The sequence below is a fragment of the Mytilus galloprovincialis genome, chromosome 1 (assembly GCF_965363235.1).
Source record: "Mytilus galloprovincialis chromosome 1, xbMytGall1.hap1.1, whole genome shotgun sequence".
Taxonomy (NCBI): Eukaryota; Metazoa; Mollusca; class Bivalvia; order Mytilida; family Mytilidae; genus Mytilus; species Mytilus galloprovincialis.
The window spans coordinates 48,399,651-48,915,156 of NC_134838.1; the positions used below are offsets into that span (position 1 = coordinate 48,399,651).

At 31.7% G+C, this 515,506-nt stretch overlaps 10 protein-coding genes and 2 long non-coding RNA genes across 29 annotated transcripts; 6 read left to right on the forward strand and 6 right to left on the reverse strand.

Annotated features, from left to right (window-relative positions):
* Positions 1 to 405: 405 nt before the first annotated feature.
* Positions 406 to 16,308, reverse strand: LOC143076684 (uncharacterized). The gene is made up of 7 exons (XM_076252527.1): positions 16,144 to 16,308; positions 9,619 to 10,537; positions 4,761 to 5,129; positions 4,036 to 4,445; positions 2,849 to 2,948; positions 2,120 to 2,205; positions 406 to 1,097 (listed from the first exon to the last, which is right to left on the reverse strand). Exons 2-7 carry the CDS (start codon positions 10,532 to 10,534, stop codon positions 1,050 to 1,052), a joined length of 1,929 nt encoding a protein of 642 aa, XP_076108642.1. The 5' UTR covers positions 10,535 to 10,537; positions 16,144 to 16,308; the 3' UTR covers positions 406 to 1,049.
* Positions 16,309 to 23,888: 7,580 nt separating this feature from the next.
* Positions 23,889 to 36,838, forward strand: LOC143076693 (uncharacterized). Its single transcript, XM_076252537.1, has 5 exons — positions 23,889 to 24,385; positions 33,967 to 34,093; positions 35,230 to 35,329; positions 35,626 to 35,781; positions 36,588 to 36,838. The coding sequence occupies exons 1-5, from the start codon at positions 24,273 to 24,275 to the stop codon at positions 36,605 to 36,607; spliced, it is 516 nt and encodes a 171-aa protein (XP_076108652.1). The 5' UTR covers positions 23,889 to 24,272; the 3' UTR covers positions 36,608 to 36,838.
* Positions 36,839 to 41,227: 4,389 nt separating this feature from the next.
* On the forward strand, positions 41,228 to 49,312 carry LOC143079882 (uncharacterized). The gene is made up of 5 exons (XM_076255540.1): positions 41,228 to 41,628; positions 43,416 to 43,539; positions 43,819 to 43,870; positions 45,756 to 45,881; positions 46,646 to 49,312. Exons 1-5 carry the CDS (start codon positions 41,510 to 41,512, stop codon positions 46,663 to 46,665), a joined length of 441 nt encoding a protein of 146 aa, XP_076111655.1. The 5' UTR covers positions 41,228 to 41,509; the 3' UTR covers positions 46,666 to 49,312.
* Positions 49,313 to 55,444: 6,132 nt separating this feature from the next.
* Positions 55,445 to 64,052, forward strand: LOC143076703 (uncharacterized). The gene is made up of 4 exons (XM_076252547.1): positions 55,445 to 55,758; positions 57,776 to 57,899; positions 58,516 to 58,627; positions 59,747 to 64,052. The coding sequence occupies exons 1-4, from the start codon at positions 55,646 to 55,648 to the stop codon at positions 59,782 to 59,784; spliced, it is 387 nt and encodes a 128-aa protein (XP_076108662.1). The 5' UTR covers positions 55,445 to 55,645; the 3' UTR covers positions 59,785 to 64,052.
* Positions 64,053 to 75,229: 11,177 nt separating this feature from the next.
* On the reverse strand, positions 75,230 to 124,357 carry LOC143076714 (phospholipid-transporting ATPase ABCA3-like). Of its 2 annotated transcripts, none has more exons than XM_076252567.1 (19): positions 124,268 to 124,357; positions 103,532 to 103,889; positions 102,865 to 103,104; positions 100,641 to 100,903; positions 93,047 to 93,281; positions 92,481 to 92,660; positions 91,765 to 91,946; positions 91,319 to 91,453; positions 90,472 to 90,601; positions 90,087 to 90,241; positions 89,016 to 89,171; positions 87,980 to 88,190; positions 87,354 to 87,603; positions 86,159 to 86,427; positions 84,274 to 85,278; positions 83,154 to 83,351; positions 81,218 to 81,929; positions 78,972 to 79,142; positions 75,230 to 78,737 (listed from the first exon to the last, which is right to left on the reverse strand). In XM_076252567.1, exons 2-19 carry the CDS (start codon positions 103,842 to 103,844, stop codon positions 78,284 to 78,286), a joined length of 5,259 nt encoding a protein of 1,752 aa, XP_076108682.1. In that variant the 5' UTR covers positions 103,845 to 103,889; positions 124,268 to 124,357; the 3' UTR covers positions 75,230 to 78,283. The 2 variants fall into 2 exon arrangements, with proteins under 2 accessions (XP_076108682.1, XP_076108672.1); XM_076252557.1 differs by lacking the exon at positions 124,268 to 124,357 and adding an exon at positions 104,632 to 104,787.
* Positions 124,358 to 126,170: 1,813 nt separating this feature from the next.
* Positions 126,171 to 419,225, forward strand: LOC143076721 (protein MON2 homolog). Of its 9 annotated transcripts, XR_012978768.1 has the most exons (39): positions 126,171 to 126,577; positions 127,097 to 127,160; positions 127,687 to 127,814; positions 128,664 to 128,795; positions 129,266 to 129,398; positions 130,692 to 130,792; positions 131,942 to 132,067; positions 132,471 to 132,665; positions 133,209 to 133,333; positions 133,967 to 134,094; positions 135,254 to 135,407; positions 136,049 to 136,221; positions 138,011 to 138,095; positions 145,372 to 145,556; positions 152,796 to 152,929; positions 155,886 to 155,990; positions 156,865 to 157,022; positions 158,375 to 158,462; positions 159,778 to 159,801; positions 176,059 to 176,076; positions 176,989 to 177,090; positions 368,974 to 369,084; positions 371,463 to 371,638; positions 372,461 to 372,623; positions 377,803 to 378,063; positions 378,770 to 378,968; positions 382,141 to 382,736; positions 383,092 to 383,106; positions 385,461 to 385,604; positions 386,105 to 386,233; positions 407,232 to 407,349; positions 409,242 to 409,308; positions 410,401 to 410,461; positions 410,799 to 410,925; positions 411,936 to 411,962; positions 415,132 to 415,336; positions 415,995 to 416,077; positions 416,372 to 417,543; positions 417,587 to 419,225. XR_012978768.1 is itself a non-coding variant. In XM_076252581.1 (38 exons), the coding sequence occupies exons 1-38, from the start codon at positions 126,464 to 126,466 to the stop codon at positions 416,533 to 416,535; spliced, it is 5,118 nt and encodes a 1,705-aa protein (XP_076108696.1). In that variant the 5' UTR covers positions 126,171 to 126,463; the 3' UTR covers positions 416,536 to 419,225. The 9 variants fall into 9 exon arrangements, 8 of the variants coding, with proteins under 8 accessions (XP_076108696.1, XP_076108727.1, XP_076108703.1 ...); XM_076252581.1 differs by having other exon boundaries at positions 416,372 to 419,225; XM_076252612.1 differs by lacking the exon at positions 411,936 to 411,962 and having other exon boundaries at positions 416,372 to 419,225.
* LOC143076815 (uncharacterized) lies at positions 217,544 to 368,964 on the forward strand. The gene is made up of 17 exons (XR_012978795.1): positions 217,544 to 217,675; positions 219,052 to 219,179; positions 221,428 to 221,510; positions 238,139 to 238,232; positions 241,202 to 241,303; positions 260,288 to 260,366; positions 274,715 to 274,845; positions 276,924 to 277,014; positions 308,172 to 308,243; positions 325,507 to 325,576; positions 342,707 to 342,821; positions 346,846 to 346,898; positions 351,673 to 351,736; positions 361,178 to 361,291; positions 362,770 to 362,847; positions 367,817 to 367,937; positions 368,606 to 368,964. It is a non-coding gene; the product is annotated as an uncharacterized LOC143076815 (long non-coding RNA).
* Positions 220,626 to 233,413, reverse strand: LOC143076770 (G-protein coupled receptor dmsr-1-like). Of its 3 annotated transcripts, none has more exons than XM_076252652.1 (2): positions 233,297 to 233,413; positions 220,626 to 228,070 (listed from the first exon to the last, which is right to left on the reverse strand). In XM_076252652.1, the coding sequence occupies exon 2, from the start codon at positions 227,744 to 227,746 to the stop codon at positions 226,649 to 226,651; it is 1,098 nt and encodes a 365-aa protein (XP_076108767.1). In that variant the 5' UTR covers positions 227,747 to 228,070; positions 233,297 to 233,413; the 3' UTR covers positions 220,626 to 226,648. The 3 variants fall into 3 exon arrangements, with proteins under 3 accessions (XP_076108767.1, XP_076108760.1, XP_076108775.1); XM_076252645.1 differs by lacking the exon at positions 233,297 to 233,413 and adding an exon at positions 231,001 to 231,059; XM_076252660.1 differs by lacking the exon at positions 233,297 to 233,413 and adding an exon at positions 231,001 to 231,059 and having other exon boundaries at positions 227,746 to 228,070.
* LOC143076793 (uncharacterized) lies at positions 390,939 to 402,628 on the reverse strand. Of its 3 annotated transcripts, none has more exons than XM_076252682.1 (2): positions 402,470 to 402,628; positions 390,939 to 393,073 (listed from the first exon to the last, which is right to left on the reverse strand). In XM_076252682.1, the coding sequence occupies exon 2, from the start codon at positions 392,913 to 392,915 to the stop codon at positions 392,124 to 392,126; it is 792 nt and encodes a 263-aa protein (XP_076108797.1). In that variant the 5' UTR covers positions 392,916 to 393,073; positions 402,470 to 402,628; the 3' UTR covers positions 390,939 to 392,123. The 3 variants fall into 3 exon arrangements, with proteins under 3 accessions (XP_076108797.1, XP_076108789.1, XP_076108782.1); XM_076252674.1 differs by lacking the exon at positions 402,470 to 402,628 and adding an exon at positions 396,967 to 397,082; XM_076252667.1 differs by lacking the exon at positions 402,470 to 402,628 and adding an exon at positions 395,612 to 395,765.
* Positions 419,226 to 425,492: 6,267 nt separating the features above from the next.
* Positions 425,493 to 432,556, reverse strand: LOC143076820 (uncharacterized). Its single transcript, XR_012978796.1, has 3 exons — positions 432,171 to 432,556; positions 431,632 to 431,784; positions 425,493 to 426,792 (listed from the first exon to the last, which is right to left on the reverse strand). It is a non-coding gene; the product is annotated as an uncharacterized LOC143076820 (long non-coding RNA).
* Positions 432,557 to 457,800: 25,244 nt separating this feature from the next.
* Positions 457,801 to 473,139, reverse strand: LOC143076821 (ras-like GTP-binding protein RHO). 5 transcript variants are annotated; one of them, XM_076252719.1, is made up of 3 exons: positions 472,989 to 473,139; positions 471,051 to 471,223; positions 457,801 to 458,775 (listed from the first exon to the last, which is right to left on the reverse strand). In XM_076252719.1, the coding sequence occupies exons 1-3, from the start codon at positions 473,029 to 473,031 to the stop codon at positions 458,353 to 458,355; spliced, it is 639 nt and encodes a 212-aa protein (XP_076108834.1). In that variant the 5' UTR covers positions 473,032 to 473,139; the 3' UTR covers positions 457,801 to 458,352. The 5 variants fall into 5 exon arrangements, with proteins under 5 accessions (XP_076108834.1, XP_076108848.1, XP_076108826.1 ...); XM_076252733.1 differs by lacking the exon at positions 472,989 to 473,139 and adding an exon at positions 472,545 to 472,680; XM_076252711.1 differs by lacking the exon at positions 457,801 to 458,775 and adding an exon at positions 468,493 to 469,360 and having other exon boundaries at positions 472,989 to 473,134.
* A 16,842-nt stretch (positions 473,140 to 489,981) lies between these two features.
* Positions 489,982 to 513,428, forward strand: LOC143076851 (mitochondrial-processing peptidase subunit beta-like). The gene is made up of 14 exons (XM_076252748.1): positions 489,982 to 490,076; positions 497,604 to 497,747; positions 500,079 to 500,165; positions 500,614 to 500,743; positions 504,314 to 504,405; positions 504,927 to 505,033; positions 505,628 to 505,707; positions 507,885 to 507,997; positions 508,846 to 509,084; positions 509,570 to 509,635; positions 510,308 to 510,427; positions 511,181 to 511,238; positions 512,046 to 512,121; positions 513,224 to 513,428. The coding sequence occupies exons 1-14, from the start codon at positions 490,011 to 490,013 to the stop codon at positions 513,286 to 513,288; spliced, it is 1,443 nt and encodes a 480-aa protein (XP_076108863.1). The 5' UTR covers positions 489,982 to 490,010; the 3' UTR covers positions 513,289 to 513,428.
* The last annotated feature ends 2,078 nt before the right edge of the window (positions 513,429 to 515,506 follow it).

Sequence of the window (515,506 nt, forward strand, 5' to 3'; positions counted from 1 at the left end):
TTCACCATTTACTTTACTAAAATGTCTGTACCAAGTCAGGAATATAACAGTTGTTATCAATTCGTTTGATGTGTTTTGAGCTTTTTGATTTTGCCATTTGATTCTGGATTTCTCTGTTTTGAAATTTCCTTTGAATTTCGGTATTTTTGTTATTTTACTTTTTCCAACACAGACATCTACCATTTCTCTTCTTAAGATGAGGGTTTATAGTAATTATATACGGGCTAGCTCTTATAACTTCAAAAAAGAACACCAAAACTTTAGGAACGCTATCAATGGAATGCAGTTTCTCTTTTTTTCATACGGGTTCATACCGATAAATGACATTCTCTTAAATGTCTATGTGCTGTTCCATTCGGATGAAGATCTCTTAAATTGTAAAGTTGCATCACAACAACACAGGTAGACAATAGTGAAGTAAAATGATTTATTGGATTTCGCTTTATATTATATTACACAGTCAAAGAAACATATAGATGTGAATCGTACAACCCGTGAAATTCATAAAATGACAAATAAATGCCAACAACAGTTTTAACACATATTTTGTTAATGTTCCAAATAGCAAGTATACATTTGTATATAACGGTATGTGCTTACGCATTACAACTCCACACAGACATTGATTTCCATACACATAATTTCGTGAACTGTTTTTGAGTGTATGGGCTAAACTGAATCTTTGTGATGATAGTAAAAGAAAGGATAGTCGAGTTGATTTCGGAAATTTGGGTGAATTTGTAGTGATGTTTTATTAAGAAATTATGTGATCCAAGCTAAGTGTCTGTAATAGGAAAGAAGATGGGATATGGGGTTACCATCCATGTCACAATATCAGTTCATTCACAGCAAAATCACAAAAGACAAAGATACAAAATTATAAGATGGAAACATATGTGCGTGTGAAAATGTAAACTCTAATCTGTTGACATATTGTTGTCATTTTTGCGTATTTTGATGTGAAATGGAGTTTTAACAAACACCAATTCTGTTTCGAACTATAGAACTGTTTCAACAAATATGATATTTGGTAGTCAGTATAAGTTTTCTCATGATGCTGTATCTGGCTCATATTTACACTGTTTCACAATCTGTAGCTGAAAAAAAAATGAAATGTTAAAAAGTTGCAATATAGATTCCACCACAAAACGGTAATAAAATTTAACCACACAAGAAAGTTATCTTTTCAAATGGCTTGCCACCCACAAGATAAATCAATTAATGTTAACTCGTCGATAGAAATAACGTAAACTTCCTTAACTCGAGACGTGTAATTGAACAAAATAATTTCATGTTCGTGTGTTGGTCTTTTTACTACCATTCCTATTTGTATTTGCTTAATGAATATTTAAACAAATCAGTGCTACTTAAGGTGGTATGGGAGTCTAAAATAAAAATGATAGAATTTGTTCATACTTTGCCAAAACGTTGTATCTATTGATACATGTTGAAAAATATAATAAAAATGATAGGTCACCGCGCATTTTCTCAAGCTACAGGACGGGACAAAATGACACATTTTGTATGGATTATACAGGAAAAAACATCATTTTGTGATTAGAAACTAAACAAAATGATAGAATTGTTAAATACTTCAGGAAAAGACAGCTTTCAGACACTGCTTTGAGAATATCAAATGAAAAGATAGGGTCACCGTACGTTTTTTCCGGCTAAAATACAAAATAGGAAAATTCCATACAGAATCCTTCAGAAAATGCACTTTTTTAGAGTTACCTCCCCTTAAAATGCCAATTTTTAAAAATAATAAAAACAACCAAAAATAATTAATATTTGCAAAAATATCAATATTTAGAAGTTATATTCTTATAAATTGGTACTTTTAAATAAAAATTTACATTAAACATCTGCATTCCTGCATCAAATTTTGCTAACTTGATGGAAAATCTGGACCTTTGATTCTCTGTTTTTTACAATCCAAGATGGAGGAAGACACCCATACCACCTTAAATAACTTTTGTTTTACTAATGAGATAAACGGAATCAACATTAACACAATAGAAAGCACAGATTAATAAAATCTTTTCAACCAAATACACACTAACAAAGTAGTAATTCGTTGTTAAATAATGTTAATAATGGGAAAATACAAATAACTTACTTCATCAAGATATCCATCGAAATGTTCTTGTGGATTTGTAGGTGACCCTGCCACCGTTAACGGACAATCCGTCGATTTAACTCGTCCTGGAATAAACAAGTTCAATATAAGAATCAAACTTACAACAAAGAACTCTGATGAAATGGAAAAACAAAGTAATATCATCACTGACAATTTCTATTTATCTGAGATTCATTTGGTCCAACTTCATATTAACCCCCTGTCCGGCCCGTTAAAAACAATCAACATAATAATAAATGAAAGACCCATCTCTTCAACAAACCACAACACAATTCACTTGAATGCAATATTCTTTGGACGCACTAATTAATAAAGTGTTATCTTTATGGTGTCAGTCCAACAATTCAAAATCCCTTTATATTCAAAAAAGTTTTTAAATATTCACTGCCTTCTAAATATTTTTTTTAGTCCTCAATTCAATTTTATGAAAACCTTATATATCCGGAATTATACATGTATCAACTTTCTACATCATGCTAATTTTTAGCCAATTTCAAAAGTCTTAAAGTAACCCGATTTGTATCATGTAATTTTTTTACATTTCCGCTTGAAAATAATTAAAAAACAAAATAAGGTTACAAAACTGTCCGTGAATGGGTTTGAATATTATTGTAGGATCCCTTTTGGTCATATTTCTCCTAAAGTTTACATCAAGGTTTGTAAATTGAAGGAAACTGACAACTTCATGACGGTTTATGATGGACTAACCTGACATTCCGTTTGTCGAATAAGCATTTTTACCATTTACTTTCAAACTCAGCACCCTGTCTTGTAAATATAAAACACATTGGTACCATCCATTTGCGTCCTAAAAGTAAAGCAACAACAACAACAAAAAATGGTTTATAATGTCTGATAAATTGAGATGTGTTACTTTAAGAATATTCACTGAACTCAAAGATTTAGTTGTTCCTTTTTGTATTTTCCCCCAATATGCCTCATTACCCATTTGCATGAGAATCTATAACGTGAAAATGACAGCTTTGGCTGCTTTATCATAACTCTGATTTAAATAAACATGTAGGCTTTATAGTATTTGGTTTCCTTACGTTTAAGGTTTCGAGAATACCCTATAGTCTTTATTAGAAACCATATATCTTATGCACCGACACTGACATCATATGTGTTTGTTCTTTTATAAACAGAAGTGTTTTATCGCAATGGATACATCATGGAACTGTTTCGCGCTTGAATGTGTAAACACTATTTCGTTTGTCTACAAAAAGGGCGTAGAGGTACAGGAGATACAAATCAAAACAGTATACATGTGTTTATATTTCGTCTGTTCTACAACAAAAACAATTTATGTAAAGAAGTGCAAAAGATACCAATCGAAACACTATCCATGTGTTACACATAGGGCAAGATCATCTTATTTAAGAGAGGGGTAGAAAAAAGGTAAATTTTAAACGAAAAATATATTTATGTTACTTGGCGAAAAAAATAATGAAGTGGCTAAAAATATATTGTTTTGGCGAAAGAGGTGGCGAAAAAAATTATTAACCCAGGGGAAACCCTGCATGTGTATATATTTTGTCTGTTCTACAATGTACACCTTGAAGGTGTAGAGGTGCAGGAGATATCAATGAAGACAATATCCATGTGTTTATATTTCATGTGTTCTTCAATGTACACAATGAAGTTTAGAGGTGCAGAATATACACAACACAATATCTATGTGTATATATTTTGCTTACATGGTCTTATCATGAAAATGTAATAAACGAAGGAAAGAACAACTGGGATTTTCATATGTGTTACCCCTATTGTTTTTTTTTTACAATTAAGTTTAATAATGATTCAGAGTGTCAAATTATGCACCTGCCGGTCTCGAAAGGCTTCCATTTTGTTTGCAGTTTTGTTTTGTTACTAACCAGTTAATAAAAAAGGTATACCTTAGCAACGTCCATTAACTCAACAACTGTTTTTCCACTCGTTGAAAACTGTACTTCAAACGTTTCATTAAAAGGATAGAAAGAAACTTCTAATGATGGCTGAATAACTTTACGCTGCCAACGCCTTTTACATCCATTTGACAAGATAATCATCTTTTGACGTCTGCGCACTTGATCTGGATGAACTTTAAAACTGAATTTGAAGTACACAGTAGATTGTAAATCATTTCCATTAAAAATTCCTAGTTTAAACGGAGCACGACGAATTTCTACTGATTTTCCAATAGCTCCTTTTTCGTCCACAACTCTGATTCTCTGACGACCAAATAGTGGAGTAAGATCGCGACCGTCTGCATCTCTTAATCCCTCATCTAAGGTCATATTCACCAGATTTACGCATTTTGTCATTACTGAAATAAATCATACGTTGTAGATAACACGGAATTCAGAAATTGTCAACAGGAATATATTTGAAAAAAAAATATGTAAGCAAAAATGATAAAGTATCAATTGAACAGATTTAAAAAAAGATAATTAAAAAAACGTCCATAAATACGTTTCCAACTTTGACAATAACCCGCATAAAAATTAAAGCATGTTTTTTTGTTAAAAAGTTATGCAGGAATGCCAACTAGACATTATAAAAGAAAAACAAATCTTACTGTTTAAAATAAGCGAAGCGCAAAAAATAGCTGATTATAAAAAAAAATAGTGGAGGTACTAACATTTAGGTAAGACGGCTCCTCTGAAAACAGGCACTTTATGAGATTGTGGTTTATTTGGGTTCCACACACAGGTGCAGTTGTCATCATTCCACACTTGGCTATCAGTATAAGTGCTACAAGTCTCTTCTTGCCATTGTCCATTTACCAAGCGTTGATACATTTGTGGATTCGTATGTGCTTTCAGACCTTGACTACAGCATTTGCATGATTCTATAAGTTCAGGTTCTGCCCATCCACATCTGCACTGATCTTGTCGCCATACTAATGGTACTGGGCAACTCTGATATATATTTTCAAAAATATTTTCATTAAAAGCTGTTTCAAATTTTGTCTTATCCAACGGATGCGCTTGGAATCGAGAGCTACAGGCTGTAAAAAAATAAAAAATACATAACTCCTAAAATATAACAGGTTTAATGAACAGTGTATCAAAAATTATAAGAGTTTAATTTAAGAAACAGTAATATACCGCTGTTCAAAAGTCATAAATCGATTTCAAAGAGAAAACACATCTGGATTATGAACTTAAACATAGGAAACCTCATCAACTATAAGAGGAAAACAACGGAACAACAGAAACACCGAAACTGCAAAAAAAAAAAAAAAAACCAAACAAAAAACAAAAAACAAACAAACACCAACGCACATAGAAACTGTCATAATTCTGACTTGGTAGAGGACAATTAAGAAAAAATGGTGGGTTGACACAATTTAAAAACAAGTAGTAAGTAATTATTTTATTACAGTGTCACAATCTAACATTATACATAATATATTATACATCAGATAAAATCAGCATAAAATGTACCGGTATTAGATTCCTGCCTTAAAAGACATATGAGACACTTTTACATCATGCTCATTAACAAATTAAATCCATACACAATTTAAAACATTTTTCAAAATCAAAATAAATATTTAAAAATACAGAACAATTATTTCTTAGATCAACACCTTTTAATTTAAAAGAAGAAGAAAAAAAGAAAGAAGAATTGATTTAAAGAATATGCTAATAAAAAATAAGATGTGGTACATTTGCCAATGAGACAAATGTCCATCTGAGACAAACTGTCTTTAAAGTTAGAAACTTTAGGATACTGTACGAACTTCAACAGTGAGCAAAAAGCAATGCATCGCACCCGACATAGCAGAACGTAAAACAACTCAAATATGAAAACTCACGGCCTGATTCATGTACAAAGCATTAAACGAAATACAGATACGACAAATAGAAACAAAAGTTAAACATCGATAAACAGGCTCCCTAACTAAAGTATAGGCTAAAGAAAAGTGTTGCGGGGTTAACATATTTGTGGTCACCTTACTCTCCACCAGAACAGGTTTAGTAGCGTTACAGCCAAACGTAAGAACAAATTATAAAATCAGTCGAAATAAGATAGGCTCGTTAGATCGTTACATAGCACAGAAACAAGTCACAAAAAGATTAAACAAACATAACTGATCCGACAGTACTTGCAGTAACTGAAATTAGTTCAAAACCAATAAGAACTAACAATTAAAGCATGTATCAAATTATGAATAAGTCTTTATCAAATAGATGTAGTGTCAGGACGTCATAAACAGTCTTGACAACATGACCTTGTGCAATGCCTAAATATAAGTGTCGACAGGAAGTAGAACCACAAGTGTTAATACTAATAACAGTTTAGTAATACATATAGTTAGTTATGTTAATGTATTGATCAATGTTAGTACCGATAAAACAATATTCAACTATCTAATAAACTCATCATAGATACCAGGATTAAAATTTTATATATACGCCAGACGCGCGTTTCGTCTACAAAAGACTCACCAGTGACGCTCGAATCAAAAAATGTTAAAAAGGCCAAATCAAGTACGAAGTTGAAGAACATTGAGGACCAAAAATTCCTAAAAGTTTTGCCAAATACAGTGTTGAATTGATAAATGGTGCACCAACAAGGTTATGTTATGCACGTATCGCCTATGTGAGTAACTCTCAATTTATCACAACGATATGTTCACATGTAAACAAAAAGCCATCTATAGCTTAGGATGAAATAGGAATACATTAATTGCAAAAAGTATTTGTAAAACTATCAATCTTACATTGTTGAATAATTTGATAGCTTCATTCAAACTTTGACTATATTTCTAATGTGGTTAAATACGTATATTAAAAAGATGTTGAAATGAAATGTGTGCGTTTCTCGTTTTTTTTATTGAACAACGTGTTCCCGAAAAAAAGAAACAATTTGCCATCAAATTTTGATAACAAAATTTGTAAAGAGGGATCTAATTCTACTACGAAACAAATTGAAAGATACTGAGTACTTTTCGACACGTAGCGGGTTTCGTTTTCGTAGATTGATAACCACATTACTTTGACGTGTTAATATTGAAGAGTAAAAACAAGGAGACAACAGTAGTATACCATGTTAAAAACGTGAATTGTGTTTAAAACAAATAAACATAAAAAACTGAAGATATCTCAAACTCCAAACGGAGCGAGTGCGTGTGTGTCGAAGAAGTGAATGTTTTCTTCTATGTACTAAGAATTCATCACGCGTCAAATGTCACCTAAATCCGAAAGTCATAATACGTTAACGATCACAATAGGTAAATTTACAGATCAGAAGAATATTCTTGTATTTTAAGACATAATATCGGGGAAACATACATGTCTTCCATGAATTGAGACAAAGATGCGTTGTATCGGTCAACCAATTTGTGATGATAACCCTACAAAAAACTTTTTTGTTTTGTCGATATCAGTATTCCATAACTCATGAACCAAGTAGAGGAGTTTTGTGCTTGGGTTAAAAGTTTGTTATCTCAATTTGTTCACCAGATTTATTTGAGCTTTTTTAAAGCACTACTTGGCCTTTAGGCCAACATCCATACCTCAAGACAAACAATTTTGTGTTTATCTAATTTTATTTAGTTCTTTTCGTTACTGGAAGTATCTTTGTTTTGTATTTAAATATATTCAACTTCATTTGGTCTTTGTTCCGTTTCACATGTTCAATTTTTTATTACTTTAAGGAGGCCCCTCATGGGGGGGGGGGGGGGGGTCCTAGTAATCACATAATCACAATTTTTTTGCCAATATAATCACATAATCATTAAATATTTGCTTATCTTTAGTAATCAAATAATCATAAACTAAAAATACAGTCCTAGGTAATCAAATAATCATGAAATATTTGGCTTAATAATCAAATAATCATTAAAAAAACGGCCAAATAATCACATAATCAAAAACCCCATGAGGGCCCTCTTTAAGCACATTAAATACAAATAAATTTTATAACATAATATGACATAATACATCAGAGAAGCAAATACATTTCAACAATTGTCCACTAACAGTTCAGTCCTATGATTACGTGCATTAAATGTGTTGTGAGACTTCACCGATTTTGACTATTTAAATCCAAACATATGTCACACATTTTAAATGAATGAAAATATATGCTCCATACATGTACTTGATAAAACAAAATCATCGTGATTTTGAAAGACACATTAGTCTTTGTAGTTTTAATCTTTGAAATGCTAAAAGATCAATCTACATGATTGATGAAAAAGAATTGCATATTCTACAATGATTAAAAACAGAAAAGTCTTGGGACATTTAACACCTGTTTCATTTGTCAGTTTGATTTTTTTTTATGTCTTTGGTAAAACGTTTCAAGAAGAAAACAACGCAATAAAAACCACGAAAATTGATAAATTGTAATTTACAAATACTTCATGATTTGCGGAAAAGGTTTGATCTTTAACATATTTTCTCCGTTAAATGTAACAAATCAGCTGTTAGTCCTGTTCGCTCTTTTAGAAAATTCTTTAATTGTGGGATAAAAATCAAAGCATAGTCCTGCAATAACTGTTATCATACATAAACGATCGAAGAAATTTTTGTTGCAGCCCACCAAAAAATGGAAAAGTCCCTTTTGCCCCACTTGCACAAAATCGACGACATCAACATTAAAACTCGGTGCTTCTCTGATCAACATGTGGTATTGAGGAGTGATTAAACAATAGGATTTTAAATATGCCTGAAATGGCGTGAAACATATTTTCACTGCCTCTCATCTGTTGATATAAAATACTTATACCATTTATAGGAATACTACATATCAGGGTTCTTGCTTATTATTGATATAGACAGGTTTAAATTTTGCAAATGGTTTGAAAAATAACCCTTTACACGTTAACAAAGGTTAAAAGTCTTGGTTTAAGATGAAGGTATGGCAAGGCATTTTCTTGGCGCATGGAATTTGAAAATTAACAGTAATAAATCTACCAAAACACAATCGCTAACATGTTTTAAAAAAGACAGAAGCATGTCGATATCAGTATTTATAATTTTGAATTTGCGGGAAAATTGGCTTTAAGGGCGTCTTAACTGTAAAAGAAAACCGGCCATCATGGCATCATTTTGTGATTTTTTTTTGCTCTAATATTGAACATGTTTTAGAAAGACTTACATAAAAAGATATGTTTTATATAAAAATTTTGATTTGGGAAAACTAACTTTTTGGGAGGAACATTGGCTTATATCTTAATATAATAATACCAAAACGATGTGTACAAATTTGAATCAAATATGTCAATAACACCTAGCCATCTCTGAAGTCATATTCTGTACGAGATTTATTCCCAACTTGAATAATAATTCCGAACATGAAATAATGTACAGACACCTATCTTGTGTCGTGTTGAAGACAGTATGTTAACCTCCTTTAATTCATATTATTCAATTCTAAGCACAACAGAACTTATTATATAATCCCTATGAATGGTTTTTACTGAATCATATTACTTTGAAGTATTCGAATGAAGAGGTATTAAGAATAAGAGTAAAACTTACGTAGCCCATCCCATGTTGTAGCCGTCTCCATTGTATCAGTAGCTGTTGCTTGTGTGGTTGTAGATGTTGTAAGAACATTTCTTCGGACATTTGATGTTCTTTCATTTTTCACATTATCTTCTTTTTGTTCAATTGGTTTTGATGTCCCACTTTCCTGATCATTGCTGTTGATATTCGTTTTAGGAAAAGTCATTCTTGAATCTTTTGTAGAAGGACTTGGTGTTTTGTCAACTAAATTTTGTTTTCTTTCCATATCTTTTGTAGTTTTGTTCTCAGGGGATACAGTATTCTTCTTTGCAGATACATCTGTCTTTGATTCTTTCAAATTTGCTGTTTTAACATTTTGAGTTTTCTGTTCTGGCTTCAAAGTATTTACACTGTTCTCTTTTTGCGTGGGTTTAGCATCATTGCTTTTTTCATCTGCTTTTATTATTGTTTTAACAATGTTTGTTGAAACTGTCTGATCTGCATTATCCTTTGTTGTAGAATGTTTTGATTTTGAAGAATCTATTGCGTTGGTGACTTTCGTGTCACTAACTGTCTTGGTTTGTTTATTTATTTCTTTGGTTTTGCTATTTACATCGTTTTGCTGCCCTTGCTTTAACTCAGATTGGGTTTCTAATTTAGAAGTGTTACTAGACGTAATTGTTTTGGGGTTTTCGCTTTTGATATCTATTTTGTTTTGTCCTGTCGTCGTAGACGTGTTTTGAGTTGTCTTTGTTTCTACGGATTTTATACTATTAGTCTTTATCATCTGTTTGTTATCTGTCTTTAGTTTATTTTCTGGCTTCTTGGTTGTGTTTTTCGTTGTGGTATTTGCCTTAGTCGTTGGTGGTGTCGTTGGTGCCGAATAAGCTTCATTGATAACAATTGCTACTAGAAAAAATACTGAAAGATATGTCCGCTGTAATTTCATAATCTGAAAAAGGAAATTGTATTTTAATAAGTCCCATTTTATCATTAATCTAGTTATTCAAAGATAGTTTTATAATCACAACACATGATAATTAACAAAAATTAACAATCCTGCAACAGTTTTAGGAAATCATATAAAGTACAACAAAACTTAATAAAATCACATTAAGAAACTTACTGAACAATTAAAGAAAAAGTTGAAAATTTCTTCAATATTTCAAATAAATTTTAAAGCATTTTGCTTTAAAAAGATCTGACAAACACATCTAATATATTGTCGTTTTGTCTACATTAGACTCATGAGGTCCAAGGACACAGTTATCGTCATTTGGTTTTCGTTGTCTACGAATATAGTCTCTAGTGTGAACAGTGTATAACTTGAATTTTGTTTGGATACACATTCCCAATTCATTTCTTGATAATTAATGCATGAAATCTTAAGTTAGGGGTGAAATTACATGTTAAAAAAAAATTGGGTACTGAATCTGTATTCTAAGTAGTGATTTGGTCCAGTTAAAAAAGTCAAAAATTAGTACGTCTGAAGCTGTCGAACTGAATTTTAGACCACTTTCACACAGAATTGTCAATATTTTGAGTACTGGTAGAAGTTTCTATAATTTTGATAGTATTTGTCCCAATAGTAGTACACTACACAAAAAAATCTTTTTGCGATAGAGCAGGTGCGATTTTTTAAAATTTGAATTTATTGTCTAAATGAAATGCACTGCAAAATAACTGTGTTCTCGGGTCATGAATGGCGCTCAAATTAAAATAGCAGAAATTTTAATTGCGCATATGGTGCAGTGAGAATAATAAAGTTAACTTTATTTCTGACACTTTGAATGTTTAATTTAGTTTGGTGTCCAAATATTTGGCCTCAAACATTACTGAATACACCCTTACTGTCAAAATGCACACCTTGTTCAGTAAAATTGATACCGTAGATGTTATAAAACGTGTTTTTGACAGTAAATTTACATTATTCACATTATCAAAGATATTTTATGTAAGCACATGATGGTTGACTAATGTGCTGATGTGTTCGACGAAAGTCTCTCAACAGAGACATTGACCTAGAAACAATGCCTAAATTTATTGAGCCAAACGGCCATTTGCTTACATACAACGTATTAGTGGCGTGTATGTCAATATAGAAATCCAATCAATGCCATAATTGATGTGCAACTAAAACCAAATATTCCAAAAAGTGGTGTCAAATGATTGCAAATAGAAAAACTAAAAAAACTAGTCAGACAATGAGATTTTTATAAGATTATTATGAAACAACTGAGTAGATGTGAGGGGGAGCATTAGGAAAATCTAAATAAAGGCAACAATAGTATACCGGTGTTCAAAGTCATGAATCGATTGAGAGAAAACAAATCCAGAAAACCAAGTGAAACACATCAACTATTAAAGTAAAACAAAGGAACAACAGGAACACCGAAGTGCAACAATAACAAACGCCAACAAACAGAAACGAATTATTTGACAACTGCCATAAGTCTGACTTGGTACAGAACATTTTACAAAAAAAAATGGTATGTCGAACCTGGTATGCCAAACCTACCGCTTAAAACAATGTTTAAAATATCGTTAAAACACTACGTGACAAAAATACAGTACAAACACAAGCAAGAAATCCATAACAGAGAATCGCACAAGCAAATAATATAATAGTCGACACAACATGCAAATCAGAGAACAATAACGAACATTATCCATCAACGACAAATATAACATGATATAAAAAAAAAAACAGTGACGCGCTAACGTAACTAACATGCAATTCCGCACTTTATACAATTATTTTCACAATATTCGTCCAAACAATATTCATGACAATAATAGTATGGAAAGGCAATTTTAAAATTATTTTGACTACAAACGATATGACATAACAGAGTATCTAAGGGAAACCATAACAGAAACATCCAAAGTAAGTTATTATTAGCATATAATTAATTATATAAGAAATGCACCAATGTTAACCCCAAAATAATAAGACCATAAACAAGTAAATTATGAATACTCAACATACAAAAAGTGATATCAGATTATTTCACACAATGAAAACATGAAATATCTGTCACGTTTTTACAAAAATATTTGTATGATTTATGCATATGGCATCAAAATTCATAACTGAATGAGATTAATAGAGAAATCCGAAAAATAAAACAATGGTAGAAATTATCAGATGAGAAAAATATCTCTGGACGACAGATACATGAATGTACGACAACTCTACAAGTTTTACTGAATTATGAAATCTTTTGTTTAAAGAAATATAAATCAATCAAATATATAAAAATGAACAGAAAATATATAGAGTAAAAATTAAGTTACATCTATTGATAATGTTTATTAAGGAGTTTCCTTATATTTATTGCCTCAGATGTCTGCCTAAAATTATAAACATAAGAACATCTACGTCATTTAATGAATAGGATGACGATAACCACTGCGACGTTGAAAAAATATATACTACGTGTAACCATTAATAACACACCATTGCAACACACAATCACTATGGACCACGATTATATACGAAAAAAAGCTGTTACGAATACATTTTGAGTACAACATAATGAATAGAAAATTGAAACTTGAAACTTGAAAGTTCTGATATTCCTCTTCAAATTAAAAGAACAACTTTAGAAATATATCAACTAAAATTTGTATTTTTTGCTTTAGATTGATTTCAGGAGAAAACAGTAAATATTTATTTCGCCGAACAGAGTAAATGGAAAAAAAAAACTTGTGAATTTTGTATGTGTATGGTGCCTTAAGAAAATACAAACAAACTTTTAATTCTTTGTTTTTCTGTATACAAAGATTGAAAAGAAAGTACACGGTATATCAATTAACGAAACAAAATCACTACACGCTAAAAAAAAATACAAAAGTAAAGTTAACTGGAATTGTAAATTTTGTGATTCTGTTTCCTTTATGCAATACATACTCAAATTGATAAATAATGACATTGACCTAATATGTATTTCCTTACATACATACGTACAATAAGGAAATAATTACATAAACATATACTTACGCTTACAAAGATGGTCACCAAATGTGTCAATTCTGTCAATCAGTTTTATAATTATCGTACAGTGTATGTAGGTGTAGTGACAAATGTTATATACGGACAAAAACTGCAAGAACATGAATTTCTGACAGGTTGTTAAGAGGGTTACTTTTGTCATATTATAGGACCATTATTTCATCTTCCTGTGTCATTTAAGACTTCAATATCCTAAAAAAATCAATTTATTGACTCACTGTCTATTCTATTTTGTTGATTGATACCAATATGTCAACCCTGTAGACCACTTTACCACCAAAACTGACGCCAAATGTTAAAAATTACAATGTTAAGACTAAGTACGTATCCTTGGTTTAAAATATAGATGGACACATGTTAATCAGTATTTTACTTTCAAACTACAAACAGGTATTTGCACCTTACTAACCTTCATACGCAATTTAGTTAAAAAAAATATAATTTCATCTATAACCACACAACGGCATGCACCGAAAAATTTATGTAGGGTCAATCATCAAATGCCCTAAACTTCATTCGTTTCTGTCTTACAATGATATATTAATCTAAATAGTCTAACATTTGATAAATTAAACAAAAACCAAAATACAAATCTCGTAAGTACAGAATAAGAAATTATGTATTCATGTTTTAGTAATTACGACGTCATAACGGATCGTTTAGGTGATGAAAATCAGTAAATTTACTATTTAGAATTAATACTTTAGAACAAAATAGACCTTTAAGAAGTGAAAAAGAAATCTGGTCAATATGTCGAAAAAAGTATTACATTTCTTTTAAGACACCTGAGTGCTCACTTTTGCAAAAAAAAAAACCAAACACATAGATATTGTTTTCGATGCTATTTAATTTTGTTTTTATGGCACCCTCAACGGAGTTGGGGTGACATCTTGTTATTGTTCGTTTCTTTTTTTCTTATTATTTTTATTTTTATTCTTCCACACTTTTTTGTCCAAGCTTTTTCTCAGAATTACATGGACCAAACTTGGTGGAACTATGCTATAATGTTGACCACCATGAGAAGTTGTGCACCTGACTTTGGAATGTGCAAGATGGCTGCCGTTACCATGGAAACGGAACAAATGTGAAAAAATCTTGTTTTTTGTTTTAGTGAATTATTTGGACATGCTTACACTTAGAATCATTATTTTTTAATACAATGTAGATGCCCAGCATATACTACTTTTGGATGATTTTGGCAATCATTGGAACTACTATGTTGCCACGGAAACTACAACAAAAATTTCAAAAATATGAAAATGCCTCAAACTTAATGAAACTTCACAGTAATGATGAGCAACATTGGTAGATATGGAATTTGGCGTTGAAATTTCCAAAATGTCTATTGTTACCATGGAAACAATGCAAAAAGGTCAAAAATTTCCAAAAAAAAATGTAAATGCTGCAAACTGGATGAAACTTTACAGGAATAGTAACTAGCATAAGCAGAGTTGCATTTTGGAGTTGGAATTTTCAAAATGGCCGCCGTAACCATGGGAACAGCAAAAATATCAAAAATTTCAAAATTCTCCAAACTTAATGAAACTTTACAAAATTGACAATTGGCATGTGTAGATGCACTCTATGATTTTGGAATTTTAAAATGGCTGCCGCTCGCTTGGCAATGGGGGAAGGGTGCCATCCGCTATTGCTTGCAATGGCAAATCTAGTTATAATTGATTTTGTTTTGTAGCTGATTCGATTTATGCACAACTGATGAGTCCTTTACAGTACGAAGAGAACATATGGCGTACTCAATTATTAACCTTGCATCTTTCATGTGTTTTTAAGTCCGGTTTATTTTTCAAAATGGAAGCACGTTAGAATGCGTATCAGCTTGGATATGACATAATTTTGTCCAAAAGAGAATGTGTAAAATTATTATTATAGATTTCAACATGTTTATGCTATCACAGTGACATCACATATGATGTTTCTGCACTACAGTGTCTGGATTGTATTAACCTATTGATTTATAATTACAATTCACATTATTTGAAAGGTTTTTACCTTCTTTGCAACATTTAGGGGCCACAAAATGGCTCTTATCATACCTCATCTTTAGAAAAATATCACTTTGGGGTATTTAAATTAGTATGTAGTTTTCAACATCCTGAACTTTCAACAGAGATTAAGTGTATAACCATTGTTCATTGCCATTTTCATACCTGAAAAAACTATATGTAGTGAACTTTTGATTGTTGATTGCCATGTATCTTTGTAGCTGATACTTATACGCCAATTATCTTTGATGTTGTTTTTTTTTTAAATATCATATCTCCTATGAATTATATCCACATTTTCTGAATTTGTTTAGTGTCCCATATACATATCTTTAAAATCGCTGTTCGATACTCTGACAATTGCTTTGGTATCGAAATAATGGAGGTTTGGAGACACTATCCTATTTGTTAGGTATAAAGGTATACAACAATGATATCATTTGTTCCGTTTGTATTACAATAACAGAAGTTTTTTTTGTACTTGTCTTTCATTATATTTCTCTTTTCCCTTCAGAATTCTAATGAAATAAATTTACTTACTTCAAGGTTAAAAATATTCCGTATTCTCCAAAATAGTAATGTTTTACAAACAAAAGACAATCTACAATGGAATCACTATTCCTGCATTACGGTAAATGGGTGTTACTCATTAGTACGTTGTTAAGAGGTGTGATATTTTTGTCACGAACATTAAATGCTATATAAATGACAAAGACGATCCATCACACGACCGGAGTATTCCCTGGCATGTAATAGATACAAAAATACCTTAAGAAGACAAAATACGAGTCATGTTTTAATTAGATACTACCTTTTTATGTAATTTAATATTACATTTGACAGATAACATATGATAAATTATCACAGAGATAAAAATAAAATAAATAAATAAATAAATAAAAATATAAATGAATGAATTAATTAATGAGAATATCAGAAGTACAACACGATAAACTGCATCTATTTTAGAAATGAAAATCTGATTAGAATATAAATATAATAGCCTCTTTAAAATGATAATTTTCTATTTTGTAAAAACAATATCCAGCATTTTCGAATTAAGTATGCAGCGATATAATAATTCGTTATATTCCTAAAACATAATTCACTTTACGGAACAACTTTTGAATTCTATGTGTAAATAAAATGAAAATAACTTCAACCAATACTACCATGTATATAATCTTAACAAGTAAACAAAGTAACAACCGGATTACTCATATTCTCCTAAGACCTAATGTGATCCGAAATTACTCCTCAAATTGATGATGTAAACTAACAGATGATATCAAGTACAGGGTTATTCAATACGAGGTACATGTTTCATTTCTTGTCGGTTGATTTATAGAAATAGAAATTTGAAGTGGTTTTTTTTAGGAGGGGGGTTCCATGGAATTTTAACAGTGAAAACCTTTCCAGAAGATCAACATGAAAACCGTTTATTTTCTGATATAACTCAGATGATTCCAGTGCTTTTTGTCACTGATAAATTCAATAAATTAAATACTGACAATCCTCTCCTCCATAGAAATATGTTGAAAATATATCAAAACACTGAAAACTAATAGAATATAGATTGCTGACCAAATGTCAAAATCAAATGATCAAACACATCAAATGAACGGAAAATAACTGTTTAACTCCTGACTATGTTCGGGCATTTTCTCATGTAGCAAATGGTGGGTTAAACCTGGCTTTATATCTAGCCAAATCTCTCACTTGTATGTAAGAGGGGCAGAAGATATCAAACTCATATATAGAAAATAAAGTGACAACGACATGGCTAAAAAAGAAAAAGACAAACAGACTTATAATAGATAACAAAACACAACATAGAAAACTAAAGACTAAGCAACACGAACCCGACCAAAAACTTGAGGTGATCTCAGGTGCTCCGGAAGGGTAAACAGATTCTGTTCCACATGTGACACCCGTCGTGTTGATCGTGTTATTACAAACCCGGTTTATAGTCTTATACGGTCAGACAATTGCATGAAGTTACATTATAATTATAACAATGTGTGAACAAAACAAACAGACAAGTATATAAAGTCAATATTGCAGGTGTAATCTTTGGATAAGTAAAATTATAGCATCAATTTAAGGGTTTCTCTCGCTGGGGAAATTTTGTGATGATGAAGACTAGAAAAAGTACTTGATAACTAGCTATAAAACCTGGTTCAACGTTCATTTTTTCGGTAAATACACCTAAATGTAAATGCATCAAGTAATTCATAGGACAGTTCTTTTCCACTCATTCCGTTTGTTGATAAGTCTAAAGTGCAATTTTGTCAGTTTTTTTATAAACTTTTTAAATATACCTTGAAGTTTGGAGGTTTTGAAATGCTTTCCTAATGTATTAGAAAGAGTAAATATTATAGGCGAAGTTTGACCTCTGAAACTACTGAGACGGGGAGTTAGTGTTATGGTGCTGTCTAAAACAGATGTTCAGAATGTTTCATCATAATCAGGTTGAAATACCTTTCATCATGTTATTATTGAGCTAATATTTCAGCTATTACAAAGTACTAGTATCGTTTGTGAATAATTGTAAACATGCATACACTTTATTCATTTATGAAAATTAAATTTTGAATTCATGGTAAACAACTCATCAAGGCACCGGTCAAATATTGATTGAAGGAACGCCAGTACATTGTTATTAATAAAGGTTCTTAAATTTTAATTAAATTAATTTACACCATTACTAACACAATTAAATATTAATATTTTTGTAATTGTTATAGAATACATCAAATAACACCATTTAAAACTACAATCGCAATTTTATAATAATTTTTTCGAAATTTTCATTTGACGTCACTTTATGTGGCGTTGATACATTCGTGTGACGCACAGTACATTATTTATTTTGCTGTATTTATGTATTGTCGTAAATAAATTTTAGGTATTCGTTGTTATTCAGTGGTTTATATGTCGATATGTACTATTGTATTAATTATTTATGTATTTCTCTTGTCCAGAGTGTTCTTGAATTTATTTGTACTGTATTCCTGCCACGTAAATGTTGTCATTTTAACAGTTTTTTTTTTACATTTTCATATAAGCAGGAGGTTTAGCTAGAAACAAAACCAGGTTCAACCCACCAATATTTCTTAAAATGTCCTGTACCAAGTCTGGAATATGTCAGTTGTTATTAAATAGTTCGTTTCTATGGTTGTTGCATTGGTGCTTGTTTTTGTTGCACCTCAGTGATTCTGTTCTGCCGTTGTTTTCTTCTTATAGTTGATGTGTTTCCTTTCCCTCCGTTGTAGTTTGTAACCGGGATTTGAGTTTTTTCAATCGATTTGTGTCTTTTAAACAGCGGTATACTCCTATTGTCTTTATTTACAGTAACTTAACTTCATTTGTTGTATTATGAGGTTGTGTTTTATTGGTCTGTGTATTATTTGACTAACGTTGATATTGAAAAAAAATACAAGCTATTGAAAACATTTTCTCTATTTTATTCTGATTCTTCTGAATAGTCTTGAAACATAAACGTTATATATTGAAACAGTTACTATAAATTGAGAAGAAATAATTTGCCTGACCGCTTAACGCATGGCCGCAATGCAATAGTTGTCAATCTGATGTCTTTCTGCTTCCGGTAATATAATTGTTACCTTTATAAGACAATAGAGACTGTTTGGTTTGGTTTGTTTCAATTCAATATAGTATTCTTATTTATCATCTTTCTTCAAGCTACTGATGTCTACTCCACCTAAAAATTAAAAGATGTAAAGATTTTTTTAATACAGTTTGAGCAATTTAGTTTTTTTATCAATTTCCTATTGCTTCATTTTTATAATAATAATCTTTATTCTCATTTTTAGAGTCATTCTTAATATTCAAGACAACAACAAAACAATAAAACTATCAAATCTATTAAATTCATAGACTTTAAATTAATGCTGTACTTTAAAGAGAGGTGTGTATCTTCATTAACGGCACACCTTAATGTTATGATAATATAATAACAGTTGGTTAAGTACCTTTACTGTTTTACATTTTTTTACCTATGAGTCACTTATCTATAGGATTTTTTTCTTCTTCATTTTTAAATGGTTATCCAGTAAAAAGCGACATAAAACATAAAGGTCAGAATCAAAGTGTCCACCAATAATTGGAATGACAAAGGATCAGTTACATATGTGTATACATTAATAATGACAGTTATTGGTGGAAGACAATAATTATATGTTAATTCAATATCAATATCATTGTGAAAACAATTTACCATTGTTGGCCAAATACATGAGGTGATTTTGTAAAAAGAAAAAAAAGAAACAAATCAGCATCTTTTAATATATCAAATACATTGTAGTAACAATTTAATAAACAACAGAACATTCCAGATAGCTAGGTACTTAGCTTTGTTGCCAGATTATTATTATATATATATTCTTTATTCTAAAAGCAATACAGTTTATAGGTTCAAGTACAATAAATATTCCATTAAATGTAGTAAGCAACGGATATTACAATAAATTAATTCATCAATATACAATTCATACAATTGAAAACAAATGTAGGAGCATGATATTAATAAGCATAATTTAAAAATGTTAATTAAAGTATGAGATACAATTCAATGATTACATAAGTATTTCCCCAAATCATTAAGTTCTTTCATATTACAAACAGAATGAGATAACAATTGTATAAGTTTAAATACTGATGGTATCCATTAATAAGGTTTAATATACTTCATACGAATATCTTTGTATCCAATACATTCCAAAATATGCATCTTCACCAGAATTACAGTTGCACACATTACATATTCTATCGTTTCTGTTTATATTTAGAAACCTTCCAGTTTCAATGTTCAAGTTATGTGCATGTATACGGTACTTGCTTATTAATGGTTTATATCTAAAATTAACAGGTCTTCTAAGATAAAATTGCAAACCATGACTGTCATATACGTATTTGTAAAACTGACATTTAGAAGACTCCTCAAAAAATGATATTGCTTCAAATAGTAACCTATCAGTAACACGCTGTTTGAAAGCAGCTATAAAACATTTACATTTAAAACATTTTGTGTCAACCAGACAAATTTAAACATTGTCATGCTCCCGAATATTTTGTAACTATTTGCCTTCAGCCAATGGGAATCATACATTTGTGTCAACCAAAAATAATTCATGCCCGATACGGTCAGCATTCACCATATCACTGATGCAATGGTCGTTTATTGTACGATTAAATTCGTTTTAAATGCAAGAATATCACTGACTTACATTGACGTATAAGTTTTTGAGCGCTCTTCTATTTTGAGTTTTTTTTTATTATTATTATGCAATACAATTACTTTAATTTCCTCGTTGTGATCTTTCCAATTGTATGTGGCAGCCCTGTATATGGAGTATACGTGTGTCAATTCAATGTCTAAGGCGTGAATTTACTTAAACGAGATCCTTAATTTTTGCTTACAAGAAAGCTTTTAGAACCAAAGTTCAGGTCATACTTTCGAACGTTTTAAAGACGTCATTGATATGTTCCATGTGTTCAATTTTACACAATTCAATAAACATTTCTTCTTTCGTGTCATCATCAGATAGTTTTATAATGCGTAATACTACTGGTACTACCACCGGAACAGATACTATTTACTCTTCAAGAACACTTGTTGTCTTTTGATCGTCGTCACTTTTTAATACGAACTTTAATGTTGAATACGCAGTACATAAACTATCATTCTGCTGTACAATACTGTAAGTTATTTATGACTCATTATATTACTGAAGCTTTGTTGAACATATCCTGGTCTGTTAAATAAAGGCAACAGTAGTATACCGCTGTTCAAAACTCATAAATCCATGGACAAAAAAACAAAATCGGGGTAACAAACTAAAGCTGAGGGAAACGCATTAAATATAAGAGGAGAACAACGATACAACATTAAAACGTAACACACACAGAAACGGACTACGCATTAAACAAAATCCTATGAGAATAACAAATATAACATCAAAACCAAATACATGAATTTGGGATAGATAAGTACCGTGACACGTCTGTTAAACTTTGTTATATGTTTCCGATCTGTGGGTTTAAACAAATCGTTTTCAACAGACAACAGAAGCTTGTTTTTTTTCTTAAAATAAAATTGAGAATGGAAATGGGGAATGTGCCAAAGAGACAACAACCCGACCATAGAAAAAACCAACAGCAGAAGGTCACCAACAGGTCTTCAATGTAGCGAGAAATTCCCGCACCCGGAGGAGTCCTTCAGCTGGCCCCTAAACAAATATATACTAGTTCAGTGATAATGAACGCCATACTAATTTCCAAATTGTACACAAGAAACTAAAATTAAAATAATACAAGACTAACAAAGGCCAGAGGCTCCTGACTTGGGACAGGCGCAAAAATGCGGCGGGGTTAAACATGTTTGTGAGATCTCAACCCTCTCCCTATACCTCTAGCCAATGTAGAAAAGAAAATTAGAATTTAATTAATCATTGCAAACAGAAATCCTCGCATATATTTGCTTACTACCACAGATGGTGGACTATGATTAGAATAATATATTTCGTCTGTAAATATCCAGTTCATAAAATTATATAATTTGAAAAAAAAACTAATAACTATTTTCAAATCCTTCGGCCAAAATCAGTAGGTCACTGAAATAACAAATAATATTCATTTTAAACTTTCCCCTGCAAAAATATGAAATTATAAGAAACTACCAAGGCATAGTTGACCTCAACCGGTTTTGACTATTCTTTTTTTTGGTTTTGTATGGTCAGGTGGCTCGTCAAGTTTTCATATATCACTTCATATGAAAGTACGAAAATGGTTGCTCTTTGTTCTAAGCATTGCTGATGCAGTCAATGATATATTTTTTTGTTTAGTGTTTAACACTGATGTGGAATATTTAAATGCTGAAAGATACAGATGAAGATACAGTTAATACAGGTTTAAACAGAAGTTCTGGAAATTAGAATATATCGGCATAATCCCATGATATAGCAGGGAGGAAAATACATTACAATACTTGTTAACGAAAGTTTGGTTTTTGATTGTTTCGTTTGTTAGATTTTCAGTGAAGGAATGTGTATTTTTTTTTATCTTATCTTTTTTTCTTATTCTCTTTTTTTTTTGCCAAATACAGCTAAGGTAATCTATGCCTGAGGTAGAAAAGCATTAGTTTTTTTAAAAATTCTAAATTTTGTAAACAGTTAATTTATAAATATAACCATATCAATGATAATTCAGTGCTGACTACTGGGCTGGTGATACCCTCGGGGAAATTAATCTCCACTAGCAGTGGTATCGACCCAGTGTTTGTAAATAAACTCATCATAGATACCAGGGATACATTTTGTATATACAAAGACAATAAAAGGTCATTACCAAAATTTATGCAGATTATGTTTTTGCCTAAAGATTTTAGAACCAAATAATGCCAGTGCTAAGTATAAGGCAAAAGTCCTAGTCATCATATTCCCGTCATTCAAAAAAAAAATCAAATATCGCAAAAAGAGTTCCACAAATTATAAATATTTTATCTTAGTATGTTCTTTGACTAATGCTGTCCTGACAATATCAATTTCAAATTCTAGATTTTTTTTAATTTCAACTAACTACATTCTTAATGGATTATCTTTTTTTATATAGCGTTTGTATAAACTTCGCCGTGCCGACAAAAAATTCATTGTTTTAAGTATAATGGATTTTGAGATTATATATTGATGCTTATTTAGTAAAATATATACTAAACTAGCAGCCAACGTACAATAATCTTTTCCCCCTTTTTATGCAGCTTGTTACAAGATGTGGTCAATATAAATCTCAAACGATTAGTAAACAATAAGAATGGAAACCAATTTTCTCGCTCAATTTATTTTATTATTATTGTCATTACATTTTTAAGCATTCACTTTACAATAAAAATTCACTCTTCTATGTTCCTTTTTCTTCAAGATAATTACATTTACAGTAATTGTGGAATACCTGTCAAAAGTGTACTTGGATTGTTTCCGAGATGACGAACTACAGATAATACAATATTGCACAAATCTAAAAATAAAAGCAAGGTTATATCATAAATAAAATCATGCAATCGATACATGTTAATATAATAAAGAATGTTAAATCATTTAAAACAAAATGGTTTATTCCTTCCTCAATGAATACATATTTTAGTCGTATTCTGTTTCACCTGTCTGTGTTTAAATTACTAGGACCTAAATATAACTTTCTCATTCTCGGAACGTTTCGTTTTTCGTATATACATGTATTTATAGGCATTTTTTTTTTAGCATTTTGTCATTCAAGGTTAATACTCTCAACGAACATTTAGCTACACAAGTTAACGAAAAAGGAGACTATTAATCCTCGTTTTTAAAAATTGTAACTATTTTCAGTGGTAGCAAATCACATCACAAGTAAAAAACGATCATATGACAATCATACGGTGAATCGTCATTTACAACCGAACAACCGAAGTGGATTTGAACATTCGATTGTAACAAATTTCAATCTGAAATAATTTACAAATGGAAGTTAATCTTGGCAAAAATCAAACCGAAATGTGTTCTTATAGTAAATGTGTCAGTTCAGACATTGGATTAGACAAGTACTTTTGTTTTTTTATGCATTTTGAATACATTTGGTTTAATATTTTTTGGCATTTTTAATCAAATAAAACAATAATGGATGAATTGACTCCATTTTATGGAAAATGCAACAAGGAGAGGTTGCCTATGGTGACACTGTTCATCGTTATTGTCGATGCCGTACTGCTGGTAACACTAGGTTTAAAGAGGTTGGTAATTATGTTAAAAAAAAAGTACGAATTTTGGTATTTTTTAAAATTTATTATTTTATTTGTATTTCTGTCTTTCTTCCTTTCATTCTACTTATCACTTAATTCATTAATTAGCTGATCATTTATTTATGACTATTATATTGAATACTTTGATCAGAATTTATGTATAGTTTATTTGCGCGTTCATTTTTGATACGAGAAACAAGAAAAACGTCATCTATAACTTGTATTTGGCAGTTGTGTTACACCAATTGAATTTTGCATTATTTAATTTGATTCTTTAAAAAAAGCTGCATGTGAAAAGTACTCATTGATATAAACCAAAATTAAAAAAGCAATGACAGAAATAATTTCAAACAAGAAACTAAACTGAAAACTAATTATATATGAATGACTAATTTAGATAAAATATTTGTGACCCTAAGTCCACTCATTTGGAAGACCTTATTGTTATTTTTTGGTTTATGTAAATGAAAATCAGAATAAGTCAGGTAAACATTTTACCACGAGTTTCAGAATTCTTCATATGTGTCTGTAAACCTCCATCGTTATGGAGAAATGTTGCGTCATATTTATTGTTTATCAAAAGTTTCAGGACTATCCTCTCATACGACCATCTGAACAAATCATGACATGTCCTAGTCCTAAGACAGCAAGGACATGCCATTTGCTTTGATCATGATGCTAGACTGTTGCATTTTCTTATTTTATTTTTTTTGATGATAGAGGGCGCATTGTATTAGTAAGTACTACCAACATAGGACAAACAGTTTCTTTATACATGTACTTCGATACAATAAACTTTAGTAAAGATTGAAAGTTGTTTTGGATTCCTTCTGGTTTGAAAAAAAAAATCGAGAAACATTAACCCTACCTCTTTGAATTACAATGTTAAATATCATTTTTTTTCTTTTGAATGTGGTAGTTTTGTTGTCAACGTATATTTGTTCCGCCTAACAGAAGTTTCAATGGAAACTTTGTTATAAACATTGTCATAATATCTATTCCTGTTGGAACAAATATTCTATACCATTTATTCCGTTAGGAACATATACTGTAATATTTATTCCTGTGGAAATAATATTCCAGAATATATTTTCCTTTTGGAACTTATATTATGAAGGAACTTCTATTCCGCGACAGTATTGCCGTAAGAAAATAAACATCAAGACGGGTTTTGTTTTCTATTGAATTCATACTTTTTCACTTTAATTATTCAACAATATTTTCTATTGTTCATATGTTATAAATGAAGAAGTAAGTGAAAAATAAATAGTGTTTACATTTAAGAGGCAATTACATGATTTTTTTTATTGATCTAAAACAATGCTCATTAACGAAGAACGTTTTCTAAAATAAAAGTCTCAAAATATGTTGATACGTCGAGACAGTAAAAGACACCATAGCAATGTTAAACCCGCTCCTTGAGACGAAATTCAAAAGTATTTGTAAATAATATTTCTTATATGAATTTCTATCAATAAAGTAAAGGAAATTTCTATTTCATTCATTTTCGATAAAGTTCCATTATCTCGATCTTTCTTTATACTTTTGACTTAATCTTTTCTAAATATAAGTTGACGTATAACAGAATTCACATTAAATTCTCAGAAAGTTTTAAATGATAAATTTAATAAGCTGTCAATTATTTGCTCTACATATTTTATGAGCAGATCAGATGGTTTTAAAAAAACATGGTATATCGATAATGTCTGCGTCCAGTCTTATAATTTCTTGCTATACATCCGGAGACCACCTTTTAATATTTTTCCTAAACATTGTTATCTACAAAAAGGTTAGATAACAAAAATATCTAACTAAAAGCATGACAAGAAGCAGATTATTTGAGAAAAGTACATGTTTAAAAACATTCTGCATTCCGAAACGACTAACAGTGTAGTACATATACAATTTTTTTTCTCGATCTTTGAATATACTGATAGAAAAACCAAAGTCAGGAGCCCGTAACTCAGTGGTTGTCATTTGTTGATGTGGTACATATTTGCTTCTCGTTCATTTTTTTGTACATAAATTAGGCCGTTAGTTTTCTCGTTTGAATTGTTTTACATTTGTCATTTTGAGGCATTTTAAATCTGATTATGCGGTTTTGGTTTTCCTCATTATTGAAGGCCGTGCGGTGACCTATAGTTGTAAAGTTCTGTGTCATTTGGTCTCTTGTGGAGAGTTGTCTCATTGGCAATCATCACACATCTTCTTTTTTTATATCACCAGCTTGACAGGAAGGGCAAAAATAACATAACAAACAGACAACACACAGAGTACTTGCAGTTACTGAAAGCTAGTTCGAAGCCATATTCTAAGTATAAAGTTCGGAATAATATGGATCAAACAAATGTCATATCGCATAATGTCATTTTTGTTTGCCTTTCTTTGTTTTTTTATAACTTTTTGGCTCAAACAGTTCTACGAATATCTTGCCTATCTTGAAATTTAGTTAGTCATTTGAATGGTTTGATTATAATTATGATACTTGAAAAGAATCGAAATTATTAAAGATATTTCCTCGAAATTTTATACGTAACTTAATAATAAAAATAAATTTGCATTTGTATGCTAATTTCTTTTAAACAATCTATACGATCCCAATTTGAAATGAAAGATAGCGACCATAATTATCGCCTCATTGGTCCAATAATATTTGAAGAATGACTTTTGAAGGATACCAAAAAACTATTACTGACAAATATATTCATGGCATTTAGAAAAAAAGAAAGCAAATGGGAGGTTGACGATAAGCTCTGCTTTAAAAAAATATCAGGGTCGGTGATGAAGCGGAATCAACCACAAAGTCATGATTGTGGATACAACAAAAACCCCACCAAAACACCAATAAATACTCTGTTCAGTAAGAATCGGTCAATTTGAGCCTCATTACAACATTGTTGAAGATCATTGAGATACGGCAAAATATCACTTGAAAATTGAACAATCAAATGAGCAGGGCCGTTTGACCTTATTCATTTTCAGAAAAATATTAGGAATGATGTTTTATTATTTTACACGATAGCGCTATAAAATCTACACACTTTGGTCTATGCATGATTTTGTGTATTAGTTGTTATAGGCTTTGAGCTTACTGTCAGTAACTGCGGGCACTCTCTGTGAGATATGTACTGAGTGACTTTTTTGCTGTGGGGATGTATAAATACCTTCCACGGCTGGTCTCTGTTTTTGTTTTTAAAAAAATCTGCTTTGTAAGGATCTGAATTATGCCCTTTGCAATTAAATTTTTATCGTGTGTTCTTATGTTTAACTGTGACATAGTTAGATATCCGGCCCCAAAATCGATACCACACAATTGCATGGTTGTCATTTTAAGATTCATTTCCTCATACTAAGGCAATGGTCTTCTTTAAATATTAAGTTAACATCTTTAAATATTAAGTAAACATCATAATTCTTATCAATGTGACAAAACAGCAAGATTTTCGGTTTATATGTTCCCAAAATTCCTTCCGCAAAGATTAACAAGCACTTCAAGATACTGATATCGGTTAACGGAAAGTTTGTGACTTAAATAGATCAATGTAAACAATAATACTTTAAAATTTTACCTAGTAGATTATACTTACATGAAAAATGTGAGATATTAGACTTGGTGGCAGATTTTCTGAAATCGTTTTATTATCAAACATTGGTTCGTCATACATAATATTACATGTGATGATGGCAATTTGCCATTCAATGACAATATTACTTTTAAATCAATATTTTTGGCAATATTTCGTCAGCTGTTGTAGGTTTCGTCAGTTGTCGTATAGAATCGTTCTCCATTGAAATGATTTGTCCATGGAATAGTACTTCAATGCTCTATATGAAAGAAGAGAGGATAATAGTTCATTACTCGAAAGGGGAGTTATATAACGTCGAAGTTTACTTTTTGTCTCATAAACTCACTTCGCATAAAATATAGGGTCAGTGCAAAGTTGTTATTCTTAACATGAACAGATTTAATTCCCAAGATCGAAAAGAGGTAGCCTAAGGGTTCTGCTCCCGGAGAAGACCCTATCACATAATGTGCAGCTCTTGGAATAATTTGATGTTGACTTCAGAATTTTGACAGTTTCAATTAAAATGAAAATTGATAAGTTTTCTTTTTTTACTTTTCTGCATATTTTCAAAGATAAAACAAAATTATTGCTAAAAACAATTATTGAGTTAAGTACATCCTGGTTTGTTTTAGACGGACATATTTTTCACATGATTGTGAATTAACTTTCATTATGGTAACAAACAGTGGAAAAAGTTAGAACGAAATGTGTAGTCCTCGAAATGGCGCGGATTCAAAATTTGGACAATAATTCACTTGGATTTTTTGGTTTAATATTTTTTTTTTTTTTTTAAAATGAATTCGAATTCATGGAGGTATTAACGTCATATCATGGAAGCTACAAGGAAAATCTTCTTTTGGCAACTTTGATCATCCTCATAGTAGATGTAGTTCTTATTGTTGCTCATGAAGTTAAGAGGTTTCAAGATTCAACGCTCAGACACATAAATTAGTAACATGAGGTCAAAGTATAATACATAAACAATTGAATGACGAAATGAGCATGCAGTACTATCTAAACAAATAGAAATACAATTGTAGATATTTTAGAATAAATAAGCAATTTTCTTAATAAAAAATGACAATCGTTTGTAGACTTCCATATTACATATGGACAATAATCCTTCCATTTTAATATATTGCGGATTAATAGTATAATATTTAGGTAAGTATTTGTTTCTATAATAAACAATAGAATCATGTTGACATACAAATAAAACATGAAATTCATCACCAATAAATTTATTACATAAAGTACATATTCTCTCTGGTCTAGGTATATTTTGCCAACGGCCTGTCTCGATTGGAATACGTAAGTTCGATGTCCTTAATTTAGTTATTCACCCCCTATTCTGTTCAGATAGTCTGATTAGATATTTTTCTAGTCCGAAGTCCTTTTTAAATGTCCCATAAAATTGTCCCCGGGATGAATTTTCTATATCGCCAAACCATGAGGTAATAAACTGATCACTCAATATACGATCGAGATAATTTTTATCACAAAAGCCAATTTGGTTCATGAAAATATATCCTAGACCAGTGTTGTTAAATATTGATTCGACAGAAAACATAATGACCATGATTCTTCAATGATAACATCAGCCTGTACAAAGAACTTCTGAGTTTACTACTATTGTTTACAACTTTACACCAATACGAAATCATTCTACATTTAACTCGAATGTGTAAAGGAAATCTTCCCAATTCTCCATACACCATAAAATTGGGTGTAGTATTTCGAACTTTTAAAATTCTTTTGCAAAATTTCAAATGCATCTGTTCAATAATTTTCAAATTCTCAAAACCCCAAACTTCAGAACCATATAAAAGAATGGGTTCTATCATGGAATCAAATAATTTCAGTTGCAAATCTATAGAAATGTTTTCGTTTTTTACGATTCTATGTATAAATGCATCTATTTATGTGCTTGATCAATAAGTTCCTTTTTGGTATCTGAAAAAGTACCGTTATATTTAAAGATAACTCCTGAATAAGAAAAAATTTTGACAATCTCAAGTTCTTTGTCTTGTAATAAAAATTTAAATTTCTTTTTACTTTTTCTCTTTCTAAAAATCATCACCTTTGTTTTATTTAAATTGACTTCTAGTTTCCACTTTTCACAATATGATTGAAAAATATTTAATGATCTCTGCATACCTTCTTCTGTTTCAGATAAAATTACAGTATCATCTGCATATAATATAACAAGTAATTCAAAAAATATGTGCAATTAACTTTGAAACTTCTCTTTAACAGTTTCTAGTGGAATCCCATCTAGTTTTTAAAGTAGTCTTCTAGGTCATTAAGAAAAATTGAAAACAAAAACGGCGATAAATTCTCCCCCTGTCTTACACCTGCTAAACAGGGGAAAAAATCTGACTGACATCCATTATATTTTACACATGATTTAATTCCTTGGTACATATTAAAAACAACTTTAAAGCACTTCCCTTTAATATTACTCAATTGAAGTTTTTCCCATAAACCAGATCTTGATACAGTATCGAATGCTTTCCGAAAGTCTACAAAAGTACAAAAAAGTTTTTTTCCAAATGAGAAATACAGCTCTATGAGTGCATGAAGCACAAACATATTGTCTACAGTTGAATACCCCTTTCTAAAACCAGCCTGATTTTCATGTATAAGTGAAATTTCATTTGCAAAAAAATTCTATCGAGTATTGATTATGGAAATAAATAATTTCCCTATACAACTAATTAATGTTATAGCTCTATAGTTATCTGGATCCTGTGAACAACCCTTATTTTTAAAAACTGGTATAATTATTCCTGCTGTCCAAGTTTCAGGAATAATACCTGTATCCAATATCACATTAAATAGTTTAGTGTAAATACAAATAAAAAATGGTGGAGAGTTTTTCAAAAACTCATTCAGTATCTTGTCAGTACCAGAGGCTTTACCATGTTTCAAGTTCTTAACGGCATCCACAACCTCTTGTTCTGTAATGACTCCATTTAAAATTTCATTATAAATGGGGTCACTACACAACGCATTGATGTCGATGCCGTCAAGATCTTCTTCGTCATTTGCATTCATGTTTTTAAAATATTCATGAAATGCTTCAATACTGATAGAGGGGTTGTCTTTTTTGTAGCCAGGTAAGTATAGATCGGATATTAGAAGTGAAATTAATCACGGTTTTTGGTACTAGATTTGGTCGTATATCAACTTAATGGTTTATCTAATTACACGAGATTGCCAACAGTGGTTCTCCTAAAGAACACAAAAATTACAGTAAATATGGATGACAAGAACACATGACCAGTATTTCAAAAAAGATTTGTTTAAAAGAAAAATGACGGTTAATATTGGCAATGGTCTAGATTTCATATATTTCAAAAAATAAAATTTCGGTTAAAATGAAAACAAAACAGGCAGAACAAAAATGAAATCATTAGGGGATACAAATTTGCTATTTTGAGCTCATCTAAAATAATGCGGAGATATATCTTGTGTACACATGATGTAAATAACTCTGTCTCCTGAAGAGATCAAATGTTAGCCATTGTCGAAGAGTTGATTATACTGCTAATAGCCTATGTTTTTAAAAGGAAAAGCGTTAAGTTGAGAAAAAAACCAATGACGTCGGACCTTTTGCTGCATTTGTTTTTAATCGAAGAATGTCACAAGAAAGCCAATATCAAAATAATTTAAACAAGACTTGCTTTCATCGTAATTTAGGTTTTGGTTTTCAACGTTTTCTTCTATTTTTTTCGGCTATTACTCAAACATTTCCGACCGCCTCGGTGTTACGGTGAATTCGTACTCCCCTTAAGTGCGGGAAATCGCGAGTTAGATTTCTGGTGGGGTAAAACAAAAGAAAAAACAAACAAAAAGTGACATTAGGGAATGAGATCGGCTCGGGGTTAAAATAATGTGTCTGGGTGTGGTGGCATGTCTTTCTGCGAAATGTAACTTGGCAAATATCACTTATTTACGGCCCAGCGTGTAATGTAGGGATACATTCATATCGCAAATTATAAAAATAACGTTAACATAATTAATCCGTTGGATGGGTACTGATTGATACTTTCGTCAGAAAGACATGATCTATTTATTAGCTGTTATCGGTTTTGAACTAGCTTTCAAGAGTTCTTATTTATGTGCTTTGTGCTTTGTCTTTATGTTAGTTTTTTTGTTGGTATTTAACCCCGCCACATTCTTTATGTGCCTATCAAAAGTCAGGAATCAGTAATTTAGTGGCTGTCGTGGTTCATATCTATTTAGTTTGCTCGTTTGAATTGTTTCCCATTTTCATGTCGGAACATTTTAAAGCAGTTTGAAGATCATACGGTGACCTATCATTGCTGTCATCATCATTTGAAGACTGGCGGATAATTATCTAATCGGCAATCATACCACATCTCCTTATTTTTATACAGAAGGAACTTATCAAAAACTGGTCAAAATATTTCTAAATTTGGTAAAAAAAAATATTTGAATCATTGTAGCTGGATGCTCGTTAATTCGAAGTTTTAAATTAAATACACAGGCACTTGTCTCAGAAAAGAAAATTCATATATACCTTATTATATAACACGTGTATGAAAGCTTGATTGGGTCTATAGGAATTTTTTTTCTGAGACAAGTGCCTGTGTTTAAATACCTAAAATTTCTAAACGTTATCGTGTTCATTTTATAATACGAGTTGCTTGTACTTGTATTCTTAAATTATAGTTTTCCAAGTTTAAAGCTCTCGTCTTTCTTGTTTAATTTGATTTTAACTGCTTATCTTTAATCGTATTCAAACAATTTTACTTTAGTCAAATGAGGAAAGAAAAAAACTTTCTCAAAGCATTTTTAACGAAAAAAAAAACACAAAAAAACAAATTCAATCTGCAATCTTCGGAAGATTTCGCTACCCTACAAATTGACAGATCTGCCAAGGTGTGTTGAATGAACAGAAATGCGCAAAAAAGAGAAAAAAAAAAGAAAAAATGTTTTTGTGAATAGATAGTTACGTCATGAACACATGATTGTGTATGTTTTCCCCATATTTATTTGTTCCTTGATACGACATATCAGCCACAAGCACTTGTCTATCCCTGCATACCTTAATATAACATTAAGGTATATCGGATATTTTGTTTCAGAGACAAACAAGCGCCTGTGATTTCAACTGACATTGCTGCATGTTAGTCAAGCGATTGAACATTTTGTTTTGCGTTTGCTGATTTATTGGCTAACTAAAGATTATGTAAGCTGTTTGTTATTATTAATCATTTTTGGGAAAGATAATACTGCACTAAATTAACAATGTAATATCTGATACTACAATGTGTTCAATTTTGTAATGCGTCCGTTTATCTATTGACTAAGACTATTCAAGCATTTTTTTAATTGATCATTTTCGGAAATAGATACACTGTAACAGCAATAGAGATTTGATAATCTGATGAAACATTTGTTTAAAAAAATCCATTGTTCAAATTGTTCAAATGTGAATGGAATTAAAAATCAAAATAATTCTTTGAAAGAAGACAGAGATCTGAACAAAGGTTGTATCAATCAGTATTTCGCATCTTCAGAATTTGGCGCTCCTTGATATATAAAAATCTAAAAATGCCAAAAACAGGACTTAATTTTGATGGTATTTAGTAGATAAAATAATACAAGTACACATTTTGTTTAGGGGCCAGCTGAAGTCCGCCTCCGGGTGCGAGATTTTCTTGCTGTGTTGAATACCCATTGGTGGCCTTCGGCTGCTTTCTGCCCTTTAATTGGGTTGTTGTCTCTTTTGACACATTCCCAATTTCTATTCTCAATTTTATTGTATGATTTTAGCTAACGTATTGCAACATTTACATATGAGATATATGTGTATATTATATTATTGTATTTTCACTTCACTTGTCATTCCTTTGTCTCAGTTTCTTTTCTTTTGTTAATACTTTAGACATCTATCAATGTTTTGTTGAAAGATTTAAAGACCACTATCATGCAAACATATATACACAATCAATATCCTTTATTTTTTATTTACAGTGATGGCTGGTCGAAAGTTACCGAGGGAGACATCATAGTTATCGTGGTGGTTTTAGTGTTTACCGTGTGTATTCTGATAGCAGATATTACCTACGTGGTGGCAAGAGTTCTGTTTTCACAGAAAATGGTACATGATCAGTTTATATTTATAATAACCAAGGCTAATCAATCGTACAAAGTTTCATTCACTACGGAACTCCAATATTGACTCTGCAATTGTTCGCTTAAAACAACAATTTTTAAACGAAAATCCATTACCTTGTTTAGATATTTTCTCAATGAGATACAGTCTAACTCAACAAGTTTATTAATTTGTTCAACAATGATTGGTTGGTTATTTGGTTGATTGTTGCTTATTTACTGTCCAGTGGCAAATATTTCATTCAATTTTTAACTTAAAGAACTAAAACAATAGTTAAGTTCTGCAAAATGGGCCCAGCGGGATGGGGTACTGGAAACAAGGCTTTGTTGGATAGGAACAGAAATGTCGCCCTGCAACAGGGGACATATGGAACTTTGAAGTAGTGTTTGTTTTTAAGTTTGTTGTGTTGCATTTTATATCTGGTGTCTGTACCTTTGATAATTTCTTTTACTTTTAAATCATGCACGCATCGATCTGTCACTGAAATAGACTATTATCTGATTGTACATGTTAAACACGTGCTCAATATCCATGCTTTTTTGTTGATTGTTTACTACAAGGTGACAAGCGGTAAACTTCGGCTTCAACCACGACAAGTAACGAGAAGCCATATGTTCACACCATAACAAACAGAGAGAAAAGTCACTCGTTTCATATGACTTTAAGAAGGATATAATATTTTACAGAACACCTGATATAATTCTAGATTGTGATGGGAATTTGTTTTTCCAAAGATTTAATTGTTAGTATTTGTATTTTCTTGTTTGTCCAGAAACATTTTCTTTTTCTTTTTTAATTTTTCTCATTTGTGCATTGTCGCCTTTTTTCTATATTTTATATACCCGTCTATCCATAGTAGGTTTATTATCTTTCGTGTGTTATTTACTGATTGGGTTCATATTTAAGTTGAAAATTCAACGATGAAATTCATGCAATAACTTATTCCATGTACTAGTAATCCGACATCCCTTTCGTAACTTTTTCTATTAAGAAACCAATAAAGAGTTATTTACACATTGATAAAAATACTTAAAACTTAAAACTGATTTTTAAAACTATTTCATGTAATGACTGCACACTTAATTTCAAAGTATAATCTAATTCTAATCCTTTTGTTATAGGGTGCATACATTGAAAAATCAGAATTGACAGAAGATTTTGAGTGCGTTATATGTTTGGATGATACCAATGATCATATAGGAAAGTTGAAATGTGGTCATAGTAAGTATTTACCGTTGCAAGTTTTTAAGCAGGTGTATGCATATAAGTATTAAGGTAGAGGATAAGCAAGAAGCCAAAATACTGAACACCAATTACAAAATACCTTTTACTAATTAATGAGTTATAATGCTGTTGATATGAATGTCTATATTATGACGAATGGAAACAGAAAACAAAACTTGTTTTTTAACCATATACATGTATATATAGCAGATGAGAAAATCCTGTGTACAATAGATAGATAACTTGACATAATAATCTACCATTATACTATCCAGTCTTCTTTCTGATTACAGCTTTCCATCATGAGTGTATATATGACTTTATTACAAGAGAAGCATTGAATGATGCTGTACCCAGCTGTCCTCTATGTCGCAGAACAATGGAACGGTTTGGTGATTGGATTTGGATCCTTAATTGGAAACCTTGGAGAAATCAAAGCGACATGAAAGGTAAAGATAAACGTTTTGAAGGAAAAAAAATTAAAAGTTAAAATTTGATAATAAACTGAAATATTGGTATGGTTGTTTTAGACAGTTTACTGTTGACTAGAAATAAAACAGACTCAATAGAAAATAACAAAAGTAATTATTCAAAGAAAAGGAAAAAACAACACCATTGCCCTAACGAAAAAAAAGACGAACAACAGTCTATTCAATCACTTCACAAAAATTTAAAGACTGTTCCAACTTGGACCAATGCAGAAAATCAGGTGTTATCTTGTGTGCTCTAGAAGGGTATGTAGATCCTGCACTACTAGTGACACTCGTCGTTTTGCTCATGGCTAGCAAAATGTGATCTTACTTTCATTGCTTTAACATAACATTTTGATTTTGGTCCAGTATATTGTTATACCTATCTGAATTAAGATATTTTTGAATGTGTCCATTAGCTTATATATTTTAGTTATCTGTTTGTACATTTTTGGTTTATTATTCGTTAAATAATTATTAAAACTAAATAGTAGCTAGACTGTTAAAAAAATGGATATTAATGATACTTCGTAACCGACATTAAAAAGTGAAAAATAATTAGAAGAAAAACTTCATGAACATTGTCGCTTTTAAACAACAGTAATATTAACCACTTATGTCTTTCCCCCATCGCTTATTTACCTTGGGATAACTTTTTTTTATCTTTCTCACAGCATTTTGAAATATTTAGAATTAATTTATTTAAGATTGTATATACATTATTTACATTCTAAAGAAGGAATGCCATGTCTGTTTTATATAATTATAATATTTGTTCTTTTCAGGGCTAGTAAGCACTGTCTGAAGAAGACTAAACGACGAGTTCTTTAATTTCAATTTTGAATAGACTGCAGTTGAAGATGTATTCATAAACAATTAGCATGATAACATATGTGTTGCTTTATTATTTTCTTATTTCTTTGTTCAATTTATTTTCATTCATATTTTTGAAATGTCAATACATCATTATAATCTCCTTTATTAACCTTGAGCAATGTTGCTTATAGCTTTAATATATAAGGTATGAACATTTTCATTTACATCAGTTATGTGTTATGGAATAATGTAATATCTCTAAAAAAAAGTTTGATTGAAAAAAGATTGAAGACTAACTAAGAAATTATCTTCATGGAACTAGAAAACAGAAAACTGGTTGGTTAAAAGCTTTACTCTAAGTCTTGCAGCCTTGATATATGATGTGCTTTGTCGTAGATAGAAGTTACCTTATTTTTGCAGATCAAATACATAGCCTTAGCTATAGCTTTCCGTTATAAACAAGCAAATACAAACACATTTTCAATACATGTTAAGTGGATTCTTTAGCGTGTTTTGTGTAAATTACAACAAATAGAAAACAAAATAATAGCACATTGTTCATCACAGTATAGTGACGTAGTTTGCATCATCTTATAAAATTAGGGCTTATTCGGCCCTTTTCCAGCGTACCAAAAGCATTTTTTTCATCAAAAGCTTTTACCTGTTTGCGGCTTTAAGATGCAGTTTGAATGAATGAATAACTAATTTATTTAAGGAATGACTGTATTATTTTTTTCTGTCTATGAAGGAATAACATAAAAAAAATGTGGTGCACACTAAATAACGCGCGTAGCCCATCACTTGGCGTCCGGCGTCCGGCGTCCAGCGTCCGTCGTCTGTCGTCCGTCGTCGTTAACTTTTACAAAAATCTTCTCCTCTGAAACTACCTAGCCAAATCAAACTTGGCCACAATCATCTTTGGGGTATCTAGTTTAAAAAATGTGTCCGATGACCCGGCCAACCAACCAAGATGGCCGCCATGGCTAAAAATAGAACATAGGGGTAAAATGCAGTTTTTGGCTTATAACTCAAAAACCAAAGCATTTAGAGCAAATCTGACATGGGGTAAATGGTTTATCAGATCAAGATCTATCTGCCCTGAAATTTTCAGATGAATCGAACAACCCGTTGTTGGGTTGCTGCTCCTGAATTGGTAATTTTAAGGAAATTTTGCTGTTTTTAGTTATTATCTTGAATATTATTATAGATATAGATAAACTGTAAACAGCAATATTGTTCAGCAAAGTAAGATTTACAAATAAGTCAACGTGACCGAAATGGTCAATTGACCCCTAAGGAGTTATTGTCTTTTATTGTTCATTATAGATAGAGATAATTGTTAGAAGCAAGACTGTTTAGTAAAGTAAGATGTACAAACATCACCATCACCAAAACACAATTTTCTCATGAATCCATATGCTTCCTTTGTTTAATATTCACAAAGACCAAGGTGAGCGACACAGGCTCTTTAGAGTTTATGTTATTTCGAATAGACTGACAAAATATTACTGTTATTTCTTATAATTTGATTCTAAATTTCATTTTAAACCGGCGTAAAACGTTGATGGCGACATGTTTATGACAAAATTGTGTCTTTGATATGATAAAATATACAGAAGTAGATTCATTGTAAATGAGATTTCCGTCATTCATAGCATGCAGCGTTCTTCACCTAGATACTGTGGATTTATTATTATTCGTTGGATACCAATTTTAGTGGGTTTCGTTGATACAGGTGAACCACGAATCAAAATGTTCAACGAATTACATTTTATAAATAGGCTTTGTATACAGAGCTAGCCAAACCATGAAATCAAATATCCACGAATATGCAATTTTTCAGCAATCCATGCAAATTGATACCATAAATGAATCCATAGTAATGATTTTACCAATAACGAATATAAACATTTTCACGTTTTTGTCGCTTTTTTATTTTAACTGTCAAATCAACCATGACGTTTATTTGTCGATATATTTTTTTCAATAGTGTGACGTCAGTGCTGCTGATAACATATATTCGATTCACTATCAGCAATAATGAAGGTGCTGGTACCTAATTTTGTTCAAAAAATCCCCACAGCAATCCTTATGAAAATTTGTTCCCAATATTCCCTGGTGTTTTCAACCAATTGTCAGTTATGACATTGTATAGGTCTAATGATTGACAAATTGCTGCCAGCACTACATTATGTACATTTGTGTATATGTAAAATGAAATAATGAAAAGTGTTCGTAACTGAACAACATAAACATTGTCAATGTGTTGTAATAAAATAACCTCATATTTGAAATCTAGACTTGTTTTGGGATATAATTATACTTATTGAGTAAAAGATGAGTCCGACAATAAAACATGCTACATCAATGCAATGAACAAGGGATCAGAATGTTCGAGTTTCTGATTGACGACATAGTTGCTTGATTTGGAGGTAGAATTTTCCAGCAAGTTGCCGGCATTCCTATGGAAAAGTGTGCAATTCTCCTGGACAACCTTTTCTTATTTCCCTATGAGTCGGTGTTCCTTCTAAACACAAGAACATGAAAGAAGTAATTCTTTTTAATTTCACATATAGGTATATTGATGACGCTCTTTCCATATACTATTCAAGGTTTTTTTACAGCTTACTTCGCATATTTTCTAGACATTAACAGCGAATTTAAGAACAACGGTCAACTTAGTATCAGAATCTCTGATGAACGAGACGATCCAAATTTGAAATTACATATTTTCATCACCTTAGCAACATTATAGTAACTTTTCCCGTGTATGGAGTATACTTTTCTCAACTCATATTCATTATTCTAGAGCTTACAGCTGCTACTCAGACTTTGTAAACGTCATCAGTTGAGTTAAAAAATAATGAGCCAGGGTTTTGTAAAAGATCGTCTCGTCTTTTTTCACAAACAATTAATCGGAAAATAAGATCGACACCAGCTAGATAAATATTCAGTGTCCACTTCACAATAATATGAGATGATCTTGAGTAATGGAAAATCGATAATAACAAACAAGTAAACTTCGATGATTAGTTTCATTTGATAAAATAATGAACAGTGACGAATAAAAACTGATCATATAAATAGTTCTCTGTGATGCAGTTAATCGATGACAGTTAATAGATGTCATGATGGCACCCGTAAAGCTTTCAAACTATCTATGAAACTAAAATATTACACCACTCTCCAAGATTATGAAGAGGGTTGAACGCTCTTAAACACATACAAATTATGCACTGCATATGTTGAACCCAAGAACAGTTTTTAACTAAGTGATGCTAATTAGCTGAGTGGCACCACATAAATAATCAAATGGAGCATATTAAAACGACAAAAAAAAAAACGGAGATTGTCAAACCAGTTGCAGCATAAATTTTACCAAATGAATGAAAGATTAGAACATCATTATCGGGCGAAAATGTTTCCAAAATTTCATTAAAATTTCTAATGTGTTTGGAAAATTCAATCATGTCATTTAAACATGGACATAGATATAAAAATGATATACCGATGTTCAAATACATGTCTGATAAGTTTATGCAAAAAGCAGACAAAATATATATATATAACTTTATTTGGAGTTACTCAAGATTGGTCGACAGAGTAGAAAGTGAAATCACAAATATACTGAACTCCGAAGAAAATTAAAAAATGGTTAAACCAAGAGCTCAAACACATCAAACGAATGAACAACAACTGTCATACTTTAATTTACCTTTTTCTTGTGAAATACATATGTTTTGTTAAATAATGAAAAAGTCAAATTATTTTTTTGTTTAATAGAAACTATATAAAGCTAGGCTCACACTGCCGATCAGATCAACTCGATCAAGCCCGATCAAGACAAATTACTTGATCGGGAGACTGGTCTGACTCAATCGACAAGGGTGTTCGGGATAGTCTACCCTATTCGTCATCGATCTGACCATCTACCCGAGAGTTTTTGACATGTCAAAAATAATCGAGTAAGGACCGAGAAGAAAGTCACTCGAGAAGAGATCGAGAATTCGACGAGTAGCGGTAGAATTGATCGGGAAAGGATCGTGTAGAGATCGAGATTGGTCGGAATACAACAAAATGTTCGATCAGTACTCGATCATTTCGACCTTTGCTGGACTAATGTCTGATTATTTCAGAGTGGTCAAATCTTGCCGCAAAGGGATCGGGTATTGATCGAGTTGGTCTGGGGTAAAATAAATATAGAAGTCGCAGTGATCTGGAAGCGATCGGACATTGGTCAGTTAATCTGGAAATGATCAGACATTAGTCGAGCAAAGGTCGAAATGATCGAGTACTGATCGAAATTTTTTTTGTATTCCGACCAATCTCGATCTCTAAACGTTCCTTTTCCGATCAATTCGACCGCTACTCAACGAATTCTCTATAGATTGTTGCGTTTCTTATATTACCAGTGTTAATCAAATCGTTAGAGTTTTCAACGAAGTATTTGGATTTAACCTTTATATTACACAGATCTATAAATAAATTGGATTTTACAAAAAGTTATTTTTGTTTTATTATCAAATTGTATACATGTATTTTAAATTTCAATGTTTCCGACTAAACTTCTTATTCAAAAACTTACCATGCATATATAATGATTCTTTTCAAAGAAGAAATGACTGCAACAATTGTATAAGAATAATGAATATAGGAATTTAGTTTACTTCGATGTAACAGTGTTACATGATATACAGTATTTTAAATATATACAAAAATAATAGCTTAAAAAATTATAGATGGAAACAAACAATTTACACAGTTTAAATAAAATGAACGGTGACAAAAAGTGTATTTTTCAAGGACATTTCATTGCGAATATTTTTGTGTTTTTTGTAAATTTTAATTTTGTTAATTGTTTTATGTTCTGTCATTTTTGAAAATTACAATTATGGAAGTAATACCAACGTTGTATGGCAATTGCAAGTTTGTTAACTTGCCACTTATTGTCGCGACTGCATTTACATTGGTGATGGATGTAATTCTACTGTCAAAACTCTTACTCAAAAGGTAAGAAGATTTACATTTATGCTGTTCTCTATACTGTTGCAAAAAACGAGATGGACCCATGGAACATTGAATTGATGCCGATAGATTTTGCCGTAGCAAAAAATAGAAATTTTATCCCATAATATTTTTAAGACTTACATGATTTTTTTTATTATTATTAAATAAAGCAAAAAAGAAACCCAAAACAAACTAGAATTGATCATTTAGACACAGATATAAAATGCAGAAATCTCCAACTCGGATGTTTAGACATTGGACCCAGTTTATTCGTTTGAGGGTACAATAAAGGTAACAGTAGTATACCGCTGTTCAAAATTCGTAAATCTATGGACAAAAAACAAAATCGGGGTAACAAACTAAAACGGAGGGAAACGCATTAAATATAAGAGGAGAACAACGACACAACATTAAAATGTAACACACACAGCAACGGACTAAGCATTAGACAAAATCCGATGAGAATAACCAATATAACATCAAAACCCTATACATGAATTTGGAATAGAAAAGTACCGTGACACGTCTTATAGTAATGTGAATTCAAACTCAAATATAAGAGAAAACAAACGACACAACGGAAACACAACGTAAAAATGTTACACACACAGAAACGAACTATGATATAACAATGGCCATTTTCCTGACTTGGTACAGGACATTTTTAAAGAAAAAAAAAGGTGGGTTGAACCTGGTTTTGTGGCATGCCAAACCTCGCACTTTAATGGCACTGTTAAATATAACATTAAAATGACAACATAATAATACATGGCTACAATACAAATAAATAGAAGAACGTATTAGGCAAAGAAACACATGAATAATAGATAACAAAAGGCATCAGGTTTAAAATTCAATACGTCCACAACACGCCTCGTCCACACAAGACTTACCAGTGACGCCCAGATATAAAAGTTCGAAAGTAAAAAAAAAAGTACAAAGTTGAACAGCTATGAGGATCAAAAGTGTTTTAATGAGATACATATAGGCAAATATATACTTAGTATGCTAAACACATAAACAATTATTTTATTCTAAATATGAATTATGTAATGTATTATATATTGATTTTAAGTAAACACAACCCAACGTTCCAGGTATTTTAAAATGAAAGTAAAACCTTCGAATTGAATATTAACCATGAATTTTGATCACATAGAAAACGTAGCAAATTCTCATTTAAATGCAAGTTTAAAGCTTTGATTATTAGATTATGGAAAATCATATGATGTATATATGAAGTTATGTATAACTAGATTACATGCAAAAATGTCTTATGGTGCCAATAGAAGATAAAAGACTACAGCATGTCACGATCGACCTTATTAACTCTTATGATTGAAGGAATGTAGAATCGAAAGAAGGGTTTGAATAATAGAAATGGCAATGTGCCTTAATTTTTTGCTTAGATAATTCAGTGGTACAAAAAGGTTTTACACGATCACCAATCGTATAACAGTTAAATATAGGTACATGCTCATGGGGAATGGGTGCTGCGTGATCTTTGAAAACAAAATAGTGATATGTAAATAACAGAAGCATTCTAAATGTATTTTTTTGCATTACACTAAAAGATTTGTCAAACGTTTTAAATACGACAGTCGCATAAAAGTCTTAAAAAAGTTTTATATTTTTATTTTGTTCTTATATAAGAGAAACTCTTTTTGAATTAAAGGGCTGTTTTCTCTAACTTGAAAATTCTTTTACATGAATTTTTAATTGCCTTTGTACTTTAGGGTGATTCCTGAACAATTTCCAAGTCTTTTATTCGTATGTTATTACAATTTTAGAGAAGGATCAGACATAACAGACGGAGATATTATCGCTATAGTTGTGATGCTGACATTTACAGCAGGTATCCTGATTTTGGACGCGTATTTCATTTTTGAAAAGGGACAGCATTCAAGAAAATTCGTACGTTGATCAGTGTTTTGAAAACATAAATTTGAAAATAATAATTATTTGATATAATAATATCATCAACAAATTACAATCGATAAAGACTTAGAAAAATACTAGTAACAACTTTCATATCAAAAACTTTTCTTATTTTTCTGCTTGTCCAGTACGTTATACTCTCTTTTATTTTTTTTAGTGATATACAAATGCAGGTTTTATTTTTCTTTCATTGTCCTTTTTATTCATTATTTTTTAATAACTATGTTTATAAAAGTACAAATTTATTTTTTGTAGAATGCAAAGCATGAATATACAGTCAACAAAGAAGACGTTGTTTTGGTTAAAAGTATGGACAACAAATAAATAATGTGCCTTAAACTGAACACTAACTTATATATCAATAATAAAATTAACGGTACTAATTTTCTTGCACCAGATGCGCATTTCGACAATACATGTCTCTTCAGTGATGCTCGTGGCCTAAATATTTGAAATCCAAAGCTTATATAAAAGATGAAGAGCTATAATCCCAAAGGTCCAAAAAGTATAGTCAAATTCGTGAAAGAAATCAGAGCTTTGCATGAGGGAGATACATTCCTTAATTTATAATAATTTCTATCATTTAGTAACAGCAAATTTTAATAACACAAAAAAATCCGTATTTTCATGCCAGTACCGAAGTACAGCTGGCTACTGGGCTGGTGATACCCTCGGGGACTAATAGTCCACCAGCAGAGGAATCGACCCAGTGGTAGTAATAAAATTAACGGTACTAATTTTCTTGCACCAGATGCGCATTTCGACAATACATGTCTCTTCAGTGATGCTCGTGGCCTAAATATTTAAAATCCAATAACATGTATCTTGCTCACGTATTCTGCAAAAAAGAAGATTTAGATACATTTCAAAGTAAAATGATATGATATAAATACAGTTGCACTCTTTAGACATTAAAATGTAAAGAGTGAATAAAACTATAAGAAAATGCCAATGAGACGGAAATCCTTCCACACCCAATATACAATAAAATAGAGTAAAATAATATAGTAAAAACAGATAAAAAGGTTAATGTCAGTATTAGTCTTTAACAATATAATAGTGTCCATCCAATTTGTCGAGCTTTTAATTGCCTTATATAGTCTCTATATAAGTTGTGACTCCTTTTTTCGTCTTCTGTGATATGACATATGACAAAGATAGGAGAAACGAAACAAACAATACAAATACAATAAGAACAAAAAACTGACACGATCACAACCAAAACATTAACAATCAAGATTTAGCCTCGTGTCTTTGTGAAAGAAAATTTACAGGAAAGTACCCCGACTAATTATAAGTTTCTCTGACATCCTTCGCATATCCACAGATGGTTGTAAAATATGTTTTGTACTACATTGGTAACTTTAATCTATCATTGTATTGTAATTATAAAATGTTTTCTTTATGTAATGTTTTTCTTGTGACTTTTTTTGATTTTTTTTTGTTGCTGTTATTCCTAACATTCCTTTTTTACATGTGGAGCAGGATCTACGTACCCTTCTGGAGCATGTGATATTACCCCAAGTTTTTGGTGGGGTTCGTGTTGCTTAATTTACTATGTTGCGTCATGTGTACTATTATTTATCTGCTTGCTTTCTTTTTGTAAGCCATGGCGTTGTCAGTTTATTTCGATCTATGAGATTGACTGTCCCTCTGGTATTTTTTGCCTCTCTTTCAGCTTTTTATTGGATGAATTATTTCATTGAAAATTCTAAAGTCTTCTAGAACGAGTTTTAAACAAACATTTGAACTATATTTGAACACGGTATAATTTAAGGTTTAATTCCATAACAGTGTATATCTATATCATCGTTTTACTAAGCCAGGAATCTGTCGGTCTCTGTCGAGTGGATTATTCCTAAATTGAGACAGTAATGACAAAAAAACGACGGTCAGGTTAGGGAGCTAATTGTGCTCTCACAAACATGTTTTACCATATTTATTCTTCATAGCCAGCGACACAGTCTCTAAATTGCTAGGATTCAAGAAAGGAATTTATGATTTTACAGAACTCACCGTCAAATATATGCCACAACACATAAGTTCCGAAAGAAAAATACATTTAAAACATAACACACACATATGAAATTAGAACTAGTGTTCCAGGTTGTCTCGATTTGAACAGATTTTGGTGTTTTTTTTGTCTAGTGTGTTGCAAATGTTATCATTACACTAAAATTTACTCTTTGCAGTTTTTGACAAAAGTATATGTGAATACACAAAAGGCATAGAACCTAAGGCTCTTGTTTCAACGTGTATGGAAACTAAACAGTGGACTGATTGGAAGCTTATTGTTTCTCCTAATAATCAGGACACAGGTATAATGACTTTCATTATTTATTTTGTTTGTAAGCCAAAATGCAATATTTGTAATGTTATGTTGCAAACTCAAATGTAGAAATCTGATAAAAGTTATACATGTACATAAACAGAATAGCATGCAAAATTAGTATTACTAAATTCATTCATTTCAAATACGGTCAGAACTAGTCTAAAATCAAATAATAATATGTATTTCAACACTTTAATAAAATTATATTAAGTACAACCTTTTAAAAACTATGTTAAAATAATTCTTAAGTACATGTACTTCATATCTATTAATGATTATATATAGATCAATTAAGGAATAACTTTAGATGTGATGTAATGTAAACAAATATCCAGATCAAAACGGAGAAAGAAATCCAACAAATATTGTAACAATTTGCGCAACAATTTTATTGTAAATACAAACACAGTTCAGACAACCAAAATAGGCAACACGAGGCACATCAATATATTTCTCAAATAGCTTGACATGATATAATGTATGAATAGCAAAATAGAGAAGACTAACAGCATAATAAATTTCTATAAGCAAAGAAAGGGTCAAAGTAACGTTCTTTTATCAGAGGAGTTATCTCAAGAATTATAGAAATTGCATTACACCTTTTGTGACCTATTAAGGATACCCATGTTTATGAGGGATTTATTGATCTTTATTACCAAAGTTTGGTTGAAATTTGTTTACATGTAACACACTCTCTTACATTGTTCTATGTTGACTAAAATGTCATTTATAATTCAATTTCTATTTTAGGGCCGACAAACCAGTTTTAACGTGGGATATACGATGGAGGAACTAAATGTCAATTTATTTTTTATATTACCTTTGAATTACATGTTGAATTTTAATGTGAACATTGTGGCGTTGTCAGTTTATTTCGATGTTTTCTTTTAGTTTTACTGTCCTGCTGTTATATTTCGTCCTTCTTTTAATGTGAAATCATATTGTGCATATTTTCAGTGTTCCACTAAGATGTCATATGTAGAGACTATTGAAACAATTAGAACTGTTATCAGTTTATTATCACATACAACCTTTTACCAAAGTCAAATATGTGAGATGATAGCTATCCTCTCTCATATAGAGGAGTATACACTTCTATGCATCATGAAAGATAATTTGTAATAATCGAATAGTAAGATGTTAGTTGGTAGAAGACAAAAATGAGATTCCGTAAGCCATGGGTAGAAACACCGTTGTCCCATGTATAATAGAAGTACGTAAGAAATTAGGGAAGTCAATCCATTTTGAGTTCATTTACTTTAAACAGGAATATAGCACTATAGTAAAGATAGATTTAAGGTGTGGCACACACATGTTGCATTGGGATTTACAGATATATAGTGTTCTGCAATTAAGTATATCTATAATGGTTTTCTGTGTTCTGTTGAAGTAAATGAGCTCCAACCTGACTGATTCTTAATCAATTGGGGGTTAAACAAGATACTGATGTTTCTTATCACAAATTTTATCTAATCTTGAAAGATATAAACATTTTACTGTGGGAAAATATACGGGGCATATTTTGTTAATAGTATATAATATTTAATAATGCTGGAGTTTCTTATTGAAAACATATTTGTTGAATATAGAGGTAGATTTTTTTAGCAAATTGTCAGTATTCCTATGGGAACGAACTGTGCGCCTCTCCTTGGCGATATCTTCTTATTTTCCAAGAGTCAGCGTTGAAAAAAACAGGAAGATCAAAATAGCTTGATCATTAAATTTCACATTCAAATATATTGATGACATTGTGTCTATAACCAATTCAAACTTTTCTGGTTGGGTTCCATTTATATATCCTTCAGAACTTGAAATTAAAGAAACAACAGACACGGGATCCTTCGCCTTATTTTTAGACTTATACCTCGAATTTAGAATACGCGGTTATAAATAATTGCCAATTTTCTACATATGAAAATGCCTATAACAAGTCAGGAATATGATATTTGTTATCCATTCGTTTGATATGTTTGATCTTTTTAATTATGCATTTGATAAGGGACTTTCCGTTTTAATTTTCCTCGTAGTTTATAGTGCTTCTTAGTTGCATGTCTTATTAAATGCACTAAAAACTTGGTTCTTCCAAGAATTATATGATGACAAGAGTAATGTTGTTCATTTCAGACTACCTTCGGAAGAATGTTCATGGTGTGTGTTGAGTGTGGCGATCATATCTTAATATTGAAATTTCTCCTATTTAGTTCTGGTACTTACTGAATATTTAGACTACAATATTACAACCATGGTCGTTGCTCTGGCCGCAAAAGGGTTCTAATTCTAGGGATAGCTATATACAAATTTATAGGCTGTTTCACATGCGATGTATTTAATCAAATGTACATGTACAATCCGTTAGTAAGATTTATAATTGGGTACAGGTATTCTATAAGGGTTACGAAAACATATTTTAATTCTGTTCATATTTTCATGCAGTTTTTTTCTAGGCGCTGACACGTATACTCCTATTTCTGCGGTTGAGGGAGATATTGGTTTGAATCCGATATTTTATACACAATGACATGTACAATTGGTATATACTTGTGTAGAATGTGCAAATTGAATAACTACATACATAATCGTTAAAAAGTAACGTTTTTAAATGCATTGAAACTTTGTGTCTGAAACATAATTGTGTTAAAAATTTGATTTTTGAGGTTCAAAACTTTTTTTAAGCTTGATTTCAATAATTATTGTGCCATTGACTCAGTTTGTGATAAGAGTGTTGACGTTTATGAGGATTTGTAAAAAATGTAATATTTTCAGGAAGGAAAACTAGCGTCAAAAAAATTCTTCCAAGACTTATAGAGAAGGGAGTAAGCTACGTACCTATTCCTTGTTTGACCCAAAACAAGACTTATTGCGTTTGTAACATTGTGATGCTGTTTTGTCAAGGCAGTACTTTCTAAAAATATAGATGAGACGTGGCAGTGTTTCGATTGGAAACTGTTCTGTGTGAAAATCTTTTTAAAAAAAAACTGGGTGTGTTTTTGTTGCAATGCTACTGTTAGATTGTCCACTTTATCGCGATGTAAGAACAGCCTCGTTTGACGAGGTTTGAAATTTTAAACCAGATATAATGAATTTTGAAAATCGTCAAACATTTGTATTGCTATTTTCTGATATCAATGTACAAAAATTTTGTGGTAAAAGCTTCTTATTAAAAAAGAGTTTGTATATTGTAAAGAGATCTATAGTTTTATTATGGTGAAATAATGCTTCCTCATGTATCTTGTGTATCTTTTAACATCTTTTGTACATCTATAATGAGAATATTTTGCATTTTATAGTAAATAAATGTTTTGTGAATAATGTATTTAGCTTTGTACAAAGGGTTAGACGCTAAAGAGGCATTAGCTAAGAGGTATATTAACCATATTAAATTGTGATTTAGTTTGGTGAATCGTTAATCAAAGTGAAGTAGTGAAATAAAAATTCGTTTTTAGCAACCAGTTTGGTTCAATTTTTATCAAAATAAGCTAAGTATCGTCAATGATGAATTATTCACTTGCAAGTGAATAATTCGACCTCATTAAATCTGTATTCAACGTTGAGTCGTTTGTGTTTTCTCTTATGTTTGAGATATTGAGATCAGACGTGGCACGGTACTTGTCTATCCCAAATTCATGTATTTGGTTTTCTTGTTATATTTGTTATTCTCGTGGTGTTTTGTCTGATGCTTGGTCCGTTTCTGTGTGTGTTACGTTTCGGTGTTATGTCGTTGTTCTCCTCTTATATTTAATGCGTTTCCCTCGGTTTTAGTTTGTTACCCCGATTTTGTTTTTTGTCCCTGGATTTATGAGTTTTGAACAGCGGTATACTACTGTTGCCTTTATTTACGCATAAATAAGGCGTGTTTCGTTATCAAAACGAAGAGAAAGTAAAAAAAAGAATAAACGATTTAACTGACTCATTCGATCCGCATGTTCTCATTTTTAAATAGGTAAAGACGATAATTAACCTAAAATTTGAAATTAACAAACCTAGAAAAATCCCATTGCAAGAGTTTGCCATCTATGTAGTTCTAACTTATGTTTATATCTGGCTATACGACCGTGGATAGTCTGCGTAGGTCACCTTTGTAGTTAATTAGATAGCGTCTAGATTAAAATACTAACGAAATGCTGATACAATTATCGAGACCGTGCATTGTAAATTGATAATGTGAGACTTGTGTGTTTAAGTATTTTATAAATCAAATATGAGAATTTTGACAAACCGGTGAACCTAAAGGAAATACTGAATTGAATTACAATAAGATACAACAATTCAACTTTAACTTATGGACACACGTATTATCAACATATTCATTGAGGAGTGGTTACTAAACCAAAATCAGATTATGATAGGGTTCACCATCTGATATCGACAACAAAATTTCAAATAAGCATATATTTTTTTATACAAATGGAGATAGCAATATTTGATATCAAAGTGAATGGTCTGTCTCTCTTTACATCTATAATACTTATAGGTTGCATTTTGTTAATACAGCTGTTTTATAAACCACGCCTCTTTTATATGATATTCATAGATAGTTTGTTTTGTTTATGTACTGGTTTCCAGATATGATCTCTATGTATCATCTCATAGAGATATAACTTTTGAATTTTACGACTATAAATAAACATTAACAGCTGTGTTGAATTTTGAGGTAGATAACGGCAACAGTAGTATACTGCTGTTCGAAATTCATAAATCGGTTGAGAAAAACCAATCCGGGTTTCAAACTAAAACTGATGGAAACACTTTATATATAAGAGGAGAACTACGACACAACAGAAACACAACATTAAAATGTAACACACACAGAAACGAACTATAATATAAAAATGGCCATTTTCCCGATTTGGTACAGGACATTTTAAGAACAAAATGGTAGACCAGATGTTATGGTAGAGATAGTCCAGAATTCAAGTATAAGTTTAAAGTCTTAGAAGTCCGGGGCATATTAAATGTTGAAATTATGCCACACAACCCTATATTTTGACTTGTCTATAAAAAAATTAGCAGTACAGATAAGCTTCCCGTTCTATGATATAATTTTGTTTCAAAACTTTTTATCAAAAGTGGTCGAGTTTGAGTCGTAAAAGGAGGTCCTATTGGAGATGACATTGTCTATATTTACATTAATGCAACCTCCGACTGGGTTATAACAGTTTATTCATCTAGTTTTAGTTCAAAGACAAATATTTTTGTAGTGTTGTATCTCATCTATTTTTCGTGTTTTTTCGCTGTAGAATTGTTGGTCTTAAATCTTAGTAGTACTATTTGATACTAATCCAGTTTTGCGGGGATATGGAAAGTTTCTCAAAAGTGGCATCGTCTGCGTTTACAAATTCGAATTTTCTATTGTGGTTACTTTGGAATGTTTCTACAACCTGGATTGTGTGAAATATTTGTCCAATACCCACATACTCTCGTCATTAATGGCAATGAACGTAGAATACTGTTTGAAATATAGTAAAGTTTAATATCGTATTATAATTATAGTATATTTTGACACTCATGACTCTTACACACATCAATTGAAATTTAAATTGCGTTTATATTTAATTTGTTTAAATTACCAATGGTATCTTCATGCAAACCTATATATTTAACCCTTTTCATATATAATGTATGAATTGTTGATTTTCAGATATCGCAACTTAAAATTTTCTAGGTATTTGGAATGAGTTAAACACTTCAAATTAATATTTACCAGGTATTTAGGTCAAACAAGGAACAATGCAAACATTCATTTAGATAATGCTAATTTAATTATTTAATTGATTCCGAAAATATCTATGATGCAAACATGCAGATCTATAAATAAAATAGGTGCAACAACGCAATATGGTACAAACATTTTAACAATATAAATGAAGAATACTAAGTGCAGATCTTATCATTTCGTAAGCAATCTTAACATAAATGTAGAAACGAAAGAAGGGCTTGAACGTCAGAAAAGGCAATGCACCTGTAAAATGTTACAAGTAATCTTGGACAATACAGAGGTGTCGTAACCCTCAAACATTGTTTTATATTTCTAATCTACGCTTAAAAAGGGGTGGAAGGTACAATGGAGACATTCAAAACTCGTGAATCCACTTAATAATGAACGTGCAATGGAAAAATACACCACGAAAAACAATGAAACATTTGACAGGTATAAATATTATGCTTATTACATACTATATTACTTCCGTCGTCCTGGTACATTTACGCCTAACATTTTGCATTAAAAAAAAAGGAAGTTTTGAATGACATTAGATTTTTCAAGAATATTGAAAAGTGAAGATAACATTTACGGTTCAGATTGATAATATTTCTATTCTTAAGCGATTTATAGACTTTAATGAAACAAGTGTATTTGTTAGTTATTCAGAAAACTTCGTAACCTTGAAATTGCTGACCTTGAGATTTTTCAATTTGATTTAAAATGTTAAATTTAAAAAAAAATAATACTGAGTGGTGATCAGTTATGAATTGACATTAAAAAAGGAAAACAAAATGCTGCATAGTGGAATATATTTTATTGCACTTTGTGAGTTTGTTTTGAAAAATGCTCCTATCTGCATAATCTTTTACAAATTGTGGGCAATATTTCAAAGATGCTCAATTGTTCAACTCTTCTGATTTTCATTTCTTTAAAATGAATATTGTGAAGACTTTTTAGTATATACGTGTAAAATCTTTGTAATTCAAAAATATAAAGTATTTCTGTACTTGTGGTTTGCCAAGATACATACCTTAAGTTTCACTGAAAACTTTTCAAGCGCAGAAATATAAGATAGCCATGCTGTATGGTTAATAGTGTTACAAGAATTCTGTAATTGTGGAAATTGTTGACGAAATATATTGACTTTACAGCTTTTACATTAATGCTAGCAAGACAAATCTTTGTTTGGCTTGCTTGCTTTGTTTGTATCAACGTTTGCTCAAGCATGGTTATTAAGATAGGCGGGGCTTCAGCTTGTATACATCATAACTAAATTTTATTGGACGTTATGTTGGAGGTTAAGGACACTAAATTTTAAAACATCACATGACACATATTCTCACATGTTTCCTTACCTGTAAATATACAATACAGACAGGATTCTACTTCGTCGAAATTATCTGTTCATTTTCACAATCGTAGAAACGGAAGACAATTTTTTTTTCTTCAGAGATCCAACTTAAAGATTGTCGTCAAGCACTTTTACTAAAATAGCTATTCGAACACACCTACTCTGATTTTGTGATCCATTTGGTAGGTATTTCACTTGACCCCTATATTTCATCTTTTAGTACTGTATTTTTTTGTATTTTATAAAGTCAACCTGTAGCTTTGCTATATAAAATGATAGAGTCTGAAGCGAGATGATGTATCAAATACTCTTGTTTTGCACATTTTCAAGACAAAATATTCATCTCAAACACACCCTAACATAAGAAAATGTGCACTCGATTTTCTCTTTTCAATACAATTGTTTCCCATTTTTTAGAATATTTTCTGGAGTTGCATAATCAAAGGACAGACATGGAAATAACTGACTGAACTAATAGATTAATATGTTATAAAAACAATATTAAGTCAATTAATGTTGAAGGCCAGTTTCTCAGCCTCATACAAGAAAAAAGTTTATATTTTTCTTTCATTGACAAATTATTGTATTTTTACAGGTGAGAAAACATGTGAGAATATTTGTCATGTGATGTTTTAAAATCAAGTGTCCTTAACCTCAGACATAACGTCCATAAAATCTAAGTATGATGTATACAAGCTGGAGCCCCGCCTATCTTAATTACCATGCTTGAGTAAACACTGATACAAACAAAGCAAGCAAGCCAAACAAAGATTTGTCTTGCTAGCATTAATTTAAAAGCTGTAATTAATTGATTAATTTCAATGTTTCAAATCTAGACTGGTTTTTATTTAGCCTTAACCTTCACCAATAAAAGTGCAAAGTGAATTTATACAATACACCGTAGTCCCCTTTTATAGACCAATCAAGGTCTACTGAATTTGAATTAAATACAGATAAGTACATACATAAATACTTGGATGATTTATGATCTACTTTTCCTAATTTTTTCCAGTTTTAATATTTCTATTCCGTCGACTTTAGGTCTTTAATTTTTCCAATTAAGGTTAATGAAATAGTAAAAAGGCGTCTTGCACACATCAAATATATGATCATTATTTCTTTTAAGTCTTAAATGATTGTTTTTTGTATATATAACTATAACATGTAATGTACAGTATTAAGATAAAATTTACAATATAATAGTCTATCTCTATAATCTAACCAAAAATTTGGATCAAAATGGACCACAGTTTAGACCTGCTAAAAAATGTCTGCTGAAGAACAATAACGTATAGAGGAGAGTATGAAAACGGGGAACGTGTCAAAGAGACAAAAAATGGACCAAGAGCAGAAAACAACATGAGGCCAACATTTTTTTTTATGATATCCCAACCCTCCCCTTTACTACTACCCAATGTGGGATAAATAAACACACACCAATACGCACAGTAAAACACAGTTTAAAAGAAATCCCAATCCGATTTTAGAATAGGTAACAGAAAAAACTTGTAAATGATCAACATAAGTTTACAAAAGACTGACAGTAGTTACTGACATGCCAGCTTCAGACCTCATTTAAACTTATAGTAAGATTATGACTTCATAAAATAATACTCTTCTTTATACAGTATCAAATGCTTTCTCTAACTCTATGAATGCATAGAATATTCTTTGTGCTGTACAGTTAGGAATTATGTAAACAAGTTCAAAGTTAAAACATTGTCTTTAATTATTTTGGTCTTTGTACACTTCTTATATTTGATTCAATCAAGTCAATGACCCGACTATTCAGGATGAGACATTTGATAAATAAAAATTATGTAAAAGAATAATGATATCTGTGATTTACTTCTTACGTCATATCTTGTTCAATTTATAAGGTATGGGCAATGTTAATTTGGGGTTGTAATATTATATAAACAAATCCTTCTATTTACTTCCGTTATGTTTCATTTTCGAAAATTCTTTGAATTCTTTTTCAAAAGAAATTCAAAGTATTATTGCATCATACTTCATTGCTTACCCTTACAACATTTCATTATAAAGGTAATTTTAAAGATTTGTAATGAAATAAACTGTAAAATTAAACTGCGGCACAAAAATAAAATGATGCAATCAGTGCATGTGAATATGTATGAGATTCTGTGCACAATTATTTTGTTTTATTTTCATATCTTCCTCTAGGTATTAATACATTGCATGAAGTGTTTTATTCCTTATAATAACTGACTATTCGTAGTTGATTACTCGGACTTAAAAATAACTTTGCTTCTCGGAACATTTCATTTTCTTATACAAGAGTATATGTTAAGGCAAATTTGTCGCAATTTACAGTTTATGATTTATACTCATACCGGCTGTTTATAACAATAAATATTATCGAAAACGTTAAAGGTGTCGTGTTATAATACATTGTGTTTCAATTTTTACATTTTTCATTAATAATTATATTTATTTATGTTATAAGAAACAAGTATATGACATACGGTATCATCACTTGATCTTAACATTCGATTGCATAAGACATTAACCTAAATTAATTTACAAATGGAAGTACATCTTTGTGGAATACAGACCGAAATGTTCAATGACTGTTCAAGTTCAGATAGTCGATCCCAAAATGGATTCTTTTTGTTAATGCAATTTCAGTTTATATGGTTTAACGCATTTTTGTTTTTTTGGCAAAAACAAAACTAAAATGGAGGAATTACATTTGACTCTATTCAATAAAGAATGCAACAAGGAAAAGCTTGCATCGCTGACGTTGTTCATCCTTATTGTAGATGCAGTCAGTGTATTGACGTTTAGCTGGTAAGTAAGTAATTTAAGGCGTCACGGTAGTATTTCCTTGCCCATAAGGGATAATGATAGCCTTTTTAGAATTTTCACCACTTTCTAACACTGCAAAAAAATCTACAATTACAGTTAACTGAAGTACTTTCATTTCACTATTCAGAAATGAATATGAATGTGTATCATGATCATTTTTTTTTGCTATTTTTAAAAATCTGAGGCCACTAGTGCTTTTAGTACTTTTATCATGCAGTGAATACACAATTCAAAAAAAATCTCAAAAATTCATTATCATCTGTTTGTAAAATTATTTCATATTTTTCTACACCTGATTCATCCCTCAATTTTGGAAAGTGTGTTCAGTTGATACTGTATTTTTTGTCCAATCACACTCTTCAGATACATTGACTTAGGTAGGGTACAGAAAAGAGCAACCTAAATTTTGGAATGCAAATGCTACCGTGCCACCTACAGATTAGACAGAATATGTTAATTTTAGACAAAAGTATCATTTGTTTGTTTATTTGAAAAATTCTGCCTAAATTTGACATTTTGGTAAGATATTGGATTTGGTTTGATTTTTTTCTCACTTCCATATTAAACCTTTTTTGTGCCAATAAAAGTCTTACGTCAGTATTATTTTATTTGATATCAATTAGTACGTTTTTCTTATCTTTTTTCAATATTGTGATACACAGATGCCGTGAGGACTATGTTTATTCTCGAAATAATGATAAAACAAAAAATGAACAAGGCCTTATAATGTCTTGAATGTTATTTTCTGTCAAATAAAGTTTGTGGTTATTTTTTGTTTGTATAAATTATTGCTTAACTAAGCCAATAAAATCATGTAAAACAAGTAAATGAATTTATATGTATTTATGGAATGTTATTTTAGATACCTAGGCTAGTTGAAATATCTAAGCAATATGTTTTTGAAAAAACCTTTATCTGGAGATGATACTTAAATTTTGTATTTTCATTCTTTATCTGTTTGAATAAAACTTAAGGGACGATGGCGTAACCGATCTAAACAAATGCAACTAAGCCAAGATACACGAGGATATAACTAACTTTATTAGCACTGACATGCAGATAGATCAGTTTGGTACATTTCATTCTATATGAGTGATATAAGGTTTAACCGTAAACAAATACAAGAGGGCATAAAAGATCATTTCAAACAAAAAACCCAATGAGCATGATCGGGAACATCTCGCTAAAAAATACCAATAAGGAAGTGTATAAAGAATTATAATGAACATATAATGGGGAGGTATTTAAGGTTTAATACCACCATTGATTTTCCCCTATTAGTCTTTGTTGAATTTGCACTTTTCAAAAAATGGTTCAGAATTTATCTTTGTTTCAAAATAAAGAAATACTTGTCATGAGTAAAGTTTTATTCTGTTTAGTACTACAGAAAAAAATTCACATAACATTTCATTGCATATAAGAAAATCATCATCACCGATTTCGAATCAACTTTCTCCCCTTATTTAACCTGTGTACAAGTTTTAGTAACCATGTAACCTCAAGTTTACCAAAAATTCTATAGAAACCCCAAATAAAAAATAATGGTGCTTTGAAATACCCAAGACATATGTTTATTAAACAGAAATTTTTACTGCAATACAATGTAGAATTAATTACCTACAACTGTCAAATTCAAGGGAATATTTTTTGTCGAACTATTTTTGTATACAATCGGATGTGATGTACCATGATTTGGTGGTATTAAACCTTAAAGAAGTAGAATAAATACTTAGTTATAACCACTTAGTGTGCATACAGAAATTTGCCTCTCAACTTTACTATTAACACCAAAAGGAAAAAACGCTAACATGTCTGACTGCATACTAATTTTGTAGTAAAGTCCCAGTCGAGATTATCGGTTTAATCAAAATATCGTGTTAAATTTTAGTGAGTAAGCAATTTAACAGAGCTGTATTTTATGAAAGGGAAAGACATTTTGGATATTTAGAATATTAGTATAGTACTGTCTGAGTATCTAACTATCTTTATCTAATTACAGTGATGACAGGTCCAGAGTTACATATGGGGACATAATAAGTATAGTCGTGATCATATTGTTAAACGTGTGTGTCTTGGTAGTAGACATTTACGTAGTAGTGGAAGCTCTACTTTCACGGAAATTGGTACGTCAATTTATTTTTTTAACTTTCAAAGTTCATAAATACTGTATGTATACACATTTGTTTATTTGTTTGTTGAATGAAATTTGGCATTGCCTAACATTAACTTTTAAGAAAATCACTAAAACTTTTAACTTTCTGAACCTAAAAAGCAAACATTTCATTAAGTTATTTTTACATAGTGAAGTTTATTTCCTAGATTTCTGTAATTTGTTAACTAGATAACGTACAGTCGATATATTGGGACATAAAATATAACAATTCGTCTAAGGTTATGATTACTGGTATAACTTTTGTAATCTTAATATTCATGGTCTCATTTAAACATCATGTTCGACGATATAACGTATCATTTGAATGTTCTTCAACCTTTACAAATCTTTATTTTTTTTTTACAAAATCAATGTAATGAACTTTAAAAAACAAGTGTCAAATGCCAAATGCCATAACAGATTGTATGTTTATTTGACTGACTTTGCCTATTCAGAAAGACAAATTCCGTGTCTTTTCTTACTAGGAAATCAACGGCTTACGTATGTTAAGCGGGGAGTTTTGTTGCTTTCTGTTTCTCATATTTGTTTTTGTATCATCATAAATCAGGACATCTGTTTATTTCTAGGACGATGTTTTATTATGTTCTATGTGTAGCACGACAGTCAAACGATTTGACGATTGGAAATGGAACCAAAAGTGGAGACATTTTATTCTCAGAGATCATCGTGACATGAAAGGTAAATTTAAAATTATTATTTGAACCAGTTTTATAATAATCATTAACCTTGTATCTTTGATTTTATTTTTTACAATGTCAAAATTTGATTCTTTGTAATTTGAATTTACTAGACGAGTAAACCGAGGTGAATTATGATAACTCCCAATATATACTCGAATAGAATTAGACCAAAGGCTTACATGGCAACCAATTGTTAAACGTTTTGAATAATCCTTTTTATTAGTTTTATTGATTAGAAGACACAACATTAAGGGAAAATCTTTAAAGATTTGTTGATTCAAGTTTTGAACCCAATTTCTCCAGCTTCTTTTTTATATAGTGGTACATAATTTCACTATTAAAACTGTTTTATCGTGAAAAGAAAACATATTTAGTTTTACCAAAATATAACTATTCGAGTATCCGTATCGTCGGTCGTGACTGTCGACAACACGTGCAGAAATGAAGCAGACGTTCTACATATCATAAATTTTATTCGATCTAGAATGTTTACGTGAATCATGAAACGTCACACAGTTTTTTTCGTTGCAATACGTGAAATTCGTTACGTTTCCGTGTTGCGTTCGCGCCGTATTAACATAATAATGACATCATGTTTACTTATATCTTATGCCGCCATTTTATATATTGACAGTTTAAAAACCATATTTCGACTTTAGTTTCTATAACTGATAACATGAAAAACTAGGCTAACTTCGTTGCTTTGTGTATGCAATGCAATATTATGCATTGTTAATTTCATATTTCTTTTGCTTTTATGCTTCTTTTGCAGTAAATCAATCATTAATCAAAATTATCAATTAGATAGAGAGTGCCAAATTTAAAGTTCAATATTAACAATATTTTTTGGAGAAAATAAAATACTATTGAAACTACATGGTCCATTATGATTTGCAACAGTATCTATTCCAATCTCATTAAAATCCGATGTTCTGATACGCTGCCCTCCACTAGTGAAATTGTATCTATTCAAAATACAATTTTGTTCAACGATCATAAGATTCTCTCATAAAATTGTAAACATTTGATATTTGACTTTTTTATTGTTTTTTTATCTATATTATTCTTTACCTCGAACACTTCTGCATTTGATTAATGTTTTAATGTTCTTTTATAGGGATGATCGGCATTGCTGGATATGAACAATCTGTTTAAAAAAAAGGATAAGCGGCAGATGAAGATTTATCTTAAAACAATCAGAATAATACAAAGTATTTGAATTATCAGATACTTATATTTTGTTTTTCATTATCAATGTTTATAATGACTTATACGAAATATCATCAGATTATATCATCATCTATGAGGTAATTATAACAAAAATCATCGAAACACATAAAATATGATTTAAAATGAATATTTGTACTTTTAGCAGCTAGATTGATATCATTGAATTTAAAAGAAAAACCGTTAATACTGAATCTAATTATGGCTATTTAAAGGGACAATTTTGAAACTGAGAAGGTATAAACGTGTCAACTGACAATACAGTATTGATAAATAAGTTTTTTTTATCAAAGGAGTAGGTCCGGTAAGGGCCGATTTTGGCCTTAAATTTCAGGTTCATCTGAGGAAAGATTTTTGACACTTAACTGTCAACTTCAATCGATTCAATCGGTTTATGTGAAAGATTTGAACTGATTTTACATTTAAAGACGCTCAAATTTAATTTTAGGTATGAAATAGTTATCAAAAGTACCAGGATTATAAAAAAAACAGGATTATGAAAAACCTATCAAACATGCCATTATATGTCAATTTATAGATGGTTTTTGTCAAAAATGAAAGTGCCCGCATCCGTGTTCATTGTCAACCTCCATATGTTATGTATTATCATCAAAAACAACTTCAAAATACATTGAAATATCAAGAACAAAAAAAAACGTCTAAAAATTAACAGAAATGTAAAAAATTGAAGATTTCAGTAATTTAGTATGACTAAATGATACTAATACCCGATACATGTGCATTGTATTGTCAAAAACATCCATATTTATGTAACGGAAGTACCATACTCTCCAATAAATAGCTAAAAGCTTACATTTAACAATTTTGTAAAATTGCTATACTTTGAGGGGCCAAAAAGTGGTCTTACTAGGCCTACTTCTTTGAAAGTAAAAAGATGCATTTTACTTATGTAGACATTATAGTACTTTAAGCTGAATCCTTAATTATTTGTTAAATTACAATTAATATTTCTGTGTTTTCCCCTTGCTTATTCATTAATGAAATAACTTTACAAGGTATTGAATAAAAGATAAATTTCCTTAAGGGGGTGCAGTGTTTATGTATTTACCCACAAACGATAACAGAAATGTTAGTTCAAGTTCATAACTATATATTCCAAATATATATTTAGTATACATTCCGATTTCCCTGAATTATTCTCATTCATTCTTGATTATTAAAGATACCAAGGCTTATAATTTGTCACCAAATTTCTGTAACCGATTTTTACAATTATTGTATGCGCCTTAGATTTATATAATCTATAAATGTTTTGTAAACTGTTTGTGATTGAGGAGTTAAATTCAGAACAACAAGGCGATATGTTCATTTAATCTATTTGTAACTTTTCTTAAACAGAATATTCCGCTCGTCGTACATATTGATTACATCACTTTTTGTTGTAATATATACTGTCTCTGACGGAGTTCAGTATTTTTGTGATTTTACTTACGACATTTGTTAACCTTGCAAATCGTAAAACTGCCCAAAAAAAACCCAACATTTGTAGCAGATTTCAAACTGACTAATCCTGTAAATACTGATGTTTTTGAAAAGAAAAACCTTCAAAATAAGTGATTGTAATGATTTTTTATCATGACTATTGTTAAAAGAAATATACCATGTTTCCTATCATTTTACATGTAAAATATTCATACAATAATATTGTGTTTAGTTAATTATGAAGACATCGTGCACAACTCGAAAGTGTGTCTTGCTATATGTCTTCGACCGACGCTCTACGCTACTACGCTCATATGAGTGTATTGTATGAGAACATCATATACATAGTTAATTCAGCCATAATTACTAACATCTTTTTTTGTTGGTTTTAATACATAGATTTGTTTGTACGGCAATGCCAATCTCATATATACTGATGCGCGGTCAATTACAATAAAGTATTGATGGTCAGTACATTAAAAGTGTATTCGGTACATGAGTTGCACAGTAGAGTTGCAATCACATCTTTAAGTTGATCAAATGATCTAGTACCATAAAGCATTGTTAAGTCTAAAGAACAGATGTCCATATCACGATCTTGTGAGATACTTTATATTGGGGTAGTAGCTTGAAGTATAGATGAGAATGAAGTAACAAATTGGATTGGAAATTATAATTGTGAACCTTTACAAATATTATATCTATTGTTATATGATTAAAACAGACTTCGTTACTATTATATAGACAGTAGTGAGCCTACGGAGAAACTTTACATTAGCTAGTTCCTTATGTAGACAGGCATCATGGATTACGATTCCGAATACATAGATCCCGAAATTATGAATAGGTAAAAAAACGTACAGAAGAAAGACACGTTATATTTGATGGAAGTACCCGAATTTAAAAAGCTGAACGAAAATTTAAGTACGCAAAATTGGGAAAATGGTGCCGAGTTATAGCGTGTGCAGAAAGCAGAAACAATTTGCATTTCCACTATAGTGAAATTATAGGATAGCTGAAATGGAAAATTTAGGCGTGAAAATAAATTAGGACAACTTTGTATACGCCATAATGTAAATGACTTGAATGTAAATATTTGTGAAGCTTTGATTGTGTTTGTAATTATTTTTTTCTCCATCTTTTCTGGAGACGCATTTGCCAAACATGATGATGAATGTTAACGTTCCTACAAGAGAGTATAATATTCAAACTTTGAAGAACATTGGAGAAGACTCTCGTTAACATTATCAATGAATTAAAACCAGCGATGTTGTAAACGATTAGCAGTAAACATGTATATTTAAACTGTTATCTAGGTGACAATAAAATTGAGAAAGGAAATGGGAAATGTGTCAAAGCGACAACAACCCGACCATAGAGCAGACAACAGTCGAAGGCCATCAATGGGTCTTCAATGTAGCGAGAAACTCCCGTACCCGTAGGCGTCCTTCAGCTGGTAGATATGTATCAATCAGTTTGGATTCCCGAACCGCGCAATCTGAAACCACCAACCACTCATCTTGAGTCGTTTGGATGAAATGAAGATGACATCCCTGTTGTTAATTTCGCACAGTCAAGTGGCACAGGAAGATGAAACCGATGACGTCATGAGGACATGATTTTTATTTTTGTAAATTACTTTTAAAGCTTTTTAATTATTTTTTTTTTATTTCGTTTTTATATTGTATATCATTTTGTGTTAATTTAGTTTGATTTTGTGTATAACATTTGTTTGATTAAACTAGTTTTAATCTCTTTTCATTATGAGAGTGGGTGTGTTGTGTGTAGTTACGAACAAGGGTTTCTTAAGAGTTTAAAGTTGAAAGGATAATTGTTAATTTAGATTTTAAGAGAATCTTTTTACAAAAGAGGGACGAAAGATACCAGAGGGACAGTCAAACTCATGAATCAAAAATAAACTGACAACGCCATAGCTAAAAATTAAAAGGACAGACAGACAAACAACAGTACACACGACACAACATAGAAAACTAAAGAATAAACAACACGAACCCCACCAAAAACTAGGGGTGATCTCAGGTAATCCTTAAGAGTAAGCAGATCCTCCACATGCGGCACCCGTCGTGTTTCTTAAAAGATAACAAGTCCGATAAGTAGTCTAATTCGGTCACATTTATGAAAGGGAAGGGGATGGTAGTTACAACGTAAGGAACATATCCGATATCATTTGTGAAACGGTTATTCCATGACGGTCAACCAACTCGTGATGGCGTCCGTAAAATTTACGAAGAGATGATTTCACCATTTGGAACTCTTGATTTAATAGCTTCCTTGTGAGCAACAAATTGCCTCTACCATATTATTTTATGAAGTAAATGGGGATCAGATTTTTTTTAAATTCGAGTGAAAGCGAATTTTGTTGAGCGGGCAGTGATATGGCGTGATCAATTACATCAAAGAGTTGATGGTCAGTATATAATCAGTTTAAAGATATTTCTTCTTGATTAATGTGACAGTTTATACGGTACGTGCGTTGCAGAGTAGAGTTGCAATAACATCTATAAGTTGATCAAAATACTCTAAGACCATAAAGCAATGTTTAGTCTAAATTAAGAACAGATGTTTATAGCAAGATCTTGTGAGACACTTTATATTGGAGTAGTAGCTTGAAGTTCCAAGTTGTATTATAGATAATATTGAAGTAACAAGTTAGATTGGAAATTATAATTGTGAACCTTTACATATATTATAAATACATATACTGTTATATGATTAAACATGTGAACATTAAACAGACTTCGTTACTAATATATAGACAGTAGTGAGCTTACGGAGAAACTTTTCATTGTAACTAGTTCCTTATGTTAACGGGTAACATGGATAACGATACCGGACACATAGATCCAAAATTATGAGAAGTCACAAACGTTAAAGAAAGATCTGTTACAATACAAAGAAAATCTTATGGGACTCTTATAAAATACATACGTTGCGAGACCGGATGCGTCGAAAGTGTACTTGTCTATGTTATGCATATATCACCTTCAATGCGAATCCAGACTCAGTATAAATGTAACAGTTCGAATTTGATACGACTATCATACAAGTTAGTGGTTCAGCTAGCTATAAATACAAGTTCAATCAAACATTTTCTTCATAAGTAATTGCCTGTACCAAGTCAGGAATATGACAGTTGTTATCCATTCGTTTGATGTGTTTGAGCTTTTGATTTTGCCATTTGATTAAAGATTTGCCATTTTGAATTTTCATCAGAGTTCAGTATATTGGTGGTTTTACTTTTTCCGTAATGAATTTAAAAGCTATCGCAAAAAAGACTAGGGCAAGTAAATCGTTTAACGTGACTTTTATTTTATTTATTTGTGCGTTTTTCCATTTTAGCGAAATTTTGTAAGATTGTTATTAGGCGGGAGGTTTGGCTAGACAGAAAACAAGGTCAAACCAACCATTAATTAATCGTTTTTGCAAGGTTGATAATTTATATCAATCACCATATTGGACAACGGAGGCCGTTTTATTTGAGAGCATTTGATATAACCCTTGTTTCTATTCACTAGTATTTAATTGATTTGTCTACGTTTTTCTTTATTTTTGCCTACTTGTCCTTTCGTGTTAATAAATAGGAAGAGTGTGTTCTCCGATTTGATGTTGGAATCTTATCATACCGTTTGAAATATGTGTTCAATAACACTACACTATCTTATTACAAAATATACTTAAAATATACAATACATTTGGAATATAGATTCGTCATATAATAAACATTTAAATATGATTTCAATCACAATGACATTCTACAGATCTCTGAACTTCAAAAACTATGCACACGGAAAACTATCTTTAGATTTCCTTTTTTTATGTGTTTTGTGGTACACTTTTACAATAAACATTTTAACAGTAATCTAAAAAACTATTCATTTTCAGTAAACCCTACGCTCAAATTTCCAAGTACTAGTATCTAAAATGAAAGTACAATCGTTAAATTTGATACATCATACAGAATGTAGGTCAACATACTAAACATAGCAGTAGTTTAAGGAAATAGTTAGTACTGTTATATGCAAAAAGTTTTGTTTTTATTATATGTACACTCTTTTGGATATTTTTATCTATCTGTTATTTGATTGACAAACGTTCAAATATTTTATGCAGATATGACATTTTGTCATTTGATTTTGCCATTTGATCAGTGACTTTACGATTGAATTTTCCTCAGAGCTAGTATTTTTGTGATTTTACTTTTTAAATAGTGTACAAAAGAAGCAAATTTGTTTGAACTAAGTTAATTTTAAGTTACTTAAAAGTCTTTATAAAGGGCTTTAAAACTGAAAAATGTTACGGTGTATACATGCATAAATATAAAAATCAGTTATTTTTCTAATGATGTACTAATTTGCAGTTAATACAACTCCCAAGGCCCCAGGTATTTGAAGTGAAAGTGAAATATTTAAATAAGATTCTTTACATTCAATATATATCCCGCAGAAAATTAATAATACACTCTTTAATTACAAAGTTATTACTTTTATTTAGTTATTTATGGAAGTTGTCATACCGATAACGAACTTGCTTTAAAAGCCGAACCAACGATTTCAGTGATATAACAAATCGAGGGGGTATAAATGTGACAAAGCAAATCATTTATCTGCAAATGAAATTAAGTTTTTTACGTATATTTGTAGCGTTTATATGAGCAATAGGTTGCTGAAATAAAGATGATTCATTAGTATTTATAATTAGTAGGCACATGCTTTTTTTTCCAGCAAAACACAACACATTGATATTTTTCTTATTTTTAATAAAAAGCTCTAGGCCCATAACGGAATGTTCAGCAAATTTAATCATATCTTTCCACCAATTTTGCCAATCCTGCTTCTATTCTGACTAGGAAAAATATTATACAGTCTCAGTTGAGTTGTGTTTATAAGATACCATGGAGTAACAATAGTAAAAAAAAGTCTGGTTTAAAAAGTAAAATCACAAAAATACTGAACTCGGAGTCACTAAAGTCAACTAAATGGACATTAGAGAAATGTCTAAAACTCATAGCGAAACAAAAATACATACCTAACTATAGAGCTCAGTTTTAACGTGTAATTAAATCAATGGAAAAAAATAACTCTCCTTAAATTTCCAAATCAGAAAGAAGATAAACGATGACAATAAACTCAAATAATAGAAAACGTTCAGTCAACTAGTCTCAGAGAATTGCGTTTCATTGTGTTGCATTAGTAAACAAGAGTGAAGTTTTTTGTCAACTTTGTCGCTCATGATTATATTTAGAATAGTTATCAAAGGTACTAGGAATATAATTTAATACGCCAGACGCGCGATTCGTCTACATCAGACTTATCAGTGACGCTCAGATCAAAAGATTTATTAAGCCAAACAAGTACAAAATTGAAGAACATTAAGGACCTAAAATTCCAAAAAAGTTGTGCCAAATACGGCTAGGGTAAATGTATTTCTTGGATAAAAAAAAATTCAGGTTGATAAACAGGAAATGTATTAAAATGACCATATAATTGATATTCATGTCAGCAACGAAGTGCTGACTACTGGGCTGGTGATACCATCGGGGACGAAACGTTCACCAACAGTGGCATCGACCCAGCGGTGTAAATAGTTATCAATGGTACCAGGATTATAATTTAATACGCAAGAAAAGTCTTTTAAATAAATGTATTATGTAAGTATCACATAAACTTTTTTGACTATAGATGTAAAAATTGAAAACAACACGTTTAATAATTTCTTGCGTCCGAAACGCTTTTCTAGATATACCTTCATCAGGAACGCTCAAATCCAGAATATTTTAAGAAAGTTATTAATATTTTGAAAACGTTGACCACAGTGTGAATGTTCTGTTAACTGGCAGAAAAAGATCATTTATAAGTAAAATATCGAACAAGATTTTTTATGATGATCATTGACAAGCTTCTGTTCAAGTTGAGTACAAATCCAGGATAGTTTAAGAAAGTTTTATTTTAAAAACTTTAAACACAGAGTGAATGCAATGTTTCCTGGCAGAAAAACTAAGTCCATTTATAAGTAAAATACGGGAAAACAGGATTATTTTTTTTACAAAATTTACATCTGGATACTATCTTATGATTATAAACAAGCTTCTGTCCAAGTTTGGTAGAAATACAGGATAGTTTAAGAAAGTTATAAAAATTTGAAAAACGTTAACCACAGAGAGAATATTTGTGGACGCCGCAGACGACGAAGGAATGTAGGATCGCTATATCTCGCTTTTTCGACAAAAGTCGAAGGCTCGACAAAAATGGTATCAATATAAGAATACCCTAACAGACAGATATGTATACACATTGCAAGCATTTCATACATCAAATATTACTTAAAATATCTGAGATGTGGAATTAGACAGGGACTTCAAACTATACGACTAATTTATGAGATGTAGCAAAAGTATGAGACCTTGCATGAATTCCATAAACTAAGTTTAGTTATCATATTACTTAGGGGTCATCCATAATTGTCAACCATTTTCCAAAGTGTACAAAACGTACACTTTTTCAGACCCCCCACCCTCCCTCAAAAAGTGTACATCAACCATTTTCAGATTTCAAGAGAAGAATCAATCATTCTTAATAAAAACAAGATCCTGTTTATCGTATTTTAGTTTAATATAAAAATTTGCATTGAAAATATTAATCTAAAACATATCTGACTGTTTTATTTGATGACATCTATCTGTGATGCTTGTGTTTTGTCAGAATAAAGAGTACAAAGTATAGTGTTTCCCCTTTCACACAGTGGGAATGGTAACTCCAATGAAAAAGGGCACCTAGAGCATGCAAAATATTAACAAAAGTGCACATAAATTTTGTTAAGAATCAAAGAAAGGAAAATGCATGGTTATATTGCATTTGTAAAGTATGCACTGACAGTTGTTGATGGAATCAGAGCTCAAGACAACAATCAATAAAAGTGTATTAATGTTTTAAAACATTTTAAGTTTTTAAATTTCCCGCCTGTATTTCTATTTAAAAGGTCCCTGTAAATATGCCATTCATGGCACTATTATGGTTTATGTATATATACTGTAACGTGTACATATATTGGATATTAAGGTTAGACTTCATATGGAGGTGTTCCTAATTAAAGGAGGCTTATACTAAGAAAAATAAGTTTACTTCCGGTTTACTGGTTTACTATTTTGGAATACATTACAAGGAAATTAATCAAAGGACCAGTTTAAAATCTTTTCACAAAATGGCGTCTTGTCAAAATCAAAACATTCAAAGAATTTAGTGTTTCCATCGATTTTGTTTATTAAACAGAGTGAAACAATAACGATCTATAATAAATCAGGTGAAATTGACAATCGGGGGTACTGAGAAATAAACTTTTTGTTTAAATAATTTTACTAGTTCACATTTTTGAAAGATAAAGTATTCATATGACTTGATCTTTTAATCATTCAATACGGATTGAGGAGAATTATGATATCGAAATAAATATCATCAAGTGAAAATAATAAAGAAGAAACAAGAAGAGAAACACACCCAAGCCAATTCTTGATTTTATACATCGACTTTCCCTACGGAAACGAAATAAATTCCGCAAATATAAAAAAAAAAGCGTACGGTAAAAATGTTGATTTTTTAACCCCCTCCTTCCAAGTGTACGTTTTGTACACTTTGGAAAATGGTTGACAATTATGGATGACCCCTTACGATAATTGAGAGAATCACGTGACAATATATCCATCTTTTAAAGCCCTCTCTGAACCATGAATGGGTTGAGGAACATTTGACATAAAAGAAAGGAAATTTTAAAATAAAAGTCATTTGTATAGAAGGTATGCATTGTATAAATGTCAGCGTATTTTATCTTCGCAAATATGAAGATTTAAACACATAGTAAGGATTTGTATAGAAGCATATACAAATAAATGCCGTTGGCGCCTCAAGATAAACAGCCAATCATTTCTGCAACAAAATGTCAAACCAAAATGATGATAAACTATGCAAACTAAAGGCTTTATTGTGCATTTGAGATGAAAATCGCACTAAAAGTAAAATCACAAAAATACTAAACTCCAAGAAAAATTCAAAACGGAAAGTCCACAATCAAAAGCTCAAACACATCAAACGAAAAGACAACAACTGTCATATTCCTAACTTGGTACAGGCATTTTCTTATGTAAAACACCATTCCTTCGCTTTTTGTGTTTTTGTTTTCTACTGTCAATATACTGATTTAGTGTCATGAACGGATAACCCTCATCCTTTTTTTTTATTTAACTAAAAAATGACGACAAAAATGCTAATAGTATGAACGCTTGCTATTTTATGGTCTAGGAGAAGAAGATTCACAATGTGCAATTATGTTAATGAAGTTAAATTACTAGATCCAAGTGTCATTGCTCCTTTAAAAATTGTCAAAAACAAAATGACGGTACAGGAAGATCATTTGCTCTTAATAACAAACGATCTTACCAAGTGTGAAAGCTCATTTTTAAATTGTCACATTGAGATTTGTTACCAGTGTGTCAATATGTGACAATAGTTTAAAAAAAAGTAATAGTCGGTTTATCCTTATGGCATATCTGCTTTGGCAAGCTCCTTTTGACAGATAATTATACAATTGTTCTTATTTCGTGACCAGCATCCCTTTGCCTTAAATATGTCTTTTTTGACATCACCGACTTATTCCGTACGAATTGATGTGAGCAATGAAACGGGGGGGGGGGGGGGGGGCACATGTGAAGTAGGTTCTTATTACCTTTCCAGATTACCTGTAATCACCCCCGGTTTTTGATGGGTTTCTTGTTGGTATGACTCAGTCTTTATTTTTCTTTACTGTGTTTTGCGTACTGTTGTCTCTCCCTTGTTTTTTTTTGTTTTTAATTTATGGCGTTTTCAGTTTGTCATCGACTTACATGTATGATTTTAAATATCACTTTGATATCTTTCGCTTTTCTTTTTTCAGTTTGCCAGCAGACATTATTTTAATAAACTAAAAAAGGTTCAGAAGAGTATAAATCGATAGTTTGGTATGAAGGGCTCATGGAAAAAAGTAAAATCACAATAATACTGAACTCAGAGAGAAATCCAATCGGAAAGTCCATAATCACATGGCAAAATCAAATTACAAAACATCAAAAACGAATGGACAAGAACTGTCATATTCCTGACTTGGTACAGGCATTTTCAAATGTAGAAAATGGTGGATTAAACGTGTTTTTATAGCGCTTACCCTCTCACTTTGATGACAGTCTCGTCAAATTCCGTTACATTTACAATAATGCGTGAACTAAACAGACATAATCAATAAAATAGTCAAAATATGGGTACAGCAGTCATCATCGTGTAACAATTTTAAAAGGAACAATTTATCAGAACACACAAACATCTATCTACAAACACATTCATTGATTCGCGTGTCTGACGTCAGAAAATTTTATACGTCACATATATTTTTCGTTCAATGTATACATGGTATATACAAATAATTTTAAAATTTCACATGGGCAATGTTAGCATACAGGTTTAAAAATTCAAAAGTATGTAAGAATTAATTTCAGAAATAGACCGATATTTAAAATAGTCCAAAAGTTATATAGAATTTATAAGAATCCACAAATAGTTCATTCCACTACGCGATTGGATAATTTTGACGTTTGTGGTTCAACGTATTTTCTAATTCATAATAGAAATATATAAAAGTTACATATAATAGTACAATATCATACTGACGGGATCTTTTAAAGTACAGAGTCACGTTATAAGAAACAAAGAAACACTAAAAGTCGTAAATACAAAAAACACCAGCAAAAAATGAAAGATAATACAAACACATTGACGGGATGTTTAAGTACCGAGCCACGTTAAATGGATATCACATAAAACAATCCAACAGTAAAAGTAATATTAATAATAGAACAAAGACAAATGAAAGAACAATATAACACGTTGTTAAGATGATAAACAACATCAGTACGCAGAATCTATACACCAAGACTATCATGTATTATTTGTGAAATTGATACGGAATATTTATCAACAAGGTCTTGGTACTTTCCGATGAACTTTTTTAGAAAAAGGACGAGACGTTCTTTGACATACCCCTGGTTCATCAACTTTCTACTCAGACACTGATGACGTTTTACAAAGTCTGAGTAAGAGCTGCAAGCTCTTGAATATCGAATAAGTTGGGAAATATATATCCCATATGCAGGTGAAGTTGGTATATTGCTACTAAGGTGGGGGAAATTTATAATTTCAAAATTAAAATCGTCTCGTTTGTCATAGATTCTGGTACTGAGATGACTGTGTGAGTCAAATTCGAGATATGTCTAAAAATGAGACGAAGGAAGCCGTGTCTGTTGTTTCTTTAATTATTCCTGGGGGATATATTAATAGAACCCAATCAGAAAAGTTCCGATTGTTTATGGAAAGAACATCATCAATATATCTGAAAGGGAAATTAAATAATCTGGCTTCTTTGATCCTATTGTTTTTGACAAGTGTCTGAAGGAACTCCCATTCATATGAAAATAAGAAGAGGCGCACAGTTTGTTCCCACCACAAAAAAAGCCATCACGTTTCATGTAATCACCAGAATTACCTCAAATGGCGCATCAATAAATGCAGTTGTATAACAGTTCCTCAAACTGCAAAGAAATATGTGACTTGTAAGCTCTTTAACTTTTTATGCTTTGAGCGTCACCGAAGAGTCGTTTGTAGATGAAACGCGTAGTCTGGCGCAAATACAAAATTTCAATCTTGGTATCTATGACGAGTTTATTCTACAAGGTAACAATTATATTTTTAGATATATTCAGTAAGATTAAATTCATATAATCAATTGCTATTAAGCACTGAAGGGGAAATATATTTGCCTTCATTTTGAAGCGTCCACTAAATATTAAGCATTGCATTTTATTAAGAATTTGAATGTAATACTATAATTTGTTATAAAATGATTCTGGTTAAGGTAGATGGGGTGTCTAAATTATAATCCATAGAATCTTTTAATAATTTGCCAAAATGTAGTTCATATCCTGCTTGTTTAAAAACATTAATAAAAAGAATGGGTCACCGGACTTATTTTCACACTGCAGGTTGTGCAAAATTGTAAAGATTTTGTATAGGTTATGCATGGAAAACTCATTTTCCCGCCATAAAAAGCAAACCACACCATAGAATTTTGAGATAAAATTTGAGAAGATAGCTCCAATATTATGCTTTCAGATAAGAAAAAGAAAAAATAGGGTCACCGGACTCGTTTTCTTGCTACGTGTAAAAATGGGTAAATTCCTAACACATTCCATTGTAAAAGTAACACTATCTGAATTATCTGCCCTTGCATTTGAGTTGCCTCCCCTTATTTGACAAAGTTGGGAAAAAATGAATCAAACAGAAGAATTCTAATTTTTGTAAAATACAATCATAAATATGATCAAACATGGCATTTTCTATATTATAATGAAAATTTTTACACATGAATTACCTACTACTATAAAAATTTGCACATTTCATCAAAGATCTAGACCTTGTTTTCTAGTATTTCAAAATCCAAAATGGAGGAAGACACCCTATCTACCTTAAAATGTCATGTACCAAAGTCAGGAATATTACAGTTGTTATCTAAAAGAGGGACGAAATATACCAAAGGGACAGTCAAACTCATAAATCTAAAACAAACTGACAACGCAATGGCTAAAAATGAAAAAGACAAACAAACAACAGCACACACGACACAACATAGTTGTTATCTAATAGTTCGTTTCCATGTATATTGCATTTGTGTTTGTTTTGTTTCCCTTTAGTGTTTCTGTTGTTTCGTTGCGTAATTCTCTTAATATAAAAAAGAAGATGTGGTATGATTGCCAATGAGACAACTATCTACAAAAGACCAAAATGACACCGTACGGCCTTCAACAATGAGCAAAGCCCATACCGCATAGTCAGCTATAAAAGGCCCCGATAAGACAATGTAAAACAATTCAAACGAGAAAACTAACGGCCTTATTTATGTAAAAACAAGAGTGCACACGCTGAAATGTCTCGCCTTCTTTACTAACCATTGATATTATGTTGATAGTCCTAAGTATAAAGCTTTATTAAAAACTGTCACATAAACTTAACATTAACCATGTTAACCAAGATAACTAAACAAAGACCAATGAACCATGAAAATGAGGTCAAGGTCAGATGAACCATGCCAGGCAGACATGTACAGCTAACAATGCTTCCATACAACAAATATAGTTGACCTATTACTTATAGTTTAAGAAAAATAGACCAAAACACTAAAACTTAACACTGAGCAATGAACCGTGAAAATGAGGTCGAGGTCAAATAAAACCTGCGCGACTGACATATAGATCATAAAATATTTCCATACACCAAATATAGTTGACCTATGGCATATAGTATTAGATAAAAAGACCAAAACTCACAAACTTAACTTTGACCACTCAACCATGAAAATGAGGTCAAGGTCAGATGACATCTGCCCGTGAGACATGTACACCTTACAATCATTCCATACAACAAATATAGTAGATCTATTGCATAAAGTATGAGAAAAACAGACCAAAACACAAAAACTTAACTATAACCACTGAACCATGAAAATGAGGTCAAGGTCAGATGACACCTGTCAGTTGGACATGTACACCTTACAGTCCTTCCATACACCAAATATACTAGAACTATTGCTTATAGTATCTGAGATATGGACTTGACCACCAAAACTTAACCTTGTTCACTGATCCATGAAACGAGGTCGATGTCAAGTGAAAACTGTCTGACGGGCATGAGGACCTTGCAAGGTACGCACATACCAAATATAATTATCCTATTACTTATAATAAGAGAGAATTCAACATTACAAAAAATCTGAACTTTTTTTTCAAGTGGTCACTGAACCATGAAAATGAGGTCAAGGACATTTGACATGTGACTGTCGGAAACTTCGTAACATGAGGCATCTATATACAAAGTATGAAGCATCCAGGTCTTCCACCTTCTAAAATATAAAGCTTTTAAAAAATTAGCTAACGCCGCCGCCGCCGTAGCCGCCGCCGGATCACTATCCCTATGTCGAGCTTTCTGCAACAAAAGTTGCAGGCTCCACAAAAATGTACGAAAAACAAATATGTAACACATAAGCAAACGACAACCACTGAATAACAGGCATCTGACTTGGGACAGGAACATACATAAATAATGTGGCAGGGTTAAACATGTTAGCGGGATCCCAACCCTCCCCCTAACCTGGGACAGTGGTATAACAGTACAACATAAGAACAAACCATAAAAATCAGTTGATGTGTTTCCCGCTGTTGTAGTTTGTTACCCGGATTTGTTTTCGTTCAATCGATTTATGTCTTTTGAACAGGGTAAACTACTGTTGCCTCTTTTTACCAATATCATTTTATTTCATTTGTCTTGCAATGTTTTTTTTTTAATGTTTTTACACATCATTTTGTACCATGAACAAACTTTTTGAAACGTTGATGGATAGAATGAATTGGTCTAGTTGTGTTGAGAACTTGATGAAATATCTTGATATCAATATTTAGGTAATTAAAAGTAAAAAAATTATTAAACGTCAATAATTACAGGAAAATTGAAACATAATGTTACTTGTATTTAGAATTAAGAACGTTTTAATAAACGTCTTTTACTGCTTCAAAATATTGCCTATCTGCCTTTAATTAGACCTCATCACTTCAAATTTTATGTTAATCAACTTTACCAGAAGCACTCAATGAAGAAAATTTGAAAAAACAAGCATGTTTTATGTAAAACTCGAAACAGTTAAAAGCTGTATGACAAAAACGAACATAAAAGGGTGTTAAATGACATTCAACTAAATCTACTGAAGGTCAAGTTGTACATTAGGGGGCTAATTGTAACGTAACATTAAAAAGCATTTAAAAACCAAAAAAGTTGATGAAAATACAGAATACTGGTATCACAACTTTTATTAAAACAATCATATCATTACAATACACAAAACATAACAATACAGATCTAAGAGAACATGAATTAGCAAAGTGTTACTGAGTGTTCATTTACTGTTGTTAGCACAGATTGTTATAGTAATATTAAAAATATCAAACCATAAAATTTAGCCACTGACATATTACAATATAAAGCAAATATCTTAAAATAAGATATATTGGAACTAACAAAAAAGGTAAAACTGTTATGCAAAAATTGAAAAACTTTTTAGTTTTTAAATTACATTCCAAAAAAAGACATACGTTTAAGTTCAAGTTTGTAAATAACTTTTTGTTTATCATTTATCTAATAAACAAATTAATATAAAAAAAGAGTAAGAGCACTTACTTGATGCTTATCATACATTATTTCATGTATACTTAATTGATTGTCACGTAGCATAAGGTTATTGATGATGTAGTTAATGATAATTGAGGTAAAGTAAAGGGTAAACATAATATAGTATCAAATAAAATAAATCATAAAATAGGCTGACAGGGTTTGTTTGCCAAACGTTTTATTCTAATATAACTTGTCTCATATGGACTTCCTAAAAAGAAAGTTACATTATTTTTAATCTTTTTTTCTTTTCGAAAAAATGAATTATTACTTTTTGTATAAATCATATCGATTTTGACATTGTTTTCATCTAAAAACAATTACTATATAAACAAATCAACTCTTTTACCATCATTTTTAAATCATGAAACCATGAAATTTCAGTCGTTGTATACTGTACTTCATTTGTATCAAAGTTTTTGATTTATAATTTAAAGCTTATTTGATGAAAACGTATACTGCATCAACCTGGTCATCTTTGCTAGCTAAGGGTTACTATCTACTCCCGTTCTCTTTACCCTTGGCAGATTAAGCCTACATTTGTGATAACAATGTTGCGCCATCAATCGGCAGATTAAAGTCAGGCCCATTCCGAATATATTATTCTTGACCAATGATAGCACTTGAACTCTTCAATTTGGAGGTAAAAACACGGTTGCGTCTAGATTCTAAACTCTTGGTTAAGCCGGAAATGAAAATTTATGTCAATACTTATGCATTTGTGCATGAAACATACACAAGAACTTCTATTAGTTGATTAAAAACAGTCAAGTTGTCACTAAATATAGTCGTATGTTTTGGGATGTAAAGACTTGTTGCACAATAAACACGTGGCAATTGTTTACAAACACTTTCTACATATACATGTGATCATGTTTTATGCCCTTTTTGATTGGATGCAGCGAGTTTCGAATGCAAACAATAAAAATCCGTACCTTGTGTCTCTGAAATTTTACCTCAATCCGCAAAGGGTGAAGAGAACGGGAGTGGATCGTAACCCTTGACTAGCGAAGATGCAACCTGGTGTGTTGAATAGAATTGTACAAAAAGTAAAAAAAGTACATATAAAAGAAAATATGTAAATATTCACAAAATAATTGAAACTAAGATTGAAAAATCAATTTATTATGCGTTCTTTTATGAGATTCATGAATTAGATAAAAATAAATACAAGTGGCAATCATTCTAAATAAATAGATACATTTGACTTGTACTTTTCTATTATATATGCAAGTACAAAGCTTACCTTTGATGTACAACAAAAGTGCTGTTAAACATTTGAGTGTACATAGGGTGTAGTTTATTTTTGTGACATGAAGTCAAATTCAAACGAATGCACGTATACATGAATCCCTTTGAAACTAACCATTTCACTCCGAACAAATTATTTTCTTAAATGTTAATTTGTAACCTGTAAAATCGGAACAACGTCTTCGTCAAATGTGTTTCCTATTTTTGTAAAAAAAACCATGCACATATGATTACTATATATTAAAGTTTGATAATCAGTAATTTTAATCTTCTTATAATAATTTGCTAGTAAGAGTGCGTTTTCTTGGTATTTTTTAAATTAAGTTATCATTTCATTGATTATGACATCATCTTATGTGACCTATCACCAATTTTACTTGAGCAATACATGAGGCAAGATCTGCTTTCCCTTTGGAGCAACTGAAGTTACCCCCCTCATTTAGGTGAGGTTCGTGCTGCTCATTCTTTGGTTTTCAGTTAAACTAAGTGTGTGTTGTCTGCTATTTGTCTTTTCATCGTATTATTGTTGGGGTCATTATATTGTCTTTTTTACTTCGATTGGCATCACATACTGTATTTTTCTTGTAAATAAAATTTACAGTGAATAACAACATGTAACAGTTATAACACGAAAAAATAAATAATGACATGTCATTTCATATAAATGGAAAAATATACATTATCACAGTCTACTTGGGGCGAATTTATGTAAATCATCGGACACTATCGATCTAGAAAATAAGCTTTTGAGCATATCTGATTCCTTACAAACTGTTAACTTTTTTCATTGGTGATTTTTAACATATTTTAATAAAAAAAACAATTGAAATCAATAAAGTTAAATATTAATGTTTTGTTTTCTTTCCGTCAAATAAGAAGAGAACACAGCGCATCACACCATCTCAAGTTGTTTAAGAAGAATATTTGAGGAGGTTGGCATCACATAGGAAACACAATATAAATTCATGGAATAGCACTAATCACATAAACACTTTACAAATTTACTTCGGAACTGAGTTAAGTTTATGTCAATTCAACAGGATATCTAAATGAGAGGTATGTTTAGTTATGACTATCTAAATTTGAACAGTAAATTATTTCTTAACTCGTCAAACCAAGTACAATTTAATCTCTTTACATTCTATATGGGGGGATGAGAAATCACACCCCTGACCTAATAAAAAGGTGTTGTATTGTACCAAACTTCCTAATAATTTGAATAAACTGTTGATATGGATATATGCCTTGGCGGCTATATATATAGTTCAAAAAGCATAATTCAAACGTTGAAAAAAATATTTTACTTAAACATGTAAACTATGCAAAACGTACAATATCTTTAAATATAGGCGTTCATAAAATAAATACGATCCGAAATCTAAATATGTAAGAAAGCCATTGATTTTAAACATACTGAAAAACAATTTCTATAAACAACAACAACATGCTGAGCTACTGTTACCACTTGAACAACAACCTTTCTTTTTCTCTTCTTTTGGTGGTATCTGATTCTGTGTAAATGTCAAAAACACCTGTTCAAGTGTCGTCTGATGAACAGCATAGTCTTCAATATTATAGTCTTTCTTTGCACGTTCCATAGCACTAAATACCGCAGCCAATGGAATATCTGCATCCGGAATTTGGAAATGACAGTAGCCATGGTGATGATCAAATATTTCACTGTTAGGAAACGTTGTTTTAACGAACTGTTTCAGTGGTTGTGTAGAAGCATGGAATCCATTTTCTTCCATTCTCATTTGACAAATAAGTGTGTAGCCATGACCAAACTTATTTTTTAAATGTTGTGGACTTCCGTAACAAACAAATTTTCCATTTACCATGATGACTACTTTAGTACATAAGGCATCACACTCTTCCATGCTTAAAAATAAATTGGAAATACTTTTAACTATTTACATAAAAGAACTGAAATAAATCCAATATCATGTTAACAGATATAACATACATCAAAATATGTTATATGTAAATAAATAATGGTAGTACATGACAAAAACAGAAAGCCTGATATATAACCCACAATAGAAAATAAAACGTAAAATATATTAAACCTTATAAGTTAAAATGGTGAATGCATAGGAAGGACTCAACACATACCTGTGAGACGTAAGAATTAAGGTTCTCCCACTGGCTCTAACTTGTGAAAGAACATTCCATAGTTGTCGTCTGGCACCAGGATCCATTCCAGACGTTGGTTCGTCGAGTAGAATAAAAGGAGGGTCCCCAATTAAGGCCATAGCTGTACTTAATTTCCTCTTATTACCACCACTGTCACAAAGAAAAAAATTTGTTATTGAACATACGCAGCACATCTGTTTGTGTAAATAGTTGAAATCGTGTCACAAAAAAATAAAATTGAACCGTAAAAATAAGGTAATTTTTCAGGATAACCAATTTTATTTGCTTATTGAAAATTAAGCAGAATAAAATAATTTAAGACAGCAGAGAAGATAATTCTGTTTTAATTGGTTATTACTAACCGACTTAAATAAAAGAGTGAGCTATTAGTACTATAAATGTATGATGTCTCTAGTCTGGTCAAAGGGTCAGAGTGTCCTACTTAGTTAAACGCTAAATTGTTGACATTAGATAACATGTTTTCACGTGCAGAGAAATTTCCCTTATGACCAATGCATGATTGGATATCATCTTTCTTATTGGTCAATTATCTTGCTGGTCAGCACGAGTTCACGTGTGAGTGCATTGTGGTCACTTCCTTTTATCATCAGCATTTGATGTGTTAACTTGTGATTCTTATCAAACAATTTGTTTAAAATTCCCACCCACATACCGCCCTTAATGTTATCTTTTGAAGTAGATATGTATATACAACATGTATGTTTATTTATGGGGCAGATTTTTCTCCCCACCTTTGCTATTCTTTGTCATTTATTCAATTGACATGATATTAGTTGATGTAATTTCGTATTAATTATGTATTATTATTTCATATTAAATATGAACTTTTATGTCAAATGTTTTATTTGCAAAATGTATTTTTTGCATTTTATGATTTTGATCAAATGACCTTTTTTCGTCAGTTTAGTTTTTATATCATATAGCAAATCAAGCTCAGACTCTGACTTGTGTATACATAGTATATTTATGGTATCTAGCTGTCTGTCTTAAAAACATTTTACTTAGGCTATACTCAATCGAGAAAGAGTATACTATATAAGGTATGTATTAGCCAAAAGAAATTGTTGGTGTCTTTGCCAAATTTACTATCAACTACAAAACTTTTTTGTTTGAATCTTTGTTTGATTTATTAGTATGCTTGTTTGAATTTTTTAGTCAGTTTTGTTATATGTCTATAATGTAGGTTTACACAGTTCTGGCTGCTGGATCCCAATTATTGTCATATAAACTTATAAACAACTGTCACACAAGTGGGGATGTAGCTACCTACAAAACAAACCAGGTTTAACCCACCGGAAAATGTAAGTACCGAGTCAGGATTATGGTGTTTGTTTTCCATTTGTTACGTTGGTTGATAAAGTCCGAATATAAAAAAGAAGATGTGGTATGATTGCCAATGAGACAACTATCCACAAAGTTTGCTTATGTCAGTCTTTTTGGACTTAATGTACATCTTGTACTCACTCAATTACCTTTTTTTTAAAAGTATTTGAGAAACTAAAATAAACACAAAATAACATATTTATCACTCAACATGAAATAAGGTCAAGGTGAGGTGAATCTTACTTTCCTTATCTGACATACACATATATCTTTCAGTAATTATATATACCAATTATAGTAGATACATTACTCAAAATAAATGGTTAGGTCAAGAGATTCAACTTTTATAGTTTCTATGCAGTCGTTCAATCGTTGCAATCAGGTCAAGGACAACTTGACAACTGACAAATGCTAGACGGAAACCTAAATCCTTAAGCATCTGTATGGAAAATATGGATTATTTCACTCTTCGTCCGTCAGAAGTATTTAGTTTTATATATAAAGCTCTGAAGCAACAACATAATATTACTTTGGCTTTACAGGTTAGTTTTAGATATTGAAAAAGCACATTTTTGTGACTTACCGATAATTGTAAAAATTAATTCATATATAAAATAATTTGAAAACTCAAAGTTAGAAATATGTGTTGTCTCTATTGTTTAGAATTTTAATCAATAAATGGATATCTGAAGTACGTCTTCTGAGAAAGTGTAACAATTAATTTAATTAATTTCCAAAGAAAACAACGGAAAAGGCCAAAACTTAATTTACCTGAAAATAATCGAATTTTGTACATATTTTGCAATGTATTTGGTTTTCCTAATCTGAATTAATTTGGTGAAGCAGTTTTCGTATTATTGTTAATATACTAATACACTTACCTGTAAGTTCCACACTCCCGATCTGCATACTTTGTCAACATCATCACGTCCATTATATCATTAACCACACCTTTGATTTGGTTCTCTTGAACTCCACGCAGCCGAGCATACATATACAAAGTTTCCCTTCCAGTCATCTGATCAATAAGGGCATCAAACTGAGGACAGTAACCAAGATTTTGTTGAACTTGTCTCATATGTTGTTTTATATCATATTTATTCATAAAGGCATTACCCTTCGTAAGCGGAACATCCCCGGTCAACATTTTGAATGTTGAGGTTTTTCCGGCACCATTTTGTCCCAACAGTCCAAAACATTCGTTAGGTGCAATTCCAAAACTGATACCATCGACTGCATGAAACCTACCATAATATTTTGTAAGGTTCTTAACAATAACAGAATCTGTTTCCATTAAATGAGTGACAGAATTAGAATTTATTCTATGTTTTTCCTCGGCGACATCATTATCTTCTTGTTTTCCTTCAATTGAGGCTTCATCCGATGGTAAATCTGAGACCGATGTACTATTTCCATTGTTGACTTTGTATTTGCATTTACTGAATACATCATTTTCAATCATAAACAGAATAGCAAAGTAAACAACTCCTTGTGCAACTAGGAACAATATGTAAAGACCAACTCCTGGATATGTAGTGTCGAGATAGTTAGAAGAGTTTGGGAAGCATATATCACCGCCATTCGGATCACAGCCTGTAGGAAGGGCAATAAGAAACGAGTTATTGAAATCGCTATAAGTTATACAAAACAGATTATTTATTTGTATAAAAACATTCAACTCTTTATTTTGGATCGCAATTATTATCGGTTACGGCTCATTGCCAAATTTTGTCAATAAAAAAAACCAAACTGTCATACATGTATGAGGGTTTAAGTTAGCTATAAAACCAGGTCTAATAAACAATTGCTTCGGCAAATCCCTGTACCAAGTTAGGAACATGACAGTTGCTTTCAAATTTATTCTGATGTAGTCAGGTCAGGTTTCATGCACTTTCTCCTTTTCAACTTACCTTGAAGTTCGGTATTTCTGTTTATATTATTTATATTAAAATGACATTGTTGAGAATTGCTTCAAAACATTTTTTGCAAATGTTATTCTTCTTTGATTTGTCTAAATGGACGTGTTCTGCATTCCTAAAACTAAGGAGCTGCTGACTTTCACAATTTTTGTGACATTTCTTAATAGATCATATATATATTTTTTTTTTACAAGGTTAGTTTTTCAGAAACAAGAATCTACAACATAATTAATCATAACCGAATATTTTTTTGGTTGCTGCAACAGCACATCGAGTAGAAGCCCATGTGTTCGGGTTTTTTTTCTTTTAGCGACAATATTACATAGTTTCTTGGAATAAAGGTATTCGTTGAGACAAGAAAACGAAGAAAACATTTACGATGAGTAATGAACATTAGTAATGGTCAAGACCAGGTGACATATGTAAATCAGTTATAGTTGCAATAAGTGTATTTTACAAATTAATTTGACCTAGAACTCGAACTTTCAAAAATAAGGTCGTGATCAGCTGAATCCTTTCATATGTTTATTTATACATTTGACATATTGACCATTTATTTGAACCAAACAAATCAATTGGAATTTTTTTGCAATGGCCATAATAAACTCATCATAGGTGCTAGGATTAAAATAATATGCACCATGTGTGCATTTCGTCTACACAAAAGGTTAAATAGGCCAAATGAAGTCCAAGTTGGGGAACCCCAAATTCCAAGTTATTATCCTCTATCAAGACCATACTTATAGTAATTTTAGTCAATAAAGTGCTGACTAGTAGGCTGGTGATAATGTAGACAAGTAGACTTACCATATGCCAGGAGATATTTATTTATACATAATAAATTTTGTTCACTTTCCGTTCCCCTGATTATAAATATATATAACAGATCTAGACTTACTTGACTGGCAGGATGCTGGATATCCACTTTCAGTACATGCTTTGGTATACCCCCAGTTGACATACATGCTCATTAATGAAGTTCCCATGCAGTAGTTAGGAAACAATATGGCGAATGCAAGGTCTAAGGCACTACCAATATTGTATGTATTGAATCCGGGTATTTTGAGGACAAATACTGCAATCAGTGTAGCAAGACCTGCAATAGTTTTGATGTTTTATTAAAAAGTACATAATCAAAAAGGAAAACAAGTGTCCATGTCTTTTCATTAACGGTTAGACTTTCTGATTTTGCGTGATAATAGTTTACATAATGATTTTGTGTACTTATAATTGTTCACTTGCAAGTTAATCTACATATGATGTGATATTTTTTCTTTTGAATTCATGATGGGCTGTGTCGTTTACTTAAGACTACCAAGCAAAAACAAATCTTTTGTTTAAAAAACGTTAAGGTGAGCTTAATCTACTAGTATGGGATAAATAAAAACTGTCCACTGTGAAATTGGTAGACTATATTACAGAACAGCCAATAAATGTAAGCTGAAATCTGATACAATAATTAACAATCTGATCATAGACATAAAAAAATTATATGCATTTTATACTATTAAACTCGTAAATATATTAGTTCAATGCGTTTTGTTAAAATATACTTTTTCAGCTCTTTAGTCTTTTGAAAAATGATGTTTGTGCTGTATTTAGACCCCTCTACCACGAATTTCGTTTCAGATGCACACGTATAAAAACTGCGGTTTTTATCCAATGCAATAATAGGTTTGAATGTTGTTTTCAATTTAGACTTGTTTATATTTTTTCGATTGGGCTTGTATTATATTTCTCCTCCGGTTTATATACTAGTAATTCGTTCATCATATTTCGACTCTTTAAAATTCAAGAGTCTATCCTAAATTAAGGTAAATTATATGGCCTTCCGAATACCGTTTCGATCCCTAACATCACTGAAGAGGAAATCCGGATATGGTGTACTAGTTTTTCAGCTCAAATTTCTGGTTTTCCATCTTTGCGGTTTTTATCCAAAGCAATCATAGGTTTAAACGTTGTTTTCAATTTAGACTTGTGTATATATATTTTTTTTTCTTTTTAAAAGCTTTGCTTACCAATAATGATATTCAGCATAGTCATAGCAACCATTCCAGATGGAGCTGATGAGAAAAAAAAGCTGAAAGTATACGTAAATGGAAGGAAACTCCAGGCATATAATAAAAATATAAGGAAAACAATCCCTAGGCGACCGTTATCCACAAAAGCCTCTGTTTGAAATGCTGCAAAAACAATCAATATCAGCAGAACTGGAATAAGATAATTGATCAAATCCCATAGAAAATTTGATGCCCAGAAAGCAAAAGAGCTAACTCCGCTAACTTTCTGGATATGCTTTGCTCCAGATGATCGTTCTTTGATTAGGAAAATGATAAAAGTGGCTGTCAAAAACGCCATTCCGAACATAATCTGAAAAGCAAGTGAAAAGGCTGTTCCAATATATGTAAAGAAGTTAGCCCGTTCATTCTCGTCTACTGTAAGTTTAAAAGGCGAGTTTGTTGTTTTGATAGAATATGTATCACTGTTCATAGCGTATTTGAAAATTGCATCCATCATATATGCTAAAGAAATTGCAGGTGCGTGGAAAGGCTCGCCATTAAAATATGCTATCCAACTGTTACTTGTTGCAAGGTAAGCGCCTATCATATATTTTGTGTTGAATGTTGATAATCCCACGCTACCCGCTTTATCCATTAGGTATGTACTGATATTGGATGGAGCGCCGGCATCTAAAGCGGTATTACCGCTGCTAGTAATGGCATTTCTATATTGATTGGCAATGCCGGCTTCAGCAGCTGCAGGTAAGGTGCCATCATCCCAAATAGCTGTTAAACCAGAACCAAAAGAAGATAACTCCAAAGCTAAAGCAGGATCCGCGGTATTACCCGGTGACGATTCCACGACGAGCAATCCAAAGATAGTGAAAAGAACCGGCATTATCAGTTGCACTAAGGTTACCACACGGTTTCTCCATGTTTGAATCATTTTCTTTACAAACATTCCATAAAACTGCTGCATTGTCAAGGAAAATCCACCATTCTTCTTGATATTCTCATTAAATGCTGCAAAAAATAATTAAGGAAACATTATGATGTAATTTGACGTAAATATATTCTTTGATATTTAACTATATGAAGTTCTGAATGACGTATCATTAATAATTGATCGATCAAGTCAAATTACTAAAATTTAACGTTTCTATAAATTGTCTTTACCAAGTCAGAAATGTGACAGTTGTTGTCCTTTCGTTTGATGTGTTTGAGCTTTTGATTATGCCATTTGATTGAATTGATTGAATTTTCCTCGGAGTTCAGTAATTTGGTGATTTTACTTTTTTATATGAAGTATTTTCATTACTAGTAAATAATATTATCTGCTTAATTCAATTAAGTAATGACAGTGAATAGAAAATTTAGTAAAATACTTAATAAATACATTATCAAAATCAACAGGTCTAAGTGGCATATATATATATATATATATATATATATATAAAAACATCACTGATTCTATCACTGCGATAATATAATACCGATTACATAATACCGTTATGACAATACAATGAAAATATTTCTTTGAATTTGATTGATTTTATGCCATTTAGAGAATGTGGTGCTGCGAAGGGTTTAATTTTGGCAACTCCTATTGGACAGCATATGTGTAGCTCATCTATATGAACCATTCTATAAATTAAACATACCGACATTTTGCACTAAATATTATTTTAACAACTATTCGAGTAGTTCAAAAACACAAAAAATAGATTATATGACAAAACTATTCTTTAGAAAAAAATCACTGTATGCCTTACGAAGTAGTATTTGATTGGTATTGCTTTGTCTTTTTTGGTGTCTAACTAATGGTCTCCCTTATCAACTTCTAATTATCTCATGGTTTCATTACTTGAATAATTTCATCAAGATATTCATATTCTATACGTACCATTATACGTTCCATTTTGCGTTACATTGTTGGATTTAGTCTGTCCATTTATATTGGGTAATGGTGGCGTTTCATTAAAACTTGATCGTTTCTCTGTTGAATCGCCATTCATTTTACTTGCGAGTGGTGGAACATTCTTTGTATCAACAATTGCACTAATATCACTCATTGGTCTTTTCTCGTCATGCGCAAAAGCTTGATTTTGATAAAGAACATTTGCTTCACCGTTTTGATCCTTTTCGTCGTCATCAGTAGCAGATGCACCAACCCTTTAAAAGAATGAAGAAGCAGTGGTTTTAGAAAAATTGTATTGACTTGATAATTTGTGTTGCTAAACGCTTATTTCAGCACTAATGCCGATTATATTGATGCCAGTTTTTTATTGGGGAGGAAGTCGGAATGCCCCGAGAATTCAGCACACATTCAGCAGGAAAACTAATAATCCTACAATTGGAGTTCAATGAACAAGTCATTTACGGGGTTAGAACTGACAACGGCAGAGTTGACTATAGATGAACTAATTAGACCACTTGGCCACCAAGGGCCGAAAAGAAATTTGAAGTTGTGAAAGAGTTACGGGACTTCGACTTATTTTGTTCTCTTGTAACATAAAGACACCCTGTGACCTAACTCCTCTGAGACCTGGCTTAATTCATAGTAAAAGAGATTGTCTGTTGCAGTAACGATATGTCTTGGGACATTTGTATGAATTGATTCTAAATTAGAGAAATCTTTCCATTAGAAGAAAATTCATAATTCAAACATTGTTCTTTTTCTTTTTAGCCCGCATTTGGATTTATAATGTAAATTTTATATACAAGTTAAGCAAAATCCGTTCAAAGGTTGTTTTAATTCTTATTAAATCAATATACTTGACAAAGGCAACTTTTACATGTTTTATCATCATAGATCATATATCACTGACTCTTATAAACCACATCAGATTTACCTCCACCTGGACTTCACATGACATTGATTGGTTCAGGAAGTGTATATATATATTGAAAAGCTCACCCTTTCAACACCCTGTTTCGATTTTTCTAAAACATTTTCTGGGATTTCTGTTTTCGTTTTTATCTTTTTTCATTATGTTCGGTTTCGTTTACCTAGTACTATTCAAACACTTGAAAATAAACTTTACGTTACTTAGTCCAGTAGTTTTGTCGATGTCCTTAAGAGTTACTTTCACACTTACTTAAGAAAGACTTCTTCCATAGTAGTAGCAGTAGTTCCAAAACTTGTTAACCCAAGTTGACTTTTCTTTGCCTCAACATCCTTAAACAGGTCCTCAAATTTGCTCGACTCATCAAATGGAAGCAAGTATGATAGTTCTGCACTAATATTACTTTCTAGCGTTGCAGTACGTATGTGAGATTGGATAAGTTGTGTGACTGTACTAACGTTACAAGACTGATTCTTTACCATCACAAGGTGGTATCCTGCACCTATAAATACAAACAAAAAATGCATATAATAAGGCATGATATTTCGTTAGCAGCTTAAGCGTTTGCGACATTGTCTGATCTGAAAGAAACTTACTTCCTTTTTTTCTGATTCTTTTAAATACGAGTTGGGTTTGTTTGTGATAACAACTCATGCATTCTTGTTAATCTAAAATCGACAAACACAAATATCACATGAAAAAAGCCTTTTATAGAATATTGAAATTAATGCATAGCATTCTATTGAAATAGAACGATAAATAAATATGATGTGTTTGTAAATAAAACAAACCCACTGAATTATCATTTCTGTATATGAAATTCTGCAGTACAAATGCTGCTGTAAAATCTGTTCAAAACGGCTGCTACTTTAACGTACCATATTTCTTCTTGAGAAAATGTGAAGTTCCACAGCACTTCACTACACCATCAGCCATTATAGCGATCCTATCTCCAAGAAGATCAGCTTCGTCCATAAAATGTGTTGTGAGAACCAGTGTTCTATCTTTTCTAAACTTCTGTAGGACATCCCACGTTTGTCTTCTAGCTGCTGGATCCATACCAGATGTAGGTTCATCAAGCATTACAAACTAGCAATATACACATTACTATTTTATAGCGCAGCAGATACATTTAGTAACTTGCAGTTCACATTAACGTATCTTTTTACACCAAAGGAAATAATAATATCTAATAGTTTTTTATTTAATATAAAGCAGTGAATCTGGATAATCCCATTAAGCAAATGAAGGATATTATAGGCTAGCACAAAATCAAGTTCAACCCACTATTTTTCTTAAAATGTCCTGTACCAAGTCAGGAATGTGACAGTTTTTTTTATAATAGTTCGTTATGTATGTTGCATTATTTTTTGTTTTTTGCTGCACTGTGTTCTGTTATTTCATTGTTTTCCTTTTATAGTTGAAGTGTTTCCTCGGTCTAAGTCTGAACCCTGGATTTGTTTTCTCCAATCGATTTATGACTTTTGAACAGCGGTATTCTAGTACTGTTGCCTGTAAAGCCAAAGCCGGTTTTGTTTTCTCTACATAAATTTATTACTTTTGAACAGCGGTAAACTACTGTTGCCTTTATTTAAACACAAATAATCGAAAGAGTTAATATAACTTACTGTGTGTTATGTTTATTGTTCCAAATAAAGTTTGTCTTTTTACAAATTATATATCCGATTTTTCTTTAAAATTTGATGGTCTAACTTCAATAATAATTTAACGATCAAGCATTATGAGGGTATTGCATATTAATTTACAACACAATGTCCCGCATTGGGAATTTGATTTTCCACGTATATGGTAAAGCAATCAATTGTGGGGAAGGGAGTTTGCAATAGTTTCAATGTAATTGCTATGTATTTCTAACCCATGCTTGTAAAGTGGTTGTTTAGACAAGGTTCCTACCTTTGAGCCTGCTATCAATGCGATTCCAACTGATAACTTTCGTTTCTGGCCACCAGATAATGTCATTGAATATCTGTTTAACTTCTGTTCCAGACCAATTATTTTTACCATTTCGTCCACTTCCTTTGAAATTTGGTTACTTGGACAGCCCTTCATCTGTAATTATCAAAATATATGTATTGATATAAACAGAGAGGTTCAACTACTGAGGTAAAAATGTTAATGACATATATGACCTTATGCTGTCAAGGTGTATGGTAGGACTCCATTTAAAATACATGCAATTCCCTGTTTCTCTTTATCTTGTTTTGTATATTCAAAATGTATCACGAGATACGAACGTCAGTAAAATTGTAAAATCACAAGAATACTCATAGGAAAATTCAGACAGGAAATTGTCCCTAATCAAATGGCAAAATCTACTGTTGCCCCTAACTTAAACGGTTTTACAAAACTATCTAATGGTCATGTGTTTATGATATATTTCAAAAAGCATAGCACGAGAGGGTAAAATATAAAAATATTCATAAAATACAAAATCACGATATCAACAATCTATTGAACTCGACCACTTATCTTACATTGTTCATTTTCAAAACAATTTTACATATTTTAAATTTCTAATAATGAATGTTATCTTAAAACCATAATTACTTGTGTTATTTTAAGTAACTAGTTATTTTATAAAGCAAAAACGCAGAATAGATTTGGATACACATATTTGCTTTTTGATCAAAGCGGAATGGTTTTTTGATACACGTGTTTGCTTCTAGTATCTGTAAATCGAATGTAACCTTGAAAACTAAACGTTTGTCTAATGAACATGAAAATGAGAGCATGGTCAGATGAACCATTCCAGACTACAGGTACACCTTACAATCATTTCATATTCACGATACACTGTTTACAGTATCTGGAAAATGCCATTACAACCTGAATTTAATCAAGGTGAGATGAACCCTGTCGGACGAACATGTACTCTTTCTTTTAAATATATATAGTCTTTCCATAAACTAAATAAAGATGACATAGTAAAGACAAAAACGCAAAAAAACGTCATGCATAGGTTACCTTTGAGTAAAAAATCAAATGCTCCTTAACTGTGAGCGTATCAAAGAGTATGTTGTGCTGTGGACATAGACCCAGGCTACGTCTAACATTCGTCATGTCCTTTCTTATATCATAGGAATTTATTTTAGCTGTTCCTCTTGTTGGTGGTATAAAGCCTGAAAGAAGAGAAAAAATCTTGTTACTTTCACATGAATGAAAGTAATAGCTTGTGGAACTGGTAGAATGCAAACGGAAAAGGCATTATGCTTTCAATTAACTCAGCTTTTATTTAGATAACCAGAATATAGTAATTTAATTTAGATCAAACATTCTGATACAGTACAATTTGTGGAGAGCTTAAATCTCAGATTTCCAAAAGGTAAACCTTATTCAATAGTTCACTCACCAGTTAACATAGACATAGTTGTTGTTTTTCCTGCACCATTATGACCTAGAAGTACTGTTATCTGACCTTCAAACACATTGAGAGTGGTATTTTCAACAGCAACCTTTTTTTTCTTCCCCTTTCCATAGACCTGAAAATGTTTCGTTGGAATTTTCATAAATTTCATAAATCAATAGAAAAAAAATAACGATCGATATATAAACACACACAGAAAGGACATTTCAAAGGAAAAATTAGGGACTTTGAAGCGAGTAATTTGTACACAGTTTATTATCAGGAATGTAATTTTCTGTCGATATCTAAGTAAAATATCAAAGCACACGGTTATGTTCAACTTAATGAACAAATGTAAGAGAAAAAACCCTTGAGGGGCCAATGAAAAATTATAAGTCAAATTAGACAGACAATACCATACCTAAATTTAAAAAGAAACTCAACAGTTAATAATACATTATGCAGTATACTAAAGATTGAACAATACGAACAGGTAACTATTCAGCTGCTGGTTTGGGTAACAATTTCCTGCTCAAATACAGTCATCCGTTGAGTCTATAATGTCAAGTAAAATTCCAATGTGTTCAGTAGTATTCATTGATTCCTTTCACGACAAATTGGACAATAAATGTTGGGACTAACTCATAAAAGAAAATACCCATGGGTGTCTGGTATGTTCAATAAATGTAGAATGATATCTATAACAACCAAAACGGTCTAATGTCAACTTTGCTTGAGGCCAGTTACATACAGCAATGTAATATTTTATTTGTAAATTAAGGATTCTGGATATCAAACTCCCCTATAAAATGATACGTTTTCCATTGATATCGAGCATTGTGTGTCAACATACCTTCCGGAGATTTTCGATACTGATTCCTACTTTTAAACCACTTGGTTCTCTTTCAAATAAATCTGGATTAGCTGTATGTGATGTTCGAAGATCGTCGAAATCTTCTGCATGCTCCTGACCACACCAGTAAGTTTTCTAAATTGACAATAACAAGATACAGTAAGAAAAAAATATCTCCAGAAGCTCACTCAAACAAAATGTCTTATTATCTAAAACAATATTTCCGTTTTTAAATTGTCCGTAATTTTAATTGACCTCCTAAACTTATTCATAATAAGCATTGCTTGCATTTCAGCTAAATTCATAATAAAACATATTTTTTCTCAGATTTGGTCATTTTTTGTCATCATGAAAACATGCTTAATTTTGTGAATACGTATCAATTCATTAAATAACATGAATTATGAGAGACTATTACATTGTTGGTATTTGATGAGACTACTGACCGTGAATGGGAAATAAAGCGGCTGTGGCACTCCAAAATCTCCTGGGCAAATGGCATCAACGTACCAAGCAATCAGCATATATACTAATGTGTCAAGAAGTAAAATAAGTATAACTGCCAGCATGGAAAAGTCCTGATCCACAGTAGGAGGATTAGCAAAGTTAGTCCACTGTAAACCCTCACCTGAAATTAGTAGGTATAAACTGGATAACTAAAAATATACTAGAATCCGTGTCTAATAGGTACTGTGCTGCGCTACTTTAAAAAATTCTTATAAAGAAATTCGTAGTTTTTGAGGTGTGTTATAGAAAAAATTCCGAATACGAACATTAACGCAAGTGTACTTAAATAGCCAACCCAAACTAAACTCCTAGACGTTACTACGATACAGTAAATGGAAACATGACCTGCGCCTCCAACTAATTAAGGTTTCCACACTGGTAACAGGGGAGGAAGTAATATTCATTATTAGTTGCCCAACAGACAAATTTGTGCAAAAACGCACGTGGACGCTATTTTTGTATACTTTAGTCCTCCCCTGAACCAAACACCCATAACGGTACTCCATTACACGGCACGTAGATAACTCTAATCGGTTTATCAAATTCTTAAATATAAATATCAAATAATTAAGTTTTGAAACTGATGGTATCAACAGTTTGAACAGATTATTTGGCCCCTGCCAAAAAAAGTTATTATCATAATAAAACAATGTACCTGTTCCTTCATACTGGGCAATTAATTTGACTCCTATTGCCATTCCAACATTGTTAAGGCCACATGCTAGTCCCTTTTGCATACTGGTCATACTGGCAAACGTTTCGTCCTGGTTCAGGAAAAAGTACGGGAAATATACCAAAAAGAATATAATTCCGGCGGCTGGTGCTGCAACGCTTGCTGAATTAATTAGATAAATTGATTGTTACTGTATCAGTATTGAAAGAATTTATATATATATATTTCAAAATTTTAAACTTTGATCGTCGTTATCCAACCTTTTGATTTATTTTTTAATATTTTCAGATAACATGTAAATCATTAAGTATACTTTTAAATGGTATGAACTACACGAAAAAAATATATAGGTTAGATATAAACTCCTTGTTTCAATTTACAGTAAATATATCTTTATAGATATCATATATAGGTTTCGAATTCTGAACATTAAAAAATCGGACTAATGTCTCCGTCATTCTGGTCTCTGGTGGAGAGTTTATCTCATTGGCAATTATACCACATCTTTTGTATTATATGACAGAAAAAATACATTTTTATAGCATTACCTCTCTGGAAAAATGTGCTGACCATGAAAGAAAATCCTATCAGCGATAACCCGTAACTCAAGAAAAACACAAATACTATAGACGGCTGGGAATTTGTAAACACTGCAACACCTTTCAGTTTAATGGAGAAAAAGATCGTGAAGAAGATGCAGGCAAGGACCATGTATATCAATGAAAATATAAACCATGATAACCAGTACATCGACACGTGCATTCCCATCAATTTCATAGATTCCTGAAAAAAATAAGAATCATAAACGATAATATTAGTTATATCCAACCTCCCTTGAATGGTATAAAACAATATGGGCAAGATTAGCTCCTTTGAGGTTGTAGACAGAATAAAATTTTAATCATAGAATTTATGGAATCAATAATGGTTTTGTTAGTAACAATTCACTTAAATATGGTATGGCCTCGCAAATCAATTGCTTATAAATGAACAGTGAGCCTTTCAATAATTGACCTGTTGTGTCGATAATCTTTGTTCTCATCAACATTATGAATGCATTTATACTATTACCAGCTATTTTCATATATATTTTAATATTAGTGTCATTACACATTCAGAACAACGTGTTAATGTTTTACAAGGGAGACTCACAAGCTTGTTTTGGCATTTACCAGCACATTACAATTGATAGCTCTAAACATTCTATATTAACGTCTTGTCGATACTTTTTAACAACAATGTAAATAATGATTAAATTTTGTGGCCGTTGCTGCTTTATGTGTCATGAAATTTATTTGGAAAGTTACAATTATATCTTTATAGTCTACCAAATTATAATCAACTATGAATTATTTTTTTTTAAATTAGGGAAAAACAATAATAAAGAAAAATCCGGACCTTTTACAAATACAATGTAGGGAATAGTAACACCTGCATTCACAGGATATAAACAGCATTTTGAATATATATTTCTTGACAAAAATAACAACTTAATCTAACGAGAAAGAAAATGCAATGGTGCAATTTTATGCATTTAAGAGTAAGTGCTCAAATTGGTCGTCTTGGAGTCGTAATAATGTGTCAGGGTATAGGATAACCATATCTTCTTATGGACTATAATGATCTTGTGAACTAACACATAAGAACCCGGATTAGCGTGTAAGCAGTACTTGTACAAATCAGGGGTCATATTCAAATCACATTACCATATTCTTAATTTTGCCACTGGGCGTTTTAAAAACATTCATTCACAATTCAGCACACTTTATTCAGTAAATTTACAATGAATCAACTTTGAAGCTTACTTGAAATTGTATCCTTATCGAGCGTACGAGACATTCACGGCTAGTCAAGGAAGTTAAACACCCCGGCCCAATAGTAGTAGTATTTTTTGTAGCTAAAGTACAGTCGTTTTGAATATGCATTTACAAAAACTAATTAAGGTTTCCTTGTGGGTCTTTTGTAATACAAAATTTTGAAATCGCATTTCAAAACTTCTGAACCAACCATCCGCTTTGAGTATGGCTTATAGATTTTTTTTAATTGAGGTTTGGTTCAGTATAACAACAACAGCAAGATCCAACACTAAATAAAGAGGTTTTCTGAAACCGGGTAATTGTGTTTCCATTGGGGAAGTATTATTTACCATCCCCGAAATGAAACTATTTAGAGATGTTTACTAGGTCACTAACAAGCGCTTTATAAAACTACATGTGTAACTATGGTCCGATTAAAGACCAAATGGATCATATGACTTGGTACACACTTTACTAATGTAAACTTAATGAAAATTATCCCATAAATTTTGATATTATAAATAGTACACGTGATAATAAAACAAATATTATATTTGCCGACTGCCAAACATGAACTCGAGGACACCGGATCCATTTCGAATAAATACAAAATATTAATATGAGTAATATAACCATCAAAATAAATAACTGTAGAAGAAGTCGTAAACATTATATAAAAAAAAATGTAAGTGGCTATCAATAAAATATTTCTGTTAATATTATCTTTAAATTGTAAGAAGCTTCTGTCCAAGTTTGGTAAAAATCCAGGATAGTTTATGAATTTAATAAATGTTTAAAAACTTTTAACTTCAGACTAAATGTAATGTTAACTGGAAGAAAACTAAATGTCCTTCTAGATGCTAGCTTTTGATCATTTACAAGCTTCTGTCCAAGTTTGGTACAAATTCAAAATAGTATAAGAAAGTTATTAAAATTTAAAAAAAAGTTTAACCACAGAGTGAATATTTGTGGACGCCGCCGACGACGGAATGTAGGATCGCTTAGTCTCGCATTTCGACTAAAGTCGAAGGCTCGACAAAAATCAACTTCTAAAACAAGCCCGCCGATCTGGAAACCCAACGATATAATCTCGGATCAAACTTGATTCTAACACAGCCACTAAAACTAGATTTAAAATGTAATGAAAAAAGTTTGGAGATCTGTCTTTAAAATCCAATGGCCCGTCTATGGAGTAATGCTTTGATCGAAATACTGTGAGAAAATCTGATAAAGGATGTAACCATGTATACTCTGTATCGGTACAGTAAGCAAAGAAAACATAGGTCATACATGATGTGTAAAATTTTAAATACAAAAGAAAAAAAAACAATAAAGAAAACTCTGGATATAACATAAAAGACTCAAAAGAAACGACATGTTTCAAATTCCCCGCTCTTTATTTGAATCCAAGTATACATGTAATGATGAAATGTACAAATGTAGTATTTTTTTCTTCATACGGCGAAACGTGTACAATTACAATTATTTACACAAAATTATGAATCGAAGTTACAACAGTCTGAATAATGATTGGATCTTTTCGCCAATACTATATCAATGAAAAAAGAAGAATACATAGTCAATAACAGAAAATACATAGCCTGAAAGCTTGTAGATATACATCCAGGTATGTGTAATCCTTCGATTGTAGCGTTTTCTATAACCTGCAGATATACAGTTCAGTGTACTATAATCGCATGTCTTCAGGGGGAGTGTAATCTTGTGGACATCTTCACAATACAAGTACACAATAAAGCATCGAACATTCACAGCTTCAGATACTGCTCTTATGTTTAAAACTTGAATATTTCTTTTCAAACATTTGTATACGATACAATTATACAAAATGAAAATAAAATAGGAGATACGGAATGATTGTCAACGACGACTAACGATGTAAACAACTGCATGTCATCGTACGGTAAAATGTTTAAACTAAACTTTCTACACCAATCTATTTGTAAACTAGTGGTCCGGCTGAATTTCTCAAATCTATACCTCACCCTGTCACTGGCACGGCAGATGCAATAGGTTACACATATCAGAATTCGCTGAACACGATTGCAAAAGCCATTGTTACTATGACAAACGGAACACATAAGCCAAGACTATTGTTAAAAAAATCGTAATTGTGGAGAAACCACAGATTATATTTTAACTGTCGTTCTAATAGTAGGTTACATAGGGGTGTCTACAGCAATTTCTTTTAACAGTCTTTAAAGCTGAGGACATGGACTCTTAACTTGAATATATTCAATTTGTTTCTTGTTCGTGTTTTATCTTTGATATTTTCACATGTCTATATGTATGCCTGTATGTGTTTTTCTTTGTTGTGATGTTATACTATTGTTTCAGAAAAAGGGAGAAGATTTGGTACCATTAAAGCGTTTAATCCCGCTGCAAATGTTTGCACCTGTTCTAAATCAGGAATCTGATGTACAGTAGTTTGTTTACGTAATTTATACGTGTTTCTCGTTTTATATATATTAGACCGTTGGTTTTCCCGTTTGAATGGTTTTACACTAGTAATGTTGGGGCCCTTTATAGCTTGTTGTTCGGTGTGAGCCAAGGCTCCGTGTTGAAGGCCGTACATTGACCTATAATGGTTTACTTTTATAAATTGTTATTTGGATGGAGAGTTGTCTCGTTGGAACTCACACCACATCAAACTATATCTATATGACAATAATGATTTGTTCAGTTTAGGAGAAAGTTCTCAATTTCTCTTGTTCAAAGAAATTATTTAAACGGAAGTAAATTCCATTCAAATGGGGATAAGGAGAGACATAAAACATGGTTAAACCCACCGTTTTCATTTATAGAATGTAACAAGAGTGCACACGCTGAAATGTCTCGCCTTTTTTACTAATCATTGATATTATGTTTTATATATAGCTACAAGGGTAAAGACATAAATACGAAATCTATAAAAGATTCAATAACTGATATTATGTTGATAGTCTTAAATATAAAGCTTTATTACAACTGTCACATAAACTCGACATTAACCAAGAAAACTAAACATCAATCAATGAACCATGAAAATGAGGTCGTCAGATGAACCATGCCAGGCAGACATGTACAGCTACCAATTCTTCCATACAACAAATATAGTTGACCTATTGCTTATAAATTAAGAAAAACAGACCAAAACACAAAAACTTAACACTTATCAATGAACCATAAAAATGAGGTCAAGGTCAAATAAATCCTGCGCGACTGACATTTAGATCATAAAATATTTTCATACACCAAATATAGTTGACCTATTGCATACAGTATTAGAAAAAAAGACCAAAACTCAAAAACTTAACTTTGACCACTGATCGCCCGGAGTCTAGACATAGTTGTCAATGAATTTAACTGAGGATATAAAAGCTCGGCAAAAAATTTCACCTTTCCTAGAGGACACTATATTTAGATTAAGATTAAGACAGCCGCTGAAAAGATTTCCAACTTTGGTAGACAGGGACAAGATTAACCGGGAAGTTCAAACAAGTCTTTTTAACTTGATATCTACAGTTAATATCAACTTGCTACTTAAAGTTTTGAACAAAATTTAAAGGTTTCTTTCAATTTTCTGCATTGAAATCCCGTCTTAATTAACCAATGACATTACGCAAGAATATATCAAAATATTGATGACGTAGCTGTATAGAATACAGCTACCGATATTAGAGTGTGCGACAACATTTCCAGTTTCGTAATAATCAAATTATGTATTTTGAACTGCCCGTTATATATACCATGAAATTGTTAGTATCTGCACTAGAATGCATTGGAATGTCTTTATATTGTTTACAGCTAATTTCCTAATGCATGTAGAACAAAACTTTGGTTGGCTTGCTTGCTTTGTTTGTATAACTGTTTATTCAAGCTTTGTAAATAAGATTGACATCTTTAAACAATTTATATAGGCACAGTTTTACCTGTATATATCATATTTGAATTTAATTGGGTGTTATTCTAATGATTGTACAATATACAAACAAAGCAAGCAAGCTAACCAAAGTTTTGTTCTACATGCATTAGGAAATTAGCTGTAAAAGGTTGCCAATCTACATTTTGACTTGTATATATTCCATGAAATACACGTATTTAGTAACTGCACAAAAAATGCACTGGAATGTCCTTACATTGTTTTAAAGATTGTCATTCTACATTTTGACTTGTATAGATTTAAATCATTGGCATATGACTAACCTATCCCACAAACAGGTTATATATATAAAATCAATCAATATCGTGTTTGATCTTATGTACAACCATATTTGTTTAATGAATGTTCATTTTACTAACTTCATTAGTTTTTAGAATCCAGACTTATTAATATTAATTGTTCAGACAAGTATTCAACATATCAATATAGTTTTCTGTCTTCTCTCTCGATATTTACATTAATGACTAAAAAGGGGAATTTATAAAAAGGCGAACATTGACTTAAGAATTCACCTTTCATTAAACTAGAAATCCTATACATGAAATAAAAGAATAGCAAGTTATCCACTGCCTCCATTAAATTTCCTATCGGAGCTTCTAAAGTAAAATGTGACGTATTATATTATACATTTGTGTATTGTTATAGACAGTCTTTTGTCCTCTAGATAACTGCGGTCTTTGTTAGATTGCTGTCTCACTTAGGTTTACCCCACATCTCTTCGTATAGTATTCATAAAAATTCTTGACGTTGATGAATGGGCGAATTGGTGTTGAACTACTGCGAGTTATATCAAAATGAAATGCTGTAGAAGAGTTAAACGATGTTGGTCAATTTTTTATTATAAAAAATAATTTAATATGTTCTGATTTTAACAACATTGGTACAGACAGATAACAGTCACATTATTTTTTTTTTCGCTGGTAAACCTCGCAGTCCAACGCGAGCGAAAAAAGGTGAAAATTTAAATACGGTTCTTTGGTTAAGAAAAGAAGATGATGCAAGTAAACAGATAATGAAACAAATAAATCTATTATCTATTAAGATTATATGGGAAATGACTGAAGCACGACTGGAGCAGGTTCCCTCTTAGCGGCAGTCAGTGGGCTCCATCTTATGAAATTTCTGGATCCGCCACTGACATCGTACGTTGAAATGTCAATATTGGCCAATACTCAACGCTTCTGGTGGGCGCAAGAAAAAGAGAACTGAATTTTAAGAGATAACACTAAAAGAAATATATATAAAGCTCGAATATAGGAATTATAGATGATAAACAGAATAGAATAAAGAAAATCGGTAGGGTACACATTTGCTCTTCGTTCATCTGGTCTGAGCCAATCCAGCTTCCGCTGCGGTACCAGGGAAATAATCCCCGTCGGCGCAGCTCCAATCCATCATTTAACCTATTGGCGTATACCATGTTATTACTATATTATCCAGTCAGCGCGAAACGGGGAATTTTGGAAGTCTAACATTTTACTGTGTTATGAAATTGTAGTTAATGATAAAAAAAATCCCCCTCACCGAGTCCAGTCATATATGTTGCCTGATCATATGTTGATAATGCACACTCAGTGTAATTATAAAATAATGACCGGGTCAATGACACTTCCACCAAATTAAAACTACTATAGCGCCCACAAAACCAAAAAAGATAAAAGACTTTAATGCATGTATTTCAACCTTAATGGTCCTTGCCAAATTGTCAGGGGTTATAGTAAACAAACTTTAAGAATAAAATAACAGCATCTAAATTGAAGTTAGACAGAATAGCCACTACCTTTAAATATTGTTCAAACAGTCCATTTTAACATACATTGTAATATTTGCCTTAACTTTAAATAAATATTTAAAGACTATGGTATTGATCGTCTTGTTCCACTTTTTGACTTGCCACTACGTAATACAAATGGGGGTTTAAACAGATGAAGGAAGTGCAATATTAATGGGTTGTTAAAATTGTCTGATTATAAACTAACTTAGCTAGGATTTGACAATTTACTTCTGAAATTGTAATAATAAGGTCGTGAGTTATACTGTTACAGCCGATAGCAAAATTTAAAACATATTCTAGGCTAGTATTAAAGCAAAGAGGTAAATAAAAAATTTCGAAATCAAAGACAAATTCAACAAATGAACGACCATAAAAAGTCTTAAAATCTGACCAAATCAAACGCTATCAATCAAAGGAAAATGTAAAAAAAAAAACAGCGACCATATTCCTGATTTGGTACAGGCATTTCCCCCAAGAAAATGGGCTTTAAACCTTCCACGTGTGTGACAGTTGTTTATTTATTGACTATACTTGAACATGAACTCCTTAGTTCCAACAAAAAGGATACAATTTTACAAAATAAAATGACAGGACATGCCGGTGTTTGTGTATTTACACCACTGAAGACTCACCTTTAGTTTCATTTCTTTTTCGTAAACCAGATTCTTCGCCAACATAATAACATAGAGTATAAATCCAAGAACAAAAAACAAGGGCAAGGTCGTCTGCACAGTTGTCAGCATGTTATCTTCTATATACGGCTTGAAAGCCATTTTTCGGAGGTAAACTTCATTTGTTGTTCCAAGAAGAGGGTCATTTGTCCATGAAAAGCCATGTTCCATGATATTTTTGTTAACCAAATACTGGATGTATAGAAATCCTGTTTTTCCATACTCTGTGAATAAATCAAATTAGGATGCTGTAATATCCCGTTTTATAATTGACGTACTATACGAGGAGTACTTTCAGAACTATGAAGAAAATATTTAGGTAGGTTATTGGACAAATTAGAGCCGTGTTGAGCGCTTTTTTTTTTTTTTAAGAAAATGGGATGTTATGTCTTTTCCTTATATTAATTGGATATGGCAAACTCATTATTAGCGTAATGGTATTTCAAAATATATTTCAAAAAGAGCTAACAAAAAGTTGATACTTAGTGGTTTCCAATTAACAACGAATTCATTAAATTTCATCCAATTTTAAAAATATATCTCCAAACACCAGTGTGACCAAGAAATAAACTGACCAAACAAATGAGAAAGCCAGAGGAATGCTTTTTTTTTTTATGTATGAAAAACTATTTTTACAACTAATATTTGAAAGTACAAAGTATGTATGTTGCTCAAAACAGGTAAGGCCACTGAATACATAGGCTTGCATATTTCTGTAATTTGTATTAAGTGTTGCAGCCTTATTGGCGTTAGTCTCATCTGTTCTTTTAGTCAGATACCGAGTTTGGGCCCCATGCAATGTTCACGAAAGACGCATGTGACAAATGACCAAGAGTCGGTTTCACACAAAAACTTACGACTAATATTGATCTTAAATATACTTAATTGTTCATGACTTACGATCAATCTTAGTCGAAAGTTTTTGGTGAACCGACTCCAGACTGTTATCATATAATTTTTAACAGGCCATAACTGTGACGAAAAGCCTTTGATATGCAAAAAAAGTCAACAACGATCAACATTTATTAGCAAACAGACTATGATAAGTATACAAGAGTGCACACGCTGAAATGTCTCGCCTTCTTTACTAATCATTGATACTATCTTGATAGTCCTAAATATAAAGCTTTATTACAATTGTCAAAAAAAAACTTAACATTAACCAAGAAAACTAAACATTGACCAATGAACCATGAGAATGAGGTCATGGTCAGATGAACCATGCCAGGCAGACATGTACAGCTAACAATTCTTCCATACAACAAATATAGTTGACCTATTGCTTATAGTTTAAAAAAAAAAACAGACAAAAACACAAAAACTTAAAACTGAACAATGAACCGTGAAAATAAGGTCAAGGTCAAATAAAACCTGCGTGACTGACATAAAGATCATAAAATACTTCCATACACCAAATATAGTTGACCTATTGCATACAGTATTAGAAAAAAAGACCAAAACTCAAAAACTTAACTTTGACCACAGAACCATGAAAATGAGGTCAAGGTCAGATGTCACCTGCCAGCTAGACATGTACACCTTACAATCATTCCATACACCAAATATAGTAGACCTATTGCATACAGTATAAGAAAAACAGACCAAAACACAAAAACTTTACTATGACCACTGAACTATGAAAATGAGGTCAAGGTCAGATGACACCTGCTAGTTTGACATGTACAACTTACAGTCCTTCCATACACCGAATATACTATACCATTTGCTCATAGTATCTGAGATATCATGGACTTAACCACCTAAACTTAACCTTGTTCACTGATCCATGAACTGAGGTCGAGGTCAAGTGAATACGGGCACGAGGACCTTGCAAGGTACACACATACCAAATATAGTTATCCTATTACTTATAATAAGAGAGAATTTAACATTACAAAAAATCTTGACCTTTTTTTTTCAAGTAGTGACTGAACCATGAAGATGAGGCCAAGGACGTTGGACATGTGACTGACAGAAACTTCGTAACACGAGGCATCTAATACAAAGTATGAAGCATCCAGGTCTTCCACCTTCTAAAATATAAAGCTTTTAAGAAGTTAGCCGGATCACTATCCCTATGTCCAGCTTTCTGCAACAAAAGTTGCAGGCTCGATAATAAACCAATGTATATTTGTAGAAGAATTATCAAAGGTGGATAATGAAATTTCTAACATAAAATACATACCCGGTTCTCCCCCAGTCTTGTCGTTGTTTCTCGGAGCTGTTGTCAATACGAACGGGAATGTGCGGTCAGTTCTCCATCTTGTATCTCCATCAAGAAGCGACACCCTAAGAGAATACTTCACATCGTTTGGTAGAGGATTAGTGTAGGTTACTGATTCATCAAACACTACAGCAGCTAATACTTTACTTGGGTTATTGGTATGATAGGTTTCTATATCACTGTTAGACGCATATGGAGTAACTGGAAAACAAGAGTGAAATTAAAACTTGTAGAGGCACAACAAGTGCACACAACGTTGTGAAAACTGTGGTTTGTTAATAATATGTAGTATACCAGTTAAACACTTTATTTGTGGTTTTGTTAAACAAAATTCAATGTACTCTCTTGGAATATACGTAATAGAAAGCATATATGCAAAGACAACGGGTGCTTGATAACAATAATTTTTAAAACCCTCCCCAATAGTTAATTGTGTTAATATATGACTTTAGAGAGTTTTTTAAAGAGTGTTTGCCTTTTCTTGATTAATTTATGGTTTTGGTTCGTACTGCTTCTTATAATGACCGTAAATTATTTGCAACTTTGTAGAATATTAAACATGTTTAATGTGGGCGTAGTATATGGAAAACTGTATACATAAAATTCTGATTGCTTAATAAAAGTATACCTGCAGTTAAAAATCCTGGAAATTCTGCATCCATGTCTGTCTTGACTTCATTCATTATTGTCTGAATTATGGCATCGTTTGGAGCGTACAGAATCTCTTTCTTCGACAAGTTTGATAATGAATCCGAAGGCTTGAATGCATCCCAGATTTTCCCGTTCGGGAAATCGTTTGTCGTTATAAGATTTCGAATAACCAACAGTAACAGCCCAAAAGCTACTGGCATTAAAATTTCAAAAACAGTAACACACACTTTACGTTTTTGAAGTATCCAGTTCTTGTGTAAGAGTAATCCAAATTGTTGCAATCGTGCCATCTTGTTTTCTTGCTCTTTGATAGTTCCAGCACACACTTTATACACCTGAAAATTGTGTCAACAATCGATCAATAATTTTTACCTGTCAGTATTATTGATCAGTTGTATCATTTCAAATTTATCAGAAATTATTTATCCAGCATACTGTATCATCATCAATGGTAAACCCCCTTAAGGATACAATCCACATTTAATATTTTATAACAATATGATGTCAGATTAAAATTCAAACCTAATTTAAATAGAATTATAGGAAAACACAATATCAATTAAACTATTTGAAGCAGTATAGCAGTATGCAAACTTTATTGAAATGCTAATCGACCGTTTCATGTATTAAATTTTATCCACTTGACAAATTTATGAATTTATTATGAATTGACGCAGTTTTCAATGTCAAATAATTGGATACAGATTACGTTTTTATATGTTCTATAAATGAGATCTTTAGATATCATGTTTCACAGAAGAAACACAAATACCTGTAGTCACGTTGTACCTTTAATGAGTTCATATGCACTGCCAAATGTAATATTATGAAACAATTTCTTTTGTAACTATATGCGCACCAAATCTGTCACAGTACAGATTCTTTGGTGAAAACAGTTTAATTTATTGAACTAAAGCATTCGCCATTGAAATAAATAACCTACATTATACACACGGCTTGAACATTTATTAATGAGTAAAAAAAACTGACAGATCATCTTGCTAGCTGAAGTGATACCGGTATTACTTCCAGTGAGACTTCCAGTATATCCTGCTCTCTGTTTGATACATGACTTACCTGCTTATCAAAAGCTATATGAAACCTGTTATTTACAGTTTGTATATAAATCCAGACACACTATATTTTACATTTCACATTCAATAAGTAAGCTATTTAACTAGTTATTAGCCATGTTGTTGGTTTGTGGCCTGAATTGATCTCACTGGTATTTAAGGAACTATTCTTGGTGTTTCCTCAACCGTACATTTTTATGGGTTAAACATGTGATCATGACTTTTTGAATTATAAAAGAAATTTAAAGTTTAAAATATAGCACGGCGTTATAAGGATAAGTTTAGTGAGGACTTGCATCATCGACATTTCTGACTTCACTTACCTTGCGTATTAATATTTTTTATCCACGATCCGGTTTAATATTTGTTTATTTTTATGTGTAAAAAATCAATGATAAAAGTAATCGATAATATCAGTTAGTTTCACTTGAGTACATCGATGTTATTTGTTTTGAGGGTGTGGTGTCCAAGCTGTAGTTTGCCTGAAGTAGAAATGATCAGTGGCGTAGCTAGGTCATTTTTACGTGTACGCCCAAACCTTGGCGAAGAATTATGAGGGTTCTTAGCGGGTCCATTTCATAGCACCTTCTGGTAGTAGGTTCGAAAGTGGGGATATCTAGAATGAGATACTATTGCTATCAATAGCAACATTCTTAAAAAACTCTAAAACTTTTTTTATGTTTAATTCGTTCATTGTGTTAATTTAGAATCTAATGGTCATTGGTTTTAGAGAAAATGTCCAAAGCAGTTTCTTTAAAATGTGTTCATTCTCAATTTTAACAGAAATGTTAAAATGCACTATTAGTTCTGTGAAACCTTGGTTCACACCTGGGATTACTTTCCGCCAAAGCCGAATCCGTATGGAACGCCACAGCTGTCTTATGTGGTTCTCTGATATTACTTTATGTTGTTTTATCATTACTTAATAATAGTTTGTCTTTATTTGATATGGTTTTAACATTACGTAATGATATTTTAATATAACTCAATATGGAATAGTCATTACTTAATGATATTTCGATATTACACTATATGGTTTCGTATTGACTTGATATAGTTTTGTCATTACTCAATATGGTTTTGTCATTACTCGATGTGGTTTCACCATTATTTAATATGGTTGTGTCATTAGTCAATGTGGTTTTAACATTACTTGATGTGTATTTGACTTGACGTAATGTAATTGTTTCATTACATGATGTGATTTTGTTATTTCGTAATGATGATTTGTCTATTCTTTATATGGTTTTAACATTACGTAATGATGTTTCAAAATTTGACCATTTTACACTACTTGATGTGCTTGTTTCATTATTTGATGTGGTATTGTCATTCTTCGATGTGATCCTGTCATTCTTTGATGTGGTTATCGCATTACTTGATGAGGTAAAACCACGTGACCAATTCGGAAAAACCTGTTCTATTTTTAGATAGATTTCTATGTTGTATGACTTTGCCTTTAATGCATTAGGCCATCCATCTAATTAGTATTCAAACTAAAGTTCGGGTTATTGTTTAAGTTAAACTTTGAGTGAGTTTTCGAATGAAAGTCATACTTATAATTAAAGTTCTAGTTAGAATTGATTTTCGAATTGGACTTCGAGTTTGAGTCACATTTAAAGGCAGAGTTCTAGTTACAACTTTGAATTTGAGTCACTTCTTGAGGTAGAGTTTGAGTTGGATTCGAATTTAAGTCTCATTTAGAAATTATTAAGATTTCGAGTTGAAATTCGAACTATTTTATATGTCTTTTTGAGTTCGTAATTAAATTTTCTATCGCGGAACAAGGGCTTTTTCTTGGGCTTCCGAAAAGAGGGCTCCGGGATATATGCGTACTAAATAAACAATGTTGCAGTATACAAAACGCAACATAGGAGTTGAAATAAAGTTAGATGTGGTGTGATTGCCAATGAGACAACTATCCACCAGAGTTTAAATGCAGTGGATATAAGAAATCATATATCGGCAACCGTACAGCCTTCCAAAATCCGTATAGTCAGCTACAAAAAGGCCACCATGCACTATGTGAAAAAAATTCAAACGAAAAAACTAACGGTCTATTTTACAAAAAAACAAATATGACACATATGTATACAACGACAAAAATTGAACTTCATGCTCCTGACTTGGGTCAGGTACATAAAGAAAGTGTACGTGGCGGAGTTTTACATGTATGTGAGAGAACATCGAACTGTAACAGTAGTGTACACGGGGGGGGGGGGGGGGGTCTCAACATGGGATTTTGGGTACAGGTGTGCAGCTGGGATTTTAAAAACACCCCCCATTCATATATTGAATAATTGTGAAATCCCTACCTATACATATATTTCACAGCGAAATCATAACCCATTCATATATTTATCACCCATTGATATATCACAATCGGTCAAGTACTACCTATTGATATATTTCCTCGGTAAAATTGCACCCCATTGATATATTTGACGGATCAAAAAAGGGACCCATTCCAGCGGCACATATGTATATACCTTTATATAGGAAGAGACCCCCCGTGGTAGTGTAACAGCACAACACGAGAAAAAAATGTAAACTAGACAAATCGATGCCCCGCACTCCACTCATTGAACCGCTTGTACCCCAAAAAGGACAAAGCTCATTATTTTTCTCCCATAAGAGGAAAAATAATGAAAAGAAAAAACCCTGACCACATGCACACCATCAATACATGTACAAACAGCTAGCAGAGTGATAAATTCCAAGCATTCAATTTGTAGGAGGAGTTATCTGGAAACGCCCTACTTATGCAAGAAAATTTCCCAAAAATAACAAAGTTCAACTTTCTCCCGAAGAGCACATATTAATAAAAATTAAACCCTGACCACATACAGCACACCTTCAACATATATGTACAAACAGACAGTACGGAGAAAACTTCCTAGGATTCAAACTGTTGGAGGAGTTATGCGGAATAACTACATGTATATACCCATAATGGGACGGAAAGACGGACGGACAAATGTTAAACACTATGCCCCCAACTTGCAGTTGCTGTAAAGTTGCAGTGGCTTAAAAAACATTTCAATTGGCTGGCTCAATAGATCGGTATGACTGGGTAATTTAAATCCATCGGGGGTGATCTCGGGTTCCCTAGAAAGGTAAGGAGATTATGCTCAACGTGTGGCATCCGTCGTGTTATTTGCGAAATTACAAACCGAGTGATGTGGTCTTATTTGGAAGTTCACATTCGAGTAAAAGATGAAGGAACATGTTCGCCGTCACATGTGAAACAGATATTCCAAAAAGTTTATTTTTCAATTAGTGCGAGGTAGATCAGAGAATTCAATTGATTAAAAGTAAAAAGATTGATATTCGTATATATGTTCAAATGATCATTATTTTTTTTTTAGAGACTTTTTATTTTATAGTATTGATGCTTTGTCGCTTAGTCCGAGCCCCCCTCCTCCGATTTTACCGTGACTTAAGTGTGAGTTGATTTTTTTTTAACGAAAACGTATTAGTCTTTTGATTTGTGTCGAGCCTGCGACATAAACGTAGCGGCAGTGAGACACAACAACGTCATCGAAAGTGGCGTCATTTCGGGACCTTTTATAGCTTACTATGGGGTATGGGTTTTGCTCATTGTTGAAAACCATACAGTTTTGTTGTAGTAAAATAAAAACGAATTAATTGTTTTGACCTGATAAATTTATTACCTCCATGAAGTGTTTTAAAACTTGTATAGGAGATATTCTTCAATATCTAGAAAAAGCATCTACAGAAAAACATTTTTTTTATATTTTTTGACCGATGAATGTACAGTTCATCAACATTACGCTTTTACACTGAAAGCAGCAATATCAGGCGAGACACAGCGTTCCGTGGACCTTTTTTTACAAATTTATTATAATACTGCTTCTATTTGAAAACTTATAGATCAAATAACAGGACCAAGTGGTTTGGGGATATCCCAATTATGTCCGAAATACTGTAAAATTTTTAGGATTTTATTTTTTTTATTATTGTCTGCCGTTCCCTTTTTTCATACCAAATAACTCTGAACAACCACTCGAACTTTAATTTGATTTTTAACTTTGGCGATACCCATCCAAAGCACATTAAACAAACGACATATTGAAATCCTGTTAAAAAATATTTTTTTTTTTCACATTGTGCATGGTGGCCTTTTGTAGCTGACTATACGGAGTGTTGAAGGCTGTACGGTTGCCTATATATGATTTCTCACATCCACTGCATTTAAGTAAAACTCTGGTGGATAGTTTTCTCATTGGCAATCACACCACATCTAACTTTATTTGAACTCCTATGTTGCGTTTTGTATACTGCAACATTGTTTATTTAGTACGCATATCCCGGAGCCCTCTTTTCGGAAGCCTGAGCAAAAGCCCTTGTCCCCGGCGATAGAAAATTTAATTACGAACTCAAAAAGACATATAAAATAGCTCGAATTTCAGCTCGAAATCTTAATTAATAAAAATTAGATTTAAATTCGAATCCTACTCAAACTCTACCTCAAGAAGTAACTCAAATTCAAAGTTGCAACTAGAACTCTGCCTTTAAATGTGACTCGAACTCGAAGTCCAACTCGAAACTCAATGCTAACTAGAACTTTAATTATAAGTATGTATTGACTTGAATTCGAAAACTAACTAAAAGTTTAACTCAAACAGTAACCCGAACTTTAATTTGAACACTAATTAGATGGATGGCCAAACGCATTCAAGGCGCATACAATATGGAAATCTATCTAAAAATAGAACAGGTTTTTCCGAATTGGTCACGTGGTTTTACCTCATCAAGTAATGGGATAACCACATCAAAGAATGACAGGACCACATCAAAGAATGACAAGACCACATCAAATAATGAAACAAACACATCAAGTAGTGTAAAATGGTCAAATTTTGAAACATCATTACGTAATGTTAAAACCATATAAAGAATAGACAAATCATCATTACGAAATAACAAAACCACATCATGTAATGAAACAACTACATTGCGTTAAGTCATATACACATCAAGTAATGGTAAAACCACATTGACTTATGACACAACCATATTAAATAATGGTGAAACCACATCGAGTAATGACAAAACCATATTGAGTAATGACAAAACTATATCAAGTCAATACGAAATCATATCGTGTAATATCGAAATATCATTAAGTAATGACTATTCATATTGAGTTATATTAAAACATCATTACGTAATGCTAAAACCATATCAAATAAAGACAAACTATTATTAAGTAATGATAAAACAACATAAAGTAATATCAGAGTTCCACATAAGACAGCTGTGGCGTTCCATAAATCCGACCTCTCTCAGTCCTTTATAGGAATAAAAAAAATCTTTCGATATTTTTTCTTGAACTGGTCAAGTTTCAAGACAATCTATGAAGGTTTATAAATTGATCATGTAAGAAAAATCCAGACGGTCTGTTAATTGCGAAATGATAAGCCAGTCTGTTAATATAATACTGAAACTTGAAATGAAAAATAACACTTTCAAAATTTTGCTTTAGACAATAATCTTTAAAAAGCTTCTGTCCAAAATTTCTTACTGTTTTTTTACCCCATACTGAACTTTAGTATCATTGACGAAGCCGACGTTTAGAATCGTTATGTCTCGCTTTTGCGACACGAAGGTCAAACGCTCGAAAAATAATGCAAACCACATATCGAATTTCAGCAGATAATGAATTGCTTTAAAGAAAAGAAAAGTGATTAGAATTCACATATTTCAGACTTTGACAGAAATTGAACAAAATTTAATATATAATTTGATACCATTTGATTGAAATGGGGAATTTTCATTAATTTCAGTCAAAACTATTAAAAAATACAAGCCATTGAAGAAAGAATTGCATTGTGGATATGCTTTTTCCAGTTCTGTTTATATTCTTTATATTAAAATATCTTTTTATCAAATTTCAAGTGTACGCCCGGGCGTTTTGACGTAAACGTAGCTACGCGCCTGATGATTCAACACACTTTCAAAGTAACTTTGTTTAAATTTCTATCATTGTCACACACCGTAAAGTAACTTTCTTTTCATAAAACTTTGAAAGATGAAGAGTTAATCAACCACAGTTAACTTTTGATCTTTCCCTTTTGCCTTGAGCGAGGGAGAGGGGTCATTTTCGGCTTCATATATAATAAAGCTATATCCAATGTTACTGATGATATTGGTATCAAAAGTTGAATGTAAGGATATATTGGGAGATGATCTGAACACGACGAGCAATGCTTGTATGTGCAATTGGTCTGTTATACTGTCCAAAGTGTCTGGTACTAGACACTTCTTCTCCGTGTATTAGTAATAAGAAACGATCCTATGAAGAGGAGACGATGTAATTTAGCCAGTGAAGAAGAAAAAGATGTTTAAAAGTCAATAAGGTCGCAAATATTTATAAGGTGCATAACAGTAAAGGGATTGGTGTGGCCTCTTTTATCAGTTCTATTCAATTCAATTCAATATTTTATCTACGTCTAACCTCTAGATAATATATACGCAATTCTGTATATAAAATTTGTCTACAGTACTACCTATTATAAAACATATTAATAAGCACATCATTTGCAGCATAATTTCTATTTGAAATAAGACAAAAGGCTATGGCACAGCTTCAAATCATATCAATATCGGTGAATAAAAACACTAATTTGTGTTTATCCTCATCATAAATCCAATATAATTCCGGTAATATTATACAACTTATGTATGTCTACTACTCTACAATTAAGTAATGCTATATTCTATATAAGCAGCCTTAATGTATAATTTTCCTTAATGTCGTTGGCTTCTTGTTTTATTGATTAATATCCTTCTTTTTTCCTATCGCTAAAATTTCACGCAGGTTCTGAAATTCCAGAAGAACTATTATTGATATTGTAAAATGAAATTGCTCGAAAGTAAACATGCAACGAGAAGTTTAAGACATGTCGTACCAAGCAGTGATATTTGTTGTCTGCAATAGTTTTAAATGATAAATTAATGTGTATACAGCGTGATTTATATTAACACAAAGCCATCGAGTGTTTATACTGCACAAATAAAAAAGATTTATTAATCAAGTAAAATCACAAATCTGCATTCATCCTCCAATTGAAAAATAAGTTTCAAGCTCTTACAGATAATCCTGACATGATCCCAACAGAAACAACAGAAGTCAACTCAAAATGGGAACAAATAAGACAAATTTACGAAACAACTAGCAAAGAATGTTTGGGTTTTAAACAGGGTAAAAAGATGAAGAAATGGATAACACCAGGTACATGGAAGGTTATAGAAGAAAGACATCACATGAATAAGAAGATTCTAGACACAAACTCTGAACGGTTACAAGAAAGACACAAAGCAAGCTACAGAGTACTAGACAAAAATGTTAAGCGAATGGCTAGAGCAGACAAAAGAGCTTACATGGAAGACCTTGCTAAACAAGCAGAAGAAGCAGCAGAAAAGGGCGAACAGGGAAAAATCTACAAGATCACAAGAGAAATCTGTGGTAAATTTCGTAACACTAATGATGTCCATATAAAAGACAAAAATGGAAGGCTATTGACAACAGAAGACGAGCAAAAAGCCAGATGGGCAGAACACTTTAAGGAAGTACTTAACAGGCCACCGCTAGATGACGAAGCGATAGTAATTGAGGCAGTTCAAGACTTGGAAATTAATATCAACCTTCCAGACAAACAAGAAATAAAAGTAATAAAATCTTTAAAAAATGGAAAATCACCAGGTCATGACAACCTGAATGCAGAACTTTTCAAAGTCGACCCAGAACTCGCAGCTGAAATTCTTCAATCATTATTTACATCAATATGGGAAGGAAAAATAATACCAGACGATTGGGCCAAAGGCATAATAATAAAGCTAGCCAAGAAAGGAGCTCTAAGCGACTGCAACAATTGGCGAGGTATTACTCTCCTGTCAATTCCAAGTAAAATCATGGCCAAAATTATTATCCAAAGAATAATAGATGCAATTGATAAACAACTAAGAGAGGAGCAAGCAGGATTCCGTAAAGGTAGAGGGTGCATCGATCAAATTTTTGCTTTACGCAACATCATCGAACAATGTACAGAATGGCAAAGGCAGCTTTACATCAACTTTGTGGATTTCCAGAAGGCTTTTGACAGTATCAACAGAAAGACCTTGTGGCGAATACTAAGAGCATATGGAATTCCAAAAGATATAATTGAACTTATCAAAAGTTTTTACAACAATGTCACTTGCAGTGTAGGGCATAGCAACATTTGATTTGAGGTAAAAACAGGAGTTAGGCAAGGATGTGTGATGTCTGCTCTTCTTTTCAATGTTGTCATTGACTGGGTGATGAGAAAAACAACAGAAGATGCTCCAAGAGGAATAAGATGGAACCTTTCAGCAACATTAGAAGATCTTGATTTTGCTGATGATCTTGCTGTTTTATCTCATACCCACCACCATTTACAAGAGAAGACAAACCGCCTTAATACATTTGCCAGTCAAGTTGGACTTAAAATCAGCCAAACCAAAACAGAAGTCATGACCCTAAACATCAATAACCCAGCTCCTATCCTAGTAGATGGAAAAGATCTTCCCATCACAGAAACATTTACATACCTAGGAAGTACAATAAGAAACGATGGTGGTGCAGGAAATGACATTATGAACAGATTAAACAAAGCCAGAAATATTTTCAGATCATTAAACAATGTATGGAAATCATCACAGTACAGTAAGAAGACCAAACTTGAACTGTACAGGAGTTGTGTTTTATCTACTCTGCTATACGGATCTGAATGCTGGAGGATGACAGAATTAGATCTAAACAAACTGTCAATTTTCCATACCAAAAGCTTAAGAAGAATCCTACGTATTTTCTGGCCAAATAAAATATCTAATGAAGACCTTTTAAAACAGTGTCATCAAGATAGCATGGGTACAATATTAATGAGAAGGCGTTGGAAATGGATTGGGCATGTCATCAGAAGAGATAGAAATTCCATCACTAGAACAGCTCTACATTGGACTCCAGAAGGAAGGCGTAAGCAAGGTAGACCAAAGAACACGTACTGTAGAAGGAGAACTGAAGACCATGAATAATACATGGGGAACAGTAGAAAAGATGGCCAAAGACAGACAGAAATGGAGAACCTTTGTTGCTGCCCTACATGCCGATGGCATACCGGGCAGTAAGTAAGTAAGTAAGTAAAATCACAATCGTATAAGTTATAGTTATAATAACTTAACAAATTAGAAGATACACTTTCATCGTCATGTAATCTTATCAGATAGCAACACATATACCCCCTGTATAACAACCATACTTATTCACCAAAAAGAAACGTAGAAAAATGTTTTTTTCGTCATTTTGCCTTCTATCAATGTCAACTTCTTTTCTTGAACAGTTTTTTTTTATTCTTTAACTTCGTTATATCTAGTTTGCTTTGCAACTGTTTTGACTCGAGTGCCAATTAGTCTTATTAAGACAAAAACGCCCCGGTCATTCGCCGTACCAAATTATAATATAAAAAAGAAGATATAGTATGATTGCCAATGAGCAACTCTTCACAAAAGACCAAAATGACACAGCAATTAACAATTATAGGTCACTTTACAGCTTTGACATTGAGCATAGCCCATACCGCACAGTCAGCTTTTAAAGGCCTAATTTATGTACAAAAACAGTGTCTTCTTTAGTATAGTACATTTGTCGCTAATGATTTATCAAAAAACAATTACTAATATTCATCAAGGAGATGGTTGCTTCCACTTTTTCATATGGATACAACTTTTCTGTATATAAACCCTCATTTTGCAGGTTTTGAATTCTTGACAGAAAGATTTTAAGTCATAGAAATATCAAATTAAAAAAAATGATGCATAGGTTTTTTTTTTACAACTAAATGGCTAGTTTTTATTATAAAACTTCTGTACATATACTTTTTTCTCAAGAAAATCTATAATTTGTCCAAATTTGGAAGAAATATACTTTCTTTAATTGCTTGCTTCCAGTAAACAATTCGCCGATATGTTTTCCGTATGCAATAAACTCAGGGTGACCTTTCTCGTAACATCCGGTTATCGCAATACGCATGGATCTGTTAGGCCGAGTTCACTTGAAACTCTCAAGTTAACTTTACTTACTCGGGTTTCAACAATACGATTTTACTTGAATAACTCGAGTTAACCCCTCGTACTCTAGTTCCAACCCTTGCCGAGCCAGGGTTACTCGAGAAACTCTTGAATGACGTCAAACCAATGATAATATTTTATTTAATATGCTTGGTCAGGGCTGAGACTACTATAACACACTCACTGTCTCAGGTCAGGGCCTTACCCTAGAGTTACTTAGAGTTGTTCCGAATATCAACTCTAGTGCGTTCACGTGATAATCTATTAACTCTGAAGTCGAGTGTAGAGTTTCAAGTGAACTCGGCCTTATTGAAATAATCTATAATCTTTTGTACATGTTATACACGTGCTCAATATACATGCTTCTTTGTTGAATGTTACCTCAAGTTAAGGTGAAAATCGGTAAACAACGGCTTCAAAGCACTACAATTAATTAGCTGCCATATTTTCACATCATAACAGACCGAAAGATTTATTTTTTGACGATTATACGATATGGATACACAAAAAATTATAAAATCATACTAAGTTTAATATGATATATATGTTACAGGCAATTTCTAAATTTAGGCATTTTGTAAAATGACTGCATTTTCAGGTAATTTATAAAATGCCTAAACTTGCCAGGCATTATACAAAATGACTAAAAATACCGAGTCATTTTGTAAAATGACTGAAATTTTGGAGCAAAATTCAAATAATTGCCTGTTAAGTTTCAGGCAATTTGCAGAAGAAAGATATCATTGACAAATGTGGACAAAAACACAATGTATTACAAAGAAAATAACTAATGGTTCCGTATAATTAATTTATTTTCCAAAAACCAACTGGGAAGGTTTGAATGTCATATGATATGTTCTTTTAAATGAAACTACGTACGTACTCACTTTGTAATTCAGATACCAGTAGTGAGTTTATGACTTTTTTGTCAAAATATCAGAAAGATAACTTTTTCTGTCGATAGAACAAAATTTATCATAGAATTTTTATAAATTCTAGATTCAAAACAGTAAAGCGAAACATATGTAGACAAAGATGTTTTTAATTGACTGATTGCTGTTTGTTTGCTTCAGTCTCAAAAGTAAAATCCCAAAAATACTGAACTCCGAGGAAAACGGAAAGTCCCTAATCAAATGGCAAAAACAAAAGATAAAACACATCAAACGAATGGACAACAACTGTCATTATCCTGACTTGGTAAAGGCATTTTTCAAATGTAGAAAATGGTGGATTGAACCGGCATGACAGTGCTTTGACAGGATAAGCTGCTGTCATCGGCAGATCTGCTTCAGTCCGTGAAAAGCTATAAAGATACACGTTAAACTATAGTGCCTAACAAGATTTTGTGAGGTAGACGAAATTGACTTTAAAACGATCGTATTGACTTTTGATGTGCAGAAATAGGCAGATCGGACATATTTTGACTTTAGTTACTTACTTCTTAAGTTTGGGATTAATTGTAATCAACATATTAAAATGAGACTGAAAAATGCTTTTTTTTATTATGATAAATAATAATTTTAACTGCCGTAGTCGTGCGTAAAATGTATTTCGGTATTTCTCTTACGAAAATGACTTGTTTAATGGAACAAAACGTATTATTTGTAAACTTTCTTTTTACTCTTCACAATAGGTTTTTAAAAAATAACCTTTCAACTGTATATTCCGAAAATTTTGTGAAAATTGAATAAGTGGCAATTCTTACCTTTCATACCTTAACTTTCATTGATAAAACATAATATTGACTCGTCCAGTGTCCAGTTTGAAGGTCATTTTAGTTACCGTACACATTCATGCACGTTCTAATTAATCAATAGTCATGTATGAAAAGCATAAACAAGTTTGAAGGTAAACTAATAACAACTTAATCCAATCAAATTGCCTACGATTCAATAACAATGACCAGTCCACATCATAAAAATGTATAGGGGTAAACTGGGTAGGGAGAAAATGTCAGATATATTAAGTTCATTATTTTGCAATAACGAGTAAAAATTTGTTAACCAAGAGATTTGTTATAATTTCATAAACATGTCGTTATGTATTGGTATAGATTTTGGATTTTTCATTAGCGTATTTAAGGCTGTAGAAAGTTTGGCCTTCAAAAGTCAACATAATCATTGACTTTATAAAGAAAATTCGCCTTTTTAAAACATTGAATGTTTCACAAATAATACGCAACAACAAAGAAAAATCATTTCTTAAAACACTGCAAAAAAAATAATTCTGATTGATGCAGTGGTATTGTCATAAATTGCACTGGAGTGAACAGTGGTACAGCAAACGTCGAATTCCCTCACACAATGTTATCACACACTATAATCATGATATTATGTACTTTGATTTTTAGAACCTGTGAAAAAGTAGATATTCATGCGTGACGTGTGTGCTAATTGCGAACCACAATAATGTCGAAAGTTTAGTGTGTGTCAGTAAATGTGATGAAACAGCAAAATGTATCCTGATTCAGGTTTCAACTTTGGTTGAAGTGCTAAAACCAAACAATGTTTTTAAAAATAATCAGGACAAATATTGTGTAACAGTTCTGTCATCCAAACATTTTGAGAAATGATATATAATTGTAGAGTTTTTTGGAATAATTTAGTAAAACTTATTTTTGATTATTTAAACTCTTCTATTTTAATTCAATAATTATCAAAAATAAAACTGATCCTGTGTTCAAAGGTTACAATTGTTTTTTTGTTTTTTTTTTTTTTTAACTTTCATTCTTTAAAACAATTTCAGGCATTTTGTTAAATGCCTTTCAATTTTTCTAGGCATTTTGTAAAGTGCCTAGAAAAATTAGTCATTATGTATAATAACTGAATCTTGCAGGCATTTTACAAAATGCCTTAATTTAGAAAATGCCTGTAACATATATATGGATTGGTTCAAGAATTGGATAAACATTATTTTTCACCAGTCATTCGTTTCATACGACTAAAATTCTATGTCTAGGTTTACATAAAGCGTTTAAAAGATTTTGTGTAAGATAAAAATCGAAACAAAAATAGAGGAACTGTTGTTTCGAGTATCATATTGCATATAATCTACATAAACTCTCGAACCGAAAATGGACAAAGAAAATTCAGGCTTTTAATGACAAAAACTCTGCTTTTGGTGTTTATTTTTAAGTGTTTCTTTCTTAGCAATATGATAGTCCTAAAATTGCAGTTACAATTAATATTTTGTTTTGAAATTTCAATGAATGAAAAGGTGTAAGGTTTATGATAAATTAAGTTATAAGTGTGTCATCCGAATTAAAGGTTACTAGTATACGCTATCTATCATTACTCAATACAAAATTAGGTACCATACAATAGATCGGTACATGATCTCCTTGAATGACTGAAAACCGAGCAATAACTTGTATTTTTATAAATATTTTATAAGCGCTATCACCTTTATATAAGCTGAAGGTATGTTAATCAGAACGAACAAGCAAATTATTGAAGGCCGTACGGTGACCTATTTTTGTTAATTTATGTGGTCTCTTGTGGAAAGTTGTCTCATTGCCATGGCAATCATACCACATCTTCTTTTTTATAAACTATGTTGCAACATGTTAGTTGTTATAAATATCCAATATAAGCTAATTATTAGCAAAAACGGCAGTCAATGAATGAGAAAACTGTTATACCAATCTTAGCAAAATTCACGCATGCAATGTTACTTTTATTTCGAGTAAAAACCCATAGATCTACCAAACACAACCCAAGATGCAATGATTAACAGAACTGACAATTAAAAAATCACGTCCAATGGTCATAAAGATATCAAAAGTATGTCAGCTAAATGCTGACTCTGTATCTGCAAAGATAACTGACAACGGAGGGAAACAAATATATTTTTTTTATGAAAACGAAAAGTTCAATTAAGACAAACGTAGACCATCTGGAAAGGAATAAACGTGCTATCTTCTCATCATATATCTATAAATAAATACGTTTGTTTAGACTTATATACCGCTGGCGACCACGTTGGTTCATTAGCGGCACTACCCACGTTTTGTGTATTGGTAGTAAAAAAACACTTAGTTTTTATGATATCTGTAGTTTCAGAACAAAAGACTCAAAAATTGGGAAAGCCTTACAGACGGACGAAGACAACATACCGATTACAATGACGTACAGTCGGATAAAAGATGTCAAGTGATTGCAATTGTTCGCACTGACATTTACGGCCGGGTGGCCAGGGCTTCAACATCTTTTCCGTCAAAATCGTTTCATCCTTTTACCTAGCGGTAATGCTGATAAAATCAATATTTATCTTATTCATTATTGATAACATATGTTTTACAGGTATATTTAGTATCAGTGTTTTAAATCATTCTACATTTTGACTCGACTGAATGTTGTGAAATCAATATGACATAACGTTGCATTTGTTCATGACTAATCCCCTCGCTTATATCGTGGTAGCGTGGGCTATCCCAAACCAATGGATTGATAATTAGTATCAGCTGCTTCTCCGCTTAGACCGCGGCATTTAGTAAGTAGTAAGATCAAAGATTGGTCAACTCGGAGTCAGAATAATATGCCCGGCTAAGGTGACAGGCGTTTTGTGAACTAGCACGTTGATCTGGCTTAAATAGAATGTCGGTCTAGAACAAGGCTGTTAATAAGGCTGTGTTCGTATACACACATTTAATTGTTTTGGTCATGACATGTAGTTAATTTATCTGTATAAAAAAGAAATAAATATATCGAGTTAATGAGAACATGGGGATATTGGTTGGACTCCGGTTATAGTAAAACAATGGAAATCTGTGCTAAATCAGTGGAATAGACTTCAAAATTTTGATAGTGGACGGTTGAATAAAAGGGTCTTTGTATGGGCTGACAATCAAGCCTTTTCAAACTCCAAAAACTGGAATTTTAAAATAAGAGACAATTTTAAAACGTGTGGAATTTTAGAGCGTTATAATATTTATGATGAAAACCTACAATTTTGCGAAATAAAAGACACTATTTGTCATTCTGTTTTAAATGAACATATTTCCAAATGGCATAACAGAATTGCTGCGGTAAGGGAAAACGGACAAAACAAGCTATGAATCTACAGACAGTTTTAAAACACTTTTGAGACTGAGTCATACCTTAAAGTGAACATGCCAACATCGTACAGAAGTGCTTACGCCAAGTTTAGGTGTGGAGTAGCGCCAATCCGCGTCGAGACCGGGAGATACGAGAATCTAAGATTGCTAGAACGAACTTGCTTTTGCTGTCCTGACTCCATTGAAAACGAAGAACATGTACTTTTATTTTGCCCACTGTATGATGATATTAGGGACAGTTGTTTTAATACTTTAAATATTGATGGTTTTGATAATTTTTCTAGTCAAGATAAGCTACCTGTGATTCTAAAGTGGTGTAAACAATATACGTTTGTGTGCCAAAACCTGCAGAGACATTTTAGATAGGAGACGTAGATTTTTATACATGTAGATAGTTTTGTGCTTGTTTTTTTGTTGTTTTTTTTTTTTAATATATATATATATATATACAACTCGTCTAAACATCAACCCAACAATGTTAGATCTGTAAATTTGCTTTCGCAAATTTTTGGTTCTTCCCTCGCCGGGATTCGAACCCATGCTACTGTGATATCGTGACACCAAATCGCCTGCACTGCAGCCGTCCCGCTAGACCACACGACCACCTGGGCTCTAAAAAAAGAGCTTTCGGTGGGCATGTGTTACCTTTCCACGTCAGTTTTAATCTAGCGGCGTACTACAGTACATGATATATAAGGCATGAAGATGTGACTATATATATATATATATATATATATATATATATATATATATACATTGTTGGGTTGATGTTTAGACGAGTTGTATATATATATATATATATATATATATATATATATATATATATATATATATATATATATATATATATATATATATATATATATATATATATATATATATATATATATATATATTAATGTTTTATGCGATGTGAAATTTGTTTCTAATGTGTAAATAATCGTCTCTCATAATTCTATATGAATGGCTTTTACGTATGTGCAATTTGTTTTAATCAATGTATTATGTATTGCTTTGTACAAGGTGAGACGTTAATAACATATTGTATTGTATGCTTAAACTAGAGCCTCTAAAGAGCCTGTGTCGCTCACCTTGGTCTATGTGAATATTAAACAAAGGAAGCAGATGGATTCATGACAAAATTGTGTTTTGGTTATGGTGATGTGTTTGTACATCTTACTTTACTAAACAGTCTTGCTGCTTACAATTATCTCTATCTATAATGAACTTGGCCCAGTAGTTTCAGTGGAAAATGTTAATAAAAAATTACAAATTTTATGAAAATTGTTAAAAATTGACTATCATGAAAGGACAATAACTCCTTAGGGGGTCAATTGACCATTTCGGTCATGTTGACTTATTTGTAAATATTACTTTGCTGAACATTATTGCTGTTTACAGTTTATCTCTATCTATAATAATGTTCAAGATAATAACCAAAAACAGCAAAATTTCCTTAAAATTACCGATTCAGGGGCAGTAACCCAACAACCGGTTGTCCGATTCATCTGAAAATTTCAGGGCAGATAGATCTTGACCTGATAAACAATTTTATCCCTGTCAGACTTGCTTTAAATGCTTTGGTTTTTGAGTTATAAGCCAAAAACTGCATTTTACCCCTATGTTCTATTTTTATCCGTGGCGGCCATCTTGATTTGATGGCCTGGTCACCGGACACATTTTTTAAACTAGATACCCCAAAGATGATTTTGGCCAAATTTGGTCCAGTAGTTTCAGAGGAGAAGATTTTTGTAAAAGTTAACTAAGATTTACGAAAAATGGTTAAAAATTTTACTATAAAGGGCAATAACTCCTAAAGGGGTCAACTGACCATTTGGTCATGTTGACTTATTTGTAAATCTTACTTTGCTGAACACTATTACTGTTTACAGTTTATCTCTATCTATAATAATATTCAAGATAATAACCAAAAACAGCAAAATTTCCTTAAAATTACCAATTCAGGGGCAGCAACCCAACAACGGGTTGTCCGATTCATCTGAAAATTTCAGGGCAGATAGATTTTGACCTGATAAACAATTTTACCCCCATGTCAGATTTGCTCTAAAGGCTTTGGTTTTTGAGTTATAAGCCAAAAACTGTATTTTACCCCTATGTTCTATTTTTAGCCATGGCGGCCATCTTGGTTGGTTGGACGGGTCGACGGACACATTTTTTAAACTAGATACCCCAATGATGATTGTGGCCAAGTTTGGTTTAATTTGGCCCAGTAGTTTCAGAGAAGAAGATTTTTGTAAAAGTTAACGACGACGGACGACGGACGACGGACGCAAAGTGATGGGAAAAGCTCACTTGGCCCTTTTGGCCAGGTGAGCTAAAAAGCGTTAAATATGTTTCCCGGGTAAGGGTGAGTAAAATAAAAGAAATGTATTGTTATCATAGAGTAAACTACTTTAACATAGCCTGAAATAGCTATTAAATCTTTCGTCTCAATCAAAAAAAAAAAAAAAAAAATAAAGGAAGGCTATGATTGGACATTTTCGGCTAGTCTTTTTTGCCAGGTCTTGTTTGATTGCCAATGAGACAACTGTCCATCAGAGTTCAAATGAAGTGGACATAAGCAATTTGTTTTGTACACTAACATAGTTATATTGTGCAGTGTCACTGAACTGAAATGTACATTTTCAGTAATAACACGATTGAACATCTAACAAGAATATCTAAAAATATGGTATGACAATATACAATTCAATCTTATGATATCAGAAATATTACTAAAAGTAACACCCCGAAAACGTGTTTAGTTCTGCATGTTGACTTTCCTTAATCATCGCTTTTAAAGTTACTTTCACGGTCCACTTTCTTGACTCATCAGTAATACTAATGTCCTCATCAGTAATACTAATGTATGTATGAATGTGTCGCTTAAGAGATAAAGCAAGAATCGGACGTAACTGCATTCCGCCTATCCAAAGATCAAACTGTCTTGTTCGTTAACTCCTCTTTCAGATTCTGAATAAAATCGTTCGTTCATAATTTTGTTTTACAAAGTGTTACCTTTTGTAAGGATACAAAATTTTGGATCGAAAATATTGAAATTCAAAACAAGCCTATGGTATTCACTAATTTTCCTTAGTTACTTTTTAGGTTAAAGAATGTTCGTTATTTATCGTAACTTTTCTACTTTGTATAAGAATGATAAGCAATAATTTGCAGATGAGCAATACGGTTTGTATTTTAATAGATAATAATACAAAAGAGATACAATTTACTTAAAATGGTGTCACTGCAGTAAATGTCATATAGCATACTCTGCCAAAAAAAAACCAAAAAAAAAAAAAAACCGCATAATATGTTTTCTCCTAAATCTTAGTCTGTGGACTCCAAATAGATCTTTTACAGCAATCTGTTCGTATTATGAGCTAACATTAACTCTAACTTGAAGATGAACAAAGATTTGATAAAGTCAAGTACATACAATAAATTGTAAACAAATGCTGTTTGAAAAAACTGAACAACAAAAGAACAGCTTTTTTAGAATTATGGTGATTGTCACTGATAAAAGGATGCCTCGGGTTATGAAAACAACAGTATAACTTTTCCAGCGGTAACTATTGACGCAATATAACATTCCTTATCGCTTGTTATAAAACTTTGAAAAAAAATTCACTGAATACTAATGAAAATATTTTTTTAAGAACATAGATAAAAGTATGAAAGAATGTTTTTTCGTGTGAAATATGTCTATCAGTAACAAATTATGAACACCGAAAAGTGTTTACGCGTGATCTGCAATATATGTAACAACAAACCAGATTATACTGCATGATAACAAATGATTATATCATTATAATATAATATTTATTAGTTACGGCGAGGTTTACTTCCCTGTCGTGTATTCATCATCCATGCACACAGGAACTTGTCTCAGAAAAAAAATATATCTATGACCTCAAGCTAACTTTCAGGTATAGAGATATGATTTTTTTTAGACCATCCACCAGATCTGGCGGTCATCCAATGTTCAGTTTTTCTCACGGTACTTTGATAATGCTGAAGTTGTAACGATTTGTTGTTTTTTAGTTATTATTCATTACAATATTTGATATATGGAATCGTTATAAAGTCTATTCCTGTACATTATCGTTGAGTCGTAAGAATGATAGATATAGTATTAACTCTACCCTTTTCTCATTAAAAAAAATCCCTTACGAACAATAAAGATACGAATACAAACAAAACAAACAGGAAAAAACACAGCAAAAACCATTCGAAAACATACATATCTTTTCTATTAGTCATTACTAAAATGACATTTATTGGAGGTGCCTCGGTGGCGAGTGGTTTGGGTTGTTCAACTATGGAATCATTAGCAAGTGTATACTGAGGTTGTGAGTTCGAGTCCCCGTATGTGGCAGGCACGCTGTTTGACCGCTATGCCACTTACATTCACTATACGTAGTATAGAAATATCCTGTTTAATTTTGTTTTACGGTAACCATATTAATCATACCTTTTCAATTTCTGGCTAAGCTTAACAACTACCTTTATATGCCTCTTGCTTGGAAAACCATGTACTTCCTTTCATCAATTATTCAATGTACATATGTATTATTAAGATTGATTTTTAACAGGATGTTAAGTGTTTATGTACTAAAGCATTGAACTTATCATATATAAGTTGTCTACTATAAATAAATATATCCGTGACTTGTGTAAATATACATTTTGTAAATGAAAAATTTCACAAATGATTACGTTTTCTGTTATGGTAACTATAGTTACGCAGAAATCGTTTTCACTTTTGTTAACAAAAACAAAAAAATATTTTTGAATTTACTCTTAGCTCACCTTTTGTTTCACAAATTTGGGATCATGTGTCACGTTTATTTTCAAAGTTGATTGATTGATTGTTGGTTGCTTAACGTCCAGTGGCAAATATGTCATGCATATTCAGGACGAGAACAAGTTAACAATAAATACAATAGGTAGGTCTAGTCAGAATAGAGGCCAATTGGGATGATGGTCGGGGAAATTTGACTGCCACTGAAAAATGAGGGTATATTGGATAGGGACAGAAATTTTGCCTTGCAATAGGCTCACCTACGGGCCCTCAGAGAGTTGTTGCAAGGGTTCTTATCGTGCAAAGAGCGTGGCACCCTCTTTACACGAGACATCGGATTTAATGTCCCCATTCTGACTGGATGTGACTGCGAACTTAATACATCCCGCACAGCCAAACGGACGCCCCACTTCGGCAAGCGTTTTACTGCCGGTCAGTTGAAAAACCTTGAATAAACAAGTATTGTAAGAATAAGTAGAGTCTAGATGTGGTAGGATTGCCGATGAATGTACTACCCAACATTGACCAAAAGACGGGTATGTACTTGGAACAATGAGAACACCCCATTCCGTAGTGTAAGCTATTAAACGCCACGACAACACAAAATGTAAAACAACTTTTAAACGAGAAAACCAACAAACTGGTTAATGATAAAATAATTAGCGGAACACAAATATAATAACAGGCCGTTCTGACCTAGGACATACATAGAATAGAATATTTTTAGAATACATACATAATACATTATGTATGCGTTATTAAACATATTTGCGATAGCTCATGCATTTCCACAATTGCCGCAAAACATCATTTGGAAAGGGTTTGACTTATCAGATTGACACGATATAGTATCATGTATTTTCCTCACACAACAAAATTTATGAAAAGAACTGCATTTCTCAATATCCATTTCTGGTCAAATTAAAGTGTACGGAAAACGGTTATAGGAAGTAAAAAAAATAGTTTTTTAAGGTTAGATAAAATTATTACTATTTTTCTCTTTATTCTTTCTTGTTGGGTTGTTTAAGAAAATCATAATATTCCTCAATATCTCAAGTATTGCGAATAAGAAAATAATCTAGAACAAAAATCGACAGGTGAAAATAACATTTAGGACCTTAACTGGAAATTTGGACGGTTGAAAACTATGAATGAAAGAATTATTAAATCAAAATTTAGAAATTATTATTTAACTACTTTCTTAAAGTTTTAATATTTCCAAGGATTTGTATTGTTCGACTATACAAATCCTTGTAATTTCAGTACATTTCTTATTTTTTAAGTTCAAAAATATTTATCATCATGATATCTCATAAATTCGTATATTAATCTAAATTATAAACAATAAAAAAAAAAAGTAAAAAAAAACAGTAAACAGCCCAATCAACAAATTATAGGTCGATTTTGTTCACTTTATTTCTTTATTTAAATATTGGTTGGCCGAGTTTGTTATAGGCCGAGGCCACCTTATCAAGCAGCTTATTAAACTACGTGGCGATTGTACATAGGGTCGATATTGTAAGCATTTAAGTTGTCTCCCTTCATTGTGACACACAACATCCGATAAATGAGTAAAAAATGTTGGAAATCCTGTCCTCCTGCTGTTATTAAACATTGTAGACATTGTCATGAAAAAATCCTTAGTGAATTAAAACATAAGACCAATTTGTAATAATCTGATATGACATAAGAAACGATATATTTGTCTTAGAGGTCGTAACGAGTAAAATTTCCGTAATATACATGTACAACTCCAGTGTGTTTATGTATCATGTCCTAAAATAACCTATTTGTTATCCATTTAGTTTTGTGTGCAGATAGAAACTTTATTTTTTCATTTCTTATAACAACCTTTAAGACTTCGTCATGGCTTCCCCAATAAAAGACCAAACAGTTGCCAAGAAGCTGGTAGAGAACTTGCAGACTGATTTGAGAGGACTCTCTGCAGAGGCTAAGAAGAAACATCCAAATATCAAAGAGGTACACATATACCGGCTAATAACTATTGTGAGAATAGCATCCCTTCCAATTCCTACTAAATGCAATCTCTATTTGATTTCATTGGTCAGAGCAAGAGACATGTATAGTACAAAATGTACCTAAGATTGACCACAATTTATTACAACAGTGTTCTAGCTAGAAACTGAGGACAGAGAGACCGACATATTGATAATTTACAGACCATGCTGATATTTTTTTTACAATTAGAGGAAATATCATAACAACCTAAGAGCTAAGGTTTCGACAGCTATACTTATAGTAGTGATATTGAGTTTTCTTTATTTTAAAGTAATGAATATTTTCACAAATTAGTAATGGCTTTTTTAGAAAACACACTTCAAGAGTTGAATTACAACAAATGTATAAAATTCCATTTATTAATCCCTTCCTTACCCAATGCATCTCACAGTTCCCTTTTTTTAAAGATAATTTTTCTATAGGGAAATCATCAAAAACAATAATATGAGACTTGTACATGTATTTGCTTTTCTATTCCAGATTTCAGAAAAAATACAGTTGAAATTGAGGACAATAACTGTAAAAAATGAAGGAATCATAGCAGGTAAAAAATAGGATTTTTAAACATGTATTTCAAAGTGAAATTATTGGTAAAAGCTACATGCTTACTTCCGAGCTCAATTATGTATGTATGTACTGGTTTACTTGGGGAGAAATATCTCTAAAAGAAAACTTTTGACCAAAAAGTGGTTGACTGTTTTGTGCAGGATTTTTGCAAATGTAAGTAATACCAAGATCTACTTTGTTCTAAACCTACAACTTGTACTATAGCTTTTTCTGTTCTAAATGAATTACGAATCTTGGAATCATCTTCCCAGTTTGACTTGACTGATTTTGTACATTCCAATAGTCAAATGGATCTTGCCAAGTAAGGGATGGTGTCTGTACAGACAGCATGAAATTTTGAATGTTAGTTTTGTTTGATGGATTCAATTTGTTGAAAAAATTATTTGCAGAACATACAACACCTATGTATATTAATGATATATGTTTCTGTTTTGTTTCTTCTCAAATAAATAGATGTATGCTTTCGTGGTTTTATTTCAAATAATTATTCTTCGTTTTAACAGGTCTGATACCAGCTAGTGCAGAAATAGTTCAACCCTTTGTAATGGGATGTGATACAAAAAATTCCAAAATAATGCAGATTTGTTTAGGAGGTGTTCAGAGGTTAATCTCACATGAAGCAGTGTCAATGGTAAGTTCTTAGACACTTTACAGATGTGTTTTTATAGGCCTGTTTACCGGACATATTATGGTATACTGTTGTCTGTCGTTAACATGTCAAACATTAAAAAACTCGTAAACTTTTTAACCAACTTGCATGAAACTGTAGAATTATTTATATCTATTGACATGAGCTCCCTTTAGTTTTTTCATAAATTTTTGATTTTACGTTTCTGAGTTATGGGGATTTATTCATATAAAAGGGGTATTTTCCAGTTTTTGACAAATAACTCAAAAATGCTTTCAGCAAATATCATGAAACTTTGGTGAAATGATTACATCTATTGACATAGGCTCCCTTTCAAATTTTATAGATTTTAGATTTTGCTGTTTTGAGACAATACCTTGGCAGCTCTTCGAGCAGTTTTCATTAAACTTAGTTGCCTGGTTTTTATCTATTAAGATAATTTCCCTTTCATTTTTCATAAATTTCTGATATGACATTGAGAAGTTATTATTTATAGTAGATTTTTGTCAAGGTTAAAAATTAAGATAAGAAGATAGACAAGTTATACATTTATCTGAAAAGTTCTTAGGGGATGTTAATGATTTAACAGTACTTACACAGCCCAAAATGTTAGGGTAGTTCTGTCAGATGAATGAAAAGTATTTAGTTTAAACCTAATTTTCAAAGTTAATTTCATAGAACCAGGAATTAAAGCTGGAAAACATTTGATTTTTCAAAATATAAGTTTTCTACTGACAGTATTTGTTTCTTTACTATTCATAAAATGTTTAATAATCATAGAAAATGTGTATTGACACCAAACATAAATCTCCCTGTAGATGTTAACAATTATTTTCCTATATTATATTTCAGACTGCAGCAGATAGTATTATTAGTATGTTATGGAACCTAATGGAATCTGGACAAGAAGAGTTGAAAGTTTTACAGACAGCCATTATATTAATTACAACTAATTCTGTTGTACAGCATGAATCATTAGCTAAGGTATTGTATAATAAAGTCAAATAAAAATTTCTTTGTGTTTGCTGAAGGCTTGTTATGAAACGTCAGTTTTATTTGGTAGTTTCATTGGTTTTTTTTAAGTGTACTTTATACCTAGGATGCCCGACTAAACTGAGAAAAATTAAATTGAAATTAGTATTGATTGTTAAAATTGGTATTTGGGAAGGTTAATAGTGACACATCAAAAGTGTTTTATAAAACCAAGAAGGGAAGCTTGAACAACACAAATGTTATCAATGAAATTAATAAATAAAGTGTTGATGCATACACTAAATATTGTTTTTGTGTCTTGTCATCTGATTGTAATAATTATTGTTTCTAAAATTACACACAAATGTCAGGAGATTTGGAAACATTGGTTGAATGGCAAGCAGTTAATTTATTACTAAAATCCTGGTTTTCAATCAAAAATAATGTTGATAACAGGTTATTGTTATTTTCTGTTTTTTCAGGCACTTGTATTATGTTTTCGCCTCCACTTCGCAAAAGACTCCACAACAATCAACACAGCTGCTGCCACCATTAAACAGTTAGTCAGTATTGTATTTGAAAGAGTGTTATCAGAAGATAGAGTCAAATCTCAAGGTATGTTATAATTGCTAGTTTTAAAAATCTGTGTAGTGCTACACAAATGTTGTCCAATGCTTTTACAGGGGTAACCTTAGAAATAAGATGATGTGGTATGAGTGACAATGAGTTATTTTTCTTCATCCAAGTCATAATTTGTAAAAAGTAAATCATAATAGGTGAAAGTACGGCCTTCAAGAGAGGGAGGGAGGGATGGGATATTTGTTATATTGTTTTATCATGACAAGTTTCAGATCAAGTTTAAATTTTGTTCCGGTCTGATGATTTTGAGTAGAGTTATGGTCCTCTGACTTGGAAAATTCCCTTAAATAATCAGTTTTCCACACTTTTTTTCGTAATGCTTGAGGATATTGATTTGATATTGGGTGAATTGTTTTATTAAGACAAGTTACAGATCAATATTGAATTTCTTTCTGGTCTGATGATTTTGTGCAGGGTTATGATCCTTCGACTTACAAAACTCACTCAGATAATCAGTTTATAACACTTTATTTTATCATGCTTAAAGATATTGACTTGATATTTGTTATATAGTTTACATGGGGACAAGTTATAGATCAAGTTGGAATTTGTTCCAATTCAAAGAATTTTAAATTGGTAGGGGACTATGTATTGCCAGGCAATACTCACAAAATGCTTATTCCCTTTTCCTGTCCCCCCTTCTTAGGTTCCCTTATCCATGTCTAACCCTTTCCTCTCCAAGTGCTATTATTGTAACTTTTAGAAATCTGTGTCTAGGAAAAATTGAGAAGAAGGAATTTTGAAATTATTAAATCTTGCATTTTAATTTTTAACTAGCCCATGTGAAGTGATAATCTTGCTTATAGAATAGTGAGTATTGAGAACGCCAACAGGATAAGATGGCATCTATTTTGTATAATAAATTCCTACAGTTTTCAACCAAGAGCCTTCAAACATCAATTGTTCATGTATACATATACTTAATACACTTAAGATGTGAAACTCACCATGTGTATGCATTAGGATAATTTTTGCAGATTTTCCTAATGTTAAACATGTTAAAGCAAGATAATTTTCATTGATTTCAATAATTTTTGATGATAATATGTGTTTTATCTAATATCACCTGTGATATTTTATTTTCACTAGTTTTGCTATTTGTATTTATAATCAGTAGATAATACTGTATGACCCACATCTTTTTTAATAACGTTCTACAAATTAGGAACTGATTAAAGATAAATTATTGTTAATTGTTAAAGATTTTCAATATTACAGGCCTTCATTACATTCTGAACGTACAATAATTATTCACTGATTTATTTGCAGCACCACTAGAACAGATGAAACTTGAAGAACTAAAGATTGGAAGTAAAACACCACCACATTCTTTGCAGCCTTGTGGTGGAGATGCCTACTTATTGTTTCAGGTAAATTTGTCCAAGAAACTCCATCACATTCCTAACAGCCTTGTGTGGTGATTCTTGAATATGGTGTCAGATAGGTATATATATGATATATAAACTCCACTACATTCTTTACAGTGTTACTTAAGGGCATACAATACAGTTACAGGGGAGGTAATGACATTGCTAACGTAAAATGTTATTTTCGTGACGTCAAAATGTTACATATCGGGAAAATATGCATTTTTCAACTGGTTTTTATCATTCAAACTGATTTAATTTGAAAACGAGTGCATGGACCCCTATTTTTTAAAATGACATTTTGTTTCATTATGCAGGGAGATTATGTGGACCAAATTTTATAAAACTGTAAATAGTGCAATTTTTTTAATTTTAATAAATAAACAGCAAAAATTGACGTTTTTTTCTCAATTCATTACCATTTGATATATATCAGTTATTTCTGAATAAAAAAAGCATAAATTTTTAGGATACTTATAAAATACAGAAATTTCAAATTATTTAACAAAAAACAATTTGTGTTTATCTTTTAAAATAAAAAAGTTATGACTTTCTTTCCAAAGAAAAAATACAACCACAAATCCTAATTTTGAGCAAATATACAAAATTTCGACCTCATTTAACTCAAAAAGTAGCACATGAAGGTATATTTTTTATTACATATTTGATTAAATCAGGCAAAAAATAACCTATATGGAAATTTTTTATTAAACTGTAAATACGGGATCAAAACTGTATTGTATGCCCTTAATGCATCAGTTATGTATAGCATCAACATATTCCTTAAAACCTTGTTATGGGGATTCTTACATATTGTGTATAATAGGTAAAGCAAATAAACACAACCATATTCCTTCGTCCTTGTGATGATACATACTTGTTTATGTTAGCAACTGAAATCTAAAAGAATCATTCTTCATTATTAAGACATTATGAATTATAAAAATAAGATGGTGTATGATTGCCAATGAGACAACTCGCCACCTGAGACTTAATGATAGGTCATTATGTGGCCTTCAACAATGAGTAAAACCCGTAGAAAGCTGTAAAAGGCCCACAATGAAGAATGTAGAACACTTCAAACAAGAAAACTAATGACCAGATTTATGTACAAATATAAAAATTTATGAGAATATGTAATTGTTTGTACAGGACCTCTGTCAATTAGTGAATGCAGACCAGCCTTTTTGGTTAGTTGGGATGACAGAAATGACCAGAACATTTGGCCTTGAACTCTTAGAAGCAGTTCTCACAGCATTTCCTGAAATATTTCACACAGTGAGTACTTATGTTTATTGAGAAGTTCATTGATTGGTCAAACATTATAAGGGTAGAACTACTTTTCATGTATATAAAACAGAAATTCTAGGTTATATAGAAGTCTTCACTGAGTACAAATGATCATTGAAAATTTTTGATAAATTTCTCAAGATGAAAACGAGAGATAAGTTCAGGTTACGAAATTTAACCTCATATTGAAGAGAATATATTTGTTGTGTAAAGATATACTAATTTGAGAGGTAATTTATATTATAATTATATATTATTTTTTCAATTGAGTACAACAAAGCAAGAAGAAGAGAGGTCAAATAGCTTTTTAATTATTTATTCAATGTAGCACTAACCTACAACATTATCCATGTTTGATTTTTAACTATATATTTTATGTACTGTTTTTCAGCATTCAGAATTCAGTTTTTTGCTCAAAGAAAGAGTATGTCCACTGGTTATAAAGCTGTTCTCACCAAGTTTGAAATACAGACAGGGGTTACCTCCCCCTCCATCACCAGCACCAGTTGAGAAGCCATTTTACCCTATAGTGATGAGGTTACTTAGAATTGTCTCATCATTGATCAAGAAATACTACTCATTATTGGTTTGTATACAATTTTTCCTTTTTCATGCCCCATGGGCATTTTGTTTTCTGGTCTGTGCATCCGTTTTCCGACTTCGTTCATCTGTTCGTTCGTTCATCCGTCCCACTTCAGGTTAAATTTTTTATTCGAGGTAGTTTTTGATGAAGTTGAAGTCCAATCAACTTGAAACTTAGTAAACATGTTCCCTATGATATGATCTTTGTAATTTTAATGCCAAATTAAAGATTTAATTCCATTTTCACGGTCCACTGATCATAGAAAATGATAGTGCCGATGGGGCATCCATGTACTTAGAACACATTCTTGTTTGTCACTATCATTACTTATATCTGTTTTTTTTTTTTATGACTATTTTGTGTATCTTTATAAAAGCCTTATACTAAAAAATAATCTTTTCTCACCTTTTAATTGTCCCAGACACTGCAGTGAGAAGACAATTTCTCAGGTTAGTGTAAAACTATCCTTCTGAATCTAATTCAAGTTAACAAAGTATGACTTTGCAGTATGTTAAGTATATGAACCAATGTTTTTTGCCATTTCAGACAACAGAATGTGAAATATTCTTATCGCTGTTAGTGAAATTTTTAGACCCTGAAAAACCTAGTTGGCAGAGATGTTTAGCACTGGAAGTCTTACACAAACTTAGTATACAACCAGAGTTGATAAGGTATGATAATAATATGGTTTTATTGTACATTTTGGATATCTTCAATATTACCATTGACAGGCCAAAAAGTTTGTCTGTAATGTGATCCACTTTAAAAAAAAAAATAATTACTGTATTTGCAACCTTCTAATGACCAATTGGTGGCTGCAATTCTTCAATTACAGTACTGTTTTTCCTTAAATATTCCATGACATCACACAAGATTGTTATCATATAGTCATATTAGGTGGTTTGGCTGTTATGAAATGTAAAAATATGCATATCAATGGTAAATGTGTGATAAAAAAAACACATTTTAAAATAGTATGCTATAAAGGACCCAAGAAAGGTGTTATAGAAGTTCAAAGAATTGCATTCTTAATGCACTCATTAAATCAAGAGAGATAAAAAAAAAATACATTTGCAGAATTTTTTAAGTTGGTTCAAGAAAAGATATAAATGCTTTTATTTTCTTTTATTAATGAAAAAGCTACCCTGGTAGTTATCAATTAAAATGAAAGCTTTAATATTTTGAAATTTAATTAGATTTAGTATAATATGTCAGTTTTTGGTTAACCTAAACATAAAGTACTTTTTATAGCTGTTATTAATTAAAGACTGTGATTAAATTTTTGTTTTTGTTTCATTTTCAAGATGCTTTTGTCAGAGTTATGATATGAAACAACATTCCACAAAAATATTTCGTGATATGGTAAATGGTTTAGGATCATATATACAGTCACAGTTTATGACAACATCTACTGGTCAGGGATCTCAGAGTGGTAAGTACAATATAGTATATAGAATGTTAAAGTTCAGAGAGGCAAGAACAATAGCATTGCATCTTTAAAGTTGAATTTTAGTAATAATAGCAATAAATCTCAAAAGCAAAAACCAATACTGGGACCTACTGTCCAATGGTAGTCTCCATATGATATATGGTAGTATGGATAAACATCTGAGAAAAGGTATATTTTCTTATGACTACCTTTTAGATCACAGAATGTCAACGGCTTAATATAGAACAGTTTATCATAGTATGTGTTGATTTTAATTTTTTTTTATGTGATAGACAGTATATCAGAATATTATGACAAAGAACACTCATCCACAAATTACATTAAAATGTCCACCATACCAGGTAGTCAAATTACAGAAAACAAAAAAATCTGTATTTGGTGAACTATGTAGAACCACATCAGTTAATCATATTATTTTTATGCCCCACCTACGATAGTAGAGTGGCAATATGTTTTCTGGTCTGTGGGTCTGTTGGTTCGTCCATCCATTGGTTCGTTTGTTAGTTCGTCCGTCCGTTCGTTCGTTCGTCCCACTTCAGGTTAAAGTTTTTGGTCGAGGTTGTTTTTGATGAAGTTGAAGTCTAATCCACTTGAAACTTAGTACACATGTTCCCTATGATATGATCTTTCTAATTTTAATGCCAAACTAGAGTTTTTACCCCAATTTCACGGTCCACTGAACATAGAAAATGATAGTGTGAGTGGGGCATCCGTGTACTAGGGACACATTCTTCTTTTAGTTTTTTTTTTTTACAGAACTTAAGGTGGTACTCAACACCTTCACTAAAATTAATTTGGCTTGTTTAAGTTTCATAAAATTTTAACAAAGTATTTACTTTGACCCTTTGATAAAAAGATAAAAATTTAAAAAAATTTGAACCAACCATTTTATCAGAAAAAATACACTGGTTATATAGGAGTTTGACAAACACTAATTTTGATCATTGAGAAGCTTAATATTCCCTTAAAAACACAACATGATTAAAACGTGTAGCTGATTTTTACAGAGTAATCTCCCTGTAGTGTTAGGTACCACCTTAAATTACAAGATTGGTATAAAACCAGATAACAAAAGTTTTATAAACAAGATAAACTTTCTTTTGAAAGAATGCTTTTAATTCTAAGATTTAAAAATTTTTAGGAAACAAAGCTCCAGATATACAAGGTACACCTCCAGCTTTGGTAGGAGGGATGCCGGTAGGGGGAGGTGTTACTCCCCAAGCAGCTTTTATGTACAGAGGAGTGTGGATTCCTCTTGCAATAACTGTACCTCAGGGTCAGACTAAATCTATGTTGTAAGTTTTATTTTGATATTACTAAATAATCTTTACACCTTCAGCTAAATTAAAAAAAGTTTCTGCATTGAAACAAGATTTTTGAAATATTTCAATGGACATGTACCAGGGAGTATATAACAATGATAATAATTCTTAAATAGAAGTTTTTGAATGATTTCTGATCAGCCATATGAAGCTTGTATTAAGAGGATAAGCTACTTCAGAGATAAATTGGATTTTGACATACGAAATTTCATGAACAGCAATAAACATCATGACATTTAAAAAAAAAAGCAGCATCCCTGTTTATGATAGTCTTCACAATTCTAGAACAGAAGGTTTGTCCTAAGAAATTAAATATTTAAAGAGAAATTGGTAAATCTGAGTAAAGGTTGATGAGACTCAACCCATGATAAGAATGTTGTCTTTCTTTCCCTTTAGATGGTGCAAATTGTGATGCAAAAATCAACTTTTCATGAGACTTGTAAAAGTAATTTCATTATTTTTACAGAAGCATATCTATAAAAGTTTATGGAGTTAAAGTGCTATAACATAACTGTTATTTTATCCAAAGTCAATAACAAATATCTAGTTATGTAGTAGGGTTATGTTTCATTTCAAAGATCTGATTAGTTATATGAAGTTGTATTTTATTTTAGATTAGAGTTATTAGACAGAGTTGACCCACCAGCTGTACAGGATGGATATGGTATGTCACTAGCCTTCTACAGTCTGTTGGAACTTAACAGGAGTGTACAGTTCATCATAGAGGGAGAAACTAAAGATGTTACACCAGGAAAGAACAAACCGAAAGCCAAGAAACAAATCACTGGTTTGTTATTTATATTGAAAAATTGATATTGTTTAATGTCAAATAAGAAGAGTTAGCATAAATCAGTAACATTTATATTGACGGGACTTGACACTATATAATTACAGCCAATTTTTTCTTCAGATCATAGTTAATGAAGACACAATATGGAACAACATAAGTAAAATACATACTTGCTTTTATCTTAAAAAATTTCTGATAATATGAATAAAATGTCATGTACAAACTAAGATATAAGTGATACCAGTGTATCTAACTTATAATCTGTGACTTTAATTTTTTCTTTATAGCATTTATTTCAAAACAGAAGGGTACAGAAAGCAAGTGGGGAAATAAAAAATAGTGCCAATGGGATTCCAAATTTCACAAACCATTACAAACACTTCACATCAAATGAATCACACTTATTTTGGTAATTTTATATAACAAAATATATCTACTTTACAAAATACTTGCATTTGTTGAATGTTTGGAATTATGTGGTCTTTGTTAGTTTTTCAGTCAGATGTTTCCAAAATCCATAAATTTCTTGAAAAATCTCATCAAGTATGAGATTTTATTACTTTTTTTTACTGAAAAGCCTATCAGATTCTTTTCCCATTAGATATTTTGTTCTCAGCATGAATTGACTACACTACCCTCATGGTACTAAAGGGATAAACAGGTGACCATGCAGGATTACTAAGCTTTATTAATAGATGTTGATGTTAAGAATAGAAATAGTGTAAAACTGTCAGAGCAAATACAATAAGATGATTTAAGCTTGATTCCTACTAGTTGTAACCAACCATCATTTAATTGGCCTGATCAGTTTTATTTTTCAACAAATTAACAATTTATCTGATTTGAAATTAATATTGCTAGAAATGGACAGCTTGGTTCAGGAAGATATACTTCAATAATTTAATTTTCGATGTAACATGTCTTCTGATTGGCTGATGTCGTTTTGTTGGCTGATGTCGTTATGCCCATAGATATAATTTTGTCATGTGACCATGACGTCATCAACGTTTTTTCATGATTGACTCCGGTTTAAAATGGAATTAAGAATTAAATTATAAGAAATGACTGTAATATTTTTTCTGTCTATGAAAACATAACATAATAAAAAATGTGGTGCACACTTTATATAACCCGCTATGCGCGTTATTCAGTGTGCACCACATTTTTATGCCCCACCTACGATAGTAGAGGGGCATTATGTTTTCTGGTCTGTGCGTCTGTTCGTCTGTCCGTTCGTCCGTCCGTCCATTCGTTCGTTCGTCCGTCCGTCCGTTCGTTCATCCCTCTGTCCCGCTTCAGGTTAAAGTTTTTGGTCAAGGTAGTTTTTGATGAAGCTGAAGTCCAATCAACTTGAAACTTAGTACACATGTTCCTTATGATATGATCTTTCTAATTGTAAAGCCAAATTAAACTTTTGACCCCAATTTCACGGTCCACTGAAAATAGAAAATGAAAGTGCGAGTTTCAGGTTAAAGTTTTTGGTCAAGGTAGTTTTTGATGAAGCTGAAGTCCAATCAACTTGAAACTTAGTACACATGTTCCCTATGATATGATCTTTCTAATTTTAATGCCTAATTATATTTTTTACCAATTTTCACGGTCCATTGAACATTGAAAATGATAGTGCGAGTGGGGCATCGGTGTACTTTGGACACATTCTTGTTTATGTTATGTTTTCATAGACAGAAAAAATATAACAGTCATTCCTTAATCAGATTTTATTTAGCTTGTTAAAGAGAATATGCCTAGAATTTTAATTAATTCAATATCACAATAATTATTTTAGATGAAGAAAGAAAACTACAAGAAGAATTGATTAATTCCTCTTGGTGTGGGATGTTAGCTGCCTTTTCCTTACTATTGGATGCTAGGTAATTGTATAAAACTAAGAAATATACTTATAATCCAGAACATTTGAAAATATATGTTTATTAATAAATGATAGTATTGACTATTGCACCCTAAAAGTATTTTTTTCAAATCTTTGAATATGGAGAAATGCAACTGTCAACGAGTATTCTATCCTTTTTTACGTCATGGACAGATAAGTTTATATTCAAAGTATAATATTTGGTTCATAATGGCAATGCTGTTAATTATTTAGAAGATAATACTTTGGATTAACTAATTTTTATCTGAATTGAAAATGTATTCCTTCACAATGAAGTATAAAATAAAATTTAGAGTGAAACACATTTTTAACATGACTGACAAGGTTTCACAGTTATTGATCATTTACTACAGATGATTTTTACGACAGTTTTGACTCCAAATAACACAGTTTTGGTGTAAAAACTTCTATATGATAGCTGTTACATTTAAATTGTCTCTTTTAAAACAGCTTTGTTATGGAAATGTAAGATTTTATAAATTAAAGTGGTTTTATTTCTGTAGAAGTTTAGATATTGTCTTTTGGTGAGATTTGAGGGTTAACTGTATATAGGAAACACTATTATTTATCCCACATAGAATAAGTTAGATATATTCATCATCCTGAACCTTAATTTACATTATCCATTTCATAAACTAGAAAAACTTTTGTTATCAATGAAAATAAGATAACTGAAGAATGCATGCGTTTATACTACTGTGGATTCATTGATTTCTTGGGTATAAATTTTGGTGGATTGAGGAAAACTTGTATCTTTGTGGATATTTGATTTTTATGGATTTGCCTATCTCTGCATACAAAGCCTTAATAATTTGCAATTCGATGAACATTTGAATTTGTGATTCTTCTGTATCCACAACCCCAGCAAAATTGGTATCCAAGGACTAATAATGAATCCACTGTATGTTGTTTGATCAATCAATTCATACATTGTATTTGTTTTTTGGCTCACATAGTTCAAAAGGCTCAATCCATCAATTGAGAGTACAAACATTTATTGCATTGAGGTGAACATTTTTTTCATTCTTTCTATGTGGTCCAAGTACACAGTTATTTTTCCCTATCTGCCTATTATAACATAATTATGAATAAAAAAATCCCACCTGCACTTTTCCAACAACATTTGGTGTACATGAAGTTTGGCATTAACCACAAATATATCAAAAAATTAGAAAACTTCATCGGCTCATTTTCTCTTGGCGACACAAAATACAAGGACACCAGTATGGGTTGAACGAGAGAGCTTCTGAAAAGAAAAAATTACACCTATGTTTACCTAACCAAATCACTCATGTCTGCTCAAAATATCTCAAAAAGAAATTTTACAGAAATTATCTTAGATGACTTTACATTCACGAGGCTTGTATAGGGTATATTGGGATACGGGATATTTGCCATTTTAATTTTAGGGATGCGGGATATTTGTCCTAAAAGTAAATGGGATATGGGATATTGATGCATTTATAAGGATATTGAATTTTTAACATGAAAAAAAAATAAGTTGAATTTAAAAGTTAAGTACAGAAATATTTACTTCTCACTTGATAAAATTGCCCCCAAAAGTTTAATATTAAAGGTCATTTTAGTGCTTTGTTGATTTTAATTGAGTTTAATGATCGTTTTATTTACAAGTCATCCTAACCCAAGCAAAAAGTGTTGATCTATTTTCGATATTTATATGCTCATGTGTACTGATAATTTTAAAAGTATTTGTTTTGCTTTCCATACTTCGTTCCTTATTGTTAATTTTCCTTTTTTGGATGGTGATGTTCCTTTGGCACTATCTTACAGTGTTTGTATATCACAACACCTAGGCTATGCCCGTGTCTGTTGTAACGTTTTAGATTTTAATGAACGAAATCTATGTATTACTGGTAAATAATATTAAGTCAGGGATTTAGTTACCACAAATCACTTAAAATCTTTACTAAATTCTAGATTTGGTTTTGAAGTTTGGTTCTACCTGTAAAAACATTTTATTTCAAACGGGATAGCACATCCTCATTTTTACGGAGATGTTGTTTACCGTGCCATTGGTGATGTTGGATGTGTAATGATTGATAATGTAGTCTCGGATGCATTACTTTTTATTAGTTGTAATTGGCTTTGAACTAGCTGTCAGTAACTGCAAGTACTCTCAGATCTGTACTTAGTGTCTTTTTGTTGATGGAATGTACAAGTACTCGGTCACGTTCACTCTCTGTTTTTGTTAGATGTATTTCTATTTGTATCCATCTGATGAGTTAAGCCTTTTTCAACTGATTTGTATAGTTCGTTCTTATGTTGCACCACTGTCCCAGGTTAAGGGGAGGGTTTGGATCCCGCTAACATGTTTAGCCTCGCCACATTCTGTATGTATGTGCCTGTCCAAAGTCAGTAGTCTTTAATTCAGTGGTTGTCGTTTGTTGCTGTGTTACATATTTGTTTTTGTTCATTTTTTTTTTATACATAAATTAGGCCGTTAGTTTTCTCGTTTGAATTGTTCTACATTTGTCATTTCAGGTCTTTTTATAGCCAACTATGAGGTATGGGCTTTGCTCATTGTTGAAGGTCGTACGGTGACCTATAGTTGTTAATTTCTGTGTCACGTGGTCTCTTGTAAAGAGTTGTCTCATTGGCAATCATACCAAATCTTTTTTTATATTATATGCTCATATGCATTGATAATTTTCTTGAAATAATCATAGATTTTTGTTAGATGTATCCATCTGATGAGTTAAGCCTTATTGTTGTCAATGTTTTCATTTGTTTTGATGCTTTATATGATTACAGAATATTTTATAGTGTTTTACCTCTTATTTTTTACGTGGCGTGGCGAGGATCTTCAGAGGTCTCCACGTTTTACAGATTGTTCTGATGTGCAACGGCTGTTTTGCCAGACAAGCTGGGCCGAGGGACGTCAGAGCACGTCCTATATCAAAAAGTAGATATTTCGCTGTATAGACTATGTTAATAACGAATAATTACTAAACAATCAATGTAAATTGATATATTTTCTTTCTATTACTGGTGTTGTGAGAAAGGAAATTAAAAAAAAGCAACAAAAATATTGGGATCTATGTAATTCATAGATCACAAATCACAGACTCAAATGTTATTTCTTTTCAAAACAAGGGCTGTGCAAATTTTGCCTGCTGTAAAAATATTGCAACAGTTAAGTGTAATGTAGGTACATTAGCAGAAAGCTTTCTTGTGTTAAATTTTGAGTTATTGAACTTGCATGCTAAATATCCACTTTTTGATATGGACGTGCTCTGACGTCCCACAGTCTCAGCTTGTCTGGCAAAACAGCCGTTGGATGTCAGAGCAATCTTGGACAAGAGACAGGGTTGCGTCCTTCTGTTCTTTCCAACATAGGTTAACGTGTAGGATGAAGTTTCTTATCAATGAAAGAAGAATGCTATCAAAATTATATTTTACAGTCATATGCATCACGGTTTGAACAATAAAAAAAAAAAGTCTGAAATTAGACCCCTTACACTAAATTTATCGTTTAACATCACATAAAAGAGATTGTTATACTAGGCTCTAAGATGGAACACTTCTTCTTTTGGACACATACATTGTATATTCTTATTTAACACTAGAAATATGCACTAAATTTCCTTTAACACAGTTTGTTTTTCCAGAGTCAAAATTGTTGACGTTGTGATGATGAGGAAAAAAATGGGCTTGGGAATGAATTTATAATGATTTTTTGGGATATTTCAAAATAGTTTTAGGGATATGGGATATTTGTAAAAAATAATTATTGGGATATTAGGGGTAAACATTATAGGGATACGGGATATTGGGATAAAAACTTAATGAGATATGGGATATTGATACCCCCCCTAAACAAGCCTCATTCACATAAAAATAGAAAAAGGGGAAAAAATTTAAAGGAAAGGCGGGAAAAAATATACTGAAATTAAAGGGAACTATATCTGTGGACAAACGAAAAATTGAGGAAAGATAACTGTGTACTCGGACCATGTACACATCAAGAAATTTATTCACATAATATATACGTGTTGTACACGGAATCAAGAAAATTGTTCACAAATATATATGTGATGTACTCATATATTCAAGTAACAAAATGATGATACTTGTCAAGGGAATTGCATAAGTTGTGCATGGTAAATGGATTCTATCTTTTCTGAAAATAACAATGATCATGATGATGTCACTGTGAAGGTTATATTGAAAATTTGAAGTTATCTTCCTTTGTCTATAACTGTAACTGAACCAATTATACCATTGTGGCTCTGATTCAAAATATTGCCTTTAAATGCTTTCAATACAATGTAATGTTTAATTTTTAGTTCCCTATGGTAAATAGATGAAAGTTTGTTGCTGTTAATTATATGTTTTATTTGTTTATTGTTATGTACAGTTCATTCTTGTTTCTGTTGTTACGCAGAGCCCTTTAAAGATTACTGTTTGGTACCAGTATGGGTTTTACTCATTGTTGAAGGCAGTTTTTTTTTCATGGTCAATCAGACCACATCTTATTTTTACTTTTACCCTCCTTCAGTCCTTTTAAGCACTTTATTAGTCATTTTGTGTAAAGTCATATATTACATAACAACCAAAGATTGAGAATTATCTTCAAAGTGTTCCTCTATAGTGTTAAAAGAAACCATTTGTACAACTGATAATCAGATACTGCCAACATTACTATTACCTGAAACTTAGAATAGTACAAGTAATTTACGATACTCTTTTATGATATAATAACTTTAACTAAGTAGGCATTAGGAAAATCTTCAACTAAAAAAAAACTCCAATAGCAAAAAAAATAAAAAGTGCAATTTTAAGATTGATACCTTGATGCAGTGTTCATCTGGTATATATTCCTTAACTTAAACTGACACAAAAAACAGTAGGTTAGGCTCTTCACACAATTGATCAAATATTTTACTGAACTTGTTCTGGAATAGAAAATACCAAAAAAGCATTGCATTTCATATCCCTTAATATAATCCACGCAACAAATTTTAACAGAAGTGCCTGTAAACCTATATTCAAGCATATATGGAAGGCCTTAACTTCATTGCATGAAGATATTATGGATTTTCTACCTATAACTGAAGGACTATAATTCATATGATTAATGTAATATAATTAATATGAAACAGTTATACTTGTGTGTTGATAATGTTCTTAACTAGTTCTTTAGATTTATTTAACATCCTTATGTAATTATGGTTTAGTTGAAGTGATACCATAAATCCCTAATGTTTTGGTAGGAAATAAGAAAAGGAATGAAATATTTTATAATGGAGGGTGTAAAAAAATATTTTATTCTTTTTATGACCCATTTGTGGGCATTATGTTTTTATGGTCTGCATCTGTCCGTCCATTAGTTCGTCTGTTGTCTGTCCGTTCATCCGTCTGTCCCACTTCAGGTGAAAGTTTTTGGTTGAGGTAGTTTTTGATGAACTTGAAATCCAATCAACTTGAAACTTTGTACACCTGTTCCCTATGATATGAACTGTAGTTGATTAAGTTAGAAAAAAATTTAAATTTATGTTTAAATAGTTGCATTTTGTATATATTGATTTATTATTGATGAAGTATTTAATGATGTTTGCTTCTTACCTTTTTAACTTTTCAATAAGTAAACCTTCTAACATTCTCCTAGGCACTGTATTATAAATTTTGTCATACAACTCCTATTTTCTCAATATTTTCAAACTTGCATTTTAAATACACTTTTTTTAGCTCACCTGGCCCAAAGGGCCAAGTGAGCTTTTCCCATCACTTTGCGTCCGTCGTCCGTCGTCGTTGTTAACTTTTACAAAAATCTTCTCCTCTGAAACTACTGGGCCAAATTAAACCAAACTTGGCCACAATCATCATTGGGGTATCTAGTTTAAAAAATGTGTCCGGTGACCCGGCCAACCAACCAAGATGGCCGCCATGGCTAAAAATAGAACATAGGGGTAAAATGCAGTTTTTGGCTTATAACTCAAAAACCAAAGCATTTAGAGCAAATCTGACAGGGGGTACAATTGTTAATCAGGTCAAGATCTATCTGCTCTCAAACTTTCAGATGAATCTGACAACCCGTTGTTGGGTTGCTGCCCCTGAATTGGTAATTTTAGGGAATTTTTGCTGTTATTGGTTTTAATCTTGAATATTATTATATATAGATTTAAACTGTAATCAGCAATAATGTTCAGCAAAGTAAGATTTACAAATAAGTCAACATGACCAAAATGGTCAGTTGACCACTTTAGGAGTTATTGCCCTTTATAGTCAATTTTTAACCATTTTTCGAAAATCTTAGTAATCTTTTACAAAAATCTTCTCCTCTGAAACTACTGGGCCAAATTAATCCAAACTTGGCCACAATCATCTTTGGGGTATCTAGTTTAAAAAATATGTCCGGTGACCCGGCCAACCAACCAAGATGGCCGCCATGGCTAAAAATAGAACATAGGGGTAAAATGCAGTTTTTGGCTTATAACTCAAAAACCAAAGCATTTAGAGCAAATCTGACAGGGATAAAATTGTTTATCAGGTCAAAATCTATCTGCCCTGAAATTTTCAGATGAATCGGACAACCAGTTGTTGGGTTGCTGCCCCTAATTTGGTAATTTTAAGGAAATTTTACTGTTTTGGGTTATTATCTTGAATATTATTATAGATAGAGATAAACTTTGAACAGCAATAATGTACAGCAAAATAAGATTAACAAATAAGTCAGCATGACTGAAATGGTCATTTGACCTCCTAAGGAGTTATTGTCCTTTATAGTCAATTTTTAACAATTTTTATAAAATTTGTAAATTTTTACTAACATTTTCCACTGAAACTACTGGGCCAAGTTCATTATAGATAGAGATAACTGTAAGCAGCAAGAATGTTCAGTAAAGTAAGACGTACAAACGCATCACCATCACCAAAACACAATTTGTCATGAATCCATCTACTTCCTTTGTTTAATATTCACATAGACCAAGGTGAGCGACACAGGCTCTTTAGAACCTCTAGTTAATGCATTTCTATGTTCTTATTATTTTTCACACAAGTTTGGTGTAAAAAAACATATCATACATAAAAAATAATTCCATTAATGAAATAGTTGTTAATATGAATTTCAGAAGGGAAAATCCATACAGTTTGATTCTACAGTTTGATTTAATGTACAGAAGTTTTTGATTACTATTGACAAGAAGGAAACAAAACTTTAAGGTTCAAGAAAACTTTAAACTACTGAGTATAAACAATGGTATAATTTAGAAAACATATTCTTATAATTTCAGTACTGATGAAAGTGCAACAGAAGCTGTACTGAAGGCTATGAAGACATATGCTAATTTATGTGGACAGCTCGAAATGACAACACCTAGAGATGCTTTTATCACTGCCTTATGTAAAGCCTCATTACCTCCTCATTATACACTGACAGTACTTAACTCACAGAGTATAGCTCAGTCTTCTCAAAAAGGTTGGTACACAATCATATGTCAAGTCTTACTACCTCCAAATTATACACTGACAGTACTAAACTCACAGAGTATAGCTCAGTTTTCTCAGAAAGGTTGGTACACATCATATGTAAAGTCTCCCTTCCTCCCCATTATACTCTGACTGTACTAAACTCACAGAGTATAGCTCAGTTTTCTCAGAAAGGTTGGTACACATCATATGTAAAGTCTCCCTACCTCCTCATTATACACTGACAGTACTAAACTCACAGAGTATAGCTCAGTCTTCTCAGAAAGGTTGGTACACAATCATATGTAAAGCCTCACTACCTCCTCATTATACACCTACAGTACTAAACTCACAGAGTATAGCTCAGTCTTCTCAAAAAGGTTAGTACACAATCATATGTAAAGCCTCAATACCTCCTCATTATACACCTACAGTACTAAACTCAAAGAGTATAGCTCAGTCTTCTTAGAAAGGTTGGTACACATCATATGTAAAGCCTCACTACCTCCTCAATATACACCTACAGTACTAAACTCACAGAGTATAGCTCAGTTTTCTCAGAAAGGTTGGTACACAATCATATGTAAAGTCTCCATACCTCCTCATTATACACTGACAGTACTAAACTCATAGAGTATAGCTCAGTCTTCTCAGAAAGGTTGGTACACAATCATATGTAAAGCCTCACTACCTCCTCATTATACACCTACAGTACTAAACTCAGAGTATAGCTCAGTCTTCTCAGAAAGGTTGGTACACATATGTAAAGCCTCACTACCTCCTCATTATACACCTACAGTACTAAACTCACAGAGTATAGCTCAGTTTTCTCAGAAAGGTTGGTACACAATCATATGTAAAGCCTCACTACCTCCTCATTAGACTCTGACTGTACTAAACTCACAGAGTATAGCTCAGTCTTCTCAGAAAGGTTGGTACACAATCATATGTAAAGCCTCACTCCCTCCTCATTATACACTTACAGTACTAAACTCACAGAGTATAGCTCAGTCTTCACAGAAAGGTTGGTACACAATCATATGTAAAGCCTCACTTCCTCCTCATTATACACTGACAGTACTATACTCACAGAGTATAGCTCAGTCTTCTCAGAAAGGTTGGTACACAATCATATGTAAAGCCTCACTACCTCCTCATTATACACCTACAGTACTAAACTCACAGAGTATAGCTCAGTTTTTTCAGAAAGGTTGGTACACAATCATATGTAAAGTCTCCCTACCTCTTCATTATACACTGACAGTATTAAACTCACAGAGTATAGCTCAGTCTTCTCAGAAAGGTTGGTACACAATCATATGTAAAGCCTCACTACCTCCTCATTATACTCTGACTGTACTAAACTCACAGAGCATAGCTCAGTCTTCTCAGAAAGGTTGGTACACAATCATATGTAAAGCCTCACTCCCTCCTCATTATACACTTACAGTACTAAACTCGCAGAGTATAGCTCAGTCTTCACAGAAAGGTTGGTACACAATCATATGTAAAGCCTCACTACCTCCTCATTATACACCTACAGTACTAAACTCACAGAGTATAGCTCGGTCTTCTCACAAAGGTTGGTACACAATCATATGTAAAGCCTCACTTCCTCCTCATTATACACTGACCATACTAAACTCACAGAGTATAGCTCAGTCTTCTCAGAAAGGTTGGTACACAATCATATGTAAAGCCTCACTACCTCCTCATTATACACCTACAGTACTAAACTCACAGAGTATAGCTCAGTCTTCTCAGAAAGGTTGGTACACATCATATGTAAAGCCTCACTCCCTCCTCATTATACACTTACAGTACTAAACTTACAGAGTATAGCTCAGTCTTCTCAGAAAGGTTGGTACACAATCATATGTAAAGCCTCACTACCTCGTCATTATACACTTACAGTACTAAACTCACAGAGTATAGCTCAGTCTTCACAGAAAGGTTGGTACACAATCATATGTAAAGCCTCACTACCTCCTCATTATACACCTACAGTACTAAACTCACAGAGTATAGCTCAGTCTTCTCAGAAAGGTTGGTACACAATCATATGTAAAGCCTCACTACCTCTTCATTATACACTGACAGTACTAAACTCACAGAGTATAGCTCAGTCTTCTCAGAAAGGTTGGTACACAATCAAATGTAAAGCCTCACTACCTCCTCATTATACACCTACAGTACTAAACTCACAGAGTATAGCTCAGTTTTCTCAGAAAGGTTGGTACACATATGTAAAGCCTCACTACCTCCTCATTATACACCTACAGTACTAAACTCACAGAGTATAGCTCAGTTTTCTCAGAAAGGTTGGTACACAATCATATGTAAAGCCTCACTACCTCCTCATTAGACTCTGACTGTACTAAACTCACAGAGTATAGCTCAGTCTTCTCAGAAAGGTTGGTACACAATCATATGTAAAGCCTCACTCCCTCCTCATTATACACTTACAGTACTAAACTCACAGAGTATAGCTCAGTCTTCACAGAAAGGTTGGTACACAATCATATGTAAAGCCTCACTTCCTCCTCATTATACACTGACAGTACTATACTCACAGAGTATAGCTCAGTCTTCTCAGAAAGGTTGGTACACAATCATATGTAAAGCCTCACTACCTCCTCATTATACACCTACAGTACTAAACTCACAGAGTATAGCTCAGTTTTTTCAGAAAGGTTGGTACACAATCATATGTAAAGTCTCCCTACCTCTTCATTATACACTGACAGTATTAAACTCACAGAGTATAGCTCAGTCTTCTCAGAAAGGTTGGTACACAATCATATGTAAAGCCTCACTACCTCCTCATTATACTCTGACTGTACTAAACTCACAGAGCATAGCTCAGTCTTCTCAGAAAGGTTGGTACACAATCATATGTAAAGCCTCACTACCTCCTCATTATACTCTGATTGTACTAAACTCACAGAGTATAGCTCAGTCTTCTCAGAAAGGTTGGTACACAATCATATGTAAAGCCTCACTCCCTCCTCATTATACACTTACAGTACTAAACTCGCAGAGTATAGCTCAGTCTTCACAGAAAGGTTGGTACACAATCATATGTAAAGCCTCACTACCTCCTCATTATACACCTACAGTACTAAACTCACAGAGTATAGCTCGGTCTTCTCACAAAGGTTGGTACACAATCATATGTAAAGCCTCACTTCCTCCTCATTATACACTGACCGTACTAAACTCACAGAGTATAGCTCAGTCTTCTCAGAAAGGTTGGTACACAATCATATGTAAAGCCTCACTACCTCCTCATTATACACCTACAGTACTAAACTCACAGAGTATAGCTCAGTCTTCTCAGAAAGGTTGGTACACATCATATGTAAAGCCTCACTCCCTCCTCATTATACACTTACAGTACTAAACTTACAGAGTATAGCTCAGTCTTCTCAGAAAGGTTGGTACACAATCATATGTAAAGCCTCACTACCTCGTCATTATACACTTACAGTACTAAACTCACAGAGTATAGCTCAGTCTTCACAGAAAGGTTGGTACACAATCATATGTAAAGCCTCACTACCTCCTCATTATACACCTACAGTACTAAACTCACAGAGTATAGCTCAGTCTTCTCAGAAAGGTTGGTACACAATCATATGTAAAGCCTCACTACCTCTTCATTATACACTGACAGTACTAAACTCACAGAGTATAGCTCAGTCTTCTCAGAAAGGTTGGTACACAATCAAATGTAAAGCCTCACTACCTCCTCATTATACACTGACAGTACTAAACTCACAGAGTATAGCTCAGTTTTCTCAGAAAGGTTGGTACACAATCATATGTAAAGTCTCCCTACCTCCTCATTATACACTGACAGTACTAAACTCACAGAGTATAGCTCAGTCTTCTCAGAAAGGTTGGTACACAATCATATGTAAAGCCTCACTACCTCCTCATTATACACTTACAGTACTAAACTCACAGAATATAGCTCAGTCTTCTCAGAAAGGTTGGTACACATCATATGTAAAGCCTCACTCCCTCCTCATTATACACTTACAGTACTAAACTCACAGAGTATAGCTCAGTCTTCTCAGAAAGGTTGGAACACATCATATGTAAAGCCTTACTACCTCCTCATTATACACTTACAGTACTAAACTCACAGAGTATAGCTCAGTCTTCTCAGAAAGGTTGGTACACACTCATATGTAAAGTCTCCCTACCTCCTCATTATACTCTGACTGTACTAAACTCACAGAGTATAGCTCAGTCTTCTCAGAAAGGTTGGTACACATCATATGTAAAGCCTAACTACCTCCTCATTATACACCTACAGTACTAAACTCACAGAGTATAGCTCAGTCTTCTCAGAAAGGTTGGTACACATCATATGTAAAGCCTAACTACCTCCTCATTATACACTGACAGTACTAAACTCACAGAGTATAGCTCAGTCTTCTCAGAAAGGTTGGTATACATTATATGTAAAGTCTCCCTACCTCCTCATTATACACTGACAGTACTAAACTCACAGAGTATAGCTCAGTTTTCTCAGAAAGGTTGGTACACAATCATATGTAAAGCCTCACTACCTCCTCATTATACACTTACAGTACTAAACTCACAGAGTATAGCTCAGTTTTCTCAGAAAGGTTGGTACACAATCATATGTAAAGTCTCCCTACCTCCTCATTATACTCTGACTGTACTAAACTCACAGAGTATAGCTCAGTCTTCTCAGAAAGGTTGGTACACATCATATGTAAAGCCTAACTACCTCCTCATTATACACCTACAGTACTAACCTCACAGAGTATAGCTCAGTCTTCTCAGAAAGGTTGGTACACAATCATATGTAAAGCCTAACTACCTCCTCATTATACACTGACAGTACTTAACTCACAGAGTATAGCTCAGTCTTCTCAGAAAGGTTGGTACACATTATATGTAAAGTCTCCCTACCTCCTCATTATACACTGACAGTACTAAACTCACAGAGTATAGCTCAGATTCTCAGAAAGGTTGGTACACATCATATGTAAAGCCTAACTACCTCCTCATTATACACCTACAGTACTAAACTCACAGAGTATAGCTCAGTTTTCTCAGAAAGGTTGGTACACAATCATATGTAAAGCCTCACTACCTCCTCATTATACACTTACAGTACTAAACTCACAGAGTATAGCTCAGTCTTCTCAGAAAGGTTGGTACACAATCATATGTAAAGTCTACCTACCTCCTCATTATACTCTGACTGTACTAAACTCACAGAGTATAGCTCAGTCTTCTCAGAAAGTTTGGTATACATCATATGTAAAGCCTAACTACCTCCTCATTATACACCTTCAGTACTAAACTCACAGAGTATAGCTCAGTCTTCTCAGAAAGGTTGGTACACATCATATGTAAAGCCTAATTACCTCCTCATTATACACTGACAGTACTAAACTCACAGAGTATAGCTCAGTCTTCTCAGAAAGGTTAGTACACATTATATGTAAAGTCTCCCTACCTCCTCATTATACACTGACAGTACTAAACTCACAGAGTATAGCTCAGATTCTCAGAAAGGTTGGTACACAATCATATGTAAAGCCTAACTACCTCCTCATTATACACCTACAGTACTAAACTCACAGAGTATAGCTCAGTTTTCTCAGAAAGGTTGGTACACAATCATATGTAAAGCCTCACTCCCTCCTCATTATACACTTACAGTACTAAACTCACAGAGTATAGCTCAGTTTTCTCAGAAAGGTTGGTACACAATCATATGTAAAGCCTCACTACCTCCTCATTATACACTTACAGTACTAAACTCACAGAGTATAGCTCAGTTTTCTCAGAAAGGTCGGTACACAATCATATGTAAAGTCTCCCTACCTCCCAATTATACTCTGACTGGACTAAGCTCCAAGAGCAGGGTTTCCGTTGGCGGTCGCCATTTTCGCAATTTGCGAAAATAATAATTGTGGCGATTAAAATTCGTCATTGGCGAAAGAATTTGTCGAAAGAAATATATAAAACGATTTATTTTCAACCATCTTGTTTGTTTACTTTTTTTCGGATTTCTCGGTCTTTACCTGGTCAGACAATACTCGGAATTCACCTTGAACTCGTTAAGATTTTGACAGAAAATCAATAATCAGCTGATTGCATTTTATGCCTATCGTCATCAAAGGACTAAATTGTAATGAGAAAATGATATGGTTGAATGACTTTGCGACGCACGTGTTTGAAGCAAAATTTTGACGACTCTTCTCCTTCTTTTAATGATAGTCCAGAAAAGAAAACTTGCCTATGAAGGATAATGTTCAAAAGCAAGAAAGGTCTCTAATTTAAAACTTTATCATTTAACTTTGATATCGATAATTGATTGGAGTGGGTACTTTCAAGTCGTTTCAGTGACACACATGTTTCAAGCATAGTTGTACTTACACATGTATTGGCGATGGTATAGAAAAGAAAACTGTCTTTATAAAGAAATTTATTCAAAAGGTTGGGAACAACCCCTCAAATAAAAATAACCCTTCAATGTTATGACTACACCTTACATGAGGGATCAATGTCAAGTGATAAAAAAACTTTTGTTTTATTGTAAAAAAACACTTCTTAGTACAAAAGGACACATGTTATTATTTTTTTTAAAAACTTTCCCAAAGAACTGTGACATTTTCATGTAACCAAGATTATATTCCAGGATTTATATCTTCTTTAATTTCAAAAATAAGTGGTCCCCTTCTTTTAAAGTTGTTCAAAATATAATCAATTTTCCCTATACAGTTCTTTTTTTTTATAAGGTAAATGTTTAGTATTTTTATTTATTACAATACAGACCGTAAGAATAGTTTTAGAAAGTAATCTTAGAAAGCAATGGGGCAAAGTAATCTTATTTAGGTTTGAGGGAGGGGAATTCAAAAGAAAAATATTTTTGTGTCATATGGCGAAAAAAATAATAAAGTGGCGAAAAATATATTGTTTTGGCGAAAGAGGTGGCGAAAAAAATAATTGACCCAGGGGAAACCCTGTCCAAGAGTATATATATAGTTTAGTCCTTTCAGTTAGGCAGATATGCACTGTCCTGCATAAAGCTTAACCATTTTAAAATGACAGTACTCTCAGTATAGTTTTGTCTTTTATGACATATTGATTTGCACTGACTCAACGTGTTGTGTCTACTGCCGCTTACTCATAGATGCTTGTACTCACTGAATGAAATCTTAGAAAATATATTATCAATGTTGATATTGTTTTGTAGGTCACATGAGATTTGCTAGTCAAGATTTACAGACGCAAGGATCAGAGGCTATAGAGAGGAGTCAGGTTGTAGCTGTTGGCTCTCCACTACCTACTGCATCCCTGCCCGTTGGTGCACATCAAGGACCAGTCATGGTAATGTTTAATACAGATAGATTCTCATTAAAAATTCTTACTGTTAAATTAAATTTAACAAAAACAATACAAGTTTTCCTGGCCCTTAGAACTATGTGAGCTATTGACATCACTATAACTGTTCACATTTTCCACCTCTATTATTTACTGATATTTTTTTTACCAATCATTGAAGAAACTTGACACAGTTGCAGAATTCTACCTTATGATGTGATTCAAGATACATAATTCTGGTCGAACATGTGAAAGGGGAGATAATCAAATTTTACTTACTTCAAAGTTGCAATTCATTTAGTTTAAGGTAGCACAATACAAAGATTTTTTTACTTCCAATCACTAACCTTTGAAATGCTGTAACTTTCTTATGGATGCATAGAAAATAATAAGAGGTATATATAGATAGATAAAAGATTAATCTTTTAAATGAATGCAATATTTTTATTATGCAATCATTATGTAATCAATTATTATGTAATTAGTGGCAAAATCTTGGTAAGTTCACTTGAATGAATTTAGCTCTATCATCTCTTTAACTATACAGAAAATTTTAACGAAATCTTAATCAACACATCATGGGATTCAAAAGGGTGTCTCAGATTGTCTCTATGGTATTCCATTCCCTCATAAATCTCTAATTAGTGTAAACATCCTAACCACATAAAAGAACATAATGTTTAATTAGGTGTAAAATTTGTTCTATATACATTCTATCTGAAATCTGAGACACCCTTTTGTAGATAATGGCCATAGGAACATCATATAATAAAATCAACCCTCTAGGGATACCTATGCAGAAGCTAATTTCATTTGAAAGTGGAAATTTGGTGAAAAATATTTTAGACACAGTTAACGTTATAATTGGTTACATAATTGTTGCATAATACTAACATTGCATTAATTTGAAAGAGTGATATGTTAGCTATCCAAAACTACCACTTTTATAAATTTTCAAGCATTATTAAGAAAGTTACAGCATTTTAAAACTTAAGAGTTGGAGTTATAAAATCTTTGTATTGTGCTACCTTAAGTCTATAGATTTTAAAAATAATTTGCCAAAATAATTTATGTGATGCTGTTTTAATAATTGAAATGAAAAGTTTGGGTCAGGGATTTTTTCAAGCTACGGATTGTGCAAATTTGTCAGATTTAGTCCAGATTATACATGGAAAACCCTATATTGATTGATATTGAGAAAACCAAATCTTAGCATTTTAAGAGAAAGCATGAGACGGTTGCTACAATTAACTGCTTTCAGAAAATAAAAAGATAATTTGGGTCACAGTGTTTTTGATACAAAACAAAATGGGTAAATTCTCAACAAATTCCTTTTTTTAGCTCACCTGGCTCGAAGGGCCAAGTGAACTTTTCTCGTCACTTGGCGTCCGTCGTCTTGGTCTGTCATCGTCATAAACTTTTTACATTTTGAACTTTTTCTAGAGAACCACTCAATGGAAAGAAACCAAACATGGCATGATTGTTCCTTATGAGATGCTGACCAAGTGTTGTTACTTTGTAGCCGATCCATCATCAAAGATGGACGCCAGTGGGGGACTTAGTCTAACATGGGACCCTATGGGAAATACATACAAATTTCTTCTTTTAGAGAACAACTGAATGGATTGAAACCAAACATAGCATGAATGCTCCTTATGAGATGCTGACCAAGTGTTGTTTCTTTGTAGTCGATCAATCATCCAAGATGGCCGCCAGGGGGGACTTAGTTTAACATGGGACCCTATGGGAAATACATACAAATGTCTTCTGTTAGAGAACCACTGAATGGATTGTAACCAAACATAGCATGAATGCTCCTTATGAGATTCTGACCAAGTGTTGTTACTTTGTAGCCGATCCATCATCTAAGATGGCCGCCAGGGTGGACTTAGTTTAAGATGGGACCCTATAGGAAATACATACAAATGTCTTCTTTTAGAGAACCACGGAATAGAATGAAACCAAACATAGCATGAATGTTCCTTATGATATGCTGACCAAGTGTTGTTACTTTGTCGCTGATCCATCATCAAAGATGACCGCAAGCGGGTGGACTCTGTTAAACACAGTACCCTATTGGAAATACATACACATGTCTTCTTTTAGAAAAGCACTAAATGGAATGAAATCAAACATGGCATGAATGTTCCTTATGAGGTGCTGACCAAGTGTTGTTACTTTGTACCCGATCCATTATCCAAGATGGCCGCCAGACGGGGGCTTAGTTTAACATGGTACCCTATAGGAAATACATACAAATGTCTTCTTTAAGAGAACTGCTGAATGAAATGAAAGCTAACATAACAATATTAAACCAAATTTGGCCTATAACATCATTATAAGTATCTGTTACAATTTTTTACATTTTTTAATATTTTTTCAAAATCCCAAATAGAATCAGGTGAGCGACACAGGCTCTTGAGAGCCTTTAGTTATAGTTACATTTGCTGAATTGTCTCCCCTTATATTGTAAAGTTGAAAATATTGAATCAAGCAAAAGATATTCTGTAGTTGTAAAAAAAAGTTAAAAATATGATAAAATACAGAATTTTCTTCGATTAGATGAAATGTATTACTGATTAATTACATTCATCTCTCAACAATTGGCCCATATCATTTATAAAGATCTAGACCAATTGTTTCTGGCTATTTTGAAATCAAAGATGGCGGAAGACACCTTATTAATTTTTGATAAACATATTTTATTTACCTTTCATTAACACAAATTGGATAAGACACATGTCAAACCGACTTACGTAGTCTTATTAACATTGCAATATGTTTTATGTCTCATAAGCATTGCTCCTCCTTGATGGCTTATCAAAAATGAATATACCAGAAAAGGAACATAAATGAACTTAACCTCAATCCACATGATAGAGGGGAGATAATCAAAATTGCAGAGCAGATCAGTTATGGATAAGGTGGATTCATTTCATCAAAGCTTATTATTTTTTAACAGTTAACAGCTAAAAATATCCAGTGTATGAGGTCACTGCTATCAGTGGCACACTGCCATGGTGGCATACTAGGTACAGCGTGGCATTTAGTACTCACCACACTACAGGTATGTTAAAAACAGCAAATGTAAAATATTAGAGCAGTAATATGAACATTCTATTGTTGTATTTTGTAAGAGCATTGGCGATGTCATTATTTATCTAAATATGACTTAACTTTCATAGAACTCAGCCATGGTTATTATTAACGTTTAACCATATAAAGAAAAATAAAAAGAAAGTATCACAGTTTATTGAAATGTCATTAAATCTAATTCTTCATGATTTGTAATTGTTGCCATCATCTCTTCAATCTTACAATTGGATTACCTTGTTTTTTGTTCTTTTTCACAAGAAGTTTGAATGTATGTGTCCTGATTTCATTTTCCTGATGGTAAAATAGATTCTAAAATGGAATTCTAAATCTTTTTTTGTATGCTCATATAGAAGAAGATGCCAAGTACAACATATTCACAATGATTTATTTCTCTTTTTTGTTGTTGTACTAACGAAAGTCATGTAAAAAAATTAGAAATTGTAAAGTTAATGCCAATTGCCAATGTGTATAATTCTGATATTCTGTCAAATGATTTTTAACACCATTATGGCACTCTTTTCTAGTTTGATCAGAGTTACTTTTTATGAAATGGTTTTAGCAATACATGTAAATTTTAATTGCTTGATTACCATATATATATATATATGCATTTTCTAGATAAATTTAAAGAGTAATTTAGATAATAATTGCTTTACAAAAACATAGCACCCTACTCTCAGCAGTAAGGAGACATAGTTAAATATAGGAAGACAAACTTTCGTTATTCTCTTAGTTTGTTGAACCCTTAGACTCTTGCAGAACAGGTTTTGTGTATTAAAAAGGCATCCATTAACATTTTTATTAAGACAAATGCTAGTTTCATTGATTATTTTTCTCTTTTTAAGCATTTAGTATGGATATTAGGATTGAAACCATCTTCTGGTGGGACCCTGAAATCAAGTCAGAACACGACAGAAAGTAGCAATGCAGTGATAACAACTGCTGTCATGGCTGACCTTCCTGTACTGTCGGCCATGTTGTCTAGACTCTTTGAAAGCTCACAGTAAGTTATGAATGTTATGTTATGTTAAAATAATTTTCTCAATACTTGGTATAAAAAAGGACATTAGTAGGCTTTGATGAGACTGCAATCTGACGTGAAAACAATTGTGTAGAGGTGTCCCAAGATCTGCTGCTGACAACACATATTTGCCTCTCTTTGGTCTGACTGCTTTGAAAGAAAATTTAAAAAATGTCATGATTGAAAATATTGTATCAAATTGCAAATACTTTGACTTTTAGTTGTGAAACTCACAGTCGAAGTGATAAGATATTTCTTGAATATCACTGTTTGAGAAAAAAATGCTTGCTTTGCATTGCATTTCAGATAACTGAATTTTGCTTTTTTCTTTGAAAACTTATTTATATTTTTTATGCAAATTCCATCAAATCAAAGAAGAGATACATCATACATATTTTTTTTACACAATTAGCCAATGTATCTAGGTGTCATCAAAACAGTAACTTGGAGGTTCCTTTTGATTATTATACAATATAGATTCATGTTTTTCTTACTCTGAAAGCATGCAAAGAAAGTTTGGTGCAAGCTTTTATCACGTAAATTGATTTATATGATAGAATTTATAAACTATAATGGGTTTTGTTCTGGTCTGAAATCCCCCCAAATACCATTTTGAAACAGAAATCCTTTAAAAAAGGGCCCTATGACTAGTGTAAAACCATTCAAACAGGAGAACCAACAGGCTAATCTATATAAAAAACAAGGAAGCGAAAAACACTTATGAACCCCATCAACAAACAATCACTTCTGATCATTAGGTTTTTAACCAGATTTTTGTGACAAAAATTGGTTTTTGATTTGAGGATGTAGGGCGGGTGGTCGGTCCTTGGGCAGGGTGGGTGGCCGGGCAGGCGGGCGGCAGCCAAATGTTGTCCGTGCATTTACTCATGAACCATTCAACCAAAGCTTTTCAAATTTTAATATGTTGTTACTGATGACAAAATTGAGGTCAAGTTTAATAATGGCGATTTTCACTTTTTCTGTTCAGGAGTTATGGTTCTTGAAAGATGGAAAAATTGTGTTTCCAGTGATGTTGTTGCATTTACTCATGAACCACTCAACCAAAGCTTTTCAAATTTTAATATGTTGTTACTGATGACAAAATGGAGGTCAAATTTGATATTGATGATTTTCACTTTCACCGTTCATCAGTCCTTGTGATATTGGAAAATGCCAGGACTAAAAAAAATGTTTATAAATCCGGTTTGCTGTTGCTCTGACAGCCTCTTGTTAGTAGTTACCAACCTTCACCCTTACTTGAAACAATAGTGTAACATCACAACATAGAAAGCCTATTTAAAAAATGATGTATTTGGGGACTGTTGTATTTGTAGATACTTAGATGATGTAGCACTCCACCACCTGATAGATGCTCTGTGTAAATTGTCAGCGGAGTCCATGGAGTTGGCCTTCTCTAACAGAGTAAGTATTCATGTTATTACTTAGTGTTGTGTTGTAATGGTCATGGTGTTAAAACATTAGTGTTTTCTTAAAATAGATTTTCAATAGTTATTTTGTGTTATAGTTAGATTTAACATTAAATTGTATACTTAAAATAGTGATGAAAATGTATTATTTTCCCAGAAGAACTTGCTATGGGCTGGGATTTTATTTTTTAGTATATCCTCTTATATTACAGTGATTTATTTACAGCTGAGTACATGAATTGTTTTGATTACTTTCAGTTTGTTTAAAGGTATTGGATTTTTTTGTTATAAGAAAAGTTAATGTTGTTTATTGACTTAGTCTTCATTTATTAACCAATCACCATATGTGAGATTGGTAACGAGAAATAGGAAGTTATTTAGGTGCTTCATTTTCTAAACTACAGCTTCAAAAAGTTAAATATTAAGGAAATCTTTAAAAAATGAAACATAAAGGTTTATAATGATCTTCACATGAAAATCAGGATGAGTACAAATATTGTATTTGTATTGCCAAATGGAAGCTAAGGTACAAAAAAAGCCATGACAAGAGGGCTGCCCAGTATACTATATCCCTAATACTGACATCTTAAAAAATTTTTGAAAATGATTATGTTCCACAAAAAATTGATAAAACTAACAATTTCAGTTATCTTGTTTCAAAAAATAGAAATATGCCAGGACCAACGAATGCATGTATGAATAATATATTCCAATAGAAAGAGGGAATAAGTGTTTTTACTATTTAATTTCAGCCATTTGTCATGTAAAGAATTCAATCCCTGTAAGAAATTAAATTGTATTTTAGAATTACAAAAAACATAAATATGTTGGTGTTAATGGGGTAAAAGAGTAATAATTAAAGCGTGCATTTTCTCGTTAATTAACTTGTACCATAAATATTGATTAACCTTATGACAATTATTCCTTCTGACACTGACAGTGGTAAGGTCTAATTGGCGTTTATTGTAATTGTATATGTCAGAAGTTATGATCTCACAAAATATCTTACCGCTATCTGTCATAACATCATCGGGAAGAAATTACAAAGAAATGTTATTTAAAAGTCCACTTATTTTACAGTACAAATAGTTAAATATATAGTTGAATTTTTTTTTGCAGAAATTATGTGATTTGGTTATAATAAACCAAAAATAAGTAATTGATGTAAATTTAAATTTGAATTATGAAGAATTTTGGTTTATTGGTTAGTCTCTTGTTTATTTCTTTTCTAAATTGGTTTGATTGAGTAAAAATTCTCAAGTTTTTCATGTATTTTTAAATTATAATACTTTTTATCTTTTTCTGTTCAGGGATTTTACTTTGCCTGGGATATAGTAGGTTTAATGCTAATAAGATAAACATTCCTCAAAACAATTTTATAAAAGGAATACAGATAAAAAATATGTTATTTAGTGCCCTTATGGGTATTGATCTGCTGTTCAGCATAGACATTTTTTTCAAAGATTTTTAGATGTTTGGCTTTGATGTTTGAATGTAATTTTTCTTAAATCTTCTTTATACCCTTTTTATAAATGGAAATTGTAACAATTGTTTGAGGAATATATCTTTCTTTACATGTGCATATTCTATTAAGTGTAATTGGTTGTAAAATTTCACAATTTTATTTGTTTTGAAAGAATTTTACTATTCTATTACATGTGTATTTGCAATTAAACATTGTTGTGAAACTGCCTTTTTCTCATGTCTTTTTTCAGTTAATCTTTTTTTATATCTTAATTGATATTTTCTTAAATAATTTACTATGGCTTAACTTTGATTACTGGACAAAAATTTCAAATCAGGCATTTCAGTCTTAAATTGTTGATAGATAACAAATGACTTTAGCTCAGTCAATAGCTTGCCTCCTTCTGTTATCTGAAATTCACCAAGTTAAGCCATATCATTATATTTTCCAGCTTCACCCAATATTATATTAATTACAACCAAATTGCACTATTGTAGCTGTGAATGTGAATTCTATTTATAATCTAAATATACTGTGAAACTATTGTTGGATTTATCTTCGCTTAATGAGTTTAATTTGAACCATTTGAAAATTAGCTTCAGAGCTTGTTAAAATAGCTAAAATAGATGCGGCAGAGAAACATCCTCCTGTTTGAAAGACAATTCAAAATTTGTTTATCATTATTTTACGTATGATGTCGTTGATGTTTACTTTGACAATGGCACATGTGCCTTAGTTTATGACAATAATTTTGTATCTCAAGTAGCATGATGTGAAAAATTATCACAAAAAAAAAAAAGGAAAGGAAAAATACAAAAATTAGCAATATAATTGGGAGTTATTGTGACGTATTTAAGGAATGTATAAATAAAATTTATTTTATTGGATGACAAAATAAGTATCAACCAATCAGTGCTTTCAAATTGTGCTCTTTGGTCTAAGAACCTATAACTAATTTCATCACAGACTGGTATAATGAACCCATCTGTCTAATGGAGGGGCTAATTTAAATAAGTAAAATAAAAATGACTTATATTGTTGAAAACAGGGTCAACATGTGCTAGCATTACTACAAGAAGCTACAGTTGTAAATTAGATATTGTCTCTAAATCAGAAGCAACACTCAATAAGTTTCATGAATTCTTGTCATAAAATTTAAAATGAATCAGTAGTAAGAAGAAAATAAGTAATTAGAATTTAGAGATCATCTGATGAAAAGTAGGTCAATCATTGGTCTTTTATCTTCTTTAAACCAAGCCATTTAAGAATGAGTTATGCAGACTTATATTAACTCCAACTTTAGCTGAAAGATGAATGCACTGTGCTGTGTTTAAGAGTAGGACTGAAAAATTAACACGAGTGATATAAACTCCAGATATGTAAAAAGATGTCTGAATTTGTTAATTTCTGAACCATGCAAAAAAAAATATATCTCATAAGTAATAATAATTTCACAGTACTTATACATTGTATATATATGCTATGCTAGTTGAAACTCATTTTGTCTTAGTGTTGTCCCACACAAATATAGACAAACAGAGTTATATATTATTTCAGGTACAGAAAACCTATGTTTATAATTGTATCGCTGAAACTGGTTACATAGAGAATTAGTATGGCTTTGCTCTAATTGTATTCTATAATTATTCAGAGATCTGGTGACAGTGAATGTTAAATTGGTTTAGGGATTTTTAAAGGAAAATCAATATGTTAATATATGAATTTGAAGAAAGACATGTTATTTTACATGATAGCAAAATATACAGAACACATTTTTAGCTCACCTGGCCCAAAGGACCAAGTGAGCTTTTCTCATCACTTGGTGTCCGTCGTCATTAACTTTTACAAAAATCTTCTCCTCTGAAACTGCTGGGCCAAATTGAACCAAACTTGGCCACAATCATTATTGGGGTATGTAGTTTAAAAAATGTGTCCAGTGACCGGCCAACCAACCAAGATGGCTGCAACATAGGGATAAAATGCAGTTTTTGGCTTATATCTCAAAAACCAAAGCATTTAGAGCTAATCTGACACGGGGTAAAATTGTTTATCAGGTCAAAATCTATCTGCCCTGAAATTTTTAGATCAATAGGACAACCCATTGTGATGTTGCTACCCCTGAATTGGTAATTTTAAGGAAAGTTTGCCGTTTTTGGTTATTATTTTGAATATTATTATAAATAGAGATAAACTGTAAACAGCAATAATGTACAGCAAAGTAAGACCTAAAAATATCGGTAAGTCAACATGACCAAAATGGTCAATTGACCCCCTAAGGAGTAATTGCCCTTTATAGTCAATTTTTAACAATTTTCATAAAATTTGTAAATTTTTACTAACATTTTCCACTGTTACTACTGGGCCAAGTTCATTATAGATAGAGATAATTGTAAGCAGCAAGAATGTTCAGTAAAGTAAGATCTACAAACACATCACCATCACCAAAACACAATTTTGTCATGAATCCATCTGTGTCCTTTGTTTAATATTCACAAAGACCAAGGTGAGTGACACAGGCTCTTTAGAGCCTCTAGTTAGAGATATGTATTATATTTATAAGAAAGGGATTGTTGTTTTTTTCAGCCATATTATCACTTTAAATTCAGAGCCAGTCACCTATGGCTGTCTACTGCCCAAATAAATTTTTTGTCTCTGGGTTAACAGTTTGAAAGTTATAAATCCAAGACCTTTAGGTACTATACAGTCAGGAATAATTGTACAATTTAAAACAGTTGGCACAGGAAATATTGATGTCATTAGAATATCTATGTATAGCAGTTGAACTAGTGTGAATTGCTTTGCTTAAATGTCTCACAGAATGACTATTTTCAAGGACAACTGGGTTAGTACGTTAGGAGAAAGCAGTTTTATAGAACAGATACATTAATACAGTTGTTATTGATGGTACAGTTTTAGACTAATATAAATTAATTTACCAACCTTCAGAATGATTTCTTTAAATTGCTGACAATTTAATGATAAAAGTGCACTGTTTAACTTTTATACACTTTTGTTAGATACTCTTTAAAACAAAGCAATCCTTAAAATGCATTATTTTTTAATGGAAATTGATAATACACATGTTCTAAAGTTTTACAATTTATTCCAATAATGTGTCCCATAACTCAGTCAAAATTAACTTAATGTTTGATATTGCGTTAAAATTTAAAGTTACATAATACTTTCAAAAACAAGTCTTTTTCATTTCTAAAATGTCAAATTTTAAAAGCTATCTAGTTATTGGTTTTAAATCTAAATTTCTGGTAATGCATCTATTTGTATGAGAACATGATAATATTCTATCTTATAAATTTGTTCATGGTACTTAAAGTGTAAAAGGTTGTAGTTTTCACATTGATGTGAATGACAATGAACATTATCTAATGAAAATAAACTCATCATAGATACCAGGACTAAATTTTGTATATACGTCAGACGCGTATATAAAAAAAAAATTGTATTTCATTTGAAAAGATATAATAAAATTAATATTTTCAGTTTGTCTGAACTTATGGCTAAAAAATAATAGATGTAAGAAGATGTTCCACATTGTATTGTGACAAACTCTCCTATCTTGTGAAATCTGGTACCCATTTTAAATCACTAGTGCAAACATTTTGATAAATGGTAAACAACGGGAAAAAACTAATCTATTTATTTTGTTTATATATTGCATCAATACATTCTAACTATTAATATGAAATAAAAAAAAAAAGATTTTGTAAGTTTCAAACAACTAAGATCACAAACAACATTGCACATTTTAATTAAGTAGGGCTTCTACTCTTCATTTGAAATGGGCTAAATCATTTGCATTCATATGGCTTAGAATGTACAAAATCAACATTCAATTCTTAATTAAAGTCTAGAATACTAAAATATTTCTTGACATTTAATTTAACAAAACATTGAAAACTGAATTGTTAGCAGATATTTTGGTTATAATAAGTATAAAGAGTTCGTAAATAAACAAATAAAATTTGAATTGTAGAATATTGACCCATTCTTAATTACATCTCCTAATTTTTGTTATATAATCAGGAAGCCATCATATGGTATTCTTGTGTGACAGTTCCAACAGGATTGCCCATTTTAAGTAGAACCACTTTATTAACTAAAGTTCTATGTTTGTATATGTTGTTTATAACCGAGAAGAATGAGGTATGAAAACAACATTACGATTTCATTACTAAAGTAATTATTGGCGAGGAAATGGAATCGTACAAGTGGTTGAACAAGTTGACACATCAGACGGAGTGCTATTGTCTGTAACACTTGAAATCTTATGTTGTAGTGTTGTAGATATATAGAACTATTCGACTGTGCACAAGAACTTTCCCTGTGTAGATAAATTCTGTCTGTTTTATAGAATCAGGACACGATGATCTTGCTTCTGCAACATTTACAAGTCACTGTCATTAAATGGACATAGTTGCATTTACAAAAATAGTAATTATAAATATATTATCGGTTGCATTTACAAAAATAGTAATTATAAATATATTATCGGTTGCATTTACAAAAATAGTAATTATAAATATATTATCGGTTGCATTTACAAAAATAGTAATTATAAATATATTATCGGTTGCATTTACAAAAATAGTAATTATAAATATATTATCGGTTGCATTTACAAAAATAGTAATTATAAATATATTATCGATAGGTATCAAACTTAGACTGATGTTAAATTTTCCTCAAGGTTCTATTTTTCACAAGATACTAATGTGCTGTCTGTCACATTTGAAATAATTTAATTAAAATACTGTGATGTGGAAAATTTTGTGTAGGGGTAATTCGGAGCTTATTATACAAGTTTGAATGCGAAATGATAAACTGTCCTACATGTAAGAATACAAGTCAAATTAGCAAATAGTATGAAACAAAACTATGCCTTAATTATATTTCACTCTATAACACTCAAACTCTTCAAAATAGCTTTGTTGCAACTGAAAATGTACATGAAATTACCAAAGTCCTTAGCAACTAAACCTTTTTCAATTTTAGGTCCTGTATGGTTAGTTGTTTTGGTTCTAATACATTCTTTACTTTTAAATAATTGGTTTTGAGATTCTTCATGACAGTAAATCAAAAATGCACACTGGATGTATGCAATTTTCTTTACTAAGTTCTGTTTTTTTGTCAATTTAACATTAAGAATGTGCATTATGTCATTTGGACAATTCTTGATGTTGACATTGTACACAGTTTTGGGTTTAAGTAATTTTTTATTGCAAACTTGGTTTAGACACCAAGTAGACAAATTAATGATGCTAACCTGACCACAGAGTGTTTTCATTTACACTGTCATAAAATATCTGTTTTGTATGGTTGGATCTGTTGGTATTAAAGACTAAGTAGAGAAACCATGGGAAGAATAAAGGGACAGACTGATTCAAAATCAATTACACTCAATTCAAGCAAACAGTGTGAAGGAAAATATTTCTGACAAGTAGAACATAATTGTAGTTACATCTGACATAGTTGATGTGTAAGGTTTTTAACAATTCATGGTGGAGGCCTTGAGGTAGAGATCATCAAGTTGTCTGGACAAGGCTATAACAGCTTCCTTGCTCTCTTGGGGCAGTTTAGACAATTGAAGGAAGAGAATTGAGTTGTATAGCCACCCTGAATTATTTCTTTGTTCCTGATGTTTGCTATTAGATTGATTAGACTTTTTTGTCATGAAATTAGAAAGCCATAGCTGGACATTTCCCTGCCAATTAAGTGACCAAGGATAGACAAGATTTTCACATTTAACCTCAAGCAAAAAGTTCATCTAACATTATGTAAAGTGACCAATTAAGGGTTAAGTTAAGTCTATTGTCGAGTCTGCAAGCTCGACATAGGGATAGTGATCCGGCGGCGGCGGCGTTAGCTCACTTCTTAAAAGCTTTATATTTTAGAAGGTGGAAGACCTGGATGCTTCATACTTTGTATATAGATGCTTCATGGTACGAAGTTTCCGTCAGTCACATGTCCAATGTCCTTGACCTCATTTTCATGGTTCAGTGACCACTTGAAAAAAAAGTTCAAATTTTTTGTAATGTTGAATTCTCTCTTATTATAAGTAATAGGATAACTATATTTGATATGTGCGTACCTTGCAAGGTCCTCATGTCTGTCAGACAGTTTTCACTTGACCTTGACCTCATTTCATGGATCAGTGAACAAGGTTAAGTTTTGGTGGTCAAGTCCATATTTAAGATACTATAAGCAGTAGGGCTAGTATATTCGGTGTATGGAAGGACTGTAAGGTGTACATGTCCAACTGGCAGATGTCATCTGACCTTGACCTCATTTTCATGGTTCAGTGGTTATAGTTAAATTTTTGTGTTTTGGTCTGTTTTTCTCATACTATATGCAATAGGTCTACTATATTTGTTGTATGGAATGATTGTAAGGTGTACATGTCTAGCGGATAGATGTCATGTGATCTTGACCTCATTTTCATGGTTCAGTGGTCAAAGTTAAGTTTTTGAGTTTTGGTCTTTTTATCTAATACTATATGCCATAGGTCAACTATATTTGGTATATGGAAATATTTTACGTCAGTCATGCAGGTTTAATTTGACCGTGACCTCATTTTCACGGTTCATTGCACAGTGTTAAGTTTTTGCGTTTTGGTCTATTTTTCTTAAACTATAAGTAATGGGTCAACTATATAATATGTTGTATAGAAGCATTGTTGGCTGTACATATCTGCCTGGCATGGTTCATCTGACCTTGACCTCATTTTCAAGGTTCATTGGTCTTTGTTTAGTTATCTTGGTTAATGTTAAGTTTATGTGACAGTTGTAATTAAGCTTAGCTTTATACTTAGGACTATCAACATAATATCAATGATTAGTTTAGAAGGCGAGACATTTCAGCGTGTGCACTCTTGTTTAGGAGAAAAGTCTATCTCATAAATCTAGAATGTTTGAATGCTCATTTTACATTTAAAAATGTCTTCCTACAATTTTCAAATATATTTTTTTAATGTTTTTTTATGTAATACAATGTATATAAATGACTTTTTTTTCCATTCATATTTGATAAGCTCATCTAATATCTGAATTTTTGAGTATATATAAGATAGGATTTCCTTGCCATAACTAGGATGTTTGTCTTCATAAATTTTGGATTAATAAGGTTTTAAGACAACCGCAGCATACTTCCGTATCCATTCTGATTAAACTCTTCCAACTTGTACCGCTTGAAGGTGTAGGCTCATTTGATTTATTTATATATATACTTATGTATATAAAATAGGTTTAATGTGAGAAACCTTTTGTTACAAATGGAAGTTGGTCAGGAAAAAAGACCAGATAGTTTGATAGATATCAGGAAACACAGAATTAATTGGCAAAAACTGTTCTATCAATTTCCTGTGAAATTTTCAAATTTTTACTGATATACATTTTATATACCAGTGGGAAGCAATTTGTTCGGTTTTTGTTTTCATTTTTATCTCATAGAATTAATAAGATTGCCTTTTAGTATACAAACTCAACAAACTTATGATGTCATTTTGAATTATATAACAAAATAATATTGATATGTCTGCATCAGAGTGCATCCAATGAGGTACAACATCATGTATCTTTTATAGTGAGATACTGAAGTGACTCATATAATATGAGGCCTGTAATATTAACCTTAAAGAAGAATTAAGGAACCAATAAGGACCTAGTAGACTTCACTGATTTTTTTATGATGTAAGATTTTTGTGAATATTTGTATGAAACTTAGGATAACAAGCTTGAACAGTAGGGTGATCGGCGATAATGTAATAGTTACTATTTTTAAATGTCAGTGAAAGGCTTATTTAAACTTTGTAAGTGTAAACTGATGTAAGTTTAGAAAGTTATTGCATGCCCTTTCTTTGAGATGACATATTTTAAGCTTTTCATGCGACAGCAAAAATTGCAGTTGTATTTGGTACGTATCACGTTGTCGTCATCATCGTAGTCGTCGTTGTTGGAAGACAGATGGTTTCCGGACAATAACTTTAGATTAAGTAAATAGAAATCCTTGAAATTTAAACACAAGGTTTATAACCACAAAAGGAAGGTCAGGACTGATTTTGGGGACTATGATCATAACAGATAAAGAATAAGGGACAAAAAAAGGGGCCCAAATAAGCATTTTTGTAGTTTCCAGACAATAACTTGTGTTTAAGTGTACGAATCTCTCTGAAATTATACCACAAGTTTCTATACTACAAAAGCAATGTTAGGATTGACTTTGGGGGTTATGGCTCGAACCATCTAGGAATTGGGGGCAAAAAAGGGGAAAAACAAGGGTTTGCTGGTTTAAATGGACAATTTTAAAGGAGTGTAAGGGAGGTAATCCAAACTCATTTAAAGTACAATAATGTGTATATTGGATTACCTTCCTTACACTGCTTGTAAATATTGTATGAAAGAAATTATGTATTGTCTTGAGGTGATTAGCTGTCAATTCATTTTTAAAAGTTACTATTAATTAATATTAAATTTAGCCTTGATATTTATGTCATCCTGTATCAAGTGCGAATATAGTGTCCTTTTTTGCCCCAACTGTTCAGGGTGGGACCTCTGCTGTAGTATCCAGCTACGCTCAGCTAAGCAATTATTATCTTTGCTTTCGAAGAATGTCCTTCATCTTTCAGTTTCAAACTGAGTATAATTTTAGTAATAATCATGACTCAAGATCCTACTAAAAATTTATTTCAGTCCTTGATTCTCTTAAAAACAGATATGGGTATATCAAATTCTGCTAGTAGATAATGTTATTAAGTTCTGATTTGTAATAGATTTAAAGCCGTTGAAATGAACATTCAGGACTGCAATTTACCAAAAAAACTGACAACTGAAATTGATCATAAGTATACTAAATTGTTCATGACTTAAACAATCAATTTTAGTCATAAGAAATGCAGGTCTGGATTAAATGTACCTAATATTAAATGTTTAATACACATGTTTATACACGACTGTTAGGAAATTCTACCTTTGTGAGATTTTTTTTATAGATAAGACTGTCATGCAATTCTGTTTATAGTGTTTTTCTGGGTATGTAAAGATCAACTTTAATATAATTCTCAACATTTTATACCAACTCTAATTTTATGTTGGATAATAAAGGTAGGATATTTTATTAGGTGAACTTTATATATTTCTATATTCTGATTTTTTTTCTGAAAGTTTATTTTGGTTGACGATTAAATTCTCCTGAAAATGGAAACAGAGATTCTCTAGACAATGCGTAATATAATATGTGTTGTGTAAGGAAAGTATTTCTATTTCTTCCCTCCTACATGCATTGGAAATTCTGTCTGTAAAGTAGTTTATATACTCAGCTTCTATATTTCAGTACATTGAATGTTCAGCTTAAACCTGTATGAAAGTGTGATTCTCACTAGTAAATTGACCAAATATCAACTCAAAAAACTTGACCAATTCTAGTCAGTACACAAGTAAATTGACCAAATGTCTACTCAGAATACTTGACCAATTTCTAGTCAGTACACAAGTTAATTGACCAAATGTCTACTCAAAACACTAGTAAATTGACGCATATCTAATAAAAACACAAGTAAATTGACGCATATCTAATAAAAACACAAGTAAATTGACCAAATGTCTATTCAGAAAACAGACCTGCAAGGTCGCAACTCAAGTAAATTGACTAATATTTCATCAGAACACTAGTGAATAAACCAAATGTTTACTAAGAAACACAATAGATTGACCAAAACTCTACTCAAAACACTACCAGTATTTGAATTTATCTAATCAGAAAACTTGTCAATTGACCAAATCTCTTCTCAGAACACTGGAAAATTTACCAAATCTCTTCTCAAAACACTGCAAAATTTACCAAATCTCTTCTCAGAACACTGCAAAATTTACCAAATCTCTTCTCAAAACACTGCAAAATTTACCAAATCTCTTCTCAGAACGTTGCAAAATTTACCAAATCTCTTCTCAGAACACTGGAAAATTTCCCAAATCTCTTCTCAAAACACTGGAAAATATACCAAATCTCTTCTCAAAACACTGGAAAATTTACCAAATCTCTTCTCAGAACACTGCAAAATTTAACAAATCTCTTCTCAGAACACTGGAAAATTTCCCAAATCTCTTCTCAAAACACTGGAAAATATACCAAATCTCTTCTCAGAACACTGCAAAATTTAACAAATCTCTTCTCAGAACACTGGAAAATTTAACAATTCTCTTCTCAGAACGCTGCAAAATTTACCAATTCTCTACTCAGAACAATACTCAATAGTAAATTTAATAAATCTCTACTCAGAATAATACTCAATAGTAAATTTACGGAATCTCGACTCAAAATAATACTCAATTGTAAATTTACCAAATCTCTACTCAGAATAATACTCCATAGTAAATTTATCAAATCTCCACTCGGAACAATATTCAATAGTAAATTTACCAAATCTCTACTCAGAACAATATTCAATAGTAAATTTACCAAATCTCTACTCGGAACAATATTCAATAGTAAATTTAACAAATTTCACTTAGTACATAGGAGATCTTTACACTGTTTGAAGTAATTAATTGGAACTCAATGCTATCCAAAGAATCCTAATTGTATTCAAATATATGTTCACTTTTCCTCTTGTTAGATCCTCCTCGGTTTGTATCATGATAACAAGTAATTATGTAGTTGTTAAGGTACATGCTGTTACCATAATTATAGATTATCGTTGATCATCTCAACAAGATTGATTTTCTTGCTTGAGCCAGTACGACTAAAGCGAGAAAAGCAATTGAGTTGAGATGACCAATGATAATCTGTTTATGGCTATTTTACCTATGACGACGTTGTCAATTTCATTACCTGGTTGAACACCATATACCTCCTTAGCTTCTAGCGATAATTTTCCATCTCAAGCGAGTAGCATGCTATGAAAAGTTATCACAAAAAAAGATCAGAGGAAAAATGCACAAAATAGCGATGATTTTTACTCTACCTTTTTTAATTTAATTTTTAGGTTTCAATCTGTGTTTCATGCCATATTAAGCAATGTAAAAATCATTTAGAATGTGCGATATGTGATATCAGATATCTTAAAGAACATCATGTAAAAACCATGCCATTTTTTATCTACTGTCTAAATTCAGTTTGCCAAATTTAGGTAAGTCCAATGATTTGGAAGAACAAAGTCAGTGTACCATTCATTCCAATGACAGATTGATATTTGGTGTATGTAGTTGTTTGTCCCAAGTGTTGTTATCTGGTTAAAAAGAAAAATGACTTTGTCCTTAAAAGGTTAAATAGAAAGAACTAAAATTCAATTTGCTCCGGAAAGAATTACATTAGGTGTATATTTCATTGACTATTAGCAATCTTATTGGCATAAAGAAATTACTTTTATTTGAAAATTGATTCTTCATAACCCAATGAAGCACAAGTTCAAGAGAATAAAGACAGAGCTTGTTTCCAAGACGATACTTCTGATGCTGAAACAACAGTGGTATTTTCTTTCAAATTCCTTTAAATCTTTCAAAATGTACAGCCAGTATCATATATTTCCAGTATTTAATTGGCCAGTCAGCCGCCGCCTTAATAAAACATTTTTACATGTTGTGGAAGGCATATGTATAATTGTATACTGTTATCTCTTTTTCCATCCTCATGATTATTCAAGATTGTTCCAATAAATCTTTTCTTTATTTTTACATGTAGACAGGGGCCTTTTTAATTTTGATGATTTATAGATTTTTAGTTCAGATTTTAAAAGTAGGAATATACTTCCAGCATATAAAATTCAACATTTGGTATTTAACAATAGACATGCATTTATACAATATGTAGGAGCATTATGCCTTAATCACCCTGAGCCTAGACAATATTTGAATAAATTGAACATTTTCATGTCATCCTCCTGAATATGCATGGTTTATTTGCTGCTTGAATTTAAGTAGACACCAATCATTAAATCAAATGTTCGGGTTAGCTGCAATATGATAAACTGTACAGCAAGAGTCATGATCTTGTGTGATGATCAGAAAAAACTGATATCCTTACTTCAACTGCAATATCAATGCAGAAAAACAGTGTTAAGTTTATAAATTGATGCTCTTCTCCAAAAATATCAGACACAAGATCTAGATCTGAACTAAAAACAGTGTAGTTATCAGTGGAGGATCCAGCACTTTTCATAAAAGGGGGGGTGGGGGTGGTGGTGGTTGCCCGCTGTCTGACCTAAGGAGGGGGCCCTCCAGTCATGGTTCCCTATATAATCAACCAAATTTTCCTCATGAAAGGGGGGGGCCCTGGTCCCAAGTGATCCCCCTGGTTCTGCCTATGGTTATAACCTAAGACTGTCCTTTATCAGCAGGTATATTATGTAAATTATCTTAAAAATTTATTAGCTTTACAGATATTTTTATCATAATTAAAACATTCCAGCATTCAAACTGCAGATTTTTCCATCTCGAAATATATGATTTTGTCTTAAGAAAAACTTTTGTTTCAATCAAATAAAATTATAATTTGTATTCTGTAAGGTAGGCAGCATATTTTAAGAGTATAATTTATTTAATGATTAATCACTCTCATTTTAAAGAGTTCAGAAAAGAGATGTTAGTAGTGTGTTTCATTAAGGATTGGTTTGTCTTCAAATTATTTGAGAATTCAACTTCTCCAAATTAGCTGTTATTTAATTGTGCTGTATTGAGCATATGAAATAAGCCATCTGAGGTTCTTAGTATGGAGTGGTACATGTTCCAACTTATAATTCTCTATGCTTGGTTAAATTCGTTTTACTGAATAATTGTTAATAAAATTAATGGTTTCTATTTGGAGAAATAAATAAGAGGATTATAACTTATTTAATTGAGTTTCTGTGTACTCTGGGGCCTGATTGTGTATCTTCACATTTATGTAACTGGTAATTACTGTTTAGCAATACAATTGAGAATAAAACTGAAAAAAGAGCAGTGTTACTTGTTGATGCATTCCCTTTCTCTATTGTTTAATATTTGTTTAATAAATTTTTTTTTCACCGATTTCATGTCAATTGAAACAATTTACTTAGTAGTTGTTCAAGGTTTCTTATGGTTTTGAATGAATTGCCCCATTTAGAGTTTATGTGACTCTATCAGGTTTTGTCTTACTGAGTGCAGTTAAGAGAGTGGCTTCTAAATTGGATGTTGAATTGGAAGGAACTGGATATTAATATATTATTAATAGACCAATCCAAAATTTTTGCGGTCGTATATTGGTATGAAGTTGTCGTCGTCATCATCGCCCAAAGACATTTGGGTTTCGCACTTTAACTTAAGTATAAGTAAATAGAAATCTATGAAATTTTAACACAAGCTAGGTTTATGACCACAAAAGGAAGGTTGGGATCATTTTGGGAGTTTTGGTACCAACAGTTTAGGAATTATGTGCCAAAAAAGGGCCCAAGTAAGCATTTTTCTTGGTTTTTGCACGATAACTTTAGTATAAGTTAATAGAAATCTATGAAATATAAACACAACGTTAATGACCACAAAAAGAAGGTTGGGATTGATTTTGGGAGTTTTGGTCCCAACAGTTTTGGAATTAGGGGCCAAAAAGGTCCAAAATTAAACTATGTTTGATTTCATCAAAAATTGAATTATTGGGGTTCTTTGATATGCTAAATCTAACCATGTATATGGATTCTTAATTTTTGGTCCCGTTTTCAAATTGGTCTACATTAAGGTTCAAGGGTCCAAAATTAAACTAAGTTTGATTTTAACAAAAATTGAATTCTTGGGTTCTTTGATATGCTGAATCTAAACATGTACTTAGATTTTTGATTATGGACCCAGTTTTCAAGTTGGTCCAAATTGGGGTCCAAAATTAAACTTTGTTTGATTTCATCAAAAATTGAATAATTGGGGTTCTTTGATATGCCAAATTTAACTGTGTATGTAGATTCTTAATTTTTGGTCCCGTTTTCAAATTGGAACTTTAAAGTCCAAAGGGTCCAAAATTAAACTTGAAGTTTGATTTTAACAAAAAATGAATTCTTGGGCTTTTTTGATATGCTGAATCTAAACATGTACTTAGATTTTTGATTATGGACCCAGTTTTCAAGTTGGTTCAAATAAGGATCCAAAATTAAACTATGTTTATACAAGCACCTCTTTGATTATTGTTTGCTTGAACATATACATGGTATCTAAAAATCCCCTTTTAAACCCCTTATTTGAAAATGTTTATGTTTTGCAACAGTTATTCTACAAAATAGTCACTCAGTTACAAATGTTGCTTCAATATTTATCCAAGAATTTATCATTTGTTTAACAGACTTGAAACACTCAACATAATATAGTATCACATATATATTTTTGTATTAAAATGGAAATGTCAGTATAATATTTTTTTACCATTTTTTTTTTTATGAATAATTTAATTATGGATGTACTATACTATGTCTTTTGATTGGCTTAAAGTTTTTTGTCTATCAGCTTTTTGAATATTTTGTACAGGTTTAAGTTTGTGATAAGACAAGTAACAATAGTGTTTTCAAAAATTGGTTAATAGATGCCAATTTGTCCTAGTTATTTTTGTGCTGGTAAATTTGATAAAATTTTGATAAAAAAAGAATAAATTTACTAACTATGATATATTAGAAGATGTTTGTTTTCAACATAACATCTTACAAAAATTGGATATTTTAACTGATTTTACAAGCACAATTAAGAATAACTAAAACACATTATATATATATATGTTATGATGGTATGATACTAAACCCCTAACGGGAAGGATTGTGCCTGAGGTTCATATGATGAAATCATAATCTTTCAGTCAGTTTAATTGAAGTCTGGAGCTGGCATGTCAGTTAACTGCTAGTAGTCTGTTGTTATTTATGTATTATTGTCATTTTGTTTATTTTCTTTGGTTACATCTTCTGACATCAGACTCGGACTTCTCTTGAACTGAATTTTAATGTGCGTATTGTTATGCGTTTACTTTTCTACATTGGTTAGAGGTATAGGGGGAGGGTTGAGATCTCACAAACATGTTTAACCCCGCCGCATTTTTGCGCCTGTCCCAAGTCAGGAGCCTCTGGCCTTTGTTAGTCTTGTATTATTTTAATTTTAGTTTCTTGTGTACAATTTGGAAATTAGTATGGCGTTCATTATCACTGGACTAGTATATATTTGTTTAGGGGCCAGCTGAAGGACGCCTCCGGGTGCGGGAATTTCTCGCTACATTGAAGACCTGTTGGTGACCCTCTGCTGTTGTTTTTTATTTGGTTGGGTTGTTGTCTCTTTGACACATTCCCCATTTCCATTCTCAATTTTAATTTTACATTGACAATATTTATGGAATCTATTAACCAATTGATAGAACTTAATCCTTTAATAATTTTTATGCCTATGCTCTTTGGAAATTGATTTGCCACATATTTAAGTTGCCCTTTGTAAACTAAGAAATTACTACTGACATGAAATTTTAGTTCACACATAATTATTTTGTTGTCTTCTAGATTATAAAAAGCCCACAACTTTATTTTTATATGTATAATAGAAAAGGCTGTTCTTAACTAGAATGATTTCACAATTTTCAACAGACTAATACTTCATTTTAAAGTTTGTAAAAAAGAGAGGAAATGGTACCAATTTATTACACAAAATGACAAAGTCTGTTAGACATGTACATGATAAAAAAAAGAGCATAGGAACACCTTTTCACTACTGTTCTTTATCTGAAGATCACAATGAGGTTTTCAATAGGGATCCAAAACTCTCCCTTAATTGCAATTTGAAGATGTCCCTTAGCATCAGTTTGAGTTGAAATCTCAAAATAGATTTCAGGATTGAAAATTTGTATGCCAAATACCCTTTTAGTCTACAACAAACTTATCAGTGAGTTATGATAGAAACAATGAAGTTAAAAAGGCCGAAGAAAGAAAAAAGTTGAAGAACACTCAGGACCCAAATTATATTTATGATTATGATAAAGCTCTAATTTTATATTTGTGGGTTTCAAGGCTTTTTATAGCTGACTATGAGTATGGGCAGTAAAAAAGATAAAAAAAAAAAAAAAAAGTCAAACAAAGTACGAAATTGAAGAGCACTGAAGACCAAAAATATTTTTTTAATATGTTTTGATTAAAGTTTCACTGATTTTTTTCAAGGGACTGGCTGCTGATGAGGCATGTATAGTGTTAAATTTTTTTCAACATTTTTCAGTGTTGGTAATTCAAAGTTTCATGTTAAGGTTTGACTAATTGAGAAAATTTAGGTTTTTGTTGTAGTTGTTTTATTTAGATTAACCTTTAGCATTATTTAGCTTTGTTTAGCAAGGTTAGAATCATGGTTTCCAAAAGTGGAAAGTTTGACATGTCAGCTGATTTTATTTATACATGTATATATATATCTTTTTATGAAATTCAGACTCTTGAGTACAAAATTTGTGCTCGGAAAAAAACAAATTCAGTATTTTGATTGACTAATTTCTGTCTGAATAATATATTGGTACTTGCTATATGTATGACCCCAATGCCAGGATAATTCAAACATTAAATCAAAGATTGATTTTCAGAGAAAATATAACTTCTTTCTTCTGAAAATTTGATACCTGTTAACCAAAACCCTTCCAATGGATAAATTTAGACATTGAGCTTGCAACTCCCTCAGTCAAAAGCTTCTTCTTATGCACCATATTTATAAAATACTATTTTCATCTCCACTGTTTTAATTTTATTTATCAGAGTGCAGTTTTCATTCACTAACACCTAAAAAGAAGTTGGTGAGAATTTTTTCTTCTAAATGATAAATGTTCAAAATATATTTTTAACTTTTGTTTGTAAATAAGCAGCAATTTATTTAAGATGAAATATTAAGATTTGTGAGTTCTAATGTATGCTATTTTATTATAAAAAAATTTCTTATACCGGTAATATCATTTTAATTTTTATTTTTAGGGCCATGAATGCATGGTTGACATTTCAGAACATGGACTACAAAAATATTTACAAAATTAAACTTTCATATGCTTTGATAGAATAGATATATTTAAATAAGGATGAATTAAGTGGACTGACTTTTTTATTTCTTTTTTGCAGGAACCATCATTATTTGCAGTAGCCAAGCTGTTAGAAACTGGTTTAGTAAATCTGACTCGTGTTGAAGTGCTCTGGAGACCAGTAACAGCCCACCTTTTGGAGGTATGTGCTTATAAAAGTTTTAAGATTTGTAATCAACTTGTGTGAAATGTTTCAGATTGTATGAATGTTCACATGATTAAAAGAGTGTCATTTTCATTTAGAAATCAACAGAAATTTGCCAAATATTTTTCCTCTTAATGCAAAAAAACAAAAACGCAAAAAAAATGTATTATAAATTTTTAACAAAAATTTAGAATTACAGTGTGATGCATAGCTGTTTTTGAACATTCATACATTTTTGAAATGCATGCAAGTAAAGAGAAGAAATGCCTGTTTCTTTAATTAATTTGAAAAAATGTACACCGTAAAAATTGGAATGGGTATAAGCTTGGAGAAGATTGGAAGTTTGGTGAAGATTAGATTTATCAAATGAAGACCAGTCAAGAACAGACTTGAGGTAGACATCACTGTTGGTTTGGCAGAAATGGCTGCACTGTAACAACTAAGTGGAATGTAGAGAATGGAAGGAGTCTGCAGACTTGAAGTTAAATTTTGAAAGGTAAAATTAACAAAATAGATATACAAATATTGATGTAGGCTGACAAAATTAATCATTGAAACCTGTGTTATTGCGAAAAAGTAATGAAATATTAAAACCATAAAATAATAATTTTAAAAACAGGTTTTGATTAAAAAAAATCTTAGCCCAAAATTGAGTTATCAATGTTTTAAGCTAAATATGTAATGTATTCTTCACCATAGGAAATAATGAATATTCATTGAAGGCTCTTAGATGTTAGCAACTATAGGTCATTGAACAATGAAAAAAAACATACTGCATAATATAACAACCTGTTAAAGGCAGACATAACAGAATCTAAAACAATTCAAATGGGAAAACCAAATATGATATTCTGCAACAAACAACCACCAATGAACTACAGGCTCCTGGTTATGAACAGGCACATACATAATTATATATAAAATATATTTAATATTATGAAAACTTAGTAATTGATTTTTTTTTATTACTTATTTTATTTTGAATATTTTATTTTTTTCAGCTAAGAAAATCAGATTTAATAGTCCATAGAAAAAGAAGTGAAAAAGAGAAAATACATGCAAGAGGCCAGCCTTTATACATGTGTGTACAGGTAAATAGAAAATGTTGTCTTATTAAAACAGATAATATGTCCCTTTTCCAAATTTTCTTAAGTGCCTAGATCTTCCCACTGGTTTGAAGACCCATTGGCTAGTGACTGTTTTATTCTCTTTGATTGGGTTGTTGTTTTTTTGTCACATCCCCATTTCTGTTTTCAATTTTAAAAACTGTTAATTGAAACAAAATATGTGCATATTCAGAGTTATGAAATTGAGTACAAAGTTGTAAATCTTAATAAAAAATATAATAATTGCAGCAATATATGATTTTATCAGATAAAGGTGAAATCTTTATAAATAAGATATTTTAAGTCATAAGGAATTATATTAAAATCATAATAATGAATGAATTGACAACTACATGCATTTTTTAAAAGGAAAGAAATTAAAATCATTAGATATAGAAATTAAGAAATTCAGTTAATCTAGTAAAAGTGCACCTGTCCTACAACTGGATCAGTAATAGGAACAGGTGTTAGTTTAGAGCATGCTGAAATGTACATCTTGTGACCAAAATAGAATGGCTGTTGTCATGAGTATGTACAAAGCATGCATGAAGTTTTACTTTGAGTTTAGAGTCAGGTGGTCTTGAAATGAGGTCATCCAATAATATTACTCCACTTGCATGATTGACAGGTGCCACAGTACAGTTTGAATGAAAAGGGAAGGAACCGAAACTAACATTGCATAGCAGAAGAAGACAGTCAAGGAGAAACAAGAACTGTAAAATGGTCTATGGTTCTTATAGAAAATGGGGACTGTGAGTAAATAATAATTACCATAAAACATGTATTACACAAAACAACAAAAGCACATGTATTACACAAAACAACAAAAGTACATGTATCCCATAAAACAAGAGAAGTACATGTGTCCCATAAAACAAGAGAAGTACATGTATCACATAAAACAAGAGAAGTACATGTATCACATAAAACAAGAGAAGTACATGTATCACATAAAACACTAAAAGCACATGTATCATTCAGTTTTTGTTAAGTTGTGGATAATGTGAACTTTGTAGTCATGAGTAAACACATAACATCAAGCTTTAACTTTTTTAGTTTTTAAGTTCAATTTTAATTTTGTTGGTATAAATAGATTCCTGTTTAGGTCATCTGACCCATCTGACCCATAGAACAAGTGTTGGCATTTGCAATGACTTGCCATATGTCTGTTGTCCATTGTCTTTTTGCTGTAAACTTTATTGAAAAAAGTGCCAATTTAGAACTGAAATTCACCTGTTTTATTCAATGGGAGTCTTTATCTAAAATTTGTGTCAGTAACTCTGTTATCAAACTTTTAATTATTGTTACCGGTATGTATGAAATTGCCTATAACTTAAAGCATGATTGATAAAGAAAATTTAAGTGGGAAGGCAGTGAGGAAAATGCTCAATCTTTAGACCTACCCAGTCTCCGATTTTTTACAACCAAAATTGTCATATAGGATTTGTTTTGTCCTTGAATGAAGATTTTGACAAATTTAAGCATCTGATGAAGGTAAAACCCATTGGTGGACTTTTGTTATTGTCTGCTCTTTGGTCGGGTTGCTGTCTCTTTGACACATTCCCCATTTCCGTTATCAATTTTATTAAATACAGAAAAGTGCTTTGGATAGAAGAATTTTTTAAAGTGATTATTTCATTTGCTTTTTATCTTGAAACTATGACAGAAAGGTAAATACAATAGAAAGTTTTCTAACATCCTCATACCACTGAAACAATAAATGAACTCCTACTTGGATTATTTTTAACAATTCAATTGGTATACCTTTCAGTGATATTGTTTGCTTTAAATTAGTGGAGAATAAAGGCTTTTTCCCCTGGAGGAAAATCCCAATTTGAAAAAAAAATGGCTTAAAATTATTCCCAAAAAGACAACTTTTTTCACAAACAGTGCAGTCTCAGTAGTAATTGTGCATGAATACAAACCCAAAAATACTTATTTATACATTTTTCATGCCTAAAATGACTATATGTGTACATTTGAGGGTATTTTTTTCTATCATCACTGACAAAGTTGGTCTTATTTAAAGCAGGATTTGACTCTTGAAAATTTGTCTGTAAATTGAAGTTTCAGTCAAATTCATGATTTATTTTAAATTTCCCAATTTGATGAAAATGATGCATATTTTCCCAATAAAAAAGGGTAGAGGTAGTTTTGAAAAAAGCCAACAATATCACTGCCTTTGATCTTGAAAGTTATTATTGATAGGGAGACACTATAAAAAACAAGAAATGAACAAGATTTACAAAAAAGCAAGTATGACTGAAATTATCAATTAACCTTGATAACTCATTGCCCTTAAAGAAGATTTTTGAGTTTAAGTGTTTTAATGTCCCTGTCATAGCAGAGAGTGCATAAAGTTTTATCCTTGTCTACCTGAAAGTCTGAACACCCATACATCTTAAAATCTGTACATCCCAAAAATGTGTTTCCATTCTTTAAATTTTGCTTGCCTTAACCAAATATTGGAAACTTATACACAATGCTTATTGCCTCATAACACAACTCAAGCTTGAACTTTGGTGAAGTCATTTTTACTTTTCTAGAGTTATTCCCTTTACAAATGGAAAAATTGCTTAATTTGTCATTTCCATTCTCTAACTTAAGTTTGCCTCAACCTAATTTATGATTCTGAAACATATTGCTTATTACCACAAAACACTGAACAAGTTTGAATTTTGGTTGTGTCACACTTTATGATCCTTGAGTTATGCCCCTTTACTAATAGAAAATTGCTGAATTTTCTGTTTCCCTTCTCCAACTAAAGTTTGCCTCTACCAAATGTTATGAAACTTTAACACAATGCTTGTTACTACAAGACTCAGATCAAGTATGAATTTGGGTAGAGTCACTTGTACTGTTCTTGAGAAATGTCCCTTTATAATGTAATATGCAAGTTTGGGAATCATGGGACATAGATGAGACATATTTCCCATTTATTTTATATTATCTTAAGAAATTAAATAAAAGACAGAAACTATAAACTGCACTAATGATAAATACAATACAACATTTCCAAAATCTCTTACTTAAACCATCAGTTGGTTGATCTGTCATTGGAGTTACTACTCTTAGAATGATCAATTCTATGCTTTTTACTTTTGATATAATAATAAATCATATAGACAAAGGTAATTAAGTTCATCAATAGGCAAAAGTTTTTCTCTCATTTATCATTCCAACACTAATCAAAAGACAACAGTGCACATGGCTATTGTTTGATAATTATTTTCTCAAGTATCTTAATAAAAAGCAGCTATTATAATTTAATTTTTCCAATTGGTAATTAAGATTTTATGTAGATGTAATGTAATTTATTGGAAATACAATGATAATTGGTGCTCAGGAAATCAATTCCACTGGAAATGATACAGCAGACAAAGACAAAAATATCCATTTTATGACAAGGTTGATCATTGTGATGCTGATTTATTAAATGAGTTTTAATATTTATGGAAATTAAAAAATAAAAACTTGATACATAGGATTTTTTTGCAACCTTTCATCTGACATAATATTTTGCCTGAAGAATGTGAAGTGGCAATAAACAAGTTCATCTAGTTAAAAGTATCTTAATTATACTATTGCAATTAATAAAAGGCCTTGTTTATTTCACAGTTAAATACTTATGGGTATAATCAGTCATACAGTATAAATAAAATATAATCTAACAATCATACTTAATTAAAAAGATGATATTGATTAAACTAGTTCCAATTATTGAGCTTAAGGTTTCTTTCAGTAACGAAAGTAGACCTCCACCAAAGATGTTGACCTCTTTATTGTTTAGTCACAGTCAAGAAGACATTCTATATGAAATTGTCTTGCAGGTTTATCAGTTCATACCACAATTACATCAGATAGGAATTCAATAACTTGTCATGTAAAATTGTGCAAAATATTTTAAAGCCACCCAAGACGAAAAAACAGTTAAACACTAACTCAAATACTACATAAGATATTGCAATCCTTCTGGGATATATGGCCACATATAATAAGAAAAAGATCAATGTTGACCTTGAGGTCATTACATCCAAGGTCATGGTTAAAGTAACTGAAAAAGGACTGAAATTTTTGCTGAAAAGTTATAACTGAATGCTAAAACTAAACGTTACACCTCAGATTGTAACCTTACATTGATGTATTGTTATCTGCTGTAAAAGGAACAAGTGGTATTAACCTTTTTGGTGAACCATATTAAAAAGGAGGAATTATAGTATTACTGTACAAGTCCAACATGTCACGTTAATTTGATATGGGGTTTCTAATTCTAATAGCCAGGTTATCGGTTGATTTTTGTGAAAGGTTCTATCAACTGCCAAAGTACAATCCTTATTTAGGAGCAACAAGGCCATGTGGAGCCTCATGTTAATCAAAATTGTTATATTGTTTTTATAGCATAAAATGAATGGTTATAAACAAGAAATGCATATAAAGTAATAATTAAAGTGTCAAGACATTTTAAGATTATGCACTATTAAAGAAACCAATAACTTTATCAAACTCATTTCAGTGCACTTTAAGCAAATATCAATGAGGTCACCATGAAATCGATGAAATAGACAGTATAATTATAGGATGGAAATGTACAAAGTATTCTAATTTTAAACATTATTTGATAACTGGGAGTTACTTTCTATAATTTTTGTTTTTAAATTATTAAAGGTGCAATTGTTTTTGATACTTAGCTCCAAAGGGAGTTCTTTTTAGTATGCAAGGCTATTCTCTAATCATGTATAATGTAAATAGAATAATATTTGACTTAATTTCAAGAAATGCAGTCACCCAGAAATACAAGACTATCTTTAAAATAAACATTTGTTTGAATGGCCATGAAATACTTGACATATTTTTGCTTGACATTGCTTGTATGCTATACTGTATATATTATACAAGCCAGGTTGTAAATTCTGGTAGACAGCTTTCTAGAAAATTGGTTGAATTGCCCTAGCATTAATTAATTGACATTCACTTCCTTATCCCTGAATAACTTTTATTAAGAAGGATAGTCTCACTTTTGCATTCCCATAGTGCTTAACTTAACCTTATTATCATAGATTTGTTTATCATATCTAACAACTTTGGCCTTTCTGTTTAGTGGCAATTCTACCGTCCCTCAGGAAAATCTAATAATACGGGAAAAATAGATGTGTTATAAAATGTTGGCTGCCTGACTACATATAAACAGCATTTTCAATTCATCTATGGCATCATATATATTCATTAAGTATGAGGGAATAGCTTATTCTAAAATTGATCATTTTTGAAACCGAATTAGCGAAAATCAACTGATAATTACTGCAATAGGATTATTCTCCCACATATAGCAAAGGGGAAATTTCCAATTTCCTGATGAAGAAGTTCTGTCTACAATTCTTGTATTTTGATATTCATTCATTCAGTCATATTTGTCAGCTTGACTATTGCATTGCAGAAAATGGCTGTAATTTTTAACTTTCTCTGTAAACCAAATATTGGGTGTTAGAATTTTTGATAGAAATACAAGATACAATATATTTATCTGTCACACTGCAATTCTTTTCACTAATAGAGTAATGCTTTGAAAAGGTTTCTCAGGTTTCCAACGAGAAACAATCTGAAAATATGAATTGGATAGCTGCCCTACTATCTATATAGTGAAAGCATATAGATTTACCCTTGCTATCAAAAGCATTTCTGTATGACCTCATTTTAAGAGGTAGTGAATAATTCAATCACCTAGACTAAATCTCCATATGAGAGCTATAACCATGATTCGGCATTGTGGTCTATTGTTGTTAACTTTTCTTTCTAAAACTGCTGGTCTGAATGCTACCAAAATTTATTTGAATACTATTTAGGGCATCTTGTAAGTTATATCTATGGATTTTATCGCTCAACAAACATGGTGGATATTGCTTAAAAAAGAAAAGGGATGCCAGCATATGATTTTGATTTACATTTTGAAAATTATAAGAGATGAAAAAAAAAAAATGACCACAATAAAAAGATCAGAATACCAGTATCTGAGATACTCCTTTAAATCAGAAAATTTATGTTTATTATGCCCAGCGTAGGACAGTAGGACCAATATTTGTGAGTACTTTTAAAAAATTTGAATATATTAATATGTTGAATCAACTTGAATGATCATTAGAATTTTCATAACTTTCTTAGACATAACTTGGGTATGTTACCACTATATATGCATGTGCAGATCAGTCATATTGAAATCTGTGTAAATCCTAAAGTCAAAGTAGGGGTAGTATAGAATTATAGTGTAAGTTTAAACTCTTACAAGTTCTGCATACAAATGTTGAAATATGCCACACAGCCCTATATTTTGACATTTGAAATGCATATGAACTTTCCATTCTAGGATATAATTTTTTTCAAAACTTCATAGTAAAAGTGGTACAGTTTTAGCTGTATAAGAAGATCTTATGGGAAATTGAATTGTTATTATTTACAAAAATGCAACCTGAATGCATTTTAACTTTTTAATGCCTAATCCTTTTTCCCTGTCGAATATCTAAGAAATTGTGGGAACTTAATTTTAGCAGAAACACAGGTATAACAGTTTGTGGCTTTGTAGGAATGTGACAAGATGAAGTAAACAAAGGTTAAAAAAAACTGCAATAAAAAAAGATGTTAACCATAATAATAAAAATATCTGTCTGAAGCCAGCTTTTATGTCTTTTTTGTTTCTGTTAAGGGTAAAAAAGTGAAGAAAATGATAAAATTAACAGATAACTGTTTTTTCTTTGAAGGTTAAATTTTACACTTAATATCCATCTCTTTATGACTGGATTTCATTGACATTTTCGTGAGAGGACCAAATTAGCATTTGTCATTAAATACTTCAGAATAAAAGAAGGATTTCAATCTGTGCTAATTGGATATTTGGATTCACTGATAAATTTAGTGTTGAAGATTTTCTTTTTTTTTTGTTTTGTATTGCCTTTGAATTTCCTTGCATGGAATATAAATTGAAGTCAACATATGTTTTTGGCTTCAAAATAAAACTTAATTGCATGATATAAGCTAATAAACTATGCGTTTAATGGTTTTATTTGGGTGCATAAAATGTAATTTCTATCCACTTATGACTTGATAATGTACCACTTGAATTGATTGCTTAAAATTTAATTTATAGATAATATTTGCATCAAAATGATATTAAGTTTATTCTGTATAATTTTCAATCACAAATTGTAGTATAAAACTATATTTTGCAAATAATCAATTTTTGTTATAGTTGACTATTATAGAATTAAAGGAAAAGTTCATATACTAAGAAATATGTTAAGATTGATTTTAAGGTTTTTGTCCAGCTTTTTTGTTAGAAAAGGATTTGATTTTGATTTTTTATGTTTTAATGCCACTTTTAAGCACCACATTTAGGCTATTTCGTGGCAGCCAGTTTTTATTGGTGGAGGAAGCCGGAGTGCATGGAGAAAACCACAACCATCTATAAGAAAACTGACAATCCTAGTAAATTAAGATTGGAGTCGAGTGCACCCGCATGAGCAGGGTTCGAACTCAGTATCTCAGTGTTGGCTGGCTAGTGATTACAGTAGTAACTACTTAGACCACCTGGCCACGAGGCCCCTGTTAGAAAAGGACTTGAATGGATCAGGTATTCCTGTATCAGTTTGTTGTGTTGAAATGTTTTGTGACTCAGCTTTCAATGAGATGAATGGTGTTTGTCCAGGCCTCCAGACATTGTCTTTAGAAACAATAATCCAACCTTAACCAAACATATAGGCTAATAATATGCAATATCTTTTTGAAAATCATAAAACCAATGTTTACTTTACTTTGTCTAGTTTGATGAATGATTTTCCATAGGAAGACAACATTTCTGACAAGGTCACTAGGACAAAAGTCAAGTAACTGGCAACTTTTAATAGACTGAAATTGAATATCTTGAGTGCTACATTCAATTTTTTGTGAAATTTATGGGGATTTATAATGCCCTTTAGGGAGAAGCCTTATATTTAATCTAAAGTCACTAGGATAAAGTTCAAATTTCATAAGAGTGATGATGAGACTGTGGTGTGGGGAAATATTTTCCTTCCTTAATTTTGAATGATATCTTATGAATCATACTTCCATTCATTTATTCCATTCTATACTAATCAGTAATTGATAAATAGCTGCTTGTGTTACTTGGAAATATATATATGGTCACTGTCAAGATCAAAATTATTTGTTTACATTTTACCTGCACAAGATGGTACTCAAAATAAATCTTGTGCGATTCCAAATTGGATGATACAGGTTTGATATTAATTTTGATTCAAAGCTTATCCATTTAGGTAGGGGAAAATCCAGAAATTAAATTCATATTTAACTAGGTGTAGAATATCTGTTCAATGTGTTAACAAAGGAGCCAGAAATAATTTGACTTTCTGGTCAACATTTTCTGATTGACCATCAACGTCACTATTTTGGACTGACATTTCCAGTCACAGAAAAACTGCTACCAACATAATATTTCTAGCTTATTTTAATTTTTCTAAGAAATCTAATATGTTATTTCTTATGCAGCAAAAATCCTGTATCTGATTGGTTAATTATCTTGGTGTAAATAACACCCCACCCTTGTTCACCCTAGGAGAAATGCAATTTTGCAAAAAAAAAAAAAAAAAAAAAAAATGAATTATAAAAAAATTAAGAGAAAAAAAAAGAAAATAAGAAAAAAAAAAAATGCAAAAGAAAAATAAATTAAATAGAGAACAGAAAATAAAAAAAACAATTTTAATTTTTTTCCCCTCAAAAATTAAACTATTATGATAATTGCCACAGCTACTAAAATAAGAGATTACTGAAAATATGTAAGAGATTTCAAAATATTTTAATGATTTTTGTATAAATTACTACAAGATGGTCATCTCCTCCTTTTTCTAATATGGTAAGGATATATATTTTAGAGATGTTATATTCATTATTGCAATAAGTTAAGAGTAAAAACTATTAAAATTTCGTCTAGTGAAACAACTGAGCAAGTTTTGGCCTAACAATTGTCACAAATGTTCTTAAAGAAAGATCTTGTGGTTTTATAGGATTGAAATGCAAATACACAACATCACTTTTTTAATTGAAAACCCTTATCCTATTGGATCAAATACAGATAATTGCTTTTGGTTCCAATGGGGTCAATTTTGGGGTCATCGTCAGGAAAGTCTGAAGATAAAGCATCAGTGTTGGCTTGTCTCATTGTGATTACAATTTTCATGTACTTCACTTTCTTGAGTGGCAATAGGATATACCGATTCTGTATCAGAATTAAAAATATCTTCTTGTCAAAGATAATAACAGATGTATCAGCTAAATCATACTAAATTGTGCAAAACATATCATTGTATCGGAAAATTATCACAGTTTCTATATGCATTTTATGTGTGAATTGCATTTAGATATTTCTTTTTACTACAATCAAAGATATAAGACTATAAAACCACAGTAAATCATTCAGGTATTACTTCTGTTATACTTGAAAGAAGAGTTATATTAATGAAAATACTCTTCTTTAAATATAACTGCAAATGAATTTTGTATTTAATTGCTTATGTTCTTGTATTCTTTCTATTATATTTAACTATTTGGACCTGTATTAGAATCTGCAAGTGAGATAATATCTGAAATAATTATAATCAGTAGATATCTTGCAATAATTCATATATTTGTCTGTAAAAATAAATTTCTTTATTTTTTATCAACCAGAATTATTATTGATCCATTAGAGAAGTTATTGCTCTTTAAAAAAATGCCAATTTGTCAGAATCTTTATAGGTTTTATTACCCTAAAAAGAAGATTTGTTTTTATTTATTTCACTGATTTTGCTATTTATTTATGTTTTATTAATTTTAGTAGTTAGTAATAAACTGTATGCAATAGAAATATCAAAATTGCAAAGTTTTACAGGGTCTTGAAAGCCTCTTGTTTTTGGGATACGATTGCTTTTAAGCAATCACTAGACCTATATCATTGACTCAGGGCCATGCCCTCATATCAACTGAACATCAAGGAACATCTCAGATTCTTGAGATTGTCTAAATTTAAATGGTATAAAAATCAAAAGGATTGAATTTAAACAACTGTCCTATAATGTTTTTCTCATAATCTTCATGTTTCGATATTACCCTTGACTTGTATGCATGTTTTTACAACACGGAAAATCAGAATTAAGCAGTATTTATATTTAGTGTTTTTATAAATTTAGAAACACGTCAGAGGGAATTCCCTAGTTTTGATAACATGCGAGAGTTCTCTGAATTCCGATCGATAAATCTATTTCTGTCAAATAAGAAATGAAGTGGAGTTTTCTTATATGTCACCGTTATGAAACTGATATTTGATATTGTACTCCCAGAATAAAATGGAAGTCGTTTAATTCACATTTAATATACGTCCTTGCTACAAATCACAAGTCTAGGGTTTGTTTAGGTAATTATGCGCATGCATATAGTTTTCTTGACTTGAAGGGGTATCAGATTGAATGGTTGCTCTGGATTCCCCATCCATTGATAAATTTGAAACTCACGAGATCCTTTCTACGTAGGTCTGCTATTGAGGAGTTATTGTTGTTGCATAATTTTAAATCATATGCATCATTTAAATTAAAATAAATGTAGTCCACAATGTAAAGGTGTAACTAGAACACCCCTTCAGCCAAAATGGAGTCTTCCATATTATCGCTTCGAGTTGTCTCCCTTCTGTAAGTAACTGTCAAACAACGATACGACAAGATAAATTTACTTGTATTGTCGATAGACGTCGTAATATATTAAAACCGATCGCAATTTAAACAGAGGGATAAGTAGGGAAAGGAGTCATGCCCACTGCCCAAAGGAAATTAAATATTTAAAGAGTTAGGAATGAGGTTCCACCTAGAATTCATGTAGGAAAATAGGTGATAAGGTACGAAGTGAAATACCTTCTCTCACTCTCAGAGACTGCTGTAGAAAGTAAACTTGGAATTGATAGTACAAAAATAAAACACAATAAATACATTGTTCATCATACACTTGTATCGAGGATTGGCTATTTTTAAAGTTGAATAACTATTAAATTTACGTAAATTACATTTTACGAGCATTTTACACGTGCAGTTGAATTATTTTTGAAAATAATACTAATGCATGTATCAATGAAAACAATGGCAATTGTATCCCTCAGAGCAATCTGATCCCTCAGAGCAATCTGCTTTTTGATTACTACAGAGGGTAAATTATTTATAAACAGCAAAATTGTCAGTACAACTTAAAAACATGATGAAAACGATGAATTGCATAATATCTTGAAAAGTATAACAAAAAACAAAACAGGAATTTGTAACCAGCAAAAATGATCAGCTATATATGCAGTATGCCATTTATAACAATCAGTTGACTCTTTCTTAACAGTATTAGCCTTAGGGATGTACACCTGAGGAGCCAAAATTTATAGAATTAAACTTTTTTTCTAAACCTGATTTTTGGGGTAAATGACAGAAAAAAAATAATTGGTGAAGAAGAAATCATATGGCGGTGCACCTCTTTTTTTGCTACGGCACTTTGAAAGTACCCAATTTTGATGATTTTCCCTATTTTCATCAATATTGACTTGTTTTTGGGCTATTATCAAGAAAAAACCCACAGTTCCACAATTAAACTTTTTTTCATACTTTCAATAAAGATGTATGCCCCACCTATGATAGTAGAGGGGCATTATGTTTTGTGGTCTGTACGTCCGTTCGTCTGTCCGTCTGTCCTACCGTTCGTTTGTTCGTTCGTCTGTTTGTTCGTCTGTGCGTCCGTTCGTCTGGATTAAGGTTAAAATTTTTGGTCAAGGTAGTTTTTGATGAAGTTAAAGTCCAATCAACTTTAAACTTAGTACACATGTTCCCCATGATATGATCTTTCTACTTTTAGTGCCAAATTAAAGTTTTGACCTTCACAGTCCACTGAACATAGAAAATGATAGTGCAAAGTTCAGCTTAAAGTTTTTGGTCAAGTTAGTTTTTGATGAAGTTGAAGTCCAATCAACTTGAAACTAAGTACACATGTTCCATATGATATGATCTTTCTAATTTATATGCCAAATTAAAATTTTGACCCCGATTTCACGGTCCAGTGAACATGGAAAATGATAGTGCGAGTGGGGCATCCGTGTACTATGGACACATTCTTGTTGTGTCAAAGGAGTAGGTTCAGTAAGACTCCTTTTTGGCCCCAAAATATAGCAGTTTTAGAAAATTATGAAAATGTAATCTTTAAGCTATATTTTGGAAAGTAAAATGCTTCCGCTACATGAATATGAGCTGTTTTTGACAATACTATGCACAAATATCGCGTTCTAGCATCATTAAGTCATGCTAAATTACTGAAATCTTCAAAATTTTAGCATTTTTGTTAATTTTTAGACGGTTTCCGTCTAAAATGAAAGTGGCCGCATTCGTGTTCATTCATAATATTGAAATGTAAGTTGTATTTGATGATAATACAAAACATATATAAAGGTTGAGGATGAACAAGGATGCGGACACTTTCATTTTTGACAAAAACCATCTGAAAAGTGAAGTTTTTGGGGATATTTGATAGATTTTTCATATTTAAGCTTGAATCAGAGCGTTTTTAATGACTAAATCAGTTAAAATCTGTTACATAAACTAATCGAATTAATTGAAATAGACACTTAAGTGTTTAAAAAGTGTCCAAAAACTTTCGTTAGATGAACCTGAAAATTGAGGCCAAAATCGGCCCTTACCGGACCTACTCCTTTACCATGCTGTCAATTTTGTCAATTTTTGATTTTTTTCTGTTTTAAGAACAAAACGCATATTTTTTCAACTTCTTTGTTATAAATGATTGAAAAAATACATATCTAAGGAATTTGAAAAGAAGAAAGGGATGTGGGTTTTACATGTTTCTGGTAAAATCATTTTTTTTATTCCCTCACCCATTTTCTCAAAATTTACGCTAAAAAGACTGACTTGATTGGATATAAAATTTGAAAAATTGATTACTCAAAAACTACTCATTGGAACTACACAATTTTTTCACTGTTAAATTTGCTAATAACATTTTTTAGATTCGTTGATATTTTCCACTTGTATCACATATTTAGGAACGAGATTTCAACAAGACTGAAACGTCAGAAGAATACATCCTTAAGCAACAGCTTTGTACCAATTATGGCATTTTTGCTTATCTTGAAAACTATAAGAGATGACAGAAACTGCAAAAATCTTGCTTGATTGATTGTTGTTTGCTTTAATATCTAACGGCATTCATATGCAAAAGTTATAGTAATACCTGATCTATAAAATCAAGTTATGCTTGAAACCATTAATTGATTCCTATAGAAGTTTTTGTCTTAATAATGATTATTATTGGTTAGACTTTTTAGTTATCTGTCTTTATCTTAAACTTTTTTTTGTTATATAAAACAGTAAGAATAAACAGAAAAAGTGATCACAAAAAATTTCTTCATGACAGCATGATTTTGGGATTGAAATTTTGGATCTTAATTATTTTATTCTTATCCAAACTATAAATTTGTTGATAAATTTGTTCATAAATGGCAGCATATTTAGGTTATTGACACACAAAGAATTTGTGGGATTATATTGCAAGAAAACTGATTGTCTTGTCTGTCATCAATCTGTCTTGAGGATGTCTGAAAAACAAAGAATCCCTAGTATTAAGTTCTCAGTTTCATATTCTCACAAAATAAATGACCTGCCATTTTGATTTGGTTCCCCTAATCTGTCTTTGTCCAACATAAGCCTTCTTTGAATGAAGGGATAGAGTAATGAATTACCTGATTATTGTTCCTTTCCTTCATTAGTAATAACCTATATTTGATTTCATGCTTGGTTTACCACCTAATAATTTTTGTCTTTCTTATTGTTGTGGCCAGAAAATAAGATTTGTTGTAAATGTATCTTGAATATCAAGTGTTTGGGAATGTATCTTTTTATTTATATTTTTAGCTCACCTGGTCTGAAGGGCCAAGTGAACTTTTCTCATCAATTGTCGTCTGTCATCAACTTTTTACATTTTGAACATCTTCTAGAGAACCACTGAATGGAATGGTACCAAACATGGCATGAATGTTCCTTATAAAGTGCTGACCAAGTGTTGTTACTTTGTAACCGATCCATCATCCAAGATGGTGCCAGCAGAGGACTTAGTTTAATATAGGACCCTATGGGAATTAATACATACAAATGTTTTCTTTTAGAGAACCACTGAATGGAATGAAACAAAACATAGCTATAATGTTCCTTATAAGTGCTGACCAAGTGTTGTTACTTTGAAGCCAATCCATCATCCAAGATGGCCACCAGGGGGAACTTAGTTTAACATAGGACCCTATGGGGAAAACATACAAATTTATTCTTTTAGAGAACCACTGAATGAAATGAAACCAAACATAGCATGAATGTTCCTTATGAGGTGCTGATCAAGTGTTGTTACTTTGTAGCCGATTTCATCAACTTTTTACATTTTGAACTTCTTCTAGAGAACCACTGAATGGAATGGTACCAAACATGGCATGAATGTTCCTTATAAAGTGCTGACCAAGTGTTGTTACTTTGTAGCCGATCCATCATCCAAGATGGTGCCAGCGGAGGACTTAGTTTAATATAGGACCCTATGGGAATTAATACATACAAATGTTTTCTTTTAGAGAACCACTGAATGGAATGATACAAAACATAGCTATAATGTTCCTTATAAGTGCTGACCAAGTGTTGTTAGTTTGAAGCCAATCCATCATCCAAGATGGCCACCAGGGGGAACTTAGTTTAACATAGGACCCTATGGGGAAAACATACAAATTTATTCTTTTAGAGAACCACTGAATGGAATGAAACCAAACATAGCATGAATGTTCCTTATGAGGTGCTGATCAAGTGTTGTTACTTTGTAGCCGATTCCATCATCCAAGATGGCCGCCAGCAGGGGACTTGGTTTAACATAGGACCCTATGTGAAATTCATACAAATGTCTTCTTTTAGAGAACCACTGAATCAAATGAAACCAAACATTGCATGAATGTTCCTTATGAGGTGCTGACCAAGTGCTTTTAATTTGTAGCCTGATTTATCATCCAAGATGGCAGGCAGCAGGAACTACGTTTAACATAGGACCCTATGTGAAATACATACAAATGTCTTCTTTTAGAGAACCACTGCATGGAATGAGACTAAACATGTCATTAATGTTCCTTATGAGGTGCTGATGAAGTGTTGTTCCTTTGTTGCTGATTTACTGTTTAAGATGGCAACCAGGATTTATTATTAAATTCAGGGGCCAATATTAAACCAAATTTGATCTCATTCGTTATTTAAGTATCTGTTATGATATTTATCTTTTTTTTTTTCATGATTTCAAAAACCCAAGTAGAGTCAGGTGAGCGACACAGGCTCTTGAGATCCTCTAGTTTTGTTTTGTTGGCCATCTAAGCTATCATTTTAAATCTATCGTTCTGCTGCCATTTAACATAATCATTTAATTCAGACAAATTTAAGCAAAGATTATTGGAATTTTTATTATTTGTAATTAAACTCAGATTGATAGGTCATCTACGTCCAGAAAAGTTGTTTAAAGGTATCAGGCTTACCATTTTGCTTGCCAAATAGATACATGCTTAGTGTACATAAGATTGATCAATAGTACTAAAATTGAAAAAGTTGGAAGTCCATGAAAATGATTTAAACAGCATTGAAAAGCAAAAATTAAACATATTGTGCAAAATCTGGCTAAAGAAAAAGATATTTCATTTTAGCACGAAAAAGCTGACTACTAGTTGTTGATAACTTCTGACCTTGACTTTGACTTTGACTTCAATATGAAATTTTATTAAATTTTGAACTGGGCATTACTTGAAAAGCCATATGATACCACAAATTCTAATGCCTGTAGTTTAGAGATTTGAGCTTTGTAAATAAGATTTTTATCTGCAATCAATAGAAAGGCGAGGCTTCAGCTATACTGTTAAAACATTATTGGATAAAAAGTATAATGCAGCAATGTATACAAGCTTAAGCCCGTTCTATCTATTGCTTGCTGATATCAATCTTTAAATAACTACAATGCTTGAGCATACATTTATATAAACAAAGCATGCAAGCCAAACCTGTAAACTACAAGCATTGGGGAAATTACTTCAACAAAAAAAATATGATTATTTTTTTTATATACTTGAATGGCTATATTAAACATACATGTAGTACATGTACATATTGACTTTTTTGTAAAAGAAAATGTTTTTTTTTCCAAATCTTTAAGCAAATAGCTTTTCCGTATGCAGTGACAACTGGAAAAACTTAAGTTGAAAGCATGAACAATATAAAAAAAATTAAAAATAAACATGGCTCTATTATCTCCCTTATGTTTCACATGCTTGATAGAACAAATCCATAACATAAAAGTGACAAAAAATATTTCATTCAATATTTCATGGTAGAAAATTTTGGCTACTGATTAACTCAAAAGCAATGCACATTTGATTTTTTTTTTTTTTTTTTATATTTTCTAAGGATTTTTCAGTTTGTTTATCAAACTCTGTGATAACAGTTGTTAAATGAATTGGTGTATTAAGTTTTTACTTTCAGAATCATTTAACACTATCTTACTTTCATTTTTGTTTACCATTTCTTTCATCAAGCTTTTTTCTTGCACTAGTGTTGTGCAAATTCAGAAGTTCTAATGAGGTCTTATGAAATATAGCTGCATACGTAAAAAGCTGTTGGTGAATTAGAGTATGAGAGGACTGTAATTCAAAAGCTATATATTTCTGAAGATTTTGATAGGATCAATATTAGTTTGCTTGTAAAAGAAAATCCATGCAGCTTCTATGCAATATGGGTTTTACTCTTTGTTGAAGACCTATAGTTGTTAATTTCTGTACCATTCAGTATCTTGTTGAGAGTTGTCCCTTGGGCAATCATACCACATCTTATTTCTATTTATACTGGTACACATATTTTTTATTTTTAAAAAGCCATACCAGTTTATAAAACATATTCAACTTTTCTAAAATTTAAAGCATCATGACTAAGGATAGATTATATTCACAATCATGCCACTTTTCCTTATTTTTATATAAGTTATTCAGTGCAATAAACAATTGGTTTCTAGACCCTTACCTTTGTTATGGCTGTATTATCATTTTTTTCAAAACAAATTAGAAGAAGAAACCATAGAAATACAGATTTAAAAAGATTTTTAAGCTAACAAAGAGTTATGTCCTTTCAGATATTCAAAACAAATGACCACAGACTGCTTGAAACCTTTATGGTCATCCATGTCTTCTTTCTATGTGATTTATGTGACACACAATTTCTCAGCAAATCTATGCAATCAATTCTAATTTCCATTCATTTCTGTATAGGCATTATCTCAAACAAAGGAGATTGTTTATAAGGGGATTAATTGACATAGTTTGACCAAAACTTGGAAACTTGAATAATATGATATCAGTTATTGGAAACATTCTGAACCTGCTTAAAATAGGCATTTACTCAATATAAATATTAGACTATTCATGTTGACAAAATTTGACTGTAATGTCATTGAATTGACAACATAGTACTTCTTGTAAATGTTCTGACATCTTATCTTGCTGTACTCTTTATATGGCCATTTGTGTGGAGGACATATTATGGTATACTGTTTGTTGTCCATCGTTTGGTCCCAAAAATGATTTCTGTTCTCTAACTTTAGTTTGCCTCAACCAAATGTTAGGAAACTTATGCACAACGCTAATTACTACAAAACACAGATTATGTTTGAATTTTGATGGGGACACATTTACTGTTAAAGAGTTATGCCCCTTTACAAATTGAACAATTGCTGATTGTTTTTTTTTTCAGTTCTCTTACTTTAAAGTTTGCCTCAACTAAATATTATGAAACTTATAAACAATGCCTATTGCCACAAGACTCAGATCTGGGAGGCATCACTTTTACAGTTCTTGGGGTATGTCCCTTTATAATGTTAGATGCAAGCAGGGGCTTCATCTATGTAGGTTTCTTGTCTCGCCTTGACGGAGTCAAAAAGCGAGACATAGGTTTGCTGTTTCCGGTGACAGCGACGGCGTCAACAATGTATTAGTTTGTGATTATGTCTAGTTTATGGTGAACCATAAGTGGTAGGTCAATCATATTTGGTATGCAGTTGTATAAGCATTGACAGATCTCATTTCCATGGAGATTATTTGGTCTCGCTCCCTCAGTCATGGTCTATTGACTTTGAAACTTTTGCTTATTTTACATGTATTAGTTTGTGATTAGGTCCGTTCAAGGGGAACCATTAGTGGTAGGCCAATGTTAATTGGTATTCAGTTGTATAAGCATTGGCACATCTTATTTCCATGGAGAATATTTGGCCTTGCCCCTCAGTCACAGTCTAATGACTTTGAAACTAATCTTAGTTTACATGTACTAGTTTGTGTGATAAGATCAGTTTAAGATGAACTGCTAATGTTGAATCAATGATATTTGATATTTGATATGCAAATTTATTTACATTTGCAAGTATTGTTTCCATGGAGATTATATAGCCCCACCCCCTCTTCTTGCTTCATTGACTTTAAAACTTTTTCATAGTTTACAAGTTAATTTTTGGATTTAGGTTTGGGAACGACTTATAATAAGTCAATGGTATTTGGTACTTTTCATAGTTTACAAGTTAATTTTTATATTTAGGTTTGGGAACGACTTATAATAAGTCAATGGTATTTGGTATGCAGCTGTATTAGCATTAGCACATCTTATTTATATGGAGATTGTTTAGCCATCAGGTTCATTGACTTTGAATATTTGCATAACTTGTGTAAGATGTTAAAGTATTGCTATTTGATTTCAACATTTGCATAATCAAAATGACAAAAAGGCGAGACATATTTCTGTGATAACAGGTTATGGAATCTAATACCTCTTCTTTTTTTTTTTTTTTAGAAATGTGCAATATATGAAAAATGTTATATAATTTTAGTTTTAGTTAAACACCATAAGAAGATAATATTGGCATATAGACTTAATCTAAAATGCACAGAAGTAAGCCAAAGAAAATCTTTTACTTACCAAAAGCTGACTAAATTTAAATGATCATGTGCCATATTTGTCCTTTTATCCAACAAATCATTTGATGATATATATATACATGAAAACATATTTGGCAGGAAACTATTCTTACCAGAAACTTTAAATTTGCTTGGAGGTTGTCTGGGAATTATGTAAGTTTTTGATTACAAGCAGTTCAGGTTAGTATAGTCATCTCTGACCAGGGTCAAGATTGAATAAAATGAATATCATGAAAACTCTTTTGGTGAAAGGGACATTTATGACTAGACAAGCTTAAGTCACAGTCAGTTCAGCTCCCTGTTTTTTGTTCTATTGTTTCATGTTCTGATATTTTTTTGTAATAAGTTGGGTTGTTTTTAGAAAATAATTGTTCTTACAACAAAATTGATTTGCCATCATGTGAAATTGTAATTGCAGATCTATATAGTTAAGATGGACTTTACACAGGTCACAAACCTCTCAGCACTTGAAGACATTATTTCATACTTCTGTCATAAAAATGTGTTATTTCATCTATAAAATTGTCATCCAATTGCATCACTTGTCACAAGAAAGGATATTGTTATTTGATAAAATGCTTATCAGGAATCCATGTGGAATTAAAAAAACTAAAATTGCATTTGTTATTTTCAAAAAGTTCAAGGAGATGTCAAAAGGAGGCCATGATGACAAGCTGTTTAGAAATTAAGATTTACTTTATAAACAGCAAAATATTCTTGAAAACCACCCTGTTTATAACTTTTTATGCATCATTTTTAGTTAGATATTTTTTCACTAGGATGATATGTTCTAGATCAACCATAGGTACCTTACAATACTTTTTTTTCCCTAAAGATCCATAGTTATTCTGTTAGAACCCATAAGAATTCATTAACAAGCCTTAGTGTTTCATGGGTGAAAGAAGTGTATACCCCAATGTCTAACATTGTATGATGATTCAGAGGTGTCTGTAAAATACATCAGCATGCCATGAATTAGAGTTTTAGTTTAGCATTTGGATTGGCATCTTCAAAGAAGTTATAAAATCTGAATTCAGAGAACAATACAAATTGAAAGCAATTGGTAGAGGAGTATGATGTAAAATAAAACTGATCACTCTATGCAGACTTTCCTTGAACAATCTGGAATAGAATACAAATTAAAAAACTACCCACCTTCGTAAAAATTTAAATTATACATATAAATTATATTTTGTTCCTTTTTTTCCTATTTTTCCTGAACTTTTCTGGCTACGTACATAAACAGAGAATTGAAGTGTTCCAGTGAAGTGTACAGCCAGTAGAAAAAATAAATTGCTTGTTGGCACTCAAGGAATAAAATCACATAGAAACATTGCAATCAAGTTTCTCACAAAACTAAAGACTTTTGTTCGTCTTATAAGAGGGGAGCGATAACATTATATGGTAATTCTGTTTTTATTTTGATTTGTTTTCATTATCACAATTTGTTTGATCTTTTTAATTATATTTTTCCTATTGATGTTATTTTAGATTTATTTATTAATTTTGATATAATTTTATATTGAGCTGATTTTGGTCTTGCTTGAGTCTACATCATGTTCATAAGGGATTACTATTAGGTGGCACTGCCACAGTTGCTGTGGCAGCAGGGTAAACTATTTGTAAAAAAAAAATCATAACTACAAAAGTATAAGTCCTGAAAATGCTTCATTACCTTGTAAGCAGATGTTTTATCTTATGTTATGTTATGTCTGTCATATGTCCATTGACCTTTACCTTATTTCTTTTTTTTAAGGTCCTTACTGGTCATATAGCTCTTCAACTGTTTCAGTTCTTATACATCCTTGGCTTTCATATATTTGGTTTTGAGCGTTCCTCATGAAGGTAAATCCAGTAAAGGGCTAATTATATTTAGTGTATGGTATGATTGTATGGTGTGTGTGTCTATTTAGAAGGGTTCATCTAACCTTGAATTCATTCACATAGACCATTGATAATGTTAAATTCATGTTATACTTGTAGTTAAAAACCTTACAAATTTGCAATCATAAATTCAATCGGCAGTAAAACAGGTGAGAAATTTTAGAGTGCACACTCTTGTTTGTTATATGTGTAGAATGTTGATATCATGTTCGAGTTCATTTTACACTAAATTATAGTTCTTCTGTCATTCTTAAGACAGGGAAATTTGAGTTGGTCTATCACCTTTACCTTATCTCATCCTAAAAGATGAGTTAGAGAAATTTCCATATCCTCTTCAAGCTTAAAGAGAAATCTGTTCTGTAACTTAAATTACTCTGCCATTTTGTACTTAGATTGGTCCGAATCACCATAGAATGTCTCAAAATATATTTAATAACTTCACTCAGAGCAACCAATCTGACCATCATAAGACACTAATTTAGATGTAATCTCTCTTGTTATTTGACCGTTAAGGATCAAACATTGTAAAGTCTAGTAAACTATAGACAATAGTACTGTACCAAAATAGCTTAAATGAAAAATTTGTAAGATTTTAATTTGCATATCTTTCAGTTACATTTTTGATAGTTGTGTCCTGATTTGTTGCCATATAATGGTTCTTATCATCTTTTTCTCATTAACTGCTGTCTACAGTTGTGTAAAGAATCATAAATGTCAAAATACCAATTAAAAGAATCCATATTTGTTCCTGTAAATTATTATTGCAACAACTTTGTACTGATTAAATGCAGCAATTGTCAGGAAGAAAGAAAACAGCAAGCTGAAAATTGTCTATCTTAATTATCATACCCTCATCACTTTTAGAAATCAATTAGCATACAAATGTTCTGATATATTTTATTTTGACTGGAAACTAATGGAATAAGTGTGAACTATTTTGACTCTTGTCTCTTATGCCATAGGCGGATCCAGGAGGAAGGCCCTGGGGGCCCTGGCCCCCCCTTTTGTGGGAAAAATTTGGTTGATTATATAGGGAATCATTGAAGCATGACTGGGGCGGCCCCCTCTTAGGTCTGACAGCGCCCCCCCCCCCCCCACCTGAGGAAAAGTTCTGGATCTGCCACTGTATGCATCTAATGTGGCATAATGCAAGATGTAGTGAAACTGATCTCTCAGGTAGCAGTGTTAACTGCAAAAGGTATTTGTATACAGCTTTATATTTCAGTACATGTATTCCATATCTTATATATCTATACTATTAAACGAGAAGACCTCATTTTGTGTGTCGCTTCTCTTCCTTCCACGATAAATTAATCGTCATGCCTCTGTGTTCTATAGGTAACATGCATAGTCGCATTTGTCATCCATTCTTATGATTATTCATATTGAATTATTTTGTGAGAAAAACGACAAAAAAGAAGTCCGGATATTGATTCCGTCATCAGACTGACTTTTAGTCATAGATAAGACTTCCGGTTTAAAACATGCACAAGTACAACCAATCGTATGATAGATAACAAAAATGAAAAATAAATAAGCTAATCAGAGCTTTCTCCATATCATGGTGTTCAGATCGCAAGAACCACAACTATTATACCTCCTTAGAGTGGACCATTATTTTTGCGTTTTAATATCTACATGTAAACTACGATTATACTACTTTAATATATAGAGACTCTGTATTTTGTCTACTGTTTTCTTTGAAGTGTTTACGAATTAAGGTATCATACCAGTTGCATTTAAAATAAGTAAAACATGTGGAAACAATAATGTGTCCATAGTACACGGATGCCACATCGGCACTATATTAACTTAGTTTCGAGTTGATTGGACGTCAACTTCATCAAAAACTACCTCAACCAAAAACTTTAAGCTAAAGCAGGACAGACGGACGAACGAACGAACGCACGGATGCACAGACTAGAAAACATAATGCCAATTAATGGGACATGCAAATCTATTGTTGAAAGTGAAAGTAGGGATTTGGCAAAAATGAAAGTAGGGTAGAGATTAGAGGGGGCAGGACCTTTTTCTGGACGTCGGGATTGGGTGTTTTTAAGCTCGGCATTTGGGGATTGGTCCTAACGGGATCCTGATCATCCTGTATTATATTTTTAGATTTCAGGATTTCGGGATTTGAATTTCTTTAAATTCTGCATCTTGGGATGTCATGTCATTAGCCGGGATTCCGGGATCCTTCCGACCACCCCTCAAATTAGCCTTAGTCGGTCTTCGTCATTTATACAAGATTCATATCCTACCATTTGCATGTCAATAAGGCTCTTAAAAGAAAAAGCACTGATGGATTGTCCTAGAAGCATATTTTATTATTTATAAGCAGTTACATTTATTTCATGTTTGAAGCGGTGCAAATTTTTTAATATAATTTGACATTTACAAAAAGATGTATTGTAGCAAAGGAGAAGAATAATTGTGATCTGAGGCCAGAAACAGGAAAATAATTGAATTAAACAGAAAAGAAACGCATATCGGACTTTTGAAAAAGGGAGTTGGATGATTTTTTTTTTTTTTTTTTAAATATTATGTATGGAGAATTTCATAAAAGGTATCAAAAGTTTTGATACCTTTTATGAAATTCTCCATACATAATATTTAAAAAAAAAAAAAAAAAATCATCCAACACAGTTCACAAGCTGTTTATGCCCGCGATTTCGCGGGTGTGTTCTAGTATATATATATACAGATACCCTATGGTCTGAATATTCCTTCCGACATCTGTCACTAGTCTTTGACATAATTATCATGGTTGTATGACAGCTTAACAAACTATATACATATTAGGTATATGTTATAATTTGGTAAATGTTATAATGCACCCTCTTCTAGCTTTATGTTTGCATTCATCTATAGATTATCCATCTGTTTGTACATCTGTATTTTTTCACTTGTCCGTTCTACAACAATGTTTTTCATTTACAATTTTTCATATACAGTACTACTTATAAACAGAAATTAAAACTTCATAATCCATCAGCAGCTTGTCAGTGATGTGTTAAGGGGTGTGCACTTTTCATAGCTGTCACACACCTACTTCCAGATTTCCAATTTAATTTTTAGCATGTTAAAAGTAATTAAATATATTTTGTCACATCTTTTTTCAAAAAGAACAGTACAGAACAGAATTACTTTATATTTGATCAACACCTTTATGACGATGAATTATAATGTGTAAGCAGTTTTCTGATCTGTCATTAATCTACTTCCTGGTTTCACATACTTGGAATTGTTAGTGGTGGTATGCATAGCTAAACAACATTATTATATTTAAGCCCTCGACATACCGGAGGGGGCATTCTTTTTTACCCTTGTCCATCTGTAGGTTTGTCCGTCCCTCTATCTTTAGTTTGCCTCAACTGAATGTTATGAAATTTAATTTGTACAGGATGTTTATTACTACAAAACACAGATCTAGTAAAAATTTGGGTAGCATCACTTTCAGGGTTCTTGAGTTATGTCCTTTTTAACTTTATATGCAAGCAGGGCTCTTGAGTTATGTCCTTTTATAACGTTACTAGAACACACCCGTATATCGCGGGTCCGTGACTGATTAAAGTATATAACTATGCGCAAGCCTTATTTTAGTATTAGTATTGTCATCTGATAAAGTCATGCTGATTATAAGATACACAGTTTTCTCTGCTTTCAAATTTTTCTGTTTGAACCCGTCGAACTGGAACTTTTCAATTATTGATAATATTAATTATTTGGAAAACAAAAGGTCCTGGAATGGAGTATTTTTTAATCAACAGCATTGTCCTATATTAGTTATAAATATTGAATTCTTTGATTCGCTGTATTATGTCATGTCCGCTAACAAATTGAAAACTGTACCTATACGCCTTATTTTAGTCCAGATTTTTAGTATTCGTATTGTTATCTTAGAAAGTCTAACTGATTAAAATACTACAATAGGTAACAATTTGACAATTAAGTAGTGTCAACCCTGTGATTATGACCCGTGTAATACTATATAGCATATTAATCCTGAATACACCGTTTGGTGGTGCGCCTGTCAGATGCGGAACGTACAGATAAGGTAATCGGTAACAGGTGAATATACTATTGGTATCGGTATCGGACTCGACCTGGAACTTCTTAATTATTGGCAATATTAATTACGTGGAAAACAAAAGGGTCTGGAGTGGTGTAATTTTTAGCTCACCTGGCCTAAAAGGCCATGTGAGCTTTTCTCATCACTTGGCGTCCGTCGTCGTTAACAATTTTTCAAACATCTTCTCCTCTGAAACTACTGAATGGATTTGAATGAAACTTAAAATGATTGTTCCTTAGATTATCCTGCACAAAGTGTGTGCTTCGATTTTTGATCCGTCAAAAAACATGGCCGCCGTTACTTAAAATAGAACATAGGGGTCAAATGCAGTTTTTGGCTTATATCTCAAAAACGGAAGCATTTAGAGCAAATCTGACATGGGGTAAAAATGTTCATTAGGTCAAGATCTATCAGCCCAGAAATTTTCAGATGAATCAAACAAACCATTGTTGGGTTGCTGCCACTTAATTGGTAATTTTAAGGAAATTTTGCAGTTTTTGGTCATTATCTTGAATATTATTATAGATGAAGATAAACTGTAAACAGCAAAAATGATCAGCAAAGTAAGATCTACAAATAGGTTAATATGACCAAAATTGTCAATTGACCCCTTAAGGGGTAAATGTCCTTTAATGACAATTTTTCACAATTTGTTCATCATATTTGCTAACTTTAAAAAATCTTCTCCTCTGAAACTACTGAATGGATTTGGATGAAACTTAGCATGATAGTTCCTTAGATTATCCTGCACAAAGTGTGTGCTTCGATTTTTGATCCGTCAGAAAACATGGCCGCCCTTACTTTAAATAGAACATAGGGTCAAAAGCAGTTTTTGGCTTATATCTCAAAAACGAAAGCATTTAGAGCAAATCTGACATGGGGTAAAAATGTTCATTAGGTCAAGATCTATCAGCCCTGAAATTTTCAGACGAATCAAACAAACCATTGTTGGGTTGCTGCCACTTAATTGGTAATTTTAAGGAAATTTTGCAGTTTTTGGTCATTATCTTGAATATTATTATAGATGAAGATAAACTGTAAGCAGCAAAAATGATCAGCAAAGTAAGATCTACAAATAGGTTAATATGACCAAAATTGTCAATTGACCCCTTAAGGGGTAAATGTCCTTTAATGACAATTTTTCACAATTTGTTCATCATATTTGCTAACTTTAAAAAATCTTCTCCTCTGAAACTACTGAATGGATTTGGATGAAACTTAGCATGATAGTTCCTTAGATTATCCTGCACAAAGTGTGTGCTTCGATTTTTGATCCGTCAAAAAACATGGCCGCCCTTACTTTAAATAGAACATAGGGTCAAAAGCAGTTTTTGGCTTATATCTCAAAAACGAAAGCATTTAGAGCAAATCTGACATGGGGTAAAAATGTTCATTAGGTCAAGATCTATCAGCCCTGAAATTTTCAGACGAATCAAACAAACCATTGTTGGGTTGCTGCCACTTAATTGGTAATTTTAAGGAAATTTTGCAGTTTTTGGTCATTATCTTGAATATCATTATAGATAAAGATAAACTGTAAACAGCAAAAATGATCAGCAAAGTAAGATCTACAAATAGGTTAATATGACCAAAATTGTCAATTGACCCCTTAAGGGGTAAATGTCCTTTAATGACAATTTTTCACAATTTGTTCATCATATTTGCTAACTTTAAAAAATCTTCTCCTCTGAAACTATTGAATGGATTTGGATGAAACTTAGCATGATAGTTCCTTAGATTATCCTGCACAAAGTGTGTGCTTCGATTTTTGATCCGTCAAAAAACATGGCCGCCCTTACTTTAAATAGAACATAGGGGTCAAATGCAGTTTTTGGCTTATATCTCAAAAACAAAAGCATTTAGAGCAAATCTGACATGGGGTAAAAATGTTCATTAGGTCAAGATCTATCAGCCCTGAAATTTTCAGACGAATCAAACAAACCATTGTTGGGTTGCTGCCACTTAATTGGTAATTTTAAGGAAATTTTGCAGTTTTTGGTCATTATCTTGAATATCATTATAGATAAAGATAAACTGTAAACAGCAAAAATGATCAGCAAAGTAAGATCTACAAATAAGTTAAATATGACCAAAATTGTCAATTGACCCCTTAACCCTTTAACCCCCAATCCCGCCTGTAGGCGTGATGGCGACAACCATTCTTTGATGGCCCGTATGACCCTCCATACTTTTTTTGAACTGCCCCAGCTGAACTGTCATGATAGCAGGGACTTCAACCAAGTAGTTCATGGTCCATCAACTCTTCTCAGATGTCTGTTCATGAAAATATGGCACTTTGAAAGCCGCTTAAGAGTTCAAAATCGGAAAAACATGAAAAGTAGCCAAAACCCGTGGGGGTGGGCATCTTTTGATGGCCACTACGTAACTGGAAGTGACTGTTGGCAAAAACTATTATCATATATGCATGCATAGGTGGTATAGGAACACGACGAGGTATACTATGGCCAATAGGAATCTAGTCTGTAAAATATAGGTCACCGTTTTGTCAAAAATCCATAAAAACGGACATTTAGGCAGACCTGACTTGACAATAATAATTCCCAAGCAAGACACTGAAGTCCAATATACTCCCAGCTAGCATGAATGGACTACTGTAACTATAGGGTAATACTTGAATGACAAAAAAACACAGTCGTGTCAGTGTTCACCTCTCAAGGTCGTTTTGAAATCGGAAAATAGACGGAAAATCACCATTTTTCACTGGGGGTGGGTTCAAACCCACGAGAAAATATTGCACCTCCCACCCCACCCCCCACCCATGCCATCCGCCCCCAAATCCCAATAAGTAGTTTAATAGATGAGCATCAGTTACAGCATCAGGAGTTTGCTCATTTGCATATAATTTGCATATGTTTGCAAATTTTCGAAAATGCCTGATTTTCCAAAAATGTCTTGGGGGCGAATGAGTTAAGGGGTTATTGTCCTTTAATGACAATTTTTTCACAATTTGTTCATCATATTTGCTAACTTTAAAAAATCTTCTCCTCTAAAACTACTCAACCAAATTCAACCAAACTTCAACTGAATGATCAGTAGGGTGTATAAAATAAAGTTTGTGTTTTATTTTCTATTTTGTCTAAAAACATGGCCGTCATGGCTAAAAATAGAACACAGGGTAAAATGCAGTTTTTGGCTTATATCTAAAAAACTCCAGCATTTAGAGCAAATAAGACTGAAGTTAAAATATTTATTAGGTCAAGGTCTACCTGTCCTGAAATTTTCAATTTGCAATTTGCAAAAAAAATAATTTGTTGTGCTACTTCCAAAAAATAGAAAATATTCTGACCAGAAAAAAAACCATGTCCCCCTACAAGTTAAATGGTAGGTCAAAGTATGGCCTCCAAGGTCAGATGACACCTACCAGTTGGGCATGTACAAGTCAGGAGCCTGTAATTCAGTGGTTGTCGTTTGTTGCTGTGTTATTTATTTGTTTTTCGTTCATTTATTTGTATCTTAATTCGGCTGTTAGTTTTGTCGATTGAATTGTTTTACATTTGTCATTTCGGGGCCTTTTATAGCTGACTATGCGGTATTGGCTTTGCTCATTGTTGAAGGCTGATTGGTGACCTATAGTTGTTAATTTCTGTGTCATTTGGTCTCTTGTTTAGAGTTGGTCTCATTGGCAATTACACCAAATCTTCTTTTTTTGTATAAAGTTTGTTACATAAGGCATTTATAAACCAAGTATGCAGCATCCAGGTCTACTACCTTCTGAAATATACAGCTTTTAAGTCAAGAGCTAACACTGTCGCTGTCATCTCCAGATCACTACCCTTAAGTCTTGTTTTCTGTGACAGAAGTTGCAGGCAAGACAAAAATTGCTCTTATTGTGGCTGTCATTTTTAATGAAATCCAAGTGAACAACGTTAAATTTTCGTGGTCAAGTCCATATCTCAGATACTATAAGCAATAAGTCTAGTAGATTTGGTGTATAGAAGAACTGTAAAGTGTACATGTCCAACTGGCAGGTGTCATCTCACCTTGACCTCATTTTCATGGTTCAGTGGTTATAGTTAAGTTTTTGTGTTTTGGTCTGTTTTTCTTATACTATATGCAATAGGTCTACTAAAATTGGTGTATAGAATGATTGTAAGGTGTACAGGTCTAGCTGACAGGTGTCATCTAACCTTGACCTCATTTTCATAATTCAGTGGTCAAAGTTAACTTTTTTAGTTTTGGTCTATTTTTTTAATACTTTATGCATTAGGTCAACTATATTTGGTGTATGAAAATATTTTATGATCTATATGTCGGTTACGCAGGTTTTATTTGAACTTGACCTCATTTTCACAGTCCATTGCTAAGTTTTAAGTGTTTGTGTTTTGGTCTCATTTTCTTTATTTATAAACAGTAAGTCATATATATTTGTAATATTGAAGAATTGTTAGCTGTACATGTTTGCCTGGCATGGTTCAATATGTTCAATAAGGCATTGTTTACCAGGTGAGCGATTCAGGCTCTTGAGAGCCTCTTGTTAATCTACACCTTTGTACTATATTAGTTATATATAAAGTTGAATTTTTTTATTCGTCGTTTTTACGTGATGACGGCTGACAAATTGGACCTCGTAATTTTAGTACTATAGATATGCAAGCAGGGCATGTACATCATCTGTGTCTCATTGGCACATTCTCCACTTTAAAATTCTTCTTGAAATGTTTTGAAACTTGAAATTTACTTTTCTAAACGTAAGAAATACTCAGCAGCTGAAGAAATTTTGTTTCTTGAATTTTACTGTTAAACATGATAAATAGACTTAGGTTTTGTCAATCTTTATCAACATTAAAATTTTACACTGACAGCAGGAATTGCAGGCAAAATTCAGGATTCCATGTAACTCTTTGTGAAGTTTTTTATGTAAAGCTATGGCAATGTTTTTCCCTAAAAAATTCTCCATTTATATGTCTCCAACGCTAAGTAACTGGGTTTTAGAGTGTCAACTTAACTCAACCATGTCCAACCATCAATCTTTCTGGCACTGACAATTGTCGAGTATTTTGTTATGTTGGCAATTTTAGCTAATTTATAGAACATTATATATATTGTAAATAAAATAATGATGATTCTGTAATGATTTAATCTGTTCTGGTGGACTAATTTTTAGTTGAATTCACTGAGCCCAGTGGAATTTCTTTTGTAATGCCTTTTGATCAGAGCTGAGATTTGGAACCTAGGAGTATATTATGAAGATTCATTAATAGTTATCCCACAAGGACACGGTGTGTTGTATAAGATCACCCCGATGGCCGGAGCAGGATAACTAATTTACATCCCAGATGTTTTAGATTAGACAAATAAAACATTTACAATTCATAAAATCTAGTTTAAAACGCCACACAACCATTACAATATACTTTTTATACATGTATTTCTATATGATGTATACCCTTTATGACCCCCAAACAGGATGAGTCGATATCAAACAATGTCAACTCGCCCCACTTGCCAATCGGCCCACACTATATTGCCACTTTAAAAAAAAATCGCCCCACTCTTGGATACGGACTTGCCCCACTTTTGAAAATGACAGATATTGCATTTTGTTCTTGTTTACTGACTTTTCGAGGAATTATGGACCTATTTGTAAGAAGGCTGCAGGCAGGGGTATTTGTGTTGTACCCACACCTCTAGTTATATATTTTTATGCCCCACCTACAATAGTAGAGGGGCATTATGTTTTCTGGTCTGTGCTTCTGTCCGTTCGTCTGTGCGTCCGTTCGTCCCACTTCAGGTTAAAGTTTTTGGTCAAGGTAGTTTTTGATGAAGCTGAAGTCCAATCCACTTGAAACTTAGTACACATGTTTCCCATGATATGATCTTTATAATTTTTATGCCAAATTATAGTTTTGACCCCAATTTCATGGTCCACTGAACATAGAAAATGAAAGTGCAAAGTTCAGGTTAAAGTTTTTGGTCAAGGTAGTTTTTGATGAAGTTAAAGTCACATCTACTTGAAACTTAGTACACATGTTCCCTATGATATGATCTTTCTAATTTTAATTCCAAACTAAAGTTTTGACCCCAATTTCATGGTCCACTGAACATAGCAAATTATAGTGTGAGTGGGGCATCCATGTACTATGGACACATTTTTGTTTTAATTTTTTTTTGCCGAAATAATTTATATTGTTTAAGTTGTACAAAATTGTGCTTTCTTGTTGACCAGCAGTTTCAAACAAAAAAAAACAATGTAAGCATTAAATAGACCTGATGTTATTAAATTATATCATATACCTTTGATTGATCATGCAGACTTATGAAGGAAAACATATTCAAGTTACAATAAATTAAACGATTGTCGCCTGACCGCATTTGACAATTCCCAGTAGTTTGCAATGAAACATTCAATCACTATTTGTTAAATTGATTATTTTGACAGGGCATGAAGCTTGGTTCTTTTGGTGTGAATAATGTATTTTTTGCATGCAAACATTTATATTGTCAGTAATGACTGTTGCTGTATTTTTCTTTGATGACACTAATTTTGTCATAAGCTCGATTTTGCATGTCAGAAACTACCCATGTCTACCATGTACAAAGAACAAACACTCAGTAATTATTCTTAAATGTATTTTTGTCAAAATTATAACAGATACTATTGATTATCAATATACCATTAATATCAAAAAAACTTTATTACAAACATCATTGTGGATCAAAACATGTTGACTAAAGTATATTATTTCCCCACAAGGTTTTCAATCTGTTTGTTTGTTTATCAGATGTCAAAATTGGTTGAAGAACTCAGGCAATTCAGAACTTCAATAGGCATTTCATGTTGCCCTATATAAATCCCAAATGAATATTAATGATGTTTGCTTGATATAGGGTTTCATTATGATTGTTAGCAGTTGGAAAGGTGGGGGAAGATTAATCCAGGGGAGCAATAAAAAACGAGTTGAATAAAATTTGTAATGTCCAATGGAAACAACCTATAAATGGAAGAGGATAAATTAGAATTCTTTAATTAAGACAAAGTATAGGGTCAATTATACTTGGTAATGTATTTATCAAGTCAGAATTTATTAAATTGGTTTAAGTTGCACTGTTGGCATACAAGATGTTAAAGTCGGTACGTATAGTTGCATACAGGTTGATTATGATGTGACCTTGGTTTCATCGAAACCTATACAATTCACATTTTGGGAAGTTTACCTTGAAGCACAAAATAAGCATCAGAAAATGTTCAGTTAGATTTTAGAAGATTTTGCAAGAAAACAATATAGTCAGGTATGATTTTTGTTCTGAAAATGACATATCAAACCTCAAGCGCATGTATGATTGAAATATAATCTGAATGACCATAGTGTCAATAGCACTAACTTTGGCTTCAGAACATAAGTCAGGTGACTAGACTCTTGGAGCCTCTTGTTTCTTTTCTGATTTTTTTTAACAAAAATATTGACAATCCGATTTGGAAAATAAGTATTAGTGTTGTGATTAAATATTAAAGCTGGTTTTTAACCAAACTAATTGTGGTTTGGTGAATTCATTGAACAGTCAAATGATTTAATGTAATCTTTTAGTTTAAGTGGAAACAAATGACCTGTAACTTAAACATTGCCTTGTGCAATACTTCACCTTTTTAATGATGCAAGAAATTATTCTGAGAAGAAAGAAGATAATTATTCTTACAGTAGTTCTTGTATATATAAAATATCTGTTTGATTGTGTGTTCATTAAAGCATTAAAATTTTAACAGTTTGTCATTAGTTTTGATTGTTTTTTAATGATAGACATTGTGTTTTTATGCATCTGGTTAATGCTGATTATTGAAAGAGTATAAAACAGTAAATTTCAGCAGGCAGCCTGCAACCAAACGAACTTTGAGATATCTCCTAAATTTATGAAAAAATATTTTCAGGAGCTCTTTCTGCATCTTTAACAAGTACACTGGCTAAAAACTGCAACACACAAACAGGGTTTAGATGTGTGCAGTGAGTCACTCACCATTCCAGAGTAATGCCCCTTTATAACTTGGAAAGTTGCAAATTTTTTTTTTCTACACTCCCAACAAGTTTTCTTCATCCAAATTTTATTTTTCTCATACACAATGCTTATAACTGCAACACACAGACAGAATTAAAATTTGGGAAGTATGTCATTAAGGGTTCAAGAGGTATGCCCTTTTCAACTTGAAAAATTGCAAAACTTAAATGTGATCATTTGTGTCCTCAGATATGATCTTCTTTTATTCTATCTTGCCATATTTACACAAAAAAAAAGACCATTTTGTTTTCAAAACCATAGATGTTCTTAGTTTATCACCTACAGAATGTTATGAACATACACCTAATATATAGAGTTAAAGGTTCAGGCTTTGCTGATATTATCGATTGTATTGCAACAAGCCAACAACGTTTGTAACATTCATTTTGATTGGATAATGTCACTTTTTTACATGGCATCAATTGACGTACGTGCAAGCGCGGACGCCATATGACAGATTTTAATTACATAATTTAACATTGTTTTCTGTCAGTTTCATTAGAATGGAGATAACAATATTGTTTTTTAAGGTCTGACGGCATCAATTGGGGATTTGATGGTCACAAATACCTGTTAACTGTCTCCTCTAACACGTCGCAAGTAAACTTAGTTTGCGACCATCAAATCCCCAATTGATGCCGTCGGAGCTTAAAATACAATACAGTTATCTCTTAAATGTCCCTCTGGTATCTTTAGCCCCTCTTTTCGGAAGAGCAGGGATTGTTTTTGTGTTGCTACTGTACCACAGTCACAAAAATTCCATCTAAAACAAACCACTGAGTTAAAACTATATGATTATATGTTATTAGCAAGAAGTTAAAACTATATGATTATGTTATTATTACTCTACTTTCCGCTATATAGATGACGTTCTTTCACTAAACAATTCAAAATTTGGTGACTATGTGGAACGCATCTATCCCATCGAATTGGAGATAAAGGATACTACAGATACAGTTAAGTCAGCTTCATATCTTGACTTACATCTAGAAATTGACAATGAGGGTCGGTTGAAGACAAAACTTTACGACAAAAGGGATGATTTCAGCTTTCCAATTGTGAACTTTCCATTTCTAAGTAGCAACATTCCAGCAGCACCTGCATACGGGGTATATATCTCTCAATTGATACGATATTCCCGTGCTTGCATTTCCTATCATGATTTTCTTGATAGAGGGTTACTGCTCACAAGGAAGCTATTAAATCAAGAGTTCCAAATGGTGAAGTTGAAATCATCCCTTCGTAAATTTTACGGACGCCATCACGAGTTGGTTGACCGTTATGGAATAACCATTTCACAAATGATATCGGATATGTTCCTCACGTCGTAACTACAATCCCCTTCCCTTTCATGAATTTGACCTACCGAATTAGACTATTTACCGGATTTGTAATCACATAAGCAACACGACGGGTGCCGCATGTGGAGCAGGATCTGCTTACCCTTCCGGAGCACCTGAGATCACCCCTAGTTTTTGGTGGGGTTCGTGTTGTTTATTCTTTAGTTTTCTATGTTGTGTCATGTGTAGTATTGTTTTTCTGTTTGTCTTTTTCATTTTTAGCCATGGCGTTGTCAGTTTGTTTTAGATTTATGAGTTTGACTGTCCCTTTGGTATCTTTCGTCCCTCTTTTATTAGCAAGATGCTATATTTGTCAAATCACAGTAATTTAAATGACCAAGTCACTCAGCAACGACACTGATTGCAGCTATTTCACTTTATTTTATAAGACTTCATTTAGAATTGTGAGAAATACAACCATAATGAATCTTGATCAAAAGTCACTTGTTTGTATTATAGGGTTGGTCATAGTCTCATGATGTTTAAAAAAAGCTATTCGATGATTGTAGTTTATAGTGGTCTTGTCCATTGAGTATTAATAGTTTATTAAACCTCAACAAGAAATATTCTGTAAAGTTAAAGTTTATTAAAAGACGACTGTCATGATTTGGTCAAATATAACATTGGAGAGGCCCTCTTTTAAAATAGAATATATATGACATTATAAATAATTACAGCACAAATATTTATTGAAGTAATAGGATTGTCCAAGTTTTGTATTGCTGTCTAAAAGGAAGAGATTTTGTCTATTTCCTCGGAGGAAACTCTTCAACTTATAAAATTAACAACAATTTGAATTGGTTTTAATTGAGTCTTATTTTAGACACATTTATTTATAGTGGATTGGGAAACAAGTTATAGTTGAGTCTTGTTAGTAATTTGTGATGCTTCAGTAATGAAACAAGATTTTGAAGATTGTGTAGTTGTTGTCTCCCTTTAAATGATATATGAAGACTATTTTTACTTCGCCATTCTTTACTTGAGAATCAGCACATTACATATCAGATATAACATTTATATTAATGAATTTAGTCCTGAATTATTCAGAATAGCCATGCATATTGCACAAACTTTCTATTTTTGTTAATTTTGATGCATTTCATACTGTCTGACTTTTTGTTTGTTTTTGGAAAAATATATAATTTTGAACGTCAGTAACCACAATTCTTAGATTTACAAGTTAAATGCCTTCCAGCTATTTTTACATGGTACAGTTGCATATCATCATCAATATTACCTTTCATAATATAATTGATCAATTAGTTGCATTTGAAAAGATATCGTTGGAAATTATTTGATATTCCAATGATAAATGGTATGAAATGACATCTTTCTGCTGTATTTTGCCTTTAGAAAATTTTAAGAAGTTTGGATTAAATTGCTTCCTTTATATGGAAAAACTTCAGTAATTGATTTATATTATTATATATATTTAAGAATGACAGGTCCAAACCAAATTCTATATTGAATTTAAGACTTGTGTAGTGTATAATCTACTAAATGTACATTACATAACTTGTCAGTTTGGACTCAGCAATTTATTCTCAGGCTTTGGACAGTAAAAAAATTGAATATCAATAATATGAGTGTCAGGTTCTCAGTAAGAATACATGTTTCTTATTGTTTGTTCCTCATAATGTCTATAGTAAAGTACATTCATTTGGACTCTTGTTGATAATTGTCTCATTGGCAATCGTTACCGCATCTCTTTATTTTATATTATATGAGATGAATAAAATACGAAAATGTCATCAGTGTAAGGAAGTGTTTATGCCCAGCCTATGCAAGTTTAGGGCATTATATTTTCTAGTTTGTACCTGTATCTGTGTGTTCATATAAGCATCCCTCCGTTGATAACCAAAAAAATTCTATTGTTCTTTACCTTTGGTTTGATTTCATGTGACTCTCAAAATGACCTGGATGCTTCATACTTTGTATATGGATGTCTCATATTATGAAGTTTCCTTCAGTCACAAGTCCAATGTCCTTGACCTTATTTTCATGGTTCAGTGACTACTTTAAAAAAAAGTTAAGATTTTTTGTATTGTTAAATTCTTTCTTATTATAAGCAATAGGATAACTCATCATGCCTCAGACAGTTTTCACTTGACCTCGACCTCATTTCATGGATCAGTGAACAAGGTTAAGTTTTGGTGGTCAAGTCCATATCTCAGATACTATAAGCAATAAGTCTAGTATATTCCGTGTATGCAAGGACTGTAAGGTGTACATGTCCAACTGGCAGGTGTCATCTGACCTCATTTTCATGGTTCATAATGGTCAAAGTTAAGTTTTTGAGTTTTGGTCTTTTTTTCTAATACTATATGCAATAGGTCTTCTATATTTGGTGTCTGGAATGATTGTAAGGTGTACATGTCTAGCTGGGAGGTGTCATCTGACCTTGACCTCATTTTCATGGTTCAGTGGTCAAAGTTAAGTTTTTGTCGAGCCTGCAACTTTTGTTGCAGAAAGCTCGACATAGGGTAGTGATCCGGCGGCGGCGGCGGCGGTGTTAGCTCACTTCTTAAAAGCTTTATATTTCAGAAGGTGGAAGACCTGGATGCTTCATACTTTGTATATAGATGCTTCATGTTACGAAGTTTCCGTCAGTCACATGTCCAATGTCCTTGACCTCATTTTCATGGTTCAGTGACCACTTGAAAAAAAAGTTCAATTTTTTTGTAATGTTGAATTCTCTCTTATTATAAGTAATAGGATAACTATATTTGGTATGTGCGTACCTTGCAAGGTCCTCATGTCTGTCAGACAGTTTTCACTTGACCTCGACATCATTTCATGGATCAGTGATCAAGGTTAAGTTTTGGTGGTCAAGTCCATATCTCAGATACTATAAGCAATAGGGCTAGTATATTTGGTGTATGGAAGGACTGTAAGGTGTACATGTCCAACTGGCAGGTGTCATCTGACCTTGACCTCATTTTCATGGTTCAGTGGTTATAGTTAAATTTTGTGTTTTGGTCTGTTTTTCTCATACTATATGCAATAGGTCTACTATATTTGTTGTATGGAATGATGGTAAGGTGTACATGTCTAGCGGGCAGATGTCATGTGACCTTGACCTCATTTTCATGGTTCAGTGGTCAAAGTTAAGTTTTTGAGTTTTGGTCTTTTTATCTAATATTGTATGCCATAGGTCAACTATATTTGGTGTATGGAAATATTTTATGATCTTTATGTCAGTCGCGCAGGTTTTATTTGACGGTGACCTCATTTTCACGGTTCATTGCACAGTGTTAAGTTTTTGTGTTTTGGTCTATTTTTCTTAAACTATAAGTAATGGGTCAACTATATATGTTGTATGGAAGCATTGTTAGCTGTGCATGTTGCCTGGCATGGTTCATCTGACCTTGACCTCATTTTCAAGGTTCATTGGTCTTTGTTTAGTTATCTTGGTTAATGTTAAGTTTATGAGACAGTTGTAATAAAACTAAGCTTTATACTTAGAACTATCAATATAATATCAATGATTAGTATAGAAGGCGAGACATTTCAGCGTGTGCACTCTTGTTGAGTTTTGGTCTTTTTTTCTAATACTATATGCAATAGGTCAACTATATTTGGTGTATGGAAATATTTTATGATCTATATGTCAGTCACTCAAGTTTTATTTGACCTTGACCTCATTTTCATGTTTCATTGCTTAGTGTTAAGCTTTTGTGTTTTGGTCTTTTTTTTCTTAAAGTATAAGCAATAGATCAACTGTATTTGTTGTATGGAAGAATTTTTAGCTGTACATGCCTGCCTGGCATGGTTCATCTGACCTTGACCTCCTTTTCATGGTTCATTGGTCAATGTTTAGTTTTCTCGGTAAATGTTAAGTTTATGTGACAATTGTAATAAAGGTTTGTATTTAGGACTATCAACATGATATCAATGATTAGTAAAGAAGGCGAGACATTTCAGCGTGTGAACTCTTGTTTATTTGTTATAATGATTTGTATATCAGACAGTTTGAATTGTTTTATATTTTTTTAAAGTTTGATGTGCAGTATGGGTTTTACTCAAGGATTAAAGGCTGTACAGTGACCCATAATTGCTAACTTCTACGTCATTTGGTTTCTGGTGGAGATTTGTATTATAGTCAATCATACCACATCTTCATATTTTCATAAGGCTTGTGCTGTATACAGTTTCTCTCTATATTTGATTAAAATGCTCAAGATTTTGTATAAATTTGTCATTTTATTGTTTCTACCAAGAAATCATTGCTATTTAACATGTAAATAGGAAATGCTTTTTGCACAAACTACATCTTGTATTCTTTTATTTTATTGAAGAACATAAATTCATGTCTGCAAATTGGAGACAAAATGAAATAGATTGATGTTAAGACCAATTAGCAGGCCTCTGTCTCCTTTATCTGTTTCAAGGGTACTTGATTTAGTTGTTTTGTTTTACAGTTGCATTTTATTGAACATACACATTCCTGGTATTTCCCTTGTACAGGGTCAAAAGTGGAAAGAAAATTGAATCTTTTGGATTTTCAATATTTAAGAGAATAGTTTAATATTTTTAAAGATAAATGTATTCATGAGCTAGTTAAATGTAAAATAATAAGAAAATTAATACACTAAAATGAAATTGTGAATTTATTTACATGTAAGATTGAAATCTTGTAATCTGGTATACTGTGAATTCATTATTATTTGTTGGACACCAATTTTCATGGATTTTGTGGGTACTGGTGAACCAAGAATTTACATACTCATCTAATTATAAATTTTCTATAGGCTTTGTATGCAGAGATTGGCAAAACCACAGAATCAAATATCAAGAAAAGTGCAACTTTCCTTCATCCATGAAATTTGATACCCACAAAATAAATGAATCCACAGTATCTAGTACATCTGTATATGGTATAGTTGTTTCATTTAAATGTCAATGTCTAATTTTCTAAGTAAAAAATGGTTGTATTGTGTTAAGGTAAAACAACACATGCTTTGTACAGTATGCTCAATATTCAGGATTACATGTTATAATTCCAGGTCAGAATTGTATTGAAGAAAAAAGAGCCAGATGACTTATTCCTTGGAAAGATACAATTGTATGTACAGATTTCTGGATCAATTTAGATTTTGGTTTTACAGTAAGCTTTCTTATGCATTTTAAATTGTTATATATATTTGTCTATGATCTTATTATATATGGTTAATAAAGACAACAGTAGTATACTGCTGTTGAAAAGTCATTAATCTATTGAAAGAAAACAAATCCAGGTTAAAAACTAAAACCAAGGGAAATACATCAACTATCATACAAAAACAAAGGAACAACAGAAACACTATAGTACAACAACAAAAACAACCCCACCAACATACATAGAAATAGACTACTTGATAACAACTGCCATATTCCTGACTTGATTTTAAGGACAACCTCTGCATGTTTTATTCTATGTTGATGGATTGCTGCTATACACCCTATCCTTTTATTCATACTCTTAAATGAAGTATCATATGTAAGCATAAGTCCTGTCACAAGTCGCTTTCAATTGCATGATTATAATACTCAGCAATACAAATCATTCAGATTTATGAGTCTCAAAGCCAAATAGAATTGCTTCAACTCATCTTCAAATAGACATTTCTTCCACATGTATGCTGGCTTATCGAAAATAATGCTCATTTGATTGTCTTCAAGGAACTTATTAATTTGGAATTCATCATAATTTCAAGATAAGCTAATATGTTCTGATTTGAATTAATTTCATTGACATTATTATCACACCTCTCCAGACTTTATTGACAATTAAGTGCCACTGTTATTAAATGACTGATTTGTATGATCCTCAATCAGTACAATCTTCTATCATATTTTCAGTTTGACTTTTTTCATTTGTTTTTTTAAGTGTTTGTTTGACAGTGTTTAACAGCACTATACACAATTGGATGGCTGTTATTTTTGTTTTTTTTAAGGAATCCAAAGGGAAATGTTTCTGTTAGTTATGCTTTTGTCTTTGATAAAGGGCATACTGTGGATTCATTATTATTCCTTTGATAGCGATTTTTGTAAATTTCCTGGGTACAGGTGAACCACAAAAATAAATGTTCACGAAATGACAAATTTTCTATAGGTAATTTTCTGTATGCAAGCTTTCGCAATGAAATTAAATATACAAGAATATTGAAGTTTTTCTTCATTCATGAAATTTGGTTAACACGAAAATCTATAACTCCACAATATAGTAAAATGTAGTAAATATTATTGTGTTCCTTTTTATACCCGTGCATACTGAACTCCACAATATAGTAAAATGTAGTAAATATTATTGTGTTCCTTTTTATACCCGTGCATACTGTACTGCATATACAACTTTTAGGTATATAGAGATCCTTAAGTCTGTTTGTTGTTGTTTTCATCCATCCACCTTTCATTCCCAACTCCTTTTAAAATTTGTGAGTAGATTTTAATGAAATGTTCAGCATATCATTAATATTTAATGGCATTGTGTATTTCTTTTAGCCTCAATAAAGTGCCAGGTGTAGTTGAAACTATGGTGTGCTGTTTCTAGTGATGCAGCTACAGCCATAAAGGAGGTATCAACAACTATTGCAGCTTGATATTTGTGAGGTTAAGAGGAATTGCTATTTGTAAGTCTATGATGTTTGGCATGCAGTTCTATTGATATTGGCACATCTTATTTCAATGGAGATTATTTGACCCCACCCCTCAGTCATGAGCAATTGATTCTAAAACTCTCTTATATAGATATTAGAAGATATGGTATGAGTGCCAATGAGGCAACTCTCCAAAAAAGTCACAATTTATAAAAGTAAACCATTATAGGTCAAAGTACAGTCTTCAACACAGAGCCTTGGCTCACATTGAACAGCTAGCTATAAAGGGCAACTATATATGGTGTTTGAAAATATTTTATGGTGTACATGTCAGTCTGGCATGTTTTATATGACCTTGACCTCAATTTAATGGTTCATAGCTCCATATTATTTATTTTTTATGCCCCACCTACGATAGTTGAGGGGCAGTATGTTTTCTGGTCTGTGTGTCTGTTTGTCCTATTTCAGGTTAAATTTTTTGGTCAAGGTAGTTTTTGATGAAGTTGAAGTTCAATCAACTTCAAACTTAATAAATATGTTCCCTATGATATGATGTTTCAAATTTTCAATTTTTTATGCCAAATTAAATTTTTGATCCCAATTTCACGGTCCAGTGAACACAGAAAATGATAGTGCAAGTTTCAGGTTAAAGTTTTTGGTCAAGGTAGTTTTTGATGAAGTTGAAGTCCAATCAACTTGAAACTTATTACACATGTTCCCTATGATATGATCTTTCTGAATTCAAATGCCAAATAAGATTTTTAGCCCAATTTTATGGTCCACTGAACATAAAAAATGATAGTGTGAGTGGGGCATCTGTGTACTGTGGACACATTCTTGTTTGTGTCTGTTTTTCTATTTCTTTAAGCAATAGGTCAACTATGTTTGGTGTATGGAATGTTAAAAAAGTGTATATATCTGTCTAACAATTATCATCTAACTGTGACCTCATTTTTATGGTTCATTAGTTAATCTTAATTTTCCTGGTTAAGTTTGTTTCTTAGATATTCTATACAATAGGTCAACTTCATTTAAAGCATGTAATGATTGTAATGTGTACATAGGTATAAGAAGATGTGGTATGTCTGGCAGGGTTCATCTTACCTTGACTTTGAAGATGTCTCTTTGGAAGGGTTCATCTGACCTTGACCTGTATTTTCATGGTTTATTTATAAATGATTTTTCTGGGTTAAGTTTTTAGATACTATGTGCAATAGAAGTTAACTAAATTTTAAGCATATTTTGCGTATGTAATGACTTTAAGGTGTGCATGTATTTCCAGTTTTGTCTACCTGACCTTGACCTCATGTTAAGTTTATGTGCTAGTTGTAGTTTTACATTTAGGACTATGAAAGTAAACTCAAATGTTTGTATTAAAAGAAGGCAAAACATTTCAGTGTGTGCACTCTTATTACAAGGTTGGCTTAGTATCTTTTACCTTCAAAATGATCTGCATTCTAAAATAAAGCTAACACGAAATTCACTGAAATGAGTTTATTTGAAAACACTTTATAACGTAACAATGTACAGATTAAATTGTGATATACATGGTATTCACTAAAGCTTCAGAATGGATATCTTTTACATGTATATACAGTGTTATGTTGCTGAAATACGTACTAATTCTGTTTCCATTCAACAATGTACCTTATTTATTTAATTGAATATGTGTGATACATTTTACTTATTCTGTTCAATATTTAAGAATAGAATATAAAATTTTAATTACCATTAAAAGTGAATCATAGTTTCAAGTTGAAAAATAGGGTTTATCTATTACAGAAAATATCTCAAATAATTCTTGTAATTGATGGTTTCAGGTAGAAATATTGCACTTAAAATACAAATATCTTATGATGTCAAATTTATTTTTGTGTGCTCAGCCATATAATTTTAACATGCATTATAAATGACAATTTTCCACCTGAAACTCAATATATGAGAAATGTTTCAACTTATCCAATTCAGCTTGAAATTTGATGTTTGTTTTTAAGGTTAAGAGAGTTTATCAAATGTTTCACATATGTAGAATTGCTTTTTTACTAGGAAAATATGAACAGTATTTATATTTATGCATTAGTTCAAGAGTAAATCTGCATTCAAAAAAGATTATCCTTCAGATGGAACTCGCTTTTCTACATATGTATTTCAAATCACATATTAATCTTAAAGTACATTTGTAAAAATTAAAATATTAGATATTGTGTATTCTTATAATTGTTTTCTTCATAGAAAACCGTTTTTCTCTTATTACTTTTACCCATTTTCTTTTCTTTGCCAGATGTACTATAGCCTGCCAGATTATTGAATTAAAAGAAAAGCTTTTGCGGAGATCTGGTTGTCGTAAGACAGAAATTGATCAAGGTATTTTTATTTAGCTAATTTTGATACACTAATGTGACATTGAATGGCTGCTGTCAAATAGTAACAATTTTGGTTGCTCTGGTTGTCAAGAGTGTAAAAATTTCCAGCCATCGTTGGTCATTTAATTTAATATTGGATTTTCCCAGCTGTATTGTTAGTGATATTTTATTGCATGTTAGCTAAAAGGAAACCTTTGTATGGTTAACAGTATCCTGTAGTATAAACGGTTTGTTCTAAGATAATTTACAATTTACATCTATTTCCACTAATGTGAAGTTTACAAATTACCAAAGAATGTAATTAATAAAAAGATATCAATTTCAAAATATTGCAATATGCCCTGTCTTCTTGCCTTGAAAAAATAACTAAAAGAAAATCTCAAGTCATGGCTAATTCAGACCTAACCCGAATAATTCAGTCGTTATATTCCGCTGATCTACGAAGGCTACATTAACGCCTGAACGTCTTCCTCGATCAAGATCGTCAACCGGAATTTTCACACCGCTTTGCAATATGGGAATTTTGATTTAAATTGGCAGCTAAAGAAGGAGGAGTTCCGGATGTTAATTGATGTTAAATGATGTAAACTGATGTTAACTGATGTTAATTAATTATTATCGGATTTGTGTTAATTGAACACACGTGTTTGGTAAGACAATTACAAGAGAGTTGCGCAGACTCATTATCCTGATTGCCGCTGATTGGCTCTCTCTCACAGAGAGCAGGCGACGCGGCCAATGATCACAAGGAGTTCAAGCCCTGGTGTGGGAGAAAATCGGACACGGAAAGGGCTTGAATTATTCGAGTTAATTCAGACCATGCTGTGCATGATTAGATTAAAGTGAAATGATACAAGTCTCAATTTAATCAGATAATTATACAAGTATCATGAACTGATTCCACTAGTGAAACATGGTTGTTACTTTGAAAACCTTAAGAATGGTCACATACTAATAATCAGTCATAGGATACTATCAGTTGACTATAGACTAAGGTATGATCTAACAGCTCCATATTTTTGTATTTTTTACTCATTATTACATTGATAATGTTAGTTCCCACTGAAAGAATGGTTTATTGTAGTAGAAAAGTTGATTATATGTAAATGTCACCTGGAAGTACAAAATATCTGATACAGAAAAGTATATACATCTTTGACACTTAAACAATAAGGTTCTTTGATGGTTGTTCTCAGTTTAAGTATTCTTTGTTTTGAGTCATCATGTAACTATGAATTAGTTAGGATATATTCGTGTTAGAAAACTATCTACAGGAAAATATGTAAATAGAAGCAAGCCAAAAACTAAAAGTGAGAACATCACCGGTATATATATTTACATTAAAAACCAAAAAGTGATTTAAACACAAATTTTATGAAATATGATTTACTTTACAGTCGATTGCATTGAGAGTGTAGATAAAGGTATTATCTTCAGTTGCTAGCTGAACTGTGAAGTCAACAATAGGTTAGGAATACTACCCTCTTTTTCGAAGTAGGGGGTAGTATTCCTTACCTAGTAATGACTTCGCATTTCAGCCAGCAAGCAAGCTAACCAAAGATATTACCTTTACACGCTCAATGCAATCAGCTGTAAAGATCTCTTTTAGTTGGGCAATATATTTAACCTTGTTGAATAAAATTGTATAACATTATGCTTGTTGTCATCATCTATTCCTGTTTCCCTTTAAAAAAGAAAATGTTGGTAATTTAGGAAAAAGGAAGTGATTTAATGTTCACTTTTGACTTCTATAGATTAATGATGCTGACTGTGTCATCTTATTGAAACATGGATGTCACTTAGTCTGTCATATTGGACACACTTTTCTGTAGGCGTAAAAATGATCAGAAAAATATTCATAATTGGCTTTGAGAAGGAAACATTTCTTTAGTGGAGTATTTTACTTACTTCCTTACAAAGAATTTCTGTCTTGGAAATGTAAATTCTTTTTTAAATTCTTACCATTGATATATTAGACCCTAGTATCAGCTGTATCAAAAGTTGTTTTAAATTTGTAGTTTTATTGTTCAAATATTCAACCGTGTCCAATGTATAATAATTTTTATGATGATTTGAAAAGAAAGGAGTAATTGGTCTGAAAGGAGTATGGCCCTCTTTCTTAGGGAAAATTTCAAATTCGGATTTATTGACCAAATATCATAATAAATTATAGCGAATACAGTGACTAGATAGGAAATAAGCCATTTTGTTGAAAATTTTACGTTTCTGCGTTTCATTATTACGTCACAAGTTGTACTAATATTGATTTTTCACGAAAAAATCAATGAAAATGGGTAAATTTCCATAGATTATTGGACAGGAAACTTAGAGCGATTACGTCGACAACAAAGATGTTTTGTAATAATGTTTGTGAAGACATTTCACATGTCTTATTTGAATATTATGTTTGTTGACGCCTGCACTCCATGTTCCTGGTCCTTAAGGAGGCTCGCGGGTAGAAGATTTTCAGAAAAAAATTCAACATTTATTTTTTATTACAAATTTTATCAATTACCTTTAGTAGTTGGTACTTTATCATATGGTATAAAAATCATTCCAAGAAATCAATTTGTGTTGGCCCTAGGTGACTTTTAAAATGTAGATATCAGTGAAAAAGCTCCAAATTATCTCCCTTTGGTGAAAAAAATGCCATTTTTTGGCATTAAAATTGAAACATCTTTTTTAACTTATCGGTGACCTATATTTTTTATTGTTGTTTTCGAATAAGCTATACATCAACTAAATAATTGTAAAATTTAAGCGACTTTTGTAATTTTGTTCTTTTTTTAATTTCGTTATTATCACTTTTTCTCCTACTAGTTCAACAGAAAAAAAGGACATTAACAAAAATGTATGCTTCTTTCGAAGGCAGATTGTGAGCGTAAATGAACGGTGACCCCATTTTTTTATTTCTTTTTTCTACTAAGTATAAGATAAAGTTCATTTATAGAAAAATATAGCTAAATCCTATATTAAATAAAAAAATGTGATTTAGACCCGCAAACCCCCTTAATTTGATTGAAATCCAGCTGATTTTGTCAAATTTCACCAAAATCCCTAATCAACTTTTTTGGGATGTAAATAACAACGTGTTAGAACTAAACTTTGACAAAAAACATTTCTGTTTAACTTTCTCACATGTCTTTTAGGCAACTTAAAACATTTATTTTCTTGTAACTTTGAACTTTATAATTGAGACCAAATATGGCCTTTACCGAACTTACTCCTTTGAAATTTTTACATAAAAAAAGTCCTGTTTTAAAATAATGCCTGCATAGAAATTCCCATTATATTATCACTAGTGGTAAAATTTCAATTTTGAAAGAGAGATACTGGGGTTGGGATGGATAGGGGCAAAAAATGTGTACTAGTTTTATGTTTGTAAAATAAATGAAGTGATGTTGTCAGGTGAATATAAACCTTTGAACTTTGCTGAAAAATAGAAGATTCTGGTTGATATTCATACTTTTAAAAGTCAGGGCATAAGACATAACTAGATAATTTACTACAGTGCTTGTCTATATGAACAACACTCTGGTAAATATGTACATGGATCTTGCATGCAATATTTTCCTCCTAAAAATATTCCATATTAATGTTCCATTTTTTTTAATTCTTGATATGAATGAATGTGTATAATATTTGCAAAACTTTACTATTCACATAGACGTACCTAGCAAATCATTTAAAAAAAGTCATATAATTTATAAGACCAAATAGGGACCTTAAGGCACCTCCTACTCATTTGAGAATTGTCTGGATTGAACAAACAGTCATTCTTACAAGTAAAGATACAGACTAGCCAACTACTAAAATAGACATTTTCTCAAGGTACACATTACCAGTAAATCGTACTCTACATTTAAACATAACAAACAAAGCTACTCCCAAGTTATATAGTCTCAACAATTAGTATTGTCATAGTGGAGGTCATCATATAAAGTTTTGCCAAACATACAAAAAATAAGATGTTTCATCATTTAGGTATTTGTCTTCTATTATTTACATAGAAATAAAGATACATTGTAATACTGGACTCCTGTAGTGAAATTTACTAGCTAATCTTTCAATTTGATTGATTATCATGATGGCAGATATGAGCCCTGTGAACAAAAACAATGATCAAAATGATAATTTGAGAACACTCCAGTATAATATAATTGTTATTCTTGCTTCACAGGGGTTATGGGCTCATATTTCCTGTTAGTGTACTATATCCCTTTTGTATGATGGCTTAGGGGATATATAAACTCTTGCCAGGGAATATTGGCTAATATTTCTTGCAAAGATCCCCTAAAAGTATAGTATTCCATAATACTGTTCAGATGTGGACTGAATACTGCAATATTTCTTTTAAATTGTAAATGAAAGCATGGATTGAGCATTCTTATTTATAAGACAAAGCTTTTATAAGGAATCTTTTTAAAATGAAATAATTTGAAACAACGGCTCACATTACACATCTTGCAATAATTTAGTTTAATATGCCCTTTTGAAATCATAGCTGCAAAATTATGTAATATTGATAATAAAATTAGGCATTTCATCAAAAATCGCCAATTTTAAATTATTCATGCAGATAATATTTCTTTCCTGTCATTTAACTTCATATAAACAAAAGCAGCATGTATTTTTCAATATTTGAACAGAACAAATTATTTACTTGTCTTTAAAGAAACATTTAACAATTTATTATGTATTGAACACAATAATGTTGTATTTATCATCTTGTACATGTTGTATATTGTCTTGATTCACATTGTTCATACACATTTTATTGATATAAACTAATACACTAAATTCTTGATGATTATAATTTGACTTATTGGTAGCTATTTTACATCAGTCTAATAGCACAGTTATCAAAGCATAAAAGACCATTCTCAGAATTACTTTAAATTATGTATATGGATGAATTCAGTTGCTGAGGTTAAGTTTTTGTACAAGCTGGTTGAACTTTAGTGATCTGTTCACTACTTAATTTAGAAAAGCATTATGACAAAGAAAAAATGATTTACAAGGTATATAATAAACAGGCTATATGATTGAACTTAATACAAACATTAAGTATGAAAGACATATTTCAGGAAAACAGTTTAACAGCAAACTTAAAAATGTTTTGAATATACAATTATTTTATTAAACTTGAGTGACTTCAGTTTTAACAGTACTATAAGCCATTCCATTTTGTTTGGCTGAGTGTACATTCCTTAAGGATATGAAATTACAAACAAACAGATTGGTAAATGTGTCACGGAACTGTTGACTCATAATACAATACAGAATAAAATTAATTGCACTGTTCAGAAGCACTAAAAGATCCATTATATCTCCTAAATTGGAATATACTGTCTGAAAGAAGTTTTGATTCAGGCCACTTATTCCTGCTAAAATTCCTTGTGGGAATTCAGTAATTACAAAGAAAAGCACAACAGCAACAAGCATCATGGTTGTCCTGTTATGTTCAGCAGACGTTTCTTCGTTGTGTCTTCCAGCTTGCTGTAACAAGCGCTGACGTCTTTTACTGGCTTCATGCATTGCACAAATGATGCATGCACTCAGAATCGTCAGTAAGACACAAGGAGCAATTTTGATGATGACTCCGTATATCCAAAATGTTATTGGTTGATATAATGAATGGCTTTGAGCAAACAAACTCAAATCAATCCAGTAGCCTGTATAGTTTGGTTGATATTCAGCCAGTTCATACACTCTGTACATGAAATAGTTTGGTATGCACAGTAAAATTGTTACCACTACCACAATACCAATTGTCAATTTCGCTCTTTCTAAACTGCATAGCTGGTTTGCCACCACGTGATGGCAAACAAAGATATACCGAAACACTGCCAAGGAAACGGTTAGCCACATTGCCATATTATGGCAGGTTATAACCACCAGATTGTTCACCACAACAAAATACATCCATCCCTTTGAATGTCCATATGTATCACGTGGAAGAGTGAAGACATATAAGTACAAAGCATATACCAAATACACGGACATTGTCATGACGTCCGCCAACGCTAAGGCTGTAAGGATTAAGTTTGTTGGAGAGATCATGTGTTTCCTTGTTAGAACAATTATGTTCAGAATGTTTGACACTACTCCAAAGAAGCAGATGAAACTGCTAATGTACCCATGGTACTGTGAATACTTCTCGCTGAATACTACAAATTCATTGTTTACCACTATTTGCTCTGTAAAATTTTGTCCAGAACTATTCAAACTCTCCATGATTGATTATATATCTTACTATTATATGTTTGATTGTCTATATATTTATATTGTCCAGTTGTCACTTGCCAAATCACAGTTATATTACAAATGAGACATGTACAAAAATAAATGATTTTTTATCATACAGTCAACAACAACGAAAAGATGTAAATAAATGATCAGATCTTGTCTGATTATTGAAAGAATCCATGTGTCCTTGTCATGTAAGATTCCCGAACTGATGAAAGGTTTATTTCTTCCATATTTGATTGTTGTGCTTTGAACAACAGGTCAATTACCACTCTCTGTGCGGATTGTTGTAGTCTTTTCAGGGCTTGTAATCTGCAATGTATAAAAAGAAGACTTTTATAGGTTCTGTATGACAAAAAGAGAAAGTCATTAGAGAAGTCTAGGTTGACTTGATGCATATTAATGTGCCTACTTCATATACAATTTATTTTCCTTAATGCTATATTCTAATTTACAAGTCTGTGTTGAACCCAAGCCATCGACTCTGTAAGGAGATTACGTTTTATTCTTGACATTCTATTTGTATTTTTGCTGTATACACTGAATTTTATTTTGTCTCTGATATTTTGTTAATGAAGAGAACAAATTTATATTGGACATTTTGAGTGGGAAGATAATTTTGCTAATTCTGTGAAATAACTGAATTTATTCATTTTTTGATTTGCTGGGAAACATGAACTTTATAAATCTGTTGTTTTCAATTCATTTGATGATTTTGTATCCATTAGAAGGGAGAACAGAAATACTAAATTTTCACAAAAAGTGAATGCACTGTTCTAATTCAAAGTACAGAACATTAAACAGGTAAAATAGATGAAAATTAACAAAATACAAGTAATGTTAAAAACCACAATAAAGGTGATAACAAAACAACTGCAAAGACAAATGTTGGCTGTTAATAATCTTTCATACCCTTTTACTCAGATCATGTGTAAATCTCTAATTATTCCATGGAACACCATTACGTAAATTAATAAATGTCATCTTCCTGTATAAATTCTCATTACACAAGGAATGAATACAATACCCAAGATCCATCTGATCACTTTCATAATGAATACAAAACATCTTAAGAATATAAACCCATTATCATAGAAATTGTTGTATGCGAATTGCTTCATTTATAGGCACACAGAATTGTTTTTTCATGTTCATTTTCAAAGAAAATGGAGATCTATACAATCTATCATTCATATATGGTATACTGATACAATGACCAAAACAATGGTAGAACATATTAAGGTGGTTGCTTTAGTTTATTTTATAGCAGTAGTTAAAGGTTCCATGATAAGACAACATTTTTCTTTTTCTAGTTTTAAGTACATACTCATGTTTTTGTATGATTTAAAAACAATTTTTCTGATTTCACAAGTGATAGAAATGAAAGATTGCATGAGAACAGGCCTTCTAAACTATTAACTTATCTCTGGACTCCTCTATTTACAGATATAATTCAATTTGTGGAAGTGAAAAACATTATATAACTCAAATATTAATATAAATGGCCATTAATGTTTTGAGGTGAGGAAATTCATTTTTGTAAAAACTAACATTCATTCTAAATTATCACCAATGTCTTTGCATACCAATTTCTACAGGATGTTTTCCCTCTTTATGTTTTTTAACATTGATGATATTATTAGTAATTTTGTATTACACAAGCATTACACTTGAAAACCTTGTACCCTTCATTTCCCTCCAATAGTTTTTTTGTAAATTAATTTGCTAATCTCCATTTATAGCAAATAAATTGATAAGGACATTTTCTTTCTTGGTTTAATCAATTAACATCTTAAAGACTGTTCAGGTCTCAATAAAACAATTTAATGCTGCCTAAAGAAGAGAACTGTCGACAGAAAATCTTCCATTATTGCAGATTTTCAGAAATTCATAAGTGTTTCGAGAATTCTTGTCAGCCTGTATAACAACCAAGCTATTTTCAATTTAGATTTGATAGACTCGCTTAGTGGTTAGGATAAAAATGCAGATGTACCGATAAACAATAACAGGGGGAATTTCTTGTTTATCTTAAATTTTACTATCTTGACAAAACATTAAGTGCCTTTTAATAATTCCCTTTAGTGCTGATTCAAAAAAAAAAAAAAAAAAAATATCCTCAATTGATGAATTTGAAAATGGCAATGTGTTTCATAGAAAATAACTCTGTGTTTTTGTAAACATAGTTTTTGATCATTTACATACAAGCGGTGTCCAACATTTTTTTCAATTATAATCATAAATTTTGAACAAAAGAAGGCTTGAGCACAAACTTTATAACAGAAAAGTTTTAAGAACCTTCTTCTCACATTGTACTCCATTCACTCCACCCCCAAGAATTATTTCTTCTTTCACTCCAGAGCCATAAAGAAAGTTATGGGTTTACAATTAACTCTAAGAGTAAAAATTTACATGGACAGATAATGCTTCATTAACCCCACATCTGCTTTTAACCACATTACAAGAAGTATTTTGACAAGTTTTTTTTTAAATCATTGCAATGTATTTATGCTCGTCTTACATCCAAGTTTTGCCACTTTTCCCCCCTTTTTCATGCTTTTGAACTAGTTGTTTATTCCTTATGCTGAAAGGCTTCACGAAGAATAAAGTTCATAAACCTTACCTTGAACAGACGAATATCACTAAAAACAGATTTTGAGTAAATGTAAATGTTTATAATGTTGGACAGATGAAATTTTATGGCCACAAAACAATTTTTTTATTTCTGTAAATACCCCTACTTAAGAAAAATACAGTAAAAGGTACTGAAGATTGAAATGGTGATTATAAATAATCCAACATGGAGTAAAACAAGAAAATCTGTTGGATAATGGTGTACAAATACATATTTTACTTCTTTACAACTAGACATCAAAGATATAGACACACATAAAAAATAGATTTAATATAGTAAATGTTTATTTGTTGATTTCCATCAGTTAGTTTTGGTTTAGGTAGCATATGGTATCATGCTTCATATAGTTCACTAGTACTCTATTAGACATTCCAAGTAAATGCTTAAAAAGTCCCAAGAGTTATCAAGACAGGTTATGTATATTTCATTGCTTAAATATTTGAGATCATTGATAACATTTCATTAGAACTTGTAACTGTTGTTGTTAATTAGAGTCAATATTAAAAACTTTTGCTAGTTCCAATTTCATTGAGTTTTAATAAGTTTCTTATCAAATCACATAGACATCGGAAAGATACAGAAATAAAATTCATATTTTTTTGGAAAATACCTATCTGCTCTGCATTCCAAAATGTCTGTTAATTCCATTCAGGCTTCAAATGCATGACTAAATAAACAAAATTAAATTAGATTTTGTAATAGAAATTCAATAAAGAACCAAATAAGAACTGACATTTTATTCAAAATTTCCTGTTCTATGTTTTCTTTTTGTTCATATCCATTGTTATAGATAAAGTGATTGAATAATTAGCTCCTTTCCAGACCAAGTATTAGATGATGTCTAGAGAGGTTTGAGAAAATCTTACAGATATATCTGTAACTGTAGACAACATGTCTACAATACAGTGTTTTCTAGAGGAGAACACAGAAATTAACAATATTACAAAAAATCTTTTCCTTGAAGTTATCTAGTTGTTGAATTTTTTATCTACATTTAATGAGTATAATTTTACTATCAATACAATTTTTCTTTTCTTTGTTTATCCTTTCTTTCTTTCCCCCTCTTTTTCGACATGGGATAGTTGTACATATCAAAATCCCTTTGCAGTTTGGTATCTACCATCTCTTTTGATAGAATTCTGTTCTATTTATTTTCAATAATCATGAAGACATAATTTGTGACTTTTATCTGCAATGCTTCTGAATGATCTGATTATACTAATGTCAAAGGTGTTTATTTTATTGAAAGTATGTGAACATTTGATGGAGAATTGGCTTTAATGACTATAGAACTACAAGTTGTTAGGCCAACTAAAATAGTATGTGTGGTTCCAGTTACATCTGAAAAAAAGTTAGGGTAGGTAGGTAGGGATTTTTTTTTATTTTATGTTTTTTTTTTACATTGAGTCTATGGGAGCATCATTCTGACTTTAACAGTGCTTAATGAAAAATGACAATAAAATCTTTAGGGTAGGCTATTTTTGAGCCGAAAAAGTAGGGACGGTAAAGTTACTGGAACCACACATATATTTTTATTTGGCCTTATCAGAATTTAGACAAGGCACTTACTTGTTATTGATCATAAACAAAAGATTCCATACACATATGGGAGGATTTTACTTTATTGAATTGCTGTTCTTTAATAGTTTGAATTGTACTGATTCTTAAACTGGTTTGCATTTAGTAGTCTTTTAATATTCAGTGTGTATGATTAACAACCATCAGATAGTCTGCCATGCATAAACAACCTTTGACATATAAAAATTTTGTGTGTGTTTGTGTTTTTAAAAATGTTCATTTGCTGTTTTTTTGTAATACTAATAGAATATTGTCTTTTTGGCTTTTAAATAATCTATATATTTGAGAAAAAAAACAGCTTTCTATTTATAGATACATTTTTATTATGAATAGATTGGAGTACCAGATATGACAGGACTTCATACATCTTGACGTGTCAAAGAAAATGACAGTACTGTATACTGCATGACATGTCTCAGATATGACACACTTTGTGACATGTCACAGAAAATGACTAAAAACAATCAATACAACTTATCACCAGATTTACTTATAACATGCAATATGATGGTGGAACAAGAAGTGCTAAAGCCTCTGGAGCACTTGAGTGTCTTCCCTAATTTTCATATGAAGTTTATCTAGTTTTCTGTGAAACGTTTTTGTTTGTTAATATGGCTTCTGAGAAAAACAAATTAAATTTGTTGCAATAGGGATTCCTTCTTGAAGATAAGGTTTGATTCTCATCAGAATACAAATACAATAATTGAAATTCTAGATAAACTGAAGTACATGCATGAGAAAAATGTTGGTTCATTGTTTCAGGTTGTATTTAATCTGTAGGGATTGCAGTTACTAGTTATTTAGTTCAGTATTAGCAAAAGGACATAAGAGCAAGGTCACTAATCTTATATTTTACCTTGATCTGTAATTTGTTTTTAGTTATCTTTTTAAGTGCAGTAATGTTTGTTTTGTAAAATAAGAAGCATCATGCTGTTACCTGATATTAATGAGATTTGTAAGGAAAACAATTTCAAATTCATGAATAGTATAACAAAATGTTAACATGCTGGACAGTTGGTTTATTATTTTGTTCTTAAGGAGTAGACTTTATTTCAAGTGAATTCAAGTACATCATTTTGACTGATGGATAGTTGTTTTATTGGCAGTCATGACCACATATTATTCACTTATATTCATTAAACTTAACAAATTTTTGGTTTATATTTCAAATGTATAGAATTGTATCGTTTTTCAAAAGCAATATCACAATACCAACCTACAGAGTTAATACAGAAAAAATAGGCAATTCAGAAATGATTAAGGGGTACTCTTTTGTATATAATTTATTCATTTGATTCTTCTTGAGAGATAATGTATATTTTACCTACCGTTATTAGAGAATTCCATATTCATTATTTATCAGTATCCTTAAACAATCAGGTTTAACACACACCACTTGCAGATACATTTATATTAAATGTAATTATTTCTTTAGAAAATTAATCAAGACCTGTATTCACAAGAGAATGGTCGCACAAATCTATAAAATTATGAAGCATTAGGCTATATGACATGGAAGGGTCAATAATAATAATTCCTGCTGATATATAAATACCCTCCCTGTATGATTTAATTGATGCTGTCCATTTAACTGACCATAACCTGGTAGATCAATATTACGTTTTTATTGAAAGTTTACTACTATTGATAGTTATAGAAGGCTGTAGAACATGTGGTCCAAGGGTACCAGTTGATGTGTTAGTTTTATTTATGGTGCCTTTCCCATTAGCATGTTAATATGAAGCCAATATGATTATTGATAGCTGTAATATTTTTTTCTTTTATTTTCCAATCCATGGTTCTTCAGGGACAATCAATGGTTGTAAAAATGGAAATGGAATACTTAAAGCATACACATACAAGCTTCACAGTTTCTTAAGTTGAAACCTTTGCTTAACATGAATTTTGATTTACAGTTGACCATTTGGTTAGAAAAATTGCAAATATCTAGTATGATTTACATTTAAAAATATGTCTATAGCTTGGTGTCCCTTATGTATAAGGGCCTGTTGTCCTAATTTTAGGACTTAAGTTGTATACAAGAAAATATATAGAAAACTCGTAAACTGTCATTTTAAAAATGTGAAATCTAATTCGAAGTGGTGAATCCAAATTTATGAATCATTTTCTTTTCATTACTTTTCTTAGTGAAGGCTGATCCTGAAATTATAGTGTGGACTTATTCTTGTAACTTTAGGGTATTTTAGCAAATTTCATGTTCAATTGATGAGATGTTCTTTTAGAATTGAGCACCTATAATGTTTTCTCTTTAGATAATTCTACAAAAATATGAATGAATTGCAATAATCCTATTAAATGGTATGTTTTATAATGTCCAGAAGGAATATACTCTTTTTAGCCAGATGAGACCAGACATCCTATCTTTTATGGAGATGCTGTTAACAGAGCTTCTAAATGTTTTTAGATACAATCTTGGTTAATTTATCTATCTTATAAATAAGCTTATTCGTAAAGGTTACAAATCAACACTTTAATTTCATCTTTGAATATTGTTATGAATGGTATATTTGTTATACGACCGCAAAATTTATATATTGCTATCACGTTTGCGTCGTCGTCGTCGTCGTCGTCGTCCGAATACTTTTAGTTTTCGCACTCTAACTTTAGTAAAAGTGAATGGAAATCTATGAAATTTTAACACAAGGTTTATGACCACAAAAGGAAGGTTGGTATTGATTTTGGGAGTTTTGGTCCCAACATTTTAGGAATTAGGGGCCAAAAAGGGCCCAAATAAGCATTTTCTTGGTTTTCGCACTATAACTTTAGTTTAAGTTAATAGAAATCTATGAAATTTTGACACAAGGTTTATGACCACAAAAGAACGGTTGGGATTGATTTTGGGAGTTTTGGTTTCAACAGTTTAGGAATTAGGGGCCAAAAAAGGGCCCAAATAAGCATTATTCTTGGTTTTCGCACAATAACTTTAGTTTAAGTAAATAGAAATCAATGAAATTTAAACACAATGTTAATGACTACAAAAGGAAGGTTGGTATTGATTTTGGGAGTTTAGGTCCCAACAGTTTAGGAATGAGGGGCCAAAAAGGGACCCAAATAAGCATTTTTCTTGGTTTTCGCACCATAACGTTAGTATAAGTAAATAGAAATCTATGAAATTTAAACACAAGGTTTATGACCATAAAAGGAAGGTTAGTATTGATTTTGGGAGTTTTGGTCCCAACAGAATAAGGGGCCCAAAGGGTCCAAAATTCAACTTTGTTTGATTTCATCCAAATTGAATAATTGGGGTTCTTTGATATGCCGAATCTAACTGTCATGACTGTGTATGTAGATTCTTAACTTTTGGTCCCGTTTTCAAATTGGTCTACATTAAGGTCCAAAGTGTCCAAAATTAAACTTAGTTTGATTTTGACAAAAAATGAATCAGTTAGGTTCTTTGATATGCTGAATCTAAAAATGTACTTAGATTCTTGATTATTGGCCCAGTTTTCAAGTTGGTCCAAATCGGGGTCCAAAATTAAACTTTGTTTGATTTCATCAAAAATTGAATAAATGGGGTTCTTTGATATACCAAATCTAACTGTGTATGTAGATTCTTCATTTTTGGTCCTGTTTTCAAATTGGTCTACACTAAAGTCCAAAGGGTCCAAAATTAAACTTAGTCTGATTTTAACAAAAATTGAAATCTTGGGGTTCTTTGATATGCTGAATCCAAAAATGTACTTAGATTTTTTATTATGGGCCCAGTTTTCAAGTTGGTCCAAATCAGGATCTAAAATTATTATATTAAGTAATGTGCAATAGCAAGTCTATTCAATTGCACAGTATTGCGCAATGGCAAGAAATATCTAACTGCACAATATTGTGAAATAGCAAATTTTTTTTTAATTAGAGTTATCTTTCTTTGTCCAGAATAGTAAGCAAGAAATATCTAATTGCAAAATATTGTGCAATAGCAAGATTTTTTTTTAATTGGAGTTATCTTTCTTTGTCCAGAATCAACTTAAATCTTTGTTATATACAATATACAATGTATATTCACTTTTTACTACCAACTGATAAATTAAAATAATCTTTACCATTCAGTGATAACAAGCAGTTTTTTTACATCTTAATATTTTATGATGTATTTAAATGAGTAGTTATTGTTGCAAACTCCATTAGAAATTTTAATTGAGATCCGTTTTGGAATAAGGGAAAGGGGGATGTGATTAAAAAAATTGGGTTCAATTTTTCTCATTTGAAATTTCATAAATAAAAAAGAAAATTTCTTCAAACATTTTTTTGAGAGGATTAATATTCAACAGCATAGTGAATTGCTCTAAGAGAAAACAAAAATTTTAAGTTCATTAGAACACATTCATTCTGTGTCAGAAACCTATGCTGGGTCAACTATTTAATCACAATCCAAATTTAGAGCTGAATCCAGCTTGAATGTTGTGTCCATACTTGCCCCAACCGTTCAGGGTTCAACCTCTGCGGTCGTATAAAGCTACGCCCTGCGGAGCATCTGGTTGATGTTGTTTTCAATAATAAACTGATGTACATTTATGGTCTTGCATTCTCTCAATACCTATATTTTTTGCATTTTTTCCTCTGACTGATAAGGATTTCTTTATGCTAAATCCATTTGAAGTTGGATTTGTATTGATGATTTTTGGAAACAGATAACTTCAATCCATCTTATGACCTCTACATTGACTATACGTTTACTTCTACTTTCCAAGACTCTCACATTAACAGTTTTGTGCTTAATATTACAGAACAACTTGTGATCTTCATATTGTTTTGTTTTAAAAAATTAGAATTGAATTTAAACTTCTGGTTAATATTTCTTCTCAAAATCGTCATGTTTTGGTATCACCCATTTTTACGTGTGTTCATTTTAAAATACAAAAAATCAGTATTAAACAATATCTATGTAAAACATGTTGTTGACTGTGAATCTATTTTATACAATCTGATTAAATACAGAACCATTCTAAATATCTTTTTCGAATCCTCAGAATTTGCTATTAGTGACATACCTTCAAAACTTTGAAAGGAATAATTTCATTGGTGTATGCAACGATTGCAAAAAAAAAAGTTAATATCATATTGTCTGCAAAGTGAGGACACAGGATAGGTATTTTAAGCAGATTATATTGAATGTGTTTGAAGAAGTATCATGAATATTGAAATCAAGACACCTATTCAAGACTATTGTAGAAATAGTGATCTTGGTATGTAGATGTGGAAACTTGGTTGCAAATTATTCTCGTAAAGGAAAATTGATTACAATTAAATCATAGCAGTATAAGACTTAATATCTTTAGATAATAAATTGTCTTGAAATTTTCTATGCTAAATCCCTAGACTGGATTCAGACTGTATTAACAACAAAGACAAATTACCGCTGGGTTTTAGATATATCATTTGGGGACTTGCCGTAACTTGAAGAGGCACTTCTGAAAACATTAAAAAGTGAAAAATGGTCTGTTGATGATCTGGTCATTACGCTTATTTCTAGATTAAAATAACCTCATTCCTTTTCCTTGGGTGATCAACCAATAAAAGTAACTGTGTCAGTTTTTATATAGTGAATTGCTTGATTTCTGATAGAAAATGTGGTTTACATTGATAAAAATTATATAAATATCGATAGATTCTATCACTGTAATGAGTGTGATAAATTGTAAAATTTAAAATGTGAGGCTTGGAGAGGGTGTAAATATCTAGATTTCAACTTACAAGAATGTCAATGGAGAATTCTAATGCAACAACGTTTGTAACGTTCATTTTGATTGGATAAGGTCACTTTTTACATGGCATCAATTGATGCTATGGGACGTACTCGCAAGCCCAGACGGCATATGACAGATTTTAAATACATGTTTTAACGTTATTTTCTGTCAGTTTCATTAGAATGGAGATAACAATATTGTTTTTTAAGCTCCGACGGCATCAATTGGGGATTTGATGATAGCAAATACCCGTTTACTGTCTCCTCTAACGCGTTTTAGTAGTCTCCTCTAACGCGTCGCCAGTAAACTTAATTTGCGACCATCAAATCCCCAATTGATGCTGTCGGAGCTTGAAATACAATACAGTTATCTCCTAAGTATAGTGTCATACAGCATAGTGATACAGTGGTAAAGTCTGTTTCTGAATTTAATTTTAAACATATATACCAACTTATCTTTCTTTTTCAGGGACTTAGAAAAGATTGTGTTCCTTCTCACAAGATATGGTTGACTTTTCATTAGTTCACACAGCCAAATTAGGGGAAAGTAAGAACAAGAGAAGGTATGATAAGGTCAATTGTACATGTACTACCAAAAGACAATCAGAAGTTAACAAAATACAACACAGAAAACCAAAGAATGAACAACACAAACCCTTCAAAAAATTTAGGGTGATCTCAGGTATTTGATAACTTGCTTTCACCAGTGTCTCTACTGTATTCATTTGACAACTAAAATTTTGTTTGTAAGTAAATTGATTATATCTATGAGTTTATCTTTAAAAGGTCATTGTTCAGTATGGTTTGCAGTTTTTTTTCAAAAGACAATAATGTCATGTTAGCATTAAGAACAATTTCCTCAAACTGACAATAAGGACTGCATGGATGTCTGGATTAACATGATATTCCATCAATTTGTAAGAAAAAGACTTTGCTTTTAAGTTATTAAAAAGAAATGAACAAAGTACATTAAGCTTTTAAATTGGAAATTTTTTTCTAGAAAAAAAAAAGAAATTAAGTCTTGTATATTTCTAAGAAATAAAAAGGAAGTATATTAGTTCAATATTGAGAGAAATTGAATATTTAATCCAATTAATTGCTTTTCTATATTTGTTGTTATCAGACTTAAATTGAATATAATACTCTTGTTTGAAATATGCAATCTTAACATTTAAAAGCTTAGGTTAGATAAATAATCTGAGCATACAAATGCTCAGGGTTAATGACTTATTCAAAATATGCAGACAGTCAGGATTGATAATGAACTCTTAATATGCAGAACTCTAAATAAACAGAGAGATAGGCTCAACAGCTTACTCCAAACAAATAAGCAGAGTCAACAGCTTACTCCTAACATACAGAGTCAAGGTCAACAGCCTACTCCAAACATACAGAAAGTCAGGGTCAGCAGCTTACTCCTAACATACAGAAAGTCAAGGGGAACAGCTCACTGCAAACATGCAGAAAGTCAGGGTCTACAGCTTACTCCAAACATACAGAGAGTCAAGGGGAACAGCTTACTCCTAACATACAGAAAGTCAAGGTCAACAGCTTACTCTTTAAATACAGAAAGTCAAGGTCAACAGCTCACTCCAAACATGCAGAAAGTCAGGGTCTACAGCTTACTCTGAACATGCAGAAAGTCCTGGTCAACATCTCACTCCAAACATACAGAAAGTCAAGGTCAACAGCTCACTCCAAACATACAGAAAGTCAAGGTCAACAGCTCACTCCAAACATACAAAAAGTCAAGGTCAACAGCTCACTCCAAACATACAGAAAATCAAGGTCAACAGCTCACTCCAAACATACAGAAAGTTAGGGTAGAATTCAGGGTAAAAAATGAAAAAGACCAAAAATAACAGTATACAAAAAACAACATAGAAAAATAAAGACTGAGATTCACAAACTCGTCCAAAAACCAGGGGTTAAAGGACTATAACTGTCTTGATTTAATAGCAATCGGAACAACTCGGCCTTTCTGGTTGCACGAAGAAATAACCTCGTATGCATTAGGCGGAGGAATCATTGTCCGGAAAATTTTCCGATTCGATTCAAAATTATATTTTTTCGACTGGACTGGTACATTTTTTTTACCACTACTGATTTAACTTGCTCCTGTCCGGAAAATTTTCCGATCCGATTGAATTTTATATTTTTTCGACTGGAATGGTACAAATTTTTTACCATTACTTATTTACTTTGCTCCTTCTTTCGCGCCAAAATATTTGGCAGAGTTAAAGTTCTTGATTACTCTGTGATATGTAACCAAATTATAGCGCCACCTGGAGGATAGAACTTCTTTGTGTCGCGGATCACTACAATTCCGGCCAACAATTTAAGAAGAATTTCTCCGTAGTGCATACGAGGCTATTGTACTGCGTAGCGAGAATGGCCGAGTAGTTACGATTGGATTTAATAGATACCAAACAAAAGTAAAAATTTCCTTCTCTTGATTCTTACAAAAAGCTTACACTAAGATGTTTGCTCATTTGACAGAGTATTGAGTCAGAGTGCAGAAATCTATAAAGACTTGATTAGGTTAGGAAGTTATGCAAACAAGGAAAAGTAAATACTAGACCTCTCATACAACTTTCATTGACATGAAAATATTAGCTGATTGAAGTCAATAATTTTATTTGATTGTCAGGATAAGACTTGATCGGTCTTGTACTGATAGATAACACTCAGGAATTGTACTCATATAGCACTGACAGAACATATGTGTCCACTTCAGTCCATAAGTGATGTATTTTGGCCGGTCAGTATTTATTGTGGTGTAATCAATTGACAATCTCTTTTATCCATTATTGAACAATTTATCATTGAAGAGTAATAACTCAAGTCATGATGTAATAAACTTCTCTTGATAAAGCTTTACTTCTTTTCCGGTTTCTGTGATTTATTTTGAATGTTGTCATGTTTCATTCAATCAAGACTTGTGTTTTTGAAAAATGTTTGTCCTGAATAACCTTGTGATAATGACTACTTCACACTGACAATCAGACATTTTTAACAGAAATTGATATACAATTGTTCTGACTTATTAAACAAAGGATACAATGTCCTTCTATTGTATAAAGTTTAAGTAATCTACATTTGCATTGGTCAGGTTTGAAAAAAAAAAATATTCTGAAGTTAAAAAACTTGTTTTATTATTCACACAATTTTTGTATCAACACTACACTGTTTACTGATGGCAACATATTCACACCACAAAACAGTATCAGAAAATTTGTGCTAGAATTGATAATTAGGTAGTTGCCCTAAAAACCAGCAGCATGACTTATCTTTCTTATGGCATTACTGTTGGTTTTAATACAATCTTCAGCATGCCTGATTGGAGTTGGAGATTGTAAAATAATCTGATTACAAATCGCAACTAAATTTGTTTTAAAAAAGGACTTGAAATTTTTTTTTTATAATTTTCTTTACTCGAAAAATTTTTAAGTAAGAAAGTCAAAGAAAAAGGTAACAAGCACTTATTTGAATATCAAATTTTTATACATGTTTTCTTTTTTATATTTTGCAGCATGAAAGTTGTTACATGTCTGCTGGCTTTTTGTGAAGAGTTCTGTCAATGGTGTGTGGATGTTAGTGACTGAGAAAGGAGATTTAAGCCTGCTTTTAATTGGTAAAACATATTTTTTTGCAAATGTATATTCTGTGAATCATTGAGATTGGGGAGGAATGAATTTATTGATCAGAAAGGAATCAAAGTTTAGTGCCAATTCTATTATGTTTCTTAATGTCCTCATGGAAGTGACAGTTGACAAATTCCAATTGAGTCAACAAAGTAAATGAATTTGACTCTATGTGGGGTGTAATGCCAGTAGTGATAAATATCTTCGGTTAGTCTGTTTTTACTTGGCATTATAATAGTTTTCTAAGTGACAAAGCCTGAATCATTGGATTCTTCATTAAGGCCACTAGAACTCAAATTTGATTTCTTCCACCCCCATAATGTAAACATAAATAGCTTTGTTAGACTTTATTAGGGAAATAAGATGTAATTTATACTGTAAAGACACTGATAAGTCTAATATGATAAAAGTCAAATTTGTTTTTTGTGATCATACTTGTTAATCTTGGAAATTGTTACATCATTAGTTATCAGATGTCACACATAAAAATAAACTTACAAAAAACCACAGTCATATATCTCAGATACATGATAGAAAGTGAAAAAGGATTTTTTTCATAAAGGTCAAATTATATGTAATTGTAACTGTATATGTGGTCAACTAAATGAAAAAAAATGTTGGCATGCCAAAAAATCAAGGTTTTATCAGGTGTAGGACATAATAAGTATTACTATTTTCTGAAAAAAATATACAAGTAGGAGCAAAATCTAAAATTTCATTCTTTAAATGTCTTTTTTGTTTTTCGGAGGTAATGTTAAAGTACCAAAAATTACCTGTGGTGTGGACTACTCAGAACGCTTAGGATTTGAACCTTAATATATCCTTACTGAGAAATTAATTTCATTTATAGTCATAGATGATAAAGATGATATTAGGGTTATTTTGATTTGCAAGATTACTGAAACTCCATGTCGCCCTTGTTTTCTTTTGCAGAAGTACACATTGATTGTATTTAATAAAAGAAAACAAACATGGAAATATAACTTCTACGAAGGTGATATGTACCAAATATGGACTTGTTTACAGGATACTTGAGATGTAGCTATAAACTTTGATTGGTTAAATTGATTTTCATTAAAATTGGCTTGTGATATCTGCACGCTCTTGACAGAAATGTCAATATATCATAGAGTATACACAAGAATTATTTTTCTTATTTTTGAGAGTTGATGGGTTTTAATTGATAATCTGTAATCAAAACAGAAATAATATATTTGTCAATACAGATGTTAATGTTAGAATCTTATGTTACATTTAAAATATAATGTTCATTATTCAAGAGAATATATTATACCATGGATTCATTTATTTTCTTGTGTATTAATTTTTAAGTACCCTTTCATTTCAGTCAATACTTTTGAAGAAAAAAAAAACCATAATGTTGTTGTTAAACTTCCAAACTTATATTGAAAATGCCAGTCAAATCTTATCTCATTGAACATTTAGTTTTCAGTGCCATACAAAAATGTGTTTTGTCCCATACTAGGAGTTATTGAACCTTTAGGGACAATCATTGGTTCCAGTCATATTTATGTTCTACTGTTGTCTCATTCATCTATTTCTGTAGGAAATGTAGTAGACTGTAATATGAATAAAATGAGATGTGAGGTATTTGTCTACTAACAGCAACCCAATGCCACATTTATAACGGAAAGGCATTTGCAGAATGATGTATACTATTTCACTTAACTAATAAACAACTCATCGAAGACTTGGAAAAACAACAGGAAGTCACAAATATAGGAAATTAACTGTCTTGTCCGCCTGCTTTAGGATCTTGTTTGTACATTGCACTATTATGATAACAATTCCCAACTCTCTATATGTTCTATAAACCAAATCTGCACTCCATCATGTGGTCATAGGATGACCTGTCTTACCCACTAACACCTTCCTCTTATTCTTGGTTGTCAAAATTGTCCAACATCTTTCAGATTGTAGCAATATTGAATATTCTGATTTTATTTTCATTCTGAATATGCATGAAATATTTGCCACTGGACATTATGCAGTCAACAATTGATCAGCTAATAATCACAAATTTAAAAGAAAATTGTAGTGCATTTCCATTAAAATTTGTACTGAAATCTGATTAATTAATTCATATTTTCATCGGTTTTCCTAAATTCCCATTAACTCTAAAGTGCTCTTATTAAATCCTGAATCTGAATTACTGGTAATTGATTGAAGATTAATTTTTTGAAGTTATTATATTTAGATAACAAATTTTCACATTTAAAAAATAGGATGTAAAACATTGTTTTGTATTGTTATGTGTATATTGTATAAGTTTTTTTGGATACTTTTAACCCTGTATTCAAAGTTGGCATAATTTAAGGGCACTTTGGGACTGTAGGATAAAGATTTTGTTTTTTTTTCAAATGAAATATCCATTTTTTGCCTCATTTTATTTGATGATAATCCTCTCTTAGATGTACTTTTAGAATGTTTCTGAGTCAATAGGATTAAATTTTTATAGCAGGAAGTCTGAAACCTATGGAAACGGTATTGGAATTCTAAAAATCTAAACTAGTTAAATTCTACTTCTGCTTTAGTATGCATATTCCCAAGTATTTTAGGGAACAGGAATCGGTTTCACAAAAAAAATATGTTTAAGATTGATCGTAAGTCATGAACAATTCAGTATACTTAGGATAAATCTTTGTCATAAGTTTTATTGTGAAACCAACTCCAGTGTTTCAAGTTTTTTCAAGACTTGTTTCCCTTGAATACATTTGTTTAGAATGTAGAAATATTGGTGTGTAAAGCAAGGCTTCCAAAAAATATACACTGTAAAGACAACTTTTGAATTTGTGCATTTTCATTGCTTTTGTTATTACGTCATAGTGAGAACCTATTGCTGGTTGACATTATTTAGGCATCTTGATTACAAGATAACCTAAAGCTTATATAAGAATACTTAGACATATAGTGCAAGAAAAAAATCCTATCTATAATATTGGAATTAATTAATAATTGTTGAAAAATATTGACTTCTTTATAATATATTTCATTGTTTTCATGTTGGAGTCATATTATTTTCCTACATTGATGTTACATTTAATTATTATTTTGATTAATATAACGCAAAATTTGATCAGTAAGTGTTCGCCATTGTTTCATAATTGATTTAGTAACACTTTAATGTATGTTTACTCTTTTGAAAAATTAATAATGATAATTCTGAAGGGAAATAACTGCTTATAACTAGGAGAAAGATAAAGTAATTAGTGCAATAAAATTGATAAACTTGTAAAAAATCAGCTATCAGAAAGCCCACCTTTGGGAAGTTATTAATCTATAATGGAATGCTTCTGTATGTCTATGTACAGCTTTAAAAGATGAAGACTTTTACCCCAAATTTGAATTTGAAAAGGCAGTTATTGAGAGTATACTGATGCCCACTATCTTGCTTACTTATAATGGTTCAATTTTGTCGAGTGAGAATTTTGTTGCTAAAGTGAGATATAGTGATCCAGGTCTGTTATAATAAGTGGCAGCTCCCGGTGTGTCCACAAATATTCACTCTTGTTAAAATTTTAAAAACTTTCTTAATTATCTACCAGTATATTGGATTTCTACCAAACTTGGACAAAAGCTTGTTTACGATCATAAGAACTAAAGGTATTGTTCAGAATAAAATATTCTGTTTATCCATATTTTACTTATAAATAGACTTAGTTTTTCTGCCAGTTAACATTACAGTCATGATTTTGTATTTAAACCATTATCAAAAATAGAAAAATTGTGAATAACTTTTAAAACAAAAAAAAAATGTTTTCTTGAATAAGTGGCTGTTTCTAAAATTAAAGAATTTACTTTTCTTACTTAAAATATTTGTACTGTGACAAATTATTTTTAAAAACACAATTGGTATGCACAACTTGTATATTTTCTTTAAAGTTTCAAAGTAATCAATGGTTACAACAACGAATAACAATTAATTATCAGATATTGACAAAGCTATTGGTAATAATCGATGCCAAAGAAGATTGAGTTTGTGTCATCTTCACTTGATCTTTGTCTTTCAACAGAAATGATTTCACAGAATTATATAATCTTTGGCAAAATAAAATTGAAAATGAAACATGTAGAAAATAGCAGCTGATAAACACAGTAGTTGGTAGATATCAGATTATAAATATCTTAATGAGAATCGGTTAAAACCAATATTAAAATCGTGAGGTTTGGTAATCGCACTTGCTCCTTGTTTACTACAGATGTTTGGGAGTTTGCTGAACAGATGAGGAAAAGTTTACTAATATTTGACTTACTGATTTTTTTTCTGGAAAGGTGCAGAAAATTACTTAAAGTTATTTTAAATGAATTATGTTAAAAAAACGAGTTTTACAAGGCCATGAGTCACCTGCTGTGATAGACCCATTGTTAATTTTGTCTGTTATCACTGTTTAAACACAGTCAGGATTCTACTTTGTCAAAATTATCTCCCCATTACGCCAGTTAATTTTCACAATCATAAAAATGGAAGCCATTGTAGGGATCACAGGCTGCCAAATATGCTCTTGAAACCTGATAAATTTATCCACAAAGCACCATTACGATCCTTATATGTCAGTTGTATTTTAAAAGACAAATGTATCTACTAGCTAATGAGCATCAGTTAATGATCTTGTCTGCATTTATTTAACTTAAAACTATTGTCTAATCAGTTGTTAGGTGGAATTTTTGAAAATTCATAAACATTTAAAAAAATTCTAATTAAATATTTCATGGAAGGGCAGACTAGATTTTTTTAGTGGTTGAAGGCTATAAACCTTAAGTTATCACACACAAATTTATTTTTTTTTTTCGAAGATATGCATTTTCATAATAGTACTTTTAGTAAAAAAAATAGCTATTCGAATACACCTACTCTGTTTTTATGATTCATTAGATAGGTATTTCACTTGACCCATATATTTCATCTTTTACGTAGTACTGTGATTTTTTTATGTTATAGTTAACCTGTAGGTTTGATATATAAAAATGATAGAATCTGAAGCGAGATGATGTATCAAATATTCTTGCTTTGTACGTTTTCAAGACAAAATATTCAACTCAAACACGCCCTAACATAAAAAGGTGCACTCGATTTTCCCTTTTCGATACAATTGTTACCCAATTTTTTTTAGATTTTTTCCTTGAGTCACAGAATGGAAGGGCAGACAAGAACATTACTGAAGTAATAGATTGATATGTTCTCCATCTGTGGTAATTTATTAAAAAAAAATCTGAGGTTATGCATTTTCTACATCCAACTTGACAGATACCCATATCGTCGACTTGATATCTTATTGTTCTGCTTAACTATGTAATAGATAAATTGAAACCTTATGCAAATGGTGTTTTTATAATAGAACACTTCATAATTGAGAAGAAAATTGTCATTTTATTTGTTTCTATTATTAACTTTTAAATCTTTTGTTACTATAGTAAACATTACAGTAAGCATTTATCGCCTTCTCTAACAAAGAGCTTCGATTCTTTTGTTCTATTTCAACCCTGTTTCCGTCCGAACAATTAGAGTGTTTATGTTTATTGAATAAATGCACATTTTTACCAATATGGGTTGAAGGCATACATAAATCAACATAATAATTTTACAATACATCATACAAAAAAACAACTACAAAAGAACAAAACATTATATACATATTTTATCTATCATGCACTCTCCTCAGTGACCATGACTTTTTAGCGAATGGAGCAGCATACTGCATAATTGACGGACACGAAAGACATAAAACCAATTTATCCAAATTTATCCATATTATCTATATCGGAATAGATATTTCTAACTTTCTGCAAAAATTCAAATCTCAAATCTTTATTTTTTTGTACATGTAAATAAAAAATGTTCTTCGTCATCTATTTTATTTAGACAACAATGTTGACATAAACGTTCTTCCCTTTTTATATTTTTGTATCTACCCCTTTCACTTTCCAAAATATGGTCACTCAATACACTTAATTTAGTAATTTTTTACCTTATTTCAAAGTTATTCTCTTTAAGTAAATAAGGCTCAGTTTCATATTTCTTTTTGAATTTACAATAGATAAATAATTATTATTTTCTGTTAAAGAATTTAATTTTTTAAAGAACAGCTAAACATAGGTTGTATATTAATTTTAACAGACTCAGGTAGACCATTTTGCAGACAATAAAAAAAGTGAATTCAGATTTGTTTCTGACCTTTCAAAAACTTCTGTTAAAACTTCCACCAACAATTGAACAAACAAAACTGTTTTTCATTTTTCTATGCACCTATTTATTCTGCAATTACCAAATTGTAAATGACACCAGAACCATCATCAATGAAAAAATTCATTCAAAAGTCAAATTTGAAATTATGAGTTTGAATTCTTAGATTTCAGTTATAATTGTTCGATGCTTTTGTTTCAAAAGTTTTCAAAAATGTATCTATAACACAATTTGATTTCACCACCAAATATGAATTTCATCATTTTTAAAAGCCATAACTATTTGATATCTACCCATGCTTAATACCAAAGCTCTTCAAACCCATGAATCAGTACTGCTGATAATTTGAATAACTTGTATACAAAAAATAACATTATTTACCTTTTTTAGACAGAAGTTGCAACTTATAACATGGAAGATGTCTAGGCTTCTTTTATACATAAGGCTTTAATCTGTATATCTAAAAAATTAAGATAAGTCAAATTATTCTTTGTTGATTGTGTAATATTGAGAATGCAACTGAAAAGTTTTTTTCTTGTGTAGAAATTAAGGAAGAAGCACATGCTTGAACATAACATATATAAATATATATACATTGTACTTTGTGTTTTGGTTTTTAGCTCACTTTTCTCATCACTTGGCGTCCGTCGTCTGTCGTCCGTCGTCATCGTCCGTCGTCATCGTTAACTTTTTACATTTTGAACTTCTTCTAGGGAACCACTGAATGGAATTAAACCAAACATGGCATGAATGTTCCTTATGAGGTGCTGACCAAGTGTTGTTACTTTGTAGCCTATCCATCATCCAAGATGGCCGCCAGCGGGGGACTTAGTTTAACATAGGACCCTATGGGAAATGCATACAAATGACTTCTTCTAGAGAACCACTGAATGGAATGAAACCAAACATGGCATGAATTTTCCTTATGAGGTGCTGACCAAGTGTAGTTACTTTGTAGCCGAACCATCATCAAGATGGCCACCAGCGGGGGACTTGGTTTAACATAGGACCCTATGGGAAATGCATACAAATGACTTCTTCTAGAGAACCACTGAATGGAATGAAACCAAACATGGCATAAATGTTCCTTATGAGGTACTGACCAAGTGTTGTTACTTTGTAGCCGATCCATCATCCAAGATGGCCTCCAGTGGGGGACTTAGTTTAACATAGGACCCTATGGGAAATTCATACAAATGACTTCTTTTAGAGAACCACTAAATGGAATGAAACCAAACATGGCATGAATGTTCCTTATGAAGTGCTGACCAAGTGTTGTTACTTTGTAGCTGATCCATAATCCAAGATGGCCGCCAGCGGGGGGACTTAGTTTAACATAGGACCCTATGGGAAATGCATACAAATAACATCTTTTAGAGAACCACTGAATGGAATGAAACCAAACATAGCATGAATGTTCCTTATGAGATGCTGAGCAAGTGTTGTTACTTTGTCTCCGATCCATCATCCAAGATAGCTTCCAGCAGGGGGCTTAGTTTAACATAGGACCCTATGGGAAATGCATACAAAAGTCTTCTTCTATAGAACCACGGAATTGAATGAAATCAAACATAGCATGAATAGTCCTTTCTTTATGAGGTGCTGGCCAAGTGTTGTTACTTTGTAGCCAAATTTTATCTGTTTTTATATGATTTCAAAAACCCAAGTAGAGTCAGGTGAGCGATACAGGCTCTTGAGAGCCTCTAGTTTTTTTCTCTTTCGTGGTAATTCACCAAATGATATTTTGTTCATACAGTTTAATTGTTAATGGCCCATATTTTGTTGTGTTTAAAATAGGACTTCATCACAGTTCTTGCAACTGCCTTTATTTTCTAACAGTCTGTCATAGTCCATATGTTTGATCTCTAAAAGAATGTTTTCCATTTTGAACCTGTTAGAAATGAAGGAAGTTATTTTTATTTATGTAACTGAAAATTCATTTCTGATATACCGGTATATGTATTGAAGCATAAATGCTTACTTTGATAAATTTTGTTTATATATTTGAGAAGATAGAAAGTCACAGGACAAAATGAATCCCTATAATCAACAAGTATATATATGTGGAAATGACATTGCTGAAATACATGCAGGACTTTGAAATCTGTGTTAGTGAGCTCTTTGAATGTATAGTGATACTATCAGAGTTAATCTAAGATAATTATACATCCCACTACCACCTCTTTGAGTTGATAAGTGTTTCAAGGTCTTGCGTGTCTTGGTTTTTGATAAATATTGACTTAAATTGCCTTTATTGGCCAGTTAATGATAGCCTTTCTTGGTCATTATTGGTAAGTTATATTGAATACTGTAATTATGGCTTCAATTCCAACATCCTGAAGTACAAAATTTATGCATTATTGCTAAAAATATCAATTGAACATAACCTTTTGTCACGCTTAATACTATTTGGTCAGTTGCTGTTGTTTTTGTCCCTGACTTAAGGAAAGTAAATGGGTGTTCAAAGGTTACACTTTGCCTACAGTGAGCGAGATACCTTTGACTGTCAAATGTTTGCTTTTGTTAGGATGTACATTAAGGTGGTACCTAACACCTGATTCTCAAAATTTTGACAAAATATTTACTTTGACCCTTTGACAAAAATATAAAAAAATTTAAAAAAATGAACCAACTGTTTAATCGGAAAAATTACACTGGTTATATAGCAGTTTGACAAACACTCATTTTGATCATTGAGAAGCTTAATATTCCCTTAAGAACACAACGTCATTAAAACGTTCTGCTGGTTTTACAGAGTTATCTCCCTGTAGTGTTAGGTACCACCTTAAGGTCTAAAGGTAGAAACCCTGAATGTGGTATATAAAAATAGAAGGTTAAATGATTCTTTTACTTTTGCTGATTTTGATGCACATTTGATTTAATTTAGTTGTTTTTTTATCTGTGAATATGTTCTGTCTGTATTATGCAAGAAACCAGATGCTCCGCAGGGCACAGCTTTATACGACCGCAGGGGTTGAACCCTGAAAATTTGGGGTAAGTATGGACACAACATTCAAGCTGGATTCAGCTCTAAATTTGGATTGTGATTAACTAGTTGACACAGCATAGGTTTCTGACACAGAATGAATGTGGTCTAATGAACTTAAATTTTTTTTTGCTTTGAGAAATTCACTATGCTGTTGAATATTAATCCTCTCAAAAAATGTTTGAAGAAATTTTCTTTTTATTTATGAAATCTGAAATGAGAAAAAATGAACACTACTGTGCAATTGAAGATTTCTTGCTATTGCGCAATACTGTGCAATTGAAAATTTCTTGCTATTGCACAATACTGTGCAATTGAAGATTTCTTGCTATTGTGCAATACTGTGCAATTGAAAATTTCTTGCTATTGCACAATACTTAATATAATAATGTTGGACCCCGATTTGGGCCAACTTGAAAACTGGGCCCATAATCAAAAATCTAAGTACATGTACATGTTTAGATTTAGCATATCAAAGAACCCCAAGAATTCAATTTTTGTTAAAATCAAGCTAAGTTTAATTTTGGACCCTTTGGACCTTAATGTAGACCAATTTGTAAACAGGACCAAAAATTAAGAATCTGAATATAAGGTTAGATTTTGCATATCAAAGAACCCCAGTAATTCATTTTTTGATGAATTCAAACAAAGTTTAATGACCCTTTTAGCCCCTAATTCATTGGGACCAAAACTCCCAAAATCAATCCCAACCTTCCTTTTGTGGTCATAGACCTTATGTTAAAATTTCATAGATATCTGTAAGTTATTGTGCGAAAACCAAGAAAAAAGCTTATTTGGGCCCTTTTTGGTCCCTAATTCCTAAACTGTTTGGATCATAACACCCAAAATCAATCCCAACTTTCCTTTTATGGTCATAACTCTTGTGTTTAAATTTCATAGATTTCTGTTAATTTTTACTAAAGTTAGAGTGCAAAAACCAAATGTCTTCGGTGGATGATGACGACGCCAACGTGAAACCAATATATGACATAAAAATTTTCAATTTTTGCGGTTCTATAAAAAGTGCTGAATCGACTTTTATGTAAGTTTAAGAACATTTTACACTCCCTTTCCTTCAAAGAACACAAAAACCTAAATGAAAGTTTAACTCCATACCAGAAGAAAGAAAGAAATATTCTGCCTGCATTATGCAGAAAAATCCCACCCTATATCATTATTTCTTGTGTTCACATGGCAGAAGATTAATCCATAGGGATATTGTTTACAGAAAAAATAGGATTGTTTAACCATAATAAAGCGATCTATGTTGTTTATAGGCATGTACAATGGCTGGTTTTAGCGTTTATTATTCTCTCACCATGTAGCACAGAATTTCTATATTAGTGTAAAAACCAACATGAATCGGTGCTACTCGCATGGCTTAGCCTTTGAACAGAATTAATTATGTTTTTGTCTACTTGTTCCATGGGGAAATCACATGAGTGACCACTGTCAAATTGATCACAAGTTGCATAGAAATTGTACCTGAATTATTTTCAAACAGCATTCAGATGATATAACTCAATTTGTTATGCACTTTTTATTTTGTAAATGGTCTTGTTTGACCTCAAATCTGAAGCTGTTTATTAAAAAATTAACTTAAGGAGCTCCTGGTTGCTTGCTCAGGTTTATTGAGCATTACTAATTAACTCTTGCATAATTACATTACAGTCCAGTATATCGGTATACCTTCGACTTTTGGAATCACTTTTCATTTTGTAAACTCATAAAACCAGCTAAATATGGTTAATCATGGGATTGCAATTATAAATTTATGATTGAACTAAACAATTTTGACATTTTTTGTCCGTTTGGAAGACTTAAAAGACTACAAGATCAATTCTATTTGTGTGACATTGCAAATAGGACAAATTTGTAAGGCATTGCACAATATAACAAGCTGCACAGACACAGGATTCCTCTACAAGTGGTAGTATGTTGTGATTTATATGTCCATTCATATGTTGGTTTTTGTTTGGTCTATACCTACACCAGGCTGTAACTCGGCAATACCAGTTTTAATGGATTTCTTACAAATTTCACACAAGTAGTATCTAATGGTATTATGCATCTTCCAGTTATATTTTTCATTAACCCAAAGATTTATAGATGCTTTGGGGGATTTCTTTTAGCAAAGCATGAACATTACCATGTAAAATTGGGGTAAATGTTTGGTTACTAAACTCCTCCCGTACTAATGATCGTTGTTCAATGAAACTTTTGTATGCTTTTGTTCATCTCTGATTCTATTGTTTAAATCCAAGTATTTTACCCTCATAAGCACTGACTGTGCCTTGCCTATACTAAAGATAAGTTTGGGAAAGAATTCTTTCAAGGTAAGAGTTTTTTAGTTTTATGGATGTCTGAAGAAAAATCTGAAAATATGATATCTCAATTAGTCCCTATCAAGGTTCATTGGTCTTTTTTAATATTCTGTGCAGTGACATTAACTATTCCAGTATTGTTCATCATCATTGCTAGTATAAAGACAGCTGTATAACCAAACACCATTCATAAAAAACATTCATCTATCAAAAGGTCAAATTTTCATAATTAAATGTAAATAAAAGAATACCCAGAGAAAATGTAAAGTAAATATTTTTGTATGATTCTATGTTTTTTATAGGTGTTATAACTAGTACTTGTTTCCACAAACATTTTGTTTTTTGTTTTTGTTTTAAAGCTTTGAAATGTATTTATGCATTCATTAAAGATAAAAAAACTACTTGAATAAAAAAATCCAAGTAATTGGAAATGTATCATTATTAGAAAAGTTTAATTTTTATACTGATTTGCTTCATGAAAATGTCAAAACATCAACAATTAGCATTGAAATGTCAGAAAGAGAATCAATTCATCAGTATAATGATCTTTTTGTAACATGTCTTGTTGGTTTTAGGTTTGTTTGTGCACACAGATGATATTAAAAGTTACTAATTTTCTCTGATATTGATTCATATGTTTGACTTGGTCCTTGTTAATGAAAAAGTCCCCCCTCGAGATTGAAATCTATATTTAGTGTACACTGGTCCATGTAATGACAGATATGATTAACAATTTTTCTTTAATTGCTACTTTTTGATACATATAATGGTTGTGAAGTTTTGCCAATGGGAAGGTTTATTTGACATCTGTTCCACATAAGGGACTGAAAAGTGAGAAATTCTTCTTTGAAACATGAGCAAAAATTAATTACTCAATATGTATTGATTACTTAAGTCAGATCGAAGGTTTTCACATATATGTATATATTTACATTTCTTAGGTAGGACTTACATATTGTTCAAGTTAAAGTGATTTGATAAAAAAATTTCAGAATCAATAATAATTGTGAATTTGCTAATTTAAAAGTGAAAATTAAATCTTGAAAATTTATACATAGATTGCAACTCTTCTGAACACTTGGTTTGTAAATTTCTCTTATTTGGTTTATGTATGTTCAACAAGGGTAGATATTCAGACATAGTTGAATGAAACACATATTTCAAAATGATCTCTTTTAAATAAGCTAATTAGACCGTTGGTTTTCCTGTTTGAATGGTTTTACACTAGTAATTTTGGGGCCCTTTATAGCTTGTTGTTCGGTGTTAGCCAAGGCTCTGTGTTGAAGGCCGTACATTGCCCTATAATGATTTACTTTTTTTAAATTGTTATTTGGATGGAGAGTTGTCTCATTGGCACTCACACCACATCTTCCTATATCTAAGCTGACTGTTTCATGAAAATGACATGAGCTAATTAAGAAATATTTCTTTCATATCATGCTCTATGCTCATGTTAACATGGGTAGGAATTTTATTTGTCAATATCTTTAAAACACTGTTATAACGAGACGCAGAAATATTGATAAGTACCTACCCATGACAAAATGAGCATAGAGCATGACATGATAGAATTACTTTAATTCTGATACAGAAATTAAGACCTTTTTGGGAAGAAATGGGTCTTTAAAAAAAACATAATTTTGATTTGATGAGGCAAAAAATTATCAAAGAGTTAAGATGTTTAGAATGAATTTACTTATAAACTTACTGTTTTAAACATTTTATTGAATTTTGCAGTGAGCATTTCCTGAAGAAATATCCATTTAGATCACTGGTGTTGTTAAAAATATGAATTTAAGGTGGTACCCAACACTTTCACTAAAATTATTTTGGCTCGTTTAATTTTCATAAAATTTTGTCAAAGTAGTTACTTTGACACTTTAACAAAAATGATAAAATTTCAAAAATTTTGAACCAACTGTTTAGTCAGAAAAATTACACTGGTTACATAGCAGTTTGACAAACACCAATTTTGATCATTGAGAAGCTTAATATTCCTTTTACAACACAACATAATTTAAACGTTTAGCTGACTTTACAGAGTTATCTCCCTGTAGTGTTAGGTACTACCTTAATTGCAAGGTCACCCAATGTTTTGTGGGAATAAGAACATGGTACTTTTACTGTTTCTAAAAGCGAAAAGAAGTGACTTATATTTAACCAATACTGTTTACATGTATTTAATTTGTAATTACCCAAGGACTTTTCTTTTTAACTTTACTAAGTTAGATATATTCATAAAACTTAATACCATACAAATATATGTATGCAACCTGTTGCTGCAAAGAGTATTTTTCCATTGACAATTTCATCACTTTTATGATGCAGGAATACTTAGAAGTAGATTGAGTTTCAGAAACAATAGTTGGGAAAATTCAATAAAATTCTGTTGTTAAGTATGTATTAAACCAGAAATATATAATTTAATATCTCTTGAAGATCAGTTTAACTCTGTATATTGCACTTTGACTAAAATCCATGTTCTCTTTAGTAAATTATTTCTGTATAATAAAAATAAGGAGATGTATCATAATTGCTAACATGACATTTATCCACCAGAGACCAAATGACATGGATGAAAGCATTGATAGGTCACCATACTTCCTTCAACAATGAACAAAACCCATACTGTTTAGTAACCTACACATTAAATTGCATGACAGCTTTTTCTCAATATCACATAATAAAAGTGAAAATCTATTAACTATGTCATATATGTCCCAGGCAGCTATGACAAAAATAGATTATTTGATATTAACATTATTACCATAGGCTGTAATATGTTGCAGACTTATAGGATTAGCAAATTATAGATGTCCTATTAATTTACGGCTTATATTCAGATATACATTGACCGCAAGTTTTGTCATCTATTTATGGAAATCTGCATTAACAGATACTAGAAAGAAATATAAAAGTTGACATCTGTTTTTAATACATTCCCCCCCAAAAAACTGCACCTATTTGTGTTAGAGATCTCAATTTTAATAGTTTAGTTTTATGACAGTAATATTCCTGTTTTTTTTTAAATGGATGCAGTTCTTATAAAACAGCAGAAACTATATTTAAGAAGATCATTTTGCCATAAACAACACATTAGCTACAGGAAATTATCATTTGTTTTTAATTGTAGTCTTGAGTGTAACACTACAGAAACTATTAACAAAACGAAAGCTATATCTGAATTTTAAGATTTTAAAATGTAATGGGTTTAATATGTCTATATACTGTAACAAAAGCAACAGTTTAAAATTTTAGTTAAAAAATATACACTTTTTTTTTTTTGAAAGTTGGAGAGTGAGGTTATTCTTTTTTCTTTTTTCTTCACTTTTGAACAAAGAATGATATTATTTAGAAAAATTGTCTAGAAAAGTGATTAAAATAAAAATCATAAAAGTTTCTCAGTCTTTCTGATAAACAAATGTCTGTCAAGAAATTTGTTAAGCAAACAAGTTAATGAAATAGAATGTTCAAGTTTCAACAATGATAATTTAAAATTTAATTAAATAGAATGTTTAAGTCTCAACAATTTAAATTAATAGAATGTGTAAGTCTCAACAATTTAAATTATTAATATTAATTATTCTTCCATTTTCTTACCTTAATATTGTAGTAATTTAGACCAAGTGTTAAATTCCAATAAGTGTAGATAATTATTATATACTAAATTAATATACAGATATTACAGTTGTTTCTTCCACCTGTCTGATACTATTGCATTCATAGTCTGAAACCCTTTGATTATGTACACACACAAGAAAAGTGGTATTTTCCTCCAAATGTTTTCTATAGATCTGTCTTATTGGCTGAGCAGTCATTAGAACGACAGGGCGATTTCCTAACGATATCTATGGCTTCCTTCAGTATTGTAAATGGCCTTTGATACTGGCTTATGATATTGATGTTTACCTTCCAAAGCTATAATATTATACTCATTTCAACTTCCATTCTAGGTTTTTATCTGATTTTTTTCAACAGCAATTATTTCTAGATATGGATACTTGAATGCACATTCAGTTTTACTTAATATCCAACTTCTATTAAAGTATCATTTTTTCTTGCAAAGTGCGGAAAAGGTTGTAAATAAGTTTGACAAAGTATTATTGTTAAGATTATTGACTTGCAAATGAATTTAATTATTAAGGATTTAAAAGTTGTGTTATTTTTTGTAACTGATAAATAATAATTTGCCTGGCTGATTTCAAGATAAAAGTAAAAAGGACTTATCGGTTTAGCAGGATATAAAGTGGTGAATGCTAGTGTAAGGTGCTATTGCATGTTATTCTATTATTATAAATCATATCCAACATCAAACTTAGGCTAAAAACTCTCCACATCTCTTTGAACTAACAGTGCCATGGTTTTTCAAATGAGGTACCAAATTTATCACAGAGAATAATTGTCCTTGCAAAATCTCTCTGAGGTACATGTACTGTAAATTCAGAAATCATTGTGAGGTTTTTATTAATGCGAAAAATGCGACAGAGTTGTAAACGCAATAGTTTAAACTCGTATTTTGAATTATTTTATATGAATTAAACAGGATTTTTCTCAAAATCGTAAAAATTAAAATCGCATTTAATTATAAAATGACAAAATCGCAATAATAAATGTACGCAATAATTTCTGAATTTACAGTACTTAATTGGTTGTCCAGATTTTATTTGATTATAGTGATTTGTTTGTTTATAAGAAAAATCATGTGCTAATGATAGAATAAACACAATACTTTAGGGAGTTCATATTTTGGCACAGTTTGTTGTACAACAACTAAATAATTTATCTTTGTTTATGTTAATTAGTCAATATAAACTTTCCCTGGAACCAGGTCGAACCAGGTCGAGGATTTCACTACATTTAACTATTTGGTACATTTAGGTACATGAAAGAAGAAGAATAATAGAGAAGATTTATTGAGGTTCAACTAGAAAAAGGGTTGTGTGTAATTTTCAACTATTTTTACATGATTTAAAATGGAAGAAAATGGAGGGGGTCCCAATTAACCCACTTCCTCTGATTTGCTAATAATTATACAAATATAAATACAGTCACACGGTTTTAAGAGACCACTGAAGGGAGAGCAAAAAAGTGGTTTCTTAAGACATGTGGTCTTTTAATACAGGTTCAATTTATGTACTACAAAGGAATCTACAATTGGTGGCCTTTTAAGCAGGTTTTCAATGAAGGGAAAAATGTACATGAACCATTTGATCATGTTTTCCTCAGTAAATTCAAGACAGGGTAAATTTTGATAAATATGTTCATCTAAAAACAAAAAATAAAAATAAACACATGCATATCATTCAATTACTTTTAGGCAACACTCGTCCTGTCCCTGTGCTTAGCCATGGTTTTAGACTGTTTTCTTATTCAGTGGCGGATCCAGGGGGGGTCCCGGGGGTTGGAACCCCCCTTTTTTTGGCCGATCAATGCATTTGAATGGGAGCATATAGTTGGAACCCCCCCTTTACTCTGTGTTGGGAACCCTCCCTTTTTAAAATGGCTGGATCCGCCACTGTTATTTACTTCTTGCAATGATATTTTGTCAAGGACAGGTTGTTTTTACTTTGAAGGTTTCTCCATCTTGAAGAAGCTGCAAACATTTTCGCCACTGCATGTTACACAAACTACAATCAATCAATCTATTCTTATTGATTTGAAATGGTTTAGCTTAACTGTTGTCTACTTTTACAATGCAATAGGATTGTTCATCAAAAGAATTTATTCAGAACCCAAGATCAATTATTTCCTCTCACAAACTCTAAACTGATTGATTGTAATGGATAATTACAATCACATTTTTATATTAATTAATTGGCATGCTATTGCCATAAAACTTAACAACCTTAATTCAGTTGCATCAAAGATGTTGACTTCAGCAAACCATAAATCAGTCAAACCAAAAAATTAAAATAGACTTTTATATGTTTTATCTGCAGTGCATTAAACTAATTCAATTAAGAACCGAGAAATTTTCAATACATTTCTTTCAAATTTTTCCAGATTAATATTGTTTTAAGACTTTGATGTTAATATTTTGGCTTAGCTTAACGGAAAAATGTCAATTTCACCTGTAATGTTCCAGGATGTCTGTTCATGTGGTCAGTAAATTTGCTTTACATTTGATCTTTCTGATCTTTTCATCACCAATTCTGTCAGATGTATTAGAGATTGAAGGTTTTTTACTATTACAGTATGAAGGGTAATTTTGCATCTTGGTGAACAATATTTAATGCTTGCTGAGAAACAATAGATTAGTATTAATTATCAGCATTTCACAGACATTGAAATACATAACCAATCTTTATCTGCATGAGCTAAACTATCCTTAGGTGTTTATTCTTGCATTCAAAACATTTGGTTTATTTGTTCTTGAATGTGTTCAAACTGATATATGCCTCATAGTATTTATCAGTAAAATTCAATTGCAATATGTTAATTCCTTTCAGTTCAATTAGAGACCAAGGATTTTTTTCACACTTTCCTATTTTCAAAAATATGATAAAATGTAAATGGTTAAAGTTTGTTTTTTATAGCTGCAAGCTGTGAAAAATTGCCAGAATATGTATGAATTATACATGGGGTGAAAAACGACATTTGTGAGCACATTTGGCATGAAAAGGGAAGTGGATTTTAGTTACCACATAAGGAATTTATCTCATATCATCTGTGAAATGGTTATTCCATTATGGTCAACCAACTTGTAATGGCGTCTGTAAAATTTACGAAGGGATGATTTCAACTTCATCATTTGAAACTCTTGGTTTTATAGCTTCCTTGTGAGCAGCAACCCTCTATCAAGGAAATCAGTAGAAAATACAATATTGTATCATTTTGGGGATATATACTCTGTATGTAGGCGCTGCTGGAATGTTGCTACATAGAAATGGAAAGTTCACAATTGGGAAGCTGAAATCATCTCTTTTGTCAGAAAGTTTTGTTTTCAACCGACCCTCATTGTCAATTTTTAAATATAGGTCAAGATATGAGGCAGACTTAACTGTATCTTTTGTATCCCTTATCTCTTGTAGGGGGGATAGATGGGGGGAAAGGGTGACAGGCATATCATGTGCTTATTTCACAGCTCTTTATTGAAGATTGGACAAACTTTCTTGAGTATGAAATATTACTTGTAAAGAAGAACATAAATTATCAAAAACATTGAACAACACTACTGACTGACCACACAAACCACCTACACGTGAATCCTTTAAACAACATCCAGGCAAAAAAAAAACAATACAAGTGGATTTCCAAGTACAGGAAGTTTGATGTTTGATAATGTAAGCATCAAGTAGTAGAAGTATATTGAAAGCATAACAGCAATTGGACAGTATAACAGACTTAAAAAACAACTAACATATTACATTCGTCCCCTCTTTTAGTAAGACAGATCAAATTCAAGTTGAAAAAATGGTAGGAATAAGAATGGAAATATAATCTTGCTGCTACTTTTTTTCAGATTTATACAGACAGATACCCTCTCATTCATCAGAAGCTATTGATAGTCCAGGGAATAAAAATTAGAGATACTCTTCAAGGTCAGTTTAATTAAATAAGTAGAAAGCTTTTGTGTTTGTTATAATATTGCATGACCTGTTTAATGTAATTGGTTTAGCCCTTATCATTTTTCAAAACCTCCACCCTTGTCACTAAATGGTGGAAAATATTGGAAAAACAGGAAATTAGAGGTCTGATAAAGCAGAACTAATGACCACATCAAAGCGTTAACCAAGAATACGTCATTTATACAGATTCAATTTGATGTCATCACAATTGTATTGATTTTTGTGTTTTCTACAAGAAATCGGTCAAGATTTGCATGAAAGATGCATGTTATATTGATGAATTGAACAGTGACATTTTGCTTTATCCAGATCCTGCTGCTATGGCAGCTTTTGTTTTTACTTTTCTGTACTCAGTTTTAATCCTGTTATATCATGTGTATTGTCTATCTCTTTATAGTTCTACAGACCTGAAGAACAGGGTTTTTCATTTGACTGATTCAACTGTTGATCTGAACAATCATGTTCTTTCTCGATGAAGTCATTGGACATTGTGTTCATTGTGTATGAGGTCACATTAGCAATTCAGTAGATAGCAAGATAATTTGAGGTCTTAATTGAATTTTGACTAATGAAGAACTGAAAAGAAATAACTTTGTGTATGGTATATGATAAAAGAATAATCAACCCGTTCAGGAAAGTTTAAATCAGCTAAAAATTCCAGAAATTTATATTTATATAAAGATATATGTAGATGTGTTATTAAGTTTGAACAATTGTAGATAAGTTTAGGTTGATGGACTGAAAGTCTTGTAAAAAAGGAAGTTGAAAGACGCCTTGTCACTTCTTCTGAATGAAAATTCACTTTTTTTTTTAATTTTATAATTACCATGTTTGGCGGGAAGCCAGTAATAGGCCAGTCTTATCTCTTGAATTATAATTTCAAAAGAATAACTCTGTCAATTTAAAATCTTCATGATAAGATTTGTTTTGATAAGCTGTCTTTTATAAAGAATTGATTTAAGTTGGTGAGGATTTGATGTATAATTTGACAGTATTAAATCTTTAAAACATCAAATAACTTCCCCAAATTATCTAACTTTCTTGTCAATCAATAAATCACCACCAGAGGTCAGACACCTCTTCTCTTTCAAGAATCTGAACGAATTTATTGCCTGTCCCAAAAGTTCATTTCAAATTTTAAGATTTTATTTGATAATGATTTTTTTTATCAAATTATGTTTCATTAATTTTCATTTTGTTCTTTAGGAGCAAATACCAAAACAATAAAAACAGGTTTATTTGTTATTTGAGATAGATTGCTAATGAGTTATTTGGAGAATAGGGGTTTAAGATGGTTTAAGAATAGAATGAAACAGCATCTCAAGAATGTTTTATTTTTTATAACTGATGAGAGTGTAAAACGTATATAAGAGTTAAGCGATCAGATTATGTGAGTGAGTGTGAAAATAACTCTTTAAGAACTCAGCTAATCAGACTTGATGACAATAACACTGAGGCTTTTTTTAGCATTTTAAAAATCATTTGCCTATATATAATAACCTTACATATAAGATTGATAACACAAATTGAATTTGAAACATTGTTTAGAATTTCAATAAAAAATTAGAAAGTCTTGCCAATATAACTACCAAAGGTACCAGGCTTATAATTTAATATGTAAGACTCATCAGTGACACTCAGATCAAAATAGTTATAAAGCCAAACAATTACAAAGTTGAAGAGCACTGAGGACCCCAAATTTCAAAATGTTGTACAAAATAAGGCTGTGGTAATCAGAATTGACAACAAAACATAATGAAAGGAAAACAAGTGACCTTCACATTTTACATGAAATGAAGCCTAGCTCTTCTTGCTACAAATGTGATCATCACTTGCCTTCATTTTGTATGAATTTAAAACAAGAGGCTCTCAAGAGCCTGAATCGCTCACATGGTAAACAATGCCTTCGGCCATGTTTTTTGACGAAATAGAAAATAAAACACAACCTTTATTTTATACACCCTACTGATCATTCAAATGAAGTTTGGTTGAATTTGGTTGAGTAGTTTTAGAGGAGAAGATTTTTTAAAGTTAGCAAATATGATGAACAAATTGTGAAAAATTGTCATTAAAGGACAATAACCCCTTAAGGGGTCAATTGACAATTTTGGTCATAGTAACTTATTTGTAGATCTTACTTTGCTGATCATTTTTGCTGTTTACAGTTTATCTTTATCTATAATAATATTCAAGATAATGACCAAAATCTGCAAAATTTCCTTAAAATTACCAATTAAGTGGCAGCAACCCAACAATGGGTTGTTTGATTCATCTGAAAATTACAGGGCTGATAGATCTTGACCTAATGAACATGTTTACCCCATGTCAGATTTGCTTTAAATGCTTTAGTTTTTAAGATATAAGCCAAAAACTGCATTTGACCCCTATGTTCTATTTTAAGTAACGGCGGCCATGTCTTTTGACGGATCAAAAATCGAAGCACAAACTTTGTGCAGGATAATCTATGGAACAATCATGCTAAGTTTTATCCAAATCCATTCAGTAGTTTCAGAGGAGAAGATGTTTGAAAAATTATTAACGACGACAGACGACGACGGACGCCAAGTGATGAGAAAAGCTCACATTTCCTTTTAGGAAAGGTGAGCTAAAAACTGCAAAATTTTCTTAAAATTACCAATTCAGGGGCAGCAACCTAGCAACGTGTTGTCCGATCCATCTGAATATTTCAGGGCAGATAGATTTTGACCTGATAAACAATTCAACCGCAGTCAGATTTGATCTTAATGCTTTGGTTTTTGACATTTTACCCCTATGTTCTACTTTTAGCCGTGGCAGCCATCTTGTTTGGATGGCCGGGTCACCAGACACATTTTTTAAACTAGATACCCAAAAGGTAATTGTGGCCAAGTTTGGATTAATTTGGCCCGGTAGTTTCAGAGGAGAAGATTTTTGTAAAAGATTACTAAGATTTACGAAAAATGGTTAAAAATTGACTATAAAGGGCAATAACTCCTAAAGGGGTCAACTGACCATTTCGGTCATGTTGACTTATTTGTAAATCTAACTTTGCTAAACATTATTGCTGTTTACAGTTTATCTCTATCTATAATAATATTCAAGATAATAACCAAAACAGCAAAATTTCCTTAAAATTACAAATTCAGGGACAGCAACCCAACAATGGGTTGTCCAATTCATCTGAAAATTTCAGGGCAGATAGATCTTGACCTGATAAACAATGTAACCCCATGTCAGATTTGCTCTAAATGCTTTGGTTTTTGAGTTATAAGCCAAAAACTGCATTTGACCCCTATGTTCTATATTTTGCCATGGCGGCCTTTTTGGTTGGTTGACCGGGTCACCGGGCACAATTTTCAAACTAGATACCCCAATGATGGTTGTGGCCAAGTTTAATTCAATTTGGCCCAGTAGTTTCAGAGGAGAAGATTTTTGTAAAAGATAACTAAGATTTATGAAAAATGGTTAAAAATTGACTATAAAGGGCAATAACTCCTAAAGGGGTCAACTGACCATTTCAGTCATGTTGACTTATTTTTAGGTCTTACTTTGCTGAACATTTTTGCTGTTTACAGTTTATCTTTACCTATAATAATATTCATGATAATAACCCAAAACAGCAAAATTTCCTTAAAATTTCCAATTCAGGGGCAGCAACCCAACAAGGGGTTGTCTGATTCATCTGAAAATTTCAGGGCAGATAGATCTTGACCTGATAATCAATTTTACATCATGTCAGATTTGCTCTAAATGCTTCGGTTTTTGAGTTATAAGCCAAAAACTGCATTTGACCCCTATGTTCTATTTTTAGCAATGGAGACCATGTTTGTTGATAGATCAAAACTTCGGATACATTTTTTATGCCCACCTACGATAGTAGAGGGGCATTATGTTTTCTGGTCTGTGCCTCTGTTCGTCCGTCCGCTTCAGGTTAAAGTTTTTGGTCAAGGTAGTTTTTGAAGAAGTTGAAGTCCAATCAACTTGAAACTTAGTACACTTGTTCCCCATGATATGATCTTTCTAATTTTAATGCCAAATTATAGTTTTGACCCCAATTTCATGGTCCACTGAACATAGAAAATGATAGTGCGAAGTTCAGGTTAAAGTTTTTGGTCAAGGTAGTTTTTGATGAAGTTAAAGTTACATCAACTTGAAACTTAGTACACATGTTCCCTATGATATGATCTTTCTAATTTTAATTCCAAATTAAAGTTTTGACCCCAATTTCAAGGTCCACTGAACATAGAAAATGATAGTGCGAGTGGGGCATTCGTGTACTATGGACACATTCTTGTTGAAAATGAAAGTAAAGCTTTAAACACAAAAGTTTAGTATAAAATGTCTAGTCATATTAAAGCAGTATAATTTAAATGAAATCAATGTCATGTTGCAGAGATTTACATAATGAAGATGTTGATTTCAAAGTTGAAAACTCATAAAATGTTTATCAAATTTCAATAGTTATGATTCATGTATGTCATAGAATAATAATGTATTATTACATATTTCTATTAATTATTAATATTTTCAGTATATAATGTCAACTTTTTTTTTCAAATTTATGAAAAAAAAAAGAGTTTAAACATATTTGATGAACAATGTGTAAAAATAGTATTGTTTAAAACTAGGTAGGGAAGTGTAATGATTCTAAGATTAAGATGAAAGGGGTTGCTTTCATATAGAATAGAAAACAATTATAACTTCATGATGGGATATAACTTACAAAATTCATATATTGTACAGTCAAACAGAATTGGGGTTTCATCTTATAGATAGTTGGCTTCCTTATACATGTATAGCTTTTGAACCCATGGACATATTCTATTATGGTACCTATTTCTATGACATGATAGTCGACTCTTAATCAAAAAGTAGCAATATGTATAATCTTCAAATTATTCTCTGAAAATATTAAACATATCTGACTTAAGATTTCTTATATGGTCTTTATAAAGACAAATTCAGAGTTTCTGAAATTGTTTTAATTGCTGTTAATTGAAAATCTAATTCAGATCACGAAAGTTTTATTTAGCTTTAAATACTTTCATTTCAGATGGAATTAAAAAATCTAGTAAAATGGCCAGTTTTTTGTCTCGCCTGTATGCTGATGCCAATGACTTAATGGCAATGGCATTCATAAGCTAGCTTTTGTTAAAAATCCTTAAAATCACACTGCCTATGAAAACTTAATGGGATGGGGGTTCATTACATCTTGGAAAACTGTATATTGAAAAAACTTGGGGCTGATTTAGAGCTCGACATTTGTCTATTGTTGAAGACAGTATGTTGACCTGTGAATGTTTTGGTGTTTTTGCTGGTTGGTTGGTCTCTTATTGACCATTTACCTCACATCTGTTTTTCCTACTGTTTTTCATCATGTAAAGATCTTTATTCTTGTAAACCAAAAATGTACTAAAGTATAAAGACATGTGTAGGTGTTTTTGCTTTTTTTGAATTGTGTTTTTATTTCCGTATGTTGGTCAAAATTTCTTATGATTAACAGCTAGGGGACATATGTTTTGTATGAAAAGTTCTAATTAAGTATGAATCGTCATTTTTTAAAAGCCTTTGATAAATAAACTGTTCACTTATTAGTTTCTGTAGTGCCTGGGTAATTCTCATGAGATGAAATAAACGGATTTTTATGGTGTGATTTTTTATTTGGATTAAACTAAAGATGCCAGCAAAACAAGTTAATTCTTCTTAATGACATTTTATTTTTTTGCTTTTTTACTATTCTATTTGTTTACTATCCATGACTCAAAAAAAGAGGTTAATTGCTATAATTGCCAATAAGACAACAATCCACCAGAGACCACATGACAAGGGTATCAACAACTACAGGTCACAGTACAGCCTTCAACAACCAATGGGATGAAGTATCTGGGGTTGGGACAGGCATATTACCAAATTAACATCAGAAATTTTGCTTTGTTGAATATCTATAACACAATTCTGCTTAGAAATAATGTTTTCACACAATTGGGTTACCAAATATGTGGTAAGCATCCAAGTCCTCATATTTCTCAATGAAAAGGAAGCTACTTGTTAGCTGGTTTATAGTGATATTTTTCTAACACAAGTACATGTTACTCAGTGGCGGATCCAGAGGGGGCGTAGAGGGCGTACGCCCCCCCCCCCCCCCACCTTTGCTTGGACTTTTTTTTTTTTAAATTTGTTAAAATGATTAATCAGACTAAGACTTCGTGAAATTTGCCGTTTCCCGTGTATTTTGTTTTTATGCCACAATTCTTAACTTTATATAACCATATCTTTCGCTCGTAGCTACTGTATACTATTGGTTATGTCAAAGTCATGTGATTCAAAACAGCGGAGTTAACCAGTGCGCCGAAAAAAACGTCATTCAGTCATTTTGAAATTCAGATTACTGGTAACACTTGCTTATGCTGAGGGTGACAAGTATGACACCTTCAAAACGACACAGGATTGAGCAAGAACGTACAGACTTCTATTTCATAATTCCACCAAACAGAAAGTAATATTCTATTAACTCTCATGAAAGTTCCACAGCAATGTTATTTATCTACGAAAACATGTTTAAGCCCAAACGCCCAGCCTATTGATAACATAGCTTAATAATGATCCCCAGTCAGTAAGCTCTAGATATATTGAAAGTCTAAGGTACAGACTATTTGATCTGAGAAGTTTGAGAGAAAAAAATCTTACCCAGATTTTTGTCTTAATCAAAAATTCTGGTCGTATATATCTGGATTGTAAACAATAAGTTTGTCCACTCATTTGCTATTAGAAACAAAAATTTCAAACATAATTAGTTAGCATAAAATGAACATGATGAATAATAAACGGGTGTTATTTTTTGGTGCGGGGGTTTGCATGTAAATCCCATATCTGACCGGAATTTTTGTTACGCCGAAATGATGTATTGAATACTTTTTCAAGGCCCCGGCTGCAACCTGCCTACTGGGTGTGACCATTATGTCTCCATTTGTCGACCGTCATTCATAAATTTGTTGTCCTTTCAGACTCATTCGTAGACTTTGGTTAATTTGTAACCCTCACTTTCCTTGTTGGCTGAAACATTTCAACCAAACATTTGGACAAAAATGGTTTGTTTGTTTTTAACTCGTGTTTGTCGTATTGTAAATTTCATCGATAGCCCGGCCACAAAAAATGTGAGGTTATACAAATTAAACAAACGAGAATTGTCCATGTCCGTTTTTTACTGACAACTCCCACATCAAATATATTAGTACATAGCTTTCGATCTATCCAATCATTTTATGATAAACATTTAATGGGGAGAATACGGCATCAAAAATGTCCGACCCTTACACTTTACAGCAACTATGAAATATACATGCTCAACTTTAGGAACCGTGTGAAAAGTTCATTGTACACTTATTTTACGTTTTTTAGCCTAAAAAAGGTCCCAAAAATTTTTATAATTTACTCCGCCCCCTTTTCCAAAATCCTGGATCCGCCCCTGTTACTTACAAAAGTAGGTTAATATAGCATTTGTTTTCTGATGCTGCAAAAGTTTAACAACCTACCAAATTTGTGCCTACGTCATTTAGACTAGCTTTCATTTTTGGATTACGCAATAACAGATATTTTATTTTGCACATGCAAATCAATTTCAATTAGTATCAATTCATATTTATTCAAATGAACCAATGTTATATTCAGTTCCCAAGAACCTGCTTTAAATATGTGCAAAATTTCAGGAATTACTCAATTATAATTCACATGAAGCAAACTGAACCAAGAAAGAAACTACCTTTATTCTAGAGTATATATTATTCATTTCTGGTATTTCACAGATAATTAACCCAAAGAAATTGGAACCAAAAGTATTTGGACATGGGCATGTAGAACACTCTTTTTAAGAATTAAAAAAATAAATTGCTCAAATGCTGACATCTTTGGTATTCTCTATAGGAGCTTGAAGAGTTGATCAACAGTTCACACATTCTTCATGGTAATAGATAATCTTTGTCCACTTGATATATTGTGACAGTTTGACCATTATGTGTGTTTGCATATGTCAAATACAGACATAAGACAACATCTAAACTTTGCATTACTAGTTGTAAGGCAAATGTCAAATTTTTGATTTATCAACTTAGAATGAAATTCAAAACAGTGTAGCTGTGGCCATTGATTGACACATTAAATTCATCCATTGACTGGGACAATTTACGTGAACGTTTGTCTGTAACGACCACTGTTCACGACGTACCTACGATAGACATTTAAACTGTGGGGTCACCAAAGGTTTCTTAACGCCTTTAATTATAAAGTATAAAGATATATATATATATATATATATATAAAATAATTCGAAAAATTAATCAGGAATAACCTTTATGTTTTGATTTATATAATATATATAAATTAAAACATCGTGTTATTTCTGATTAATGATATGTGTTGAGAACCTTTGGTGACCCCATAGTTTAAGTGTCTTTAAAAAGTACATAGTGAGCAGTGGTCGTTACATACAAAGGTTCACCTAAATTTTCCCAGTCAATGAATGAATTTAATGTGTCAATCAATGGCCACAGCTACACTGTTTTGAATTTCATTCTATTCAAGATTTCCTTTCATGCTTCAAAAGCTAATTTGCTGTTATACTAACAATAATGAAAGTGATTCTGATGCAGTTCTTAGTTGAAGGTTGCTGCTTAGTAACTCTGAGAAGAAGAGAGTTTATATTTTGCTGGTGTACAGTTTGTGGATAGCAAAAATAGCTGTCAAAAATTGGTTTTATTGCTCTACAAAAAGCAGTTACTGAATACATAACAAAATAACAGTTTGTCAGTATAATAGAATGGAAAGAGAGAATGTGTTCATGGGACAAAAATTATGCCCCTGCTTGCATATAAATGGTACAATTGTTATTTTGTAACTGGAGTGGACAATCTTGGATTGCGACATAGATCAGATGAAAACTTACTCCCGAAAACCTATATTTTCAGACATATTCCAGATACCATTAACACAAGTGTGAGTGTCCATAATGGCAAGATAGGTAAAATTTGATAAAAGTGAGTAGGCGAGGGTATAAACTGTTTTGTAGTTGGGATCTATTTCTTATTATCAATATACATGTATCATTCTTTTGATAAATATATTTTACTTTATTGAAAAGCTTTTTACTCTCATATGGGCCAATGGCTTAAAACATATATATTTTAGATTCACTGATTTATTACCTTTAGAAAAATGGAAGTAAATTTCATTTCGTTTTTTTATTTAAAATTGTGTATCTTTTAGTTTGAATGTAAAAGAAAATAGGGGGAGGGGATGAAATAGATCTCTGCACACATCACACATTTATTTATTGCTGCAACATTATTTTTATTTCTGAATGTGTATATCAGTATAGTAAGGAAGTAAATACCCTTATTACAAATAAACTTTAACCAACCATAACATGAGATGAAAGGACAATTAATAGTACTATTACTATTGTTTATTGTATTTTTTTGTAAATTGAATGTGGTAATTTAATGTGCAGTAGTATCGACCATGCAATTAATTGATGATTGTATCTGTTTGTTCAGTGTCTGGTCAAGCCAAGTAGATGATGGGAGAGAGAAAGTTGTCTTGTCAAGAAGCTTGTATCTTGTAATGACTACAGATTGATTGTTCAATCAAATAACTTCATAATATATCAGTTCCTTAATAGAATTCAGACAATGTCCTGTTCATTGTAAATTCTTTTCTGATGGGTTAACTAAACTTAGTTCTGTTAACTTAGTGACAAAAATATGTATACTTATGAAATTATCCTTCAAAGTTGCTCATAAAATCAAATTTACCCAATCTGATACCACTTGCAATTGGTAAGTGTGTAAGAGTAGTACATGTTAAAAAAAAATCTGGAAATAAGGGACTGTTTGTTTTATAAAGTGAATTTAAAAAATTTTCCAAATCAATTATTTGGGAAGTGTAGTATACCTCATTAAAGCTTCTTTTATTTGAAACCCAGTAGATTTATTTCAGTTACAATTAGGCTACTTGGTTCTAAACCTTATTATTTAATGTTATTTTTTTGTGATCAGCTCAGTCAGAGCTCAGTGGGGAAACTGAGATAACACTTTTTCTCATCAGAGGCAAATTTGATTTATCTTTTTGCATAATTTATTTATCGACATGGTAATAACATATACAAAATCAATTTGTGTATCAAATTTAATCGAGTTTTCTTTTAAAAAAGATTGATTTTGCCTTGAGATTGGGTATGTAGTGGCTACATTTGAAATAATCAAACATGATACATATCCTTTAAATGAATATTACATTTTATTTATGAATTATTGAGCATTCTATCCAGAGCTACTTTAGTAAATAATAATTCTATTATGATAAAACATTTCAAGAACAAAATCGTTAACAGAAATTTTTCTGTAATTTCAATAGCAATATTACATTACAAATATTAGCCAATTTGTATTTTCACTCAATTGCCATCTGTAAATTGAGACATGAATGTTGCAATACAAAAGGGAAAAAAATTGTAAAATTTCTTGGATGTACACATGTTTAAAGCTTAGACTGCTTACAAAGAAGCAATTGACTTGGGGGATCCAAGTGGAGCAACATGAATAGTGCTTCGTGGGGAGCAGGATTCTGCTTACCCTTCATTAATTTTCTGTGTAGTGCTGGACTTGTTTCTTTGTTTTTGCCAAGATATTGTCAATTTCACCTAGAATTGTGAATTTAGTATGTCCTTTTGGTAAATTCAACCTTTTTAGATTGCCTTTGGGTTGAAGTCAAGTTCTTGTTTTAGATTGCCTTTGGGTTTAGGTCAAGTTCTTGTTTAAAGGTCTTATGTCTGTTCTTGATCAATCAAACTTTTAAGGTATTAGAAATATCTGCAGGATTTTTTTTTTGACTAAATACCATTGGTTTCACATTTCTCATGAACAATATAATAGCAAATTAGATAAATCCGTACAACACAGAAGTTGTGGCAGTGCATGGGTATATTTAGGATAAGAAAAGATCCTTCTGTTTGCAATTAGTTATCAAAGGTACTAGGATTATAATTCAGTACACCAGACTTGCGATTCGTCTATATAAGACTCATCTGAGTGATTCTCATATCAAAATAGTTATAAAGCCAAACAAGTACAAAGTTGAGTAATAGTTGTGCTCCACTCAAGATACTTTATATGAAGATATTTAACATGACTTGCTGAATATTTTGAACTAATGAGAATCAGGAAATTTTGTAACTTGTGATCTAACAGAGATAAAATTTGTTTCAATGTTTTTTCTATCTTTTGTAACCCCCTTGCCAATGGTTTTGTTCTTATCAAACCTACTAGCACAGTGAGTATGATTTATCTAGCATTCATAGCTCCTGAAAATAATCTTTATTATGTGAACATTTAACAACATGTGGTTTTAACTTTTGTTATCTACTTGACATAAATTGTATTAAAGAACCAGCCAAGGAAAAAAAGATGTTTCAATTATGTGCAGTATGAACAAATATTTCAATTCATATCAGAGGACAAAATTTGAGGGCAAGCCTTCCAAAAAATACCTCTCAACTCTTTATGTTCCTAATGCTACAAGTTTGACTTTAAGGCAAATGACAATATCTTGCTTTGAAACAACAGTTTAATGTCTGTTCAAAGAAAGTTAGCATCTTCTAGTGTTTATATATTCATTTATACTAAAGCCAGCTTTTGACTGGAAACAATTCTTGTATATACTAGTTTGTTTGTGTTTTACATTACATTTGAAACTAACTAATTGTTTTTTAACTAGGCAATTGACATATGGAAATTGACAGGTTAATTAGTCATGGTATTAGGAAATAGAATTAGGACATATTATACTAAGTAGATATTTTAATATTTTATGTCTAATTACTAGAGAAATTTTAAACTGCTATTAAGGAGAGGAACATAAATTTTACACTGTATTGTATTTCATTTGTGCAATGTCATTCTCCTGTAATTTTGCAATATTTTGTTTGGATATTATTCCAAGAAACAAAAAGCTTGTCAGAATTTACCTTTATTTTTCTTATAGTTGAATTATTCTGTTACTTGTCCATCAATAAATAATTTTGGTTAGACAAAATAATTTGCTCCTTCCCCTTTACAGGTTAGTCAGTAAAAAGTCAACATCTGTTGCAGTTTTATTGATGTTGTTTGCACAAACCTTTCTTTCATTCATTCATTTGAATAAATGTTAAAACAGGTATTCTGATTTAGGATTGAAAAATATATATGCTGTCTGCTGCCAGAAATATTTGGTATGTCACTTCAACCTAGGTTATAATGCCACTTTAGCCTAGGTATGTCACTTCAACCTAGGTATGTCACTTCAACTTAGGTATGTCACTTCAGACTATAAGGTATGTCACTTCAACCTAGGTATGTCACTTAAGCCTAGGTATGTCTCTTCAACCTAGGTATGTGACTTCAGACTAGATAAGATACTTCAGCCTAGGTATGTCACTTTAGCCTAGTTATGTCACTTCAGCCTAGGTATGTCACTTCAACCTAGGTATGTCGCTTTAGCCTAGGAATGTCACTTCAACCTAGTTGTGTCACTTCAGCCTAGGTATGTCACTTTAGCCGAGGTATGTCACTTTAGCCTAGGTATGTCACTTCAACCTAGGCATGTCACTTCAGACTTGGTATGTCACTTTAGTCTAGATATGTCACTTCAGACTAGGTATGTCATGACAGCCTATGTATATCATGTCAGTCTAGATATGTCATTTCAGTTTAGGTATGTCACTTCAGACTAGGTATGTCACTTCAGCCTAGGTATGTCACTTTAGCCTAGGTATGTCACTTCAGCCTAGGTATGTCACTTTAGCCTAGGTATGTCACTTTAGCCTAGGTATGTCACTTCAGACTAAGTATGTCATGACAGCCTATGTATATCATGTCAGCCTAGATATGTCATGTCAGTCTAGATATGTCATGTCAGTTTAGGTATGTCATGTCAACCGAGGTAAATTATATCAGCCTATGCATGTCATGAAAGCCTTGGTATGTTATGATAGCCTAGATATGTCATGTCAGCCTAGGTATGTCATGAAAGCCTAGGTATATCACTTTAGCCTAGGTATGTCATATCAAATTAAGTATGTCAGGTCTTTCCACCATCATGTCATCTGTCAATTATAAAATATTACTTCTCTAAATTTGGAAACTTGGAAAAAAAGTCAGTGAAAGGATGATAAAAGAACTTGTCAAGATTTTTCAACATGATCAGGAAATAGTCAGTGAAGTTTCAGCAGACAAATTGATTTAAATCTACATTTGCAATCTGTATATAGACAATATTTACAGACAAGATATTCGAAAATGAGTTATCATGCTGAGTCAAGTCAGATGATTAAATTAATTAAAAAAGTCAATGAGGCTTCTACATTTTACTAATGTATTGTCTTGGCCTACTTAGAGAATTGTACTGAATAGGAGTGAATTCTCAGGTGTGTATTCAGCAATTTACAAAACAATAAAAATCTAGATATAGAACTTAAGATTAAACAAATGATGTTTTTAATCTTGTTTAGATTTAGTTGCGATAGAGCCCCAGTTGTGAAACCAACCTTCAATATGATAAAATACTTGACCATTTTTAGTCTGATACACTATACAATTTCAAGGTCATAGGGGGAAGTTTTGGATTATCTGGTAGAATTATATGGAGAAACAGTCATTCAAGTTTTGTGGGACAATTCTATTCTTGTTGTTCTGTTTAATAAACTTTTCAACATAGTTTTGTTGTGAATGTAGTTCACATGCACTTCCTTATCCTACAATAAATCTATTAAGCCTTGAAAATGTGTTAAGCGGTCAATTATTCTATATTCTGCATCTTTAGAGATGCTGTTAAAAGTACATTGTACTAGCTGTTATCTTTACAGATGTCCAAATATCACGACACAGGTTGCTATCACAATGTCATATCTTAATTTTAAGTAAAGTTTTGAAATATTCATTACAGATAATCTTAATAGGGTTGCACAGCTTTTTTAATCAACACCTCTTACTATGCAACAACATTAATTGCTTATTTAAGCCAAAAATATGCTATTTGTTTGATAAATACTTGAGGATACTTCTATTTGTGTTGCTCTGTTTAAAAGCTCTTCTGTTTAGAACAAATTTTATAATGAATCTTGTTTACATGTACTTCTATCTGATACATATATATCTATTTACATTGGAAAATTTGTTTATGGCAATTTTTTGCCTTTGCATTTTAAGAATTGTTTACAGTACATGTACTTTTAGCTTTACAAAATATCATGAAACATGTTGATATCAAAATGTCCTATCTTTATTCTAATTAAACTTTTAAAATATTCATTACAGATCAAACATGAAAGGATAATGCACAGCTTTTACCTTGCACCTCTAGATACCATGCAACAACATTGATTTCTTCTACATGTGTAGGCCAAAAATATGTATTTGTAAGAACACAGCTTGAAACAAAAATGGAGGTAAGAGACTGAACTTGCCTAGTTAATTGCACAATATCTATAGTGGATGTTCAATTCAAATAAATGCTAAAAAAAATGATCTTTTGCATACAAATAGGAACCATGTGAGGGAAGCAAAAGATCTGATAAGTAAACTCTGTTTTTGCACATTGAAAGTGTACACCCTGCAAGTAGGTATGGCTTAAAGAATTGCAGATTTTGTTTATTTAAAAAATAAATTGATGCTATATATTGTAAATACAAATGATTGATAGAAATATATAACAATAGATCCTATGAAATAGAGGTTTTTATAATTGTTGAAATTTGATAAATGTATTAAAAGCTACCTACTTTGAAATCCAAATCTTTATGGAAAATGTGATGGTCCTATGCTTTCATACCTGCCAACTTTTCAAAATGCCCATGGGGGTTTTACGTGAAAGATGGTTCTTATAGTCCTACAAAACCTTCAAAGGGGCCTTCAAATATATTCTAATGTGGTTTTTTGGTTTCTGTGTGCTTTAACAAACTCATAGCCATTGTTAAATTAATTGCTTTCTTTAAAATAGTGGACAAAATTGCTCTTACAAAATTTCCACTATGGAGCGTCCATGGGGGAAATTCCCCGCAGAAATACATACAAATGTCTTCTTTTAGTGTACCACTGAATGGAATGAAACCAAATGTAGCATGAATGTTCCTAATGAGATGCTGACCAAGTGTTGTTATTATGTTGCCGATCCAAGATCCAAGATGGCCGCCAGTATGGGGGGGGGGGGGGGGGGAATGGGAATACATACAATTTCTTCTTTTAGAGAAACACTGAATGGAATGAAACCAAACATAGGGTATTTGTTCCTTATGAGATGCTGACCAAATGTTGTTACTTCGTAGCCAATCCATCATCCAAGATGGCCACCAGCGGGGGCTTAGTTTAACATAGGACCCTATGGGAAATGCATACAAAAGTCTTCTTCTAGAGAACCACTGAATTGAATGAAATCAAACATAGCATGAATGTTCCTTTCCTTATGAGGTTCTGGCCAAGTGTTGTTACTTTGTAGCCAAATTTTATCTTTTTTTATATGATTTCAAAAACCCAAGTAGAGTAAGGTGAGCGATACAATACAGGCTCTTGAGAGCCTCTAGTAATTTACTCTCTTAGTTTCCAAAATTTTGTTTTGTGTAAATATGTTGTTTTTTTTTTTAGAGCAATATAAAACTCAAAACAGGTTAATTGAAATAATTAAGAGCCCCCTTACCAGTAAAACATACATTGATTACTATGCAGGGAAAAAAATGTAGGACAAAATATATTGAGCTTGCACCAAATTACCTATGTTCCCTAATTTTGTGTAGATTTATTTAAAAAAAGACAAATTAAAAAGAAATTATAAAAAAACTTTAAAAAAAAAATGATAATTTCTAAAATTCAATGACTTTACTTTTGATTAAAAAAATGCAACTAACTTATACTGCTTTATTTGTGGTAACGATAACCAAGGGTCTTGTAAAGCCACTGACATAGACAAGCTAAGTCAGTTTACAGTCCAACTATTTTTGAACTTTAAAACTTTCTGTTGTCATCACATTCTTCCAATGTCTGTTAGACTTAGACAATTTATATTTTCAATATAATTCTAAGAGACTCTAGTTTTGGTATACATATATCAGTGCATTGATGGTCAGTTGGGAAATACTCCATATATTTGAAAAGAATAGACTACAAATGCATACAATTATTCATGTAAACATATTACAAACATTCTCTAATTGGAGTGTCTTTAATGGCACCAAAAAGACATAAAACTATCAGTGTAAATAAAAGTTCAACCATTGTTGACATTTCCCCAAAAGTACATTTTACCAGTAAAAGGAATATGACAAAAACAACTGCAAACTTAATAATAGCTAGCTGCACTTTTAACAATGTATGGTTTAACTTGAACAAATAAACTGTTTTAAGTTGCATTTCATTGTCAATAAAGACAACTTCAGACATATAGAAGTTACATTAAAGCATTATTAAATCTGAACTTATTAGACTAAACTTTAGTATGCTGATTTGTGAAAATTACTTTTATTTTCATTTTCAGACCAAACGATCAATAACAATGAAGCAAGAGAGAAATGTGTTGATTTCATGACTGGCATCCTTGATTTCAATAACATTAAGGGATTACGAAGGTAAATGGACAATTTAGACATTTGTATTAAAACATTCATGGTGAGAATTAACACAGATTTGTATTGGCTTGTAAAATATCATCTTGTTGACAAAGCAAATTGATCTAGTATAGTATTTATTTGTAGAAAATGGATGGTGAGTTTACTAGCTTGAGCAATTAAATAGAAAGAAGGCAAAAAGAGAAACTTGTCATGAGTGTGGGTTAATGATAATCTGTGTTTATAGCTCCTAATATTACTAGCAGGGGTAATATAGTGTTTAGCATGTCTGTCGATGCGGAAATGATTTCAGCCAAATTGATGTCTATTTTTACTCTATCAGTGGACTGGAGTTTTATATTCTCAATTACACCTTATGTAAGAATCCTAGGTTTTGATTGGCTGGTAGCCATTGTATTTTTCACCAATTTACTGTTATCAAATGAATATCGTTTATTTTTTAACGCAGCTGGGGTATATGCAAAAAGGATATACCTTTTTTACCCTCACTGCCGTGATATTTGCCAAAAAATACTCTATCTGACTGGACGCTTGTAACGTTACGATCATCAATGCATTTTTGAACTTTAACATTCAGTGTAATTAAACAGATATAGCATGTTCATCAGGAGTATTTGGGAAAAATACCAGTCTTGCAAATGAATTTCCTTCGCCTTTCGGCTCATGAAATTTAACATTCTCTTGACTGGTATTTTTCGCAAATACCCCTCCTTAACATGATATATCTGTTCAGTATTTGGTTCCTGAATTTACTAGGATGAGAGCATAAATAAGAGGTTTCACATTTATCATGTTTATAAATATATTGAAATCTACAATTTAGTTCAGTCATGATTCAAAATTGATAGGGTATCTTCTGTATGGTCATCGAAGTATTGAAACAAGTCTTATATTGTCTCTTTATATAGTTTATAGCAAGAAGTTGAAATGGGACTTGTATCAGAATGTCTGCATTTGCAAGCATTTGTAAATAAATCTCGAGTCTTTTAAAAAGATTCTTTGGTTCATATATGGGTAGATGTTAGGTTAGCCTTGGTCTTTGAAAAAGTACAAGTAAAGCTGTTAAAAAAATGATTATTGATGGTTTGAGAGTTTTGGTATGTCCGTCGCTGATCAATGACTGTGTGGAGATATTAAGGAAGGTGATCAGACAGAAGAAATTTAATGGCTATCCCATTTGTATTCAAATTACCATACTTGATGAATCAAGTATCAGTATTTCAGACTGTGGTGATTTTTGTGGTCATTGGATAGACCCTTTCATTAACTTTGAGGAGATAAGTCCGATATGCTACATTTAACATTATGATGCTTAAAAGGTTGGAAAGAATGTGTGATTTTATTTCAAGTATAAAGCAGATGATTGGGATAAATTTTCTTTGTTTTGTCATTGTGGAGATTGTAATTTTGGAAGTGACAATTTGGTACCTGAACATAATCCATGAAAATCCTAGGTTAGAATGTTTAGGTACAAAAACAAATATCCATAAAATGTTAATTAAAACTTGATTTGAAATTGATGATAGTGATTTTTTTCTCCGTTTCTTATTCGATTCACTTTATTGTACTCTAAGAGATGGATTATTTTTTATTATGAATGACAATATGCCATTCCATCCAAACATTAACAGGTTAGATTTTGGATTAAAGATCAAATACAAATAAATCATACTTATATGTCTTTTGATCTTATTACTTTGGTTCTATAGATGTTTCTAGAACAAAGCTATTCTGAGAACAATGCATCCAAGGGTTTAAAATCAGAATACATGTATTAAAGATTGACAGTTTGAAAGGGTTAATGAGCATCAATTATTCTGATGTAAAACAGTTTTATTTGTTGAAGCATATTTTGTGTCTAGATACTTTTTCTAAAACAAAAAGCTATTATCAGAACAAAGCAAGTAAGTGTTTGAAACACATTGACATCAATATACATGTACTTCAGAAAGAGGGGTCAGATGCTTAATGATTGATCAATTGTCCTTATGTAACTGCTTTTTACTGGAGGATAATCTATTGAAGGTGTGCCATCACCCTTGAGGTAGATATCATTCAAAACATTTAAAATTCTTACTTTGACTTGATTTTTAGTGTTACATAAATATTTTATGGTTGTCAAGCAATTGTTGGGGTACTAGGCTTTACAAAAATCTACTAGATATAAAAATAATTTGTAAGATTGATTGCAAAGTAATGCCATGATTTCACAGTGAATTAAAACCAATAAAAACCAATGATTTTACATGTAAAATAAATCTGATAATTTCACTCCTCTGATGTTATACAGTAGTGGGTGTTGCCAAAATGTTGTTGATGAAGTTGCATCAAAACAAATTGTAAATGCATAGAAAAAGACCCAGTTCCTTTTAGCTGATTTAATTTCATTAAATAGCCCATGTTCAATGTAATAGAAAGAATAACTAATTTTAGATATTCACACAAATATTAAAAAATATTCAACTGGTGACAAACAACACAGATAATGTTTTGTTCAGTCATTTATTGAATATTTTTCTAGTTTTATACTTTGATTAGTAATTCTATAAGTAATAGTGACTCCGAAAGGTTAGCAGAATAGGCAAACTTGCATATGTTTATACATGGCATGTATAGACATTCTGTTAAGTGTTCATCGATCCTGTTATTAATCATACAGCTATTACTTGTTGTTGCAGTAATATAATATTCTGCACTCTTATGTTGGTAGAATTCAGCAAGATTCTCTTACCAGAAGCAGCATTTTTTTTTAAGAAAAGAAAAACTAAGAATAAATGTAATCCCTTGGTATATTGCCATTTGGAATATCTAGATAGCTATTTATTCCAAAGATGTTTTCAAATTAGTCATTATCTGTTAATTGCCTGCATCGTAATACTTGCAACACAATGAATCCACTTTAATTTTGAAATTATTTTGAACTGGTTCCATGCAGTAACATAGATAATTCTGCTTTTTTTCTATTATACTGAATTTATAGCTTGAAGATAAGTTTCTGGAATTGTAAATTGAACAAGATGTATAATTAGGATTTCTATATAAAACCAGTATTAGACAGACATAAAAAGGTCAAATTTATTACAAAAAATGTCACCAGGGATAATGGATTTTTGACTATATATCAGTAATAAATTAACAATTTTCTGACCACATTGTCAGGATAATGATGAAAATGCATTTTTTCCTATATCCTTCTCAATCAAAAAGGCAGCATTATATATAGTATATTGATAAAACATAATATCAAATCAGGAATCTCAGTACAAGATGACCTTACAATTGTTTATGTCAATAATGATATTATTGTGTTGTTGCTACATGTAAAAGGACATTTTATTATTAAACTGATTAGGAAAAAAACAAGCATGGCTGAATGTAATAGCCATCATCTTTTAAAAAGAGGAAAATCTGTCGACCATCATTTTAATTTTGTAGTGTGATTCATTGCTGGAGATAACTTGATATTTTGTGCATACAGCTTGTCAGAAACAATCACTGTTATCAATTAAAAAGATTGGTTCAGACAATAGAAAATCATTTTCAGTAAAGATAGAGGTGTGAAATATTTCCCATGGGTATGCCCATAAAAATTATCAAGTCTATAGCTCTTGTAAAACATATAATGTAGTATATTATTCAAGATTATATCACTGTGAACATAAATAGACATCACCATTTAGTGGTTTACTAATGCAGATCAAAATATTAAAAAAAATCTTATTTGGCATTTTGGATGACTTTTTTGTATTGTAATATCAGTATTTGGTAAATGTGAGACACATTGTACCATTAATCACACAGCATAATGTTGGCATATCTGGGGCATAAACAGATTACTAAACTTACAGATGTATAAATTCATAAATAAGAACACTATGTGGTTCATACATGTTTCTCGTTTCTCGTTTTTAGCTCACCTGGCCCAAAGGGCCAAGTGAGCTTTTCCCATCACTTGGTGTCCGTCGTCCGTCGTCTGTCGTCCGTCGTCCGGCGTCGTTAACTTTTACAAAAATCTTCTCCTCTGAAACTACTGGGCCAAATTACACCAAACTTGGCCAAAATCATCATTGGGGTATCTAGTTTAAAAAATGTGTCCGGTGACCCGGCCAACCATCCAAGATGGCCGCCATGGCTAAAAATAGAACATAGGGGTAAAATGCAGTTTTTGGCTTATAACTCAAAAACCAAAGCATTTAGAGCAAATCTGACATGGGGTAAAATTGTGTAACAGGTCAAGATCTATCTGCCCTGAAATTTTCAGATAAATCGGATAACCTGTTGTTGGGTTGCTGCCCCTGAATTAGTAATTTTAAGGAAATTTTGCTGTTTTTGGTTATTATCTTGAATATTATTATAGATAGAGATAAACTGTAAACAGCAATAATGTTCAGCAAAGTAATATTTACAAATAAGTCAACATGACCGAAATGGTCAGTTGACCCCTTTAGGAGTTATTGCCCTTTATAGTCAATTTTTAACCATTTTTCGTAAATCTTAGTAATCTTTTACAAAAATATTCTCCTCTGAAACTACTTGGCCAAATCAATCCAAACTTGGCCACAACCATCTTTGGGGTATGTAGTTTGAAAAATGTGTCCAGTGACCCAGCCATCCAATCAAGATGGCCGCCATGGCTAAAAATAGAACCTTGGGTAAAATGCAGTTTTTGGCTTATAACTCAAAAACCAAAGCATTTAGAGTAAATCTGACATGAGGTAAATTTGTTTATCAGGTCAAGATCTACCTGCCCTGAAATTTTCAGATGAATTGGACAACCCGGTTTTGGGTTGCTGCCCCAGAATAAGTAATTTTAATGAAATTTTGCTGTTTTTGGTTATTATCTTGAATATTATTATAGATAGAGATAAACTGTAAACAGCAATAATGTTCAGCAAAAAAAGATTTACAAATGAGTCAAGGTGACCGAAATGGTCAGTTGACCCCTTTAGGAGTTATTGCCCTTAATAGTCAATTTTTAACAATTTTTCGTAAATCTTAGTAATCTTTTACATCTTCTCCTCTGAAACTACTTGGCCAAATTACACCAAACTTGGCCAAAATCATCATTGGGGTATCTTGTTTAAAAAATGTGTCCGGTGACCCGGCCAACCATCCAAGATGGCCGCCATGGCTAAAAATAGAACATAGGGGTAAAATGCAGTTTTGGGCTTATAACTCAAAAACCAAAGCATTTAGAGCAAATCTGACAAGGGGTAAAATTGTGTAACAGGTCAAGATCTATCTGCCTTGAAATTTTCAGATAAATCGGATAACCTGTTGTTGGGTTGCTGCCCCTGAATTAGTAATTTTAAGGAAATTTTGCTGTTTTTGGTTATTATCTTGAATATTGTTATAGATAGAGATAACTTGTGAACAGCAATAATGTTCAGCTAAATAAGATCTACAAATAAGTCAACATGACCAAAATCGTCAGTTGACCCCTTAAGGAGTTGTTGCCCATTTTATTCAATTTTTAACAATTTTCACTAATATGGTAAATTTTTACAAAATATTTTTCACTGTATCTAAAGGTCCAAGTTTATTATAGATAGAGAAAATTCTAAGTACCAAGAATGTTCAGTAAAGTAAGATCTACAAACACATCACTATCAGCAAAACACAATTTTGTCATGAATCCATCTGTGTCCTTTGTTTAATATGCACATAGACCAAGGTGAGCGACACAGGCTCTTTAGAGCCTCTAGTTTTTTTATAGATTAGTAATTTTACACTAGTTATTTTTGGGGCCCTTTATAGCTTGCTGTTCGTTGTGAAACAAGGCTCCGTGTCGAAGGCCTTAATTTGACCTATAATGGTTTACTTTTATAAATTGTTACTTGGATGGAGTCAGTTGTTTCATTGGCACTCCTACCACATCTTCTGATATCTAACTACCAATCTTTCACATTGATTTAAGTTTTTTAAGTTGTACTGTTTCACTGTGTATTAGGTAAGGGGAGGGGTGGAGGACTTTCAAACTTAAAAATATATAAAACTCTGTCACACTCATTAAGTCACTGTCCCAAACTAGGAAGCTGTATTGTAATCCAGTGGTTGTCATTGGTTATTGTCTTTCATATTTGTTTTATATTCATTGTTCATGAGTTGAGCAGATGTATGCATGTACCAAACTTAAGCCCAAGAGATTGGAACCACTGGATCACCTTCAAGTTTTGTCCTTCACTAGAAAAATTGCTCAATTGTGTGCACATTTACCAGATAGAGGGATCAACTGTATTCCTGCTCTATTTAAGTTCATTAATCGTCTTTGTGAGTGTCATTGTGCAGGATAAACTAGAAATAATGTGTGTTTTGTTAGTACTTTATCACTATTCCCAAATGATAGCAGTACTGAATATCAATTATAAGAATTTGATTTGCCGAATAATTCGTGCAACATAGCATTATCATTTTTTCAACCAATTGCTCAACATAGGAATGGAAGTGACGACACCCCTAAATGCATGAATGATGTTCACTAAAATCAAAGTTTTTGCAAGAAATACAAAGAGCCCAAAAGTGCTCTATTACATTATTAAGGAATCTAATATCTAAAGGTTCTGATAACAGGAAAAGAACAAAGAGAACCCAATATGGGGCATCCATTAAAAATATTTATTGGAGGCATTACATAAGTACTTTTTTTTCAAGAAGATCAAACAAAATTATGACATGCATATTTCTCTGATAGATTGATGATACAGCATTTTTTAAGGAACGTAAATAGAAAACATAAAAATGATTTTGGATTGTTTAGAAATTTAACACTTGAACAAAATTGTATGTCTTTTGCTAGTATTTTTAGATTGTTGTAAGGACATATGATCATTAGTACACAATGTAAAGCATTTAATCGGAAGTGAAGAAACTTGTTAAGGCAAGAGAACAGTGATGTTTTATCATTGATTTTGTCATTGTAGGGAAGTTGTTATTTTCTAATTTATCATTTACTTCTGCAAAAGTGATTGTCAATAATTTTCCAATGTTTCAAAATCATCTGACATATTTTGTTTAGGTTTGAAAGTTTATGGACAAAATGAATGTCAAATGCTATATGTAGGACATTTTAAAGATTTTGTGGTATTTGTGCATCATAAAAATATTGTAATTCAAATGAAACCATATCTCATGCATATAATGTCAACATTTAAACATACAAAATTGGGACTTATTTTAAACAGCTATATTTTGTTATGGTTCTGGGCAAGTAATCATTCTTTGATGTTAAATTATTTGAAAGTATTGCTTTTCATGAAGCATTGATTTTAATGGTCTTTTGATAATTTCATTGATTAGGAGGCTCTATATTAACCTCTTTATTGTGTGTGTATAATTTTCAGAGTATCAATCATTTTTTTTAGAAACTTTGTTGAAGATTCTGAAGTTTTAACCAAACTTGGACAGAATAAAATTGAAAATGGAAATGGGGAATGTGTCAAAGAGACAACAACCCGACCAAATAAAAAACAACAGCAGAGGGTCACCAACAGGTCTTCAATGTAGCGAGAAATTCCCGCACCCGGAGGCTTCCTTCAGCCGGCCCCTAAACAAATATATACTAGTCCAGTGATAATGAACGCCATACTAATTTCCAAATTGTACACAAGAAACTAAAATTAAAATAATACAAGACTAACAAAGGCCAGAGATTTTGGTAAACTGTAATTGTTCATTTGATGTCTTGTAGTGAATCACTATGGATATCACCATATTCATGGTCAGATTATAGATACAGCTTTATTATAGTTTCACTTAGCTGAAGCTGATGATTTTCTTTACAGAAATTATGTTTAAATGCATGATAAAAAAAATTTCTGAATTTGAAAATTAATTCACAATACCTTGAACTTCATTTTGAATATTTCTATGTAATTTTAGTCTGAAAAAATTACATAGAAATATTCAAAATGAAGTTCAAGGTATTGTGAATTAATTTTCAAATTCAGAAATAGCTCAATTTACCTTCTTATATTTGAAATTATACCAGTTCATGCTAGAAGTGTGCCTTATATTTTAAGAAAGCCTGTTTTTCACTTCAGTAGTCCTACATCAATCAATAATTCTTTTATAAGCAATTGCATCAACTGTAGCATAATTTTAAAGATATTTGCTGTTCAAATGAAGACATGTGTTAAACAGTCTAAGCAAGTGAATGCAAATTTTCCAGTTGAATTGCATTTAACTGTTAGAAATCACTAAGTCAAGAACCATTTATCAACAAATTTTCTTCAAAAGAAATGATTCTTTGACTGTAAATAAAACAGGTATCCCTTGCTTTAAGTGAGTTTAACAATGTTATTAGGGAAAGACCCTCTGGAAACCAATTTATATTCTTATAAGACTGATTTTGTCCTGTACAAGTCATTGCAAATATTACTGCTATTGCCTTTATTCCCATGTTTTACCACTAAAAAAAACACATGATTAACTCCTACTAGCTTATGATAGAGGTTTTCAATTCCTTCATTGAAGGCTGTAGTAGTTTCTCTACTTTCCTCAAAATTTTTAGTGCAATTTAGAAAGTGACCTGATACTGAAGAAAAATGGACTTGTCAATTGCATTATTATGACAATTTTGAATTATTGTCTGGATTTAATGATTGATAATGCAAATAAGATGCTTACTTCTATGTTCAAAATCCATAATACTGTCACAAATATTATAATGCCAATAATCTGCATTTTGCACAGTCTCTTTTATTAAAATTCATTTCATTTATGTAAATTCCCTGCTTGCTTCCCTGTCTAATCAGATACCCACATTGTATTTTTATCTGCTCAACAAGTTGTTTTCCTTAGAATAGTTTCCTCATTGATTTTGCCCCAAAGCAATTTTTAAAATGCTATAATAATCCTTTTCAGGATGACGGATTAGATAAAGATCTCAAACAGAACAAAAACTGCTAGCAGTGACCGTTGTTTTCATGAACAGAAAAGCCCTGATTTTATCAGAAATATTTATAGTTTTACAATTACAGCTTTATAATGGTGGCATAAATCACATACCTGGTAAAACCGATAATAGTTTTTAATAACTTAATTCCTTACACCTATCAAATACCATTTAAGCAATTTTTTGTGCTTTTGTTTAAAAATTATTGATATTTTGATGGTACAATTACTCAAATTGTATGTTTCAACAGTTATTTGAGAGTTTTAACAGCTTAATATTTTTATGTCTTGTTAGATTATTTTGTTTATCAGTTAATTAGTAAATTAAATCTACAATAGATGGTGATTAGTTTTATATGAGTAGAATGCATTAAACTTCCAATGAACACAAGGGAAATAACTCCCAATAATTTGTCAATAACATTGTTAGTTGAGATATTCTTTCATTTAACGTAAAAATTTTGCAAAGTTTTGAAACAATGGCAAAATATTATAGTATCAATTAATGGGTGTTTTTATAATGGCCCTGTTATCTGTCCAAGGTCTGTAATAATGGTCGAGGAAGTCTGTAATGGCCCAAGGCAACGCCGAGGGCTTTTACAGACATCCGAGGCCATTATTACTGACCGAGGACATATAACAGAGCCATTATAAAAACACCTATTTCTTAATACAATTATTAACCAACTGAATAAAAGTGTATGTGTTAATATACCAAATATCCAAGGTATTAAGTTGACAGAAGTTATGTGTTGAAAAACAGGATGAACAGTGATCCCTAAATATGGTTCTTTAATGTTGGTTGCTGGTTACTAAATTAAATAAAATACAAAAAAGTATTATACTCTTTACAACTTTATTTTATTAACTTTACTAAAAACCCTAACTGTGCTTTATACAGACAAGCCGTGCATTAATACAGGGTCATTACAGAAAAACAGGGCCATTACAGAAAAACAGGGCCATTACAGAAAAAACAGGGCCATTACAGAAAAACAGGGCCATTACAGAAATAAACAGGGCCATTACAGAAAAACAGGGCCATTACAGAAAATATATAATTTTTAATAAACAGTCATTTTTGGCAATAATGTACTTATTTGGTTAATAATAGCTTGGTAAATGTACGATTCCAGATACTTCCAACCTGATGCCTTAACTAATAAAGGTACCAACTATCTTTGTTTTGGCCAAATTATTACATATAAATGTAAATATGTTCGGAAAAGATGGACAAGGGTAAAACATCCCTGTGAGTTCTTCAAACATTGCAGTTAATTTCATTAAGTTTATTTTTATCATACACTCTTCATTAAATACATAGCTAAATATATCCTGAACATTAAGTTACAATTTATACTTTTATTTTCCTTGACCATATTCTTGCCAAAACTATCTTTTAATTACTATAATCTACATGTGATCTAACATTATACCTAATTTAACCCTAATTCTAAGTCAAATCAAAACCAAAAGATGAAGGATCTTCTGTAGTGAGTGAGTTTATTATTAAATTATTTTTTATTCTTTTTTGACACTTTCTGATCTAGCCTTGGCTTGGAACAGTATATCTATTAAATAAGTTAATACATGTATATATGTTCCTGAGCCTTGTTGTCATTGTTTCTTGTCTGCCATAATTGTTTTTCATTTATTGTTCTTAGCTTAGATCAGGAGATTGGCTTTTCTTGATTTGTTTCTCCTTTTATACTGGGGCTTTTCAAAGCTCAATACTATAGAGTATCAGATTTTTCATTGTTGTAGGTCATATTATACCCCGTTGTTTGGTCTTTGGTTGATAGATGTCACATTGGCAATGTTCCCATATCTCCTATTTTTTATTTTTTAATTGGCAGAGAGAAGTCACAACATTTATCATATTGGCAATTATTCCAGATCTGCTATTTTTTCATTATTTGATTGGCAGAGAGAATATGCTATCAAATTGGCAATTATGCCAGATCTCCTTATTTTATATTCTTGGATTGACAGAGAGAAGTTACTATCACATAGGCAATGATCCCAGATCTCCAATATTTACGGTCTTTGGGATTGGCAGAGATAAGTCACTTATCATAATGACACATTGGCAATGATCCCTGAGATCTCCTAATTTATATTCTTGAATTGACAGAGAGAATCCACTATCCCATTGGCAATGATCCCAAATCTCTTAATTTTATATTTTTGGATTGACAGAGTGATCACATAGACAACTATCATAGATCTCCTAATCTGCCATTCTTGAATTGACAATGGGAAGTCACTTAATCAAATTGGCAATGATCCCGAGATCTTCTAATTTAATATTTTTGAGTTGACAGAGAAGTCACTATCACAAAGGTAATTATCCCGGATCTCCTACTTTTATATTGTTGGATTGACAGAGAGAAGTTACTATCACCACAATCACATTGATAATCATATCAAATCTCTCCTAATTTTATCTTCATCTATTAAAAGATAGAAGTTACTGACTATCACATTTGAAATGATCCCAGATCTTCTAATTTATATTGTTGTATTGACAGAGAGAAATCACTGTCATCATGATCATACCAGATCTCCTAATTTTATCTACCTTCACTAAAAGATAGAAGTCACTATCACATTGGCAACAATCCAAGATTTCTAATTAGGGCCCCGCCGACGGCGGGTCGCCCTATAGTGATCAGTCTGTCAGTCCGTCTGTCCGTCCGTCTGTCTGTCCGTCCGTAACACTTTCGTGTCCGCTCCATATCTAGAGAACCGTTATGATTTCATACTTAATACTTAAGATGATTATTAACCAACACCAGAGGGTGTGTCATGTTGTATGTACAACTTCCTAGGTCAAAGGTCAAGGTCAAAAACTTTGGTTTCAGTTGACAACCCCGTGTCCTGTGGTGAAGATCGTGTCCGCTCCATATCTAGATAACCATTATGATTTCAAAGTTTATACTTGACATCCATTTTAACAACCACCAGAGGGTGTGTCATGATGTATGTACAACTTCCTAGGTCAAAGGTCAAGGTCAAAAACTTTGGTTTCGAGTTGACAATCCTGTGTCCTGTGGTGAAGATCGTGTCCGCTCCATATCTAGATAATCGTTATGATTTCAAAGTATATACTTGTCATACATTTTAACCACCACCAGAGGGCGTGTCATGATGTATGTACAACTTCCTAGGTCAAAGGTCAACGTCAAAAAAACTTTGGTTTCAGTTGACAACCCTGTGTCCTGTGGTGAAGATTGTGTCCGCTCTATATCTTGAAAACCATTATGATTTCAAATATTATACTTGACATCTATTTTAACCAACACCAGAGGGTGTGTCATGATATATGTACCACTTCCTAGGTCAAAGGTCTGTCTGTCTGTTGGTCTGTCCATCGCTAACAAATTTGATCCACATTATATTTTGAGAGGACAGCTGTTATTATTTCATACTTTATACCTGACAAACATTTTCAACTTAACATATATATTAACCAATACAAGAGAATGTGTCATAATGTATGCATCCTAGGTCTAAGATCAGTCTGTCGGTCTGTCCATCTGTTCGTTGTTCTTAACAAATTGTGTCCGCTCTACCTCTCGAGAACCATTAATATTTCATACTTTATACTTGGTGGGTCATAATATATTGAAGGCATAATTCTAAAAATATGTGACAAATATCAATTGGGCAGCACCTTTAAACATATTGTTCAAACATCAATCCATATATCCAGAAGTCACCTTAGAGTAGTAATCAATGAGTTCACATCATGCAGTCATATCACTATTATACTATGAAAGTAAGATGAGAATATTTATCAGTTTTAACTTAAAATCTTAGATCAAAATCACACATGAGACTATGTAATAACTTCAAATAATGCTTCATATCAGATTATCCATACAACTTATTTACCCCACGTTATTGACAGCGGGGCCCACAGAGATGGCTCCCATCTCAATGATATCTAGTTTTATCTAGTTTGATTAACAGAGAGAAGTCACTTTCACTACCATCACTATCACATTGGCAATCATACCAGATCTCCTAATTTTATCTTCCTCCATTAAAAGATAGAAGTCACTATCACATTGGCAATCATACCAGATAAACTGGTCCGCCGTTCTATCTATAGCTTCGCACCGAAGGAACGGGTTGGAGGTATTGTCACATTGGCATTAATTGGACGAGTCTTACAATTTCAACGATTCGCTAATAAAATTGGCCAATTAAAGTGATAGGAAATTTACCTCAAATGTTAATACTGCAATGCCGCAAAATAAATAAGTATCTGTTAATTAACCCCATGGTAGTAGCGCAGATAAATGACCATCGAGCGTGTTAACATGTTCTTGGCAAACTGAGCCGGTATCTTTTGTTCCCTTTAGAACTCAGTAGGGTAATAAATGTGCTAATTTTTCTTTGATTTGCTATCAGTATAATACATAATTAAACATAGCCCATGATGTACTAGCTCGTCGAATTATTAAATCCCGTGGTCAGAATTCTGACCACGGGATTTAGGTCATACCTGTTGTCAGTGTAGCGATAAGTGAACACAACAGGGGTCCAGTTTATCATACCAGATCTCCTAATTTTATCTTCCTCCATTAAAAGATAGAAGTCACTATCCAATGGCAATCATACCAGATCTCCTAATTTTATCTTCCTCCATTAAAAGATAGAAGTCACTATTACATTGGCAATCATACCAGATCTCCTAATTTTATCTTCCTCCATTAAAAGATAGAAGTCACTATTACATTGGCAATCATACCAGATCTCCTAATTTTATCTTCCTCCATTAAAAGATAGAAGTCACTATCACATTGGCAATCATACCAGATCTAATTTTATGTTCCTCCATTAAAAGATAGAAGTCACTATCACATCAGCAATCATACCAGATCTAATTTTATCTTGGTCGATTAAAAGATAGAGGTCACTATCACATTGGCAATCATGCCAGATCTCCTAATTTTATATTCCTCCATTAAAAGATAGAAGTCACTATCACATCAACAATCATACCAGATCTAATTTTATCTTGCTCGATTAAAAGATAGAGGTCACTATCACATTGGCAATCATGCCAGATCTCCTAATTTTATCTTCCTCAATTAAAAGATAGAAGTCACTATCACTTTGGCAATGATCCCTGAGATATCCTAATTTTCTATGAATGGATTAACAGAGAGAAGTAGTTATAATTGCACCTACCTTTGATGTAGACTTTAATCATTAGGCTCAATAATAATAATAATGATATGTATGAATTGATGGATCTTTTTGAAATGTAACTATTTTGTCTATGATACATCTGTCACTGTAAATTATCATATTTCATAGTGACATGTGGGGTTTAACAGAAAACAAGTCTGACCCAAGGTTCGTGTTAAAGGACAGCTTTAGATCAGTTGTTATAATAATATTTAATTTAAAAAAAAATGACTATTATTAACTAATGTTCATTAGTTATCTGAAAAGGCAACTTCTCTTGGGTAAGCATAGAAAAGCATATCTGATACCTATATAAATGTGTATAAAACAATGTATGTGTGGGTTTTAATTTGATGCCAAATAATTGAAGTTCATTATTATTATGTGGCTGAGGCACTATTAGGGTCCAAAGCAAGTTGGGGAATACATGTAACAGGGAATAACTCATTTAAAAATATTTTTAATGCTAGTTTATTGAGGTATAGGCTAAAGACTTCAGGCAAAATAAGCTACTGTTAGTAAAGTATTGTATTGGTGTTACCAGTGGCGTAGCCAGGGCTGAAATGATGTGAATGCAAAACAGTCGCCGGGCAGAGCGATGCAAAATTTTTTTGGGACCTTTTTATGAAAAAACACTCAACACTTTCCCTGTATGCATGTACACTCCCCTATAATGGCTAGATTTTTGTTTAATTTAAAAAAAAAACAAAAAAAAAAAAAACAATATAAACATTTAGCAAATTTTTACCATCATTCAATACAGTAAAATTTGATGTTAAAGTTTCACATCCAATCTAATATTTGAAATCTCAAAACGGACGCATTACAAGGTTCCTTTTGTATATGGAACTAAGGAATATAGGCTCCAAAGTGACCCCCTTTCCTGGAATTTGAGCCTCCAGAGGGGTGTTTTAATTACTTGTCTTAACGCGTTGCAGGGGACGTGGAAATACGCAGGCGTTCGTCTTGCCAGATTTTTGTGATACTATTTCAACCGCAATGTCTTTGACACTTGCGAAAATAGGTCCTAATCAAATATTTTTAACCAACTATACCCTTTGAAATTTAAATTATAATGGAAATCCCATAGCATTTGGCCTGAAACTTTTATTTCTCTTGAGATATTAAATAAAAACATTAAAAGTAAAAAGTGTTTTTTTTTTAAGTTATTGCCATTGTATCTTCGAATAGATAAAATATGTGCACTGCAGGGCATTGGAACTCTGTTCTATATTGAAAATAATATCAATATTTGTATCTAGTTGGGAATGGATATTTATTAGCCCAGGAATGATCACACTCCATAGATACTAGTCGTCTTTATGTCACAGGAAACAATAATAGGCTATGGTGGTTTTGTTGTTAACTAGTCCGCCTGACCCAATCTCTACTCAACAGTCTGCAGGTCTAAGTATAATCATTCTCTGAGATTGCTGTTGCGGACGATGTGCTAAGACATAGACTTTATATGATATGTATTTTGTTTACATAAACTAAATGACCACGTACATATATACTGCTTTGGAAAGGATTGGACGCTATTCTCATATCCTCATCTAGGGACTTTCTATATAGTATAGAAAGTCCCTACCTCAGTCACCCTTATTACATCCAGACACATCTGTTTGTATCTGCTGTGAACATCTTCCTATATCTATATATGCAATTATATATTTTTTTTGTCAAACTGATGTGGATGCTTGAGCATCTGAACATACATGCAAGCTACGCCACTGATTACAGTCACACATTAATTCATTTGGTACAAAGTTTTTCAAACTGAAAAATTAAAGTTAAAATGTCAAGCAAGACTGGCCTGAATTGTATACTGTCCTAGCAAGACTCAGTTTCTTTCAATGGGGCACTTGGGCAGTATGATTATGTGCTTTGAAGGAGACACCTTGTCATGTTAAAATTGCAATTTCTAGCAATATAACTTTAATAAAGAGGAATAATATCACAAACTCGAAGTAAAAATAGATAAAAATTTCAAGTTTAAAAAAAAATTTATACAATATAACTGATAATTATAGGTAAGTCGTGATTGCATGTCCATGTTATACGGTAATATTACAATTGCAATATTGGACTTGAGGCTAATAATTATTACCAAACATTTCTAAATTGATTAGCAATTTGCATGTACAGCTGAATATAATTCAATTTGCTAGGGAGTTCTAAGCTCAAAGAAGTACCCTTCAGTGACTTAATTAGTATTGTATTGTTAAAATTTAGAGCCAAACTTGTTTATTTTTTACGTCATACTACGTTTGGGGATGATTCAGATTGATAATAAATAAACCCGTTCATTGTCTTGTGCATTTTAATTTGAGTGATAAAGAATAAGGACATCGTTTGTACTTTTTTGTCTCCCAGTCATTCAGTATGTTAAGGTAATTAGATAAGTAAATGGATTTTTGCACCGAATAGTTCTGATATCTTTTACAAAATGTGAAATGAAAATGTGTGAACAAAAAATTAAGAAGACAATTTATTGCTCAAACTCTTATCAGTTTCCTATACGGTAAGTTTCCATGCTGAAAACCATTTTACATAATAGGTTTGCTCATCCAACATCTTTTATCGCTGTTCAAAAATCTTCCAAGGAAATTGAGGTTTCTTGTTCAGTAAAAAGAACTTCGTTTTTTTACTCTCAATATATATAAATAAAATTCTTTTATGGTTCATTTTGAACAAATTTAAATCACTGTCAGGGAAAATTACATGTACAAGAATATATATTCCTGTTTCTACTGGTTGTAATTAGACTCTTAAGAAATTAGATTTGTGCTTGTCAATTGAATTTCCATGTTTTATTTCCTAGAACCATAGTCTAGTTTATGGGTAATATAATCTGGGAGCATGCTCCATGTGTATAACATGAAAACAATTAATATTATAGAATTAGTGGAAGATCATTAAATAAAAGACTGCTTTTAATTTAGTAAAATCAAAGAAAAACATTTTTTCACTTAAGATCCATTACACAACAGTACCATAGTAGATGTTTTGTACTGCTGAAGTCATTTACATTGTTATGAATATGCCATTTTTGTTATGCCCCTGCAGCTAGTCGACAGATGCATTAAGTTTAACCCTTGTCTGTCTGTCTGTACATCTGTATGTTCTGTAATTGGTTTCTATTCTCTAAGTTTAATTTGCCTCAAGTAAGTGTTATGAGATTTACACACCATGCTCATTACCATCAACACAAATCAATTTCAAATTTTGGTGGCATCACTTTCACTGTTCTAGAGTTATGCCCCAATATAAATGGAAAATTGATGATTTTGCAGTATATTTATAAGCAGGGGCAAACATGTTCATGGCTGTGTCCTACATTCTTCCATATTTTTTTATTTATTGTTTTTGGTAGGCTTAAAATTCTATCCATTATTTTTTCAATTTAGTTTATTTATCTAAATTCAATTGTGCTCAACTTTGTACAAAAGAATGTCTGGTTCGAGAAGACTCAATCTCTTTTTGAAAAAAATCTATCATGAAATACTTATAAGATATGAATCGTATAAAATCCTTGTTTAGTTGTGGAGATATGTTTGATGTTCTGGAAACTGCAAGTTATAATTGTGGTGTGATTTTGTACTTGGATGTAAGAAATTATTATCTTTTGTTAGGAAAATATTTATGAATTTTCAGTGGATAATGTCTGTTGAAAATATTGTAAATGTAAAAAAATATCAAGTTCTGTTGCCTGAGAACATATCTTTAAAAATCATATATGTAATGATTCAGAAGAATGATGTCTGTTCCCATACTAATTAAATAAAAGTAGATGAAATATTAATAAGTAATCTTGAAAATTACTCACTTGTAAAATGGAACTCACAGACCAACAATCACATCTGAAATAAAAATGAAATAATTTTGTACCCTCAACACTGTGACTTGAATTTATGTAAAAAAACTAAATTTCCTGAAAGAGGGACAAATTCAGTTTTACTTTCGACTTGATAAGGCAAATTTGTCTGAAAGTATCTGTACAGCAACTGGTGTCCTGTATCTATGTATTGCTATACTTGGACTTTGTAGGTTTGAACAAGCTTAGATGCTCATCAGAAGATCTGGATAGGTCAGAGCATAGATGTTATACATATATGGTCTGTTAGCTTAATTATGCTAAAAAGAAATGCATCAATGATAAACAGAGATACAGCTAGTTTTTGTTTTGTCTATTTAGTGTATAGAATGATTGCAAGGTATACATATAAAAAGAAGATGCAGTACGATTGCCAATGAGACACTCTCCACAATAGACAAATATGTCTGTCTGACAGGCTCCCTGACCTTGATCTTTTCATGGGTCACAGATTACACAAGTTTATAGGTTACTAATTAACTTTTATATTGATTATTATCAACATTAATTCAATAAAATTCTAGGAAACCAGGTGAGGCATTTCAGCATGTGCCTTCTTTGTTTTTTTAAAATATTAACTTTTGTAGTTCTTTTTTAGTCTTGTTTCTATTGCACATTGCACTATACAGTTGTAAATGATTAATGTTTTAAATAGATTTTTACTACCCCATTGTTTAAATTAAAAGAGATGCTATCTCTAACAATGCATTGCAAATTACATTATTGTTTGAAATATCCACAGTAGTTACATCAAAGTGTTTGAACATAAGGCATGTAAATTCCATCTGTAAACTCAGGTAGCATCTTTAAAAGGTGGAGTGTAGAATAAAGCCATTACACTTGTATTTCTGCTTTATATTCTTTACTTTGAACTGATTACAGACTTGCATGATAACATGATAGATAAATCGCTGAGCCATCTGTATCACAGTTGTACAGATTTGGATCAACAGTTTTATTTTTCAATAGAATATTGAAAATTCATTAATCATTAGTTTCTTTTATATAACAATAGAATTGTTACATGATTCTGTATGATAATTTTGACAAAGAGAGAATGTTGTAATGCTGGAACCTGATTTTCGTCAAAATGTATTCAATATTTGAACAATGATTTTAACATTAGGAGAAAGTTGTATAATAAAGCAATTAATTATGGTAACGATTTTTTATATCCATTTACATATTTGTCTTGCTTGCTTCATTACTTTATTTCAATTATCGCAATTAATTGGCCTGTTTCTTTTCCAAGGAGTAACATAATTTTGGGTTGTTCAACTGATTCCGTCTTTACAGGTTAATTAATTGGATAGGTTTTCCCATGTTTTCATGTACAAAACGTACTTTTGTGAATGTCACATGTTCTGTTCTGATCTATTTTTGGCAATAACATTTTGTGGGGTTGTTCTTTTTGAATTGATATTCTTCAAGATCAGAAGCATATTACTAACGGCTTTATTCTTATATGTGGCAGTGATTATTGAAATCACTTAAACACGGTGTTAAATTGGTGTTTTATTGGTTTAATGCTAACTGCTAATGGAACTGTTATGGGTTCTTTAAATTTATTTATCATTTCAACAATTCTCTAGATTCTTTTAATTTGTTATTATTTCAACAATTCTCTAGACTCTTCTAATTTGTTGTCATTTCAACAATTCACTGTCAGTGATAGGGGCTTTTTATGTATTTAAGATCAACTACTTGTTTGCATTGTAAAACTTCTTAAACTTTGTATTTTCCGTTTTTTGTCTTAGAGAACGCAAAGTTAAAAGACTTGTCAAGTTTAAAAGTTACAAAAACATGTCATATTAGAGTGACATGTCTTCGGGAGAACTATCGCATTGTGAGATTAGCATGCTAAAAATCTATAAGGGTGTCTTTTCTAAGAGGTAATTTGCTCTCTCTTAACATGGGTCGGCATTTTGATCGTCCCCTTACGACTGACTATCACCATTTCCTCAAGTCCATACACGCAAATGGAGAGCCGGAAATTCAGTCCTTGAAATTTACTCCCCGGAGCGGGGATGGAATCGGGAATCTTTGTGTTATTTGTCCGATGCACTAACCACTCACTTACACCACGGCTCTCTTGCATTCTTGCTGATATGAAAGTTACCATAAGAATGGTATTGAAAAAATAAAGTAATAAATGTATGGGAAACTCAGATAATAAGTTGTGTCAACTGTCTTCCACATTATAAACCCTTTTTAAAACTTTATGGAACAATGAATTATTTCAATAAATTTGAATAAATACTGTAACTGTGTAACAGTTATTGGGTTTATGGAGGATAAATGTCAGAGATACTTGAAAAGTAGGTAATTGTAGCACTCAAAATAATCTGCACAAAAGTAACTTTTTTATTGAAAACGGTGAGAGAAATAGAGCAATAAAGCTATTTTTGAGTCTCTAAAGAGTTGAAATTACTTTTGACCATTTATGTGGATTTACTTGAACAATTGAAACGCTGCTCTGATTAGCTAAATTCCCACTGGCAGTTTGTAATTAGCTTAAAAATTGCTACCTAAATAGGGTATTTTTTACTCAATACTGATATGGTGATATCCTAATAAATCCAATCAAACATTTATGAATTTAATATTATGTAACTGAGAAATATATTGCTGTAAATTATGTCATAGTCTTATTAAAAATTTTGCCCTGAGACATTGCTTCTCTTGGGAATGAACTTATAAACCAAATTGGAAAGATGTGTTGAAAAGGCTTTTGCATTTGTTTATTTGAATGTGTCTGGTATATTGATATATGGATGAATTCTTTTACAGTTGTTTGGCTTTTTTTCCTTTTTTTTTCTTCCAGAATTCTGAGCACAATATATTCTTTATGACAAATGTGTTTGATTTCTCTTTCTGTAATAGTAACCACCTGAAGAGAAAAAAAAATACTTAAATCTCTTATTTATGACCTGAAGTAGCAATGCCAAGTTACAGGTATCAACAGATTGTAGATCCATGTATATGAATATGTATATAACATACTAGTAATATTTAGTTGGCTTTTAATTTACTGATAACAAGATCAATATTTACACCAATAAAAACAATATTCAATGATCTTATTACAGTGTTGAATAGGTAACCTTTTAGAATAAGTTTATTTAAAGGAGCGACAAGTTTACATGGATCATTTCTAAATTTCCGGGCACGGAAAGCAACAATGATGAAAATCAAGGAAGCAGGACTTAGGCAGTGTTTCCAGTGTTGACAGCATCAATTATTGTATATCTGTGTCAACAATTTAGGTTTTATTTACTGTTGCTGTCTTATTTAAGTATTAATCTCATAAACTTTTATTAATATTACAGTAAATGAAAGCAAATGTTACAACCCTATATGGAAATCATAGATTTTAAAATTATAACATGGGATTTGAAAATAATCATCAGTGCATATTGATTTAAAATTTCATATGTATTAATGTAAAATTATGTAATGCATCAATGATTAACAACAGTAGTATATTTGTTAATAAATAAATAGTTATAACTGTAAGTTCCTATGGAGAATTGAATTTCATAAATTATCTTATCAAATTTATAGTTATTAATAGAATTAATTAATAGTTTCATTATTCAGATATATCAGAAAACTGCCAGTGTATTACACTGAACAGTAGAATTAACTGTGTTTGCAAAGAGGTGGTGCTGTTCTCAAATCTATGTATATTAATGGATTATAGGATTTTCATTGAAATATTATGATACACAACACCTCTCTGGCTTTCAAATGTTTACGTTTGAGGGTTCCTTGGCACAGGCACTAGTTTCTATCCATGGGAAGGTCGACCATCCATATATTAATGGGATAGTTGAAACTGCCATGGATAGAAACAAGTGCCTGTGTTCCTCTGTGTGAATCCACAACAGTTCTATGAAGCACAGAATTTAGAAAGTGCTATTTTCATTTTGTAGGATGCATGGTATTACATGCATTTGATTTTACCTTAAATATTTATTACATTTGAATAATTTGAAGTCATACATTTTCATTACTACAAATTTTTGTGTGTTGAAATGTTTTTGTTATTTCTGGTACCTTATTTTGTGGTTCCATCAGACTTTACTGCTATAGTAGTCAGTAATTAAAAATCTTAACACAACAAACATTTAGATCTGTCTAGAGGGAAATTAATTAAGAAAAATAAGAAAATACCATTTCAAAAATAAGATATACTTTTGTAATAGTATCTTAACCCTTTCCTCTTATTAAATGACAACTTTTTATGTCTCCCCTCTATTGTCATACCTGAGTTAGTGCCTCCCATGGCTTTACTCCATAATAACATTTTATGCCTCTTAATTATAATTTATAATTATAATAATGTTGTGCCTCAGTTGAAGCATTTTGCATTCAAAAATCTGTATAAGACTTAATCAGGTTTGTATTGAATACCAACAGTATATACTTGGGAATATCTGACATTAATTTTCTTGATGATTTTATCAATTTTGCCAAGCATTATTATGATTTTTTCCACTAAAGTAAGCTTAGATTCCAACATAATATTGAAATACGTATGTTAAACAATGTTTTTCATAGAAGAAAGGGTAAAGCTTTTACTTTTACTTGATGATTGTAATGATACCCTTTAGAGCAAGCAGTCCACTATCAGTGGTGTCAACTAAGAATATAGAAATAAGAAGATGTGGTATGTGTGACGGGATTGCTTCCCTTTGGAAAAACTTAGTAGATACTTAGTCAGCCGTAAGCGGTTGAGCTAAGGAAGTACTTCTTTAGCTCAGACGGTATACGCGCTGCCTTGTAACACAGAGGTCCCGGGTTCGAGTCCCGGTGGAGAGAAGCAATTTTGTAATAAAATTTGTGCTCTCCGGTTACATTGGCGCCCAACTAAAAAACCCACAGTAGTTAGAGAGGAATTCTAGCTAGGGTATGTTTGTGTGAGAGTCATAATGGTTTGATGACTCTTGAGGTGGGGGAAGTGTGACGAGATTGCTTCCCTTAGAAAAACTTAGTAGATACTTAGTCAGCCGTAAGCGGTTGAGCTAAGGAAGTACTTCTTTAGCTCAGTCGGTATACGCGCTGCCTTGTAACACAGAGGTCCCGGGTTCGAGTACCGGTGGAGAGAAGCAATTTTGTAATGAAATTCGTGCTCTCCGGTTACATATGATTGCCAAATGAGACAACTCTTAGCAAGAGACCAAATGACATAAAAATCACAACTATAGGTCACTGTACAGCTTTCAACATTGAGCAAAACACATACTACAAGGTCAACTTTTCAGTTTTTCAGTGGAAGTTTGAAACCATACATACCTTTTAACTTTTAAAGCGAATATCCAGTGAATTTGGTAAAGTACATGGTTGCAATTGATATGTTCTCTCTACACTATGAATGATTAGAATCAGTATATGAATATTTGGATTCAGTTCATTTATTTCTGGTATGATTAGTAATAAGTGAGAAATATTGACGTTCTAATTGGTTAATTGTCAATAAGACTTGTTATTTAAACATTGATATTGTATTTACTGCTTGGATCATTTGGATGTAATGTTTTTTTATATCATCGGTTTTCTCCAAAGCAATTCCAGGCTTAACAACTTATATTGGTTTTATGTATTTCCCTCAGTGTTTTTTATTGCAATATCTGGACATGTTCAATTGAATAAGCCGTGCTTAATAAAGTTCCGCTAGCAAAAGGAACACAAAAGTAAATTAATAAAAGCTGTATCAGTTTAGTTGTTTCTGTAAATGGATGAATCCTGTTTAGTTCTGTTGATGGTTTGATTGATTGATCATGTGTTCTTAATGTGATGTAATAATAGTTTGTAACTTTATGATTATTTCATAATTCATAAATGTATTTAATTCATAAACACGACTGTACTTAAATAAATGTTTTATTTAATTGAAGGGATTTATCAAACATGAAATTGCTAGTTAACAACATTGATCAAATTATTACAAGTAATATGTTCTGTATTCAGAGAAGTTAAACTCTTCCAATGTTCCCAATATATTGAATAGAGAATTACTGCATGAAACCATTTAATTTACCTATACAGGCTCCAGGTAGTCTGCTGTTATTATCAGATATCCAGGTAGAAATAGAGCTTCCTGGAGCAAATTCATGTACAATTCTAGCTAATGAAAAATGAATCAACTTGAAATTACTGGTCTCTTTTAATTATTTTAATAGCAGCAGCTTGAAATCCAAAATTACAAAAGCAAAGAGGCAAAGGCAAAAATGCAAAATTTATCACAAGGTTTAAAAATTTTCAAAAATTTTCATCAATAATACAGTTTTGATATACAATTTATTCATATGTTAACTGAAACTTTTTGCACATTTTTTAATGTTCAGGTAACTGTAGAGGACTTATACAGGAAAAATTCCTATTTAAAACAGGCACTTGTCTCAGAAAAAAAATCCTATTACCTTAGTATAACAGGGGGGGGGGGGAATGTGAGACATTAGTGCCTGTGCTAACTAGAAAATAATAGCTTTAGATATTTGCCGATTCTTTCTTTGGTTTAACCATCTTGATGGATTTCTGTCTAACTTGTTGCTGACAGTTTGTATGTTCATGTTTTATGAGACAAACAACAAAGTCAGCTGTAACAATGTTATTTGGTAGATAATGTACACTGATGGACAGATAAGTTGTTTACTTACAATAATTGTTGATTTGAGAAAGATTATAGTAGGAGTGTTGATTTTCTTGGAAAAAAATCTGTTTTTCTATTTCTTTAATTAGCCAGTTTATTTTGGGATGAATTCACTTTAGAATTCATCTAAATTTTTCTTGATTTCAACAAAATCTTAAATGCCATTCATTAGGAAAACATATAAATATAATTATATTTACATTAAACACTTGTATTTATTGTGGCCTATCTTTTATGGTAGGAAAACAAATATAAAGTGAAATTTGTACACTGTAGTGACGTAGTACCCGTCACCATCATGAATTCACCTAAATCTGTTTGGAATGTGTTGCAATCAAGGATTTATAATATATTTACTATATAAAATTTTGATTTAGATGTTGATTTAGATTTTGATTTTGATTTTGATTTTGATTTTGTTTTTGTTTTTGTTTTTGTTTTTGTTTTTTTGTTTTTGTTTTTCTGATTCTTATTATTTATTAAGTAACAAAAAAAAAAGGTTACTTATAGGGGCACTAGCTACGAGATATTTAAAAATACTGATATATTATATTTTTGCTCAATCATTTATGAAATGCAAATAGTGAAATGATAATTAGGGCCCCGCCGACGGCGGGTCGCCCTATAGTGATCAGTCTGTCCGTCCGTCCGTCTGTCCGTCCGTCTGTCCGTCCGTCCATCCGTCCGTAACACTTTCGTGTCCGCTCCATATCTAGAGAACCGTTATGATTTCATACTTAATACTTAACATGATTATTAACCAACACCAGAGGGTGTGTCATGTTGTATGTACAACTTCCTAGGTCAAAGGTCAAGGTCAAAAACTTTGGTTTCAGTTGACAACCCCGTGTCCTGTGGTGAAGATCGTGTCCGCTCCATATCTAGATAACCATTATGATTTCAAAGTTTATACTTGACATCCATTTTAACAACCACCAGAGGGTGTGTCATGATGTATGTACAACTTTCTAGGTCAAAGGTCAAGGTCAAAAACTGGTTTCGAGTTGACAATCCTGTGTCCTGTGGTGAAGATCGTGTCCGCTCCATATCTAGATAATCGTTATGATTTCAAAGTATATACTTGTCATACATTTTAACCACCACCAGAGGGCGTGTCATGATGTATGTACAACTTCCTAGGTCAAAGGTCAACGTCAAAAAAACTTTGGTTTCAGTTGACAACCCTGTGTCCTGTGGTGAAGATTGTGTCCGCTCTATATCTTGAGAACCGTTATGATTTCAAATATTATACTTGACATCCATTTTAACCAACACCAGAGGGTGTGTCATGATGTATGTACCACTTCCTAGGTCAAAGGGTGTCTGTCTGTTGGTCTGTCCATCGCTAACAAATTTGATCCACATTATATTTTGAGAGGACAGCTGTTATTATTTCATACTTTATACCTGACAAACATTTTCAACTTAACATATATATTAACCAACACAAGAGAATGTGTCATAATGTATGCATCCTAGGTCTAAGATCAGTCTGTCTGTCTGTCCATCCGTTCGTTGTTCTTAACAAATTGTGTCCGCTCTACCTCTCGAGAACCATTAATATTTCATACTTTATACTTGGTGGGTCATAATATATTGAAGGCATAATTCTAAAAATATGTGACAAATATCAATTGGGCAGCACCTTTAAACATATTGTTCAAACATCAATCCATATATCCAGAAGTCACCTTAGAGTAGTAAACAATGAGTTCACATCATGCAGTCATATCACTATTATACTATGAAAGTAAGATGAGAATATTTATCAGTTTTAACTTAAAATCTTAGATCAAAATCACACATGAGACTATGTAATAACTTCAAATAATGCTTCATATCAGATTATCCATACAACTTATTTACCCCACGTTATTGACAGCGGGGCCCACAGAGATGGCTCCCATCTCAATGATATCTAGTTCACTTTTAGCTGGCAGTATGGTTCAATTTTGTCAAAATAAGCAAAAAAAACATTGATTATGAATTATTCACTTGCAAGTGAGACAAAGGTAAACCATTTGATTGACTGATTCGATCCACAAAAAAATCATTCTTATACAGGTAAAAATGATGATAAACATTTATTTTTTCATCTATAATATGAAATTAAATAGACTTAGAAAAATCCAACAATGAGTTTGCTTAATCTATTTATATCTATTTTTATGTTTACATCGCTTATTTGGTCCTCGGATGACTTTAGCTGTCAACTCGATAGTTAATTAGATGGTGACTAGACTAAAATACACACAAAACAAAGCTACATATTTTCAAGTCCAAGTCCATGCCCTGTTAATTAAATCAGGCTATCATTGTCACATTTTTTTTAAGTTTTGTTTTTATATCCAAAATAAAAATGATATTAGTATAGTGACTGCAATAGTGTTTATTAAATCTGTAATAATAACTATTTTTTCTGAACTGGCTTCTCATACAGTTTAAGTTCAAGAATGAAATATTGTATTGTAAAAGTAGGCATAATATGTATTTCCATTTAAAAACGTAAGATTTGATTTAGAGCTAAATAACTATTTAAAATCTATTATATTTTTACATTATTTTTTAAATCTAATAGGCTTTTGGAATTATTTTGCTTAAATTGTACCTGAAATTGTTCCATGTAGACAGTGCTTAAGGTTTATAACTACTTTTGAGTTTAAGTGTTTTGATAGCGAGAAAAATACAACAGTAACTGCTTTAAGTGAATGTAAGAAGATTTTTTATGAAAGCATGTGAGATTCCTCAAAAGTTGGAGGCCCCTTACTGATGGTATTGACAGAAATGTTCATTTCAAATGAGAAATGTTATTTTCAGGTAAATGTTAGATCAAGATAATCTTAATTTGATCAGTTCATCATGGTATTGTGAAGAAAAATGTAAATGTATCTTTTCAAGTGAACAGCAGTCTAAGTAGTTATAAACTAATGAACTATCAGTAATTATAAATCTGCAATCCAAACATTTTCTGAATCTGAATTACATTTGAGAATCCTTATTTAAGGGAGTGTTTTTAAAAGATTTTATTGTTAAATATTTCTTTAGTTCTATCATAGATGTAATACCCCTTACATCTATGGTTCTATTGACTGTCTGGAGTTTTAGTAAACTTGGGTTAATGACATAGAGTCACTTGCCAGGGTAAACCATGGATGAAAACAAAATACCTTCTTTTCATCAGTTATAATTGTTTAGGTGTTACATTGTTCGGTCAAAAGTAAATCAGACTACATTCCTGAGTGATGTATTTATACAAAGTCACATCAGATCAGAATGTGGAAATGTTTGCAAGGTGGTGGTAGGATTTTTTATGGCCCCACAAAGAAGTTGTCAGTGCCGTATAGTTTTACCCTTGTCTGTCATTTGGTAATTCCGTCATTTCGCAACAAACCATTATACAGAGTTTTTTCCTAAACGCCTTCAGATATTGCCGTCATTCCATAATTCTGTCATTCCGCAACAAACCATTATACAGAGTTTTTCAGATATTGGGCTGATTTTTGGTATGTCAGAGTTAACCATGATGAGTTACAGACCAATTTTAAGTTACTTCACTTCTCTAATTTTTGCCAAAATTAAAGGATTACAACTTTGAAAATTGTTGAAAATGACATTTATACAAACATTTTTCTATATGCCTCCAGATTTTGTGCTATTGAAATTGCAGATTTTAAAACTTTTTGGGATGGGCCATTCGTGTCGCTTTGACACATTTAGTTTGAAAATACCGATATAAGAAAATAACAAGATGTATGTATGCCAATGACACACCTATCCACAAGAGACCAAATGACACAGAAATTAACAACTATAGGTCATATTACGGCCTTCAACAATGATCAAAGATTATGCCGCATAGTCAGCTATAAAAGACAACAAAATGACAAAAGACTATTGCTGGTGCATAGTTAGCTATAAAAGACATCAAAATGACAAAAGACTATTGCTGGTGGAATGCCAAACTCCTAATAATTAAAAAAGAACTTGAGCAATGTCTCTTTATAGTTAGTACATACTGTCTTACCAAACGGTCTATAAGAATTTGCTTTGAATCATAAGAATTGAGGATTATCTTGTCATCAAAGCTGTAGTTATAACAAAGGTACAATCTTAATGAGGCATCAACATAAAACATATCACAATTGCAATAATTTGCCTGCTTGATTGCTTATCTTATATTATTATCTTGTTGCACCAATTATATTGATGGATAGTTGTTCACATGTAACATGCAGAATTTTTGTGATAAAATACCTCCTATATATATGATTTTTTTATTGCCATATGTATTTATTTTCAAGTTTCTTCGATTAGTCAGTAAAAGTACATTAGAAGATGAAAAATGTGTTACCACTGGTATTCACTATCTTTAAGCATTTTTCGAAATCAAAGCAACTAAAAATACCAGCAGAGTACCCTGTCTTATACATTGATTAGTACAATTTGTTTGGATGAAATTTGGGGAAGTTTATTCATTGCATTGGTTTAACATATTTTTTGTGTTGCATTTCCCATATCAGGCAGGTCTTCAGTCTATTAGCCTGCTTGTACTGAAAAGTTCAGTGTAGGAAATCTAGCAATTTAACAACTATCATAACTTTCAAATATAACTTTGCTTCAATCCAGGAGGATTTGCTCTTTCACAATACCTATTGCCAAACTATCTCTTCAGTCTTAACAGGTGAACATTTAAGCTACTGAAAAGTTGTTACTTAAAAAAGCAAGTACAATGTAATGAATATTGTTTCCATCCAATCAGATTCTGCTACGTAAATAGAACACATAGTTTAGAGAATAGAGATCATAAAGCAACACTATTTTAGTATAATAAAGTTTGACTTAGAATATAATCTATTTATTCAATATTTCATAACTTTTTTTTTCTTTTTTTTTTGTTTTTTATATAAGAAACTGATTTACTAATAAAACTAGTTTAAAGTAATACATCCTCCAGTGCTAAAAAGAAATTATGGAAATCTTGCTTTAATAGTCAAATCTGCAGACATGTGATGCTGCTCACATTCAGCAAGATCACCATTTAAAGATTGATGTTATATGTTATTGTTATTTAAAAGAAACACAGGTAGCTATTGTCTTAGAATATAGGTGTTCACATTGATTTTTTTTAGGTTTATTTATTATACCCCACGCAACGGGTTGCGGAGGGTATAATGTTTTTGACCCGTCTGTCCGTCCGCGATTCAATTTTTTTTCTAGGAGTTATGCCCCTTTGAACTTATTTACTTTAATGTACTACTGCAACAGTTTGTAATCGCAACTCCTCTCAAACCACACAACAGAATTTCACGAAACCTTTTCAGATAATAAGGACATACTATGTAGTTGTGCATATCGACGGGAAATTGCGATTCAATTTTTTTTCTAGGAGTTACGCCCCTTTGAACTTATTTACTTTAATGTACTACTGCAACAGTTTGTCATTGCAACTCCTCTCAAACCACACAACAGAATTTCACAAAACCTTTTCAGATAATAAGGACATACTATGTAGTTGTGCATATTGACGGGAAATTGCGATTCAATTTTTTCTCTAGGAGTTACGCCCCTTTGAACTTATTTACTTATATGTACTACTGCAACAGTTTGTCATCGCAACTCCTCTCAAACCACACAACAGAATTTCACGAAACCTTTTCAGATAATAAGGACATACTATGTAGTTGTGCATATTGACGGGAAATTGCGATTCTATTTTTTTTCTAGGAGTTATGCCCCTTTGAACTTATTTACTTTAATGTACTACTGCAACAGTTTGTCATCGCAACTCCTCTCAAACCACACAACAGAATTTCATGAAACCTTTTTAGATAGTAAGGACATAATATGTAGATGTGCATATTGACGGGAAATTACGATTCAATTTTTTTTCTAGGAGTTCCGCCCCTTTGAACTTATTTACTTTAATGTACTACTGCAACAGTTTGTCATCGCAACTCCTCTGAAACTACACAAAAGAATTTCATGAAACCTTTTAAGATAGTAAGGACATACTGTGTAGATGTGCATATCGACAGGAAATTACGATTCAATTTTTTTTTCTAGGAGTTACACCTCTTTGAACTTATTTGATTTAAGGTACTACTTCAACAGTTTGTCATCTCAACTCCTCTGAAACCACACAACAGAATTTCATGAACTTTGTAGATAATAAGGACATACAACATAGATGTGCATATCGACAGGAAATTACGATTCTTTTATTTTTTCTAGGACTTGCGCCCCTTTGAACTTATTTGCTTCAATGTACTTCTGCAACAGTTTGTCATCTCAACTCCTCTGAAACCACACAACAGAATATCATGAAATTTTGTAGATAATAAGGACATACTATGAAGAGGTGCATATTGACAGGAAATTAATATTCAATATTTTTTCTTATACAATTTTTTTTTCTTACACTTATTTAATTTCTCTAATGACAATGTGGGGACGTGGGGTATGTGAGCGTGCTCACTAAGGTTCTTTAATTTCATTAATTATCTTCTATATGTACATATTCTTTTATTTCAGATGACATTCTGTTACTTCAATAAAGCTTGGTGTGGTGCTGTTACTACCGTGTCACTTTCTACTCAATCAATGGTAAGAAAACTATATGTTATATATACTTTAAAAGTGGGTCATATCATAATATGCATTGCAGGATAAGAAATGCAATAAAAACACTTGTCTTTTGTTTTGTATTTTTTTAAGTGTGCTTTAGGGATTTTGTTCCTTGAATTAATGCTATATAACATCTGTTTGCCTTTACATTTAAGATTAAATATGGTATGCCTCTAAGTTTATTCTACAGTGACTCCTTTTATGATCTTCTGTTTTGACTACAATTTGCCTTAAAATAGAAACGTGTTTCTTAAATTGTTATGGTGAACCTTTTAATGATATTGGTCTTGACAATTATTATATGACAGTTCTGTAAGAAGCAACAGCTGACATTGTTTTCTATTATCGGTTGTCCTGTGATAAAGGCAACTTTAAACAGGTAGCCATTTTAAATGAGTTTTACAGGAAATATTATAAAGATCAAAATGACATTTATCAAATAACAAATTACATACAGAGTATGTGAGTTAATTAGCTGGTGGGAATACAACAGCTAAGTTATGATTTATCTCATCAAGGCTTTAATCACATCCATGATAAATTAGAGACTTCCCTCTAGGGAGAAATAACTGCCTTCTAATATACACTAACTAGATCATATAAATTATACCACTGGAGTATGTAGGAGGATTAAGTTCAGTTTTATTTCTTATGATTCTCTTTTTTAAAGCTTATACATGTATAATAGTTAAATGATTCAAAGCTACATGTCTGCTATTCTGTTGAAAATTAATGAAAATAGTTTATAATACCCACTGGTCAAAGACAGAATACATTATAGTTAAATGCAGATGATTCAAAGCTACATGTCTGCTATTCTGTTGAAAATAAATGAAAATAGTTTATAATACCCACTGGTCAAAGACAGAACACATTATAGATAAATGCATATCAATGTCCCTCTGTCTGTCCATCTATTTGTCAACAGTTTGTATGATTACTCACAAGTAAATATTTGTATGATAATTATTTGGCTTTAATACATTAAAATAACATAAGAAATGAGGATAGAAAGCTTGTTGTTGATTTAAAAAAAAGATTTTTTGTCATTCTGCTATTACAGATCTTTGACACACAGATTTAATAAGACAATTCTTCAGCATTCTTAAAGTGATTTCCTCCAAACTTTTACATTATTATGAGGTTTCATGAAAGGAAATGCTTATCACAAATCATGAATACCAGTATTTATTTCCTCCAAACCTTTATTGTTGAGCTTTATTAAAGGAAATTAATTTTCTGGTTTGTCATGCAAGAGTTATGGGACTTTAGTTATTAGATTTTAGTAAAGTTTTTACATATTGTACCATAACTTTAGTATGCTTTGATTGATTCAGTGGAAACTTTATATAATTGTTGAACATATAATTAAATGCCTATGAAATATCACATTTCATTTTTGCATCAATTTCAATATGCAAAATAAAGGTGTATCATCCACTGTTTATTAATCTTTAATGTTGTTGTCCCTTTGCACGACCCATTGCCAGATACATAGAAATACAGGATGTCTGTTTGTCTGGTCATTTCTCTAAAATATTTAGTTATTGCCCTTGTATCTAGAATAGATAAAGTATAAGCTAAGCAAGGGACATTATAATTCTGATCTTTTGATTTAGTTTAAAACTTCTGCTAACCATGAGATTATGTTAGAAGGTTACAGGCATAAAAAAAAACAATTAATCAATTTACTTTCTAAACTATTGGTCATTATTGTACCAATTGAATATTTCTCCAAAAAAGCACTATGTGAAGAGTAATTTTTTTATTTTTCAATTTTGTCTTGCCAGCAACCAAGTTTATAAGAGAGACAGCAATTCAAGTATTTCATTTCCTTGTAGTGGTATTTATGGTAATTATGGGGCCAATATTAAACCAAATGTGGGCTCAATCAATATGAGGGTACCTGTTATGATTTTAATTTATTTACATGATTTCCAAAACTAAAGTAGAATCAGGTGAGCGACACAGGCTCTTGAACATTACCTCGTTTTATGATCTAAGTGGTCCAGTTATTTTTCACTAGGCTTGTTTCTCTATAATGTAACAGAACAGAGCTTCAATATTTGGAATGTATCAAGTAATATGTCTATGTGTCTCCAGAGGTCAAGTTACAGATTTTGGATGATGATTATTCACAAAGCAAGTTTTGGAGTAGAGATAAAGTGGTTAGGGAGCTACCATTTGATTTTTATGGGGGGGCTAGGATGAAAAATTTTGTCCTGCTTTTTTTTTTAGTTGTAATCTCTGTCCTGCCTTTTTATTTTTTACTCTATTCGGTCCTGCCTTTTTTTTTTATTAGTTTATCCTGACTTTTTTTACACAAATTGACATCCTGCCTTTTTTTTTTTACCAAGTTGCTCATCCTGCCTTTTTTTTTACTCAAAACTCCTGTCCTGCCTATTTTTTTCAAATTTCATCCTAGCCCCCCCATAAAAATCAAATGGTAGCTCCCTTAGCTGAGTTTTGAAGGAAACGCCTAATGTATAAGTTAACTCAATTAGAAAATGCCACGTGTTTGTGTTAATGAACTGGTCTAAGTGAACTGAGTTAACCATATGAACTGATTGAAAATAATAACATATCAAAGGAACAGACAGTGTGCTGCTTTTTTTTTTTTTTTTTAATTTTAGCAGTTAACTTAATTTTTAAACAGCAGAGAACTCCTTGCTAACAAACAATATAGGCTGTGCATCCTTCAACTTTAATTTACACATAATTCATTTTCAAACTGTTTCATATGTTTGTTGATCCAGCAACATTTATGTGTGGAAGTTTAACCTATTTATTTTTGATATGACCACAACAAAATTTTTTGGATCATATAATGGTATGATGATGTCGTCTGCCTCGCTTGAAGACCCATTTGGTTTCGGACAATAACTTTAGTTTAAGTGAATAGATCTCTATGAAATTTAATGAGAAGGTACGATACCTAAAAAGGAAGGTTGGGATTGATTTCGGGGATGATGGTCCCAACCGTTTTGGAAGAAAGGGGCTCAAAAGGGGCCCAAACAAGAATTTTTCTACTTTCAGGATATTAACTTGTGTATAAGTATTCCAATTGCTCTGAAATTGTACCACAATGTTTAAATACCAAAAGTAGAAGGTTTGGACTCATTTTGGGGGTTATGGTGCCAACAGTTTAGGTATTAAGGGCCAAAAGGGGCCTGAAACTAGAATTTTTGTAGTTTCTGGGCTATATCTTGTGTGTAAATGTATGTATCTTTCTTACATTGTACCTTTTAAAGGTTCCATATTACAAAACAAAGGCTGGGATTGAGTTTGGGGTAATTGCCCAATTCATGCAGGAAAAATGGCCAAAAAAGGGACTTAATATTTTTTTTACAGTTAGCATTGAGCTTCAGTCTTAAATGTTAAAGGATTATATTCATCAAGTACTTTTTCAAAACTTTGTGGAATTTTACTTAGATAGAAGATTGTTTATGACCAAATCCCAGTAAAGTTTGTTACACGTACATCAAATATCTTGTCAAACTTTTAGACAATTTTATGAAACACTGAAAGCAGCTTTTTTTATGCTTAAAATATAAAGTCTGAAGCAGACCTTTTAAAAATATTTATTTTTCCTTTTCAGTATTTTTTATGATAGATGGACTTTATTTTTGAAATAGTTGACATTTACAGATAGTTTAGCATCTCATGTATAGAAGTTATAACATACTTCTTAATACCAATAGTAAAGATTAATGACAAGATTTAAACCTCTTATAAAAACATACAACATATAAAAATTCACAATGAGACTCTCTTTAACAAATTCTGCAACCTATTATTGAAAATCACAAGTCTTGAATTACAATTCTGCTACATTAGTTGTATATGTTAACAACCAAAAAACTAATTAGCTGGCTTCAAGTTATATCTGTCCTTCTCAACAAAAGCTCATTAGGAAGTCAAAATATGCTTACAGCAAAATTCAATTTAAATAAGATTCTATTGAAAGAGTTTTGAGAAGGGAATAAAATCTGTTTTTCAGACAACACAGACAGCTTTCAATCTTACAGCATAATTGATGGAATTTGTGAATAAAATATAGATTACTCTTATTTTAGAATTAAGATAAAAACAAATTTGAGAAAAAATGTGAAGATATCAGTTAAAGGCAAAGCTTGGTATTTGACAGATTCTAAGGCAGCTTTTCAACATTTTTGTGTTGCTTCGACAAGTTATAAAAGGCAAGACTTAAACTCACTGTTTACAGGGGATGGATGGGGGCCACATTGTGGGTGGCACTGTCAAAAGTGTATTAGTTTGTCATTTAAGGGGAACCACTAGTGGTAGGTCAATGATATTTGGTATGGAGTTGTATGAGTAAATCAACACATCTAATTTCCATGAAGATTATTTGGATAAGTTAAAAGGGAACACCTTATGACAAGTCAATGGTATTTAATATGCATGTTGTTAGCATTGGCATGTCTCATTTTCCCTAAAAGTTATTTGGCCCTTTACCTTCAGTCAGGCTTTATTTCCTTTGATTATTTTCATTATTTAAAATAAGCCATTTAAATGAAAAAACCCAGGCATATCTGTGTGTCAATAGTTTGTCCTTTATGTTTGTGTTCAGAGGCGGATTGTGGGGGAGCCCAGGGTACAGGGCCCCCTTTTTGTTAGAAAAACTTAGATTATTAAATAGGGAATCACTGAGCCATGACTGGACCAGACCCCATCTTAGCCAGTCGGTCCCACACACCTTTTTATAAAAATTTCTGGGTCAAACACTAAGGTTTTTACAATGATGTTGATTAGCTGTAGATAGCTTTGTACATCTGTAGTAAAAAAATCTCAAGGTCAAGATAATGTCATCAGCAAGAGATCAATTCTTAATAAGAGTCTTGATACTATTTGATAACAGTGGTGGATCCAGAACTTTTCCTAAGGAGGGCTGCTGACTGACCTAAAGGGGGCGGGGGGGGGGGGGGGGCTCCAGTCATGGTTCAATGATTCCCTATATAATCAACCAAATTTTTCCCACAAAAGGGGGCCCGGACCCCCCAGGCCCCCCCCCCCCCCTTGGACCCGCCTATGGATAATAACTGCCTGCAGTTTAAACAAGTCCTAGATTAAAGCAGAGACTGCCAAAGGTATCAACAGCATATTCTTCAAAATAGTGTGGACAGTAAATATATCATAAGTCTTCTATTTTAATTAAAGGAAAGGGAAAAAAAGCAGTAACAATCAACTGAAACTGGCATCATTATGTTTAAGTGTTTGTTTTAATAATAAGTAAATAAAGTTAATAAATGTGTGCTTAAATTACAGTTATCTAAATGATCGATTACAAATTGAGTGCACCTGACTTAATACAGCATTGAAATTTAACATGTTTATCATGTTTATTATCAAAATGGTGCATTTCATAAGTTTATATGTAAAACAGGCAGCATGTATAAATGTTACATCTTTGTTTATGTTTGTGTTTACATTGATATTGATCAGCTGCAGATGCAGTTATACATCTGTGTATTCAGTTTACATTTTTGATGAAGAAAACACTTATTCAACTCAATTGATCTGTGAGCAGAAATTTAATAATGGATAAAACAGAAACCCCTAATCTAATACAAGTTGTTTGCATTCCTTTTCAGTAATGGCAGTTTTTGTCTTCATGGACATAGTTTCACTATATGAATTTGTATATAAAGTAATTTGAACATAATAATTCTGAATTTAATGCTTATTTCATATGTGTTAATTTGCTCTTATGGTCCACTTATCAAATTGGTAAATTTGATGATAAAAGAAATTCAATGCTGTATCATTCCCATAACATGCATGTACTAATGCCATATTGTAGTTATATAAACAGGGTATTGAATTTTTTATTAAAAAATAAATTATTGAGTTACGCCATAGTCTAATTAGAAAATAAGGAAGCATAATGTTTGAGATAAATTTATAGAATGTATTGTGTTGATCTTTTCAGTTTTATAATTTGTTTTGCTGCTAAATGATCAAATTAACGAAGCTGCTTGAAAGTCTTGAAACTTCCTGCAAGAATACATAAAAAAACCACCAGCATGTTGACATGGCATTTAGATAACTCCCAATGATCATAATAGGATGAATTATGAATTCATTTCTTAGTGAGACAAATTTTATTTCATTCATTCTTAGCATAATTCAAGTAAATTGCCCCTTTGAATTTCTTCCCTTACTTGTTCAGTGCCATGATTATGAAAGTGGTTTAAATATGGAAACAAATGAAAATTAATGACATGAAATTTATATCTTAATGTTGTTGGCAAATTTATTTTTGAACATTCGGAGCATGCACTGATTTTTGTTGTGATTTCCACCGTAAAGATTCATTTAATAATTCTTTCATTGATTTTCGTAGAATATATAAAGTGTAAATTGATTTTGATTTGAAGAAATTATGAAGTGAATCTAACTGTCATAAAGATTCTTTTTCTGTTAGATTGAAATCAATTTTATCTGTGAACAAAAGTCATGTATAGAAAAATAAATGGAATGTAGAGAGACATAGATAGAAGCTATTGACAAATTATTCTTAACATAACAAAAAGACTGGGGTTTATTATAGTGTTGTACAATAGGATGCATTAACAACAAAGGTGGAAGACAAAATTTTTGTTAAAGTGCATTCAAAAGTAATTATTTTGATAGTTTTATATATTTTCTTATGATTTTTTTTCCTTCTTTATGTTTTGGTGTAAATATCATGAAAGAATGTAAAGGCAGACTTTTGAATTATCTCTTCTTTATTTTGGTGTCCAGGCTCCCACTTATTTTAACAAATTCAAATGACAAGCATATTTAAAAAAGATTGTCATGTAAATAAACAGATAATCATCTTTTAACTTCATTTGCTAAGATTTATTGAATTTATACTGTATATGTTCAGGTTTAGATATTGGTCACACACAAAATCACAATCGTAATTCATAGTGTTTGGTCTAAGATGTTGTAAGGTACTGACAAGAATTCACCAAAGAATGAGCCTTATTTGAAAAGAATTTTCTTTTATCACCTTATTGATTACGTTCCGTTTCTTAAATGAATATTTCATTTGGTATGATTTATAACTATAATAATCCTACCTTTCCTTTAATACCCTTCTGCTGAAAGCAAATTTTATGCAAAGATGCTAGAAAAAAATAGCTCTGAGTCAGAGCACATCCTTTTTAAATTTTTATTTGATAGTGTAGTCCTACTTGTTACTGTGCTCCACAACTTTTCTTTCTTTTTGGAGTGTATGATCTCCATATTAAAGTTTGTTTAGCACAAAGTTTTCTAATTGATGGTAGTAATATAGCCAGGGGTAGCGTTGAAAATTTTATGTGTCAAGTTTGTTATTTTTTTGTTTTTCGACCCCTGCAACTTAAAGCAGTATACCCTTGCCTAAATGTCTGTTTAAGTTTACAATTACATCATCATACAGTTTTACCTTGATGTGGTACAAATATTTAGTCATTTTCATATAGCATTAGAATAAATATTTATAAGACTTACTTAAAATAGCTACAGGTACAGACAGATGTGAAACAAGGGAAGCTTAAAACCAGGCAGATGAGCTCAGTTATACTAAACCAATTCAATATTTTTATATTGGTTATAAGGAGAACTTATTTTGCTGTCAAAGTTACAATTAAGGTGCCTCCATCTATTAGATTGAAAAGGGTCTTGTATTATTTTAATTCCAAAACTAACTTTATATCATATAGTTTTAATCCATTTTTTACTGAAATGAAAGTTTCAGTTTGAAACTTATCTAAGTATTAAAGCTATATAAACTACTTACTTTTTTGGTTGGAAATCATTTCTTAGTATAAAATAAATATACTTAATTAATTGAATACATAAGCTTACCTTGTATATAACTGTCCTGATGTCCGATTTAAAACTCAGAATCAAGAAATATATCAATAATAGCAAGATTTGTGCTACAAACCCACCCACCTATTCTTTAGCCAATCAGATTAGCTAGCACCTGTTAATGCTTTGTTATACAGATTGCATTTTTTTGTAATTATGAAATAATAGGACCCCAGGTATTGATTCTGACTGTTACCAGATGCAAGGTCATTTAGTTTGTTAAATTCTTCAGTGGCAACAAATACATTTGAGTAATTAGTTGAAAAAAATTTTCAAAATGTATAAAATGTATTATTATTGGAAAAAGAGGTAAATCTGATTATGAGTAAAACATCTTTTTGTTATAGATACAATAATTGAGGGACAATCTAGAACTTACTGTACTGAGCAATTTTTTGAATTGTCTTTGTGCTTATAAAAGTCTTGATGTAGACTTTTTTTTTACAATATTTCAAAAAGTTTTTAAGTTGTTGAGCCCTTACGAAAAATTGTTATCTCAATCAGTGAATGTTGAAAACAAAATATAAACATGTTTGCTCCTAATAAGTCACCCATATTTTAATCAAATAAAAAATTGTAAGGAGTTTTTATATGACCGCAAAAAAAAATTTGCATCATATAATGGTATGATGTTGTTGTTGTCCGAAGACGCATTAAGTTTCCAGACAACAACTTTAGTTTTAGTAAATAATTTTCTATAAAGTTTTAAAAGAAGGTTCAATACCACTAAAGGAAGCTTGGGATTGATTTTTGGGGTTATGGTCCCAATAGTTTAGGAATTAGGGGCCAAAAGGGGCCAAAATTAAACTTTTTTTTTGTTTGATTTCATCAAAAATTGATTAATTGGGGTTCCTTGATATGCTGAATCTAACTCTATATATAGAATCATAATGTTTGGTCCCCGTTTTCAAATTGGTCTACATTAAGGTCAAAAGGGTCCAAAATTAAATTTAGTTTGATTTTAACAAAAATTGAATTCTTGGGATTCTTTGATATGCTGAATCTAAGTATGTATTTTGGATATTGGACCATAATTATGGGGAAATATCCAATTTAAAATTTTTAAGTTCTTAGACCACATTCAATCTGTGTCAGAAACCTATGCTGTGTCAAATATTTAATCACAATCCAAATTTAGAGCTGTATCAAGCTCGAATGTTGTGTCCATACTTGCCCCAACTGTTCAGGGGTTCAACTTCTGCAGTCGTATAAAGCTGCACCCTACGGAGCACCTGGTTGTACCTTAAACCAATTGTTTCATATCCATGGTTATTTTTATGTACTATTAAAAGACAATCTGTGCCAGCAGTTTTTAGTCAAGATTTGACAGAATTTCTAAGTATCTAAAGATTTAGGACATAATTGATTGCAGACATACTAACATTATTTTTTTTTCATTGGACATTATCAAAGTGGGTTTTTTTAATTGAAATCTCAAGAACTAATCTACTGTGTCTGTTGTCATCAGATTTCCTGTATAATACCATCTTAAAGAAAAAAATAAAACAGGGCTTAAAACAGGACAAAATCTAGCATTTCAAATTATTCAATACTTAAGTTTTGATGTTTTTCCCTGTAAATAGGTTATAAAATCCACTACCTTCATTTCTTTTTTAGTCTTAGTTGATTGAGCTCTGATAGTTTCTTCACATGTTTCTGGGTGAAGATGTTTTTTAGAATACACTAGTTCCCTCTTCAGTTTGTACTTTTTAATGAACCTTTGTTGCAAAAAATTTAAATAGCCTGGAGTAAATATAACTAGATTTTGCACTTAAAACAGAGTTGCTTGTACTTGTGAACTTTCTAACATTTTGCAAGCATGGCATACTTCACTATTTTAAAAATCTATGAAATCATATGAGTCTATGCAGTGCTTTTTGTTAAGTTTGAATGAATTCCAGATTGTCTTTTAATGAAGTGGCTGTTCGTGTCTGAATTGTTTACATGTTTCTGTAAACTCTAATTATTGATAAAAATATAGGCCAAAGGTTATCTCTGAAAAAAAATGTTTGAAAACATCAAGATTACAGAGTGTGTTAACAGATATTGTCACAAATGTCTTAGATAAACTATAAGGTCATTGTAGATATTTTTCCTACTTGTTTCTGATATAAGCCAGGATGTTTGTAGATTGCTTATCTATACACTGTGATGGATCCATTCTTGCTTTGGTTTACTGGATAAATGTTTTGACAGTTATAGTTAGTTGTTCCTATGTAAACAGCTTAGTCTTGCTTAATGATTATTGAGAAACCAGTTGAGTAGGTTTTGATTATCTTGATCATGAAATAATTTGTTCTTTATAAATAGAAAGTGCCATGTAATTGGAACAGTTGGATGCATGAGATATTTCATATGACACCATTTTTTAATGATTTAATTTGAATCCTTGGTTTTATGGTGACCTGATTCAGTGGGAAATATCAAGCATTTATCACAATAATTGGTATTGGTACTGAAGATCTAATAATTGATATGGTCTAAGTTATAATATTGATTGAAATGTAATTTTGTCATGGAACATTTTAAATATACTTTATAAACAGTTGGAAATTGTATGCTATGATTCCATTAATTCTTGGAAAAGTTACATAATATGAAAATGAAGAGTAATTTTAAGTCACTAAAAGTAAGTTCTTTCAGAAATACAAATGTCAAGATGTTAGAAGTTTTTCGCTAATTGTGAATTGTTACATTCTGGTTGTCCTGTCTGGTGATTCTGTTGTCTAGAGATAATATTGTTATTATATCCATCAGATCATTACAAGAATTGATTACAGTGAATATTGTATATGATTACCTAATTAATGTCCAATTCTACTGAAGCCAATATCTAACACATTTGAAGATTGCATTGCAACTTAATTTCCCCAGCGTGAACAATTGGAAATTCTATAACATGGACAACATAAGAAAAATAGAAACATATAGTCAAAGATGAATCGTTTAGTTACAAAATTATGTAGGAACAAGATGTTTGGTTAATTTATTGGTAAAGTTGTTATACTTGAGAAGAATAGGCAATAATCAGGTGCTGGATTTAAGGATATTGATGTGTCCGTACATAAATATGTCCCATAATAAGTTTCTGTTCTCTAACTTTAATTTGCCTCAACCAAATGTTATGAAACTTATACACAATGCTAATTTATTACCACAAAACACAGATTAATTTGGAATTTGAGAGTCATCACTTTTACTTTTCTGGAGTTATTGAAGTTATGAAAAATCATGAGTGCATTAAAAACACACATCACCATGACCCAAAAGAAAAATTCTGAAAAATGAACAATGATAACAAATCATTACAAGCCTTACAAAAATCGTTGATTCAGTGAAGTCCGTGTTCCTGAATGTAAGCAGTTCCTGTTTTACTAATGTGGCATCTGAGTTGTGTACCCATGCAGTAAAAATAGAGACTAGTCATGATTGGTATTGTCACAATCTTGGAAAAGAGGATTATATCTGTGGTATTAGGTAATGTTTTACAGATATTCCTTAAATTGTCAAGAACATGAAGATGTTTTCCATAAAACCCTTAAAGGGATGACTTACTGGGCATTTGGATCTGTGTAACCAGTATTATAATAAACCAGCCATCAATGAAATCATCATAAAAAACACAAACCCCTTAGTCAAGGTCAGTTTACCATGAAGTTGTGGTTACAAAAATATGAAATATGTACACTTGTTTATTACCATAATTTCTTTTTTAATTTACACCAAATTAGGTTTTTGACCCAGAATAATGCTTTCCCCTACACATGGAACTGCTGGTACATTTATATCCAATTTAATAACACTAAAATGAGAAAATGAATGATGCTTATTTAGAATTGATAATGCCCTATGGTTTACTTGCTTTTCTCCATATTGAAAATCAATTCCCAATCAAAATCAAATAATTTTGTCCTACAAATCAAGCTGTCATCATTTAAATCACCATGGCACCATTTTTTGTAAATTAAGGTTCTAATTTTGGAATATTCATTTATAGAGGATTTGATATTTAATGCAAGCATAAAGGTCATGATAGTTTAATGAAATGAATTTTGCTGTAGAAAATTACTACACTAATAGATGTTTTTCATTATATCCAGTGCAGTATTCTAGATTAAAGAAAAGAAATAGTACCACAGCATCAGGTCTGAAAATTTGTCTCTAATTAGTCTTAAGTTTTTTACATTTTTTTTTACTGTGTAAATGATGTACCACAACAGGAACACTGACTATCTTGCATTGCGATATCCTTGTGCCAAAATGTCCATCAGCAGTAGCATAGACACAGTTAGTGCCAGACATGTGTGTATAAAACTCATTTGTAGTGTTTATATATTTTGATCCCAAGGGGAAATTAATCTTATTTAAACTTTGCCAAATGTTCACATATTTAAATTATACTACTGTTGCTTACTTTTTGTTTTGCTTTATTTTTTGTATAATGTATTATTTGGCGAAGTTCTTCTAATAATTTTAAGTTTAAAGAGCAAAAGAAAGTTGTTTTCCTGTCACCTCATCTCTTAAATCAATTCTGGTAACCAATGTCATTGCAAGTCTCACTTTTTTATCATTTATCTTTCCAAGATCTCAAAAGATTTTCTTGGAAGATCTAATTCTCTGTCATCTATCATATGTCTTGTTAGATCTGGTACCCAAACAAATGTTCAATTACTTTTCTATTGCATGCCGTCCCCAATTTGGCAGATATTGGAAGTTATTATCTTTTTTAACAGTTTTCATTTTGAATATCATGTATTCAGCATTATTCTATTTTAGTTTTTTAAACAAATTTATTTAATGATTAATTTCCCAAAATAAAGAAAAGACATGTTTTCACAATGTGATTTAGCTGAATATTGTACTGTTTGTACAAAAAAATAGAATTTATTCATATTTCATTTATAATTTTAAGTAATATTCCATTCATCTTCCCTCCATTTTTGTCTTTTATGGGATGGTATTTACTTAGTTTTGAATGACATTTGTCAAACTCACATTTGTTAAAATAGCAATGATCAATTACCTTATAGTGTAATATCTTTTCTTTAAATGATATTTTCTCACAGACTGACAGGGTTCCAGGAGAAGCAAATAGGCAATTTAGTTTTTCAAGTTCAATTTAGAATAAAAATGACAATATACTTCTTTCTATTGGAATTGTTTCTTAACAGGTTAGCAAGGCCTTATTTGATTGTCGACAATTGACTGACATTTATGGGCAAGACGTTAAGTAGGTGTTCAGGATGTTTTCCTTGTTAGTAAAGGTTTGTTTTAAAGTACGCGGTTTTAAAACGCTGTAGTCTTTCGTCAGCTGATCTGTTGTGGTTTTAAGGGTAATTAAAAGATGCCAAAGATACCATAGAGTAACTCATAAAGTCCCATAAAATGTACAATGCCATAAAAACATTATATAAAGCTGAGAAGGCAAACAACAGTACACATAACACAACACAACATCGAAAACTAAAGACTGAGCAACAGGTCAATCCTATCAAAAACAGAAGATCTCACTGGAGCTCTGGAAGGGTAAGCAGATCCTGCTCCACATGTATCATGTGTCATGTTGCTCATGAAAGTAAAATTGTTAATGTGAAGGCTGTTACTAGGCATATTATTTTAGTGAGGCAAAATAATTGAGCTGAGCGAAACGAGGCAAAATTTTTTGGGAGGGTATGGAATGATAATGGTGCAAAATTCTGCATTCTATGCATTTCAAGAGAGTTTAACAATGTTATAAATTTGGATCTTTTTTATATAAATTTTTCATATTTAAAGACATTTACCAACACCAAATTTTTAACAACTTTATTTAAATTTATGTCAGATAAACATCCAAATATCAATTTGAGTCTGTCCCCAGAAACATAGAACAAACATCGATTCAGTAGAGTTTGCCAATTTTTCTATGGCTGGTTTTAAAAATTGTTTCAGAATATTTCGTCTGCTGACTTCTATATCGCGATAGACATGGAGCATGGCAAGACCACACAATCTTATGCCACTGCTTGCCCTTTTCCAAGTTTTCAGTTGTTTCAGAGCAGTCTCTGTTTCTAGCGGTAGTTCACTATCATCAACACAATGATCGATGTCTTCTTCCTATTCCTTCTCCATCAGTAATTCAATAATGCATCGGTAGTAATAGTTTTGTTAGCAAAAGGGAATTAAGCTTTCCTGTCAGCATCATTATACAGTTGCTGTTACAAAATATATATAACACGCTTATCATTCCATCCAGAGTTAGTTTACTTTTATGATATGGGTACAGGGGAATTGGAATAGAATTTTCGCCATTTACATGTAGGTCCATGATTTCAAATTATTTCTGGAAAGAGTCGGTGGTAAGATATTTTAGTTCCAGAATCTATAAATTTAGGGATTGCAGATGTTCGATTCCAAAATCCTGAACATAAAGACATGAAATTCCGTGGTCCCGAATAAGTAAAGACAAAATCCCATTTTAAAGGCCCTACCGTTCCTCAATAATGTCAAATAGGAATATGGGATGTTCTTTCAATTTTTAAGATTAAAGAAACATGGATAAAAGCTAATCCATGCATGTTTCATATTACATTAATATTTTTTTATCTGTGAAGAGAACGAGTAAACGGTTGGTAAAAAGGAGAAATGAATACGTAGACAGGACTGCCCCCTTGTGATGCCCGGTACTGGATTTGTCAGTCTACTTATCGTTTTTGGAATAGTTCCAATAAAGTTATATTCAATACTCGGACTCTGTTCACAAAGAACATTAGTTTACTAGAATTATTCCTTCTTTACCATCAGTATCGCTTTTCCTTTTTCCGCAAGAGCCTGTTTTAACCAGAGATCCATGATGATTATCATTACTAGGTTAATGTAATCGAGAAATATCACCCGTTGTTGAGATGTTGAGTTTTATCCAGGAAGAATAATTTAAAAGGAATGATGATTAAGGTTGAGAAAGAACTACAAATGACTATTATATTTCGTATTTAATTACCATAAAAATATTTTGGGCATTATATGTTGACCTCTTGATGTTTATTTTTGTAGCCTTTATGTTTTATATTCCTGCTTCCAAAGCTTTTAAGGAGGTTGTAATGAGTATACTGGTTTAACTCTTTCCTTTAAATATTCTGCAACTTATATTTTTCTAATTTTTCTCAGCAACTACAAGCTATATTCTTGATATGGAAAACGAAGATGCATTTGGTTTTGCCATCTGTTTAACACTAGGGTTCAATTTCCAGTTTGCTGAAATCATTTGTTTCAAAATATCATGTGATATGAGCTTCATTATGCTTATTGAAAAGTCCCTCCTATGCATTTGTGTAAAAATTTTCATGGTTTCAATTGTGCACATACATGTACATTATACTTTTACCTGGGTACATACTTTTTAACTCATTTTTGAGTACTTAAATTTTTAGATTAAAAGGTGTTTAGATTCCTTGAAAGTTTGTTACAGAAAATAACTAGTTTGTAGATGTTGATAGTTTGTATATACAAAACTGACTGTTCAGTTTCCATTGGAATGTGTTTGTGTTAATTGCACTTCTTATTTTTAATTGCATTACATTATACTACCAATGTAAAGTAAAGAAGTATTGAACAAGGAAAGGTTAAGTAACCACTTCAAAGGAAAACAGCAATAAAGGGGAAAGTTTACAAGAAGTTAAATGGACATAATGATCCTTAGATGTAAATCAGAAACAACAGTTCATAATGAACATTAGATGTAAGTGTAACCTCAATGATTAGGCTTATTGAAGAGATAATATGCTTTGCCACCTTTTTGAAGCTTCAAATATTCTAACTTGACATCCACTATATACTTCAAACAATATCAGAAAAAAGGATGATGAACCAATTGGATTTCTTGTAGAAATATACTTTATCAATATTTTTATTGATCCTTTTTTCATGTTAGAAAATGTTTCAAGTTCTGTTCTTGATAATTGAGCAATTATAGATCATTATAACTTTAGTTCAATTTGGTTACAAAAGTATGATATCTAAGTAGTATGGAATCTACTAGCATACTACAATAAATATAAAGGCTTATAGCTGCTCACTTTACTTAGAATGCAGCATTTGTGAGTTAAAATTGTTCTCATGAGAAGGAAAAGAAATCAGTTTATTTGCTGTTGTTTGTATGTCTAGTTTTACAAGGGAAACAGTTGTTTATCTATTTCGACCCTCTTTTGTTGGTGGTTGTGGTAAATGATGTCTGTGAAATATTTTTTGGTAGTTGTGGTTATCATTATAAAAGTCAACCATCTTGAATTCCTTGTGCAGTGTCAGAGGTCTGTCAAATGACATTTCAACAAGTTCAGCATCTAGTAATCATTCCCTAAAGCCTGAGTGGTTCAAGAAAGGGTGTACCAGGTACATGTTGCCTCTGGTACTTAGTTTACGTTGCAGAGAAAACCTTTTGAAAGAATTTTTCCTTTCCTGATGATAACTATTTACACCCTATATCATGTTTACAGATAGGTACTTTATTTAATAATGTGGTGGTTTTCAAAGGCTTTACTTTTGATAAATTTATATGAATATAAATTTGATATGTCAAAACAAATGAAATTGCGATTGAAAAGGAAAAGAAAAAGGAAAACCAAAATATAATTAAAAAAAAATGCAATACCTAGATCTGATAATTTTTACTAATTTTATTACCTATTGTACATGTCATGCAAGCTATCAAAGACCAGGTTATGTGACTAAATACATTTATTAGTTTTAAAATAGTTTGTAACCATAAAATGAGACATTTAAGTTCCCAAGACATCATTGATCAAGGGAAGTCCAGTATTTTTTAACACTGTTATGTAACTGAATACTTAATCAATTTCTCATTTAAATTCCTAGCTACATCCGTAAATTTACTCTGAATTTCATCTTTAACTGAGCAAATGATCAACCTATTTATACATAATTAGATATATAAAGATCAGTAAAAGTACAAAAGGAGTTGTTAGAAAAGATTCCCCATCAATGATATGTCTTTTGCACTAACAGGTCTGCTTTTTGTACTGAGGAGGAGAGTACATCCCTTTATGCTGTATACAATCACATAACTGCCATCTTTGAAAATATTTTTCTTATTCAGTCCTTGTTTAAGCATCTAGTATTCCTACAAAATTTTCATGGACTTCATCAGTAAATGTGAACATTGAATTTTAACTACAATTTTTGTGTAGGGTTGTATGCACACTTTGGAAAAACCATTAAGTCAAATATCCACAAAAGTAACATTTGTCCTCAATCCACAATAAATTGATACCCATAATAATATATGTACCACAGTATCATTAAGACCTGAATGATCAGTTTGATTAATTGAAATTGATGTCATTCAGTCTTACAAAAGTATTTACATACTTACTATTTTTTGCAGGGAAAAGACACCTGTTATGGATACAAGTTTATTGACTGAACTGAAATATCTATTTGGTAGAAGACTACAGGTTTGTTTTAATCTTCATAACCACTAAGCGTCCTCTTCAATGTGTACTACAGAATAAGACAGGTTTGTACTTACATTAGCAGGATGATGGTTGCCACATGTGGAGCAGGATCTGCCAACCCTTCCCAAGCACCTGATGTCATCTCACACTTTTAGTGGGGTTTGTGTTACTTGGTCTTTAGTTTTGTTTACTGTTGTTTGTCTTTTGGTAGTTTTTCTTTTAGCCATTACATTTTCAGTTTTTTATCAACTTATGTGTTTGAATGCATCCTGTGATGTCTTTTGCCTCTCATTTAATGCATTCTTTGGAGACAAATTGGAGGCCTTTGGCTGTTGTCTGCTCTATGGTCGGGTTGTTGTCTCTTTGACACATTCCCCATTTCCATTCTCAATTTTATTTCTTAAAAAAAATAATTTACATATATATTGGTTTCCGTTTGAATCCTTTTAGATGTATCTTTCATAGTTATGTATATTGTAAATCCATCAGTAGATGTATCCACACATGTTAAAGATGGGTCAAGTTTTTGAAAAAAAATCTGCTTAAATATATTTGAATATTGGTAAATCTTCAAATCAGATTTTTAACAACTGTAAATTTTAATGGTGATTTAATTAGAATGTTTCCAAACCTTGTAAGACAAATTGATGTATATTAACTGAATTACCATACTTGTAAGTCTGGTAGCCCACGTAACCAAATCAGGAAATATCTAACTTTAGAACTGTAAAATATAATCAGTACTTGTTGTTCAGACTAGTTACATAGTTGCTGAGATTTAATTATATATAGGAGAAGATTAATGACTAAAATATAACTTCACTCCAGTTCAGTGTTAGATTTTTTTTCAAATTAGAAAAAAAAAAATCTAATAAACTGAAATTATTAATGTCAAATTCTTAACTTTTTATTATAGAATCATATCCTATGAACTCTGAACTGTTACATAAAATCACATCCAATGAACTGTCACTAATGCTGAATTAACAGTTCCTTACTTTGGACCTGACTTGTGGAGGTGTTTTAAAAAGCGCCATATAGAGAGAGTAAATTTTACTTTTTAATCCAAGGCTACTTCCTAAGTCAATATGCAATTAAAGAGATGTGGTATGATGGCAAATGAGAAAACTATCCACAAAAATGATAAAGTGGATGTTATCAATTAAAGGCATCTGTACGGCCTTCAATAATGAGAAAACCAATACTGTAAAGTCAGATATAAAAGCCCTGACATGAAAAATATTAAATTTTTCAATAACTGACAGCTTATTTATAACTTTTTTTTTATGAAGAACAAATATGACAGACGTGAATCAATGGTCACCTCCTGATTACAGGCTCCTGACTTGGGACAGGCACATAAATAAAACCTTGGTATTAAATATGGTTATGAGTCCTCAACACTTCCCCGAACTTGAGACAGTGTTGTAACAGAATAACATAAGAACAAACCATTAAAATCAGTTGAAAAAGGCTGAATTAACATCAGAACAATTGAAAGCAGAGACATCAAACTAAAACACAGACTGGACCAGATTAGACTTAGAAGAGTATTTATTCCTCCATCATCCATAACAACAAAAAGTAATGGTCTGAGAGTAAAATTTTCATTTTAATTCTAATGTGTAGGTTTAAGGGTTTTTGTTTTGCAAATTATCCTTGTTGTAGACAAGCACTTTTATGGTAAATACTTCCTGTTTGATGGAACTTCATTGTACATGTATAGAAATGTGAGTTACCCCATAAATAATAAAATAATTGTTTTAACAGATAACCTCTGGTTAATAATCTTTATAAGGATGGAATTAAAAAGAGGGATGATTTTAAATCAGTTTCATTTCATGAAGTTTGAATAGAGGATTCGAGATATAAAAATATATATTGTCTAGTTACATGATAAAGCCTCATGGAAACAGTACAAAGGGCACTCCCTAATCAAGTATAATAGCTAAATTCTAAGTTACAATGGGCACTTAACAATCAAAATAAAATAGTTGTTTCTAAGTTACAAAGGACACTTGGCAATCAAGTACTGTTATTGGTACTTATAACTTCATAGTAACAAAGAGATCATTATGCAGGACTTGTTAATAAAGATAAGCTATAGATTTTGTTAACTCTTGTATAGACTCAATAGGGAAAGAGCTCTTCACAAAGTTCTAACATAAAACTCTCTAAAGAACTTTTGCCTTGGGCTTCATGTCTTGCATCTACCCTCATGTCCTTTGATGTTCATAAGACTTATGGTTAGGCTCAACATCAGACTATGTATCATCAAGGAAAAATTATCCAAAGCACAAACCAATGAGGAATTGCCAATTTTAAGAAAAGTTCAATTATAAGTTGGTATCCTTATGTTCTGGTAAATTGATTTTTACCAAGAAAATATAACCATACATTATTATGTGAAAAGTGTTTAAGTGAGGCTTGTTGGCGTGTTATGTCTCAGTAAATTGTAAAAGAAAACTAAATCAAGACATGATAGACTATATAGATGGAAGCTGTCAAAAGTTATTGATTGCTGGTCAGGACAGTCTAGGAACATTGTACTTTGCCAATGAGTTCCTACACTTTCAGTTTTTATATGCCTGTTTACAGGATGCATTATGGTGTCTCATTGTTGGTTTGTCCATCTGTTGTCAACATGTCAGTTAATAGCACAAAAGCGCTTGAACCAATTTGCATAAAACTTTGGTGAATTGTTTTATTTTTCAATGTGGGCTCCCTTTTGATTTTTTATAAATTTTAGATATTACACTTCCGAGTTATGGGGTTTTATTCATTAAAAAACAGGTATTTTTCAGTTTTTTGGACAATAACTCAATAGTGCTTTGAGCATTTTTTATGAAACTTTGGGGACTGATTTATATCTTTCAAAATAATCTCCCTTTTGTTTTTTTTTTTTTTTTTATAAATTTCTGATATGATATTGAGGAGTTATCACCAAAGAAAATTCTTTGAAAAAAACTATGTGTGTATCATGTGCTCATGTTGCAGCTTTTTATTCCCATTGGACACATTCCATCAAACTACAATATGCATGACTTAAATTCTTCAGCACTTAAAGACATAGCACGATCATCTGCTAAAGAAAATTAATCTGTTTTCAGTAGGGAAATATCCAATTGATAATTAACAAGGTATTCCTCAAAGTCTCAGTTCCTTGCATCAATTTCACCATCAGTTCTATCAAAAGTTTTCTGAAATTAGGCTTTAGTTGAGTTTGCACCAGTAGCAGATGGTGTAATAAAACCCATACTTTGATACTAGGATTGTAATTATCTGTCAAATACAAAATCATTAAAACTAAAGCTAGTTAACTCTGCCTAACAGTTGAGGTGCTCCTAGGCTTCATTGTTCTCAACACCCAGTCAATCCAACTTACTGAAACTTTATAATTTGTACAGAATCACGGCTGACTCATCACTCCATTCCAGAACTATTGCCAGTGCAATGAGACAAGTTGTAAGGTCCTGAACCAGCCTTTTGTTTCTGAGCAACTTCAGTCAGAGATAAGATATCTTATTGATAATGCCCAAGTTGTTTTCAATTCATTTAGGGTTTTGACTCAAGTCTTTGATTTATTTTCACTTGGACATTTGGTTAATTGTATATATTAATATAAATAGTTAGGTTTTAGTTTTGGGATGCTGTCTCATAAACATATACCCCCACATATCCTTCTGTTCATATGGTACATTTATTTACATTTATAGAAGACTGGTAATTAATTTTAAAACTGAATAACTCCTAATGCTGTCAGACAAAAAATCAGGACAAAGTGATATATTTCTTTAGAAATGTTTCATTGTAATTACTAATGTGGTATGAAAAGAATATTGATATAACAGAGGACAACACTCTACCACTAATATATTGTTCATTTCTTGTCTTAATAGATGAAATGTTTATATTCTTTATACATCACGGTTTTGGGAAGTTTGAATCCCCAGTGAAATAAAAGAACTGTTTACACATTATTACCAAGTTTGAATCCCCTGTGAAATGAAAGAACTGTTTTCTTGGAAGTGTAACACAAAAGTTGTCTAAATGATGACAGACATGATCAGAATATATATTTCCTTTTCCTATGAAGTAATAGAAATTCAATTAAATGCTGGTTTTGAGAGGAATGAATAAATAACAAAATTGCACCCTAGATTCATGTGTCAAAAATGTATTATTGCTTGGTATATCTCTTTCTTTCTATTAATATAGTGATACTGTTCTATGTAATTTGTCTTTGTCTATAATGCTAAAGTACTTTAGGCAAAATTGAAATAAAAATTGTACCTTACCAGTATTTTGTTTGTTATCGTATAACTGTTCAGATGGATATATTTTTGATTCTCGCATGAAAAACAAAATAGACTGACTTTTAGTCTATATTTTTGAGTTAGTTACGTTGAAAGACAACAAGGCCTCATAGCCTAGGATAATAGGCAAACATATTCCACCTGACACCAGTTATGGCAATATTTGATTGGTTCACTCACAAGATCAAAAGTAGATTGGTTACTGTAATGCTAAATCTTGAGCTTGGAATTTCAGAATTGTTGAAGAAACACATAAGAAATGATTTATTGATTACAAGAAGTTGATAATTCTGAGATTAGCAATTGAAGGGAGTGGAATGGAAACTGGTTTCAGTGATCTCCTTGTAATAAAGGATGTATGATAAACCAGTTTTATTTGGTCAATGCATTGATAAAATTAATTACCATTTATGAAGGAACAACGGAAACAAGATATACTTTAGACAAAGGCATAAGTATAATTTACAAGCTACATAAGGTACAAATTCCTACCCACAGAAATCCCTTGAGTGTCTCATTCTTTTGTGATAACTTTTGCTAATAGAATTATTACTAAAAAGTCCAATTAAGCACTTGTTTTTCTTATCTTTAATATTGTCTCCACTGTTTTGTGCAGCAGTTGATACTTAACCCTTTCCTTCATAATGACGCCTTTTGACTCCACCCCCTTTACTCCATAATGACGCCTTTTGACGCCTGTGTAGTACCTAAGTTGAAATGCTTAAACATCAATATGTGTGCATCAGACTTTTAAAAAAAATGAATCTAACATGAAAAGGAGATTCATGAGAATATCTGACTTGAATTTCATTGATGAAATATTCATTTTCACAATGCATTAACACTTTTAACTTGATGATTTCTTTTTACTGAGAAAAATCCTATGCGAATCAAGTATGTTAAACAAAAAAATCGAGGAAAGGGTTAAGGATCATAGAAATTATAATGATTTAGTGGAGGTGGCATCAAGTTTTACCCTTGTCCGTGTTTACGTCAATACATCTGTATATCCCGAAATTAGTTTCTGTTCTCTGACGTAAGTTTGCCTCAACCAGATGATAGGAATGTTATACACAATGTTTATTTCCACAAAATACTGATCAAGAATGCATTTGGGTGGCATCGCTTTTACTGTTCTTGAGTTATGACCCTTAATAATGTTATATGGATGAAGCAGGGGCATTATCTGTGTCCCATGGACACATTCCCCATTTTTTTTGGTTTAGAATATTATTAGAACTCTGGAACTCATCCAATGAAAGTAGACTTTGCCAAATTAGTAGCATCACTACTACTAATTTGACAATTCAAAGAATACATTCTCATTATTTTGGCATGTTTGTAAAGTCTCTGACAAACTAATTAATGTGATTTTAATTTTGGCATGACATTGCAGCATTACTATAAAGATGGTATTATTTTTTAGATTGATTAATTAAATTATTGTTGTTCAAAGCCACTATCAGCTCTATTGTTCAATTTCCTGGGGGTTAGTTTTTATTTGGGGAGGCATCTGGGGTGCTGGGAGAGAATCATGATCTTCAGTTGGAAAACTGACAATTCTAGTCAATTAAGATAGGAGAAGCAAACCTGCTATGTGTGGGATTTGAATTTATGTAGAAGTAAATTCAGTAGAATTGGATTTTAAACTTTGACAACAGCTTTAAAACACAGAACTTTTTGAGGTATTCAAAAATACACAAAATGTAGCACTTCTTTATTTTTAATTGGTTAACCAACATGTTTCCATTGTAGCATATGAGTAAGTCGTTAATTATACGAGAATAAGGCAATTTTTGATTTTGATTAAAAATCAAGGACTTAATAGAAAATTGTTCATGTAAATAAATCTGTTATCTTTTTCCAATGCACTGATTATATGCATTACCACATATAAAACAACCATAAAAGCAAAATTTACTCTAGACAATGGGATAAGCATGAAAAACTCGTATAATAAGTGACATACTCTCTCTGACAGAAATCCCTTGAGTGGTTCTATTCTTTGTGATAAATTTCTCTAATAGCATTATGGATACCAATTTAGTAATTCTTTTTCTTATCTATCATGTCCTTGAATTTTTTTTGCCATTGTTGTGAGCATCAGAAGTTTATGCTAGGGTCATGGAAATTGTATGGGTTTATAACTATAAGATTTTCTGTTTTCAGAATGCATTTTTCTGTATATAAGCTATAAGCTCTTTATTTTGGCATGATTGTATGGCTTCTGTTGAAAAAAATAGAATAACAACGTGATTTTCTATTTCGGTTAATGGCATTATAATAAAATTTCATGTGGTATTTAAAGGCTGGAATACTATCCTCATGTTACAACTAGATAAACTATATCTAACTAAACAATTATGTACTCTTAAAGGGAAACTACAACAAAAATTGGTAAATTAAGGCTCAAGTATTTAGAGACTTATCAAGACTTTAACCAAACAAAAATTGACAATTAAGCATTTAGTAAATCTCACAAAAACAGCTCTTACAAACTAACAGAGAAAAACTCCAAATACATGGTGTACTCTTGTGAGTCTGACAGTCACTTTTATTAATGATTGTCATAAATAAAATGAAAGTCACTCTCTGTAACTGTTGTAATTAATAAATTGTAATTGCACTTATACCTTGACCAATGTGCACAACACATTGGCACCACATCTCTTTTGCACTTGAAATTAATAATGGAACCACTTATCTTATATTCTGTCTGTTAACAAATGATCATTCTGAAAATTCATTGAAGCTTGGCTGGGACAAATTTACTTTTATTGATTTGAGGCATTCTCATAATGGAGATATATGCATTTATAAGTAGAATCAGTAGTCAATTTTGTATTTTAGGTGAATATGACTAAATAGCCTTAGGTTTAACACATTGATTTCATTTCTGGTATGATGTTGATTACAGAATCATCTAATGGAAGAATTCAGACTGGCATTCAATGCTTTTCTTTTCTAACAGTTGTTTATTCATTGTGCTTGCTTTCATTCAGTCTTTCCGCTTTTTATTCTCAATTAAGTTTTGAATCTAAAGCAACTCTAGAAGGCTTATCTTCTGCTGAAAAGAAAGAAAGGAAAATGTTAACTATAGAGACAAGACCAATTAATGTTATTTAGTACAGTTTTAGACATGAAAAGTTGTTAATATTTATTGCTTAATGATTGTGTACTACTAGGTAGATGTAAAATAAATATATACTCCAAAATGAACTTCCTGTTAAAAATGTTAAAACAAGACATTAACAGAATTAGAAAAACGCTAATATGCAGAAAAGAATCTTTCCTAAGAGAATTTTTTTCAGGTATTCTAGTTATATTTTTCTTGGAGGTGTGTTAATTAAGAAATAATTCATGGGAGCTTGAATATATCGTAATTTTACCACTGGTTGGCCCTTTATGACAAATATTTTACCCTGAGTGATAGCGTCGTCGTTTACTTTTACAAAAATCTTCTCCTCTGAAACTACTGGGCCAAATTTAATAATACTTGTCCACAATCATTACTGGGGTATCTAGTTTAAAAATTGTGTTCAGTGACTCGCCAAACCAACCAAAATAGCTGCCATGGCTAAAAATAGAACATAGGGGTAAAATGTATATTTTGGCTTATAACTCTGAAACCAAAGCATTTAGAGCAAATCTGACATGGGTAAAATTGTTTATCAAGTCGAGATCTATCTGCCCTGAAATTTTCAGATGAATCGGACAACCGGTTGTAGGGTTGCTGCCCCTGAATTGGTAATTTTAAGGAAATTTTTTCAGCAGTTAGATCTACCAATAAGTCAACATGACCAAAATGGTCAGTTGACCCCTTAAGGAGTTATTGCCCTTTATAGTCATTTTTAGCTCACCTGGCCCAAAGGGCCAAGTGAGCTTTTCCCATCACTTGGCGTCCGGCGTCGTTAACTTTTACAAAAATCTTCTCCTCTGAAACTACTAGGCCAAATTTTACCAAACTTAGCCACAATCATCATTGGGGTATCTAGTTTAAAAAATGTGTCCGGTGACCCGGTCAACCAACCAAAATGGCCGCCATGGCTAAAAATAGAACATAGGGCTAAAATGCGGTTTTTGGCTTATAACTCAAAAACCAAAGCATTTAGAGCAAATATGACAGGAGTTAAATTGTTCATCAGGTCAAGATCTATCTGCCCTGAAATTTTCAGATGAATCAGACAACCCGTTGTTGGGTTGCTGCCCCGGAATTGGTAATTTTATGGAAATTTTACTGTTTTGGTTTATTATCTTGAATATTATCATAGATAGAGATAAACTGTAAACAGCAATAATGTTCAGCAAAGTAAGATTTACAAGTAAGTCAACATGACCGAAATGGTCAGTTGACCCCTTTAGGAGTTATTGCCCTTTATAGTAAATTTTTAACCATTTTTCGTAAATCTTAGTAATCTTTTACAAAAATCTTCTCCCCTGAAACTACTGGGCCAAATTAATCCAAAGTTGGCCACAATCCTCATTGGGGTATCTAGTTTAAAAAATGTGTCCGGTGACCCGGTCATCCAACCAAGATGGCCGCCACAGCTAAAAATAGAACATAGGGGTAAAATGCAGTTTTTTGCTTATAACTCAAAAACCAAAGCATTTAGAGCAAATCTGACAGAGGTAAAATTGTTCATCAGGTAAAGATCTATCTGCCCTTAAATTTTCAGATGAATCGGACATCCCATTGTTGGGTTGCTGCCCCTAAATTGGTAATTTTTAAGGAAATTTTGCTGTTTTTGGTTATTATCTTGAATACTATTATAGATTGAGATAACCTGTTAACAGCAATAATGTTCAGAAAAGTAAGATTTACAAATAAGTCAACATGACTGAACTGGTCAATTGACCCCCTAAGGAGTTATTGTCCTTTATAGTAAATTTTTAACAATTTTCATAAAATTTGTAAATTTTTACTAATTATTTTCCACTGAAACTACTGGACCAAGTTCATTATAGATAGAGATAATTGTAAGCAGCAAGAATGTTCAGTAAAGTAAGATGTACAAACACATCACCATCACCAAAACAGAATTTTGTCATGAATCTATCTGCTTCTTTTGTTAAATATTCACATATACCAAGGTGAGCGACACAGGCTCTTTAGAGCCTCTTGTTTACCATTTTTTCGTAAATTTTTGTAATCTTTTACAAAAATCATCTCCTCTGAAACTATTGGGCCAAATTTAACCAAACTTGTCCACAATCATCATTAGGGTATCTAGTTAAAAAAATGTGTGGGTGACCCAGCCAACCAACCAAGATGGCTGCCATGACTAAAAATAGAACATAGGGGTAAAATGTAGATTTTGTCTTATAACTCTGAAACCAAAGCACTTAGAGCAAATCTTACAGGGATGAAATTGTTTATCAGGTCAATATCTATCTGTCCTGAAATTTTCAGATGAATTGGACAACTGGTTGTTGGGTTGCTGCCCCCTAATTGGTAATTTTTAAGGAAATTTTGCTGTTTTTGGTTATTATCTTGGGTACTATTATAGATAGAGATAAACTGTAAACAGCAATAATGTTCAGCAAAGTAAGATCTACAAATTAGATAAACATGACCAAAATGATCAGTTGACCCCTGGAGGAGTTATGTCCTTTAGAGTCAATTTTTAACAATTTTCATCAATTTGGTAAATTTTGGTAAGTTTTTACAAAATATTTTCCTCTGTAACTAAAGGGCCAAGTACAGATAGAGAAAATTGTAAGTAGCAAAAATGTTCAGTAAAGTAAGATCTACAAACACATCACCATTAACAAATCACAATTTTGTCATGAATCCATCTCTGTCCTTTGTTTAATATGCACATAGACCAAGGTGAGCGACACAGGCTCTTAAGAGCCTCTAGTTTTTAGATTGCTCAGTTGCAGTTTCTGGAAGTAAATCTTAGATAATTAGTTTGTGTTTTGTGATTTTGTGTATAGTACCAATATGTCCAGTTGAGCCATTTCACCTCTGTTGTCTAGTTTGTTCTATTGTTGTATTTTATACCATTACTGTCTTAGATTAAGGTATTTAAGGGTTGAGTACTCAAAAATATGTTTCAGTCCAATTTCTTCTTCAGGTAATGAATGGTTAATATTAAAAAACAACTAAAAATTCAACTACCAGTATTGATATTGTCTGGCAGCGTAAAGAAAAAATCAAACAAAATTTCTCTGTAATGAAATATAAAATATTTGAATGTAATGCTGTGGCTTAGATTGTATTACCATAGAATTTGAAAACTTAAATGATAAGTGTGCTAATGAAACCAACATATCAGACACCTATTCTGTCTTTATCTATGTGACATGTAAATTGGTAAAAGACATTCAGTGGACATCTGAGCAGTTTGAATTGCTGGTTTTAAGTTTAAGAGTTGACAGTTAGAATAGATTGATGAAGAGGCTGATAGGAACATTTATTTATTCTATTGGAAAATCAATATGGTGGAAGGCTACAATTGACTAATTTCTCCAAACTTGAGACGATTCCCATCAAACCTCATTTATTTGCTGTTTCTTTTAGAATAAGAGATTACAGTTTCTTTCATTGTATTCCAATTTGCAAGTATCTGCATAATGAGATCATATGGTTTCTTGGTTGCTGACTTACAATGGTTGATAGTTTCTTGTGTTTTTGGTTCTGACAAAAGGTAAAGAAATGAATAATGCTTAGTTATATAATTTGATTTTTTGGTAAAATCTTTGTCTGTTAATGAATCTTTAAATTATTTGTAACCGAACACCCCTTGATACTTGACCAATATTTTAAGTGGTATTGTTATATTTGTTTTGGCATTTTATTAACCGGATTTTTGTGACAAAAATGTCGGTTATTGATTTGGGGATGTACGGCGGGCGGGCGGCAATCAAATGTTGTCCGTGCATTAACTCATGAACCGTTCAACCAAAGCTTTTAAAATTTTAATATGTTGTTACTGACAACTAAATGAAGGTCAAGTTCAATAATGGCGATTTTGACTTTTACCGTTCAGGAGTTATGGTTCTTGAAAGATTGAAAAATGGAGTTTCCAGTCTTGTCCGTGCATTTACGCATGAACTGTTCTACCTAAGCTTCCCAAATTTTAATATGTTGTTACTGATGACAAAATGGAGGTCAAGTTCCATAATGGCGATTTCGACTTTTACCGTTCAGGAGTTATGGTTCTTGAAAGATTGAAAAATGGAGTTTCCAGTCGTGTCTGTGCATTTACGCATGAACTGTTCTACCTAAGCTTCACAAATTTTAATATGTTGTTACTGATGACAAAATAGAGGTCAAGTTCAATAATGACGATTTTGACTTTTACCGTTCAGGAGTTATGGTTCTTGAAAGATTGAAAAATGGTGTTTCCAGTCGTGTCCATGCATTTACACATGAACTGTTTTACCAAAGCTTCCCAAATTTTAATATGTTGTTACTGATGACAAAATAGAGGTCAAGTTCAATAATGACGATTTTGACTTTTACCGTTCAGGAGTTATGGTTCTTGAAAGATTGTGAAATGGCGTTTCCATTCACGTTGTTTCATTTACTCATGAACCATTCAATCTAAGCTTTTCAAATTTTAAGATGTTGATACTGATGACAAAATGGAGGTCAAATTTGATATTGACGATTTTCACTTTCACCATTCATCAGTAATGGTTCTTGTGATATTGCCAGGACACAAATAAATATTAATAAATCCGGTTTGCTGTCGTTGTGACAGCCTCTTGTTTTATATGATATTTTCATTGTTCAAGACCTGTGAGTTAACTGTCAAAGATTCCATTTTTATTAATTTGTCCAAATATTTTACTTAATTCTATCACAGATATAGAAAATTATTATATGTCTTTCATACTCTAATGACATTTTCTTATAAATGAATGAGAAATGACCCATATTTTATGTCTTTCTGATATACATTAAGACCTGCTGTCCTAAGCAGTTGCCCAACATTAATGTATCTCCCTATATAATTTTTTTAGTAAATAAGTTTTAAAATCCTGTTTTGTTAACTGAATAGGCCTATTTTAATGTTTTTGAGAGTGGAGCTGTATATATCATTGTCCTTCTAATTTACACCCAATGATGCTGTCCTTATCCTGTATGGCTACCTTTCTGGAATACACCTTATCGCTATTTGTCCGCCATTACTGGATATCACACACGTTCCCGTAAAATTTTGACGTCATAAAACAAAATATTTGACGCCACAATGAAAAAGTGATTGTTGTATGCATCAAAAGTTCAAGCGGCCGGGTCAGCTGGGATTAGCGATAAGGTGTATGCATGAAATTATAATCTCTTCTTTAAGCAACATAGACAATTTTGAATCATTGAGAATAACTAAGTGTTACTTCGATGAATTTTGCTACTGCCAAACATAGACCAATATACGTACTTGTTTCTAGATTTTGTCAAAAGTTGATTAAACTATAAACAGCAAGGCCAAGGTTATTGAAATTCAGCCTCTTATTGTGTTGTATCAAGATATTCAGTTGTTTTGAGTCTTCAAGGTTGAAAGCTTGGACCTACTATACAATAATTTCAGAAAGAATTAATAGATGTGAGACAACTTTCCCAGATATACAGGAAATTAGCCTTAACATGCATAAGATGCTCTCAGGCTGACCAGTTATTTTGTTCATATTGTTAAAGTCAAACATTATGTTAGCCAAATGAAGGGCCTCACAATACTTTTTCTGCTGTTCTAAAGGTTTCTTGAAGGTGCTTAAGTGATTGGTTCCATAATTTGATTTATAGAAAAATCTCTATAATTAATAATCCCATACAAATTTTCTTAAAAGCAACATTCAATAAATCACTTGTGAGGACTTCCACTTAATAACTGGTTGTTTGTAACCCAAATTGGTTTAATTGTCAACCAACTTACAATAAAATGTGACAATCATATTTCAATAATATGCATGTAAAGTGTTTTCGTTTTAGGTATGAACTTTTGCCTGGAGGGAGGCTTATGGAGATTCATATATTGTTAATGCGCAGTCTGATTTCTAAAATTTTCTCGGTGGGTTGATTTGGTTCCACCTTTTTCAAAATCCTGGATCTGCAGCTCATGACAAAATAATGAAAGGGATGGACTTATTATTGAAATACTGTACAGTATTATTGATATTCTTGTTTAATACAGTTCAAGGAATGTATGTGTTTGTCAAGAAAATGAATACTCTTTAGAAGGTTTTTTTAACATTAATTCAAATAAAATTAGATGAATAGTAAGTTATTTGCTGATAGCACTTTCTCCTTTGTATGAATTGTATAGAGAATTGTCTAATTTCATCTAAATATGTGTTACCAAGTACATATGTTGCACATGGCAATGGAATTCAAAGCCTAAATGATAGATCCCTACATATTATTTTGTTTGATTCAGACCAGTGTTTTAATTATCAATGAATAAGATATAAATCTCTGTTGTTCAAGACCAGATGTTGCTGAAAATATTTCATTTGATATTTTAGTGTAATGAAACATTGTTATTGACTGTTTTAGTGTAGAATATTGTTTGTAAAATATGTTACAAAAAAATACTAAAGAATGATATAACTGAAATAATTAAAATGAGATAAATATTGAACAAATTTTGGAGACAAGGAAAACATATAAATAATCAGGTTTTTTTTTTGTCAAATGCAAATTATTTCATAAAAATTCACAAATATTAAAAATATTGACAAAAAATTATGAGATTTAATACCTCTTATTGGAGGGGAGGTTTAATATTGATATATTTCTCTGTCTTTCATTTTATCTATATGTTAGCAGTGGCGGATCCGGAAGGGGGCCCCTTTTTATGGATGATCAATGTATTTAAATGGGGACTTATGGTTGGAACACCCTTTATCCTGGGTTGGGAATACCTCCCTTTTGAAAATGGCTGGATCCGCCCTTGGTTAATCTGTCTTTCTTACTTAGTTGTCACAGAAATTACAAAAAGGCAACGTCTTGAAAGTTGGTATCTGAGGCTTAATATTCTTTGAGAAAGTTATATAAGAATAAAATTAAGATAACATATATTATGCAGCTATTTAAAGCATATGATGGCCTTTTGTGAAATGGTCCTTTGTAAAAAATTTGTTAGGCTCAAATTTGAAAATTAAAGCGGCTTCTTTCATGGAATATAAGTTTACCAGGTACTCTTTAAAGATACATCTAAAGTTTCATTTCAATGTGAATCATTTTTTAGATTCTCATATTGTTATACTGTTTACTCTCCAGCTTTTATTTAAGTTCTATGCACTAAATATTCTCTCCAAATGATTTGTACTTGTAGTAAACAACTATAGAGTTGTTAATCATGGATGTTTTGGATCTGTGTCCTAATCAAATCAACAGCTGATCGTTTATATAATTCCCCTCATCTGTCTAAAGGAAGGGCTTTATTGCATCCCTGATTACTTTATTGAACACAAAATGATTAACTTGTACAAGGTAATAGGTCTTATTTGTTCAGTCAAATTGATATTAGGTCCTATGAATATACTTGTAGATTTGATGTCACTTTGTAAATACCAAATGGCAAGCATGCTTTTCCAGGCTTTTTAGTTAGTTTTATTTAGCAAAACTGTAAGTAACGCCTTGTACTTAGTTTTTCATTTGTCAAAATTTAATTATGACATCAGATTTTCTTGTCTTCCTCTGATTTTGGTTTTGTGATGTCAAGAAAAAAGGAATTCATGACTGATAAATTTCTAACACAAAGAACACAATTTTTAAAGATTTTACTTCACGTTAAAATGCCATGTTATGATTGGCTGATAAGAGGGTGATAATTTACTGTATCACATAGCTGAGAGGGTGACAATTTTTTTGAATGTTACCCTCTCGTCTAGACCAATCAAAAACGATAGTTTAAAGGACAATGCTAAAAATCTACCTCTTGGCTCAGATTTTATTATTGGACTGTTAAAATAAAAAAATAAAACATCTTGAATAACTTTTGTTATTTTTTTTCTAACACTCGTAACGTTGTTATGTACATGACATCATAGTAAATACTTTTAAAATAAAATTAATCTGCAAAAGACAATAATGATAGGACATTCAGTATAATAAATTAAATAACACATAGCTGAGAGGGTGATAGAGCAGATTGGTACCTCTCGAAAAAGCATTGTCAACTTTGGCTTCGCCACGGTTGACAATGTTTTCTCGGGGTAACAATCTGCTCTATCACCCTCTCATCTATGTGTTGTTTATATAGTGACATTATCATCTAATAATCATTATACAGATCTCATGTCATACAACATTTCTCTGTTTTCGTCTCTTATATATTACTGTGGAGTCACTTATTTTTTAGGGTTAAGGTAAAACTTGCAGGTTCGTGGATATTTAATTTCGTGGTTTTGCCAAAGTTTGCATACAAGACTATAGGTATAATGATTGTCATCGTTGAACGTTTAATTCCGTGGTTCACCTTTACCCACGAAATCCATGAAAATTGGTATCCAACGAATAATGAGGAATCCACAGTATGTATCATAAATTTCAAAAATCAAAATTATCAGTTTAGAAATATTGTATCACCCTTGATGCAGTGGGTTTAGACTCTATATACATTGGGAAGGACAGAAAAAAAACTCACTTTCTAATATTCTTTAAAATCTATTGAGATAAAATTTCTGGAATTAAAATATAACATACATTTATATAATCTGTAGAAATATGACTATGGCAACTTTTTACACTAACAATAATGGTATATTTTGGTGTCCTGTGTTAATGTATCTTTGATTTGTATAAAAACAAATATTTACAAAGAAGCATATTTTGTGTTCTATTCCTAGATGTCAATTGTTTGTTTAAAGTATGTTCATACTTCTGAAAGAAATGTGGTTTTGTTGTATTAATTATTGACTGAACTTTTACATAGGTTTTCTGGTTGAGATAAGTTGAGTGCAGATTTTATCCTAACTATATACTTCTTATCAATAAACATTTGTCAATATCAAGTCAACCTTGTTATCAGTTATGATATATAAATACTAATTTACAGAATATAAATATTATATTAATACATTTATACCAACATATGTATCATATCTATGAGATTCATTTCTAAGATACTGTACAGATTTATCATGTGGTGGCATTTTATTCATCAGCTATTTCTGTTATTTCTTGTGATTAAAGCTCATAGTGAAACTATTTTATAAAGTGTTCAAACCACAACATGTTTCGTTTACTCTTATCCTACAATAGAAGGGGTTATTCTGTTTTTAGGTCTGTGAATTCAACTCCATGTGTTAGTCTGTCTGTTTTCCTGTAGTGTTTTGTGTAAAAGTTTGGTTTGAAGACAGTCTGTAAAGAACACATGTTCATTATGATTTGATCTATTTGATATATACATTTATAAACTTATTAAAGAATAAGAAGATGTGGTATAACTGTCAATGAGACATCTCTCCACAAGATACCAAATGACAAAGAAGTCAACAACTATGGGTCACCATACAACCTTCTACAATGAGCAAAAATGATAATTTTAATGACCAGAATTCAGCAGTTCATTAATAAAATTTTTGTTTTAAGAAGTTGTTGTTACATGAACTTGGAACTTTTTAAAATTACATAATCATTATGATTTGAACTTTCTTAAAATACAAAACACATATATATTCCAAATTAGTGTTTGACCAAAAACTGTGCTTTTGACTGAATATAGAAATGAGATTCCTTCACATATATATTCTTCTGCCTAATTTTATGATTTGGCCCTTATATTCTATCACATAATGTTGTTTCCTAAAGGTAACAGCTTTCTTATGGTTGCTATGTGAATAATTATCCATCTTATTTTGACAGGTTTAAGAAGACGATTCTTGAAGTAAGTCTTAAACAGTCGCATTTGATTGGAAGAGAGAAAGAAGAAAAAAATGTGAAAGTCCTAAGAAACATGTTGCATGAAGAGAGAGCAGAGGTAATTCATAAACGTTCAACCTTAATCTTTATGATTATATATTATATCATGATATTTTATTATGCATTAATTTTTTTTGTTGTGGCTTCTGTCTTTTTGTTACAACAGATTTCAACCTAAAAACTGTTATGTATAACTTTTAAACTCATTCATATCTTTACAGTTCTTTTTCAAAGCCCAAAATAGTTATTTCGCATGTTTAAAGTTATCTTAATTTTCTCATTTGTTTTGGGAAGTTGCTTTAATGTATTGGTGTTTTAGTTTTTTCAATTAAAGTCTTGTGATAATTTGTCATTCTTGTTTGCCTTTTATCTTATTATGTTCCCTGCTATCTTGTTATGTCTTTGCGATGGATTGGATACAGAAATATGTTCATTGAAGAGTTGTATCCCTATATGTTGATCTTCCTTATAACAAATCCTGCAGTTTCTTCATCATTACAGATCACCCTAACATTAGTCAGTCCTGATAGCCTTAACTTAAATACCTTGCATGATGACCTAAAACAACCAGCTAAACTTCTTTTTTGGCAGAACAGATGTTACAACTTGTTATATAGTTTGTAGCCAATAAAATACCCAATTGCACAAACGAAATTTACCAAGATTCCAAACCTTCAAAAGACCTCAAAATAAATCTGTACTGTATTACTTGAAATAAATAGGCAATAATTTTATGGTTTACAAGCCTTGAAAAAAGAATTGATACTTGTTTGGAATGTGAAACAGGAGAATTTACAACTTCATATATTTATATTTTATATTTAATTTTCAGTGCATCTATCTTTTTTATGATATCCCTGTCAATATACAAGAACATTTCTCTTATCAAGGTGTTGTTGGACACATAAGATCTGATGCAAATGAAACAAAACATCATCAATATCCTTTAACCAGCTGTTAATTGTCTATTTTAATTATCAAAATGTACATCACTATGGAAAAGAACTTTTTTTAGTGATGTAGGTGTAAAAGATATGTCTTAGATCACCAAAAAAAATGAATATGAAAACATGCTCTTGAAAGATGCAACCTTTGTAGTACAACAGAAAAGTGGTGCTTTGATACTGAAGTACTCTATTCTAGAATATGACAACATCTCATCATATATCAAAGGCTCTTGTGCTATGCTATCATTTTCAATTAAACATTAAATATCAAACCTAGGAATCTGTAGAGTATTATTAATATGTCAGGAATTTTATATTTTGCTTCAAGTGCCACAATCTCACTAGATTTTACAGCATATTTTTGTATGAAAGATTAACCAGTTTAAAATGAAACCAAAATGCTTATAAATGACATCTACATATTCATTGGCATGATATAAATTGCTTTAATCTTACCATTCACAGTATTAAAAACCCCTTCTAAATTATTTGCAATTAATCAGGATTTAAAAGAGACAGTGAATTTTCATATTGTTATTTTTCCATTTTTCCATTTATGTGTAACAGATCTAGAGTTCCTGCAACCCATTCTGTTTCATATCTTAATTTCTTGAAGCCTGTTTTTTTTCTTTTAAGAAAGCTATTGAACCTAAGGTTCCTGAAAGGAAAGTTGAAATTAGTTGTTCTGGCAATATCATGAATTTATTGACTGTTTTGGGAATATCGGACCAAATAATATGTTCCTTTTGTTATACACCCAACCTCATCCTCTTTTCTTTGATAGTTACATGTACATCACCAAATGATACTGATCAGCAAATTTATTTGAAACCAGCAACATGACATTAGTGCCAATGGTGGAGACGAGCCGCTCATCTTTCAAGAGCATCTCAGATGACTGAATTTTTGGTTGGATTTTTTTTGGTCTTCAATCTTCAGTGTTGTTAGTGTTTTGTGGCTTTTTACCTAGTAGTTGTCTATTTTTCTTTGACTTGTGGCTTTTGTTTACCACCTCTAATGTATCTTGTCCAATGCTTTACAAAGAATTTTGATGAAAGTATGATTCTACAATTTCATTTTGCTAATTAAAATTTAACAGTAATTTCAGGTCCATGAATTATACTTTCTCTCGAACAGTCCACATGGGATTTCAGTCATAATCAGTATTTGAATTGTTATTTGGGAATAAAAAATTAGTATGTGAACTGTTACGATTAACACTTTTTAGTAAGGTGGCTGAATATTAATAAACAATTAGTTGCTAAAATGCTGGTAACATTATTGAAGTGTTGGGTTGAACAACATTTTCTTATTTATCTCTTTGGAAGGTATGTATTAAAGATCTGAAAAAAAATTATGGGGCTAAATAATCTCTTTAAGAATTAAACCCACACTAACAAAATAAAAACAGTTTTACAATGAGTTAATTCCAATTTTTTAATTATTGTAGCTGTCCAATGAAAATTTCTTCCTGGTTTATATTATATGAGACGTTTTTGTCTCCAAATGTTTTTTCTCTTTTTGACAATGAAGAATGTGATCGGATATATACATTGTCTTGGCGATCCTTTGTCGTGTTTGATAGGTTTCCACATAACGGCATGCTCTATCTTTGATTGGGAGATTATACAAATATAGAAGGAAGTGGGATATATAAGTTTATTTGTATTATATTTATTTGGGGTTTTTTGTTTGTTTCCTGACCTTCTGTCTCCATTCTCCTGAAAAGACTAATAATAAGGTTCATGAAGTAAAAGTGCATTTAATCCATTGGGAAGAGCAGAAAAAAATTCAAAAGTAGAAATAGCTTTTTGTTGTGTATTATTTATGGTAATAAAGATGATTTAATGACAAATATTGTATATGTGATAAGCAGTTTATTGAGTTTAACAATAATTAAATACACAGTTTAACAATAATTAGATACAAAGTTTAAAGAACATTCTCTTTCAAATAGAAGATGATGAAACCATTCAAATGTTACGATAAGGAATGAATGTATAAAGGGAGAAAATACATCTTGTTCAAAATTCTTTTCAAGGAGACTATTTGAAACTTTAAAACTTTAATGAATTATTTATATCTATTGAAATTAGCCGTAGTTTAGGGGGCGGGTCACACAATTGATAGGCCCTTAAGGAAGTTCGCTACTCAGTTTCAAAATAAATAGCTTTCCATAACACTAGTATATATTGATAGGGGATTAATTAAGGAAGCAAAAAAGCAAAAAAAATATAGAGGTCAATGTGCTTGTTTTCGAGATATTAGCCATTGAAATTTTGGCGGGAAAAATTTCTCTCTTGATTTTTTGTAGCTTTATCATTGACAAGTTAAAATTCTCAAAAACTATTAAAAAATAAATATTTGAATTTTAAGTATCTCCTTTTAAGATGTGTGGTTTGTGAATTAGCTGTACCTAGTAATTACACAGTGCAACCTACAACATGTACAGGTACTAATTGTACATTTATAAATCCTCCATTGTTCTTTACTTATTAAGCATTTTCAATAATAAATTTCAAAATGTATATTAACACTACTTGTTTCAAGCTAGACATGTAATTCCAGATGACAACACCAGATGGTGCTTTGATTTTTATTGTCAACAATAAACAGATCCATTTCTATTATTTAATTATTGCTGGATATATGTTACCTCATGAGTATATTTTTTTTATTATAGATTAAAATTTTAAAAAATAATATCACAGAAAAAGGCTTGCACAAAACTAGTAATAATATAATTGTTTAAGATTACTTAAAAAATACATGAGGTAATGCGATATAGTATTTATTTGAAAGACAAGATTTTCAAGTAATTATTTTATAGTTTATCCCTTTTGATCTGACATGAATGTTTATTTTAACTCAGTTTCTATAATCATTAGGTAAAAGACACAATCTTATAAAATTTCATTAAAGATACATAACATTTCTGAAATAATGCAGATTTTTTAGGTATAATGGTTGTAGCCTATTTTTACTATATCCCATTTCCTCATTTATTATCAAAAGTTTTGTCATAATACTCTCTTAAAATAATTACTGCAAAATAAATTGCACATAATTATGCATTAGAAGTTGCAGTTGCCACTAGATATGTATAATTACATCCTTTTTACTGCTTCCTTTCAGTGCTGCAGAAAGTTACATAAGAAGGCCTTCTACGATTACAGAGTTCATCAGAGGTACATTAGAAATGTCTATGACAAGATAAAATTGGGGAAATTGCATCAATGTTGTCATGCTTTTGAGAATATGACTATTTCTTTGTAAAAAGTATTGAATTTAAAATTATCTTTGATCATAATACGACCTAATTCTCAGTGTCATCTCTTGGATCTTGTCGAGTCAAAGTTTGTTTGTTGCTCAGTTGTCTATATATAAAAAAGAAGATGTGGTATGATTGCCAATGAAACAACTATCCACAAAAGACCAAAGTGACACAGACATTAACAACTATAGGTCACCGTACAGCCTTCAACAATGAGCAAAGCCCATACCGCATAGTCAGCTATAAAAGGCCCCGATAAGACAATGTAAAACAATTCAAACGAGAAAACTAACGGCCTTATTTATGTAAAAAATGAACGAAAAACATATATGTAACACATAAACAAACGACAACAACTGAATTACAGGCTCCTGACTTGGGACAGGCACATACATAAATAATGTGGCGGGGTTAAACATGTTAGCGAGATCCATGGATATTAAGGTCATGATATTAAAACAACGATAAATCTAATATTTGTCAGCCACTTAAAATGGTCATGCTCTTTTTTATTTTAAAGAAAGATAAGAATGATTATATATTCATATGTAAAATATTGTTTAAATTTCTTGCAGCATTCTTAAAGGATTATATTTTTGAAGAAGTAACAAATCTTGTTTTAAAAAATCTTGTTTTAAAGCCTGATTGCCATAGTATTGTTTCATAACAACTCAATTTAAAGATAATTTTCTCAATTTAATGTACTGACAATCAAATGCCAAACATGAAAATAAAACGGTGACAAAATTGACATGTGAATGAAGTGTTTTGGAGTAAAAGTTGAAGGGTAATTATCTCAGGATGGTAGCGACATTGTCTCTAATAATGACATTACATAATTTTTCTGTTCTAATCTTAATTTATCATTAAAAAAATCAGTCAGGATGATCATAAGAAGGTCGCTGCTGGTTGCCAAATTTGGTTTTGACAATGCAATTCTTTTTAACCACCAATTACCATAACTGCCAATCAAGTTTAAGGTTGTAGACTTTTGTACCTTTCTTTGGTTTGTTGGAAAATGACTGATACAGTGAGTCAGACTAAATTTTCTTTTAGTCAAGTGACTTTTATCATAAATCAATGTTAAGTATGAGATAGATGCACAAACATGAGTATTAAACAAACCACCATGAAAAACCTGAAATTTAAAAAAGGCAATGCATCTAGAAAAGGAATCTATCTGATGGTCAGATGAGGCTATGATTATCAATTAAAGTATGAAATTCTCAGCTGTCAAGCAGATTGCATTGTCCTTATTTTGTGAACGCCTATTGTGCCTAATGACAGCTACCCACCTGGTCTGTTTGGCAAGTTTCTTCTGACCTTGACCTCATTCACATTGATCTTTGATAATGTTAAGTTTATGTAATTCTTGTAGTCAAACATTTATTTAAAGACTTTCAACATAAATTCAATCAGGATCAGTAAAGCAGGTAAGACAAAAAGTTAAGTAAACATATGAAAAAAATTGCATTTGACTTTTAGAAAGTTTAAGACCAACACTTATGTTGTCAAAAAGAATTTTATGAGTTTGATTTTTTTTTATTATAATGAGATAACACCTGAAGCCAATTTTTATACGACCTCAAAATTTTTTTGCGTCGTATAATGCTATCATGTCGTCGTCTGAAGACGCATTCAGTTTCCGGACAATAACTTTAGCTTTAGTGCATGGATCTTTATAAATTTTTACCAGAAGGTTCAATACCACTAAAGGAAGGTTGGGATTGATTTTGGGGGTTATGGTCCCAATAGTTTTGGAATTAGGGGCCAAAAAGGGGGCCCACAATAACCATTTTTGTAGTTTTCAAACAATAACTTGTGTTTAAGAGTATGAATCTCTCTGAAATTATACCACAAGTTTCCATACCATGAAGGGATAGTTAGTATTGATTTTTGGGGTTATGGTCCCAATGGTTTAGGAATAAGGGTCCAAAAAGGGGGCCCAACATAAGCATTTTTGTAGTTTTCAAACAATAACTTGTGTTTAAGTATATGAATCTCTCTGAAATTATACCACCAGTTTCCATACCTTGAAGGGATAGTAAGAATTGACTTTGGGGAGTTATGGCTCAAAATGTTTTGGAATAAGGGGAAAAACTAGGTTTTTCTGGTCCATGGACAATTAAGACAATTTAAAAGCAGTGTAAGGGAGGTAATTCAAAAACATTTAACATACAATGTTGGGTATGTTTAAGGATTTACCTCCCTTACACTACTTGTAAATTATGTATAAAGGAAAGTCAGGTTTTGGACTAATTGCAAAAAAAAAGGGGGGGGGGGGGTAAAAGGATTCCATGGAATTCTGTTTGTTGGCTGTGATTGCTGCAATAAGTAGGTTTTTTTTTTTTGTCAAATTTTCCAAATTTTTCAAATTTCAAATTTTTGAAAAGTTTGAAGAAGAAATCTTTAATTGTACAATATTTTGCATTAGATTTGACATTTATTTTGTGTAAGAAACCATATTATGTCAAAAAATTTATCACAATCCAAATTCAGAGCTGTATCAAGCTTGAATGTTGTGCCCATACTTGCCCCAACTGTTCAGGGTTTGACTACTGCAGTCGTATAAAGCTGCGCCCTGCGAAGCACCTGGTTTTAATACTAGTAACTGGTTTATTTTTATACATTCACAGAAATTTTTCTGTATTTTATAGACAGAGGTAAAATTTCAAAGCATCATAACTTTGTCAAACCATTCCTTGAACTTAAACAACAGCTTGTGCATGATCCAGAAATATCATTGGATAAACAAGTATGATTTTCCTTATTTTCCCATATTTTATTGATTTTAAATGGACTAATGTTTTGGCAGTCAACATAAGACTGTGATACTTATTGCAGCAATCACAGCCAACAAACAGAATTCCATGGAATCCTTTACCAGTTATTTTATATGTTTATCAGATTCTAATATGTTTAAGTATATGTTTTAATTACAAATGCCATTAAAAGTTGATACAACCCCTGATATATATACATTGTTATGATAGAATAATGTTTCTTCTTTGCATCATTAACTTTAAACTGTGAGTTAGATTATGCAATAGTTAAAAAAATAGAAATAGTCTTTGTTACTAAAATTCATTATAACATCATGAGCATTCTTCTTATAAATAAGAGAGTATATGGAATTACAGTTTAATGCAGTATGCAGCATATGCATGAACACGTTGAAGGTATTATATTTCCTAATTATTGCACTACATGTCCCTTATCATGACAGAATTTACAAAATACCAAATTAAATTTTCAGTTTAAAATAGATTGTGGTGGAAATTAGAAATATTTTCCAGGATTTAATGTGATAGTTAAACATTATGTCATTTGTTGGTCGGATGAATTTGAATTCAAAATGAACAATATGATATTAATATTCAAAATTCTTCAATTTTAAATTCTGCATGTTTTTGATGCACAGTAGGTTGTGCAGATGTTTATGCATTGTGGACCTTGAATTATTTAGTACATGCATTTACAGTAAAGATTAAGGACGTCATTATATAATTACATAATAATTGATTACATAATGATTGCATAATAAAAATATTGCATTCATTTAAAAGATTAATCTTTTATCTATCTATATATACCTCTTTTATTATTTTCTATGCATTCATAAGAAAGTTACAGCATTTCAAAGGTTAGTGATTGGAAGTAAAAAAATCTTTGTATTGTGCTACCTTAAATACACTGCATGGTACGACAGACCACACCAACCACCAATGACTGATTCTTCAATAAAAAACAGACATACCAACAAAAACTACATTAATTAAGATGTCATAACATTGCCAATGATTCCCCAGACATCTCTCAACACAAATGACCAATTGAAGAAAAGTTAGCAACTGTTAGCTTACTGTGCAGACTTTAAAATGAAAATTGTAAAACAATTCAAAGAAGAAAACTAGTTGCTTGATTATTTACAAATATTAAGCAAAAAACATATATGATTATACAGCAACAATTGACAACCACCGAATAACAGGCTTCTCAGACTTTGTACAGGCATATATAAAAGTAGCCATGTTGAATGAGGGTCAAACCCTTATCTGAACTCTGGGCAGTGTTGAAACAACACAATACCAGAAATGGACAAAACTACAAAAAAATAAAACCAAATATGATAAACAGCAACAATGTACAGGCCTGACAAATACGGTATTCAACAGAATTAAACATATTTGTATGCACCCAACCTTATCTTGAGACAGTGGCATAACAAAACAACATAAGAAGTAATGTAAAAAAATCAGTTCTGAAGGATTTAGCTTATCAGATCGATTCAAAACACATATACATATTTGATAAAATTTTCAAGAGATTGACTGTTACCTATTAGATTTTCCTTGATGCATTCAGTTGCTGCTAAAAATAAAACTATGTATTAAATAATTATTTTAAAACTTTTATTATCTCTGTTATTTTCAACTACTTGGTCTTCACAGATTTTTATGATATTGATTTGTCTTCTCAAATTTATATATATACATCAGTTTTTCTGTTCAAATTTATATGCATCAGATTAAAAAATCATTTTTTTTAGTAATGTTTTATACATTTATTTGAACAAAAAACTGCACTGTTGAATATTGTGATAATATTTAAATAGTTTAACAACTTTCAAGCTTTTTCTTCTAAATAGAAGTATAATTAGATATAGATTTTTTAATTTTGTATTTCAGTGTATCTGTAAGGGAGACAACTGCATTTTTATCAATCAGCCATTTTTCCATAACATCCAGACAGGTGAGATTTTTCTACAATATGATTTCCTTTTATTTGTTTTGATTATTCAAAAGCTATCGAAAACTGAAAATTGTGAAGAAATGATCTGATTAGTAATCATTATATATAATTGCTGGGCGTTTTATTTTCATCGCAAAGATCAGACATTAAAATGAATGATATGTTTAATCATTTCAAACATTGACAAGTGTTGGACAGATTTAAACTTGATATTGAAATGGAGATGGCCATATTTTTATAGATTTGTAAGTTTATGAGAATGTTATTTTCAAAATGATAATGTCTTATGGTGTCAAGATATCTCGAGCAAGATATTTGAATGTGAATAACATTGTTATTTGATATGGACCTTTGATGCTAAATTTAAACAGAGATGTCATGTTTTGGAAAAATGGATGAGCATGCAAGGAGTGTCCCATTAAAGAAGTCTACTTGTTGTGTGATGTTTTTCTGGCGAGATACATGTCTTTGTGTCATACTGTCTCCAACATACTATTATTGATAGATGAGACAATTCACAGATAGTGATGTAATGCATAATTATTTGGATGATAAAAAACTGAAGTGCAGCATAAACTAATTATTTTTACAAGTTTGCATGTTTTGAAGACATTGAGGTTTTATCAGAATAGCAATAGAGTAATTATTCCCCACAATTTGTTTTATTTTAGGATTATTATAGTCAATGTAAATTTAATATTACTAGAAACATGCAGATATTTCAATATTGGATTAAATTTGATGTGCAAAACATGACTATAGTAGATATAGAAAATAAGGACAGTCAGTGTATTGACATAAATTATCATAATAATATTGAACAATAATTTTTATTTTGGAAAATTTAAAGTATTTCATTAATAATCCAAAGTGCCAAAATTTAAAACACCAAATTTTAGCGACTACTGTTTTGGTGAACCTGACTCTGGGTTATGGGCTTTGTTGAAGTCCATACAGTGACCTATAGTTGTTCATTTTGGTGGTCTAAAAAAATTATAGTTAAAAATTGTAGAAGTTATCAAAATCTGCAATAAGCAACATTATCGCTATTTTGTGCATTTTTCCTTTGACATTTTTTTGTGATAATTTTTCATATCATGCTACTTGGTTAAGATGGAAAATTATCGCTAGAAACTAAGGAGGCACGTGGCATTGCTAATGAAATTGACATGAAATTGAGAACACTGTACATAGGTAAAATAGCGATAAACACTGATTATCATTGGTCATCTCAACTCGATTGCTTTTCTCCATTCGCTGTACCGGCTCAAGCGAGAAGATCAATCTCTTTGAGATGATCAACGATAATCTATAAAAACTATCCCAATAAAACTATAGCATTGCAATATGACAGTCATGGGAATAACAAAAGGCTCATAAATGAAACACCAATGAAAACTAGTCTACTTAACTCTGTGATAAGGACGCAGTATATCACAAAATTACAAATGCAAATAAAACAAATACATGTATAAACACTATTGTAAACATGAATGCTCAAAGCGACTGTAAGCAATCTCATAGTCTTAACCTTTTTATGAGAAATCATCTTTTAACAACAAATTATTTGAAATTGGAATAATATTGATTCTAGAAAATTAATAACACTTTTATGATTAAAACTAACCCAACTTTAGTGCCAGTTACTGTCACTGATATTTTAGTATGAACTAACAAATAACCCCTGTAAACCCTCCTTAATTGGGTTACATTTCTTATCAATTTTCCAATAGACAATAGACAATACTTTATTAATAAACCTCAGACACATAGGTGTACAAGAGGACATCATATATACACGTATACACATGTTTATACTCAATACATTCACACTAAACAAAATAATGCTACATACATGGTAAAATTTAGCAAAATGTCAATTTACAAACTACCGTAACATTCAACTCAAAAAAGACAAACATAAATCACAAGTATCGTATAACAATTTTTTAAAATATTGCTAAGTTTTTGTAAAGTTCTACATGACAAAATGTCAAAAGTGTTTCAATTTGCACTCTGTTGGATTTGCAGTATAATATTGTGGTATATATTTATTTCTAAGCAGTTTTATTTCCTGTTTTTGACATTTGAATAGACAATGAAATTCATCTCCTATTCCATTTCCACAGAGATGACAAATTCGTGCATTTTTTTGTATTCTGGTCCATCTTCCCTTTTCTACAGGAAATTTTAAATTTGAACATCTGAATTTTGCTATATAAATCCTGTCACACAGCTTCAACTTTATTAAATAGGTTTCCAAACGAAATTCCTCTTTATAAAATGAATAAAATGCACCTCTTGAAGAGTTATTCATCTGGGAAAACCAATGTTGGATGAATTGGTCATTCAGTTTTTGTGAAATAATGTTCTTTAACCCCAGTTTATCCAATGGAAGTTGATTTTGCCAAATAAAACTAATTCCGTTTTTGTCAAATATGGATTTAACATACATAATCCATTTAAATTTCCAGAACTAAGATTATTCCAAATTCAAATAAATCTTTGTTTTTTCTTGACGGCTTTAATTCAGAGTAGAATTTTGTGATCAGGTGTTTCCATGCCCCATCTTGGGGCATTATGTTTTCCGGTCTGTGCGTCTGTTCATTAGTTTGTCGTCTGTCCCACTTCAGGTAAAGTTTTTGCTCAAGGTAGTATTTGATGAAGTTGAAGTCCAATCAACTTGACCCTCAATGCCTGATGTTCCCTATGATATGTATTTTTTTTAAATTTTAATGGCAAATTTTAGTTTTGGCTCCTATTTCATGGTCCACTGAACATAGAAAAGGTTATTGATATTGAGGCATCTGTGTACTGTGAACACACTTTTGTTTTTAGTTTATTTTGATAATGTGATACATATACAATCTGATGCATCCTCTGCAATTTTTTTATTTAGTAAAACCAAATAAGCATCATTTGGTTTACAGACCAAACATGTACTTCTTGTTCAATGCTTGATGACTTTCGTGGTCCCGTTCATCAAGCATAAATTGGTTTTGTTTTAGCATTATTTTTCAACTCTGCAATTATTAACTCTATCAATGCCAACTGTCATCTTATGATGGGTGTCCTTTGCAGTTGGGCTTCTTTCTAATTAAAACACCTGGTACTTCTGCATTAGACATGAGGCAGAAAATCTAATTGGTAGACAAGGATTCAAGCTGCCCTTTTTGACTGATTTCAAATGTCTGCTTGTTTTCCAAGCAATAGGACAAGTTAGGTATCAGTACTCTGTCTATTATTATCATTATTATTAATATTATTAATCTCTCTTGTGTTTATCATATTGACTAGGATTGTAAGTTTTCTACCGTGTGTCAATAGTTTTCTCTTGGCACTTAATTAGGCTTCCTCCACTGATAAAAATTGGCCGCCAAGAAATAGCCAATAGATGAATAATGCTGAAAGAGGTGTTGAACACCAATCAATCAATGTATGTTCTTCCTCCTTCTACAAGTTTAAGCAGACCTAGATGAGTGCATCTTCAACTTTATCAATCTTAATGTAAAGTATCTCATTTAATTTCACCTAAAAAAAAATATGAAAATACTAAAGACTTTTTTTGTTATTAGAGATGTGAGAAGGATTTTTTTTCATTGATCATGAAACAAATTTTATACAAGATGGCCATAATAACAGCAATCTTTAAGTGTTGATCTTGTATGAATACTGATCATCACTCCCAAATTACCAATTTAATCCATGCTGCTTTTAGATCATTTCAACTTTTATGTCTTCGGGAAACCTTTAGATTAGCAATCAAAATCTGAAATAGCAGTTATAAAATTATTGTTTATGATAAAACAATCAGGTATAAACGGCTTATGATATGTTTTTGATACAGTCACGAAACTTTACTGGTACCAGTCTCTTAATGTTTCATTGACTTCAGTAGTTTAAAAAATTATAGTAATATTCTTTGTATGGATTATTTAGTCTACCAAATACCCTGTGTTTTATTTTATTGATCTAAATACAGAACAATTGTCATACAAGTGGGAGGTTTGGCCCATAAAACATGTGCCATGTCACTATTTTCTCTGCAAAATGTCCGTACGAAATCAGGAACCGTATGACATCTGTCATCATTTCTTCTGATTATGCCTTGATTGCATTTCTTATACAATATATGTACATTGTCAGAAAATATATTATTTCTATAACTTTAGGTGCACGAAGAAAAAGCTTTTTGCAAATGAATGATATATTTTCCAACACTATACATAAATTGATTAGTTAAGCTATATACCTGAATTGTAGAATAGTTGGCTCATTGTAAGATATACTGATGAGTCTTATGTAGACGAAACGCGTGTCTGGCGTACTAAATTATAATCCTTGTACCTTTGATAACTATTTACACCACTGGGTCGATACCACTGCTGGTGGACGTTTCATCCCCGAGGGTATCACCAGCCCAGTAGTCAACACTTCATTATTGACATGAATATCAATAATGTAGTCATTTTACAAATTTCCTGTTTACAAAACTTTAAATTGATCGAAAAAGTAAGGATTTTCTTATCCCAGGCATAGATTACCTTAGCCGTATTTGGCACAACTTTTTGGAATTTTGGATCCTCTATGCTCTTCAACTTTTTACTTATTTGGCTTAATAAATATTTTGATATGAGCGTCACTGATGAGTCTTATGTAGAAGAAACGCGTGTCTGGCGTACTAAATTATAATCCTTGTACCTTTGATAACTATATAAATATGTATTTTTTAAATTTATTTATTGTGTGCAGTATCGGTTTCTATCACAATCCAATGCCCTCATAATAAAGATAATTTATTATTATCTAGACCTATTTATATAGATTATAGATGCATAGAGAAGATTGTAAGTTTCTGCTTTTATTGTATATTTATGATTTTCCTTGAATTCTGAATTCATTACAACACTACTAAATTACATTTTCAAATATTGATATTCTACATAAATGTTGTATTTGCAGAAAAATTACAGATAACAATAAAAAAAATTATTACTTCTTCATTTATTTTGTCTGACACTGAAGGGTTTTTCAAGTAGCACTGATTGGGTGATTAATTTAAGAATTTTGATGACTGATTATTTTAGACGATTTGACCTATACGACCCAGCAAGGAATTCATAATAGCAATCTGATTTTCACTTCTATGACAATAAATATTTCATAAACTATGAATAAGTGCTGATTTATAATTTCATACCTGATAAGATTAGTATCTACCTATCATAAAACTAGCTATATCTGTTAGTATCATTACTATTTTATCATTGTAAGTGGATGTTTACCTCAATAATTAGACACATCTACAAATTACCTGCTGTTTCATATTCATCAACATCATACACTTCATCTCTTAAATAGCAGTAGACTTCTAGTATTGTTCTATTTGAGACATGACACTGGCTTATTTACAGTGCTCAGAATGGGTGTAGTATGTTATTAAGGACACTTATTTGTAACCATGTGCTTTTTTTATTCATCAGAAATTCATATAAAAGAAAAAGATTAAAGAAATAAGGCTAAAATTTTTACTCTTGAATTTAAAAATCACAAAGCATGTTTAAATAACGGTAAGATGCCATCCTTATGCTTTATCAGGCTATCAGTTTTTAGCTCACCTGGCCCAATGACCAAGTGAGCTCTTCACATCACTTGATGTCTGTCATCCGTCGTCCCTAGTTGTCGTCGTTAACTTTTTACATTTTGAACTTCTTATAAAGAGCCATTGAATGGAATGAAACCAATCATGGCATGAATATTACTTATGAGGTGCAGACCAAGTGTTGTTACTTTGAAGCTGATCCATTATCCAAAATGGCCACCAGTGGGCACTTAGTAGTTAACATAAGACCCTATGTGAAATACATACATAATATGTCTTTTTAGCTCACCTGGCCCGAAGGTCCATGTGAGCTTTTCTCATCACTTGGCGTCCGTCGTCTGTCGTCCGTAGTCGTCGTCCGTCGTCGTCGTTGTTAACTTTTTACATTTTGAACTTCTTCTAGAGAACCACTGAATGGAATGAAACCAAATATGGCATTAATGTTCCTTATGAGGTGCTGACCAAGTGTTGATACTTTGTAGCCGATCCATCATCCAAGATGGCCGCCAGCGGGGGACTTAGTTTAACATAGGACCCTATGGGAAATGCATACAAATGACTTCTTCTAGAGAACCACTGAATGGAATGAAAGCAAACATGGCATGAATGTTCCTTATGAGATGCTGACCAAGTGTTGTTACTTTGTAGCCGATCCATCATCCAAGATGGCCGCCAGCGGGGGACTTAGTTTAACATAGGACCCTATGGGAAATGCATACAAATGACTTCTTCTAGAGAACCACTGAATGGAATGAAAGCAAACATGGCATGAATGTTCCTTATGAGGTGCTGACCAAATTGTTACTTTGTAGCCGATCCATCATCCAAGATGGCCGCCAGCGGGGGACTTAGTTTAACATAGGACCCTATGGGAAATGCATACAAATGACTTCTTCTAGAGAACCACTGAATGGAATGAAACCAAACATGGCATGAATGTTCCTTATGAGGTGCTGACCAAGTGTTGTTACTTTGTAGCCGATCCATCATCCAAGATGGCCACCAGCGGGGGACTTAGTTTAACATAGGACCCTATGGGAAATGCATACAAATGACTTCTTCTAGAGAACCACTGAATGGAATGAAACTAAACATGGTATGAATGTTCCTTATGAGGTGCTGACCAAGTGTTGTTACTTTGTAGCCGATCCATCATCCAAGATGGCCGCCAGCCAGGGACTTAGTTTAACATAGGACCCTGACTTAGTTTAACATAGGACCCTTTGGGAAATGCATACAAATGACTTCTTCTAGAGAACCACTGAATGGAATGAAACCAAACATGACATGAATGTTCCTTATGAGGTGCTGACCAAGTGTTGTTACTTTGTAGCGGATCCATCATCCAAGATGGCCGCCAGCCGGGGACTTAGTTTTACATAGGACCCTATGCGAAATTCATACAAATGACTTCTTTTAGAAAACTACTGAATGGAATGAAACCAAACATAGCATGAATGTTCCTTATGAGATGCTGACCAAGTGTTGTTACTTTGTCTCCGATCGATAATCCAAGATGGCTGCCACCGGGGGCTTAGTTTAACATAGGACCCTATGGGAAAGGCATACAAAAGTCTTCTTCTAGAGAACCAAGGAATTGAATGAAATCAAACATAGCATGAATAGTCTTTTCCTAATGAGGTGCTGGCCAAGTGTTTTTACTTTGTAGTCAAATTTTATCTGTTTTTATATGATTTCAAAAACCCATGTAGAGTCAGGTGAGCGATACAGGCTCTTGAGAGCGTCTAGTTTAGAGAACCACTGATAGGAATGAAACCAAACTATGCACGAATGTTCCTTATGAGGTGGTGACCAAGTTATGTTACTTTAAAGTTGATTCATCATCCAAGATGACTGCCAGCAGGGGACTTAGTTTTACATAAAAACCTATGGGAAATACATACAAATGTCTTCTTTTAGAGAACCAATGAATGGAATGAAACCAAAAATGGCTTGAATGTTCCTTATGAGGTGCTGACCAAGTGTTGTTACTTGAAGCCAATCCATCATTTAAGATGGCAGCCCGCAGGGGACTTAGCTTTATATAGAAACCTATGAGAAATACATACAATGTCTTCTTTTAGAGAACCACTGAATGGAATGAAACAAAACTTGACTGTTATCATATAAGTCATTGGTCTTTATCATATTGTTTTAGATTGTAGTTCACTATTTTTACAATTTCAATTTTATCTTACCTCCTTTGTCTGTTTAATATCAAGGCCATTTAGATTTATCAGTCCAGTTTGACTCTAGGGTTCATGTAGTATCTTTTGTGTTTTAAAAATATTATTTTTTCTTGATATAATGTTTGGAATTAAACCAGTAAATTAAGCAGTCACAGGTCATTTGAAAGATGAGGCAAACAAGCAGACATTTTTTTACAGTTAATGTATTTTTGTATTGATAAAATATTTTTGATTGAATATAACAACATTTTCTTTTCTTGGCAATGACTGTATCATTTTATTGATCTTTACAAAAAAGAACGAGAGCACACCTGTTTGTCCTTCATCAGAAACAGAATGATCAAACACACCTAATTGAAAGGTTTATCAGTAATTGTTGCGATTAAACTAAAGAAAATATTTATCACATATAAATATTTAGGTAACAGTTGCAATGCACACAATACTGCCTATAGGGAGTAACACAGAAACTTAACTTCAAGTTATATTTTTATGCCCCACCTACGATAGTAGAGGGGCATTATGTTTTCTGGTCTGTGCGTCCGTCTGTCTGTCTGTTCGTTCGTCCGTCCGTCTGTCCCGCTTCAGGTTAAAGTTTTTGGTCAAGGTAGTTTTTGATGAAGTTTAAGTCCAATCGACTTGAAACTTAGTATACATGTGCCCTATGATATGATCTTTCTAATTTAAATGCCAAATTAGAGTTTTGACTCCAATTTTACGGTTCACTGAACATAGAAAATGATAGTGCAAATTTCAGGTTAAAGTTTTTGGCTTCAGGTTAAAGTTTTTGGTCAAGGTAGTTTTTGATGAAGTTGAAGTCCAATCAACTTGAAACTTAGTATACATGTGCCCTATGATATGATCTTTCTAATTTAAATGCCAAATTAGAGTTTTGACCCCAATTTTACGGTTCACTGAACATAGAAAATGATAGTGCAAATTTCAGGTTAAAGTTTTTGGCTTCAGGTTAAAGTTTTTGGTCAAGGTAGTTTTTGATGAAGTTGAAGTCCAATCAACTTGAAACTTAGTATACATGTGCCCTATGATATGATCTTTCTAATTTAAATGCCAAATTAGAGTTTTGACCCCAATTTTACGGTTCACTGAACATAGAAAATGATAGTGCAAATTTCAGGTTAAAGTTTTTGGTCAAGGTAGTTTTTGATAAAGTAGAAGTCCAATCAACTTGAAACTTAGTATACATGTTCCCTTTGATAAGATCATTCTAATTTTAATGCCAAATTAGAGAATTTATTCCAATTTCACAGTCCTTTAAACATAGAAAATGATAGTGCGAGTGGGGCATCCGTGTACTGTGGACACATTCTTGTTAAAACCAGTGTCCATAATCACTCCATATTTGGAAAAAAATTTCTTCACATAATCCTTGTTGGAACAGTTAATGATTGACATTTGTTACTTCAATATTGCTTAGGTCAATACTAGAGTGGTATTGTTTTCATCTTTATCAAAATTCATGAGAAAAATAACCTTTTGAAAGCTTTAAGGTATATCACAAATATTAAGGAATAAAGGTTGCTGGTCATCAAAATACTTTCTGTGAAACTGCATTTAATTTCATTAACATTTTTGCAATGACATAACAGACAATGTAATATTTTTGAAATTATTTTGTTCTTTCCATTGCAGGATAACAATTCATAGTAAGTTATGATCCAAGATGAAGTTGCAAAACTTGTTTCTCAATCCACTATAATTAAATATGTTTAAACTAAGATGAGACTGGTTGTACTTCATATGAAGGTATTTATTTGTTTTCATTTTTGTTTTCATTTTTGTTGAGCCTGCGACTTTTGTCGCAGAATGCTCGACATAGGGATAGTGATCCGGCGGCATCGTTAGTTAACTTCTTAAAAGCTATATATTTTAGAAGGTGGGAGACCTGGATGCTTCATACTTTGTATATGGATGCCTCATGTTACAAAGTTTCCGTCAGTCACATGTCCAATGTCCTTGACCTCATTTTCATGGTTCAGTGACTACTTGAAAAAAAAGTTAAGATTTTTTGTAATGTTAAATTTTCTCTTATTATAAGTAATAAAATAACTATATTTGGTATGTGCATAGCTTGCAAGGTCCTCATGCACGTCAGACAGTTTTCACTTGACCTTGACCTCATTTCATGGATCAGTGAACAAGGTTAAGTTTTGGTGGTCAAGTCCATATCTCAGATACTATAAGCAATAGGTCTAGTACATTTGGTGTATGGAAGCACTGTAAGGTGTATGTGTCAAACTGGCAGGTGCCATCTGACCTTGACCTCATTTTCATGGTTCAGTGGTTACAGTGAAGTTTTTGTGTTTTGGTCTGTTTTTCTTATACTGTATTTAATAGGTGTACTATATTTGGTGTATGGAATGATTGTAAGGTTTACATGTCTAGCTGACAGGTGTCATATGACCTTGACTTCATTTTCATGGTTCAGTGGTAAGTTAAGTTTTTGAGTTTTGGTCTTTTTTCCAATATTATATGCAATAGGTCAACTATATTTGGTGTATGGAAATATATTATGATCTATATGTCAGTCCTGTAGGTTTTATTTGACCTTGACCTCATTTTCACAGTTCATTGCTCGGTGTTAAGTTTTTGTGTTTTGATCTGTTTTTCTTAAACTATAAGCAATAGATCAACTATATTTGTTGTATGGAAGAATTGTTAGCTGTACATGCCTACTGGGTATTGTTCATCTGACCTTGACCTCATTTTCATGGTTCAATGGTCAATGTTTAGTTTTCTTGGTTTATGTTAAGTTTATGTGACAGTTGTAATAAAGCTTTAAATTTAGGACTATCAACATATTAATATCAATGATTAGTAAAGAAGGTGAGACATTTCAGTGTGTGTACTCTTGTTTATATTGATGAGCAATATCAGCTTCAATCATCAGTGCTTCTTAAAAGACAAACAGCTGTGCCCCCATTCACTTTTGTAAAGATAAATGAAATGATACAATCATTTCAAGGAACAAATTAACGTTTTATATTCCATTCAAATATTTTACCAACCCGAAAATATATTTATTCTACTATAAATAAATTAAACAATATCAGCTGAACTATTTTAACTTATCATAAAAGATACAAGCTTTGTTTTGGATAAGCCAGTTATCTTTGAAATGAGCAAACAAACTTGTAAAAAGTTGCATTGATATTACTGACAATTTATCTTTTAATGTTTACATTGCATGTGAATGATGAATGTAATGTTGGTTCTGTTTGCAGACCACACATTAACTGCAGTGATTTGTTTTGCCTGGCACAGCGACACTGATATATGGAAACAGAGGAAATTTTCTTCAGGTACAAGCTGCTTACATTGACAAATCCATTATGTATAGATCCATGATGCAATTGTAGAAAGAAAAACAAATTAATCTCAATTATTCAACAGATATTTTGGTTAGCCTTCTGTAATCAGATTATTTGGTCTGATAATTCAAATTGCTGTATAAGCAGTCCTTGTCACAGAAACATATGCATAGTTTTGGGTTTTTATGAAATTAAAAATTCTAAAGCTATTATCCACATTCCAGCAATTCAACAAGCATGGCCAAGATGGTAGAAAAATTAAACATAAGGTACAAAATACAAGTAATTGTCTTATATCTTAAAATATAAGATACAAGGTTGATAGGTGCAAAAAATGTGTGAATGTCAAGATCTACCAACATAACACTTCGACCAAAATAATGGCAGATGACTTTAGATTTCTGAACCTTAATTTCATTTTTAACCAGTAGGTGAAGAATTACTCATGGATTACGTGTTGATTTTACTAAGTGTACATGAGCATTCAGTTAAAAAAAATGAACAGAAGACTCCCATCAACATGTAAGTGAAAGACATATTGTTGAAAAAAATTGTTTTGGATAAACTCTTGCTCATCAAAATTTCAAAATGTAACAAATTATTTTTGGTTTACTATACTGATGAAGAAGTTTTGAAAAGTGTTTGTGACACAATTTTGTTACTGATAGCTTACAGTTAAATGTCTTAACTTGTGAAGGATAATTAAGATTTTAAATTCAAAAAGGACATAAAGAGTGGCCTCCTCTTTACTCTCTAATGAAATAAGCAATATATCCAAAAAATTGCTGCCCCAGTAGATGTACATTAATTCTTCTTCAGCATCATCAGAGGTCAGAGTTTTTTTTATTTCAGTAATTTGAGTATTTATCTATTTTATTTTTAAAGCACACTAACTGACTTCTTAATTTTAGTTCTGCTTTTCAATGAACATAAACTTTGTATTGGGAAGTCTTTAAAATTAAGTGACAATCTGTTGGAAAAAAACATCCTTGTGAACCTGAATGAGTACTTGTCAACATTTTCTCTGTCACTAGTCTGGTTCTAAATTTCAATCAATAAGAAAAGATTAAGAAAATCGTAATTGAATGGATTTCCTTTTCTAAGAATTGTTTGATGATAACTATTTTAAAATGTTTGCTATTAAGACATTTATTGTCAGTTTAAAGCAAGGTACGTGACTGGATTTCCTTCTAACAATCAAATGAATTTGAGGTTCCTGAAGGTCCACTCTGTTCAGTGTATGAAGTTATTTGCTTAGTATGGTAAAGGTCTCACTTGAAAGGGGAAATAACAAATTTTGGAAAATAAATTGGTTGTGTCTCAAACAGAAAGGATCATAAGAAAAGGGTGTAGTTAATCTGTTTTCTAAAGTATTAAAATTGAGAATGCAAATACGGAATGTGTCAAAGAGACAACAATCCAACCTAAGAGTAAAAACAACCAAAGGCCACCTAATGGGTCTTCAACACAGACTTTGTGGTACATTAGGATAAGAACAAGGAGATGTGGCATGATTCCAAATGTGACATATACTATCCACCACAGATCAAATACAAAGAAAATGTAAACAACTATTGATCATTCTATTTCATTGAATGTTGAACAAACCTCATACCATATGGTAAGGTGTTAAAGGCCCTTGATTACCATAAGATTCCATATGAAGTTGAAAATCCATAAAAAATCTTACACCTTATGTTGGTTTTTGATTAGAAAAAATTCTTTGCTGATTCCTTTAAGTGTCTTTTGACAGCTAAAGCTGTAGCCACACTCATGGATCACTTCTTTCTTCCTATTTGGAAATTTCTTGACAGATTGCAAAGATTCTCCAAAATTTTGATCTGTTGTATATTTTGGTTTTGATAACTCAACACAAACTTTGCTGTTTCTGCATGAATTATTTTATCAACAGCATCAGACATCTTACTAAAAAGCACTCATTTTCTAGTGCATAGTATTAATTTTATCAAAATGAATAGATGAATCAATGTATCTTAGAAAATAATAATGGAAATTGGTATGACCTAGATAGGAGGGAATTGTATTGTTGTGTTGTTGAAAATAAGGAGACTGTTCAACAGATCACAAACTACTGCTAAAAGTTTAGCACAGACTTATGTGAGCCTCTAGTTTTGATACTTTAATATACTTGTTCATTAATATGATTTAAGACTGGTATTATACTTCTGTCTGTCTCTACAGTGGCACAGGCTTATGTGAGCCTCTAGTTTTGATACTTTAATATACGTGTTCATTAATATGATTTAAGACTGGTATTATACTTCTGTCTGTCTCTACAGTAGCACAGGCTTATGTGAGCCTCTAGTTTTGATACTTTAATATACTTGTTCATTGATATGATTTAAGACTGGTATTATACTTCTGTCTGTCTCTTCAGTAGCACAGGCTTATGTGAGCCTCTAGTTTTGATACTTTAATATACTTGTTCATTAATATGATTTAAGACTGGTATTATACTTCTGTCTGTCTCTACAGTGGCACAGGCTTATGTGAGCCTCTAGTTTTGATACTTTAATATACGTGTTCATTAATATGATTTAAGACTGGTATTATACTTCTGTCTGTCTCTACAGTAGCACAGGCTTATGTGAGCCTCTAGTTTTGATACTTTAATATACTTGTTAATTGATATGATTTAAGACTGGTATTATACTTCTGTCTGTCTCTTCAGTGGCACAGGCTTAATGTGAGCCTCTGGTTTTGATACTTTAATATACTTGTTCATTAATATGATTTAAGACTGGTATTATACTTCTGTCTGTCTCTACAGTGGCACAGGCTTATGTGAGCCTCTGGTTTTGATACTTTAATATACTTGTTCCTTAATATGATTTAAGACTGGTATTATACTTCAGTCTGTCTCTTCAGTAGCACAGGCTTATGTGAGCCTCTGGTTTTGATACTTTAATATACGTGTTCATTAATATGATTTAAGATTGGTATTATACTTCTGTCTGTCTCTACAGTGGCACAGGCTTATGTGAGCCTCTGGTTTTGATACTTTAATATACTTGTTCATTAATGTGATTTAAGACTGGTATTATACTTCTGTCTGTCTCTACAGTGGCACAGGCTTATGTGAGCCTCTAGTTTTGATACTTTAATATACTTGTTCATTAATATGATTTAAGACTGGTATTATACTTCTGTCTGTCTCTACAGTGGCACAGGCTTATGTGAGCCTCTAGTTTGATACTTTAATATACTTGTTCATTAATATGATTTAAGACTGGTATTATACTTCTGTCTGTCTCTACAGTGGCACAGGCTTATGTGAGCCTCTAGTTTGATACTTTAATATACTTGTTCATTACAGTGACTTGACTGTTAGTGTTGCTATTCACCAATTGCAACTCATTCAAAATTTTGACCCAATTGCAATTTGTTTTATTAAATCAAATTGTTCAACTGGTCAAAAATTTGAACAAACTGTTCAGCCAAAATGTGAAAGTGCAAAGTGATAAAATAAATCATACTTACAATCCTATAAGTCTGTAACTCCACTGTATTGATGTAATTCCTAAATCAGTCTATCAATCTGTATAGTTATATTACAGCCATTACCATACTAAAGGTGAACTGTTTTATTTTGAATTGCTATAAAAATGTCAAAACTAAGCTTTTATAGAGTTTTTCTTTCGAAAAGTATTCTATATTTATAAGTATCACACATTATGTGAATAAAAACATTTCATATTCAGTAAAATATGTATGAAATAACAATATGCTTCCTTGGGGAGATAACCTAAAATACTATTCTTTTGAATAAAGACTTTTTGAAACCAAAAAGCGATTATCTCCCCTTTCTACAAACATATTGAAATTTCAAATATTTTACTGAATATGAAATGTTTTTATTCACATAGTGTGTGATTCTTATAAATATAGAATACTTTTCGAAAGAAAAACTCTATAAAAGCTTAGTTTTGACATTTTTATAGCAATTCAAAATAAAACAGTTCACCTTTAGTATGGTAATGGCAATAATATAACTATACAGATTGATAGACTGATTTAGGAAATACATCAATACAGTGGAGTTACAGACTTATAGGATTGTAAGTATGATTTATTTTATCACTTTGCACTTTCACATTTTGGCTGAACAGTTTGTTCAAATTTTTGACCAGTTGAACAATTTGATTTAATAAAACAAATTGCAATTGGGTCAAAATTTTGAATGAGTTGCAATTGGTGAATAGCAACACTAACAGTCAAGTCACTGTAATATGATTTAAGACTTGTATTATACTTCTGTCTGTCTCTACAGACATTTTGGTTATTAATGAAACAGTTTTACAAGGAAATAATTTAATCAACCTGTTGGTTGGATGTTAAGTGTGGAATTTAGATGGTATATGTCTCATTCTGTATTGATATATTATTTAGATATGTAATATGAGTTGTAAATTAAGGCTTTTATATCATTTATACTTTAAAAGTATGCCAATGAATGGCAGAATATTAGTTAATATACTTCCATTTAGTATCCAAGTCAGAAGCTTAAAGATAAAAGTTGAAAGATTTATCAAAAACTTTTTCATTATAAAGAGGATCTAATTTTTTTCGTTCATGACAAAGCAAATTGAATTAAACCATTCTTCATTGCCTATGGTATTATTATTGCTAATAAAACATGAGATTTGTGGATTTACAAAACACCCTTTTCACCTTGTCCCGTAAATTTGGAATTGATATTCAAATATTTTCTACAGTAAGATTGTCATAAATTGATTGCAAAGTCTTAACTTAAGGCAAAGATGAATATAATGAAATTCATTCCAAATAAAGGAAATCATTACAGGATTTCTAAATTGCAAATTGCTTTTAGTAAAATTGAATTATATAACATTGGCTTGAAATTTGACACATGCACCTAAGTAATCTTACAGACAAATGATTTAAATTCCAATAAAACATTTGTTTTTCTTTTTTACAGCGCTATTATTTGAAGTGAAGCATATGAAAAAAAACAGGAAGAAAACACCAGCTAATATAATGTAGAAGAAAAATTCTTGCTTTGAAAGATAATTAGACAGGTTTTTGTTACCTGATATCAGGTATGTCAAACCATAAGGATTAATAGTAATGCAAAGTATGTTCATTACAAAATTGCGATTAAAGACCAAATTTGATTTCACTATTAGACAAACAGAAGGCAGGTAAATTCATAAATTGTGACATGATGCATACATTGCAATATTAAATTACGTTTACAAGACAATCCCAAGCGGAAAAAAAACAAACAATTTACAAGCATGCAAGAAATGATTTTTTATCTGTATTTGTACAAATTCCCACAAATAATGTTAGAGGGTATAGCTTTATGATATACTGTATATAGTCATCATGCAAAATATATCTATACACTTGAAAAAAACAAAAACAAAAATGCTTTTAATGCAGTTCTTCTTCTCAAAGTAACAGTGAAGCCTTCACTATGTAGCTATTTTGATTTGATTTTATTTTGAAGTTGTTATGAAAGATGGACTAAAATATAAAAGTTGTGTCAGAGTTAGTTTACATTGACAGAATGATTCATTTGTACAGTAAATTATCAATATTGTTTTCTATTCTTTGTATACTATAAAACATATTGATAAACAATATTATGAAATGATTTGTCTGTTGTATATTTTCAGGTGAACTTAATTTCCTGTTTCTACTTCCGTAATTTTATTTTTACAATAATATTGTTGTCTGTTAACTATATGTTTTGTCTTTTCAGGATTTCATCTCATTTCAGGTTTTTCTAATAATGTTTAATCAAGGGGTATATTCTTTGTACAAACAGGCATTTCTTCTCATAACAAATGATTGAACTATTATATAATTCATGTGATTTGTTTCAGCTTTTGAAGATTGAATGTAGTGTAACTTTGAGAGAACAACAATTTAACTTATGATTTGATATATTATATTTTTTTTGTCTCTGAATTTGGAATATTTGTTTACAAGTAAATTAACAAAATATAGAATTTCTTTCATAAAGTTGCAAAGAAATGGAAATGTGTTATCACCTTAAACTTTTAACAATATATATATATTTGCATTTATGGAATAGCTGTCTGTAGTCCTATGATATATCTGTTGTAGGTATGTCAGCATCCACACAATGGTATGAGATGTTGGGGAGCAGAGGCTGTAACCTCATTAGTCAAGGCAGCACTCAGTCATACTTATGATCCTCCGTTACATCAAAATCTGGTAAATTATACTTCTGGTATATAAAACAAGCTGTGAAAAGATTTTCAAGATTAGCTTAAAATGAAGAAAAAAAGTTGTTTTTGTTTACTTAAGGATGCACACCTCTGAGGAGCCAAAAATTTCTAGAATTAAACTTTGTAACTGTAACAAAACAATTGGTGAAGAAAAAATTATATGGTGGTGCAGTTCTTTTTTTGCTACGGCCCTTTGAAAATGCCTGATTTTGATGATTTTCCCATTTTTCGTCGATTTTTACCTATTTTTGGGCTATTATCGTGAAAAAAATCACAGTTCCACAATTAAACTTTTTTTCATACTTTCTATAAAGATGGAGTGGACCCATCTGAATAAATTTTACTAAAAAAACTATAGGTAGGTCTTAACATAAGAAAGTTTTATCATATTTTGACGCTTTTTTGTGTAAAATTTACCATGCTGTCAAATTAGTATTTTTATGATTTTTCTCAGTTTTAAGAACAAATTGCATATTATTTCAATTTTTTTGTTATAAATGATTGAAAAAAATACATATCTAAGAAATTTGAAAAGACCAAAATGATATGGGATGTACATGATTCTTGTAAAATCATTTTTAGCTCACCTGACCTGAAAGGTCAAGTGAGCTTTTCTCATCACTTGGCGTCTGTCGTCCATCATCCGTCGTCCATCGTCCGTAAACTTTTACAAAAATCTTCTCCTCTGAAACTACTGGGCCAAATTTATCCAAACTTGGCCAAAATCATCCTTGGGGTATCTAGTTTTAAAAATGTGTCCGATGACCTGGCCATCAAACCAAGATGGCCGCCATGGCTAAAAATAGAACACAAGGGTATATTTTGGCTTATATCTTTAAAACCAAAGCATTTAGAGCAAATCTGACATGGGGTAGAATTGTTGATCAGGTCAAGATCTATCTGTTTTGAAATTTTCAGACGAATCGGATAACTTGTTGTTGGGTTGCTGCCCCTGAATTGGTAATTTCATTAATTTTAAGGAAATTTTGCAGTTTTTGGTTATTATCTTAAATACTATTATATATAGAGGCAGTAATGTTCAGCAAAGTAAGATCTACAAATAAGTCAACATGACTTAAATTGTCAGAGAACCCTTTAAGGAGTTATTGTCCTTTATAGTCAATATTGAACAACTTTTCGTCATTTTTGTAACTTGTACAAAAATCTTCTTTTCTAAAACTATGGGCCAAATTTAACCAAACTTGGCCACAATAATTACTAGGGTATCTATTTTAAAAAAGTGTCTAATGACCCCGCCTACCAACCAAGATGGCCAACATCAGTAAATACAGTTACAGGTGAGCGACACAGGCCCTTGAGAGCCTCTAGTTTTTATCCCTCACCCATTTTCTCAAAATCTTGGCTAAATATACAGACTTGATTGGTTGTAAAATTTGAAAACTGGATTACTCAAAAACTATTCATTGTAAATACACAATTTTTTGACAGAGTTATGTTTGATTATAATATTTTTAAAATTCATTGATATTTTCCACTTGTATCACATGTTTTGGAAATAATTCAAGAACGAGATTTCAACGAGACTGAAAAGTCAGAAGAATACATCCTTAATATTTCTACCACTGGCTTGTTTGTAGTTGCTACTTGAATGTCATTATGGCAAAGTGAACCTTAACAAATATATCCTGTTCAAGTTAGTTTTTTTTAAGTTTTAAATCTTTTAAATGGCTAATTTACCTATAATATTAGCTATAAAAAGAAGATGTGGTATGATTGCCAATGAGACAACCCTTAACAAGAGACCAAATGACACAGAAATTGACAACTATAGGTCACTGTACAGCCTTCAACGATGATCAAAGCCCATACCTTATGGTCAGTTTTAAAAGGCCACGAAATAACAAATGTACAACAATTCAAACGAGAAAACTAAGGCCTAATTAATGTACAAAAAAAAAAATTAGTGTAACAGTACAACATAAAAACAAACTATAAAAATCAGTTGAAAAGGCTTAACTCATCTGATGGATACAAATAGAAATACATAAAAGAAAAACACAGTGATGTGGCCGGGTACTTGTACATCCAAACAACAAAGACTCCAAAAAGTACAGATCTGAGAGTACTCACAGTAACTGACAGCTAGTTCAAAGCCAATAACAATTAATAAAAAAAGCATGCAACTTAGACTAAATTAATGAAGCATACCTGATGGAGGTTTCCAAGAAGTGTATTTGGGCATTAAATGTGTATATTAAACAATGATATAAATAATAAAACAATTTTTTAAAGGTATTTTTTATCATAATTGAATTGATTGTTGCAGAAAAATTTCAGTTTCAGTATTTGTTCATCCCTTGCATGTAAAGAATCCAAATACAAATATTGTTGTTTTAATTGTAGAAATTACAAACCTGTATTCTTGGACCTTTACAAGAACTGTCTACCATCCACCAACCAGATATCAGACAGAGACAGCTAGAATGTATTCTACAGATTCTACACAATAATGGTGATAAACTTGTTCATGGGTGGCCATTGGTGCTCGGAGTTATTGGTGCTGTTACAAATGACCAAGGGTAAGAAATTCATAATTGTTATACTGAAACAAATGGTCTGTTGCCTGTTTAAAACAAAAAACAAAAATGAAAGACAGCCAGCAACAACCAATACCTGCTCCTGATTTGAGACTGGCACACACAGAATGTGGCAGGGTTGAATTTGTTTGCAAGTGCTTTACCCTTCTCTAACCTTGGACAGTAATGTAACTACACAACATGAGAACATACTGTTAAAATTGATTGGGAAAAAAACAGTCTTATCTGATTAACTCAAAGAGCCAAAACAGTTAGCAAAAATAATAGAGACACAAAATACCAATCTAAAGGATCTCCCAGTTACTGAAACTAGTTCAAAGTCAATTACAACTGATAAATAATCAGGTTTCCCCCAACTAAATCATAAGTGAAAATCTTTAAGAAAACTTGTGCCATTCACCAAATATCCATGTTTAGACATTTTGAATTAAATTTCCTCAAATTACCAAAGCACACAAAGTTTACTTAATTTTGAGCTTTCAGTGTTTTTTGCAGCAAAAGTGTGTCAACAAAAGAATGGACAAACTTATAAATAAAATTCAATGTGTGGTATACAGCCATGAGACAGGAACCAAAACATATTCAAAAAGGTCTAAACATATATAGGGTCTTAAGTTTGCTTTTAGTTATATATCTTTAAAATGATTACAGGTATGCTATTACACAATATGTTTTGTGTGGTATTTTGTATTATTTCAGTAGTAGGAAGTGGAAAAGCATTGATTTATCTATGGTGAACAATTAAGCATAAAATTTTCATAACGTTATTAAAAAGACAGTTGTAAAAGTATTAAGATTTTTCAGGGAAAAGTTGATACAGACAGCTTTTCAAAGTTTACAGTTGGTAGTTACAGATTTCCTTCCCATAATACCTTGTCAGTATTTACAAGTCTGTGTGGAAGTGGCAGCAAAGTTTGGTCTACAGCATCAAGAACTTAACATCAGTCTGACCTCTATTGGACTATTGGTAATATACTCATGTATAGATATAGGAAGATGTGGAATGAGTGCCAATAAGACAACCATCCATCCAAGTCACAATTTATAAAAGTAAACCATTATAGGTCAAGGTACAGTCTTAAACACAGAGCCTAGGCTCACACAGAACAGCAAGCTATAAAAGGCCCCAAAAATTACTAGTGTAAAACCATTCAAACGGGAAAACCAACATGTACATTTGTAACATTTGTAACAAATTTAATCAAATATGCATAAGTATTGCTATTTACATTATGATAGATATGTTATAAGGTAAGAGTACATTTCCAAATATTGTATTGCTGATAAACCAAGATGTATACAGCATCAACTATAGAAATAAAAGAAAATGTGATCATTCGGAACAATGTGACAGCAACCCATCACCCCTAAAATCTAACTCTGAAGTCAATGTTTAAAAGAATAGATACCCTTTATTGATTTTGAACAAGTATCCAAATCCAATGTTTCCATTAAATTTAGAAACCAATATCAAACTTTAAGTCATTTAGTTGCTAAACATAATTACAACTTGAGAAACCAATCTGAATTGATCTATAGCTGCTATTTTGGTGTACAATATATGCATATTCTGAGAAACTTAATCTGTCTTTCATCCAATTAACACCTGATTGACAGTATCTAATGAAGCTTACTTTTGTCTCTTAGGTCACTGAAAGTGCATGAGATAAAAGTATTTTGAATTAAATCATCAACGATAAAAACAATGGTTAAAGTTTGTTATTAGATCAGGTTAACGGAAAAATACTTTTGAGAAAAATTGGTTACATTTTTAAAGATTCGCATTCTATTTTTTAGATCAGTCAAATATGATTCATTAACTTTAAATCTACGATTAAGTAAGAATTTTTGACACCAAGTTACACAACTAAAAGTTAGTGAATTAAGTCTGACGGAACAGAAAAAATAGGATATGTGAATAATATTAGCTATTTGATTGGACTTCCTTTCGCACATTACGTTTCCTTAAAGATTATTTTGACTATTTGCAACTTTGTACTTGTTTGGCTTTATAAATATTTTGATATGAGCGTCACTGATGAGTCTTATATTAGACGAAATGTGTGTCTGCCATAATAAATTATAATCCTGGTACCTTTGATAACTTTCTATACGACCGCAAAAATTGAAAATTTTTTGGTCGTATATTGGTATCATGTTGGCGTCCTCGTCGTCATCGTCTTCTGAATACTTTTAGTTTTCGCACTCTAACTTTACTAGAGGTGAATAGAAATCTATGAAATTATAACACAAGATTTATGACCACACAGGGAAATGTACTTAGATTTTTTATTATTGGCCCAGTTTTCAAGTTGGTCCAAATCGGGGTCCAAAATTAAACTTTGTTTGATTTCATCAAAAATTGAATAATTGGGGTTCTTTGATGTGCCAAATCTAACTGTGTATGTAGAATCTTAATTTTTGGTCCTGTTTTCAAATTGGTCTACATTAAAGTCCAAAGGGTCCAAAATTAAACTAAGTTTGATTTTAACAAAAATTGAATTCTTGGGCTTTTTTGATATGCTGAATCTAAACATGTACTTAGATTTTTGTTTATGGGCCCAGTTTTCAAGTTGGTTCAAATCAGGATCCAAAATTATTATATTAAGTATTGTGCAATAGCAAGAAATTTTCAATTGCACAGTATTCAGCAATAGCAAGAAATCTTCAATTAATTGCACAGTATTGTGCAATAGCAAGACATTTTCAATTGCTCAGTATTGCGCAATAGCAAGAAATCTTCAATTGCACAGTATTGTGCAATAGCAAATATTTTCAATTGCACAGTATTGCGCAATAGCAAGAAATATCTAATTGCACAATATTGTTTTTTTTTCAATTGATTGGAGTTATCTTTCTTTGTCCAGAATAGTAGTTGAGTCAACTTAAATCATTGTTTTATACAATATACAATGTATATTCACTTTTACTACCAACTGATAAATTAAAACAATCTTTACCATTCAGTGATAACAAGCACCTTTTGTTACATTTTAATATTTTATGATGTATTTAAATGAGTAGTTATTGTTGCAAACTCCATTAGAAATTTGAATTGAGATCAGTTTTGGAAAAAGGGAAAGAGGGATGTGAAAAAAAAATGGGGGGGGGTTAAATTTTTCTCATTTCAGATTTCATAAATAAAAAGAAAATTTCTTCAAACATTTTTTTGAGAGGATATATATTCAACAGCATAGTGAATTGCTCAAAGGCAAAAAAAAAATTTTAAGTTCATTAGACCACATTCATTCTGTGTCAGAAACCTATGCTGTGTCAACTATTTAATCACAATCCAAATTTAGAGCTGAATCCAGCTTGAATGTTGTGTCCATACTTGCCCCAACCATTCAGGGTTCAACCTCTGCAGTCGTATAAAGCTGCGCCCTGTGGAGCATCTGGTTTCCCTAGGAGTTACGCCCCTTTGAACTTCAATGTACTTTTGCAACAGTTTGTCATCTCAACTCCTCTGAAACCACACAACAGAATTTCATGAAATTTTGTAGATAATAAGGACATACTATGTAGATGTGCATATTGACAGGAAATTATTATTCAATATTTTTTCTTATACAATTTTTATACGACCGCAAATTTTGAAAAAATTTTCGTCGTATATTGCTATCACGTTGGCGTCGGCGTCGTCGTCGTCGTCGTCGTCGTCGTCGTCGTCGTCCGGCGTCCGAATACTTTTAGTTTTCGCACTCTAACTTTAGTAAAAGTGAATAGAAATCTATGAAATTTTAACACAAGGTTTATGACCATAAAAGGAAGGTTGGTATTGATTTTGGGAGTTTTGGTCCCAACATTTTAGGAATAAGGGGCCAAAAAGGGCCCAAATAAGCATTTTCTTGGTTTTCGCACCATAACTTTAGTTTAAGTTAATAGAAATCTATGAAATTTTGACACAAGGTTTATGACCACAAAAGAAAGATTGGGATTGATTTTGGGAGTTTTGGTTTCAATAGTTTAGGAATAAGGGGCCAATAAAGGGCCCAAATAAGCATTTTTCTTGGTTTTTGCACAATAACCTTAGGTTAAGTAAATGGAAATCTATGAAATTTAAACACAATGTTTATGACCACAAAAGGAAGGTTGGTATTTATTTTGGGAGTTTAGGACCCAACAGATTAGGAATTAGGGGCCAAAAAGGGACCCAAATAAGCATTTTTCTTGGTTTTCGCACTATAATGTTAGTATAAGTAAATACAAATCTATGAAATTTAAACACAAGGCTTATGACCATAAAAGGAAGGTTGGTATTGATTTTGGGAGTTTTGGTCCCAACAGTTTAGGAAAAAGGGGCCCAAAGGGTCCAAAATTAAACTTTGTTTGATTTCATCAAAATTGAATAATTGGGGTTCTTTGATATGCCGAATCTAACTGTATATGTAGATTCTCAACTTTTGGTCCCGTTTTCAAATTGGTCTACATTAAGGTCCAAAGGGTCCAAAATTAAACTTAGTTTGATTTTGACAAAAAAATGAATCGGTTGGGTTCTTTGATATGTTGAATCTAAAAATGTACTTAGATTCTTGATTATTGAAGTTTTTTGGTCCAGTTTTCAAATTGGTCTACATTAAGGTCCAAAGGGTCCAAAATTAAACTTTGTTTGATTTCATCAAAAATTGAATCCTTGGGGTTCTTTGATATGCCAAATCTAACTGTGTATGTAGATTCTTCATTTTTGGTCCTGTTTTCAAATTTCAAATTCTACATTAAAGTCCAAAGGGTCCAAAATTAAACTAAGTTTGATTTTAACAAAAATTGAATTCTTGGGCCTCTTTGATATGCTGAATCTAAACATGTACTTAGATTTTTGATTATGGGCCCAGTTTTCAAGTTGGTCCAAATCAGGATCTAAAATTATTATATTAAGTATTGTGCAATAGCAAGTCTTTTCAATTGCACAGTATTGTGCAATGGCAAGAAATATCTAATTGCACAATATTGTGAAATAGCAAATTTTTTTTTAATTAGAGTTATCTTTCTTTGTCCAGAATAGTAATCAAGAAATATCCTATTTGTGCAATAGCAAGAATTTTTTTTAATTGGAGTTATCTTTCTTTGTCCAGAATCAACTTAAATCTTTGTTATATACAATATACAATGTATATACACTTTTTACTACCAACTGATAAATTTAAATAATCTTTACCATTCAGTGATAACAAGCAGTTTTTTTACATCTTAATATTTTATGATGTATTTAAATGAGTAGTTATTGTTGCAAACTCCATTAGAAATTTGAATTGATATCAGTTTTGAAAAAGGGAAACGGGGATGTGAAAAAAAAAGGGGGGGGGTTAAATTTTTCTCATTTCAGATTTCATAAATAAAAAGAAAATTTCTTCTAACATTTTTTTGAGAGGATTAATATTCAACAGCATAGTGATTTGCTCAAAGGCAAAAAAAACCTTTTAAGTTCATTAGACCACATTCATTCTGTGTCAGAAACCTATGCTGTGTCAACTATTTAATTTTAGATTTAAAAAGTTTGAAGAAGAAATCTTTAATTGATTTGTAAAATCTTGGCATTTGTTTTGTGTAAAAAAAAAACCATGTAATGTCAAAAATTTGATCACAATCCAAATTCAGAGCTGTATCATGCTTGAATGTTTTGTCCATACTTGCCCCAACTGTTCAGGGTTCGACCTCTGCGGTCGTATAAAGCTGCGCCCTGCGGAGCACCTGGTTTTTTCTTACACTTATTTAATTTCTCCAATGACAATGTGGGGACGTGGGGTATGTGAGTGTGCTCACTAAGGTTCTTTAATTGTCAATGTTATCTTAGCTTTTTAAACTATTGATTGCTATTGAAAGCAATGTTGTTAGATATAGGAAGATGTGGTATGAGTGCCAATGAGACAACTCTCAATCCAAATAACAATTTATAAAAGTAAACCATTATAGGTCAAGGTATGTTGTTAAATATCTTGGTTTAAGTCACTTGACATAGAAAAAAAAGTCACATTTTTTTTTCATTACAGCACTTGGAAGAATAATACAAAGTTTTATAGATAATTTTTTATTACATGAATGATTTTGTATATAATGTGACCACTAAAGTAAACAAATGATTGTCTGTTTTTTTTGGGTTTTTTTAACAATAACTTGTAACGGTTTTACATAAGAATTTTCTCTTTCAGTGGAATATTTCTGACTTTTTCTACCAAAATCGGGAAAGAATTGCTAAAGAACTCGAATCAGACTTGTCAGAAAATGATAGTAAAAAACTTGGTATGCCTGCTTTTGACTCCTTATGGATGTGCTTGTATAGCAAACTTGGAAAACTATGTGTGGACCAGAGACCAGCTATAAGAAAGAGTGCAGGACAGACTTTGTTCTCAATGATATCAGCTCATGGCAGCCTCCTTTATAAAGACACATGGCAAAAAGTGTTATGGCAGGTAGGACTTGTAAAAGATAACTTAATGCACATAAAGTATCACAGAAGGATTTGACAGTACACCAGACTACACTAACCACCTCCATGGGACTCTTCCAAAAATAGACCAACAACCAACAAATTACACATGATCCAAATAGTCTGACTCTAAATGGGCATGAAATGTGGTTAAAAGTTTTGATCAATATGGTCAAAATTAATTTCTTGTCTTTTTTTATTTTTTTGTACATTCTGTAGTTTTTGGGGAAAAAAATTCACAAGGGCTACATACCCGGTTGGCAGTAGTCAAAAACATTTTACACATTTTTGGTTTTTTTTTAACTAAATTTCATATATGATAATATGGCATAAACAATTTGTTCCAGACTTGAGGAGCATACAAATTCCTCGGGAATTGACCACCCTACTTTTCAATTCGAGAAAAGAAATAAAAAATGAAAGTTTCAAGTTAAGGAAGTTCGCTACTCAGTTTCAAAATAATCCAGAATTACAATTTAGGGTTTGTTTTGAATAGCAAATGGCAGGAAATAGTAATACATGTATTTTAGAATTTATTACTTGTAGTGTTTTAGTAATACTGATAATAGTTTCACTGTAAGTTCTATTTTGGCTTGAAATATTTCATATTTTATGATTAGGTGTCTAATCTTGTATTTATATAAAAGAGAGACATCTTTCAGTTCTAATCTTCGACACTATTTCTTCAGGTTTTGTTCCCCCTGTTAGCAGATGTACAGAAACTGTCAAGTCAAGCTTCTAATGTTAGAGACGATGCAGCAACAGGGAACATTCTCATTCATCATTCGAGAGATACAGCAGAAAAACAGTGGGCAGAAACCAGAGTTTTAACACTTGCTGGTGTAGCTAGAACTTTCAACTCAAAACGAAGATTTCTTCAACCAATAGGTTTGTAAATAAATGAAAGCCAGCTATAATATCTTTCATTTTCACTTTAAAGTAAATCTTGTAATCTAAATAAAGGATTGGTTCAAGTCTCCACTTTTATAAAACTTAAAAATCAAACATTATCTTAGATAAATATAAAAATAAGGAGACATGATATGATTGCCAATAAGACAGCTATCCAATAAGTTTATATGATGAATATATAAGCAATGTTTATCAATATTAACTATAATGCCCACAGCCTTTGCAGTTTCAAGTTTTAATGCTAAAATAATGTCATAATAGCTAAATAGATAAATGCAAAATAGTGTCCATTTCCAATTCTTTACAAGTAGTATCTCATACAAGTTTGAAAGTTGTATATGTACTCAAGTTGCAAATGTTTTCTTCTCTTCAGTTATTAAACAGTCTTTTTTCAAGTAAGCACTTTATGCAGTATGTTAATATGTTTAAATGCTTCAATGATTTAAAACTTTTTTCCTATTTCATTTTCCTTAAATTTATGTTTTTATGCCCCTGCCACTAGGCAAAGTAGACATTAAGGTTTACCCTTGTTCTTCTGTACTTACATATACTCCAAAATTGTTTTCCGTTCTCTGACTTTAGTTTGCCTCAACAAATATTTTGAAACTTAAGTACAATGATTATTGCCACTAAACATTGATCAAATTTGTCTTTCCGCATTAAGTTTTAAAGAAAACAAATCCTTCATTCCATAGGTTTGAACTAGTACATGAACTCTTGCATATATAAGCATCTGTGTCCCATTGACACATTTTTCTTTCATGTACTTTTTCTTTTATTATGATTAAAGAATAATAGCAATATCATTACACTAGTGTATAATTGCATAGATACGTTATGCTATTAAATAAAAATAGATTTGTTATCCTCTATGATTACTTCTATTACTTTTATGAACTTTTAATTGACTCGTGACAACATTTCCCATTAATATGTCTGAATGTAAGTATTCATTTTTACTAATTTCTCATTTTTTTCCCCACCAATAGACTTTAACCAAATAAATTCATTTCTTTATTATCTACATAATACCTGGTAAAAGGGAAACCTTTAGAGACAAAATATGAAAAATACAGATTAATAAAGAATTTATCACTTTAGGTTACACATTAGTATTTGTTTTGTTGTTGCAATTTTTACCTAGAGAATTTCTTGATTGACTAAACTGAAATATTAAAATTAAGAAATAATCGATGCAAGCTATACTTAATTGTATCATGATTATTTTTGCCCGGGCGATAGTGAGGGCTAAAATAACAAGAATATAATGCCTACCCATGTTAAAACTACAATAAAGTTTGGGTAGGCTCTTCTATGAACCTCCCTTTTTAGCTCACCTGGCCCAAAGGGCCCAGTGAGCTTTTCCCATCACTTTGCGTCTGTCGTTGTCCGTCATCGTTAACTTTTACAAAAATCTTCTCCTCTGACGAAACTACAAGGACAAATTAAACCAAACTTGGCCACAATCATCATTGGAGTATCTAGTTTAAAAAATGTGTCCGGTGACCCGGCCAACCAACCAAGATGGCCCCCATGGCTAAAAATAGAACATAGGGGTAAAATGCAGTTTTTGGCTTATAACTCAAAAACCAAAGCATTTATAGCAAATCTGACATGGGGGTAAAATTGTTTATCAGGTCAAGATCTATCTGCCCTGAAATTTTCAGATGAATCCGACAACCTGTTGTTGGGTTGCTGCCCCTGAATTGGTAATTTTAAGGAAATTTTACTGTTTTTGGTTATTATCTTGAATAATATTACAGATAGAGATAAACTGTAAACAGCAATAATGTTCAGCAAAGTAAGATTTACAAATAAGTCAACGTGACCGAAATGGTCAGTTGACCCCTTTAGGAGTTATTGCCCTTTATAGTCAATTTTTAACCATTTTTCGTAAATCTTAGTTATCTTTTACAAAAATCTTCTCCTCTGGAACTACTGGGCCAAATTAAACCAAACTTGGCCACAATTATCATTGGGGTATCTAGTTTAAATAATGTGTCGGCTGACCTGGCCATCAAATCAAGATGGCCGCCACAGCTAAAAATAGAACATAGGGGTAAAATGCAGTTTTTGGCTTATAACTCATAAAACCAAAGCATTTAGAGCAAATCTGACATGGGGTAAAATTGTTTATCAGGTCAAGAACTATCTGCCCTGATATTTTCAGATGAATCGGACAACCCGTTGTTGGGTTACTGCCCCTGAATCGGTAATTTTAAGGAAATTTTGCTGTTTTTGGTTATTATCTTGAATAATATTACAGATAAAGATAAACTGTAAACAGCAATAATGGTCAGCAAAGTAAGATTAACAAATAAGTCAACATGATAGAAATGGTCAATTGATCCCCTAAGAAGTTATTGTCCTTTATAGTCAATTTTTAACAATTTTCATAAAATTTGTAAATTTTTATTAACACTTTCCACTGAAACTACTGGGCCAAGTTCATTATAGATAGAGATAATTGTAAGCAGCGAGACTGTTTAGTAAAGTAAGATGTACAAACTCATCACCATCACCAAAACACAATTTTGTCATGAATCCATCTGCTTCCTTTGTTTAATATTCACATAGACCAAGGTGAACGACACAGGCTCTTTAGAGCCTCTAGTTTTATTGTTAACAAGCAAAGGACTGGCACTGTAAATTTTCAGAGGGAGGACTATTGAACAGCCAGCATGAACGGTTGTTGTATCTAGGTCCAATATGTCAATTTCGAATCGCAACCTGTTACAGTCTTAATAAATGAATTAGTAACAACATGTGCATCATTTAAGAGTTTTGAAGCGTTTTAAGTTAATGAAATATATTAAATGCATGCCAATTTGATAAAATTCATTATTCTGCAGTCAGTGGGGATCCAGAAATTTCATAAGTGGGGGCCCACTGACTGCCTAAGAGGGGGCCCGCTCCTTTCACGCTTCAGTGATTCCCTATATTATCAACCAACATTTTTCCATAAAAGGGGCCTCCCCTAAATCTGCCTCTGGCAGTAGTCAAAATACACATGTGCAAACAAATTTAATTGGATTTAGAGCATGAGTTTATTCACAAAGCAAAAGAAGCAAGTCATATTAGAATGTTTAATACAACACAATGTCAATAGAATAATTTCAAACTGCAAGTTTGCTTTTGTGTTTTGCAGGAGATTTTCCTCGAGCTTGGACACTTTTACTTGAATATTTAGAAACTGCATCATTGTGTCAAAGTGCTGAAGTATCACTAGCAGCACTCAAAAGTTTCCAAGAAATCTTACAAATTAGTAAAGATAAACCAGAGGATCAGAAAATCGAAGGTTTACCTCAAATGGCCCCACCTCCAGAGGAGGTCATTCATAGAACAGAGGACGGAAAGTCAAACGAACAAGTGCAATCAAACAAACTGTCATCTGATGTTGAAACTGAATATGATCTTTCTTTATGGACTGCTGCATGGAAAGTTTGGTTAAACATTGGAACCAATTCAACAAAACCACCGAAAGTTACAAACAAATCTGTCAAAGTTTATGTTCCGTCTCAAGCTTTCTTGACAGCACTTATACAAACATTTCCTTATCTCTTTGAACATATCAAACCCAGGTTTGTTACTGCTGATTTACAGAAATTGTCATCAGTATTACAGATGGCGCTGTCTGTACCTGTACATGGTGATGCTTCACCATTCATTATACCCTCCTACCCAGAAATCACAGTCACACCATTACAGGAAGCAGTACTGCAAGCAATGGATGTCCTTATTAAGGTAAAGGAAATATCAATCTATAAAATTAGATTGGTCTTTTTTGAGGGGTGTGAGTTAGCCCAAAGAATACTCATGCCATGAAACTTATGTTGGAAAATCTCGAGTATTTAGGCTATCAATTTTTGTTTATATATATGTCTGGAATCATAAGATGTGGCTATTGTATGACTACAAAATAAGCAGTTGAAAGGCATTATAAATGATGAATTTGCTTAATCTATGAATATTAATCACAATTTCTATGTTTTAATTTCATACTTATTAGTTCTCTCTTATTATATCTATATATTTTTATTTAGTAAGCCGCTTATACAGTATTATTTGTTCTCTTTTTATATGTTTTATTTTGATTTAGTTGGCAGCTTCTAAGGTAATAATTGTGTTAGAAGTTTGGCTGTGAAATTGCTTTTGACCTTTATCAATAACATAGTTGATATATTTTGCCTCATTTCATGTGGGAGGAAGACTTTTAACTTAAATGTATTGTATTTAAAATCAAATAATTTAATTTTGGTTGTAAAATGTCTTTTGATTGGATGACCATGTTTTGTCTATCAGCTCATAGACATAGTTTTGTCATGTGACTGTGGTGTCACCAACTTTTTTTGATTCATTAACCCTGGCTTAAAATGGAATTTAATAGAATTTAATTATATGGAATGATTGTAATATTTTGTCTATCTATTCGAAATAACATAAAAAATGTGTTGCACACTTCGGAATAACTGGCTAGCATTATTTAGTGTGCACCACATTATTTATGTTATTTCTTCATAGACAGAAAAAATATTACAGCCATTCCTTAAATATCTTTTTATATTATTACTTCAGCAAACTTCCTGTATTTTCTGTACTGGCAATGATTCTGAATTTATAAAGTGTATACAATAACAATAGCAATCACTGGATACCATAGGATGGTTGTAGGGATTGACAAAGGAAATGATATTGAATAGCTTAAGAAAAATATTTTGAAGAATTATTTTCTCTACTTTGGTGGGAAATTTGTCTGTAATTGCACACATTAGGTCATATTCAAGTGGCTGGTTAGCCAAAAATCTGATGACATACTAGTTTTAGTAGTGAGTGTGGTAGAACATATTGATAATAGAGTAATTTACTAATACTTCTATAATCCTTATATGGCATGGATATTTCAATCTATTGTATGCTACTATATCTGTGTGAAACAAGCTGTAGTAAGTGTGTTAGTGCCTTAGTGTAATCCCTCTTAAAACCAGATTTGTAACCTTTCAAGGTCTAAATACTAAGCAGAATGGCCAATTTAAGCATCTCCTACTTGTCATGTTTAAAGCTATTATTTCATTTCTAGACTGTATGATGAATGCACTGATCTGGTATCAAGTTGTACATTGAATATAAGTTTGAAGTTCCTTAGTGAAACCCATTTTAACACAATATTTTTATGCCCCACCTACAATAGTAGAAGGGCATTATGTTTTCTGGTCTGTGCCTCCGTTCGTCCGTTCGTTCTTTCGTCCGTTCGTTCTTTCGTCCGTTCGTTCGTTCGTCCCGCTTCAGGTTAAAGTTTTTGGTCGAGGTAGTTTTTGATGAAGTTGAAGTCCAATCAATTTGAAACTTAGTACACATGTTCCCTATGATATGATCTTTCTAATTTTAATGTCAAATTAAAGTATTGACCCCAATTTCATGGTCCACTGAACAAAGAAGAAGATAGTGTGAAGCTCAGGTTAAAGTTTTTGGTCAAGGTAGTTTTTGATGAAGTTGAAGTCCAATCAACTTGAAACTTAGTACACATGTTAACTATGATATGATCTTTCTAATTTTAATGCCAAATTAAAGCATTGACCCCAATTTCACGGTCCAGTGAACATGTAAAATGATAGTGCGAGTGGGGCATCTGTGTACTATGAACACATTCTTGTTTAGCCATAATATTAAAGCAGTATAGCCAATTTAAGTTTCTGCTTAAATTGATGAATTGAGCTACAATTTCTTTCATGTTACAGTATCTCTTCTGAATGATGAATGAAGTATTCTGGTCTTAATTTCTGCAATGAAAAACTACAAACTCCTATGTGTGTGTCTATGCTAAAATAAGGTTTCATACTTTTATTGTCTTTTATACTTAAAAGAAACGATACAGGACATGATTTCAAAGATTATCTATTTATAGAATGGTGTTTACTATTTTAATTCAAGTATTTTTTTACACATTGCTTCATACAGCATAGAATTTTCTATCACTTGCTTCAGTTAAAATGACATATTCATTGAAAATAATTCAATTTTATTTCAATTTTTTTTTTTTTTTAAATAACTTTTTACCTTTCTTTTAATTTAAAATTAACTTCCAGTTAAACAAAATCAAAATATTTTTTCTTTGAAAATCAGTCTGAATGTTTCCAATCAAAGCTAGTAAATAAGTAGGTTAATGGAATGCCTCATATTGAAAAGTTTTAGGTCTATAAATTCTCTCCTAACATTTAAAAAAAAATTGTATAATTTTAAAAAGTTTATATTTAATTAGATAAACATGATGATGTTACAACATTAAATCTGCATAAAAGGAAGACTTCATTAGTAACTGCTTGTGAAAACTTCAATTACAGTTTTGGGGAAATTTTGGATATTCTGTCTAGAAATGTGGAATTTCCCAGAGATTTAGTAAATTTGAACAGGATACTATGTTTTTGCAAACAAACATTGAACCATGACACCTGTTATATTTATACTATTTAGGCTGTACATAGTGGTCCTGAACAAATGCAGTCTATGTATCCAGATATATACCACCAGTTGTTAACCTATGTGGAGTATGGTGTCAGGGTACCAAAATATGGACAAATAGAAGCCAAAGCTTTTGGAACTGTGAAAGGACCACAGGTAAAACATAAGATTCTTGAAGATTAAAAATCAAGGTGTCAAGGGACCTTAATATAAATAAAATTTCAAAACTTGATATTTAATTGGAACTTAGATAGATTGGAGCAAAATAAATTTTTGAATTATTAAAAAAAAAGTTTCATAACTGCCTATAAAAGATGATTATGTGAAGCATCCTAACAAGTTTGCATGATTGCTTCTGCACATGGCTGATGAACCTCAGTCTGAATATATTGCATAGAATAAAGAATAGAAAGTTTATGTTAATCAAAACCCATCGTAATTTATAAAATTGAGAATGGAGATGGAGAATGTGTCAAAGAGACAATAACCCGACCATAGAGCAGACAACATCCGAAGGTCACCAATGCACAGATATGTTAAGTTTTTGTTTGAGGGTGACTTCTATCATAGCTTATTTAACCTCATATCTCTTGTAGATATTGATAATTCTGTGACAAAATTCTTTCCACACTGTTTTGTTGACATTATAATTGTAGGTGGCCTGGGTGACCATGAACTTTGTTCCCTTTTCTGAGAAGTGTGTAGAAATGGTTGTGGATCTGTATCGAATCACTGCCAGACATACTGCTGTTATAAATGGTCATATACTAGAGAACATCATTAAGGTATTTACAGAAAATATCTCAAAACTAATTAAAATATAAAGCATATACATTAGATATTCTGTGTTCTTGAACCAAGAACATTTAATATATGATTTGGACATACTGGAAGTAGAATAATTTTTCTCTGTTGCATGGAAAAATAGATTTATTTTCTTTATATGAATTATTAAAGATAAACAGAGGCTTCTTTTATGTTAGTTATGGCGTTTTAGCACTGTTAATTACTTTTAAGTTCTTAGACATTACTATTGGGATACTACAAAATTGAACATTTACTTTAATTTGCAATATAAAAACCATATACTTGCATTGTTAGATAATATATGATTCATCTGCACTAGCTAGGAAATATGAGAAAAGCTTATTGGAATATTTTTTGGCAATATAGGTCTCTGTTGAATAATGATCATTTTGTGTTTTTAGATTATTTGCTATCATTATTTAAACCCTAAGACATTAGAAATTCATCTGCAAGAGAATCATTAACCAAAATAAGTGATAAGTAGGCGTTTTACTTATGTCATTGATTCTAATTTAAATTCTCTACAGAACCTAGGTTTGATACAATTTAAAAGTCTGATGTCTTTTTTATCCCACTAATTACAGTTCTATGTTGTCGGAGATTGGACAAATTATATTAATGTTGTATTGCGTAAAATTGATGGTTTTTTTTTTTATATTGTCAGTCATTAGTAGCCAGGTATCTAAATAAAACATAATTTCATATTATCACGAAATAATAATCTTAATAAAACAGGTTGACATTTAACTTAAAAAACAAGAAAATGATAATTCTGACATGGTTTATCACCAGCCCAGTAGGGTAAAACTTGAGTGCTGATGTGAAAAATAGCAAGCTGAAGCAAAGAACAATTTATGATAAGACTGCTTTTTTGGACCCTTAAATTTGTCAATTTTTATAGAAAGATTTTGTTGGCAGGTCATTTATCAAATAATTTGAGTAAAATGTCAGTTTTCAGTCAAATAGGTTGGTTTGACATCACAGTAGCATCACAAATGACACCCCTGCTCAAAATTAACCAAAATGTATGATTCCATTTCCAAATGATGTTCCTCTTTGCATAAAGTACCTTCTATTAAACATGCAGATATGAAAATAAGAGCTAAAAAGGGGTTTTTAATCGCATAATATGCAAGACTAGATGTCTAATAATTTATTGGTCATCAGAAATTGCAACAAACAGTTTACCTGTACTGAAAATGTTTAATATGAAATTTAAAACAGGCAATTATATAATAAATACTTTTGGTCTTTGAGCAGTAATCATTTCTACCATATGATACATAAACACTTTCTGTTAGGTGTGAAGTTCTCTTTTACTTTAAAGGACCTTGCAATGACTTTACTTCTTTGAACTTTTAAATTTTGTGAAGTATATCATGTCATTAGCAACTAACTACCTGCTGGTTTCCAGTGTTGTTGTTTATTCAAATCTTCATGAATTGCAGAACAAAATGTATGTCAGAAGGAAGATAACTCATGCAGAGAAGGATATAAGTTGTCTTTCTTAGTCTGTAAATATATTACTTTCTCCATACTAAATTCTATATAACAAGTTCATATTATTTAAGTAGCCTTTTGCAATATTCAGAAAATGTGTATAAGTGTTCTAAAGTGTTCTAAAGTGTTCTAAAGACCCATACAAATTCCACATGAAACAACTGGCTTCCATAACAACAAGCTGAGAAAGAAAAATTCTGTTTGCCAAAAATATGCATGAAGATAAACACATCTTAAAGTGGAAATATAGATATTTTACATTTATTTATTATAATTCAGCATGTTTGGAATCTTTCTGGACATGTCTCCTTGACTAAGCAACCTTACATATCTAGGTCTGAATTTGGATCTTTCAGTTATGAAATAACACTGAATACTATGAAAAAAAGCTATACTTGTTGCAAAAGTGTTTTCTGTGATAAAGTTCAAGCTCTATGTTGAAATATAGAACACCATAAGAAAACAAAACTGAAAATGGCACATAACGCAACAAATAATGTGACTTGCATTGTAAGGGTACATATAAAAATAAGATGTGGTATGATTGCCCATAAGGCATCATTTCACCAGAGACAAAGTGAGCACAAATATGTCACCATCGCCCTTCAACAATGAGCATATCCATACTACATAGCAAGCTATAAAGCTCCCATAATGATAAATGTGAGACAATTCAAATTAGAAAACTGACAGCCTGATTTATGTACAATACATTAAACAAAAAACAAATAAGATAGAAACACAAATATGTTAAACAGCCACAAACAACCACACAATTAAAGACTCCTGACTTGGGACGCCTGTAGAAGATGGCAATGTTTTAAGCAAGATTTACCATTTTTTATGTCACATTTATGGGTATTATGTTTTTTTAGTCTGTGTGTCTGTTCATTTGTCCAGCTTCAAGTTAATGTTTTTTGTCAAGGTAGTTTTTGATGACGTTGAAGTCCAATCATTTTAAAACTTTGTACACATGTTCCCTATGATATGATCTTTTAAATTTTTATACCAAATTAGAGTTTTTACCCCAACTTCAAGGTCCACTGAACATAGAAAATGATAGTGCAAGTTGGGCATATGTGTTCTATGGACACATTCTTGTTTTACGTATTTTGTTTTTATGCCCCATTAATGAGCATTATGTTTTCTGGTCTGTGTGTCTGTTCATTTGACCGTCAGTTCGTCCATCTGTTCTGCTTCAGGTTAAAGTTTTTGATCGAGGTAGTTTTTTATGAAGTTAAAGTCTAATCAACTTTAAACTTAGAACCCTATGATATGATCTTTCTAATTTTAATGCCAAATTAAGAGTTTTTATCCCATTTTCACGGTCCACTGATCATAGATAAATAAATGAGACATCCGTGTACTAGGGACAAATTCTTGTTTATGAATTATAATCGAGAGGCATGTACATATCAAAAATGATAGCAAGTCAAGAACTACTACGAAAATAAATTATGGAAATCAACAATTGACTCCTTATTGGGTTATTTTCCTTGAATGAATTTTCCAGTCTTATTTTGATAACCTCGGAGTGAATCTGGATCAAACATGTTCACATTCTAACTTAGTATGTGAAAAATAGCTGCCATTGTTGCTATCTATTTGTATGTTGCATTGTAGCCAAAGTGTGCAATTCGTTCTTTAGTTAAGAAGGTTGAATATTGACCTGAGTCAATGGAATGCTGTAGGTTAATGTGGCCTGATGTACTACATGTTTGTTTGTCAGTCCCTTAAACACTTTGGTTTCAAGCTCAGACAACTTGACAAAATCTTGTTTTTTTTTTACGTCATTTGTACAACCAAGTCTATCCTTTTCTTTAAAGCTGTATCAATGATCCAGTTGACTTTTCCTTAAAGCTGTATCAATGAACCAGTTGACTTTACTTATATCATCATAAAAATTAGAATTTGTTGTATATGATTACCAATGAAACAACTATACACATGAGTTCAAATGAAATGGAAATAAGGAAGATAGAGCTACCATATGACCTTCAGCAATGAGTTGTCATTTTCCCATACAAATCTTTTCTTTTCAATGCTTATGTACCATTTGGCTGGCTATTTCTATATCACCATAAAAGTAAGTAGTTGTTGTATGATTAAGAATGAGATAACTATCCACCAGAGTGAGTTCAAATGAAGTGGGTATAAGCATTACAGGCCAATGTACCTCTTCAGCAATGAGTTGGGGTAGGGTTGAGCACTCACAAATATGTTTGATCCTGCCACATTTTTTATGTCTGTCCTAATTCAGGAGCCTTGAGTTCTATGTTTGTTGTTGGTTCTTGCATGTCATATTTGTTATTGTAAATTGTTTTGATATAAAATAAAGTTGGTTTCTCTTTTGAATAGTTTCTCATTTGTCATGTGTCTTTTATATCTGACTATTGTCCTGAATATGCATAAAATATTTACCACTGGACGTTAAGCAACGAACAATCAATCAATATATCTGACTACATAGTACCTAGGGTTTTCTCATAATTGAAGGCCTTTAATTGCTAACATCCACTTCATTTAATGTCTGGTGGAAAGTTGTATTATTGTCAATCATACCACATCTCCTCATGTTTATATTTTAAAATAAATCATGTTCTCCCATACTACAGTATTACATGGTTTAAATATATAATACTAGGAACTGGCAATTTATATTCATTAAGTCAATGAGTACAGCTAGTTTGAGTCAAAACATTAAACTTTTTTAGCTGTGCACACAAACTTGTACAAAATGTTAGACCGTTGGTTTTCCCGTTTGAATAGTTTTACACAATAACACATGTCAGTTTTGGGGCCTTTTATAGCTTGCTGTTCGGTGAAGACTGTACGTTGACTTTTACAAATTGTGACTTGGTTGAGAGAGTTGTCTCATTGGAACTCATACCATTACTTAGGCTACCTTGAACTTAGTGAGATGTGAATGTTTGCTACATGTGAAAGGTCTTGTGGTAACTTTGAGATGAAATAAAAAGCTTTAAGGATGTGTTTCAGTGTGTGTAATGATTTTGAATCATAATATACCATATCCCTTTTTACCTCACCTGGCCCGAAGGAGGACCTGTAGGGGCCAAAATCGTTTTGTCAATTTTCAAAGTGTCTGCACATGTGTAGACTAAAATCAAGGTCCTACATCTCCATCTGACAAAAATAAACTGCAAATTTTGTTAAATCAATAAGATGAAAACTTTTTTAACAATTTATTTGCATATTCAAATGTGGTACACATATTGCTAAACAAAATGGTGTGAAAACACACCCTGTACATAATACTTCATTAACACCGGGTTTTAGTCATAAAATTAAATGGTATTGCTGTATGATTTCATTTATAATATTGAAATTTAATTTAAATTAAATAACATTTATAAAGATTTATGTCAACCTATATCCAAAAGAAATCTAAAGTACATGCATTATCATGATTGTGAAGGGAAATACAAAATACTTATGATTTTTATAATTTATAACACTAGATTGGAAAAAAAGGAAATATTTATGATTTGTTGGAGAAAGTATTATTTATTCAAATGAGGCGATATTTAATTTCTGAGCTAACTGTTTTTAAATGCCTTTTTGTCAACTAAATGAACAATAGTGCTGAACAGAAAAAATGCAGAGATGGATTTCAAAAACAGAAGTAAAACTTGCAAGATGATTGTGCAATCAAAAGAAAGTATTTTACAAAGAAAAGAGATGATATGAAATTATTTTTGTTTTCATTGGATGTTTAATTATATTAAAAAGTCAATGGTAAAAATCCAAAAGTATGAATAAATGATTTTAACAAAATTTTAAAAACAACAATATTTAAATGACTAATTATTGTTTTAGAAGAGTATTGAAAAAAGCAAAAATGTATATGTACATTATTAAAATTTATGACATAATTATTAAAGGAATAACAATCAACATGGATAACCGGGTAAATATTCAACAATAAAAATATCATTAAAATTACAACAAATATTTTACCCTTCTTCACTTTTCAGCTATTCATCAAGTTAAAATCATTTAACATGAAAATAACTGTGCTGAAATGAAATGTCAGATTTTTAAAAGTGGAAATTTATTTTAAAAGCACTAATACAGTGTCAATAAATAATTCTTTTTGTACATTTATAATCTGTTTGGTATTGCAACCAAATCATTGCTTAGTAGATCCACTTTGTTTAAAAGAGTAATTCATATTTGAGTTTTTAACAAGTCTCTGGTTTCCTTGAGAAATTAATATCACAGTTTATAACCCTGATTTATTTAACCCTGAGTTCTTATTTCATTTTGCCATATAATAAGACAGAATGAAATATAGTTGCCATTATGAACACTGAATGGAACACAAATGTTGTAATGATTTTAAGAAAATCATGGATTGTACAGCATACACCTAAGTTTCTCTATTTCTCCTTTTAATAATGAAACTTCTGTTCGCAGTTGTAAGTTCTCCTGTTCCAAATACACAACTCTTAATGCAATTTGCTCTTCTTTCATTCTTCTTGCCTCTCGAGATCGTTTGGCAGACTCATTATTTTTCTTCCTTTTTTCCCAATAACAGTTATCTTTCTGCGACTCTGGATTTACATTTTGTCTTTTCTTTGGTGGCATTCTAAAACCATCACTCTCTGAATCACAATCGGCATTTGCTGCATCTTGATGGGACAGCGAATGATTACTTGTTGTTGAAGATGGTGAAGACAGTTCATTTGCATTATTATATTCAATTTCCTTTTTTAAACTGGATTTATCATCTGTTGGACTAGATCTATGAGAGTTCAGAACATCCAAAACATCCATAGTTGGTGGACTGCCAGATTGATGGTGGCCAAGAGGCAAGCTTGTGGGAATGCTATGAGGAGACAGATTGTCATTTGGTAAAGTTGACATATTATTTGAAGAATGTGCTGGAATAGGATTGGGCATCGTATGTGAAGACCCAGATGATGTCATCATGCCCTCAACACTAGGATGAAATTGTGAAAAGTCTAAAGATCCTGATGACATATTAGCTAAGTCACTTTGTGTCATGGTATGAGAGGGATAATGCATCCCATAATATGATGAAGATGGCATATTTGGAAACCTCGATGCTGAGGATGTCTGGTTGTATGGCTTGAAAAATCTCTCTTCTCGATGCATCATGGAATAAGGATCTTGCATAGCGATTGAGGATTCCAGCTTGACTCTATTGGAACTGTCTTTAAACAGTTTGTCAAAATTTTCACTGTAAACTTTTTTTAACGAAATTTCTTCAGATATCAATTTGTGATCAATCTTGCTTCAAAACAACAACCAGTTGATGTATAATGTTGATTTATCTGAAAATATAAATATATACAAATAATAAGTTCTTGATCCAATAGAAATTCAGCTAGTTAACCAATTACAAATCAGCAGTTTTCCAAAACTTCTGACTAGTACACAATGTCATAAAATGTCAGGTTGTCCTGCTGCCAATTTAAATACAAATGTATATATGTCAACCAACATGTATATATATGTCTTAGTTGACAAATTATACTAAAAGACTCCCTGTGTATTAGATACTGCAGAGTTGTATATATTTCTTTTTAAATTTATGATATTTTATACCACATAACACATGGTACAAGTGGACTTACCAATCTGAATAATACAATAATCAATCTATCAATGAAATGAATTATGTTTTAAGTTCCTGGTGAAAACATCATGTCATCACCTTTTAATTTGGATCAATGTCAATTTTTTATCACTTGCATCCTCATTTATAATTTAAAAAATGTTAATCCTTGATCAGTGTCATTTTCTTTTATCCTATTAATCATAAAATTCTGATTTTTTTGTAATGGTGATTTATTATTAAGTTATATATCTTTGAAATATTTTTTTTTAATTTCTCTTTGGAATTTAATTTATTTGACTCATAATATCTAATTTACACTTGAAATTTACTTTTTATTATGCAGACTTTTCGATATTATTTCTATACATACCACATCTAGATAACAAATTATGCCTCTTTGCATATTAATTTCAAGCAAAATCTTTGTTTATGGCATTTGTCAGATTTTCTATGTTTATTTGATTTTTACTCATTTTCCAGAGATTATAAATATCAAATGTAATTTAAGATAGATTTAGTAATCTACATGATACATGTAAATAAACAACATATTGTTTGATTTTGCTAAGGAATGCTAATTTAAGTATAGGATTTTCAATACAAAAAGTAAATTCCCTTTTTTCATTATTTCCAGTAATTATCCCACAAAAATTTGACATTTTACAATACCCTGGGGTAAAACTCTAGGGAAGGTGTCAATTACTTATTGTTCTGTTGAAAGGGGAGTTAACTGGACCACCTTTGTGAGTTAATCCCCTTGATTGAAGAAATTTTTGCCACAGGTAAATAGAGGTAGATGTCATTAAAACACCAATAGATTTATCTATGAAAAAATCATTAAATAACTGGTCAAACCTGTTGTCAAGTGAATGGACAAATTTACAATGATAGAATCTAATCATTTTGGCCTTTTATTACAATCTCCTATATTTCTTTCATTCTTTAACATAACTGGTTGTCATGGTAATGTTTTTGGTGCTTTTTGTACTACCAAAATCAAATCTTACAGTACTTTAATAAGTTAAAGATTTCCAATACTTATATGAACAAATATCAACCATACCATTCAAATAGCATAGAAAAAAGTTGTGTAGCTGTATTTGCAAATGAAACAATTTGCTAATGTGCAAAAAATACTGAACACATATTTTTTTCTAACAGAATAAATTACAATTGCTGATAAAAAAAGGATTTTTTTACAGCAAAAACTTTTTGCATTTGACTGGTAAGACTATATGCTGAAATTATTTTCTATAAAATTTACAAATTAAATCCACTCATTGAGATTGCATGTACTTTGTTCAAGACAAATATGTTTAATATTTTTTTGTTTTTTTTCACTAAAAGTCTTCCGAATAATTTAAAACTGAACACTTTGAATCAAATAAACTAAATTAAAAAAAAACGCATTGAAAATTGATTAATCTTCTTGAAGTTTAATTTACAAATGGGTGTTTTAATTAGTTTAAAACATTAACATTTCATAATTGAATTTTTCTGTGAAAAAAATATGCATACATCTAAATAACAAACATAAAAGGGTCACCAATCTGTTATGGAATTAGAAAGATATATAAAACATACTCTTTTACTTAAAGTAAGGAATTTATGTTGAAAATGTCTCATCGTAATAAAAGTAATTTCATGAGCTGAATAGAATTTATATTTCTTCAATTTTGTTTCATGTTATTTCTTTTTATGATACATTACTTATTATCATATAAATATCTCTGATAACTCTTTCCCACTATTGGTTTAAAAAAAAAAATGTCATTTTCAAAACATATTAGTCAATGAAATTATAAGTCAATGAAAAAATATAAGTCAATGAAAAGCAAACACCACAATCAAAAGACAAACACAATTGTTAAGAAAACACTACAAAAAATGTTCTATAAATATAAATCTTCAAAACTTATCTTCAGATCAAAGTTTTTAGCTAGTAAGTTCATTTTTGTAAATGAATAATGTCAAAATAATTTTTTCATACTTGTTTATGTTACAACATGGAATTATTTACATTTATCAATAAAAAATTGTAGTTAACTAGTTTCTTTAAGGCATCTTCCAAAACTCTTGTACTTATTATCAAATATATAGGTGTTTACATTACACATAATATATCCTCCATTACTCAATGTTGTATCACACACCTATATGTCCTGGACAAACAAAATCATAAGACAAATATCCAGTAAACTGACCCATACAAACATAAACAAACCCACATGGTAAAGCATTTAATATTTACCTCTTCAGTATATAGGATGCTGAATTCACACCTGGATTACATAATTTAGAAAAGCATCTTTTAAATTCTTCAAAATGTCACTGACCCACACATATCTATCTACTTGTCCATTTAGATGACCACCTATTACTCACTGACCAGTCAATATTACACAAAGTTTACAAGACCATGAATCAACCAATTAATTCACAGTATTTCTTATCTGACCTTTCACCTATGTTGATTATTTATAGCTTATTGAACCATGTGACTTTTTAGTTTTAGTTAATTAACTATCAACAATAACCTTGTTAAGAGAATAGTTTTGGGGGGTCTTGTTAGGGCTTGATTTTACCTGTATTTTTCTCCTGATTAAAAAAATTATAAGATAAATAGATTTTTTTCAGTAAATAGTATTATTTATTTGTCCAGTGGAGGTGTTGACAAAACATGATTGGACAGAATTTTGTTTTGATTATTATTAAATTATTTTGTTGTATTTAGCATACTTTGTTTGTTGTAAAATGTCATGAGAAAAATAACTATAAAAAAAATATTGAATATTAAAATTCAATGAATTTTTTTTCTGAATGCACCTTAAATTTTGATCTACCAGGTATTGCATAAGTGCATATTTATTTTTTTGTAAGACCAATTATTAGACCAAATTCTACTAAAAAAAGAATGCATATACATGTAGTTTCATTTATTTTCACACAGTCAAAATTGTTCCCATAGAAATGAAAACTTGTTTTTCATTGACATTTTGATTACAGTTTTTAATCATTTCTTAAAACTTGCTTACCTGTTTTAAAATAAACATCCCAGGGCATTTTACATGAAATTTGACACTTCCTCAAAAGTGGTAAAGTGTTGTTCATTAACATAAAAATGTCAAATGATAAATTCAGCAGTTTTGTGACATGAATGCTAATTTATCTAAAGCACTAATCAATGCAATATATATAGACTATAGTAAACAATTTTAAAGTCATTATAAAATCTGATGCAAAATTATATCAAATATTTTTAATCCATTAAAAACTAAATAAATAATTTATAAAGATGAATTTGAAATGAAAATAATTATGTATTCAGTCTGGTTTGTTTTAATTTACAATGCTTTGTTAATGTTCTTATAATTTACAGTTGGATTCTGTCTCCATATTTTTTTTCAAATTTGATCAAATAATTAAAATGGAATCCTTTTTTAACTAATAAATTTACATTTTACTTTTAAGCTAAATGTTTTTGCAAAGTTTTATACTTATGTTTGTATTATCTGGCATTTTGTTGATTTAACCAATTGTCATATATAAACATTTCTTTACCTCTATGGTGAGTTAAAATTGCATAAACAGATAATGTAGATTTACCTTGCACAAGTTTTTGCAATGGAACACAGTATTAACCACTATGATAAGACATTACTTCCAAATTGTCAGGTATTACACTGGTGATCAACTAAACTGGTATACAGGTGAGAATCAAAATACAGAACTTAAGAATGACCATTTACTGGGAAGTATCATGATTGACTGTGACTGATGACCAAGGTCCAGTCCACTGTCCAGGGGGTATATAACCTTGACAGCTGACCACTTCCTCTCCCTCAAGGGCAGTAATTGTTGATTTGCAGAATGTTTTATATTTACATGCAGAAATATGTTTTTTGTAATTTGTATTCCGTGGTATATTCTCATATCATTTGAAGAAAATCAGTTGTCCTCTCTAGAATTCATTTTCAAAATAAAGTAATGGAAAAAAATTCAGATTTGTTTTGCATATAATATATGTTTTTCCAATATATAAATTTTAGATAACTGCAATATTAAACTTTTATGTTCTATAAAACCTCCTTGAACTAACTTGACAATTACTATCCGTTTGTAAGATAACCTTTTCAAAATAGTTCTCATTCTACTTATTTTCTTTTAACAATTGTCATTTAAAAATTATTTATAATAAAAAAAAATGTATGTGTATAAAAACATGATAATGCGAATTCTTAACATGTAACTTTTGATTTATTTGAAATCACTGAATACAAAAGAATTACAAATTCGAAAAAACTACTATAAAAGAAAAAAATCGCCAAACTCCAGATCAATTCGATAGATGAAAGTTCTATACCAGTAATTTAGATTTTAATTACATGCCACAAAAATGAAAAAAAAGCCTATTTTTTATGCTGAAAATCAACCTTGTGCTTATCTGCTCTTTTTGAAGTGGACTTAATATATCAAAATAATTTATTTTATGAAGCCTTTATTTACATTTTGAATTGACAGAAAACATACAAATCTATTATTCACCATTTTTCTTATATATTTATAATTTATAATTTCTTTTTTAACTTCACAGAAATTACAATTTTTTATTTAATAACTTCACAATGATTTCTCAAAAATGTTAACTAAATTTAAAAAAAGAAAAAGAAAAAGTAAACACAACTTAAAAGTCAAAATAAAATACAAAATAACAACAACAAAAAATTGATTCGAATTTCAAAGTAAGCTCAATAAAAAAGATGTATTTATTTAAAAAAAAAAAGTGTTTTTGTTGTTTATAACAATTAATTAAACTCCATATTTGAATCTCTTCTTGTTATGATGTGTATTGGGATGGGTAAGGTCATTTCCTCACACTTTAATGTTGTTCTGTGAAATAAAATGACAACAGATGATGCAACCAGTCTTGTACAGAGTTATGTCACTTGATTATTGTTACACTGTCTCTAACCTTGAATTAAGGTCATGATGAAGTAACCTTACACAGATAATGTTTATCTGACAAATAACAGAAATTTAATGTTATCATGTATTTCTGGTTGTTATGTCAGTTTCCATTTAAAGTTTTTGCATTGGGTTACTGTTATAGATTGTTGTTATATGGAGGTTACATTTGATTCCATTTAAACTTTGTGTATTGGGTTACTGTTACTAGTTTTTGTAATGATGTACAATTTTCTTGTAAGATGTGATAAGGGCAAAAATAACGATTTAAATTTTCATTTGTATTAATTGTTGAGTATTTTGAAAGGTATTTTGAGTCGTTAGTTTGTTAGTTGTTATATCCTAATTTCTGTTTTTCTTCAAGAAAACAATTTGACCAATATCTCATTCATTTTGAGATAATTTTGATCTCTGTATATTAAAAGCTGGACTCTTAGCAGTTCATGCATTATGGTTAAATTGTATTTTAACCCAGTTAAGAGCTTCCTGAATTGTAAGTCATTCCAGAAGGATGTGTTGTGCAAATACAAATAATGTATGTCGTTATAAAAATTAATTTTTATATAGTATATAGTTATCCCAAAAATCTGAAGTTTTGTAATCCCTCTATTAACATTATATACTGTAAATTCAGAAATTATTGCGATGTTTTTATTATTGCAAAAAATGTGACAGAGTTTTAACAAGGAATTGTATAGTTAGTTGTCTAACTATACAAATCCTTGGTTTTAATCACAATAATTTAATTAAGCTCACATTTTGAATTGTTTTATATCAATTAAACAGGATTTATCTCCAAATCCCAAAAGTTAAAACTTAAATGACAAAATCACAATAATAAATACCAGCAATAATTTCTTAATTTACAGTAGTTATTTGATGTATTTGTCACTTCTATTATTTATTTTGTGCTTTGCAGCATTTTCTTCATTTATCATATCAAAGGATAGAATGCATCTTACTTTTCCATCAGAGAAATCTTAAATGAGCTATTGTAATTTTGATAGAATTTTTTTAAATTCATTAATATATCATTGATAGTTTTACAAAGAGCTTCATTAAAGCTAATTATTGTAACTCCACAAATTAATTATGAATTATTAAATCTCATAGCTAAATACAGACTTTTGTCGTCAACAGAATAACATACAAATTGTAATAACGAAATTGTTTTGCCAGACCTTGTTATAAACTATTCTATATTCTTTACATAATTTATATAATATTGCGTAATCTCGGGAGTGTATTGAATCTAAGGCTTAAATTAGCCATAGATTTCTAATTGATAATCATAAAACATGAATGGGTGTTGAATCAGCCAGGACTCTTATTTACAAATCTTCTCAGAGTACAGTTAATCTTTAAATCCTGTATTTTTCTGTAAACCCAGTGAAGTATATCAGGAGCTTGTTAGTTAGTAAGCCACATGTACAGATTATCCTATCTTATGCAATCATTACCAAAGAAAATACAATTTCTTCTCAGCACAAGTAATCTTTTAAAGGGACAGAAAGGTTCTTGAACTCGGCAGTCATTTGAAAATCAATATATGTAGTGGAGTAAATTGGCCTTTTTAGATTGTAAAGGTGGATAATAAGGGTGAATGGCCTAGCAGGGTTTCTATATTTCTATACTTAGATCATATTGTAACTGGCATAAAAGCAGTTTGTTGTTAAAGCCCCACGAAAGATATAAAATTAGAAAACTTCTTATGCATGTCACAAAAAATTGGTTTTGATAAGAAATAAAAAAAAATACAAGGTCATGATGACTCAGCTTATAAGATTTGAAATGTAGATTTGAAATGTATCGTGCAGAAAAACTAATATTCACTGTGACTGACTGCTACCAAATATTGCATGATTTTTTTTCTAAAGGAACAGGACAAAATATATTGGAGCTGGAAAAAGAAAAAAATTAGACATTTTAAGAGCTTTTTCAAATTTTTATATCAAAGTTCAGTTAATTAATTAGAAAGGTTGTATCTCAAACCATTACTGCATTAGCCTTTTAAAGAACCATATTAAACATAATAATTGTTTGATGGTCAAATTTAAGACTCTCTTGATATTTTCTAATTTAATTTGCAACGTACCAATATTCTAGCTAAAAAATAAAACCCATATGAAAATATCATCTTTTATACTGAAGAAACAGGAAAACCTTGAGTAACTGGCATATATTCCCACTGGAATTAGGAAGCCAACTTAGACAGACATCTGGTAAGACTATGTAACACTGATAAATAAAACATTCTTTAATGTCTATCTACTAATTACTTATAAGTTGATTATGACTTTCAGATGGTCTATTTGTAAACAGAACAACTACCACATCATGTTTAATTATTGGCCAAAGAAAGATAAATGTAACATTTTATGCTGTAAAGGAAGTAATTGAAGGTTTTGTTTGTGAGGCAATATCAAATGAAATTATTAAAAGAAAGTAAAATAATATAGAAATGGAAAAAGAATCATCTTGAAAACTTTCTTCTATAGAAACAAAATGAAAGTTACTTCACAATGAAGATATGTAATTTATTTTTTCTCAGGACAAATTCACTAAATAGGCTCATATTCCAAAATTCAAACTTTAAAAAAGAACACAAGTTTATATAATGAAACAGATACAGTAAATTTGTGTGATTTTCTTGATGTCAAATTTCAAATTTTGTGCAAAATCTAATATACAACAGATAAAATTGAGAATGGGAATTGGGAATGTGTCAAAGAGACAAAATCTGACCAAAGAGTAAAAAACAGCAAGAAAATCCTGCACCAGCTGGCCCCTAAGGTAAATATTTACTAGTTTTGTGAAAACAGACCTCATACTAAACTCCTAAACATATAAATGAACTAAAATTATAAAACATATAAGACTACACACACAGTGGCATCTGAATTGGAACGTCTTCCGACGACGCATTGGTTTCCGGATAATAACTTTAGTTTAAGTGAATAGATCTCCATGAATTTTTTTCAGCAGGTTCAATACCACAAAAGGAAGGTTGGGATTGATTTTGGGGATGATGGTTCCAACCGATTAGGAATTGGGGGCCCAAAACAAGCATTGTTCTAGTTTCAGGATAATAACTTGTGTAGAAGTATTTTAATTGCTCTGAAATCATACCACAACGTTTAATACCACAAGTAGAAACTTTGAATTCATTTTAGGGGTTATGGGGACAAAGTTTAGGAATAAAGGTCCAAAAAGGGGTCAAAACAAACAGTTTTCTAGTTTCAAGACAATAACTTATGTGTAATTGTATGGATCTCTTTGAAATTGTACCACAATGTACCATATAACAAAGGGGAGGCTGGGATTAAGTTTTGGGTTAATTGTCCAAAATATGTAGGAATTAGGGGCCAAAAAGAAGCATGTTTCTAGTTTCCAAACAATCATGACAATAACTTGTGTTGAAGTGTATGGATCTCTCTGAAGTTGTACTACAAGGTTCAATACTGCAATGGAAAAAGTTGGGGGGGGAGGATTTTTTGTTTACCATTTTTTGAAGGGCTTCCTTTATTTTCAAAATTTTTCAAATTTCAAATTTTGAAAAGTTAAAGAAGAAATCTTCAATTGCTGCACAGTATTGTGCAATAGATTTGTTAGATCTTTGACCACATTAATTTTGTGACAAAAACCTATATTATGTCAAAAATTTAATCACAATTCAAATTCAGACAGAATCAAGCTTGAATATTGTGACCAAGTTGCCCCAACTGTTCAGAGTTCAACCACTTGGGTCGTATAAAGCTGCGCCCTGCGGAGCACCTGGTTTCATGTTTTGAGGATTTCTTTAAATAATTTAATGATTTTGAATTGAATAACAGCACCTTACAGCAGAGACTTAATACATATGTTTCTGATGACAGTATTGGATTTTCTGAGCATCATGAAATCTCAAAATTTTTAAATGCACAACAAGCAATCATTTACAAATTCACAGTTCATGTATTAACAAACATTTAAATCATAAAAAGATGTTATAACAAATTTATAAACCTGTGTCATGGCATTTTAGAGCACAGATAAAAAAAAATGTGCAATTTCCCTTATGTTGTGTATTGCCCAATGTTTTCAATATTGTGGGGCCTCAAACTAGCTTTCTTAAATGTTTAATATTATATAGATTATAACCTACCATAGTAGTGTTCCTTCCTTACATCACAGGAACTACAAATGACCATGGATTACACAAAAGTCATGAACCCTCCTTCTGACCAATCCTTTTCTCAAAGTGGGTGTGTTCAAAAATACATCTATAGACAGACCACCATCTGGTTTTGGATGTTAATTACACCCTGGACAATGAGTGTACCTACTGGTCAGTGTTGACCTAAGATGATGACTGACCAGTATCTACTAATATCAATTTAATGACCCACCAGGGGGAGGCTACTGCTAGGGTCATCTGTCAGGAGTTCTAATTTGAGTAGATCAAATTTCTAATCAAGCACACCATTCCTTGATAAGTTTTGATAAGAGAGTAAATAGTTTGCCTATTATTAAGTGTTAGTGGGGTTAATTAAAATCTTATAATATGGATGTTAATTGGATTTATTTGTTTCCTGTTGAAGTGTTAAATTTATACAGCTGAGTAATGAGATCTGGAGGTAGTAAAATTTGTCATCTTGTTACCACTTTCATGATAAGCTGTTTGCCTTGTGTTCAAACAGAAAAGTGTCAGGTTGGCCATACTCCTTTGATATTTTTTATAATGGTAGTAAATATGCCAACTGCTTTTGATTTATAAAGTTCTATATTTTTAGGAGAATTCATTTATTAATTTATAATCATCTCATCTGCAAGCATATTTAAAATTTTATGATTCGTTTTTCTTTGAAAAAAATAAATATCTATATGCATTTATTTTATATTAAGTATCAGAATGAATTAAGTTATTGTCAAGTGTCCTTTTGATCATATTTTTTTCATTTTATGGGATACATAGCTTTAAAACAAATGTTTTTTTTTCAACTGCATCTCTACAAATATATTGGTATAAAAGAGTAACACACTCATTAATATGAATGTAAGTAATATAAACTAAAAATAACAGAAAGACCTGACTCATGGTCTTTTGCTGCCCTGGTAGACTGGACAAACTTCTTCATCATGTCATCCAGTTTGGCTAGGCATAAAACATCCATGTGATCACTTTAGGACTAAATTATACTGCACATGTGCACATTCTTTGAACAATGAACACATTGATAGGATTGTCAATCATGTTTGGATTTCAAAAGGCTAAATTTTGTGGAATTTGTAATTGTTATAAATTGAAAATTAATGTAAACATTTTCTTCCAATATGTCGAGAAATGATGTTTAATGATGTATGACTTGTGAGCAGTAAACCTGGGACCCCAGCTAGGTTTTTGGTTTCTTGGCTTATTCTTTGAGTATTGATGGGTTATCTTTTAAATCAGAGTTGGAAATTTATCTTTGCTTCTACTCCACAAAACAAGCATTGTGAAGAAGTATATTTCTCCAGTGCAAAGTAGTGTGTATCCATTTGACTTAATGTTTGTTCTCCTGATTATGCATTAATATTTACTGTTGGATGTTAAGGTGGTACCTAACACTACAGGGAGATAACTCTGTAAAATCGGCTATACGTTTTAATTACGTTGTGTTGTTTAGGGAATATTAAGCTTCTCGATGATCAAAATAAGTGTTTGTCAAACTGCTATATAACCAGTGTAATTTTTCTGATTAAACGGTTGGTTCAATTTTTTTGATTTTTTTATATTTTTGTCAAAGGGTCAAAGTAAATAATTTGTCAAAATTTTAAGAAAATTAAACGAGCCAAATTAATTTTAGTTCAGGTGTTAGGTACCACCTTATACATTAAAAAACCAACCAATCACCAATACAAGTTATATCAAAGAAAACGAAGGAAAAGGAGTTTTTAGAGATGCACAAGTTATTTATACTGTGGCCAAAATGTTCACTGTCTTAACTTCTCTTTAATAACTCAATAATAATATCTCATTTGACTTTAACCTGTTTAACATGATTTAATACATTGATGATCATTAAAAACTGAGAAGGTGGATAATTGAGAAATTTATGTAGGAGGAAAACTATAATAATAGTATGGCTTCATTTATAGTGGTCAGTTTTTATGGATGAATGTTGACCTGTTAAACAACAATAACATGCAGAATATAAATATGCAGCCTTTTGACCAGCAGCATATTTGTGGTTTTTCCTCTGCATATGACTACAGTATGTGTGGGCTACTAATTGTGGACGCACTGACTTTACTGACCACTGGAATGTGTAAAAACTGAATTAAATCTGTACACTAAATATATGGAAATGAGAAAACTCAAGTCAAACATCAAAGTGGAAATTGACAATAGCAGATTAAAGTAGAAAGAGTCTATTTGGTATTGATAATTGGCAATAAATCTTCTCATTCAATAGAAGTGTCCAGTAATGTTATAAGAATTGATTGTGAAATAAGTGGTCTCTCTGACCTACTGATGTTATTGTGGTCACTCTTATGGTCAGTGAAAATGAAACTTACCTGGATTTTTCACAAAATTATATCTTTTGTTAAAACATTTAAAATGGTATTTATTCACAGAGTGTTGGTTTAATTGTTACTTATGAAAAAAGAACAGGAAACTCTAAAGAAACAAGTCTCCACAAAATGGATTGAAGGACTTGACCAATTTTACGTTCTAAGTCTTCTTGATTGTAGCTTTCTTAAACGTAGAATTTGACTATTTCTACTTGTAGAATTTTAATTTAAAATTTAAAATATGAGTGAATAATTCAAAACCTCAAAGCCATTTACTAAAATCAAGTTTTTTCTTGAATTAAATTAAATGAAATTTGACGTGTTATTAAATTCAGTCTTGACTGACACAATTAAATATAGAACTAATATCTTTCTTAGAACTAAATTTTTAAAATCAATTGCAGTACATGAATATTCTTAAAGGAAGATATTTAAGGAAGTTAAAAATGATTTTGGTCAATTTGGCCTCTAGATATAGTACATGTAAATTGTATGGCCTATAGGTCAGTCTGTTTACAACTGTGGTCACCTTGCTTTACATTTAGGTTGTCATGATCATATATAGGTAGTCAAGTTAAGTCCAAAAAAATTAACTGTGATGTAAAATTTAGTTGGTCAGAAATTTTATACAATTTTTTGTATCAAGCTAATTAAATTTTATAATTTCAAATAATTTGTGCAAGAAACTTTAAAAAATTTTCCCAATTTTTTAAATGTTGTGATAATGAAAGTTCTAAAGAAAATAATTGTAGAACATGTTACATCTCTGAACTTTGGTGTTGGCATGTTCATAAAAAAACACCTGTTGTATCAATTAAGATTAGCTCCTTCATGTTAAGATTTTCATCAAAATCAGTAACTTATTTTTTTTAATTCTAATGACAGTAAAGTTGTAACTTGATAATGAAATAAAGGCTTTCATCTAGACAAGAGATTTTATTTTGATGTCACTGATAATGAACATCTTGGCTACTCAATCTGTAGGCACTGCACTATAAGGATGTTTGTTTGTATTGGTTTCAGCTGCAGAAGTTTTTATTACAATTCATCAAAAATTATGATATAAAAAAGGCCCTGTGAGATTGAAATGTTGTGCAGGAACCCAGTACATTGATCATAAAAGAAAAATATGAAATGTGACTGGTTTTAATAGACAGGACTGTAAATAAGATATGAAGTACATTGCTTGTCCCCTCACCTCTCTTTAATTATAATAACTCATAATCTCGTCAAGCTTTTTTTTTTGTAATATATATACATGGGTAACACAAACCAATTCAAAATGAGTTTTATTGTCTTAAGAATTACATTTGGTTTTATTTGACTACAATCAATACACTAAAGGACACTGGTGTTTTTATCTATAGGGTGACAAGTAATACATGTACTATCTTACACCAAGTGATTTAATGCTGTCAGCTTGTGATGTAATGGTCAAAACTGACCACAGACTGATCTTAAACTGACCACAAGAGGTCACTTTGTTTACTATCAGTTGTATGTACATTTTATCTTTATTGAAGGTATAATTTGTAGTATTTGATAATGAACCAAAAGATTTGTTTTAACCTAAGTGTACTAGTATATTTATGTTTCATATGTACTCTATTATGACTGTTTAAAAAGAGATATTTTTTAATTGAAGTTATTTGACTACTGAGTATCTGTTTCGAATCTAGAATTCACACTAGATACATTTTCATCATGTGTGTGTCGTGTTGTGGTCCAAAGGGAGGATCCTGGCAATGTATAATACTGTGAATTCATTATTATTCGTTGAATACCAATTTTCGTGGATTTCATGGGTACAGGTGAACCCTGAAATTTAATGTTCAAGAAATGAAAAAATTACTGTAGGCTTGTATGCAAACTTTGGCAAAACCACAAACTTATATATCAATGAACTTGTATTTTTTCCTTAATCCACGAAAATTGATACCCATGAAGTGAATACACAGTACTACCTTAGTCTAAGCCCCATTGTTGTTGTAAATCAGAGAGTATCAGAATATGAAATTGAAACTACTTATGCAGTACAAATGTATATCAGTATAATTCTGCTGCATGAACCAGTTTACAATAAGTCACAACAAGCAATTCTTAAGCAACTTTCTGCATGTTCTGCAATTGTCATTACAAATTCCTGATTGTGCTAATGCTTTTGAATTTTAGTTTGTTCACCATATAATACTGTAATAAGCAATGTTGCAAGTGGACAAGTTCACACTTTGTGAGTTCTTATGTCTTCAATAACAGAAAGAAGCCATGGTAATGTAACATAGTAAGAATCCTATCATCAGAATTATTAATTTTTCTTTTATCATGAATATTAATGAGGAAATATTGTGATAAAGATTCATTTTATTTTACAGGCATTCAGACTACCATTGAGTTACAAGTACGGTTGTCCATCACCAACAACATGGATGCTGGTCATCAATTCTTTGTTGTCTATATTGACCATTGGTCTTCCAGTGGCCAGAAAACATGGTATGTAAATAAGTCCTTGTGACATATTACAATGGTTCTATTTTAAAAATTTCAATATGACACAATAATCAAGCCTTGTCATGAAATAGTACGTACTGTGGATTCATTTATTTTCATGTTTACCAATTTTCTTGGATTGAGGAAAATTGGCATTTTCGAGGGATATTGAATTTCGTGAATTAGGCAAAGTCTGCTTACATTCCTTAAGCAAAGGAGTAGGTTCAGTAAGACCCCTTTTTGGCCCCAAAATATATCAATTTTACAAAATAGTTATAATGTAAACTTTTAGCTATTTATTGGTCAGTAGAATACTTCTGCTACACAAATTTTTGACAATATAATGCACATATATCTGGTACGACCATCATTAATTCATGCTTATTTACTGAAATCTTCACAATTTAAGCATTTTAGTTAAATTTTAGACAGTTTTCGTCTAAAATGGAAGTGGCCGCATTCCTGTTCATTCTTAATATTTAAATGTGAGTTGTATTAGATGATAATACATAACATATATAAAGGTTGAGGGTGAAAACGGATGCAGTCACTTCTGTTTTGACAAAAACCATCTGAAAAGTGACATATTATGTCATAATTGATAGATTTTTCATATTTGAGCTTGAATATGAGCGTCTGAAATGACTTAATTGGTTCAAATCTTTCATACAAACTAATTGAATGCATTAAAGTAGACACTTCAGTGTTTAAAAAGTGTACAAAATCTTTCTTCAGATGAACCTGAAATTTGAGGCCAAAATGGGCCCTTACCGGACCTACTCCTTTGTAATTCGTTGAATATTTAAATTTGTGTTTCCCCTGTTCCCACGAAATCCTTGAAAATTGGTATCCAACAAATATTTAAGAATTGAATGCTTCTTTTTGTAAATTTATTGGGGTGTAAAAGCGTTGACCGAAGTACATTTTGTATGAAGCGCGGAAGCGCTTCATTCTAAAAATGTGCGCACGGTCAACGCTTTTACAACCCTATAAAGTTACAAAAAGAAGCATTCAATACTTATAATTACATTTTTTAGCTATGATCATGAAAACATGAATTTTATATATTTTTTTATTTAATTCACCTGTGCACTTTATTGTTGGACCACGTGTTATCATGAATGAAAAGTTGTATTGAGCAATGCAACTGCTTACGAAGTAACACGTGATGTGCAGTTAGCCAACCAGAATAAAGTATTATAATGAAACATACATCTAATGTAATTATTAATGAATCAAAACTATATGATGTTGTGTGAGCCAAGGCTCTGTGTTGAAGACTATATTTTTATATTTATTGTACCTATAATGATTTACTTTTACAAATTGTGACTTGGTTGGAGAGTTGTCTCATTTGCACTCTTACCACATCTACTTATACCTATGGATTTGTTCAAGGATTTTTTCCTCATTTTTGTCTCACATAGAGAAAGTAGAAAAAAATGAGACTTATGCTTGCTGTTGTCAGCAGTGTCAACAATGTGATTAGGTCAGTTTATGGGGAACCACTAGTGGTAGGTCAAAAAGTATATTAGGCATTTTAGTTATGCAGTTGTATTATTATTTGCACATCTAGTTTCTTTGTTGTTTCATTCTTGTTTAATTTCAGTTAAATAATATCTGAGTTCATATCTTTAAGTGTTATAGCAGCTATAAAGAACCATCAACTTATGTAGAGTTGCTTTTCATGGTTAAGGCATCATGAAAATATAAGGTTACTCTTATCTGTTCCAAGCTAGCTTCCAAATTTAAACTTCTTGTGCAGAATGAGGCACACTTTGTAATTATAGTTTATCAATCTTAAGTTAACTAATAACAGCTATATGCTTGTAGAAAGTGCTTTGTGTCCTTTGTTGTATTCTTGTACTTCATTTAGCTTATGTCTTAATTTTCAGAATCTTCATTTAATGGAATGTGGTCAGAATTAGCACAAACATTTGAAGACTTTTTGTTCTCAAAAAGGTAAGATTATTTTGATCCAGTGTCATGCAATTGAACATTTAGTATTACAAATGTATCAGAAAATATTTTATGGACCCTGTTGAGATTCTGATTTTATTACAAGCCCTGAAAAGTATTATACATGAGAACTCCCTGTGGTTTTGAAAGTTAAAATACTTTTTTTGCTGAAAAGGGCATGACACCAAATAGTTTTCATCATTGATAAAAAAAAATATGAATAGATTCTTAAGTTTTTAGATCTGATTTTCTGTCCTTTGATTCTTCAAATTTTACAAAAGGCATTTTGGCTTCCTCCACCAATCAAAAACTAACCACCATGAAAAAGCACACAAGTGTTGAAAGTGGCTTTAAACACCAATCTATCAATAAGACAAGCAATTTATCAATGAAATGCTTTAGTTACATATTCAAGTTACAATATTATGTGTATTTGAATTACATTACTAATCAAGAAGAATTTTCTTTATCACTGTATAAATCAGTGATAAAAATAGGTTCAACTACAAATGTACAATAATGGACAAAGGAAGATAACTCAAATTCAAATTTGTAACTTGGCCAAATACATTTCAATTCATAACATTTCAATGTTTTATATAAAATTCACAAAAAAGCTCTCAAGCACTTTGATTATATATATATATATATATTGTTGTATTAACAATCTTAAAGGCTGTAGTAATGTTTTCAACAGAATGTTTGTCATATTCTTTGATATTGCTATAAGTGGCATTTCCTGTGCAAACTGTCCTCATTTTCAGAATAGACAGAACAACATGTTATTTGGATAAAAAGAAAAAAATGTTTATAATCATATTCCCTGTTTTGTTTCACTATTTATTAATTGACTTTGTTTTGTTTCTGTATTTGTTTGGCTACACATGTTTTTATCAACATGATACCCCTAGTTTTAATAGCAATGATGCATGAAACGTATTATAATCATATAATCAAGGAAATTGTCTGAAAGGAATTCATACCCAGCAATTATTATACCCAAGAGAAATTTGATAAGCATTTTTAAAAAATATCTTTAGAAATCTTTTTTTCTGTTTCTATATATGAGTAACTAATTTGCCGGTTACATTTCAGCCCTTCATTGCCAACTCTATCAGTAGAAGATTTCCAGAGGGATGAAGCCATTGATTGTAAAGTATGTTGTTTTATTTTGAAATGGAATATGATTGCTTTGATAGATTTAACATAGGTTTAATATGGATTACAATCATGTGAATGAGAGAAATGTCTTCTACAGTTACCAGTTAAATAATGTCTTCTTTCAGTTCTATAAATAAAACGTGACTACGAAATGCAATAGGTCTAGTTTAACTTAAATAAACAAACTGACTGTATCCAAATACTCTCCTGGTAAACCAAGAATCAACCCTTTTTTTGTCCTGTCATTTTTTTTTACCAATAGCAAAAGAGAGATAACTCCTTGAGCTTTGAATAGAAGTATTGTTGGTAATTATGATTTTCTGAATTTTCAGGTTGTACAGTTAATAAGAGATGACATTTTGTCACACACCTGTTCTATGCCTGGTGATTTTGTCAAGAAGATCATGCAGTTACTAAACAAGGGCAGTATACACGCTACACCATCTGATCAATTCATTGGTAAGTTAATAATTATAGCCTGTTTAATAAAGGCAGGATAAATGTTAACCCATCTAATTGATTCATTAGTAAAATATACAAAAAGTATGGTAATAAGAGACATCTGCCAATGTAAGGCAGTTGGTATTTTTGTGACCGTATACAAGATACCAGACAGACATTCAAACTCATATGTTAATGATAAACAATCATCTCCTTGCCACAAAAAGAAAAGACCAATAGACAAACGATAGTACACAAAACACAACATAGAAAACTTAAAGACTAAGCAACAAGTACACAACCAAAAATGGGGGGGGGGGGGGGGGGGAGGGCTCTGGTGCTTTGGAAGTGTAAGCTGATCCTGCTACATGGTGCTCTGTTTAATCAGTTTATTGTACAATACATTTAATTGGTACATGTATTAATTTATCTAATATATCTTACTAAACTCTTTAATCATAGAGCCATGTAAATTGGTACTGTCGTTAATCAAAGAAACAAGACTTTCCTAGTATATATTTAGGAGAGAATTGCAATTTTAAGTAAGTCACTATGATTTGAATTAATGCTTTATTGACTGGTTTCATTTCACATTAAAGTCATTTCTCAAATATTTTTCACCTTTATGTATTTTGGATGGTTGTGTTGGAATGACTGCAGGATAGTCCATAGTTGTCTAACAAAGGTGTGTCATCCAAACTGTCTTTTCACCCCTCATATATCATTTCCTTAGATTAAGGTTTTCATTTTTTTTCTGTCTTGCAAGGTCAAGGAACTGGTATCATTTACGCAAGAGCGAGGGATGATTCAGGTTGGGCCACCCAGTGTCCCCTCCCCATGAACAGGCCAAATTCAAGATGACCTACTTGACAAATTTTATTAACTTGCAAATAAGTTACATTCGTATTGACTGTGAAAACTTTTTAGATACATGTGTGGGTAAAATGTAATGATAGGAGACATAATGATATAGTTGTCAGAAACTGCTCTTGCTCTCCACTGATTTGAATGTTTGACAATTATTTTAGGTAAGATATTTATCAAGGGAATAGGAGGTAAGTGGTTTGGGAGCTGGAGTGGAGATCGTGAAACGCATGCTTCGTTCTTTTCAACATCCCTACAATTTTTTGTGGGTTTGGTACATGATGTATTTTTAAAGAAAATCTATTTTTTTTTTTTGTGATTTTTATTTTTTAAAGGTAGTCAGGCTTATTGATTTAATTACAGAAGCATCTTTTTGCATATTTTTCGAAAATCTCATCTGTAATGATACTTTTGATACCCTTTAATGTAACTCTCTTGACAATTTTTTCATGTGTCTAAATGAAAAATGAAAAGATCACAAAAAATTTGACCAAATTAAAGACCTTGTACATTACAAAAGTGTGAATTACCCACAAGTCTTACATAAAAGCTTCTGCCTAATGCTTTTATTTTAAACCAATATTTGCTTCTTAGAATATTTTTTTCTGTTTTAATAATACAGACTATATGAAATATGACAGTTGTGCATTTAAATTAACCTTACAAATTTGTATCTTAACCTTTGTATCTTCAAGTGTAAATTAATAAATTAAAAAAAATTGCATACACCTTGGAGTGAGGCTATGTCTAATACATAAAATGATTAATTTATGTTTTGGTCCAATAGTCATTTGACATTTGACATGTGGATGTAGCCTAAGCAGACCATTTATCATGTACAATTATCCTTAAAATTCAAGTTTTTTACAAACAGTCATGGCCAGGTCAAACATAATAGAAGTATAATCATAATGTTTGACTTCTGGTATATTACAATTAAACTCTTTGTCAATCAACTCCCAAGATTGTGATGCTTCAACTTGAGGAAACACGTTCAATCAACCCCAAAGTCTGTGACACTTCGACTTGAGAACACACATTCAATCAACTCCAAAATCTGTGACACTTCAACTTGCCGACAAACATTCAATCTACTCCAAAGACTGTGATGCTTCAACTTGAGGAAATACATTCAATCAACCCCAAAGTCTGTGACACTTCGACTTGAGAACACACATTCAATCAACTCCAAAATCTGTGACACTTCAACTTGCCGACAAACATTCAATCAACTCCAAAGACTGTGATGCTTCAACTTGAGACCACACATTCAATCAACTCCCAAGTCTGACACAACTTGAGAACAGAAATTCAATCAACTCTCAAGACTGTGACACTTCAACTTGAGAACGCACATTCAATCAACTCCCAAGACTTTGACACTTCAACTTGGGAACTCACAATCAATCAACTCCCAAGACTTTGACACTTCAACTAGAGAACACTCATTCAATCAACTCCCAAGACTTTGACATTTCAACTTAGGAACACACAATCAATCAACTCCCAAGTATGTGACACTTTAACCTGAGAACACACATTCAATCAACTCCCAAAAATGTGACACTTCAACTAGAAAACACTCATTCAATCAACTTCCAAGACTTTGAAGTGTCCATTTGAGGACACCCATTCAATCAACTCCAAAGTCTGTGACGCTTCAACTTGACACTCATTCAATCAACTACGAAGACTGACACTTCAACTTGAGAACACACAATCAATCAACTCCCAAGACTTGTCACATCATTTTTAGAATGCACATTCAATAAACTCTGAAGACTGTGACACATCAACTTGAGAACACTCATTCAATCAACTCTGGAGACTGTGACACTTCAACTTGAGATTGCACATTCATTCAGCTCCCAAGACTGTGATTTAGTGTAGTTGATTGAATGAGTGTTCTCAAGTTGAAGTGTCACAGACTTTGTATTTTTATGCCCCACCTACGATAGTAGAGGGGCATTATGTTTTCTGGTCTGTGCGTCCGTTCGTTCGTTCGTTCGTTCGTTCGTTCGTCCGTCTGTCCCGCTTCAGGTTAAAGTTTTTGGTCGAGGTAGTTTTTGATGAAGTTGAAGTCCAATCGACTTCAAACTTGGTACACTTGTTCCCTATGATATGATCTTTCTAATTTTAATGCCAAATTAGAGATTTTACCCCAATTTCACGGTCCACTGAACATAGAAAATGATAGTGCAAGTGGGGCATTCGTGTACTGAGGACACATTCTTGTTGTATAGTATTTTTGTATTTTATATGTCATTTATGTACAACGCCATTGAATACATATTGTATATGTAGAAATAGGCGTTAAATTAAGTTTTCATGTTTCATGTGACACATCAACTTGAGAACACACATTCAATCAACTCCCAAGACTTTGACACTTCAACTTGGAAGCACACATTCAATCAACTCCCAAGACTGTGACACTTCAATTTGAGGACACACATTCAATCAACTCCCAAGACGTTGACACTTCAACTTTGGAACACACATTTAATCAACTGCCAAGACTGTGACACTTCAACTTAAGAACACACATTTAATAAACTCCCAATACTTAGATGCATCGAATTGATGTCAAAGTGTTAGTTTTTAAAGCAAGCTCAATCGTACAGCAAGAATATCTTCATCTTTTAACATAGTATTTTGAGATGTAGAGAGGAAAAGAAACTTGGGGTAGATGTCAAGACACAAAAAAACAAGAGACATCTAGAGGGCATTGCAGTACAACATATGGTCTAGAGATTTAAAGAGGGGGGAATAGTTGTGTGCAGGTAAAATGGGCCATTCCCCTTCCTCATTTTGTACCTGTACCTGGTCAATGTATGTGGACCGTGAGTCTGTGTTTGTTTGTATGTGTGCTATTTGTTTTTAGGAATCAAGTATTGGTGGTCTGCTGTATTGTTCAGGTTTTTTGGCGATTCCATTTATCTTCTTTATGATTTATACAGTCTTAAAAAAGTGACAAGTTTTTACAAAGAGTTGATTTTTCATTTTGTCATCATGTTCGTAATTTTTTTGCTCTGAGTAAACCTTTTCCCAACAATCTATTTATTCATGCTACATATATATTCTGTAACTGCTCATCCAATGTATAACTAAAAATCAATCCAAATACCAATCCATTAGCCACCTTGAGAACTTGTCATGAGGATGAAATCATTTTCTCTCAAGGTTTTTTTTTAGGAAGTTGTTAGGGACACATTGATATTTTGTTCAAATGGTAAACCCTATAGAAAAAAGAGATATCATAGAAATAATAAGAAGAATTTTTTTCATAATCCTTTTACACTTAAGATATGTGACTCATGTTTCTTTGATGTTCTTACAGTTTGTATAATTTCCTTTCAGATACAGAGTCTAGTCGGAAGTTACGTGAAGAATTTGCAAAGACCTGCTTTGAAACTTTACTACAGTTTTCATTTATATCAAAAAGTCAGTCAGAGGAAGGTTCTATAACAAAAGTTGCTGTTCTGTCATTGTTACAACGATGTCAAGATGTTGTCAAAAAATATGTAGAAGATGAAAGGCTCAGTGGAAAATGTCCTTTACCAAGGTATTAAAATCAAATTCCATCATTATTTTAACCTGTTAAAAACAGTTATAGTTCAGTGCTTGCATATTTCATGACATTTTTATGCCCTGTAATCAGAAGAAGGCAATTTATAATGTTATTGTCAATTGTTCATGAAATACAACAGATGAGTAAAAACTGAGATCAGCAAAATTAATTAACAATATAGGATCTATGAATAAGCTGACTGACCAATACCAGTGGATGTCTCCTTAATGAGGTATGATCCTTAAATTATGAATTTTGAAAAAAAATTGTGTGTTTTCCAATAACCCTTAGAACCATAAAATATAGACAAAACCTGAAAACAGCTAAAATTAAATATCAGCAATATAGGATATATATATATAAAAAAACAAAATGCCTGAAACCATCAGATGAGTCCTTAAAGGAGTTGTTGCCCTTAAAACATTGGCATATTTTTGTAATTTTGCAAATCATCTTTTAAAAAAAACTCCAATAGATAAGTGGAAACTGACAATAGAAAATATATCAGCTTAGTATACACCAGCAATCACAATCTTAGGGGGCCTCCTGTTTACTGATTTTAGCAATTGTTTTCAAAATATAAAAAGAAAGAGATGGGGTGGGGGGGAATTCTCTCTCTGTAGTCTGTAATGTTTTTCTAATTATTTTCCAGACCAAGATTAGCTGAGATGGCTTCCGTTTTAAAAGCAATCACAACTCTCATCTCATCACTGAAGAAAGCTCCACCTGGCAATGGTTAGTACACTATAATCTCAACATTAGGTTGCAACCATTTAACTTCAAGAGTGGTTATGGTTTCTTGTCCGAGTCAGAATTTTTTTTTCACACAAACATTTTCCACGCTATCAATCAAATTACTATAGTTTGTTCAAAATTTAAATCTATAAGGTATTGGGAAACTGTGCATTCAGAATGTATTTTTTTTTTGTCATCTGCTTGAACAGAATATTTGTTTAGGTATAAACCATAACAATAGAATTATTGTGTTAGAATTTTATGTTTAATTTCTAAATGTATTTGTGTTTTCAGTGGAGAGAGGTGTGTGGAACCAGGTTATACAGCTATACCCTTCACTAGTGGACTGTACAACTTCTCCATCACCAAGTGTTTGTAAGGCACTCAAAGATGTTTTACATGAATATAAGGATCTATTACAACCACTTAACACAGCTACACACAACGGAACAGTATAATATCTAAAATGTCTAGTCATTAGCTCTACCTAGCTGATTGGCTTAAAAAAATCCTGCAATAGCCAAATTAATTATTGTATACTTAAAAATCTGCCTCCTTAAAAGACGCACATCTTGTATTTTGCAGGGAAAGCCAAAAGTAATTCAAAACAAACGCTTGCTGGAATAAAAATTCAATATATAATATAATATTGAAAGTAACAACATTTTTAAATTTCTTTTTCTGTCAATGATTGTCTCTGAAATAAAACACCACAGATGGTCAAAGTATTAAATTTGAAAAAGCCAATCTTATTTAGCAACCAAAAACGGTGTGAATTTTTTACAGCCAGTATCATTTTGTTTTGATAGAAATGTATTGTTCAAATGAAGTATATTGGGGTTCATTCTCATTCCATTCTGAAAAAATATTGTATTTATTTAAATTCATGCTTCATCAAATGATGGAAACAAATGAAATATTGCCTAGATATAGACTTATTTATAGAGAATTGATATATGTAACTTATTTATAAACAGAATGAATTAACTTTGTGGGTTATTTTGGTGATGACTTTTGTTATGTTGCAATATACTTTTATTTTTGTTTTGTTTATGAAATTGTTATTTGTATTTGTAGTGTTTTTTTGTATGTTGATAACGCTTTGTTTGATTACTTGTACAAATTGTTTATGCAAAGATATCAGTTAATATATTTGTGCTTCAACATTGTTTTCTTAAGCTAACCTTTGCCAAATGGCTAGTAGCTATTGTGATCACTTGCCACCCATCTGTGTCTGTTAAGTTTGTTCAAATCTTCTTTTCTAAATCACCATGTTAGTTCAAACCTGATTTGTACAGAATCAACTTTGGTTTAAAAAATGTATAGATGTTTTCACAACCAAAACAGTGTCTTTAGTAACTACGTACAAATACAATATGGGGTATAACTCCAATATTGAAAACTTATATGGAAACACCCATTATATATGTATTAACTTTATAACATTTGAATTTACTTGCTGTGAGGTCATCTGATTATTGCCATCATATGGTGTCTATCTTCTTTAAGGTGATCTGATTATTGCCATCATATGGTGTCTGTCTTCTTTGTCATCATCTGTAAACTTTTTGTTTTCAAGAAGAATCTGTAATTGAAGTTCCTTGCCAATTTTAACTGAGTTGGCAAGAATGTCCTCTTCATCAAACAGCCCTCATTGAACCAATCTTACAAAAAATAAAATGCAAGAGTTGTGCAAAAATATTCTGATTGCCAATTTTCTCTTCTGAAACTTAAAATGATTGGGATATCCTATATAATACATCAACATTTAATGTTCATTTTGTGGCAAGCATGGTGCATAGTTCCATAAAGATAATTGAATCTCTATGAGAAATCATATTTTTATCTTATTCTCTGAGAATACTACTAGCAGGCCAATATTAATTAACCTTGCAGGTACGGAAGGTTCTCTAAAAAGTATTATAATTTTTATTCCATAAAAAATCATGGCAACTGGAGGTTATCTTTTATTATGATTGGACAATTTTCAAAAATATTTTCCTCTGTAGCTGGGTCCTTGGGGATAAAATGGTCTACAGATATCCCTTACATGCTAGGACTCTGGTTGTGAGTTTAAACCTAGCTTCACCACCAGTCTTAACTCTTTTTGATTGCCTATTTTCCTGATAAAGATTGTAGTTCATTCCAGTTGGCTCCCATCTCCATCTAATGATCTTAAAAATCGACTGCCATGAAATAACAAAGTGTACTCAAAAGTGGCATTGAATATCAACAATCACTTAATTAATTATCAGTTACTATAAGATGACATGTGACATTGTGTTGGACCTTAACATGATCAATGAATTTGGGAGACCCTCTACAAAGTGTTTTCTGTTGTTATAAATCTTTCCAACCAAAGTAATCCAAAAAAGCATTTCAGAGTCCTTGCAGTCTTTGTATTTTGACACTGCCACTAGCTTGTCAGGGGAGTTTGCTTGTAAGAATAACATAAAACTTTTTGGGAAAAACAAGATATTGTCATTTAAATATTTGATCAAACAACATAATTTATTAATAAAAAATAAAATTCTTGCTTTTCTCCAAACCTGCAAATATAATCTATATATATCATTGTTAATGCTGTCAAAAGTTTTGGATTTTTTTCCCTATGATTTCAGCTTTAGTCAAGACAACCCTATTCAGTGACAATAACAGTAAATGTATTTTAAAACATTGTCACAGGAAATGATGACGATAACATATATATTTATTAACCTACTGGTATGTAGGATTATTTGTGAAATTTGTCATTGAAACCTCTTAGGGTAATTGAACTTTATAAATTGATAGTAGAAATTATATTGTTTTTTAACACATGTGTATTTCATCCTCCCAGTCAAATTATTTATTATAAGTTTTAAATTATAGAGCAGAAGAATTTTCAATTTGCATGTATCTCAGATTGACTTTTAGTTTTGAAGTTAATGCTCATTTATTAATATAATAATGATTTAATAAATTAAAGAAGCCACCAAATGAGCAATTTGAATTTATTCCTAAGGTATGAACTTCATAAACAATTAATTAAGAATTGATGTGTCATTTTATTTGTTAAGGATAGTAGACAAAAAGCCATGTGATGTTTTCATATATGTAGTTGTTAACATATTCATATATCAGAGAAATATAAAAATGTTGGAACATCTTTCTGTGTTTGTTGTAGAAATTTGAAGATTTGTTTCTACATGTATTGCTATGTAAGGAAAAAAAAATGGCTCAAGTATCATTACAATTGAAAACAAATTGACTATACACATACTATAGTTGTTAATTTCTGTGTCATTTTGGTCTCTTGTGGAGAGTTGTCTTATTGGCAATCACACCGAAAAAATTAAAAAAAATTTGGTTGTATATTGGTATGACATTGGCGGCATCGTCGTCGTTGTTGTTGTCGTTGTCCGAAGACATTTGGTTTTCCCACTATAACTTTAGTATAAGTAAATAGAAATCCATGAAATATAAACGCAAGGTTAATGACCACAAAAGGAAGGTTTGGATTGATTTTGGGAGTTTTGGTCCCAACAGTTTTGGAATTAGGGGTCAAAAGGGGCCCAAATAAGCATTTTTCTTGGTTTTCGCACAATAACTTTAGTATAAGTACATGTAAATAGAAATCTATGAAATTTGAACACAAGGTTTTTGACCACAAAAGGAAGGTTCGGATTGATTTTGGGAGTTTTGGTCCCAACAGTTTAGGAATTAGGGGCCAAAAGGGTCCAAAATTAAACTTTGTTTGATTTTATCAAAAATTGAATTATTGGGGTTCTTTGATATGCCAAATCTAACCCTGTATTTAGATTCTTAATTTTTGATCCCGTTTTCAAATTGGTCTACATTAAGGTCCAAAGGGTCCAAAATTAAACTTAGTTTGATTTTAACAAAAATTGAAATCTTGGGGTTCTTCGATATGCTGAATCTAAACATGTACTTAGATTTTTTATTATGGGCCCAGTTTTTAAGTTGGTCCAAATTGGGGTCCAAAATTAAACTTTGTTTGATTTCAACAAAAATTGAATATATGGGGTTCTTCAAAATGCTGAATCTAACCATATATTTAGATTTTTAATATTTGGTCCCGGTTATCAAATTGGTCCACATTGAGGTCTTAAGGGTCCAAAATTTAACATTATTTGATTTCATCAAAAATTGAATTCTTGGGGTTCTTTGATATGCTGAATCTGACCATGTATTTAAATTTGGGATATTGGACCATAATTGGTAAATGTCTAATTTAAAATTTTAAGTTTTAAAGTTTAAGTTCTTAGACCACATTCATTCTGTGTCAGAAACCTATGTTGTGTCAACTATTTAATCACAATCCAAATTCAGAGCTGTATCAAGCTTGTGTTGTGTCCATACTTGCCCCAACTGTTCAGGGTTAGACCTCTGTGGTCGTATAAAGCTGTGCCCTGCGGAGCATCTGGTTTTATATTGATATACGACCAGATCAAAACAATGACATGCAAATTGGGACTTGCTTTTGCACTGGTTAGCAAAGTGAGTAAGAGCAAAGACGGGTTTGATACAAATATTTATCTTTTGAATGTTACTTGAAAACTAGAATGTAAAAACTTGGGTAAGAATCACAGTCTAGTAAAAAGCAGGGTTCATATTCATATCTCATCAGATGTTTTATCTCCCTCTATGGTCTTGTGGTAGTTTGCTCATCTTCAATATAGGATGATTGTGGTTCGAACCTGACCTTGTCAAATCAAAGAAATGACAATATGTAATTGCTGGCTGCTTCTCAATTTGGAATCTGGCAAAGCAGCAGTGGCACAAGAGTATAGTCAAAGACTGGTTATTACCAATGTTATTTCAACTAATCGGGTGGAGCTTATGTTTTAATTTGCATAAGGACAGTCTATTTGAAGATGTGTGTGATAAGGATGATTGCCGTTATAATTATAACTGATTTCTAATCACATATCAGTGTCATCAAAGGAATTTACAAAAAGAATGACTGGACACTTCATTGATGAGTTTATTCTTGAAATAAATTTAGTAATAGTTTGGAGTTAGAATCGATTTTTCATAAAAATATAGTATATATACCAATACACATAATTAACAGCACCTGGTGATGTTTCATAGCCTGACCGGTTTCGGTCCAAAAAGTACCTTCATCAGAGACAGAACAGTGGATCTATTATCTTTAAAAAAAAAACCTATGACTGGAAAAAATCTGCACTGATATCTACATATTGTCTGTTTTCTTCAACACTGTCATACAATTTCTAATGGAAGATATTGCCCTTTAATTACGAATTTCAATGATTTTTATACACCTATTCATTGGACGTAAATTTGTATTATGGTATATCATTTTATGTCTGTCTGATCTTTCGTTGACAACATGTCAGACATTATTAAACTCAAAAAATTTCCAGGAAACTGTGGTTGGTGGCTGCGAATCAATATCCATGCATTTACTGATGAACCATTCAACCAAAGCTTTTCAAATGTGTTGTTACTCATGACAAAAAGGAGGTCAAGTACAATATTGACAATTTTCACTTTCACCATTAAGGAGTTATGGTTCTTGAAGGATTGAAAAATGGTCTCTTCAGTCTTTTTCCTGCTTGAACTTGTGAACTTAACCTAAGTTTTCAAATTTAAACATGTTGTTACTGGTGACAAAATGGAGGTCAAGTTCAATGATGACAATTTGCACTTTCACCTTTGCGGACTAATATAACTAAAGTAATTGAAAAATGGTATTTCCAGTTTCCACTCATGTCCTTGCTTTAACTTATGAATTATTCAACCAAAGCTTTTCAAATTTATATATGTTGTTACTGATGACAAAATAGAGGTCAAGTTCAATATTTACAATTTTCACTTTTACCATTCGGGAGTAATATAACTTAAAGTAATTGAAAAATAGTATTTCCAGTTTCCACTCATGTCCTTGCTTTAACTCATGAATTATTCCACCAAAGCTTTTCAAATTTATATATGTTGTTACTGATGACAAAATAGAGGTCAAGTTCAATATTTACAATTTTCACTTTTACCATTCGGGAGTAATATAACTAAAGTAATTGAAAAATGGTATTTCCAGTTTCCACTCATGTCCTTGCTTTAACTCATGAATTATTCAACCAAAGCTTTTCAAATTTATATATGTTGTTACTGATGACAAAATGGAGGTAAAGTTCAATATTGATGATTGTCACTTTTAATGTTCAGGAGTCATGGTCCTTGTGATATTTAAAAATGACAGGACACAAATAAATGTTAAAAAATCCAGTTTGTTGTTGCTCTGACAGCCTCTTGTCATCTATTTTTGTCGTGTCTTAAATCTGGAATACTATTATAGATAGATAGATAGAAACTTGAATAAGGAAAACTGTCCATCCTTCAATCCAGCAAATCAGTTTTCCACACTGTTTTTCGTCATGATTTAGATATTGACTTTATATTTGGTACATAGTTTTATCATGACAAGTGACATATTAGGTTCAAATTTTGTTCATGTCTGAGGTTTTTGTTCAGAGTTATGATCCTTGGACTTTAAAAACTCACTTAAATAATCAGTTTTTTAACACTTTTTTCAACATGCTTGAAGATATTGACTTGATATTTGTTATATAGTTTACACTATGACAATTTTGTTCCAATACAATGGATATTAAACCAGTAGGTGTCTATGTATTGCCATGCAATACTCACAGAAGCTTGTTGACTACTATCTTGAAAACTATAAAAGATAGACTTTTTATATTCCAAAAATGATCAGCAACAAGATCTACAAACTTTTAATACGACCACAAAAAAAAATTGGGATCGTATAATGGTATGATGTCATCATTGTCTGCGTAGTCTGAAGACACGTTTGGTGTCTGGACAATAACTTTTGTTTAAGTGAATGGATCTCTATGAAATATAATGAGAAGGTTCAATACCACAAAAGGAAGGTTGGGATTGATTTTGAGGATGATGGTCCCAACCATTTTGGAATTAGGGGCCCAAAACAAGATTTTTCTACTTTCTGGAAATTTCTTTTTTTTAAATTTTCAAGAAGAATCTTTTTTTGAACAGTATTGTGCAATAAATTTGTAAGATCTTGACATTTATTTTGTGTCAGAAACCTATGCTATGTCTAAAATTTGATCACAATCCAAATTCAGACAGAATCAAGCTTGAATATTGTGTCCAAATTTGTTACAACTGAGATCAACCTCTGCGGTCGTATCAGGTTGCGATCAGCGGAGCATTTTATTAAGTTATATTTTGCAGTAATTGTTGGTTTACTCTTTATAAGAGTGATTGCCTAATTCAGGAAATATATATATATATAAAAAATTTCTGTTTAGTATTAAATTTATATTAAGATCCATTTTGTTACATCTTGTGATCAATTTTATTTGGCAATCGCCAATGGCAGTCAGCAGGGTTAAAGAACATCAGTTGTTCGACCTGTTAGTCAAATGCGTTTTGTTTAAATATACTTTTTCACTTTTTTGGTCTTTTGGAAAATGTTGTTTGTGCTGTTTTTAGACCCTTCTACATCGAAATTTGTTTTACATGCACACGTATAAAAATTGCGGTTTTTATCCAACGCAATCATAGGTTTGAACGTAGTTTTCAATTTAGACTCGTGTATACTAGAACACACCCGTGATATCGCGGGTCCGTGACTGAATTAAACTATGCGCAAGCCTTATTTTAGTATTAGTACTGTCTTCTGATAAAGTCATGCCGATTATAAGATACACAATTTTCTCTGCTTTCAAATCTTTCTGTTTGAACCCGTCGAACTGGAACTTATCAATTATTGGTAATATTAATTATTTGGAAAACAAAAGGTCCTGGAATGGAGTATTTTTTAATCAACAGCATTGTCCTATATTAGTTATAAATAAAGTTGAATTCTTTGATTCACTGTTATACGTCATGCCCGCTAACAAATTGAAACTTATTTTTAATCCAGATTTTTAGTATTCGTATTGTTAACTTAGAAAGTCTTACGGATTAAAATACTACAATAGGTAACAATTTGACAATTTAGTAGTGTCAACCCTGTGATTATGACCCGTGTATATAGCGTATTAATCCTGAATACACCGTTTGGTGGTGCGCCTGTCAGATGCAGAACGTACAGATAAGGTAGTAGGTAACAGGTGATTATACTATTGGTATCGGTATCGGACTCGACCCGGAACTTCCTAATTATTGGCAATATTAATTACGTGGAAAACAAAAGGACCTGCAGTGGTGTAATTTTTAATCTACACCTTTGTACTATATTAGTTGTATATAAAGTTGAATTCTTTGATTCGTCGTTTTTACGTGATGACGGCTGACAAATTGGACCTCGTAATTTTAGTATTATAGATATATTGATGACATGTTAGATATACTGTTCCCGGTCTGAAAAAAAATACCAGGTTGTTTTTCTATGTTTTAGGCAAAATCTTAAGAGAATAGAAACTGTAAACTAAAAAATTATTAGCAATACAAGATAAATAAAAATAGATTTTTTGGTGAGATATGTTCTTGTTTACAATATTTAAGAGTATTGTTGAAGATGCTCATAATCCTAGGTGAGGGACACATGCTATTTAGAGCCTCTAGTTAGGGCCCCGCCGGGTGGCAGGATGTCCTTAGTGTTCAGTCTGTTGGTATGTAACAAATTGTGTCCGCTCTATATCTAAAGAACTCTTATGATTTCATACATTATGCTTGACTTGTATATTAACCAGCACCAGTGGGTGTGTCATAATGATTGTACAACTTCCTAGGTCAAAGGTCAAAGTTAAAAACATTATTTTTAATTGACAACCCTATGTCCTATGGTAAAGAAAGTGTCTGCTCTATATCTTGGGATCTGGTATGATTTTGAAGTTACTACTTGACATGTATATTAACCAACACCATAGGGTGTGTCATACTGTATGTTCAGTGTAACCTGCCTAATCCGACACCTGAGTATTACAACATCCTGCTTTAACCGATACATTTTCATGGTCCCAAACTATGTATATCCTTGCAGAAAAAAAACCTTTTTAATCTGACATTTTTTCTGGCCCCCTCCCCCAGTGAGTCGGATTACACAGGTTACACTGTACCACTTTCTAGATCAAAGGTCAGGGTCAAAAACTGGTTTACGTTGACAACCCCATGTCCTATTGGTAAAGAGCGTGTCTGCTCTATATCTTGAGAACCTTATAATTTCATAGTTTATACTTGACATGTATTTTAACCAACACCAGAGATTGTGTCATAATTTATGTACAACTCCCTAGATTAAAGGTCAAGGTCAAAAACTTTGGTTTCAGTTTAACACCCCATGTCATATGGTACAAACACTATTTTTTACCACACGTTATTCCCAGCGGGGCCCCAAGTTTTATCCTATTAACATTAAAAGAATGAGTTTTTGGAGGTGGAAACATAAAATAACAAAAAGATTTGAGATTTTTTTACCAGAAAAAAATGCATTTTTTGTTAGCCAGTCAGAAATTCAGTTGTCATGACTTGCTTTAAAATAATGAATTTTAACATAATTAAAACTTTATGGCAATCAGACTAACTAACCTTTTTGTATTGTTGGTTTATATATTTTCATGTCCCAAAATACCGTTAAAAGGAATTTTAAGAATTATCAAAGGTACCAGGATTATAATTTAGTACGCCAGACGCGCATTTAGCTTTGATAAACAAAGTAAAGAAATCTTAGAACACCAACACTGAATTGGCGGCGTATTACATCCTTATTTCCCGGGAGATAAACAAAAACTGTTATAACAACCATTTTGGAATATAACCTTTCCGACCTTCATTTAGGGCTCCCTTCTTTTGAAAAATAATAGACCTATTCATATCTACATATTTTCATTATTCACAAACAGTTACACCTCGTAAGGCTCAACATTGTGTATTGTCAACATTTCCTGAAAACTTAAGACACTCTTTTTTCCATGTGAAGTGTTTTATAACTGATTTAGCAGAAAAGGATTGTGAATATGGTATCTTCGGTTTCTTTTTATCCCACTCAGACTCTGTAAAGTGCGATTTCCCGCCACTTTTTGTGACAACTTGTACGACATCATCCATATCCTCACCACTTTCTTCAATGTCGGTTATTGACATCAAGACAGGCGGACGTTTTATACTATCACTCTGACTTTTTTTCAGCATTGTCTTGCCATTTTTATTTATAGTCTTTGTGTTGTGGGATATACTGTGTTGTTCTGGAACATTTGAATTATTCGTTACCAAAGAGCTACTTTGAGCATTGGCTTTACTACTGTTTGGACTCATTTGAGATGGCGCTGGAGATGGGGGATTCTCAATTTCAGTTTTAGTAAACAATAATTTCGTCTTTGAAGGTGGTATAGAGAACGATTTTATGTATTTTGTTGTCAATTCTTTGGTCGATTTTGGCGGCTGTCTTCTCAGTGTATTCATTAACGCTGGTCGACTACTACTTTTGGGGTTAAATGTGCTATAATCTTGATTATGTGTATCTGTTTCTTCATTGGTTGAAAACCTTGTAGAAGATGGCATTGCAGGAATTGCAATTATTTTTTCCCTGTCTGACTTCTTTGGATCTATCGTTCTGCAAGCATCGATTAAATAAAATGGAATAACTATTGCTGCAATAACTGCACCAACTAAGGCAATATACCAGCATAGTGATATGGTGTTGTTCCCAGATTTTATGTCATTCTTATAAATCATCAGGCATGCTGTCACAAAAGCTACTGTAAAAAAAGGAGAATTAATCAATTGTGGTGTAAAGGGCTTAGGCTACTACTGTTACTGTCGAAAACTTAAAAAAAATCTTACAGAAATTCAACAAAAAAACTAATTTTATAGAAATTTAACATATTATGATACAAACTTCTATGTCGGAGGTTTATCGTTCATTGTTGTTTGCTGTCTTCCAGAAATACGGTCAATTAAACAAATGTGAAATAGGTCAATAAATTTTATAGAATGTAAGTAAAATTAGCGAAATTTGCATTTTTTGCGTTATCTCGAAAATTTCCATTTGAACAATATGAAAATTAAGGGGATATATAAGATTCATGTTTGATTTCTAAATTATTTTAGTGTTGGTGATGTTTGAATTTACATTTACCATGATAAATACGATTTTGCACTTATGACTTCTGTGTCGTTTAGACCGTTCAGTTATTTACATTACATATAGAGATTTATTGACTAACTCGAGGCCCCACTGAAATGTTCATTTCATCAGAAAGGAAATATTTACCGTACTACCATATGTATCAACTAACTTTAAACTTTTGGCCGAATTTTCGGGAAAACATAATATTAGTTCCCTTATCCGTAGCCACAGAATCGACCTAAACTTCACTATTTGATACATTATATGCTATGATATTCACTAGAATGGCAAAAGTTCCATACGAGGATGAAATTAAATAGACCTATACAAATCCAATTGCACGAGTTTACTATCTATTTACAAAAACTGAAAATGCTGATAACATGCGCAACCCATGTCAATCTAACAAAAGAGTGAAATTGAACGCTGCATACGGACCATAAATGAGAACTATTGCAGGATAGTTTTAAACAAAATTTAACCGATATATATTTTATATAGATTGCAACGAGTTCATTTCATAAAAATCCGAAAATGTTTTATAGAGAATGCTTTTGTCGTTTTCTTAGTTTGCATCACTTGAGTGACTAAATATATATATAAAAAATATAACGATATCTTTTTTACCCAGCAAATATCGATCAATAAAAAAATCGACGAATCAAAGAGAGGGTTTTTTTTTTGGTTTTTTGGTTTTTTTTTTTGCATCTGTTGGTTACTTCATTTATATGACTCAATTGGGTATATAAGTATCGAATCTAGGGAGAGTTGCGAGAGTCAGTGGAACATGGTTTTTCTACCCGCAAATTTAATTAAAAGGTTTGGATGATAATTACGATATTAAATACGCAGTGGCGGATCCAAGGGGGGGGGGGGGGTCCGGGGGTTGGAACCCCCCTTTTTTTGGACGATCAATGCATTTGAATGGGAGCATATAGTTGGAACCCCTCCCCCCTTTACTCTGGGTTGGGACCCCCCTTTTAAAATGGCTGGATCCGCCACTGATACGCAGGCCATTCTCGTATTATTCTTTTCAAGGTGGAATCGATATGGATACTACTTTACTTGACTTTCAATCACTTGAAACATTTTTTATATTCCATGTTTCTCAAACTTATATCCTTAATCACAATCCAACAGCACAATGTTTATTAGTAACGTTACCGACAAGAATACATGTATGCTTTATGAATGTTCATTGAATATTCAAGTTATTATAAATGAAAATATATAATTTCTTCAACATACGTCAGAGGTTTAATTAAATGATTGTATTTACCCAGTTGTGTGTATTCCGGTTCATTCAACCTAGCCAACATTTTGAAATTTAGGTATAAAATTGTATGAAAAAATGTTGGCATAGGTTGAATAATTTGTAATAGATTAAGTGTTATAAAAACATAAATTAATTAGGGGCTAATCAATTTACAACCAGTTTAAACCTACCGTTAAAGTGTACTCAATCATTATTATATACAAAATCTTTTACAAGTACAAGTGAAAATGTAGATATAATTGTGTGTGTTGAGGATCTCTATTTCATATAGAAATTAGTTTAAAATTAATATAATGAAATAATGAGGGAAAAAAAAATAATTTTATGGATTTTTATTAAAGGAACAATCATCTATTCATATTAAATATCTGTCAGTGTCATTCTCATGAGTAATATAAAATATATGATCAAAATATTAAATTTTATACAAAACAGTTTTCTTCAAATACAATGACTTAATACACTATTGAAACTCGTGTATTTAATAAATACTGACTCGTGTAAAATATCTATTATAAATGGTCACTATTACAAATGTAATTCCAACACATACATAGAAGTAGACAAATTTCACTAATATGATTGTCTCAAAAGTCATACTATATTTATAGATTATCGGTGATCATTTCAACGAGATTGATTTTCTCGCTTGAGCCGGGACGGCGAAAGCGAGAAAGGCAATCGAGTTGAGATGAAATTATAATCTTTTTATCGCTATTTTACCTATGACAACGTTGTCAATTTCATGTCAATTTCGTTAGCAACACCACGTGCATGCTTAGTTTCTAGCGATAACTTTCCATCTTAAAGTCATAATTAAAGAAACGAGTGACTGGTGAAAAATAATGTTTATCCAATTCTTGAACCAATGCATGTATATATCATAAACTTAGTCCTCTGTACACGATTTTATCATTTTTTACGCACGTATATCGTATAATCGTCATTTTTTTTCTCTCTGTCTGTTATGATTTAACAAATATGGCTACTCATTAAATGCCGTGTTTTGAAGCCGAAGTTTACCGATTGTCACCTTATAGTAAATAATAAACAAAAAGCATGGGTATTTAGCACGTGTTTAACATATACAATCAGGTAATTGTTTATTTTAAATACAGATTCATGCGTATTGCTATCACCGGAATTTTACGAGGAGGGTCAAGCTTAGGTCACTTTGCATACGGAAAATATGTCGGCGAATTGCTTCCTGGCAGCAAGCAATTTAAAAAAAGTAAATTTCTTCTAAATGTGAACGTATTAAAGAATTTTCCTAAGAAAAAAGTATATGTACATAAGTTGAATAATGAAAACTATCCATTTAGTTTTTAAAAAACATATGCATATTTTTTTTTAATTTGAGGTTTCATATGACTTTAAGCGAGTGGCATGATATGAAAATTATCACAAAAAAAGATCAAAGGAAAAAGGTACAAAATAGCGATAAAATATGATATGATGCTGCATCTGCACAATCAACTGGTGTCATGTTATCCTTTGGTCTCTTCGGAAAGTTTCACAAAGATATCTCAGGAGTAAGACAGGTTTTACGGTATATTCTAGTCCTTAGTGGGTTTCACAAAGTGGTCCTTTTTGACATTTTCTAAAGTTGGTCACAAAGTAAGGACTTTTTTTTAGTAATTTGTCAAATTATCTTATTAATGTCTAAATTATCAATTCGGATGATGAAGTTCCAAATAAGAGACACAAAATGTAACCATAAATCACACAACACAATATAATAAACAAAAACAAACACAGAGTACTTTAATGTTTAAACTAAAAAAAAAGTAAATTAAGGGTGTACTGTCCAACTGGAAAGTCGCTGCCTTAAAATGAACCAAAAAATCATTCTATTTAATATTTGTTTTTTAATTTTATATTGCAAAATTAATTTGATTATAAAAAAATCTGTTAAAGTATCATGGTATATTTGTATATTTTGTTGCTTGTTGAAGTATGTTACATATTAAATACAACAAAATAATGAACAAAAATTATCATACAAATTTGCACCAATGAAATAGCTTTTTAACTCTTGTTTTCTTAAGTATTGTTATATTTTAAAAGTGTTTAATTTCAGAAATTTTTTTATTATGAGTTTTATATTTTTTCAACAAAATTTCGCTAGTATCAAGGGTTCTATTTAACCATTTTTGTCCTTTTAGAAATTTTTTAATTATTCATTTTTTACTACAACACAATTTGCAAATGCTTTATTTTAGTTTCTAAATTTTCAAAGAGTAAAATTTTAATGCTTAAATATACTGACTGTATTTTACCTTTTATTTAATGAATGGCTATTATTTATTTTGAATTTATTGAACCATAAAACTAATTTTTGACTCTTCACATTGAATAATCCGCGAAGCGGATTATGTAAAATGTGAAGAGTCAAAAATTAGTTTTATGGTTCAATAAAATCAAAATAAATTATTGCCATTCATTATAAATAAATTTCTATCAAAAATAAGGCTCAAAGAACTTTTTATATTATATATATTAACAATAACAACGTACACACATGTCGGCGTATGAATACACAACGTCAGAGTGGGCGTGTCGCCATCAAAATTGGCAACATTGAAAATAAAACTAATAATTTTAACCAATCAGAAGACAGTTAATACACCAAATTTATTTATTAATTAATAATTGCTATAACAACACCTATTGTGTTTTGTTTGTAGGCATAGGTTGAATATATTTTTATCAAATGTTGGCATAGGTTGAAGACACCATTTTGTCTGTTTGTTTTGTTCACACATTGTTATCAATGAAAATTTATGCGACTGTAATACAAGTGAGAGGTTTAGCAAACTATAAAACCAGGTTTTATCCACCATTTTCTACTTAAGAAACTTTACGCGCCAAAGTCAGGAATATGACGGTTGTTAAGTTTTTGAGTTTTGGTTTTGCTATTTGATTAGGAACTTTCCGTTATGAATTTTCCTAGAAGTTCAGTATTTTTGTGATTTTACTTTTCACATTCAAGTTTCTACGTCATAAAAAGTAACCAATATCTAATACTAAATGTATGTACATGCATATAACGGCAAACCACAGTTATTTTTTCCAAGGGACCAACACGATCGCTATATATATACCTCAAATGTATCATCTCAAATTAGGTTTTTCCCAAAATCATTTGTATCTTAGTATGTGTATATTTCAATATTATTATTATAAACTGACCTGCTAAAATTGCCAGAACAACTGTCGTATATTTGATTGCTCTCGCCTTCTTCCATTGATTTGTCCAAAATATTGTTAATGCAGACATCACGACAAACAAAATGTAGAATGATAGTCCTAGACATGACACAATCTCAACTGTTTTGTGGTTGGCTGAAACAGAAATACAAAAAAAAGCCAATAGCACATAGTCCTATAAAAAAAAAGAATTATAAGAATGGATATGATATTGCCAACGTACGATACCGTCTGGCGCACGATCCCGTGTTTATATGACTACTTTTAATTTGGAAACCAAAGGATCCGGGAGTTAAATATTAGTAATTGTTCGTGAGCAATGAAAACAGACAGAACCTAATCAGAACAGGTAATGCAGACTGAGTTCAACTTGGCATGTGGGAGTTGCAACCTCCAAGTTTTATATTTGAAAATATTGTGATAATATGAACACATTCTCATTGAAACCTGAATTGAGACCGTCGATATTAGTTAACTTACGAGATTTAAGATACTCCGGCCACAAAGCACAAGTTACTTACGAGATTTGAGATAGTCCGGCCACAAAGCACAAGTATCACTACCACCATTTATATAACATATTTGCCAAAGTCCATCACTTCCACTTTCGTGAGTAGACCATTTTGGAATGGAGAATGCCACAATATATAAAATAAGTCCAATGGCAGAAAACAAAAAAAATGCAATGCGCAGTTTTTTATAAGTTGAAGCCATGTTTTCGGCTAGTAACAACTGACAGATAGTTTGTTAATAATTATGTAAGTCGTCCGATTTCTCCTTCAATCCATGATTTTTCATCGATTTGCATATACTACAATATGTCTCTTCTCTGTTTCTCTACAAACAAAAAAAATTGGACTTATGGGAAATAACAGATAATCCAATTGTTCTTTTGTTATTGCTTTGTTAAGCATTACTTCACCCATAGATATATATCTATGCTTCACCAAACAATTTAATTAAAACTGCGAACACTATACCAAATATTTTAAAACTGCGAACATTATACAGTACTTACATAAAAAAAACAAAATATTCACTGTTTAGGCACTATCAGGTTTCATAAATGATATTTCTTTCGACGTGCGCTGTCAACAAAGGCGGACTTTCGATCAAAAATCTTAAGTAATATAATGTATCGTTATTAATTATGCAAACATATAAATAAATTATACCTCAACCTGCTTGCGCATTCAGTTTGCGGTATTTGTCACTATTTCTCCAAAATCCACTGTGTCGACCATTCTTATATTCAATATTGTTGTGAAAGTTTTATGTAGCAAGATCTCTTTCTGTTTCTTAATATTGCCATGATCCGATAAAAAATGATAACCTCATTTATTAAATATTGTTTATCGCATCAATTTTCTGTATGGATTTTAATAATGGAATACAAGTCTTTTTTGATTGAATAAGGTTGGTCAATATATGTATAAAAAAAAACTTTTTCCTTTGATCAGTATCGTCTCCGGTATTATTTTTGCTATTGATTTTGTCACAAAAACAGCTATTGTTTGAAATTATTCTCGCCTAATCAGTTTGCGACCACTATATATATACAATCTGTCCTACTCGCTTGTTTTTCTTGCTGATAAAGTCAGTATAAAAATAAAAAATGCCATTGCGTTATATACGAATATTCATGTATTATTTAAAAAATAATGAAAACAATAATGAATCAGCATGAAAGTTAAATGTAATTTGAGGTTATTGAAAAAATCAAATCTCAACCTATATATATATAAAGGACGACATCAAACGTACTTTGCTTAATCTATCCACATACCAAATGTTGTTGACTTATCCCTATGGTAACAGAAGACGAGTACAGTTACATGTAAAGGTGTCAGACCACCAATTACTTCCTCCAATTTAGAACATAGGCCTACCCGGACAAAAAATAGTGCATTTGATGTCATTCTTTACTTAAACTAACAAACAAATTGGCAGAAATGAAACTTTTGGTGAAAGGGAAATATATCAAGACCATTTTTAGCCAAAATTTACTTGTCTACGAGTTTGCATTCAACATTGAGGATTTATGCACTCCATAGTATACTAATTTAAGATTTCCAGAAAACCAGGGGTTATTTTTAGTGTTACCTCTATTCGGGAGACCTCTTCTTTCTTATATGATTTTAAACGTATGTTGAAAATTGGCATGTAGTAAGCTGATACATGTACAATTCAGGATATACCTGGTTTCTATGAAGTTAAACTTAAGGTAAAGTATTTAGAAAGCTGTGAAAATTTGCAAAATTTGGTTGAACAGATAGGGACTTTTAATTGGTGGTCTGACACCTTTAAAACAAACCTGATCACTGGAGACTGATCTTTGAAGTCAAAGCCATATGACAAACATCAGACTGACATTTACCCAAAACAATGTGGAACAAATACTGTTGACATGAAAAGCTACTGAGGAAAAGACCTCATACTGAGAACAACTAATTTGATTACTTTAGTATATAAAAGAGGCCATTGCACTGACAATGAATTGCTGTGAAGGTATTTCTATCATCTACCTCCATAGTCATACCATGTGTTGTCATCCTAGGTGAGAACGAGGGAAAGATGTTTAAGCTCATATTTGCCATTTGTCAATATCATATTTACTCTTGAAATATAACATCTACAAATATAAAGTCAAGCAAGACAAAAAATGTTAATTCCAAGCAATAAACAGCCAGACTATGCTGATGATTTAGCACTTTTATCCCATACCGAGGACCATGTGCAAGAGAAGACCAAATAACTAATAGAAACAGCTGAAGATCACTTAAGATCAATGCCAAAAAGACAAAGTTAATGTACCTCAATACAGAGAGACAACCTGTCATATTTATAGAAGGTAAACAGCTGGAAACAGTGGATTCATTTAACTATCTAGGCAGTTGTATAACAACAGAAGGTGGTGCTGAAAGAGATATTAAGATCAGAATAGGAAAAGCTAGATCCGCATTCATTAGATTAGGCAACATCTGGAAACAACAGCCATTCAAAGAAGTCCAAGCTCAGACTCTATAACAGCTATGTACTTTCTGTACTCCTATATGGCTCAGTGTGCTGGAGAATGACTGAGAAAGGTATCAACAGACTCTCCAGCTTCAATAACAGATGTCTAGGGAAGATAATGAAAATATTCTGGCCAAACAAAATCTCCAATAAAGACCTACGTGAGATGACCAGTACCAAGGACATGGAGACTTTGCTAATATAAAAAAGATGGAGGTGGCTTGGTCATGTTATACGCAAACCATGTGATGACATGACCAAGGTAGCCCTTAGATGGACACCAGAGGGGAAAAGAAAAAGAGGCCAACCTAAAACAACATAGAGACGCACCATAGAAAATGAGCTAAAGGAAAGAGGATATACCTAAGGCACAGTGGGAAGAAAAGCGAAAAACCGAGAAGAGTGGAGGAAACTTGTCCTTGTGCCATGTGCCATAAGGCATAGCAAGTAATAAGTAAGTAAGTAATAAACAGCCATACTATCCAGTGTAAAGCCGAAACCAAAAATGTAAAATGTAAACGGAAAACAAACTTAAATTCAAATTGGACATGATTTCAAGGTTCTATTCCAAAAACTAAGATTAGGTAATTTGGATACCAGTTTCATTACTAAGTTTACTGAAATATTTTAATATTGGCATCAACTTATCACGAAACTGTGCAGAGCTTTCTTCTGTTTTCTGCAATAGGACCTTTTTTATATATTGTGGCATTCACCATTTCAAAAATGGTCTACTCACGAAAGTGGAAATGATGGACGTTGGTAGATATATTATATAAATAGACTTATCCAGGAAACTACTCATACCTAAAGTCGAAGTAAAAAACTCTTGCTTGCACCATTGGTGAGTCAAATTTGAACTTTATACCATTTTGGGTGGTAATGTTGAGTAGTTTAGAAATTCTTGTAGAATATTGTATCAAACGTTTTAATGTGTGGTTTAAATTTTGCGGTTCTCTCTATGTCACAAGCAAATAAAAAGCATTGTTTATGTAAAATGTTGTATCATGAACTAGGAGTTTTGTAAATATAAAATTATGTTTCAAGGTAACGAAAAGTTTAAAATCATGTGAAATTTTCAGTTTTTATGAGTTTTAGTTCTTTAAGTCCATTTTTCGTCGGAATGCCTGCAACTCAAACCTAACTAGGGTAATCTATATATATATACGTCTGGCGAATTTGCTACCTTTTGTTAGCTATCATTCGCGTGTTTCTCTGTCCTATATGTTCTCCCATTTATTTGTAAGTAGTCCTGTCATGTTATGTTGTCATTTTAATGTAATATTTAGCATTGCCATAAAGCGGTAGGTTTGGCATGCCACAATACCAGGTTCAACCCACCATTTTTTCTTAAATTGTCCTGAACCAAGTCAGGGAAATGGCCATTGTTATATCATAGTTCGTTTATATGTGTGTTACATTTTAATGTAGTGTTTATGTTGTGTCGTTGTTCTCCTCTTATATTTGATGTGTTTCCCTCAGTTTTAGTTTGTAACCCGGATTTGGGTTTTTTCTCTATCGATTTACGAGTTTCGAACAGCGGTATACTATTGTTGCTTTTATTTAAATATTATGGCTGTTGCACTCTTTGGTCAGGTAATAAATTAGGTAAAAGAAAAAATATATAAACAAGTTGAAGCCTAAATAAAAGTAAAGATATCTGTAAAGGAAGGAATTAAACGGTTTGAATATTCATTTTGAAGTTTTTATAAATAAAATTATTTATTAACATCATTTTGCAATTCTTTTTAAAATTTTGCAAAATAAGTTAGAATAACAAAATACTACACTCATTAATTGATCAGTTTAGAAACGGTCTTCATGGTCGTCTCTTATAGCTTACATTCACTTCATTTGAAATTTGGTGGATAGTTGGCTCATTGACAATCATACTGCAACTCCTTATTTTTATATTTTTAAAATCAGAAATAAAAAAAGAGCGACGACAACTGCCCTAGATATGTTTAACTAACAATTTGATTGTTCATATTGACATAATAACTGATGTGACATCCTGGCTTAGTTTAGATTGGTACTAAATGAAAGCAGAATGTCTTCAATAAATTCATTTTCGCATTTATACATCACTTGATTCATTTATCTGAGGTCAATCTATCACGGGTCAAAGTCAAAAAAGTCATGTAGTCAATTTGATATGGCAGATCTTTAATTTTTTTTTAAATTTTATAGATGTGGCACAATTTAGAACAATATTATACAAAAGCACCCGTACTGTTATCCTCTAGACGTCTTCGCCATTCTTTTGCTGTCACTATGACACACATCTCGCATGTCCTTTACTTCAGACAGAAAAACATATAAAATATAAAAAAAGAAAAGAAAATTGATATAATATGAATATAAAATATTTAGCAATGAAATTATATAAAATGTGTTTCATTTGTAATATTGAGCTTTGATATAATAGTAAATTCGGTTAATATATATTATACATCTGATGTGTCAACTATTCTTTAATTTCAATTAATGCTAATCTTTTAAACATTGGAAACTAAATTGTAATTATTTGGAACTTAATATTGGAACCTTTTCTATTAAGGCAGAGTTAACAGAATATTAAAGACGTTCATATAATAATGTCTTTGCTTTGAAATAACAACATAAAGCCCCAAAAACAATTACAAGACCTAAACATGAGGTTTTAATAAATAACAAGAGTGCATACGCAGAAATGTCTCGACTGTTTTACCTATAATTGAATTCATGTTGAAAGTCTTTAATATGAAGGTTTTTCTACTAATATTACATAAACTTAACAGTATCAATGTAGTCTCTTGAACACATCTTTTATCATTTCAAAACTATATAATTTTCTATGTAGTCATAAAAATCTACGAATTAAGCAGTTTATCAACATCAGCCTACAGTTTGTCATTCTTGAGTCAATTTTTCAAAACAGCTAGTCAAGCTGTAATTTTTGTAATACCACTATTGCGATCCCTGAAGTTGCTTTTTAGTGAAATCAAAAATTATATCATTAACTATACGTGTCATTACATAGAAAATTGACAAATCATGAAAACGTTAAAAAAATTACAATATAAGATCTGGAACATTAAAATAGAATTATAACAAATATATGTAGTAATTGTAATCTAAAATTATTTACAAGTTTTGACAAACTAACCAAAAATAAAGTCGAAACGTCTGAACATTGTTTACGTTAACATTCTAAATTTCCACCATTCAAGATAATACTTGAGGGGGAGGGGGAGGGGGGGGCGATACCATTTTCGGGACGCCGGGATTGGCCAATTTTAGCAACGGGAAATTGGGATTGCCTTGTTTAAAGATCGGGAATTCGGGATAGAAAAACATCGGGATACGGGAAACCCACGTTTTTAGCCATGGGAAATCGGGATTTTTATGTTGAAATATAACGGGATTGACAAAAAACTGTACCTTGGACAGATAAAAGTGCCATTTTCATTATACAATGTACTTCAATCAGAATCTCATCTAGAAACAGAGTAGATCCAGATCTTATTGTTATTTTCTGCTCGTTTTTTTTTTTTTTTAAGTAACTAGCCAGTGCCATATTTAATATCCACTGTACGCAAATGATTTGCTAACCAAAATTCATGATAAATTTCTAAGCTCCTTGGTATTAGTGTCGCTCTGATTTAGAGGATCAGTATACCCAAAGAGGGTGCATGGTAAAGGTTTTTTTTCGTGCACAGTGTTTTGCCATTTTTAATTTCAACCTTCCGTGAAAAAAGTTCGTGCTTCACTGTGAAATTGGTAAAAACGGCAACGTGCAAGCAATTCTTTTTATTTTTCGTTCATCGTGAAATTGGAATTGTATTTCGCGTTTGTCCGTGAACACAACCCTTCCCAAAAGTTAGACTTGATTTGGATATTTTCAATAAGAGTAAGATTATGTAAGACCTAAAAGAAAACATGTGTTTCCGGTACCCCTATATATATATCTACCCTAATTTTAAGTACCTATAATCTAACTCTACTCTTAAAAGGTTTTTGGATGTTATGTGGACAAGCACTTATAAACTAAAAGTCAGAATTTTTCTCCCATATGAACCACTCAAAAACGTTTGAAAAAAAACTATTTTGCTTTCCTACCGATCCTAATTTTTTAGGAGATGTTACCTGAAACACATGTATTTTTTTCTTGGCCTTACTACACAGACACTTTCACAGACACAGTCTTCTCTATAATCGAATATCATATAAAAATATTTATGGCATTCTGCAATTTTGAAGAAAACAAATACCCCAACTTGGTCAAAATGCACAAATTGAAAGCAAATAATTAAGAACAACATTACAATCATTTTGCTAAATTAGTATTAAAAAACATGTTATACAGCACTTTCGAAAACATCATCGGCAAATTTGATTCATAACAATATTTCAAATAAATGTGAACAATTTCAGTGTTCTTCAAATTAAAACATCTAAACAAGTTTGTCTAGTTAAGACTGTAAAAACAGTAAAAACTCCGGGCTGATGAACAAAACTATAAAATCTGGACACTTTCTGACTGTATTATTCTAAAACGATATACCCTATTGTTATATTTTAAAATTAATGATATACAGAATGATGCAAAACACAGGAATAACAAAATATTACTTAAAATAATTATAAAAGTAGCAAAGAGGAAATAGTTATCAAAGTTACCAGGATTATAATTTAGTACGTCAGACGCGCGTTTCGTCTACATAAGACTCATCAGTTACGCCCATATTAAAATATTTATAAAGCCAAACAAGTACAAAGTTGAAGAGCAATGAGGATCCAAAATTCCAAAAAGTTGTGCCAAATACGGCTAAGGTAATCTATGCCTGGGGTAAGAAAATCCTTAGTTTTTCGAAAAATTCAAAGTTTTGTAAACAGGAAATTTATAAAAATGACCACATTATTGATATTCATGTCAACACCGAAATGTTGACTACTGGGCTGTTGATACCCTCGGGGACGAAACGTCCACCAGCAGTGGTATCGACCCAGTGGTGTAAATAGTTATCAAAGGTACCAGGATTATAATTTAGTACGTCAGACGCGCGTTTCGTCTACATAAGACTCATCAATGACGCCCATATCAAAATATTTAAGCCAAACAAGTACAAAGTTGAAGAGCAATGAGGATCCAAAATTCCAAAAAGTTGTGCCAAATACGGCTAAGGTAATCTATGCCTGGGGTAAGAAAATCCCTAGTTTTTCGAAAAATACAAACACTTCTATGGTAGTTCTCCCATTTTGCCAGACTTCACATTAAATTCTAGAGTTCCTTGTTAATACACCTAGATATTACAATAGAATACACCTGGCCACCGTTATCCTCTTTCTAGCTTGTAGAACTGCGCGGGTGGCTGTTTCAAATACTTCTCTCACTCCCTCTTTTGTTTTGGTTGAACATTCAAGAAAACAATATACCTTTATTTGTTTTGCCATTGCTCTGTCGTCTTTTGGTCGAACAGGCTCTTGTTTCATTTTTAAAGGATCTCGTTTAATATTTTCATCATTTCTCTGATCTTTTTCATTACCCACAAGTATTAATGGTACATTTGGACAGAAGCATTTTACTTCAGGAGTCCATTTCTCTGCAATACTCTCTAGGCTATCTGGACTACCTATTGAGAAACACATCTGTTTCTGGGTATAGTCTAAGGGGACGAAGTCTGTCGTCATCATCCATTTCAGTTGAATCACACAGTGCTAATTCTACCTACAAAATGAACAATACGTAAATACTGCGTCAACTGTCCGTTTAGGCTACAATTCAACCATATGATATCAGATTACTCATAATCGATGTGAAAGTAAATCTTATTCCTTAGGTCCTTGATAGAAGACTGCTGCTCCCAATGAAGATATTAAACCAAGAGTCCAAAAAGTAAATAATCTTTTTGCAAATTTACATACCATATCACGAGATGGTTTACCCTTCGGAATATCTGTTTCACAGATGACAACGGATATGTTCTAGTTGTCGAAACTACTATCCCATTCACTTTTCACAAACTTATGATGTGTTCTACAGAATGAGCCTTGTCACCGGTTTTGCACTAACATAAGCAAAGCAAAGGGTATCACATGTGGAGCAGGATCTACTTACCCGTCCATAGCACCTTAGATCACCACCATATTGTTTGGTAGGATTCGTGTTGTTCGGTCTTCAGTTTTCTATGTTGTGTTTTGTGTACTGATCTTTGTCTGTTGACATTTTTCTTTTTTGGGCATGGCATTTTCAGTTTATTTTCGACTTGCGCGTTTGAATTGGTATCTTTAGCCCCTGTTTTAAAACGGATGTCCATAAAGTTAAGGAATCATACCATAGCTTTGATTTCTATAATACTGGATATAAATCAATTTGGATATTTGTATAAGTATACTGTCAAAGCTTATTGACAACACTGTTAGGTAAAATAACTAATTTTTATTTTAGTTGTGATTTGTACGGAAGCCGATAAGGGCCATTCAAAAAAAAAAAAAATTATGTCGTAATTACGACATAGCATGTCGTTATAACGACATCGATATGTCGTAATTTCGACATAATATGTCGTTATAACGACATCGCTATGTCGTAATTTCGACATAACATGTCGTTATAACGACATCGCTATGTCGTAATTTCGACATAATATGTCGTTATAACGACATCGCTTTGTCGTAATTTCGACATAACTTGTCGTAATAACGACATAGCTATGTCGTAATAACGACATCACTATATATATTAAAGAATATGTATTATGATTGCCAAGACACTAAATGACACAGAAATTAACAACTATAGGTCATATCATAATGCCCCCAATAACTAGAAAAGCCCCCGCATAATCAGCTATAAAAGAGGGACGAAAGATACCAGAGGGAGAGCCCCCGAAATGCTGTGTGGCAGACAGTGTTATTAATTAATTATTAGCTCCCTTGGTAAAACTCCAAATTTCATATTTAATGTATTTCATTGTTAAATAATTTACATGAAGCTGAATAAGTATATATCTGTTAATTGCATAGCTTTTGCTATTTGAATTCATTGATTACAGATATTTATTTATATTGTAAAGTTTAATATTTGTATCGTCGCAAAATCTTTGGTCACCTTCTTTGGTTACCTTCTTTGAGAAACTTATATATTTTATAGATCCTGATTGAAAGTAATAAGAAACCGACCGGGGACTAAGCCGACTGACCTAAAGTCCTATCAAGGCAAGCAAAGCTTAACACCTTTCTTTAAAGAAGCGCACAACTCCGTGGTTTGTGGTGATGAGGATGAATGGACGTATCGATTGCTGTGTATTTACTGTCAAACGATGGGCACGATGTTCCTAAAACACGACGTTACACATAAAAAGCGGCGTCGAAGAGGGTTTTTGATTACTTTTTGCAAGTTTTATTACGAAACTTTTATCATATGATGTTTAACTTTCAAGGTACATATCATCTGTCATTGTAAAATTTCTAAATCTTAACTCAACCCCAATACAAATATATCTGACTCTCTGCAAGTAAATCGAACATTTTTACCCTTGGTTAAATTTGAAAAGAATTGTATTTTCCCTGGTACATAAGTTGTTGAAATACACCCCTTCAATTACTTTAACCTTGGCTTGAGAATTATTTCCGCAAGTCATCTATAGTGTTTAATTTCCGATATACATTTTAAAATATAGTAATCTACTCCTGGATCGTCCGCGAAAACGGCTTAAATAATCCCGGGTTTTTAAAATTCGATGAAACGGTTTTCGTCGCTGTTTGGGATTTGTCTTTCAATTACTAATACCTCCATTTCATGCACAAGTTTATATTGACGAAAAGTTCAGGCTTCGCTAGTACAGGAATTAATTTCATCACGACAGTTATAACATGAATAGCAGGACAAATCGCGAATTAAAACACTCCGTGAACTGGTATAAGTCTTTTAATATTGGTGATTGCACCTTACTGAAATGACGACTTTTAAATGATCTTTGGAGTACTTCCACAATATAAATTTCAATTCGAATTTTACATTTAAAGGATTGTCTTGGTGTCTAAAATTTGTCTTTGCAAAAGTTGGACGAAGTTCATGTAATGAGATGTTTTTCCCCATTTCACCATTCTTTTAAATAAATCGTTAAAAGCTATAAACGATTAATAAAAATTGCAAAATTTAACCTGTGTCGAACCTATGTCCCCGGGTGGAGTCTATAGCAACATGCGCTATTCTTTTGTTTTCGGCAGCAATCATCAACCTGTTTTTCCAAATTTCACAACACGATTTGTTTTAATTATCATGAACATTTAATTGAAACTTTAGCACATGTAACGACGGAAATTAGCGTCTTTCGAACTTTCGACGTTTGGACAAATTGGCTACTGTTTTGTAATGTGTGGAAGCATTTTATTCCTTTAAGACCCAAACATGTAGTTAATAAGAAAAGAATCTTGTCATTTTTTACTCTTCGTGTATCTAACTTTTGTTTTGATTAATTATAAAAAATACGCGTTAACTGCTTTGAAAAATGAAATATCAACTTGGACAAAATGGCTACCGTTTGAAAAACGACTGTGTAGAGAAGATTTTATTGAGTCAGCAATATTTGAACTCACGAACAATGAGGCAAATATTTGTACTTTTGTTAGATATTATTATTGTCTTACTATTTTTATTCATTTTCTGCTACTTACAAAATTCACTTTCAGTCGTTGAGATAACGAAAAACGTCGTTGGACATTTTTCTTATTCCCGCTTAATATAAAGCCACTGAGTCAAATAAAATTTGGCAAAAATAACGTCTTTAACGCCACAAACAACCGACACCTGTCGTTGTTCCTGCCAAGTATCAAGAAGATCAGAGAATAAGAAATAGGATCACTATACATAAGATTTAAAACAGTTTTTCATAAATGTAACGTTGGACATCCGGTTTTTTTCACATAGCTTTGCTAATATAATCATCAAATATACTAGATATTACTTAGTATATGATCAAGAGCTGTATATATATTGAATTTGCTTTAATATTGGTTCGTGTTTTCTAACATTTTTATTTTGTTTTGCGGATGAAATTTCGAAGATTCTGTTTTAAATCCTAGAGGTTGTAGAAACATCGTGTCCAACGTTTGTAAGTAGAAAGAGAGCAATCAATATATTTCAATTCACCCTTATTACACGAAGGCATGTAGTTGGGCGCTGGTTTATAGGTAGGATGTATATCAGTCCTCATATAATTCCTCTCATATTCACTGGGGTAAAGCTGATGACCGTAACTGCATTCACGGTCATCCCAAGATGTCGGATGAAAAATTAGGTCAGTTTCTGTATTGTCTGTTAAAGTGTTTCGATATCATTTTCTTTACAAATCATACATTGAAACGATGTAAATTTATAAAAGAATCACTCGGAAATCACTAATTACTTCTGAGAAATGTGCATGAAACGGGAAATTCGATTTGAAAAAATCGCCAAGATGACCGTAAACCACAATCGAGATGACCGTAACAGAATCAGCGATTCATAACAAGGCTGACCGTAACTGCTTTTAAGATGACCGTAATTTGTAAATGATGACCGTAACTTTTTAAGGATGACCCTCAATTCTAAGAAATATCCGTAATTATATAACTATCTTTTTGTATCAAATGATTGCCAAAAGACATGCAAATGAACAGGAAGGGAAAACATGCCACAAAAGCGCGATAAAATGACACCTTACAATCATAATAAAAAAAAAATGGGGTGCACAGCCTTCAACTGCTCGACAAAAGATTTTTGTTTGTTTCTGGGATTCCTTTTAATGACATATAATAAATACACATTTTTAAAAATGCCAAAAAATTGCATGTACACCCATTGATATTATATCGTCTTTCATTTTGTCGTGCAAATAAAATAACAGAAATATTTTGAAAATATCATTCGAATAAACTAGTGAAGGTGAGCTCCAGCAAAGTAGATCCTTAAAATAGTATTGTACGAAAAGCGTATCACAAGGCGGAACGTTGTCAATTTGTATATATACAGAAATGTTATTCATACAGTCAGGATTCTACTTCTTCAAAATTATCTCCCCATTACGCCAGTTCATGCTCACAATCGTAGAAATGGAAGTCATTGTAGGGATGACGCTCTGCCAATTTTGCTCTTGAAAACTGATTTTATCCACATAGCACCATTACGATCGATCGTTATATGTCAGTTATATTTTAAAAGACAAATGTATCTACTAGCTAATGAGCATTAGTTAATGATCTTGTCTGCATTGATTCAACTTAAAAATATTGTTTGTTCGGATGTCAGATGGAATTTTTGAAAATTCTTAAGCATTTAAAAAAATTCTAATTAAATATTTCGTGGAAGGGCAGACTAAACATTTTCAGTGGTTGAAGATTATAAACCCTAGTTATCACACACAAGAAAATCATATTTTTTCGAAGATGTCCATTTTCATCATCTAAATTAAAAGACTGTCGTCAAGTACTTTTAGAAAAAATAGCTATTCGAACACACCTACTCTGTTTTTGTGATTCATTAGATAGGTATCTCCCTTGACCCATATATTTCATCTTTTCGTACTGTAATTTGTTTACGTTATAAAGTCAACCTGTAGCTTTGATATATAATAATGATAGAATCTCAGTGAAGCGAGATGCTATATAAAATACTCTTGCTTTGTACGTTTTAAAGACAAAATATACACCCCAAACATGCCCTAACATAAAACGGTGCACTCGATTTTTCTCTTTTCCATACAATCGTTACCTGTTTTGGGGCATTTTTTCTTGATCCACATAATGGAAGGGCAGACACGAAAATTTCTGAACTAAAAGATTGATATGTTCTCCGTCCGTGATAAATAAAAATCGGAGGTTTTTCTACATCCAACTTTAGATACTACATATAAAAAAGAAGATGTGGTATTATTGCCAATGAGACAACTATCCAGAAAAGACCAAAATGACACACACATTAACAACTATAGGTAACCGTAAGGCCTTCAACAATGAGCAAAGCCCATACCGCATAGTCAGCTATAAAAGGCCCCGATAAGAACCATGTCGTCGACTTGATATCTTATTGTTTTGCATTACTATGTAATAGATACATTGAAAACTTATGCAAATGGTGTTTTTAAAATAAGAAAATTGTCGTTTTATTTGTTTCTACTAACTTTTTAAAATTTTGTTACTATATCAAACATTACAGTTAACATTTATCGCTTTCTCGATAAACACAGAGCTTCGATTCTTTTGTTCTGTTTCAAAAGTGTTTCCGCCTGCATATATCAAGACAAATTAAGATTTTAATCTGCTTCCTCTGGAACCATACACATGGGCTCGATTACCAAATATTCGTATGTATTATTAATGTTTTTAATGCTCTATCTATTGGCATTATGTTTTTCTGGTCTGTGTGTACATTGTACGTTCGTCCGTTCGTCTGTTTGTTTGTCCGTTTGTACAGCTTCAAGTTAAATAAAATTGAAACTTAGTACACATTTTCCCTATGGTATGATCTTTTTAATTCTAAAGCCAAATTACAGTTTTATCCCATTTTCATAGTCCACTAAACATAGAAAATGATAGTGTAGATGAGGCATCCGTGTACTAGGGATACATTCATGTTTCTTCAAATTTTCGTCGTATCGATGTCAATTTGTGTTAAAATGTCAACGTTGATATCAATAAATATTTCATTGTTTACGAGAAATATGCAATTTACTATCATTGTTATAAATCCTAAATATGGCCAATTATATTATAGTTCAAAACAAGAGGCTGTCACAACGACAGCAGACCGGATTTATTAATATTTATTTGTGTCCTGGCAATATCACAAGAACCATTACTGATGAATGGTGAAAGTGAAAATCGTCAATATCAAATTTGACCTCCATTTTGTCATCAGTATCAACATCTTAAAATTTGAAAAGCTTAGATTGAATGGTTCATGAGTAGATGAAACAACGTGAATGGAAACGCCATTTCACAATCTTTCAAGAACCATAACTCCTGAACGGTAAAAGTAAAAATCGTCATTATTGAACGTGACCTCTAATTTGCCATCAGTAACAACATATAAAAATTTCAAAAGCTTTGGTGGAATGGTTCATGAGAAAATGCACGGACACGACTGGAAACACCATTTCTTCAATCTTTCAAGAACCATAACTCCTGAACGATAAAAGTCAAAATCGTCATTATTGAACTTGACCTCCATTTTGTCATTAGTAACAACATATTAAAATTTGGGAAGCTTAGGTAGAACATTTCATACGTAAATGCACGGACACGACTGGAAACTCCATTTTTCAATCTTTCAAGAACCATAACTCCTGAACGGTAAAAGTCAAAATCGCCATTATTGAACTTGACCTCCATTTTGTCATCAGTAACAACATATTGAAATTTGGGAAGCTTAGGTAGAACAGTGCATGCGTAAATGCACGGACACGACTGGAAACTCCATTTTTCAATCTTTCAAGAACCATTACTCCTGAACGGTAAAAGTCAAAATCGCCATTATTGAACTTGACCTTCATTTAGTTGTTAGCAACAACATATTAAAATTTTAAAAGCTTTGGTTGAACGGTTCATGAGTTAATGCACGGACAACATTTGATTGCTGCCAGCCCAACCGCCCGCCCGCCCGCCGTACATCCCCAAATCAATAACCGACATTTTTGTCACAAAAATCCGGTTAAAAAGAAATTGATGAAACATATTTATATCCGCTAACCCAGCCCTTATTGAGATCGACAAACTCAACAAAAAAGCTTTGAATACAATACGGATATTTCTTAGAATTGATGGTCAGCCTATAAAAGTTACGGTCGTCCTATATAAATTACAGTCAGTCTTTACAAAGTACGGTCATCCAGTACAAGTTACGGTCATCTTTTTACCAATCACGGTCATCCTTGTTTTATGTTACGGTCATCTTGAAAATATTTTGATTATGATTTACGGTCATCTTAACGATTTTTTCAAATCGAATTTCCCGTTTCATGCACATTTCTCGGAAGTAATTAGTGATTTTCGAGTGATTCTTTTATAAATTTACATCGTTTCAATGTATGATTTGCAAAGAAAATGATATAGAAACACTTTAACAGACAATACAGAAACTGACCTAATTTTTCATCCGACATCTTGGGATGACCGTGAATGCAGTTACGGTCGTTAGCTTTACCCCAGTGATATTAGTTCAAACAAGTAGAGAGTTTATCAGACGCACTCTGTATCACCTTAAATAGGATCTATAAATTATATAAGTTTCTCACAGAAGGTAACCAAAGAAGGTGACCAAAGATTTTGCAACGATACAAATATTAAACTTTACAATATGAATAAATATCTTTAACAATGAATTCAAATAGCAAAAGCTATGCAATTAACAAATATATACTTATTAAGCATCATGTAAATTAATCAACAATGAAATACTTTAAATATGAAATTTGGAGTTTTACCAAGGGAGCTAATAATTAATTAATGTTAGCACTGTCTGCCACACAGCATTTCGGGGCCTCTCCCTCTGGTATCTTTCGTCCCTCTTTTATAGCTGACTATGCGGGGGCTTTTCTAATTATTGGGGGCATTATGATAACATATAGTTGTTAATTTCTGTGTCATTTAGTCTCTTGGCAATAATAATACATATTCTTTAATATATATAGTGATGTCGTTATTACGACATGTTATGTCGAAATAACGACATAGCGATGTCGTTATAACGACATGTTATGTCGAAATTACGACATAGCGATGTCGTAATAACGACATGTTATGTCGAAATTACGACATGCTATGTCGTAATTACGACATAATTTTTTTTTTTGAATGGCCCTTATCGGCTTCCGTAGATTTGTGCTATGTGATCCAAAAAAAAAAAAAAAAAAAAAATACAACCGATCATTCGTTATAATTTGATAAATTAAATCAGGTTATTATTGATTATGAAATTGATTGTGTTTTTAAAAAAGAACATGAATACCATTCTCAAAATGGTAAAATAATTCAGATGAAAAGTAATGTATAAAGTTTTTTCCGACGCATTTCAGTTATATCAAAGCTAATGATTTTATTTACTAAGTACCAATATCACATTATTTATTTACCTTCAAATCATGCAAAAGATCTTCTTCCCCCAAAACAAATATAATTTTCCACAATATAAACGTTTGTTAAAGAGTCTTAATCATCATTTTAGTGCAATAACATATAAGGTGTCAGTAGATGGTTTCAGTCATATTGAATATTTTTTATGAACATTGTAACCGTTTTTTTTCAATGAAAACAATTCATAATTTGAAGCTTTCAAAAATAAATGAATAAGTTTATTAAATGATAATTTTAAGTTGTACGCTATTTTTGAAAAATCAAATAGCCAAAAAGAAATCAAGATCTACACATATATGTCAACATAACCAATATTGTCGGTGAAATTAAAATAGATGTTCGTGTCCTTTTATGAACATTTTACTAAAAAAAGAAATCAAATTGACATTCTAACCATTCGTACCCCTGTTAGATTTTCCGGCCATATAAGATGTTGATTTTACGAAAATAGACAATTACTTGCATATACATTAATGTTGTTCTAGCCTTAATGGCCCTGATGGTTTTTCGCAGTGATAAAACACAAAATTTACCCAAGATAGCCGGATGATCACATACTCCTTTAACAAAATGCATAGACTTGTTGAACTAAACATCGTTTGAATATATAGATATTTTGTAGTGCTGATTTTTTGTTGGTATACCCGATGTTTGTTTTCACCTCAATCTTTGGTCTCCCTGTGCATTTCAATCATGATGAAAACTCCTATCATATTTTTACACTGTTTTATCAGAAGTCATTTTATCGTATTAGTGAACTTTTTATTTAAAAAATCCTATATTCCAGAACATAATTCGATTTGGTGTTTTAAACCTTTTGTCGATAAAATTTGAAAATTTAACATAATTTGTATTCACTTGTCTTTGTATAAGAGAGGGGTAAAAGATACCAGAGGGACATTCAAACCCATAGATTGAAAATAAACTGTCAATGTCATGGCTAAAAACGAAAAAGACAAACAGACAAATAAAAGCACATAAGACACAACATTTAAAAATAAAGACTAAGCAACACGAACCCCATCATAACAGGGGTGATCTCAGGTGCTCCAGAAGGGCAAGAAGAAACTGCTCTATATGTGACACCCTTCATGTTTCTCATGTTATTATAAACCCGGTAAATAGTCTTATTTGGAAGGTCACATTCGTGAAAAGGGAACGGGATTGAAGTCAATATGTTAATCAAATCAACAGAACATGTAACTCGAATAATTCTGCGCCCTCTAGCGGCCTATAGCCTATCGAGGGCTTGAAGGCATACAGTGCAAATATCTCGTCAGTCGTTCCCTGTAAGAGGGAACCAATCAGTGAACTAGACCTTTCGATTTTGCGCACTGGCTACATCCTGTAAATTTTAGTGAGTATTTCAAAACAAATATGGATGCCGACCAGTCGCTTCAAATAATACAAGATAGATACGCATTTATATTCAAAGAAAAACAACTAGATTCTGTCAAATCCATACTTGAAAACAAGGATTGTTTCATTGTATTGCCAACTGGATATGGAAAATCACGTATTTACTTCCATTTACCCGAGCTATTTGAGATGATAACAACGAAGAAATCGTCAATTCTGGTTATATCACCCTTACAAGCCCTCATGTTAGATCAGACGAAAAAGCTTCAAGACATGGGTATCACAGCTACAGTTGTAGGAGAATGTCAAAAAGATAAAGGTAAATACATAGCAATTTCGAGATACTGAGAGGGTTGGTCTCATATAGTTAGAGAATCCATCATTCAAAAAAGGAGGTTAATGTAGCAATCGGAGATTAGACGGAGATCAGCGGAATATAACGACTGACATTATTCGGGTTACAGAACATGTGTCTTAACATTCAACTGGATTAGACCATATCACTTCCTGACTACTTCACACAAGAACACCAATCAAGAATTACATATAGAAATTGACAATAAACTTCGGTTTCTACAATCAATTATAACTTCCAAATTTAATTAAAATGCAACACTGCAATAGTACCTGCATATGAGGTATATATCTTGAAAGACATTCTTTTCATATCTTGATATTATTTTCATTTAGACCTGATATTTTTTATACAGCCAAGATAGCTAAAAATAAACATGTTAAAATCTGCACTTCAGGGGCTTGAAAACAGGTTTCCAAATTTTCAAAGTAGGTAGATATGTTAATGCTTATATTTTTTTTGCAGTTTACTCTTATCTTAGTTTAAACATATTGTATTGTTCAAAATGACAAATGGATTAGACACAAGTTTTACAACTTAGTAACGTCTTCTCCAGCTCATATAGTTATCTGAATAATAACAAAATAGAAATGATAAACTGCTTCGCCGAGTGCAGCTAGGAACGAGCACAGAGGTACAACCGCCATCATAATTCAAATTTGATCTAGTATATTTTGTGGTAATAAGTATTGTGTATATGGTTGAGGTAACCTAAGTTCGAGAACAAAAAAAAATCTTTTTGCAAGACTTTTTGTCCATAAATGTAATTAGTGTTGTTAAACCAGTGTCTTTCTTCAAATCATTTAAACTTATTTGATCAAACACCTTTTCTCTCAATTTGGATTCATCATTTTCAGGCAGGGATAAGACAATTACACCACCCTGTTTTACTTATCTTTTTTTGTTGTTGACATTTAGTCCACCTTTGTATTTTCTCTCCACTTTAAACACTATCATAATTCACTCTCATGTATTTTCCACCATGATCTGCTGCCATTTGAAAATGCACTCAGAATGATATCAATATGTTTTAATACTGAATATGTTCATATGTTCATATGTTCAAGGGGCCCTAACCAATCAATTCGAAATTATGAAGAAACATTTGAAAAGAAAAATATGAAGTTGCCCTCTGAAATATTGGCATTTAATCTACTGAAAAGAGCCAAAATTACCAAAGAAGAAAAAACAGGCATCAATTATGAAAACCAACCAACATTGTATGACGAAGAAAAGAGATCTCTAAAACAAATTAACGATGAAATGTGTGATTCAGACAAAATATCTGCCTCAAAAGGTAGCATTAAACTTGAACCTGTTTTTTTGGGTCGAGTATTAAGAAGCCCTCCTGGCGGTAAGGTATACTAGAAATAGACAAAACCCGTTTCATTATAATGGTAAGGGAGATTTTTCAAGCGGTAGAGTAGATAATTTGATAAAAGATATCGGGGTGGACAGACACATTTGACAAGGGGAGGCATATCTACAGTAAAGAAGAGTATAAACCCCAAAAAGTGCAGACGGCACAATATTGACATGTAGTTCTTGTGGATCTTTCTGACATATAATGGAAAACTGTCCACATAGCTGGGAGAATATGCAGGATACAGTAAATATAACAGAGGAAAAGGAAGAGTTTGTGTTTACAGAAAATGTGCGTGAGGATATCACTCGATCGTCTTGGAATTGAAGCACGAAACTGTGCTGTTCTTGATAGAGGGCCCTCTTGATAGTGCATGTAGTAGCACTGTTTGTGGACAATTATCGATGAGGAGTTATGTTGACTCCTCAAGTTGAACGGATAAAGCGAAGATTTTGAAGGAGGATGGCAACAAGGTATTTCAAATTGGAGGTGGAACACTTTTAACCTCAATTCGAGTGTATAATCTGCCAGTAGTTATTGCAGGTAAAGATGTAATAATAAGAACTTACGTTGTAGATTCTTACTTTCGATTTTTTTGCCCTGATAAGTTATGGAAAAGGATGGTGTGAAATTATCTTCATCAGGTCACTACTACATTCCAATAGATAAACTTATGAAATTCCAGTCGCAGGTGTATGTGCTGTGAGATTTGAAGAATGAGACTCTTTGAAAGATGATTGAGTATGGAAAGAGGAATATGAACAAGAAATGTCAACTATAGGAATCAATATGAAATGTGTAAGCGATATGCAAAAACACCACCAAGACAATAGTGCCCCTACTTATGGTATGAACCACAGAACCATGAAAACGATGTCAAGGTCAGATGACATCTGCCAGTTTGACATGTTCACCTGGCGTATTAAATTATAATCCTGGTACGTTTAATAACTACTAACAATCATTCCATACATCAAATAGAATAGACCTTTTGATTATTGTTTCTCAAAGTAATGAGGGAAAGGCCAATGGACAAAGGACAGTCTGAAAAAGGGAAACGAAAGATACCAAAGGGACAGTCAAACTCATAAATCGAAAATAAACCGACAACGCCAAGGCTAAAGATGAAAAAGACAAACAGACAAACAAAAGTACACACAACATAGAAAACTAAAGAATAAGCAACACGAACCCCATTTAAAAACTAGGGGTGATCTTAGGTGCTCCGGAAGGGTAAGCAGATCCTCCTCCACACGTGGCACCCGTCGTGTTGCTTATGTTATAACAAATCCGGTAAATAGTCTAATTCGGTAGGTCACATTAATGAAAGGGGAAGGGATTGCAGTTACGACTTAAGGAATATATCCGATATCATTTGTGAAACGGTTATGCCATAAGGGTCAACCAACTCGTGATGGCGTCCGTAAAATTTACGAAGGGATGATTTAAACTTCACCAATTGGAACTCTTGGTTTAATAGCTTCCTTGTGAGCAGCAAACCTCTATCAAGAAAATCATAATAAGAATTGCAGGCACGGGAATATCGTATCAATTGGGAGATATATACCACGTATGCAGGTGCTGCTGGATGTTGCTACTTAGAAATGGAAAGTACACAATTGGAAAGCTAAAATCATCCCTTTTATCGTAAAGTTTTGTTTTCAACCGACCCTCATTGTCAATTTCTAGATGTAAGTCAAGATATGAGGCCGACTTAACTGTATCTGTTGTATCCTTTATCTCTAGTTCGATTGGATAGATGCGTTCAACATAGTCACCAAATTTTGAATTATTCAGTGAAAGAACGTCAACTATATAGCGGAAAGTAGAGTTAAAGGATATTGCTATCTTTCTTCCTAAGAAGTTCCTGTATTTAGTTAGCCTCATAATAATAAAGAAACAAGTCGACAAGAAGAGGGGCGCAATTGGTTCCCATTTGAATGTCAACAGTCTGTTGAAAAACACGTCTTCCGAACGTAACAAATATGTTGTCAATCAAGAAATCAAGCATCTTGATAATGTCAGTTACAGAGAATTTTTTGTTTGAATCAGAGCGATCCTTTACAAAGTAAGACAAGACAAGCTACTTGTATCTACGTTCGCCATTCTTTTTAATGAAACAAAGCAATATCAACTCTTTCAATTTGTCTTTTAGTTTGGAAGATGGAATACTTGTGTAAAGTGTAGAAAAGTCTAATTTTTTGATACTATTGCAAAATGAAAGAGAGTTAGATTGTATGTACTCTAAAAGATCTTTGGTTTTTTTTTGTATCAACATCTGATTCACACCACCTCTAGAATATGCAGTTTCACAATAACTTTGAAGCCCGTCTTTGATTGCTGATAAAATAGATGTTAATAAGTTAGAAAGAGGTTTCGTGGAGCACTTGAAAGACCCAGCAAAATATCGTTGTTTGTAAGGTATCCAATACAGTGATGGAAGATCTAGTTCATCATTTTTGGTTGAAATTCCAAAGGAACATAGAACAGATTTATGATTATCTAGGATTTCCACTTTGATAAGTGTTGTGAGGGTATATGTTAAGTTTCAAAGTGAATTGTCAATAGCCAATTCGTCTATCAAGCAGTTAATGTAATGAGTTTTACACACAAAAACGATGTTATTTGAGGTTTTAACTGCAGGGACAACATATTTGTCATGGAGGTAGGATAAGTGTTTTGCAACATTTGGGTCTTTAAAGATTGATGTAGCATGGGCATTGATAGACCCATTCAATTTCTTAATTCTGATTTGTATCAACGACCTTACTGCCTTAATCCATTCGGAAAGAGTGTGCGTCTTCCTTCTCATGCTTAGTGCCAGGCATAATCTTCGACTGAATTCATCAAAATTTTGAAGTTGTATTTCCAATTGATGGCTTTAGGCTCATGATATTTCGGACCTTTCGATAACACATTTCGATGGAAAGTGTTATTGACAATGTTGTGGTCACCGGTAATAACGTGGCCTGTCGGATTATATGTGAATTGGGAACTAGCAGAAGTGCAATCAGGAGGTTTAGAATTGAAGTCGTCAATATTGAGATCCTACAAAACGTGTTTGTAATTGAAAATTTTAGTTGCAATGGGTTTGGTATAAGTATAAGAAATGATTGGTACAGACTGATCTTTGAAATAAGGAGGTATTTTCGATTAACTAATTTATGTTGAAGGATATTACGTAAGTTGACGTCATCAAGACCTTTGTTGGCAAAGATTAAGAAAAGATCTTTTCTCTTTTTCATCTTTACCAAAGCGGACTGGTTTGAAAAGTCTGACTTTCAATATCCGAAATTATAGCTATAAGTTTGTAATGGTTTGAATTAGGGTTTGTAACAGTGGTCTCATAAGGCATCTGTATACAAAGTATGAAGCATCATGGTCTTATAACTTCTAAAATACCAAGCTTTTAAGAAGTAAGCTTATGCCACCACTGCGTGATCTTTATGTTGGGTTTTCTGCGACTTAGGCTAAACACAAATGAATTAAATGTGGTATGATGACGCCACAGCTTGCATTTCATATAGTTAAAAAGGGACATAACTAAGAAAAGTAAAAGTGATGCTAACCAAATTTGTACTTGATCTGCGTTTTAAAACAACTATTGTAAATTTTTCATATAAAGTTGCTGCAAACTTAAGTTAATGAACAAAAACGAAAAATTCAGCAATTCTTCCATTTACAAAGGGACATATCTCTAGAACAATGTAAGTGACACCACAAAAATCAATCCTGATCTGTATTTTGTGGTAATAAGCATTGTGTATAAGTTTCAAAACATTTGGTTGATGCCAACTTGAGAGAACAGAAACCAAAAGTTCACTAATTTTTCCATTCTTAAAGGGGCATAACTCTAAAATGGTTATTTTGAGGTAATAAGCATTGTGTATAAGATTATTAACATTTGGTGGAGGCAAACTAAAGTTAAATGTTGGTAGCTTTGAACTAGCTGTCTAACTGAGAGTACACTCAGAGCTTTGAACTAGCTGTCTAACTGAGAGTACACTCAGATCTGTAATTAGTGTCTGTTTGTTGTTTGGATATACAAGATCCCAGCCACGTCCACTCTGTGTTTATGTTAGATGTATTTCTATTTGTTTCCATCTGATGAGGTAAGCCTTATTCAACTGATTTTTAAAGTTCGTTCTCATGTTGTAATGTTGCACCCCTGTCCCAGGCTAGGGGAGGGTTGGGGCCATATTCTGTATGTATATGCCTGTTCCAAGTCAGGAGCCTGTGATTCAGAGGTTGTTGTTTGTTGATGTGTTACATATTTGTTTTTCATTCTTTTTTTGTACATATACTAGGCCTTCAGTTTTCAAGTTTGAATTGTTTTACATTTGTCATTTCAGGTCCTTTTATAGCCGACTATCCAGTATGGGATTTGTTCTTTGATAGGGTGACATTTAGTTGTTAATTTCTGTTTCATTTGCTCTCTTTTTGAGAGTGGTCTAAGCATTTTTAAAGGAGCATAACTCTTACAACAGTTAAATTGAGGTTGTCATTATGACATTTATCCCACCATGTGCTTAACTTCAGAAAAAAAAACAAAGAAAAACTGATGAAATTACAATTTATTTCATTTTATAGGCTTTACCAATGAAATGTTAGAAATGATATATAATATAGCATTCACATGTCATTTACACAACTATAAAATATTTAGCAATGAAATTATATAAATGTGTTTCATTTGTAATATTGAGCCTTAATGTAATAGTGAATCCTGTTAATATATTATACATGTGACGTGTCAAATGCTCTTTTAATTTCAATAAATACTCATCTTATTCTATCAATGATAACTAAATTGTAATTTTTTGGAACTAAATGTATTAAAAAAATTAACAGCATTTTAAAGAAATTTCTGTAGTAGCTTCTTCGCTTTAAAATAACAACATAAAAACAGTTCCTAATCCAAAATACCAGATAAAGTTATTGTTTGTTCTGTAATTTAATTTTTCAATAAAATTTCAAAAAAAAAACCCTCCTACTTAAAGACATGTAGTGTTATTAAACAAGCACCATTTTGTAAGCTTTGTCCTGCAGAAACTTGTACATGCAGTCCCTTGAACACATCTTTACTCAACTCAAAACTATACAATTTTCTATGCAGTCAAGAAAATCTACAAATTAAGTAGTTTTTAAATCTCAGTCAATAGTTTTTAAACTTGACTCAATTTGTACACAGATAAAAACAAGCTCCTGGACAATTTTCTAACTTTCTCCCGGATATTGCTTTTTTAATTAATTTTGTTATTACAATAAATTTTTATTTTTTATCATTTTAATACTCAAAATATTTGATTACTAAGAAAATATGGTTGTATATACTTTAGATTACAATCATTTCCTTAGTTTAGCTTTAGATATCATATTTTACAACACATTTCAAAACATTATCAGCAAATTTCGATTTATTTGAATAAATCTGATGAATGTGTCAAATTACATCAAATTTGACTTTTCTCTAATACATCAACATTTTTGTCTAGTCAATATCTGCATCTTATAAGGCTGATTATATTTTATAGATAAACTACTGAATTTGGCGACTTTCTGACTGAATAATACTAAAATAATATACAATGTAAAGCACTCTTATATTTTTAAATTAATAATATATAGTATGATGCAAAAAATTGGTACAAATGCAAAATGATTATGCCAATATTTGTGTATATTTCTATCCATTTCCAAGCAAAAAATCATTGAACAACATTTCCATCAACACTATGTGTTACAGCACATAATTTTCCCAAATCTACAAGTACAGAAGATTATGTTGGACCCTATCACAGCATCCTTGTAGCTTACAAGTTTTTTTATAATTTAACCATTTCACAATGAGCAAAGATAAACTGGTCATATCGTTATTGCACATTTTATTGCATGCCAAGAATATTTTTTATTTTTTTAAATCTAATTTTTTTTGTGTTTTTTTTTTCCCTGCTTCCTTTTATCATTTATGCCCCATCCTCTATGCAAATACAATGATAAATATATCAACAAAATACAAATCTTTACAATTTTGCTGACTGATCAAATTTCATAAAACTTCTCCAGTATGAATCTCGCTTATTCTTAAGAACTAAATAAAGAGAATAAACTTAGTATGAAATCATTATAAAATTAAAGAAAAATAGAGTCTAAATAGCCCAAGCTATGTCCAAATATTAAAGGGTGGGTGTAACTATTTCTCCCCCACAAAATGCATAGATGAAACAAATGGAGGTAATTTTGTCATCTTCATAGTCTCTTTATTTCACCTCTCATTTAAAAAATATTGCCATCAGATCCAATATTCTTTTTTTTCACTCTGATGTAGCAATACAAAGAACACTAAGTAAAATAATTCATCATTCACAAGAATACAAAAAAATATTTTCACAAGGACTAACAATAAATTACTTAAAATGGATAAAAGTAGCAAAAAGGAACACTTCCATGGCAGTTATCTCCCATTTTGCCAGACTTCACATTTTGTTCTAGAGTTAATTGTTAATACACCTAAATATTACAACATGATACATCCACCCTTCTTTTTCTTTTTCGTTTGTAGAGCTGCGCGGGTGGCTGTTTCAAATACTTCTCTTACTCCCTCCTTTGTTTTGGCTGAACATTCAAGGTAACCGTATGCATTTATTTTTTCTGCCATTGCTCTTCCGTCTTCTGGTCGAACAGGCTCCTGTTTCATTTTCATAAGATCTCGTTTTATATTTTCATCATTTCTCAGATCTTTCTTATTACCTACAAGTATGATTGGTACATTTGGGCAGAAGTGTTTAACTTCAGGAGTCCATTTTTCTGGTATATTTTCTAAGCTGTCTGGACTATCTATTGAGAAGCACATAAGAATGACATCTGTATCTGGGTAGGAGAGTGGGCGGAGTCTGTCATAATCTTCTTGTCCAGCTGTATCCCAGAGAGCTAATTCTACCTACAAAACAAAAGGATAATATTTAAATAATGCTTTTATTTCCTGCTAGGGTAATAGATTAACCATAAAATGGAATTTTTTTTTATATTCCATGTAATAGCAAATCAACTTTTTCAACTCAATTATTATTTGCCTAAATTCCAAAGCATTGATTTCTTTTAGTACTGAAGATTTCTTTATTAGGATCACAGATATCTGTGAAATTTCGTAAGAGAATTCGCATGCAAATCTGTAGAAGCTAAAAAGAATTTATATGCAAATCTGTAGAAGCTAAAGAGAATGTGCATCCAAATCTGTTATATCTAAAGCTACAGTTATGTCAACATAACCAAAACTTTCCTTAGACTACTAATGAAAGTAATTGTCCTTTAAGGATGTACTTAGGTGAGGTTTTGGAATTTGTGTCAAATGTTCAGACTCCAATGCAAATATAAGGTAAAAGTCTGAGTCAGCCTTTTCCCGCCATATTTTATATCTCAAATATCTCGAAAAGGAGGTCCATGACCTATCAATGTTAGCTTATCTTTATCCTTAATTGATGCTCTACCAGCTTATAGTATCAATTTTAATTTCTTACAGTGACTTGACTGTTAGTGTTGCTGTTCACCAATTGCAACTTATTCAAAATTCTGACCAAATTGCAATTTGTTTTGTAAAATCAAATTGTTCAACTGGTCAGAAATTTGAACTAACTGCTGTAGAAAACCACAGTCAAATGACTATAGAATACTTTTAGAAAGAAAAACTATATGAAAGCTTAGTTTGGACATTTTTATAGCAATTCAAAATAATAACAGTTCCTTCAGCATGGAACTGACTATAATATACTGTAACGCCTCTGGTATAGCATTACGAAGTAATTTTTAACGTGTGTGTGTGTGTTTTCTTATCAACCCTGGTAGCAGGCCTTTTATAATCTTTCACTGGTAATCGTGAAACATGCAATGGTAACTTGCAAACCTTGGTAGCTGGACTGAGTAATCTAAAACACTGGTTTCTTATTCATTTCAAGACAAAATATAACAAAAACAGTTATAAGTTTAGCAATGACTATTTAATCAGTCATAAATCAATATATATATGTTATAAATAAATATCCCAAAGCAAAAACGGTTCAGAGCCCCCCTTGGATGTTAATCGTCGTGCGTAAACATGGGAAAGTGGTTTTACTATTTATAGTATATATTATAGTAAATAATATAGGTCACTTGTCAGGTCGTAAATATCATAAAAATCGGGGTTAGCATTAACCTGGTAATGGTTCACAAGTGGTATATGGCTCTGGTAATAATGGTATATCTATTCAAATGGTCAAGGTAATGTGTGCTGTGCTGTGCTGTCCAGAATCGTCTGCTACAACCATTTATATAGTCCGGAAGTCCGCGGACACAGAAAGTGTGTCCGTTACTATAACAATAAGTGTGTCCGTAAAATTAACGTAGCGATTGGTTGTAATTCTGAATATACATGATACCGGGTTCTGGAAACTAGGTTATCTCTGTCCATTCCGATTGGTCCTTAAAACCGGAAGTTCCCACGGCAATAATATGGAACATGGCGCAAAAACAAATAGAAATACACAACTGTCGAGGAAAAAGGGGATATGGGCAAACGGGACTTATCTAAGCATACTCTTAGCATGGATGGGCCCCGGTTACAATATATATGCCTAACGCTAATAAAATAACAAGGTAATAAAGCAGGAACGTGTGAAATAAGAGTAAACAGAAGGTGGGAACAGTCATTCAGTCGGGGGACCCCCCGTGGTCAAACAATGAAGACGAACTCTATACTATTTTTCCCAGATACCTTACTAACAATATGTAATACAATAACAATATATAAGTATACACAGTGTTCATCAAATGTCTTTGTATACGCGTTGGCTAACAGTAAACGACGAACGCGTAAATAGAAATGAGTGTTTACTGAGTAGCCCGATAGAGTCGTATATACAAACCTACAGCCTATACCCTAAACCGTAACAATACCTATACAAACTGATAGACTAATTTTGTCAAAACAACATTAAAGTGGAGTTAAAGTCTTATAGGATTGTAAGTATGTTTTATTTTATCATCTTGCACTTTCTCATTTTAGCTGAACAATTTGTTCAATATTCTGACCAGTTGAATAATTTGGTTTATAAAACAAATTGCAATTTGGTCAAAATTTTGAATGAGTTGCAATTGCTGGATAGCAACACTTACAGTGAAGTCACTGTAATTTATTAATTTTTACCTAACCTCACCTAAGTACATCCTTAATAACAATTTTTAGCCAATTTGATCCTGTCAGATATTCTCTGTACATTTTTTTATTTTTTAGATACTTGACAATTACTAGCATTCACATTTATTTTTCTACCCATCATGGCACTGTTGGGTTTTTAGCAGGGGAAAACACACCTTATTGGTACCAGACAGCCTCAAGATCAAATTGGATTATAAATAATCGGACCAACAGATGATGATCTCACTTGCAAATTACAATAAAAAGGGACATAACTCCATAAAAGTGATGTTATTAAAATTCTAATTTGATAAGTGTTTTGTAGTAATAATCATTGTGTATAAGACATGTAAGATAAGATTCATAACATTTGGTTGAGGCAAACATAATTCATAGAACAGAAATGACAATTCAGGTAAAAAGGTAAACGCGAAAACACCCTAATTCAAACTTGATCTTTGTTTTGTGTTAAGGAGGCTCGCGGGTATAAGATTTTTAGAAAAAAAATGAACATTAAATTTTCGTTAAAAGTTTTATTTATTACCTTTAGTAGTTGTTACTTTATCGTATGGTACAAAAAACATTCAAAAAAATCAATTCGTGTTGGCCCCAGGTGACTTTAAAAATGTAGATATCATTGAAAAAGCTCCAAATTATCTCCCTTTGGTGCAAAAATGCCATTTTTTTGGCATTAAAATTGAATATCTTTTTTAGCTCATCAGTGACCTATATGTTTTATTGTTGTTTTCGAATAAGCTGTACATAAACTAAATAATTGTAAAATTTAAGTGATTTTTGTAATTTAGTTCTTTTTTTATTTCGTTATTACCGCTAATTCTCCTATTTATTCAACAGAAAAAAATGACATTAACAAAAATGTATGCTTCTTTCGAAGGCAGATTGTGAGCGTAAATGAACGGTGACCCCATTTTTTTATTTCATTTTTCTATTAAGTATAAGATAAAGTTCATTTATAGAAAAATATAGAGAAATCCTATATTAAATAAAAAATTTGGTTTAGACCCGCGAGCCCCCTTAATTAGCATTGTTTATAAGTTGTACCACATTTGGTTGAGGCAATGGTTAAAACCTTTTCTCAGTTCAATTTTGACATATTTATGTAGTTTTCTTTGTCAATCTATCAATCAGCAAAACACATGTTTGAGCTACTTTACTAGTCCAATTTACTTCACTCTTCAGTAATGATTTTTTTAGTTTAACTGATAGTTGTCAAGTATGCTTGTCTTTTAAATCTTTCTAGAATTTAAGCTCTTCCTAAGCAGATATCTTTTTTCCCTGGAAACATTGCCATTGTTGGTATGCCATAATTGTATTGAAAGGAACATAAGCCTGTTGTTAAGTCTTAGAAGCATGATTGTTTTTTATAAGTTGTTATTGGCTTTGAATTGGTGGTCAGTAATTGCTAGTTTTCTCAGATCTGTTCTTAGTGTCATTTTGTTGTTGGGATGTACACAGTCACTTCCACTCTATGTTTTGGTATACATGTATGTATTTCTATTTAATTTGTATCCATCTGATGACATAAGCCTATTACAACTGATTTTTAAAGGTTGTTCTTTTGTTGTACCATGGTTACAGGTTAGGAGGAGGGTTGGGATTCACTACCATGTTTAGTCCTGGGTGCTACATTCTGTAAGAATGTACCTGTCCCAAGTCAGGAGCCTGCAATTCAGTGGTTGTTTGTTTTTTGTTAAAACATTTTGTATATTAATAAGGCCGTTAGTTTTTTCATTTGAATGGTTTTACATTTTTGATTTAAGGGCCTTTTATAGCTGACTCTGTGAATGGGCTTTACTCATTGTTGAAGGCCATAGCCATAGCGGCTAAATTTTTTATCATTTAGTGTTGTGGAAAATTGTCTAATACCACATGATACATATTCTTTTAATATAAACCCTGTAACTTTCCTCTTTGTTGTGCAAGAAGCCTAAGTTTTATTGAAGCACCAACTTTCTAACCTTAAAACAAGATAATGAGTCCAAGACTAATACACAGGTTGCAGATCTAAATCAAAGGACCCAACACACTTAATTATCATATCCGTCTCACTTAAACCTAATATTAAAGGTTGCTCTTGGTCAGATGATTTCATGTATGCAAACAAATTGCATCAATGTAGAATTTCACAGGAACCTTTTTTGCTTATCTTTAGGTTTGATTGTTTTGTTATTCAGTTTTTATATATTCATTCTATTTCTGGTGTGAACAAAGAGTATGTTGATGCAGCTAATTTTATGGATAAAGGCTGAAAAAACTTATTGCAAGTCCTGTGGGTACAAATACATATACAATCTATTTATATGAACACATTGTAATAAATACTGATTTCACTCATTTGTTTTTATGTAATATATGTATTAATTTATTAAGACCAGGTATTAGTTTACAGAACCTTACAAATTCAATTATATCCAAATGGATTTGAAGGCAACTAAATGTAGTGTGGTTAGCCTGAAATCATACGGACTACTGTGGATTTGAAAGCCACTAAATGTAGTGTGGTAAGCCTGAAATCATACCGACCACTGTGGATTTGAAGGCCACTAAATGTAGTGTGGTAAGCCTGAAATCATACCGACTACTGTGGATTTGAAGGCCACTAAATGTAGTGTGGTAAGCCTGAAATCATACCGACTACTGTGGATTTGAAAGCCACTAAATGTAGTGTGGTAAGCCTGAAATCATACCGACTACTGTGGATTTGAAGGCCACTAAATGTAGTGTGGTAAGCCTGAAATCATACGGACTACTGTGGATTTGAAGGCGACTAAATGTAGTGTGGTAAGCCTGAAATCATACGGACTACTGTGGATTTGAAGGTCACTAAATATAGTGTGGTAAGCCTGAAATCATACGGACTACTGTGGATTTGAAGGCGACTAAATGTAGTGTGGTAAGCCTGAAATCATACCGACTACTGTGGATTTCCTGGGTTAAGGTAAACCACAAAATTACATTTTGTAAATGTTCAGCGAATGAAAAATTTCCTAAAGGCTGGTATGTGAACTACGAAATTAAATATCCATAAACATGTAAGTTTTCCTTAATCCACTAAAAATGGTGACCACGAAAATACAGTGAATTCACAGTAAGTCACATCCCAAAAGCACCAATACAGAATTACACCTGGAAATTGACATGAGCTTATGCTTCTTCATATGACATTTCAATTTTCCAATTTTAGGTAGCAACATTACAGCAGTACCTGCATGCGGTGAATATATATAAGCAGTTTCTGAAGAAAGGTTTGCTTTGAAGACATTCATTGATTGTTGGTGTTTAATACTATGTTTACAAGTTTTTGTTATATTTTACATATATATCAGTCAATACCAATATGAATGATAAATCATGATGCAATATTTTTTTCCTTTTTCACATTTGCAAATATCTCAAATCAGACTTGTAAGATATATTGCAAGATACATGTTTATTATACACTTAATAGTAAATGCAGACAAATTAAAATTGAGAATGGAAATGGGGAATGTGTCAAAGAGACAACAACCCGACCAAATAAAAAACAACAGCAGAGGGTCACCAACAGGTCTTCAATGTAGCGAGAAATTCCCGCACCCGGAGGCGTCCTTCAGCTGGCCCCTAAACAAATATATACTGGTCCAGTGATAATGAACGCCATAATTGCATGTGTAACACAGTCAATGGTAATCATGCTGCATCAACTATCCATGATGATATTCATATCAGTCTATTTGACAGGCCTTTTCAATATCAAACACTGCATCAACCCTCAACCAATGCTCTTGGGATTGTATTGGTCTCTCTGGATGATACATATGTTATATTGAATAAATGCTTCACTGACATAGCCTGATACGACCGCAGAGGTCAAACCCTCAACAGTTTTGGCAAATTTGGACACAATATTCAAGCTTGATACTGTCTGAATTTGGATCATGTAAATGTGACCAAATTTTTGACATAATAAAGGCTTCTGACTAAAGATAATTGTGGTCAACTCTATTGCCCAATACTATGCAATTGAAGATTTTTTCTTGAAACTTTTCAAAAATTTGAATTTTGAAAAAATAAATATTTTTTTTTATATATTCTCTATATTGTGTGATTTTTGTAAGACTAAATAGCCTATTGATTATTCTTAGAATTTAACCTCTGTTGGTTCTCCCAAGGAGGTTATATGAGAAGGAGAGAGGACGAAAGACAATAATTACACATAAAATGTTACCGACTTTCCTGTAAGTGGGTGTTAATTAGTTGAGATTGACTCTGTCACAGAGGGAGATTTTGTCTAAATTACATACCCGAGTAAGAACGGAAACACCTGAGGTGTCATAAACTGACTGGATATACAATTATTGACATGTTAATAAGATTTTTGTGATATTTTTTATAAAGTAATTAAAAATTAAAAAATTAAAATTTTATGTTAAAGTAAACTTATTACCAATAGAAATTACACGAATATCCGTCGCATTGGTGTCAATGTTAATATCAAAAGGAAGCACTTTTACGTTGCTCCCGATAATTTTTTTATTGTTTCAATTGCAAATATTCTTTCCGGTCGTTACCGGTCACCGTAACTTAAGTAACTTTGCATATTCCTATATTTTCTATGATTATTACCTGCCAATTCTCATAAACAGAAATTTAAAGGTTAAGCGAAAATCTTTGTTTAAAGCAATGTAGTGTTGAAAAAAAATCGAACACCAACTTTCTTTTAAACCCTCACAACTTTGTCATTTCTTTATCTATTTTCATGGTAGACAGACGATTGATTTTGAAATTGTGCGTCCGATCTTTTTCCATATCATAAACACCTATGCACTGCATTGTTACCAACAATACACCTGAACATTAATGACCCAGTCACTGATAACAATCACGTGACATATGCGATTTATCTAATAGCCTGAAATGCTCGTGGTAACAGCCTGGACATCAGAGGGCCATGTCAAGTGAGTGATAAACATGTCGGTTTCTATATATTTTGTCACTTTTCTCTGATCAAACTGCTATCCCGGAGATGCTAATTTTGTATCAAGAAGAGTGTTCACTCTCCTCATATAACCTCCTTGGTTCTCCAAACAATACAAAATGATATCAGTCAACAACTTACCTGTACAGTTACTACCGTATATCATATATTAGATTTTTCTTTGTATATTGATAAACTTCCTCGTTTGTAAGTCCAAGGAAAACATTTTTGTCTATAAACAATTTTTATTTTAATTCATTAATAAAGCTGACTCACACCTTTACTTCATGTACTTCCTTATATAGAGTACATTAAGATATTATTATTAACAAAAAAGAAAGTTAAATTATTTTTCAACATAAGAATTTAGAATATATATTGACCAACAATATATTTTTCTCTGAACTTGTACAGCTGTGTGAATTTTTCTTTTTAATGTAATAATCTTTAAGTTGTGTTTTATTTTAGGTTTGTTTTTATTTTTATTGTCTTATATATCTGTTAGATTAAATTAATAATCATAAATTTATCTTAATCATCATTATAATGTCAATTTTAGTTATGTTTAAAATATATGTGTGCCTCGTGTACACATGTGTCTGAGGTTAAACAACAGACAGTTCCAGAAGTGAATGGCTTCATTATTTGGCTAATACAATGCTCGAGTAAAAATAAGACTAGTTAGGATCTAATTTATAGAGAGATTAAGTTTGAACTGTGTGCATGTTTTAATAACCTTGAAATTGCATGTTTGCATTTTCATTTAAGCCAAAATTATTATATATGTGTGGTTCAAAATGCTCAGTCCGCAATAGTAAATCCCCCCTGACCTTATATCTTTTTTGGGGCATTTCTGAAAAAAAAATTCAATGATCCAAGGATCCAGAAATTTTTTCACCTAATTTCGGTCATTTTCATATAACTTAAAAGTCTGTGCCCCTTTTCAAAAACAGATTGTCAAAATCTCATTACTGCGTGAGTATGCTCCTACTCGTAGCATCAACGAACTTGTTTAACTGTTGCATCGCGTTTACTTCATGATTTATCCTACCATTTTCCTAAAATCGATCAAGAGCAATTAAGGGAAGGCAACAGTTTAAGAATAAAATGATTTTAATGACTCAAAATCGTATTTTTTTCAGTCATCGCTTACGTTTCTTTCGATTCTGAAGTCAAAATTCAAACCGGATGTAATGCGACAATACTAAAACGAACAATTCCGGACTTATTCCCGGGATTAGTTTTGTTTATCAAATTCACAGGAAAACATCGTTTTTTTAATATTTTTACCTTTAATAGTGTAAGAATATTAATGAAAATAGTTGCACTTGCTTTATTTAGCAAGAAATCATTTTAAATTTACGATTTAGTGTCAAATCTGCGGAAGAGAATTTTAGGCATGCGTGTCATAGTAAACAAAGCACGTGTGTTAGTAGTGAAAAAAATCTTTTTTCTACGTAAATTAAATCAAGTTTTAATTTAATTTTAAATCATAATTGACAATTGTCTTAGCTGAAAAGTAATAAAATAATGAAGACAGTTGGTATTGAATTTTAATTTCTTTATAATATTAGTTCGAAGCTTGTGATTAATAGCCAGGTGTGAATTAAAAACACAGGTAAAGAGATTAGCGATCATTAGCCAATAGCTTCCCGAGGCATTAATATAGCTATTAGGAGGGCCCTCAGGATTATAACACTTTACTGGAGTGGCAGTTTAATTACATAAAATCGATAACAAAACAAAAATATGTTTAAAATGGTGATTTGAAACTCAATCTCAACGAAATGACCGAAATTATTTCTGTTGAAAAATAAAATTTGACCTAAATCCCAATAAATGATTTAGGACTTTTGAGTATCCAAATCGGTCATGTCTGGCATATATGACCGTTTCCGGACCCTTGCAATGATCCCATTTTGTAGAACGTTTATTCAATTATTGATATAACATCTGAATTTTCATTCACTACATCTAAAAATGCTACAACTTCATAACAGAAATAAATGGGGAATGTGTCCATAAGACACAGTTGATGCCCCTGCTTGCATATAATATAATAAAATGACTTAACTCAAGAACAATATAAGTGACACCATCCAAATGTGAACCTGATCAGAGTTTTATTGTACTTAGCATTAGTAAGAGAGTCATAATATTTGATAGAGGCAAACTGAAGTGAGAGAACGAAAACAAATTTGGGACATACATGTACTTACAAACAAGGGTTAAACGTAATGACCCTCTGCTCTGAGGGTCATAAAAAAAACAAAATGAATGAAAAACAATGTCATTGTTGATCTATCAAGTATTTTTTTTCCAGGAAGTTATTGGAAACACACATATATATTTTATTTGGTCTTATAAAAAGTTATTTTTTGCTTGCTTTGTTTTCTATATGAGAGGTGTAAAGTATAATCTAGTTGTCAGTCTGTACTAAAACAACCCATAATACTGTTAAATCTCAAAACTCTGGGATAGACCTTATTGGACAAAGAAGATAAAAATATACCAAACATTTAATAGACAAATCTACATCTGCATTTATATTTACAAAGATCATGCATAAAATATATAGAATCTAGAAATGATAAGTAATCATATATAAAAGCTTCTAAGGCAAAGAAAGAAGCATCTGACCTCCATAGTTTGTCAAGCTACTGCAGTCACTTTCCACACAATGAGAATGTTCATATGTTTAATGTGTTAGTGTGTAAGCACAAGGAATGCTTTCACATATTTAAGGAATGCATGAAATTAATCTCAAATATACAAAATATAACTTAACATTATTTATTACACTTCAAAGAAATGGAATTACTGAAATTTGGCTTGTTCATACAAAACAATGAAAACAGTCATACTCAAATAAATAATATCCCTATTTAAGGTTTCTCTCGGGGGAAAAAGTTGCACTGAGCTTCAGGGTTATTTCATGTTTTATCTGTAAATCTAGAATATTTTGCACTTCCTGCGTTTAGATTTCTTGACTTGCAGAGCTGCGCGGGTGGCAGTTTCAAACACCTCTCTTACTCCCTCCTTTGTTTTGGCGGAACATTCTAAATATGCAAATGCATGTATGTTTTCTGCCATAGCTTGCCCCTCTGCAGTTTTGACTGGTTCCTGCTTCATTTTCTTCAATTCTCTTTTGGTATTTTCGTCATTTCTAGTGTCCTTTTTGTTCCCTACTAGAATTATAGGTACTGTTGGGCAGAAGTGTTTAACTTCAGGAGTCCATTTTTCTGGTATATTTTCTAAGCTGTCAGGACTATCTATAGAGAAGCACATAAGAATGACATCTGTATCTGGATAGGAAAGTGGGCGGAGTCTGTCGTAATCTTCTTGTCCAGCTGTATCCCACAATGCAAGTTCAACCTAAAATTTAAACAAAATAATATTTAGCCAACATTTTACAGCAGTTCATTAACATGCTGCTACTGAACAAAAATTTTGTAACTACTGGTAACAACAACGACAGTACAAAAACTAAAAAAATAATAGTCATGCAAATAATACAAATAAAAGTAAGTGCAAAGACTACTGTAAAGCAATATTGATATAAGTGCTGTGTTAGAAGAGAACAAAAAATACTTTGTAATGCAAGTAGTGGGGAGAGGTAAATATAACAATGAAAATCCATTCCGATACACAGCTCTTTTTTCAAAGTAAAAAATCATGCAGGTCAAAAAATAACAATTTCATGCTGACATTTGAAAATCAACTCACCATTTATTTGGCTTGAGGGAGTTGTCAGCTTCACTAATTCCAAAATCGATGCAAATTTTCGCGAAACAACAAATGATACTTTGCCGAAAATTTTGTGATTACACATCACTACATACGCACATTTTTTGTCAGTAATATAATGGATCATTGAACAGCGGAAAAAGAAGATGATGCAGTTAACCAAATCTTCGACTGAGAAAGTACAAAATGCTTCAACTTAAAAAGCCATACGAATAAATGAAATTGTATAAATCATGGCTACAACAATAATGAACAGGGGAAAAGCTTTGTTGTGTGTGTGCAAATAGCAATGTGTTCATGGTGTCAAGATTTAATATATTGATGTGTTCTAATCATACTGGGAGAGGGTTTAAAGATGTGTGAATAATATACATAGAGTTGTTTAATTGTTACAGTGAAAAATATATCTCCAAGATCAAAGAGGAGACATACATAAGTTCTATGAGTAAAGAAAATATGGGTGAAAATCTATGTATGATGTGTTAAAAAAAAGTTCATGAAAGTACTCTTGTTATGGTTAAGATACATGTACATTTTACATTTGAAATTAAATTGTACTGAAAACGTACATTGTAAACATACATTTGTCTATTATCTTTTTTGAATATAAAAAATATATAAATACATGTAATATGATTTGAATTTCAACCTTCAGGTCAAACGAAATGAGTATAGAGAATATTTAGTAGATGCATTGAACACTCTGATTTTCACAAAAAAATATTGCCTAAAACCAGCATGATATTAATAAATATAAAAAGGCTTTCAAGTAAAACTAGTTGTTGTCCTTAGGAAAGATTTTCAGAGCTTGACATCCCTGTTTATCGTTTAAAACTGGGTTGCCTTATAGAGGTCTTCTGATTATTTTTGTTGATGGGCTGGTTCATTGACTTATACTCAAAATAATGTCAAATAATTTTATTATCTTTAAAGAAAAAGTTCAAATCTCTCTTCTTTTTTTATTGCAGAGTAACTTCATTTTGTAGATGTGCATGTTTTCATTCTTAATGTCGGTGAACTCTATACTGTGAATTTTTAGATTTTTCTTTCTTTTCCGAGTTGTGACTCTTACTAAAGACTTTAGCGGTTAAATTTTTTGTGTGTATAATAATAATAAATAAATGGATACTGTCAATCATGCTTTTGTTTGGACTAAGGGGTTTAAAGCTTTTAAGAGGAATTTTCATCCAATCAAAATACAATATACAAAGCTGCATATTGTAAGAATTCGGACATATGTAGGTTACTCATGCTGTCCCATGATAAATGAAGAAAACATATGATCAAAGCATTTTACACTTAAGATTAAACCACAAACCTGTTTTCCATCAACTTCAATATCTGCTACATAATTCTCAAATACAGTTGGTACATATACTTCTGGGAATTGGTCTTTGCTGAACACAATAAGTAAACAAGTTTTACCACAAGCACCATCACCAACTATAACCAATTTCTTGCGTATAGCAGCCATTCCTGATGCATAAAAGTCTGAAAAAGAAATATTTTGATAATCTTCTAATTGAGCGAAATACTACATTGATTTGATATGCATTGAAACATCGTTACTAACAAAAAGTTATTAGCAACTGAATGCATGCTTTAAAACAAATTAGGCCCATGGCTAGTGCACCATCTTTCCAATTTACATTGTAATGTGTGTATTTTATTAAAGGTATTATGTTGGTAGATCAATTAGAACAGGTTTAATTAATAGATACAATTTCTTATAAAATACCATGTTTAGTAGAGATTACAAAGATCATTTCATAGGGAACATGTGAGAACTAAGTTTCAAGTTGATCTGACTTCCAACTACATCAAAAACTTTCTTGACAAAAAAACTTTTAAATGGAGGCAGGGCAGACAGACACACAGAAAGAAAAAAAACATAAAGCCCCTAAGTGGAATGTCTTTAAAGCTAAATACAAGGTGTCCTGAAAGTTTAGTTCACACTAAGGGGGCTTTTAGTGTTGCCATATGTGCTGAGTGCACTCTACAGACTACAAACTCCATGTAGTATTACCCTGCCCTTTTCAAAAGCTACAGGAACATTAAATGAGCAGTTTAGATGTGCCTGTGCAAATGATTTTTTTTTCATCTGGTGTTGGGTTGTTGACAATGGTCCTATTAAGCCAGCTATCAATAACAAGTGCCTGAAGTGGGTGTTTTCCAAATTTACACCATCAAATAACGTTGATCTTTTATCATTCAAATTGTACCAGTGCTTACCAGAATGTTCAATTGTAATCAATACTGCAATATTCAAGACTAAAAGTTTCAAGGATACAAAGTATAATTCTTTTCAAAGAAAATCTCAAATCATGAAATGTTGAAGATGATTCATTTATATTTTCCTGGATAGAAGTTTTCCAAAGTGTAGACAATGATAAAAATTTCATACGTATGGGTAATATTTGAATAACAAACACAATGAATTCAAAACAAACTGTGTTCGTTTACATTCAGCGCAATTCTTCTGAAATTATGCAGATAAATGTCAGGCTATCGATGATGTCATCAAAACTAAAATGGCGATTATAAATTAACCCCAACCAAAGCCGAATACCAATTATTTCTTTGTCTCTACTATGAATTTACACAGCGATCATTTACTAGGTCTGTAAAACATTAGAATAGAATTTCGTACATATACATATTTAAACTGTCATTAATCTGGCTCCAAAATTCCGATCGCTACCAAATAGGGAAGTAGACTGCCGCCTCTTCATTAAAATGCAAAATTGTCAGATTTTATAAGGTATTCTAACTAACTATTTTTTTAATCGAGCAAAATGGACATTTATCTTACCTTCGAGACTATTAAAGGTGGCTTAAGACGGGTATATATAACCAAATTTTCGTTATTTTAACATTGACCACACCTCAAATATTCATACAGGGCGATCCGAACAATGCAGGTGCATTATGGGAACAGGTGATTTTCGAATGTAGCATTGTGGGTAGTATTTCGTCTTAGTCATTTGTGTGGTTAGGTTAGTTACAAACTGAAATCAGACGAAAAGAGGTGTGGCGAGAAAATGCAGACGAAAACGTAAATTGACAGAAGAATCGTCATTTTCTTTAAAATATTTAAATAAATAACACAATATTTTTTTCAAAATGTCATCACATTTCTTTATTCTTACTTATCAGATACATAACCTGGTTAAGTTTATAAGGTTTGTTTTATAGGGGAACAAGTGTAGAAAACAGATCAAAACACAGTATCGATCTGTCAGACAATGAGACATACCTTTTTCTTCGTTTTTTCCAAAACAGCTATCGAAAAGACGCATTTAGCAAAAATTAATGAATGTTTCTTCTTATGTCCTTTTTCTATAAGTCCTAATTATTATCTCATACGAAATTGCATTACTGTCAAGTTTACTTGTTTTATAGAACTGTCAACAAAGTTAAAATTAGAAACACAAAATGGGCAATTTTCATTGGTTGATATACTATCAGTAAATATAGCCCTTATCCTATACTATAACAACTATTTAGCTTTGAAAAATTATTAATAATCTGAGAGACTAGATTATAATTACACACGTAGTCCGTCAAAAAATATTAAAAAAATAATAGGATTTAATTTTATTGGTAATAATTTACTTCGGATTCATTTCGAAATCTAGTTTGATCAATCAGTTTATACGGCAACAACAAAAATGTATTTTTCAACGCTGTATTTATAGGGGGTCTCATTGGGGGGTTCCGATCCCGGATCCCGCTTACTGATTTGTCAGATTCCCGTATCCCGGCCGCTTACACTATGTACGTAAGCAATTCTTATTTTTTTTTTTCATTTCCCGGGTCCCGCAAGACCTCATTTCCCGTTTTCACGACACAATAATTTGACTTTCACGTGTCACGCTTACAAAGAATCGGCAATTCCGCGTCACGCTTAGACCCCCAATGAGACCCACTTTATAGCTATCTCCTGTTAGATCCTGTTAGAGTTGCAAATGATACACTCCGGCATATAATGAAACAGGTGAGACAATATCTGAAAAAGTCTAACTTCCATGTCTCATCTTTCACCAGTATTTTTTTTTTATCTGGGCATCTTTTTGGAAAATTTTAAGTTTCAGTATTAACTAGAGTATATAAGAAGGAGGGGGGAGGGGGCATGCAATACCTTTTTGTGTTAACCTGTTATGACCCTTTTCAAGGTGTTCTTAACTGTTATCTGAGATCAATTTAAGGTGTTAACTGTTTTCAACCCTGTTTGTTAACTGTTATCAACATTTTTGCATTTTTTGTTAACTGTTTTTGCCAAAATCGAGGTGTTGTTAACTAGTTATCGAACCCCTATTGCCCTTCCCCATATAATGCACCAACTGCACTCAATCAAATATTCTTTTTAATATTTCTTCTAAAAAAATATTATTTAAATGGTCACCCCCCCCAAAAAAAAATCATGTTGTCCCCTGTTATTTTCTGAAAAGTAAATCATTCATAGAAAATCTAAATTAAGTAAATAGCCTTCCGCTTTTCACATACTGCTAGCGTGATTATATATATAAAAAAACCTTCTCCATTACTGGTCTTATTTTGCTATAACTAAAGCATGTAAGAAAATTTTGCATTTTTAAGGGTCTTTTAAATGTTGTCCCAATGGGTAATTTCCCTTCTGTTACCGCTAGGTTTTTTCCACCTATGGACACGTTTGAAAGACCAAAATTTTATTTCTTGTAATGCAATGTGAAGAGCATCATTTACTGAATGTATGACTCCATATCATGTTTAGGTGAATAGCAGCCAGTTTGGAAATTCTGAACTTCAAAGATCAGAATTTGGAGAAATATAATTTTGTTGTTCTCACCTGTTACAGCCTTTTTGTGTACTTTCTGAGAATATTCCATTGTCAGCACTATAACAGTAAATGTGTTTTTATAGTATCCTATCAAATTGATATGTAGATGCAAGTAAACTTTTACACAATTCGTGTAAATGAACAAAAAGTACTGCGTAATTCGTTTCTGTTACGTTCTGTCATGTTACCTGATAAAAAGTAACAGCATAACCATAATCAGTAACAGGAAGGACATTCAAGACAATTTCACTAGCGAATCAAAAAGTTAATCTACTATATGCCAACCATTTCATTTAATATAAGTTATCATCACCATATTAAATAAATTTCAAAATAATATACAGTACATTGAATGAAAAAATAGGTTTTTTGCTTTTGATAACAGCAGCGAACATTGTGCAATTCTAGTATAGTAGATAGTGACAAGGGCCGTAACTACCTATGAGGCAGGGGAGCCAACTCAGGGGAGGCCTCCCCTGAATTTTCTACACCAAAATTTTTTTTTGAAGTAAAAAAATAAAATATTGACAATATGCACACGAAGAACTTGACTTTATATTATAAACAACACAATTTAACAGTTTTAACAGTGTTATCATGATACGTGATATGTCTGTCATTTTTTTCCGGATTTTTGATCGAAAGTAAACCGTTTCAGTATTTGTTTTATTTTGTTTTTCGTGTGGCCATCCGTCTGTTATTCAGTATTGAGGGGATCAGTATTCGTATGAGAACACATATGAAACTTTGCTTTCGATAATTTTGAATAAAAAATTAGCTATTGACATTTATTTGGGGCTCAATTATTTAAGCAGAGGAAGTTCCTTTTGTATTGTGAATCTTTTAAGATATCGGAAATTCGTTACTGGCTGAATCAGCTGTTGGATCGTTTTATTTAAGTTTCCCGATCGTACGAGAATATTATGGTCAATGCCTCAGTAAGTAAACACTCCCATTCGTTGTAGAAGGGACTTTATATACTAAGTATATACTAGAATAGTATAGAAAGTCCCTGGTTGTAGTTATATACATGTCTGTTCAGCTTTCAACAATATTGAAATTCAAGATCCTCATAAAAAAAATATCTAAATTCTTGCGTTTTATAATCTTGCTTTATATGTTTTTTGAACTTACCAGTTTCTTAAAAAATATCTTTAAATACAGAAAATACAGATAATAATTGTTTGCATGAAAATTGCTCCAAGGATCCAGAAAAACTTCGGCGGCCCCAAACCCCTGCCTCCCCTGAATTAGAACCCTAGTTACGGCCCTGGTAACAGAGAGGAATTTATTTTAGAATTTTTCATTACCTAGGCAGATTTTTCATCTTTCAAATACAGTTTCAAAAGATAAATGACATTGTTTGCTTTTATCTTCCAATTGTGACCAATCTGAAATTATGTATTTTTCTTCAACTATAAAATAAAATAAACTATTAAAAATTTATGAGAAAAAAATCCTTTCTGTTCCCAACTCTGTTCTGTTACCGTTGTCCTGTTACTCAAGATTCTTCATGTTACCGACATAGCTGACTAAATTTTAGTATATTTCTAAACCTTTTGTATTGCAAATGCTAAAATAAATAATTGGCATTTGATAAACTATTGCATGATATACTAGTAAACCACAAATAGTGTCTTAAACTTATTCCTTATTCCCATAAGAAACTTTTCAAAATTGATTCTCTTTGGTAACAGGAAAGAACTGGATTTTTTTTGTACCATTTTTAAAATTGATATTGTTACCGCATTTACCAATTGTTTGAATTACAGACAACAGTTCTTAGATCATCAATGTGTATTGAATTCTTTGATTAGTGCTATTAAAATACCGGGTATAAAGACATTTTTTTCTTGTTTTTTCGTATTGCCAAATTAGCCTTTTTTAGATATTGTCTCACATGTAAAAATATATTTTGAAGGCATTCCATTTTGGTTGGATTTTTACACACGTATACTAGACTTGATTTTATATAATTATACCAGTCAACAAAAGTAAAGATACACAAATGATCACAAGTTTGAACTCCCAGAATTTGTCATAAAATATAAATGATAGGAAAAATTGTTAAATTACCCAATAATAACATGCATACGTGCATGGATAAAAGAATCTGACCACATTGGAAAGTGACTGAGAAAATACCGTGTTATTAAACACAGGGCTCATATTCATTTTGCGGAAAATGATGACACTAGTGACCACTTAACGCTCGAAGATGAGAATTAAGTATTCAAATATATACAAAAGTATGCAAAATTTTCAGCAGACCATTTTTAATTTAATGTTTTAAGTTCAAATATCGATTTTTGATTTTTTTTTTATGAAAATACTATTTTTGTTAACAACCCCCCCCCCCCCCCAAAAAAAAAAAAAAAAAAAAAAAAAAAACAACAACTAGTTTTTGCCTTTTATCAATGGTTCTGAACAGAAAATAACACTCTGCAAATATTAGACCAATTAGGAAATTATTTACCTTGGTACGGTCAGAGACATATACACATGTGGATATATGTCTCTGTATCTGGTACCGTGAGTGTATCCAATATCATTTTACTATGGAAAATACATTCAAGCCTTGTATCGTTTCTTTTTTTGACTAGCATATATAATACAAGAGATATATTTACGAATATATTTGCTTGTAGTAGTTTTAGTCGTGTCTTCAGTTATTATTTTTTTCTTTGAAATATGAACATAAAATAATAAACTATATTTTTTTTTACAATCCAAAGACATATAAAAGACTAACAAAGGCCAGGGTTTCCTGACTTGGGACAGGCGCAACAATGTGTCGTGATCAAACATGTTTTGTGAATATCAAATCTCCCCATATACCGCTGCCGCTAGCCAAAGTGAAACGAAACCACACAGCAATATGCACTTCAGTGAAACTCAGTTTAATAGAAGGCCGAGTCCGATGTAAGAATAGGTAACAAAAGAAATAAAGCAAATTAAAGCAGCAGTCCTTTTCCACCAATTAATATTTTTCAGGGTAAATTTGCGCCAATTTACCTGTACACATATCTATCATAAATATGGGCGAACTACGTTTGCGCGGCCTGATTTTAAAATGACACGTATTACATTTGGGCGGAGAAAGGGTATTACATTTGCGCGAATTTACCTGTAGTTTAGCTGAGTTAATTGACCTGTAGTTTGGTTTTCGATTATTGTTTTGAACACAACTGGCCGATCATACCACATCTGCTGCTTCATATATTGAAAATCACCATCTCATCACACATCAATCTCATCATACATCATCATCACCATGATCACCGATCACCATCTTCATCAACAAAAAACGTATAATGTTGTGACCACTTCATATAATGTTGTGAGCACTGCATATAATGTTTGGACCACTGCGTATAATGTTGTGAGCACTTCATATAATGTTGTGAGCACTGCATATAATGTTGTGAGCACTGCATATAATGTTGTGAGCACTGCATATATTGGTGTGAGCACTGCATATAATTTTGTGAGCACTGCATATAATGGTGTGAGTGTTGCATATAATGTTGTGAGCACTGCATATAATGCTGATCATTAACATAAGGCAGTCATGGCGCTCCATACCATCTGCTGCTTCATATATTGAAAATCACCATCTCATCATACATCAATCTCATCATACATCATCATCACCATGATAACCGCCATGATCACCATCTTCATCAACAAAAAACGTATAATGTTGTGACTACTGCATAAAATGTTGTGACCACTTCATATAATGTTGTGAGCACTGCATATAATGTTTGGACCACTGCGTATAATGGTGTGAGCACTGCATATAATGTTGTGAGCACTGCATATAATGATATGAGCACTGCATATAATGTTGTGAGCACTGCATATAATGCTGATCATTAACATAAGGCAGTCATGGCGTTCCATGCCACTGCGTATAATGTTGTGAGCACTTCATATAATGTTATGAGCACTGCATATAATGTTGTGAGCACTTCATATAATGTTGTGAGCACTTCATATAATGGTGTGAACACTGCATATAATGTTGTGAACACTGCATATAATGTTGTGAGCACTTCATTTAAAGTTGTGAGCACTTCATATAATGTTGTGGGCACTTCATATAATGTTGTGGGCACTTCATATAATGGTGTGAGCACTGCATATAATGTTATGACCACTGCATATAATGCTGATCATCAACATAAGGCAGTCATGGCGTTCCATAAGTAACTATGCAGCAGCAGTCAGAAGAAAGTATGTTTTAGAAAAGGATACCATGTAAACTGCCGGTTCCAAGTCCGAATAAAGGAGAAAGGAAGTATTTTTCTTCTAATTGGCGCAATCATATCTTTTATTTTTGGCGCAAATGATACCATGTAATTTTAAAACAGGTGGCGCAAACGTAGCATTGGAGAAAAAAGTTGTGGCACAAAAGGACGCATTTTTGGCGCAAACGGATCTCTCCCATTAAATGACAATCAGTCATTGCTCAATATGAATTAACAAAGGACTACTAGCAGTATATAAACATTGAACCACAGCAGTGGCGGATCCAGGGGTTCCAGGGTTGGAACCCTCCTTTTTTTGGATGATCAATGCATTTGAATGGGGACATGTAGTTGGAATCCCCTTTTTAAAATGGCTGGATCCGCCACTGCATAGCCTGATATTCAGAGGTCTATATTTTGATTATAGACTGGTTTGTGTTATGCTTTATTTTGTTCATATAAAAAAAGAAGATGTGGTATGATTGCCAATGAGACAACTGTCCACATGCAAGAGACCAAAATGACACAGACATTAACAACTATAGGTCACCGTACGCCTTTTTTTAATAAAGTAAAATTACTTCCCTAATGATCTAATCGATACCATAACAGTATCATCCTTTAAGTTATATTGAAATAAATTGGAAATCAAACAAGTTCAGATAACACTGCAACATTTGTTTTCTTTTTCTTTTGTGCACACCAAGCATAAATTTGCTTAATTTAATGTGAAGTTGCTTACAGGGTGATCCTGAATTTAGTTTTTCTATATATACATATTATTTCTTACATTTGGAGGAACTGAAGAGAATTCAACATTCCTTATACCTCATGCACTACATATTAAAATAGGTTTCACTGTGTGAACAAAAACATGAATACTTGTTTTAATGTTACGATTCATGAAAAACAAGAATGTGTACACGGATGCACTACTCACACTATCTTTTTCTATGTTAGTAGACCGTGATATTAGAGGTCAAAACTCCATTAAAACTAGAAAGATCATATCATAGGGAACATGTGTACTGAGTTTCAAGTTGATTGGACTTAAAACTACACCAAATGCTACCTCGACCAAAAACTTTAATCTGAAGCGGAACAAATTTCCTGCAGTTTATAACAAGCTTTTATGGATTTATTGTACAGTTCATATTAATCATGATTAATTATATAAAAATAAGTCCAGTACTTATATTTTGAAACACATTCTAGGTTTATATTCTGTCACGTATTATTGTCATTTTAGAGATAGTTTTAACATTGTCATACACATGTAAGTGGGAGGTTTGGCTAGGCATAAAACCAGGTTCAACCCACTATTTTTTCTTAAAACATTCTGTACCAAGTCAGGACTATGGTAGATGTTATCAAATAGTTCATTTCTACGTATGTTGCCGTTTATTTTGTATTGCACTTCAGTGTTACTGTTATTCCTTTGTTTTCCTCTTATAGCTGATGTGTTTCTCTCGGTTTTAGTTGGTAACCCGGATTTGTTTTAAACCGATTTATGACATTTGAACACCGGTAAACTACTGTTTCATTTCGTATTTTTACTTGAAACCGTCAATAATGAGATCCTACAATACGTGTTTGCAATACAAAATTCTACTTATAAAATTGAGAATGGAAATGGGGAATGTGCCAAAGAGACAACAACCAGGACTGGGTTGCACAAACGACTATTAAAGTTAATAGTCTATTAAAAGTACACTTAAATTTAATAGTCTATTACTTGCGTTGCACAAAATTTAATTAACGTTAATAGTCTATTAACTCACTATTAAATTTAATTGAACGAAGGAGCACTATTAAGTCCTTAATTGTACATTTAAAATGGATGCCATGCAAGTGCTTGAATTACTTGTACCTCAAAATCAGCCGAATAATACCGTGACTGGCTTCTGAGGCCCCTCATGGGGGGTCCTAGTAATCACATAATCACCATTTTTTTGCCAATATAATCACTGTGATAATCATTAAATATTTGCTTATCTTTAGTAATCAAATAATCATAAACTAAAAATACAGTCCTAGGTAATCAAATAATCATGAAGTATTTGGCTTAATAATCAAATAATCATTAAAAAAACGGCCAAGTAATCACATAATCAAAAACCCCATGAGGGCCCTCGCTTCTCAACTCGATGATTTGACGGACTCGAACAGCCGCTGATATCCCACATTGTATGATTTCGTCACAAAAAGAATTGTTTTTGTTATTATTAAAATAATAATAGAAAGAAAATATAAGATTGATAAGTTTTTGAAGCATAAATGAAGATATAATATATATATAATTGTTTTTTTTTATGATTAATCATTTTCATTATGAATCTATTGGGGAAACAATGGTTTTATTTTCAATACGACAAGCTAGTGTCATTAAACTGAAGAAAAAAACTTTTGTCCTCATCCTTGGAAGTATGCTTTGTTAAAACTTAAATATATTTCTTAGTATAAAATCCATTCTCCAAAATTAACAATTTTTAGAAGGCATGCATGGACGAAAGCATTGGACATTTGAAAACCTTTTATAACAGGGGGTGAAACATGTGCAATCTATGTTGACGCTTTGATAAAGAGTGCTTTCTTTCACGTCCGCATTTCTATTAAGTATGGCATGCCGAGTTAACATTTTAATGATTACTACAGATTGGAGCAATGAATAAATAGAACAGTGCACAATAACGTACAATAACATACATTGTTATTTGTAGGAGATAAGAGAAACTACGTGATAATTTTGATCTTTTTTTTTTATTATGTAAGATGGCATGGTGTATATTGTCCATAATATTTATATCCAATACATGATATTTAACAATTTTTTTTTGCAACTGAAAACTGTAATGAAGATGAAACAAAACTATCCGACACTTTGGTATATCTTGGATATAAACTTAAAATAAATATCTGATATTCACATGGGATAGGGTTCATAATAATATAGAAATTATTGGACTTATTTGGGGTTGCCCAGATATTCCGACACATCATTATTCCGACACCCCACTGGTCCGAAACCCCAATAGGCCGACAAAGGTTAATAACAGCAGTTATAGAAAATATACTTAATGAGTAGAGCTTCACGAGGGTGTGGATTTGGGTTTAGAGAATAATGGGGGGAAATTTAAAGAATAGAGAAAAATGGACCAATAACAAAGAATAGAGAAAAATGAGGTGTTTAAATATAAAGATTAGAGAATAATTGGCAAAAAGTATAAAGAATACAGATAGGAATTAACGACACCGGACTGCATCGTACGATAACAATATTGGGTCAATGGAAGGCGTCCCAGAAAAACTTTAAAATAGCCTTGCCAGACGTCATAATTATTTGGACTAGGTAAATATTATAATATTGTCAATGATTTAACTAGTCTTTGCTTAGTCCAAATAATTATGACGTCTGGCAAGGCTATTTTATTTTTTTTCTCGGACGCCGAAGGCGTCCCAGACGTCATAATTATTTGGACTAGTCTTTGCTATGCAATAACATTAACTAGTCTTTGCTATGCAATAACAAATATGGCAGTTTTAAATTACAGCCCTAGTTTTTCTTCGTAAAATTCTACATCCAGCAGATCGATATTGGTGTCAACATTGAAAATTAATACACATTTTCCCTGAAATACGATGTATGTAATATGTATAAACGAAGAATGTGTAAATGTAATCTCCATTCACGTTTTGATAAAGAGTGCTTTCTTTCACGTCCGCATTTCTATCAAGTATGGCATGCCAAGTTAACATTCTAAACTATCCGACACTTTTGTATATCTTGGGTATAAACGTCAAACAAATATCTGATATTGACATGGGATAGGGTTCATAATAACATAAACAATTATTGGACTTTTGGGGATCGCCCAGATATTCCGACACCCCACTGGTCCAACACCCCATTAGTCCGACAAAGGTTAATAACTGCTGTTATAGAAAATATACTTCATGAGTAGAGCTTCATGCGGGTGTTGATGTGGATTTACAGAATAGAGAATAATGAGAGGGGGGTTACAGAATAGAGAAAGATGAGGTCCTAAAATAATGGGCAAAAAGTATAAAGAATAGAGAAAATGGCAAACATTTTAAAGAATACAGATATGAAAGACCCCCTCCTCTCCAATCCAGACACCCCTTGGTAGAATAATTGTTGACATGGTATTTGAACTATTCGTTCTACTAATATCACATAAATAGATTTTAGCATGCCACCTATCGGATATAACCATCAAAGAAATACCATGACCATATGCATATAAAGAAACTAAAAACTTTGCAAGTTTTGGTATAAGAAAATGGGAACACATTCTACTAAAAAAAAAAGAAATGTCATCAGCAGTGCAGTCTCTCTTCATAAGAAAAATGTTCACGTAATTAGGGAAACGACCATTTAACTTCAAGGGGGTTATGATTTTTTCCTTAAAATATTTCTGATCAAGCAGATGAAAAAAAATATTTTGATTCCTCCATACCTTATATGGGTCGTTTTCAAAAAATGTCGAATTTTCAGTACACCCATGCTAACTTTTTTATTTCTAATGGAAATTTCAGTTGTAATGGTTTAAATGAAAGCTTGTCGGATTTGTGATTCAGAACATTAATAATAAACACACCTTGCATCTATTTTGATAAGATTAAACTGCATTTAAGACTCATTTTGGGGGTATTTGTCTGCGTACAGTGTCAGAAAAACACATTTCAAATGATTTTTTTGCGATTTTCTGATCGCCTTGATATCTACAAAAAGGACTTTTTAAGAACGTCAAATATTACTCTAACGAAAATTCGTAGCTTCTATATCATTGTATGTAACATATTATCTACAAACTAAATTGAATCTGCGTACAGGAGGTTCATGTCTTTCCTGTTACCGCTACTTAAATCAGCCGTGAAATTATTCTCCCTATGAATATTGAATCAGTCAGTGTTGATTTCAAAAGTGCAAAGTAATCTTTACATTTAAAACGCCTCGTTTCTTGAACGACAGTGTAGAGAAAAGAAATTTCAAGACATTTAGTAAAAAAAAATAGAGCGTACTTTTTTTTATGTCTATGCTGTTACCATCAATTTTGATTAAATACACCAACAGTATATTTGTAAAAAGTGCAATAACGTGTTGGAAACCAAATTCACAATAGAAAAACATAATCACTTCACCAAAGGGAGTAGTTATTTCACAACAGCAATCAAAAACGAAGAAATTTGTCTATCCTGTTATGTCTATCCTGTTACTATGGTTGCTATGGTTACAGTAACAGCATAGACAATTGTAGACAAAAACGTCGTTAATTTTTTTATCTTAACATATAGGTGCAAAACGAATGAAATATTTCGTTGTTTGAAGTCATCTTAAGGTTATATAGAGAATAATACATGGCAAAATCCGTATCATATGTCGTATCATCCCGAGACATCAATATCAGCCCAAGGGCCTTTAGGCCCGAGGGATGATATTGGTCGAGGGTGATACGACATGTGATACGGATTTTGCCATGTATTATACGCTTTATCATATATTTCTAAGAGTATTATATTATATGAACTGTTTTTTGATCCATAGCACTGGGTTACCTTCAGTTCTACTTTTGTCTTGTTTCAAAGGCTTAAAAGAACTGCTCAATTACTTATCCGAAGCACCTGGGTTACTTACAATTTGCGTGCTGTTGTTTAAAAAATATTTTGTTTATTATTGTATTAATTTGTGTGTTTTGTATTTTTCATAGTTGCATTTAGTGTGCCAAAAAATATGAAAACTTGACGTTCGTGACGTCACATACAATATGAAAACTCGACGTTCGTGACGTCACATACCAAACAATGACGTCATTCAAAAAATTTACCTATTTTGAAGAAAATTTTTCTTAAGCAAAAAAAAAACCAAAACTGACTATGTAAAAAAAAAAAAAAAAAAAAAAAAAAAAAAGTAGGGGTGTGATAAAGGGAATGCGATAAAGGGTAGGGGTGTGATAAAGGGTATGCGATAAAGGGTGCGCATCAAAGTTGCGCGATATGGATTAAACAGCAGGCTATTTATCACATATGCAAAACTACTGTATTTACTACTAAACATATGATAAAACGTCTTAATCTTCCCAATTCAAGCATTCACAGGTGCAATACTGATATCGGTAACAGGATAGACAAAAAGGTAACAGGATAGACTTTTATATAGTAATATATCAGAAACGTACGTTCCTGTTACCAATGAAATATAGAGAAAAGTAAACTAACTTATGAGGGATTTACTTGATGTTGGGTTTATTTGAAAGGGTGAAAAAATGCCAAACAATATAAATTGCTATCTTAGACTTGCATTACTGGTGGTAATTTTTACAACCTTTGAAAACCAATTTTTAGAGGCATTTTTCAGTACAACCTGGAAAATTGGCAAATAATCTATTATATTACAGAATGAATATATATAGAAGTTTATTCTCTTGAAAACCATCTAATTGTCTACGTAAAACAAGCTTAACATTTTATCTAAACCTTTTCTTAATAACCCAAAATTTCTTTTGAAAATGGTAACAGGATAGACAAAATAATGTACCACCGATCAAAAAATGTTTCAACATATTCTTGTATGACATCATTAAGATTGCATCTTTTAATATGTTGTTCTTAAAGTACTGTTTGTTATGATTTGCTTATGTAGAGGGTTGTTTGAATAAGTAACTTTTAATAATTTTTTCAATTTCAAAATTCGACATTTTTTGAAAATGACCCATATACTGCTAAACATCTATTGCAAGCTTTCAGTAAGAGAAAAAACTTTTTATATGAAAATTTTCGATAACATTTTATTTATTTTTGTTCGTCGTACCATTGAAATTTATGTTTAAAGTGACATATAGACCCAAAGGGTCGGGTGTTCTTATAATTGTTTTTATATCTCACTGTATTATATAATATTTTGTGAAAAACACATGTCACTATAATAAATAATTTACTTACTTACTTATAGAGTTGTATGTAAACATGCGACACGAAAATTACTCTAGCAACCAACACCACCTCTTTTGACACTCACAACGGAAGGTTTTCACTATTTCGATTTACGAGCATTTTTTGCTGTTGTAAACTTATAACGGATTCCTCACAGAGAACGCGGCAAACTTTACAAAGTTCTATTTGGTTTACCACTGTCTTTATAGTTAACGTACCGCGTATTAACTTCAAATAATTCACTCTTCAATTAAGTAAATAAACATTGTTGTACTAGTATATATAGACTAACTAAACTAATGTTCATCTCAAAATAATTCTGTACACTAAACTAAGCATCTCACATTCAATGGTCTAAGCGGTAAAGCCTAACTGGAGCCTTAACTTTCTAATTTCTCTGCTTTGGGAGAGATACATAGCTGTGTATCGTCATTTTAGTTATTCGATAAAGCTTCACAAAGCTTATTTAGTTTGACAAAATGTTCGCTACACCGCGTCTCATTCATTCTTTATTTTTAGGGGTGACTATATCCGGCTACTTTCACTAATACATATCTACTAACCAACCGTGATAAATTGCCTGAGCCTGCTACAAGGCAAATTTGCGGCGGTTCCTATTCAATACTAGTGTGTTCTTTCATTGTCTAGTGGCAGTTCAAGTGTCATTGGCCGTTTTTCATGCCGGATGGCAACTTTTACAGGGTCTATCTATTTTTTTTTTACTGTCAACTGATTGTTCTCGACCTGAACATGCATGTCAGTAATATTTGCCACTGGACATCACGCAAACTTGTAAGTACTTTATGATATGTTACTTGAATTATTATTTTTAGGACTATCAAAAAGTTGTTGAATTATTCCATGTCAGACTATTTGGGGTATCGGACAATCATGGGGTGTCGTACTAATGGGGCGTTGGACTATTGGGTTGTCGGACCAATGGTGTGTCAGACTAATGGTACATCTGAATAACGGGGCTGCCCCGATTTATGATACTTAATTTCTCTCCCTCGTGTATTTTTTCCGAGAATTTTCAATCCCTTTCAATGACAACACAAGCAATTTCTTGTATCTTGTTTGAAATAAATTTGCGGCTAAATTTCTCTCATGGAAGATTAAAAATTTCTGATTTTACCACGATTGTGCCAAATACTATAGTAATTTATTCGAGTTAAAAAACGAAGTGAAAAATGGACTTAGATTGAGTCAGTCTCTTGAAATGGAAGATATAAATATAGCATGCTGTAGTTGTCAATTTTCTTTTGTAGACGTCGACAATAAACTTTATATTTGAATTAGTAACATAATGGAATTTAACACTAATGCTTTTTTATTCCCCTATTCCCCTCGTTTTTCGAGACTTTCTATCTTTTTCAATACAACATATGCAATTTCTTGTATTTTGGAATTAGACATGTTTTGGTGTCGATTGAGAGTAGACCCAGGGTTGCGTTCAATATATTAGCGGCTACGTAGATGTATGACTATTGAACGTGTAGCTAGCCTATAATTATAGCAGCTACATAGATATTGATAGCAGCTAGGCTAGCTACACGTTCAATAGTCATAAATCTACATAGCATTATATGGGGACGAAGTCCCCAATAACAGTAGATAATTCAATAAAAAAAAAAATTCGGGAAAATTTCCCGAATTTTTCATTGTACTAATGAACTCAAAATCGTTCAATTTTTTTTATGTCATGTTTTGAAATCCCGGACCTGCGCAGAAATGTACAATATACTTCCTTTTTCCGGTCTCGTTTGTATGAAACTTTGAGTAAAATATATATTTATCAGTCTAGTATAAAATAGGAAGAAACGCGCAATACCAATTTCATTTTTAATAATTCCTTGATATGAAAAAACGTTACCTAATGATAGCGTTTCTTTGTTTACATTGCATATGACGTCATAATTTAAATAACGTCACAACTAAAATCCCTAACAACAGAACCAAACTCGGAAACGTTATGGTATTTCCGTTTCTTTTTTTTTTGACAAATAATTAAGTTACAAAAAAATAATTCATACAGACTTCGTCCCCATTTACAGGTAATGCCTGCCTCATATTATAGCTGCTTCGATGTTGAACACAACCCCGTTGAAAAATGATAAAATCGCTGAAATCGTGTTAACGTCATGAAAACTTGATGAAAATCACTGAAATCGTGTTGACGTCATGAAAATCGTGAAAATCATGATGACGTCGTGAAAATGATGAAAATCGAGAAAATCGTAATGACGTTGTGAAAAAATGATGAAAATCACAGAATTAAATGGAGCTTAATTGACTATTAAAATGTTAATAGTCACTTAATTGTCTATTAGTTAATAGTATCTTTAAAAGTGATTCTTGCAACGCTATTAATTCACTCTATTAACTAATTGTCAATTAGATATTTAATAGTCTATTAGAAGTTAATAGTCTATTAACTTAATAGACGTTTGTGCAACCCAGTCCCGACCATAGAGCAGACAACAGCAAAAGGTCACCAACAGGTCTTCAATGCAACGAGAAATTCCCGCATACTAACGTTGCAATTGGTTTGGTCTAGGTATAAGAAATGATAGGTACAGTCTGACCTTTAAAATGGGGAGTTATTTTCGAATGAATTGATTTAAGATAAAGGTTATTTGCCAATTGATCTCATCCTGCATGACATTTGATGACTAGGTGAATTTTTAGAAAGGACCTTTTATCCTACTCGACCTTTACAAATGCGAACTTGTTTATAAAGTCTGTGACTTGCACTATCCAAGGTTAGAGCTGTAAGTTTGTATTGGTTTGAATGGGGGTTTTGAACAGTGGTTTCCAAACATTAGTTGTACAGAGAATGAAGTTTTGAAAAGGGGTCATGGATAAAGCTTCGTGTGAATGTGACGAATCAATAACTAACGGATTTTGTATAAATGACAGCAGGTTATTTATAGAGACATGAGGTCAGCCATCATGGAGAGAAGGTGGTGTACCATGACTGCATCTACGTCGAGGAGTAGAGTTGAAAATGTTCATCATATTGACCAAGCTACATGAAGGACGAGATAGAATATACCTATACCTATAATGATAAATGTTGTCAATGCGAATATGATGTTGCAGTTCTCAATTGTCCAATCCAGTAGTCTTCTTTTTGTCTACGGAGAGACAGTTGTTGCAATATGAGGATTGTATTAAAGTCCTGTGGTATATTTTTTCGATGTTGCGAACTTTCATAAAACAGGAAAATTTCAAATAAGCTTTATTTAGAGTCGGCAAAGTATTCAAACAGAGATAACATATAAGCTATAATAATGCCGGCTTTTAACGGATTGAAAAACCAGGCTGATTAAAATGCTGGTAAGCAATGCGGTCGCTTGCATTGCTGTTAATGTCTGATCTTTCTTCTGTAGTTCATCGAAATTGACGCCACGTCAAGGATTTGTATAGTTACTATACAAATCCTCGGCCACACTAAACTCCGAAATGAACCCCAAACAATTAGTGGTTCCTGACTAAGGATAGGCGCAAATATTTTTTAAAGTTTATATTAAAATACAAATGTCAAATGCGGTTTTGACGTGACGCTAAAAAACTTGTTACAACTCTTATGTTCATGGTTGTAGCATGAATATCTAAATGTAAATAAGAATTGATCGCTTCAACCGCTATACTAGTACAACCGGTACAACCCGCAATATAATTATGAAAAGTAGCTTGCAATTATTGAATAGATGCAGTGGTGTGGTAAATAAACTGATCATAAATGCCAGGATTAAAATTGTGTACACCAGATGGGCGATTAGGTGAAAAAAAACTCAAAAAAAAATATAATAAAGTACCTATAGCGACTGTATAGGGTCTTGACGATCTAAGCGATCAGCTAAATTACAAAAATAAACTCTCCAGTTCATAGGCGGATCCCCCCTCCTTCGTAGGAAAAATTTGATTGATCATAAAGGGAATCACTGAAGCGTGACTGGAGCGGCTGCCTATTAAATAGGTTAGCCAGCTCAACCCCCCCCCCCTTTTTTTTACATAAAGTTCTGGATCCGCCACTGCAGTTCCCCAGCTATTGGAGATATTACTGAACAATTACAACACTAATCTGACGCTGAGACTACTATATAGTAAAATACTTATATTAGCTTCAGAATATCGTAAATTTTATGCAATAAACGAGATTCAATTTAATGTTCACGTGTTGCTTTTTTTTCTTCAATAAACGGAAGGATTTGTACGCATGCCAATAATCCACTTCCTCCAAATTTTTAACATGGCTGCTCGGGTGTTCAAAATTGTCGCAAGCCGACCTACAAAGCTCTTGTTGCAGCCTTTCAAGGTCTATATTTCATATTAACTGGCAACAAATTCAAAATAATGAAGGCACTGCACACAACACACACCACTAAATCAATAGTTACATACATGGAATTATGTTCTGAAAGTAAACAAAGTGCTTGGAACCTTGAAGGTCAAAAACATGAATGCATTACACACCAAATTAACATTTTTAGAGTCATAAGTAATTTGTTTTTCAACACATTCCTGTTTAATATTTCTATATACGGGATTCAGATAACTTCCCTAAACCAGATGGGTGCATTACATCGTAAAAAGTACGTTATACAGTTTTGGAAATTTATAAACCCTCTATATAATTTTTGTTTATTCAATGTTATACCTGTATCATGTGTATATGTAGACTAAATTACACATATATTGTTAAACGGAATACACAAAATCATGACAGTTGATAATCATACTGGTATTGACTAAATTACACTTATATTGTTAAATGGAATACACAAAATCATGACAGCTGATAATCTTACTGGTATTGACTATATTACAGTGTGTTCCCTAGGCTATTCATGCATTGCGGTACTGCTACGCTTAAAATTTCAGTCACCATGCGTTTTTCATAGCCGCAATGCCACATGTGTGAAATTTGTATTATCTTAAAATATGAAGTGACAAGTGACAAAACTCTACAGGTGTTTCAAACTCACTGGACTGATAATTGATAATAATTAGATGCAACGCTCTAATTTTACAACCACGTTGATTAGATAGAACAACATTCAAGATTTCGATTACATAATAGAAATCAGGAGTTCAAATTGTTGTAATGATAAATATTATAGCCTGACACAGCTTCCAAATATCCTTCCGTGAAATATAAAAAGTAACCCTTTTGCAGTATAAGTTTTACGTTTTGAAATCATATGTTTGACATCGTTAATTTATTGAAATATATCAAACACAGTTGATTAGTTGTAACAGAGAATACACATCATTGGGTTGAAACATGATGTAACTTTGACCTCTGTAGCAGAGTTCAAAAAATTTATGGGTCACTGACTATTCACATCGTCTGTTGATGTGTTGTTTTAATGTCAAAGATTATTTTATTTTTGAAACTGATCTTTCAAACTAGTTTTAATCCAGATGAAAGTAAAAACATTGCTTGACTGTACCTTAAGTTGAATATCTATATCCAAATTAAATTATTTAAAGCTGTAATCCATGATCACAAATTAAATGCTTTGTTTACAATTGTTGAAAGCCATGTGCTTTTTTGGCGGGGAAAATTCGGGAAACCCTTTAACAGGAAACAGTTACAATGTACATTTCATTGTTATTTGTAGACAGTAAGAATTTCATTTTGGAAATCATTTTGATTAACTGCTAAGATTTATTCATGAAAAATGAATAATTTCTTTGGGTGAAACTGATAATACCTTGTATTAAAATAATCTACATCTAGGGTTATGGAAAAAGGGGGGGGGGCTGTTATTTTTTTTTATAGTTTTTTTTACATAATCAGTGTTCTCCCCAGGATTTTTGGATAGCACCAGGGTAACGCGTGACGAAATGAATTTTACAATATTTTGTGTCACATTGCGTCGCTTATTTTTTTCTTGTTAGTTTTTGTCATTACCTTTTTGCCTTTGTTTTGTTAACTGTGGTACTGTGTTGTATGGACTTTGGGTCAGAAAATTATTGGTAGAAAAAGTAAATCAATAAACAGTTTGTATACTTTAATATCTTTGAAGAATAAATAAAAGAAAGCACAATTAGTTTTTAAACTAAAGTCACTTCTTATATTTTGATCAAGCCATTTTGTCCTGATACTTGTAGTTACACTACACATTCCCCATGTTAGATTTCACCATAACAATTACACAGTGTAGATACTATTCTGTACGCTATCCGGAAGTCGCGATTTTCGAAGCGATGATTTCCAACTGGCTAACAGGACGATTTTGCCTACGGTAACTTTTCTCATCATTTGTTTACTCCTATATCTACAAAGTGCTTTGAACATCGTCAAGGTATATATAGCATCATAAATATGAGATACTGTAACAAAAACATGCATTAGAATATAAATATACGTGTGCATCACATCAACTTGGTAGAAAAAAGTGAAATCGATGGACAATTTTGCTCTCGTAGTACAAAGCAAATAATCTTTTATTGCAAATATTTGCATCAGTTTACAGTTAAATATATACTGTTTCAATATTCTTTTCGTATTTAAGTAGAATATTCGTATTTCCCATAAAAAATATGTTTTCCTTGAGGATCTAAAAATAAATTACTGTACGATCAGTCTAGAACTGACTGTATTCTAGAAGCGATTTCAGATTTTTTGACTGTATGACCAGTCGTGATTTTGAAGAAAAAACAACAGCAATTTGAAGGAATAGACGTGTATATGTGATATTATGAACTATCCAGGGAACTATAACGTGTAATTACTTTCATCAGACAATACAAATATATTTCAGATGAGTTTTTTAGATGGTAAAATAATTGTATTTTTGTTCCATCAGTCTTATTTAAAATCAAATGCCTAAAAAGTAATACATGATTCGCTTGTGGACTTTGTAATAGTGTATCGTTACAGTGAACTGTTTATAGCTATTACATTTTAAAAAAAATTATTTACACCGTCCTCCGTTGACCAATTGATGATAACATAAATCAAGCTTGTCTCTTTTAAAATAACAAAAATTAGATAAAGACAGCTTTGCGTAGGGGGTTAATTCATGTGATATAATTTTGGTAAGTTTACAGAAATAGAAGGTCCATAATGCATTAATCGAGTAAAAATGGAGCAATTTCAGAAAACTTTAATGATTGGTTTAGGAGGTGTTGGAAATACCTGATAGGTGCCCCATATAATGCAATGTTCAAGTCCGTATCTTATATAAAGTAACCCCATAAAAGATTTTTACTAAAATTCGAAATAGACGGTGCACAATACAGTCATTATCATTTATGATAAGGAATCCGAATAAAATTAATTAATAGTTATATCAATGACGGATTCAAATAAAGGGTATCCGGCAGTTTGAAACCCTTTTTTAACTATCAATGCATTTGTATGGGAACATATATTTGAAATCCCCTTTTCTTCTGGATTGAACCCCTCTCCATTTAAAAATGGCCGGAACCCCCAATGTATATAAAGTGGTTTATGAGGAGATGCGCGTACAAAACCGGCGAAACATATTGTACCGTTCCAACGGACGAACGGAAAGACGGACTTCTTTATCACTATAACCCCCAGCTTGACAAAGTGGTGTACAATTGAGTGTCAAAGAGACAGCTCTACATCTTAAACAAAGTGAAGAAACTGTGATCAATTGTAGGCTACAGTGCGGCCTCGAATGTGTGTAAATACATGCATTTTTATATAACAACTAAATCTGTGTTTGTACAATTTTAAGTATAACGGAGGACATTTCTGAAACTTATATACTAGTATACATCAAACCTTCCTCTTATTTTAGCAACATTTAAACATCCTTATACTTAATTTAGAAAGTCGAGTACACCCTTTTAAGCTTAAAAATGTTTCATAAGTTTTCAGGATGTGAATGTATTGAAGTATATTTGTGTTATTTAGAAAAATGCCTCCTTCTAATGTATCGTAAATAACTTTGAAATCACCACTAGAATACAGTGACATTAAGACTGATCATACAGTTTTAAAATATACAAGCGAGACTGATCGTACAGTGAGAAATTCAAACAAGTGTAATTTTCTTATTTCTGGGTTCAAAGATCTGGTTGAAACTTTTACCACCACTTGAAATATACTTCATTTAGTTAATTAAGTCTGGTTTTTACGTTAATTTGTACACTAAGAGGATAAACAGATTGTTTTTAGGTTCGCCGACTGATTTTTCTGAGTGATGCACTTGAAAATCTCTTGATTAAGGCAAAGATACAAATAATGAATGTGCGGAATTTAATTCTAAACCATTTGAGAATATCGATGTCGGCTGAATTAATCATTAAGCAATGTACAGATGATCAACTTACCGTTTAATTCAGTATACCCATCAAATTTAAAATGTGATCCAAAAAGTTCTCGCTTCGAAAATCGCGACTTCCGGATAGCGTACAGAATAGTATCTACACTGTGAATTAACTTTGAACAAGATTAAATTTTGATACAGAACCTTCAGTAGATTAAAAACTATTTTCCATAGTTTTAGACCTGATTCTTTTAAACAACAACAAATTATTTTTATAGTTAATACTTTGTTCCAGACAATATAAGTACTTACAGAAATATATCTGTCCACAATTTCATATTTAGCTATAGTCCTGTTTTGGATTATATTACATTGAAATGATATAATTTTGGCAGTAGGCTTGTCAGCCCTGGCACAGTCATATATATCAAAGGGAGAAAAATCTACTAATTTAATATAATATGTCTGTGCATCAATAAAAGTATGATTCTCAAAAATAATTTTCAAAACATTTTTGTTCGTATGTTCTAAGAAAGTTTTTATCCTGAATGTAACATTCTAATATAATTTTGCATTTAATTTGTAATTTATTTTTATTTTCAATGAGAAATTATATTTGAGGAGCATTTATTTGTGATAAGAAAAATCAGGGGAAGTAACTCCACAATTTAATTTCCAACAGGCAAATTATTTTGACTCAAGACTGGCGTAATAGAGTTCATTAACAAATGTCTGCTTGTCCCTCACAAGTCTGTTATTAAAATTATGATCTCTTAATTAATTAAAACACATAAGAATCATGTACATCGATTAAATCCAATCATCAAGGTTAACCTCAAAAGGTAAATCGATCACGTGGTGTAAACAATCTACCTGTCAGATCTGGATTAAACTGGTTAGAACTGGTCAATTTTCATGTAAAATTTTAAACCTCACAGAAAGTTGAACAAGTCGTCTCAATCTTTACCGATTTACGATTTTTTTACCAAAAACTTAAGCACCACGGAGAAAAATTATACATCGCGGCAAGAACGATACCACCGCGGTGGAAAATTATACATCGCGGGCCCGTGGTCCTTTAAGGGCCTGGGGAGAACACTGACATAATATTACAAATACAAGTTAACCAGTCTGAAAATACATGGTTAAAAGGATTTTAATTCTGAAAACTCTGTGTTTTTTAGCTCACCTGTCCCGAAGGGACAAATGAGCTTATGCCATCACTTGGCGTCCGTCGTCGTCTGTCGTCCGTCTTCGTCTGTCGTCGTCTGTCGTCGTAAACTATTTCAAGAATCTTCTCCTCTGAAACTACTGGGCCAAATACTTTCAAACTTTAACTGAATGTTCCTTAGGGTATCTAATTTATAAATTGTATCCGAAGTTATGATCTATCAACAAACATGGTCGCCATTGCTAAAAATAGAACATAGGGGTCAAATGCAGTTTTTGGCTTATAACTCAAAAACCAAAGCATTTAGAGCAAATCTGACATGGGGTAATATTGTTTATCAGGTCAAGATCTATCTGCCCTGAAATTTTCAGATGAATCAGACAACCCGTTGTTGGGTTACTGCCCCTGAATTGGTAATTTCAAGGAAATTTTGCTGTTTTTGGTTATTATCTTGAATATTATTATAGATAGAGATAAACTGTAAACAGGAATAATGTTCAGCAAAGTAAGATTTACAAATAAGTCAACATGACGGAAATGGTCAGTTGACCCCTTTAGGAGTTATTGCCCTTTATAGTCAATTTTTAACCATTTTTCGTAAATCTTAGTAATCTTTTACAAAAATCTTCTCCTCTGAAACTACTGGGCCAAATACTTCCAAACTTTAATTGAATGTTCCTTAGGGTATCTAGTTTGTAAACTGTATCCGAAGTTATGATCTATCAACAAACATGGTCGCCATTGCTAAAAATAGAACATAGGGGTCAAATGCAGTTTTTGGCTTATAACTCAAAAACCAAAGCATTTAGAGCAAATCTGAGGTGGGTAATATTGTTTATCAGGTCAAGATCTATCTGCCCTGAAATTTTCAGATGAATCAGACAACCTGTTGTTGGGTTGCTGCCCCTGAATTGGTAATTTTAAGGAAATTTTGCTGTTTTTGGTTATTATCTTGAATATTATTATAGATAGAGATAAACTGTAAACAGGAATAATGTTCAGCAAAGTAAGATTTACAAATAAGTCAACATGACGGAAATGGTCAGTTGACCCCTTTAGGAGTTATTGCCCTTTATAGTCAATTTTTAACCATTTTTCGTAAATCTTAGTAATCTTTTACAAAAATCTTCTCCTCTGAAACTACTGGGCCAAATACTTCCAAACTTTAACTGAATGTTCCTTAGGGTATCTAGTTTGTAAATTGTATCCGAAGTTATGATCTATCAACAAACATGGTCGCCATTGCTAAAAATAGAACATAGGGGTCAAATGCAGTTTTTGGCTTATAACTCAAAAACCAAAGCATTTAGAGCAAATCTGAGGTTGGATATGTTGTTTATCTGGTCAATTTCTATCTGCCCTGAAATTTTCAGATGAATCAGACAACCTGTTGTTGGGTTGCTGCCCCTGAATTGATAATTTTAAGGAAATTTTGCTGTTTTTGTTTATTATCTTGAATATAATTATAGATAGAAATAAACTGTAAACAGCAATAATGTTCAGCAAAGTAAGATCTTCAATTAAGTCAATTTGACCAAAATTGTCAATTGACCCCTTAAGGAGTTATTGCCCTTTAAAGACTTTTTTCACAATTTGTTCATCATGTTGACTTACTTTAAAAAATCTTCTCCTTTGAAACTGCTGTATCAATTTCAGCCAAACTTAGGCTAAATGAGTTTCAGAGTATCTAGTATAAATTTTATATTTTATTTCCTTGTATGTCAAGAAACATAGCTCCTATGGCTAAAATAGAACATAGGAGAAAATGATTATTTTTTTTGGCTTTTGAAGAAAATAGGACGATCCAAAAAACATTTAAATAAATTGAAAAGCCAAAATAATCATTGATGAGAGATTTAACCAAAAGAATTAAGGTGAGCGATTCAGGCTCTTGAGAGCCTCTTGTTTTAATTCCTTTATTATTTACATCATAATCAGAAACATTAGCTACATGTATAAGGTATTTCAAACATATTATTGGCTTTTATATAAGAACATTCAAGACTTAATAAGTATGTACCTGTAGTAAAAACAAACCTGGTAGAGCCTAAAATAATTCTACAGGGCCCTTGAAAAAAACTTTTGGATCCAGGCTGGCCTTTGGAGAAAATGCTAAGTGTTGTTCCTGACTGTATTGCAGATTTATGTGAAGTTTTTAAACGGACATTGTATAATTCATTTCACTAGTGTAAAAAAAATAATCCTACAAAACAACGCTGCGTTCCGCATTGCAAATTCACATTAGACCCACCATGCATCAAAATTTTTCTAGGGAAGACACTGTATTACACATATGTTGTTAAAATGAATACACAAAATCATGACCTTAATAGTTACAACTCGGTGTATATAGAAAATTAGTAATACACTGACAAATGATTTGAACAACCAGTTACCTTATTGTATTGTTCCATTTTTGCAGACTGGGACAAGAGTAGTAAGATGTCAATCAGCAAAAGCAGCAACATATGAAAGTACTATTGAAAATTTACCAGAAACCAGAGTTACAACTTTAGATAATGGTGTAAGAGTGGCAACAGAAGACTCTGGGATACCTACTTGTACTGTAAGTTCTTTATTCTACTGGGCTTTGTTGGCCTTCTGATTTAAGAAGTTCATCTACAGTTATCTGTTAATACTTAGATTGCCAATTTTAAACTTCTCTTTACATGTAATTTGGGAAAATATGTTGTACTTTATCTTCAATTACTTGGGTGGCCATTTTTCCTTTCAAGATTTTTTTTTATCCAGGTACATTTTTTTTGTACTTCAGCTTCCTCAACTGTGAGCCATGATTAATCCAAGTCAGTGTTCTCTCCAGGATTTTTTTAAGGCGCAAAAATCAAGGGCGCGTAACTCTTTTTTTAGAGTGAACTTTTGTGATCTGAAGCAATCAGTTATCAACATGACATGCAAAGAAAATATAATGCTTTGTGTTATGTGTTTAATAATGCAGAGTATTAATGAATTACAAAAATATATATATATGAAATAAATTGATTTTAAACACAAAAGTTATTTATATTTAGTCAATTAAAAGAAGTCAAAATATAAATATTCATCTCTGTATAATAATGACTCTCTGCTCCTTCTAGGGATACTGTTTTAAGATAGTGTTATTTTGTTGGATTGTTTCAAGATAGTGTTATTTTGTTGGACAGTCTGTTCCTCAACTTTATCCTCTTTAGGGTTGAAAACCCCTCTCACAATAACTTTTGCTTATACCCTCTTTTACATTTCTTGGCCATGAAAACTCAGTCAGCCACTTGTCATTGAAACCAGAAACATGGTGCTTGCTGTTATCACTTGCTAAAACTTTAGCTCGGTTGTTTTAAAGAATCAATGACATCTGCTTATACTGACAGTGAAGACGAAGGTGTATTCCCTTTTCTTTGGAAGTCATTTACCCGAATAATTCAGTCGTTATATTCCGCTGATCTACGAAGGCTACAGTAACGCCTGAACGTCTTCCTCGATCAAGACCGTCAACCGGAAAATTCACACTGCTTTGCAATATGGGAATTTTGATTTAAATTGGCAGCTAAAGAAGGAGGAGTTCCGGATGTTAATTGATGATAAATGATGTAAACTGATGTTAATTGATGTTAATTAATTATTATCGGATTTGTGTTAATTGAACACACGTGTTTGGTAAGACAATTTCAAGAGAGTTGCGCAGACTCATATCCTGATCGCCACTGATTGGCTCTCTCTCACAGAGAGCAGGCGACGCGGCCAATGATCATAAGGAGTTCAAGCCCTCGTGTGGGAGAAAATCGGACACGGAAAGGGCTTGAATTATTCGAGTTAGGAAGTCATTGGTCTGAAAAAAAACTTTTACTTCCATCATCTGCCTATTGCTTAGAAGTCACCCCTTTGTTATCTGCAGGGAAAATGTTCATTCAGAATTAATTAAATAGAATATGGTTAGGAATTTTGGTAAATACAACTTTTTAAAAGAAAAAAGTTTTAATGAACAGCTGACCAGTTTCCATAGTTTGACAATGGTCATTACGCTTTCGTGTGTATTATTTTTAAAACCTATCTTTGGCAGGTAGATATAAAGTTAAGACCATTGAAATTATTTACTGGTGACATTATACAGAAAGCTGCATCGATTCCGTACCCTGGTATATTGTTGCATATTTCTCGACGCACAGATTCATGATCGATGTTCAATGATCATTTTATTTCTAAAAACATGACAGTTTGAGATAAATTTACCTTGCAAACAAAATTTTTTCACTTTCTATTAAAATAAATCACTCCTCAATATCTTTAATAAAAGTTTATTTTAATTTTTCAACTACAAATACTCTCATTCATAATTTCCATCGTTAACATCTTTAGCAAAATCTCAGCTGTGATCAACAACTTGACAATTTTAACGAACATTTATAATGAAAATGTGAAAATGAACACATTGCGGGATCAAGTATTAAGGGACAGACGTTATACATGTTAAACACCACCAACCAATTTATCAATCATGTTTTTGTGAATCAAATACAGAAAAATTGGTCAGAACTTAAACCATACTACTGTATCATGACATTGTATCATCATGATTATAACCATTGCTTTCTTATCTTTTGGTTCTTGCATTTTTGATGAATGGTTATCTATCAATTACTCAAATGTGCAATTGGTAAAGTCAAATTGGTATTGTCTTTTAGCACAGTAAACTGTAGATCTTGGTTGTTCAAAATTCAATGATTTAAGAAAATAAATTGATATAACATTGAGAGAAAAGTCTGAGGATGTTGCACATGTTCTGGGACATATGATGAAGATAGAGAAGAGGGGTTTTATTATTTTTTATTTTGTTCAAATTAGCATATATTATATTGTAAAAAGAAAACAGTCTATAGCTTTAACCTTTTTCCAATAATTTTAGGTTGGATTGTGGATTGATGCTGGGAGTAGGTTTGAAAATGCAAAGAACAATGGAACAGCTCATTTTCTTGAACACATGGCATTCAAGGTAAGTTTTACAGAAGTTACAGTGATAGCTTTGGGTCAACCTGTGACATGAATTCTGCAGTCATAATACAGAACAGGATATAAAAACAAATTAAAATGAAACAGATGCTTATCTACAAAAAACTCTTCAGGCCTGCTGGATTTACTGACAAACTTTGCAAGTGGATAAAATGTTTAAATACAAAAGTTACACTAAAAGACAGCATATTGTCACCTCCAAATGAAAAATGGGCTTCTAAAAACTTGTTGTGGGCATAGGGCCTTTTTTGTTTATCATATCCTCAAATTTGTATTAGGTATCTTAACAAAGATTGTCAATCAGAAAATAAGACTATATAATTGACTATTGATATAATATCTCAGATTTATTATTTAGGGTCACATGCTTAGGGTATGTGAATTTAATCAATAAAGATTCTTCCTACATTTATGTATGTGATTTATTTCAGGGAACACAGAAAAGATCACAGACAGATTTAGAGCTTGAAGTAGAAAATATGGGTGCACATTTAAATGCATATACCTCAAGGGAACAGACTGTGTATTATGCGAAATCATTTTCAAAAGATGTAAATAAAGGTTTGTACGAGTGAAGAAGTTTTAAAAATGGAAATGAAGATGAAATGATTAGCTTCAAATTGCACCAAGGAAAAATATATGATCTATTTAATTTGTTTACCTGTGTGTCACGTACAGTGCCAGTAAGTAAACTGAAATGGAGGTAAAAGAAGTTTCATTCCTGGAAAAATTACCTTTTGAACTATTAATCATATCCTTAATATCGAAAGCCTAAATTAAAATATTGTTTGTTTGCCCTTTTCCGAAACAGGGTAAGTAGGTAGGTAGAATATTTTATTTTTCTTTCCCAAAAAATAACTTGGCTCGGTACATTTTTTGTAATGGGTAGGCAGGTAGGTATACTATTTTATTTTGTAGATACAAAATCTGCATCATGTCATTTTTGTTTGTATTGCTTTTGTTTAAGTATGCTTTTGCTAATAAGTTTCTGGGGCTATTAGTATTTATAATAGTCCCAGGAAGTTTTGAAAAAAAAAATACCATCTCACTCATCTCTTGAGGCATTTATAGAAGTACTTAGTGGAACATTACCAATAGATTTAAGAAGAGAAGAAATGGCCATCAGAGTTAGGAAAAATTAATTCATACAGTAATCCTGGTAAAATATGTCGGGGCAGACTTATACTATTTGAAAAAGTCCCTAGAGTGTTTAAATTTTCGTGTGTGCCTGTGTTTCCAATAAAAGTGCTCCTAGACTTGAAACTCAACTGACATCGCATTTATAAATGATCTGTATGGAAAAACTTGGCGATTTTACTGCCAATTATTCTCCACTTTACAGACCTTTGGTTCATGTCAGATATAAATAATATATATAATGCTGGTCGAAGGCATCGTTAACATAATCGTCCCGATCTACGGATCACCAAAGGCCATCCCTTCATAGGACGAACATTTTTTTGAATGAACCCTGCTCTTCAAGTATAAAAACACAGAGTAACGTTCGTCATATCATGATTTCAAAGCTTTCAACAATGATTTCAAACAAATGCTTTGAAACTCTAAATGCAAGTGTTCATGTCAAACGCTCACCTGATACCAAACGGACTAGACCTTATACGGTAAAGATAAAACCCAAGGATTCCGGAAAAAAAGTTTTGAGTGGGAAATACAAATATATGATTTTTGGTAGGAACGAAAAAATAGAATAAAATAAAATCTTGCTGGTAAATACAAATAAAAGATTTTCAGGCGGAACAAATTTATAGGGTCGGTCGGTAAAGGGCAAACAAACAATATTTTAATTTAAGCCCAACTAGGGGAAAACAGTTATTTTAATTTTGAGGTCACTAGGCCTAAAATAAAATATTGTTTGTTTCCCCTCCCCCGACCGACCCAGTAAAATCGCTGCGACCCGAAAAATTTTATAGGCCGTTTGTGTTCAATATTTTTTTTTCATTTTGGTTTTTGGTGATACCTTTCCGAAGCTGTAGTCCAGGAGCGTTTTAATTCAGGGCATCTTTGCATTGAAGCGCCTAAATGATAGGTAAACAAGAAAAATAAACATGGCTGGTCACACTATTTGTGTATCAGCAAGCAGGTGTCCAAATTAGCAGTGGTCCGAGGTCCGGGACCTTCCAGTTTTGCAATCGGACTTTACAGTTGGTTACTAGCTATGCCCAACGGACCTAAGGAAATAAAAAATAACTTTGCAAACCTTTTTCACCAAAGTCTCCAAATAAACTTATCTCAAAACTTATTTTGATCTTTATTTTTCATGACAGAGATGTTCATTTTGTTCAACCGCTAGCTTTATACAGAAAATCGCCGACAAGTAATGTGTAAATTCGAGTAAAATCGTATCTGACTGACATAAACAACATTAAAAAACAATGGATGCCATGAAGATAATTACATTATCAGGTCCAATTCCGATAAGGGTAATGCAAAATACATCTATGGTTATGAAATATAAACACTAGAATTGAAAACCAAAAGATATATGGAAAAGAAAGAAAAAGCAGAAAATATTTTATATAGAAAGTTTTTAATGTCAGAATCCAATACAATGTGACAGTATAAATTTACTTTATCTGACAGTGATAAATATAACTATTACATTGATACAAGTGGATTATCGAATTTATCCAATCGAGATAGTTAAATTATCAATTTTAAAGTCCAAGCCTCGGCGAGGACTTTAAAATTTATAATTTAACTATCGAGATTGGATAAATCCGATAATCCACACGTTACTATGTAATAATCTGTTTCTCTAATAATTAAAAGATAAATTTCCTTTTTTTTAAACCAAAATCCCCTTCGAGTGCCTTCCACTTTCCACGAAGTTGTCAATTTCATTAACACTGTCATTTCAGGCAGTTGAGAAAGGTTATGACCATTTGACTCGGCCAATCATCTTCTGAGATCACCAGCAACCACACGTTGATTAAATTTTTTTTATACAACAGGTTCTGAAAGGGATATTTTTCCATAGAATTAGAGAAATGTTGATAATGCATGTAGTTGTTTTTAAAGTGTAAACATATTACTGCAATTTCAAGGAGTAATTTTTTCTCAATTTTGAAGGGCCAGTTAAAATAGCTGGAAGTTTCTTACTTTATTAGAAAATGATATCAAGGAATAAAATAAAATAATTTGCCTACTTACCTACCCATACCCTGAAAACTTCAGTAGGGGGAGGGAAACAAAGATATTTTTAATGTTGGCCTTAGTTAAGTTGGAAGCCGTCATTTATAGACCTTAAAAAAAGGACACAATTTAGTTTTTTTGTTGATACTCCCACCATGACCAACATTGCTAGAAAAAGTTCTGATGAAAGTTAAGTTATAATAACAAGCATAGTTACTTACTGAATGGCTTCATTAGGGCCTTGTCTAGTGGTGGACCTATAGTGATCAGTCTGCACGTCCATCTGTCTGCTCTATGCATAGAGAACCGTTGTTATTTGATTCTTTATACTTGACATGAAGATTAACCAACATGTACAACTTCCTGGGTCAAAGGTCATGGTCAAAAACTTTGGTTTAAGTAAGTTGACAACCCCATGTCACATAATAAAGATCGTGTCCACAGTCTGCTCCATATCTTGAGATTTGAGAACCGTCAGATTTCAAAGTTTATACTTGACATGTATATTAATTATTACCAGAGAGTATGTCATAATGTATGTACAAATTACTAGGTCAAAGGTCAAGGTCAAACTTTTTTGTTTCAGTTGACAACCCCATTTCATATGGTAAAGGTCATGTCCGCTCTATATCTTGCGAACCGTTAATTTCAAAGTTTCTAAACAACATGTATATTAACCAAAACAAGACGGTACTATGTATGTCATAATGTATGTACAACTTTAAAGGCCAAATATATAACACTTTAACTAAAAAACATATAATAAAATCACTCTCAGCACATAACGACTATGTAGTAACTTAAAACCAGTGATCAGCTTATCCATTCAAATTTTTCACCACACATTATTTACAGTGGGCCTACAGAGATGGTTCAGTTTAATCCAACATTTACACCTAATTTGATTTTGTAGTTCACTAGTTTATAATTTGAACATGATTAAGACAGCCTCACATGTTTTATAATGATTTCTTACAGCTGTTGATATATTGTCTGATATCCTACAGAACAGTACATTAGGAGAACAGGAGATAGAAAGAGAACGTGGAGTTATTCTTAGAGAAATGCAGGTATGTTGTCTAATATTTTACAGAACAATATATAAGAACAGGAGATAGAAGCAACACCTTTCAATTCTTCCAGTCCTATTAAACAGAATTACTACCTATTTGGTCAGCAGCTTGACAGCGACAAGATAAAAAGTGTTTGAACTTTTCGGTTCTGTCAAACAGAAGCTTCCTGCTAGCCAATACTTTTAATCTTTGTATAATGAATAAACTTAAAATTTTCTTCACAGATTTCTCAGTTGTTACTTAACAGAATTCATATGACTTCATATCAAGTCTGCAGTATTGCAGCAATGAATTGTAATGTGTGAGCTCTCATTACATCAGTTAGACACATAATTCCTGTTGTCGGATACACTGAGTTACCAGTTAGGATATGCTTAGCAGCATACAATTACCAGTTAGGATATGCTTAGCAGCATACAAATTCTTAGGTGTATACAATCAAGCAATCATAAAACCATTTATTTTGTATTCAATAATTCAGTGATGTTAAAGTTACATTTTTAGATTTATAATTGCAGGAAGTAGAAACCAATCTCCAGGAAGTTGTGTTTGATCATCTCCATGCTGTGGCCTATCAAGGTACACCATTAGGAAGAACTATTCTAGGACCAACAGAAAATATCATGTGAGTAACTCTTCAATCATGCTATCAGTTTTTTTTTTTCAAAATAAACAACATTATAAAATTCCAGTACATGCTGTTCACAATTTTGAATTTCTTGAAAGTGTAAAGAGTGAGTTTTATCAAAAGAGTGTCTATTAAGTCCCACTGTTTGAGTCACTTTGATGCAGCTTATTTGACCCTGTCTGTTATTCAAAGATGGTTCAAGAAATTATTTAAAAACATTTAAATTTTACATGAAGTTTTGGTAACATCAACCTGAAAATTAAAACACATGTTCTTTGTTAGGTGAACTTTTTAATTTGTGTGACAAATTTCATTGTTCACTGGTCATGGACACATAAGATTGTGGGAGTGGGACTTTGTCCTAGGTATGTATGTTCTTTTTTAATACAGGCCAAGTAGGATTGATCAAGGTTCTCTGGTTTCCTCCAACAATACTTTTTACCATGTTAAAGCCAAGAGTGCTGAAATTGGCATTAAACTGTAATAATCAATCAATCAGTCTTTATAATACCTATTGTAGGTTTGTAAATATTTTATGAAATGCATGATACAAGATATGATTAATTAATTTATTTTATATTCCCCAAACAGGACCATCAACAGAAATGACTTACTAGAGTACATTGGAAATCATTACAAAGGTCCCAGAATAGTTCTGGCTGGAGCTGGAGGTATGTATTTATTTTGTCTTAAAATATTTGAACTAAACTATTGTCTGATCTGTATCTTATTAATTTATTATATTGTCTCCTGAATTAGGTCCACTTTTAAGTCTGTGCTTTAGCAAAGTACAGTTTTAGAGAAATCACAGACAACCTTCTGGACATGAAAAAAACCAACTATAAATGTTATTTGCATTAACCCAGGGTTTCCCCTGGGTCAATTATTTTTTTCGCCACCTCTTTCGCCAAAACAATATATTTTTCGCCACTTTATTATTTTTTTCGCCAAGTAACATAACTATATTTTTCGTTTAAAATTTACCTTTTTTTCTTACCCCCCCCCCTTTTTACCTTAATAAGGTGATTTTGCCCCGTTGTGTCTATGATTATTCTGTCAAACTTATTTTAGAGTCTACATTTAATGAATAAACACTAAACATTTACTTTAAAACAACAGATTTTGTTTTTAACATAAAAGGGAAAAATATTCATTGTATTTTAAACAACTTTTCTAAATATACTTTTAATAATAAAGAAGATATAAGTCCTGGAATACAACAAAATTAATGGACATATTTTGATTATTTAATACCAGTATAGTTCGTAGGGAAAGTTTCTTTAAAAGAAAAATATTGATGTGCCCTTTTGTACTAATTGGTTTTTACAACAAAACAAAAGCTTTTATCACTGTATTCACATGATATTTTGATCCCTCATTTCATGTGTAGTCATAACATTGAAGGGCTACTCTCATTCGAGGGGTTGTTCCCAACCTTTTGAATAGATTTCTTCATAACGACAGTTTTCTTTTCTTGACCATCGTAAATGAAAAAGTTGAGACTAAAACTATGCTTGAAACACACGTGTCACTCAAACGACTTTAAAGTAGTCTCCCTAATCATTTACCTATATTAAAGTCAAAGGATAATTAAAGTTTTGAATCGGAGATTTTTCTTGCTTTTGAAAATGTTTCGTAACAACAACAGCTTTCTTTTCTAAACTATCTTTAAAAGGAGAGGAGACGTCAAAAGTTTGCTTCAAACACGTGCGTCGCAAAGTCGTAAATAAATTCTGTATGGGACATTTATAGCCTGGGGTCCTGGCTAATCTTGTCAGTATAGCCAGGCGTGTATCAATGTACTGCCTGTCAGTGATTGGTTAATACTAATTTTGTCCTCAATGTTTGTTTTACATCTGTATCCAATCAATTCTTGTTTAACACCAATTAGTAAAAATTAGACTGTAATTATTTTTCTTTATGAATTGATGTATAGTGTTATCATATCTAATTAGTAGTGTGATGATAATTACTAAACAGAAAAGGGTTAATTCTTATCAGCAATCGCCTGGTGAGAAAGTTAAAAGTTTAAGATTTCACATGTCCAAGGTGTCAATTGGATTCCAATTGTGCTGGTTTACATCAAACATCAAAATTTATGCAAATATTTATTCAGCCTCACTTTAGATTCAGAGTCAACTGGCACTGAATCGATCACATGGTATTTGTTCCCCACCTGGCCCTTACGACGCGCAGCTAGATTGGGCCGGATCCCAGGCTAGGGACATTTAGCGGAAGCCATTTAACCATATCATTTTGTCAAACAATTCAATCAACACCTTTATTAATTAGTCCTTTGTTGTCGATAGCTATAAAATGCAATCAGCTGATTATTGATTTCCTGTCCAAATCTTAATGAGGTCAAGGTGAATTCCGAGTATTGTCTGATCGGGTAAAGTCCGAGAAACTCGAAAAAAGTAAATAAACAAGATGGAGGAAAATAAATCGTTCTATATATTTCTTTCGCCAAATTCTTTCGCAAATGACGAATTTTTATCGCCACAATTATTATTTTTTCGCAAATTGCGAAAATGGCGACCGCCAGCGGAAACCCTGTTAACCGGACACAAACAGTATATTAACATTTTCAAGAATTTTAGATTGAGTTCATATTACAATTCTTCCTGTTTTTTGAACAAATGAAAACAATTAATTGTTAGTTCTGGTTTACATAAAATTATCTTGGTTTTCTTTTATAGAAATAAGTATGGTTGATATGATATGATCAATAGTTTTTAAATGGTATAAAAGAATTGTTGTTTTTTTATAGAATTTTATATTCTTATGAGGTTGTTTGATATGCATGACAAAAGCAATTATATAATAATTATATATATTTATTGTGTAGGTGTTGACCATGACGAGTTGGTTAAAACTGCCCAGCAGTATTTTGGTAATCTAGGTGCTGGTTATGAAGGAAAAATTCCTACTACAGAAACCTGTAGATTCACAGGAAGTGAAGTAAGAGATGTAGATAAGAATTAGATATTCATTGAATAAGGAACGACATCAAAAGATCGCTGTAGGATAAAAAACTTAAATCAAATAGTTTGGGGGTGGGGGGTCAACATTGCTGCAAGTTTTGTTAATCTAAAATCGATTTTACATATATCCCTATTGGTCAATCAATTTTTCCCAAATTAAGTTAAGAGGAGGGGGGGGGGGGGGGGTCAGCGAAAAAACTATGTGAATTAAGTTTTTTTATCCTTCATTGCACTTTTGATGTCGTCCCTAAGATCATATGATATCTTATGCAAATTAACCCTCAAACAACAAATGCAATCAAACTATTCAGCAACGAACCATGAAAGGGGCATTAGCTACAAGATATAAAAAATAAAATTAAATATGATTTTTGTTTGTTCAGTCATTAATGAAAGTGAAATAGTGAAATAATAATTCACTTTAACAAGTGGGTTAGTTCAATTTTGTCAAAATAAGCTATGAAACATTGCTGATGAATTATTCACTTGTAAATAAATAATTTGACCTTATTGAATCTATATTCATGTGACCTCAATTTAATCCCTAGAGATTGGTAATGCATGTATTAGATTTTGTAAAAATATGGATGAATAGTTATCCAAAAACTCCTAATCAATCATACTATTTTAAATAAAATATTTTAAATTAAAGTCCTCAGATTTATTTAAAATCTAAACTTAAAGTGTTAGTTTTCCTATTTCTATTTCATGATTCTGTTCCTTCATTCTTACAATCTCTTTATGTTAAATTTGTATTTTTCCCTGGATATGCCTGAAATATTTGCCTTTAAATATTACACAAATAACAATGAATGTTTTTGACAGGTTCGTGTCAGAGATGATACCATGCCTTTAGCTCACGTAGCAATAGCTGTAGAAGGATGTGGTTGGACTAATCCAGATAATATTGCATTAATGGTTGCTAATACTTTAATTGGCAGCTGGGATAGATCCTTTGGAGCTGGAGCCAATATGGCTAGCCAACTGGCATCACAAAGTGCATCTATGAACCTTTGTCATAGTTTCCAATCCTTTAATACATGCTACACAGATACAGGACTATGGTAAGATGATCTTATTGTTAAGGACATGTCAGTTGTTAATTTGACCACTAAAGCTTTGCAGAAAGAGAGTAAATTTTTTTGATGGGACTTTGAGAAGGGGGTAATTTGAAGTTGAATAGACTAAGAATTGGTTAGAAAAAAAACTTGAAAAAAAATGGAATACAGAAAGTGCACCATTGGTTTTCAATAAAATCCATGTCTTTGTGTACATAAAGTTTTTTATTTTATGAAAATTAAAGTATGATTTAATTACCAAGCTGATAAACTTATACCAAACAGCACTATACTTACAGGTTTTAATGGACAAGGTAGCAGGGGACATGTAGTTTTCAGTCTGTATGTCCATTTGCTGAGTGAATTACAAGATTGCAATTTAAAAGGAATACATATTACAATTATAATACTGCTTGCATCTATTCCAGATAACTATTAAAAAACTGAGCCACACATATTCTTGTTATGAATGAATTGATTTTCTATTTCAGGGGAATGTACTTTGTTTGTGCCAGAGAACAAGTAGAGGGTATGATGACCGCTGTACAGAGAGAATGGTATGTTTCTTTGTACCTACTTGAATTAAGATTGATATGTATGTTACCAGGGTTAGATGTAGATCTGGTAAATCAGTTGATTTTTTTAAAAAAGACATAATTTTTGAAATGTCATAATCAATACACTAAGATATAAATTAAATATGATTGTACCTGTGTAGGTGTTTTCGAGTCAATATATACTCCATTTAATGGATTTGAGTGTAAATTAAAAGATATGATAGCAGAGTTTAAAAAAAAAATCAGTGCTCATAAATCTATTTAGACTCTGGTTTGTCTGCTTATTTCTTGAAATGTAAGAAAAATACTATTCTTTCTTTCTTTATGTATAATAATGATAAATAAAAGGATAACAGAAATTTAAAAAAATATTGGACATTACAATAGACCACACAAAAGGTAAAAACAACAACGAAGGAAGGATATAGTCTTGTCTGTCTTTGTTGCAACAATAAGGTTCTAAAAAGTTGTCAGGAATTTCTGTACAATGATTAAGTTGGATCCATTAAATGGTAAAAGTGAGGTGTACAATATTAAATGTGTGCTTCATTTATAAAACATATATAGCAAATAATGATAATAATAACAGTTCACATAGAAATTTCCGTAATTGTAGATGTGAAAGATATTGAATTACATGTACATGTATTTTATCATTTTCTTCTTCATTAGGATGAGATTGTGTAGACGAAAAATTAGCCCAGTTGAATTAGAAAGAGCAAAGAGACTATTAAAAACAAATATGCTATTACAATTAGATGGTTCTACACCAGCATGTGAAGATATTGGAAGGTACTGTTAGATAAGATTATTATGTTGGATTAATTGTTGTTTCAATCATTTTCCTTTATGATTCATATTAATTAATAGCAATCCTGATTTTAAATTTGAAACCTAAGATATAGATGTAAAGCAAGTTAAGCTATTCTTCACCTTGGAACTCTTTTTACCGAATTGCATAATTTAAGAAATTGCCTCTAATATAAAGCACAGATATATAAAATCCGCATGTTTTTGTCATGAATATTGTTGAAAAATTTCACCATGGATTTTGACCCTGTTGTTTATTAACTGTTTGAACAGTGTGAGTTCAAACAAAGTGAGTTCATCTTATGTTTTGAAATCAATGATAGATATTGGGGATATTGTGACCTGATTGATAGAAACAATGTGTCTTTGTTTAAAGTCAAAGGATAATATGATTAGGTTTGAAACATTACATTTTAAACAAGAAAAAAACCAAAAACCTAAATTGATAAATTAAAAGGTTTTATTCAAATGTATTGTACTTTTTCCTTGCCAATTTGATAGGCTGAAATATGTTACAAATAAATAGTTACATGGCATTTACTCATAGACTTTTGATACCATTTCTTACATGGCATTGGTTCTGTCTGTTTTTTAAGTATTGTCCAGGGTCACACATCCATGTCTTAGGGACACATTCTTTGATTTTTTTGTATGATTGAATTTGTAGTATTTTATAAACATTTGCAATAATGTACTGTTTTCTGATTGTTTGTCTTTTTTTTTTTAAATTTTCAGACAGATGTTATGTTATGGCAGAAGAATACCATTTAGTGAAATAGAAGCTAGAATTGATGTAAGTAACAAAATAATGCAAAAAAGAAAGCATGCATATACATTAGGCTAATACTGAAAAACATTTCACATTGATTCACAGTCATATTCTAATTTAACAAAGAAAGCTACAGTAGCATGATGTTTAGGTACCTGAAAATGTTTAAAAGAATGAAAGCACAAAGAATATCACAGAAAATGATTCTTAGTAATGAAAATGAGCTTACACACATCTACCTATTTTAAGTTCATACACCAAGAAAAAATAAAATGATGTAACTAAAGTTTTCTACAGCTTGTTTAGTTATTAACTGTTAATAATTTGGTTTTTTTTTCCATTTCCCTATTATATTCCTAGTTTCCAGTTGTTTGTTTGTTCTGCTTTAAAGCCTCTGCCTCTGAATCCTTATTTTGTATTATTGCTAGTATTATAAATTCATAATGGATTATTGTCTTCATTTGTAATCAAAGATGAAAACAATATAAACATTTTCTTTCCTCTCCAGTACTATAGGGTTATTGCATGAATATTGGGGAATATTGTCCCGAGTAGAACTTTATATTGCACGAGCTTGCGAGTGCAATATATGTTCTACGAGGGATAATATTCCCCAATATTCATGCAATAACACTTTTATTGTATAGCAATATAATATTTGAAAGTAAAAATTTGTTTAAACTAAGATTTTGTCGTTGATGACATCATGAATTTTGAAGATTTATTGCACTAGTGCAATATAAGAATTTATTGCACGCTAATTTTTGGTTACTTTCTGGGGGGAATATTATATTGCTATACAATAATATAGATTATACTTTTATTTTATAGGCTGTTGATACTAGAGTATTGAAGAGTGTGTGTACCAAATATTTGTATGACAAATGTCCAGCAGTGGCTGCAGTAGGTATGTATCACTTATTTATAGAGACCAGACTTTACAATGGTGGGATACATTGGTAAAAAGTTAAAAAAAAAAATTTATTTATTTAATGAGAGACACTGCTATGCTGTAGTTAAGTTATTTGGGAAGCCAAGACATCAACTCTATACACAAAAAAAAGTTAGAACAGAATTGTATATAAGACCAGGATCTTGTCTAGATGTACTGACCACAGTTTTAAATGAAAATTGCATTTCTTCCATACTCATCAATAAGTCTATCTCTTGCAGAATTATTCTTAGGATCTATTTATTTGGTGGATAGTGTATGTACCTCCATGTATTTTCAAATGTCATTTTATATGTGACATGTTATATGTGACACATGTCACAAGTCAAAAGTTGTTAACATGATATCATAGCTAGGGGAATGTTTATTTTTGCAACAATAGATTAAGATGATTCTGCTGTTTTGATTATAATATTCAGGGTTAATTTTGAGAAATAAGCATGTGTAAGTCTCTTAGTTTATGATTAATATTTCTCTTTGTTAGAAAGCAAACCATCTTGAAGTACAATATTAAAAAAATTCTTCCTGTACAATTTTTTTTTTTCCGAAAGGAAAAACAAGAATCTAATCCATCTTTTCATGACAGGTCATGTATTACAAGATAAATAGTTCAGTAGAAGAGTATTATTAAAAAATACAAAAGAATTAATCACTGTAAATTCAGAAATTATTGCGATGTTTTTATAATTGCGAAAAATGTGACAGGGTTATAATCGCAATAATTTAAATTCGCATTTTGAAATTTTTTATATGAACTATTAATGAACTTTCTCAATATTGCAAAAATTAAAATCGCATTTTAGTCTAAAATGACAAAATCGCAATAATTTTTGAATTTACAGTAATGGAGAAGTCACATGGTAGAAAATTTGGATATTGTATAATTATTTGTATTGTTAATAGAAATAAGAAGATGTGGTATGAGTGACAATGAGACATCTCACGTATATTGGTCAAAGTATGGCCTTCAAACACACAGCCATGGCTCAAACCAAACAGCAAACTATAAAGGACCAAATAAAGTCGGCTAATTTAATAATAAATTTCTATTTTACAGGTCCAGTGGAAGCATTACCCATCTACTCCCGATTACGATCTGAAATGTATTCACTACAAGTATAATTTATGACATTGATGTGCTCTAGAAGTTTCCAGGTTTTGAGCAGCCATTAGTAGTTTGTGGAGACAAAAACTATTTATTTTAAATCTGACATGAAGAACTCATATGTGATGTGAAATTGTTAAAAAGTCATTTAAATGTTTATTGACTTTTTGTTTTAACTGCATGATTTTCAGAAAAAATATCAGTTATCTCATTTCACCCTACTAAAGGAATTTGCAGAGGTTTTGATAGTTTTAACCTATATGTTAATTTGTCATCATTTGTGCCTTGATTTGTTGTCCAACTTTCATTTGATTCACCTTGGTTAGGTGTAAACTTTCAAACAAATCAGAAATATGTCATCTTGTCTTATTAGCACTTCATGAACTGTTATATTCCCTATATCAAAGCAAAACCACTTCATTAATTGTGCACTGTATAGTCATTAATGCAGAATACCTTATTTATTGGAGTGTACATAATTAGAAACTTAATTATCAGAATTACTTTTTAAGATGTTATTTGAAGGAAATGAGTTTACCACAAAGGAGATGTGTGAAGGAATAATAAGTGATTAAATGAAATATTAACAATGTATAATTGTGTTACAAAGATTTTGTAAGGTTAAATTTTGTCTAAAAAAAGCAAAATGAATATTGGTAATTTGCAGTGTTGATATATATTTGAAATTGCGAGCTTAAAGATGGGTGAAAGATACCAGAGGGACATTCAAACTCATAAATTGTAAACTGAAAACGCCATGCCAAAAAAAGAAAAAGACACATACAAACAATAGTACACGCAACATAGTAAAATAAAGACTAAGCAAAGCAAACCCAACCAAAAACTGGGGGTTATATCAGGTGCTCAGAAAGGGTAAGCAGATCCTGCTCCACATGTGGCAACCGTCTTGTTGCTCATGTTTAAAAGATGCACCAGCAATAATCATTTAAATATAAAAAAAAGAGGGGTGTCTACAAAGATCAAGCTGTGATATATTATGAACTGGTAAAAGATACTAGCAAACCAAGAAAAAAAGTTTGAAAACATAAATTCACCAGTTTTTGTCGAGCCTGCAACTTTTGTTGCAGAAAGCTCGACATAGAGATAGTGATCTGGTGGGAGCGTTGGCAGCAGTGGCATGTTAGCTAACTTCTTAAAAGCTTTAAATTTAAGGTGGAAGACCTGGATGCCTCATACTTTGTATATGGATGCATCATGTTACAAAGTTTCCGTCAGTCACATGTTCAATGTCCTTGACCTCATTTTCATGGTTCAGTGACTACATGAAAATAAAGTTAATATTTTTTGTAATGTTAAATTCTCTCTTATTATATACAAGTAATAGGATAACTATATTTGGTATGTGCGTACCTTGCAAGGACTGTAAGGTGTACATGTCCAACTGGCAGGTGTCATCTGACCGTAACCTCATTTTCATGGTTCAGTGTTTATAGTTGAGTTTTTATACGACTGCAAAAAAATTTTGCGCTTGTATATTGGTATGACATTGGTGTCGTCGTCGTCCGAAGACGCATTGGTTTTTGAACTATAACTTTAGCTTATGTAAATAGAAATCTATGAAATTTAAACATAAGGTTTATGACCACAAAAGGAAGGTTGGGATTGATTTTGGGAGTTTTGGTCCCAACAGTTTAGGAATTAGGGCCCAAAGGGTCCAAAATTAAACATTTTAAATTGAATAATTGGGGTTCTTTGATATGCCGAATCTAACTGTGTATGTAGATTCTTAATTTTTGGTCCCGTTTTCAAATTGGTCTACATTAAGGTCCAAAGGGTCCAAAATTAAACTAAGTTTGATTTTAACAAAAATTGAATTCTTGGGGTTCTTTGATATGCTGAATCTAAAAATGTACTTAGATTTTTGATTATGGGCCCAGTTTTCAAGTTGGTCCAAATTGGGGTCCAAAATTAGACTTTGATTTCAACAAAAATTGAATTCTTGGGGTTTTTTGATATGCTGAATCTAAACATGTACTTATAATTTTTTATTATGGGCCCAGTTTTCAAGTTGGTTCAAAATTAAACTTTGATTTCAACAAAAATAGAATATATGGGGTTCTTTGATATGCTGAATCTAAACATGTACTTATAATTTTTATTATGGGCCCAGTTTTCAAGTTGGTCCAAATCGTGATCCAAAATTAAACTTTTTTGTTTGATATCAACATCCTTGGGGTTTTTTGGTATGCTGAATCTAAACCTGTATTTAGATTT

Coding starts and splice junctions, on each gene's coding strand:
- LOC143076684 (XM_076252527.1), bottom strand. CDS start 10,534: ATGAAATTACAGCGGACATATCTTTCAGTATTTTTTCTAGTAGCAATT. Junction 5,130..9,618: donor TACAACATGGGATGGGCTAC/GTAAGTTTTACT, acceptor ATTTTTTTACAG/CCTGTAGCTCTCGATTCCAA. Junction 4,446..4,760: donor AGGAGCCGTCTTACCTAAAT/GTTAGTACCTCC, acceptor GATTTATTTCAG/TAATGACAAAATGCGTAAAT.
- LOC143076693 (XM_076252537.1), top strand. CDS start 24,273: ATGGATGAATTGACTCCATTTTATGGAAAATGCAACAAGGAGAGGTTG. Junction 35,330..35,625: donor AAAGTTGAAATGTGGTCATA/GTAAGTATTTAC, acceptor TTCTGATTACAG/CTTTCCATCATGAGTGTATA. Junction 35,782..36,587: donor AAATCAAAGCGACATGAAAG/GTAAAGATAAAC, acceptor TGTTCTTTTCAG/GGCTAGTAAGCACTGTCTGA.
- LOC143079882 (XM_076255540.1), top strand. CDS start 41,510: ATGGAAGTAATACCAACGTTGTATGGCAATTGCAAGTTTGTTAACTTG. Junction 43,540..43,818: donor GACAGCATTCAAGAAAATTC/GTACGTTGATCA, acceptor TATTTTTTGTAG/AATGCAAAGCATGAATATAC. Junction 43,871..45,755: donor AGACGTTGTTTTGGTTAAAA/GTATGGACAACA, acceptor TACTCTTTGCAG/TTTTTGACAAAAGTATATGT.
- LOC143076703 (XM_076252547.1), top strand. CDS start 55,646: ATGGAGGAATTACATTTGACTCTATTCAATAAAGAATGCAACAAGGAA. Junction 55,759..57,775: donor AGTGTATTGACGTTTAGCTG/GTAAGTAAGTAA, acceptor ATCTAATTACAG/TGATGACAGGTCCAGAGTTA. Junction 58,628..59,746: donor AGATCATCGTGACATGAAAG/GTAAATTTAAAA, acceptor GTTCTTTTATAG/GGATGATCGGCATTGCTGGA.
- LOC143076714 (XM_076252567.1), bottom strand. CDS start 103,844: ATGGCACGATTGCAACAATTTGGATTACTCTTACACAAGAACTGGATA. Junction 93,282..100,640: donor AAAAAGAAATGAAACTAAAG/GTGAGTCTTCAG, acceptor TATTTTTTTCAG/GAATCTATGAAATTGATGGG. Junction 81,930..83,153: donor TCCAGCATCCTGCCAGTCAA/GTAAGTCTAGAT, acceptor CCCTTCCTACAG/GCTGTGATCCGAATGGCGGT.
- LOC143076721 (XM_076252581.1), top strand. CDS start 126,464: ATGGCTTCCCCAATAAAAGACCAAACAGTTGCCAAGAAGCTGGTAGAG. Junction 128,796..129,265: donor AGCATGAATCATTAGCTAAG/GTATTGTATAAT, acceptor CTGTTTTTTCAG/GCACTTGTATTATGTTTTCG. Junction 155,991..156,864: donor TAGTACTCACCACACTACAG/GTATGTTAAAAA, acceptor TCTCTTTTTAAG/CATTTAGTATGGATATTAGG.
- LOC143076770 (XM_076252652.1), bottom strand. CDS start 227,746: ATGGAGAGTTTGAATAGTTCTGGACAAAATTTTACAGAGCAAATAGTG.
- LOC143076793 (XM_076252682.1), bottom strand. CDS start 392,915: ATGCAAGATCCTTATTCCATGATGCATCGAGAAGAGAGATTTTTCAAG.
- LOC143076821 (XM_076252719.1), bottom strand. CDS start 473,031: ATGCGTCTTTTCGATAGCTGTTTTGGAAAAAACGAAGAAAAAG. Junction 471,224..472,988: donor TGGAAAAAACGAAGAAAAAG/GTATGTCTCATT, acceptor TTTCTTTTTCAG/ACTTTTATGCATCAGGAATG. Junction 458,776..471,050: donor TTGAAGTTGATGGAAAACAG/GTTTGTGGTTTA, acceptor TTTGTTTTGTAG/GTAGAATTAGCTCTCTGGGA.
- LOC143076851 (XM_076252748.1), top strand. CDS start 490,011: ATGGCTGCTCGGGTGTTCAAAATTGTCGCAAGCCGACCTACAAAGCTC. Junction 505,034..505,627: donor GGACCAACAGAAAATATCAT/GTGAGTAACTCT, acceptor TTCCCCAAACAG/GACCATCAACAGAAATGACT. Junction 509,636..510,307: donor ACCGCTGTACAGAGAGAATG/GTATGTTTCTTT, acceptor CTTCTTCATTAG/GATGAGATTGTGTAGACGAA.